The sequence below is a fragment of the Cordyceps javanica genome, chromosome 3 (genome assembly GCF_051103115.1).
Source record: "Cordyceps javanica chromosome 3, complete sequence".
NCBI classification, from domain to species: domain Eukaryota; kingdom Fungi; phylum Ascomycota; class Sordariomycetes; order Hypocreales; family Cordycipitaceae; genus Cordyceps; species Cordyceps javanica.
Genome location: NC_139297.1, coordinates 4,200,143 through 4,620,613, shown reverse-complemented (window position 1 = coordinate 4,620,613; position 420,471 = coordinate 4,200,143). Strand labels below are relative to the sequence as shown.

Sequence of the window (420,471 nt, the reverse complement as noted above, 5' to 3'; positions counted from 1 at the left end):
GTCCTACGGTGGGATCAATGCGCTACCTGATCTCTGCTAGAAGCTACGAGCAGGGCAACGAGAGCCGGGGAGAGTTTGGCTGCAGTACATGCCATTGACTGTGTCGTATATCATGTTGTCGTCAATCAATGCTCTATCAGTGTAATAGTGAGACAACATTTGGCCGATTGCAGCGGCAGTAGCAGCAGCGGCGGCAGCAGCAACAGCAGCAGGTTCCTTGCACTCAATTATCTGCAACGGAAACGGAAACAATAATTTCTGCCCAGTATCCGATTTGTCAACCAATCAATCTAATAAGTGGCAAGCCTCAACAAGACGGACCGGGGATTCATTCCTCATGATGGGTGTAATAAAGTACAAGCTGTGGCGGAGATTGCTGTGGCCTCAGTGGACGCTACCAGTAGCCCGCGGTCGGCCCGGTCCCAGGGCTTAGCGATTGCTGGCTTACCTTGGCGAGTTTCTAGCGAGAAGCAGACAGCAGGCGGGCAGCCCAACACTGGGCCCGCCCCAGTATGCCCGCCCCCCCTGAATCTTTGTTTGTCGGTTGCCATCAGTCCACTTGGCGGCCCCTTTTCTGCATTGTGCCAGTCCGTTGCGACAAGGGACTTGTCCGTGAACTTTGTTGGTGAGAAAATGGTACTTTTGGAATATCCAAAAAACAAGAGAACGAAAATTTTGCTTTCACCAAACACGTCACCTGATTTCTGTTAGTGATGGCTCAAGTCCTCTAGCTGTCCAATCACAGGTACCATGCAAATCTCTCCTCGAAATGACCAAATTCATCATCCAGTGATGAGGTCATGCCACCATTGCGTCGGACATGCCATCCATCGTCACAGACAACCAGATTTACTTACTTGCCGACTCAGTAATCTGTAAGACAGGGTGCCTCACTCTCTACCAATCTAAGTAGCTCTCCCAGGCAGGTAAGTACGGATTAATCTGTCATTAATTTACTTACCTTTGCCCCCAAAAATTGATAAGTACTTATTGTTTGCCTTGTCAATTCACCCCTGCTGGCCGCCAACGGACACCCACCCTCCCAACATGTCTCACCCTGCCGTTTGCAGGTACCACGAACACAGGAACTGGCAGACAAGGTACCCAAGTGCCCGCTGAAAGTAACTTGGTCAACCACTAATAGCGCCAATCTACTAAGTAAGACGCCTCTGGACAGCCAGCTAAGTACCAACTTAGGCAAGCAGGCAAGTATTAGCGGCCCTCCCGCTGTCAGCGCAGCGCGTCGCCCTACTGTAAGTAATGGAACTTGCCACGCTTGCGGTTTTGCGTCTGTTCTCTCTGTCTCTCTGCCTCTCTACCTATGTCTCTGTCTCTGCCAGTCACACCCTTTCTACGTTTCTTTTCTATTCATCTCCTCGGGCCGTCTTCCCTTTTTACCACTGCCCCTTCTTACCCCTCTTGTTTCTTATTTCCTCTTGTAATTTTCAAAGCTTTTTCTTTCCTTGCCGTGGGGGAAATATCATTCTCTCTCCCCGCCTCCCGTTTCCCTAGTTCGATCGAATCCCCGAGCGACGGGCGCGTGTCTTTTTTTTTTTAAGTGTACGGAGCTTGGGACTTCCATTCGCTTGGCGCGCGCGCGCCCGACTTCGAGCCACCCCATGTCGTTGCTTTGCTCAGAGCCCTCGAGAAGCCTCTGCTTGCTGCGATTTTACCGGCCCTGAGTGGCATTCCGCCCGACTAGGAAAACCATGTGGAGGCGAACCTATCTCCTCCTCGTCGCCATTCGACTGTGGTTCGCCCTCTCGCCCAGCTACCTACACCCTGATGAGAATTTTCAAGGTCCAGAAGTAATTGCAGGTGCGTTTTACGTCTTGTGGTAACTGCCCTGTGCAGACGCCTGGCCAAATCGAGTCCGCAGTCGGCCGGCCACAGTTGCAGACAGACCTTACCATGGCTTCCATCGCGTTGTGTAATTCGAGACGACTAACTTGGAAATGCAGGCGAAATCTTCAGCTACCCTGTGCGACGAACATGGGAATTCACAAACGACAACCCCATCCGAAGTGTGTTCCCATTATGGCCCGTCTACGGCCTGCCGATGCTCCTCCTTCGCTGGCTGTGGATAGGCAACGGCAATGATGGAGAGATCCCCCCCATTGCCGTCTTCTGGACGCTTAGGGTCCTCATGTTCCTCATCAGCTTCGTGCTGGAGGACTGGGCCTTGCATGAGCTGATTCCTTCGCCGCGCCATCGTCGCGTGGCAGTTTTGCTCGTCGCATCCTCATATGTGACCTGGACCTACCAGACACACACCTTTTCCAATTCCATAGAGACGCTGGTGGTTGCATGGAGCTTGGTGCTCATACAACGTATTGTCGACTCCAAGGTGAGCTGGCCTCCTTTGTTTTTTGGACGGCCTACACTAGCTTCACGCCAGACCGCCTCTGCTAACACGTCTATTCAGCAGCAGTCTACCCTCCTCTCCTCTTTGGGTCTCGGAATCGTCGCCGTATTCGGTGTTTTCAATCGCATTACATTTCCAGCATTTCTCCTAATTCCTGGCTTTCGTTTGATACCCCATTTCCTGAATAAGTAAGCTTATACAGAAACCGGCTTCCACAATGTTTGCAGGCAACAGTTACTAACTGCTATACAGGCCTCTTTCTCTCGCAGTCCTGGTCTTGGCTGCTCTTGTTACGTCACTTGTTGCGATTGCGCTGGATACCGCATTCTACAACCCCGACCCTGTTACGTGGGCCGACCTAATCTACAGACCAGTAATCACTCCCCTCAACAACTTCAATTACAACTCAGACACGGCAAACCTCGCTCAGCATGGCCTTCACCCATGGTACCAGCACTCGCTGGCGAATTTGCCATTACTTCTTGGACCTGCTGCCGTGCTATTTGTGACGAAGCCTCACCTCTCCATCAGGCTCTACTCGGCCATTTCAGGACTGGCAGTCCTGTCCATGTTTCAGCACCAGGAGGCCAGGTTCCTCCTGCCAACAGTTCCGCTCATTCTATCCTCAGTTCAGATTCCTACGAACAAGGCTCTATTACGGATCTGGGCCGGCGCTTGGATTATTTTCAACCTCTTCTTCGGGGTTCTCATGGGCATATACCATCAAGGAGGTATTGTTCCTGGCCAAGTGTTTATGGCGAGTCAGCCCGATGCCACTAATGCCATCTGGTGGAAAACATACTCGCCACCGATCTGGCTTCTGAATGGCAAAAACGAAGTTCTGCGTACCAAGGACGTCATGGGCATCCAAGGTGACGAGCTGCTCCAACAGCTGAGCTCGCTCGCTACTTGTGATACCCCCGCCGATCGTCGTAATCAAGAGTACCTAAAGGAAAAGAATGGTACATACCTTATAGCACCGGCCTCTGCTACGTGGTTAGATCCCTTCCTGTCAAACAAAGGTTTGCAAGGGCTACGATTCCGCGAGGTGTGGCGCTACCGACAACACCTTAATCTTGACGATTTGGATGTCGGTGATGATGGTCTCTGGAACACGTTGACAAGAGTTGTCGGCCGCAGAGGCCTAGTCGCTTGGCGCGTCACCAAAAGCTGCTAGTCGGCACTGGAAAAGATACTTAACAAATCATAGTTACCTAGAATTGTATAGAATTAATATGTATATGATGCAATTACAAAATATGTACTAGCGTCAAGGTTCACCGACTCTTCAAGGGAAGCCACCAAGCCGTGGCGCGGCGCCGCTCAAGTTTCGTGCTACTTACTATTAGCCAGTGGTGGTCGTCCGGCGAATGACTCAGAGTAGCTGGGTAGACAATTTCCGCTTTCTTGCGACGGTCAGCAATTGGAGAGTGTTTCTGATCATATTCACAGCTGTGTTTACCTCACACGCTCGGTTCTTCACGCACACGAATTGTGCACACACGAATCTCATACATGCACATTCATATTTGGACAGAAAAGTTTTCAGCTTGACCGGGTATATTGAAAATACATTTACGCCTATTCATTCAAGAACTCGTAATACGTGAAATCCCCCAATACCCTTGAAGCCCATGTTTTGCCCAATTCTCTTTCCTCGTTGTTCACAAGAAAGTAGCCGGAACCAAGTGTAAGAAGGAAAAAAACACTTAGTAGAGGCGCTTGGGAGGAGACATGGAGGCCTTGATGGTCAGGCTGCCGACGTTCTGCCAGCCCTTCTTGAGAAGGGAGACGAGGTAGTTGATGGCAAGCATGATGTTGCCGAGAAGCTGCTCAGTCTCCATCTCGACGTTGCCGACGGCGACACCCATGCAGAGAACCTTCTTGAGCTGGAACTTGATGGTGGACTTGACCTCGGTGATCTTGGCGGAGAGGTCGTCGGAGTGGGAGACGGGGGTGGGGAACTTGCCGGCCTTGGAGAGACCGGGACCGAGGAGACGGGGGATCTGCTTGATCAGGGCCTCGGAAGCGATGAAGGCGTCGTACTTGCGGGCGAGCTTCTTGATGAGCTTCTTGTTCTTGTTGAGCTTCTTCAGGTCGTCGGCCGACATGGCGTCGACACCGCCGTGCTTGGCACGATCGAGATCGTGCTGGTCACCGAGGATGCAGATGGCCATGTTGGGGCGGGGGACGGCGGGCAGCTTGATGGTGCCGGAGAAACGCTTGTCACGCTGGGGATCGTAGTTCTTGAGACCGATCTGGAGCTCGACGGTCTCGAGGAAGTTGCGCTTCTTGGTCTCATTGGAGTACTCAAGGAGCTCCTGGACTTGCGTCCGGACATTAGCTGTGAAGAAGAGTGGTGTTAGCATCTTCATCTCGTAGTCTTTCTCAGCCTATTTTTGTGTTTCCGGGTGTGGTCCGTTCCCTTTGAACAGCAATCGGTCATGCTGCAAAAAAGGCAAGAGACAACCAGTATAATCGATTAACTTACCGACTGTAATCTTCGACATGGTGACAGTCTCCCAAGAGGTAATCAATTGGTGGTCAGGACGGAGTTGGTGGGTTCAGAGAAACAAGGTGAAATCAAATCGCCGTGGGAATATTTTATGACCACCTAGTGCGCTTGGTGGGGCAATTTTTTTAATGTGGCAGGGCAAAATTTTCTCACGTGAAGTATCACGTGCCGTAGTGTAAGTGTCGACAACTTCATTATACCCAATTTAAGGTTACGCTTTGGAAGGCTAATGAATGAGGATAATACAGAGAAATAAGCGAATAGAGTTATGAAAATGACGGTCTGACTCATTCGTCGAATCATTAAGCTATATTGAGCTTGCCAATATAAATTTCAAGATTAAGCGCTTGACTCACCGGCTCTTGAGGCAAGTTGCTTTAGCCATGGCTGCTCAGCAGGGTTTGCTGAGCCAAGAGCTATTGAGTAATGCTGGACAGTTGGTCCGATGGCTCGAAGATCAGCCGCAAGAATCACAGCTTGAGTATGTATTTATTCTATACTCTAAATCTGTTCGCCGTAACTTCGTAGTGCTGATTTTCTTCTCTAAAAAATAATAGACTTGCAGCTTCCGCATTTGAGCGCCTCTACTCCGAGGCGGCGCAACCCAAGTCTGTCTCGGGCAATGCATGCGTGAGGCTGTGCGGATTAGTCGAGCAGTCGTCCAAGGCTGGATCGCGTGATCTACGTGAATGGGCATTCTCGCACGACGTCGTTCTCAAGCTCTTCAACTTTTACATTGAATGGAACGAGTACGACCACCACCGGTCCATGCGTCTTGTGCTCGACCTCGTTGCCGCGCTGCTCCGCAAGAACCCGGACCAGCAGGCCGCGGCGAGCAGCAAAGACGCGCTCCTGGACGATCTCGTTTCCATCATCGCACGACGCTCGACGAAGCCCGTGGCAAAGTCCGCCATCAAGACACTGGACCACTTTCTCGGCAAACACGTGTTCACTCTGAAAGACCTCCGCGTGAGCTATGAGGGAAGGACGAGCAATCCGCAGGCCCGGCGCGACCCGATCGAGGTCTGGGGCATGCTTTTCGGAGATCTATTCGACTGGATGTGTCGGCACTTTGTGTGCCCCGCGGCGGGCAAGTTGGTCGTGACCCTGTACAGGATGCTGCGTCAAGGACGCGGTGGCGCGGATCAGGTCCCGAGCATCGACCTGTGGCATTCATGGCTGATCGAGTTTGTTACGAAGGAGGAGTCTTCTCTCGTGGAGCGCATCAAGAACTACGTATTTTTGCCCCTGTTCAAGTTGGACAGGAAGGAGGCCCTTCTCTTCCTCCAAAAGATGAACAACGATAAGCCCTTATCAGCATTTGAAAAGCTACACGTGGACATTCAGACTCTGATCCAATTTGCAGCACTCGAAACAGGGAAAAGAGTAGGCTTGGTTGAGGAGCCAGACCTCGATTCGAACAGCCAGGTCGAAAGCGACGGCAGCTCTATCGTCTTGCAGGAAGAAGTCCTCGAGAGTGTTCTTGGCCACCCATCCCACGAAGTGCGCTCGCTAGCCTTCTCTATCCTCATTGCGTCACCTTCCACTACAAAGCCCTACTCAGCCAAGGCCCTGCAGCTTCTCCAAAAGCATATCGGAGCCTTCTTCGCCGATCCTGATGCGAAGTTCCGCGTCGACGTCTCGGCTCGCGCCAGAGACATGTTCAAACGCGTCCGAGGCGCCATCTTTGTGCTGAAGCGCAGCATCCCACGCGTACGCGCGAAAGCCGCCAAGGAGAAAAACCCCAGCGGTGACTTGAATGATGCGCCGGCGCCGGCCGTGTACAAGGCCAATCTCATCGCGTTACCCGAGGAAAATCTGGTCCAGTGCTTGGCGTATCATGAGGAGTTTCTCAAGTGGTATCTGGAGTTTCTATGCGAGGAGTTAGTTCCGACAGCGTCCTACCAGCGCCACATTGCATCTCTCAAGGCGCTTGGTTCTATCCTTCGCATGGAGGGCGAGACGAACAAGACGTGGGAGACCAGTGATGACCAGACACTGCTCTTTGACGTGTTTGATGGCAAGTGGATTCGCGCCCTGTTCGACCTTCTCATGGACCCCTTTGATGATGTGCGCGAAGTTACCTCTACGGTGCTCAAATCAATCTTCGTCGACCCACGATTCCGGAGATTCTCACTCCGCAGCGCCGAGAGCGAGGTGAAAGACGCCGCAACAGATCTCCGCGAGCTGTCTTGGCGCGCAAATGACCTCGCGCGAAGGACAGCCCGCGCCGACCATGCAGACGGCGTGGCCCGCGTGAACCAGCTTCTCTACCGATTCCTGTCCACGTCTGCCGAGCGGATTGGACTGCTTTCGGGCATGATTGATGAGCTCGAGAGGAAGATTGCCCAAGCGGAGTCGGACCTCGGTCACGCAGTCCTAGAAGCTCCTGTACATGGCGACTTTGCTTCGCTTTGCAGCATGTGGCAGGTCGTCTCTGAGCTGCCCCTCGCCGACGAAGACCTGCTGGCCGTTGGGAAATTGCAACTACGGCTGCTCGAGTGCTGTCGGCGCGCGTGGGCCTCCGTCAAGTATATCCTTTGCGACGACTCGCCGGAGGGACACCTGCCTGTAGAGCTGGGGGAGCTTGAGGGTCTCGATACCAAGGGTCTCATTAGCTACAGTTTTCGCTCCATTCATGAATCGAGCAATTTGATGCGCATCATGATCCTGGCCATTCGTAACAAATCACGCAAGGGCGCCGTGACACCAAGCAACGATGTATATCTTGGCATTGGAAGACTGACCTTTGAGCAGCTGTCCAGCCTCAGGCATCGCGGTGCCTTCACAAACGTCTCCGCCACATTCAGCGCCTGCTGCCAGCAGAGTAAGCACCTGGAACAGGCAGAAGGCGACGAAGATGTCCTCCTGACTTGGTACAATGGCGCTATGGATGCCATTAATTCCCAAGTGTCAACCACCCGTCGCTCTGCTGGTATACCGTCACTGATCACGGGCATCCTGTCCGCCGACGCGGCTAACCCGTCTTTCGAATCTGTCATGGACACACTCATGAACATTGCCAGCACGGAAGCCCAAGTGACGGAAATAGACGACACACAGCTGCCTCAGGTGCATGCGTACAACTGTTTGAAGGATATTTTCAAAAACTCCGTCCTCACGTCTCTCGGCAACAAGTCGGAGGCATATCTTCCACAGTGCCTAGAGCTGGCGGCCAGCGGTTTGCGATCTGAGGTCTGGGCAATCCGGAACTGTGGTCTCATCTTCCTTCGAAGTCTCATCGACTGCCTGTTTGGCTCCCACGAAAGCAAGCAAATGATCGAGGCTGGCTGGGACGGGAAAGCGAACCGGATACCCTATCACCGATACCCCAACTTGCCAGAAGTGCTGCGTGATCTGCTCAAGTCTGGACACAGAGTCATGGCAACATCCTCCGCCCTGTCGGCTGCGGCTGCGGAATCAGTATTCCCCGCACTGGATATCATTCGCAGAGCGGGACCGCCAGCGCTGCTCCGTGACGAAATTCAGAGTCATGTCGCACATTATCTGTCTAGTAGCGTCTGGCATGTGCGAGAAATGGCGGCGAGGACGCTGTGTTCCTGCTTGCTGCACGAAAAGTGGCTGGGAACGATAAAGCAGATATATGGTCAGGCGCAAGACGAATCGGAGGGTGCGCGCTTGAATTCTGTTCATGGTGTGCTTTTGGTCATCAAGTTTGTAATTGAAAGGCTGGGCGAGGTGTCTCACGATCAACTGAAAGGTAAGCCTGGGACGCATAGCAAATCCTTGAAATACTACATTGCTAATGATATGCAGCCGACTTGCCGGAACTGGTCGCGTTTCTGTCCGCTTCTAACATTGCAACCGACTATACAAACTGTCCAGACATTGTCGCTGCCTATCTGGAGATTCTGAACCAAACATGGACACTGCAGCTTGCTGAGGGTCTTCCCTACCAACCGATGACACCCCAGCTGCCGGAGAAGCCGAGCCTAGCTCTCTTCAAATCGCAAAAAGTCATCAACGATGTCTTTCTGGCATATCGGGATTCGGACTCTGTCAATGCGCTGCGCAACATTGTATTCAGTCCTCACATCGGTGTCAATGCTCTCGTCACTGTTCTGGAAACAATAGCGAGGCTCTGGAACCCTGCAAACTTGACAGAGAACACGCTGCTGGCCCTCTTCTCACTGTACACTGACGCAGCGCTCCACACGGCCTACCTCGAGGCGCAGACCGTGGCAGTTGAGAACCTGGCTGGTGTGCTGGATACACTGCTCAAGGGTGGTAGAACACAGACACTACCAATCGACGAGCTTGCTAGCCTTTGGGCTTGCCTACCTCTTGGACCTATGAATCCGGCGCTCTCCAATGCTGTCATTCGTGTCGGTGGCGGCATTGTTGCAGCCCTGCACATCGCGGGCAAGGTCAGCTCGGAAGGTCTGAGCAGCTGGGCGGTGCTGATGGCGGATGCTGGCCTAGATGACAAGGTAAATCTGCCTGGTTATGTATTTTGTGACATGCTTTCATGCTAAATTTTGCTAGATTTTCGATACACGACTCGCCGCCGCAGAGTCATTCTGCTCCTTCTTTACAGTAGTCGGTCCGCAATGCAAAGCACCGGCTTTCCTCCCCGTCCTCCTTGCTCTTTACGATACGCTCAATGACGACGACGAGGAGATTCGTGATCTGGGCTCCGAGGCCTTTACCCACATCTCCGGCGTCTCGCTCGTGCCGGTCGAGGCCGCGAACCGACTTCTCCAGTGGCTCACCGCAACATTCGGCGAGCTGCCGCAGTTCCGCGCCGTGGTTGCTAACCGCATCGTCGGCGGGGCGCCCGCTCCCGGTGCGGACGCGGCCCTCCGCACACCCGCGGCGGAGCAGCTCACGGCTGCGCTGCGGTTTGACGACTCGTTGTTTGCGGTGGAGGAGCAGAACTTGTTCGTCGACGAGGTGCGGGAGACTAAGCGCTGGGCGTCCGTGTTTGACAGCCTCTCGTGGGTACAAGGCGACGCCGAGAACGAGGCTACCCTCGCGGCCCTCGGCAGCTGGGTGCGAGGCGGCGTTGACAAGATGACGCAAGTTGTGCTGAGCCAAGAAGATGGGCCGCTGGGGTGGGCCTCGGACGCGCATGTTTTCGCCGTTGCTACGCGAATTGTGCATGGATACCTGGTGCTGAGCCGCAGCGGTGTCGCGAACGCGGAGTTGGTTGCAGAGGTTGCGAAGTTGAAGCAAGCTGCTCTGGGGAAAGACCATGTTGTTTCGCGGCTGCTGATGGACGCACTGAACTGAACACAAAATGTACATTGCATGCATTATTTATTATGGGAGGGGAGAAAATGGATAAGTACCCGGATAGAAATCGCTGCATAGAATTTTGCATTGGGAGGCATATATAAATAAATTCTTTTAATACAAACCACCTCAAGAACTAGACCTGAGATGAATCCGAACATATCAAATGATTACCCAAACATGCTAAGACGCCAAAAACCGACAATACAAAAACGTGAGCAATGGATGCAAGCATGCTTCGTATACTGCACAACGGATGAGACTCCCCGGTAGAGCACCCCCTCTACGTTTGCTTCTCCGCAGTCGTCTCCGTGGCGTTGCCGAGCGGCTGCAACGGTAGCGACGAGCTGCTGATGCCGCCCATTTTCCCCAGCCTCGCGACGAGCTGCGTGTTCTGGGCCTGCAGCTCGCGGACCTGGCCCTCGAGGATGCGGTTGTGCTGCCAGGCCAGGTCGCGCTCCGCCCGCGTGCGCTCCAGCTCGAGCGCCATGCTCGACTTCTCCTCCTTCTCGGCCGCCTTGCGGCGGCGGCGCTCCGCCTTGCGCGCCTCGTTCTCGCGCTTCTCGTCGAGCTTCTGCAGCTCCTTCTGGTACTTTTGCTCCTGCTTGGCCGCCTCGCGGTCCAGCTTCCCGCGCAGCTTGGCGAGCGACGCCTCGTCCTTGGCCCGGTCGCCCTGGCTCTTGCTCTGCAGCCGCGACTGCATGAGCACCATCTTCTCGTCAATCTTGCGACGGCGCTCCTGCAGCTTCCGCAGGTCCTTTTCGCCCGAGGAGCCGATGGTGGGGGGCGCGGCGGCGGCGGCGGCGGCGGCGGGCGCGAGGTTTGTGGTCGCGGATTTGGAGTCCTCGGACTGGCTGCCGTCGTTTTTGGTGCCTGGCTCCTCGGTGAGGCGCTTTTCAAGGGCGGAAAGAAACGAGCGGACGGATGAGGTATCGCTCTCCAGATCTTCGTCTTCCCGCTCTGGAAGGTTGATGGCTGGAACGGTGGAGATGCTCTCCTCGCTGCTGGCGTAGTTGAGACCGAGGCCGTTCACGACAACCGAGGATGCTACACCAAAGATTCCAGTGATGATGCCGTATATGCCATTGCTGCTGGGAATTGATCCGTCATCTTCATCTTGGACCTGGAATGTGCTGTTGCTGTGAGTGGGCCTGTTTTCTGGCGGAGATTGTGACTTTGCCGCGACTACAGGCGTGTCTGGATTTGCATCGTTTGTTGATGCCTGCTCCTCATCTGCTGGTTCAGGCGCATCCCATCCCCTACGTGACCCGGCTGTAGTCCATTTGAGGAATTTGCCAGCATCACCGACTATTCCAGGCGGAGTCCCCTTCTCGATGAGGAATCGAGGGACACTGCCTCCAGGATCACTGCGCGTCACCATGAGCCACTCAACCGCGACTGGTCGAGCATCATGTAGGCGCTCCGAGTTGCTCATCTTCATGTCGGAGCTTGCGCCGCGCTCCTCGTTGACGGCCAGGTCGACGGCAGACATTGAGCGCTTGGCCATGGACGGACCCACGTGAACCTCTCGAATGATCTCCACAGACTCGTACTGTCCACGGATGATGCCTTGACGGGGCGGGCATTCGTCGTGGTTGCATGGCTTTGAAACGATGATGTATTGGCGTAGACCCCCCGTTCTATCCTTTGTCTTGTGGGAGAGGTCAGAAGTTAGTAGCAAGGTGATGAAGTCTCGCGGGGAGGTGGGACCCGGAAACTGGGCGGATAATTGAAATACTGCCAATGCCAAAAGTTAGTAGATTGCTTGGAGGAGCAAGGCGGAACGGTGGCTGCGTACCACTGAGATGACCAGCATCATCAATGTCCTTGTCTTCGACGTGTCTGTCGGCCCCGATTCCTCTAATATTGCCGACACCCGGTGAGCCTTGCACTTTTAAGCTCTCGGCAAACTCGCGCTCGAGCCCGGCTCTCCAATCGTCAAATGACAAGTCCTCGTGGATACTCTGGCGGGCGAACCAGGCACCCTTGCCGTCCTTACTAGACATTTTGAAGACATTGATGCCTAGAGGATTGTCTCTGGGGTTTACTTTGACCTCTTTCCAATCCTTGCGCAGCGCTACTGCAGCCTCCAAGGAAGCCGCCGGCTGACGCAGGGCCCGAGACCGCTGAAGATCATTTATCAAAACGGCGGACTCGGTCTTGGCGCGTGCGCGCCCCGAAGCTGCTGGCGTTGCCGGGTTGGCGGCAGAAGCAGGCGACGGAATTGATTCCACGACGATCATGGCCTGCGAGAAGACGTCATCGACGTAGGTGGCCAGATCATGATCCCGCGGCAGGTCGTTCCAGTCGACCGGGGCGAGAGCCTGCAGCGGTTCGTGAGTATTGACCATGACGATGGCCTTGTCAAGAGCATGAGGCGTTGCTGAAGGCTGGCGAAGAGAACTGAAACCTGTCGATGCGCTGGCCTCGTGCCTGGTTGGCGCCTGGTGCTTGGAAAGACGGCCGAAGCACACGGACAAAGATGCGACGTAAAAGGGACGAGGGAAGGGCGCCGAAGAAAAAAAATTATACTGAGTAGCTATCCAAGGTATTTAGGGAGTATGGCGAGGGTTGTCATGCAGCCACCAATCAAGGCTACAAAGCGCAGGTCGAGCTAAAGTGTGGCGGTGACATGAGACAGGGAATTATGAAGTAGAAAAGCCACGAGAGCTCGCGAGACACTTGTTTGGCGGGGAAGCTATGACGGCCTATAGGTGGGCTGTCGACAAAACTTGGGTACGCAAGCAGGCTAGTACATTGTTTAGTGAATTTTACTATATTGAAATAATACTTTTATATAGAAAGGGGTACTTGATTTATTGAGCGTATATTGTTATATCTTTAGATTATACCTATTATTACCTACAATTCCTCTGCACAAAATTGCTCTTCTGTTATTGGTACGTACCGACGCTTAGGTGCGCTAAAGCTTCCACAGTGCGGATTACGTTGGTAGCCTTTAACCAGAGGCCCATCCAAACTTTAGCCATACATCTTCTCTTCTTCCTTACATCAGTACATCACATCATCCGCGTCTCGATCCTTCGTACCGCCAAATTTGCCCGACATGACCAGCGCAGCTGTCATTTCAACTATGCGGTCGCACGGATGGAACATTGACTTTTCCGAGAGCCTGGCGACGTGCCCTTCGCTGCTGTCTTCCAGCCAGCCACCGGCGTCATGATTCAGTCTTGCTTGCAAGCTTCAACAGTCGGCAACTCACCTGTAGGCTACCTACCATAAGGAGGCGAATTAGGGAAGCCGAAATCTCCGTCAAGGTCTGAGCCGGCGGTGGTGCAGATTATCAGGGTAATTTGATTCAAAACAAGTCACAAAAAAATAAAAGAAAGAAAACGTATAAATTAGATAAATCGTCCGTAAATAATAATTATTGACACTATCGTATTTATCAAAACAGCCCCTGTCCAAAGGCTTGCACCGCGTTGTTGTATACCACGAAATACTAGCACAAGAAAAGAAGAAAGGGGTTGAACACGAGGAGAAAAAGTGAGCAGGGAAAGATCCAAGTCAAGATTAGAATCTGGTTTATTATTGGTAAAAGAAAAATGTGGCAGCAACAGGAGAGTGAAGAACCCCGGCTGATCCCTATCCTTCTTCACTTATGTTCTACCAAGAAAGACATGACACAACTGACAAGAGTGGTATGGCTCAGTCAGAATCCTATCTCGATACTGGCCCATGACATACATGAGAATAGTAGATAACAAGGTAGGCTCCAAATGAACATAGTAATTAGGTCCGTTGTCAACGCTCATGTCCAGCGTCATGAGCTTGTCAGTTGACGTCACTTTGCCGTCAGCCAACGCTACCACTTTTGAGTCAAGTCCATCATAATTATAGCTCGACTGCAGCCGCAATCACAAGGTAAAAGAAGCAGAAATGCTATATAAGCTATATCTCGCTCTCAGCTCAAGTGCTGACAGACATGTTATCCCGCAGAGACTCTCAACTGAGCGCGGACTCACATAAAGAAGAAGCTCCATTTGGCAACACATCTTTTCAACGCAATGGCACCAACAGAGGATCTTAAGCGATCGCACCTTTTTGATCTCAAAGGTCGAGTCGCGGTGGTGACAGGTAGGTCGCGGAATACTTGGAACTCCCTGACAGCCCCGAAGACTGCTAACATGCGCAACAGGCGGAGGATCAGGCATCGGCCTCATGGCTGCTCAAGCCTTGGCGGCGAACGGTGCCAAGGTCTACATCTGCGGCCGTACTCAAGAGAAGCTGCAGAACGCACGCGAGACACACGAGTACCAGGCGCCTGGTCAAATGATTCCCATCACTGCAGACATCAGCTCCAAGGCGGGGATTGCTGCCCTCGTCGAGGAAATCGAGCGCCGAGAAGACTGCGTCTGCCTTCTCGTAAACAATGCCGGCGTCAGCAGTACCTCTGGTGACGTCTCCGAGGCCAGGTCGGCGACCGAGATGCGCAAAGCCCTCTTTGACTCGGGCGACTCCCAGTTTGACGAGTGGGAGAGCGTGTACCGCACCAACGTCACGTCCATGTTCTTCACCACGGCCGCCTTCCTGCCGCTGCTGCAGGGCTCGACAGACCGGCACCCTGGCTGGTCCGCCGGCGTCATCAACATCACGTCCATCTCCGGTCTCATCAAGTCCGCCCAGCACCACTTTGCATACAACGCCTCCAAGGCGGCCGCGGAGCACCTGACGCGCATGATGGCGGCCGAGATTGCCGAGGCCGGGCTCAGGATTCGCGTCAACAGCATCGCGCCGGGCGTCTTCCCCAGCGAGATGACCACCAAGGAGGAGAGCGACGATCGGCAAAAGAGCTTTCTGCCCAAGGACAAGATGGAGGGCCAGATTCCGGCGCAGAGACCGGGGAGAGACGAGGACATGGCACACGCGGTACTATTTGCCGCCGCAAACCAGTACTTTAACGGACAGAGAGTGGTGGTCGATGGTGGCTACACACTTAGTGCTGGCATGTAAGCAAGTGGGCAAAGATTGACTTTGGCATCGCTCGAATAGTGTGTAAATACAGTCTACAGGCGATCTAACAATACATCTATCTGTCTATCCATCTATCTATATGCTAGAATGCGGTCGACGGAGCGGACGCGGTTGTAGTTACCCCACCGCTCAACTTAGTCAATCTTGATGCACACCTTGCCAAAGTGTTTTCCAGATTGCAGATATTCGTAAGCCTCTTTGAGATGATCTAGACCAAAGACCTTGCTGTCCACCACGGGCCGTAGACGCTCCGGGTTGGCCTCGATGGCGCGGCACATGTCCTCGAGCTGCACCCTGCTGCCGACGAGCACACCGCGCGCGGTAAACAGGTTGCTGAGACACTCGAGGAAGCTCGGCTCCCTGTCGTCCTCGGTGCCGCCCACGAAGCCGACGATGGTGATGACGCCCGCGGTCTTGACGGCGTTGATGCTCTGGCGCATCGACGTCGGCCCGGCCACCTCGACGACGTGGTCGACGCCGACACCGCCGGTCATGTCCCGGGCCCGGGCGCCCCATTCCGGAGTCTCCTTGTAGTTGATGACGTGGTCCGCGCCGAGCCGCGCGAGGGCCGCCTCCTTGTCCTTGGAGCCCGTGGTGGCAATGACGCGCGCGCCGGCCGCCTTTGCAAACTGCAGCGCCGATATGCTCACGCCGCCGGTGCCCTGCGTCAGCACCCACTGCCCGGCGGCGACCCGGCCGTCGCCAGGCTGGCCGTGGAGGGCGTTCCAGGCCGTCAGCGCGGAGCAGGGCAGCGTCGCGGCCTCGACGGCGGAGAGCGCGTCCGGCCGGCGGACCAGGCCCTGCTCGTTGAAGGCGGCGACGGCGCGGAACGTGCCGTCGAGGGCGCCGCCGAGCCCGGACCTGTTGTTGGCGGCGCTGATGGGACCGCCAATGTGCTCCTGGTTGAAGAGGGTGATGACCTTGTCGCCGGGCTTGAAGCGGGTGACGTGCTTGCCGACGGCGAGGACGGTGCCCGCGCCGTCAGAGCCGGGGACGACATTCTTCTTGGCGGCAAAGGGGTACTTTCCCAGGGGGATGATCAGATCGCGGTACTAGTAGCGGAGAGCGCGCCCATAGGTTAGCTACCGTGCTGTGGTCTTGGCATAATCCTCGACCCGGAAAGAAAGCTCACGTTCAGCGCCGCGGCCTCCACTACGATTGCCTTGTCAGCATACGTTGCGTTTTTTTTTCTTCTTTTTCAAGTTTTCAAATTTCCAAACTAAACAAGGACATCACATACTCTTGACCAGGACTTGACTGTCTCCCGGCGGGGTGACGTCTACTTCGCTGAGTTGAAGCGCATTGAAGCCTTCGCTGCCGTCGGTGGAGCTGATTGTCCACTGCTTGGTTGTGGTGGGAATCTGGCTGGCCATTGTGTATATTCTTTCAGACTAATGGTGAAGGCTATGTTATGTGATCAAGAATCGCTACAGATTAGAAAGAAGAAAGAGCCATTATATGAATTGGACTTGAGGTTCCATTCCCGTATTAGTTGCCGACCCGCGGCCGAAATGAAGCCAAGTTGCCCAGGCTTTGACGTCAAGGATCCCCGCTCACTCCATCAAGGGAATGAATGCCCCTCATGGACAATTAGTCATTGAGACGTTTGTTGGTTCGAACCGCTCAATAAAGGCGAGAAATGAAAGTTTCAAAGAGCGTGGTTAACATGGTTGGATCTTGTGCCCAAACCTGCCATGCTACATATTATCATCACACAAGCCATGGCTGAGCATTGCATGCTGCCGCTACTTGCAAGCCCAAGCCGCAATAGTGGGGGAATTGAGATGCCCATGTCACTGCAAGTTTTACAATCCCTGGTCATTTGTTGCTTTGATTTCAAACCATGTATTATAAAGCGTTGCTTATCAATCTAACTCGTCTTGTTTCCTGGGCCCTTTGAGAACTTGCTTTCAACTGCATCTTCCAGCGGTCCGCGCGGATTAGACGACAAATTCTGGAAATGTCAGCGTCATCAGAGGAGATATTTCCCAATAAAACAAATACCTCTAATTCCGATTTAGAGGCGTCCTTGACTTGCTCGGAGCTCTTATTTTCCGAGTGTACACCGTCGCCGGGCGGCTCGTGCATCTGAGCGCCCGTCTGTCGCTGGGGTGAGGGAGACTGTCTTCCTTCAGACATGCTGCGTCAATTTTCCTGTGCACGGTTTTGATTGTAAAAATGAAATTCGGTAGAAGATTGATAACAGCCAAATACGTTGCACTATCATCGCTATTTATCCGCTGCCATCGGCCTCCCTATCTATCTGCGCAAACGATAACGCCCACTATTGTCAATACTAGCTGCCAATGAGGTCCTCGAACCGTCGTGTCCTGATGTCAGAGTGACAAACGAAATCGGCAAATTGTCAGGGTCTAGCACGGATATCATTGTGAGGTCACTCGCTTGCCGTGAAAGGAACTAGTATGGGCTTATTCCGCTATTGTTTGCTAATGTCAGGATCACCGTGACGCAGATTCCAACTGTCGATCGCACCACCACATGCCCTAAAAACTCGGGAATCGCGCGGAGCAGACACTCCGCGACTGTTCTTTCCCGATTTGAGATTCAACTGGAATTTAAAACGTCCATCATCAGCAAAACCACCATGAAAGAGCCGACAAGACTGTTTCGGCTTCATCGCCAGACTCATTACCACAACCAGTGACACGCCAGCAACAACAAGCGCGTGCGTTTTGCTAATGGCTAAAACAATCCCTTCCAGAGCTCTTCGCTTGACCTCGGGACTCAGTGTTTCCCAACGCCCCAAGTGAGGCTCGTTGCTCCCACGTGCAAAGGCCTCTCACGAATAATGATGGTGATGGCGATCCGCGTCATGATACCGGCTTCGAGGACAGCGCCAGCTACGCCGCAGATGGTGCGACCGCAATCATGGCATCCATATGGGGTGCGGCGCTGCAGATGGCAGGCCCGATCTCGAACAGGAGGATGTTGAAAATGTATGTCCATTATGCTTCCAACTGCCCGCAGAACTTTCCCCAGTGTACTTTTCATATAGAAGATGCATGACAAGACAAGAGGGTGATTATTCCCGTGATAATCAAAGAGATAAGGGAGTTCTCCTGCAAGTCTTGTCCCAGAATTTTACCTGGGCATACATACAATTCAGGCACTCTTCGAGTGTACGAGCCCGTTGCTAGGAGACCGGATGCACGAAATATTCTACAATTATAGTAATCTAATGTGCAAAAGAATAAAGGGCAGTGTCCAGATCGAACATGATGGAAAGACGCTATGCAAAGTCACACGCAGTAATAAACACACATACGTTTTCATCTCAATCCATGATTGATTGATGTAAATCCAGAATCCCGCTGAATTTGTTGATTCCTAGTATGAATAGCTATTTACTCTTGTAAATAGTCGTAGCATTCGCAATGAAGGCGTCAAATACTCCATCGCCAGTTCTCGGGTTGATGATGTTGGGGACCACTTTGCCATCTACCAAGCCACCGACAGTCCTGGCCTTGGTCTTCTCAACCCGCTCTTGAGCAGCCTTGTACTCCTCGTCGGCTTTGCTCTTGTCACCACCATCAATCGCGTTCAGCATGGCGATCATGTGCTGGCTGGCTTTGGCCCATTGCATGGCGACGGCGGACCAAGGCGCGACTTCGGTTGCAAAGGGCTTCATGGCCATCCCGGGCAGAACATCGGGAAGGCTGGCAATACGTTCGAGGCGACTGGTGAGAGCGCTCCTGCCCTGCTTATCGTGAGACTTTCGCGCGGCCCAGAAAGCGTCAATGTCCTTGCTGAGCTCCGGCGCGCTCTCGGTTTTGTTGCGGTGAGGCCAGTTTTGGTTGAGGTCGGCAAAAGCAAGCAGGGCATTGTAGACACTCTGATCCTTGCCAGCTAGCTCCTGGATGACAGCGACCCAAGACTTCTCTGGTTGATAGGCAGGACTGTTCCATGAATAGTCGCCGTAGTTGCCCAGGGCAATCATGGAAGCATAAGACTGCACCATGGGGTTGGAGGTAAAGCCAATCATGTACTTGTACAAATCAGCAGCACGTTTAGTTAACGGATTCAAGAACAGGCGATATGGCTCATTGTCGTTGACGGGAAAGTTATCCCAGATAAAGAGCTTGTCGGTGACGTATGTAGAATCAGCACGAATGACACTCTCAACGGTGATCTCGTCAGAGAACACACCCTCGCCGGTCCACTGGACTCGGATATTCTTATTCAGTTGCTTGCCAAATTGGCTCTTGTAGGGATCAGGGGCGCTACCAGCATAGTTTGTAGGAACAGTCTCCAAGTCAACGAGACCCTCGTGCGCCTTGATATATTCCTTTTGTACGCGATTCAGATAGTAGGTCTGGGCGTCCGCGATCCAGTGCCAATCGCCCTTGTTGGGAAACTTTTTCTTGTCAGAGTCACAGTGGAACTCTAGAGGTATGTCGTCCAGCGCAATGTAGAAGCTGGAAACACCAAGCTTGCGCAGCTGCTCAAACTTGGAGGTCGTAGAGTTGAAATCGGCATCCGAAGTATAGCAGAGGTCCAGACCGGGGGAGAGGGCATAGGTAAAGTCGACGTGGTTTGCGTTGGCAGTCTCAATGAGCTCTTTGAGTTGATCAAGATCGCTACCTCCGTACAGCTCACGCCAAGTCGCACGTAGATACGGATCACCCTTCGGAGTGTAGATGTAGGTGTTCATTTTGTGTTTGCCGTAAAAGACATACTGGTCCTTCCGAGCCTGGTGCGACCACGGGATGCCGTAGAAGCCCTCAATGGAACCGCGAATGGGCATCAGAGGCCAGTCACGGACTTTGACACCCGGGACACCGCGATTGCCACCGACAAGCTGACGAAGCGTTTGGGCGGCGTAGAAAGTGCCGCGAGCATCGACGCCGTTCAGGACAACAGTAGGACGGCCGTTGTACTTGCCAGCGCCCAGGACATAGCCTTCGGCGGTGAGACCTTTCGCCGAGTCGCCAGTGAGTGCCTTTGCGGCGGCTGCAGCATCTCTGTTCTCGGACTCGGTGCCAACAAAGATCTGGGTACCCTTGCTGGTGGCTTGGTTGGCAACTGTGGCCTTGCCGCCAGCGTCGGCGATGATAGCCTGAACAGCTTTGATAGTGGGCGCATCTGTAGCGTTGCCGGTGACGATTGTGACATCGCCGCTAAGGCGCACAGCGCAGGCATTGGAACCAGAAATTTGCTGAGGAGGGGGCCAGACAGCAGGTAGGTTGAGCTTCTGGTCCGAGGTGCCAGCCAGGTCAGTCTGTGCCGCATCGGCGTTGTTGTTGGCAACGGTATTCGCTGCGACAGACCACGAAAGAGCAACAAAAGATGCCCAGAGGGCCGTGGCACGGTTTGGGTGCAACATTGTGCGTGTTGGGAGGCCGAGATTCCCTGCACACACAATGAGGATGGTGTCGGGCAAGGCATTTATATATGCTTGTTGATAATACCAGACCCCAAACTACCGAGACTGATGCTAACTTGCCGACGGGTCTATACATGCTATTAGTCCGGACGACCCAAAAGTCCCCTTGGATCGGGCGCCATTATCCTTGCTACCGAACTGAGCAGGGAGCCCTTGTTACAACGGCTGTGGGAATATCCCATGTCGCTTTCCCACTTTCGCGGGGCATTTTGTGCCGCCATACTGCCGGATTCAACCCGGCCATCGGCATCACTCTGGTGTCGTATTCAAAATACAGAGGCGGAGAAGGTGCGGGGAGAGATAACTTTAAGTGGCCTGTGGTCTGAGGGTTGGGGTCCGTGACATGACATCGTTTCCTTGGCTAATCGCCGAGATCAAATTCTCCGATTGATTGAGGTCTGTACGGAGTAGTAAGCCATCTTAATTTGGGGGGAGCAGCCCTGAGCAAGCATCCCGATGCCATGACTCGCTGTGCCATCGATGCCTAACCTCTGCTCTGCGTTTCACGGTTTAAGTGATGCTGGCGGATGCAAGCCTCTGTCTGTCCCTGCTCTGCACGGCACTAACGGCGCACACCTCGTTCCCGGTTGATATTGCAAAGAGCAAAGGGAAGCTGTCCCGCTTGTTTTGCCCATTGCAACGTTGCAGGCCAAGAGCAGGCCATCCGGAGTGGCGGCACTGCGCTCTTATTAGTTGTGTTAGCTTATTATCAGTATTGTCGCAGAGGGCTTGTTAGTGCCGAGTTAGTTAGTGCGCGAGACTCGCCTACGGATGCAACATGATGCTTTCAAGGTTCGTATTCTACCCCTACCAATAAGAGTACTGGTAAGTAAGTCAGATTCCAGGTACACCCCGAGGAAAGTGGCCGGATTTCGGCTTCTGGAGCTCGCAGGCTCGACTTTCCTGGGGTCAAATGACGATCTACCCCAGCTGAGCAAAGGGGACGGCGCCGCTTGGCAACCGGTGCGGATTGAAATGGCCACGACTCTAGTCTCTAGCTAGAGTGATGTACATGGACCCCTGTCAGCGCCATATTCAGCGGTTCGTGGTCTGGCTACCAGTTTGCTTTCGCCCAAATACGCACATGAGAGAAGTGCGCCGCTGCAACGAGATTCACCAGCACCATACATACATTGGATAGAAGTAGAAAATTGACACACACCCCCGTTGAGGTTCAATGTCAACTGGCCTCTATGCAAAATATACAGATTCGGCAATGTGGGTGGCCTTTTTCAGCAGAATTCGGCCACCGACTAAAATTAGTGATGATCAGTTCGTGGACGCTGCTGAACCTGGACTTCCCTGTACCGATACTGCTTTTACATTCTCTGTCGTTTTTCTGTTCAGTTTCCGCATTCGAGTAGGATGTGTGTATGGTCTGGGCCATAGCCGCAAGACTTTAGTTGCAAAAACGCTGAATGAGGCCTTGAAGGCGGTCATCAGTCTCGTACTTCTTCAATGCCGTCTCCTTCCACTGCGTCCAATCTTGACTGACTCCAAAGACTTGTAGAATTGCATTTGCTAAAGGCAACGCGTAGGACCATTTAGGTTCCAGGGCCAGCCCCCAGAAGAATCTTCTCGCCTTTTCATCAATCATACTGTTTGGCAGCATAGAGATTCCCTTTTGCCGTAGTGCATCCGCCAAGGCAAGATCATCAACACTTAGCGAGACCTTGCCACTGCATAACGCACTCATATCGGCAGTAACAAGTGACGGCCCAAAGGCTTCACGTCGAGGTACGACACGCGCCATCTGCCAGTCGATTATGCCGGTAATGTTAAGGTCGTCGTCAACCAGTAAGTGGTCGCCTTTGTCGTCGACATGCTTTATAAAGAATTCTTCTAGAGCTTGTGTTTGTTCGTCTTGTTGAGCTAGCTGCGTAGCGTTGTCCTTGAGAAACCGATAGACTAGATAGGCATTTACTGGATACTCGGTATAGAGTTGGCCGTCCGCAATTAGCGCCAAGTATTGCTCGGCGAAAGCAATGTAATAGGCAGTCGAGCTCGCAAATGGTCCCTTTGGGGTGAGTACCACAAATCTGTCGCTTGCTACCGCAGACACGTCAATCTTGGAGGACTGGAAGCACAGGGATCCAGCTTTGGGGAACGGGTGGCGCTCCAACTCGACCATGATTTCGGCGAGGTGACTCCAGATCCTTGTTTTCTCGCCCGTGGTTGCTCCCTGACTTGTCCAGGGTCTTCCAGGCAGCTCTTCCATGAGAAGAAAACTAACGCCGACGCCATGGTCTGTTCCATTACTGCATACGCCATAACCGAAAGCTCGAGGTGCCGGTACTCTGGTCGTTTCGAGAAATTTCAAGGTTGCGTACTCGCTGCGTATCAGGTCGTCCGCCAACGTGGCCGGAAGGCCAACAGCGAAGCTTGCAACCCGAGGAACTCGCAGGAGCCACGACGGGGAGCCGTCCTGAAAGCGAATGCGGGCATGATAGTTGGCGCTTCCCATCATTGCGCCCACTCCTACCTTGGAAGAGTGTTCGATGCTGCAATTTTTACCGCCATTCAGCCTGGACGCAAGTTGGCAGACGGCCGTGTCGTTGATACTAGCGCAAAGACGATCGATTTCAGCGACGACACGCGATACGTAAGTCGCATCATCCAAGACCTGTCGATCCAATCCTATTAGTGCTACATATTTCCTGACGAGAGTTATGACAAAGAACAGGGAGAATGGACTAGTTAGTACCTCTTCGCATGTATGGATAGAAGGTGAGAGGTGGGCAGAGCACAGGTGGCGGTTACAGCTGTCGCAGCCGCCGATTGCCCTGACGCTTGGCTTTTCACACTCTGATACTGAACAACTGAAGAATCTGGGCTCCATTGCAAAATCTTTTAGAGATTGACGCAGGTGGTTGGGAAATAATGATTGCGTAAAAGCACAACTTATCATCTATCGTTCCGAGAACAACTATTATTCCATGAGCAGCGGATGACTAATGTTATGGCCAAGCGAGTATTTTATACACCGCAAGCTGGAATCCCCAAAGACGGCCTACATTGGGAAGTAGGGGCGTATCACCGGACGACCCTGGAATTGAACCGCCATATCTGGTATATTGTTCTAACGAGGCATCAACCCAGGGTAGGACGTCGCTTGCACAGAAGGCAAGGGGTCATTGGGGAACAGAGTCGTAGAGTTATTTACACAAATTGTAACTTGATTTATGTGAATACTATTATAACATACCGTTACGTCTTGGCAATAGCGCTGGTAACCCAACCATCAAACTTTAGGTTTACAAGTGCACCGAGATGTGTTGTTCCGTCGGCTCGGACGTCCTGCTGGCTCAAATCATCCAGAATGGTGTCGATGTGGGCGCCTGCCGCAGAAAGGTAAAGGATATGAGCAATAGCTCTGTGAATAGCAAGAAGACGTTCCGAGGGTGGCTCAAGTGTGCGTTCTTCTGTCAGAAAAAGCTCGCGCGTAACGGGCAGGAAATTATGGATCGCGGCGGGGAGAAAAGTGTTAATACGATAGGTGTTTGACCCTCCGGAAGGTTCAAAGTATATCTGGAAGTCGCCAAAATCCTGATGCAGGTTATGAGTCAATGTCATGGCATTTCGAGGTCTGTCGATATCGGAGCCTTTGATTAAATGCACTACATCCGTGTCGAGCATGTTCAGAATCTCCACAGCTACTTCACGCGAGGAATCCTATAAATAGTAAGCCGGTGAACGTTTGGACGCTGATTGAGACGGAGCAGCATACAAGCGTGCCGTCAGAACTCGTCTTCACTAATGAGTGCGGTAGAATATGAGCAACTTCCAATGAATCAAATGTTTGTCCCGTAAGAAGCTGTCCATCGTCATCCCGTGCCTCATCACCTGCCTGTTTCATCCGTTCGAGAGCTTGTTTTCGGTCAAAGCTGCGGGAGATCACACATCGGTGGCGATCGCGTATTAGGCATGTGCCCCGAAGGGCTGATAGTCGCAATGGCGTTTCGACGAATGATTGGCCCCCGGCACGTGTGCTTTGTGTTGGGGAGTGGTAGGCTGGGGATGGCTGAGGGGTTTGTTTGGTGGATGCCTTCACTATAACGATACATGTTAGTGATGCGGCCTTTGAACTCTCGAGGAGTTACCGTCGCTCACAGGGCAGGAAGAAATTATGAAGCAGGTAATCTGCAAACTCTGCTAATTTTGACCAGATTTTATGCTCTTGATCTTTATTGGTTAAATCCATATCTACTGTATTGGTTAAAGGCAATTTTATAGACTTAAAAAGCGCCTGCAAGAGATTGTCTTTTGCTTTTGTCGTCAACGCATGCTCGTACGTATGACGCACGAGCTCTGTTCGGTCGTATTTATTCTTCAAAGGGTCGTAGTCACGAAAGTGATGAAGGATTGCATAAAATCTAGTTTTTGCTTTGTCTCGAACTTCCTTTGTAAGCGGGAAAGTGGACGAAGAGTTGATGACGTGCTCCAGTGAATCACAATGGCGGCTGTGAGCGGACGCCATGACTGTTCAGATTCTTCGTTTTCTCGCGCGTCCTCGATGAAGGAGGACGTGCAGATATCAAGAGTCCCGTCACGGTAGCACGTGACGCATCACGTTAGCACTCAGCTGAGCTGACGGGGCTACAGTGCGTAGTTATTAAGGGCCTGACAACGAGTTGACAGAACTTTTCAAATTTGCACCGTTTTCGGGTACCCGACGACAGTTGTAATGCGAGCGAATTTGCAAACTAGTATTCAGCCTGCAAGGTAGCGGATAACAGCCCGAAACTCGTTGAATATACCTGCAAAGACTATCACAAAGATGCAATTGAGGACAAAGATGGCCACTCTCAATATTGCAAAGCCGCTGGTGCACCCTTGAATAACTCACGCTCGGACTTGCACAGGAAAAAAGCGGAATGGTGAATGGAAACGCGCCGGCATTCAATTCCGCTAAACAGATACTCGAACGGTAAAAAGACGAGTTGCCCTAGCCTGCCACCGCTCCTGTCGCCCTCACTGCCCAATTGGAGTCTGAAGCTGCTTGTGGCTGGCTGAAGCATGAAAGCTGCAGGCAAAAACCTCTGTTGATCCCTGCCAACTGAGCTAAGGATGCAGGCAGACGCAGTGTAAGCCGCACGCAAGAATAATTCGAATGACCACTATGGCGTGCTGCATGGAAACCCGACTGATGACAGCACAATTGCTGTGAGTTCAGCTTCGTTGAGCGAGAATATCGGTCGCTGGGCAGGCTGTTGTGACAGTAGATCCGTTAAGCCCGAATTATTAATACACTTTTGTAACCCAGCCATCTGCCTCTTCTATTTGATGCTTTCTATTTACTTTGAATACTCCCCCAAAAGAACAAGAAACGTCAATGAACAACAACAAGACTCAATAATATACGCCGCTGTTGCTGCTGCCTCGCTTACTCTTTCGTGGCCAACATGTCACGCGCTGCCGAAATCCCCGACAACTTCATGGTCAAATGGCACGCCGACAGGAATCGCGGGACAAGGGCCGTACGCCGGCCCATAACTGCTTGCCAAACCTGCCGTGCATCGAAGGTTAAATGTGACGGGAAGCAACGCTGTAGTCACTGTACATCGCGTGGCGTTGCCTGTGTTTATGCCACTTCCAAGAGAAGCACTGCCGGAACAAGTACCGGCATACAAAAAAACACTCAGCCGGCTTATAGACCAGTTGTGGTAGAGCATCTATTTCCGGTTTCGTTCCCAACACCATTGCCGACTTCGACGTTTGGGGAGCCAATAGATGGAATAGCAGGCCTGAGCAGCAACGACAACGGTGCTACTACTACATGCCAGAATACGATGGCGAGAAACGACCATGACACGTACCATCATGCTTGTAGCCGCACGATCTTGACGCCAGGAATGAATGATGTGCCAAATATTACGGAATCCGCTCCTTTCTACGATGCACAACTATCCGAGTTCGGCATGCAATTTAGTACCTCCAACACCATGGATACGAGTCCCTCGGTTGCCATTTCCGATTATAGCACTGATGCAACCTACCCTACATATTCGAGTTCCGATACCAAAGACAGCAACAAGAGACGCACCGCTTGTCCGAGCTCTTCCAACTCTACAACAAACTCTATCGGCAGAGTTTTTCTCTCGGCACATTGCATCTGCCGGGAAAACTTGTCGAAAAGTGTCCACGCTATCAACAGCGCTATGACGAATAACAGCATGAATGGCATATTCCATGTCACCTCAGAGTTTATGCACAATTGCCAGGGTATCATGGAATGCAACCTTTGCACCCTTCAGTGCACTGATCTCGTGTGTTTGATTTCTTTCCTTCAACAAACAGGAAGTTGCCTCCACTACATCGCCGCGACCGATCCAAACCAACAGTCCATCAGGCTTCAGGTCGCCGGTACCATGGTGCCAGTGACAGATGCGCGCATGAGACTCGTGGCCGTCACCAATCTCGTTCAACACGCGGTTGATGTTCTCGATGCAATCGGCAACAGGGGGCAAGCTATGCTACAGACCCCGTCCCCGCCAACTCCGCTGGCTCTGGCCAATGTTGGGTATCTAGAAAACACAATCAATGATCTCAAGAGGACGCTAGACGGCGTCATCTCCATCGCCGAACAAAACACGGGCCAATGGACTTGGAAGTGACGTCTCAATGGGAAAGCAGGTCGACAGGCCGATAAATCGCGACCTATTTTTTTAAACTCCATTACTTGCGCTTTTGCTTGTATTAGTATCGCCACCGCAATGTTGACAATGGCACATTACTCTAGACCCAATACGTGATTCAGAACCAAATGGACTTTATCAAGACTAAAAGCCAGCGACCATTTCGAGACCATCTTTCGGAATGCAAACTGTGTAGATCTTGGTAAGCCCCATCAAGATGCATCCCTGCGATAACATACCGCACCTCGTCGTTGAACATGCCTTGCGCCATTCGGGGACGGCGGTTGAGACTCGCGAGATCGACGCCCAGTGAAGGATTATTATCGCTTTGCTGCACTAAGATTTCGGGATCAAGTACGTCTATTATTCGATTGCTTAAGGTCTTATGATCGATGTCGAGCATTGTAACGAAAGCGGTTGCGCGTCGTTTGCGCTTGTCTATAGTTAGAGTGTTCGCGATGGGAGTCTAAGTAGTAGCAGAAACTCTCTGGTACCTGAGGGTGAGAGAGTACCCCGTCACTACGAGCAATCTGGTAATGCAAATAAAGAAAGATGAGATACCAAACTTCGCGATACTTCCCATCTTATATCGGTGGCAATTAAACTTACCTTATCCTATATCGAGTTGATGGCGAGGAGATAGAATGATGCTCGAGGCGGCGCGCGGGCCAGCAAGAGTCCGGCGGGCCGTTTTCCTTGATCTCTCTATGAGTCAAAGTCTTTAATATGGTAAACAAGGTTAAGTTGGGTTCGATTTTCATGGTCCGAAACCATTGCTGGCTTATTCGGAAACCCATTTGCGCCGTGAACCGTCGCGCTCCGGCCCATCTCCAGCTTCCTGCCAGAGACCGTCGTCGCCGTCTTTGTCGGGGGCACCAGCGGCATTGGCGAGTACACGCTCAAAGAGTTCACCCGTGCAGTGCGCAGGCCACGAATATACGTTGATCGTATTGTAGTCCAACGCAGGCAGGTCAATCCAGACGGCTTGTTAACCTTTGTCCAAGGTGATATTAGCCACCTGCGCAACGTGGATGCCCTATGCAAGAAGGTGCAGGATCAAGAAAAAGCAATTACTATCGGTTTCTGGAGTGCAGGGTCATTGACAAGCGGTCAGATTAAGTCGCATACGTTGCCGTCTTCTTTCTCTAGCCGTTCCCCCTTTTCTCTCTTTCCTTTTGGGAGACCGAAGGGGGTCTCCAGAAGTTATGCTAGCTAATAACGGCATTTAGAAACTGCTGAAGGGCTTGACTTTGCAGCTGCCTGACGAGTCTACTCTCGCACTCGCATTATATCAAATTTCCTGCCTCAACTAAAGGCGGCGACTGGCATTCGCCGCGTAATCAGCGTCTCTACCGGCACGACCGAGGGGGAGATTGACTTCGACGACTTTCAGCTTCTCAAGGGGGGCGGTATAAGCAAACAGCGCGAGCACAACAGCTCCATGATTTCCCTGACAAGCGTTTACTTTGCCACAAAGGTGCCCTCAGTATCCTTCATTCACGACTACCCAGGGCACGTCAAGTCGGGAATCTCCCGAGGAACGACGGGCGTCCTCAAGGCCGCGTTCGTGGTGATCAACACATTAGGGCCGCTACTCTTCTTCAAACCCGAGAAGGAGAGCGGTGATCGACATCTTTACCATCTCACAAGTGAGCGCTTCGAAGACCAAGGAGGGCGTCGAGGAATCAGTACCCCTTGGGGATCGCATTGCGATGGCCAGAGGCGTCGATGGCGTCGCCGGAAGCGGTGTCTATTCATATGACGCTGACAACAATGAGTCCCCTGAGAAGGTCGAGAATATTTTGGCACGCCACAAGAAACTGGGCGCGGTTGGGAGGGTGTGGAAGCGAATACAAGACAACACGATGTTGATTCTCGAGTCTAGCAGCGAGTGAGGCTGTACTGCACTAGAATGTAGTTGCTTCTGCCTTTATCAAGGCCAAGAGGTACAAGAACTTTGCTTTTCTATAATTTCTAATGAATATCTTACAATGCATCGATAATTGAAACCGAATGATAACTCATGTTCTCAGCACTTTCCCCCAAGAGCGTGACTGTCAGGTCGTATACTCGGGCCTTGCGCTTCATTTCCGCGAGGATCCGAGCTCATATGCAGTCCCCGATACTGGCACGACGTTTTTTCCGTATACGTATTAACCCGTTAACGGCTTCAATACGAGGTGGCTGCTTGGAGGAAATTTTTCAAGCCGCCACCAACACAGTCGTGGCTATGCAGTGCAACGAGTGCGTTGAGATGTAGGGCTGGGTAGCTGTTTCATGCGTACGCCAGTGTGGCGCCGAAAAGCAAGCATGACTGTCCGATCATTGACATAACGGGTGCAAAGTATTGGCATGGCTGTCTTCTCCATAACTCGACTGGACAAGGCCCGTCCAGCTATTAGACACCGTGCTTGCTTTGGTGGCGTCGCCTTACTGCCTAACCAGGTCACCGGCTGAACCTGGAGCCCCCCAAGCCCCCAGTCAGCCTTGGATATCCCGCGTACCGGTCTAGCATCAACCTATTGCTTATTTTCCGATCAGCCGGCTTTTGTGTCTAGCGATCAGCCGTAGCCCTGACTCGTCCCGGCAGTTGGGTACCCATGTGCCACGATGTGCGGCCCCGGCGGCGCTGACCGCCCCCAGTCCGATCGTGTTCGAGAAGGGTCCAATGCAGTGATGCGAGCATACAGAGGGTAGTTCCAGACTGACTGTTGCGCCCTGGGGCCCTCAGCTGGTCTTTGATACCGCCCTGTCACAGATAGAAAGTCTCGAGCACTATTTTTGGTAGCAATCTATAGGGCTTGACAACCATAATGTTACGCTCATCAAGTTGCACGAAACGGCCGCTTGACCAAAGTGAGTTTGCTGCAAATCCCTCTATCAAGATTAGACTCGGCTTCTTTGCATTCCAATTCGATCTTGGGATCGGTGTCCTGTGTTGTAATAGAACTCCCCATGGCCGTAGTTCTGGTAGCCAGGAACGTCAGCACCTGCCAGGAGCTCTGCTGAGGCCTCGCCCAGCTGCTGCCCGAGATCGATAGTTACTATCAAAGAGGCCGCTATAGTAGACCATTGGACGCCTTCACAGCCTCTTGTCTTACACACAATGGGCTGCGCCTAGATGGCTTTCAGCAGAAGCCATGGCCCGTATTGGGCGTGGCCAACATGTCTTCTTGCTCTTCTAACTGGACGGTTGCCATCCAGCCACGCCAACGTCGGACTCCTCAGCCGCATATGGCATCGTGAGATGTCTGTCAAGAAGAATCACGAAAAGGAGAACTCACGGCTATAAAAGGAGCCGAACATCTCGCCTCTTGGACGAATTTGTTCCTCACCAAGACAGAAAGCAGCTCTCACTCAGACACACAAAACTCCTTCTCAGCTCTCACTCGCTACATTCTTTGGAAGCAATTCTTTGACAATGAAGTTCATCGGTACTCTTCTTCCCATCCTCGGCCTTGCCGCTGCCGCCCCTGCCTCCGGCCCGGCCCCTTCCAAGGTCAAGATCAATGGCGTGAGCCTGCTCGGAAGCGGCTGCCCTGCTGGCACCGCCGACGTCCAGGTTGATGCCACCGGCACCCTGTTCGAGGCCACCTTCTCCGCCTACGAGGTGCAGACCGGTCCTGGCACCAAGGCCATCGACTGGCGCAAGAACTGCAAGCTCACCCTGAACATGCAGTTTGACCAGGGCTTCCAGTGAGTATCCCACGCCAACTTGGCTCCGTCTCTAGAGCAGATCAATGATAGGCCGCGGACGCGTCAACTAACCAACAACCAGGTTCTCCATCCTCGACACCGACATGATTGGCTTCGCCGAGATCCCCAAGGGCGCCAAGGGCCAGTGCACCAACACCTTCTCCTTCACTGGCAACGGTGCCCAGCACGTCGACTATGGCATCAGCCTGCCCGGCCACTACAGCGGCAACTTCGATCTCCAGAGCCGCGCCGGTATCGAGTCTTGGTCTCCTTGCGGCGGCAGCACTGCCATCCTCAACATGAACACCGCCTGCAACATCAGCCCGACCAACCTCCCCGCCCTCATTGCTGTAAGTTGACAGCTCCTTTTGGCTTGAAGTCATTGCCCAATTCGTCCAAGAAGTGGCGCAAGCGTCATGAAAGGTCCTGGGGGATCTGGAATATTGTGTGCTAACGCAGCTGCCTCACTTTCTAGGTCGACCACATCAGCGGCAAGCTCAAGGTCAAGTTCGCCGTCCAGTGGAGAGTCTGCCCCAAGCACTAAACAGTGCGGGCGACACTTGGATTGTAGCTTCTTTGGTCATCCTCCGCAGAGTCATCGCTTGTTTCCCTCAAGGTCTGCGCAACCTAAGGTGCCTCTGATGGTGGAGATGCCACGACTTCACTTCCGGTTTCTCTAACGAGCAACGAGTTTCTGTCCCTGTCTAGGCTAGCTTCTTCTCTTCTGTCCTGAGCTTTATTAATTTGCGAAATAAAACGTTGGATCCACGCATAGCTACCTTGAACATGTGCATTGCCTCGTCACCCTAGGAACTTTTAACTCGTAGGACTGAACCGGTCAACCGGTCAAAGATTTCACAAAGGAACTTTCAGACAATCTTCCCCGCATCTTTTAGTGTAGCACGCCACTCATCGGGCTTCGGCACGGTGAACCTGCCACATGTGGAAGGTCGGGCAAACTAGTGTTCCTTGTTATTAGTTGCCCTTATTCCCCCAGCGTATTCTTGGTAGCTATCAGTAAGCATGAATGGATGGGCCACAGTTTCACACTCGGGAGTTCAATGCTTGGACCGCTGTTGTGAAAAATTCCCTTACCATCCTCTTTTATTTGGGGGGGTTCCAATTTCAAGACTTTGGTCCGTCAAGAGGTTTGTTAAGCTTGGCGATCGTCTCGAAAGACATTGTCTCAGGTTAATGCCCAAAGCAATCTCTCCTCTCCCTGCCTGCTTATTTCCCTGCAGCACAACAAGATTGGCTCCGACCAATCATCCGTCTAGAGGGCGGCGCCGGGGACGGAGTCGATCCCGCCCTACACGTAGAAGGTCAACAAGGCCTCGTCCACAATTGATGCAACACCGGCGATGCTGCAAGGCAGAGCGGCCACACGCATGAGCAGTATATATGGTGATGCCCGCCACCCCTGGCCCTGAATGTCAAGACGTGTACGGATATCTTTTCTCATTTTCCGCGCTGGTGTGTGTAGCCTCCTTTGGTAGACCGGGGGATTTTTTTTTTTTTCTTCAAGCTTCCTTTTTTTTCGCCAGACGATTTTGTCATCATGTTGCTTAAGAGCTTCGTCACCTTCCTGGCTGCGACCCAGGCTGTCACCGCAGACTCGTCGCACTCTATGCACTTCCGCAAGTCCCGCAGGTACAAGGCCATGAGCATGCCTTCTTCCAGAGACATTGCTGGCCGTGACGACGGATCGCTTGTGAATGAGCAGGTATTATAATCGGACCCCTAAAAGCTTGTGCAGGCAGGAACTGGTTGCTGATTCCACATTAGGGCTTTTGGTTCTCACACTTCACCGTTGGCGCGAGCAAGGACCTCGAGATTCTAATCGACACTGGCTCCTCCGATGCCATAATGAACCCTGGAATTTACCAGCCCAGCCCAGCTTCGCAAGATCAAGGCCGTCGTTTCCGCATTGCGTACGCCACAACAAATCCCGACGGTTCGGGCTCCCTCGCCGTGAGTGCTCCCCCATGACATAGTATCGCAAGACCTCTCCATTTCTAATCAATGTTCACGCAGGCCTCTGGCAAGGTCTACCGCGATGTTGTTACCCAGCTCGGCGCCAATCTCACTGTCACGCAGCAAGTCATTGGCGCCATTGATAGCCCCAGCTCGCCTCCTACGTTCCCGCACGACGGCCTCATTGGATACGGCGCGCCGCAAGGTTCTCTGGCTGGAAATCCCTTCCTCTTCTCCCTCTGCGACTCTCACACCCTCTCCGCCTGCCGGTTTGGCCTCGCTTTGCGCACCGACGGCACGGGCCAGCTGCACTACGGCACTGTTGTCACCGACGAGTTCTCCGGCGAGCTCACCACAGTCAAGACCAGAGACCTCTGGTCCGTCTCTGGTGGCATCACCGTTGACGGCAAGGTCGTCTCCGACAACCTTTACCTCGCCACCGACTCGGGTACGACCGTCATCTTCGGCCCAACGAGCGTCGTCAGCAAGGTCTTCAAGGCCGCTGGTATCAAGCAGGTCACTGTCGAGAACGGTATTCAAGGCCACTACAGTTGTAGCAACGCCCCTACCATCGGTTTCAACCTCGGTGGCAAGAACTTCAACATTGACCCCAAGGCCCTCGCGTTCAAGAAGGATGGCGATGACTGCACTGCCAGTCTCCTCGGCACAACAGACTTTGGCAACACATGGCTCGTTGGCCAGGCTTTCTTCCAGGGCCGCTACATTGACCACAATGTTGATGACGGCACTATGGGCTTCGCAAACCTCAAGTAAGCAAGAAATAATGATGAACGAAGTAAACGTACATACATGGCTGCTCAAGTGTTTACGGATATATCGCGAGTAAATATATTTATAAACTGCTACACAAAATCAGAAACCAGGTCTCCTGGTGCTGATGCTACCAATCTCTAATGATCCTCAATCATCCGATTCTCCCACTATGCTTCGATATGCACAAAAGAAAAGTCGCGTCGCTTCGCATAAAACAAAATAATAAGACTGTCCAAAACAGGTTGCCCTTACCGCTTTTGTTCCTCAAACTGAGCGGTCCTGCTCTTCATTACACTCCTATACTCTGCCCTGCAGCTGCTGCAGTGGGACTCTTGCCATTGTTTCAGTTCCTCTACCTGGTGGTCTGGGAGGGGGTCCAAAACCTTCTGACCGCCGGCTGACTTGCCAAAGGCTGTTTTGTACTCACTCTGCTCATGCTTCAGCCCAAGCACGCGACCAAGCTCATCACAGAGCGAATTTTCATTTATCAGCCAGTTCTCCCACTCCGATTGCATCATTTCGCCCTCGATGCTGTTGACCACTCGCAAAGCTACCAGCAGATCATGTCGATATGTACCTAGGCGTTGTCTCGTGCGGCGAATGCGACGAGCAGTAGAGCGGCTTGACGGCGCCAAAGAACTGCCAGAGTCTTCCCACGCGGCATCCAGGTCAGTTACCTGCATTAGGTCTGTGAATGCGCCGTAGCAGGTGCTGTTTTCAAGGCCAATGATCGGGGCTGAACCACCGGCTCCAGTGGCCTCTGCGAGGTCAGAAAAGTAGATTGCTTTGCTCATAATGGGATGCGGTGTGACGCCAATACGGCGCATGAACCGCGCTGCACTACGCTCTTGCCACCACGTTGAGGTACTCGAGGACGTCAACAGTATGTTTAGAAGACCACTTATCAACAAGAGAGCAATAATGGCACGGTGCGCTGTGGCGATATCGAAAATTCGTTTTACGCCAGCAAATGTCCACATTATGACAGAAGTGATGCAACTCTCTGCAAATGACCGTATCGTATCGAAGACCATTGATGTAAGAGTCCGCGGTGTCACTGCTTGCTTTCTGGTCGAATCTGTTGAACCAGGAGAAAAGACGACTACCTGCGTCTGATTGCCGACTTGGCCATAAACATGAATGGCCCTGTTTGTCCTAGAACGCGACCCAAGCTTGCGCACCTGGTCGGTTGCAAGTTCTGCAAGCTCCTCGGCTTGAGCCTTGATGTCGTGTAAAGCTTGACGCTCTACCAAGTTCTTTGATAGTGCTGGTGTCCTTGACCAATCAATCTTGACCCATATGGCAAGTTTGCATTTGGATTTTGCCACGTGTGTAATGACAATCTTGGAGATGAGCTTGAATGATGTTGAGTGAGGCAGGTGCCACGCGGTTTTGGTGTGCGTTACCACGTACGTGACATGATCGCTGAAAAGATCAATTGTTTGTTCATCTTTTACATCGGCACTTCTATCGCGCCCGAGCATATCAGTATAGTTGACTTTAAACTGAAACTCGCGGCGCATTCGGCCTTGGTCTACCAGAACCCATGGTCCTTGGGCAATTTGCTGCGCACGATGCTCAAAGTATAACTTGGGGAACACAAAGCTCCTATCACCAAACAAAACATGGAAGCAGGCCTTTGCACTGATCTCAAAATGTCGCTCAGCAGCCATTTCGGTCATATTCTCGGGCTCATATTCAACAGGGTGGCTGGGCAGATGAATCTTGGGAAGTAGTTTGTGACGAGATAGAGAGTGTCGAAGGCGCGGGGTAGACTCGATTGGCGAACGACCAAGGCTTCTGCTAGGATTTCCAGTCTCAATTGGTGTATAGAGGGACGAGTCATCCCATCCGTCAATGCTTGGACTCGGTCTCTCTTCTGCTCTTTCAAGATTGATTAGAGCGAAAATCAAGTTTTCAGTGTTTGCAGGCTCCTCAGCCTGGATATTGTCAATGACGAGGTTGAGACGGCTGTGGAGCAGGTGCAGGTCATCCAAGTACACCTTCAAGTTGACCTCTTTCCAGACAGCTTTGCCCAGATCTTCGCCTAGGCGCAAGGTTATAGAGTCCGAGTCTCGACCAGAATGGGCGGTAACCTCCGCAATGATGTCCAAGCTGACCGAGAAGGTTGTGATGAGTCCCATGCGCTGACTATAAAAATACATATAGTCTGGCGTGACATATATTCTACCATCCCCTGCAAACGGGTCTTGGAGAGATTCATTGGCCGCCTTGAACGACCAGGACGCTCTAAAAACGAGTACAAGCTTTTCATCCCCCTGTACATCAGGAAACAACAGTTTGAACTGCGCAGTCTGAAGTCGCAGCTCTGTTGGATAATTGATCGGAAGCAGTTCACTTGGTGTTTTCTCCTTGGACGGCGTACTGAGTGTAGTCTGCATGCCTTCTGGCAGCAACACACCAATGGGATCATCTGCATCTCTCCTGGGTAGCACTGGTTGGCTGGGTTTATCCGAAGCAGCCCACATGTTCGTACCCCAGTAGTTAGCAACAATGGAAGCCGGGAGGTTCTTTCGAGATTCGCCCGGTGAAGATTTGTCAGCTGCGTGGACAGCTGCTGCTCGACTGAGTGTTGTCACTACAGGGGGCTTCTCCAACGTCGACGGCGCCAGAGATCCTAGCTGACTATCAAGTTTCGGAAGAGGATTGCCTCTCTTCGCGACACTTGGAGAGAGTAGCGGGTGAGGGTATCCCGGCAGCACATTATGGCTTGCTGATATTAAGCTAGCAATACCGCTGCCGGAGGCTGGTAGGCCGGGGCTGGGCATTGGGCCTTCATTACCAGTACCGAAAGTTGATTTCCTATGCAGATCCAATTTCTGGATAATGCGTGCAGCATGCTCTCTACCAGACTCACCATCCTCACGAGTGACTAGGTCCTTGCTGAGTTCTTTGCCAAGAGCCGTAAAGGACCTTCGCGGTACAGTACCGTTAGAGCTCATATCAATACTCTGACGAGGCATAGCGTGTGCTTCAGGTGGCTTGAGCATGGTCGCAGCTCGCTCAACGCCCACTGAAGGATCATCGGAAGCATTCATGTGTATATCGAAGTTGTTGGCAGAAAATTCGGGGGCGCTTGGAGGATTGATAGAAAATGCAGGATCATGACGCGACATGGAGCTCGCGGTTCTTCCCCGGCTGGTATCAAAGGCCTCTTTCTTTGCGACTTCAAAGACTTCAAGCCACTCCGCCAATTCCTTTTGGTTTTCCGCTTGAAGAACCAGAGACTGATCTTTGGTCTTGATTTCGAAACAGAATCGCCTTTCTTCACCAACGGCTGGTCTGGCATTGCAGAGCAAGACTCCAATCTCGTCACCCTGGAGAACACCCTGTGAACCTGGAATCAACCAACCAAATACTCCGTCTCTGCAATAATGCCACCTTCGAATCCAGGAATATCGGGTCGGCTTGTTGGAGAGGACACGCAAAAATAGCCAGCCCTGCTTAGCAGAAACAACGGCAGAGTCATCCTTGGGCTGCAGATTCACAGGGCCACGTGAGCTTAGGAAGGGTATTGTGGACACATTGTAGTCTTCAAGCTCTCGAGAGGGCTTGACATTTTCAATGGCCAAGTCGTATATATTCTTCTTTGCTGCCTGAAGTTCGCGGCGAAAGACAGCGTCAGCCGCCTCCATCTCCTTGGACCAGCCGTGAACACGTTCCATCTCACGGCTCCAGCGCATGGCATTTGCGGTTGCATCACGAGAGCCTTTGATCTCCTTCCATATATCGCTACAGACGGTCACGAGGAGCCTGTCGATGGCAGATCGAAGCTGAGGGACGGCCTGACAAAATTCAATAGATGCCTGCAAATAGATTTTGCGGCTTTCAAACACTGAAAATGCATCCTCTCTCAGAGCAGATGGCTCTTTAGTCTTATGCTGCCCGACATAACGGGCGAGGGTCGAGTCGAAGGTCCGTTGCGCCGCCTCGAGACTTCGCCGGGTCTCCTTGAAGTTGCGCAGGTCACCGCTCATGAAGGTCCGGATCGGCTCGACTACGGTCGACTCCATACGCCTCATAGCACCCTTCATCTGCGTGAGCCATTCGCGCGACCCCTCCCCGACCCTTTTGAGCGCCAGCAGTGTGTAGTCGTTGTCGAGCAGGGTGTCACCAGCCGGGGGTGCCGTCTTGGCGAGGTACGAATTAATTGTGTCGTCGAGGGCCAGGAAGTCGTGGAGAAGCTTCGATGTCGAATTCACATAGTTGTTTAGCCATTTTTCAATTGCTTCAATTTGGTCGCCAAAGTGAAGGGCAGTCGATCGAAACGTCGGCGAGTCGAGCGCAGCTTCCAGCAGGCCAACAGGAATAGCACGCTTCGGCGATCGCGACAGGCTGGCCGGGTCCATGATTGCTGCGAAGTTTGGTATGGTACGGGAGTTTCAGCTTCGGATTCCCATGGTTAATTGAATGGTTCGAATTCCGCAGATACCGACGGTCTTGGAGCCGCAAGATATGTTGTTGTTTCGTTACAGCCCCAGAGCTATGAGGTTGAGACAAGTCGTCGTCATTGGACAGCTTCCGCAGGTCGCTCGCTGACGGCCGCCCCCTGGCTGCGCCCACAATAGCGCCACCTCACCAATCGCCAACCGCCCTTAGCCTCAACGTTATTGCCATTGTGACAGGTAAAATGCCGTTCAATGCTCTAATGTTTGCATTTGAATAGCTAATTGGAATAGACGGGAAGCAAGTTAATCGGCGAATAGATAGCGCGGATACTGCGGACACATATATTCGCGTCACAGGTGGAACGGTGTAATCTCATTGAGCTGCACGCCAAAGCTAATGTAATAATGTATTGTTTTCTATCTCAATATTACAAGATCTTCTCTTGCAATGCTACCTTTTTTTCAAGTCCCCATGCCAATGATTTCATTCATTCATAATATGGCAAAGAGGCTGGGCATCTAGGCAACAGCGTGAGCATGAAACCGCGAGGGTCTGATGGTCAGTGTCCGGAGTTTGCAGCCATACCTTCAATCTGGTTGTGATCAAATTCAATTTGTCGACATCATGGCTCGCAGTGGGCTTGGTCGAGACGCCTGGTGGCTTTGGTGAGCCGGCCGGGCGCCGTTGAACGCCGTCAGCCGCCTTTGGGCGACAGACGGCGGAGCCGCGCTGGACCGGTGAGCCTCATGACGCCAGTCGTTGGTGTTGTCTTCTGTAGACTCTTGAACTTGAGAACCGCCCTCGTTGTCCACGAGGGTATCCACAGGTCAATCTAATTCTTGTCAGCCACGCGGTTGGTCACAAAGGTAAGGCTCCAGGTCCAACTTACCGTCGTAGTAGTCATCATCGTCAGAATCTTCAGCCAACTGTTCAAAGTTGACCTTGTAGCGGAGGATACCGCCAATACCACCAAAGCCCTTGACGAACTGATTACCTTCCGTGGAACGGTCGGAAACGAACTCGAGAGTGGCACCAAAGTCTTTGTAGTGCTCAGCGATCCATTCGAGGAAGGAGCCTTGATTGACGACATCCATCTCCTGGCCTGTAGCGGTGTCAAGGAACTTGTCCTTGTTGAGGGCCTCTTGCTGCTTGGTGAAGTTGAGGACGTGCTCCTTGCCCTCGCTGTCCTTGAGAACCCATCGATTGATCTCAAGGTTCTCGAAAACGATGAGGGTTTCGACGGCGCCAAGCTCGAGAGCCTTGAGGGTGTCATCGATACCATAGCAAACCTTGCCAGTGTCCTGGCTAATCTCGTCAAAGTACTTTCCAATCAGTTTCTTCTCCTGGACGAACTTGACGTTGCCGAGGGTCTCGGAAGACAGCTCGATAGCCTGGTTAAACCCGTTGTCACCACCGTAGGAGACATCAACGACCTTAATGACCTTGGTCTGCAGACGGGGATCAAACATGTCGGAGGCGTTGAGGTCGTTCTTGAAATCAGCAGAACCGGCGAGGACGAGACCGGCAACATTGACTTTGTCGTTTGTGATGAAGTTTTGGACAGCGAGTTCGGCTACCTTTCGAACGTAGTTATGACGCTTCTCGTCACGCAGACGAGAGAAACGCAGGGCGGATTGACCACCACGGCCGTGCTTTTTAGGGAGATCAACGGAAAACTTGTGAACGACTTCGCGGGTGTTGCCGCTCAGCGTGCCAAAGAGAGTGCTGTGACCGTCCATGATAATGAAACCGAACTTTTGGTCGGAATCGAGCAGCTCGGCGAGAGCCTCGGTGTGGAACTTGTTATCGCAGAGGTAGAGAGAGGTGTTGATGGGCTTGAAGGGCTCAAAGTCAATGTTGACCTTCTTCTCCTTGCCCTCCTGGGTCAGGATTTCACCACAGTAGACGACCAAGCCGTTGGGGGGGACCTTGTTGTAGAGCTTGAGTCTGCTCTGTGTAGAGGTAATGGCCGACAGGACCGATTGTCTGTTGACTCGAGACTTGATGTTGGAAGCCGTACCCTGAAGTCGCAACAGTTAGCGATCGGTCACTAGGTATGGTGGGGCGTAGGGATTGCGCAGAGTGAGGGAGGTGGCCGTACGTATTCTTCAGCCAACATCTTGGCAATTCGAGAAACTTGGTCCTTGGGAGCTGAACAGGGGGTGAGTCAGGATTCGGTTTTGTGAGGGCTGTGGCGCGGCCAGGCAGCGACGAGGAGCGGCGGAGCGTGGACGTACGGATGATGAGGGAAATCATGGATGTGCCATTGCCACGAGCAGCTTCAAGACGCTTGATGAGCTTCTTGATCTTCCAGATCTCAATCTAGAGGGCGGAAAAATCCACAGGTCAGCCAGGATGGTTCGGAATTCAGCAGAAAGTGTCGTGTGCCTCGTGGCCGAAGCGCGGGGCAGTTCAAGTCTGACAATGAGGGGCATCGCCAAAAAAAAATCTGGCGCGCAAAATTTCCCACCCACAGACAGGAGCGCACACAGAGGGGTGGTTGACGAGACGAGGGGCAACCTAGACGTACGTTTCTCTCGGCCTCGCCGTTTTGCTCGCTGTTCATGTTTGCGGTGTTGAGTAGGAACAAGTGCGCGGCCGCTTGTCCAGTCGAACTCAGACGAAGGGATTGAGCAGATGGCGGACACGGAGGGTAGTGACGCCTTACGCTGCAAGAGATGTGTTTTGTTCAAGTCGAGAGGGCTTCTCGGTTTTCGTCCAAGCAAGCCTGGGACCAGAATTTTCAGAGGAGGGAGCCGCTGTAAGTTGGGCCGGCCAGTGGATTTGCTGCCTTGCACTTAATAATTCGGTCGTTGTCAAGGTCCCTCAGTGGATTGCGAAGGCTGGGCCAGACCGAAGGTACGTCACTGGTTGCCCGCCTACAACGAGGTAAGTAAGTACCTACTTACTGAGTACTTACTTACCCTACTTAGGTAGGTAGTTCGGTAACTTAGGTACTTGGCACTGCCATGAGTATGCGCGCAATTCTTACTTGAGACAAATGCACCGCTACCCGCCACTTCTGCGTGACGTCCCCGATACCCAGTCATTTCATCCGTACATGGTCGGGCTACTGAGTAAGTAAGTAAGTAAGTAGGGATTTGGCCGTTAATTGTCACCGCATGTTGCGTCCCGTGCTGGAAGTGGCAGCTGAGTGGTGCGCTGTAACCTAGGTACCTAGGCACCCACTACTTAAGTAGCAGGCGCTTTGGTACGAATTAGGTCTAAAGGTACATATCTCACGAGTTAAGTACTTAGTATCAGTACTCCGTACGGATACTTAAGTAAGAGGTAGAGAGCAGTGGCAGAAGGACGGCGGTGGCAGAAGCGTGAGCTTTGCTAAGTAATAAGTTATAAGTAATAGCCTGTACACGGTACTTGGTCTGAGCTCTTACCGTCCCATCCACAGATGCTGGCCCCTGCTGTTGTGGCTCAGGCGGGCACAGGTACTCCCGAGCAACAATGTACGTCAAATAATACCTGGTCCACTCCTCAAAACTACTTGGTTCTTGAAGCCCACTGTACTTGGTCTGCACTTTAAGTACACCAATTACAGTGGCGCTCCTCTGACAGTACTCCGTACCAAGAGGTAAGTAGGTTGGCACCTACCCGGGGCAAGTTACTCGGTACTCGAGCTTCCATCTGCAAGTACTGAATAGCCTCGCCAGCCCGATTTCGGCACATCCGACTGTGGCATTTCATCATTGTGCGGCCAGAGCAGTTCTTTCGACAACAAGCTCACCTTCTGCACCGGCTGCTTGGGCTGGCAAACACCCGCTCGCGAATCGACCCTCTCCGGCCTCTCCCTCTCCCTACATTCACTTTCTCGTCACATACAACGCCATCATGGCTTCGCAAGATCCCTTCTCAGCGGAGCTGCCAACCGAGATCGCTAGTACCTTGCAAGCAGGTCATATAAGAAGCAACCCGGATCCCGCCCTCGACATGGCTCCTGGTACTGCCGCCGACGATAAGGAAATTCTGGGCGACAAGTACGACTACGACGCGCTCGGGAGCAATGCGGCCGACCAGCTTGACGGCATTGACGACGACGACGATGATGATGATGATGACGATATTCCATACAGTGTTCTCAAGCGTCCTCGTCGGCAGCGACAGGCGCTGCCGCCTCTGCCCGACCTGCGCTTCGAGCAGAGCTATCTAAAGAGCATTGCTGCAGCCGATACATGGTGGAAGATTGCCCTCATCACAACACGAGATCAGGTATATTTTTTCTTTCTACTCCCGTCCAAAGCCTTGTTCGTCGCTAACACACAAGAACCAAGGTCATCATGCCTCTAGCTCAAGGTATAATTTATAACCTGTTGCTTTGCGGTTGGCAAGAATGGAATCGCAATGCCAAGCTCCATGGCAGCTCAGTCGGTGCCCGTGTCCGCAGATGGTGGTACGGCGTCAACAACTGGACAGTGCCCAGCAACGGCCAGCATCGCCATTTCCGCAGATGAGCTGGCACATGCGTTCTCGCATTCCAATAACTCAGTCCTGCTTTTCACCAAGCAATGTCGTATAATACTCACACAATAATACCAGAAACGTCGAATCATCATTAAAGTTCAATGCTAATATTCGCGTCTCGTCTCCGTAGTTCTTCTTTCAGTACCCTGTCCCAAAGCCCCTATAATCTTGATATGCCATTTTCATACACCAGATAGCTAAACACAAGTAACCTGCCATAACATCAGAAGACTGACTCGGTTTGTATCATAGCCAATCGCTCAACATTAATATGCCACAATATCCCTCCCAAAATAAACCGTGTACTCTCGTCCTCCTCAGTCACTAGAGTCCCTCTACATGTATTCCAAACTCCAGGCCGTACGGCAAATCAGACACAAAACAAAGACGAACATCCATGCCCGAGCCCTATTGAGGCGCATTGAGAACGTCCGGCAAAGTAGCCGGCTGCACATGCTTCTTCTCGGGGCTGCCACGAAATGCAAGCGGTGCCGAGGCAATGGCAACAGAGCTCGCCGGCGTAGTGTCAGTGCCTGGCTCTGATTTCCCAATTTGAATATCAGACTTGTGTGAAGGTACATCTGCTGGCTGAATTTCAGGCTGCAGAATCGATTTCTCTTCGCGTTTAGTGTCTGGCGCGGGCGAGTCCTCCATATCAACATCGACGACAGCTTTGGTCGGAGCCTCAGTCAACGCGGATTTATGTTCCTCCATGTCGGTGAAAGGCAGTGCATTTGGCACTGAATCAATGGGTGAGAGAGCAGTTCTCAGGTTCGGTGCCCCGATTGCCAACTTGACCACAAGACTTTTTGGGCTGTCTTCTATGTCATCATCAACCATAGCCTCATCGTCGTCAAACTCGTCCTCTTCCTCCTCAGATTCCTCTGGTACGTGCGCCTCCACGTCCTCTTCGTCGTCTCCGAATTCAGCCTCGCTCACGGCGTCGTCCGAGTCCATGGAGCGCCTGCTGCTGCGGCCACGACCGTTAGCCTCTTCCCAGCCGTTTGCCGCGCCAGCAGCCGCTGAACGCCGCGGTCTACCGTTGGTGCTCTCCTGATCAGCTTCCGAGTAATCTCCTTGGACGCTCGCAGCTGCACTGTCATCACCTGCCATCATTCGAGGAGGTGCCCGAATCTGCCGCCCACTGGCTGTTGTCACAGGACCAGACTCTGCTGGTGTGTTCGCTCCGGTATTCCGTGTGGAGCGGCGATTAGTTGAGTCCGAATAAAATATATCTTCATCGTCCGAGTATGTGTACTTGACGCGTTTGCCACGGGTCCTCCCTTCGTACATGGAGAAGCCCGGCTCTGGCCTTTTGAACTGCTCCTTGCGCATTTGTCGGTACTCGCGACGTCTTCGCTTCTGTATTTGCAATCAGGTCAGTATTGAATTCAGCTCTTACGAGGTCTGCCTCAAGTACACACCTCTTCTCCAGCCTCAAAGCGAGGGATGGCTTGCACCATCTTGTGGCTGAGCTTCTTCGCCTTGGGACCACCGTCCTTCGTATTGAGCTTCTCCGCTAAAACCTTCAGCTCCTCAATCGAGCCAGCGACACTCCACCATGTGCGGTTCGCTCCGGCAGGGTTGCTTTCTCTATACACGCGGAAGGCTGTATCATCTTGGCCTTCCACCAAGAAGTATCTTCTCTTATCACCATCAGAGCCCCATGGTTGAACTGCACGTGGTTGGTTCAAATCGTCCTCGTGTCGGTTTTGTTTGTAGGCTTGATTTATTATGGCTTTGACGTTTTCAGACGATGACATGGTCCAGAGGATCAATGTTCGGAGAAGAGTCAGCTAGAAAGGAGCATTGTCAGCACTCGGAAAAATCTGGCCTTTGATTTCGCGCATACTCGTTCTGTAGGGTTCATCGTGTTGAATCCACCGCCACCTGACAAGGGGCTTTTATCCTCCCATGATGCTGGCCACTGGCCCTTGTGTGACGCAAGGGCGTCCTCCAGCGCCCTGTTGTAATGCCCAGGTCTGCGGCAAACAGTCAGTGTAATGCTCGAATGCGCGAGGGCCGTGTTTACTCATACTTGACATCCTGTTTGCGATTCAACAGGAGTCCCAGCAGCGCGCACAGAAAGTGCTCTGCGCGGTCTCCTGGGATAGGCTCGACTACATCACGTTCCAGTTCTTGAGGACCGAAATTTGCAAGCGATTTCGGTAGCGCATCGGTAAAGCGGCTTCTAAACATGACAATGAACTGTTTTGATCAGCAGAGTCCTTGGCGGTCACAGTCGTCAAGTGTCGCGTTCCCCGGCGCGCAGCCCACATCGCTCGCGAGGGGGAAATACAGCGCAGCAGCTCAAATCAAAGCAGTACATACGGCAATATCAGGGTTGTCTGCGAGAACGTATTCGTGCGCGGGCGACGGCGATCGTTTTCTCGGGGGAGGCGATGGCGATCTAGGCGATTGCTCCGATGCCTTGGAGAAGAACTTTAGAATGCCACCCTTCTTGGGCGCTCCGCTGTCGGGGCCGGCATCAAGCTCATCATCAGATGGAACTGGTGAAAGAGACGAGAGCGATGAGAGGTCTGATGAGTCGTTATCCGAGGCCATTTTGTAAGCTTCGACGTCCTTCTTCTGAGTGTTTGGTGTTGCAAGAAGCAAGGAGTGCAGAGTTCCGGAAGTGAGGCGTGGCATGCGACTAAAAGTAACCGCGTCGAGGGACCCGCGAAATCTAACGCGCCAGCGCTCATAGGCCAATTTGCCCAGACACATTAGCCATCAGCGCTGCCGTGATACACTAGGTGCTACATTTTTCACAGGCCAATGCGCTGGTAGGCCGGAACAATTTCATCCCAAAGCTCAAATGTAAGCCGTCAAACGTCCTGGCGACTTTGCGAAGCTCGAAGAGCCAGCGACGTGTCGTACACAGCGGTCTTCGCAAACACTGTGATGCAAACGCGTCGATATTCATTTAATTGTGCGCCAGGATACTGTGCACGCGGCAATTACGTGTCTACTATAGTTTCTGAGGTCGCGAAGAGCCGTGTTGTACGAACCACTGCCACCAACGGCGAAACTCGTTCGAGTGGCAATGTATACGTAAAGAATAATAGTGCATTTGAAGGAAAACACATCTTCGATGAACTGCTGCAGTTAAGAAGGCAACTGCATTAAAAAGAGTTTGAGTCTGCAGAAGCAAACTCAGCATCTGAACCTGATATTGAGATCAAAGGAAGTTTCCCAGAACACCAGCTGTACCGAACGAAACACTTTACGCGATCCCCAGAAGCCGCGGAGGCTTGGCTCACACGTGACCGTTTGAGCCGCACTAGCCACAATGGACGATGGACCTCCAAACAAGCCACATCGAGTTGACCCACGACTTGCCGGAGCAAAAACAAATCAACTTTTAATCTAGTCACGTGGTGAGGGCTGCCCGGTTTTACGGTGGACAGGGCCCGCACACAAAAATTATGTCGGGCCAAGCGAATGCCAGGGCTTCCCGTTAAACAACCAAGCGGCAAGAGATAGGTAATTGGCATCCCAACCTCACGCACCTCGACGATTCGCCACTAACATCAATTACTCGGACAGATACTCTTCGAGTAAAAACGAGTCGCCATGGGTAGAGTTATTCGCAACCAGCGCAAGGGCCGTGGCTCCATCTTCAGTCAGTCATCTCTCCCCGACAACCGAAATTTTGACGATGGCTTCGAACAAGTCGACGATCGGCAGAATCTGCATTTCGACATATACTAACTCTCGAGGATAGCGGCCAACACGCGCCTGAACAAGAACCCCGCCAAGTTCCGCACCCTCGACTACGCTGAGCGCCATGGCTACGTCCGCGGTGTAGTCCGCGACATCATCCACGATGCTGGTCAGTAACACCCGAGAACAATCGAAGGCGACGGCGAACCACTACATGACGCATCCGCTCGCGCGATTGGCAACGAATCGAGATGAGAACGTAGAACAAGGTAGCTGACGGAGGTTTGATTCGCAGGTCGCGGTGCTCCCCTCGCCAAGGTCGTTTTCCGTCACCCCTACAAGTACAAGCAGGTTTCCGAGACCTTCATCGCCAACGAGGGCATGTACACTGGCCAGTTCATCTACGCCGGCAAGAAGGCCGCCCTCACCGTCGGCAACGTCCTTCCTCTCGGTGAGATGCCTGAGGGTACCGTCGTCTCCAACGTCGAGGAGAAGATTGGTGACCGTGGTACTCTCGGCCGTACCTCCGGTGGCTACATCACCGTTGTCGGCCACAACCCCGATGAGGGCAAGACCCGCATCAAGCTGCCCTCCGGTGCCAAGAAGGTCGTCCACTCCAGCTCCCGTGGTATGATCGGTATCGTCGCTGGTGGTGGCCGTACCGACAAGCCCCTCCTCAAGGCTTCTCGTGCCAAGCACAAGTTCGCTGTCAAGCGCAACAGCTGGCCCAAGACTCGTGGTGTTGCTATGAACCCCGTTGACCATCCTCACGGTGGTGTACGTGTTACCGAAATCTATCAATACTTGAACTGTGAGGCTGACATGCGCAACAGGGTAACCACCAACATATCGGTAAGGCTTCTACCATCTCCCGATACGCCGCCCAGGGTCAAAAGGCTGGTCTTATTGCCGCCCGCAGAACAGGTCTGCTGCGCGGTACCCAGAAGACGAAGGAGTAAGGCAGGGCGATGTCTGGATTTCATGGTCTCATTGGGATGGTGTTATAGTGGCGTGCTTACATCTATGGATGGTACTGCTGAAGGAAGTAGTATGATAGAACTAAAAGCAAGTACAATGGATGACATTTTAGCGCACTTCCAAAAACATATTTTCTTTGTTCTACCGATTCCTGGAATATTGCGGCGACGGCCGGATGTGAATATGGAGGTTAGGAACCTCATCACCAGAGCTGTATTTCGTAGAGTTGCAGATTCGGTAGAATTAGGAGATGAGCTGAATGAAGTGTATAACTGTATTCAGGTTGGAGAGAACATGGTGAAGCAGTATTCTGTGACTTGGTGGGCAACCCACTAATTAGTGCAATGAATATTTCGATCGAGGCATGGGCGCATGCTTAGGGACGACACAATGTTCATTTATTCGAACTGGCTACATTCTAACAATGACATATCTGGCCATGTCTCTGCACTTGGCCGCCAATTAAGCCGCAATTGAGAGTTGAAATGTCAGACAAAGGGAAGCACGCCAATCGACCGTCTGGCACGCACCCCCAAAAATTGCCTTGAATGGACCAACCAGGTATTCAAAGTACCTACGTACCACCCACCATCAACCAGCCAGTGTGGCAACCCCGCCATAGCTTTTCATAAATTCTCCCTTCCCTGCCCCTCATTGAATCTCGACCCTCCAAAACTCAGAAGCCAGACCCGAAAAGTAGTTTTACAAAATTGATTTTAGAAAATGGCGCCCGCCAAGGAATATTCTCTTCTCTGCCTGGAGAACCCTCTCCTCGGTATGTGAATCTGCTGCTCTATTATTGGTCCCCAGCGTGCGCCCATACATCGAGGGAGAAAAAGCCCGCGGGGTATCAAAGACTTTCACCAAACGGGACTTTATAGCACCAGGGCCGTTCTATTGATCCAAAGCCCTACCTATCTAACATGAGATCTCACAGACATTCAGGCTGTCGGTAACCAGGAGCTGCTCGACAAGTACGGACTCAAGGCCAACGACGCCATCCTCGCTGAGGAGAAGCACATCCCCCTCTACGAAGACCTCCTCAACAACTACGAGGCCAAGCTGATTGCGGGCGGTGCCGCTCAGAACAGCGCCCGTGGTGCCCAGTATATCCTCCCCCCCAACAGCGTCGTCTATCTTGGCTGTGTCGGTGACGACAAGTACGCTGCCACCCTCCATGATGCCGTCAAGGCCGCCGGCCTCCGCGTCGAGTACCGCGTCGACCCGAAGCAGCCCACCGGCCGCTGTGGTGCCATCATCACCGGCCACAACCGCTCCCTCTGCACCGACCTCGGTGCTGCCAACCACTACAACCTCGAGCACCTGAAGCAGCCCGAGATCTGGGCTCTTGCCGAGAACGCCGACGTCTTCTACATCGGTGGCTTCCACTTCACCGGTACGATTACCGCCATTACCCCTGCCTGGCAGCGCATTCAAACAACGAAACCGCACTGACCGCTGTTATACAGTCTGCCCTCCCGCTATCATGGAACTGGCCAAGAACGCGGCCGAGAAGAACAAGATTTTTGTCCTGTCCCTCTCCGCCCCTTTCATCCCCCAGTTCTTCAAGGACCCCGTCGACGCCAGTGCGCCGTACTGGGACTACATTATTGGCAACGAGACCGAGGCTGCAGCCTACGCTGAGTCTCATGATCTCGCCTCCAAGGAGCCCAAGGATGTTGTCCAGCACCTTGCCAATCTACCCAAGGAGAACGGCAAGCGCAAACGTATCGCCATTGTTACCCAGGGCACGCTGCCTACCCTTGTTGCCATCCAGGGCGAAGAGGGCGTCAAGGAATTCCCTGTCCACGCCATTGACTCTGCTCAGATTACTGACACCAACGGTGCTGGTGACGCCTTTGCTGGCGGCCTCCTCGCTGGTATCGTCGAGGGCAAGTCTCTAGAGGAATCGATTGACATGGGCCAGTGGCTGGCTCGTCTAAGCATCCAGCAGCTCGGACCTTCGTAAGTTGACCATTTTGTTATCACTCTTCATTTGCAAAAGCACAGTTCTTGCTATGATTTTCGCTGTCATCTTCATTTCAAGTCGTAACACGTCATCTAAGCGTCTTGGACCTGTCACTTCTTCCCACCCCCAACTCAAATATCTCTATGCACAAGTGCTAACTCAACCCTCTTCTTCCAACAGGTATCCTTTCCCCAAGCAGACCTACAAGTCGTCCTAAGCGTATATAACTTGCGCGCCTCATTCTTCTTGCTTTTGGATATGGCCACGGCAAACGCGACCTTGCCATGGCGAAAGGGGCAAAATATCCGCTTGGCGTCGAGGTTGAGTGTCTTTTGATTTTGCGGGAAACAGGTTTCAACAACGGCGTTTTGCATCCATGGAGCGTAATTCCATTAAAACACGCTTTTGCATGGGAGAATCGTTCGGCATCCTCCACGATCCGATAAAAATACGTGCATCACTTTTTTCTAGAATATAGTTCCGTTTTTTGTTTTCATATAGAGCAAAAAAGCAGTTTGCTGCGCATGTGAACAATCATGACACATTTCGTTATTGCAAAAGGAGCGTTACCCAGAGGTTCGTCCTGAAGATGAGAGAATGTTTGTTGCAAAAGACAAAGTGTGGTCTCATTTCCTGCCTTCGTACGCGGCGCGGAGAACAGCTTCGTCGTAGGAAGACGTTGAACTGTCCACTGGGAAGACCCTTTGCAAAGTCTGCTGCTGTTGCTGTTGGTGGTGATAATGATACTGCCCATCGACACCATAGCTTGCCACCGCTACCCCCGGTGTTCCCTGGTACAAACTGCTGGGGTGCGAAAACTGCGCCAGGTTGCTAGCCGACGACGAAAACGGCATCGCATCAGGTGCGCGCAAGCCAGGTGGCGCGCTCAGCCCGCTGTGACGGACTCCGCTGCTGTTGCTACCGCTGCCGCCGCCTTTACTCTCGCCCCAATGGCTGAACGGCGAGGTGCGCGCTCCCGATGTAGCGCTCGTGGACGGTGGCCGGCCAGCCGCCGTAGCAAACGTCTGGAGAAGCGCAGCGCGGTGTGCATGCTCTGCTGTGGAGCCGCCGCTCAGATTGATGCCCATGTCCGCGGCGCGAATGTTGCCATGACTATAGACTCGCGGAAACTGGCTGCCGGTGGCAAGATCAGTGCGGTTTGGCGTTGATGGCACAGAAAAGGGATCATCAAACTTGCCCGAGGGGAGTGGCGTGATGGGCGACATGCCGGCGGCGGAAAGGGGTGAATTGGCGCCGCGAACGGGCTTAGGGGTATTGAACCACTCCCACGGCAAAGGCTCAAACTTACCCGAGGGAATAGACCTCGTCGGACTTGGATCTACCTGATGCTGATACGCGTTGAGCAAGTCTCTAGCGGGGTTTTGCTGGGCAGTGTGTGGCAAAGGGGCACAATTCTCGTGCGTCCCCGATTGTGGTTGCGGTGTAGGGGGCTTCAGAAATGGGGCCAGCATGTTGATGACGGTACTTTCTGCATCACCCACTTCGCCATCTTTGTTGGCAGGTGCCAGCGGGACCGCAGAAGGGTTTGGCGGTTCCGCAACAGCCTCGGGCTGTTTGCCATTTGATGTGTTGGGGCTTCCCTGGCGTTCTTGGGCAACTATCTGTGCGGAACGTCGTTTCTGTACATGGATAGTGGTAGGGGTTGCAACCGATTCTTTTCGTGCCACCGCCGGTGCTTCGGCGGTTATCTCTGACTGATTCAGAAAAGGTTGATACTCAAAGAGTAGCCAGTTGTCCACGACACGGCATGACAGGGGTACAGTCGGCTCCTCGGCAAGAAAATAGGCGCAGCGCAGAATGTCGAGGATCCGCGCCAGTTTTTCCATTTGCGGGCTCAGTCGCTGTTCAGGCGAGTAAAGGTGAGGCTTGATTTTGCCATTTTGCTCGCAGAACGAGCGGCACGGCTCTGGTACAGCACTTTCGCTGAGAGGCTGAAAGCCAAGATTGTCAAGATCCTCGGGTAGCAGGTAAGGGCAGGAGACCAAGTTCTCCTTGTTGTACGTTTCCACGCACATGAGAGTAAAGACTCGGGCAATTGTGTCCAACATGGCACCGGTGAGTGACCCTTCAGCAGTCGCAGCAGGTGCTCCAAACAGTTCTTGACATGACACTGCGATCCACATGGAATAGATTCGCAGAGCTGGAAGCAATGATTCTACAATCTCCGAGGTCTTGTTGTTTGCATCCTCAGCAAGGTCGTCTGATTTGGAAACGCTTTCCTTCAAGTTTTCCTCCAATACATTGGTGAAAGTCGAGAGAAATTTGATGTTGAAGTTGAAAATGTACTGATAGAACTGTAGTGAGGTGGCACTCTTGCTTTCTAGTGCACGTTAGCCAAGTCTCTTTCAGGGTGGTAGCACTTGACGAGGTACTCACCAGAACACTTCAATGTAGCTATGTGTTGGGCGGCAATGTTGATAAAGCTCATTTTTAGAATAATATCACGACAAGACCCATTTGCGGCGGCCATCTCGAGGCGATGTATCACTTCACGCTCAAGCTCTTTGTACTGGGCTGCGGCCTCGCCCTTGTAAAATAGGGCATGCAGGCGCACAAACCACATGGTGAAGGCGTCTTGAGGGCCCGACGAGGCGTGTTTGGACTTGTTGGAGCCGGGTTGTTGGAGAGACTTGAATTCCATTTCCAGATTAGACTTGGCATTGGGGTGAGGGTATCTGATTGCCCACGCGCGATAGAAGTGGTAGACGCCATCAAGGTGACTGCCCTGATCGAGGCTCACGATACCCATCTGATGAAAAGCAAAGCCGGATTTGGGCAAGAGATGCTGAGCAAGTGTGTAATAGGTCAAGGCCATGTCATATCCCGAGTTCTTGTGCTTTGCCTGTACTCTATAGCGGGCCAAATCGCCAAGTCGAATCAGCGTCGAATGACAGGACCTGAGCACTTTTGCGTTGAGTTCCGAGGGAACGGGGCTAATGAGATCGCTGGCAGTCATCTGCTCGACCTCGATACCCCGGGCGACGCGTTTGAGCTCGGGTATATCATATCGTGCGGAAAGTCGTTGGATATAGCCCTGGTAGAATTTTTGGGCGATGCGCAAAAAGTTGGTGTAGAGCTTTTCGGTTTTACGGCGCTCGACGGCCTGGGACGAGGATTTCAGCCTGCCAAGGATGCGGCGATATTCGGAATTGATGGAGGTGTGCAAGTTCCATAATATCTCTTCGGTATTCTCATTGGCGGCGTATTCGAAATCGAGAAAGACAGTCTGCACGCAGGCAAGGCGGAATCTGATGTAGGGTTAGCAAACGGGCAAGTGGCGCACTAGGCGGAGGAGCGACTAGGGGAATATGCACTTTTCGAGAGTACCGTCGGCGGCTTCGAGCTGGGAAATATCGACACCGGAAGATGCAGTATTTTTTATCTTTTCCAGCTGCTTCAGAAGATGTTTCCGAAGCTTCAAGGCGTTGCTGCGGTGGTGGATGGCAAAAGTTAGCACCTGGAGGGGTATGGCATCATGTCGTCGCATCGGTCAAGGGCGGCGCAAAGGCAGAGAGTCGCGACGCAGGCGCAACAGTGCCGCACCGGTAATCAGACACTTGAGGGTTACTACTCACTGCCATGTTTGGCTCGCCTGGGGCGTTGTTGAGGCCATGGTCTCCGTCGTCGTGGGCGCGCAGCAGACGGGCGACCGTGTTGGTGGCCCCCGACGTGGGCTTCCTTGCCTCGCGGATCGACCAAAAAAAAACGGTTGACCGAGAGGCGCGCGCCGTACAGAAATGGGGGGAGAGGAGGAGAAGGGGTGAGCCGGTCAGCTAATTTGTCGAATCATGCTATCTGGACGTCAAAAGCTGGAGAGCCGGGCTGCCCATAATCTTGTATTGGCGCTGGGTATTTGGTCGGGGCGGAGTGCAGCCGGGGATCGAGAGGACGGAACGGCAACGGCGGTGATGCAGGGCGGCAGCATTTGGCCAGGCGGGCGGAAACAGGGGAGCAAACATGCAAAGAAACAAGATACGCAAGATACGCGCCTTGGACTGACGGGCAGAGGCGGCAAGACAAAGGAGGACAAGAAGAGGAGAGAGGAGCGAGGACCAGGCAATAGTGACTGGGTTGGTGAGGCCAATGTGAAGAGCAAATCGGGGGGTTCGGCGGGAAAAGGACCCCTCCAGGTTGGGCCCCAGGAGTTTTTTTTTTATTAGTTTTTTTACTCCATGAAAAAAGCTACCTATTATTACTGGTGAGGATAATCCGTGCAGAGCGGTGCGCTTCTTACTGCACCAGGCCACCACAGAAAAATATGCAGCCCCAGCGTGCCGCTGAAACTATTGGCTGCCTGCCTGCCTTTGCCACTGTCTGGTATCCCAGGTTGTCACCAGGTACCTAACTTACCTGGCAACTAGGTTAGTACCTAGGTAAGGTACCTCGATGCGCGCTTCCATTGATTGGCTGGCCTTTTCTTTTGCACTCAAACGTAACTGCTTACGAGCCTGAGCTTTTTTTCTTTTCTTTTTTCCTTCTTCGTCCAATTGGATTCTTCATTTCTATTCTTCAGCTTACCGTAGTTAGGTGGCGTTTGCATGACTCTAAACGCCGTAGAGGCGCATAGAGGGTGTTGGTAACACGCCATTATATCTCCCCCCGCAGCCCACGGGCGAGCAATACACTTGCCAGATGCATCATGCCTCATCTGACTGACTGCGCTGCGCAACCCTGATTCATCCGATTCTTGTTATATTTGCCCGAGCTGAGCCAGGCATACTCTTGCGCTTGGTCTCATCTGGACAACCAACAAGCACATCATGGATCATCGGATGGCAGAGCCCACCAGATAGCTACCTAAGAATTCAACAGCTCCACCAGCAAAGAAGACACCAGCGAGCTACCAGCCAATTTTGTCTTTGATAACACCATCTAGATTTTCAATGTTCGCATCAATTTCAATCAAGGCAAAAGCAAGCCTCGACACGTAGTGCAACCTGGTCAACCTCTGCCCGCTGCAACCTGCAGAGATTCTCCACTAATAAACACAACACGCACTACCTGCGCCGGCGGAAGCCATGAAGCGTTCGCGAGAGACCCAAGAGGATATGAACCCTGCATCACCTGGCAGCCCCGGCGCCGACATGCCCCCCTCAAGTCCTCGACACACTTCCAAATATACAGAACTCGACCTTTCTGACTCGGACACCGAAAGAAGCTCTCCGTCTCCCTCGGTGCGCATACTCTGCTCCTTACCGCCTCACTCCGAGATGGCCTTTGACTCCTACACCGCATACGAGGCGCACTACAACAGCCTCCACACCAATCGCTGCCTGCAATGCCGCAAGAACTTTCCCAGCCAGCATCTCCTAGGGATACACATTGAGGAGATGCACGATCCCATCACCCGAGTCCGGAGAGACCAGGGCGCCCATACTGTATAACTCGACCTGCTGCTGCTGCTGTTGCTGTTGCTGTTGCGGCTCACCGTCTTTGTATCACGGCAAGGCTAACCACTACGTCCAAAATACAGTTTTCTTGCTTCGTCGAGGGCTGCGATAGGAAATGCATGACTCATCAGAAACGTCGGATGCACATGATTGACAAGCACATGTATCCAAAGAATTTCTTCTTCGCCGTAACCCGGGACGGCATCGACGGCCGGCGGTCTCTGCTCGTCGATGGCGTCGGTCGGCGGCGCCGACGCACCTCCTCGGCGGCGTCGCAGACCACAGGGGCAAGGCACCGAGCTGCCACTCTAGACAGTCAAACGGCGGACGCCGGAGAGCAGTCAACCAGCCCCCCGGCGACAGGGGAGCGATCGACCCCGGCAGCCGCAGTCGACGCCGATGTCGATGCAATTACTGGCAGCATGGCATCATTACAATTCGTTCCCGGGGCTGTCAAATTCGGCACCAGAAATCGGCTCGGGTTTGCTAAAAGATAATGGGTGAGGACGGAGAGAATGGGGGCGATGTTGCATATTCATGACTTTGTATGATCATGTCATTTCGAACAGCGTTTGCGGAGAATAACATTGCACTTTTGTGGCATGTCCACTGCCGGAGTATCATTTTTTTGGTCAAATTGATCTTTGTGTTATGGTCAAAAGAGATAGATGCCCTACTCGACGTCTCCTTTTCCATTGCCGAAAGAAACCCGCTGAAAACGCCATCAAGATGCAATTGGCAGAAGATGACCTTCTTCCGCTCAAATAATATAGTATCACAATGTGAAGGAGAAAAAAATTGTGCGTCAAATCACATCTTCAATCCCCAGAAGAACACCCGCGACAGCCACAGCTGTTGCATTCTATTTCTTTTTGGTCTTCCTTGAGCTGCGCGCGGGGGACGCGACAGATGCAAGTGCTGTTGAAGTTGGTCTCTTTCGTCTGGACGCAGCGCAAGCAGCACAACTAGAGAGGATGAGAAAGAGAACCAGCAAGTTAGCAACGGGGGACCGCTACAGGTGTCGCATGCGACAGTGTCGATCCAACAACATACCTTTTCGTAGCCTTGCTTCTTCCACTTGGCAATGAGCATCGCGTCCGCGTAACCGTTCTTCAGCAGCCAGTCGTACAGCTGCTTGCTGATGGCCTCCTTGTCGTAGTAGAGCTCGTAGACGTAGCGGCTGCGCTGGTGCGCAATCTGGAACACCTCCCACTGCGCCTTGTATTTGGGGCCCGGCGGCGGCGGCTTGTTCTGCGCGTCCTTCATCTTGTTGGCAAAGATGAGCAGGTCGTCTTCGATGTCGCTGAAGCCATCTGGTGGGGGCTTGCGCTTCGAGGCGTGGCGAATGGCTGGCATTTTTTTTCTCTTCTTTTCGAAATCTGGCGAGCCCGTCTCGCTGCTGTGGTATCTGCTCGTTCGCGTATGCGCCCGTGGGGGTGGTGTGTTGTGAAGGAGGAGTTGGTCGGCGAGGCGCTCGCGGCGGGTGTTGGCGACGAAACGGAAATTATTGCTTGGGCTATCTGCCTATCAACCCACGACGGTAGGTAGCTCGATCGCTCCGTTTCTTGGAGTTCGAGGTCGTAGGAGGGGCAAAAGTGTGGCGCGCGCGGTGCATTGCCTGTGGCGTCGCTGTCTGCACGTGACCCACGGCCATTCTGACGATACGGATGGCAGCCGAAGCTAAGCAACCTCATCAAAACCACGCCTCCGGAAGCCGGTTTCGCCCAGCACAATTGAACCGATTCGTCGCCCGCCATGGCCATTACACCGACTCAATTCGCCAAGAAGACGGCGCAGTGTGCGTATTCACCCACCGCCTCAGTCTCGCAGCCGCCGTACCGGGGCAGCAACGGCCAACTTGCTAACTGTACGGGACATTCGCAGCCGCCAACTGGGCAGAGGCCAAGCGCCGGGTCCTTTCATCCTACCGCGAGTGGCTAAGAGGAGTACGTTTTTGAAAATCCCCCTTCCCCCGGGGAGGACAACTACCGGCGTGCGAAAAAAAAAAACGAATTGAGCGGCCTGCACGAGCGCGAGACGGTCCGAAGAAAGAGCTAGGAATACGCGGAAAACCCCCCAGGCAATCAAAAATCGTGCGAAAATCAGAGCAGTGGTTGACCAGTGGGAATTTGAATTATAGGCGCCCGAAGTGCAGACCATGTACAACATGCCCATGCCCATCTCCGTGATCCGCAACCGCATGAGGCAAGAGTTTGAGCGCAACCGCTTCGTCAGCAAGCTGTCGGCCGTCGACGTCCTCCTGTTCAAGTCGCACGCCGAGTACCAGGTATGAGGACAACAAAGACGGCATACAGTACCGAGTGCGATTTCTTTCTAACAATAGCACCCCCGGCATAGGAGATGATGAACTTCTGGAAGCAGACCACACACGTCATGTCGTACTTCAAGGATGAGAACTTTAGAGGAGATGAGAGACTACCCAACAGCTTCATGTCCGGTTTCTTGCAGGTACGAGGCTTTGATTTGTTCTGGATGCAGTTTGATCATGACTAATGATTTCGCAGGGCCGCAATTAGAGGAACAAATAGTGTCCTTGGCGTCGAAAACTGCAGTGTATATATTTAATCCCTAGACTCGAGCGAGTGCATCACCAGCCCTCGAAGTTGACCCAGCATGCCCACAGCGCATGCAGTGTCTCTATTTAGTTCTTTTTGTAACATGCCGGTCTCTTGCGATGGAAATCCAGGTCGATGAATCTTGCCCCCAAAAAAATACAAACCAAATCATAACGCTCCGAATGTACCCAAATCCATAAATCAAAAACCACTCGTGCCTGAGTCGCTGACCCCGTCGTCCACTCGATCACTCACTCTCTACCGGTCGATACCGTTTTCGTCATTGAACTGTTCACGCTTGGCGCTGAACTCGTCGGCAACCACGTCACAGACCTGCTGCAGGTCACTCAGGCCCTTCTTGAGGGCGTCAATAGCAGTGCCCTCTGAGGTAAGGCAGTACATGTTAGCGAGTGTTCCGACGCGCAGAGAGAAAATAAGGGGGTGGGGGGCGGTTTTCTCATCGGTCACTTGAACATACCGTATGTTTGTATTCTAATGTTCATCTTGGCCTCTGAAGGATGAGGGATCGTGTAGGCGCAAAACTCAACATCAGGGCTGCCAAACGGGAAAAGAGAAAAAGAAAAGTAGAGTGTTAGCAGCGTAATCCAAGATCTTGAGGCTAGCTAGAAGAGCCGCAGTGTGCAAGGAGGGGGAAAGGTTATCGTACTTTTTCATGATGATGTACCGCAGGGCATTGCCCATGGTGTGGCCTTCCTCAATGAACTCGAAGGAAGCAGCCGTGTCGGTCGACCCAGGCAGCTTGCATGGACTGGTCAGCATTGTTGATGGACATGTACGACCATGGGCGGCACACTCACAATCTTGACGCGCTGAGGCTCAACCTCGTCTTCCCCCTCCTCGTCCTCCTCGTCTCCGGCGGCGCCGTTCGCCGGCATGTCCTGGTCAGGCGCATCCTCGACCTGGGCGGACATGGGAGCGTCCTCCATGGCAGCGTCCTCCTCGGGCGCGGCAACGTCCTTTTTGGTTCTGGCCGGCATATTTGAATGGATGAGGCTTGAAATGAAATGAACTGACCCTCGCTCTCTCGCTCTCTCTCTCTCTTTCTCTATCTCGGTTGCAGGATGGCTAGATTGAGTGCATGCAGCGTCGATTTTGGGGGATATTCAGTAATACAAAAATTCTCCCGACGATTAGAAGGGAAATGAACAGTTTCTCTGATTCTGAATCGACGTCGTAACCCTTGTGTACTGTTTTGTCTGCTTCTACGGGAGCGTATCTGCATCCATCTTGAGCAAGAAATTTGTTATCGATAACCGCCTCTGCTGTAACCATGAGGTTGGAATTTTAAGTGGGGCAGATTTTGGTGTGGATAACGAATGGATTTGGCAGTGAGTATATAGGTCAAAATAGCACTATAGATCCGATAGCTGCGCTGCTTTCGGACGAATTCAGCGTGGTTGATTTGGATAATTTATTTTTTGCCTTTTTATGTGGCGTTTTCTCACATGTTGTAGCTGTGTAATCAGAACTACAGGGTCGCAGTTCAAACACTCATGTAGTCAGGAGTTGTCAGTTGTGTAATAGCCCTTTTTATAATTTTTCTGTATGATTTGTATCCTGCTTGTTTGACTTTTGTTTTTTTCCCTCTTCTTATTCTTCCTGTCCTTTTTCCCTTCTGCACATCTGGGCTTTTTTTTTTTTTTTTTTTTTTGTCCTGCGCGTTACAGCTGAGCTGAGACTGTCGCAGCTGCTCCTGTGCTGACGACGTGAACAGGCCAATTGGGGAATACAAGGCGACGACCGCACAATATAAACACAAGGTGCTACTATGCGTCTATGCAGCCACTTCACCCAGGGTATATTAACTACATTCCGGCGCATGGACGATTCAGCTACCTTTATATACTGTCAGCCTCGCCGGTACTATTTAGTACTTTAATTGTCCCGATGCAGCGCTGGAAACAGCAATGCTCGTACAGGGTAGCCATTGTTGGAAGTTGACACCGCGCGCGTCGCACTAAGAAATTTGGGCAGGCCACGACACAGGGAGCGCCACCACATCGACTGCATGTCACGTTTCCTGAAGAACCAGGTAGCATCTAGAGTGGTTTCAGTAAGACGGGGAAGAGGGGGCTGCACATCCTTTTACCTAGCTAGATGCTGCCTTTTTTTCGTTCTCAACTCGTCCCAAGCCCGCGTTGCACTGGTTGACATGCATGCAGCTTTGCTCCTGATGCCGTCGCCGCCTTAGTAGGGAGAAGAAAAGGGGGGCGTGCCGACATGTTTGAGACGAAGCCCCTAGCGTGACGCCACCAGACAAGTGTTGAAACGATGAATGCAGTCTGACCAATTGGAAAGTCTTGAAGAGGTACAGAGTTTTGCGGATGACAGAAAAATAGATCCATGAGGAAAAGCTAAGAAAAAAAAGAAAAAAGAAAAAAAAAGGAAGAGAAACTACGCGAGGTGCCTTTCATTGTGCAATTCCTCGACAAGAGCGAATGAAAAAAAGGATAAAAAGACAAAACCTCCATTATCGTGGATAAGCATGCAATACCGAGTATAGGCCAGGGATGTGGCGATCATGTTGGCAAAACAAGGTCACGGAGCTACGTTTCTCTTACGAAAAAGAAAAAAAAAAAGACATGGTGGACAAGGAGGACCCTTGTTTTTCTTCTTCTTCTTCTTCTTCTTTTCCTAGCACACGCCCGCCTCCGCCTGCCCTGCCGCTGCTGTGCTCAAAGCCCTGTACTATGGATCTGACGTGCAAGGGTTCGTTCGTGTCCCGTCGTCTCAAGTTTTTTTTTTCTTTCCTTGGACATGAAAAAGTGCGAGAACCAACTGGGCGGGCCGCTGGCCGTAACATCAAAGTAACAGGAACGCATTTGAGAAGAAAATCTTTAGGGATGGGAGAGGGGATCTCTGTCTTTTCGTGCCTCGTATCAGGTGACATTGTCCAAGGGCTGCTGCTTCAAGGTGATTATGGCCAGCAAAAGAGAAACAGTAATCAGGATCAGTAGTCACGCGAGAGCGGCGTAGCAGTCCCTTTCACCCTTCTCTCATGCGACGAGCCTTGTACTTACTCTGAACCACTTGACAAAGGTGGCTGGCTGGCTCTCTCTCACGGACTAAACATGCTCTGCCACCCCCCTTCACCCCACCGTTAGTTATTCCTACCAGTAGGAAAAGCCGCATCGCTTGTCTGGGGCGAATGGGAGGTACTAATACTGGGTAGAAGCGGCCTGGCAAGGCGAGGCGAAAGAGTCAACCCCATGTTTTTTTGGCCCCCCCCCCCCCCCCCCCCCCCCTCTTTGGCTTGTACCCGGTCTCTCAGGTGGCCGGGGGTGAGCTTGGTGGGGGGGGGGGGGGAGAGCAGATGATGATGGCCTTTTTTGTATATCAATTTTCGAATATTACATGTGTTATTTTTTTTGTTTCGTCTGATTCATCTTCCTGCTCGGTAGATGAGAGAGAGAAGGGAAATTGAAACGGGCATGGCCAAGGGAAGGAAAAAAAATTCGAGGAAAAGACGAAAGATAAAAAGAGGTCACTCTGGCAGCGAAGCACAAGATAAGCTTTCCCGGCGCAGCAAACTGTACTTAATAGGCGACTACGTGCAGACGGGCGGCTAATGTGATGAGAAGCTGCATCCAGCCGCCGTGGCTGGCGTGCACAAGGCAAAAAAAATAAAGGGTCTCTCGTCTCTGGCAGCCCATGTGAATCTTCACGTTGCCACTAAGTGCAGGTGATTGACGACTGTACACACGTGCAAAGGGCCATGCACTCAACTACTGACCTTTCTTCCATCCTCGGAAATGGATTTCCGCCATGCAAAGACCTGACCACCTGTCCTCCCTCAAAAAAGCTCCTTCTGGTGGCGTGTGCCGCGCGGGCTTGTACCTCCGGAAGAGTCTGAAAAAGTACTGGTAAGGGGGGGCGGCAGAGGGAAGGGAGCGTTCGATCATCAACGAAAGGGACCGTCCGTGCAGTATGTAACGCCTCTGAGAGGCAGGACAGGTCTGCTTCTGGGTCCTGAGTCACATTGTTCATGTGGGCAGAATGACGGTTGGTTCGCGCGCACGGCAAATCTCTGTATGTGGATTCACGCTTCTACTGATACACTGCCAAACTGCCTTGACCGGCAGGACTGGGAGCCAAGGAGCGAAAGAGAGAGAGAGAGAGAGAGCGAGAAAAAAAAAAGGGTCCGTTGGTTCAGAAATACCAAGTACACTCGTCGCCGATCGCACTTGGGAATCCGCACCTGGTAGCCCTGCGCCGCGCCCGGCCCCAGAACTAACGTCTTGTCTTTTGCTGGAGCCTGCGAGGGGGGTCCAAGTTAGATTGCCTCTACTAGAACCAGTTGAAACGGCGCTATTATATTACCCAGGTTCGCATCTCATGCCCAACGTCTGAACAATAAAGGGAGTTGAACGTGAATCTCCGACATGCGTGCGGATTACTTGGCAGGAGGTCTCACTACCGGAAGGGTCTTTTCTGCTTATATTTGGTAGGACTTGGCGGTATGACATCACTGTGTCAAGGGCCTTTGGTCAGGTGCCATCGTATTGATATTAGCAAAAGTGATTCCCGCCTTTCTTGCATTGATAGAGGGAAGATCGAAATTCATGCTGCTACGTCGCCCTCGGGCTTCCTCCTTTGATAGCCCAACAGGCAATGTTCATAGCGGCTGCAGGCTGGTGGAGAGGTGCGCCTAGTAGCCCTCAGACTTGGATTAATAAAGGGAAACGAGGGGGAGGGGGCGGGAAGAAGCGAGGAGGACGTTGATGATGCCAATGCTCGTGCGAAGACGCCAGGCAAAAAAAAAAAAAAAAAAGCAACTGCAGCGCATAGGCTGGACCAAGTTCTGGCCGCCGCGGTTTCAAAGGGCGGCGATGCCCAACCGTGGCGGCCGTGTCGGCACGAGCGCACAGCCGCGTCGGCACTAGTTGCTGCAGAATCGCTGAAACGGTCAAGCAAAACTGCACCAAATAAAAAAAAAAGCAAGAATCAAAAGCATGTGTACGGATACACATGTATCAAAAGGAACAAAAAACTAGCAAGCATAACAGCACAATGAGGACGGACGGACAAGAAGCTATGGAATCAGGACCTCGAAAAAATGTAGGGGGGAGGGGGTGGGATTGGTTTCTTTTTTTCCTTGTCCTCGAGGAGGCGCAAGTGTCTGAATAGCAGAAGAGACGTTATAAGTAGCACCCAATTGATTAAAAAGAATGGTTATCGCGCATGAATGATGATACCGAGTGATACGGGATGGATGTGTTGAATTGTTTTGATGCATGAGAAACTCACTGACCAAAAGAAGCTGACCATGACCGTACCCCCCCCCTTCTCAAACCCACCCACGCGCTGCACAGCATCCATGACCAAACTACCAGTACACCACTCCCACCACAGGGTTGCGCCGTTCCCTCTCTTCCTTTCTCCCCCCCCTGATGCCTGCAGATATCTTGGAAAGACCGTGTGACGTTGGTATCTTTATTGATCCTTTCTTTGTGAGTTGACGTGCCGTGCAGCCCAAAAAAAAAAGCATCCAAACTGCCGGGACGGTGGCAACATTCAGAGCGACAAGGGGGGGGGGGGATATCGGTCTGTCCGTGAGCTACGTGGTCGCCTTGGCATGTATCCAGTATCAAATATCTGAGATTAATGAAAGGAAAAAAAAAAGCAATTGTACCAGTATTACATACTATTAGCATCCTTGTTCTGGTTTTCTTCTTCCGTCTTTGACCATTTCTCTTGTACGACTCGAGGCCTTGCATAACTGGCTTGCGGTCTGCAACGCGCCCATCTTGAAATGCTGTCCGAGGGCAAGTTATCCGGCAAGGCGCGCCGCCCGTGTGTAAGTATGTGTGCGTGCGGTGTGTGTGTGCGTGTGCCCTGTGTATGCATGTAGCATGGTCTTTTATTGCTGTTCATCGGCTTGCCGACGCATGGCCATGCGAACGAATGGAACACGTCGTTCCCATTCTCGACGCATCTTTTTTTTTCGTCCTCCATCGCCCACCCGCACAAGCTTTCCAGCATCCTTCTTCCCTGCTAGCGGGTTTGGCTTGGGCGGGTTCCAGCGAGACCATTGGTAAAAGAGAGAGGGAACCGACCAACCACTCGTGTGCGTTTGGCGCCCTTGGACGGCAGTGGCTGGGCGAGAGCCCGCCCCCTTGACCTGACACTGAACAGCATCAAGCAACGATACTTACTCCGTACCTTACTTACCAGTACGTACTGATGTATAGGTACGGATTGAGTAGTATTCTCTGTCGAGGTACCAGCATGGCTCAGAGCAACGATGGCTCACTGGCATTTTTGGTGGACCCTTGGGATATATCTTTGCTGCACATGAATGCTTTCTCAAGGGGCTATGCTTTACTTTTTCTTTACTTTTTCTTGTACTATTTATTGTTTTCATCTCGACCAAGCATTGGAATCTTTTCATGCTCATTTCATCAACAATAAGGAAAGAAAATTGCTCAACCACATAATGAAAACGTGCGACAGGACCCCTCTTCCTGCATGGTGAAATCTGGCGGCACACCCTTCCTTCACAGCATAACGCAACGCTGCACCATAATCTGCAAGGACGGTAAGTACTGTAGATACTGACTGAGTACCTACCTAGGTGTGAAAGACGTTCCATTGGCACCAACTACGAACTAGGTACCTAGTTGATCGTCTACCGCACACCCCCCTCCCCCCCCTTGCGCCCCTCACCCAAGCAAAAGCGGCTGACCAATGCTGTGAGCGACGCCCGGCCTCAACTGAACAACTTGTGCACTCAACTGAACTAGCTCCAAGCTAAGCCCGACTAAACGAAACCCAAAACTCGCCGCCCCCTGGTTGCTCCAGATTGGTGCATCGACACAAACCCCCTGGCCCATCATGTTTCCCCCCCTGTGCGTCGTTGGCGGTTGTGAATGATCGGTCGGAACGCTGCGAGAGTAAGTAGGTAGGTAAGTACTTACCTGTTCACCTGCCCGGTAATCCGCAAGTACCTCTCGCCTCTGTACCTTGCTAGGCAAGCTCTCTCTCCTTCCCCCCCTCCCTCTTACTGCTCCTCTCACCATAAGAGATGCCCCTCCCTCCCTCTTACTGCTCCTCTCACCATAAGAGATGCAAAAGAACGCTGTAATATGAAAATAATCCGAATCAAAATTGTCAACAACTAGGAAAATAGTCTTCTAAAAAAAAGACAAAAGCAAAAAAAAAAAGGCCCCCCCCCACACCCTCTCCGTCTTCACAAGAACCCTCGTGCTCTCCAGCAACCTTCAAACCTGCAACTGCGCAAGTACATGCCGCATCCCACCTGAACAGGCACTCTATAGTGGAACAGTGCGCCAGCCCATACCGTCCATCGTCCCCCTGATCCGGCTCCTCCCAGCTCGACAAAAAGGTACCTACCCATGCCATCTATCCGTACCCATCTACCTAATGCCCACACCCACCACCCGTCGTCCTTCACAATTGTAAGTACTGGTAGCTACTTACCTGTCCGACACGTACCAAGGTTAGTACCTACTCAGCTGCCGACCCGCTTCCTTCCATGTACCAAACACACCGTAACTACACGCTCAGGGTACCTCGTATCTCTTACCGCACACCCTCCTCCTCCGTCCTGTTATAGTGGACTACTCAGTATTCTTTCCCCTCCTCTAGAGCCCTTCGCTTCGCTGCTCGTCTTCATTTCTGCTACACTTTTTTTACCCCCCCTTCTGCCTCCTCTTCCATCGTTTCCTTTCCTTTTCCCTTCCTCCCCCCTCCCCCTCCTGTCGTCCTGCAATCAAGCGTCCGGGTTTCTTTTTTTCCTGCGACGTTTGTTCTTTCGACAACCGGCATCCTTTTAATCTCAACGCCACTCTCTTGCCTGCATCACTCAGCCTGGCTGCCTGTCGGTCTGTTTGCGATAGACCCTCTTCGAAACCCAAGACCCGTCCGCCCTCTTTTATACGCGACGCCCGCGCGCCACCAAGTCGCTTCGCCTCGTCAGCTTCCCAACAAGCATACATAATCGCATATCGAAGAATTCTCCCGACGACTCCTGCCCATAGTTTTCGATTCTCGAGATTGGCCCTCATCATATTTGCAAAGTCGCCATCCGCTGTCCTTGTCCGCGCCGCCGTTAACGCTCGGTTTCGTCCGCCCTCGTCGACTCTGGCCGTCTAGCTGGGCAGCTGCCTGTTCCGTTTTCTGTTGCAAACTCACGTCTGCCTCTCTTGGCTAAACATCAACTATGAGTGCCGCAATTGCCATGGCTCCCTCCCCTGCGCCTCATGAGAGACCCTCGGCCATTTCGCCTACCGCTTCGGCCTCTCTCGCCTCAACTGCCAACGGCGTCACATCTCCTGCTCCGCGCAGATCGATATCAGCCTCAAAACCTGCTGCCACACTACCGCCCGCTCCAAGGTCCGGGAGTATCAGCCCTAGGACCGCGTCCGCCTCGGGCAAGGCCTCTCCCTCCAGCACGTAAGTCTCGTCCAGTTGCCACAATGCCCACGCAAAACATGTCGACGCTAACAGCCTGCAACAGATCAAAGACCGACGTCAGTGTGCCCAAAGTGGTCATCAAGAAGGAGCCTGGCTCCCCATCTCTCAACAGCACTCGACCCAGGCCGCGTAAACTCGATCTCTCCAAAAACACCCTCAACAGCAACTCGCCCGCCTCGGCTCTTCCTTTGACCGCTAGAGATGGTCTCGGAATCCAAGAGGTTGGATTGGCCTGTCTATCTCCCGGCTTTGTCACTCAAAACCCTGTCATGAAGGAGCAGCTCCAGCGCAGCTTGAGCGTCCGCGAACAACAGCGCAACATTATTGAAGCTCGTCTGCAGCAGCAGTCGGCAAAGGGTGATGGTACTCACCCTGACCGTGACACTGCGCCTCAGTTCTCTGCCAAGACTCCAGGTCTGTCGTCTCATCGCAGACGAGCGCCCCCCGGCCTCTCCATTGTCGCGCCTTCTCATGAGCAATTTGCTCATGAGCGCGTGATTCAGTCGGCACCTCTCGGCCACAGCTTCACTGGCCGCCACCACCCGGCGCCTCTGTCCCGCCACGTTCCTACCCAACCCGGCCATGGCAGCCAGTCGCACATTCACCACGTCCCTGCCGCGCAAACGAACAACCGCCTGCCTCCCATCCACGACGTCTTCCCGCAAGCGCAGCCTGCCGACAGCCATCCCTCTACCTACGGCTCTGCCTCTCGTGCTCCCTTGGCCTCACCAGGCCATCCCCAGTCTGCATTCCCACCCCCTCTTTCTGCACGCCCAAGGGAATACAAGTCGGCCGAGGATGCTCAACAAGAACTCGCTGGTGGCCGCCCTGAGCTCCTGCCTAAGATTGTCCACTATGGCGGACATCAACCCCCCACACCACCCTCGCCCGTCGGCGGCCGTGTCAGCAGTACAAGTAACCGACGAAGAAACCGCGCGGAATACGAAGATGGCGCCAGCCCGCCCCTCGGCCACGGTCCTTCCACTAGCAGACGAGGCCCCTTCGGCGCGGGTCGCGACAGCCCGGAGTCGCAGCGCGCGAAGCGAGAAGAGTTTTTGCGACTTTGCGAGCGCGCTTGGGACCTTTTCCACTCGTAGGCACAGCTGCCATGTATCATGAGTATGGCTGCTGGCTTCATGAGCTCAGGAACAAACACACGAGTCGCCGCCATTTGTATCTTACAAGGACGAATCGAACGCATCTTTTACATTTTACATCTTATATTTACACCACATCATTTCGCTTCTTTCGAATCAAAGGGGACGGGGCATATATGCTGAGGGACTGGGTCTCACAGCCCTTTTTTGGAGGGGTCAGACACTGTACATGAAATGGGTGGGTAAGGGACGAGAGACGCTGGTGTTATTCTTTTCCTGCCTGCATATTTTCTTTTCATCGGTTGCCTTTTTTGACCCTCTTCTTTTGCCTTTATTTTCCTCTTTGTGTTTTTCTTTTTCTTTCTGCGTGGCTGGACATTGCAACCTCGAATTTTGACTGCTATTCTTTTCTCTCCTTCTTTGATTTTTTGCTGTTGCAAATACGAATGAGAAGTACCATGGGTTGGTGATGAATCTGGCGCAAGGAGGGGATGGATGGATGGATGGATGGATTGGATAGTTTGTCGGATGTTGTTATTCTTTAATGGCCTTGATCATCTGTTATTAGATGAATGCAAATATTCCATGTAAAGACGACTTCTTCTTTGCACCGTGCTTGTTGGAATGCTTCCCGTGTTGTGTGCGCCATACAGGTTTGAGATATCGGGCTTGCGCTTGCTTGCTCCTTTTTTATCCATCACCGTCGTGAGTGCACAACAAATCACTTGTCTTGTCTTGTCTCTTTTTTCTGTTGGTGTTCATCTTTCATGTTCATCTACATGTCGTCATTCTACTCTCTTGTCCACCCTTCACCGTCCCTCTCATGTTCTCTCGCTCGCTCGCTCACTCCTTCTCCCCGCATGCCACGCCGGACAGCATTCACAACAACTCCTATCATCACAATACTCGCTCCCCCAACCACAACTCCCTGCAAAAATACCGGATAAAGAGGGAGGAGAGGCAAAAACTCCCAAACAGGTACGGGTCGAGAAATCGGCCTCTCCTCTGGGTGGAAACCGCCTTGAAAACGGAAGCGGTCGACATTGTCCAGGACGGCAACAAACCACAGGTTGTCATTGGCGAACATAAAATCAAACGAGAAATGAGTAGAATAATGCGGGAAAAAAAAAGAGAAATAAATATGCTCCAAAACTCCTGTGCTTATCGGTGCATAACCCCGTAAACATACTGCTCAACAGAACGGACAAGTCATTAAAGATAAAAAAAAAGCTCCTAGCGAGAAAAGACAAAAAACGTGGGTGGCGTCGGAGGTGTAAAGCGTATACAAGATGGAGACAGAAGCTCTGCAACCTATGCATAGGGCCTGAGCTCGTCATCCTCCTCCGATCTCACGATGGTAAAAAAGTAGAAACAAATTTAGACAGGTCGTCTCTAAATAGCATTCCTCGGAAATATGCCGTGAATGCGTGCACTTTCATGTCTCATCATCGTTGATCTGGTATGTCTCAGATCTACCTAGAGCTGCACACTGGGGAGTTGTACAAGCAAGAAGCTGCAAGATGGCGGGGCGGTTGCAAAAAATATATGTATATAAACGTGACAAGATTGCAACGCCCACCACCATCAGAGCAGTCCGCCATGCAAAGGAGCATGACGGACAGTGTGTTAGAGACCCTCTTCGCCGGCCTTGCAAAGTTTTACCTCGCGCACCCATTCGGACTTGAGGACTTGCGCGGCCGTCAGGCGTCTTGTGGGATGAGGATCGAGAACAGAGTAGATGACGTTGCGACAGCGAGCCTGGGGCAAGAAAAGTTAGCAGCAGTCCTAGAGTACGCCGGTGCGCCCTGTGAATGCATCTCACCCTATGCAGAGACTCAATAGGTCCGTAGCCGTCTTCGTCGCGACGTCCCTCGAGATAGCGAGCGTAGAACTCGTCATCGTCCTTCTTGGCAACGCGCCAGAGATGGCGTCCAGTACGCATGGCCATGTAAATGACACCACAGCCCCAGACGTCGACGGCACGGGCATCGAACTCCTTGTCCGTGTATTCTTCGGGGGCAATATACGGCGCGGAGCCGCAGAGGCCCGAGACCATGTGCGCGTCGGTCTCCCAGGCCATGCGAAAGCACTCGCCGTTGCCAAAGTCGGTAATCTTGAGGGCACCACGAGTGGTGAGAAGGAGATTCTCCGGTTTTAGATCACGATGGGCCACACCCATCTCGTGAAGATATTCGACACCTCTCATCATTTGCTTGAAAAAACAGTCGGCTTCTTGGACCTCGAGCTTGCCACTAGACAGGATAAGGGTGTAGAGGTCACCTCCCGCGCAAAATTCCATGACTTCGCAGTAGTCACCCTTGGCATCCTTAAGCAGGTCAAGGGTATGGATGACGTTGGGATGGCGCAGCGAAGAAGAAATGCAAAACTCAGCCGTAAGCCGCTTGCTGTACTTTTTCTCAGTCTCTTCGGGGCGACGGCGGAACTCCTTGACGGCGAAGAGCTTCTCGCCAGCGCCAAGCTTTTTGTGAGAGATACGAACAATACCAAAGGCGCCACGACCGACAATCTCCTGGCATTTGCCGTACTTTTCGACGAGGGTGGTGGACGTTGTGTTGATGCCGAGCTTGGTACCGTTGGCAGCATCTTCCTTTTCCTGGCGAAGGGAGTCAACCCAATTGGAGACGAGAGAAAGGTCACCGTCTGGGGTAGGCTCGGCCTTTTTGCCAATCAGACTACGCCACATGTCAGAGAGCTTCTCCTGACGGCGACTGGACTTGAGGAAGTGCTCGTGAGCACCTTGGACGTCGGGGTTGGGCATGAAGCGAGTACTGCCTTCTTTGGGAGCGGCAGGTTTTAATTGTCCCTGAGCAGGCTTGTCCTTGTCGGCGAGCTTGTCGGCGGCGACGGCGGCGGCGTCCTTGCTAGTCTTGGCAGTCGAGGAGCTGTTGACGGAGGAGCCGCGAGGGCGGCCCAAGACCTCACCGTTGCCATTGGCAGCGCCATTGGCGGCACCATTGGTAGCCGGGGCAGCAGCTCGTGACGATTCTTTGGAAGTGAACATGCGAGTAAAGCGATCCTTGACAGAAGATTTCTCTGAAGGCTTGCCGTACTCGCTGCTAGCGGGTGAATGGCCTTCGGCGTCTTGGGGACGGAGGCCAGGAGACCTTTTTACGCCATCAGAAGACTTGATGGAGGAAGGTTTAGAGCTCGGAGCAGAGCTTGGTTTTGATTCGGGCATTGCCTCTTCTTTTTTTTTGGTTCAATCTATAGAATGTTGTTTGCTCGAGGGGGGTGTGTATGACGCGAAGGGACCCGTGGGCAGCGTCAATAGCCGGAGAATCTGAGTCGAATAGAGGCGGAGCGATTTGAGCCGTGGAACCGCGTGATTAGAAGCGCATACGGGAGCGTATAGCAAGAGGATCTTCGATTTCGAAAGGGCGCTGCCTTGTGAAAGCTAGGCAGACCGAAGCAAAGCGAGACGGGCCAGACAAGGATGCGGCGCAAACACAGAGAGGCGAGAGGACGAGAAGCGCAAAGGAGCGCAAAGGCGCAGAGAACGCCGCGTGGGCGTGTCAGGAGTCCTGAGCGAACAAAATAGAGGGCGTTTGACTGTCGCCACAGAGCTAGCTTGTGGTGGACCGAAGATGAGGGCGGATGGTCGACCGAGAGAGGGCGGGTCGGAAATGGAAAGTATAGGCGCCAGAGGTGGTTTGTCTGAGTAGATTGAGAGCTGTATGACAGGGTTGCCTGAGCGGCGACGAGAGGCACAGTGGAGTGGTCGAAGGAGAAGTAGGATGATGTGAAATGAAGACAAGTTCTCAAGAGGCGGAAGCCAAAGGAGGGCTTAAAAAAAAGTGAATAAAAGGCTCGCAGTCGAGGATTGAGGGTTTACTAAGTAGTAAGTAGTAAGTAGTAGAGGCGGGCTGGCTCGAGAACGGGGGAAGGAGTGGTGGCGCCTTTGAATTATTAAGAGGAGCCAGTGGCAGCAGGTGGGAGACGGGTGGAGGCAGGCGGGCAGGCGGGCTGGCGAAGACGGACAAGGGTACTAGAGGGGGTACAGGGGAGGAAGATGAGTACTAATACTAAGTACCAAGTTAACTACCACTACCTAGGTAGGTTAAGACGGTAGGTAAGTTGGTAAGGTAGTTTGGGTAGGTAGGAGAGCCGCAGGTGGCACAGAGGAGAGGCCGGGAGGAGGGGGGGGGGAGGGTGGACGAGGGCGCTACGGAGAGGAAGAGAGACAACAAGAGAGGGCGTGTGTGTGTGTGTGTGGGTGCAGACTTTTTTCTTTAAAAATAATAGTCATAATATGAAAAGACACTAGATTTTTTCCAGAGAACGAGAATAAAATTCGAAGGTGATAAAATAACAGAAAAAAAAAAGAGGGCGAGGGTTCACAAGACATTTTCTGGGGCATAGACGTGGCCGGCAACCGCCACCAGGGCCAGCTGGAAGTGAAGGAGAAGTAGGAGGAGGAGATAGGTACCTCCTGATGTTAAGTAGTCGGAGCGAACGAGTCGCTGGGAACTTGCCGTAAATACCTACTTACGCAGGACGGTACGGATGCAGAGAATTTGTTGGCGGAATACGTCTAGCGCGTCGGCGTAGATACTTCAATGAGGAGGTACTCGCGGTGAGGGATTACTACTTACCTACTAACCTACGGAGTACTTACACTACTTACCTTCCGGCCAGCTAAGTTTAGTAGTAGGTAGAGAATATTCAGTGGCTGCATCACTAGCCAGGTAGCCGGGTATGCGTATTAGTGCGTCGGTAGGGCATTTCTCAGCAACCCCTATCGTTGGCTACCAAACCACCTGCGCATTCTCCTGCGCCGCACGGGGTATCTCAGCTAGGTGCCTACCTGCCCCGGTACCTACCCAGGTCTTTGTCAACTGGCGGGCGGTCCTGTTTTGGGTGGAGCAGTGCGCCGGAGTATTGCGGACCACCGCTACAAGCAGCAAGCAGAGGCAAAGCTGTACTTGTGTAATGATTGATCTAGGTTTCTCCCCGCCGCCATTACCCAACTTTCTCGCTCACTGCGTCTTGTTAGTGCCCTTGCTTTTGCTTTTGCTTCCGCTTCTGCGTGCTTGTTCGTCTGCGCTCCAGTGCCCTAATCTGGCAAAGCTCGATGCTAGCACGACGAGCGAGTACGTCTACCATCTGCTGTGCTCCGAACCGCCCCGCCACAGTCTACCCACCCACCTACGCTATCCATCTCATACCACTTGACCACTAACTGTACGGCGGAGTAAATGCCCACTGTAGGGCAAATTGCAGCACCCACCAAGCCCTGCCGCAGCCACCGCTGCGGCGCTGCCCACGGCCCCGACAACGCCTGCGCCTCTGCCAAATTAACTTGCCTGCCACTGTTTACTTTATAGGAGGCGGAGGAGTAATTGAGCCACACAGCGCCTCGCCAGACTCCGACAACATTAGCCAGTTCCGTCGGTACCTGCCTAACTACCCATCTACCACACTGATAAGTAGTACTTACTGGTTAACTTACCTAGGTAGGTACTTGCCTACTAACCAAATTACTGGTGCGAGTATTGACAGGCACCTACTTCTGACTCTGCCTCACACCCGCCAAGACCCTCAGTGCGTCGTCGTCAAACACACAGCAAACGCATCCCACCGCACTGCCCTCGCCTCTCGCCTCTCGCTTCTCTCCTTCATTCGCTCACAGACCACTACATGCATGTCTCGTGCAGCAAAATCACCCTCCCTTTATCGGTTGAGAAAACTCTCCCCAATAGCCTTGCACGCCAAGACTCGCGCCTCAACACCGGACCGGACCTCGCTTTCCGCATACCAGACAGATTCCTTGCCCTACTCAGTGCTTCTCTCAACTGTGCTCTGCCCATGTTGCATTGCGCTTACCCGACATAAAAAAATGAGGAAAAAAGCCCTGAGTCATCCAAGCTTGATTCAAAGACGTGCTCATCTTGTTCCTCTAGTCGGTACATTCATCTTTCATCGGGCCTAGCAACAGATGGAAGCCGACGGTCCCAACCGCTCCAAGACAACTCTCACTCGGTCCCCGCGGCTTACACCCGGCGAGCTACGCTTGCTCCCTCCAGCATCCAACCATGTATTCTCCATCCCACCAAACTCAAGTGCGCAACTCATCACCCAGTCCCTAGGTAGTGCACCCCACGCCGTTGGTACCAGCCCGTCATCGTGCCCATATGGTTTGGTGCCGTCTCGTGCCGGCTCTGACACATCGTGGCAACATACGGATCTCATCTCTCCAACGTATACATAACCACGCCATCTCTCCAATGTCGGGCCTTCTGCGCCAGTACCATGGTTATTATTAGCTACGACTGTCTCACTGTGGCCTGTTTGGAACCATTCTCTGGCATGGCCTACCGACTTACACCCGCTGACAGTGCTAGACATGCAGAGCGGCCTGCCTGCATAACCCCGATTTCGTGCCCTTTGCTGTCTTACACGCCGCCTCGCCAACCCAATAATCAGAGTTGAAATGTTTCGGACCCGGCTGGTCGGGTCCTTTCCACTGGCGCCGTTACCTCGATGTCTCCCCCTGCCCTGTTACGGTAGCCTGGAGGCCCTGCCTCCGAGTCTAGGCTCCTGTCGGTTGTTTCGGCCAAGCTCGTTAGACGCAGCTGGGGTCCTCGATTCATTATTGACCGCGATGCGGCAATGGGCCTAGACTCTGCTAGACTCCTCAACAGAAATTTTGCAGAAAAGGAGATTGTGTACTGGTAGCCATCTTGGCGCGGAAACTCGCCAGCTCCTTCTGCTCCAGGGAGCAGACATTTTCCTGACAGATCAGCATCTACGTCTTCCGCTAAAGGGGAGAAAAACGATTCAATTGTAGCCAATGGCACCGAAGTAGCAACACGAGAGGGCTGGAGGCGCTTGCAAAATGGTGCTAGCAGCCTCAGCGACGTCACCACGCGGGGCATGCGGCATATTCTGCGAGGCGAGGCAGGACAACAGCCCATCCTCCACCACCCATCACAAATGCAAATGCAGCCTCTGGTTCGTATTGTCCTTGGCGTGCTGTAGCATTCCTACATCGATAGCTGCAATTTGCTGTCCTCCAAACGACACCATGCTGATATGTACACCAACGCTTGCTGCTCTGAGTCGAGATTCGGCCTGGTATCATTTGTGGCTCTCCATGCGCTACTATAAACGCCATACGAGGGTAAATATTGAGCTGACAGCCGAACCAAAGCATACACTGTCCGTTCCCTCCAACCCCCTAACAGGTAGCTCTGCAACTGGTAACTACTTACGCAGGTTGTCAGGCTAGGGTAAAGACGGGTGGATATGACGAGATGGATACCAGATGGAGCCAAGACCAGACCCTGCCAGACTGGTAAGTAAGCTGGATCAGTGTGAATGAAATGAAGCGATCGGCTTAATTTCTCAAAAATAGAGGCAATGGCATACTGGTAGATTCAAGGCCGCTGACCGCCTGTGGCATCCTCCATCTCCCTCGGACTAGCTCCAGAAGGGAGACTTCGTGGCAAGTCGCCTCGCTGCTGTTCGTTTCATCGCAGCACTCGGAACAGCTGACTTGACGCCTCCTCGTCGATCAAGAAACAGCTCGCTAGCATTTGCTGCTCCTCATTTGCAGACCTACAAACAATCTCCTCTCACTTGTTCAGGGTACTTGCCCTACGCCTTAGCCCCCAATCAACTCGGGTCCGTTTTTCACACTTGGCACTAAACTATGACAGAACAACCATTTGATGTACCTGAGCCCAGAGGCCACTGCGGTCCAATATCAGACCGGGGAGCCACCAGGACGCCGTTCATTCTGCCACTAGCCGTCTCCTCTGGTGTGTGCCAAGTGCCTCCCACGGCCTAGCTTCTCCAAGTGACCCTCCAGCGTTCAACCCCGCCGCCGTGGCCTGTGTCCGCATCGGCTTGTTTTGCCGTCTTGGCTTGTTCCATGGCTTTGTATTTTAGGGCACTGGGTTTCAAAACGCCACCGCCTTGCAGGTTTGTCCCTCGGCAACTGCGCCATTGCGAGCAGTAATGTGCGGCTGTACTTGAGGCTGGTTCCCCCACAACCATGCAAGGCGCGCGCCCGTTTCGCGTCGTCGAAACTGGCCCTGCGGCGCCAGTCTTAAATGAAGGCCAAGATATGCGAGGCTGATTCGCTGTTCCCTGTTGCACCGTATCCTGCTTTGTTGTGTGGCGTCTGTAGCCTCATGCCATGGTTGCCCACAATCTAACTGAATGTTGCCGTGGCCACGATGGAGAGCCAAGCGCATCCGCCACGGTCAGAAACAGCCTTTGAAAGCTTTCTATCATACATGCACAGTCTCTACTCTGTAAGCTGACTACAGTTCTGTTTAAGCTTGCTTGAGCCGTTTCGAACAGTAGCATGCCCGTGCGGGAGATTGCCACTTTGGCCAGAGGTAGTTACCTCTTTCATTGCGACTCTGTGCTACAATCTGATGCACTTGTCGGCATGATTTCTGTGCCACAAAGCAGGGCCTCTTTGCATATGAGACACATTGACCGCGCGGCGTGCGTCACAATGCGCAACACTGCATTGCGTGTAAGTGAAAAGTCTTACTGGCGGCATTGGCCATGACAGCGACGTGGTTTGCCGTGGCATCGTATCGCAGCAATAACCGTGTCGCAGAGAGCTCATTCGAGGAAAGAGAGACACAGATGCGCACTACTTCCCGATGACCTTCCGCGTTAGGATGGCTGATCTACATGGACTATATGCCAAAGGCGGATTGCCCTGCTACTTTTGGGTGGATGGGGCACAACGTGTTTTCCTACCAGCAGCTTCATGAGTACTCATAAATGGCGCAGAATGCAAATCCCTATCGCCACAGAAAGCCATCTCACCTATCGGCCAACAACCAAAAAGAGCTAGTAGGTGATGGGAAGCAGACGCCGAGCCTGTCTTGCGTCCCCGCACTGTATCAAGCACACACGACACATCATCTGGCCCGCCCCTCACCTTGTGCCAAAGGCCAGCCAAGGACGCTACGTCAGCACGCACGAGTCGGGCAATGCTGGAAAACGGAGCCTTTCGAACAAAGGGGAAAAGAAAGGCCAAAACCCCGCCCCCGATAACTTTACTGGGCGGCCGGCTTTCTCTACTTTTGGTTGGAGCGTACGGCGCGCGGTACCCGAGGGCTGCAAGCGGACTCTCAAGAGCCCGAGAACCGGGATGTGCACAACTGCGTAAAAATGCTTACACATGATTACACCAAAATAACGGCCTTTTCTAAGCATTAGAAGTGGAACACCATTCAACCATCTCCCACATCTCGTCATGGTGTATTATTGCATTTTCTGCCTTACATCGTCGTCAGCACGATCCGCTACAACCATCTCTCATGTAATTGCTCTCTGCTATATCGCAGAGGAGGTCGTTGCCTCTGCCTCGAGTAGAAATTGTGGGGTTCTCGATCCATCTGCTCCGTACTTACCGTGCGAACGAATAAGAAAACAAAACCCAAGACTTGTGTTCTCTCCAACTTTCCAAGCACATGACCGAACTTGTGGGAATACGGGTTCTAAGTACGTTACTGAGTAAAGAGAAACGCCAAGACTCAGCAGTGGAGAATTATTCCCGGTTTTGCTAGTAGTTGGTTTCTTTTCAAGTGGTGACAAGGCGGACTTCCATCGTGGACAGCCGGTAAGTACGGGATATCTGACCCTTTCCCGGTCCCCCCTCTTCGCCATCACAGATCTACCCCCTATATTCCGTACCACAGCCAACAGCACACACCCTGCCTCTCGGGCCTGTGATTGCTTCCACGAGTTGCTGCCCAGACTTTCCGAACACCGTGAACCCTGGTACATCAACATGCCATTCTTTCTGCCCAAATTCTGCCACCCCTTTGGCGAGAAGAGGAAGTATTGAACTGGGGTCCACTCTCCAGGGCGCTCAAAGCAACATTCCCCATTACACAAGCATGTGCGCAGTTATGCCTGCCGTGGGGACTGGCAGTACCGCTGGCAGTGCCGCTGGCGGGTATGCAGGGACTCGCCGCTGAGCAAGCAGGAGGAGAGAGAGGGGGGGGGGGGGGGTTCAATGGAGAGGAAGCGGCGGCAAAACACGAGTAGCTTGGAATGTCCATGCCCCGGGGCAGAAATGCCCCAATCTTGCTCCTTGAATATAAAGGCAAAAGACCATCTCCATAATTAACCCAGCGGGCTCTCCCACGTTCCTTGAAACCATTTTCTAGCCCGGCGTAACCGGCTGTCTCTTCCGGGACAGGGCGCATGCCCCAGTATCCCACGACGACCCCAGGGTAGAGATTGGCAAGTGCGGAGCTAATAAAGAAGCGAAGACAACCACCAAGGTTCGACAAAAGGTGAATCAGTATCCGGGATGAAAATTGAGAGGTAGACAGAATGAACGAACCCAGCGAAGCTGCATTCACTCCACAAATCTCGGAACAGCTCATCATCACATTACATCACGTAACGAGTAAAGACACATTCACTATGAGAGATATAAATAAAACCCTCGCACAAGCGGCAGGAAAGGAAAAACCACGCAAATGTGTGTGGTGGCTAGGATGTAGAGGCAGGGTATCTAAGCACGAAGGAGAACAAGATATATACAAGAAAAAAGAAAAAAGAAAAAGAAAAGCAATATACACAGAAATAAACACCCCTGGCTAGTTCCCGCAGGACACGCATTGCCGCGGACAAAAGCCCAGCCTTACCCGTGGTCTCGCCCGTGCTCCTCAGTGGCCAACAGCCTGGACGGCAGCCTGGCATGGAGGGCAGATGGATGGAAGCAAGGCAAGGCAACATGAAGATCAAACAAGAAGGGAGGCGGAAACAAGACAAGCAAAAAAAAAAAAAAGTCTAAAAGAGACCAATCGTACCAAGGGTCCTCACCGACAATTTCCTTTTCCCCATCTCCGGCCAGGCAAAGCCTCGTTCTGATATTGCTTCGGGAGCAGCTGCGATGCCCGCCGGACTCACGGCCTATGGATGAGAGAAGGAAGGAAAACAAAAGAGAGATAAGAAGAGAGAAAGCCCCTATTCGTTGATCGCGGTTTCGAAATATCTCGGCCCCGCCCGTCATTTGTACTGTCCCCGAGCTCCCCTTCGGAGCTGGTCAGTCCGGATTGACAGTTAAAACGATGAGAGAGCTTGTGCTATCGTATATAGTCACCCCTCATTCCTCACACCCACCCCGTCCCTTTTTGTTCCTTCTCATGCAGTGTAACATGCAGTTCCACACTCCGGATGATGGCCAGTTGGTGCAAGGGGTAAAGGGGAAGGCTCGAAGCAGGCAATCCCCGAGAGAGAGAGAGACCGGGGAGGATGACATGGCACAGACTTCTCTGCAAAGCTCTCACGAGCGAGGTTGGTGTTCTGGGTATAGACTCTAAAAAGGACGAAACACGAAAGGTGCAGAGTTCAGGACGAGGAGACAAAAAAAAGAGAGTCTGGCGACCCAAATGTCGCACACAAACGGTGTCGGTGCTCTGTCTAGCGGTCACAGGGTCCAGGTGGCGCTCGCCGTGATCCGTGTGTTGACTACCGTGCGACCTGTTTGTGTAGCCTCTGCCACCGTTTCGTTCTTTTCTTGTTCGTCGAGTGAAAATTTTTGGCCGCTTTTGCTTCCCCTCTTTCAAGTTGACGTGGCAGCTTTGCGTGCAGCTATCACAGCGGCGCCGCTGCCCGCCTCCGCCTCTGCGACTAGCTGTGGCTCACCGGCAGCGTCGTTCCTGTGCTCAGCAGTGTCGACTTTGCCATCGTCACCGCCGCCGTCGTCTTCGGCGGCGCTGGTCTGGGCCTCGACGGGTGCCACGAGAGTGCTGACGCTGTCGGTTCTCAGGGTCGTGGGCTGGGCGGCCAGCGGCGGGTCCGCAAGGCCAATCTTGGCGACGAGCTTGGCCAGCTTGGTCGTCGAGGGCGAGGTGAAGTGCTCGTGGAGGTTGGCGCGCGTCTCGCGCATCTGCTCGCGCATGGCCGTCGGAGAAAAGATGCTGCTCTCGACAATGTTGCCCAACGACTTGAAGTGGTCCGTCTCCTTGACGAATCTGGTGAGGTACATGATGGGCCGCGCCGCCGACGAGCCCGCGTCCAGTCGGTCGTTGATGGCCTGCTCGTAGGCCCGGTCGTAGATGTTGTAATCGACGGCGCTCGGCGAGTCTGCCACCACGTCGTCCGTCGACTCGTCATCCAGGTAAAAGGCATGCCGTGAGCTTGTGCCGATGCCAAGATACAGCGGCTCCTGGTCGCTGATATTCTTGGCATGACCCTTGCCGGTGGCACTGTCATCGTCGTTGTCGCCGCCGTCGCTGACGTCGCTGATGTGCGTTCGTCTGCTCAGCACTTCGCGACGCTGGGCGAGGAGCGCCTCGATTTCTTCCGCGCGTGCCTTCTCTTCCGCCGGGTCAAACGTGCCCTCCTCGATTTCGTCCGCCACGCCCGGGGTTGCGGCCCGTCGTTCGGATAGGAGCGACTTGAACTTGGAAATGGCCTTGAGCACACAGAGCACGTTGTCCATCTTCCTTGTGAACGCGCGACTGATTTCAAGGTCGTTGGGCGGTTCCACCTTGTGCGCGCAATTTTCTTCCTTGGAAAGTAGAGTGTCTACGCCATTCTTGGTGATCCATTGGTGTTCCTGCGTCAAGTCAGTAGCCTTCTGCAAGCTGCAAGGGGGAAAAATACTTACTCGAAGCTCCGCTATTGTGATGCGCTGTTCAGGGTCTTTCTCAAGGAGCCTTTTCATGATGTCGGCAAACGCAGGATCTTCGTCTTCTGAAATTTTGGGCTGTTCGGTCCGGATCGCCTCGTACATGTCCAGCACGCTGACGCGATTAAAGGGAATCTTGCCGTAGCGGAAGCAGTACAAACATACACCCATGGACCAAATGTCGGTGGCTGTGCCCGAAACCTCGCCATGCGAACTGCACAGCTCCGGCGCGAGGAATGCAGGAGACCCGGCTGACTTTTTGACCTTCATTCCGTCGGGTTTCTCGAACATTTCCGAGACGCCAAAGTCACTAACTTTGAGGGTGTCATCTGCTGCCACAAGGAGATTATCTGGCTTGATGTCGCGGTGAATGATGGATTGCGAGTGGACTATCATGTCAGCGCCGGATCTTTAGTTTTGAGATGACATGTAGAACCTACGGTATTCAATGGCGAGAATGAGATCACGAAAGTAATAGCGGCATATGTCGTCGCTATACGGATCCGCGTGGTCGTCAAGCCCCACCTTCATGACAACGCCCTTTTTGCACATTTCGAGAACCATGTAGAGCGAATCCTCAGCCGGGTCATCGAGCACCTCGATGAGCTGTACAAGATTGGGGTGGTCGAGCTTCTTCATGATGGCCACTTCTTCCCTGATGAGGTGCAGGGCATCGTCTTTCTCGCCGGGCTGCTCTCCCCCAAGCTGCGGCGTCAAGACCTCGCCGTTGCTGCGGGCTCGCAAAGGTTGCCGTCTGGGACGGCCCTGAGGCCCACGGCGTAGAATTTGGGATTGCGCGCGCTTACGCAGGCGCGATTTGGAGAATTCCTTGATAGCCTAGTTGAAGTTAGCTGGCAACCATCTTGATATTAAAAGCATCAGTCGCGTGTGCAAGAAGCGTACATATTCGGTGCCAAACTGGTCAGTGGCAAGGTGGACGGCACCATAGGAGCCGCGGCCGACTTCCTCAATGATAGTGTACTGGTTGATCTTGTGATAGGTCCTGCCGTCATCCTCGTCGCTTGCGTACTCGACACGAGCATCCAAGGTTTCCTGTCTGGTCAGCTGGGGATCAATGGCTGGCGTTGCGGGTCACAGATACATGCCTTGACCTCGCGATGAGCGCTCGGCTGCCGTTTATGCTGCCTCAGAGGGCTCTGAAAGTTTTGCAGCCCGGGAGGATCGGAGCTTTGGGAGAATGAGGTCGTCAGCGATGCCGCTAATGCAAGGTGTAGTTGACGTACGCGTTGGTCGCCAAGGGTGGCCGCTCAGGCAGCAACGAGGAGGATAAGTCGTGGGCCGAGTCACAAGTCAACGGCAGAGCTGGTTCACTCTGTGGCGTGTCGATGGTGGGCGCCGGGGGCGGAATGGCGACAGATGGGCTGTCCATGCTTCTGGTAGGGCTTGTAGCAGTTGCGACTCGTCTGCGCACGGGAGGCGAGGTGTGCGGAAGCGCGGAGAGGAAGCGAACAGAAAGGAGGTTATCGCGGCCAAGTCCTGGGTGGTGTCAAAAGGTGGTGCGCGAGCGCGCACACAGTGTGCTTTATTATTAGCTGCGACTGTTCAGCCGGTCAGCAGAGAGGGGTTGTCAGTCTCGGATAGGAGCTATCGCCAGCCGGCACAGGAGGTGGGGATGAAGTTGCGTCGAGGCGGCTCATTAAATGAAATTGAATGCAGTAAGAAGAGGGTTTACCTTTGACGATGGGAGGGGAAAAGAAGAAGAAGAGAAGAAAGGAAAAAAGGGAAAAAGACGTTGGAAGCGTTATGCCATGCTGTGGGATGGGTTTCTGTGAATGGCAAGAGGAATTAATACAGTATGTTTGGTCCTAGTATCGCGCCAGAGGCTGGGCTGGTTGGCTGTCTGGCTGTCTGGCTCCAGGCCAAGCCTTTCCATTTAGGTTAGTAGTTATAGGTATTGGTAGGTAGTAGGTACCTAGTGCGTGCCACTGGGCTGAGACTTGGTGGTGTGGGTGGAGAGTTAGTACCTAGGTGGTATAGTGATTCGCTTCCCCCGGCCAGTCCTTGCCGGAACAATCTCTGCATGAAAGATGGCCGCTAAGAAATGCTGTTGGCTGAGAAGCGTTATTGACCGGGTGGATTTTCTCGGGTCAAAGTGGTCTGCGAACCGGGGCGTTTTGGATTCGTCTAGCCCGTACGTGTTATTGGGTAAACACTAAGCAGCTGTATTATTATAAGTCATGAACGATGATGCGCAGGCATGGATCCCCCGGCATTCGCAAAATCAGCATGCCCATCCATGTATTATATCGCAGAAAATTTGGGCCATGAAGAGTTCTTTTTTCGAGGCCAAGAGATGCGATGAACAGAAGAAACGGAACCAAATGAACAAGAAGAAAAAGGAAAAGAAGAAAAGGAAAAGAAGAAAAGGAAAAAAGAAAAGAGAAAAAAAGAACCGTAAAAATACTTGTGGTCGTGTGGTGCTATACCGATCTCATGCATCTCCAGATCGCTCTACTATGTCTTTGGTCCTGCAACTTGTACTATGCACACAAGCCTCCAAGTCCAATTGCGTGATGACAGAATGGAAACAGTAGTCTTGATCACCCATTTAAGAAGAAAAAAAACCAAGCTCAACCTTTTTTTATTATTCTTTACGTCCTTTTCAGGGCAACGGTCAAGTACACGTCAAGCCTCTGCCCCTCCACTGCGCCACGCTGGCCCGCCGCCGCCACAACTCGCTCTGCCACGGCCGCCACACCTCCAGGCCAAGCTCCGTCATGCGACGACTCCCATCCTCCTGCACGAATCAACCAGCCTCCGATAGCACTCGTACATTGCCCTTTATTAGCCCCAGCACCACGCGACTGATGAGAAACGAACTGTCCTCTGCATTCCCTCGAGGCCGATACCAACCAATATACCGCCGCGCCCGCTTGGCCCCCCTATCCTCCCCCCCGCCATCATGACCGTCTACTCCTTCTACATCTTCGACCGCCACAGTACGCACACTCTGCCGGCGTGCTCCACGCCTCTTTATACCGTCGCTGCACATGACTGACGTGCAATCCTTCCTTCCCAGCCGAATGTATCTACTCCAAGTCCTGGCTGCCCGCCTCCGTCAGCCGTCCTAATTCCAGCACCGGGGCCCCGGCGACGACAGCGGCGGTCACCACGCCAGCGCACGCCTCTTCCTCGGACGACGCGAAGCTCATCTTTGGAACCATATTTTCTCTCCGCAACATGGCCCGCAAGCTCGGCGGCGACGACGACGCCTTCATCAGCTTCCGCACGGGGCAGTACAAGCTGCACTACTACGAAACCCCCGCCAACCTGCGATTCGTTCTCCTAACCGACACGGCGGCGCCGAGCATGCGCAACGTTCTGCACCAAATATACATCAATCTCTGGGTTGAATATGGTTAGTCTTTTTTGTGGCCAGTTGACACCCACTCGCTGCTAAGGGTTACTCGTGTGCTAACGAGCAATCGCCTTTTAGTGGTAAAGAACCCCTTGGCGCCGGTCGAGCACAAAGGCGGCGATGGGGTCCATAATGAGCTATTTGAGCTTGGCTTGGACCAGTTCATTCGCGGATTGATGTGATTTTTTGAGAGCCAGGTGCGAGTGCACATATACCCGCGTCTTGCCATCTCCATACACGAGAGATGTCGGTTATCCAAGGGCCTGACACAAGACAAATCTCTGCCAGTCTGGGCAACGTAATGAAAGGCGGCGGGGTTTCCACCGCGCACAGCCAAGCATTATACACTCAATTGAGGACAAAGATCGCCGGATAGTTCTCTGCTACAAAGACTACCAGGGAAAATACCTGAGTAATTCACCTGCCATCTCCAAACAGCCCTGGCCATATCACGAAGCTATCCGGAAATGCTCGTGCGCTGGCGAGAAGCTCAACGACAGAAACTTTATACTTGGCGTCAAGATTGAACTGTCGCAAGAAAGAATAGAGGAGAAACGTGTGCCCATTCATTGGCACTAATAAACATTGCGTTCACCGACTAGGACCAGTATCCAGATTGCTCAGTTCTAGTGTTGGTCCGTCACCTCTTAATTACTACAGCAATGAAGCTGAGCTGGCAACCCTTTGTGTGAGATTTCATAATAGCTGTGTTCGTGGCCGACGCCTGGTCATTAGTTGCTACAAGCGCCCATTCTGTTTTATGCCTCCTTGGAAACAGACACAGTCCATGTAGCTTGTAGCAAAAGACAAAGTCGCCTCTGCTTTGGTAAAATAGTGATGTAGCCCGCCCCGAGGTGGCTAAAGTTGAGATGTACGAGTTATTATACAGTAAAAAAAAAAGTCACGGACGATGCGCCGCCCAGTACTCATCTGCTCCTTTTCGCACGTCCCTTGGCCGTTCTCGCCGCCTTGACCGGCCGCTCCGGCCGCTCGTCGTCGTCGGCCCTCCTCCTGTTCGCCATGCGCTCGCGCTCGTCCTCGTCCACGCCCCCGCTGCAGGATGCCCGAAGAACTCGTCCTCGGTAATGGTCTCGAGCTCGAGCTCGTTGATCACCTGCAGCTTTCCTGGGCCCCCCGCGCGGTCGCCGAGCACAACGTAGTCGGGTGTCCCTCGAGCTTGGTCACGACGTCGGGCGCCGTACTTGCTGGCCGTCGCTATGGACGTGACGCGGTCCATGGCGGCAAAGGGTGCCGGTGAAGAGCAACTTGACGCCGGGCCATGCAGTCGGGCCGGCCCCGGGGGATTGTCTTGCGGCTGGCGGGGTTGAGGGCCGCCTTGATGCTGCCGGACTTGCTCGTCTTTTTTTCGGGGCTGGCTTGGCCCTCGCCCCGGGCGCGATGGGCGATGCCTCCGCGTCCTCGTCCTTGTCCTCATCCTCCCCGCCACCCTCGTCCTCCCCGCCGCCGGCGTCCGCCCATCGATGCTGGGTGTTGTCCAGGGGCCGCTCGGCAGTCTCCCGCGTGCTGGCCTTGTTCAGAGAGAGCTTATAGACGCACATCTCAACGGCAACACGGCCGTTCGAACCGCCGTCCAGCTGACCTGCGACGACGTCAGCGGCCCGTGTACAACGGGCCGAATGGGTTCACGCACCTCTGTACAAGCCCTCCTCGTCGAGATTGTCCTCAAAGCTCTACTCATCGCGGTCGCCTAGGGGGTTTCATCGGTCGGCAATGCGCCTCATCAATTCTTTGGCGGCCTTGTTTGCGACATCCCTATCGTCGTAGACTTCGGGCTCTTGTAGACCCTCCTTGTCATGATCATCATCCCAAACAAACGTAGTAATGACATAAGAGTCCACGCGCAGGTGCCATTCTCACCAGCACTCGAGTCTCATGCGCAATTTGACCGACTTTTCTTCCCGCCCTTTGCGCAACAAGAGAAAGAGGTTGGTGGTGCGGCTTGTAGGAACAAAACAGGCTCTCTCTCCCCGTTCGTTGTGCCTGCCTGTAGCGCCCCCACACATGAACAGGCACAGCACACAAACGTCTAACGCGACTTGGCGTTCATGAGTATTCATTGTTTAGTGAGTGGTCATGGATTCTCCTACGTGATCAATCAATATCCGGCAAAATGTCAAGTTGACAAAGAAATGTGTAATTAGTAAGGCTACAGCCCGAATTAATCGCTGAAACACAGCGCATGGTCAATCCACCAGAAAAAAACCACAGGGCAACAGGTCCATTCGATCCTCCGATTGAGGAAGGGGGTATTTCGACCTCATCAACACTCCACGCACGATTCTTCCAAACATTGGACACACACAATCCTAAACTCTTCGACGTCTTCCATTTACAACTGGCACTCACCATTTACCGGTCGTAAATAACTTCCTGGACACGAGGGTACAGCCGGACCATCTCCTGGTATAGCTCGGGATGGTCGCGGACCATGACCTGGGGATCCCAGCCGGCGGCGACAAAGATCGTCTCGATACCACTGGAGATGGGGGTAGTGAAAATATTGGCAATCTGGAAGCCAATGAGGAAAGCAAAGGCCAAGACGACAGGGGTGAAGCCGCCCCCCCTGTTGTAAGCTGGGTTGGTGATCTGGAGATAGATGTATGCTAGCAGAGCGCAAGCGTAGCCAACGAACAGGGCGCCAAAGGAGAGGACGGGGCCAATGAGACATTCCTGAGAAGCGAGTTAGTCAACCGAGGCTAAGGGATCGGTACAGAGAATAATCTTACGTTGACGAGTGCGTCGATACCACGATCCTTGATCATCTTCCAAGTGTCCTTGGCTGCAGCAATGTACTTCTTGCCGTACAAAGCGATGTGAGCGTAAGCATATCGGTTCACAAATTCCACAGCCCACTCGATGATGCCAAGGAGGCACTGCAGAACACAGAAGAAGGCCATGCCAACGAAGCCACCGATACCACCGTCTTGACCCGACTGCTGCCGGGCGACAGAGCAGAGCTGGCGAAGGAACTGGATGATGGCAACGATCAGACTGCCAAACGCGATGGATCCGAAGCTATAAGTCAGGGCACGCTTTGCGGAGCTGCGGGTGGCGTCTTTGGGGAAATTGTGCACAGCAAAGTACCAAGCGCCGTAGACACCGCAAATGATGGTGTGAATGGTGTTTTTTAGCCACTCGGTAATCCAATACATGGCGAAAGTTATGAAGACAATCAGTCCAATGACGGTTCCTTTGCTACAATTGCTTCCGTTGGGGCCGCAGTGGGGGTTGTTTGGCGAAGGCTGCCATCGAACGTAGACGCCGACCATAGTAGCAGAAAACCACGCGCCGAGGGCAGTTGCCAGAAGACCACCGACGATGCTGACAATGTAGACATGACCGTACTTCTTGCTGACATCGATGCTAGTACGAAGCATAAGAGCCGAAAAGGGAATTCGAGGAATCCACGTCCAAAAGGCAAAGGCGGTAAAGACGGCAAAAATGAGGAACACGATGCCGGCAGACCAGTACTTCTTGTACAAATAGTAGATGGCAGTGCCGAAGGCAAAGATCAAGTTGAGAATGCCAGTCACCCAAATGAAGGCCTTGGGGAATGTGCGAGCGAGACCGAGATAGGCGATCGAAAGGACAAAGGCAGAGCCAAGGGCACAGGCGAAGAGGATCAGCGTGTTGGAGTTGATGGAGAAGGAATTGTCGTCATAGATGCCCTTGCCGGGACGGCCAGATGCATAGCCGCGAAGCGCAATGACGGAGACGGCGACATAGCCAGCGAATACGAGGAGAAGCTAGACATTGGAGAAAATCGTGTCAGTATGCAAACACCAAGCCGTATGTTGCACAGGGGCGGTGTGCGCGAGCAAGGAAGACGTACGAGAATACCGGCCCACAAGTCATTGTACTTGGGCTTCTCAATCTTGAAAGCCTGGTCGAATCCGTACTTCTCGTCGTTGGACTGAGGAGGGTTGTAGCTGTAGGGCGGAGGAGCGCTGTAATTGTAGCCGCCCTGGTCGTAGCCTCCATTATTCTGCGGCGGCGGAGGCGGCTGCTGCTGCTGCTGCCATTGCCCCTGGTCGTATTGCTGCTGACCGTACTGAGGTTGGCCATACTGTTGTTGACCGTATTGCTGCTGGCCGTACTGCTGCTGACCGTATTGCGGCTGGCCATACTGCTGCTGGCCGTGGTATTGGTCACCCATGGTGGGCGGCTGTGTTTTCGTCGCGATGAGATGCCCGGGGGGGACGCGCGCGTGGTGGCTGTGCCTGGATATAATCAATCGAGGTAGGGCTGGTGTTCGCCGAGGCGGGTTTTAAAGTGCGCCCTAGGCAGTAAGAATATAATGAATGACGAGAAAAGGAAAGACTGATGCTTGTGCAAGAGAAGAACGAAGAAAGAAAGGCAAAATCAGCGGGGGCGGGAGGAAGCGCTCGGCGAAACAGGTAGAGGCAGTGCTGGAATGCCAAGTCCCAAGGACAGCAGTTTGTTGCTGGGCGGCTGCGGGACAAGTAGTTGCTACCAGGATTAGTGTCACAAGAAACCTCACACGTCGGACCTCAATTAGCTTGGCGTGCGGCTTTTGTCCTTTCTGACACTCTGTTCTCCCCCCCCCTCAGTGGATTATGAGTAGCACTGCGGATCCTCTGGACCTTTTCCCTCTCTCGCCAAAGCTTCTCGAGAGAGCCGGGACCGAATCAATGGATGCGGGTGCCGAAGAGGATCAACAGTGCGCAAGCTATTGACTGGTTGTTTGTTTCCATAGCTCTGGATTAGCTTCCGAGCTAAGGTTCTGTGGTGGACATCATCGGCCTACGCAGGGCCAGCCTTGACCGACGTGTTGAACTCGGGAGCGCGCTGTTGTGGGCCTCTACGATAGATTGCCGGGCACCGGAAATTGGCTGGTCGCTTGGAACCACCCACAATTCTCAGTGGTGAGGTCATCCAGATGCCATTTTCAGCTGATGTGGTGGTAATGGCTTGGTTTGCCCGATCGACTGCGTGACGGGATACATGGTCCAGCGCAGGGTGGTTTCTCCCCGATCGATCCGTATCGCTTCCTAGAACAATCATATCAGACTTTTTTGCCGGGAAAGAATTATTATGCAATGTGCTAACATGTACTATTCAGCTCTGTTCGCAGTATGCTTTTGGCCAAAGCCTTACCTAGGTAAAGACATGTCGTCCCAGCAATTCCACCATGCTCCACACTCAGCTGCGCAGGACATTGGCTTTATTATACTTTGCTAGTGGTCTCTCAGGGGTAAACTTGGCTGTCGCACGGTCAAGGTACATTTAATACGGAGCCAGCACTCTTTCGTGCCCAAAGAGGACGAAGAAGATAAAAGAAATCGAAGCGCGATGATATTATTATGGATAATAGCTGTGCCTTGTATTTGATGGCCTTGAACGGCAAACGGCAACCCATGGGGGCCGCCGGTCACGTAAGCAGATTGGAGTCCGGCGGTCCGGCTGTCTCCCACCGGAACTGACCCAGCAAGCCGATTTTGCGACTTGAATACCTTACCGTCGTCAAAATTACCGCCGATACACATGCACAAAGAATTTCTGCTATCAGAATTTGACCGCCTGGTTGGTGAGGGCTTGGTCTTGTACGATGACAAACAGACAGTCATCCGCCAGCAGGATGGTGGCTTAACTGTACGTGATGATGACGCAAAACCACACCTCTGTTTCTTCGTCCGTGCACTACAGATGATATTGACAGTTGCCAGTTCCAATTCGTACTCACGGATGCTCTCAGCAAGAAACCAACGGCTGCTACCGCAGGGGAACAACCCAAAGAGCTCCTCGAAAAGCGAGTGCGCCCTGGAAGCGACATTGACACGAATGGCTATGAAGTTGCCGAGGTTGGCAGTTCTCACCTTTTAGTTGCCAACAAATTCTGCTATGCGCGACCACATTACTTGCTTTTGACCAAGGATGGCTACCAGCGCCAGTATGAACCGCTCAACAGATCGGATCTGACTGCTGCTTGGGCTCTGCTCTCCAGCCGCGGCAATGACAAATTCGCCATCTTTTTCAATTGCGGGAAAGGGGCAGGATATAGCAGGCTGCATAAGCATATGCAACTAATACCAACCCCATCCGGCATATTTGCATCTTTCCTAGACTCAGAGGACGGTGCAGAGCCGAGTGTTCCTTTTCAGTGGGCTTACCACCGATGCTCAGATTCCAGTTTTGCATCAGTTGACAAAGTTGTCGATGCCTATCACAGCCTGTTGAAGCAAGCTACCTCGGCTATAGCAACATGCCAAGGGTACGAGGCAGACGAATTCCCGGGAGCTGCCTGCTCTCATAACGTCATCATGACTACAAGATGGATTGTTGTGATTCCGCGTCGTCGACCTTCCGTAAGAGCGGAAGCAGGGGCAAATGCAATGGGGATGCTCGGATACATAGCTGTCTCATCGCAAGCGGATATTGACAATTGGACAGAACAAGGACTCTGCAACGTACTTCGTCAGCTGGGCGTGCCTAGATAATGACCCTGCCTCGGCAAGCTTTGGCGAGACAGAGGAGCCACGGCACATACGAAAAGGAGCCACACCTTGGCGGATTTCACTTGAGAAAAAAATAGCGATATCGACGCTGTTTATATAGAGACAAGATACCAGCAGGCATAGAGCTACACAAGCGTAGATAGTTTAGAGGGTATATATGCAATCCTATTTCATTGGCTATGGCCCGCCATAGTTGTCTATTTACACAAAAAGATGAGAATGTATCTCATTGAAAAACCTCTGAAATGCTCAGAATAGTGGGTTGACTGTATCTTGAGCCACGATTGTTCCGTTGAGGAAGACTGTGCCACTCTTCAGAACTGGTACACGACCAGGGTGAGTGTCATTGGCAGGCTCGTCGACAACGGTTCCATTCTCGAATATGATACCATTCCACGTGGGTATGGTTTCCCCTGGCTTTGGCTTGCAACTAGATTGTACGCTGAGCATGGATGCTCCCTCTCTGGGCAGGAGCGGCGACCGCTGCTTGTTAATGTCGCAGTTTTCGCTAATCATGTATAGGTTCATTCCGATAGCCAAAGTGTACATCTCGGCGCTGAGCTGATCCCAAGAGTGACGGCCATCGACAACAATGCCAATGTAATCGACTAGCGCAACAGTCGGGAAAGTCTCGGGGCTCATGTTGTTCAAGCCCATCCAGTACAGGGCCGGGTTTGTGGGTTGAATGGCTATCTGCTCAATCGTGAGGGCCGTGGTCGTGAACGGGTCAGCACTGACGATCCACTGGCCGATGAGGAACTGATCGTTGTTGAAATCTCCGGATCGGCCGACCGTCTTCCATTTTGTTGTCTGATCGTTGGCAACCTTTTCGGTGTCGGCTAGATTGGACCAGTTATCCCAAACCTCTAGCATTTCCGTCCTGTAAATGCCGTCTGCGATTGAATCGTGAGGGACGTCATCCTTTAAATTTCCAGTGTCGAGCAAAAATAAGACACAGCCTTGGCCTCCGTTCTGGTCCATGAAGTAGGAAGCCTTTTGCTTGTTGAATTTGGTATTCGGGTCAAGATTACCGCAGCGGTTGTTGACACCTCTGAGCTTGCCAAAGAACTCGTTGACCATATCAGCTGTCCAGTAGATCGGGCCGAAGCTTGGGATGTTGCGGATACCAATCAAGTACCGAACTCTGAAGAAGACAATCTCTCCAGGATTCTCCGCGGTGAACTGGTTGACTTCTCGAATGACTTCGTCAAGGGCCTCTCCAGAGTTGCCAATAGCAACATCGGCCTTCTCATTGTTGACATGGAGTATCCAGTATCCATACTCGCTGGTATCCGTCGTATTGTGGACAGTTCCTACACGGAGATCAAAGAGACGTGATCCAGTACGCAGCTGATCGTAGATTGTGAGGCCCTGAGTCTGTGTGTTGGGAGAAGAGCCAAGAGAGGCTAGATTGTCGCTGATTCGGCTCATTCCCGCATCATGCGTACCAGGTAGAAACAGGTGCTGGACCTGACGATCCTTGATCACGTCGTAAATGCCTTTCATCCAGTTGCCAGGGCCGTGGCGTAGTGATGCTGTGAAGCCGTATGTATCACTACCGGTGATTACAAGCGTCACCGGAGACTCCTTTCCAGGATCGGAATATTCACGCTGTCCGAGGCCCATGGCGCTCAAGTCAAAAACTGTCCGACGCGGGTAGTCGTCGGGAATGTGAGTGGTTGCGCGAACCATGAACCTCTTGTTGGTTCCCTGGATGGAATAGTACGCTTCGCCGTTGTCGTCGACGTGATTTTTGCCAGCTTTGGAGGTGTACTTGGCGATATTTTGCCGCGAGCGGCCTTGAGGAATGTCATCCCAGTCGAAAATGTCCATCTGGTATGAATGGGTTGCCCCCTTATCCAAGACAAAGCGGTGAGGCGTGAGGTTGACAATGGTGATGTACTGCTTGGCCGGGAAGCCCACCTTGCCGAAGGGAATGAGTCCCCATGGCTGGTAGCTACCGGCTCGAGGCACTTCTGTACTGTAGGTCCTGTCCTCTTTCCTGCAGCTGTTGTCCCTGACAGAAAGGTCTTGGCCACTGACGAGCACGAAGCTGCAAAGGCTGGCGACAAGCGCGGATAGCGCGAGGTTTCTCATGGTGGTGATGTGCTTGATCGAATCTGTAATCTAGCAGAAACAGCGAAGCCACAAAACGAGAGATTGGTCCTCATGAGCTGTATATATATATATATATATATAGCTACGTAGATAGGATCCCAAAGCATCACATGGCCAAGGAGACGGGATTCCTCTTCGTGCGCACGAAGGGCCGCAGCTCTATAAAAGACCACCAAGCAACCACGGGGCTGACAGGGCCGCATGAACGGGCGGGATAGCTGCCCAGAATTTGGCAGATGAGAGCCAGAAGTGCCAATGCGTGCGCGCCATTGCAACCATGAAATTTACGGAACCCTGCAGGTTCATGGCGGGCAAATAGCCGTTCCAGGGGCGTGGTCAGCATGGAATGCCAGACGGTTCCTGGAGCGTGACTGGTGCACGCTAGAACGGGCGAGGGCGCCACCTGAACGTCTCATCATGGGCGGGACTTTGGGGGCGGGCATCAAGTGACGCCGAGTCGGGTCCGTCAGACGACAGAATCATCGCTCTCAGATTCTGCGGCGCCGACTAACTAGCAGATGGTGGAAGCTCTGTTGTGGTTGGAGCGTTGACAGTTGGCGCATGGCTCAAACTCACCGGGTTTAGTTGGCATGGAGCTGGTATGATATTAGAACATTCTGCGCATCAGTCATCACCGTGTCGCATGAGTCTCAGTAGTTTCTCGAGTTGTCTAACAAGTCGTCCAAGTCTCGCCGGCACAGGCCGCCTCCCTTGCCGTGTGTGGCTTGTCAGCCAGAGTCCGATTTCTCTGCAAGTTGATCCTGGATCAGGAAACTCTCTCTCTGTTCTCTCCACCGTGTTTTCTTCTTCTGACTTGCAGCTCTTAGTTTCCCCGCACGGTGGCGCTATACCCTTGCAGCCAATCTCTGGCCAGAAGAGGCCGCTTCCCGTCCTGGCAGGGGCCGTAGTGGGCTGAACTCACGGTTCGCCCGTGCATGCTCAACGTCTTATAGGCCAACGTGGTTACTGTATCGATGATAAAGTTGAGCACATAGCGCTGGTCCCGACAAGGAAAAAAAGAAAAAAAAAAGTTGACAAGTGAGAGGCGGCGTGCAGGGAGAGGCGTAGCAGCAACGAACAGATGTCGGTGAACTAAACTAGAGTAGAAACGAATTTGATGGACCTGAACTTCATTCCGTCATGCCCCCTGTCATGCAGCTAGAAATAATGGCGTACTGGTACTTTAAGCCACCGGCAGACGCGCACATGGTGTATTCAGCACTACTCAACATGTGATGGGTTGGGTAACAACCAATCAACGCAGGTGGTGAGCGCTCTGCAGGAGAGGTCTCAGAGCAGAAATGAGATGCTCTGTGGGAAAAGGCTCATCTGATAGAATGGGACCTCTTGGACCAACCTTTTGGGGCCAGGCATAGGCTCTCGATAGATAGCTTGGCACAATTTGGTGCGTTTCCTCCTGGCAAAGTACATATGTGGACCAAGCCTGTAATCCAATACCGCTGTCACCTGAGCGCTTTCATGTTCACTAATATAGAATAACGTGGCCTGTTTGAAAAAGTGTTATTGACAAGTTGAGGTCTCCCTCCGCCAGCGCCCGTATTAAGCCATCATTAGAGTTTGGTGCAGGTGGCAATCATGCGAGACCCCTGTCTACGAAGAAGGCCTTTGGGTTCGGCTCGCGACCAAGAAAATCGGACAGGTACTCTAGTTCATCCATCGTGCCGCCGCGTTCCAGGACGGTGTGGCGGTACCGCCGACCCTGAGCTTTACTCATCGGATCTTGCTTGAACGCCGAGTGAAACATGTCTGCCGAGAAGACCTCTGAAAAGAGGTACCCGTAATAACCGGCATCATAGCCTGTAATGAAATGGTCAATGGTTAAATACCCATGACCCCATTCCCTGTAAGTACAGTGTTAGTCACTGGAGCCTTGTGCGGTTCGGCAATCACGCGCTTTTCACCCACATTCCCATCTCCTCAGGGCCGTGGAGCCCAGTGAGCTCCGTCCTCAGCTCGTTCCATAATCTGCAGCAGTTGATCGCCTTGACGTGCTCCTGCGACTCGCCAGAGTGAACGGCCATGTCGAAGAGCGCGGTGTGGATGCTGTCCCTCGCCGACAGCGCTGCGTTCATGTTCTTCGCTGCCAGCAGCCCGGCAATCATTTCGTCTGGGATCGGCTCGCCCGTGTCCCAGCGGCCGGAGAGCCGTCTGAGCACGCTCGGCGTCCAGCACCAGTTCTCGAGCATCTGCGACGGCGCCTCCAAGAAGTCGCCCTCCACGTCTCGCGCCCGTGCAAATGTAGATTTGGCGGCCAGCGTGTGGATCGCATGGCCGAGCTCGTGGAAGATGGTCACCACGTCGTCGTGCTTGAGGAGCGCCGGCTTGGTGGAGCTAGGCTTGGGAAGGTTGCAAAGCAGTACCGTCGACGGGTAGAAATCACTGCCATCCTCGTTCGTGAAGCCCGACTGGAGGGTGAAGCACGCGTCGTGGCTGTACTTGTTATCGCGTGATTGCAAATCGAGGTACAGGTAGCCACAGAATCCGCCACCTGCCTCGTCATCATTCCAGACACTGTATATGATGGCATCGGGATGCCAGGCAATATCCTCTGACTTTCCTGTTGGGCTGATTCTCGCGCGCGCAGCTTCGTCCAGCTGCATAAAGACAAAGCCGAACAGCTCTGCGAAGATATCGAGCATAGCGTTGAAAGTCGGTTCTGCGGGAAAGTACTGTGACGCTGCTACCTCGTCAACATTGAACTCTTCCATGCGCCGTACACGGCTGTAGAAGAGCTTGTCCCAAAAGTATAGCTTTCCGTCGAATGGGGCACCCCGCCCCTCGCAGTCTTTCTTTTTATAGTCAAGAAGAGTAGCAATATCATCTTTAACGCCCTCTTCCGTTAAGGCCCTAATATTCTGGAGCATGGTGTTAACTCTTGCAGGAGTCTTTGCCATACGAACGCTGATTTTAAACTCAGCATGGCTCCTGAATCCAACTAGTCTCGCGGCTTCGTCGCGCAATTCTATAATCTTCTGGAACAGCGGAGCATTCACATTAGCCTGAGGGGAATATTAGCAACGAAACTCGTCGTCATAGGGTGTGGTCTGGACTTACTCTATTGACCACCGCCAGCATATATGTCTTTCTTGTAGCCTCGTGTATCGCGTATGTGTAAAGAGGGATCAAGTGGTCGTATTTGAATGTGACCTTGACTCTACCTTCATTTTCACCCGAGCCCTGCTCTAATGTACCGATCTCAAGGCTATCCTCAGGGATTCCCTCAAGATCTTCGGGTCGAAACCACACACCGTCAGTGTCTTCGTCGAGAACCTTCTGTGCAAGCAGACAGAGACTGCTTATCTCTTTTTGAGCCTCCTTGAAGCGTTCACGATCAGGGCCAGTGGGTAGTAAAAGGCCATTCTGAACATTTCTCTGCCATTCTTTCTCAAGAAGGTGAAGGCTTTCTGCATCCAGCCCCTGGCTGTGCCGGGTGGCGTACGCGGCATCGACGAGGGCAAAGAGGTCTTCGCGTGTATTGCATTCAATGTCAAACTCATCAATGAGTTCCTCAACCTCGCGAGAGGCTTTCCTAAGCGTAGGGTCGGGAGATGCAAGCTGATAAAATCCATTCACCCACTTTACTTTGTCGGCGTCGTTCTCACTTTGGAGAATTGGTTTCATCACCGTGTCAAATGTAGCGGTAGCGGGGGTCACTTCCTCGACTATTTTGTTGAGAACCGCTCGATGCCGATCAAGAATGCCATTAATGGTGGCGAGTACCGCCTGGGCTGTGCCATTGAAAAGAGGAGGGGGCTGAGGAGGGCTCCTGTATTTGCCGGAGTCCATGGTGCGATTCTATGAAAGATGCAAATGGGGCCTGCAGTCTCTTGACATTCCTCGACAGTGATGAGCTGCCGATATATAGTAGACTGAGAACTTGGGCAAAGCCCCCGCGCTGCGAGATCATGGCGCTACAAACAAGGCTGTGTGATGCAACTCGGCAGTGCCCGAGTCTGTACAGTCTGACGACAAGCCTTTCTGCAATACATGTGGGGCTACAGCTGCTTGAGCAAGATTGAGTTGACTCATACATGAGTTAAATAAGCAATTGCACAAGTTCTTTCTCCGAGAAAGCACTTGCTCAACTTGAAACTTGTTAGACAAGACTGGACGGTGGCGCAATGACAGGCTGCACAGTGCAAAAGTAAAGGCAGCGTGCAGTCAGAAAATAAAGCCACTCTATTCAAAGTTTACTTTCATACTGCGATGCCATTCCTATTGGTCCCTTCGGTTGATGATTTTGATGAATCTGCTGCAGTTCCCGGACCGTCTTGGCAAATGCAGCCTCCACATCATGCTCGGATAGCCAAGTGAGATCCGGCCTGCTTTTCAGTCGCATGATTAGACTCTCATCATCTGCTTCTTCATTGTCGTCTGGTGACTGAGTTTTCTGCGGAGCATTGTGAATGATACTTAGCAGCTTCGCAGCATGTGGTTGTCTCGTTCTGTCGTATAGTGTTAAAGCATGCTGAATCTCGGCAAGCTGCAGAGCCGCAACTTCTGGTCTGGACTCGAATACGTATCTGAGTGCCAGGCCGAGCGCCAGCGCGTCATCCAGGGCCAAAGATCCCCCGGCTGCAAAGGCACCACCATGTGTATGTGCCGCGTCTCCAAGCAGAGCAACACGAGGCGCAGGTAGCCAAGTAGACAGGGACGGCCCGGCGTAGTTGGGGAATAATCGCACGTCCGGAGTCAGCTCTGCAAGACGTTTGACTACTGGGTTCCAATTTTTGAACCTTTCTCTGAAAAAATTGACGTCACCAGCCTGATTCCAGGTGATTGCCTTGTCCATCTCCTCGCCATTTCGTGAATCTGCGTAGGCACCAACAGTAGTGTATTGACCTTTGCCAAGCTTAGAGGCAAAAAAATTATCGTGTGGACCCCACTGAGTTTGCGTGTTCTTTTAGTATATGTTTTGCTAGGAAATCATAGTATCTGGCTTACCCAGTGAACAGCATCGAATGGTAAGTCGGGTATTTCATCTTCCACCAAGGATGCATTGAATGTCGACCGGAAGAACACCTTCCCAGTGAACCTGAGGCGATGATCCGGGAGAAAAGCCTGTCTGACTTTCTGCACTGATATAAGTATTCATCTTGAGAATGGTCACCATGCTGTAACGAACTGATCGTATGCCGTCGGCGGCAATTAAGATGTCGCCATGAGCCTCCGTGCCATCCTCGAAGAACAGCGCCGCTTCGCTCTCGGTCGCCGCGGCACGTATGACTCGCTTATTGAGATGAATAGAGGATCTTGGCACATGAGAGAGTAGCACGGCATGCAGATGGCCACGATGGAATCTGGTCGTCTGGTGGCGAGAATCAGTCACATTAGTATGTGTGTCCACGGAAAGGACTTGGTTCGACTTCCAGTGCCTATTTCTAGTCAACACGAAAACTATCTGTAAAGCAATCGTCATTTGATCTATACCGAAAAATTTGAGGAATTCCGCTTGGACCTCGGAAGCCAAGATCATCGGCCAGGGCTTCGTGTACTCCCAACCGCTCCAGTGTCCGCATGCCCTGTTTTTGGGTAAGTTACTCTACTCTACTCTATGATCAAAAGGCAATAACGATGCCTACATTTGGGCTAAGAGCAATGCTTGCCCCGATTTCGAGCAGCTCCGGAGCTTGCTCGTAGATCTGAATGTCGAGGTTTGGTATTCTGGATATGCGAGCGAGCGAGATGGCTGTCGCCAGACCACCTATTCCCGCACCAGCAATAAGAACCCGAATTGGCTGACCATTTTCTGTCATCTTTGATCAAAGGCAGCGTGTAACGGGATAGAGTTGGAGGTGGCGTAAGAAACAGGTCCTTCTAGTATTTGTTGGGCGTGAGACAAGGCTCCCCGACCGCCGGAATGCTACCTTGTTACCTCATATACTAGTTAGTTAGCCACCCCTCATCAGTTTCGCGCAAGGCTGCCAAAGTAAGATTTGAAAAGTGGCAGAATAGAACGCATCGCAGGAAGATAGCAAAGACAAAGGTGTTGGATTTCATCGTATTTCGGAGACCGAGATATATGCCTATCGCTGTAGTACTCTACGAGGCAACCGAGCACATACTGGGGTAAGGAAATCCCCATCACGTCAACAATACAATTATGACGTGAGGCAGCCAGCAACAGACGAAGTTCCGACAGCCAACAGAGACATTTTGACAGGGCTCTGGCCATATACATGGGTAAAAATAGTCTCTCACCGGGCTGCCAAGCCAAGAACTTGACATGCCGCAGCGGGTCGTGGACAACTATTAATTCTATTAATTCTGGAAGATCAGGGACATTATACATACGCCCCATGGTTTCAGGCCACACCGCGCGACTTGGACCAACCGACAGAATTCTAGACTGGCCGTCACCAGGGACTACTTTATTCCCGTGATGATTCAAGCTAACGCATTTGATTTTGAATAGTGTGTATACCCAGGATCGAATACCTCGAAGCGAAACAAGGCGTATTGCATAGTCGACCACTTTTTATCGGATGTAGCCACAGCCTGGGCATCATTGGCATACCAGCATATAATGGGTAAAATACTCGTTCAAGACACAACTCATAAAGTCAGGACTGTGCCGCTGGCCAGCTCGCGAAGCGATTATACTGCCGCCACAGATGCGCCGAAACTTCCAGGCCGGTACGCCGACGAGAGCTACAAGCTCTTCAGCGAGGTCAAGGTTGCGGATCCAACACCGGAGGAGGCCATCCAAATCCGCAACAAGCTGCTATGGCGCATCTTGCCGTTTCTATGCATCGGATACCATTTAATGTATCTGGATAAGCAAACGGTACGTCCCCCCCGGAGCCCCCAGAGCCCCTTGCCGGGAAAAGTCTAACTGGGACGATACCTACAGCTCGGAAGCTCTGCAATTCTGGGGATTCTAAAAGACGCGCACCTCAGCGCCAACCAGTATAATTGGCTGTCGTCAATTTTTTACTTTGGATACATGATTGCAGAATTTCCGCAGAACTGGGCGTTGCAGAGGTTCCCTGTTGCTAAATGGCTCGCGGGTAATCTGGTAGTCTGGTATGTTTCTTTTGCCATGCTTGCATCGGACAGCTCGTCCAATACGCTGGTTGACCGGATCACTCACATATGAAGAATCAAAGGGGCGGCATCACCCTACTTCATATCCCTTGCAAGAACTTTTCCTCGCTCTTTGTTGTACGCTTCCTCTTGGGGCTATGCGAGGCCTGCATCGTGCCCTCGTTCCTTCTCATCATGTCCATGTTCTTTACATACCAAGAGCAGGCGGTGCTGATGCCGATCATGTGGTCAATCGGAAACTCGAGCCCGGTTACTTCTGGACTACTGTCGTATGGCGTTTTGCACATCCACACCGCTCACTTTGCGTCGTGGCAGTGGCTAATGTGTAAGTTATCCGGGCTGCTCGGGAGGCCTTTTTTTTTTACGCGAACCGTCTTGGTAACAGACTCTATAGTTGTCTGCGGGGTGGTCACCATCATCTTTGGTGCATTCGTTTTCCTACTTCTTCCGGACAGTCCCTTGTACGCAAGGTTTATGACACTCGAGGAGCGTGCCAAGGCCATCCTTCGGATCAAAGAGAACCACTCCGGTATCGAGCAGAAGCACTTCAAGAGGACACAATTTGTCGAAGCCATCAAGGATCCAAAGACTTGGCTCTTCACGGGGCATGCCCTCACGCAAGAGATGGCCAACGGAGTCACAAATCAATATTCTCTACTCATCAACTCATTCGGCTTCACAGTCTTGGAGACGACGCTGCTGGGAGCTGTCCTTGGCGTCATGAACTTTAGTTTGCTCGCGCTCGCAGCGATCGTTCTGTATCGCACCAAGAATTCTCGCGCGTGGATTTCCCTTTTTGCATACATACCCACCGCCCTTTCAAGTATTCTCTTGCTAAGTCTGCCATCTCACAATCGCTGGGGGCTCATCACCGGCATTTGGATCCGTTCAGCTACGGGTGTGCCATATGCTGTGGTCATGATCTGGGCGGCTAACGCCTCTGCCGGTCACACCAAAAAGACGACCGTCATTGCCTTGTATCATGCTGCGTACGGCTTAGGTAACATCATTTCACCCCAGCTTTTCCGTCCACAATGGAAGCCGCGTTACCGCCCGACCTGGATCATTCTCCTCATCATTGCCGCGGTTATTCCCGCAGTCATCGTCGCGGTGCTCCGCGTCTACCTCCAGCAGGAGAATACGCGTCGCGACAAGATTGAGCGGGAAACCCCCGTCGAGGATCATGAAGTTATTGAAATAGTCAATGAGAATGGCAGCTCATCAAGACAGGTTGTCTACAGAAACCAGCTCGACTTGACCGATCGGCAAAACTTGAAATTGTACGTCGCTATACTTTCAGGCTTGAATTTTCAGCTAACGTCCTTGCAGTCGCTATGTGTTATAGGAGAATAATTTGCGACAAATCTGAATTCTTTCTCAGCTCTGTTGCTAGCAAAAAGTAGAGACGGGGAACTCCAGTTTATGTGTTTTCTGGGCTCTCTCCGTATCAAAGCAGCAACTCTTTAGTCTAGTAGTCAATCTACTATCGTCTATTTGTAAAGTTTTTCTTGTGAAGGAATCGATCCGCCGCCTATCGCTAGCCAGGCAGAAAGACTGCTCCCCGATCCCCATGACAAGTCTAACAGCCATTGCATGGCTCGTAGTCCCCTGGCTGTAGTATGACACTACTATTGGCACACTGGTTGATGAATTCAATGGTGCAAAAAGGACCAGAGAAGGCGAGAAAAATAATGACAAGTCGGTGGTGCGTGTCACTGTCAATCTGAACTAGGCTGCCAACCCACTCGTGAAGCTGTTCATTCTGGCTCTCGGCCCTCTCTTACGATTCACTAGATGAGCCTTGGTCACTCTCGTCTTCGACCTCGTCCTCCAGAGCGACTGAGCCGTCTTCATCTTCGTCGTCCCATTCATCATCAGAACCTTCCTCGCTCGAATTTTCCTCTTCCGACTCGGCATCTTCCTCGTCTATGCATTCGCAGACATGCTTTTTCCAGTCGTGGCCTACCTCGAGGCATTTGCCTCTGTCGCGAGCGCATATCCCACAAATCACAACGAAAGCCTCCTCGCCAGGAAAGCATTCGTGGCATTCGAACGCTTCGATATTGGGCGGGGCCGTTGAATGGCAACCGCATATATCACAGTAGCAGCCTTTTGCGTTGATCTGGACTCTGCAGTCATCCTCCTCTTCCGAGAAAGCATCGGCCGGCAGCTCCAGGTCGGATTCGAGCGCGCAGTTGGACAAGGTCTCAGCCGCAACGGTCTCGCGGCATCTCTTTGCCCAGTAGATTGGCGAATGATCACCATCATCCCTGTCGGCGAGAACGCTGGTGCCAACGGCGCGCAGAAGAGACTGTAGAGCCGCAGTATGGCCATTTCGTGCCGCCAACATGAAAGCAGTCGCCCCCGTGAGGTCCCGAGCGCTCAGAATATCTGGGTAAGTGGTTGCAAGAGTTTCCATCACAGGCACTCTTCCGGTCCTAGCAGCGTAGTGTAGAGCTGTTCGTCCAAAGGCGTCTACGTCGTCAACTCTTAGACTCGTATTCGCAAGCAGCCACTTTACAACTTCGAGTTTTCCGCCAGCACTTGCAATCATGACAAGACTAGACTTCTGTCCAACAGCTTCTGTATCCGTGTTCGCGCCTCTCTGCACAAGGTACTCCAGAATCGGCAAGTGGCCATTTTCAACTGCCGCCTGGACGGGTGACCAATCTCCGGAGCCTCCATTGTTGATGTCCGCTCCGTGCTCCGTCAAGAGTGTAACGATTTCAAGTTTGCCGTGCCATGCAGCTGTGTAAAGGGGCGAATAGCCATCGCAGCCAGCTCGGTCCACATCGACGCCATTCTCTAATAAGAGCCTGAAAGTAGCAAGGGAATCCGCTCGGTGCGCCATCTGCAACATAGTGCAGCAATCATTGGTAAGATTGGAATCCGCCCCACGCGCAAGAAGAAGACGAGCGATCCCGACATGGCCCTCCTCAACAGCGATGCTCAGTGGTGATTGGTGATCGTCTTTGCAGGCAGCAACGGTGGCGCCTCTGTCGAGCAAGACTTTGACAATTTTCTGACGACCGGCCCTGACTGCACACTGAAGGGGAGTCTGAGAATTGCAACGTTTCGAAATGTTTGCACCATGCGATAGGAGAAACTCGAATTGTCTCTGACTGTCTCGTTCAATAGCCGCATATAATGCAGTCACGTCGTTGTCGTCGACAAGATCCACGTCGGTGCCACCCTCCAGGAGTATTTCAGCCAGGTCGAATTTCTCCCTTTCGATGCACGTGTGGAACACGGTCAGCATTTCGCTATTTTTTAGTGACAAGTCTGCTCCGCGATCAAGTAGTAACTGAAATGCGTCTCGTTTCCCGCTCGCGGCGGCCAATCCAATCAGTGGGCTTCCCGATGATTGATCATTCACATCTGCCCCGGCATCAAGTAGAATGGTGAGAGTGGCAGCGCGACCGTGAAATGCATGCATGGCAGCGCAACTCCATCCGTCGCTGTTCCGTGCCGTGGGGTCGGCGCCAAGTTCCACCATCATGCGGGTTAACTCAACTGGAACGATGACTGCCTGGATATGCAATGGTCGAACTTGCTCATAGTCCTCGGCATTTACTGCGGCACCTGCCCGGAGCAGACACTTGGCAGCGTCCCAGCTCCATGATTGTAAAGCAGCATGAAGCGCAGTTGAATCAGTCCCCTCCGAACGCGTGTCGACGGGAACGCCGCTTTCTAGCAGCAGCTGAATGATGTCTACGCTGTCAGACTCAGCCGCTTGATGAAGAAGAGTAGCCGCGTCGCGGTCATTAAGACTGATTCCCGACTTAAAAGCTCGTCGGAAGGTTCCCGGTACGCCATTTAGTGCTGCCCAGCGAAGTGCTGAACATTCTCCTTGGCTATGGTTTTTTTGGTATAAGTAGTTGGTCAGTTGTGTGTGAAGGAGCGTGCAACTTTTGCAAAGGTTGCTCAAATCGCTGTATGAAGACACGAAGCTCGCAATAAGAAGAAGCAATTCCGGTGGCTGGTTCAAGAGGGCCATTTTGAAACTATTGGTCGAATACTCTCGTCTTGGACTCTGTCAGCTGTCGTTGTGCCTGTACCTCGACCAAAGGGTTGCGCCACTCACAAGTTGCAGCCTGCAGGTTTATAGTTTTATAATTAGGCGTTGTGGGGCAGCCCTATCATATATAGGATCAGTTGCCGGTCGCCTTGTTTCCCGATAACCGCTCGAACGATAGGCAACCGAAGCTCAGATGGTGAAACTCTTACGTATACATGCTCCCTGCTAAGGCAACGGCCCGATGTCAGGCACAGACCATCCCATCCATTTTTAGTGGTCCAGGCATCGCTTCAAAGTTATACCGTTGTTGTATAAAACCTGTGCCCCTTTTCATGCTGTTCGAAATGGGACCAACTAGTGCTGGCTAGCACAGGGTTGTTGGAAACAATCGCGACTCGTCATGTCCCACGTGCAGAAAAGGCTACAATCAGAGCCCTGCAACGACCAATTACTAGCATGCATCCTCCCTGAGCTGTGAAGAATGGAAGTATCACCGTGACAAATAAACATGATGTATACTTGTGCTATTGCATCCCACTCTCCCTTCCAACTGCTTACTTGGTAGTGCTAGCCATCTTCTGGCGCACTATTTCTCTGATGCTCACAGGTAAAATTTTCTACTTTTATGGTATACATCGTATACTCAGTAACATCCCATACTGTACCGAGTACCGAGTACCCGAAAGCTGTGTTTGCGTCTTTTCGCACCATCAACTCTCAAGTAGTATAAGTCGTTATATGTTAGGAAACGACTGAGTTTTGAGCAAAAGAAGAAGCGCACTTGTTACTGCTGTGTAGATTCATCTTCTACATCAAGCATCCACTCGGCGGTTACCAGTAGTAGGCCCAGCCCTTTCCAATTTTTCTGATATAGGATCGATGTCGCGCTATTCCCCATTACCCACCACTTGCCGTAAATATGTTTTTGCGTCCGTCATGCTCATATTCCTTTCATAGTTTACCGTCTCCTCCAGCCCCCACGCCACGCCGACGCCGTGCGCGAATGTCTCTCTGTACTTGACCATGACGCTGCTGGGCTCCTCCCGCAGCTGCCTCGCCAGGGCGTCCAAGGTCCAGAGCTCCTTGGTAAACGCCTCGCCGCCGTAGTGCGCGTCGACGAGGTTGGAGACTTGCTGGTACGACAGCGTGTCGCCGGCCGCGAGCACGACCTGGTTCTTGATGCCTCGCGGGTCGAGCATCACGTCGGCCGTGACGCGCCCAATGTCCTGCGGCGTCGTCAGGGTGATTCGGTTCTCCCAGCTGCCGAGGCCGCGCACCACGCGCTTGTCCAGGTCGACGACGCCAAACGCGGCAAGGAACAGGAAGCTCATGAACAAGCCCGTCGAGACAATCACCCACTCGATCCCGGACTGTTCGCGCAGCAGGCGGCGCACGGCGAGCTGCTCGTCAAAAAGATCCTGCGAGCTGCCCTGCCCAATCTTGTCGTAATCCATCCCAAACTGCCAGGGAAAATACCGCTTCACCCGTCCCTGAATTGCCGCCTTGGCGAGCTTGGTCTGAGTGCCGGAGGGGAGCTCCATTCCTGTACAACTGACCACTGTATCATATCTCCCGAAGATGAGCGCCAGTTCATCCACAGAAGCACTAGAAACGTCTCCTGCTTCAAATCCGATCCCGAGACTCTCGAGATGAGCGATTTTGTCTGCTTTTTCACCTTGTCTTGAATCCAGGGTAGCCTGGCGGAGAAGCACGACGAGTCTGGTCGACGACCGTTTGGGGTGGCTGGCCAACGCCTGAAGCACGGCGACACCGAGCTCACCAGCACCCAGTACCAAGATTGTGTGAAGCATATTGAAGGCCAAAATCTTGAATATAGGAGAATGATGTAGCCTTTGTCAGAGTTGTGTAGGCGAAGGATTCAAGTGCCAAACTCCGCCCTTTGTAGATTACTAATTAGCCTAGCTTGCACACGCCAAAACAGTGTAGGCCGAAGACATTACGTCGGAGTTAAGGCTGCTATGAATCGAGAGTCGACATGGGCCCTGTTTGCAAAGGAGGGACAAGAAAGGCTTAGAATACAGAGATGAAATGTATTTAGGTATAAAATGTTACCGGCTTTCCCCATCTAGCAAGCCCATCCAACTCCCAACCTATGCCAACCTATGCCAACCTTTGCCAAACACGAATTTGTCAAACAGCTCATCTTCTCGGGGCAGGAATGGTCTTCTTGTTGGCGAAGCCGACCGACAGGTTGGCGCGGTCAAAAACGACAAATTGCGCTTTCAGAAGAATGTCACCAAAAACACAGAAAGGGAGGTTGGCGGCCGATTGCAGGCCACCGTAGCAGTACCTTTCATCCCTCTGCATGTAGTTGAGGTAGTGGCCAGGGATGTGGCCGCGGTAGTCGCCGACACCAAACACAAAGTCCGGCAGGGTCAAATTGCAAGGGAACATCATGGTACCTGTCTGCTTCTCAAAGTAGGAGCCAGGCAGCTTGCCGTAGTACTCGTCGACGACGTGCTGAGGGAACATCATGAGAGTTGTTCCCGTGTCGACGATGCCAACAATCCCTTCGCTCTGAAACGAGTCCTGCCCAAGTTGGTAGCCAGACAACCGAATCTTCCAGTATGGAGCATTAGTATCGATGGGGGTGTAGGCGATGTCGCCAATGTACTCGGACTTGTTGATGTAACCAAAGTTGTAATTCCCAGGTATTCCCTTTTGCAGGTTGGCCGTGAAGACCTGCTCAGCGAGAGAGGATTTGATGTTGTCCAGAAAGGTCGATTGCCTGGTAGGACTGACTGTGTTTGCGGAGCTGCTCGCCATGCCGAGGATTCCGGAGAAGAAGCTGTCGCTCGCGATTTCGACCGAGACAGTCTCGGCAACTTGGATCGCCTGCTTGTCAAAGCCCAGCGGGCCAATAGCCGCGCGATCGACGTAGACGGAGCCGCCGGCGGTTGAATTGTCTCCATACTTGATTTTCCAGTGCTCGCCGGGGAGCGATCTACTAGTCCTTGAGTTTTCGGGACGGTAGAGTTTCTGGCCCTTGAGCTCCTGCTGAGGGCTGCCTGTGAAGAATACCCAGCTATCACTGAGCGTCAGCTTGTGCCGCCACTTTCCTGAGGCGCGAACGGCAAGGGGGGGGGGGGGGGGGGGTGAAGGGATTCCTCTTACAGGTCTGCAGAACCGGTATCCAGATTTAGTGGAAGAGTTTGGGGTGGCGTGCCCAAGTCTACTGGAAGCACGTACTCGGAATCGGCTGGCGCGGGAACCGCTTGAGCAGACACGGCGTCGGGATCTGCTTAGCAACGTTGCCTGTTAGCCAGCTGCCAGGATACAAGGGTGCATTCTACAAGTGCCGCTCTCACCGGAATATAAAGTGTGGAATTTGTTCCCAAGCGCAGGCCGCTCGTCGAGGAGGTTCTGGATGTGATTTGGGACAAACTTCGCGTATCGCGAGTAGACGCGCAAAAGGGCATCGGTAGGGTCTATCCCTTTAAAGTTCTCGTTGCGTATCTGCCGAAGAGAGAATCCTTGGCTCGCGCCGGCAGAGCTAGAAGAAGGACTCCATTGCGCAGCGCAATAGCCTGTTGCCAGGGCCAACGTCGCAAACAGAGTCGTCGTCTTCATGTCGAGAGGCGTCGCTTGTCTGACGGGATGAGAGCGCGAGGTGCACGTATAGCTTCAAGTAGTCGTTGCCAACAGGAGTTGTAATGTGTTTGGTCCTGACCTCGTTTCAACAGAGCCTTGCAGTTTTCGCAGCCAGCATCTGTCCAAAGGGGGGGGGAGGGGAGAGGGCTTGTTGATATTTGCAGAAGGAGCACCGCCCGTCATAGAAGAGGAAGATCGGAGGGCGAGGAATGCGCAAATTGCAAAGAAAAACAAGCAAAAACAGGCGCAAGGCACATCAAGCCATCATGTCTTGCCGCTAGGCATCAACAAAAGCATTCCGAGTGAGACATGGCTTAGAACGGGCCAATGTGACCAGCACTCGACAAGAGTTTGCTCGCAAAAGCAGGGGAGGAGGGCAGTCAATCGCGCCCTGATTATTTTGATCCTTAGTTTGAGACATGGCGATCAGTTTTGTGGAATTGGCATTGCGCACAAAAAGTCCAGACAGTAACTTGGCGATGGATGAGGTTCGCAGGCACCAACAATATCATCATACCGAGAGGAATCTTGGCGCGACCAATATTCCTTTTCGGCGGAAATTGCTCTGCGTGAATTGCATCTACTGAAAAACATGAGCACGGCGACGATGCTCACTCGAGGCAGCTAATAAGGCCAGCTTCAAGGGATCGAGGAGAATGGAGCAGGTATCCGTGCTAGCTGGCGCCCATGTTAAAGCGGCCCATGTGGGGTTTATCAAGACAGGCATCCGGCCCGTGTGTGTCAAACATGGCGGCCTACAAAGGATGGTGAAAAGAGCCGTTAAGCTTCTTCTTGGTATCTTCAATGCTGCGGCAGCTACGGATAACAGCAAACAGCTCCAAAGAGCGAAAATTCTAGGTCCATTCGCTCGTGCACTGCCCACATGTCGTGGTAGTACATATTTGCCAACTTGCAAATGCTTTGTGTCGACTACGTATTTCCAGCTACAGGGAGCTGGATGAAGAGTAACCCGTATGCTTGCTTGCGACATTTGCTACCCTACAAGATCACCGGGACTCACTCTCCTGTAATCGGCGCTCAGGGTAGCGCGCACCAAGCATGGTTCACGCAAGCTTGATTCACAGAAGCGTGACGCCTGGCCTATTTTTCAATTACACACGACAAAACTGCCGACCAATCTCTGGCCAAGTCAGTAGGTGGCTATGTAGTTAACCAAGCCGTGGATAGACAGCGCGAAGTCGGCCACTCCATGGCAATTCACATCGAAATGGCCCATATGCCCAGGAGTCGGGCCAGGACATGCATGCTTTTGGATGGTTTTTTAGACCGGTACCATACGCGCATTTCCCAGGCTGTCACCACCAATCTACAATGTCCGTCGACTGTCGACCTTTGGAGAGCCTCTTCTGCCCTCGAGAGGAGGCTGAAGCAAAGATATACTCCCGGGTACGATGTGGTCGTTGTTACACGAGCCTCCAAAGAGCGCTCTTGGGACGCCAAAGCGTGATGCCTACCTAGGACGCATACCTAACAGACATGGAGCTTTGGCTCGAATTTATACGGATAAAGTCTCTGCTACTACAGAGCTGCTGCGCCCTTACAAACGCATACTAAGTAGAGACTGATCAGGGATCATAACAAGTTGAGATCATGCTGCTTAGACTTTTCCGGGATCATGTACGGGTATGAATAGTATCCGGTGGTCATGCTCGCATAGCTGGCTTGGCTGGCATCGTCGCCTACCAGTAAACGCTCGTATATAAATGTATCTGGGCGTCGAAGGAATGGAGCATGAAGCTTCGGTGCATCCTTTCCGGGCGTGCTTTCAAAGTAAAGTTCATTGTTGACAAGTACTGATAGGTCAGGCCCACGCGTGGACTGGGCTCCATGAGAAATGCTTGCTCACCGTTGGTAGCGCCAACCTTGTATACGAGCTGCGCAGTAGAGGACAGGATTTGGAGAATAATAATTGGCATCCTATAAGATTTTCCACCACGTGCTTTGGCGGACAGCGTGACTGCCTGCGTACTCAGTAAGCGGCTTCGTAGGTGCTGATAGCACACGAGGTCATCTCGGCTATGCACCGCGCAGAGACAACAAGCAACCCGGTTCATTAAAGACGCCTCTCTTGCACCGAAAATAGCGAGACAAGCAGCAGACGACATCTTGTCACCCGTACTCGGTACTTACATGATGCCGCGACGGCTCTCGAGTCTCTCTGAACACGGGCTCATTGCAGGACGAGGCCTCGCACACCTTGCTGGTCAATTTCCCCACCTACGCGCGCCGTGTTCCCCCTCATCACCAAGCTAATAAGTAAGTACAAAAATCCTCAGGTTCGGAATACGGGCGAGACTGCTGAAGGGATAACTGCCGATACTCGAGGAGGGAGCGCGGCGCTACTCAACAATGGGCCTGCCAAGATCGACCTGTGACTCGAGGAGGCAAACACCATTCAGGGCGTAGTCGAACCTTTCGTCTTCAAAGCACTCTCAAAAAATGGCAGAGGCGGCATTGCCAAGAGAGACAATGTCAGTGAACTGGTCTGCTCGACAGACAGGACGAACAGCGCCTGGTTGCTGCCTTTGAGAAAAGACGAAAAAAAAAGGGCAACAGTCTACTCAGTAGAAATGTCGCGGGCCCTGATTCCCGTCATGCCCTGATTCCCGTCATGCCCTGATTCCCGTCATGCCCTGATTCCCGTCATGCCATGACGCAGTTTCATAGCTTGAGCTGCCAGGATCATCACAAAAAAAGTCCAAGGGCTATATACCCCTGTAATTATCATTATTCCCGAGTATTTGCAAGAGCTTCAGCCAGTCTTGGGCTTTGGGGGTATCTCTGGCTATTTTTAGCGTTGTTGCACAGCCACAGCCGCCCTGATGGAGGCATTGACAAAATGTTAATGAGCTCTGTTCTGGTTATGCCTGAATGGTCGCGACTTATTCTTGCTGGCACCAGCCAGGGTCAGCCTTGCCGGGGACCCTGATTAACAGTTTGGAATACGCATCTTTCCCTGTCGCCCCTACGGGCCGTGTATCGATAGTGTCCAGCCATTAAATGAAATGACCACGGAAATGTCGTTGCGGTGAGTATTAGTACTTATACAGAGACACAGCTATAGCTCAACCGCACGAGCCACTCTTTCATTTGATAAAAGGGAAGAAACGAATCGCGTACTGAGTACGGTAGGTTGCTGACATCATCCCTTTCATACTGGTACCAGGAAGAAAGAATACGGACACTGAGTCAGGGCAAGCTTTTGGTACTGCACCCTCTTGCGGAAGACTGATTGCTCATAGGTGGTGACCAGAGAGCACATTTGAATATATTACAAAAGGCGACATGACGTGGCTGAATACATGCTTCATGTTCTGGATTACCCTCTTGGACATGGACGTGAGCGGTTCAGTCTCATCTACGACATGAGCCAGTCACCTCGAACCGGGCCTCCGGCAAGGATCATGTCTGCGAAAACGGTGGTCATCTCGGAAGCATGAAGATGGCATTCCATTTTCAACCACCCTCACCCCACCGCGTATCGGTCAACCCCACCCAGGGCGGCAATCCTGGCGAGCCAATTCGGGAGACTGATTCGTACATGCGACTGAAGGGCAAGGGGACTCGGAAGATGATATATCTAGATGGCATGTGCCAGTCTGGAACAATTACCATGTAGCTAACCTCGAGACGTGGCACGGAATTACTTCAGCATGCGACTACAGTTGAGCGTTTCCAGCTTGTTGCTGAGCCTGGCCTGTGTGGTCTCGGTATCGTCACTTGATCCAATCGTAGAGGGCACCACCGGAGCTGTTATTGGTGCTTTGGGTAGCGCCGATGGAAAGCCCCTCGCGAACGGCAAAGTCTGTGTGAGACAAGACATCGAAGCTCTTGCAGCCGAAGGCGGTCCTCGATGGCAAGTTCAAGCCCAGCACCCACAATCGGGGATCAAGTAGTTGGTTAGCTAATACGGTGCTGCAGGGAGCTTTTTGTTCGATCCTTGCGTTCCATGCACGACCGTGATCCAACACATCCAGAGTCCTTCTTCCAGATTGCTGGTAAGGTGTTGGCCAACGCTGAGCGAGAGTCGTACGATTTCACTAATACCCCAGCGCAGGTATACACGGCCGGCCATTCATGCCATACAACAACGACGGACCAGCAAACACTACCAGCTGGCAGGGCTACAGCCCCCATGCAGTAAGCTTCATTCTATGCAGAGACTCGATTGTGGCGCGTTAACCCAAGATACAGGAAGCTTTGTTCTTAATCTGGCACCGTCCCTTTGTTGCTCTGTTTGAGGTGATATATCCCGGACTTGACTGATTCTCCTGTGAAAGCCAAGCTTACAAATCATCTCATCATAGCAAGTCATAGTCAAAGAGGCCAAGGCGCTGGCCGCGACCTATCCTGAAGAGCTGCGGCTTACTTACCTAGAAGCGGCTGAGAATCTGTGCATGCCATACTGGGATTGGGCCCTCCATCAACGACTCCCCCAGGTTGTAGTCTCCGAAACGATCGAGATCAAGGTTCCCACCAAAGACGGCATGAGTACGGAGATGATTGACAACCCGCTCTACACGTACAAGTTCCCCGAAGAGGTGAAGCAGGGCAAATTCGGAGAATTCAATGCAACAGCCGGTCACAGCCTCGGGTGCGCAAGCTCTGCTGTTACCAATGCAAACCTCCTCGGCGTTGACTACAAGAGATCCCTGGTGAGTTATACACATGGACCCGAATGCTTGGATTTTGCGATTTTGTCCTAAACCCATTTCTAGTATAAACTCTATTCAGTGTCGCCAGATTTTCGCCACTTTTCAACGACTGCGAGCAACGGCACCAGCCTCGAGGCCGTGCATGATTGGGTTCATTGGCATGTCAGCTGCGGTGGCCAATTTTTGGAAACCGAATACTCTGCATTTAATACCATGTTGTGAGTTTGCTGATAACCCGCCGACTCAATGCCAGACCCTTTGCTAATGCATGTGCCAGCATGCTGCACCACGCCAATGTCGACAGGCTGTGGGCGTACTGGCAGGCCATGCATCCCGATGACTCGACCATCGGTAGCTCATACCCGAGCCCTGGCAGCTTTTCGGTCCCAAAGGGTACCCCTATTGATATCGACTCTCCGCTCTATCCGTTTAGACAAATTAGTGGCGATGGGCACACACCGCGTACGGTCAACAATATTGCGACGTTTGGGTACACCTACGAGCGTCTTGAGTACTGGCACATGTCGGAAGAGCAGTTGAAACATGCGGCTATCCAGGTCATCAACTCGCTGTATGGTCCTGATGGGAACGGGAAGCTTCCCGCGCCAGAGCAATCCGCCAGCAAGCCGATTAGCAGCAAGACATCGACGCAAATTGTTAGCACGCAGTCAACCCAGTCTCAGTCTGGGAAAACCAGCGCCCCGGCGCCAACCTCGCAGTCTACCGCTTCATCAGGTAACGTCACTGTCGGCTCGGCCACCAATTCGTCGTCACCGACCAGCATTGCTGCCTCTTCTGTGTTGCCGAGTGTGGCAGTTTCTTCGTCCTCGGTTTCAGCCGGAATGGTCCCACAGCCGAGCTTGGTCAACTCTGAGATACAATCAGAGTACAAGAGCATCTCTATTGGTATTTCTGTCGAGGTTACTCGGCTCCCCGTTCGCCCATGTATCCTTGAGATCTCCATCGGCGACCGGCGCGTCGGTGGAATGCCTGTTATGAAGATGCCAGAAGAGGGCATCGTTCACAGCTCGATCTCTGTAGACGAGAAGATTATGGCAGAGCTGGGCGACATTGCGCATGTCGAGCTGGCCAGCAAGATCGCGGCGCAGCTGCGAGTGACGCTTGTCAAGGTACGAGTTGACTGACATGTTGTCGAAAAAAGAAAACAAGATGTACTGACAGAGACTGAATCAGGTCGATAAATCCACAATTGACGTGAGCCAGCTCTCCGGCATCGTAATCAATGTCGAGGAAACCGAAATGGTGGCACCAACGTCGAACTTTGAGCTGCCCCAGGCGGTCAACATCAGCTCTTTCGTAGTGATGGAGAAGCCAATTCTGGGCTGTGTTCGCGTTCAGTGAGAAATTTTTGAGGCCGAAAAGATGATATCGACACTCAGTCTGTAAAATCGTTACTTTCATTTTAACAAAGTTGTAACTTTCACATTCCCTTTTATCTCATAGATAGTTCTACTTAGCAGCTCTCTTTTTGTAATTCCCTCCCAGACTGTTTTCGATAAAACAAAGTTTGCCTATCAAGACTCTCATGCAAGGAAAATTAAAATATTTACAGCGATCAACAGAGTTTACGAGTGTGTCTTGACCTCATCCGCCAGTAAAGTGAAGCGCCGCCGTGAAGGTGGGCGGCTGTAGTCACTGCGATGCTTATTACTGAAATAGATGGTAGCGTGTGATTTGCTTTCAAAGAAGGAAAGAAGATCAAAGAAGAAACCCCGTTTACACAAAATTCTTGGTGACCCTTGTCTTGCTCCTCGTCCAAAGCTTCTCGTCTGCGAGTTGGCTGCCCAGCTGCTCAGGTACTCGCCGCAAGGCGCCTGTCCATCAGTAAGTAGTCAAGTACCTTGATGAGCGCTCGAATGCCCTAACCTGATTACCTTGGTGAAAAATAGTCATTAATAATAAAGCCATCCTCCACAGTAACTTTTCATTATTTTTAGTGCCAAAATCTTCGCTTCTACCTACTTCCAGATGTTCCACTTTGGGCTGCCATCCAGCCATCCAGGCCTCGACCCCTCCAAAGAAAAATTATCGCGATAAGATAAGAACAGGCGGTCTCGTTGTCTACATACAGCTTCTTCAACCCCCCACCATCATACTTGTTCAGCTACTCTCCTTGTTCCTTCAAAAGCAACCACCATGTCGGTTCCTATTGATGCTACCGCATCACCTGCGGCGCCTCACGAGCCTCCATACACATACTCTGCCAACAATGGCTATGACCGCCACGCCGAAGAGATCCCCGCCGAGCTGCGCATGCGACAGGATGCCCCGCAGTCGACGGAACACGACGACGACGACGACCTCGACGATATCTTTCGGGACGACGACGACGGCGACGACGACAACAACAACGTGGACGATTTAGACAACGCTGACTGGGATGGCGCCTCGGGGGACCTGACCAAGTCCTTCAACCGACAGAGGCTGCAAAACAACAATGGCGGCGGCGCGCCCGTCGCGCGCGGCAACCAGCAGAAACCCTCAGCCAATACCTTTGCCAGCATCGACGACCAGGTATCGGCCCTCTCCAAGCACGCCGGCAAGATCCGTCTCGACGACGTCAAGCAAACCGAGGACAAGACCAAGGACAAGGCCGACCGCGCCACCAGCGAGCAGGTGCTCGACCAGCGCACGCGCATGATCTTGCTGCAAATGATCAACCGCGGCTTCGTCAGCGAGGTCCACGGCGCCATCAGCACAGGAAAGGAGGCCAACGTCTACGGCGCCGTACTCCTGGACGACGACACGGGCGCATCTACCCACCGCGCCATCAAGGTCTACAAGACGGCCATTCTCGTTTTCAAGGACCGCGAGCGCTACATCACCGGCGAGCACCGCTTCAAGAGCGGCTTCGACAAGGGCAACAACCGCAAAATGGTCAAGCTCTGGGCCGAAAAGGAGTACCGTAACCTGCGCCGCATCCACGCCGCGGGCATCCCCTGCCCCGAGCCCCTCGCGCTCAAGCTGCACGTCCTCGTCATGGGCTTCCTCGGCGACCGCAAGGGCTGGGCCTACCCGCGCCTGCGTGATGCTGTGCTCCAGGGCGATGACGTCGACGACCAGTGGCGCAAGCTCTACATCCAGCTTCTCGGCTTGATGCGCAAGATGTACCAAGTCTGCCGCCTTGTGCATGCCGATCTGAGCGAGTACAACATCCTCTATCACAAGGAGCAACTATACATCATTGACGTATCGCAGAGCGTCGAGCCCGACCACCCGCGCTCGCTCGAGTTCTTGCGCATGGACATAAAAAATGTTGGAGACTTCTTCCGCCGCAAGGGCGTCGACACTCTGGCCGATCGTGCCATCTTCAACTTTATTACTGCTGGCGACGGCGCGACGGAGGAGTCCGCCATGGCCGAGGCCATCGAGAAGCTGTACGAGACCAACGTCACCGCCGAGGACGAGGACCACGCTGCGCAGATCGAGGTCGACAACGAAGTCTTCCGCAACCAATATATCCCGCAGACTTTGGAGCAGGTCTACGATATCGAAAAGGACGCCGCCAAGGTCCACATGGGCCAGGGCAAGGACCTGGTCTACAGCAACCTGCTGGCCGAGCAGGTCGTCAAGGACGGCGGGGACGACGGCGCCGAGGCGGACATTAGCGGCTCGCAAAACGCGGACTCGGACGGCTCGGGCGAGGGTGCCTCCCTGCACAGCGACGAAGACGACGACGACGACGGCGACGAGAGCCGCTTCGAAAAGGGAACCCCTAGAGGCCGACGCTTCGAGGACAAGGACGAGAAGCGCCTACACAAGCAAGCCGTCAAAGAGGCCAAGCGCGAGAAGCGCAAGGAAAAGATCCCCAAGCACGTCAAGAAGCAGCTCGTGTCTAGCACTTCTAGAAGAAAGAAATAAGCCGCCAAAAGAAAGTCAAAAAAAAACAAAAAAAAAAAAAAAAAAAAAAAGCCAGAAGAGACAACAGTAAATGACACTTACTTGATGGATCAGTGAGAAGCATCTTTACGCGATGGGAATGAATAGTATTGCATACGTTTTTTATGAAATCACCTTTATAGACAAAACTACAAAACAGCATGGACTGGCGTTATTTGGGAATTCAGCTCACGGGCGGGTCTTTGACTTTCTCTTTATCCGTGGTGACGAGGTGCGGGATTCTGACAATGGAAAATGAGGCGGTTCAACAATTTAGCCAAATCGAATGATGAGCACACGCAGTCGTCGGGAACCTGGTCGTCTTGATATGCCCAGGGGGCCGGGAGGAGAATTGGTCGGTTTATGCACGCAACCGCGACGCTGTAACCGCCTCTCTCCTTGTGCCGGGGTGCATCGTTTCTACCACCCGGCGATCCGATCAGGGCACAATCAATAGCAGTCTTCCAGACTGCGAATGCTGATGACGATCAAAGAGAGCGCTGACGATTTGACTACGCAAAGGAGAGGAGCCCCCGAAACAGAGACACCCGTATGTAAATTTGATCTTCGGACTAGTAGCCGAGAGACAAATGGATATAGAATGCCGTTTTCTCTCAACACTCTAGTTCATACTTCCGAAGTGCCCGTTTGAAATCACATAATAGCACACTTATATACACTGAATATATGAGGCAGTCCCGCTCCCGCCTAGAAATACAATTGATGATGCGGTTGTCCTGGCGGAGGCTGCGCCAAAAAGTCAAAAGTCATGGGCTCGGCGCCCGGGTTCCAGGGATCGGGCGATTCTGTTCAGCGTGCCGTGTTAGTATTCAAGTTGGAGTGGCGAGTGTTCAGCGGCATCATATACCTCCCCAAATGGATTCATATAGATCCATGGGTGCCATCAGCTGTGGCCCCTCTGCGTTGAGCCCGTCAAAGCCAACCGGCATCGGTACTTGCGGCGGTGCAGCAAGAGCGCTAAAGCGTGAATTAGATTTTAAAGCCCCGAAGCAAAAGAGAGGTCGTACATACTTTTGAAAGTCCTGGAGCGATGCGCCGTTTTGCATCTCTGCCATTGCCAGGGCCGCGTCCTCGCGTGGATCTGAACCAGGCGGGATGGCGCGGTACTGTTGATACAGAGGCACGCCCTGGACCCCAGGAGGCAGCTGCATTAGTGGTGTGCGGGTGCCGCTGCCACCTGTAGACGAATCACCGTCGCGCTTAAAAGTGTTTGTTATGGTACCGTGATCGTAAATGCTCTTCAGTGCCGTGAGCGCACGCCATAGCGGGCCAGATAATTCGATATCCTTGTCAGTCCGGATGACGTGCGGCTCGGGAGAGCTGGCCTCTTTGGCGGCAGTAGCTGAGAGCGCCGCAATGAGATCGCCTTGCAGCTGCCGCACCTCCGGGTCCGCTCGTGTATCACACAAGATGCCCAGTAATAGGGCAGACGAGAGCCCATGATACGTGAAAGCCCAGCTTCGTGTCGGGATAACGGACAGCTGATGCATAGCCAGAAACATCTTGACCGTTTCGGTGAGGTTCACTACGCATCTTGCCGCTAGCGTCTTTTTTTGTTCCGGCGCGAGGTTACAGTTTCGTCGGAGTGCCGGTCTGCAGGCGACTGAAATGACAAAAGACGTGTGCAGTCGAATGGCAAAATGTTGTAGACGATCCAAGGCCGTCTTGCACTTGTCCTTGTCCTTCATATGCGCAGATGCTCGAGTTCGTAAAGCTTCTACTGCGTCGCAGTTTTCCACTATCTCTGCGTACGAAGGTGCGGCCATGGCGTCTGGATTCAGGCGCCTCGATATAATCTCGATTAGATGATACATCATTTCAAGATATGCGTACTCGCCAGTTGAAGATTGTGATCTGACTGGAATTGAGCAACTAGGGAAGTTTGTCATGGGGGATCTTGCCAACTGTCAGCTTTTAACCATTAAGATGCCGGACGATTCCCTCGTTTACCTATCAAAAGAGAGTGATGTGAGGGTATCGTGCCATACGCACTTCCACCACAGCTTCCTTCGTGTCATCTCTTTTGTGTTGGGCTCCCCATTTTCGTTCGTATCAGGAGCATTGGGCCGATGAAGTCCTAAGGACTGTGCTAGTCGACAGGTAAGACCGGTGAGTGCCCAGGAAGCTTCAGCCTTCATATCATTGAGGAGGGTAAAGCTCATGAGGAGCAGTGCTTGTATGGAATCGAAAGACGGCCTACGTCTCGCATGTCAGAGCTGCTCTTTCACGAATGGGCATACTCAACTTACCTTAGTAAAAAGTTTGCAAGGCGGAGGAAGTGGAACGATATTTGGAGGTATTTTTGAGAATCGCGAGTACGAATGTGATATGGCGACTCGTGGTACTGGGAGCCTACTGCCAGAACCGCAAATAGAATGGCTAGCCAGGAAGCAGAAACAGGCCGCGAAGATTTGTTCGGCTTCGACGCATTGCGGGAGCGTTCCTCTAGATAGACCATGAGCTTCGACTCGAAATCGTCAATGTCCACCACGAATCCCCAAAATGGTTGTGGAATCTCTTTGTAGGATCGAAATAATCTGGAGTTTACGTCAGCATAATGCGCAAGTAGCGAGCTGGCGCGAGGGTTTACTTCATAACCTCCCGATCAGACGGCAACTCGGTCGAGATATCCTGCGCAATGCGATGCAAGTGATGCTGCGACATGAGCGGAAAAGGCGCGGAGTTATCTAGGCCAAGTATGGACCTCATGTCTCTCCGAATGTCCACACTGTCGTTTTTGTCGCTAGATGTTGACTGTTCACGTAATAGCGCTGGAATGCTATTCTGGCCTACGTAGCGGTCGCTGACCGGCTCTGCTTCATCAAGAGTTCCTATTATTCTTGTTAGCAACATATACACGGGTGATTCGAATCGAGAAAGCATACCGATGGCTCGCGGCCAGCTCTCTTGCCGATCCGACTTGTGGGATGATTCTGGCTCCAGCTCCTCTGGCTCCGAGTGCCGTCTCTTCCTGCTAGTAGCAGCCGACGAAGCCGCGTTACTGGGTTTGATTGTTGTTGCTGTGCGATTCGGCTTATATGAACAGAGTTGTGGATGCTCACGCCTCACACAGTTTTCACACGGATGCTTGTTATCACATTTTACTTTGCGCTGACGGCACGGCCAGCAGGCGGTTCCTAGGCGAGACAGTCAGATGAGTTTGAGGCCAGCTTTCCAACCAATCTAGATGCTAAAAATTCGCATAGCTAGTAGACACCCGCTGGGCGCGGCTTGTGAGCTTACCGTAGCGCACCTTACGGTGGGAATGGATGATGCGGCTGACCTCGTCCGGCGTCAGGTCATTGACGCCGCCATCTTCACCCGGACGGTCGGCCATGTTGCATCAAAAGTCACGCGAACAGCCTACTTTATGCCCTCACCAACAAATTTCTGGATACGCACGATTCCGAGATCGCGAAGTTGGCTCGGACGGTGCGGAGGTGGCCCAGTGACACGATGCCGAAAGCCGAGAAAGAGCGGCGATTGATGAAAGAGTGGGGGAGGCGTTAGATGAGGCCAGAGGGACAGTGCGTGACGAGCATGTCCTTGCACTTGACACTGTGTATTGCGCACTGTAACGCGCAACTACACACTACATACATAAGCATCTCTGCATGAGAGCGTTCACGAAAGCCTCCCCGTATGGTAGAGTCTAGTCGAAAACATCATAGTAAATTTTTAGCTCGACACAATTCCATACCAGATCAATCCCATCACGCAGCCGAGCAGAATAGCAGTAGGCGGGTTCACACCAAACCAGTAGCCCCCAACGTATGACGTTGCTGTCACTACTACCCACCACGGCTCGACTGCCAGACTTGTGCCTTGCTGAAATCCCTCTGCAATGTATCCAATCTGCCAAATCCTATACACAGCCGTGTATATCAAACCCACAGCAATGGCATTGAGACCTTTCAGAAACGACTTCACACTCGGCGAGCCGCGCACGGCGCCCCAAACACCCATCGTGCCGTGTACAAGGACGAGACCTGGAGCAAATATGCCCACGAACCCGATGACAGCACCCAGGATCGGGCTGAAACCGTTGTTCCGGGCGACCAGCGCACCCAGGTAGACAGCAAAGTTGAAGTTTGGACCAGGAAAGCTTTGCTGGATCGCCAAACCAATAAGAAAGTCGCGCGGCAGCACCCAATTCTCCGCGACCACGTACTCACGCAGCAGCGGAATGACTACCGGCCCACCACCAAAGATGATGGTACCTGCAAGATACATGTTGGCAAAGAAGCGAAACGCGAGTGACTCTCGCGCGGGATTGTCTGTGCCACGGAGAACTATGACGGCAACGAAGGAGGCCAAAAACAGGACTATCACACTGAGCCCAGTTCTCCATGACATCTTGAGTTGATGACTTGCAGGAATAACCCGGGTACGTGCGTAACTGTCCTCTTGTGTCCGCACGGGCAGCTCTCCTGCCGTGGGTATATCGTCACTCACCACATCATGATCCGCAGTCAAATCATCTTGACGAGTGCCTTGAGCACTGAAATTACCCATCGCCGCATGTGTCGTCTCGGTCTCATCACGGGGTACACGGCTGCTCCGTGTGATGACTCTGACGGCAGCAGAAAACGAGCCGTGGAGCCATCTCAAATCATGAACGATGGCAACAATGCCCCCTGCCGCCATCAACAGAGGGAAGTACCACATTGCGTTGTACAAGAGCCCTGCCGCAGCACCCCCGAATACCAAGAGTCTGGTCATCTTGTCCGTTATGGCCTTCTCCGACAGCTGCACGGCGGCCAACACAATGATTCCCACCGTCGCCGCGTTGAGCCCGGACAAGAGCGCATACACCGGCCCGGGCAACGAGTCGCCGATGCTGGATACTCCAAGAGCAAGGCCAAACATCCCCAACGCACCTGGCAGGCTCCAGAGGAAGAATGACAGCACGGCAGGCAGTATGCCATCATGAAGGAGGTTGATACAGTAGTGCATCTTCGTACTTGCAGGTCCTGAGAGAGCTTGAGAGACGCTAAAGAGCTCTTGGTACTGTGCAGGCAGCTATTGTCAACACGTTGCACGCGGTTCAACGAAGATGCTACTTACGATTTGCTCATCGACCCACTGCAGCTTTTCGACGTACAAAGTGTGGAACTGTCAGAGTCAATGTTTCGATTCATTCTACATGTCCATGTAGGGAAAAAAAAGTAAATACAATGACTTACAATCTTGAAATGCACTGGTGGGCCGCCGAAAGAGGTGAATCCGAGGCTCCAATTCTGTTTCGCACTGCTCCATAGCCGCTGTTTGAGAGTCCGGTCTGTTCGGTGTATAGCCATGGGTGCATTCATTCAGCTGAAGCAGTTAATGGGAGGAGGATTCAAGGTTCAAGTTTTGTGAGCTTTCAAATTTTCTAGCATTCACACTTGGAGTCCAGGTCTCCCGTATTGCGCAATTGAGTGGCTTGCAGCGACAAGCCGGCACATGCACGTGGGCTTGGCGGAGCTCCAGGCAGATCCCTCCGCAACGGTCGTCACTGGCTCATAGCAAGAACAAGACGCGCGAAAGATGAAAAGGAGGTTTAAGTAGTAAGTTATTAGCACAACACAGTAGCTTGATGATGGAGTTTCAACGAATGTTCAAAGCCAAATGTACCGACCCAGCCAAAGATCTCCGTCCTTGTCTAGATCATGTCGTTCCCTTGATCCAACGCCAAGAAAAACAGAGAAAGAAAGTATGCATTTAGAGTCCAACGCCAGAGAAGAAGCAAAAGAAAAAAAAAGGACAAGCGCAAAACGCTGTGACGTTAAACAGCGCTGCCAATCTTTTCGTAGGTCGGGTGATCGGCCAAGGGCGCAGAGCCCTTCCGCCGCCAAAAGTAATTCGCAATGTAGAACAGCATCGAGATGCCAAAGATGGAGCCGCCCATGGCGCCGGCCGCCGCAGTCGCCTTGACGGGGGGGTTGATGGTCGTGATGCCGCTGGACTGCATCACGGCCTTTCCGGTGCGCATGTCGTACACGAACGAGGCTCCCATGACGTCGCCGCCGGCCGAGATGGCAGCGGCGCCAATGTAGCGGCGCGATACCGAACTGTCCAGCGTGATTTGGGTCTCGAATCCGGTGCGGTTCGCCTGCGCAACCACGTTCTTGTAGTGGCTGACGGTCTCGGCGCTATCCGAAGCAAGCTGGCCAAAAAAAAGTTAGCAATCCAAACGCTCCGCAACCCCCCCAACAAGCCAAGGGGCCCGCCAACTCACAATAGCCCACTGGGCGACGTCGGTGGCACCGTTCCAAGAGACGTAGACCGTTGCGCTCGAGGTGCTCCCGGAAGGCGCGTCAACCGCGACGCTCGGTGGCCAGGACGGCTCGCCCTGCCACCGGTGACGGCTGACGCGGTAGGCGTACATGCCATCCTGCAGCCCGGCGCCGAGGATGCCGCGTTGGACGTCCATGACGGGCTGACCAGCCTTGTTGTATTCAACAAAGGATGGGTTGTCACCCCATGCTACCATGGTGTGGCCCTTTTTGAGCAATTGCATGCCGCCCATGTTGCCAGAGTTGACTCCTTGCGGGTGGAAGTATTCCCTCACAAGCTCTACCGTCTTCTGCTCCTCGTCTAGCCTCAGACGCAGGCCTCTGGATGAACAGCTGCCCTTGCAGTATTCCGTCGCGCGCACGTGGTTGTCAAATAAAACAATCTCGTTGCTACCGACCAGTTGGGCATCATGCTGCCAAGCAAAATTGGTCGCGTTTCCGCCGCTCAGATCCCTGAAATCGCTGTTCTTGCCGCCCAGAGTCCACAAGACGTGACCGTCTTGACCGTGAATCATGGCGAGCATAGAAAAGTAGCTACTAGAGATCAAGTAGTTACCGTCCTCTGACTAGAGTGGACTGTAAGCATTCCGCGTGAGAGCCAAGAAGAAACCTCATCTCACATACCTTTTCGACAGAGCTGAGGTGGAAGAAGTCAAATCCTGCAGGGGAGCCGACGCCGAAATTCTTTTCGTACTTGGCAAATGAGTCGCTCAATTTAAAGTGCCTGCTTGCGCTCCATTCAAAAATAACCTTGTTTGTGGCTGGATCTATCTCTTGAAAGCCACTATCCTGCAATGGTGCTTCCGTCGGCCCTCCGACAGGGGAACAATCGAAGCCGCCCACCGTCTCATACGTTGCCAACAGAATTGTGTTGTCGCGGGTCACCCGCATATCGGGCATCTCATTTCGCATGTTTCTCGATCCCTTGGCAGTGAAATTATACTTCAGCTCATACTGGCTGTTGTATAGGAGCCAGTGGCCGTCCACGCTGCTGTTGCCACTGGGGCCTTCCCAGAAGGTGAGATATTTCGTGCCATTAAATGTCTGGACCGACGACGCATAGACTTGGTTGTATTGCTGATCTGCGTATACAAGACTCAGATCCTTGCCGCTAAGGATCATGGGTGCTGCCTTTCTGTTTCCGTACGAGGCGCCAATAATAAAGATGTATGACGAATCATCCGTCTGGGTCTTGTCCCACGAGTTGACCTGCAGCACGGGGGCAATCATATCACTCGACCGGAATCGTTGCTGCGGAAGACCGTTTGATTCGTTGGCAAAGGCCGTATAGGCAGAGCTGTCGGAAAAGTTGGGCCGGTCTGCGACGGCTGCCCCGAGGGAGAGCAGTAACACCGCCGTTACAGAAGAGGTTGCACGCTTCGATTGCATCCTGTCACCCCAGTCCCAGTCGTGTTGAATGTAGTAAAGGAGAGAAATTGGTGTGCCTGGCCAATGTTGCTCTAGTTCAGAAAACAGGATCGAACTCGGGTCCGGCTTCGTAAGGAGAGAACACACCCGCCACCTACGTTAGGCCGTAATGTCAATGAAGTCGGTTTCTTGTTATCGCGTTGTCGTCTTATTGAAGGAATGACTTGCCAAGGCAGAATAATGCAGGAATCAGAACAAGACGCAGACGACCAAAGGAGCGGCGAAAAGCGGCGACATACCCCCGCATGCAGATACACAGAATAGCCCCAAAGCCAGGGAGATTACTTGGAATTACTTCAATTATTGTTCTATCCCGTAGATGCCATACTATCAAAATGACCGTGTTCATCGTCTAGGTCTAGCGTGTGCCGCCAGGCCCGCTCGCCCCAGGTACCCAACAGGGAGGGCTCCTGGAGGCAAAAGGGGGGAATCGTAGCATGTCACTCTTGCCGGATAAACTTCAATTCGGTGCCTTGCTTGCTTTCGATTCGTTTATTAAACAACTGCAGAAAAGCCATGTTTGCCATGCGAGTACATCTATCCGTCATGACGGCAGCTCAGTATTCTCATCTGCAAGGCCACGGAGTGACACTTATTCGCCGCCCCCGAATTCTGTATTACCAAGGTGGTCTTCACTTTTGGGTCGACAAACAGGGGTGTGGTCCATGATCGGGCAACTGGCATGGCGTCGAGCAATTTATTGGGCGGGCAGCGGGCAAGCCAGCGGTGGATAGTACGGTGTACGGCAACCTTAATAAGATACCGGTACGGAGTACGGATTACTTACCAGTACCTGGCGAGCTTTCGGCGGAAATCCGGTCTGCCTGCGCCAATGTTGTTATAATAAGAAAGAGCAGTTTCATTACCGACCCTTCCGAACAGCCATATCAGGGGGACTCACCAGGAGTACCTGGCCGACGCATTGGTCGGGGAGGTCTTTTTAGCTCCTCCTAGATTGAAAATGCTGTCCGCTGCCCATCAATAACACCGTACAGATGGTTTCAATTGCACGAGTTTGACCTCGAGAGGTCTGGCTGAGACAAGACGCTAGGCATCCCTTGTCGGCGGTCTTGACCCCTCTGCCCTCCACAGAAACGTGTAATTTCAGGGTCCACCACCAAGGCACCGCAATGGTTGTAATCAGACTCGATCAGGGGGCTACAAAGTGCATTGTTATGCTATTATCCATTATTGGAGGCTTTAATGTTAGAAAGCGGTGAGATGTGACCATATCAGTTCGCCTTGTGCTCTGTACTCTGTAGTAGAGGACCAAATTTATTAACTCTAGATCAACATTACAAGTGCCTTAACATAATCATCCATCAGACGGTTTTCCCGCATACGCAGACAGCCTCTTTTATTATTAAATTGGCTCATCACGAGGTTCAATCAAAACCTCATTGACTGCCACGTGAGGAGGCTGGCAGACGGCGTACACGATCGACGACGCAACATCGGTGGGGTCGAGAACCTTGGCGCCAGTCGGTTCACCAAATTTCTTGATGGCTTCCTTATCCGTGGACATGCCAAGAAGATCTGTCTCGGTGTTACCTGGCTGGATAGATGTCACACGCAAGCCCGTTCCGGCCGTCTCAAGTCGGAGACTCTGCAAAGTCGCCTCCACAAAGAACTTGCTAGCAGAGTAGACGCCCAAGCCAGGGAAAACCTTTCGCCCAGCGTCCGAGGAAATGGCAACAATGTGACCCCCGCCGCGTTGCAGCATTCCTGGAACCGTGTTTGACAAGCAGTGCAAGAGACCCTTGCAGTTGACGTCGACAGTGCGCTCCCATTCATCGGTCTGCACGTTGGCCATCATGGTGAAGTACATGACGCCAGCGCAGCTCACAAGAATATCAATAGAGCCAAGCTTCTCTTGCACAGTCTTCGTCAAAGATTCAACGTCTTCCTTCTTTGTGACATCTGTCTTGTGCGTGAGGACTTTTCCACCGTGCACAAGAACCTTCTTCTTGATCGTCTCAAGCGCATCGAGGCGACGCGCGGCAATGGCAACATGGGCACCCTCCTTGGCGAGGCCAGCTGCTACCGCTGCGCCGATGCCGGAAGAAGCGCCTGTAACAACTGCCACCTTGCCAGCAAGGCGACCCTTCGTCTTCAGGCTGACGCCATTCACGCCATTGGCGCCGTTGGCTTTCTGACGAGGGGGTCGAGGTAGCCAGCCACGAGCGTAGAAGTGCTTGGCATACGTGTTCCAAAGTGCGGCATCAATGTTTGGGCGCTTCATGCCATACAAGTCCAGAGCCTTTTGTGTCTGATCATCTTTGAGAACCATAACGCACTGGAGTGCTTCAACGGTTGGCATACCACCACGGAGAATATCGACAGTAAAAGGCTCGTCTCCCCTGTTGGAACCACGCTTTTCTTGCCACAGAGTCACCCATTCATTCCATGGGAGCTTCTTGGTGTCGTACCCCAGCTCATGCAGGCACTCGAAAATCTTTGCCGCAGTAGGGGGCTTGGAATCGCCAACGTGATACACGCATTGATTGGGATCATCATGGTTTGCAAGAGTGGTAATCGCATCACTGACGAAGTCGACTGGTGTCATTTCTGCAAACCAACCATCAACGTCAGGAACATGTCCTAGATGCAACGACTCCACGATGAGAGCGTTGAGCAAGTCGTAGGTATTCGTGGCACCGGTAACAGAGTGTCCACTGATGGTGCCAGGACGGTACACCTTCACGGGTACGCCACGGCGCCCCGCCTCGTACACAAGCTTTTCCGCAACCCATTTGGTTTGGCCGTATCCATCCAACAGATCTGTAGGAACAGCATCAATGTTGATCATTGTGTCCTCGGACCATCCTTCGACGGAGGGCGGGAGCACACCATTGGTGGAAATGTGATGAAGAGTAGCGCCGTGACGGGAAGCAAGGCGCAGAATCTCTCTTGTACCCCCTACGTTGGCATTGCGGAGTGCAGCGTATGGGTAAACGAGGTTGACGGTCGCAGCCGCATGAACAATGACTTGTGCGCGAGATGCGAGGTCGTCAAACATCTCAGGCGATAAACCAAGGCGTTTTCGTGCCAGGTTGCCAGGGAAGATGTCAATGCGATCCAACATGGAGTCTTCCCATATACCGAGATCGATCAAATTCTTGCGGACACGGGCGATACCCGCCGGTCTACAATCGTCTTTAGGCTCGGTGAAACGTACAAGACAGATGATATTAGCCGTGGTGTTCTCAAGCAGCGACTTGAGCAAAAATGCACCAAGATAGCCGGTGGAACCAGTCAAGAGTACAGTCTCTGCATCACGCAGTCGACACATCTTGGAGCCTGCAGGGGCTTGAATGTCGTCTGGCAGGACACAATCTGCAGCAAGAACAGCTGGTAAATCGGCCTGCACAGCCGCAGTGTGACCATCGCGGGCGGCCTTGACAGCTGCGAGATGGCCCTCCAGCGTCGGGGTGCCAGCAAGCGGGGCCAGAGGCACGGGGAAGCCAAAGGCCTTGGACAAGCGGTTCGCCAGGTCAGCAAGAATAAGAGAATGCCCACCAAGATCGAAAAAATCGAGCTTGGGATCAATCGCAGTTGCTGGCATGCCGAGGGCAGCTGCCCAAATCTGCACAATTGTTTCCATTTTGACTCGAATATTAGTTTCTGGCTTCTTCTGGCGCGGCGGAGTCTTTGGCGAGGGGGGTGGTGGCAGCGCTTTCAGGTCAGTTTTGCCTGAGACCCCGTGGGTCGGTAATTCGCCCAGCTCGACCCAGAGAGGCGGGATCATGTAATGCGCCAAATGGTCCGTGAGCGCACGTCGTGCCACGGGGCTGTATCCTGAATCGTCGATGACGACAATGGTACGTCCGGAAATGTCCTTGGTCTCCGGCACGAAGTAGGCTACAAGCTGGCGCTGCAGACCCTCTCCGGTCGCAACGACAGCACAATCACGAACTGCCAAGTGCTTGACAATGCTCGTTTCAACGGCAGCCGGCTGAACAGTATAACCTCGCGTTTTGATCATACCACCGACGCGACCAGTGATTTCCAACAGGCCGGATGGCAAAATTCGGGCGATGTCGCCTGTGCGGTACATTCGCGCATTGGGATTGTGTTCGAAAGGATCTTGCTGGAAAGCCTTTTGAGTCGTCTCCGGTAGGTTGAGATATCCGCGGGCGAGCATCTCTCCGCCCACGTAAAGCTCGCCGTTGACACCTGGAGCGACTCGGTTGCCGGCCTCATCGAGAATGTAAGTGTGCTCGGGATCAGTGGGAGGGCCGACAGGGCAAACACGCGCCTCGTAGTCGATGAAAGTTTTGATATCGCCGACGGCAGCTTCATGGGTTTCGCTCGCACTGTAGACATTGAGAAGTCGAATTTCCGGAATCGCCGCGAATGCACGCCTGCAGAGGTCGGTTGTGACGACCTCACCGTTGAGCCAGAGAGACTTGAGGTGGGGCACCTTCTCACCCAGATTAGGGTGACGGGAGAGGACTGTGGCGAGTAAGGTGGGGGTCATGAGGGTATCAGTAATTTTGCGGGAAGAAAGAAGCTCGACAAGAGCAATTGGGTCGTAGCTAGCGCCGTCCGGGATTGCGACTGTAGTGGCACCTCGGAGCAGTGGGCGCAGCATCTCCCAGACGAAGAAGACGTTGCAGGCGACTCGATCACCAGGCTGCAAGTCAGAGACTCCGAATCTCGCGTTGTAGGATGTGATGGCGGCTCTGTGTGGGTTGGCAATACCTTTGGGTTTGCCCGTAGTTCCGGAAGAATACGACACAAAGGCTAGGCGATCAAGGTCGTCATCATCTGGAAGGGGGCGCTTTGTGTCGACAATTGGAATGTCAGGGTGGCCATTGGTTGCTCCGTCAGGTTGGTCGATAATTATGACAGGGATATCGGACTTGATCTGGCCAGCATGTGCCTTTTGTGTAATAATGACGGTTGGCTGGGCATCCTCAATGACATCGCGAAGCAGAGCAGAGGGGTATGCAAGCTCCAAAACCAAAAACGCACCGCCTGCTCGGAGTGCGGCAAGTGAGGCAATGACATTGTCGGCGCAGCGTCCCATTAGAACGCCGACCAGGCTGTCACGGCCAATGCCGTAGTTGCGGAGGCGGTCTGCGAGCGCCCATGTCTCGCTGTCGAGTTGGGCGTACGTAAGGGTGCGGTTCTCGTCCTCGAGAGCAATGGCCTCGGGCGTAGACTGCGCCTGGAGCTCGAATAGAGCCGCCAGATCCTTATTCGTGTCGATGTAGGGCATGGTTGCGGAAGGGTGTATGTCAGGAGAGGGCGGTGATGAGCGGGTGCGTTTTGTGGAGGATTCAGTCCTCTTTAAGTCGCCGCGTCCCCCAGCAATGGCACCACGGGCGAGTCAGGCGACGAGCCGACAAGATCGGATGGTCGTTCAGGCTAAATTCAAGGCCGGTATATAGACTCAGAATCTGCAGAAGAAACAAGGAGCGTTGAGTTAGTTTTGAGGTGTCGGTGTAGCAACACGGCTTAGTGTGCAGTTTCTGGCAAGTCGTCACGCGACCGTGCAAGGGAGAGCGGTTGACCTTTGCAGGGGCGAGAGAACGAGGAGCACCGGCAGTAGACGGATTGACATACCAGACGCGAAGGTCAGAGACTCGATACGGACACAAACGATGGTTTTGGGAGTTGCTTGCGAATTTGTGAGATTTTTGAAAAGCCACGAATGATGCAGACTTGCCAGTGAAAGAACAACCTGGACTGAGCTTTGGGTTCGTCGGTGGAGGGGTCTGTGGAGTGTTAGCTGAAAATCACATGCAATCGCAGGCCCTTGATTTGTTCAACAAAAAAATGATGGCCAATATCTTGGGCCTGGTGTTTCTTGGGTCGCAAGGTCGGTGACAAGGATTGGCACCACATATCACAACGGCTGTCTCAGCATCAAGCCCCGCGTCGAGCTGAGTGCGCCCAAAGTTGCCACATTCTCTCTGCGCATAGTTCCCGTCTCGGAACGTCGCCCATCCATTGGAACAGAGGGCACGAAGACGCTTTCTTGACACCTAACCCAGTCGATCCAGCTGCGACAGGCCGGCCGTCCTCCTTATCAGTACATGCGGCGTGAGCTCCTTGGGGTCCCTTTCCTTTACGATAGTCTGACCTCCGATATGAAGCTGTCGGTTGGTGGGCGCGCCCGACACTAGCTACTGAGTAGTTAATCAATGGCAAACTTCGTGCCACGGCATTCAACGTTCGAACCGGGCAGCGCACGCGACAGTCTACCAGAACGAGCCAGTCAGCAAAGCTTTCAAATTATTCATCTCATGTCCCCTAATGAAAAAAGCCACTCGACTGGGGAGCCTTGCATTCATCTGTATTTCTTCACACTGTCTGAGTCTCTGTACTCAGTCGGTGCGCCATGCTGCCTTGGGTCTAGTGTTTGTGCTCTCCAGGAAATAATCTCTTTCGAACCACAATTTGACCCCAACAAAATCCGTATTGCGAGCGGTCGCTGCTGGTCTGTGGTTTGCATGTGAAATATGAAACTGCGGCATGCTTAATTGAAAAGCGTTCGAGCCCCAACTCGCCGTTTGTAGCCGCCGCGTTTGTGCCAACTGCGCAAGTAGGGCTTCGGGTAAAAGAACTCCATAGGTCTGCATGGTGGGCTTTGTCATGTGGCAAGGCATGCCAGTCGGAAATAGGAATATTTATGAAGATTTTCACAAGGCCATCGTCAGTTTCTGCCAACTTCTGATACTACAAACTACCAAGGCTCGCCTTGAAACCTCCGCAGTTTCTGTGATGCCTGGGCCACCTGTAAAATGATGTATGGTTGGTGTCCACCGCCACATCAGCCTTGCCCTTGTGGCTGAGCAGATACCACTGCTCGAAATTGCTGTTAGGCAATAAACCACGCATATCAAATACATTTTCGACAACACATATGCATCACTTCGTTGGAACGCTGCCAAGTGAAATTATTACCAGGTATCATTGCTATCAACCAGCTAACGCCTGCCTTTGGCCGTGCTTCGGACATTCATTCCAACAGTTCTTTGCACGCTTTCACGACCCGTCAAAAGCCTTCAATACCGTCAGAATCCATTGTTGAACCGAATACCGAGACCGCAAATGAAATATAAAGCAAATTCTAATGGTAATAATACTTGCGAGAAACCGATAAAATATACAAATTTGTGTCAATCCAAAGGTGCGGTGAAGCGGTCCCCTTCGTCTCGCCAGGCGACCACCTTCTTACTCGGATCGACCCTTGATCAAATCAACCTCAGTCAGTGGCACCACCTTCGTGCGATATACCAGCTTGTGGACGATATAAAACACAATAAAGATGAGCACGCTAACATATGCGGCAAAGAAGTCGCTTGTGTTCCAGTTCATAAATACCGTGAAACCACTAGTTAAGATGATCAAAACATTGAAGAAAAGACCAAACCACGACAGGTATGGCTGGAACGGTGCAACATATGGCAGCGAGTTGCGGTCAATGTTCTGCGCCCGGAGCGCCTTCATGAATCGGATGTGGCAGTAGTTGATCAGCGACCAGGTAATGAAGCCTGCAACGGAGGTGATGTTGAGCAGCCAGTTGAAAACGGTGGCACCATTTTGGCTCAGGTTGAGAAAGCCCAGGAAGCCGAACAGACAGCAGAACCCAACCGAATAGTAAGGAGTACCCCATCGATTCGTGCGCTTGAAGATCTTGGGCGCATGGCCATCTTCCGCAAGGCCGATGAGGATACGGCTGCTCGAGTACAGGTCCGAATTGGCAGCAGACAGGACAGCGGTCAGCAGGACAGCATTTATGATGTCAGGCAAAATCCGCACACCAGCACGAACTGCCACCAGAACCAGTGGCGACGCACTAGCGTCCTTCTTGTCGCTTGACAGCCTCTCATCAGTGTATGGGACGTTGATGCCAACGAAGAACACAGTGGCAATGAAGAGGCCGAAGATACCCCAATATGTCCATCGAATCGCGTGAGGAATCGTCTTGCGTGGGTTCGCCGTCTCGCCCGCACCGACAGCAACCAGTTCTGTACCCTGGAAACTGAAACCTGCGGTGATGAGCGTGGCCCAAAAAGCCACAAACCGGCCGGTGCTGCCAGTGACGATATACTCAGCAAACGCGCCGGGGTCACGCCAGAACTTGAAGCCGATGTAGCCTTCTTCTCCTACTCCAGCATTGACGCAAATCGAAAAGATGACAAAGCCGACCACGGTCACAACCTTGATACTGGACAACCACATTTCAATCTCTCCGAACCAACGAATAGGCATGAAATTGGCGCCAGTGAATATAAACCAGAAGACAGCGATCCAAATGCCGATGCTGAGAGATTTGTCCCAGTACTGAATGATCAGGCCAGCGGCAGTCAACTCTAATCCAAATGTGATGACCCAGCTGAACCAGTAAATCCAGCCCATGGAGAAGCCGAGAGTGGGATCGACGAAGCGGCCGGCGTATACGGTGAAGCTACCAGCAACAGGGAGATATGCGGCGATTTCGCCAAGAGCGACCATGACAGAATAGACAATGGCACCGACAAAAAGGAAGGCAATGAGCAGGGAGCCGGGACCAGCATTGGCCAGGGTAGAGCCGATACCAAGGAAAAGACCAGTTCCCAGGGCAGCACCGATAGCGATGAACTGGAGATGGCGCGCATTAAGGTCCCTGCTCAGGCCTTCGCCCGTCGAGCCGGTCTCGATATCGGTGCTGCCGCCAGCAAACACCGACTTCTCATTCCCTTCGGGGTGCTTCTTTTCGTTGCTACCCCGTGGGGATGGCTCCGAAGAGGAGGCAGCATTGCCTGAGAGACCAAGAGCCATGACAAATGACCTATCTGATGCAATGCGCTCGCCGTATAAATATTCGAATTTTAGGACCTCGCGGACTCTCGTTCAGTCACGCGAAGCGGAGGAGTCGGATTCCACGGTGGGGAACTCGAGAAAAAAATTGGTATGAGGTCAGTTTTGTACCCTGTGTTTGAGTGGTTGAACGTTGGCGGCAGTAGCGACGAAGCGGGCTCCAAAGCCGGCAACCAATACCGAATATCAAGGAATTGCAAAAAAGGAATGGGAAGCGAAGATGGAAAAGAAATGCGTGAGAGTGGAGGGCGCCCAGGTTTCTATCTATTCAGACTTCGCACTAGGGCCAGGACATCCCCGTGGTCGCAGCAGTACACACACTACACACCACACCACCAGTGCAGGTATTGCTCCGCGATGGTCCGAGTGGAGAGGCCTAGAGGTAAAGCGGATACTGTCGTGATAGGTGCAGGGGCTTTTGCAGCGGGAGGATGTTGGGAATTCCTGCAGGCGGAAGAATGAGTCTTATAATGGCCTCCACTCTGCGATAAGAAGAGCACGAAGCCGCCGCAGTCGCAAGAGAGTTTGTGGGCGCAGTCACCGTGGCTTTCTCGGACAAAAACTATGTTGTTCTCTGGGGGCTAATTGCTGCGCACTCAATGACAGTAACGTTTGCAGCCGCCGGGGCTAGACACGCTTTTCTGAAATTTATTTTTCGCCGTCTCGGACCAGCCGCGGCGCCGTCGCAAGGCAGCCCATTGTTCGGGCGGCGGCGACTCTCTGGCCGGACGCAGCCAGCCCCAAAAGTGAGACAACCCCCGACGTGGACTCGCCCGCACAGGCGCGCCACACCCGAGGCTAGGCAGGCCACGGCCGCATTCGTACCACTATCGAGAGAGCATTTCAACGCGACCAGGGAGAGCCGTGCCAGGTCCCAGGCTGTTCTAGAAAGACTATACAATGACGCCAAGGAAACAGGCAAATGCGTGGCATGAATGGGGGAGCTCGCGACGCGGTAAATGCAGGCTAACCCGCAAAACTAGTGGATATTGGGTATCACTGCGCGGAGATGAAAACCTTGCCTTGGCTTCCATTCATTCGTCATTCCTCCACCATCTGACCGAAGTCGCCTGCCAATTCCGCCAGGTGGTGGTGGCAGAGTCATGACACTCAGCCTGCTCCCTGCAGGCGTTACTGATGCTACCTGCCCTGCAGGGAGCGGGGAAGACGGCGTTGTTCAGCAGAAGTTCCAGCACCTTTCCTTTTACAGATGCAATTGAGACACGGCCGAGGCCTCTGCTTCGCATTTGGCCTACATGACGGAATCTTCAAGTCAAGAACGCTCACCACCTCACGACCCGTACCCTCGCACGAAAGTCTGCCGCTATTCGGAACCGCTGTGGTGGAAGACTTTTCGCCTCCTGGTGACTCGGGCTCGCCGTCTTTTATCCACGTAGTAACGTGTCTATCTATCTGCGAATCCCGTGTGGCGGGCCGGCTAGTCAAGCCAAGCCATTCGCGCCACCAGGAGCCGGCTTGGGAGCACAAAACATGGCTTGCATCACGACCAATCGGCGCAGTAGCGTCTGTCCAAGAAGGGAAAAAAAAATTCTTCGTGTGCCAGATCGGCAAATGTCTGTGGCAATGAAGGGAAAAAAGAAGAATCTTTGAGGTAGGACAACAGCATGTCGTGCTACACCATGGCAACGTGGCGCATGTCAAATGGTAACCGAATGAGTAAATGGCTAATAATGGCTGTTACCACAACTACTGATAAACCATACCGCAACCCACATAATACCAGTAGCACACTGCAATACGCGTGCTATGGGGAGACCCAGCGGCCCGCACAATGTCATATCCTTTAAGCCTATTTCCATCTCGGCGATACGCTTGACTGTCGGCAACTCGGGATAACGACTCGTGCGCATCTTCAGCGTGGCTACTTAGCAGACATATGTAAGAACTTGTTGGCCGTTAATAAATGTTTATATCGATTTACAACAGTAATCTCACGCGCCAGTCGTCGGTTCCAATGAGCAAAGTGCCTCTCGGCCAGAGGCAGCAGAATCCCAACAAAGCAGGCCAGCAAGGTGCAAGGCTTGTCTCATCCCTGCAAAGGATTCATGGCTAGTCAACCTCTACGGAGCCACGTTTCAGTATTCAACAGTTGGAGTACTTATGGCCCTGTGTTTTCCATCTCCACTGGGCAAGAATTCAGAGTTGGACCGTGACACTGTTGGTGGAGCTTTTTTCTTATTACCCCATGAGCTACTTAGGTTGCGGCACGGGAAGGGGACGTTGACAAGGCTCTGGTCGCGTCGCCCGCAAGTCATGACGGAGCCGTGATGAAGAATGATGCATCACGGGAGCTGCCTTGGCCCGATGTAAAGCGCCTCTAGCGGCTTACGCATCGCTGCAAGATGTTCGAAAGGGCGCATAGCGGCCCTCTGGGGCCTCGAGGGCGATGAGGACAAGCAGATGGCGTGGACGCGGACCGCGATGTAAGCGGCTGATTCGCGGGCGGGACATGCATTACGTGGAGAAGGTCGTGTAGGCTTCCCGTGTCGCGTTGAATTAGAGTTTGGCAACCGACGGCCGAACTATTGAGTAATGCAGCGGACTGAGAAAAAAAAAGAAAAGAAAAGAAAAGAAAAGAAAAGAAATATCGCAAAACCTGGGGCCCCTCTCAAGGTCCCCCCATGGGGAAGAAGCTGCTTCTTGTGAGGGGCAAGCAGATCCTGGCCGCGCGCACCGATCCTCACACCTTGGGCCGGCTGTCAATGCAACCCGGGAGCCACTAAAGACCATCTTCATCTCCTCTTTTCCACGCCCTACATTTTCAGGAGACTTTCATCTGACGTTCCCCTAAAAGCAGGTCGTGCCCAGATTCGACCCCTAAGAGCAGCTCTTGGCGACCACCACCATGGATGATTGGAAACTGGAATGGACGGATGTTGGTTCAGCCTGTTTCGACAACACAACGAGGCCCGATGTCGGGTTTGCTCGGGCACCTCCGACGGAGTAGCTGAGGCTTCCCGGCGTAGTGGGTTAATTGTCAGGTACTCGGGCCATTGCCGTTTTTTTTTTTTTTTTTTTCCAATCAGAATCACTTTTAGGACTCGTCATTTTCGTCACTCGCACACGGAGTCCGAAAAAAAACCCTCTCCAGCGCCTAACTTCGCTCTACACCGAAAAAACAAAATAAGACATATTGGGTGTTGTGCTTCATGAACCATGGACGTACTCAGTAGTTCACTACAACAGGTTGTGTGGCTTGGAGACTACAAGGACGGATGAGAATATATGCAAATCGACCAGCGTTTTCAATTCCACGCAGTGCGAGATGAAATACTAGAACGACCTGATGCTTGACACTCCCAGTGGCCGAGACGACGTGCTTACCCTAGACCACGTATTTGGGTATGGTGTATCACATGGATGCGCAGAAGAACATGGTCGAAGCGCCAAGGGACAAGAGCTGTCCCAATCGTATCCATTTCATCATCGCCGTGTGAATGAAACCATTCGATACATGCCGTTTTTTTTTTTTCTTTTTTTTTCATTTTCATTTGGGAAGTCACTGTGCTCCTGGATCTGGTGACGCCCGCGTTGGTATACTAACTGTCAGTGCGATTACACCCGCTCAGATAGACCAACATTGTTCCACTGATGTGAAGATAATTTCGCTTTACTGGGATATATGCTCGTGATCCCAAGAGCCCATGTTGAATACATCTGGATTGTTCCACACCAACAGAACGATACCGTTAGAAGCTGATGCCGGAAAGGTCGACTGGGTTCATCAAAGGCGCTGGGTTTGCCCTCCCACACCTCGCATACCTGCTGTCTTTTTTGAAAGACTACAACAAATTGAACTGTAAATTCAATAATGAAATATAAATCCTATGCATCGCATATGGGCATCCAATTTTTTTTCTCATGCTATACATCACTTGGCCTCCCTCAATTTGCCGTAGCAATGAAGTTGATGAAAACCTAGCTTGAGACGATCTGGTGAACCGCTTGGATAGATGCGCGTCTGCAGCTTTGAACGTGGCTTAGAGAAGGCCCTATCAGTGATCAAGGCGCAGAGCAGATTTATTGCCTAATTTTTTACATGAGCAATATGCGTCCAGAACCATGCCGCACACTGCACGCGCTCGCGAACAAGACCTGGAGGAGGCCCGCGCAGATAGGTGTGGTGACAACCGAAGCTACTTGGATTGTGGTTCTCGAGAATTTCATCCGTCCGACTGCGTATATTTGGGATTTTCAAAGGTCTAGGTATCTGCAGCACTCAGTGGCAACTCACTCAAGCATTGGTATAGTGGCTTGGCCTGTGCCGAGACTATACAAGAGATTCGAGCGGGTTGCACGTTAGTTGACGAGAATAAGAAGAAAGTAGAGATATCTGTTCACCGTCGGGTGAAAGAGACAGAGCGGCTGAGAGTCCGGGGTGTCTGTGCAATCGAGGATACCAATTAGCCGATGGAACCTGAAAAGTAAATGGTGAAGCCACAGCCTGCAACGCCTAGAAATCGAAAATCTTCGAGTTTCACACTATTGCGGGAACGTTGCGCACATATCCAAAACCAAAAACAGCTCCCCTGTCGTGCTCCTCATGCTCATGGCTGATCTTGCCGCGGCCGCCGAGTTGGAACCTACAGTGGAAGAGAGAACATTGGATGCGCCCAACTGTCGAGGCCGGCGCAGAAATCACCGAGCAAGCTACTGGACGACGCAATGTCGAACATGACTGGCATGTTGGCCAGCCACGAAAAAATGGCCGGGGCAGCTCCCGTCCATTCAATACGCCCCGCAACTAGGGAATCGATGTTGGGCGGCAGAGACTTGTAGTCCCGCATGTGAGGATATCGATGATACTGTTTTTTCTCTAGGTAGCTAATCTCAAATGACGTCTTTTGACAGACTTGTATCAGATTTTCTTTGCATTTTGTCTTCTTTCTTTCTTTCTTCCTGTTTTCTTTTGGGTAAAAACATCTCTCTTGCTTCTGGTTTAGGCTGTGTTAGTAATGGCCCGCCCGGAGTGAGTGCAGGTGCTGGCGTGGTCTGGATTAGAGCCAAAGAGCAATGGCATGAATACTTTGGAATATCGTTCCTTGCTGTGTCGTCTGTAACTCGAAATCTCGGCAATAGTGCAAGGTGCATGCACCCAGGGGATCGTGGGTCGATCGTCGGGTGGTGGCAGCCGAGAGATGCGGCAGCCGCCCCGCTGCGCGCTGCGGTGGCCCGTCGTGCGGGTTTATGATGGGCGACTGATATAATATCGGGCAGAGATGGTTGGGTGTGCGATTCTTGAAACTAGTTTGTCTGATGTGTTCTAGATTCACCGTCTGCCCTCATGCTGACGACTCTAGGCTGTCAGCCGGGCGGGTGCCTACCAGGTTGCCACTCGTCAGCCGGAGAAGAGTTGGCCGCTCAGTAAACTGACCAAGTAGGTGGTCGGGCTGCTGCGCTGGCACTGTTGGCGGGTTGCTACTGATACTCTGCTGCCTACATATCAAGACTTGGAGATAAAAAACAGCCAGGTAGGATCTCGACCCCAACGCCGCAGCTTTGCGGGACAACAGGCATCCGTTGAGCCCTTTTGGCAGCCTGCGACGGCCAAGATGGAATAATAAGTATCAGTACTGGGTAGATGCCGCGATGTGCATTACATAAGCATTCAGGCTACATGATACAAAACGTGGCGCATGTGACAGGACGAGGCTGAGTTTGAGGTACATGAGTACTTTGGGGTGATGACGGCCAACCTAGGCCTGGAACCCGGGGCCCGAGGAAAACTGGTAAAAGATGAGTTCTTTTTTTTTATTGAGCTGAGACAGGCTGAGAGAATCAGGAAAAATGTCCAAGTCAGCCTTGTTTTTTTTTTCTTCACGCAGGCAGCTGGGGATGGCCGTTGGGTGCTGATTTGAGCTTGGCACCTTTATCAGGAGCCTACATATGTATGCACCCAGTACTTAATCTTATGTGACTGCGCCACCGAGTCACACGCTCGCGCCATAACTAGCCAACTAGCCAAAGGCTGTGAGTCACGGTCATGCGCCGCCTCAGACCCTCGCCCCAGGACAAAGGCCACGACGGTCCTATGACATCAACACAGTCCAATCAGCTTCGCCCTGTTTCGCCTCTCTGCCCAAACCGGACGGGCCTGAGCACCTCGCAACGCTCGGCTTCCCCTTTGCTCCCGAGTATCCAAGTAACCATCATTCTGAATAAAAAGGGCCAGTGCGGGCCTGGCCACCATCCATACCTACCTGCTGCCCACCCACTTACACTACCAAGTATACAAAGCCTGCTGCCTCACTCCTCCCGTGTCGCATCGTTGCTTCTGCTTTGCTTCTCCGACTTTCTACACCGGACACGTTGCCGACGACGACGACCCTTCTAGTCGCTCCTTTCGCGCGCCCTGTGACCTCGTCCTCCCTCGCCAAACACTCACCGTTGGCGCGTCGACCACGCTTCGACATCCCGACGCCCTTCGCTCGTCATCCTCTACATCTACCTACCCGCCCACACCTACTCTGCCTCTCCACCGCTTGCTCACCAGTTTGACGACGATTTACACGCTGTCCACTTCTATTTGTTTCGCCAACCATCTTCCTAATACCGTCGTCGCTTATACACACACATATATATACACACACCATGGACACCAACTCAACACCATCGCTGCCTTCCGTCATCTTCGAGACCGGCCACTTTGGCGCGGTTCCTCACCCGCCTACCGCCCCTCTTGTCTCGTGGGCCCACGAAATCCGTCGCCGGGCCAGAATCCTCGCCAACGATAATGACCCCCAGGCCTGCTGGAGAGAGGGCTTTGCGTGCACCAAATACTCGGGCTTGCGCTCCTGCCCTGTCTTGAGCACCCTCGAGCCTTCCGCCCGGTATCGTCATTTCGAGCAGCAGTTGCAGGACGCCTACGAACGGAACCCTAGGTCTTTCCAGACAAGGAGGCACAAGGGGCCGGCCGAGGCTCGAACCAGTGACCGCCGCCTGCACACGCGCAACAGATTCTCACCCAACGAGCTCGATAACGACGTTGCCCTTGCGCGCAGCACTGTTCCGCTGCCAGGTGAACGTAACCACCGTCGCTGTCCCTCGCTCGAGCGCCAAGAAGCCTTCTACGATCAGTCTACTACCAAGGCCAAGGTCTACGTGCGACGACACACCGCTTCCGAAGATGCCCAGGTCGCCGAGCTTTACCACAAGGGTCTTCTATACAACAGCGGCGAGGACCTCAAGACGGCCTTTGATCTCAACAGCATCCGCCACAACGAACCCACCTACATTATCCGCCCTGCCAAGCGTGCGCGGAAGAATGCAAAACACAAGCGCCACGATGGTGGTACTTATGCCTTAGAGCAACCCCTTCACCTCAGCCTCTCTTTCTCTGACATTGGAGATGACGAGGCTATCGCTCGCTATTTCTTCGCTTCTCAACAAGCTTCTCCCGAGGAGATGATTCAACATGCATCTTCGCAAAACTCGGCCGATTCTGCGCCACCTCCTCTCCGGGTCATTTACGAGCTGGCTGGCTCGCAAGGCTCGGTCGACGTTGATGCGTCGCAGCCGCCTGACTTGATCCTGGATTCTGAGGAGTTTGAACTTCTCTCTGATAGCGAAATGCAGGATACACCACATAGCACTCAGCAGGCCTCTGACGATCCGTCATCCGCCGCTTGGGTCATGGTAGGTGACGACTTGTAGCAGGTCCGCCAAGGCTCCCCCCGTGCTCTGCCGGGATCTGGCAAACATATCGAAAAGAGGTGCTTTCACCTCCGGACTGGTCTTTCACAGCCCATCATGGTTCTTTGGCGTTTTGTGGATCCGTATAGTAGCGAGCGTCATTGCTTCTGGTGGTTCCTGGCATACATGTACTTTATTCTTGATTCGGAGCATGAAATTTGGATGCAATTGTTTACTTGCGCACACTTAGACCTGTACAGATTATATTTCTCGCGCAATAGATACAGCAACTGTTAATGAACACGAAGCTGTAATATGCATTTATGCTATTCTATTTGTAAATGATCTCGAGGCTGGCTAAACACTGAAATTGCGAGCTTGTCTGCCGATACAAGTTTGTAAACACAATTGCATGATTCTGAGTTACCTTGATGGCCGGGCAGCTCAGTCCAGAAACTTTGGACTTTCGTGGCCCTCCTCGCCCGATTGGCTCACACCTTGGTGAGCAGGTTTTGGCCAATAGTAGCTGGCTTCATTTGAGAGCATAGACAAATCGACTCTCGAATCAAGCAGTGACGCGCACGCCTCGGAGACTTTTCTGCTCCGGCGTACCGGGGCCGTTGCCCCGGGGTTCGGCCCCACTCACGGAGACTTGTTCAACCCGGAGGGAGTCTCGAATTGTCGCCGAAGGCCTGGTGATATATAACCCAACTCAATGATCCTCCCTTCCGTGAAGCATGTCGAGCTCATGATTCACCACTCATTTTTCGAAGCGAACCAATCGATCCACCCAAACGAAAGACGCTCATCTCTCTCATCCGCAACCCAACCCCCTTCCGTCCACAAACGATGGCCCACGTCTACGACGTCCTCATCCTCGGCGGCGGTCCCGCCGGCCTCGCCATGGCCACCACCCTCGCGCGCCAGGCCTACTCGGCGCTGGTGATTGACTCGGGCGCGTACCGCAACGCGCGGGCCGCCCACATGCACAACGTGCCCGGCTTCGACCACGTCCCGCCCGCCGACTTTCGCGCCAAGGTGCGCGCGGACCTGGCGGCCCGGTACCGGTCGGTCGCGTTCCAGGACGACACCACGATTGTGGAGGTCCGGCGGCGCGACGGCGCTGATGTCGCCGACGCCACGGCCGGACCGCCTGGCACCGGGGACGGCGACGGCACCGAGCAAGTCGTCCCCAACGCGACAGAGGCCTCAGCAGGCACGTTGGCGGATGCTAGGTTCGAGGCAAGAGATGCGCGCGGAAACGTCTACTACGGCAGGAAGCTCGGCCTCGCGACGGGCGTTCGCGACAAGTTGGAGGAGCAAGTCGAGGGCTACGGCGACTGCTGGGGACGTGGCATGTAAGTAAACCGTTGCTTTTTTCTTTTCCACCTCTAAAGTTGTGACGGGTGGGAGAAGGAGAGAAGAAAAAAAAAAAGAAAAGAAAACAAACAAGGCACTAATACAGACTCATCAGTTTTCATTGTCTTTTCTGCGACGGGTTCGAGGAGCGCGGCGCGTCGTCCGTCGGCGTCCTGGGCGTCGGCCTGCTCTCGTCGGCCGACGCGCTGGCTCACGTCAGCCTCCTGGCCAAGCGGCTCGCGGCGCACGCGACCATCTACACGGACGGCGACGCGGGGCTCGCGGCGGCGCTGCGGCCGTCGCGGCTGTCGGGCGGCAAGGTGACGGTCGAGACGCGGCGGGTCGCGCGGCTGGCGCTCCGGGACTGGCCGGCGTCGAGCGCCGTCGTCGTCACGCTCGCGGACGGGACGACGCGCGAGGAAGGGTTCGTCGCGAGCCACCCGGCGCTGGCGCTGGCGGCGCCGGGGCTGGCGCGGCAGCTGGGGCTCGAGACCCGGGACGAGGCCGGCGGCCCGGGCCCGCTGGTGGTAGTGCGCGCGCCGACGACGGGCGAGACGAGCGTGGCCGGGTGCTTCGCCGCGGGCGACGCCGTCGTGTCCGTCAAGAGCGTCGTGCAGGCCCTGCAGACGGGCCAGATGGCCGGCGCGGGGATGGCGATGCAGCTCATGCAGGAGCTCGAGGCCAGGGACGAGCTGTGATCTGTTCACGGAGATGCGGAGGGAGGATGGGAAAGGTGCGAATGGTGGAAATCGTTTCTTCTCATGTAATGTCGAGTCGTGTATATTTGCTAATGAGCAAGGGTATCTAATAATCTCTGCTAGAATCATTTGTCTCAAAAGAAACTCGAAAAAAAAAACAAATGGTCTCAATACCAACTGTGATTGCTCATTTCAATAGTACGACCTCCCCGGACGCCAGCTCCTTGAATTCATACCCCGTCTCTCCTTGTTCGCCGCCGCCACCACTATTCTGCCTCTGCTGCTCATCATGCGCCACGGCCTGCCGCAGCGTGTACCGCGTTCGTCGGAGCAGCGGCGCAATCAGGCCCTTGCCCGTCTTCTCCTCGTCGTGCGTGGCGACCCAGTAGCGGGCGCGCGCCGCGCGCACCGCCTCGACCGCGTTGAGCGCGCCGAGGTTGAGCTGCTTCAGCGGCTCAAGGCGCACGTCGTGCAGCCCGTGCAGCATGGCGAGCGTGGCGAGGCCCGAGGCGGGCAGGGCGGAGACGTCGCGCGCCGCGATGCCGTGCGGGGAGTAGACGATGGCCTCTGCGCCACCACCGCCCTCGCCGCCGCTGCCGGCCCCGAGGTCGAACGCGACGACGAGCGCCGAGTGGTAGTAGAGCGAGTTGCCGGGCGTGACGAGACGGCTGATGCGCAGCCACGCGGGCAGGTGGACGTGCGGGGTGGATGCCCAGGCGGCGCCGGCGACCAGTCCCGGCGCGGTGATGACGGCGTCGGCGTCAAAGAACCGCCAGCTGCGGATCAGGTCCGCCGCCACGTCGGCCGCGTATACGGGCGTGTCCCTGGGCAGCTCCTGCAGCGTGGCCCTGTGGCAGTGATCCGTAAACTCGTGCGATATCGCCACGGCGTCGATGCAAGACCGTGAGCCGCCGCCGCCGCCGCCCCGCCCGACCGGTCCGGCCTCTGCGTCTGCGTCTGCCGGCTCGAGCCGTTCCAGAGCCGCCTGCAGCGCCGCCAGCGACGAGACGGCCGGCGCCACGACGTGGTACTGGGTGCTGAACCACGACGCGACGTCGCTCTGGGGGCCTTGCAGCCACGGATCGATGAGGAGGTTGAAATGGCTCCGAGCCACCCTGCCGCTGCCGCTGCCGTTGCTGCCGCCGCCGTCACCGACCGGGCGGGGCAGCTGCAGCAGCCAGGTCGTGTCACCGTTGAGATGGACGAGCAGCGGACGCCGGGGTTCCGTCTGTAACAAGGCTGTCCACTGCGCGGCGTCGCGAATATTGATCACCCCCATGCTGGCGACGGCGGCAGATGCTTTGGCTGACTCTTGGCTCTTGGACCGGGAAGGAGGCAAAGTCCCGAGACAAAGTCGTTTGACAGTTTGCGGGGTTGGCGATTGGCGTGCTACTTACAGGCTTGTGTAGTAGGGCGGGTGGCGTCGTGGAACATCCATCCTCTACGAGTTTCTAATTTAGGGTGCAACGGATGCGCTGTCATGCATGTACAACCGGAAAGTTGTGCCGTGGCATTGTGTACAAAGTTGTGCCGTCAAGTTATGAACCTTGTATTTATCAATGTTCGAATCACAGGCAACGAACTGTGCTGCTCCCCTTTCCGCAGCTTTTGTCCGAGGCATATCTGATCCTTATGACTCGCCACACCAAGCTGCTTTTCTTCAGCCCCGACTATCTGGGCAACCAAATGCAAAGGGAGCAGAAAAGGTCTCAGGTAAGGTTTAATGAACTGTTTGCCAATGCAACGCTCCCCTGACTCGCACCCAAGGCCGCAACAACAACAACCAACGAACCGGAGCGGAGGAGGACGCAAACCAGGCCGCTGACCCCGGACGGTGTGTTGCTGAAATTCTACAGCGCAAGCTTGTGCACGAAAAAGAGCCAGAAAAAGAAGAAAAAAAAAACAGGACGTTTTTCGCGTCGTAGGGGGGGGCTTTGCATGCGCAAACTGCTGGTAAAAAGGAAACAGGATGGAGCCGCATTGTCGATCCGGACAGCCCACGACCGGGGTACGAAGGCTGCAAGGGTATAATTCACCCCCCGACAGTCTCATTCACGCACTGGGCACGATCCACGAACCTGGAAATGCCGACTTGGGGGCGAGGGGGGCAATCGATTTCTGGGTGCCCTCTCCCGCAGAGCCAGTCTATGACATGATGGCCCAGACGAAACCAACAAGAAAAGACTTTGGGTGCCCGAGCGATGTCGCGATTCTCACTGAGCCGTGATGATGGAGCGAGACGTCATCGCTTCTACGATGTCCGAACTGGGGACTTGTTCTCTTTTCGTCCGGCTCGCCAGCCAAAGCAAAGGCTATACTGGTTGTAGAGAACGGGTCGGCGCTAACAACTGCTCTAATAAACAGCCCTTGGTGCTTTGCTGCATGGTTGGCCGCGCAGCTGTATTGTCATTCTTGGGATGCGAAACCCAGCGAGCTAGGTTTAATAAAGCCAAAGTTGCCAAGCTACTTTCGGAGAGGAATAGAAGCTCCGCGGCAAGTCACCATCACAGTCATCAAGGATCTTGGCGTGGTCGTGATTGTTCATTCTCGGGGAAATGCCACTCCCAGAACTGAATGCTCCAGCTACTTCCTCCTTGTGGGAATAATACAGGGCCAGCCAGCCATCGGGACGAGATGGTGGCGCTGTCAAAAAGGGGCCAGGGGGGGGGGGGGGGCGGGAGCTTGCTTGCGAGCTCGGAATCTCGCAAATCACTCCATCCTCGTCAGCGCAATATGTTTCCCAAAAGTCTGTACGGAGTAAGCAGCTACGGAAAAGAAGAAGCAGAGCAACAAATGTGTACCACGAATAATAAGAGAGGAGGAGGAGGGGGGGCCAAAATAGGGTCTCCCTGTCACCTGCAGGCTGCAAGCCACATCTAGCTGTAGGCTACGCGACTGGGCTAACCGTGCGTAGCCAGTACCGAGAACCAGGGTTGTACTGATAAAGCAAGTCACATTCATCCATGCCCAGCGCGAATCCTACGCTCCATAAGGGGGTGCGAGATGCATCTTGTTCTTTGCTTTTTTGTCCGGGTCCGGTTCGCCCTTGCTCCTCAACAAACAACAAGGGCATGATGCAGATTGGTTTTTCCAATTCACTTGAGAGTTGACACAATTGTTTTTTATTTTTCGTCTTCTTCTTCTTCTCCTTCTTCTTCTCCTACTTCGTTTCGTTTCGTTTCTTTCCCGTCGCCTTTGGCCTCGGCTGTGCGTCCCGCTCATCACATCACCATCGCCAGTAGCAATCCACCTCGCCATCTGCCGGCCTGAAACATCAATTCCCGGGGCGGGATGCTCCCGGTGACGGCGCGGCGGAGAGTGACAGCGCGCCTTGGAGGGGTGGCATGAATCAATCGTCGTGACGTTGTAAGCGTGAAATTGCCCATTACGAAAGCTTCGACAGGGGGGGGGGGGGGGGGCCGGCACAAGAGTCAAGGGCAGCTTCTACAAGAACGAGAACCATTGTAGGTTCTCCGTACGCATTGTTTTCTAGCACCTCGCTTGAGCCCTCTGGGTATTGCGTCGGCGAGGACTTGTTGATGACGGCATGGACAGGAAATGTGTAGGACCATGACAAATAAACTGTCGCCCAAAGCATAACAAACGGCCGTCAGTAATGGCCGTGGCAAAGTACGCGTGAAGCTAAACACGAGTCAACCAACTTGGTCACCCATTTTAATTCCGAAAGACGAAAAGTCGAAAAGAAACAAGCAAGGATGATGGGCCTTGCAGTAACTAGCCCGCCCGCTCGTCCGCTCGCCCCAAAAGCATGTCTCAGCATCATAAATGAACCAAAAGAAAAGCGACGTAAACGTCCAAAACTTGTCAAGACAAGTTGAACTTGCCAAAAAAACTAGACTAATCAAACGGGGTTTTTTTTGGTCACAACTAGCCCCAAACTCACTACCCAAATCAACTCTTCCGTGTCTTCCGGCGGATTGGTTGGTGGCAAAAGAGGTGTGCTGCTAACAATGTCCTTCTTTTTGTTTCCCCCGGTTCATTCTGCTCAAAGATTTGTCAAACAAACAAGAGAGAAAAAAAAAAAACAAGAATCGGATCGGAACCTTGTCATTGCGGGAAGATCAATTGGTGGCATCATAGGCCCTTTCTCCCCCCCACACTCGGGCTAGCAAATGGTTTTTGTCGGCGCGCTTTGCTTTTGGTCCCATTGACAGAAGAGACAAGTCGGTAACTAGCCTTTGGCGGGGGGGTTGGTTCCACTCCTACCTCTCATCTTATGCAATGTAACGCAGGTGCTTTGTTCCTTGTCGTGCAGAGAGAGTCACCTCAAAGCCCCCCCATGACGAGGTTCGCGAAGGCTAGACGGAATAGGGCGTCATGTCTTGGATCAGGGAGCTCGGAATATCTCGACTGATGCGCTAAAAAAGGAAAAAAAGGAAAAAAAAAAAAAAAGAGAGAAAGAAAGAAGTAAGACGAGCCGTGGAGCCGTGCTGCCAGGTTGTGCTCTGCTGTCGTTGGTTCTATAAGATGGCATAGCCATCCCTCGTCTCTCTTTTCATGAAGAATCCTCTTTGTCGTTGCTCAGTACCCTGCTCCAAACAATTCTCCTTTTTCCACCTCTTCTTCTTCTTCTTCTTCTTCTTCTTCTTCGGTCTCATTTGTTAAACATCTACGCTCCCTATCATTCTTTTATAGTTTCCTTGTCTTTCCCCTTCCATCTACAACAAACAAATGTATAAGCTCGCAATCGCCTCCGCGGCCCTGGCCGGCACCGCCGCCGCCGCCGCCGTCTCTCTCGCCGTCGACACCCACAACGGCAAGAACTGCCGCGACATCCAGGTGCCCGTCACCGTGAACACGACCATTAAGCAGTTTGACTATACGCCGACGGGCAAGGAAGCCGACACGACCAACTTCTTCCTCGACTTTACGCGCCACGGCGACGACTTTATGACTCGCATCATTACGAGTGTACGTTGCTCTCTCTCTCTCTCTCTTTCTCTCTCTCTTACACGATCCCTTTATACCCTTTTTGGCACTCCTCAATATACGTACATATACGAGAAGAAATCATCAACTTACGAAAAGATGACAAACAGAACAACACCAACATTCATAAAGACTACACCCTCGCCGCCACCATCTGCCACCCGGCGTCGGGCCCCAGCGACACGCTGCAGATCCTGACGCACGGCGTGGGCTTTGACCGCAGCTACTGGGACTCGCCGTTCGCCGGGTACAACTACTCGTACGTGGCGCGCGCGGTCGGGGACGCGGGCCACTCGACGCTGTCGTGGGACCGGCTGGGCATCGCGGGCTCGTCGCACGGCGACCCGGTGCAGGAGATCCAGCTCGGGCTCGAGGTGGAGGCGCTGCGGCAGCTGACGCTGGCCGCGCGGGAGGGCCGCCTGTGCGGGCTCGGCAGCCACCGGTTCGCCCGCACGGCGCACGTCGGCCACTCGTTCGGCTCGGCCATGACGTACAAGCTCGCGTCGGACCACCCGGACGTGACCGACGCCGTGGTGCTCACGGGCTTCTCGCAGGCGCCCGCCTACATGGCGCTCTTCGCGCTCGGCGCCAACTTTGCCCCCGTCGGCGCCGTCAGCGAGCGCCTCGCCGCCGCCTACGCCACCGGCTACATCGCGCCCAAGGACGCCATCGGCGTGCAGATTGACTTCTTCGCCCCCGGCGACTTTGACGACGCCATGCTGCGCTACGCCACCGACAACGGCCAGCCCGCCGCCGCCGGCGAGCTGCTCACCGTCGCCGACGGCGCCGCAGCGCCCAGCCGCTTCGCCGGCCCCGTCCAGATCATCACCGGCGAGTACGACGTCCCCTTTTGCGGCGGCAACTGCAACAAGGTCATGGGCGCGGACGCCCCCAACATCCTCGAACTGTCCAGGCCCATGTTCCCCGAGGCCGAGTCCTTCACCGCCACCGTCGTCCCGGGCGCCGGCCACGGCCTCAACTTTGGCTACTCCCACGTCGACACCTACAAGGGCATCCTCGACTTTCTCAAGCAGGCTCTGTAAAGGAGCGACAAGGGGCCGAGAATGTCATTACGAGAGAACATAATTATCTAAACGTTAGACTGTTGGTAGAATTGCAACTTCTTTTTTGGTTTCATTTACCGCACACAGAAATTCTTTGGTATATACACTTTAATTCTAATTTCTTTCAAAAATGAACCAATGTCCTGACCGTGTTGTGGCCGCGTTGTGACCGTGTTGTGACCGTGTTGTGGCCAGTGCTGGGATACATGAGTCTTATCACGAGAGAATACACTTGCCTAAACGTTGGACTATTATAGGACTGCAACTTATTCTTGCTTTGCTGTACCGTATACAGATATTCTTTGGTATATACACTTTAATTCTAATACTTTCAGACCCAAGGCCCTGACCAGTATCGTGACACTCGAGCCTTGCCCTGCCCGGGGCTGAAACACCAACGACTTGTGCATCTCTGATCGTACCTCACGTTGCACAGGTCACAACTGGACAGGGGCCCCCGGGTACAATGGGTTCGTACAGGGAAGGTGAGAAAAAAAAAGCAACTCAAGACAACAAGGGTGTGTCAATCAAACGCTCATGTTATTTAAAAATGCCATCCGCACTGTTGAACGTGGGTGTGGTCTCCAATGCTGCGCTAGCGCCATGCCAATAATTCCATACTGCAAAAAAGAAAAGAAAAAAAAAATAAACACAGAAATAAATACAAGTTTGTTCAAGCAACTTCATCCCCTGCGTGGCGTCCTGATGCCTTTTCAATCGTACCACCGGGTTGAGTTGCTGTCTCGACTGGTATGCCTGCTTGCATCTGTCCGGCCTCTTCGTCTAATCTTCTCTGGCGTTCTAATTCGATGCGATGAACCTCTTCCGGACTGAGAGTGGGTATTTTTCCAAACTCACGAAGCGGCATGCCGCTCGCAAATAGCTGGTCGACTTCTTCCAGGGTGCGTCCTTTGAGCTCGGGGATACAAAAATACGTAACAATGACCATGACGAGACTCGTGGAGCCGTAAATGTAGCCGACCCGGGCGCCGAGATTGGCGTACTTGTCAGAAATGAGGTATGGAATGGTATATGAAGTAGTAAAGGTGGTGAGGACGGAAATGACGCAGGCGAAAAGGTTCGTCTTTTCTCGCACACGCTGGGCCGCAATCTCTGACACGACAATAAAAGAGACTGGGGCCCAAGAGAGGTTGTAAAAAAAGTAAAAGAGCATGAGACAGGCAACCATGAGATTGGTCATGGCTCCGCTTCTGCTGTCTTCGTGTATGCTACCGATACCGCCAAAAATGAAGAAGAAGACGGCCATGAAGATGCCCCCAATGAAAAGGACGGGTCTGCGACCAGTCGAGTCGACAAAGAGCCATGTAATCATGACGGCGAATAAGCTAATGACGCTGTTGAGGACGTTGAAGAGAAACGCGGACGCTCCAAAGCCTTGGGACTGATAGAAGACGACGGCGTATTGCGAGGCGAATGCCTGGCCGGTGATTTGCTGACCAAACATGACGAGTGTGGCGACGGCGGTACGGCGACGGTTCTCGGCGTTGAAGACCTCGGCCCAGGTCCCCTGATTCTCTCGATGATGAGACAGCGCAATGGCGTTGAGCTCGACGGCGACCTGGTCGACTGTTGCCTTTTTCCGGAATCTGGCTAGGCTTTGTATGGCTTCCTCGCGGCGGCCGCGGATCAGCAGCCAGCGAGGAGACTCGGGTAGGAAGTATAGCATGGCGCAAAGCAGGCACGGGGCGATGAACTGGAGGCCAATGGGTATGCGCCAGCTAGCGGCGGTCTCCAACGTCTCGGTGCCGTAGGTGACGAGTGTGGAAACAACTTGTCCGAAGATGACCATGGCCTGTAATGTAGAGCCGAACATGCCGCGAAGCACACGGGGGGAAGCTTCGGCTTGGAAGATGGGGACCACGACAATGGTCATGCCAGTCATGGCAAAGGTAAAGACGCGCCCGACAGTGAACTGAGCGGCCGAGGCGGCCGAGGTCTGGAGGGTAACGCCACTGTCCAGTTAGCGGGGATGAAGGGGGCTGCGGGAGACGAGAAAGAGGAAGAGACGTACATGAATGAGAGGATGCAGAGGCCGAAAATGGCGAATTTGCGACCCCATTTCTCGGCAATGGGACCGCAGATGACACAGCCGATGGCTTTTCCGAGAAAGGGAGTGGCAGTCATGATGGAGAGGAGCCAGGCGGGAATGAGAAAGATGTTTTTCTTCTCGTTGTACTCGCCAAAGCGTCGAGCAAAGCTGTGCATGCCTTGGACACCACTAAAGGTGCCTACATCAAAGCCGTAGTTGAAGGCACATAGTGCCATGTATCTGTAGAGAGAAGTTGGGTTAGAGGTGGGCGTTGAGAAAGAACGACGAGGGACCAAGAGAAGAGAAGAGAGGAAGAGAGGAAGAGAGGAAGAAGAAGAGAAGAAGGTAAGAAAAAAAAAGAAAAGAAACGCACATCATAAAAAAGACGAGCATGCCATTGAAATGCTTCAGTCGGTCTCTGGTTTTCATTGGTGGCGGAAGGTGCATGTTGGCAGACCCATGGCCATCGTTTTGGTCGTCTTCGGCCAGCTTAGAGACGGGACAATGGCGAACGTCGTCGACTGGGTCGTAGGCGGAATCGGAGAGGGGAGAGTGAGGGTGGAGGGCGTGTCCGAGGTTGGGCGAGGTTGTAAAGGTCGTGGTAGAGGCTGAACGGGCGGGAGAGATCATGGCGGTACGAGGCCAAGCGCTACTCGAGTATGGGAGCAGAGTGTGCGGGCGAAGCTCAAGCTACTAATAGACTGTCGAGTACTCTAGCAGTGCGTGGAAATGGGTTGAAATGAATCGTGTCAGATGCATGACAGCCCGAGGATATAAGAGAGCCTCAGACTGGGAGCATGGGGGCATGAGTGAGATTTGAGGCGGGCGGGCTGGCTGAGCAGAAGAAGCCAAGAGTCTTGCAAGAAAGGAAGCGTCGCGGGACGACGGTGGGATACGACTCGTGGTACTCAGTAGTTTGCGGTGCTTGGAGATGCCTACTTGGGGGAGGCGCGGGAGTCGATTTTGCAGCTGACGCCGAGGGATGATGCCAAGTCTCACGATGATGCCGGAGAAAGGGAAGCAATGTCCCAAATGAGACAAGAGCAGCGAGTAAAGGTTGGACGCGCGGGGTTTGCGATGAATTGATGAAGAGAGAAGGGACAAGGGACAAGTATGAAATAATGAAAAAAAAATAAGAGAAAGCGAGATCAAGTCAATAAGTAGCGTGGATGGCGCATCGTCGAGACCCAGGGTCGTCCGTCTGGCGGGAAGTGAGTGAGTGACTGTGACTGAGTCGTGGATTGCGTGGCAACAGATGGGTGGAAGAGCCGGGGCGGCGGACCAATGAGGCCAAGAAGCCAAGGCTGGTCCTTTTTTTTTTTTTTCTCCTTCCTTGTCTCTCTGTCTCAATCTCTCTTTTTTTGGGGTATGGCTTATTATAGCTTGAATTAACGTTGGTGTGCAACGATCGAGGCCTGGGTCAGGGTCCCCAGAAATTTGGGTGTGCTCGGCGCGCGCGGGGGGAAAAAGAGAGAGAGAGTGTGTGTGTGTGCGTGTGTGGGTGAGGGAGTGGGTGTGAGTAAATTGAGAGAAAGAGTGCGAGAGTCAGTGAGTGAGTGAGTGAGTGTGTGTGAGAGAGAGAGAGAGAGAAAAAGAGAGACCGAGAGAGCCAACTAGAGAGAGAATAGCGGGCACGACGGAGGCGGCGTCGGCATCGGTGGGCGGCCGTTGCAGGAATGTAGCGGCGCGCAAGCTTGCGATGGCGTCGACGTTAAAAAAAAAAAAAACAATGGGTAAGACGACGGGTGAGTAGAAAAGTAAGCCGAAAGAAGAAGAATACGACAAGAATTGTTGAATGTACGGATAGAGTATTGTATGAATACAAGATGGTTTCGGGAGCAACCAATGAAATTCGAATGGGCAATGACAATGATGGCGGCGCGTCCAACCAAGCCAGGTCAAGTTGAACAGGGGGGGAATTACTGGCACGAGGCAAAAAAAAAAAAAAAAAAAAAAAAAAGAAGAAGCAAGGCCAAGCAATTAATGGGTTCAAGGCTGAAGGAGAGCCAAGAAGGCGAGACCAGACTGACTGGTGGTAATACTGCAACAGGAAGGTGTGACGCTGTGACACTGTGAGATGGGGAGTCTTGCCTGGCCAAGACGAGATGGATGATTCAAGCAAAGTATGTCTGGATGGGAGAGAGAGAGAGAGAGAGAGAGAGAGAGAGAAAACGAAAAAAAAAAATCAGTTGTCAAAAACTACGCCGTAGTCTCGGCGAGATTGAGTGAGATTGGGTGCCTCTCCGATGGGATCATTGGTGCCGCAGTCTGGCCCCCTCTCCTCCTCTCCTCCTCCTCCTCCTCCACCCCGGGAGAGATGTACTGTAGTCCATCATTTTCTTTTTTTTTTTTTTTTTTTTTTTTGGTATTATCAAGGTACTGGCACGGATTACTGGTAATCAACAAGGTCTTGGCTTGGGCTTGGCACTCCAGAAAAAAAAAAGACTGCCATCCAAGCTTGCGCCTATGCGCCCCTCTCCATGAAAGGGGGGGGGGGGGGGGGGGGGGCAAGGTTTATTCGAGAGTGGATTTTTTTTAAATGTTTTTTTCTCGAAAGTGGAATGGTTCACAAGGTGGGTAATACTATTAAAGAAAAGTTGTTGCTGATGGGATCATGGGAGAGCGGGATAAGTAGAGAGGGAGGGGTGGCCGCTTTTTAGTCTATTCTCTCCCCCCCCCCTCTCTTCGTCCTAGGCTCTATAGAGTTTTTTTTTTCGGACTTGTAGTATTTAACCTTTTTTTTTTCTTTTTCAAAAAAAAAAAAAAGGGCTTCAAAAAGACCCTGATGCCGGCTCACGAAAGAGTGAGTGTGCGTGTGCTGGATGGACATGAAGAGCAGGGCTACTTTTTCATCATGAGAAAAAAAAACGAGAAAAAAAAAACGAGAAAAAAAAAAGGAAAAAAGACGGAAAAAAAGAAAAGAAAAATCTTTCGACATCCATCTCTTGTACCGGCATGATGCATCAGGCATCTGGGTCATTAGTTATCCGCAACCCACAACGGCCGCCCCCTTGTCCAGGCCCTCCTCCTCCTCCCAGGGCATCCGCATCGGGTGTGCGTCCCAGAGGAGCAAGTGCCGAGCCAATGGCATGTTGCGCCAGGCTTGCTTGCTTGCTTGCTTGCTTTTTCTTGTTCTGTCTTTTCAGTCTGATGTCTGTCTTGTCTATACATGCATATTGTCCTCTCTCTCTCTGTCTCTCTCTGCTGCCTCTTTTTTTTTTTTTTTTCGGCTTTTCTTCTTCAACTCTCAAGTCTCTCCCCGCATCGGTTTCCGACAAATCATTCATTTCTTCCTTTTTATTTTATTTTTTAAACTTTGCGCCACACTCCCCATCTTTTCCAAGGTCCGGTTCATCAGCTGAGGCGTGCACGTTCACGCCACTCTGCAGGAAATCGACCGACACATTTTTTTTTCTCCTCTCCAGCCTCTTTGGACCAAGCTACCAGTAGTATTGATTAAGTCCATCCAGAAAAGAATTCAAGAAAAAAAAAAAAGGACCTGTCAGGACCCAGTCCTTCCCAGCCATTTCCCCGCCAGCCAAAAGCGGGCTCTCTTTTCGCCCCAATCCAATCAACTAACGAACTATCCGTACTCCGTAGCTCTATACGTAATCTATACGGATTATAGATTTGACGGAGCAGGTCCGTAGGGAATGAATTGCCAAAAATCCTGCCCTGTGCGGCTGTGCCATCGCTCAAACCCCTGTTCCCGATATGGTTGAAAAAAAAAATGGCATGCATTTCTCAAGGTTTTTGCTTGCGGAGAGTGGCATATATTCAAGGGGAAAAAATCGAGAAAAAAATGATAGAAAAAATGATGGAAAAAATATTTCCCCCCTCATTACTCGGTACAATTCTTTGTACGGAGCAAATAGTCTCATGCTTCCAAGACGAACCGACATCTCGTGTTAGTGGTGGAGCAGAAAACTTTTGCCCATGGTTGCAGCCAATATGGCTCGTGATGAATGCAATTATCAATTTTTCTTGGAATTTTATTCTTTTTGCTTCTTCTTCTTCTCTCTCTCAATAGCTGTTCCTTCCACTCTCACGTATACCCCCCAAAACAATCAATAATATCCGTAATACAATCAGACAATTAGACAGCAAAAACAAAAACGCAATGCGCTTCCCCGCTCGGCAGTGGACATGTTTCCAACCCGTCAAAAGTGGCCCTTTCTTTCTCTCTCTGCCAGCCCATGATCAATGCCCAGGTACAGAGTCAAAAACAGCCACCCCTCTCAAGAGCTGTTGCCCGTCTTTGTCTGTTGTGTAGCAGACTTGCCGCCCTTGACGCGCCTCTTTTGCACCCTACTGAGTTACTTCATCGGCTTTCCCGGGTCGACTAGCGCAAGAGACGCACCTGTGCACTTATACACACACACACATCATCGTCAGCCGCCTGGGTCCGTCTTCCACCCTCTCTCAACGTTGCAACTCTTTCGTCTCCTCTTCAACGCCCAATCGACAAACCAAGTATTGTCCACTTCTCCTCTTTTTCCCTCCTGCTCCTCCTTCCCCTCCTCATTCTCCTCCCTCCCCACTGGCCTGACCATGTGTGCGTTTGGTGGATACTGATACACTGGGAACCATCGAAATCGTCCAAGTCCCAGCTCCATCCATCCTGCGGCCCCCCGATGCTTATTAGCCCCCCATTTACTCTTTTCACTATTCTCACTGCAAAGCATTGGAGAGAACTGAAGGAAGAAAAAAAAAAGCAGCCCACAAAAGGACCAAAAAAAAATCAATATTGCACCGTTTTGTGAAAGACGAGGCTCCATTATCCTGCCAATGTACGGATACCCTGAAAAGAAACCAATACTTGATCCAACTTACTTCTCGGCCCGTAATAAATGAAACAACAGGTTTTTGCCGACAAACACAACCGCTCGCCAAGATTAGAAAAAAAAAAGAACCGCCCCTCTAGTTACAACTTACCCCTACCCCTACCTCTACCCCCAAAATGCCAAGAGTTTACGTTTGGACCAATCCCAACATTCAAAGTGGGCGAGCGGGCGGAGCGGGCGGGCATCCATTTCGCATAGTTGCTCGGAGTCGTACCCGTCCGCGGAGCTTGCCTGTTCTTTTATTTATTGTCTACTTACTTATTTCATCAAGCTTTATATTACCGGCATGTATTTTTAAAACCCCTCCCCCTCCCCTCGCCGGCCCGGAAAGCATGCCGTCGCCTTCATGGTCGGCTACCCGAGGATATTTGGAAGAGCGGGACCTCGAGGTATTGATCTCTTCATCACTCAGTACTCCGTACAAGATGGGCAAAAGTCATGTGCTCTTTTGTACTCGGTAATTTTGCTTCATCGTTTCCGGTGCATGGAAACCCTGGACTGCCACCGAGTACACTGTGGCCACCACGTCCCCCGTCACGTCATGCTGCTGATGCCGATGCTGCCTAAGCAGGTGAGAGAGAGCGCATGCATCAAGATAAGCCCCCCTAAAGCTTACAAACCGCACTAAGAGCCAGCCTACCCCTTCTCAGCCTCACCGTTGGCATGCTTGAAAAAGGTGGTGGTGGGTTGCGGCTCTTTTCAGCTGAGACTTGTGTCGGGCGACAGCCTCCTCCAAGCCACGCACCCTCAACAGCCTTGGAGGGGGGAGGAGGGAGAGAAAGACTTTTTCTCTTATCCATTTCCAGAGATTTGGTGTCTACTGGTATGTACAAAATGTTGGCAAGTCACCAGATACGTCAACTCTGTCGAAAGAGTTTAAGCACAAATGACGAAAAAAAAAAGGAAAAAAAAAGGAAAAGACACACACACACACACACACACATCTTCACCCTATGCATCGCTTCTCCTTTTGGCGACATTTATCATTCTTCTCAGCCTCGTTTCTCGAGGGCTTCATCATATCCTCGCCACTGATATCCGTACTCTCTTCATCACACTCCCTGGCCCGCTCTGGCTTCTTTCTGGGCCAACAAGGAAAAATCGTCGTCATCAAAAACAGACCATGGAAAAAGCTACCGCAGCCGAAAAAGTCACCTGCCGTCGTCTCCCTGTATCGTATCAGCAGCCTAAATTTATACACGCATGATGTGTATAATATCATATATATATATATGTGTGTGTATATATATTATATTTGTAAATATCTGTATTCATGTACAAGTACTGCATACAAGCTCCAACATTTCTCCCTTGTACCAGCAAGGACAAGGGAAAGAAGCCTATAAAGTCGTCCAGGGCGAATGAAAAGAAAGAAAAAAAAAGCATCCGTCGCATCGGGCCATCCATCCGCTACAAGGATCCAGTAAAATCAGCACTTAAATAAATGCGTTTCTTACATCTCCGTCCTACAACACTAAAAAAAAAACAGGTTTTTTTGTCTGTTGTTTTCTCAAGGAAAAATCAATGAAATAAAAATAACGCCCGTCAATTGTACCAGTAGAATTCTCTCTGTTTCGTAATGACTGTTTAAGCCATCATCCATGCCCGCCAAGTTACCTGCTGTAAGCAAACCCATCAACGTCCTTCTCCAGTCTTGTTACATGATTTATCCCCCTTCCTTGGAGTAAAGTCGGAAAACTCCCCATCAAGAAATGATTCGCAAGTCATGGCAAAACAAAATCATCTTATTTTTTTGGGAGATATCCTGCCAATGCTGCCCCAGAGAGACGCAACTTTGTGCCCGACGATGCTGGCACAGCCCATCTCACGCTTTCCGAGATTCCCTACCAGTCAGTGTTGCATCAACCTCTCTCCCCGGACATCTGCCCTCGCGGCCCCAGTGAATGCTTGCAGCTTTCCCATATTCCTCCACCCTACCCATCCCTTTTATTGTTAATTCTGGCAAGTATAGCCGTTGGAAATTAGCCAATCTCCGTTTCCTTCATCTTCAACGACGGCGACCCTTGCCGTAGGCCCATCAGTCTCGCCCAGACTCCTGTCCATGACAGAAAACAGACAGAAATCTTGCAACCAAGCAGACATAGACCCTGCCATGGACGGCCATGTGCGCGTAATACATACATCTGCGGAGCGATTCCAAGGAGCAAGTACTGTGTGGAACAGCGTTGCGCCCGTGGGCTAGTCTTGTATATTCAATAATGTATCCGTAACCCAGTAGCAAAAATAAAATGATAGATCCCTCAGAGCCCCAACCGGCTCAACATAACGCCGCACGATGCAAAGTCCGATACAATAACAAAAGCTGTGACCGACACGCTATTCTCGCTCGGTCTCGATCAACGCCTCCTGCGGGTCCCTGTATTCAGCTCATCAATCTGAGGCGCCCTTCACTCTCGATAAGCACGCAGCAAATGAGTCCATATAAACAGAATTAATAGAAATAAAACAATAAAAGACACCCGTCAGCCTCATTATATCTTTGGCCCGCCCAGGCCCCGTTTGGATGATAGCCTACATACGGTTGGCGTTGATCAATCCGTTATGCCATGCTAAGTCTCTTGGCACTGCTGACATGCCGCCTACTAGCCGCAAAGCCACCATCAGACAGCACCGCGTCAGTCAGATGCCACCGGCTTGGATGCTTGCCCAGAGCTGGCTTATTCGCGAACGCCACCAAATGACTGGCCGTGCTGGACCCCTAGCGCCTCGTCCGACGTCACAGCTCGCTTTGCGGCGATTCCTCCGCGCTGCGTCAACTCGGAAGCAGCATGTTATCAAATGTGAACCACGGAGACAGGTCCGGCATGTTCCAAGTAAGCAAGTTGGACATTTCGTCCGCAGTCTTGATGTAGTCGTCGATGGATGGCTGCAGCATGGCCCCGTTTTGCGCCATGACGCCAGCCGATGGCATGATCTGTAGAGGCGGTCGTTGTGAGGTCCCTGGTGTCAATGGCCCCATGCTTCCATCCATTGTCATGGGCATCATTCCGCTGAAAGGCACCGCGTGTTGGCTATTTGCGCTCCTCGGTGGCACGTTTCGGCTCGACTGCGTCATCGGTGATGGATACGTGTTCGAGGACGAGGACGGGGTTTTCGGGCTGTGCGATGCATGCGAAGCTCGTTGCAGCTCGGAACGGCCTCGTCGGAACGGCGCCAGTCGGGACAAATGATGCATATCGGCAGATCCAGTGACTTCAGTCTCGTCGGGCGTCTCTCCGCTTGGCGCAAACTTTTCTGCAATTTCTCGGAAGCCAAACAGCGTACAGATTGGGAGCAGCGCGCGAAGGACAGAGTTTCGGGTGGCGGTGTCGCGGCTAAACGTCTGAAGGCATTCGATATTGGTACCGAGATTCGATTTGGTCTGCTGCACGATAAACGGGCTGTGGTTGACTGTAGCGGCATAGACAAGCTGCACCTTGGATGACTCAAAGGCCGCATCAACACAGAATAAGTCATCAAAGGCACTTCGTCCCATGTACAGAGCTCGGCGGAAGAGCTGCGATACCTCTATGGCATGGTGTCTGCAAAGATCCTGACACTTGGTCTTAAATGCGTCCGGCGCCACTTTGAAATCGTTTGATAACGGAAAGTTAAAACCAGCCAAGGATGTTCGCGTCAGGTCAAATATGACTGCGTGCATAAGCAAATGTAGTACAAATACAGCGCCCAATATGTTAGCTTCTCTGAGAATGTACATGTTCATGTCTGTCATGTGGTACTTCTCCGGAAGCTTTGCAAGAATGGTCTCGAGACGGTGAATGATCTGAAGGAATTTTGAATCATTGTCCCAGACCTTGCTGTCTTTTTCCGGTGTTCGAATGAGGCTGCTCATGTCAGTGTTGTTTAGGTGGGCAATGGGATGCTCCTCTCCACTCACTGCATAACTTTAGATCTCAGTCGCAAAATCAAAATCAAAAGCGCCTGGAAATCCAGATGCGGTATAACCTCCGTCATGTCGTTTTGCTCAATGTCCTCAAGGAAGTACGGGTGGGATGCCGTCTGTGACGTGAAGTTCTGCTCTGGGCAGGGTAAAGGTATCGAAGGGACATCATCCCTCCAACAGAGATTCTTTTCAACGCCGTTTCCAACAAGAACATCGAGATAGTAGCATGCCCAGACGAGCCGGATCTCACTTTCTCTTTCCATGATTTCCGTCGGCGTAGCATTCGCGTCCAGAGGCCGATACGAGTCCAAGCTTAGCAGCCGAACCATTCGATATAGCACGGAAATGAGGACAAAAACCATGGCATTCTTATCCTCACGGAGACTGTAGTCACACAGTAAGACCATGGTCTATTCAACACATGTTAGCATCCCATACATGAAAGGTGAAATGAGCTCGTTGCGAAATCATACCATGAGATTGTGTACATCCGGCGCATGAAGATCTCGCATCGCATCTTGTCTAGCTTTGACGGCCCATTTCTCGCCTGGTACTTGGTTCGCATCGACCACCATCGGCTCACCACACTCGGCAACATGGTCAAAATATAAATGCCTACAATCAGAGTTAGTACTATCGGACGGGCGGTATGCGGTTTTTGAGCAATCGTACCGTGCTCCGAGAGCGCACATGACATAAAGTAAAGGCTCTCCATAGTCTTGCACGACACTATCTTGATCCAACGACTTCATGAATGATGGTCTGTGGATGAAGGAAAGATTGCGGAGAGGAGCGGATCGGTTAAAGTACGCTTTTATGAGTGTTTCGCGAAAGCTACGGTTTTCGGGCAGCCTTTCTGAGTAGACAGCCTCAGCCTCCTGAGCCAGGACATCAGGGAGAGGGCTTTTAGTTTTGCTGCTCTGTGCTTGTTGGATGTGATGTTGAGGATGCTGTGGCGGCTGTTGATACTGTGGAATATTCGAGAGCGGGGGCTGTGGCACTTGAACATAGCTGTCGTGGGCTACGGGTTGGTGAGTGTAATTACTCAGGCCATTCTGCAAGGCACTTTGACCGTATACGTGGTTCTGTGTATTGGGGGCGTCCTGATGGTGGCGGAGCTGTGGCAATTGGTACTGTGCCGGCTGAAAATTCATCTGTAGGGGCTCTTCGGAAGGGAGGCTTTGACGGTTGAGTGGCTGGAACCGTCGTTGGTCGGGCTCCGATCGCATGGGTTGCATGTCCATGGGAGTGAACGAGTCGCGGGGCTCTTGCTTCGTCGGCGTGATGCTCTGGGCCTGTTTACCAGGAGACAAACTACCGCTGATGGAGGGCTCGCGCTCCTGCTTGCCAGGGTATGTGCATTTGAGGTTGCGCAAGATGCAGCGGCGGCAGGCGGGACGAGTCTTTGTACAGCGATGTTTGGATGCGCGGCATTCCTCGCAAGAGCCTACTTTGCGCTTCTCGACGCCTGCAGCACGGAATATATCGTCGGCAGACTTTTGCAGCTCTTTTCGGGAGATGAATTCATTCTCGCGGTCGTATCTAGGGCACGGGACGCCGAGGCGCAAGCAGTTGCGGCAGTCGGGCAGTGATCTATCGCATCGGACCTGGTAAGAGCAAGGTCAGCAAAAGGGCGTGTTTACCGTGTTTGTTTTTCTTTTTCTTTCTCTTTCTCTTCCTCTTCCTCTTCCTCTTTCTCCCACCTCTCTTGGATTTCCATATCCATCTCAGGTCTTGGTGGACGGCAATGCAGGACATTGGCCGGTCTCAGCTGGATAGCGAGGCTGCGGGGGCACAGACCGGACGGTCGGTCAGGCGGGTGACAACATACCTTGCGGGACCGACATATGAGGCAGGCTATGGGAAAACATGTAGGGACCATGTTAGTAAAGGAGGAGAAGCAGAGAGGAGAATCAGATAATAAAAAGAAATGGCAGTGAATATATAGGAGCGGATCTCGTTGGGATATTTCTGGGGCACTGACCGATATCAGACTTGGGGCCATCGTGGGAGGCTGCGGCAGTCGCTGCCGGCTCTGTAGGCTCGACGGCGGTCGCAGGCATGATGGTGGGCGTAGCGAGCAAGCGTGCGACAGGCTGGGCGCGGGAATTGAAATGATTTTGCAGGCGGGCTGGCGAATGCGAGGCGATAAATTAGAGGTTCATGATCGAGGGCGCGGACGGGGAAAAGATAGGCATGATCAAGCAGAAAGGTCGCCGACGGAGAGAGAAGGAAAAAGCAAATGGCAGATTGTGTGTATGAGCGGCAGAAGAGGAGCCTCCAGTTCCAGCTCTGCTGTGGCGGGCGAGTCAGCCTCTTGAGCGGCGGCGGGCAGCAAGGGCTCGCTCAGCAGGCATGAGCAGGCGAGTGGGCAAGACGTGAGTGGGCGGAAGGCAAAAACATCCGAGTACCGGGCGATCTAGCTCGGTTGGATGGACAGTTGATTGAGGGCGAGGAGGGCGAGCAATTGGCAATTGGTGTCGGGATGGCGCAGGCGGCAGCAGGTCGAGGAAGATGAGGATGGGGAGGAGGGAGGGTAACTACCTAGTTAGTTGGTTGATGAATCGGTTTGAGAACCTGGACAACCTGGAAAGGCTAGCGAGTACTGGTAGTCGATGGGTTGTTGGTGGATTTATCGAGTGGATGTTTTTGCGGGTGAATGGCCATATGCGGGTTTAGGTGTGGCACTTGTCGTGCGTGGGCGGGCGTGGAGGAGCTGAGCTTGGTCCGAGAGAAAGAGGCAGGTGGGCTATCAATAAGTCGTCGGGGTCCGGCTCGTTTCGTTTCTTTTGCGGTAATTATTACTTGGGATACCCCTACCAGCCAGCAACTTGAAGAACGGACCGCCGAGGGTATCTCGTCGGTCGCAAACGGTGATGAGGCCCAAGCCGAGTGGGAAAGCTGAGGTGGCAAACGCGGTGGATAGGCAACTTGGGATTTAGTGTAGATAGACTAGGTATTCATTGTCAGTACAATGGCACATGCTACTAAAAAGAAAAAGGTATAGTCAGTTACTTTGGGCGGTATCTGTTTGACTAGTGAGCCATGATGGATTGAATTGGGCATAAGCGTAGGACGAGGGATGACGAGTGCTGGTGCTGGTGATGATGATGGTGATTGCCCATGGGTGGCAGCAGCCTCAACGTTGAAGAGCTGGTAGACGAGGCGGGACGGGCGAGTGACAGGCCTTTGTCTGACAAGCCTTTCTTTAGCTGACAGCTAAGGTGGCTTGCGACGAAGGATTTTAGTGTAGGACGTCGGCACTGCAAGGACTGGCAGGGACTGGCAGGGACTGGCAACTAGCGCTACCTAGGTAGGTACTGAGCTGCTCAACTGCTCTACTTATGGAGGGTGTACTGTAGATATTGGGCGCTGGAGGCTTGCCGGGGGCTTCCTGTAGGCGTGCGAGTTGCGCCGAGGAATGGCGCGAGGTGCTAACCAACTTTGCCAACGATTATTAGCGCGCATACCTGGAGGCATACCTATCTAACCAATCTACAGATTACCTACCCGTACAAAGCATGTCCCTGCAAATCAATCAATCAACAAAAGAATAAACAAGCCCGTCAAATCTCGCATCAAGTTTCCTAGTGCACATGCCGAGGGCCAACAAGGACCCTTGTTGCAGCTGCCAATTACTCTTAATTGCAAGCTACTAAATAAGCTACAGTCGCTGCGCAAGCTCCGGCCCCGAGAAGCCAACAAACCCTCTCTCTTCCCTGCACATCACGTCACACGGGCAGCCAGCTAACAATGCAAGCATAGCATGCAGTGCTGACAGGCTTGCCCTCGTAGAGCGCCAACAGACCAATCAGGTGCTGCAGCTACAGGGATTGGTGCCGAGATACTGAGTAATACTCAGTATGTGCACTCGACGACGCTCGACAATCTCTCTGACTCTAAGTACTTATCCGCTCGCCCGCTCAATCAACCTGTACTTACAGCCACTACTTAAGTAGAGGTTGGTATATCTACTGCGTGGTACTAGGTACCTTGCCACTGCCCACTCACTGTCCACTCTGCCACTCAAACCACTGACCATAAGAGAGGTAGGTAGCCCACTGGCCCACTGGCCCACTGCCCTCTGCCTCTGCCCTCTGCCCTCTGCGTCCAGGCGGCCCAGCCACCCGAGGCCCGTCTCCGAGGTGGACGCAGCCTCCGAATCAGGTTAGCATACAGCATACAACTGGAGCGTCGGGGGCATCTCAGCACAGACTGGTTCTGCCAAGCAGAACGCGACAGGATGGGAAAAGAGACAAAATGACAAGAGACTAGAAGAGAAAAGAAATGGCCAGCGTCAATCGTATCATACCATGCTAGATTATTTATTCCGCTTTGATGTTACTTTATGACCTGGCTCTCGTGCTAAAAAGTTGTCATGATCAGAATGCAGCCACCATGTAAGCCCAATCAATCCATAGGTAGAGACATATTATCCTTGTCATCTGGTGCCCCAAGGCAACTAACTGGCTACCTACTGGTAGGTGCCTCCAGACATGTACCAAGGCACGCAAGGGTACCAGCAGACACATGCCTTGCCGCAGGTAAGTACCCCATCTCCCGAGTAGGTACGCAACTACTTTGTACTTACAGATTACAGTCTCTACTAACTAGTACCTATCCAAACAAACGCCTTTGGCCACAATAGACTCGCCCATCAGCCAAACTCTCCTCCATCTCCCTCTCTCCCTCTCTCTTCCCTCTTCCCCATTCTCCACCTTTTCACACCTGGAAATCAAGCTCTTGGCTCCTTTCTGCCACCTGTTGCCGAGTCCGCTTTCCTCCCCCGCCTCCGCCATCGTCGCCTCTCCATCGCCAACCACAGGGCCATTTCCGCGGGTACGCAACAGGTAAGGATTCGCCCCATCTCAGCACAGAGCTCTCTTTACTTTTATCTAATCTTATTATTTCGGCCTCTGTCCGTCCGCCTCTCCTCTCTCCACCGACATGACGTCGTGACGTCGGCCCGTAACTGAGACACACAAACAAGCCGTCATCGCCCATCCTGTCCAATCCCGCCGCGCAGCTTCCAACCACGCCCAACGCTAATCCCGACTCTCCTGTCCTTCCAAGCCCATCTCGTGCAAGCGGCATGCCACTGTGGTGTCATGCATCGTGAGACGTGAGACGCTCTGCACGGGTCCTGCGCCGCAGTGGCCCAGAAAATAAGCTAGCACCCTGTACTCCGTACCGAGTACTCGTGCGACGCATCCATAACTAACTACCAGTAAGGACCTGACAACTTTCCCGGTCCACGACGTCCGGCGACATCAGGCTCCTCACCAACCAGTTGGCAGATTCATCGCGGTTCGCTCGTCGCCCAATGTACCCCCGTCTCTTACCAGCTCCTCATCAGTCACTCTCATCATCGTATTCCGCCAACCACCACCTGGCCGGCAGCCCCAATCGTGGCGTGGCATGGACTGCCGCTCAATCGACTACCAGTACTTAGGTGCTTGTGGCGTTCTTGTCGTACCCACCGGGCCCCCAGCGGTCGCTTATTCCATATCGCTCCGCGCCAGTACCCAAACAATCAAGGCCAACCGAGCTGGCACCGGAATGCCTCCAGGGCCTCTGGGTTATTAGGGTGTCTCGTGTTGTCGAATTGCTGTGTCTATCCTGCAGCCTGTATTACTACTCGCTGCCTTTGCCAAGATGTAGCCGTGCAGTCGACAGGCCCTGAGTACCGCCCGCTTACCAGTAGCCGTTTGAAGATACATCTCCCACCCTGATGTGTGCAGATGAGAGGCTGCTGATTTTACCTGAGACTTCATTGCCGAGCCCTAGATGTGCCCAGTTTTCCATGCCTTCCGGCATACTCGTATTGTCTTACCCAGTTGTTCATCATCGGATCCCGGTTTCGTCTTGGAAACCTGCCCCTCCTCCCCAGGTACTTTATTCACCACCTTATCTGCCGGCATGAACATGTTTTCTTGCATGGACCTGCACGTATGGCACAAACCCCAATGCGTGAACGACTTGAGGCCTGCTCTCTGCCGGAAGTTCCGTGTGCAAAGCAAACTGCCCTTCTTCTCAGCTTACAGATTACTTCGTACATACCGAATCTGAACTGGTACTGGCACGACACTTGCTGCAGATCTCTGCCTCTTGGCAATCAACCCCAGGTGCAACATGAGACCATTCCATCTCCGTGCGGTCACAGGCATTCAGTTCAGCACAGCATGGTCTCTTCTAGGACTTAGCGTCTCTACAGATGTACTTTCGAGTTCAATTTGTGGTGCCTTTTGTTGCACGTACCTGATTATTTGCAATACTGCTGCGGAGATCAGCCCAATAACAAGCCGACAGCCGAGTAATGACACTATACCTGACTCGCCACCATCGTCGACCACAAACCTTCTTTTCGAGCTGGCCATTCACGGTTTACCCGAAGCAGCACTGAGGCTACTGGTAAGTATTCTGTGATGCCATAGGCGCGTTCTGTTCCCTTTAGACTGTTGGGTCTCTACTTACGACTGCCCGCCGCTTTCACTTTGAATTCAATACCTGCCACAATACCGGCGTCGCATCATCATCGTCGTCGTCGTCGTCGTCATCATCAGCTTCAATAGGAGATTGCCTGCGTGCATTCATCTTGTCAATCCACCGAGCTACGACAGCAGACTCAGTACTCTCCCAATAGAGCTTCCGTTTCGAGGAAAGGGTGGCGAAAATATATGAGCCGCTGGGCGGTGCAGCCCCAAGTAGCCGGCCACAGGGCCACCACCACCAATGCTCATCGAACAATGCAGTCCCGATGAATGTCATGTGATAATACCATGTGCCGGTTCCTAAAAACTTGGAGTTCGCCGAGTCCCGTGCAGCCGTGTAATACAAGATATGCCGCGGTGCCAAGGCCGCGACTTCAGAGCCATCGTCCGTAGCTGGCTACACTGGTGCATGCATCTGCTCAAAAACACATTGGATTTTTTTGGTCGAAAAGATTGACCAATGAAGTCATTTTGGTGGCTCAATATAATCTGGAGCCCGATTCACTGACTATCAACAGCACTTCTCTGATAGGGTAAATGCCATGTTCACGTTCATGCCTTGATATCATTGCCATCGACGTCCCGCCATCAACCTCAAACCCTACGTCAGCCATCCTTGCGAAGCGCGTATCCGTGCAGGCCATTCTCTAGCCTCGGGGGTTGTCCTTGAGAATCTTGAACATGACCTGCCCGCTGTCGCTATCCCTGACAGCTTCGAAATCGGCCCTCGTGAGGTCGCGCCCCTTGTCCGGCATGCAGTGGGACAGGCAGTAGTTGTCCACGCGCTCGGGGACCTCGCGGCTCACCTTGTCGCACTTGATCGGCGTGGCCCGTCGTTTCTCGCACTGCCGAAACGCGCTGTCCTTGACGCAGCCGCAGCTGTACTGTACCCTACTCAGGCAGCACATGAGCGAGCGACACACGACGGTTGGGGGCGATTTGGGAGGATCGGCTGTAAAGAGTTGGGGGCGGGCGGGGCTTGTGGCCGAAAGGCGGTTTGCGGGGTGTTAATGGAAGTCAATATGGTTGATTGCCGTTTGGCTCGATTGATGCTTTGTCCTGGCTTCTTCGCAAGGTGCTGTTGTCCTGGGATCTCCAATCTCAGGATGCTGCCCTAGAATTGAGTGTTTGAGGTGAGCATCGATGGCGGGCCGTCACGCCGCTGGGGCGTTTGCACTGGTGGGATCACGCCTACACCGACTCACCACCTGGGCAAGTTGATTTCCCGCACTCTACACAATTCACACAATTCACACAAGTCTATGATGTGCATTTTGTCTTTTTAGCTCCATGGAAAGTTTTTCATCTCGCCTCTGATCAATTCACTTGGCATCGACAGTTTGGCGCGAGGTGGCCATTGACTACCCTGAACCAGACGATTATTCAAAACCTTTGTCGTTTTATTATTCTATATCATTCTATATAGTCTATGGCCCGACTACTGGAGAAGCTTCTTGTACTGCTCCAGCACGAATTCCTCGGAGCTGCGGCCGAGACCCAGGAGCTCATTGTCCGACTTTTCAAAGTTGCCGCCGTAGCCCTCGGCGAGGAAGGCCTGCTTGAGGAAGGGGGCGATGTTGTGAAAGGCGAAGTCACCCTTGGCCAGGCCCTCGCCGGCGACGCGGACGGCGTCGTCGAGCTTGACGTAGGACACCTCCCACGGCCTGTCCGGGGCGGCCTGGCGGGCCAGCTCGAGCAGGCGGGCCTGGGAGATTTTGATGTCCTCGAGGAAGACGGCGCGGTTCTCAGTCTCGTCGAGGCGGTCGACGATGGCGACAAAGGCGCGGGCGAGGGTGTCAATGTTGGCGGAGCTGAAGACGGCCTTGCCGTCGTCGAGCAGCTGCGGCTTGTAGCCGGCGACGTCGAGCAGGAACTGCTGCTGGATGCCCCAGTCGAGGAAGGGCCCGTTGTAGACAAAGGTGTAGGTGAGGGAGGACCCGGCGGCCACCTTGGCGCGGAGGTGGTCCTCGATCTTGACCTTGTCCGCGAAGACGGGGATGCGGCGCGCGCGCGGGTTCTCAATGTTGCAGCCGTACTCGGTCGGCAGGAAGCGGCGGACGCCGGCGGCGGCGGCGGCGTCGGCGAGGGTCGTCTGCAGCGCCGCCGCGTCGCCGGGCAGCGCCACAATCACCACGTCCTGGCCCCGCAGCGCGCGCGTGAGCGCCTCCTCCGAGGCGAAGTCGACGTCGACGACCCGGACCGACGGCGGCAGCGTCGACTTGGACCCGGTCCGGCGCAGGACCTGGACGTTGTGGCGGGAGGCGGAGAGCTTCTCGAGGGCGAGGGCACCGACGTTGCCGCTGGCGCCTACGAGTGTGACGTTTCGTACAGGAGAAGACATGATTTCTGTTTTTTTTTCTTTCTGTTTTTGGAAATATCGCAAGGTTTATTTTTTTTCTTGTTGATGTGGTTGTTGGTGGTCGTTGAACTATTTGGTTGGTTGGGTGTAAGGCGAGCAGACGAGTGTGAGTTATTACTTGGAGCGTCGGGAAGGAGGATGATAATGGATGATTTATATAACAAAAAAAAACAACATCTTGTTGGGGGATCGTTTGGCAGTACTTTATATTAATAAGGGCAAAAGTTCCTCAGAGATTGATAGACAAATAGCACGACATATTGTTGCAACATTGTCGGGAGATGACGCCGAAAATAGATGCCTCGACCTTTTGCCTCCTCCGCTCCCACCGCCCGTAGCCGCTGACGGACCCTCCGCAGGGCTCTCGGCCGCATGGCTTGCTGGACGGTGGTGCAACGTCTCTGGGGCCCTGGGGGTGGGATGAGTTTGTGCGGGATACCGAGAAACTGATTATCGATCCCATCAGCTTGCGTGGCCGCCGCATCGGCGCTAGAAGGGAGGAGAAAGGGGGGGTTTGGCAACGTTGAAATCTCGTCTGCCAACGAGATTCGAAAAATAAGCTTTTTTTTCCCTTCTCTCCCTATCTCTTCTTCTTTATTTGTCTTGGTCGATTTTGTGGTCATGGCGTGATTTTCTGCTTTGCTGTCGATTTTTTTGTTGCCGGCAAGCGCCGATGACGAAGCAAGCAAGCAAGTAGGCCATACATGCCATCCATCCATCCATCCCTTCTTGGTCGGTCAGCCTTTTTTGACGCCATACAGTCCGTCGATGCAAGCATAGAGTTTTTTTTTTCTAACACTATTTGATTCAGAGTTTTGGTTTGGTAATCTAGAGATGAGGAGAGCCGTGGTGAGATGGGCTTGAGCGGGGTTGCTCTACAACTAGTTTCTCTGTGACGTTTTAGTTGATTGCAGAGTAAGTAGGCAGTAACCCCAGTAGTGTAGCAGAAACTGAGAAGCTGGTTAGAGTTATGACTCGCTTCATTGTTTCTGTCTACATTTAGAAACAGGTCATATTGGCCACAGCTTGGGAAGCAAGCAAGTAGTGTCGCTGTTCTCCTCTCCCTGGCTGGGATGTAACCACCTGGCTTCTGGCAGTAGTGAGTAGGAGAGCAGCCACGTCGTTGGTCGAGTTGTGCTTGGCGAGAGCCGTGTTACGAAATAGGAGGACTTGCACCCCCGCCTTGAGTCCTGCTCTGGTACGCGATTACACGACTGCATTGGTTTGGGGGACTGGTGAAACGGTTCAGGACACGCGAGCAACGGTGCGGACCAACGCAGAGCGTGTGCCTCTTCTCCCCCATCCAGCAGCAGCGGCGGGCGGGCGGCATAATAAAATCTCGACTATAGATGAAGAGGGAAAAGCTTCCATCTGTATGAGCACGGCCAAGCAGGCTAACCCGAATCGGACTCGGTGCCAGTCTGTACAAATTAAAACGGGCAACTTGAGCGGGATGGCCGACTCTTCCCTCGGCCATCCCGCTCCCTCTCACCAACTCACTTCACCTTGTTCAACGCACCAGCCAGGACGGCTTAGAAACACAACGAGGCCATGCCAATGCTTAAAACCATTTCCTCAGAATGCGTCGTGTCACAATGAAGAATCTCCGTAAACTCTGTCTCATTCTCGTCACTCACAGCTGCAAGAAACCTCCTCGTTCTCCCCCGCTCCCCCTCGATTTTCAGCTTTTGTCTTGCAGGAGGAACGCTCCAGATCCAAGACAAACAAGATCGGTTCTCTGTCTCTCTCTATCCCACACTGCCTATCCCGCAAAGCTGGGTCCCCGCCCGTCAGCCATCTCGGTAGAGTCGGCACGACGGCGCGCGCACTGGTTCCGTTGCGACATTGGTTTCCGTGTACCTGCGCGCGCGCTGCGGGAGAGCCGCCGCCGCGGCGGACAAGAAGCCAGAGTTCTCAGCCATGACTGAGAGCCCCGTCAGGAAGCAGTTTGTCTGCGAGTGTGGTCGCGAGTACATTCGAAAGGAGCACCTGCAGCGCCACAAAGCCACGCACGGTCGCCCGTCCTTTACCTGTCATGCCTGTGACAGGTCCTTTACGCGCCTGTAAGTAGTACCTGCTCAGCTCAGCCCAGCTCACCTGGGGGTTTCCCCCGGGCGGCCCTCCCCGACAAGCCGCAGTAGGAGTCACTGTAGGACCCCTACATCTCTGCCTGCGCTGCTCCGACAAGCACAAGCCAACAATTTTTTCTACAAGAGGAGAGAAGGGAGAAAAAAAAAACGATGTTTCTTTAGCGGCGAGGCTCGCGGCGGAGAAAAGACTAGAATATCGATTGCTAATTTTTTTTTTCCTTGTTGGCTTGCCACAGTGACTTGCTGCGGCGTCACTCCAAAATCCATGGGGCCGTTGTGCCCGACTCCCGCAAGGAGCCGGCCTGCGATGCCTGCCACGCCAGCAAGATCAAGTGTGACGGCGGCAGCCGATGCTCCTTGTGTCGCAAACGCGACATTGAGTGCACCTACCAGCGCGCCAATCTCGCCCGCAGGGTGATTGATGCCAACCCAGACGTCGTTTTCGATCTCAGCGGCGGCAACTTTTCCGCCACCCGGGCGCCGCTCACCACCAGCCACCACCGCACTGGCGTATCCAAGGCCGCCGCCGCCGCCGCCGCCGCAACCACCACCACCGCCATCACCACCACCAACACCACCAGAGGCCGCACCGCCCGCAGCGTCCGCGCCGCCAGCCAAGCCAGCAGCAATTCCGCCAGCGAAGCTTCGTCGCCGCCCGTCGTCGCCGCACCGGCCAACGCGTCGCCTGTAGAGACGTCATGGAACGAGCGCACCAAGGCCGGCACGCACGTCATTGCACACGCCATGGGCGTCCTGCGCGATGGTGGCGAGAGCGACGCCCTGTCGAACCCGTCCCCCAAGATGAAGAACTGGCTCGACGACTGCTTCCACTCCTACTTTGGCGAGTTCCACGAGACCTGGCCGATCCTGCACGCGCCAGAGTTTGACGACCCCGTCGAGTCCGTGCCGCTGGCGGCCACCATTGCCATCATCGGGGCTTGGCGCAAAATCACCGACCCGGCGGCGATCCAGATGCTCTTCACTATTCACCAAATCCTGATGCAGTATTTGTTTGCGCAACTGGCAAGTCACACGTGCACCTGCCGGACCGCGCATTACCAGCTAACCACTTTCCCCGGACAGACGCGCTTTACATTCGACTCGGGCAAGCCTTGGCCAATTCAGCTCTACCAGGCCGCTTTGCTGAATGCAATTTTCGCCTTTGAAATAGGGGTACGTAAGCCGCGTGGAGCAGCAACTGACATGTCTCATGTACTGACACTGCGAAGAAATGGTCCTTTATCCCCAGAGGCAGGATGCTGCACGTCGCAGTCTCCACGATTCTGCGGCAGACAAACATGCTCAACAGTGAAAGCGCCATACACCATCAGCGAAGGCATTACCCGAGCAACTTTATGCCGTGGATATACGGGAAACACGAGTCATGGAAGAGGTTCGTATCTGTCGCCACGAGGAGTCGGCGCTCGTCCCAACAAGTGTCATCGTGCTGACCGCAAGACAGGCTGGCCATGAGTGCCGTCAAGCTGGACCGTGACATTGCCCTCCTCTACAACCAGTCCGCGCTCATCCAAAACGAGGAGCTGAACCTCCAGCTGACATCGTCGTACGGGATGTGGAACGCGCACGGGCTGCACGTGCTGTACCGCCGCGTGCCGCGGGAGCTGATGCAGCGGCAAGAGTACCGCATGTCGCACCTCATGAGCATGACGGACGCCAACCTCCCCTTCCCGCTGCTCGCCGAGGACGTGGAGCTGGTGCTGCTGGGCACGGCGAACCACGTGTGGACGTACCGGCGGCAGTTTAGCGCGGCGGCGGCGGCGGACCTGGCCGGGCAGCGCATCCACATCATGCTGCAGCTCGAGACGTGCCGGCACCAGCTGAACCGCATGTACGGCGTGCAGCACTTCCCCAAGGACCACACGGCCGAGCTGGAGCTCACGCTGGCCTCGTACTACGGGCGCGAGGAGGAGGAGACGAGCCCCGTGCTGCTGACCGAGGCCATGCGGCGCTTCTCCCGCGCCACGTTTGGCGCCGCCATGCTGCACAGCCTGCTCGAGCTGCACATGTGCGCCGACGTCCAGCAGCTCGTCGACATCACCTCGGGCCTCTACGAGGGCGACGAGCTCTACACCGAGATGGTGCTGCGCAAGCAGGCCCGCATCGCCGAGTGGGTCGTCAGCATCGACGGCCGCGCCGCCGCCATCCGCGCCCTGACCGTCCTCCGCCTCTACGAGGAGCACGTCGCCGACACAGGCGACGCCGACGGCCGCCGCCTCGACCCCGTCGTCCACATCAGCCTGCTCGCCGCCGCCGTCGTCGCCCGCGCCTGGGCCGAGGGCGTCGCCCAGGGCTGCGTCTGCGCCGCCGCCCTCCCCACCCTCGAGCTCGGCGGCATGCCCGGCCTCCCGGACGACGGCCCGGCCTTTGCCGCGTGGAAGGCCACCGGAGGGCGCCTGCAGTACAACGGCGTCGCCCTCTGCGGCTGCAACCTGCTGCGCTGGCGCGAGCGATTCGCCCGCGGCCTGCCTGAGGGCGGCTGGCGTCAGCGGATGGACAGGAACTGGCCCTTGCTGTAAATATTTCTTGTACAAAGTGATGCCGACTGCCATGTTTGAATAGAAGAAACGAATCATGAAATGTATGGGGTTTATTATCCCCCCCCCTCCCTCCTTCTCCCGATGTTGCTTTTCCGAAACCTTGTGACCTTGATGCTTGGAGCTGCCCGAGAGCTTCGTAGACGTGAGAAACATGCCGACTGGAAAGTCTTTCATTGGTAGGCAAGCCGTCGAATTTCCAACACTCGAACCACCGAGAATTTTTGAAACTGGAAAAAAAAAAAAAAAAAAAAAAAACCGCCCTCCGGTGATGATCTTGAGCAACTGAATGATGCTACCTTTAGTTAGTGGACTGCATCCCGGCCTAGCGTCGCCCGCCACCCATCCCATCTCCGACGACGGACAGATTTTCCGGTTTTTTTCTCCTCTGTTTGCTGACATGCACGCTCACCAGCCTTCCTGTCTCATTAACATCCACATGCCAACAGGTGAGGACAGCGCTGCTGTTGAATTTGGACTCTATTGACTCATCATCAAAGTTGGGCTACTTTTGCCCTTTCTAGGCACTACTCTCCTTGCAATTGGCAAATTGCCCTGGAGCCGCAGCCACTTGATGACTGAGACAAGGGCGCGGTGTATCGGGACTCGAAACCTATAAGCTTACTCGGCTTACCCCCCTTCCCCCCCCTTCCTCTCCCAGAGGCACCAAAAAAAAGAGAGAAAAATAAAGGGGGAGAGAGAGAGAGAAAGAGAAAAGCATGAGTCTGTCACGTCGGACCGGCGGTGGAGGCGCGACCGATGCCGCGCCCGAGGCTCAGGAGACGACGCCGCTCCTCAACGGCGGCACGGAGGGTGAGCAGGAAACGCGCCGGGACGGTGACGGCGCGCCGCCGCCGCCGCCGCCGCCGCCGCCGCCGCCTGGCAAGCCGCTGCCGGGGATGCAAATGTTCCTGCTCTGCTACGCGCGCGCCATGGAGCCCGTCGCCTTCTTCGCCATCGTGCCGTACATTGCGGCCATGGTGCAGCGCAACGGGCGGCTGGCCGGGTCCGACGTCGGCTTCTACAGCGGGCTGATCGAGTCGCTCTTCTCCGTCGCGCAGATGGCGGTGCTCATCGCGTGGGGCCGCCTGGCCGACGCGCTCGGCCGCAAGCCCGTGCTCGTCTGGAGCCTGGCGGGCATGTCGGTCGGCCCCGCGCTCTTTGGCCTCGCCGCCAGCCTCCCGCAGATGATGCTCTTCCGCTGCCTCGCCGGCCTCTTCTCCGGCTCCACCCTCGTCATCCGCACCATGATCTCGGACCACTGCACGCCCGCGACCCAGGCCCGCGCCTTTAGCTGGTTCGCCTTTGCCGGCAACGTCGGCATCTTTGTCGGGCCCCTCGTCGGCGGCCTGCTCGCAGACCCGGCCGCCCAGTACCCGGACCTCTTTGGCGGCTGGCGCTTCCTCCGGGACTACCCGTACGCCGCGCCCGGCTTCGCCGTCTCGGCCATTGCGGCCTCGGGCGTCGTCCTGTCCGTCCTGTTCCTGCAGGAGACGCTCGACAGGGACGCCCACAAGACGCGACAGCAGCAGCAGCAGCAGCAGCAGGCAGGCAGCAAGGCCGAGCGGCTGACGATTGTCCAGCTCCTGCGCACGCCGGGCATTCCCACGGTGCTGTTTGTCAACGGGTCCGTCATGATCATGGCGTTTGCCTTCACCGCGCTCCTCCCCGTGGTGCTCTTCACGCGCGTCGAGATTGGCGGCCTCGGGCTGTCGGCGTTTCAGATCGCCGTGTACACGGCCGTCCAGGGCCTGAGCCAGGCCGTCTGGCTGCTCTGCGTCTTCCCGCCGCTCCACAGGCGGCTCGGCAACAAGAAGCTGCTCATGGTGTGCGCCGTCGCGTACCCGTTCTTCTACCTGGCATACATCATTCTCAACGAGCTGCTGCGCCTCGGCACACCGGCCGCCATGGCCTGGGCGTGGGTCGTGGGGCCGCTGGCGGCCATGGTCGGCCCCGGCGTGTCCATGGCTTTTACGGGCGTGCAGCTTGCCTTGAACGATGCTTCGCCGGACCCTCATGTCATGGGCACCCTCAACGGCATCGCCTTGACTTTGTCGAGCGGTCTGCGTTCTTTCGTTCCCGGCCTGACGACGGTGCTTTACGCCGTCGGGGTTAGAGAGCAGATTCTCCGAGGCCATTTGGCTTGGGCTGTTCTCATCCCCGTGTCCATGCTCATGCTGATTGCAATCCAGAAGCTGCCTGATGACAAGCAGCCAATCGTTCCTGCAGCCTCTGATGATGAATTAGACCCATGATGTCAATTTGCTATATACTGCATATAGACTGTAACATATGTGTAAAACAAAAAGAACAAAATCTAGTATTACTGAAATGAGTGCCTAATACCCCTTTTTATGATATAAATGATCTTCCATGTATAACCGACTCCTGTCTTCTAAACATTCTTTTCGCCAACAACCCTCCGCTCCGTACGCGCGTTCTTCCAATCAAAGGTCATCCGGGGCTTCGTCCGGATGGTATGGCGCAGCTTCTGCTCGCTGCGTTGCATCCAGATATTTGCCGGCGCGGTGCTGACCGGATACAGGGGAAAGTTGTTGTCCTTGTTGAAGATGGTCGCGGTAGGCTTCTTCTCGAATGATGCGATAATGTCCAGCTCGCTTGCTACCTGCTCACAGAAGCTCTCGAGAGGCAAGTCGTTGACGTCCTGACCAAACGGGTTCTCAATCTCGCGACCGATGAGCAGCAGGCCGAGAATGATATACGCCGCAGCTATCGTCGCGGGAATGGCAACCCAGTGCAGTAAGCTGACGAGCTGAAAAGGCAGCAGCATGACGTAGACCCAGGTGATTTGACTGATGGCGATGCTGTAGGCAATTGGGAGCGGCGTGTTGAGGATACGCTCGCAGCCGGCTAGCACGTCGCCGAGTATATTGAGATTGGAGTAGGCCATTGTCTGCTGCATCGGCACTGGCAGCTGCTGATTGGCAACGAGCTCGTCAATGGCCAGGGCGAGGTGGCTCATGATCTCGAGTGGAAGGTTGCCAAGTGGTTTCGTCGCGCGCTTGAGCGTCTTGCGTGGATTGCTCGCAGCAAAGGAGACGCCAAGATATTCGCCCACCGACTTGAACACGCCCTTTTCTTTCGTGCCTGCGTTGCTGCCGCCCACATCTTCCGTGGCGGCCCTGGCAAAGGTGTCGAGGTGCCCGATGAGGAGTTTCAGGTCATCATAGTCGGTGTAGGGCTCGAAGCGCAGCGTGTGCTTCAGTGAGACGGCAAAGGCGACGAGAAGGTTCATGGCGCTGATTTTGGCGAGTATAGTGGCGCGGGGATCCTGGTCGGGGCGGTCTTTGGCGTGGATCCAGAATATGCGCCCCAGAGCCTGCGAGGAAGTGATGAGGGCGGTCCAGTACTTGCGGCCCTCCTGATACCGTTCATATGCCGTCGAGCTTCTGAACGAAAGACCCATACCGACGACGAAACCGGTAATGGTGAGGAGGACGGAGTTTACGCCCAACTTGTGAACCTTTTCCGAAATCACCGTGACGGCCGTAGCCCAAGCCCCTACGAAGAGCAGAGGCATGATCATCTTGGGCAAGATGCTGCCGTGCATCTGCATGAAGACGGGCCATTTCGAGTGCCGTGAGAGGTCACGCGGGCCGGTGAAGTAGTCGTCAAGATTCTGCGGACCGTGGCGCTGGAACGAGGAAGGCGGCGGAAAGGTCGAAAACGGCAACGTTGGTGATAGTATGTCGTCACGGCCCAGAGTCTCGCCGGTCATGGCCCGATCGCGCGGCTCTGCCCCTTCCTTGGAGAGTTGTAGCGGTGGAGGTGCGTGGTGGCCGCAGTCGGACATGTTTACTCACACAATCTTTGGTATACGGGCAGAACAGAAGCTTAACGAGTGAAGAGATCGATATGGAAGGAGATGGAGAGAGTGGATAAAAAGTCAGGGACCAAGTATAATTAAGGAAAGTATGGTGATTACAAGTGAAGAAAGAAAGTATCACTGCCCAAGGGCGCGGGTTTGGAAACTCGAGCCCAGGCACGCCATGGCCATGTATTTCCACTTTGTGCCTGTTTGGAAAAGGTCATCTTCCAGAAACCAAGTACAGCCTCGCCGAGGCAGGAGTACTGGTAAGAGACTTGCCGCACAAGCAAGAAAAGAAAATTGCTCCGTATTGTGCCCCCTCTGTCAAGCCGATGACAGGGCTCGGAGACCAATCAGTCCCCTGACGGGAGAGAGGCATGGCGGATCGCTTGTTCCAGGCTCGGGGGCTTGGACCCGCCGAGTACGTGTTCGTCAACATCAGACAGGATGAGCAGAGAGCCCCTGAGCATGCGACAAGGCTCCGGCGGAGTCAGGAGTCTGTGACAATCCAGCCAACCGTCGCGAGGCACGTCAGATCAGCGGGCTTGTTGTCGCACAGCCGACAAGCACACCGCCCTTGCGCCCGTTGCTCAGACGAACAAAGGCCCAACCAAGCCCGCCTGGTAAAGCCTTCTCTCAAGCCTTGTTCCCACTGTATTTTTTTTTTCAATTTATTTTAGCTTGAGGCTTGGCTTTTTGATGAGACCCGGGAGCTACCTTTAGCGCCTCCACGAGACAGGGGTGGCTTTTGGGGGGGCGGCGATGCCCGGCGTGCCGAGGAGTCCGTTTTTTTTATAATTCACGCAGTTGCATTGATTCCTGAATCGTGGCTCTTCGGCTCATGATTGGCTTCGGCTTTGGCTTTTACCAAGCCTGCTTTGAGGATCTGCGACGGCAGCAGCAAGGCGCTAATGATGTCTCGGGAGTCATAAAAGAGAACGTGAGCCTCAAAACCCAGCACGGCTGTATTACACAGGGCACGACAACCAGTTCGGTACACACAGAGCTCATTGGTGCGAATGACCGGTAGCGAAAGGGCCGGGGGCCAGCAAACTGCGTTGCCTGTTTCATCTTTTTCCGGGCGTGAGTAAACAGCCACCATCGTGGCAGGACTGCAGGGGCTGGCTGATAATATGGGACGCCTTCATACAGCTACTGAGTAAGCAATGCAGCCATAATTGCTGCTGTTTTGACTTGATGCCCCTTTATTTCTATGTGCAGTCTATGTGTACTCTATGCGTCTTCTATGCGTCTTCTATGCTTCTACTTCATGCACTACTGTCTGTTAGCGTATTCGCATTGCGCATCTATACCTTGCCGGTTGTGGCCTGAATTTTATTCATGACCCATATGGTCGAGAAACAGCCTACTCCGGCGACATATGCCGCACCGGCGAAAATGATGAGCCCGAGATATGAGCCCCCGCTGCTCTGCAAAATTTGGCCGGCAATGGGGACACCAGTAAGCGCACTGCGAGTGACATGTTAGTCATGAACTCTCTATTACGTTCTTCTTGTTTGACGACTTTGAAGCAGGGGGGACAGGAAAAGGCGCAGATGAGGGAGCACTCACCCAAAGCTCACAATCGTATACACGGTCGTGTAGTAGCGGCCGTAGTTATCGGTTGTGCAGTACTCACCGACACAGACTGGCACTAGGCTGATGTTGCTGCCGCTGGCGAAGCCAAACACGACGGAGAAGATGATGATCGCAGCTACATTGTCTTTAGCCGGCAGCCAGATGGCAAACATGGCCGTGATACACAATACATTTGTCAAAATCATGGTGTTGAGACGGCCGAAACGGTCGGCGAGGATGCCGGGCAGCCAGCGGCCGGGAAAGGAACCGGCGTTGAGGAACACAATCATGAGATAGGACAGGTTGCGACTGATGCCGTGCTCGACGGCATACGACGCGACGTACTCGAGCCCTATGAAGAAGCCCCATTCGATGAAAAACACACCGGCGGTCATGAGGAAGACGGGCAGGCTCAGGAGCACGCGCAGGTCTGGGAGGAGACTTTTGGCCGCCGTGCCGGACAGGCGGGCAAACTCTGGACGCTGGCGTACGGTGCAGCAGCCGACGAGGAGGAGCACCAGCGTGATGAGGCCGACGACGCGCGTGGCCCAGGCGAAGCCCAGGCGCTCGCCGAGGTGGCTCAGCAGGAGGGGGAAGACGACGCCGCCGAGGCTGCCGCCGGACATGGCGAGGCCGGTGGCTGCGCCGCGGCGGCGGCGAAAGTACTGGCCGATGGTGGCGACGGGGACGACGAAGACGATCGAGGTGGCGGCGCCGGCGACGAGGCCGACGACGACGACAAAGTGCCAGTAGAGGCGGCAGTAGCCGAGGGCGGCGTAGGCGGCGACGTAGAGGGCGAGGGCGGCGGCCATGAGGCCGGCCGGGCCGTGGGCGTCGAAGACGGGGCCGATCTGCAGGCCGCAGAAGAAGACCATGAAGTTGTAGAGGCCAAAGATCCAGGCGACGCGGCCCTCGCCGACGGCGGCGAGCTGGTGGCGCGAGATCCACGACTGGAAGGCGCCGATGCTGTTCATGAGCCCGAGGCCGCCCATGATGGCGCAGAAGCTGCCGAGCAGCACCAGGTTGGCGGCGAGGCCGCCTTCGGGGTAGTGGGACACGTCCGGCTGCTCCTCGGCCGGGGCGGCAAAGACGGAGCTGGTCTGGCACAGGCCGTTGTCGAGCTGGGGATCCTCTGGGTCGCCGACGGCGGCGGGAGACTGCTTCTGCTCCTTGGACGACGAAGACGGCGGCGACGACGGCGACGACGACTGCTCTGGTTAGTGCGTATGCGGTTGTTTGTTGGAGAGGAACAGGTAGCTTACATGACCGTCGGGCTTCCTGAGTAGGTCTCTGATGTATTGTATCATGACGGTGTTCTTTTTTTTTTCTTCACGATATCGGAATAGTGTGTAAGTTGTCAAGTGGTGACGGGCTGCCGAGAACGTATCGTGTGATGTGTCCGATGGCCACGCCTTTATATGCCAAGTCGCTCATTGCGAACTCGGGGATTGCAACCCATTCGCCGAGATGATGGAAAAGATTTGCAAGATTTGCAAGATTTGCTTCCATCGCACACGGGCGATGGGTTTGGTGCTTGCTCATCTTGCGTGTAAGTCATGGAGAGTTATTTGGGCGACAATTAGGCGAGGGGGCAGCTCGGTGTCATCGGCGAAAGTGGCAGTGGGCTGGGCTGTATCGGAGAGCAGGTTTTTGCATCTCGGCCATTGTCAAAGTAATTAGTAAATGCTCATCAGCTGTAGAGAAAGAATCCATGAGTCACTTTGCGGTACATAAATGGCCGATGGACTGACTGATGGATATGCTGGTCGGTTTGTTATCTAGGAATTTGCTTAGTGGTGGGCGACAAGAGAATGCTTACTAACAGTAATTGGGTGGCTTTTGTGTGGTAAGTTGTTAGTGGGGGCTGTCTTGATGTCTCAAGAACGAGAGTGCTGTCAGTATCCGTACAGGGGGGCACTCTTTTCTTTTCCCTTTCTTTTTTTCGTTTCCCCCCCTTGATACGTTATATTACTGGTCAGTAGATGAAAGACCTGCCAATATTGCAGGCAAAAATACGATGGAAACTCTTGCGAAATACAGGTCATGTCGCCTTGGAAGGATGCGATGTTAAGATATCTATATCCTGCACGCGCTATTGATGGACCTCTATAAGACGATACCTATAGCGTGATTCTCATATGGCTTCTAAAGAGGTTACGGGCTGCCTTTTTTTCTTTCGTAGTATATGTGGTCGAGTGGGCAGGCCAACTCTCAAAATTCCTTGCCGTAGCGTTTAAACAGACCCCCACTGTATCAGGGTGTGATCCTGTTAGCCTACTAACCCCACCAATAAGGCAGTGTTTGTAGGAAGAGAGTTCAGACGAGTCACGGTATAAAAGAGAGGGTTTTGTTACGAGTCGAGGCCTGGGGCAGCAAGATAGAAATAAGCGCGCAGAAGCGCGACTACTTACGGATCCGATCGTACACTGCGTCGCTGTTGCGAGTGACTCATGAGAAAAGCCTAGCGACCACTAGCAAAGAGACTAGCCGGACAGAGCCGCACACTAGCCAAGCTCCTCATGCTAACTAATGTCAGCAAAGGTTCTACAATATACCAAGCATGATGGGTAATTTGGAATACCTTGAACGAAAGATGCCTTACATGAGCATGATAGGGTGTTGAAACTTTAATACATGTCTCAAGCCAAGTACTAAAGATACTTGGGGTACCAGTATAGGTAGCCAAACACTGGTTACGTAGGAAGCTAAAGAAAAAGCCTTGGTAGTGGCGACTTTGGTGGCGACGGCGAGCTGATGCAATGCGCGCGGCCTCGATTTTCTTGCAACCAAGGCAGAGGAATACAGGGGTTTCTTTGGTCTTGTTCAAATAAATAGAGATAGATAAACAAATAAACAAATAAACAAATAGAAGAGAAGAAGAAATGTCAAAACATGTCAAGACGGGAAGCAAACAAAGTTTTTCTGCAAATTCTAAAATAGTGTCTCTGCTAGCGGGCCGCGTAACCCCCCCGGCGGTTGGCCATCCGTTCTTGTGAACCAATAAATGTTCTGCATGCTGCATTAGCACCTAATAATAATCGAACCTGTACTCAGTACCTACAGAGCACGGGGTACTTACGGAAGTACATGGATTTGGATTGGATTGCTAGCCAACGTCACCTCTTTGAGCCATTTGCATTGCTGATCCAAGCCATAGCTGCATCCTGCGCTCTCCAAAAGCCGTGCTTTCTGTCCCAGCTCCCCTTTCCATTCTCTCTCTCTCTCTCTCTCTCTCTTTATTCATTCAAATCACCTTTTTATCCAAGTCCCCTCATTTGCTTGTCGCCTCCCCTCCTGCCACCTCTTTAGCCGCCCATCAGTTGAGTTTTACGCCCGCATCGCGCCCATAGTTCCCGTCTCTCGCCTTTGTCCTTCTTGAGACCTCTCTGACTACCTGTCGTTACCGTCATCATCTTCATCATCGTCATCTTTCTTCTTCAAAAATTTTTTGGGTCCCGCACGTTCATGCCATCATGATTTTGAGGCGCGGTCAGAACCGCTGGCTCGTCGTTTGCGCCAGCTTTGTCGCGGCCTTTCTGCTCTTCGCCTACTATGATCGTGATGGGGCGTCGAACCCGCTGCTGACGTCAACGGCACGAGGTTCGACGGCCACGGCGCTGTCCAACGCGCAGCCGCAGCACAGCGGCGAGGCCGACCTGGAATTCATCGTCGCTACTACCAAGCAAGAAAACGTCACCTGGCTTGGCGACTACCTGCTTGACTGGCCCAAGAACATCTACGTCGTCGATGACCGCAAAGCGGCGCTGACGGTTCCGCAAAACAAGGGCCACGAAGCCATGGTTTTTCTCACGTATGTTGCAATGGAAAGAACAAGCCTGATCAAGGGAAAAGACAAAAGAATCTTGTCGGAATCTTCTTGTCCCACCATTCTGACCTTCGCCCACTAACCCATGTTGTTCCGTTTCACGCAGATACATCATCGACCGCTACGACACCCTCCCCGCCAACATGCTCTTCCACCATGCCCAGCGCTTCCAGTGGCACAACGACGACCCCGACTATGATGCCCTCCAGCTTCTCAAGCGTTTCCGCGTCTCTCACCTCCGGGAACACGGATACGTCAACCTGCGCTGCACTTGGATGCTCGGCTGTCCCGTAGAGATCCGGCCCCTCGAAGACGCCCGCAGCGCGCCAGAAAACGAGAACGGCATACCCCACGCCAAGCACGTCTACAGCCAGGCCTTCTCGGAGCTGTTCCCCGGCGTCGAGGTGCCGGCCGAGGTCGGCGTGCCTTGCTGCTCCCAATTCGGCGTCACGAGGGAGACGGTGCGCGCGCGACCCCGGGAAGACTACATTCGCTTCCGCGAGTGGCTGATGGCTACCGACCTGGACGATGCCATCAGTGGCCGCGTCTTTGAATATGGCTGGCATAGTAAGCAATCTTCCTTTCCTTCTTTTCGACGGTACGCTAACTGTTTTGTTTCCTTCCTCCCCTCGCTCAGTCATCTTCAATAAAAAGGCCGTGCACTGCCCAAACGCCGCTGACTGCTACTGCTTGCAGTATGGCATGTGCGACAAGGCCGACTGCGACGAACATGGCTGCCCAGGGCAGTACATCGTTCCAAAGTACGCCAACCTACCAGATGGCTGGCCCATGCTCGGGTGGGATGGCGAGGACAGGCATTGGAGTGGTGAGCTGTGAGCTCCCGTTTGACGAATGAAAAAGCTCTCTGCGATTTTTGATTATGGTGAATTGAGATTGGCCTGGGATGGGGTTTCATTGGATTGCATACTTTGGGGCGTTTTTTGTAGCATGAAATCGTTATTGTTTCGCTCCGCTGTACCGGAACCTATATTAAACGAAACACTATTTTTTTATAATTGGTTTTTTGTTATTCTCCATTGTGAGTTTCAGTGGTCCCGTTTTCAAGCTGCGAAATCTCCAAACCCCAGCTTTCAGGCCATATGAACGGGTTGGGACAAGCTCCTTCACGGGTCTGGCGACGACACATGGCCTCTCGGGAGTAAGACAATTCAAGCCAGCCGTGCTGAGCTCGTCTTCTTCTTTTCATTCCCGTCGTCGTAGTCCGTTTTTGATACACCGAACCGCACTGCGTCTTCTTGCCGTCTCCCGCGTTTGCGTAGCCCCACCCTCCCGGAAACCCCATCAGCAACGAATTAGAAGTTGCTGCCAGCTTCTCGGGTATACAGAGGTCGGTTTTCCCATTCCGCAACGCGCACTGCATTGTCGCGCGGTCGCACAACTTCATCCAGATAACAACCGACAAAAAAAAAAAAAAGGAAAAAAGAAGAAGAGAGAAGAAAAGAAGAAGAAAGAAAAAAGGGATGGATCGCTCGCAGCCCGCGTCCTCCAATCTGATGGGTACGTCTGTCCTCTGTTCTCGCACGTCGTGGTTTCAAAGACCAATCACCCCGTATACCCTCTCTCTCCTCGCCGGCCTCGACTCTCTTTTTTTTTTCTGGTTTCATATGTTCGCGCCCTCGCTGACCCGCGTGCGCGCCCGCCGCGCTCATCTCGGACAGAGACGCACAACCGCCTCATCGCCGCCATCTTGACGCACTACCGCACGCTCATGATGCTCGCGACCGTCCAGGCCGAGGACGATCAGGAGAACGCCACCCCGGAAGCCATGGCCGTCGCAGGCATTGCCATGAAGATGGAGTTTGACGGGTTGGTAAGCTTTTCCCCCTCTCTTCCCTCCTCCTCCTCCTCCCCATACCTACTTAAAGATGGATGGGTTGCCCGCTTCAAGCCCCTTTACAAACAACGACAACGACAGCAGCAGCAGCAGCAGCAGTTGCAGCAGCAACCCCGCAACAAAATTTGCCAAAATTCTGACTCTACTTTCCCCCCTTTTTTTTTGCAGTACTCGTCTGTCAAGGAACTCCTCACGCTCTCGCGCAAGATCAAGGAGCTGTGGGTCTTTGGCGCCCTCGGCCAGCAGGACCCCTCGCGCGCGGCCAGGGACGCCCGCATCGAGCACGACGTCGCGGCCGTGGCCGAGCTGCTCAACGGCCTCGAGGCGACGAGGATGGGCGGCCTGGCCGCGAGCCACGGCGGGTCCTGGCAGCCCCTGCGCAAGGACGACATCCAGGCCCTGCAGGCGCTGGCGGGGAAGCAATGATGGACTGATGAGGCGGGGGACGAGGAGTGGACGAGCGCTGTGCTGACCATTGTCCTGAAAAACGCCCCTAGGGAGAATTTGCGCGTGGGACTCGGCGTTGTGGTGTTGTTTTTTTTTAAAAAAAAAATGTGTTTTCGAAAAACGAGCCTTAAAGATGGATGGCCTCTTTTGTTCGCTGGAATTGTATGCGTAGTGTTTAGATGGACGAGATAACTGGATACCCTGATAGAGACACAATCACAATAAACGAGAAGCAAGCCTTGTTCAGGGCTGCAGCTGGTTAGTCAAACACGCTGTATTTCTTTTTTGCTTTCTCTTTGAAAACGCCAAGCTGGTCTACAAAAGTCAAGACATATATATACTCTAGCCCTGGCCGCCGTCGGGATCCTCCTCGTCCTCGTCGCCCAGCTGCTTGTCCACATTCTCGTCCTTGCCGCTCTCCTCCCTGGCAATTTCGGCCACCTTGAGACCGCCGGCGGTCAGCCACAGGAAGTGGTTCGCCTTGAACTGGTCAATCTGGTTGAAGAAGGCGTGGAAGCTAGTAAAACGCACAACAGTTAGCAGGCGGGTTGGGGGAGGGTCGACAAAGCTTCTTTTTTTGTCAAGACACGGCTGAACCGTTCTGGCTACTTACGTATTCTCCTTTTCCTCCACGTCAAAGATGCGTTGGTAAATTTCCTTGTCCTTGAACGCGCCCATCTTGTCCTCGTACCGGTCAAAGTCGATCTCGGGGCGGCCCAGGTTGTCCGTCGCGCGGCGGTTGTAGTTGGTGAAGACGGGGTGCTCCAGCAGCAAGCCCAGGCCGGGCGCCTTGGGGATGGCCATCTTGTTGTCCCGGTAGCTCTCGTCCATGCGCTCCATCGGCGTGCCGCAGCGCACCATCAGGCTGACCAGCCCGACCATCTTGCGGATCTGGTGCATCATGAAGCTCTGACCATGCACCTTGAGCGACAGCCACTCGGTATTGTTGATGATGACGGGCGTCGGGTTCACCTGGAACGACTTGATGGTACGCTTCGCCGACGGGTCGCTGTATGCCTTTTGCACTGTGTAATTGTGAAAGTTGCGCGTGCCGGTGTACTTGTTGAGGGCTTCCTGCAGACGCTCACGACGCTCTGGCGTGATGCGATAGTTGCGCTTGGCATTGATGTAGGCCGCCTTGATGTCGCGGAGGGCAAAATCGACGGGACCGAGTTCGCGACCTTTGGGCTTGGCGCTGGTCAGTACGACGGGGTTCTCTGTGGCTGGCTTTGGTTCGACATCGGTGATGGCGCCTTCTTGGGTTGTGGGTTTGTCGGTCGTCTCGGTCTCCTCCTTTGATTCTTCCTTGGCTGCGTCTTCTTTTGCGGCTTCAGGGTCGTCCATTGAGTGGATGCGCTCCAAGACGGCGGCACGGACCTCGGGATCCAGTTTCGCGAGGATCGGCTTGATATCATTTTCCTCGACCTCGGCCCAAAAGTCTTTGACATCGGCCATGTTGGCGTTATATTGGTCCTCGTAATTGTACTCCTTGTTCAGCTCAACAAGCTTCTGGCCCAAGTACGTCTGCGGGTGCGGGGGCAGCAAGCAGTAACTAGGCAGCAGGTACTCGTAGAAGCGGGAGTCGCAGTACTGGTAGCAGTTGAAGCTATTGTTGGTGCGCTGGATGCCCCAGATGCGAATCTGTTCCGGCAGCGCCTCGTTGATCTTGTCCACAATGTCCTCGTCCTCAATGATGAGCTTCAGGCTGATGACATTGCCAGCGGCGTGGACGCCCTTGTCGGTGCGTGCGCACCGGGCCAGGCTCGACTTGCGAGGGTCGTCGGCGTTGGCCTTTGAAATGGCCCCGGCCTTGATGAAAGCCTGGAAAAGGTCCCGCTCGATCGTGGGCTCGTCGCCGTTGACCTGCATGCCCTTGTACCCCGTACCGCTGTAGCCGATCATGACAGCCACCTTGCGCTTCGGTCGTCGCTCCTCGGCCGCAATCTCGTCCTTGGAGAAGGGGTTCTTGGCCTCGATGACCTCGCCCGCGGAGTCTACCTTGCGTCGCTTGTACTCGCGCCAGTCGCTGGTACCTTCGCGCTTCTCGCCACGCTTGCCACTACGACCTGTTAGTCTCCTCGGTTGGCGCGATGCACTTGAAAAGAAGCAGACGTGGGCATGAGACACGACAGGGCAAAGAGACTTACTCCGACGACTTGCCGCCACGGCCCTTCTTGCGCTGGTTGTTGCTGCTGAATCGAGAGCCTCCGAAACGCTGCTTACGGTCCTGACTAGAGTTGTTGCTGCCGCCCGCGGCCGGGTTCGCAGCAGAAGACTCGCCGTTTGTCGCCATGGTAGCATTGACTCAAATTTAGCAATGCAATGTTCAACTTGGAGCACGATAGATCCAGCGATATCTGAGGGAAGAGAAATTTCAGGGCTCGCTGTGACTTTGTGGGGCAGTGGGGCATTATCTCGTTCTGAAGGCGCCCCTACGCCAACATGTTCACTTGTCGTTACTACCAGTACATGCAGATTCATGTACTTGGTCACTTTTCCTGAATTTCCCTACTATTCAAATTGAAATCCTGCTATGCGCTAATTATAGAGATCAAATCCATGCATATTCATACCTAGCCAGAGGTATTTTCTACTCTACTTCAACAATCGGTCCGCTGTATTGTTTCTTGGCCCGTACAACGTAGTAGATTGAACTGAGACCCATCACAGCTCCGGTGCCCAGGAAGGAATAATTCATAGTCTCCGGTCGAACTGGTGTTGCGGGAGGCCAGAAGCTGAAGAAGAGAACGAATGCCAGGTACAGGCAAGCGAAAATGTTGTTTGCCGTGCCCAGTATACCACTGATGCGCCACGGGCCCCATACCAGATCGCCCGGCGATGCCGCCCCGTCCTCATCGCCGTTTGGCTCGGCGATTGCGCCAGTAAGGCGGCGGTACAAAAAGAAGGATAGCGTAATGAGGTATGAAACGTATAGGCATGAGATTGACAGAGACAGCACATCGTTCAGGGCCACCTCGGAGCCGATATTGATGAGCGTGAGAAGACAGGTTACGACACAAGTAATGGTTACTGCCCAAATCGGAACTTGGGTTTTTGGGTTGACCTGTATGCTAGTTAGCCGCTGTTCTAATTCCAAATCTACCTTCTGGAAAGAAAGTCTACTTGTGTCTCCGCACAACAAGTAGTCATAGCGTACCTTTGCAACAGTCCGCCAGCCGGGTACGCCATGGTCGCGGGCAAAGGACCACAGAACGCGTGATGCCGAGACAAAGAGACCGATCAATGCGCAAATACCCATGGTGGCAATCACGGATCCCATTGCAGCAGCAGCTGCCACGGATTTTGTCACGGCATAGAAAACGTCCAACATGGGAAAGATGAACTGAGGGGGGCCGTCGGGGAGGTTGACCAGACTGAAACAGATGGCAATCAGCATTGACAGTCCGAGAACACCGTTAATCAACATGCCCGAGACCATGGCCCGCGGGATGTAGATTGACGGCTTGTGGATTTCTTCAGCCAGCTGCAGAGAAGTCAGTATGCACGCATAGTCTTGGTGGCATAGTTACAGAAAGCTTACGTGAAAGGAAGCGTCCGCTCCTAGAAGCAAGCGGTTAGCTCAAAGGTTCTCGTCTTGTCTCGCGGGGGAGCTGAACTTACCGATGAAAGCAAACGCGTTACCGATCATGCCAACCAAGACAGAAATGCCCTGGTTCGGCCAGTTTCCGCCGTTTGCAAAGGTCGCAAAGACGCTTGCCGCATCACCGTGCTCGCCCATGGCCACCATCGTGAACAGGATGCCGAAGAATGCCGTAACGTGCATCACCAGGATGGCAATCTCAATCTTGGGCAGTAAAAAGTTGAGGAACAGCGCGACAAACAGGCAGAAGAGCGCCGTCGCGATGCTCAGCAGCGTGTTGCGCCACCCTTCGGGATGGTACGACGGCACGGTGAGGAGGGCCAGCCCTTGCGCCAAGTTGCCGCAGAGATAGGCGGCCGACGCGACGCTGGCCTGCCACCCCGCCGCGGTGACCCAGCCCGTGATGAAGCTGAGCAGGTTGCGGCTCGACTCGGGGGCGAGCATGTAGACCCAGTGGTACTGTCCGGCCGAAGTAGGCGCCATGGAGACCAGCTCGCACAGCGCGGAAAATGTGCTCAGGTTGCCAACCCATATTATAATGTACGTGTATATGAGACCGCCGGGGCCGCCATTCTCCAGGCCTTGCGAGAAGAGGACGAGGGACGCTTCCCACGTGATGAGCACGGTGATGCTGAGACTGAGGATGGATACAAAGTTGAAATTGCGCTATGCCCATGGTTGCTTGCCGTTAGCCCTCTCTGCTCTTATTACTCGACGGCACCAGAGCTCGCGCCGGGCGGATGCCCTTACCTTGAGCACAGCTTTCTTTCCGAGCTTGGCGAGCTGATCACCGTCGCCGCTGTTGCCCGTGACGACTTTGCACGGCTCACTGTCGCCCTCGCCATTGCTCTCGGCGTAAAAGATGTCTCGTTTAGGGCTGCTCATCGTGTCGATGGTTGGGAGACGGCCAGACTTCGTCAGGTGCGAGAGTCAATGGCCGGTAATAAGATACAGATCTAATCTGGTAGTGGGGAGTCACGAATGGGGGGAATCGTGGGGTCAGGACAACGTGGGCATGCCTTGTTAAATACCGGCGCGCCGATGGATCTGTATGATGAAACGGAGGGGAAGAGAGGCGGGCTGCGCGGCGGAATGAGACCTCATGCCACTCACGGACCCTCAGACGGATGGCTATCCCACACAGATATCCCACAGATATCCCACAGATATACCAGACAATCGTAGCATCTCGCCCCCTTCCCCCCCCCTAAAATGATAGAAAGAGAGCCAAGCGAGCCCTGCTCGTTGTTTATCAACCTCTAGCAGCAGTCCACTCTGCTGCATTTGCGGAGACCCCAGCGTGGCGCAAAGCCACCAAAGATACAACGGGAAGGCGGTATTCTGATTCCGCATGCGCCCTATAGGCTATTTGCTTTACAATATCGAAGCCACCCTGGTCTAGACTGGTGTATCAAAACTTCAAAAGGAACTGGCTTCTGTTACAATGGATAGCATCCTGCTCGTTATCTTCAAGTCACAGAAATAACCCCTTATCATTCTGACACAAAAGTCCCTGGAGGGCGGGGCCCGATGCTCTGCAGCGGGTTGATCTCGCTCCCTTTTGCGGCTGACTCAAACCGCCTGGTTCAGTCCAAGAGGCTAAAAAAAAAATTTGAGAACTTAATGTTCTAGTCCGCTGCGAGCCTCGTCGATCGTTTTTCCAGCGAGCCTGATCTGATGGTTAATCTCAGACTCAAGCGGCACGTGGTACGCGACATTTAATTGAAGACTCACTTGTGGAATACTTCTCTGTACTTGCTCGTCGTCTCGGCGACGACATTGTCAGGAAGTACAACCTAAAAAAAAAATTATGCAATTGTCAATGAAACCACGCTCCATAACGGTTTGCGACAGCGGCATGCACATACGCCGGCTTTCCCTTTGAGGCCGTTGGCCGTCAGATAATCGCGGATATACTGCTTGTCGTAGCTGGGCTGGTCCTTGCCCACCTGGACCGGGGCAGGCCAGAAACGAGAGCAGTCGGGTGTCAAAACCTCGTCGACAAGGATAATTTCGTCTGTTTTCTCATCAAGACCTAAATCGTGACCGGGCCTATTAGCATACGTGGCGGGCGGGGGTGGGTCGAGGTATCCTCGGACTATAACATGCATGGGCTTGCGGCAGTTCGCAGGCAAGAGAGAGGAGCCCAGGCGGCCGTGAAATTCCGTCGACCTACCAAATTCCATTTTAGTGTCAGCAATGACAATCCCACGCTCTAGCGCATAGGCGTGGGCGGTCTTGTAGACCTTGAGGGCGAGGGCCTCGATCTGGTCTGCGTATTTGTCGCCGACAATCTTCCGAGCCTGCTCGGGCGAGATGTTCTCGTCCTTTTCGCCAGCGGGGGCCTTTGTAGAGGGCTATTTGAAATTGGTCAAACTGCTCTGCTAGATCACGTATGCGCGCGTGCTCGGTCGACCTACAGTGTACATGGGGCCGTCGGGGAATTCTTGGCAGAGCTCGAGTCCCTTCGGAACCGAGATTCCGTGGACAGTTCCGCTCTTGGAGTATCTGTAGCACGGTCGGTGTTAGGTTGCGCGATGACCACGCCAAGATTGTCGCAGTGCAGGAAAAATGACATTTCCTTCACTTACTCGCTCCAAGCCGAGCCCGTAATGTAACCCCGGACGATCGCCTCAATCGGAAAGACCTTGAGGGAGCGGATTTGCATGCAGCGCCCACGAAGAAGCGCGCGCTCTTCGGCAGTGACGACTCCGGGGGCTGCGGGAGGACTCATGCTGATTACGTGGTGCTTGAGCTCCGGGACTCGCTCGCGGAGGACATCAAACCAATGCGCTGCCCGGGTTTTTGGTTAGCCAAGATCGAACGATGCTGCGCCTCAATGCTTACAGGACATTTGACAAAGGATGTGACCCTTATCGGGGACGCCATTGGAGAGGATCTCGTCGTAGGCCGAGATGCGGTCAGTCACGACCATGAGCAGTGACGAGTCATCAATCTTGTACAGCTCTCGCACTTTGCCACTGTCCGTCTCCCAGTCGGTTAATGAATGAGCATTGTCTCGTGCGGTTTCCGGCCATCAGCTACTGACCTAGCAACGAAGGGCAACGACTGTAGCTTGACGGTGGTGATGCCAGCAGCAGCCATGGTGAGAGGATTGTTTGGCGCGGGTCGGTAGGCGTTACCCAGGAAAGGAGGGGGGGGAGCAGACTGTTTGTTGGTAGCGAGGCTGGTTGCTGCGAGGGTTATCTAGGCTGTGCAACCGTTGCTATTCCGGCAATGACTATGGCGTCGATGGTTATCACGGTCAAAATTTCTTTTTTCGTAGAGCCCGCGAGCACCCGCGCCGCCTTCGGATCATGGCGGGGCAAGAGACTCTGCCAGACTCCACAGGGCTGGTCAAGGAGCGAGTTAATCGCTACTGTAACTCAATTGTTGCGTGACGAGTTTAACAATATATTTATGACTTGCCATCTACAACAGTCGCTCGCGTATTTCCTTTTTCTTTTCTTTTTTTCTTTCTTTCTTTTTTTTTTTTTACCATCCTGGTGAACCAAAACCTTGTCCCAGAACACCTCAGCTGCAGCGCCATTTCCACCCATCTTGTAGCCCTTCAATGCCTGGCCCACCGTCCTCGCTGCACGACAGGGCACATCGATAACCCAATGTGCTGTTTGGCAGTTTGAAAGAAGTTCTTGCAATGACGCAATCTTTCAGGGGGTGTAGCGATACATCCAAAATGGTCTCATTCTTTGTATGATTGGAAAACCTCCTGAATGGCATCGTCAGACCACACATGGGACCTCTTGAAGCTGTGCCGTTTGATCCATGTGAGACGCTAGTGGTAGGCGCTGCAATGTATGGACAGCTGTATGTTGAAATGACCGTTCCTGTTGGTCTCTCTATGCTGGTGTGAGCCGATGTTGTGAAGTTTGCGGTCGCGGTGGTCGTCGGGACCACCATAGTGCTTCGGGAACTTGCCGCCTCAGCCATCATAGTATATCGAGTTCCATTGATGCTGGCAAAATGGAGAGTTAGCTCAAAGATGCAAACACTACGAGAAAAATCAGTATGCGATAGGCAGAGCATTACCTGTGGGCTGCGGATCTCTGAGCGTCCTGGCTTTTTCTCAACTGCGTATCGTGTATTCGGCCGACTACGGCGGCCACAATAAGGCAGACGATGAAGGCGATGAAGATTGATGTACAGAGGCGTATTATGAGTGTATTCCTCGGGAGCGGCTCCCCATGCCTTTTCTCTCGCTCGATCAGGTCGTCGTGGTATTGCGGTGGCCAGGCCACGGCGTCGTCTCCATATGGCGGCGGCTGGTTTCGTGGGCTCGGGGGGAGGCTCTCGGCCAGCGTGGTATCACTCGACGCGTAATGATCCGATACCACTCTGACGCCAGGGTAGGCCCCCAATCTGGTACCACACACCGTGGGCGATGAGGCTGTTGAGGACGATCGGCCCATTGCTCATATGGTGCTAGCAGAACATGCGATGGGCTGCTCTCCCAGCAGTGCAGTTGACGCGTGAGGCTGCAATAACACTTGCATACAGAAGGAGAATCTTCTTTTTTTTTTTTCAACATCAGACTTGGGGGAGACATCTTTTTGGACCTCGTCAATTTTGGTCTCCTTATCACATTTTCTGAGGCGTCAGGCGTCGGTGGCTGGTGGCTAGTTCACGACTGGAATGAGTGTCCGTCATGAGATGTGTCACTTGCACCAGTTGGCCAACCACGGTAGAGACACTCACAGAAGTCGACCAGTGAGGTGACTTTTTCACGCGGTGCATGTCTAAAGTGTCTTACCTTATCCCTTGCTGCGATCCTTCAAGAAGTGTGTACACAGCCTGCTGTACGTAGTTGCCTCTTGTCCTTCGCTGTAGCGCGCCGCACCAAATACGCTTGATAGTCTCTCCTCAAGCCCCTCTCGTAGCAAATGCTTCAGTACGGCAAGTCCTAGACTTAATTGATAATGAAAATGGGGCAAGCCTTCGTTGAGACTGTCAAGGTGCGAAAAACATGTGACTCTCTGCCCACCTCGAGCTTCAGGTTTTGTGCTAGACTGGACTCTTCGAACTAGGTATCAATTCTCAAATCAATTTCTGTAAAGAGTCATGCGAGGCTCACGCAGCGAAAGGGGTTTGAGTATGAAACAAGCACAGACCATTTCCATGTGTAGCCATGAAATAGTAATTCCTACAATAAATGCCTCGGGCCAGACTTGTGCATCATTGACTTCCCAAAGTAGAAGCCGCGATTCACAAGCATTGCTTTATCTGTAGTCTACAATCGTGCAATGAAGGATTGATTTATGAGCGAAAAAATGCAAATGATTGACTAAATCAATAATTTGAGCTATTGTAGAGCGCTCGTTATGTTGTGTGGAGGTGTGACGAAAACCTTGAACGAGAATCGGAAACAGAGCTACGCAGTCTCGTTGCGCCATAAAATATGGCTGTCCATAAAATCATCATCCCCAATGTTTTGAACACCGGTGAGCCTCTAATACTTGGCAATGTATATTGTCTTCAGTCTGTGGCGGCACAACATACGTCTGCCCATTGAAGCAAGTGGCCGCTGATACTCAGCGGCGGAGGTCATCCTCATTATGAAGCGGCTTTCTCGCAGGCTTTTCTATGGGCTCATCCTTGGGAGCTAAAAAGTTTATTAGCCAGTTTCGCAAGTATCTATCCACCACGTTACTTACTCTCGTTTCCAGATTCTTGTTTGTCGCGGGAGCTGGCCGCGACCATTCTGCTGAGTCTCGAACATTTATCCTCTATACATGGTTTTAGCTTCGCTTTTGACAAGAGTCAACTTGGTTGTATTCCATTATACACATACCATTCTTACGGACTGCCAGCAGCGACTCGCTAGTTTCGTGCAGTGACCGGGGCTCATTGATTCGCGCCCTGGAGATCGAGCCCATATACAGTAGGGCGCCGCATTGGGAACTTGACAGCGCTAGATTTCGCATGCGTTGAATAAGATCTTCTGGTAGTGCACTTAGATCAACGCCTCCAACGTCATCCGTATATTGAATGTATGGCACAACATCTTCAACCATAGGCACATCTTCATCAACCTCCATAGGCACTGCACCCTCCACGATCTGGTTGGCTTGAATTTGCGGAAATTGGTGGTTGATAAAGTCTCCCGACGCTTCCTCAATGTTCAGAGCAAAGTATGCAAAGACGCGCGAGTTACGAGCGTCGGCAGTAGCATCGGCACCGCGCGGGTCAGCCTGGTAATCGATATAGCGCTCGTACGCCGTTCCGGCATTTCTGTAGGTAAATCCGTTAGGCTCCGGAGATGGACGACTCTATTCGGGCCTCTGTACTTGCCTTACTACCACAACATGACCGCTGCCATTTGGGCGTCGGTATGCCGCTCCCATGACACGTGGCGAGCCTGCCGGCCGGTAAGCCACCGCCTCCGGGACGCCTCTCGGAACCCCCTCCACGCCGCCGCCCTCACTGCTATCTCTGAAGGTCCACACGCGGAACGGGACACCAAGTCTCTCGAGCCCGGCCATCATATGGTCGTAGTCGATACCGCCACTGCCAGGTTGCGGGATGGGAAACTGGATGCGATTCGAAATGTCCTCGGTCGTAGTGCGAAGAAGGTGGGCAACAGTGACGAAGAAGCAGTCTCCGCGAACAGGAACCCGACCCAACCAATTTGCAAGCGCGTTCAACCCCCCCAGTGTCATATCAATACTGCGGCGCGTCTTGGTCGGAGCATACTCCTCATTTTTCATGTTATCTGGGTGTCTTCTTTAGTATTACATTGCTTTGGAAGATGGCTCCGAGAAGCTTACCGTCGCCGACAGCAGGATGTGCTTGATTCAGCTCGAAACTAGAAGTTGATACTACAGGTTTTCCCGTAGGGACAGAGACCCCAGAGACACCCTGCAGGCTGGCCAGAGTACTGATAAGTACCGAAAGATGACTTGGCTTCATTGTAGACAAAGTAGATTGAAACTTTTCTCGAATGAGATTTTCAAAGGCGGCAACTGAGTTTTATGTGTTCATCCGTAGAACTCATCTCAGGATGAAGGCAGCAGTGCCCCTTTATACTGCGTTTTCTCCAGGTCATTTGTTCACGCCGCGGTGAATAATGCCTTGAGAAATGAGGTAAGTGACCCAATTCAGGCTATGGGGTTGAGCTATATCCGTCAACATAACTTCAAAAACCGGTGTTCTGCTGATTGCCTCACAGCGTGACTGTCTGGTGGGCCGGCTGGCCGACTTTAACCTGGCTCATAGCGCGCAACGACGGGTGGAAGATCCCATTACATCATATCGCCCCATAGTCTTAGATATTATGGGTTTGTGGCACTATATTCTACTGGAAATCACAAGCTCCAATTTCTGGGCAACAGGGTGTACGTTTACAGGAGGACTTACTCCTCTAGCAGTACTTCTAAGGATACGGGGCAAGACACGTAGCGTTTAGTAGAGTCCTATACAGGAGAAATACATATAACTATCAATATACCAGTGGTAGAGATCTCTCTTGGTGTACCTCGTTTCTGTTGATATGCTTGTCGCTATCTCGTGGCTCTTCAATACTCGACGACTTATTCGGCCCTATGCGCTATTGCACTCCCTCACCAGATACCGAGCGTTGTGAATGAGTCGCTGGCTGACTCAAAACGCATCGATAAACCTTCTGCTATAGACTGAATCAAAAGGTCTACCTCAAAATACTTCATCAAGAATAACCTATATCTTATCTTCTGACCGGCCAGTTATATCTCGGAGAGGCCGCTATCAATACCGGCCAAAAAAGAGGTACCTTGGGTAACTAGTAGGAAGGCGCTGAGCAAAGTAGAGTTTATGTATAGTTCTATAGGGCTGTGGATAGTGATGGAGAGTTATGCCGATCTATTGAGAAACGAGTGAGTGACTTGCAAGAAGTGAAACTAATTATTCGGGCATGAGGCCACACTTGCATACCCGCTCATTTTTTTTTCAACTGATTTTTTCAACTGATCTGGGGCTATTGCGACTGGCGTGTTCTAAGACACGGCTCAGGACTCTTAATACCACCAATAATTGGGGGTCCCGGCAGTGCCACGGCAGCCGCCGATCCCGAGGGACCCTATCTCGGCATAATTCCACTTCAAGATCAACTTGATCAACGAGGAGATGTTTTTTCTGGCTACTATCTTTTTTAATCATGAATAAGTTGCTCTGGTGGGCTACGGCAAGCAGAGTCAGCGGCATCGCTAAGAATGTTTAGCATAGGTTCCAGAAGCCCCAGCTCTCATATAGTTGTATATTCATGGGTTTCTTCCTTTGCAGTTTGGTACAAAATTGTCAAGTAGCCGGTTATGTCGCCTTTCAGCAATGCCAGGCTGCTCTTCGGTCGTGGTCCGCACCCTTAATGCAGGCGGTAGTAGCTATCAAGAGGGCACCGTTTTTTTTTTTCGAACAGCGGGTATCGGCCAGGTGCTGCAGAATTTTCAATCCTTATACTGCATCAAAAATTAAATGGGAACTGGGCTAAATGTCAATAGATCAAACGCCCACAGTGTCCATGGCTCGCCAATGCGCGAGTGAAGTCAAGTTCGGTAGTTGTGCGTTATAAGTCCATAGTCCGGGCCAACTGGATTGGGTTATAACATAATGTAGTGATGAAGAACTCAGTTGGCTATATGCTGAATGTATAGTGGTATGCAGGAGTCATGAGCCTATTCTCTGATACGCTTGCTATGCCACACAGGTTTTCAGTTTTGAAGGCGAGATGCACGTACCAAACAATGACTCAAAGAAGCATACTTCCATCTGCATCAAATCGATCCATAATTTGTAAATGTGCATACCAGTAGTGAGGCACCCATAACTATGCAACTCAGTAGGCGCATGTCATACACAGCCTGTGTCACCATACAGTACATACTAGACAGAAATAGAGGAGAACTAAGATAGTACAATAATCATTCAGGCCTTCTTTTGTGCATAAACAAGATTTCAAGGCTGATCTATAGGCATAGCTATTATCCACGTGGGCTGTGATGCGGCACAGGCAAAACACAAATGAAGCCTAGCAAGAGTAGCAGCAAGTTCACGGGCACAAAAGTCAGTTTCAAAAATAAAGTAGATTTGCAGCTAAAGTGTTCTTCCTGATTGGGCAATGACATAGTAGCGCTGTCAAGTATCTGCTCCGTCAACTACTCATGCTCGGACCAGGGTAAGACTGTAGGTCTGGAGGATTTCATTGACAGGCTGGAAGTAGGTTGTGCCTCCGCGCGAGCAGTCACCGCTGCCTCCCGAGGTGACGCCCTGAGCCTGGGAGCCGGAGTAGAAAGAACCGCCAGAGTCGCCGGGCTCGGCGCAGACGTTGGTCTGGGTGAGGCCGGTGACGCCTCCCTGGGGGTAGTTGACGGTGGCGCCCTTGGAGCGGACGGTGCCGCAGTGGACCTGGGTGGTCGAGCCGGAGCGGCAGATGCTGGCCCCGACGGCAGCCTCGGTGCTGCCTGAGACGGGTAAGCTACCCTGGCCGTAGCCGTTGATGTAGCCTCGGAGGGTCGTTCCACTTACAGTGCGGACGTAGCTCATGTCGGCGTTGCCGGGGAAGACGGAGCCGGCAAAGGTGCCCAGAGACTGGCCGCCGCTCGTCGTGGCGGACGCGCCGGTCCTTCCGCAGTGGCCGGCGGAGACGAAGCCCGTGGTCACCGAGAAGCCGACGGAGCATCTGCTGCTGCCGTTGATGTAGTAGGCGTCGCCGCCCTGGACCGTGGCCATGGTGGAGGGCATCTCGTCGACGGTCCGCACCTCGAACTCGGACTCGCTGAGCCCGGCCTGCGTGGCCAGCTCCGCGGCGTGGCCGTGGCTGTCGGCGAGAGCCTCGATGACGAGCCTGTTGGAGGCGACGTCGACAAAGTACGCAGCGATGCCGGTGGTGTCGGAAGTGGACTTGGCGCTGGCCTGGCCGACAAACTGCTTGTCGAGCTCCGCCTTGGCCTGCTCCAGCTTGGACAGGCTGTTGTCCATGACGATGGGGGTGGCGCCGGCGGCGGTGACCTCGTCGGCCAGGGCCCGGTCGGTGACGCCAATGTGCAGGACGTCCTCGTGGATCCAGGCGCCGGCGAAAGAGTCGCCCGCCGAGCGGCGCACCTGCTCAATGACATTGGTGGCTTCAATCTCCCTCGCCACGCGAGCGGTGGCCTGCTCGGCGTTCAAGCCCAGGTCGCGCTTCATGGCCTCGAGGATCTGGGGGTGCAGATCCGTGGCCGTCTGCGTCGGTGCGCCGTAGGCAACGGGCAGGACAACGGCCAGAAAGGCGAGAAACTTGGTGAGTTCCATATTGAAAGTAGCAAGATGATTTTGGGCTGAGACTTTGTGAGAGTGAAGAAGCTGTGACTGGAGTGAATCGAGTCTGGAATGTCAAATACCAGATCGGATAGGGGAGTTTATATACTTTTTTTCTTCCGAGTTATCCTGGTGGTGAACCTGCGGTTGACATGAAGACTCGATATGCCGTGGTAGAGCACCTCGTGTGAATGCCACATTTGTACCGTACGCCTGTGTTATTCAGTCAATTGCCAGCGATGGTTTTGCGACTGCCTAAAAAGGGCAATACATCCAGAGGTTGCAACCTCAATTTATGACTTGGCGCGACGGTGCAATATAGCAAAACCCGTTCGTAATCTTCTCCTTCCTAATCAATCTGCTTTGATCCGGTCCGTGAGCAACCGAAGGATTCTTATCATGCCAACAGCGCGAAGCACTCTATATTAGCAACCACAACCGTCTCCTCCTTCATCATTTTGGACCCCGCAATATATAGTAGCCCATATGCTTAAAACTGCCATTGATCGCTATTGGCGCGATGGTCTATGCCTTATGGGGAAGGAGAAGAGGAGGAGTGGCTGATGATTCTCGGAGAAACTCTATATATAGTCTCCTGAAGCGAGTCCTTGGCGTGCATGACAGGTGTGACAGCTGCCCCCTTTCGGTATCAAGTGTAGTGTTGCTAGCAGGAAGAAAGGGAAGGGATAGATATTAGTTATTAATAATGGTGTTATTAATTACGAATGGAAAGAGAATCCACCCTAGGCACCTTCGCCGCCGATCCGCAGCTGTATAGTCAGCATGTGACTATTTTAGGTCGTGACAGTATGACACCCATGTATGTTTTCGTTGTATGCCAAGTCAAGCCAGAAATATTAGTTTGGGTCAAATTGTGTGTTCCAACTTTGTATAAGCTTGTAAACACACCTGCCACCCATTTGCCGTCTCAACTTTTGTGAATCTTCTGACTGGCCAAACAAATTCGGAAGGTAGACCTAGGTTTGTGCAACTACCGAGATGCGAGCCGTTCAACTAAAAGACACGTGTCTGAGAAGCGAGAAGCACCTATACTGATTAGGTATGAGGATACTTTTGCATGCTACCTTGGACTTTAGTTCTTTATCTCCAAAGTATATGAATGCAACTCTAATTACCTCTTGTCAAGGGTGTAATGGTCTATAAAGACTCTTCGGCATTGGCGCAAGTTGCTATGCCTCGGTTGCCATTCGAATTCCGAACTATCATCATTGCTTTTTCTGCCCAAAACTGGCGAAATCAGCTGTGTTTACTAAAATGCTTGTTCTCCTGTACGATTTGGGAATCTCTTTCGATAATCATTCAGAGCCACATCGTCAACGTCTTGTTTGAAGTAGCTCCCTACATAAGTGTCTAGTCCCATCTACTCAACTATCGAGTATGTTCATCTCTCTTTGCTCGAGAAAAAAAAGAGCCCATCGTGTGATTTACTTTTGCTTTCAGGAGAGAAGCTTCTATTCATGTCGTAGTCGGGAACTAACGTCGTTCACCATCGAAGAAGCCTCTATGAGGTTAATGACTTCGCCAGGGCATACCTTAATCCCAATCGTATGGTTTTTCCTGAGAGTCTGTGGCTTCCATACCCAAGCGTCACTCATCGCAGGAACTTTCATATCATCAGCCCGGGAAGTACATGTTCATCTTTTTACTGCCTTACGCCTGCATACTGGCCTGGTGGTAGTTTTTCCACGTCCACCCTCAATCTGGATGACGATGTATAACTTAAAAAATCAAAGTGTTCTTATTTTTATGATTTGACGGAGTCTTTTACTGCCGCGTCTCGTTTCCGCCATTTCTCTGGACTGAAAGGTTTCGTCGTAAGCACTCGGCCGAAAGAGCATATCGTAGTGATTGATTGCCCAGATTTTGCTACAAGACAGCCGTAGTTGGGGCTCATATATAAAATAGCCAGCCAGGTCGAATACTTGGTAGCCCAAGCTGACGACCGGCACTCAAACAGCGATGCCGGAGGGTCAGTCGAGAAAATTCCCTCTCCTTCTGCGGCCTAACCGCCGTTGTAAGCGGTCTCATGTACAGCCTTCTTGGAGAGCCAAGGCTATTCTGATGAGCCAATTTTCTATGAGTTTAGTTATTTTCTATAGATCAAAAGAGGCCATTTTAGTTGTCAAATCGTCTTGTCAACCGTCCGTAAGTAGGTGGCTTATGCGCTCATAGTGCGGGGGAGAAAAGCACAAGCGAGCATCACGGCGGCCTCCTCAGCGAATTAGTGATGACGGGAGATTGATTTTTTGCTAGCTAGTTAGCGTGCTACCGTAGTAGGATCAGACGATCGATTCAAGTGCGAGCCGGATGATGTTACGTTGCGACGGTCTTGGGCGGGGGAGGGGGCATTCAATGAGTCAAATACTGTGACCAGCAAAAAGTGAGTTGTGAAATTGCAAGGGGGATCCTTGGTCAGATCAGTGGCCAATCCCACCACAGAATATGGTCGTAACATTTGTTGCGATCGAGGCGCAGGATATTGTTGCCTATAAAAGAGCAATTCGCCGCATAAAAACACAGCTCAATCAACAGCGAAGATTAAAGTGATAACTAGCTTGCGGGTAGAGTGGAGTGAGATGATGCATGCTTTGCAGCCACATTGAGTGGGTTGCAGCATATTCCCGGGAACTACTTAAGTAACACATATTTCCGTACCTGTTGAAGGCATTAAGCAATTGGGGTAGAAATCTTTCTGGTTTGTTTCCTGCCAAGTCGTGCCGAGTTTGGTGCAAACGATGCACGACAACCAAGCTCGATGAAATTTACTTGCTGCCACTAAGACAACATAATAGCCAGGAATGTGTTTTAACAGGCCATCTGGCAGGTACATCAGAATTCTGTTTTTCATTGATGGTTGATCACTATGGGGGCAACGTCTCAGGAGATGGTTCATACCAGTATGCTCTTTGACGTTCAATCACGGCGCGCAAGCACAGAGGTTATGGAAAGCCCATTCATTGCTGGACTGCATCGGGGCTTCCTCTTCTTGGGCTGTTGTCGAATACACCCTGGCATTGAGTCTAGCAGATCTATTAATAATTGAGCCCATAGTCTCATTAATCACAACGAATACGAATGGCTGTCGTCTCCAGTAGTTCTCATTGGACTGCCCTATGTGCTACCAATGCGACTAAATAAATTAATTGACTTTATCGCCGTGTGAGCATTTAGGAATGCAGATCTAGGCGTAGCCTGATATGTTATCACTAGTATCTGTATTATTGGAAGCCTGTTATTAAGTCGCATTTTCCCAGCGGCTGTTATCTTGACTCAACATCTTTCCATCTTTCGGCATCTAGCAGTGCAAGCAGCGATAAGGAGATGACGATTTAGTCATGACAGTGAGATGAAATTAGATGCATGGAAACATGACAGCTGTGGCTTCGACAAGGTCTCGCAACGGCAAACGTGCACCAACGCTGGGCCAAGGTTTCGTCCCATTACCCTGACGGATACGCCACCGCGGCATGATACACATTCACATTGCGTTACTTATTGGAGGGCCCGGATAGCTGGTTGGAGATGCAGGGACTTGAACCCCGATAGCCGGAAAATTCTAGCGGCTTGGGGAACTGGGCCTGTCTGAGTAATATCACAGAGCGGCTGTCGGACGTGGCACTAACAGATTTGAGTGCGCCTCCCGCGGCCAGCTGTTAGTATCGTGTCGGCCGGTCGGGGCGGAGCGCGGGGCCCTCTGGGTCACGCCAGAGCGATAACGCCATTTTCGCCCCAGAGCACTCAACTCTAATCTCGACGAGCTAGACCAGCCAACTTGGATGCGACCGTCAGCCATCAATCACGCAAGATTCCCCGTCTCGTTTCGCCTCCCTGCCCGTCGCTCGACTCGTCGTATATTGCGAAGCGCGTCGCCCGATCCTTCAGCACTATCTCTCGGAATCTCCCCCTGTCCTGTCTCGCAACTCGCAGCAACGGCGCCCCCTCGTCTCGCGTGCTTTGATACAAAATCTGCCCTTCATTGCGACACTGAGCGAGCGCTAGGATCGGATTCCTGAAGACTTGTTTCAACCTTGATCAGAGGCCCCTGGTCATTTATATTCGACAGGCAGGCATACATACAATACGTCCAACCGCTTGATTGGGGTTCGATCAGGGTTGACGCCATCCCGCGCTGACAATCCGCAACCCTGCCGTCCGCCTTTTGCCTGTCCAACGAGGACGCAGAGCACGCCATTCCACCCTCAACCTGCCTCAGCACCCCCGAAGCAGCCGATGACTGGCCCTGCCCTGCAGCCACGCCATCCTTAAATGATATGGCAGCCCGTCCTCACCGCATCCCCTTCGAAATGACACATGCAACCGATCCTGACGCTGCCCTACTGGCGTCCGCAAGCCCAGACAACAATGTAGCGACCCAACACTACCAACAACAAACCGCTGCTGCGACCTCGACTCACACTCATCACAAATCCCACCCATCTCGAGACAACTGCGATCGAAGACGACCGGCGGAGGAGGATCACTCCCGGCTCAAGAAGATGCCTTCGGCACTGGTCGGTAAGACCGTCAGTCCGTTTCTGAAAGAGCACATCCCCGGAATCTACGCGCCCGTCGGCAAAGACTTTCCCGACGAATCTTTACATAATCCTCCAGTCTCTGTCCCAAGAGATGCCAACACTCGCTTCTGTTACCGCCACCGCCCAGACTCCAAGTGTCGGCGAACAGCAGACGAGACCAAGATGGGCATGATTCAAAGGGTATGTGTTATCGCCATCATCGATCTGGCCTGCTCCCCAAACTAACGTATCTGCAGGATCTCAACAGTCTCTCCGCCGCTGATCAAGAGGCCATTACGCACGTTTGGTCCCTCTTCTCCGCCGCGCCCGCTAAACACCGAGAGCTGATGCTCCAGGGCATCATTACCCAATGCTGTTTCCCACAACTCTCGACCGTCTCCCGCGAAGTACAAGAGCAGCTCAAGATTGACTTTCTGACGGCCCTCCCGACGGAGCTTTCGTACAAAATTCTATGCCACTTGGACACTGTATCACTGTGCAAGGCTGCTCAGGTCAGCCGTCGCTGGCAGAACCTCGCGGACGACGATGTAGTCTGGCACCGGATGTGCGAGCAACATATTGATAGAAAGTGCACCAAGTGCGGTTGGGGCCTGCCGCTGCTGGAAAAGAAGAAACTCAAGGCATGGAGCCGCCACCAGCACACGGCGCATGGCAAGGAAAGCGACTCCGCTCAGACTGCCGGTGAGGTCAACGAGTGCAACAAGCGTCCGCTAGAAGATGAAGACGCCCCTTCGAAGCGGCAGCGTCTCGATGGAACCGGCCCAGCCTCGGCTTCTCTCGAAACAGAGCGCAAGTTCCGCCCATGGAAGGACGTCTACCGTGATCGCTTCAAAGTTGGGTTTAACTGGAAGACGGGCCGCTGCACCATCAAGACCTTCAAGGGCCACGAGAATGGTGTTACGTGCCTTCAGTTTGATCAGAACATCCTAGCCACTGGCTCCTACGACACTACCATCAAGATCTGGAACATTGAGACTGGCGAGGAGCTGCGTACCCTGCGCGGGCACACGGGCGCAGTACGAACTTTACAATTCGACGACAGCAAACTGATTAGCGGCAGTTTTGACAAGACGATCAAGATCTGGAACTGGCAAACTGGAGAGTGTCTGAATACCCTTCAATGTCATACCGACGGCGTGCTATCGGTGCATTTTGACAAGGGCACTCTAGCATCTGGTTCGATTGACAAGACGATCAAAATTCTGTGCTTCGATACGAAGCAAACATTCTATCTACGTGGCCACACTGACTGGGTCAACCATGTCAGACTCGACACTGCGTCTCGTACAGTCTTTTCCGCTTCTGACGACCTATCTGTCAAGTTGTGGGATCTGGACACGAAGCAGTGTATAAAAACCTATCTCGGTCACGTCGGGCAAGTTCAGCAAGTTTTGCTCATGCCTCCCGACTTTGAGCCCGATGAGGTTCCGAGCCAGGACGACAACGACACATCCTCGGTACACAGTGGCCGGAGCGCGACACCGACACCCTCGGCGCAGGTCGATCGATCCGTGTTTGGTCCTGGATTCGAGTCGGACTCACGGCCCCTGCCACCGCGCTACATGCTGACGGGCGGTCTCGACAACACTGTACGTTTGTGGGACATTGCGACGGGCAAATGTATCCGCAGCATGTTTGGCCACGTCGAAGGTATCTGGGGCCTAGTGGGCGACACTTTGCGCGTTGTCACTGGTGCCAATGATTCCATGACCAAGATTTGGGAGCCTCGTTCTGGCAAGTGCGAACGAAGCTTTACTGGTCACGCGGGACCGGTGCAATGCGTTGGCCTCAGTGACAGCCGAATGGCGAGTGGAAGTGAAGACGGCGAGGTGCGTCTCTACAGTTTTGAGGGCGAGGCAACAGAGGAGCGGGGAACGCCCTCGTGACATTTGCACTCGTATGAATACTCTTGTGATGTTTTGTTTTGATGTCCTTTTCGGCGCGCACTTGTCTTTTTTTTTTCTTTTTTTCCTCTTTCTTTTTCCCTATATGGCGTTGGAATGGCATGGCATCTAAGCATTGTTGGTTTATGTAAAAGATACCCCCTGCCTATGAAAAAAAAAACGGAATTGGGTGATTTGGTTTCTGCTTGGCAATCTCGACATGGCGGGCAAGGTACAAAACATGAAAAATAACTGGACAACGTGTTTGGAGGATTGGTGTTTTTGAGATGTACCTTTTTTTTTTTTTGGTCCTGCTATCGGAAACAAACGGAGTACAGAAAAGATCAGAGGCATGGGTGCCTCGAAAAAAACGCGTGTGCGAAGAAACGGATGATGATAGATTATTGCTCAAGTACTGGCGCAAGCCGAAAGACGTTTGGCTCTTTGATCCATAGATATGATTATATATGTAATGCGATGCCTCGTCACTTTCACATGCGACCGAATTCAGAGTGTACTAATTCATGTCTTTTAGTGGCCGATGGCCGACCGTGGCGTCTGAGTCGCGTGTCCAGCCCAGTAGCAAAGCAACGGGAACGTTTTGGGGTCCCCCCCCCCCCCCCTTCTCTTTCGCTACTGGAAATTTCGTCAGCCTCATATGGATTGGTCTGGCACGAATAGAAGAGAAAGAGGGACGGAGGGAGACAGAGAGAAAAGAAAGAAAGAAAGAAAGAAAGAAAGGATAGAAGCCATGGCATTCATGAGGCGGGCGCACTCTGGCTGGCTCACAAGAAGCAGGGCGGCGATAGCGCCCCGGAATCCGGTCGGAGCTCCGCTGAAACCGGAGTTTTCAGAGCGGCGGCGCCTCGGGATGGGGTGTGGGCGCGCTAATCAGTACTTACCAGTAAGGTATTCTTTGTGGGGGGTGGGACTTGTTGATGCACCAAAGAGGTTTCTCTTCCTTTTGGGCCTGCAAGTACTGTATGTCAGTTGTTATTTTTTGTTACAAGCTCCTTGCTCACTCTGTCTCTCACCCGAGGTTAAGAGATGGGACAAAGCGGGCAAAGACTGATTTCAGTTTCGGACAGGAAAGAAAAATGCAAAGAACTTGGGTCACCGGTTCACTCTTGGAAAATCTACTTGTTTTACTCGTCTTTCCATAGCGGGGCCCCCCCCCCCCCCCCCCCCTCTCCAATGCCTCGGCAAAAGCTAGCTCAGCCCTCCAAAGCACGACTTCTTTGTTCACCTTTTGTTACCTTTTTTTGTTTTCCCCCACGGGGCAAGAGAGTCACAAAAACGGACTTTATAGTTTAAGACCAAGATGGCGCGCCTCAGTTGCGTAGATTAGCGTGCGTGCATCGGAACGGCTCGGACGTCTTGTCCTCTTGCTCTATACTAGGTCGTTGAGCCAGGTACCAGTAGTGGTGTAAAGTTACTCGATGAAAAGGGTCCTGTCGGAATGCCATGGGATTTGGGGCAGTCTCGTGGACAACATCGCCAAGGAAAAAAAAAAAAGGTCATGGAGATGGGTTTCAGTGGTAGTAATAAAGAAAGCACCCCCCCTCCGGCTCCCCTGTATTGCTCAGCCTAATATGTAGAGCGAAGATGTCGGGTTCATATTGCTGTGTCAAGCGCGCCGACATGGAGTCGACAAAGTCTCTACGCAGCGCCGACCCCGGCAATCAATGCTACGAAGCTACAAATCAATTGACTGATGAACCACTTTGCATTGGCAACAGGGGATGAACACTTTTCTCTGCCTTGCAAGTGTGACGTTGAAACAAAAAGACAAAAAAGATGCGCCCATCACACCGATAAAACTAAAGTACACGATTAGGCGCCGCCTCTCTAAATCTGATGGTAAAAACCCCTTGGCGCCGCGCCGGGGGGAGCCTGGGATGAGGTGCCGTTGTAGTAAGCCCTCAGCAAACTGTGGAGAGGGTGAGGTGATGAAGATGATGCTCGGTGCATTGGTGAATCTGACTGACTGGGCAACTAATGTGCGGTGGTGAGATGTGGGCAGGTCTGTATCATCATCATGTAACAAGTCTCCAAAATTGAAAGACGCCTTTCCGTTTTTTTTTTTTTTGCTGGGGTTTTCTCGAAAATAAATCATCCAATCATTCCGAGCGGAAGAAGACGAACCAAAATCGGGAACCCAACTGCTCAGAAGAGAAAAGAGAGAGCGCAAGTTTCCTTTGCCAGAGAGCCGAGCGAGTAAGTAAGTACTGGTAGCCCTTTGGTCCGACCCGGTCGCGCCCGTTCTTTTTTTCTCCCCCGGAACGAGGACAAAGGGAAATACGGGTGAGTGAGAGCCAATGCGGCTCAAGAGAATTCCAACAGCCAGAAAAAAAAATCCACCCGTAACTACTGAGAATCACACGCCCCCCGGTAACTCTTTCCGACCGCAACCATACACATCCTCCCACACGCCCCCATGACAAGACAGAGAGCAGCCAACTGGTGGGGAGGGCAAAAAGCCGGGGTTTTCTTTCCCCCTCCCTTACGCCATAGTTTGCCTTTTGGCCGCTGGCGGGGAGGAACCAAGAATCATATGCTAAAAGTAGCTCGGGGGAGGGGCGTGTGTAGTCCGGCGCTGGAGCTGCATGTGCTCCCAGGTCAAAGCTATCGGACAGCCGTGACTGTACCTTTTTTTTTGGTCGGAGCCGGCTATCGTTGCAACTCTCTTCTTCTTCTTATTTTGCTTCCTTTCAATTCTCTTTCCTTGAACAACTTCCTAGCTGTCGTGTCCTCCATCTCCACTCTACTGGTGTTGCGAAGAGAGAAGAAACAAACGTTGTCTTGTCTTGTTCACACTTATTAACCTCTCTGTTGTCTCTCTCTCGGCTTCCTCTCGTGCAAAGGCCCCGGCTTCTTCCTCCCCCTTTGGGCGCCGCTCCAGTGTCATCTTTCTCTCGTCGCACTCTGAAGGGGAATTGAGTCGCCTGTGCCTTTTGCAGCGTCTTTCGAACATTTCGCGCAGAGAGTGCGGTTTCTTGCTCCCCCTTTGCGACATCTTCCGTACCACCCTCGTCCAATTCTACAACAATGCCGAGTCAAGCCGCCGACGGCAAGAAGAAGCCGCCCACGGCGGCCGTCAACCTGATTGGTACGTTTCCACTGCGCGCTGCAGAGTGACAACTGAAGCGAAACAAGAAAAAAAATTCCAATTGAGACTAACATGGCATATTTTTCACAGCTGGTGGCTCTGCCGGCATGATGGAGGCCCTCGTGTGTCATCCCCTCGGTAAGTCTTGGGAAAACAAGTTCACCCGCGCGGAGAGCAAGGCTCCCCACAAGTTGGCAACCCCCGATCGCGGGGGGCCGCGGCACAAAAACGGGCAGTGACGTACCCTGGCCATCAAGTACACGGAAGCAAGCTTCAATTTGGGGGCCTCTACCTCTCTGCCTCTCTCTCTCTCTCTTTCTCCTCCTGTCGCTGCTTGCAACACGGAAAAAGAAGACGCGCGCCAAAACCCAAAAAGAAAAAAAAAAAAAAAAGGCCTTTGCTAACATGTGCCAGATACCATCAAGGTCCGCATGCAGCTCTCGCGCCGCGCCCGCGCCCCCGGCGCCCCCCGGCGCGGCTTCGTCCGCACCGGCATCGAGATTGTGCAAAAGGAGACGCCGCTGGCGCTGTACAAGGGTCTCGGCGCGGTGCTGACGGGCATCGTGCCCAAGATGGCCATCCGCTTCACCTCGTTCGAGTGGTACAAGCAGCTGCTCGCCGACAAGCGGACGGGCGTCGTCTCGGGCCAGGGCATCTTCCTCGCCGGCCTCGCCGCCGGCGTCACCGAGGCCGTCGCCGTCGTCACCCCCATGGAGGTCATCAAGATCCGCCTGCAGGCGCAGAGCCACTCCATGGCCGACCCGCTCGACGTGCCCAAGTACCGCAACGCCGCCCACGCCCTCTACACCGTCGTCAAGGAGGAAGGGTTCGGCGCCCTCTACCGCGGCGTCTCCCTCACCGCCCTCCGCCAGGGCACCAACCAGGCCGTCAACTTCACCGCCTACTCCTACTTCAAGCGCTGGCTGCTCGACTTCCAGCCCGAGTTCGAGGGCAAGAACCTGCCCTCCTGGCAGACCACCTTCATCGGCCTCGTCTCCGGCGCCATGGGCCCCCTCAGCAACGCCCCCATCGACACCATCAAGACGCGCCTCCAAAAGGCGCCCGCCCGCCCCGGCGTCAGCGCCTGGGTCCGCATCACCCAGATCGCCGCCGACATGTTCAAGCAGGAGGGCGTCCACGCCTTCTACAAGGGCATCACCCCCCGCATCATGCGCGTCGCCCCCGGCCAGGCCGTCACCTTCACCGTCTACGAGTTCCTCAGGGAGCGTCTCGAGAAGAGCAACCTCGCCTTTGTCGGCGGCACCTTTGAGGAGTAGGCTAGAGACAAGAAACAACACGGGCATACCGCGCTCTTGCGAAAAATTGCCAACGCACAGGAATCTGACATTTCTTCCTATGACTTGCACAAAGAAATTCAACACACAACTCGCGGTACATCGGAACAACATGAACTCTTCTTGTTTATATACCCTGTCACGAGGACTTGTGGGTTTCTTTTGATTTTGATTCGTGTTTTTTTTTCTCATTTACTATACAATTGTTGATATAATTGTTACAAAGTATAGATCATCCTGTTTCGGTTTATTTCCTTATTGTTCGGTTAGACGCATCATTTGGTCGGTTTTTTCTACAACACAAAGGGGTGAACGTAGCTATGAGCTCGACTAGCTTCAAAGCACAAGAATTGGCAGAGCGGCAGGCAACTGGACAGATAGTGCCAGCCATGGCAATACTCATCTTGTCATGTATTGCCGCTATGCTTGTCGAATCTTTTTAAATTTTGAAAATGGAATAAAGCTGAGAAAAAAAACTTCAAATCGTTAAACATCTTGGTGTACGTCTATAAATGCAGATGCCTTTTATGCCTGTCTTGCATTCATCCCTGCTTGTCTCACCGACCTGGTCGCTTCGGTCGGCTGAATCCTTGCCTCGCCGTTGGCTTCGGGTGCAAGTCGTCCATGACGAGCTGCTCCGTCACCTCGTTCGTCTCCTCCACCTCAAACTTCTTCTCGATCGTGAGGCCGGCCTCCTGGTCCGCAATGGTCAGCACCGCCCGCTTCATGAGGGGATACATCATCCGGTTCTTTATCGACTTGGCACCGGCAGACGCTGGGCATGTGTAGAAGAAGAGCAGCGGGCTCTGCTCCTCTCCGTTGTGCGTGTGTTTGTAGCGGTAAAAAGTGAACCGCGGTTCGGTGCTAGAGATTGCTTGCGATAGGTCGGCAACGGTACCAGGAGTTGGCGACTCGGGGACAAGTTCGACAGCTTCGGTGGAGGGATTGATTTTCTAACCTGTCAGTATCATGCTCCTCTCGCTGCCTGGGCACCCTTGCCATGATCAACAACCTCGCTGCTCTCCCAAACTTACCAGCATAGTAACAACTCGGCTGCCCTGCATGTCCTTCAAGGCACTAATAGCCTCCTCGGAAACGGGCATTGCGAGACTCTTGCTCAAGTGGATTTCCCGTGTCCCAGTTCCCGCACCAGCCTCCTGTTCTGCGCGCTTCACCTCGCCCAGTGTCCGCTCCTCTTCCGTCAGGGGCGCCTCGAGTTGCGCATGGGCATCTGCCTTCTTGAAGCCAGCCTCGGTAAATTCATCGGGCGTCGTGAAGAAGAGACTCTCGCGAAAATGTTCGAGCCCCAACTCGCGAGTCAGTGTCAGTCTTGTAGATGCAAACAGCATCTTCTGCCGCACCGGCGCGGCGTCAGGTACGTAGGAGATTGCCGCCAGTTTCGGCGCCACGTCGTATCGTCGAATGATGACGTACAGTGCTGCGTTGGGCTTGATGTGCGACTGTAGCGAGTTCAGGTCGCCCGAAAACGACGACGTCGACGCTATGCTAGCAATCGGGACCAGTGACTCTTTTTCGATGCTGACCAGCAGAGCAAAGGTGGACGAAGCCGACAGCAACGAGCCAAACTGCTCGTGCAGCTCTTGCGAAGCTGCATAATGTCAGGGATCCGACCTCTCCGCAAGGTCGTCAATACATACCAGCAATTCCTGACTGCATTTTGCACAGTCTCAATGGCTTGCAATACTATGCTTACAAGATGGCCTCCGACTTGTACTTGTCAGCTTGATAGTTACCTAGCAACCTAGGTACGAGGCGGGGTTCGTTCCAACGTCACTACGCCCCGCTTTGCAGAGAGCTTCACAATGGCCGTACCCTGGACTTGCAATCTACGGCTTGGCATATCAGAAAGGCGCGGAAAGTATTGAATGAAATAGAAATACACGGAAGCAAAATGTAAACTTCGGTATTAGTCACATGAATTGACATGTGGGGAGGATTGTATAATCCAGCTATAGTTACAATCAAGTAATTAAGAATCTTTGTAAGATATTCCCGCCACCATTACAACCATCACGAATACCTGCGAATAAGTTGCGTCTTAAGCTAATTCCTGTCAAAAAATGGGACCTAAAACAAACGAATGGAAATATGACGTAGCTAAACTCGGCCCCAATAAATGTATGAAGTATCCCCCAGGCTTTCACATTATCATAACCGCAATAAGCGCAAGACCGCCAATGGAGGAGAGTGAAGGCAGACAGACAGGGGCAGAGTCAGACCCTGGCACCTGAGAGGGGATCGGCGACTCTCCGTAGGGCTTATTGGTGGGTGCTGCTTTGGTTGCAAGAGTAGTCTCGTACTGCGGTATAGCGGGTGCCGATGTTGCGGATTGCGATGCACTGGCTTCGACGGCATCTACCGATGAAGTCTCATAGGCCTGAGGCTCTGGAGCCTGCCCCTTGGGAGTTTGATACGGTAATGGTTGGTCTGGTGGGCAAGGCTCGGAAGACTGGGTAGAGGCAGACTGTGAAACGGGTAGAGCAGTGGACTGGCTCTGTGGCTCAGGTGCTGGCCCAACAGGGGTCACCAACTGTGAGCTGACCGGGGCAGCTGTTGAGACTGGCGAAGACACCTCCGTAGTCTCTGAATTAGGGGCGGCCGTATACTGCTCAAGAACTGGCTCCTTTCCGTAGACGTTTGCAATACCGGGGTTGTCTTGTGGGCACGAATTGCCGCAGCAGCCCAGAAGCGGGTTGTTATCGCAAGCGTGGTCACACATGCCTTCGTCCTGAGGTGTGATGGCAGATAGATCATGTCCGCAACGGCATTCCCTGATGGAGTTAGATTTGACGAGGAATGAACGTGTGGAAAGCATACTCATTCAAAAGGGCAGCAACCTCGAAACCTTCGCACGCCTTCTGGCAAGCCTCGGGAGTAACACATCCATCAGGAAAAACGATAGGAGCCCCAAAGCAGGAAAGGTCAATGGAGGAGCAGCCAATGTAGTGAAATCCCGGAATACTGTGAGGGTTCTGGGCAAACGCCCCAAGGACCCAAGAAATGACAAGAATGGTGATAGCGGCCATAGTGAACGTATGAACGGAGTGGCAGTAGGAGAGATTAATGAACCAAAATGTTGGGAGCACGACGAACTTGTCCCAAATGAGATGCGGAATCAGGATTAATTATCACTGAGTGTGTAGGAGAAGAAGAGAAAAAAATCCGAAGAGATGGTTAAAAAATCTCTATGTGAGTGCATAATTGGCACCTGCCTTGCCAGCTGGCAGCCAAACGAACGGCCGACCCAAACAGCTGGCAACCTGTTCCTGCCATGTACTCGTGTGGTAAGAATACATGTGATGCTATCCTATGGCTGGATTTATCGAGAGATAGGGTACAGAAAGCTGCCCTTGAAAAGCGAATCGATGTTTAAGTACTATTCGCTGATACCTCCTCTGACTGTCCTCGACTTAGACGTGTGCTCGAGGCTAGTATCTACGAGGCGTGCTTGCAAACGGGGCCACTTCCGTCATATTTGACCCCTTGCCAGTGGAAAAGAAAAAAACAAAACCACAACCCATGTTGAAAGTGATGAATATCGTGTAATATATGAGAAAATATACTATGACTACGCATTAATCGCAGAGTTCTTCTTAATTTCACTACGCGATGGGCCAAGGTGGCTAATTATTTGCTAGAAATCAACAGTACTGAGTGCAATTGCGTACATGGTTTGCCCCACATAAGCCAAAAGAGGTAATCGTTAAATGAGACTAGCGGGCCATGCTGTCGGCTATGGATGCACGTGACAACGCACATTACGCTGCAAGAAAAATATTATGGCCCACATACAGTCAGGGCAAGCGAGCCCCAATTTACAGACCACTCCCAATTGCGCAAAACTTATACTCACGATTTGTCCCGACTCCCATCATCGCAATTCGTTGAGCATCAAACCGTCAAGATGAGCGCCCAGGCCCAGAACAAGATCGCCCCCAACAGCCCTTCGAGGCAGAACCCCTCTGAGCTCGAGCAGTCCATTGCTCAGGCTCTCTACGATCTCGAGAGCAACACTGCCGACCTCAAGGCTGCCCTCCGCCCTCTGCAGATCGTCTCTGCCCGTGAGGTGAGATATACTTGAAAAAAAAAGTGCTAGACCGGCCACAGACTTTTTCGAAATCCTGTTCCCCCAAAGGCGATACGATGGTAGCAACGAGCGTACTTCCGCGAGCGAAACTCCAACACTGATCTTGCAAGAATGGAAATTTCTTGGTTCATGGCTTTCGTAAATGGGATTTCGCGCGGCGTCACCGACAGTCGATTGGCTTTTTCGCGGAACAGGACGGGAAGCGGTCCAAGGCATTGCGTCCTGGAGCTCGCATGCTGACTTGTGGTCTTTTTATTAGATCGAGGTTGGCCACGGCAAGAAGGCTATTGTCATCTTTGTCCCCGTCCCTTCTCTGCAGGGCTTCCACCGCGTCCAGCAGCGGTAAGCATTTGAACCGAACCACGGTCTTGAGAAGCTGCCAGAGTACTAACTATTACCCGCAGTCTGACCCGTGAGCTCGAGAAGAAGTTCTCCGACCGCCACGTCCTGATCCTCGCCTCGCGCCGCATTCTCCCCCGCCCCAAGCGCTCCGCTCGCTCTCGCAACACTCAGAAGCAGAAGCGTCCCCGCTCCCGCACTCTGACCGCCGTCCACGACGCCATCCTTGCCGATCTTTGCTACCCCGTCGAGATTGTTGGCAAGCGTGTCCGCACCAAGGAGGACGGCAGCAAGCTCCTCAAGGTCATCCTCGATGAGAAGGAGCGCGCTGGCGTTGACTACCGCGTCGACACCTACGCCGAGGTCTACCGCCGCCTCACTGGCCGCAACGTCAGCTTCGAGTTCCCCCAGACCGCTGCCGAATACTAAGCAGTTGATCGCCTCGAACAAAAAAAATTAAATTGAGATGATTACGGTTTTGGTTGGAATGTGCCATTTAGCATTGATGGTTGGTCAAAAGGGCTTGGCGTCTTGCGAAAAGTAGCTATCCTAATGATATACGCTACATGATTTTTGATCATTCAATCGATCCTATCCTCTTATTACCAATGTGACTATCGGGTATCTAGAAATGTAACATGTTTCTCCCACTACTCCTGTGCAATCTTGCCCACCCCAAGTACACACCAGTACGCCAGCTCTCGCTTCTCCCGCCCGTCCCGTTCCTTGCCCAGTGGCGTGCCCATGTCGTTTTGCCCGTCGGATTCCCACTCCATCCTCACGAACATGGGGATTTCGAGGATATCCTCGCCGTCCTTGAGCGGCAATTTGCTGGGGTCACTGACCAGAGAGGCTGGGACAACTTCGAGTATTATGCTTACCCAGTTACGGCCTCTTTCCCAAATCTTGCCCACCTCGACTTGATTAGAACCGTCGTTGCGTTCCCTGCCATCATCCTTGAGCGCATCGTCCCACATGTCGGTGTTGGCGTCGATTTCAAACTGTGGGCAGAGCACAGTGACTATGCTAGCAAATCTGCCTGGAGTGACATTCGGGGTTGCCAAGGAGACCTTGATGCTCTCGAATAGCGGATTTTTGAATGTGAGAATGTATTGGCACGGCCGCAAGGGTTTCAGAGGACCTTCTTGAGACAAGCCAGGACGATAAGTGACGGGGATCGGGTTTGCTGTTGGCTGTAGTGGCCGTATCGTGATGGTCGGAATGTATGATCTTGCGACCAGCCGGATTTTGTACCTCGTAGAAGTTACTTTATTTTCTGGCTTTGAGAGAATATGCCTGCAGGCCGGACATCGCTTTGAACGCTTGGTGCGCAGCAAATAAGGAATTGGACGTAACTCGTCCTGGAAGCGAACACCTTCCGACTGATTCTCCCTTTGCTCGCTTCCAACAGTACAGTCCCAGCCGCCGGTGGTCAGCTTTTTGATGGATGTAGAGTCATTGAGCTGAGCTAGCTTGAGACCTTCATCAGTATTTAAAGCTTCGCGCATAACATACGGCACACCCTGCTGCGACTTTTGCCCTCCACGACCTGTATACAGCGACATGATTCGCGACAAGGCCGCAGGAGAAGAAAAGCCGCCATCATGTGTTGATAAACCACTAAGAGCCGATCCTACATCTGCCAACTGTGATTGATAGAATGACCTCAAATTTGCGAATTGCAAATCGGCATCAACTAGGTCGTCCGGAAGCGGAGTGTCGTCATGCGTCTCTTTGCGACGCTCTTTGACTTCCTTGGCGGTTATCTTTGGTTCGCCGCCATTGTTAACTCGCGATAGTTGAGAGTGTATGCCACTGTGGCGGTCGAACTCGATACCGATCTCGCATGAGGACCAGTTGCAATATTGGCAGATGAGTGCAAACGGGCCGGTGCTAGTGCTCGATGCACCGTCAGGCCCGAGCAGCTTTGTTTCAGCAGCATTTGGAACAGCGACAACCTGTACAGGGCCAACGCAGTTTGGACATTGATAACAGCTCCGTGTGCATCTATCGGCTAGTGGTCAGTCTCACCAGAGCAGATGCGGCAGTGGCGAACATGTATGTACCTATTACCCTCGCTCCGGAGGTTGCTACTGGGGACCTCGAAGAGGCAGTTTGGGCAGAAATATGTGACTGTTTCCTCTGTCACACAGCGCGGACACCGGATTTGCTGACAGTCCTCGCAGTAAAGCAGATATTCAAGGGGATATAGACTATAGCTTGATCGAGGAGCTCGTGGGTCAAATGTGCGCTCGTCGTCCTCGGGAATATCGGCGGTCGGCGAGCCTTTGCTGGCATCAGCTGGAGGCTGATCGGAGCATGAGCATTGAATATACGTATACGGGGTCGTTGTCGCCATTCTAGAGCCCCATGCCGACTGAGGGCATCATAATCCAGGTGTGATCTACGAAGACGAATGCAGCTCGCGACCTAGGAGACGTGACTGGAACTTGGCCCCACTCTGTCGAGCTCGGTGAACTTCTCGGTCAGTTCAAAGCTCCCGACATGTGTATTCCATCGACTGCAAGCCGATGATTCTCAATATAATTGAACCAGAGTTCCTGAATAATACCTTTGTACGATGTATATGTCTCTGATAACGGCGGATGCCATTCATTGAGTGAATGCTATACCATTGGAACCAATCCGTCAGCCACGTCGCGAGCAAGTCTGGCTGGAGGAATGCACTATTCATTGATTAAGCCTTGCATGACGAGTCCGATCTCTTACCTTTTCGACTAGCGTCAAGTCCCAAGACAGTCTCGAAACGAGGCGTACATTCTACCGGTATTGCTCCATTGCAATGCTGTCGTCCCCCGCAGCCGACAAGACGCGGTGAGTTGCGGAGAAGATGCGTGTCACCGCATCTGAAATCTGTAGGCGGTGCGTGCGTGGACAAGAGAAAAAAAAGTAAATTCTAACGTCTGTGAATCACGGCTGAGGTAGATACCGATCTAGTGATGATGATTTGACACTCCCATATTGCCAGCACACGGACACGTCAGCCATTGGGCATCGATGAAGCAACTGGATCGTCCGCTACTGCCCCTGTGCAACGAAAGTTTAACACTGACATCGGAAACATTGGGACACTTCAACAACAGCAGGACCCCCTTACTCCTTTTTGGACTCCACGACCTTGAACGATGCACCCAGGATCGCAGCATTAGGCACGTGAATTGCCTCAGCCTGTTCCGCTAACAGAAACAGGATACGAGCAAAATAAGGTATCGCTTTCGCCGTTTTCGCTAAAGCGGCATGGTATCAGACAATCTCTACGCCGTCTCAAATAGCGAAGCATAAGCATCGTGCATGCTGCTTTTCTTCGCCATAGAGAATGGTACTGCTGTTTCTAAAGATAGCGCCACTGAAGGCTGCATCCGCCAGCAAGGGATGGCAGACAGAAGAGGGTGTGGCACTGGCACACAGTAGTACTCACTGCTCAGTACTGAGTAGTGCTGCAGATGTGCAGCCATGCAGCCATGCAGACGTGCAGTGAACTGCATGCGGATTCAGCTATATCATAGGTGATGCATTCGGTTGTTGTGGCAAAAGTTGCCTTGACGCATGAATATTGTTGCCCGCTCTCCAAGGGCTTGTTACAGCCACAAAAAGAAAGACTGTCGAGATGGAGAACCCCGGCGTATGGCACAAGCCGTCATTTCCTTCTCTCTCTAGCTTCTACTCAGTAGTTCACTCTCAAGAGCCTCACTCACAATGAGGCAACCACCCACCACGGACTGTACGGCACCACCCGGTGGTATGGATGACAACATACTTCAGGAAGGACTAACTAGTGTTTCCGAGCTATGTGCCATCGGGACCCGCCTATCGTTATTACTACCACACACCAAATCTTAGATGTGCTCGTCATTCGTCATAGGTACATTCTGAGAATGCCATGCCGCCCTTGTCAGGGCAACCGAGAAAGACATTGGGCGACCCGAGCGCTAGGGATTTTCCCTTTCCTCCTGCGACCAAAGGAGGCTACAAAGTAAACCTTGTGGTTTAACATGACGACAAATTGGTCAGCCAATTGGACTGGCCGAAATTAGGCGAAAGCTTCTCCTGCAGTAAAGAGCTGTACCCAGCTTGCCAGCTGAAGGGTGAGGGAGGACCAGGGGCAAAGGCCAAAGCACCTAGCTTTCATTTTAGTCAAACTGCGCAGCAAAACTCAAAATTTCCAATCCGCCAAATCTGCATAGAGTACCGTTGCAGAAGATTAGGCATTCGCGACCAAGACAGGCCTGATGAATCGTGCAGCGGTGAGCGCGAGCATGCGTGTCCAAAGACGCCGATTTCCAAGATACGCTGGGCGCTGTGCCAACGCAACATTGCGCTTCTTTGACGCACCTCTTTCGTCATGGCAGGGATAGTCCACCGCCTGCGGCGTGGTAGCTGAGACATGCCCGATTGACCATTGCAAACTGGACCTGGCTAGTCCTTTTCCAAGTCCTTGCCAGCAGGTTAGGCTCCATACTTACGGCCATGGGTACCCGTACAGAGGGCTAATATCCCCAAGCGGTGGGCTGGGGCGCATGCAGCCAGGTGCTGGAACGATCGAGCTGATACTTGGGACCAATATTAATAAGTGCCAGGCCCCAGGCAGTATATGTAGCATCTCCCTGCCCCTGCGAATGCCTGAGCAGCTTTGTCTTCTTCTGGTGGCCGAGCCTCTTGTCTGACTTGGCTGCGTAAGTAGTCGTTGGCGATGCGGCATCCCGATTAAAATTGTATGGGCGAATCTGTCGCGGCTACTTTTCAGAAGCCCAAGAGCTGCTTGCCGCCTTTGTCTGTGTGGGACGCACCACATGGGAACTATTGTACAGCAGCACGACCGTACCAGAAACAAAACGAATTTCTCGGGTGGCTGCCATATGACGGCAGCGTAACAGGAAGCTCGTGTCTGGTAAATTCATCTCAGCTCAACACCCAGGTTGTACTACAAGGCGTGCGGCTGCTATTGCCACCGGGGTCTCCGAGCTTCAATTACAACTTCTTTGTCTTGTCGTTTCAACTCATTGCGGCAGGGGTCTGGGATCTCTTTTTCTCTTTTCCTACCCACTTGCACCAAGAGTGAACCAACGCCAGCTGTCTGCTCATCATGCGGTCAAATGATCCCCAACGAAAATATAATGGCGAGATGGCGGCCGATGCTGGGTTGACAGTGAAACTGTGGGACGGACACAAACGAACAGCAAGACACTGGAACGGACTACACAGGGTAAGTGATCCGAGGCAGCGTAGGCGAATCTTATTGACCGAAGAATACAGGAACCTGAACTGTGGTCTGCTAATGGGAACTGCCTCATCCATCTGTACGGCAAGGGGCAGTGCAATGCTGGACCTTCGTTTCGCGTCGACTTTGCTACCTTGGTCAAAAAACAATGCCATACTTTTATCAACATGTACATTGACCAGCAAGGTCCTGCCTTCGAACTGCCGAAAACCGACTCGGAATGGAATCGACTGTGCCTCAAACGACGTGTGTCGCTATACGTACCAGCCGTACCAGGGTGCACGCGTTCAGAGTTACTGCGACAGCATCTGTCAGTACGTAACTTTCTGGCATGGACGGCAGGGCTTCCGTTGGTCGGCACTCATCTCGGCGAGGAGATTGTGACTCTGTTTCAAAGCATGGACACATATCGATCACTTGGTGCGGACTCTATCGCAGACCTGCTGGCGTATCTTGACGCTGCGGGGTATATGAACATCGTGGCACAGCCGGATCACGCTCTCGCCTCCCTGTACGCTGCCGAACTTCTCCGCCATCAAGACCTGTATACCCGAGCATTCGTGCATTGCGTGGGTATGGGGGAGCGCATTTATCGAAGTACCGAATATACAGTAGGTATGCAGTTTCAAGAAGGTGACCGCCACGCTAACCAAGAACCTAGAAAATCAGTCTCGTCTCAAGAAGGCTTATCAGGGATGCCTGCCAGGAACTGAAGTGCAAGATAAGCAGCGCCATCGAGGATCTCGGCTCATTCCTCGAGGAAGAGCTGTCGGAAAGCCGTATTGGATTCCCTGCTGGCCTGCGTGTCCACCTGGACAGCTTTCGCAGCGCACTGTGGACCTTTTACACGGCCAAATTTGGCTACTTCCCACCCCGAGACTTTGACGCAAAAGTCATCCAGGCAATGTCGGAAGACTTTGAAGCGTTGCACGATCTCTTGGTAGATGACGGGGCGGGGACAGCCGGGATGTTTGGTGGGACTACCGGTGGTGGGTTGTGCATCTTGCAAATCATCAGAGCCTTTGATAGCAGGAACTCGTTCGACACCCGGCCGCATCCCCTGCCTCTTCTCCCCGCCACGTCTGAGGCTCGCAAGTCGCGCCGCGTGTCATGGCTTGGCCGCGGAGAAATGGGCAAGCCCGCGAATCGGCTTGCGGCTCACGCAGCGCTGATGAAGGCGTCGAACTGGCGCGAGCCATTCATTAAGAATGGCCTTGTCCGGTTGTATTGCGATTTCGAAGGCAAGTCATTACAGCCGTCACTCCACAAGGGGGCCAAACCAGAAGACGTGTCCATCACAGACGCGCGAAAAGTGCGCTGGATCTTGATATACGCCATGTGCCAGGTTTTGCGCAGCATTTCGCGACGCGCGCCGCAGGTGGCGGGCGAGCAGGCACCCTACTTCCTCAGTGCTTCCGTGGCCGAGCTCCCGCCATGGAATACGGGCGTGGACGCGACGACGATGGATCTCCCAATCTCTTCCCGGGGGCTGCCTACCATGCCTCCATCTGCCGACGAGCCTTGGCAGCCAAAGTTTGTGGGCGGAGTGGAGATCAAGCCCGATATTGACTACTTTGCGTTGACGCGCAGTACTGAACGCCAACAGCCGGACAAGCTGCGGCGCTGGGAGTCCGTGTCAGTGAGTCAGGCTGCGGCCTCGCCGGCGAATGCGTCGTCGGGCATCGTCTTTACGCGTCGGTCCTCGATCCGGGATTCCATCAGGCGACGACTGCGCCCGGGCACCGCAGGCTCTGGCACCACTGCCGCGTCGCCCCCGAGAAAGACGACGCACCATGAGATTGTTGTTCAAGGGTACGGCAACGGCACCAACGAAGTTAAGCTAGGGCGGCGCAACACTGTCGGATGTGACCACTTCGAGTCTGGCAGACGGCCCTCTACGGTTTTACCCAGTGACTCGCGAGACATGTCTCTACCCGCCGTCGTATTTGAGTCAATTCCGATACAGAGTCGCAGGAGCTCTAATCGCAGCAGCAACGCTAGTTTCGCTGCAACGATGGACTCGCCGGCAGAGTCGGATCCGGGCTCGCCTGCCACCATTGCCACCCCCGAGCTGGAGCAGAACGGCATGGAGCCCGTCATTGTCCGCAACTCTTCACACAAGAGCCTCACGCAGCGCTACCCCATGAAGTCGGTGCTGGAGAGCATCAGCCGCACCTCGAGCAAGCGTCGCGCATCCCTCGCCGGTGCCGGAGGCCGGGAGCAGCCACCCTCGATGCCGCCGCCGCAGCTGCAACAGCCGCCGTCACTGTCACTGTCCGGCAGTCTGTCGCGCGCCCCGAGCCTGCGCAAGAGCCTGCTGCCGGAGAGCTGGACGCTGGCCGGGCGCCCGACGTTTGTTGAGCACGACATTGACGAGGAGGACGAGTTTGTGTCGCTGCAGTCGGAGGCGGACGAGTGGATCGCCATGCAGGCCTTTTTGGACGGCGACGACGTGTCCGGCACGCCGACGGCGCACGAGAGAGCCGCCCCGGGCTGGGAGCAGTACAATGACCTAGGTGGCTTGATTGAAGTTTGAACGAGCGAGCAGCAGCCATCATCCCCTCCACTCTTCGAGGGAGGAGAGATATGGGACTGCGGGTGAAACTAGGAAGGGGGCGTTTGAATGAGGACGATTTTACTAATACGCAGTTTGAGACTGCTTTTCGCCCCGCCCGAGGCTATCGAGTATCGGCGCCAGATATACGCATTTTTTGTTTCATTTGCTTTGTTGTTTTTTCCTAGGGTCTGCTCGACTCTAGCCCCCCCTCTTTGGGCTGGGTTACATGGACTGCCCGTTTCAAGGTCTTGAATTTGGTTATTATTATTTTTTTGTTTTTGAACGGGGCAGGATGACATGACCCTGCATGGGATGATACCCCCTCAACATTGTTTTTTTTTAATATATCAATTGAATACGAAGTTGTTTTAGCTTCAAACGGATTGGCATGGCCATTTTTCTTTTATTTTCATGGGAAAACAGACGTTTGAAGAGGCTTCCCATCTCCCGTATTCCGTCGTAGTTGGCTCACTTGCTCAAGAACCTCATTGAAATGAGGCGCGGGGGGGACATTACTACTTTATTTCCGTTTTGGAGCAGCATGCCAAGTTGTGTTTTTGTTGTCCTTGAATTATAGAAAAAAAAATAGAACATTGGTATATTGCGTTAAAATAGACGTACTCGGATATGAGAAAGATTTCTTTTTGGTCAATTACATTTTTTTTTCTCTTTTTATTTCGTCGGAAAGGTTTGTCCGCCTTTATGTTTTTATGTTTTTATTTATTTGTTTTAATCGTCCTTGGCATGTGAGGCGGCCTCGATGCCTCGAATGATGTCGCCGCCGAGGGAGTAGATCATCCAGGTCGACCCGACGAGCCAGGCGCCGCTGCGCAAAGAAGTGAGGTTTTGGTTAGCAAAATTGCGCGCTTGTTTTTGAAAATTGCATATCCACATCCTGATATGCAGTTGGAGATTTTTTTTTTGTTTCCGGGTAGCTGGCTTACTTGGGAATGATCCAGAGGAAGATGAGGCTGAATAGGTCATTGTGACCAATGTTGTCGAAGCCGCTGTAGTATTCATTGAGCCCTGCCAGTAAGGGAATGTGTTAGTCATGCTTCATCGTTTCTTTGGTTTTTCTTTTCTTTTCTTTTTAATTTCCTGCTGCTACTGCTGCTACAGCCTGCGGAGGCGGAAGCGGCAGCCGTTGGTAGTACGACCTTGCCCTACCCGTCCCCCCAAAAAACACACGTACAGTAAAGGAGCGTCTTGGAGAGCGTCATGACGGCGGCGCTAAAGCCAATCAGGACGGCCTGGGCGCCGCAGCGGCCGGTCAGGGCGCGGCGGCCGGGGGCGGCGTCGACGGCGCTGGCGAAGAAGGCCCAGGCGTAGGCGAGGTACATGACCGTCTCGACGGCGTTGAGGGCGCCCTGGGCCGAGGTGAAGCCGCTCTTGGCGTGAAAGGCCTTCCAGCCGTAGACGTGGTCGACCTCGCCGTAGAGCTTGTAGGGCGCCCACAGCGGCCAGTGCAGCCAGCCGTGCTCCATGGTGTGCGGGCGGCCCAGCACGTAGACGGTGTCCCAGATGACGAGGGGCAGCGACACGCCGAGCCAGAAGAGCGTGGGCGCGTCGGGCGCGTGCGACCAGCCAGCGCCCGGAGTTGACGACGAGGACGAGGAGGCGGAGACGACGGCGGGGGCGGAGAGCGACGACGAGGACGAGGACGACTTGGGGAGCGACTTGCGACCGGCAGAGGTGCGCTTGGCGGCGGCGGCGGCGGCGCGCGAAGGCGACGAGGGCGTCGCGGGGGCGGGGGTCTCAGGGGCGGCGCTGCCGGCGCGCGACGACGACGAGCGCGTGCTGACCATGATGAACGACGATGTAGTAGAGGACAAAGTTTCGCGCGCACCAGACAAGGAAGAAGAGACGGGGAGGGAAGGGAAAACAACACACGTGTGTTTGAGAGAAGGAGAAGACAAGCGTTGGCGGTTTGATTGTTGATGGAGGATGATGATGATGATGATGATGATGATGATGATGAAAGAGGGGGGCCCGTGGGGGAGAGGATGTGGTGGTTGTTGTTGTTTGTGGCTTAGTTGGCGCTTGTCTCTTATTGTTGTCGATGATGGGGTGAGCGATGGGGTGAGCGATGGGAGAAGCACGAGACGGCGAGCTTCGCATGTGCGCCCGCCCACCCAAGAAGCTTCCGGGAAGGGGTTGTTTACTTTTGCTCATTTAAACTAGTCTACTTGTTAGTCCATCCATGGTTGCAACTTGCAACACACTCGCGCTACTTGTGCTGCTGGTTCCATGGACATGTTGTTTTGTCCGTACGTCCTGCCCGTCATCAGTTTATGGTTGGGTTGGGGACTCGCTGTCAACGACTCGCCGTCAACCACGGGGTTCGTAGATTCTGCGCCAACACCGCGCCGCCGTCTTGTTTCGAAACGTCTACGGACAGAGAGAGGGAAGAAGAAGAAAAATGGTCGGTACAATGTGAATAAAAGCGTACTAGAATCTGTGCGCGTTGTGTCTACTGGGTAGTATTCTGTGTGAAATCAATAAATTAATAAATAAAGAGGCCCTGAAATCCTCCCAAACGCAGCAAAACAGCGGCAAAAATTGTCCTGCCTCCTCCCATGTCTACCATCATGTCTACGGATCGAGTCAAATCAGCAATCCCGCGGGGGGGGGGGGGGGAATGCGCGGGGGATATTGATCCTTCTGTTCTCCCCCCAGCTTCCTTTTCCTCTCCGCCTCCGAAAGCAACGGCAACGAGCCAAGTACTTGTCAGAGCTTCTTTCTGCCCATGTTATCATTAGCGGCTCCATCGACTACTGAATACTGAGTAACTGCTCGCTACTCCGTACTGATACTAGGACCGTCCGTGGTGGAGAGCTTCTCCGTTCAAAGTGGATGACGAAAGGGGAGGGGGGGGAGGAGAGGCAGGGGACCAGCCGGGAAAATGGTGGCCGATCAATTCGAGCCACGCATCGTCCCGCCAGCGCATTTTGTTTACTTTCTTCTTAACTTGCCCCCTCGGGTGACAAAACAGACCGCCGCTCTCCACTATTTATTTTAAAAATAATTATTATTATATTTTATTTTAAAGGTAATAAATTATTTAAAAAAAAAACTTTAATATTATTTAAAGAATCTTAAGTAGTTAAAGAATCTCTTAGATATTTTCTATATATATATAAATTATTATATTAGCTATTAGATTAGGAGTATATGATAAGATACTGTTGGTGTGGGTAGGCCACCGGCGGTCTGTTTTGTCACCCATCTGCTTGCTCTCGTTTGATAGGTGTGTATGTGTGTGTGTTGTCTGATACCAGCTGCGTCGCGCTTTGTCACCGGCAGTAAGCCAAGTGCGGTCGCAGGTGCTTGGACCCTTGAAAATTTGTGTCTTCTTTTTCTTTTTCTTTTTTTTTTCTCTTTCCCACCCCTTGTCTTCTTGTTAAAGACTTTGCCATCCTGCGTCCAAGCAATCCTCTAATGGCTTTTTTTTTGCAAGGGCAGGGGCATGGTCGGATGACGTCTCCTCCGAGTCAGACCAACTCACTAGGCCGCCGTCAGCGTCAGCGCCACTCGGCCGGGCATCTTATTCTCTCCGTGTACATGGATGGGGAGGCGAGGCGGATGGATTCATATTATTACGCCGGTTTCTTGTATCCTCCCCCCCCCCCCCCCCCCCCCCGCGCTCGTTCCTCGCCGAGTTGGACGGGGCTTGTTACATCCGGAGTACGACATTCACGACCATCCTAGTGCTCAGTAAAATAAAATAAAAAATCTACTAATAGTGGCGCAGCATGCGAGATGCATCCAAGCAACTGTCATGGTATTTAATATTCAGGCGAGCAAGCAATCGGTATATAGATGGCAACCTAAAAGAACGACTTGCGAAGCGGCTCAATTGCATCCGTCAGCCTCCTCAGCGCCGCCATGAGTTTCTGGTCTTCGCTCAGGCTGAGCAGGCCAATCCTGTCCTCCTCCTTCGTCTTCTTCTTCTTCTTGTCGTCGTCGTCTTCCGGGTTGATGAAATAAGGGCCCTCGGCCGGGCACTTGGTGTGCTCCTCCCGCGGCAGCTCGCCCGTCGCGAGAAACCGGCGCACGATGCGCGCCGAGCACGGCGACGGGATCGCGAGCGAGCAGTGGCCGTAGCCCTGCACCTCCACCAGCCGGGCGCCGACAAAGGCGCCGCGCGCCACCTCTGCGTTGACGAGCGGGCAGATGGGGTCGTACGTGGTCGAGAGCACCAGCAGCGGGCGGCGCGTCTCGACGCCGCGCCGCGCCGCGCGGAAGTCGTGCGCCTTGGGGATCGCCCACTGCGCGCGCCCCATGTAGTGTCCCAGGTTGCTCGCGCTGTACGGCAGGAACTTGGTGACGAACGGCAGGATGATGGCGAGCGCGTCCTTCTTCCGGGCCGGCCAGCGCGGCGTGCCGGCCGGCGCGTCGTTGTACTCGACAAAGAGGCCCGACTCGCCCGTCCCGGAGTCCGGGTCGCTCACGTTGAGCCCGAGGCCGCCCCAGGCCAGGAGCGCCTTGGTGCCGTTGCCCCGCATCAGCTGCGCGAGGTTGTCGGCCAGCGCGTACCAGTCCTTGGGCCTGTACATGGAGGAGAAGACGGCGTCCATGACGGTCTTGTACTTGATGGAGCCGTACACGGTGCTGTTAACGTAGACGGACACTGGCTCCTCGCGGAGGCTCTCGATAAAGTGCGTAACGTTGCCCTCCAGGCCGCTCTTGGTGTCGGCGACAAAGTGCAGCGGGCACTTGTCGCCCGCCTTGGCGCATTCGTCAAAGAAGCCCGAGAAGTCCTTGGCAGTGTCGACAAAGTCCGTCTCCATGAGAAGCTCGTCGTACCAGAGAAAGTCGTCCACCACGCCGTCGACAATCACACGCTCCGACCGGTTCGGGAACAGCGTCGCGTACGTCTGTCCCAGCGCCGTGCCGTAGCTGAAGCCCCAGTAGTAGAGGTTGTCCTGCCCGACGGCGTCCAGGATCGAGTTCATGTCGGCCGCCGTCTGCGGCGTGTTGACGTGCGGTCCGTACTCACCCATGTGGTCCGCGCAGGCGTGCATCAGGTTGCCCATCTCGGTCCAGAAATCGACGTCCTGCTCCGGGTCGTCGGTCAGCTTGGGCGTGAGCTCCAGCCTGCTGTCAATGTTGGGGAAGCACTCGGCCCGGGGCCGCGAGCCCGCGATGCCGCGCGGATCAAACGACAGCAGGTGGAACCTGTCCTCGCCGACAATGGTGTGGATGGGGCCGCCCTTGCGGTGCATGAAGCCGATGCCGCTGCCGCCCGGACCGCCCGGGTTGAGGAGGATGTTGGTGGTGGCGTTGGCGCCGCCGCGGCGTCGGATCAGGGGGATGTAGAAGGTCTTGTCGCCGGAGCGCTCGGCGTCGAACTGGTCCATGGGCACGTCGATGGAGCTGCACTCGACAGGCTTGCCGTCGACCTCGCCGCAGGGCTTCCACGCGATGGACTCGCCCGGGTAGCGGCGCTCGGCGTCCGTGCCGCCGCTGCCCGGGCGGACGAGGAGGAAGATGGCCACGGCGGCGGCGACTCCGACAATCATGGCAATGAGTGACCAGAGAAGAGTTCGCTTTCGCTTCCAGATGGGCGGCTGACTGGCCGTCGCCGCCGCTTCCTCGGCGTTGCCTGGCAGCAGAGGGGCCCGTTCGCCGTCCATAACTGCGGGCGAGACACGGGGGTAGCTTCAGCAACCGACAATCAGCAGGGAATGAGCCCTAGCAGTGAGAAAAGGAAGAAGAAGAAGAAACAATAGAGAAGAAATACGTAGAAGCTGCAGTGAGGTACAAGGAATAAGTATATGGGGTAGCAATATTCCCTTGATTGATGATTGTTGGTGAGATAGAGTTACGCAATCCTGCCTTGTGACCTGAGAGCTCAAAGAGGAAAGGTACCAGGCCGCAGAGGTTGTTATTACGACGTTATCGCCCGGGTACGCTTAACGGGCAGCGAGCCTGATTACCTGAGACGACGAGCAAGGCTAGGTACCCCAGGCATATGAATGAAGCCTGAAAGCATGCAAATAGTTGCCGAATTTCCTTGCCATCCCGTAGTTGTGGACGGGTTTTGTGAGAGCCAATTTTTCTTGCCGTCTTCAGTGGCCCAGTGACGCAAGACGGAGCGCGCCCAGGCCCAACAGTAACAGGTACGTAACTACTTGTTACCTAGCACAGTGCATGAGCTGCCTGTCGCATGAACCAAGAAGGGGACGATAGAAACGTGAGCTAATAAAAGAAATCCATGTATACAACCGTGCAGACTACAATCAGCACAGGTTACTCATATAGACTAGAGATTTACTTGCTTTGAAATGTGTCGCCGCCACCGTCCAAAAACGCCCGTTCCTCCGCGGTCGACTCCCGTCCCAGCGGCCCGTTGCGATGGGGATAGCGGCCGAACCGCTTGATGATGTCCTCGTGGCGCTTTGCGAATTCGAGCTGCGTGCGCGCCAGCGCCCGGGCGGCCTCTGGGTTGCTGCGTACTACCTGCCACGCGCGGCGCCTGTACCCGTCCGCGTCATCGCCCTGCTCCTCCTCCTCCTGCAGCAGCGTCTCGACGTCGCGGGCGAGGCCCTCGTACTGCCGGCGGCACTCGTCCTGCATGGCCGCGTCCTCGGCGTGCTCAAACGGCAGGTAGAACCAGGCCCGGAAGGCGAGCTGCCAGCGAATCTCGGGCGCCTCGTGCGGCACGCCCGCGGCCACGGCCGCCCGCGCGACGGCGAGCGCCAGCGGGTCAAAGACGTCAAAGACGACGCGCGAGGCCGGCCCGCGGTAGCAGTTGCGCGGCATCTGGTCGAGCAGCAGGACGAGGCTCAGCCAGTCGCACGGCTCCGCGGGTCGCGCGACCCCGAGCAGGCCGGCGCCGTCGAGGCCCGACGCCTTGATGGCTTCGAGGGCTGGTTCGAATTGCACCCTAGCGGCCGGGAGAAGGAAGAAAAAAAAAAGAAAGGCGATTAGAATATATATAACTAGTAGGTAGAGATGGCGGCCAACAGCACCTCCCTCCTTTTTTTCCCCCCGGCGCCACGTCTTCTTTCTGGGTGGAATATGCAAAACTTACACGCACGCCTTGTCAAACTCGGCACCGCCAGCGTACCAGCGCTTGTGGGCGGTTTGCCCAGGCACGACGAGGTCGTCGTCTCCCGGCAGGTGCTCGTACCAGAAATCGCGAACCGATTTCAAAAAGTCGGGGGTCAGCACCTTGTCAAGAGCCGCCATGCTGCTGCTGCTGCTGCTGCTGATGCTGCTGCTGCTGCTGCTGCGGGGGGGTGATGCGACCTTGCGTTTCACAGTCGACGCAAACCTTGGTGTAGCTGCTCCTAGATAACGATTCCACCTGTCGTCGCGCGGCGTCGGCAGGCCACCACCAGCTTGAGCCGAGTGTCTGTAACAGAATCCGAGAGGGACGACGACACCGCGAGTGCGTGATGATGCTACGGCGTTCTCTGGTCAGTATGTCACAAAATAATGTAGGGCAAACCGCGCGGCCGACGAACCGACGAACCGTCGCAAGCTTCGAGACAAGGTGCGGGGAGATGCCATGTACAAGCTGCTCGTGAATGGGATGAGCGTTGCAAAGCTTGCTAACAACACCAGAGGCGGAACAGATCAAAGACTTCTTCAGTCTTGTTGCTTACGAGAAGTGATCAAATAAAAGCTTAATCCTTTCCCGCTGTATCCGGGGGGGAAAGGTGAGCGCAGATTCCAGAGAGCTGGAAGCTCCTGTGGAACCGAGCTCCACTGAAGCAACCCGCTGTTGGCTAGCAACCCAGTTGCAACTTGCCAGCCAGCTTGCCGAATCAGTGACACGTTCAAAATTGAGGGCCGTAACCGATCATAGACTGATGAAGCTGCAGAGCTGCTAGCTTGATTGTTCAGATTCGGGGGCAATTTTCTTTGCTGAGACCATGCTGTTTGCTGGTCGGCGATACGCTCATTCATGTCGCTGACAAAGGCCACAGAGAAGCCGTACTGAGTAAGTTTGAAAATGCGTGTCTAGGCTCCTATTACAGTCATCACCGTGGTGACGTGTTTCTCAATCCATGTTCGCATACATGATTTCTGAACGCAGATGCCTCGCTCCTCACCAAGATGAGGCCCCCCCCCCCCGAAGCAGCGCGATGCTGGCCCAGTAATTACGGGGCCCCTTTGCGAAAATACGGCGGCATGCTAGGTAGAAGCTGAATAACGCGATTGATGACGCGATGATGATATTATTACAAAAGTTCGTTTGCTCTACTTTTTATAGCCTTGAGCATACTCGGAAAACTGCGCCGTCCTTTTCTCTGCTGACCACTGGCATCAACACCCCAAGCGTGCGTCTAAGCAGGGGCTGGCACTGCCCGCTTCAGTGGATGGGCCTCGGTATTCAAGACGTATTCATCCAGGTTGACCAGGTCGGGTGGTGAAAAGATGAGGTAAAAATACTTGAGCGTCTCTCCAAACCAAAAACTCTGCCATCAGTCTGTTAGCGTAATGCGCGCATATGCATGAACCCCCCCCCCCCCCGGGTAGGGGGTGCTCTGTGTGCTCACCTCCATGTAGTCTTCCAAATTCTTCTGCCTCGTAGACTCGTCGTAGACCGAGACCACGTCGAGGATGGCCGCGTGCCCGTGCGTCGTGCGCGAGTGCTTCTCGATGGACTCAAACATCCGCCACGCCGACTCCTGGTACTGCGCGTCGCCCGTCATGCGGTAGAGCAGGAAGAGGCTCTCAATGGCCTCGGGCCGCAGCAGGTAGCGCGGGTCCTTTGCGGTGGTGAAGCCCTTGGGCAGGGTGTCCTTGTACTCCCTGCGGGCCTTTGTGCCCTCCTCCCAGCGCTTCTCGTCCCAGGGGCACTCGTCCGTGATGCGCGGCTCGCACGGCACCATGTTGTACCGCTCGGGCATGACGCCGCTCGCAAAGGCGTGGTAGACGTGGGCGCAGCCCCGGGCGAGCTTGGCCCCGACCGCGACGTCCTCGGCCGACTCGAGCAGCTTCCCGGCCAGCGCCACGGAGCCGCCGATGAAGCAGGCCAGGTGCTCGCTCTCCGCGTCAAACGCCACCTCGCCGCCGGCGCGGACCTTTGCGTTGCCGGAGATCAGGACGTCCTCGCCGCGGGGCAGCATGGGCCGGAAGAAGAGCTCCTTCTTCGCGGCGGCCAGGAAGCTCCTCGTCATGTCAGCGTACATGGGGTTCCCCCCGCCGAGCAGGGCGTGCATCTTGGGCAGGTACTCGTAGAGCGAGTCGGCGCCGCCGCCGAGGGTGAAGTCTTCGCGGCTGTTGGTGTCCTTGCCGGAGAGCGAGATCCACATTGGCCACAGTCCGGGGATCTTGGTCGAGTTCTGCTGGTCCCTGAAGAGCTCCATGAGCCCGTTGACGGCATCATAATACTTGGCGTCTCCCGTCACCTGCGAGAGCCTGGTCATTTCGAGCGACAGCGTGCCCGGCGAGGCGGAGACTACCCAGTCCTCCAGCCTCAGCCCGTCGCCCAGCTTGGCGGCTTCAAAGTTCATAAAGTCCACGGGGAAGCGGTGCTCGGTGTCAAAGGCGGAGTAGAGCATATCGCCGAGCTCGACGGCCTTTTTGAGCAGGACCTCTCGTCGGCTGAGGTCGTAGGCCGCGAGGAACCCGCCGAGATAGCGGATCGTGGTCTCAAAGACATTGACGCGATAATCGGTCGACTTTCCAAAGTCGAGCTCGGCAACAACAGCAAGCGCCTCCTCAAACTCGTCCTTGAGCCCGAGCATCCAGAGAGCGTCCAGGCCGTCGACGAGGGTGGCCATCCAGCCCGAGAACTGGTTCTTGCCGGTGCCAGACTTGGGATTCAGTGCATCCATCTTCCACGCAAACTGTTTGTAGTTTTTCCAGTCGTCCTGAAACACCCGGCGGACAGCGGCCCGTCGCTTCTCCCGCACCCGCGCGGCCTGCGGCGACTCCGGGCCGAAGACGTGCTGCACTCTGGGTAGCGCGCGGGCCTTGTCCGTCGGCACCGGGGTGACATTGTCCGGCGGTAGGTACTTGTGCTTGACCTGCCCCCAGTCGAAGCTGCTCTTCTTGAAGATGACGGGCGGGGCGGGGTTCTTGTTCATGAACTGGTCCAGGCTGGCCTGGTGCGTCGCATCGCCGGCCCGGGGCGCCGCGTTGAGGACGTAGTACATGACACCAAAGAGGACCAAGCCGCCCATGATGGAGCGGACATAGCGACGAGGTGTGAGGAACATTGTGGGCAGAAGCAAAGGGGTCAATGCATACGAAGAAGAAGAAGAAGAAGAAAATCAAACAGCAGAAAAAAAGAGCGAAAAAAAAGAAAAAAAAAGAAAAGAAAAACGCAAAAGGTTAATGCACAGAAAAATGAGTGAATCAAGACAACGGTCAGCGTCGAGTTTCACATTGGCAACGGCTCCGAAGAGTTGGGTTTGGAAAGACGCATGAGAAGTATCAGTAGATCATGTAGACCTGTCCACAAGTTCCCATCCAGACGAGAGGCAAGTCACGCGACGTAGCAACAACCATCAACTCCTGAAGCCAGCCTTTGTCCCCTGCCCTGTGGCGCAAGGCGCGGCGCTGGACAGGCAGGCATACAGGCAGTACAGCCCTGTAGAGCCCTGTAAGGGCCTTATAAGGAGAGGAGACCAGCAACCGGTACCAGCCACATCTTTCCCCACAAGCCACACAACCGTCCCATCAGCAGCCACCCACGCTAGGCGGTCCACAGCCCTTGATTGGCTATTGGCTCATTTACTGGTAGCGTCAACGCACTCGGTGCTACTGGAAACTCTAGGGTAGCAGTGCGTGAACCCGTTACTCGGTACTGAATGTCTTCTGGAAATGATATGGCTGGATCTCAGCCCGATGTAATTCACTGCAGAGGATTGCTATACCGCAAGGTCTATATGAATTGCCCGATTAGGCATAGTATATCAAGCACTTGACGAGTTGTTAATCGAGCTCGCTCCGTGATCAAGTCAAACTTCAATCGAGCCGTGACACGTTCAATCAGTCAAGTTTGAATGCCGAGATTGAACTTGATTGATTGTTAGCCACACTGGCAGAGGAGCCTAAAAATTCTACAAGCAACAAATATAGCTCAGGTTTGACTTGTTCAATTTGAGGGTAGCACTGGTAGATTGCAAACAAACGAGCGAGCAATTTGACAGAATCTAGACTTCAATATGTTGAAGGCACCAATGCAGCGATTGACAATAGACCGATCGGTCATGATGTGCTAAAAGCCGTCTAAACCAAACTCCTTACTAACCGCTCACCACCGTACCGGGTCATGATAGTCGACACCAACACATTGCCAGACATGGCGTAAAGCAAAGATTTGATAAACTGCTTCTCGTCTGCTGTCAAATGATCGTCAACTATAAGAGCTTGTATCTCCCGATCAATTTCACACTCAATGTGAAACTGTAAGCCCAAGGTAACTCGGATAGCAGACTCGTAGCTATCGAGAGAGAAGAGCTTTTTTACTTCAGCTACCGTGTTGATGAGATAAAGTACTTTGCCTGTGTCGTAAGCTTTCTTCTCCTTCTCCCAAGATGCGATGTCGTTAACGACGGAGATGTGATCACTGAAAAGCTGTACGTATTTCGCGATCCGAGGGTTTTGTAGCTCAACGTCCAGGTTGTATGAAAATGCGACACAAGCCATGACATGTCTGTGATCCTTTTCAGATTGAAGGTTCTCTTTAGTCCGCATTTGAAATAATAAGACTTACGGCGCCGCTGCATCTTCGTGACGATAGTCTAGGAAAGCTCTGAGCGTACTAAATGAGTCGGGGGGTGGCGGCCTGGTGAAGAATTGAACCATACGATCAATCATTTGGCGGCCATTGTCTTTACCACTGACTTTATCCAGAGCCAGAATATCGGAGATGGAATTTCTGATGATCGATTGGATCGTTCCTTTACCACGGCTCATCTCGGGCGGAAGGTTAGGCTGCATGCTACGAATAAACGTTCCCTCGATTTGCGAAAACTATTCACGGGCTTGTCAGCATAGTTTTCATAGTAGGCTGCATTCACTTACACCAGCGATATCAGTAGCCTCCCAAAAGTCTATTGAATGTCAGCACAGGGAGAATGCACCAGATGTACGCGTCAAGTATTCACGCACCATCAAAGATAAATATGAAGACGTTGATGAGAGATAGGAGCCTTGTACGTTCCTCGTCCCCTTCTGAGAACAAATAGATTGGAAATTTGGCCCACCCATCTTCAACATTGGATTGCAATTCTTGTTTTGCAATATCTGCCAGAGATACCCCAGTCTTTGATAGCAAGTCTGCCTCTTTGGACGTTGCAAACTCTTCCAAAGCCTCGCGTGCTACATCGACTGATAACTTCCACAGCTTGCTCTGCCGGCAATGAAGTATTCCAGTGGCCCATGGAAGCCCAAGGGAGGGAGGATGAATGGGAATGGCGTCGTCTTTGTCCTGATCTTCAGTTCTGATATAGGTTTCTGTTGCATCGGTGCTTGTCGAGACTACATTCGAGTCGATATACTGGTTCAGTTTCAGATCTGGGACACGAAGGTAAGTCAAATTGCCTTGGAGGTAATCATAACAATAAGCAATAGGAAAGACGTGATCCCCCTGGCCTGGTAAAGTGGATAAATTGTTAAAAAATATTATTAGTCGTTTTGGACGTTTCAAAACTTGCCTTTTTGTTCCTTTGCTAAAGAGTCATTCATTTTGAGAGATTGTCGAGTTTCGGTGACAAGTAGAATGATATCCGAGTTGCTCGTAGCAGTGGTAGTAATAGTGAGCTCGACTGTCTTTCAGCCATATGCTCGGAACACTGGCGCGGCATTGTAGATATATGAGTCCTGATTAGTAGCCAAGCAGAATATTGAAGGAGACAGCGGAATTCATGTTGCAACAGGAAACTATGCAGGAGTGGCGTAGTGGCAAAACTCGTATCTGGGGGCGGCAAAGCGGCAACAAGGATGAACAGTCTACACTAGCAAATCATCGTCCAGTAGACTATTCACAGCAACAGACGCCTCAAAAGGTATCACACTTGGAGATATTGGAAATTTTTTCTTTATTATTGGAACATTACCTTGATTATTGGAACATTACCTTGATTATTGGAACATGACCTTTATTATTGGAATATGACCTTTATTATTAGAACATGACCGTTATTATTGGAACATGACCTTTATTATTGGAACATGACCTTTATTATTAGAACATGAGCTATAATAAGTTTGTAGCAAGGATTATTGGTATTCGCGCGGAACGTGGTAAACTGTTCTATAAGGAGGTCTCCGCCGTTCAATCAGGTAGATGCCTTGATGGGCAGGGAAGGTAAAGAGCCGACTGGCTCGGAATGTGCCCATTTTCAAGTCACACAGCCGATTTCTAGACTATCATTCTTAATAGAATTAAGGTATTTCTTATATTTTTTTTTAATCTTAGATATCTAGATATGAGAGTTATAAAAAGTACGTTTTCTAGTGTGGCCACTTTGCCATGGTGACCACTTTGCCCTCCAACACCGACTTCGAGGAAGTGGTTGTGTGGCACATGTACTCTCTGTGCCTTGTTTCTATCGCTTCCGCTCGTTACACCACATCGTATCCTCCGACCAACAACCGTTGCCAGATATATGGCAACGTCGGATGGCAAAACTCCACTTCTCAATAAGCTTCCATTTGAGTGGCGGGGAGGTGAGAAGGAGGGTGTAATTCAGGGCCCATTCCATATCCTTTGTCCACGCCCGACAGAATTGGGTGTCAAGAACTTGGAGCGCGTCACTCTTGCATGTATTCTTGCCTGGCTGGCCAGGGGATCCATTGCAAGATGAGTGCGCAGTGTCCGACTGGGATCGTGCTATAATGCTTGGCGAGGGTCGGTTTCTTCGGAATAGCCCTCGGGATCATTCAAGGCTCCCAACCCTGAGCGAGGCTCGGTGTGATCTAGGGTTCCCCAAATCCGCAACCTTGAATTACTTTCTCAACCGGCCCGAGATCAAGTACGCGTTCCGCGAACTGTGTGAATCGAGACTTAAAATACATCAGCTGCAAGCGCGACCTTGCTGAGACCACTCACGGTCGACGCCCCATCGCGTTGCGCATCTTTTACCCTCGCACGCTCGAAGGGAAAAAGCGAGTTCGACGCCGACGACCCGGACACGACCCAGTGGAACATGGACGGCCACCTTGCCCGGTTCTGCCTCCGGGTCGGAGAGGTCTGTCTGCGATCAGAACTTGTTGCCGCCGCTGCGCGGACAGATCCCGATGGTGCGAGGAAAGGTCCCCGGCGCGACTGTGGCCTGGGGTGGCAATGAACTCGCCAGGACGATGAGACGTTTGTGACATGGGTTCGATTGCAGAGTGTGCTGGCTGCCGGAACATGAACGGCCACCGGCTGAAGTGCCCAGTAAGCAAAGTGTGGCTGACAGCATTGTGTTTTATTAATCTCGATCAATTTCAATTGTTACTCGAAGTTCCTCGATCGGGCTAGCCGCTCGACACTCAAGCCCAGCTGTTGAGCATCCTGTCGGTTCGACATCACATCACTATGAGAATTACTCTGTTTCTTCAGAAGCCTCTCCATGTGTTAGTCTCGCCTACTGAGTAATTGTAGTTTTGTGACATGTGGAGATGGCCAACTCCTGACCGTATATCTCGCGTTCAGCCTCACGACTAGGCCATGGATGGCTTTTTTCAGCTGCACCCACTCCAGCCAGGTTGGTCCATATTTCTGTTTGACTAAAGAAACTAAGGAAAAACAAGGGTTGTTGGGCATCCTAGTTGTTCAAATAATCTGTACGGACACTGCTAAATAGAAACAAAAGGATGCCTTGTGCTGCATACTGCAAGGGCAAAGCAGCTTCTGCAGTTACTCCTCGAAAGTGCAGTATGAAAGAGTGGCAGCAACATTCGAGGCCGAGAATGTGAGATTCAGCTTTGAGTCGCTGGAAATAAGCCATCTACTAAGTATGTCCAGTGAGATCAAGTGCCCACGAGATTAACAAGTGTGCCCAATGCGTTGGACTAGAACCGCTACCCTGCCCAAACCGGATGGCGTCTGCCCACAGAATAGCATCAGCCCTACTCGCCCGAGAGAGAGGAGGGCGCCCCTCCAGGCAACTTTAAATGACTTCTGTCAGCCTAGGGGGCTTGAGTAGACCAGCGCCACGAGCTATTTCGGTGGAGCGCCCTGCTTGTTCCCGCAAGGGACTATTCTGCTTTCTTCTCTCGACGCCGCGCTTCCCACCAGTGTCATGGTCGATCATCATGTATGTGGAGCTACAAGGCTTCTTCTTGAGTGACTTGGTCTTGCAATCAGGCTTTTTCTTTGTCTTTCAGCTTCCGGGTCATGAGTGCGAAGGGCTGAAAGAGCGACGGCTGTCGCCGCCGGCCTCGGCTGCCGTGTATAAGAAGAACCCTGCCCGCCGCTATGTAGGCTCTCTGGGCATTTACTACAAAGTTGAAACCTCGTCACTATATACTGTTACTTTGTTTCAATACAATTAGTCCTTCTCCACAACCATCTCTTTACAATGCACGCTCTCGCTGTTCTTTCTCTTGTTGCCTCCACGGCCCTCGTGGCCGCCCAGCAGGAGACGTACGCCGAGTTCCGGCCTCTCAGCACGTTCGGCTCTCCTCTGGAGGCGCGCCAGCAGCAGAGCTGCGCCTCCGTCGGCGGCAAGGCCTGCGGCAGCAAGTGCATCCAGCTCACCTACTCGTGCTGCGGCAATGGCCAGGGCGCCTGCGAGCCCGGCTACACCTGCGGCATCGCCGCCAACGGCATCTACGGCTGCTGCCCCATCGGCAAGCGCTGCCGAGGCGATGCCCCGGAGCCCAGCACCACCATCATCGGGGGTTCTCGCCCGACGTCGTCCGCCGACACTGGTGACGATGACGAGCCCACCACTACGCGAGCCGCTCCGACCTCCACCACAACCACCACCAGACGCCTGACTCCCGCCAGCACCACATCCTCCCGCACTACCGCTGTCGCCAGCAACGACGAACCGAGCTCGACCGCCGTGGCTACGAGCGGCTCTGGAAGCTCCGGCAGCGGCTCCGGCAGCAGCGGCTCCGGTAGCGGAAGCAGTGGAAGCGGCAACAGCAACAGCAACGGCTCGGGCTCTGGCAGCGGAAGCAGCAACAGCAACGGCAACAGCAACAGCGGTGGCAACGCTCCCGCGTCCTCCGCAGGCATTGTCCGCATCAGCCTTGCCAGCATTGCTGGCGGCCTCATCGCTGCCGTCGCTTCCCTTCTCTAATTGAAGTCGGCCAAGACGGGGGTATTGCCAAACGAAAGCGAACAGACGCGAGGCAGCTGAAGAAGAAACATGAATGAGTACCAAGCGAAGAACTTGATGGAGTCAAGGTTGAGGTTCACTTTGGTCATGGTGACTGGAACGGGCAGCAGCAGAATCTTGCAGCAGCAGCGGGTTCTGGAGTTGCAGTATTTAAACGTTCCTATGCAAGCGTATTTGCGTGTTAATAGATTACCTTAATTCTAACGCTGTATATAGATTGATAATATGAAATCCAGTACTAAAATTTTGTTCATTTCGTGATGCGTGAAGGCCTATCGAAACTTTACTGTTCATGCAAGTATGCCACTGTACAAGTACACCCTCCTTGGAACAACCATGCGAATAGTGCCATCACACAATCATACAGCGCTCTAAATGGAACATCTTCAGGGCGTGCATTGGCTTGTATGACCGAAGCTCAATTTCATGAAATGTAACTCAAGCACCCGGGAGAAAGGCGAGTTCTCCTGGTCATATAGTGGCATCGTGGTGATGTACTTCTTTTTCATGGCTGGAAACTACATGCCTTCTTGGAGATAACTAATTGCGTAAGATATATTCACAGTCCTTTTCGACTTGTGCAATCTACAACAACATTTCGAACTATTCTATAACGCCCTAGAAATTTACCTGCGCCATCGTCGCACGTAAATGGCTGCGACAGCAGAGAGTATGGTGAAAGAGCAGGTCGTAAGCCTTCTACTGGTATGGGCAACTGTCCTGCTCGTGACATGGATAGTGGTATAAATGCTGTTGTTATTATTCGCATGCAAAATGTGCTTGAGGAGGGGGGAAGAGTACAAGTATCGGGAGATTGAGACCGATCGCTCCCTATACTCCTACGGGTTTGGTGTAGAATTCTTCCTCGGCTGCATGATGCACACGGCATATGTTAGACACTTTCGACGACCCTCCTTTCAATAGAGCAGTCTATTCCCATCTATTCTAGAGTGGCCGTGAAGGTATAACATGATAGTCTGTAGAGAGCGGGGGCCGCAGCTCAGTCCTCGTAGCATTCCCCTCCTAGGCGGCGGATTTCTAGTTGGTGCTTGCTTTCGTCCACGATCTCACCGCAATGTTGGCAATTTCCTTGCCACGGGAGATCCCAATCTCATGGCCGCCTTTGACAATGTGAGCGTCGACGCCATCCTCACCGAGCACGGCGCGTGCGTCCTCAATGCACTCTGTCGCCACGACGATGGGATCCTTTTCAGCCACAATCAGGCAGATCCGGCCCGTCTGCAGGCCGGCGGGGCGGTCTGCCTCCTCACCCGTCGTCCTCCGCGCAGCCAGTTGGCCGGCCAGAAGCGGCCACAACGCCTCGTGCTGAGCGTAGACGGGCGCGTTCCGAATGGTGCTCACGTACGCAGGCACAAAGCCGTCGTTGCGGTCGAACTGCCACCGCACGACCTCGCCGACCTTGGGCCCGCGCGGCGCGTCCCTCGCGACGGGCACCGCGTCAAAGTCGACGTCGGCATCCTCCGCGCCGTCGGGGATGTCGACGCTCGTGTGCTTGGACGACGACGGCCGCAGTCGGCCCCGCGCAAGGCGCTGGACAGCCCACTCGGGCAGGAGGCCGCCTTGCATGTACGAAAGGCGGCTCCGCCAGGATATGCGTGAGGGGCGCACAAGTCCTCCGGGGCAGACGAGCGTGGCGGACCGCAGCATGTTGGCGTGATATGTAGCGAAGGAGGCGGCGATGGCGCCGCCGAGCGAGAATCCCAGGATGTGAAAGGCAGAAGACCCGGTCCATGGAAGCGGTGAGGAGGAGAGGGCAAGTAGTATCTGTGTGGTGTAGAGGCGATCATCATACGGCAGATCAGCCGGGGCATCCGAGTATCCTCTTCCGAATAGATCTGTAATTGCCGTTAGGTGGGATATTTCCCAGATCTTTGTGCCCTTATTAAACACGTACCAAAAAGCATGACTCTGTATCCCTGGGCCACGAACTCCCGAGCCATATCTCCCAACGCAATGCACGGCGTGCCGATACCGTGTAGTAGCAAAACTTTTTCCCCGCCCTCGGGCCCCCATTCGAAAATCTGCATCGTGCCGTACGAAGTACGAAGCTGCCTTCCACCAGGGAACTCATCTAGACGGTACGGAGGAGGCGTCGGCGGCGCCCCATCCAGCGTCTTTTCCGTGGGCGAAGCTGCATCCCGGCTTCGCGCATGGATTATATGACGATCTACGGGCAGTGGCCGCAGTTCAACGAGTGCTGGTCGCACACGGAGATAGATGCCTAGGAACAGAGTAGCCGTCGCTACTCCGGCAATGGCGGCGGCGCCAGTGCCGGTCGGCTTGGAGAAGAGGCTGCACAGCTGGACCATGATTTATTGACCACGTTGAGGGTCCAGCCCCGCAACCTGGAAAATGGTTGATGAGTTGAATCTAGTTGCTCACGGTCACAGCAATTCGACGGCTTGCGGTTGGCATCAGGGCCTCGGCCACTTTATTAGATTGTTAAATGACGTTTGGTTCACACCCAGTGTTAAGCGGGTACCAGCTTATCGCGGTATTGACCCCACCTCTCTGCCTCGGGCAAGGTTGGCATCGTCACGACCTTGGACATGGCCAGCTTCCCAAGGCGTTGCTGCGATTGCTAACCGGCTCCGAGAAAAGATTGCTTTTTCCAGTCAGCCTTTCACTTCGAATACATTCATGAAAGCTTTGTCAGGTTACATTGCCCACGGACGCAAGAAAATATCGAGGCTGCAAAGTCTCAGCTAGCTGCTGTTCTCGGTTTGTACCCAGAATTAGGGTGCATGGAGGGGCCGCGCACTGTCAGGAACCTGCTGGAGGATTCGTTCTGATTGATGTGGCGTGCAACTTGAAGTTGTTATATGGGTGTTGTACAGTTTTTTTTTCAGTAGACACATGTCCTTGGAAGGTTATCAAGGTTATGTGATGGAGCTACTCAGTAGCTGTCTGGATGCGAACCTCGGAACCTCCCCACAATTTAAGGAGATGCCAAAGTTGGGCACTCCGCTGGCAAGATGCCAGTTTGCCAAATCAGTCAGCTTCAAGAAGGCCCTGGAACAGAGTCTAATAAATACAGTCTAATACAGTCTATGATTGTTATTTAAAAGCCTGCATTAAGCATCATAGAAGCGCGTGTTGAAATCTGCAAGAACCCATGGCTCCCAACGCGCTGCAGCTACCGGATTCTCAAGGGGAGCCACCTTCTGGCTCGCCACAAGCCGCGATCCCACGTCGCGCCCTCAGCCCAGGTCCGACACGGACTGGGATTGTCGTCTTCTCCGGAGGCAGCGCCGCAAATAACCTGGTCGATGTATTTGAAAGCGTCCGTGCGGCTAACGGCACCTCACTGAGCTACGTCATCCCCATCTCTGACAATGGCGGTAGCACGAGTGAGATTATCCGTGTTTTCGGCGGTCCAGGTACGATGAAGAAGACGTCAACCGCGTCTGTACTTGGGGGCCCAGATCATTGACTCGGAAACTTCACAGGCATCGGTGATGTCAGGTCGCGCCTGGTCAGGCTGATACCCGACGATGGAAGCCCCGAGACCACGGCCATCAAGCACCTCTTCAACCATCGTCTGCCCAAGGTCCCTGCTACCGCCCGCAGCGAGTGGTTCGACATCATCGAAGCTTCGCACCCGCTCTGGCGTGACATTCCGTCCCCCAAAAGGGAACTCATCCGCTCCTACCTCAACAGCTTCAACCTGGAGGTGATCAAGCGCATGCGCCCCAGCAGTCGCTTCGACTTTTCGCGCGCCAGCATCGGAAACCTGTTCTTGACCGGCGCGCGTCTCTTCACCGGCAGCTTCGAGGCCGCCATCTACCTTTTGAGCTCGCTCTGCGGCGTGCCGGAACGCGTCGCCGTGCTGCCGGCTCTCAACACCAACTTTGCTCACCACATCGCTGCCGGTCTCGTCAACGGCGACGTGATTACGGGACAGAACGACATCTCGCACCCGAGCTTGCCGACAGCCGCGGTGCCCGGGGTGGGAACCGGGTCCCATACTCCGGCGCCGTCGGAGTACGACACCGAGGATCATGACAAGATTGAAGACGCCAATCTGCCGGGCAGCTTGCCAGCGCTTAGACGGCCGGCGATTAACTTTTCAAAGGAACAGGACGAGGACCTGCCTTCGAGAATAGAGCGGATATGGTACATCAATCCATACGGCCAGGAGATCCGCATACCAGCAAACCCGCGTGTATTGGAGGCCATCAACACTTCGCATACGGTCATCTACAGCATCGGCTCGCTCTTTACGTCTCTGATTCCCAATCTCGTACTAAAAGGGGCTGGTGAAGCCATCGCGAGCCCGCTTGTCCGAAACAAAATCTTGATACTCAACGGCACGCTGGACAGGGAGACTGGCCCCTCGGCGAAGCCGTTCAGCGGGCTCGACTTTGTCCGCGCGATTGCCAACGCGTGCGCGGATTCTCGTGGCCTGCCGCCGCCAGAGGAAGAACAGTACTCTCACTATGTCAGCCACGTCATCTATCTCGAGAGCTCCGTATCGCCAGTCGTGGACAAGCAGCGACTTGCGCGGGTGGGCATCGAGTCTACAAGATTGTACGGGCCGAAAGATGCTTCAGGGTTGGGCGGGAGGTATGATGCAAAGGCGCTGGCCCAGGCTCTGGAGACGATTGTCGGTCGGAAAAATATACGGCTGGACAGAAGCAGGAGAAATACACTCGTCGGGTAAAAGACACCACTCTGCCGAAGACACTGATTGCAGCCCAGACAATATCCGCGTGTATAATTAAATTCTGGTTATTCGAACGCCATTCAATTTCAGCAAGACGAGTACACAAATTAAAGACAAGTGTAATGCACCCAGATGCTCCAGTCCCAGTCGCCCCCCCCTTTAGTCCGATCCTCCAGCGACAACATGTTTCGGCGATTAGCTGTTCATCAGAATGTACAACATGACGACAGGCCACGCTGTAGAGAGTATTATTGCGGCAAAGACCGAGCCCGGTCCAGTTGGTATCTTGTCGCTAGGGCCTCTCCACCGATCGATGAGTGCACAGGTCGTCCATATCATGACAACGGCGTAAAGCGAACAGGCCCAGAGGATTCCCACCAGAATGTCGGCGAATCGATCCTGGGGGCTGAGCACGACCTTGGACAGGTCAGGCTCAAAGGTGGAAGACAGGTTAGCACCCATGGTGGCTGTCGTATGTGGATGGTTGTTGAGAGACGGAACGTGGTCGACACGGTTGTGCTATTGGCAGCAATTGGGACTTGAAACGAGCGTATCTCGAAGAGATTTAGAAGAGAAAGAGAAAAAGAGAGAGAAGGACCGAAAAAAAAAATATATATTGACCAGCAATGTGCGTCCTCGCCTGCGAGATGGTGAACGATGAAAAGAAGCACGAGCCCAGAAAGAGCCAGTTACAAAAAAGGCCAACAAAGGAAAGAAGAAGAGCGGGAAGAAAGAAAAAAAAATGAAATGGACAAAGAGCGAGTAAGTGGTTAAAAAAAAGCAAGACAGGGAAGAGCAATAATATGAGCGAAATCTCGTGCATCAATGCTGGCCTTGTCTCCTCTCTCTCCCCTCCTCCTCCTCCTCCCCCCCGGACTGAAGCCGGTTTTGCTCTGGAACGGACTAAGATGCAGACCAGACGGATACCAAACCGGACGCCACCACCTTTGCCCGGAGTCGAGTCGAGCCGCGGACGAGGGCCCTTAGCACGCCTCTCAGTTTCTACCACCGATTTCCGCGCGCCGTCAAATTTCTTTGGGACCCCCCGACGCCCAAATCTATAACGGCCAGAAACGGTTGGCATGAAGTCGAGGGCTCCAGACTTGTCGCAGGTTGGTCGGCGGTGGGGGGCGCTTGCGGCCCATCGTCTTACACGCGGCGTCTCACAATATATGGTGCCGACTAATACTGGTAAGGGGAGGGGGATTTTTTTTTTTTTTGCCGGAGGCGTCGCATAGCTGGGACGAAGGGCTGTGACACGATTCTGATGGAATCCTCCTAACCCGTGACAATCTTTTTTTTTTTGGCCCTTTTCGGCGGGATGAATCTTGCATTCTTCATTCTGTTCGTCGTGCTAGTCCAGGTGGACACAAGCACGCATAAGTCTGGGGTGGTTCTCACCACGGTATCATGCCGGGTACAAGCTGAGAAAGCATGCTCCAAAACCATTGAACCTGTCAGAAAGGATGAAAAAGTGGTGAATTTCATTCTACACTAAAGGAATCACGAGTAAACAATCTAGCTTGGCAACGAAAACACACTCGATCAATCCGAAACACCATCCAAACTCACGCACCACAATGTCAACTAAAAGCCCCCCCCCCTCCCCTCCAGGAAACCGTTACTCTGGCCTACCAATACCTCAATTGGAGTAGCATATTTAGGCCAGCGTCTTGTCCAATGGTTGGTCCGTTCCGACCACCGGCTTCAGCAACATCTGTGTAGTTGGTCGAGGCAGCCCCACGCCGTGCATCCCGGCCGACCGGCGGCGCGCCCTCGTCTGGCCTCTGGCGCCGGACCCCTCTATACACACGATATCTGGGGTCATCATCCGGCGGCGCTGCGCTGCCCTGCTGCCTGCTCCCTCCTACCACCAGCCGCCGGCGCACCACCACCACCTCCTCCTCCTCCTCCTTCCTGTCCTCGAGGTGCCGGAGGCAGAGGCCCGCGGCCTCCTCGGTGGCCTTGCTCAGGCAACGGAGGCGCCGGCACTCGTGCTCGCGGCAGAACCATCTCTGCGCCTCCTTGTACCCCAAGCAGTTGTCCGCCGCGCAGAGGTGGCGGGTGCAAAAGTTGGCCTTGCCGGGCGCGGCGCCGTCGCACCCCACGACGGCGCATGAGTGCCGCTCGCACGTCCGCATCGACGGGTGCCTGTCGGAGCACTTACGGACGCACATTTCAGACTCGCAGGTATCTGTGGTGTGAAGCAAAGAGGAGAAAAGAAGAAGAAGACGTAGTCAGACATGTGTCAAAGGCTGATAAACTACAGGAGAGGGGGGGGGGGGGGGGGGGGGGAGAAGAAGAAAAAGTGTCACTCACGGTTGTCACACCACTCGCTTTGGCCTCCTTCCTTGATTCTTCGCAGCCGCTGACATCCCGAGATCTGACAGAAGCTATCAGGATGAGACAACTTGTTGCTGTGTCGATGCTCGGAGCAATAGACGTCGCACTGATGTCCAGTACGAGGAGGGTGAGGGTGAGGAGGAAGAGGAGCCCTGCGCAAGGCAGGAATCATGTTGTGCGCGGCTCTACCGGCAGCGTGGAATGTGCACACTGGCAAGTCTTGACAGCGCTGTCCCAAGCAGCCATCCATGCGGCATACTCTGTCGTGGATAGAGCAAAGCCCTTCAAACTCGCCGCGGCCCTCACAGCCCATGCGTATGCACCTGTCTGATAGAGGACAGCGATCAGCTTTCATCAGCTCTCCAGTCGGGGGGGAGGGAGAAAAAATGGACGAGAAAGGATGATGCTTACGGCCGTCGCAATACAACGATACCATCCGAGTCGACAGTCGGGTTGGCTCGACGCAGCCCATGGCCGCGCAAGTGGCGTCTATCAAGAGCATTTTAGCGTTAATTTCGACGCAGGTCTGGGAAGAAGTCCTTCCGCCGAAGGGGGGGGACAGGAAGTTGGGAGATGATTACGCTGAGGGCAATAGATGCTACCCCTCTCCCTGATGCCTCGACATCTGGGTGGGCCGAGCGCGCAGGCATCTGTGAACGGGTTAACAGGCTGCTCTTATGTTATGCATTGCGGCCCGAGAGCTGGCACTTGCGCTGAACGCAGTAGAGGGCGTAGTGTCTCATCCCATTCTCTACTGCAGAGTGGCGTTTTTCACGGCAGCCAGTCTTGCCGCAGCGACTCTTCCCTTTGGATTTTGAGCCCTGGCTGCCGCTGTTTCGCCGCCCTCGGCTGTGCTTGTTTCTCTTCGATTCGTTCCCGAAACACATGGTGACTGCTACTCTGCCAAGTGTGTTCGACTTGTACGGATGGCTCCTCTCTGTGATCTAGTTCGCGGCGAGTGACTGTCGATTCTGATACTAGCTTCTGGAGGATGAGGGGCAAGATTCTTGTAATCAAAAGGCCAATTCGAGGCTTTATAAAGTTGGCCAACGTCTAAGAGAAGGTTGCACGCAAAGCACTTTGATCGCTTTCGTGGTCCTTTTATCCAGACTTCATTGTGATCGTCCTCTTTATCTCTACTTCTTGTAAGAGCCGCCTCGCCCGAGCTCTAGCTTTTGTACGCCTTGCCCGCCTTTTCTCCCCGGCCCTTTGCAGGCTGTAACGGGAAGGAGCCCGAGGTCTGGACAAAGAAGACCATGCCTGCAGGCAGACCGTCCGTCTTTCTACACCACGCACCGGGCGGCGACAGTAATACGATTCGTTCTCCAAATAGCAGGCTGTAAGCATGACAGTAGAGGTAAGGATGCGCGGGTAGGAAAAAGAAAAGCCCATATATATCTTTACAGCAGCAGGCTGCTTTTGCGTTCCCGAAATAGCTCGTCGTCTCTATGCAGCAGCCTGATAAGTGATGCAACAACTTGAGTGGAGCTTGCCAGATCCGTTGGCAAGGAAGCTGGCATGCTGGCTATCGAATACACCCAAGTCTATAATGTCTTGCAGCCTTTCTCTCGATGACACATTTATTGAACATGATAGGACAAATGCCGCACTGCAAAAGGACTTGAGAAAAGATTGCTGTTGATTCCTACCAACAAAATAAATACAATATCGAATAAATCTGCTATGTAATCGTGACGCTCATTATGCTACTCTTGCGCACGCCCTTCCACACGACCCCCTGATTTGCCCTATTTACCATCGCTTTACTGAAGCTTGGCAGATAACGGCAGATTGCGAGAACTGCTGCCCACCCAAATAGTCTTGGGAGCATCAGTCACAACCCAGTTCTGGACCTGACTATCCCAGTTGCTAATGTCACGGCGAGTGAGCTCCGTGCGGAAAGTGACACTGGCACCAGGGGCAATACGCTCAATTCGGTCGAAGCCGCGGAGAACTCGGACTGGTTCCCCCTCACCACCGTGACTGAGATACAGCTGAGGAATCTCATCGGTCATGGCCTTGCCCGTGTTCGTTATAGTGGCTGTTACCTCGTATATCACATCAAAGAGCTCTCGGTTGCCACCTGGCGCACCACCAGCAGGGTGCTTGGGCTGGGGACTGCCGTCAATGGCGTGAGGAGGAAGAAATTCGTCTGCAGTCTTGCCGTAGTTAGCGTCACCGGAGGCCTCGCGCCCGGAGGAGGTGTTGTTCAGCCAGGGGTAGATGAACTGCTCGACTTGCTGGAAGCCGGCAGGAAAGCCATAGTCCTTGATGTTCTTGCTGAAGTTGCCGCCAAAGGTAGGCGCAGCGATGGTCATGCCAGTGGTAGGGTTATATGGACGGTCGTTCTTCTTGACAACCTGGAGGTTGGAGTACTCAAAGGTAGACCAGGAGAGCCCGAATCCAAACTCGTAGACAGGGGCCTTGGGATCACTACCAGGCTTCCCATCGGATTCCTTATCAAAGTGGCGATAATCGAAGAATGCACCCTCGACGAAATCATCTTGAGGGGCGCCGTTACCGTTGTTGGGTTTGTATAGAACATCGTTGCCGTAAGACTCCTCCGAAGCACCCCAAGTGAATGGAGAGCGACCAGGGCTGGACTTCCCGTAGAGGATGTCAGTAAGAGAGTTGCCAGATTCTTGGCCAGGTTGGCCCGCCCAGACAATGGCAGTCACATTCTCGTTCTTGGAGATTTCAGACAGCAGAACAGGTCCACCGCTGTGGATGACAACAATAGTGTTCGCGCAGATAGCAGAAACGTTGCGGATCAGGTCATCACCATTCTTCCACAGAGTCAGGTTGTTGCGATCGCCTTCGTTTCCGTCAACATTAATGAAACCCTCACCAGCTTGAGAGTTGGCAAAGACAATGGCCGTGACATTGGGCTGGCTGACCAGATCGTGCGTAGCAGTCCAGTCGTAGTTGGTCAAAACGCTTTCATAGCGACTGCCGTCCTTGATGGCTTGCTGCTGCAGAGCACTGTCGGGAGTAATGAGGTACGGGAAGTTAGAGGTGCCGGAGCCCCAGAGCATGGCGTTTGTGCCGTCATCGCAGCCGCGATCGGGGCAGCCATTAGGTCCTTTAGGATTGGGACCTGCATCTTCACCAACAATGGCAAGGAATTTGGGCTTATTAAGGGGAAGAACACCGTTGTTCTTCAGAATTACGGTACCCTTGGCAGCGGACTCGCGGATATGATTGGCGTGGTTGGCCCGGACATCGACCTGGAAGTTGACCTGCTCCAATCTATCTTTGGCGGCGGCGTGGCGGTAGTCGTAGCTCTTTCGGCTCCATGAGTAGAAATTGGTATCCTTTACACCCTCGACAGTCCAACCGACCTTGAAGAGAGAAGCCATGATTCGCATAGCCATATCGTCGATTCTGTACTCGGGGACAGTGCCGTTGAGGACAGCAAGAGTCAGGTTACCACCCCAGTAACTGCGACCAGCGTTGAAAATGGTGTCACCAGGCATAGACATGTCCATGCCAGCAACAGCGTTAGAAACACCAGAGTGTTGCGCCTGCCAATCGCTCATGACGAAGCCTTGAAAGCCGTACTCATGCTTGAGAACACCATTCAGCATCTTGGAGTTCTGGCAACCGTATGAGTTGTTGATCTGTTGGTACGAACACATTATGGAGCCAACTCCGGCCTTGACGGCATCTTGAAACGGCCATGAGTAGTACTCGTGCATTATTTTGTCGTTGATGTTCGAGGACAGGGTCTCGCTGATGTTGTATCCGTAGCCTTGAGCTTCACCGACTTGACGGAAATGCTCTAATAAACTATTAGCCGGCGTATCTCACGGGTGGAAACCACGGATGGGCTTACCTTGCTCATTGGCGATGTAATGCTTGGCACAGGCAACAACACCGGCACCCTGAATACCGGTGACAGTGTTGGCCATGGCTTGACCCTGAAGGTAGGGGTCTGAGCCGAAGGCCTCACCGATACGCCCACCTTTGGCGAGACGGCCGAGAGGACCACTTGCAGGTCCAAGAAGAACGTCGACTCCCTTGTCACGAGCCTCGGAGCCCATGGCGTTACCACGATCGCGCCAAAGATGACGAGCCCAGGAAGCACCAGCAGTCAATCCGACGGGGAAAACGCTGTTGTAATCGCTGAATCGCAGACCCAAGGGGCCATCCTGCATGCAGAGACTCTTCATGCCCATACGAGGAACCGAGCCGACGTTGCCAACGCACTTCTCGCCCATCCAACTGCGTGTTGCGTCAGTATTAAGCATTCTTATTCAAGCAGGAGGGTATGTCGGGGGCGTACCCAACACCGGTGGTGATGTTGACTTTTTCGGGTAAAGTCAGCTGAGAGACAAAGGCCTTGGCTTTGGCATAGGCGTCCTCCCAGCCAGAGGCCTGGGGGTCCATCCATGGCGAAGGGTAGAACGGTGGCGAGGAGGCGAGATTGCCACTTTGCTCGTTTGTGCCGTTTGACTTTGATATTCGTTAGCTGTTTCGTTCTAGCCTGAAGATCGACGGACAGAGGGGAGGGAGATTGGAGAGTGTGTTGTGCAAGAGTCGCCTCGCCACCAGTTTACTCCACGAATCGAGTAGAATGCGACCATTAGAGCTACCATTCTCTGCACGATTCGTGTATACATGGGCAGCTGGCACGAGTCGTACAGATGTTTTCTTTCGCTGGTGTCGCGGTGGAGAGGGGTACTTACAACTTGGGCTGCGTCACTGCTAGCAGCCAGGAGGGCTGCTGCCACGAAGGAAGCTGTCTTCATCTTTGAGAGCTCTGGCTACACTGAATGTAGTAGAAAGACAGGGGAAGACTGAAATCAGGTCGCTGTAAGAAGCACAAGAAGGTCTCAGTGGGACGAGAATGGGGGAACAGCTGTCTGATATATGTACACGGCTTGCTGGGCGGAAGGGCCCTTGGGGGCAGCTTTGGGACCTCCCCCCTAAGGAAGATCGGCAGCTCGACATTTCGGGGTACATAGGACCGGATTCGTCATGGCGTACAGGGGTAGCTTCTAGCACTACCATTAATTAATTAAAAAAAAAGAAAGTCAGCTCAGAAATTGGAGAGAGCAAGCTAGCTTTGCAGCCAGCTTACCTAGCGCCGCGTACCTTGGCTTTCGGGCGCACATTGTACTCTGCCTTTGATGGTGGCGCGCCCCGCAGTAATGAATAGACAATCCATTCTTGCCATGTACATACGGAGTACGGATACAAAGGAGCGCAAAACAAAGGAAGATTGCTATCCAGAGTTGTTGATAGAAAGGGTGGAGGAGCCGTGTTTGCCGGGCCTGCGAACGCGATGGGAATAAACAAGGAACTTGTTTTGCCAGCTGCCACAGCTCGTGTTTGCCAGATACATGCCCGCACGATGAGAATACTCGTTGAGATTGTCTCTGCCAAAATCCCTCCCTACATACGGCAACACCGGTGTAAGTAATGAGAGGGTTTGGTTTTGTTTTCTTGCAAGTCTCACTTGACCCAGTGTACGGAGTCCCAACACAAGGGATGGACTAAGTTAGTTTGCGCAAATGTCTTCTGCCGCTGTTTGGTATTGGCCAGCCGGTGGGGTGGCGCCCGTCGCCTCGCCAAGCATAGGTAGGTAGAGAGCAATCACGTTCTACATGTTCTAATACAACTCGATAGTGAACAACCCCGAGTCCTAGCTAGGCATTTCACACGACCGGATCGTTCTTTCAAGCGAGCGGGCGTACCTCGTCCGCGGCGGGAGATCAAAGGACTCGGTAATGCGAAACGCGACTCGACAGCTCGAGGCAAAGATGTGTTACTCACTTCGCTTCTCGGTACAACATGTCGAAAATTCCCACCCGTCACACGCACTCAAGCCCGCTCAGGACGGGGTATAGGCGGGGGCTTCTCTGTTGGTAGGAGTAGCCGGCCAGGCAGCACATTCCGAATTGCCCACTATGATATTCATTAATCTGTACGGAGTAAGGAATACGGGTTCAGGTCGGTCCTGGCCTGGCCTGTCGACCTGTTGACCTCAGGGTGCTCCACCTGCTGTGGAGGGTTTGCTAGACCGGCAGCACTGGCTGGTTCGCGGGCGTGCCCACCAGAGATCATTCAGATTTGGGCTGGACAACAGTGGAGTGCGGACAAGAACAAATGAGGGCCAGCCAGGCAAGCCATGGGAACGACGCCACCGACGGCGCCATTATGCTACTACCTCTTCGGTGCGGGGACCGGCTCCCAGTCTCAGCTAGTCGGCGGACGACCTAAGCATGGCTCCCAGGTCTACTCAGTATGAGGTGCTCGACAAAAACGGGCAGGACGTCGTAGAATGGCTGCGCGAGAAGGGCCGAACGCAAAACGCCATCTTCCACCTGCCTCTCTGCCTTTTTGTTTGGAGACCACACATCGTGAGTTGGCATCGGCAATCCATCGGAGCCTTGGTCGCCGGTCTCGTGATGAAGGGATGAGGGTTATAGTGGTACGGAAAATACTAGCCCGGCTATTCAGTCAAATGCGCACTGGCGCTTGGCCATCGAACCGGGCCAAACTATATCTCGTTGAGCTTCTTGGTGGCTCTGCTGTTACATTTTGATTCACAAGTAGCCGCTATAGTCAAATCGATCATTGAGCCCTCAAGTGCGTGAAACAGCGTGTGATCGGGTTTCTCGTTTTGCCTCGGGACTACTCTACGAAACAACTACGAGGTAAGAATCATCACTATCACCAGATATGTACTATTCCGGGGATGCTCGGCACGCACTTGCATGTCTCGGGTCAGTGCAGGGTCGTACATGGCGGTAATAGCATACCTTGTCTTGCACCGGGAAGAAAAAAACGTTAATAGAAGAGATACCACCACGAATAGCACCCTCGCATATCCCCCGCATCGGGCCAGCTTTTCCCCATCGCCAAGCCTCTGCTCCCCCGAGCGCAAAAATCGAAACTGCCTGGGGAAAAAGAGTCCAAGCTCAGTCGACATCATAGTTGGGGAAAGCCACTGTCCACTGTGGATAAGGATCTCCGGTCCGCAGAAGCCACTAGAGCCTAATTGCTGGATTCCTGCTTCCCGCGTCGCTATGCTTTTTGCCTCCAGAGAAAGCTGATCACTGGCCAAAACTCGATGCAGTATTTCGTCTGGAACAAGCGCTTGAGCTGCGCCGGCCCTTGCCGATGTGGTCATCCAACTGTGCATGTACTGAGTAAACCAAGACATGACTAGAAGCTGCGATGTTCTAGGCCGCGGAGGACAAGAGTGTCATAAATTGAGCGAGCCCCCTCCTTTTCGGGCCTTCTCCCCACGGTGGACACCTTCGCGCGGAGTATCGGGTCACCTCCCGCACCTCTCCAGGTTCAGCGCTGTCGGCAAATCCACGGCCAAGTGCTGCGACAGCCGGTTCCGCGCACCATCAGGAACCCGACAGTTCTTTGGCCATTTGTCGACAACAGCCGGACCAGCAGGACGGCTGCGCAGGCTCGAGACTGCCGACCCCGGCTGTCTTTGCATCATGAATGGTGCAAATTTGTGCTTGTGCTTTGCTGCTGCGCCTTTTTGGACCAAGGCCTGCGCATTTCAGCCGCTACCGTCGCCTTCCGTCCTCTACAGGGTATCCACTGCGATGCCAACACCGCGGAGTGTCGTCCCGACTTGCCGCAGTATTCGGAAAAAAGTGTTGAGGTTCTGCGTGATGATCATAATCATGTCGGCCACTCATCGGTGAAATGGCGCTCTTCTCATTCTACTGATTCTTTGTGAACTCCTCATCTCTCCGCCGGGCAGTAAATCACCCCTGACGCACCTGAGGCACGACAATGAAAGCACGACAGTGCGGCCAGACATTCGACTTCCCAACGCAGCATGATATCACGAATAGTATATTGAAAGGCCTTGAATAAAAAGTACTGTATGCATGGTATAAAGCGACATCAGTTTTCATACATCCATCAATTGCGGCACCTTGACATGATGAACACTTGTCAACTCCACAACCATCACGAGGCCTAGCTAGCAAGTCACAGACTACCCCAACTTTATTATAATAATCCACTCCGATATAGGCCACCGGCAGAAACAACAAAAGCTGGTAATACAATAACGCGATCATTTGAGGGATTTAGTAAATGCCGGGGATGATTCTCCAGCGGACAACCTTCTTGTATTTTTCCCAGTCGTCACCATACTTGCGGTGACACTTTTCGTCATCTCGGCGTTCGCGGTGTATCAGAAGTACGGCGAAGTAGACCACATAAAAGTAGGTGATGGGAACTGCCCAGCCCTTGGCATTACCCTGAATAACCTGGCGACCGTCAGACAGGACAAATGCCCCCACAGAGTTTTCGACTAGGCTGCCAGCGGCCATGATCTGGTAACCGGCAAGTCCAGTGGGAAGACAATAAGGCCACGATTGAATCCAGTCTCCCAAGTAATTGATGTGACGAGCGACACCCCACCAGCCAGTGGTAAGCAGCTTGCTGCCCGTCTTGGTCTGTATATACTGGAGATGAGCAACACTGGGGTCGCTGGGGTTGGTGCGGAAAGCGTTCTTCTGGCTGTTGGCAGAGCGGAAGATGAAGAAGCCGAGGCCAATCAAGGAAAGCATCGCCGCCAGCCCAACAGGGCCGAGAGAGAGCGGATGGAGGGACAGATAGCGAGTCTGCTGTGAGTACACAAAGGGAACCCAAACCAGGTCGCCAAAGGCAAGCATCATTCCAAAGCCATCGGTTGTGATGTCCATGGTGGTGAGAATAGCAGGCTCAAACCACCACGAATCGATAATATACAGTGCCTGGACGATGGTGATGCAGATGATGCTGTCGGTGACATAGCCGTAGTTGCGATACTGCTGGGCGCACCAAGCGCAGTTGAGAACGATCCAGCCCATCATACCAGGACGAAGCTCGCACCACTCTTTGATATCCACCTCGCCAATGACGGGAATGGTGACACGCGGGTTGAGCTCGCGTCCAATGAACCAGTCATACAAGAGGTTGCCGGTGTGGCCGCCGGCCGCAAGCTCGCGGTTCTCCGCGTTGCCAGCCTTGACGCTGAAGCTGCGGACATAGACAAAGGTCGCAATGGCGTACGAAATCATGATGCTGGCCGTGAGAAGCTGCAGGTAATTTTCGCTGATGAAGACCCATACAGGGAACTCAGCACCCTGCGCAACAGTTCCGGCGGCGAGCAACGACAATGTAAGTGTATTGGAGTACAGAGCTGTAGAGATATGTCAGATTCGGCGACACAAGGTTCCGCGGGCTCGTTTCGGCTGCACGTACTGTTGAAGCGATAGTTGAGGCGGCCACCAGTGGCGAGCACACTGCCCTTGGTCTCAGTCGCAGGCAGGACTCGGTAGAGCACCAGGTTCAAGAGGTAGTATGCCGCCATAGCGGCACTGGCCTGCCAGCTGGCAAGGCCGTAGATGCCATCCTTGGGCCAGCCGACTTCGCGCTTGAGCTGATCGATCGAGAGGGTCTTGGGGCTCAGGAGCGAGGGCGCGGGGCAGCCCGAGATGTCGTTGCACGCAAAAGTGAAGATGTAGCAGAGGATTGGAAGGCCAAAAGAGATGCCCGCAGCTCCGAGACTACCATTGACGTCAGCAATGCCCTCGAAAAGTAATGCATAATGGTGGACGGGAAGCGACGGCGCGTTCACGCGCCCTCGCCGTGTGCTTTGGTGCTATTCAACTTACAGACCGCCGAACTCGTAGCCGTGCGCTGGAGGGGCAGCAACAGCCTTTGCCTTGGGAGCCATGGTCAACGTCAACGTGCGGAAAAAGGGGAAAGACTTGCACGAAAAAAAAACGACGAGACCGAGACGGAAAACCGTCTCTATTAATCAAGGGGGGCGCAGAGTCGCAGAGCTGATGCACCAAGCTAGAGCTCTTCAGTGCTAGGAGCTGTTAAATCTGCACGGAGCTTCAATCCATCCGGGTCAAGCTGTCATAGAAGCAGCCACCAGTGGCTGAGAAGTAGTGGCTCAGCACCAGCGGGGGAATCTTGCACCGGCCTGTAGCGCGCTAATAAACCCACTAGGAGGCATTGCAGGGCCCCTAAAAATCGACACCAGGGGTGCGCGCCACAGCGCTGGGGCAAGCCTAGGTACCTTAGGTACCTAGGTACCTTACCTATCCAGTTACATGAGCCGGTTGTTGAAGGTGTCAGTGGCGCGGCTTTTCCTGACGCATGGAACGATGCGAGGAGAAAAGACTGTTGTAATTGGCGACTGACGTCTCGTTTTATATTGGGCCTACAAATTACGTAGACTCTCGCCAAATGAATTTTTCAAGTCTTACTACGAGGCACAATATCACCGCCGGCCGCTGGCGGGCTGCTATGGCTGACGATCCACTGTGCGTGCCGTACCATGTTCTAGGTGACGTGGCGCAGAAGAAACTGACGGGCCTCTCTACTACCTAGTATGCTCCATCATTTTCAACGACCGTTTTGCGCCAATTCCCCTTGCGACAAGCAACAACTACACATATAGGATGCGGTTCTCGTCGTTATCTGCGGCAGCTTTACTGGCTGCCGCCACGGTCCACGCCGACGAAGCGACCACTACGGCGCCCGTCCCTGCCTGCACAGCCGTGTCCTCCACCACCAACGGTGCTTTCTTCGACCTGCGACCCGACGTTGCGAAACAGCCGACCGACAAGGCCGCGCGGTCCATCACCAAGGACTACCACGCGCGCGGGTACGACTACGGCAAGAACTTCACCATCAATATCTGTGACCCCGTCGTCGCGCCGGTCAAGGACGTTGTCGGCGTGTCCAAGTCCCTGTGGAGCAACGTCAGCGCATATTACACATACAAGGACAAGGTATACTCGATAGGGTACGGAGCAAATTCCTGCGCGCGTCTCGTAATGCCTTAGCTACGTGTTCAATATGCTGAATTTTTTTCTTCTCTTTTCCCCTACAGCTCCTCATCGCTCGACCTGCGCAGTCGCGGTCGCAAGCTGGTACTTCGGTACGGCGATGGTTCACCGTGTGAGCCAAAGTCCAGCAAGAGCGCCCGAGACCAGAAACCCGCGGCTGGCGACAAGGACAAGGACAAGGACAATGACTCCTCGCGACGCAAGTCGACCGTCATCTCGTTTCTCTGTGACCGCGACTCCGGCAGCTCCCAGGCCGCCTTCTCCTTCGTCGGCACCGATCCGGACGAGTGCGCATACTTCTTTGAAGCCCGATCAATGCATGCCTGCGCACAGGCCGAGCCGCACAAGCGTGGCAACGTCGGCCCGGGCAGCGTCTTTGGCCTCATCTTCGTCATCGCCGTCCTCGTCTACGCCATCGGCGGCGTCTGCTACAACCGCACCGTCGCCCACGCCCGCGGCTGGCGCCAGCTTCCCAACTACAGCCTCTGGGCTGGCATCTGGAGCTTTATCACGGTGTGTTCCGCATCCCCTAAATCAGGTCTGCCAATCAGTCGTTATAGGAACTGACTTGCTGCTTTTTTCTTGTGCGTGCGTTTCGCCAGGACATGTTCGTAATTCTCACCTCATCGTGTACCCGCTTCCTACCCAGCAGGCGTGGGTACAGCAACATCGGCCAGAGCGCCAGCAGCCACAGAAATTCGGACGCGGAGAACCGATTGATAGACCAACTCGACGAGGAATGGGACGACTGAGTGATACTCATGAGTACGCGCAATGCTTCCTCCGCGAGTGTGCTCTTGTGATATCCGCAATATATGGCTCGGGCTCAGCCTCGGCCAATATTTTTTATGTGTGTATAGAGTTTGGGCATCCAACCGGGCGTTTTTGGTAGAATGTTATGTCAGATTAACGAACGAAGTGAATTTACCAGCTTATGGGCTTGGGCTTGGGCATCGGCTCTGGTACCTCATATGTGAATGAAGTATTTTGTACCGAAACTGTGCACTGTTGAAGCACTTATTTGAGGCGCCAGTCGGTGATCTGTGCTGTATCTGCAAGAATTTTCGCAGATGTTTAGGTCCGCAGGTCAGTGCTACAGGACTGCAAGATGGTGTTTGAGGCTCATACCTCATTGCATCTATCCACCAACAACGTGTCTATGCCCGGCATTTCTATGGTGACAATGTTTGCAAGGCATGACGGGACTCTTCATTTGTTGGTAAACGCAACCTTCTCAAAGAAACTGAAGCAGCCGACAGTACCTGGCTAAGCAACTCAGCGCAAAGTGCCACCGGGGCAGCACTGGCCAACCGTTAATTTGCGGGGGATGCATGTAATTTTGCCATGCGCCGAGCCGTCGCATAGTTTGCTTGTCCAAAGACTTCAAGTTTGCTTCTAGGCTATCGGCTGTCAGGGCGGCGAAGCTGACTACAGAGGGGCGCGAATGAAACAAGCCTCAACTGGTCATTGCTTCAAAGGTAGTATGCAATGCGATTTGACCAGTCTCCCCCTGGTATCAATCGTTTGGTTTTACGGGGACCGGAATCCTGGAAAGAATCCCGAAAGTAAGGGAGAATGCCGTGACTGCTCGTCAGCATCATCACAGGTCGTAGACTGGTTCAAGCTGGGCAGTTGCGTAAAGTTGCCACGCTACTCGGGCAGAATGAAAGGTAGTGCTCAATCTAGTGACTTCCCGCTGAAATGAATGCAGGATGTCTATTCCGAGGGCAGGTAACTATGACGGATATCCCTGGTGGTAGATGATCTTGTACCAGGGCCATCCGCGATCTATTTTCATCTACAGACAGGGCTGGGGCTCGAGCTGCAGACTAGCCACCATGTCGATACGGCCTACAGCCGGAGATTGCCGACCTCGATGCCCGGCGCAGTCTCAGAATCTAATATAGAGTAAAATGCAGGGCTTCTTCAGTATTGTGGCTCATCGCAAGGCTGCGCACTGGCGACCGATACGCGAGGATGGTTCAGTATGAGCGGCCAAGATTGCAGAGCAGATTCATATACCGCTCCCAATCTTGAAAGTGACGGGTAGAAGCACTCCCACAGGGTTCTAAATACGCATTGTACTCTATATATGTAGTCTGAACCAAGAGCCCATTTAGTTGGCCTTGAAAATCACTCCTCCACTTGGTTGCCGGTTGCCAACTTCCGCCAGCTGGCAGCCCCTCACATCCAAATCAGCTTCACCTGGGCCACTTGCACCTCAATTTCTCCTCGCCACTCTTTGTCCACAAACTAGCGGGAGCCGAATTCCCCAGATTTGAACCTCAAGTGAGATAAAGAGCGCAATCTGTTTCGTCAGGCGAAGCACCCGTCACCACCCACCATCTACCTCCTCAAACACGTCGCCAACCGGCTGCATATCACTCTGCATAAGCTGCATTTCTTTGCCTTTCAACATCTGCATTCACAGTGTCATTCTTATAGATGCCATATCTGAAAGACGGTAGATCATAGGCGGTGACAGCAAAGCCACTATCGGCATCGAAGCCTTGACGGCATTCTCCTGCAAGAACACTTTGCATTCTGCAGTTTTCCAAATGTCTGCCGACGCGATGCCACAAGTACCTCAGCCTCCACCGCGAAGCTCCTCTTCGGATGATATAACAATTGCAACTTCTGGTTGTGATTCGTCTCAGATGCATGATTCGCAGAACCATCAGCCCTTCCGTTCATTGAGAGCGCGTCGTGCACACAACAACCTGACGCTCCCTCTGCACCTTCGACGACGCACCCTAATGGAAAATCACTCTTGGCTGCAGTCCATATCGGACATTGAGGTATACTTGCAACAGCTCTCTATAATGCCTGTGAACCATTTCTAACCAGGCTTTCTAGATTGAATCGTATTACGGACAAAGCTTCCTGCCTGGCCTGCCCAGAGCCGAAAGAGCACCAATCGAACACGACCAGTCGTACACGGCCAATTCGAACGCTTCTCAGCCTAAACAAGTTTCATCCATGCACGGGGCCATGTACGATACGGCGAGACTCCCTGCCATTGGGCCTTCCCCAAGCTACAATAGCCCAGTCTGGTCGATCGAATCGCATCAGCCGGACCTTGGCGGCGTGTCTAGTGCACCGATGAGTGCGGTTTGGCCTCAAAGCTACTATCCGCCATATATTCCCGATACAAGTGTGTCTCTTCCCAGCACGCCGGCCCCAGTCGGTCTTTATCACCCTTTCTGTCAAGATCAGACCAGTCGCCAGTTGCCCCATCTAAACACGCCTCCGACCAGTGCAACCTCGCACGCGAAGATGGGCAGCAACGATGGCGCAGAAAGGTGTCACCTCAAGGTAGACACCGGTTCGCATGGTTACTTCAAGGAGAATGGCTCTGTCATAATGAACAAATGGTTCAGCAACACAACGACCCAAATTGCTCCGCCACAACTATACAATGTGCCACCGCCGGTGTCTCTATCGTCTCAAGATTCCTTCAATGATGGATCGTCTGTTGCCTCTGCAAATAACCTGCGTGCAGCGAATGCCTCTCTTCACCCTGTCAGGTCAGATTTTTCAAACCAGCTCTCCTTCACGAGCGTCGCAGACTTTTCGTCGCAATCCCCGCAAGTCGTTAACCCAGCTAGGCGGCGACTGCCAACCAACACATCCCCTTCACCTATGGTTAGGGGCCCAAGTGCCCAAGGTGGCAGCAGTCGTAACTCCCCTAGCGCCGGGACCTCGGTCGCTCCCAGCGTCGATGACAGTGATAGCAACTATCCTGCTAGCAGCGCCCAGTCGTCGCAGCCCAGTAGGCTGCCATCACCAACACTCTCGGACAACCACAAGGACGCCCAGAATGCTTTTTTGATTGATGCACGTGCCAAAGGAATGTCATACAAAGAAATCAGAGTCAAAGGCGGCTTCACAGAAGCCGAGTCTACTCTACGTGGCCGCCATCGAATGCTGACCAAAGACAAGGAGAGCCGTGTGCGCAAACCAGAATGGACCGAAACAGATGTGAGCTCAACTAAACCGAAACACCCCCATACCACCCCCAAAAGCCATCCGACCTAACCGACCTGTTTTATTTTATTGAGGCACAGATTGAACTGTTGAAGAAAGCTGTCCGAGTCCATACTCGTGGGAACATTCGCACTGGCAAGACATCCTGGAAAAGGGTGGCAGAGTACATCACGAATAATGGAGGATCATATTCCTTCGGGTATGCGACGTGTCATAACAAGTGGAAAGAGCTGCCACCAAACAGACGTCGATGAATATGCTGCTCTATGTATCAACTTTGACAACGGTTGATTTCGGCCGGCCGTCCTCTTTTTTTTGTCTGCCGTGCGCCTTTGTAAGCTGTATCAACAGAAACAATTATTCTCATTTGGACTTGCGGATTTCTACATTGATTTGAAAGCATAGTATCAGCAGGTTGTTGGGGGAGGTGCCATATCTCCGATTTGGATCTAGGGGCCGATGGAACTGCAGCCAGAGATGCTGACAGCACAAATTCTCTCGAGGAGCGAAAAGTTTGGGTTCTTGGACCGCCGTCATGGGCTGTGCTTTCGGCATCAGCACGCAAGAAGGTTATTGCCAAAGGTATTGGATTGGGAAGGACGGATGTACGAACACACGAAGCAAATACGAGCACAGGAAGAAATGTACTTTAGTTTACACTTGATTCGTCATGATGGTTATGGTTCACTAAGTTCAATCTCTCTCATCCCTGTTTCATCTAGCTAGTTTTCATTCGCATCTACAGTTTATTAATATCATCAATAAATTGCGGCTGTGAGAGGCCGACACTCTTGAGCACCGCCGTCAGTGTCCGAGGATTTTTGCGCAGCGCCTCCCACTCGGCCTCTGTCCTGACAAGGGCTGTACCAGCAAGCATCGTGCCATTGAGGGATAGCTTCCCAACCACATCCCCCGTGTCCGGGTCCGTGATTGCACCACCCTCCGACAACCTCGGGCAGAGTACGAGCCTGCTTCTTGTCATGGCCATGTTGTAGCTGATGGCGGCTCGGCCGCCCGTCGCCACAGCGGCCGACTCGTCCTCCAAGGTCGCCCGCACGGCCCGCTCGTACAGTCGCAGGTACGTCGCGTACAAGTCATCGCGCGAAGTATCGAGCCGTATATCCTCCGCAAAGGTCCTGAACGGTGCTACGGACGAGGAAGACGACGAGGACGACGCCTTGTCCCCATCCAGCCGTGCCACCAGCACCCTCCACGCGCTGTCCGCCGGCAAGCCCTCCCGCATCGCCGCCACGGGCAGCAGCTGGATGTGGCGGTGCGGCTGGCTAGCGCCTGAGTGCTCGCCGCCGTTGAAGAAGGCAAACAGGGCACCGTCGCCGCCCCCGGCAGAGGCCGCTGACGCTGACGCCGGCTCCGCATCGTCCTCCTCCTCGTACGCGCGGAGGCAGGCGAGCGTGGCGTGCAAGTCGTCGGCCTCGAGCACGTGCGTCTGCGCTCGGTACGCCCGCGTCGCGAGGATAAAGTGCCCCGGCACGATGGCAAACTTGTTGAGCACAAGAAAGTGCGCGGCGCCCACGTCCCCGACAAAGAGGCGCGGCGGCGGCGACGTCGTGTATTCAAAAGGGTCAGGCGGCTTTGACGACGGCGCCCCTGCCGCGTCTTTTTTGGGCGGGGCCGCCTTGGGTTTGTTGGCGAGAGACGGCGAGAAGCGTAATTGGAACTTGGGTTTCAGAGCTGATTAGAAAAGTCCTCTGGCTGACTGGTGCGAGCGAGTTTTTTGGGGAGGACGACGGGGCCGGCCTACGGAGAGAGTGCCTACGCGCATGTCCTGCACGTGCGTAGGAAAGTAGAAGAGGTCCCCGTCGGCGAGGGCTTTGGCAAAGGTAGCTCTCACGAGCTCGGGAAGCCGAGCTGGCGCCTTGATAGTAGCCATGGGAGGCGAGAATGTTCCAACTCAAGAGGTGTGGCTGCGAAGAGGCGCCGGTCAGCGATCGGGAGGTGAGGGTGAGAACCAAGATGTACGCGGTGGGGCACAGCATGGAGTAATGATATCAGGCAAGCATACGCGGCTTTTACAGATATCCATGAGCTAAGAAACCCATTCTGATCATATTTTATATATTTCTGTTAATTTCTATTCAGTGGAGAGTAGTATTTGGTACTGCCAAAAGAAGCACACAGCTGTGCTCATCTGCGGCGGCCAGTTCACTCATTAGGTATGTCTATGCTAACATTGAATCCATACGCCATCCGCATGCAACAAAAAAAACGACCGTCTTTGCGCCCTGTTACTTTTCATTTCTAAATCCCAGGAATCCCGATAAGCTGCCGCAGTGCTGGAACGAACCGTGGCACAAAATAGACGGCGTATATTGCAACATACGCTGTCAAAAGTCCAGTAAACTAGAAAAAAAAATGGTCAGTCGTTAATAGCAAACAAAAAAACTACATTGACGGGAGAGGCAGCGGCACAAACCTTTTCGAACCACGTATGAAAGTAAATGGCCGTCATCAGCAGCATCCACAGGTTCAGACCCAAGACACCCAGAGCAAACTTGCCTCCGTACCCCAGCACCTCTTGCGCGTCCCGGCCGGCGGCCGGCGGCGTCCCCGCCTCGACGCTCGCGCCCTTGAGCGCGCCGTCAGTCATGACGATGCAGCGCTCCTCGGCGAGCCAGCCGGACCAGCGCGCCAGCGGCCACAGCACCTCGTGCATCAGAAGGGCCGACCCGAGCGTGAGCAGGAAGACGTGGCCCGAGATGTCGTGCCCGCCGCGCCACTGGCCGCCGACGGCCTTGCATGCGACCGCCGTGAGGGCCTCGGCCGCGTCCGCCGTGCCCGCCGCGACGCCGCGCTCCGCGAGCGCGCACTGCCCGCCCGTCCAGAGGAAGCCGCGGTCGATCAGGGGCGCGCCGAAGCACCACTGCGCGACGAGCACCCACCACGTCGTGAGGGCGGCCCAGCGCGCGACGGCGCGGGCTCTCGCGGCGGGACCCCCCCCGCCGCCGGCGGCCGGGTGCGTGAGGACAAAGCCGAGCAGCGCGGCCGTGGTCCATCCCCAGCCGCGCTTGACGAAGTAGACGTTGAAGATGTTGGATTTGCGCGCGAAGTAGTTGGGCGCCGCGCCGCCGTCGGCCGCTCGGTGCGACTGCGACGCCGCATCGTAGGTCAGCGCGCGCGTGTCCGGCGACAGCAGCGCAAAGAGCGAGCCAAAGACGAGGAGCAGCGGGAAGATCCCTAGCGCGAGACGCTCGACCGGGGTCGGCACGAAGGGCGAGGTGCGCCGCGTCGCGGACGTCATGGCGGCGGCGGCGGCGGGGGATGGTGTCGCGGAAGCGTTTGCGGCCGTCCGTGCAGGTCGTTTGGCGGCAGGCATTGCGCCCCAGGTGTGTCTATATGTGTAGGCGTGAGGCTTCCTGGTGGATATAGATTGGTGTTACAGCAGCAGCATTGAAGTTTTACGCTGCAAGGTGAGGTAAGAAATGGTGAAGTTGGCAGAAACTTGGTCTTCGAAAGCAGGTTGTGATTCCGAGCTAGCTGTCGCTTCTACCTTTGCACCTATGACGTGGACAGTGCAGATGTGGCTAGAGAAGTTGATCAAGCGTGGCGTATGCTCGAAGCTTCGCTCTACGCCACACCCAAGCCGAGGTAGCTCGGACATTCATTCATTCATTCAAAGGGCGAAGAAAAAAAACTAGAATAGAATCGACATTTTTTTTTTGCCTTCTCTGTTACTGTTGGGTTTCTGACCTTTATTCTGACACCCTATTCGAGTATATAGGCCCTCTCTACGCGACAAAGTACGGTGTCGGCCAGCGCACACCACAATGGGGCTGGCTACCAGCTATATTTACGTGTACAGATTACTTTACTAAGTATTGCATAACCAAGGTCCTGCCTTTCGATACTTTCATTTTCTTCTCCAGTGTCTCTCTGGCAAGGCCATATGCCGTATTTATCATGGGTCAGGTCTAGGATGCGCCTCACTGTAGCCAAAGCCGCATGTAGACTATAATAACTATGAGTAGCTGCTGTAGACGGCAAACCATATGCAATATGAAGCTTTAAAACATGACTTATATGCCTGAAGAAGAAATGATATAATTTCCAGGCTCCGAATGATTGAGAATGATATTAGAAGTCTTCATTTTACCCGAGCTGGACAACTCAGCGGCATACGCTGCTTGCGCGATGAAGCTCGTCGGCGATTTATGGGGTCATCGACTCTTACTACGCAAGGCCACAGGAGCGAGTAATCTTGAACGACGGAATATATTGTACCAGTCTCAAGTGTCTAGCTACCGAACAGTAGGGCGTAGCCTCCCTTCCGAAAACTCAAGCCTAGGTACCTCCCAGGCGGGTAAAAACGTATTGAAAATATGGACCAAAAGGAAGATATAAAAAATGAACTAATGGGGAAAATAACACAAAGACAGAAATGATCACCCGCAACAACAGAGACTATCGCACTGATAACCGTGAGGGCTCAAATATGGTCCCGCAAAATACTTTCGCGCCACAATCTTGAAAGGGGAAGCGAGTTTAGACTGTGGCGGTCGCAGTCACGTACAACGTGGTGGTATAGATAACTGTGGTCTCGAGTGCGCGACTGGACGTCGAAGGCGGTTCCGTGTAAGTTCTTGCGGTCGAGGTCGAGGCTGTCGGGGTCTCGGAGGATGTAGGTTGTGGCCCGACCGTACTGGTCCCGGTACCCTCATCGCCATACTATGGTGAGAAGGAGGCCAGGGCAGCGCAGAAATTATTTCTGTTGTCCTTGTCGAGAGCGACAGACTGATTGTTCAAAGTAACCATGTTGACGCTCGCCTTGGTGGCAAGGCCGAAAATTTGAATCTTAGAGTTTTTGATATCAAGAATATTGTCCTGGCAGTTATTGGCCGCGACGCACTTCTGGTCGTAGTTATCAAAGAAGCTGTAGAGACCAGCTCCGTAGATAAGGATGTCACTGGAATCCTCAGCGCGGAGTCCCCAAGTTCTGGCGCACTTAGGACCAGTGCAGCTCGAAAAGTCAGGATCGCTGTATTTAGCGTTGAATTTAAAGGGCACCTTGGCGTCAGGATTGCCCTGCATGTAGGCCGTCTCGGTTTGGATAAGACTCATGTAGACATTCTTGGCTTTGGTGATCTGGTAGTTGGACAGGACACTGTGCTCGGAAGCAGTGCCCCAGAGCCAAGCACCCTTGGTGCTCTCAATTAGAACGCCGCGTCCGTTGTAAATGTTGATCTGATTATGGTCGCCACGGTCGAGCTCATGGTCCGCAACCCAGAACCAGGTGTTTTCAAAGTAAGCGCTGGCCTGAGAAGTGAGGTGCATGAGCATAAAAGCACCAATGCACTCAGGATTGGGCGGAGCGATCTGTTGAGGGTTCTTGGAGCACTTGTCAGACTGGAGCTTGGTTCCTTCAAAGCCACCAACGCGGAAGTGCACATCCCAAAGAGCTGCAGAGCCCTTGTCTTGACCGGCAACGTTGAACTCCATCAGGATAGCACCAGGTTGGGGACCCATGGTTGAGAAGATGAGGTCCTGCATTTCAACAGTGCCAACATCTCCAGCGTTACCAACCTGGAAAACTGGCTTGGGGTTGCTCTGATCCTGGAAGTTGCTGTTACCGCCGGCAAAGATGACAGGCCAAATCTCACCGACAACCTTGACATTCTTGGGAACTTTGACAGTGTTGGTAACAACATAGTTTCCGTGGTCAAAGTAGACGATCTGATCGCTACCAATGCTGTTAAAGACAGCTTGGATGGCAGCAGTATCGTCAGTGGTACCATCACCCTTGGCGCCCTTGGATTTGACGGAAACGAATTTGGAAGCATCGACGTTGTTATACTGAGGCTTGGACTTGGTGAAGATTTTGCCAGAGGAATCAAGGAGCGCACCAGGCTTGGAAACAGGGGTTTGGGCAGCCTGGACGGCACTACCACTACTGCCCTTGTAGGCGCGGCCCTGGATCCACGACTGAACCTTGGTGTTACCGTTGAGAATTGTGGTCTTGGTTTGTGGGTTTTGGACAGCAGCGGGGCAATTTTTGCTGAAATCGACGTTGTCGATAACTAACGTGCCGCGGGTATCGTTCTGACCAGTGCTGTAGCGAGTGGCAATGGCGACGGGGGTGTTGGAGAATGTACTGTCCTGGACAAGAACAGCACCGACCTGCTGCTCGTCTTGGCCGTTGCTAGACATGTCCAGCCCAATATCACAGCTGTCGATGTTGAGGCCATGGAAAGCCCAGGCCCAATTCCAGTTCATGTAAATGGCGGTCCGGCATCCATTGAACTTCAAGTTGCGGGTGGTGAACTGCTGAGCTCCCCAGAAAACACCGAGGTTGCCGCCGTTGAAGGTCAGATCGGACATGAAGCCGCCAGAGCCGTTCTCGGTAAAAATACCCTGTTGCTTGTTGTCGCTGCTCTTATCTTTGATCATGTCGAATTGAATGTTCTGGAGAGAAGTAGCCTGAGCGACTTGCCAGTGTATACCGGTTCCAGTAGACTTTCCCTGAGCAGTGATGTCTATCTTGAAGTTACGGATTTGGCGGAAAAAGTTGTTCTGATTAGTGTACCAGTTGACACCACCGTCTGCGTAGGGGTTAGAGTCAATGACAGCGATTCCCTGAAAGTTGGCGGCAGCCTTGAGAGTAGGCACGTTGACAGCATCGCCAACGAGCTGGGTGTAGTAGTATTGAATAATAGGCTTCGAGACGACGTAGGTTCCCTTGGGGAAGTAAACGAGAGCAGGAGTCGTGGTGCTGGAGTCGCAACCTTGGCCACAGCGGTTACCATCGGTAATGGCAGCGTTGATGGCAGCGGTGTCATCGGTAGAGCCGTCACCGCGGGCACCGTAGTCCTTGACGTTGCGGAAGACCTTGAAGTTGCCGTTGCTGGGGACAGCGCCCTGTCGCTTGATGCCAGAGAGCCACCAGTTGGAACTGGAGTTGGCGATGGTGTCGGCTCGGGTCTTGAGATAATCGGGGGCGGAAGAAGGTGGTACTGCGGAGACTGGAGAAAAGGCACCCAAGGCCAGCAGGGATGCCGTGAGGAACGATCCGAGTCCCATAGTGATGGATCCGAAGGAAAATATACGTCTAGATCGATAGCATGCGTCAGTTGCTTGCGTAGAGGACAGTGATGTAAGTGAAAGCAAGGACCGCAGAACAAAGGCAGCAAAGGGTATGCAGAAGACGTGGGGTGTAGTGACATGTAGGACGATAGGAGCTATGGTGGAAGCAAGCTGTATTTGAAGAGCAGTGAATGTAACTGAGGGCCACGACACCCGCCAGCTGCCAACCGACTGCCTGCCAGCTGTATCTTGTTCGTTGACGGCTGGTAGTCCGACGATTGGTGGGGCTGGAAGTCACCAGTCCGTTTTCTTCCTTCACGAGACTGCCACTTGAATTCGCCAACTGCACCATGATCGCCAAGGCGAAGACGACGAGTCAAAAATTGTGGTGGACTATCATGCTCGCCTTGGCGGCACTCGCCGGCATGGTGCGTCAGGTGGGTGCACAGCGTCTTACACAGGTGATGTTGATCCTCCATGACTGGCGTTGGAGAGCAAACTTACAGTTGTTTTTCAGGCGCAGAATATGTACACAAGGGCTGCCTTGGCTGCACAAGCGGCTAGGAGCACAAAGCCAAAGGAGTGTGGGAAACGATGGCGCTGTACGGGTTGGCCAAAGAAGGCGAAACGTCTCCAATCGTCAAAGACAGTCTGGAGAGTGTACAAGACGCACGACTACTTGAATCTCAACTAGGCGCACAACATGCGCGGGAACCCGCCCATTATAAGCTGGCATAGAAATCTGCAAGGGCCGTCGGCATGCAAAATCTGGGCGGCCGGTAAGGTCGGCGGCATGACAGTCACAACCAGCCCATTGTTCTCGCTTCCTCGACATTCGTCAGGGCGCGTAGGTATTGGGAAAGCGGAGCCCCCACACACCAGCGGCCACACCCATGCGGGCCTACCGATGTGGTGCCTCCAGGTACCGAACCCATCAATTGGCCCAATGCAGCCCGTATCCTGTTTCAGATAACTAGTTGTGTACTGGGTCACGCATATTGGCTCACGCTTGAGTTTCTACTTACCAGTACACAGCCGTCAGGGTAGCTGGAATAGGTTTTGGAAACGAACTCCGGTCTCCTTCTCGCCCGTCCCTGACCGAACCTACGGCGGCATGTCGAAACGGACTCTTTGACTGGCGGATCTCCCCTTCCCCTGACGCGGCGACTATTCGGTGGAAATTAGTTTGTACGGCAGCCACTATTAGCATGTCTCGGACCATCACGATACTTTCCAACAACACAATGTGTCAAGTACTCCGTATACTATGTGAGTTTAATACACCTTGACACCGCCAACCGAGGGTTTAAAATTTTTGCCTCGTATCTAGTCACGCAGGGTACTAATGACATGGAAAAACTGTTATTACGCATTGGACTTGGCAGATTGCTGGGTACACGCCAGCATAGCCTTATGCGCCATCTGACTCCCGCCGGAGCAGCGCCGAAGACTGGGTTGATGGAGCACTTGGCTTTTGACCAGGAGAAGCAGGTCCTGTTGTTGAGTGGTCCTCGGATGGAGCACAGAGAACCAATCCATACAAGCAACTACTGCGAGCTGACACTCAGGGACGCGCTCCTTTTTGCATGGTGCAGTGAAATAGGCTAGTGGTGTTTCACTCAGGCACAGCCCCTAGAGGGCCTCGCAAAGGTAGCTTGGTTGGTCCTGAGTCATGGCCATTTCTCGAAACTGTGAAGGGCCTACTTATTGTTGCGTTTGGAAACAAGCAGTTCGATGACCAGTCAATACACGGTTCTGAGCTACGTGCACAATCTGGTAGAAGTGCCTGATGTCATGCAAATGGGAGCAAGAGACAACTCGCCTTGATCTGTCAAGTGCTAGCCTCCATAAGGTACGTGACATGAGGGTTGGTGGGACTACAAAGCTTATTATTGTGGCTCAGGCCTGTGGCAGGCAGCCCTGCTCTGCATGTCACATTCCTCTCACTCTAGCTGACAACGCCGATCAAAATCTCAACAATAGCTATGTATGAACTTCGGGTAGAGATTTTCAAAATATTGACCAGTATGTACTTATGGCACATATGTTTTTCAGGATCATCTAGTTTAGCAGTCAGCGATTTTCAGACACCAACCCCGGCCGATTCCCGCAGGAAAGCAATCGGGCAAGGTCATGAACGAGTTTAGCCGTCGCGTGCATCTTGTGCCTTACGGCATCCCAAAGTGGGCACCTACTTACCCAGTATTAGCCTCTATTAGTGCCCGCCAAGTAACAATTTAGCTCATGCACCCTGACTGATGAAGTCTTTTGGCGACGGGCAGTGGATCGCACTTGCGCCGACATCACTTGACAACAAAGATCCACAGCTCACAGAAACTACATTGCTACTTTTCTTTGCAGGGGCCGATACATACTGTTCAGAAAGCCGCAAAGATGCTGTTTTGCTCAGTAAATGCGCATCTGCCACAAAAGGAGACTGCGAATACGCATCGGGATGATAGCCCGCAGCAGGCACATCGCCATCCAATGTACTACCGAGAGCGAACAAGAAACGAAGAGTCTGTGCAGAACAGTTTAGAATGCGACACTATTTGCTACGCCAGACCGCATGCGACCGCATGCATGTAAATCGAGCCACAATGCAGCAAATAACAGCCACCCCTGTATGCGCTAAGCTAGATGGACCTGCTGTCCTAACTCCGCAGCGCTTCTGTACTTTTGATCTGAAGAATGCTTCATCAAGGGTAAATTACCAAGGATGCATGCTGCCCCACAAAGCAGGCAGATGCCACCGAAGGATGCCCGTTCTTTTCGCTCCATTCGTCACATTACCAATACTGGTAAAACAACAGTGTTGATCCATCACCCCACATCGACGCCGACCCCAGATCTGGATGCTTTTCGCCCGTCTGTCAACCTCTTTAATCGCCACCATATTTGCAGCCGGCGGGATTGATGTCATTGGCCGTCATATTCAAAGCCATGACCCTGCAGCGCCTCACTCTTTGCAGTTGATGTCCTGTGCGATACACGCCGCGACTCCCCTAGGACAGCTGCACCTGATGGCGGCATCTCATCCCAGCTTTCGCGGGGTTCGCAGGCCATGTGGTCACCCCGCAGAAGTACTGGGTCATTGCAGTGGGCCACGCGGACGATTTGATTTTGGAAATGTCCACAGTACCACCGAGAACACTATCACTGGGGTCATTTCGATGCCGTCTAGATGGCTACATCGGCGGTGTAGATATTCGGGGAAACCTCTACCAGCCTGCATAAGCGTTCATCACGAACGATGGAGCCGCACAAGGCTCGCCTGCCATGCTTTCTCAACTCCACCGTGAGACGAAAGGAGCGAAATCCCGAAGGGAGGCATTAGGAAGCACATGGATGAGCCCAGCCCCTGGCCGCACTCAATCACTTAGCCAGTGGATGAACCGGCGTCTTCTCGGCCCTGCTTGACGAGGGGCCGTCTACGTCCCGATTCCGTGGCTTGGCTGCTCCGACAAGAGACTAATGGGCGGGAAAGAAACACATTCAGCTGGCAGCACGGTGAGTTGACTGACATTCGACTAGAAGTGGCAAGGGGGACAACAGCTACTGAGTAGATCAATGTAATCCATGCAACGTTGCCAAAACAGGAAGGCAGCACACAGCGAAACTATCCCGTGATACATACTATTTACGGGAATATCTCCGTCCATGGCCCGGCCGTCGATCATGGAGCCCTTCTGCGTTGCACTGTCGAAGAGCTTGTATTCACTCTGCAGCTTCAATTCTGCAGATGCGAGTCTTGCAGTCTCGCTTGCCAGCCAGCCCGCCGCACACGCAGTCCGGGATTGGTCGCCGTCTCAATCGGCGGTGCTAGGGCCGTACGTGTCAAGAGGTCTCATCACAGCTGAGCTGGTGAGCGTCATCACATGCGACACTGTGCCGCGGATTATCGCCTATCAGGCCTCGGCGAATTTGCCGCACATTAAGGGCCCTGTGGCGCCGAGCCCAACCAAAAACCCGATGCAGTCATGCCCGTGATTGCTCTTCTCTCGCGGCTTATTTGCTCCGTCATCATGACTGCTTTCTGTCTAAGCGTGTCGAGTTGGTTTGCAGTCTTGTTGCACACTCGCAAGCACATCCCTCCCGGAGAGGCCCCATCTCCCCGTTTGCAGAGCACGGTCCGATATCACGTCGCATGTGTATACAAAAATTGGTCTGGATCGCTGAGCATGTACATGCAAGATGTGCAGGCCAGTGGAACTTGGTCTGTGTATTCTAAGTACTCGGCGTGCCCGGAGGGGCTTGTGAGGCCAGCGCTGCTCCACGTAGAGTCCATTTCGAACAAACATCCAAATGTTTCAAGACAGTCAGAAAAAGAAAAGAAAAGGCGGGAAAACGCTGCAGATTGACTCCCCCAAAACACGGTCTATATGATACATTCAGCAGAAAAAAAAGGAGAAACAAAGGAATGCGCCGCTTATATGCGTATGTAATATGAATAGGCCCCGAGATTCTCTACAGTAGTAAAGGAAGGGAAAAAAGAACAACGCCGGTTCCTGAAAATGAATATTGGATATGTAAACGGGTTGGTGGAAGTAGTCTGCGAGACGTGCGCTTGGATCAAGTAGACGCCGTCTTGGATCAGAAGAAGCCGGTACGGCGGCCTCGCAACGGAAGCGAGAGGGGCTCGGCGGCGCTCTCGAGCATGTCGATGCCATCGATGCCGGCGCCGAAATCCATAACGAGGATCTTGGGGGCCTGACCGGTGCTGACGATGCGGCGGTAGTCGCTCTTGGCAGAGAGGACCCAGCTGGCGTGCCAGCGAGGAAAGTCGAGGAGCTGCCGGCCATCACGGAGGTCCCAGACCTTGATGTCGGTGTCGTAGCTGGCGGAGACGAGGCGGCCGCTGACCGAGTCGATGTGGAGGCTGCGGACGAGATTCTCGTGGGCGGCGCGGACCTCGTGGAGGCAGGCACCAGTGTGGGCGTCCCAGACGCGGATCATCTTGTCGTTGCCGGCCGAGGCGACGAGACGGCCGTCGTCGGAGAATTGGGAGCAGGCGAGTCCCTTGGTGTGGCCGGCGAACTCGCGGACGGTGCGGCCCGTGTCGAGGTCCCAGAGCTTGACGAGGAGGTCACCCGAGCACGAGACGACGGTGCGGCCGCGCATCTGGACCGCGTTTACGGGTCCGCCGTGGCCGCGCAGCTGGCGCAGCAGACGGCCGGTGGCGCGCTCCCACACGCAAATGGTCGTGTCCTTGCTACAAGTGACAATGTGCTTGTCGTCAAAGACGAGGTCCAGCACGGCGGCCGTGTGGTGCTCGAGACGGCGCACGGGGCGATATCCGGCGCGAATGTCGTAGACGATGGCGGTGGCGTCGGACGAGCCCGTGACGAGGATGGAGTCGTCGTACTGCAGGCAAAGGATTGAGGCTCGGTGGTGGATATCGAAGGCGGCCACATCGGGAGTCGAGGCTACCATGCGCTCGTCGTCGGGACCCGAGGCGTAGTGCGTCTCGCAGAGGTCGTCATCAAAGAGCATTTCTCTAGCGTGCACCACGTCGGGTGGTCCGATGACGAGGCGGCACTCGAGGGTGCGCATGTCCCAAACGCGGATCGTCTTGTCGCGGGAGCCCGAGATGATTTTGCGCTCGTCAAATTGGAGGCAGTAGACGCTGTCAGTGTGGCCGCTGAGGTAGACGGGGCAGGCCCTGCCTTCCTCCCAGTGCTGGCTCAGCTGCTGCTTGGTCCGGTAGGCGCGTTTCCAATCATTCCCGGGGACCGATTTGGGGATGCCGAGACCGGTGCCGGGCGGGACGAGGCCGCCGGTGGCATACGTCTTGCCCATTTCGCGGAAAAAAGATTCTCGCCAAACGTGCTGGTTTCGGATGACCTGGGCCCAGAGCTTGCTGACGGTGCTCAGGGTGGCAAGCGTGGCGGCGTCAAGCTTGGCGAGGATCTGGATGGCCAGCTCTACGGGCAGCGCGCTGATGAAATCCACACGACTAATGCTGGCCGCGCCGGGTGCCGTGTGGGCGTCCGTGTCAAGGTCGGCGCTGGTGCCCGTCAGGACGATGCCTATGCCGCTCTCGCGGTCGTTGCCGTCGTCACTTGCCGAGTGGCAGAGCCAGCGATTACGAGCAAAGAACTCGTTCTGCATGGCAGCAGAGGCCTTGGCGGCGGCTCCGCTGTGTTGGGGAATGTATGGGGGAGCGTCGCCGACGGCGGGAAGAGGCAGGCAGGCCGGCTGTGGCGGGTCCGGTAGGGCGGACTTGTATGCGGCGTCGAGGCCGTGGACGGAACGGGCGTGACGGAATCCGGTGGCCTGGCGCAGCCTATTCCAGGTCAGGTTGGCCGTATAGGGTCTCGATTGTTGATAGTTTTGCTGCTCGTAGATGGGTTCTTCGTTGAGGAGAGATGGGCGGCGATGCACCATGCCTTTGATGGAGTGCGACGCACGTCGAATAATGCCTTTGAAGGCGCCGGCAGCACCGTTGCGCCTGTGATCTAGGTTGGTGGGTTGGTCGTTGGCGTCATCAATGGCATTTTCGCTCATGCCGTCGTCGTGGTCATCGTCGTGGGCGAAGAGGGAGCTTTTTGGGCGGCGCCATGGCAGAGAAAGACTGAGACTTCGGATGCGCTGATCATGGTCCCCAGCGTGAGCACCCGAATTTCGGCGTGGGGACGACGATGAGGCTTCGGGAGCAGGCTGGGGTTGAGCAGCTGCAAATATTTCACACTGAACGGCGGCCCAGTCCAGAGTGCCAGTCGACTTGGCGGGCGTCATCTTGTCCGGAAGACGGGGCGGTGCCGACTGGAACGCGGGAGGAGGAGGAGTGGCCGACTGCAAGACGGGCGTGGAACGTAGCTGTGTAGGGTGATGAGACCGGCGCAGAGGCGTAGCAGAAAAAAAGGGCGCCGTGTATTCGATGCTAGTAGTCGGACGGTGATTCGATTTGGCAATGAGTGACCTAGGGAGGCGGCGAGAGATTATTCAAGAAAGAATTCACCAGGGGTGATGGGCGGCAGGGTGTCCAGGAGACGAGGCGAAGTAGGTAGAGGGAGCCGTGCGCTCGGGAAAGTGTAGTGTGTAATATCGAGAGTCCCAAGAATGGGCCAACTAGGGCCAACTGACTGAGCGCGGGCACGGCCTCAGAAGGTCAATGCCGTGGCGGGAAGAAAACAATTGAGTTTGTCGGGATGGAAGGGAAGTGGGTGCGGCGCTTTGTGCTGACGGATCAAAGAATCAACCAAATTCAGGACAGGACAAGGTAGAAGTTTCGGTCGCGGCGTCGTTGTCGTAGGCGAGATGTTGTCGGCGGAGAGGAAGGAGGACAAACGGGGCCCGTCGGTGGTGGAGAGGAAGGACTGATTGTCCAGGAAGAACGAGACAAGCAAAAGATGGGAAGGGAGGGACAAGGTTGGTTGTGAGTAGTTCTTTTCAAGCGCGAGGCCAAGAGGAGAAGGGTAAGAAGAAGAAGAAGAAGAAGAAAGAAGGGAGAGTGTCTGTAAGTATTGAGGAGGAGGTGACAATCTTGGTAAGGAAGAGAAAAAAAGAAAATGAAAAAGTAAAAAAATTAAACATTAAAAAAAAGTGACAATAAACAATGCAAGGGTTGGTCGTAGTAGCAAAAAGCCACCACCAAGGCACTAAAAGAATACTATCCAGTAAGTACGGATACCTACTTTACCTAGGCGGGTATCAAGGAACGTACTTGGGTCGGTACCTAGCAGCTACTTGCAATACTATGTAGCACGGTTGCACGGATAGCTACTTAAGTAACCTAGGTACGAAGATGGGATGGGAATGTTTTCTGACATGCTGTACGTGGCATTTTTTTTAAAAAAAAAATTAGTCGTGTTGTAAAGAGGAAAATTTCGTAGGACATGTGTCTACTATCAGTCGTCTTGGGCGACATGCCTACATACTCAGAACACATGTCAGAATGCATCAACATGTCAGAGGCCGGGTCAGAGAAACCGTCCTCCCATGTACTCCGTAGGTACTGAGCAGGTAGGAGTAATAAAGTTGGAGTGGCCATCGAGGTACGTATTAGTACAGTGGGCTTTTAGTGGACTGCTGGCGGGCTTGGCGTAGATTTGGGGCTATCGTGTCTTTGGGGGACAAGGGGATTTCCGGGCGGTGGCGGGGGTAAAAGGAAAGGGGGGGGGAGTGGGAAGGGTTTGTTTGGGATTGGCTGTTTGAATTTTTAATTAGACGTCTGAGAGTACGGAGTACCAAGTGCGAATTCATCAACAAGTTCTCTTTATTAGGCATGGGATTAATCAAACCACTGCTCTGGCCTGCTACTAACTAAGTAGAAGGGGGAAAACGAGAGACGCGTGCGTGGTGGGTGCACTATACTGGAAATATTGCATGGTTTGTTTACAAGGGGCAGCGTCAGATGGTCAATATGGGGATAATACTGAGTAGGTAGGTCTGTCTGTATCTACGCGCACATGTACAGACTATGTATACAAGATTCATATATTCGAATAGTTTTCATCTCATATTTTGGGGTTTTTTTTTTTCCTTTTGATTATTTGGTCCTAACTTTATCTTGTACATGTCGTGGCAACCTGACCTGATAATGGACTTGTCACCAGGGGATATGCATGGGAGGACCCTGCCTGCCCGCGTCGCCTGGCCTGCCCGCCCACCAAAGTCGGAACGCCCCCTGGTGGGACGGTGGAGTCGCCCTTTTTCTAGCGCCTGCAACCACTCAAAGTCAGAGGACTCTACTGCAGTCTTGCACTCAATTGCACTGTACTGATAGCGAGGCAAGCTTTTTTACTAACAGTTAATAAAAAAAGAAAACAAAAGAAAACAGGCTGCGAATCTTGATCATCATCTAAAAGGAAACCGCAAAAAATAAAGCAAAAAAAATCTGATGCTCTGTTTCCCTTTCACCCTGACCCATTATTCGTTTCCTTATTTCTTTCACATCTAGTTCCTTTTCCTTTGCTTTCCCTCGCAATACTCTCAGCTCACCAGTCGAGAATCTCCTCGCCCCCAAGACTTCTACTACTTACCCCGCGCTCCCTGTCCAGGGGGGGCAGCCACTGCAGATGTGCACATGCACGACTGTCATACAGGTTACATGCTTGGCTACGGAGTACTTATACCCTGGTGATAAGTATGGAACATGGCTGTCACCGCCACTGCAGGCAGAGTGACAGGCCGCCATCTGCAGGGACATGCTGGTACTACCTCTTAGTACCTAGGTACGGAGTACTCAGTAAGTAATAGTACTGACCGCCTTGTTCTGTGCCCCCGTCATCTGCCGCCACACACAGAATCCTTCACCAGCGGGGACCATCAATCATCTCTACTAATATAAATCCAACGAGTCGGTCTGACATATCGGCTACATGTACGGAGTACCTGCCCTATGTGCCTCGGTATCTACTTGCATCTTGTTAGGCTCCAAAAATTTTCAACTACCAAACGGCGAGGCCGATATGCCGTCCCAATTTATTAGCGTCGTTGGTCCGAGACTGGCCCGGCCGGCCCGTCCGCCTGCTGGCTAATTGTCCCGTATCCAACATGGCCGTGGCATCTCCATATATTCCACGTTCTCACACCCCAAGGGACTCAGATGAACAAAGTCAATAAAACTACACTGGACATGCTGAAAGTCTGCCATCTTCACGGAAATCTCCAGTTGGTGGCCAAGTACCACACCATGACTAGCGCAATCGCGATGTCGATGTGGTCGATAAACTCCACGATTACATCATCGGCATGAAGGAAGCATCTACACATCCTCGAACCCGACATCGCGCTGCCCGCTGGTCCCCATGCGAAGGATCTGATGTATTGCACGGGCGATACGATACCAGTAGAATTGATCAAGTCAACGTGAAATCAATGTTGGGCCACGCTTCACACCATCGCCAACACCGCCCACACCCCCTTACACCTCGCCTAGGTGTAGTACCCTGTAGCCCAGCTTCCCCCACCTAAAATTTGCAACCGCCCGTGTCCTTCACGCATCGCGCCGTGATTGATAACTACGTATCTACTCAATTGGCTGGCTGCTCATCGCATCATCACAAGACTGTTGCGCCAAAACCAGCATTCCACCCCGATACCAAACCAACTACAGAGAAACGACTTTGCAAGCACGTCCAAGCCCGCCCGCCGCCGCACTCTTCGGTGAAACAAGAAAAAAAAAAGATGGCACCCTCCAACGGCCCGCCTCCGCAGACCGGCCTCGCCCTGCCTCTGATCTACCGCCTCTTCTTCCTCGTTCTCGAGCCCGTCTCGGCCCTCGTCGGGGCCTACTTCTGCCACGCGCGCCAGGCGCGCTACCTGACGCTGCTCGACGCGTCCTCGGCCGCCGCGGCCACGTACGCCACCGGCGCCGTCCCCCTCGGCACCTCGGTCGCCCTGTCCCAGCTCGCCGCCATGTACCTCTTCTTCGCCCTCAACGAGGCCGTCGTGCTGCGCAGCACCGGCGACCTGCGCGTCTGGCGCGCCGTCCTCGCCGTCCTGCTGCTCGCCGACCTCGCCCACCTGTACGCCCTGCGCGCCCTCGCGGCGCCGCCCAGGGGCAGCGGCGTCTACCACGACGTCCTCGCCTGGAACGCCGCCGACTGGGGCAACGTCCCGTGGGTCTACGCCGGCGCGGCGCTGCGCGTCTGCTTCCTCGCCGGCGTCGGCATGGGCACGACGGCGCCCGCGAAGAAGCTGCAATAAAAGACGTTCGGCGACAATTGCAAGGGCGGGGAGGGAGAGGGGGAGGGGGAGAGGACGGGATGCAAGCCAAGAAATGAGTATCCCAAGGGATACGTGGAAACATCCGTGAGGGTCCATCAGAGAGCAAAAGCAAAACGCCGTCTTTGACAAAACTCACTTCATACCGTTACCATGACTCAAACTGCAACCTGCACATTTCCGGTAGCGGAAGAGCGAGGCTTGTTTGACGCTGCAGTCTCGATTATGTTGCCAACCTGGCTCGTGGTATTAACCCCCCCCCCCCCTGCTACCGGCTTGTTGAACCAATTCTTGGAAACCTCACCCCTGGGAGGGCGCGTGTCTTACAATACAGCCTTATTTTACGGTTGTGGTCGTGATATTCGGCTTGAATGCTCCTTGGACCGTGTGACAGCACACTCTCAAACATGTAGCCGTAGATGCGATGTACGATAATGTCTTGACCGGAACGACACCGCAGAGCTAGCTAGAAAGAAGAATGAGTGACGGTTGAGAGAAGAGAAGAGAAGAGAATGCAAAAGTAACGGGGAAAATATACAACAACTAATATCCGTTGACGTGTCTCGGCCGGGCATTATCTCAACCCGCAGGTGCGTCACTCTCGCCGTTGCGGTGCTGAATGAAACTTGTCTACACACATGTCGAATGGCCAATCAAGACACCCGTACTACATGTTTGTTGCCTCTCTTTTCTTCTCTATTTCCGTTCCGTCAAGGCTCTGCAGCACATCACACGAAATTGATTCCGATGCTGCTTTTGGCATAATGGCGCCCCTCATCCGACCATGCAACAAGAAAAAGAAGGTACCAGGGCCAGCCTAGGACTTACTCAAAAAGAACAAAAAGGCTTTCCACTTGCCTTTAGAGGTCGAACCTTGAAGAATTTCGGGATACGTGCGTGTGACTTTTTCTCATGGCCAGGGCGAAGCTGAATGTGTCTGCCATGTTGGAGTGTACAGTGAGAGGGCAAAATCGGCAACAAAGTTGGCAGCCCCCATTAACGATCGTTCCACTTCGACAAAAAACCCCCGAAAAGAAGAAGAAGAAGAAGAAGAAGACCGAAAAAAGCCTTCCGAGACAGCCCAGGTCGAGTCTCGGAGCAGAAAATCGTGATGCGAGTGCGTACTGCATAATAAGACGACCCTTTGCTTCTTCTTCTTCCCCCTTCCCCCGTCTGTTTTCTAATAACATGAGAAAAAAAACTTGTAAAATCCAAAGAAAAAAATTTCTCTACAAATTATGTATCCGTGCTAACATGAGAGGGGTAAACCCGACAATTGCAGCCTTCTCCGCCAACAGCATGGTCGATGCCGCGACCTACTGCTGCATCGTCTCCGGCGATGGCTAGGCCGGGATATGCGGCTACGTCTGAATCGTCTCGCCCACAAAGCGTATAGGAGAAGACATAAAGCGACAGGAGGTTAGGTCTCGTCGCATGAGCTGTGACAAGGCTCTGGCTCTCTCATTAGTCCTTCTTTCACTGTGGCGACGGAGGTCGGTTTCCTTCTTTTTTTGGGGGGGGGAAAGGATTACGCTGCTGGATCTAAACTCTTGAACGATTGTTTTATCAAACAAAAACCAATTAATGAATAAATTGGGTCGTTTAAGAAATCCATGATGCCGTTGTTACGTCTCTGAAAAGTCTTGATAGAACCACTACGGAGCATTTCTTGTATACACGCTTTTTAGGGGCGGGGATTCGGTCAGTGCTGATCGCCCTTGCTCTTGTTGCTTCGGGGATGTGAAGAAAAGGCCAAAAGGAGAAACCATCTCTCATGTAGAGAATAGAGCTATTTCGTGACATGCTGGATTACGGGCCCTTGAAAAAAAAATGGTGAGGATGATGTTGCAACGGCTTACAGGCTCCGGCCCGGTCCCGGGCCCCGAAAGAGCTGTACCGGCCTGTCGCTGCCCCGTCCTTTCTACGCTGGTTGGTGGAATAATCCCGCCAGAGCCGTCTACTGCTGCTTGAACCCCCACGGATCCGGCCAACCACGCCAGAGACTGACAGGACTACGGAGCCGTTGGCTTGTCTCAATTGGGTAATTTGCTCTGATGTTTGGCGGCGCATTCGCCAACAATTTGGCGGGGTGAGCTCTACGAGGAGAAGGATAGGGATGCGCCACAAGTCTTTTCGCTCTAAGTTTTTCCCCTTGTTATATTGTCCAGCTTTCGTCCTCTCTTGCCCTTTTACTCTCCAATCATATTCTCCAATCATACTCTCGAAGCCGTCTGTGCCAGGGAAACCTTTGGAGAGAGAGAGAGAAAGTCGAAGAAATCAGCATAAACAGCCATGTCCTACCCCGAGCAGTTCACAGGGTTCCAGGCCCCCAGCGCCGAGGAGTGGAAGGACTTCCGGAAGCAGTCCTGGGCGCCGCGCCCGTTTGAGGACGTCGACGTGGACATCAAGGTCGAGTGCTGCGGCGTCTGCGCCAGCGACCTGCACAAGATCTCGGGCGAATGGGGCGCCTGCCCGTACCCGCTGGCCGTCGGCCACGAGGTCGTCGGCCGCGTCGTGCGCGTCGGGCCCAAGGTGACGCTCGCCGCGGTCGGGCAGCGCGTCGGCGTCGGCGCCCAGGTCTACTCGTGCCTCGAGTGCCGCCAGTGCAAGAACGGCAACGAGACGTACTGCACCAAGCAGGTCGACACCTACGGCGGGCTGTATCCCAACACGCAGCACATTACCCAGGGCGGCTACTCGTCACACGTTCGCGTCCACGAGTACTGGTAAGCGGTCGCAGTTGCCCCCCCCCCCCTTTCCCTTAACCCCCTTTCAACCCTCATCAACGACTGAGAAATGTTGGAGAGACGTGCTGACAGGTTTTGCCGCTCTTTTCGTTTTGGGGGCGCAACAGGGTGTACCCGATCCCCGACGGCCTCGAAAGCGCGCAGGCGGCGCCGCTGCTGTGCGCGGGCATCACCGTCTTCTCGCCGCTGAAGCGGTTCGGCGCGGGCCCCGGCAAGAAGGTCGGCATCGTGGGCGTGGGCGGCCTCGGGCACTACGGCATCATCCTGGCCAAGGCGCTGGGCGCCGAGGTGTGGGCGCTGTCGCGCACGCGGGCCAAGGAGGCGGACGCGCGGGCCATGGGCGCCGACGGCTTCATCGCGACGGGCGAGGCGGGCTGGGACAACGGCGCGCCGCACGCCATGAGCTTCGACCTCATCGTCAACACGGCGACGTCGTTTGACGGCTTCGAGCTCGGCCGCTACCTGCGGCTGCTCGACGTGCACGGCCGCTGGAACTCGGTCGGCCTGCCCGGCGGCGAGGGGCTCGCGGTGCGCAACCAGGACTTCATCGCCAACGGCTGCTTCATCGGCACCTCGCACCTCGGCAGCCGCGCCGAGATGCTCGAGATGCTGCGGCTCGTCGCCGACAGGGGCTTGCCCTCGTGGGTCGAGCCCATCCCGCTGTCCAAGGAGGGCCTGCAGCGGGCCTTTGACAAGCTGGAGACGAACAAGGCGCGCTACCGCTCGTGCATGACGAATTACGAGGCGGAGTTTGGCGCGTAGCACACACACACACACAAAGGCGTTTGGGGATGTAGGAGGGGAAACCCGCAGCGGGATGTCGTGGTTGCAGTTGATTCCTTGATATGGGAATCCGGGGGGGAGGGGTTTATAAGCCGGCGCGAAATTAACCCCTGCCGAGCACCTTGATGGTACTGTTCGGACGTTTTTACCCGCAGCAAGTATCTTTTTTTTTTTCAAACAAAATCATTTTCAAAATTTTTGAGTTGATAGAAGGGTTTTTTCTTTCTTTCTGTATTTATCAAAGCAATTATTGCACATTTGTGTTGCCACTTAGCTGGACGACACGCACTCATTGCCGCATCTCGTTGGTCAAACCCGTGCCCAGACTTCTAAATGATGCTTGGCTACTACTTACAAGAGTTTATCGATGCTCAGTTGTGCTTATAGTAGTCTTTGACCTTTTCGGAATGTCTCGCTCTGGGAATCCCTTCCAAGCACTGCGAATGTCTATTGTCGACTGAGATCGTTCTCTATTCGATTCAGTTGCCAAAGAGCCTTTTTCTGGAACTCTAATAATCTTCACAACAAAGGATACGTATGACATAATATTAAGGTTGAATATTCTACTACGGGGGTCGAAACGGAAGCAATGGTCATTGATAGTATCGATTTTGGCTAGGCTAAGGGATTGTCTAATGCTCAGCGTTCTTAGGCCTTGGGAAGCCGGACCGGACCGTCGGACACCGGCCCGTCGGGCTGAAGAGGTCTTTGGAGGCTCTTTGCCTTGACAAGTTCCGAATGTGGAAACGGTGTATAATTGCGTGAGCATGAATTTGAGGACTTGGTCAGATTCAATATTCTGCAAGTCCCAAGATGCACCGGTCTCGATGTCGCCCATTCGCCAGCCTCTCTGGTGACATGGCGGATCAGGCACAGACGCCCTTCCAGTTGCAGTTCAAGCCAGCGACGCATTGCACCCCATCGTTGCACTGCTGGCCGGCGGTGTGATATGGGGTGCAGCGGTTCGTCTTGTAGCTGCATCCGAGACCGGCCGCGCAGGGCACGGCGTTGCCACAATTCGCGCCCTCGTTGCCGTAGGCGGTGCAGCGCGAGCTCGTATAACTGCATGCGGAGCCGGGGCAGCACTGGCCGCCGTTGCCGCAGTACTGCTCTACTGCTATGCAGCGTTTCTCGAGGTTGAGGAGGCCAGGGGCTGGGCTCGCTGCTGCCAATGCCAGCAGAGCAGTGATGACGGTAATGAGCTGGGGAGACATGTTGGTGCCCGGGTTGATGTTGCGTATCAAGTAATGCAAAAGATGAGGTACTCTGAGTTGCGTTGGGAAAGATGTGATGCTGCTACCCGGTTTTCATCGGCAGGGCATCAACGATTTATATCTGCTCGTCGGGTGGATTGGGCCGGGGTCGCCACGTTCTGGACTAGCGGACTACGCATCCAAATAGAGCGCATTCGCGTGAGGCTGAAGCGCGATTTCACAACGCAGCATGAACTGTTAACTTGGGCTGCTTTGCCTACGCCAGGAATCCGTTTCCGACTTTCTGCTATCACCACTTTTCCAGACAAGTCAAGCATAAACACGACGTTGCTAACGGTACAGGTATATGAAGCCCGTGTACGCATATTCACCCATCAACCGAAATCAAGAGGAGAGCGTTTTTAGCTAAAGGCTGATCCGTAGTTATCTCACAAATGCGTAGATGAAAAATATACAGTGGATACTGAGTAGGAGAAAGAACATGGCGCCCCGTCACAGATACCGCCTTTTGCGAACCACATGTGCCACGTTCTCATCCTCGAGGAAGTTGTGGAGGGTGTCGCTGTCATCATTATATCGTGAGAAAAAGGCAACCTTGTGTCACTCGTCGCTCCGTATCACTCTTGCTTATCAAGCCCGCTGTTCGTACCCTGACCCGACCTACCATGCACGTACCTAGTCATTACTGAGTTTCCGCGGCAATACAATACATTTCAAATCAAATGCTAGGGTCAAAAATGATATTAAGAGTAACAACGCGCAGCGTGCCCTAGGCGTCGGGCGGATCTAACGCGCCCAGGTACTTTATGCATTTGAAAAAAAAAAAGTACTTAAATCTGGGAAGAATGAGCAAAAAGCGATTCAAGTATATCTCTATCTACCAGTGAGCTAACCAAGTAGTATTAGCCTTCTAGTAGTTTTACCAAAGTAGTTGCACTTAGGCAACAGGGTATGCATTCAAGGAGAACCAAATCGGATGTTGTGGTTATGCTCGAGTAATATAGTATGCCTGACAATATATGGAGTTTTGCAGACCAACACATGATGGCACTCTAGCTCCGCTAACTCGATACAGCTATATTGTATGAGCTTTCTACCCACAGCTATCTAGAAGAGCACTCTTTTCAAGAAGTGATACGCATTTTTCTGGTTCTGTTGGAAATTCGACGATACTTTCTTCTCGCTACGTAGGGGAAGGACAAGTCAAAACCTGACAACGACCACATTGCCCTCTTTTTAAGTTGTGATACGATGCGAGAGAAATACACGACCAGTCGATGTCTTTATTCTGTTCTGATAATGGTCCTTCAAGCAACTCTTGAGTCCATCACAAACATACGTTTAGCTGAGCACTGCGGTTTCCTCGGGAGGTCGAGACTCTTCGGAAATCGCCGAATGTTAAGAGAGGAACAAGTCGAAAAAGGAAATCCAAGGGAAAACGAAGAAGATTATAAATTATCGTTAACTAAGAGAATTTTTTTTTTGTTGGCGATGAGGATATATTCAGCTGACTTCTATGCCTGACGATTGTCCCGTAGTTAGCCTAACTAAGCGTGCGTGACTCAAACGGCGGCTTACCGTGAACCAACGCAGAATCGCGAAGCCTATTTCAATCAGTCGCATGCACATTCGATAGCAACCAAGCTGTGATGAAATCAAAGTGCTACATACCAAGAGACAGTGCTGAGCCATTTCCCTCACACTCCAGTACCAAGCACGCCCACACCATGCCAGCTACCGATTTCAAGGTCAACACTGCACGCTTGTCGCTGCGCCAACTGCCGCCAAACAGCCACCTTGTTCACGCGACCAATTGCCTCGCCACATGGGGCTCTGGAATCGCTGCCGAGCTGGCCCAGGTGTTCCCAGACGCGTGCAAGATCTACAAAGCATTCTGCCAAGCCGCAAAGGACAGCGACAGAGACCAGCTGCCGCCGCGCAGCCTGGCGGGCCAGTGCCTCGTGATCCCGCCCCAGGAGAGAGACGTGGCCCGCGGCGCGCCCAGAGTGTACATTGTGTGCCTGTTTACGTCCTACGGTTACGGAGCGCCCAATAGATCAACAGGGAAGCCGGGCAAAGACGATGCAGATACAATCGTCCGGCAGACGCGAACAAGCCTCCAGGCGTTCCGGAGAAAGCTAGAGGAGGGAGGAGAAGAAGAAGAAGAGGCCACGAGTTCAGAACAGGGGGCTGCCATTTACTCGCCCATGTTTAACTCGGGCGCATTTCGCGTATCGTGGCAGAGGACGCTGGAGGCCATCGAGGAGGAATTCGCTGGCGCCAAGGCAACGTGGACGGTGATCCTTCAGCCGAGACAACAGAGCAAGTGATGACGCCGGGGCGTAGGCTGTTGGAACGGCGTGATGACCCCAATCCGCTGTATTTCTGATTCGATCATGATGGATTACACATCAGCATCAAGAATTCCTCCCTGCCTGGCTATTATTCAGCTTCGTATCTCGCTTTTCATTTCAGCCCTGTGGACCACTTGTGTCCACCCACAGAGCACGTCTGGTGAGAGGCAGGCACAAATTCATGTCTTAGCATTCAGCCCTACAACAAGTTAAACAAAATTAGCGAAGAGAACCAATGCAGAAGGCATAATGCTGGCTTGGAGAGACGGGCTGTTAATAGGACCTATCGAATAATGCATACAGAAGCTGGCTTTATCCCAGAAATAACCTTGACAAGGACTAATACAAAAATGGACGCGGCGAAGAAATAACACCATGAGTCAACGTTCGGCGAGCCCAAAACGTACTGGCCGCGCCAGGCGAAAGAGGGGTTGGCGTCTCAATTCAACCAGAGATTGGACAATGGCTCCTGCGTCCATGCTCGCTCGCCTTGTCTGATCTAATAACATCCAGATTGATCGAATTCATCTCGCATTTTCACCCACCGTTCTTCGGAGCGGCAAACGCAGTCACGTCAAGTCCAGTTCTCAGACTTTGAGGAAGCCTCCCCGGCCAGACCCTGAACGGCCTGGATGGGGCTGGTTAGTCTCCGTTCTCAAGCCACATGGCCCCAGCCTTGGTGTCTTTTCTCCTCTCTGTCGCGACATCTTGAATTGCTAAGCGATAACGGCCTGGCTTCCGTCAAAGAGCCACCCGGGTTGTGACAAAGCAGCCTTGCCGGCACCCCTTGTCATGCTCCGGCACACTTCGAGTCACCCATCTTGAATTATCGCCAGCATTATTCTCAATTTTTTTTTGCAGGCTCTTTTTTCTCTCTCAATTATACAATTCTGCTTCCTAAGCCGCCCCGCCGGGGGCTCGTTGGTGCGCGCCAGAGTGCGATGGACTAGGCGCTACCAAGCCCATCGTGAATGACTACCATCATTCACGCATTTGATATAAATAGCTGGCTCGCCCGCTCAGGCGCTGCTGAAGAAATGGACATGATTGAAAAGACTATACAAGACATCAAACAGTACTCTACTCTCGACGCAACTCTGACCTTTATCACTTCAATTCACACGACTTACACGAATCAATTCATTCGGTGCGCTATATAGCCGTCGTCCCGAGATTCGGTCTCAGAAGCAGCCATGTAAGTGCCATCAAAGCCCAAGGCCAATGAGAAAGACGTTCTAACTCAAAATCACTGTAGGCCAAATACAGACGCTCCTGCTTACTCTGCCGTGGCGTCGGAGCAACTCGGCCTGAGCCTGCGCTACCGTAAGCTTGCTGCTCGAAGTGAGATTCACAGCGTTGGCCTGTCCGCCGACGCGCGCGACCCCATCGCCTACGCCACCTTCAACGGCGGCCAAATGGACCAGGTCTGGCTCGACATCTTTGAGCTCAACTCGCAGCGGGGCCTGTCCAAGGTGCCCGGCGGCCACGCCGCCTTTGCGCCCGCGGTCGGCGGCGGCACCTCCACCGCCCGCGTGGCCACCCTGCGCGACTGGACCGTGCAGCTCGGCCCCGGCGTCGACTACAACCACTCGACGTCGCTTCTCCTCCGCGACGTGCACACTGGCAAGTCGCTGCTCGAGATCAAGGGCGCGTGCGGCGACCCCGTAGCCTGGAGCCGGGACGGGCGCGCCATCGCCGCCGCGGAGCCGCGCCGCCACCGCATCGGCGTGTGGGACACTCGCACGGGGGCGCTACTCGGCCGGGTCGTCTCCCACATTGACAAGGTCGCCTTCGCCGCCTTTACACCCGACATGCACCTCGTCACGGCCTCGCGCGATGGCACCCTGCGCCTCACGAACCCGGCGACCAGCAGGACCATCGCCCGCCTCGAGATTGAGGGCCTCGGCGCCGGTAACCCGCGCGCGCTCGTTGTCGCGGCCGATGGCGGCACCGTCGTCTCCGTCTGGGGCGCATCGGTGCATGTTTGGATGCCGCGCGCCAGCCACGTCACCTCGTACACGCTGGCGTCGGTGAGGCGCGCCGAGGGCGTCCCGCTGGCGCTCTCCCCGGACGGCAAGTACATGCTCTGCTGGACCGAGGACGGGTTCGACATCATGGATGTGTTGTCCGGCGCGACCGTTGCGGAGCGCCCCGGCGGCGCGCTCGTCACGGCGGCGGCCTTTTCGGCGGACGCGGGTGCCGTGCTGCTGGGCCGTATGGACGGCTTCCTCGAGGTCTGGGACATGGCCAAAAAGGCATAGGTGGTCTGCTCTAGCCTGACATTGAAGAAGCGTGACGGAGGGCTACAAAGGGGATATATGCATTGAGTAGTTGGATTTTATTTTGGACGGCTTGAGTCCATTGGAGTTTGGAGAGATTGTTTGCTCAGATTGGATACAAAAAGCACTTTATGGAAGCGAAGCATTTTTTTTCGGTCGGCTCTCAGCTGTTTTGGTATCCAAAACTGTTGGAGATTGGTCCTTTTTTTTTCCCTTGGCTTTGGTTTACTTTGGCACAGCCTTCTAGGCCATGTTGTTTTTCTCTTGCTTCTTGTTTCACCTTTATATGGCTACTTCAACAGCCACAACATCATACAGCTCAACCTAGAATAAAATCGATAGTTGTTCTAAACTGCTTGCTTGAATCACGGTGCACTAGCACGGCTCTATATACTGTATATATTGACAAGATACCCGGCAATGTCTGCTACTACTCTGTATGTTCATGTTTCTGTCTCTCCTCTAGGTACATTTCGTTCTTATTGCAGGAGCACCGGCCCGAACAACAGATCAGAACGACCCCATCTGGCGACGGAACAGCACCTCGCCGCCGTCCAGCGTGCCGCCCGCCTTGGGGACCTTGACCGCGCCCGCCCGGGCCAGCTCGATGGCCAGCCTGGTGACCAGGCCGTCGCAGCCGTGCGCGGCCATGACGTCGGCCGACACGGGCAGGGGCTCGTCCTTGCCGGTGACGCTGCTGCGCGTGCGGACCTCGCCGAGCGGCAACGCAAAGTCGGGCGTCCCCGAAAAGGAGCTGTAGAAGACGTCCTCCAGGCCCCGGACCGGCGGCACCGGGCGCAGCGTCGTGCGCAGGTCCGGCGCGCCGTAGTAGTCGCTGTACACCAGCAGCGCCGACGAGCAGCGCGCGTCGCCCGTGGCTGCCAGCACGCGCGTCCGGAACCAGTCCCGGAAGGTCTCCTGCTGGCGCTTGGCGGCCGGGTAGGCCGACGCGGGCTGCTGGCGGGCCCATTCCCAGCGGTTGTTGGGGGATGGGTTGACGTAGGGCTTCCGGCCGTCGTGTTTTTCTGTTTCGATTGTTGATCACAAAAGGTTAGCAGATTTGCGCCAAAAAAAAAAAAAAACTCGAAGCGAGCTGGTTGTGCAGCGGCGTCCTCCGCCCTCCCCCCCCGCCGCCCCGGTGGTCACGTACTAGCATAATCGGCAAAGAAGGGTTTGCCGACCAGGTCCCATTGCTCGCTCGACACGAGAGTCGCATATGTCAGGTTGAGGTAGGTGGCGAGGGTCACGTCGCCCACCTCGGTCGGCCGCGTGCTCGCCCACAGGGCCTCCAGGTCAATCTCCTCCACCTTGGCGGCGCCGGTAATGGCCAAGGTTGCGTTGAGAAACGCGCCGAGCATGCGGTCCACCTCGGGCCCCTTCTGCGAGGGCCAGCGAAAGGTGTAGACCGTCTTGGGATAGTCGGGCGCCGCCACGTCCGCCAGGGAGGTGTAGTTGGCGCCGTAGAGCACCCGCTGCGCCGCGTCCCAGAGCGCCGGGTCGCGCGCGAGGAAGCCCGGCGTGTCGAGGGTCGGGGACAGCGGGGTGACGTGATCGAGGGTGACGAGCCCCGTGGTGGGGCGGTTGCCGAAGAGCCCGTTGACCTTGGCCGGCCCGCGGACGCTGCCGCCCGTGTCGCTGCCGAGGGCGAGGTCGAGCCATGGGTACGCGGCGACGGAGGCGCCGGCGCCGGCGGAGCTGCCCTGCGGGACCGAGTAGCCGTCGCCGCGCGGGTTGAAGGGCATGTGCATGTCCACGGCGTCGGACCCGTACGTGTCGCCGTTGGCGAACTGCGACAGCATCTGGTAGCCGACGACGACGGCGCCGGCGTCGACGAGCCGCTGCACCGCCGGCGACGTCGCCGCGCACGCCGGGTACAGGTGGTACCACGCGCGGTTGGCGTTGGAGCGGCGCGCGCCGCGCACGCAAAAGAGGTCCTTGATGCCGACGCGCACGCCGGCGAGCGGCCGCGCCGGCGTGGCGGCGTAGTAGAGCCGCGAGGGCACGCCAACGGTCAGCGTCATGGCCGTGGGGATCTGCGCCGACAGCGTCTGCACGCTGCCGTCCGGCTTCTGCAGCAGCGACCCCGTAAACGAGTTGGTGAAGTCGTCGTAGAGCCGCAGCGCGCGGTGCGCCCGCCCCGTGTGCACGTTGACAAAATACGGTCCGGAGGGCAGGCTGGCATTGGGAGGGAGACTTTGGACAGGGGCGCTGATGTTGAGGAGCTGCTGCTGCTGCTGCTGCTGCTGCTGCTGCTGCACAGAGCACGGTTCCGAGGTATTCAGAAAGCGACTGTCGGCGACGTAGACGCCACCGGCAAGGAACGGTGCCCCAAAGACGTCGTCGAGCTCATCCCAGCTCTGCAGCAGGCAATCGAGACTCGTCGCCTTGCCTGCGCTCTGGACCACCGTGACGGCCGCGAAGCCGCCGCCGGCGAGCGCCGTGTGGTTCAGGCGGGGTATGGGGAGCTCGCCGGCGACGTGCGGGTCGATGAAGTAGTATAAGTCGTCAATCTGGACGCTGGCACCGTTGAATACGACACTGGCAGAGGCAATGCAGCCCAGGAGACCAAGGACAGCCCAAGGGCCGCCAACGTTGATGAAACTCGTCATCTTTGCTTCACGGGAAGGCAGGCTGTGAAGGATCCTGAGATGAGGAAGGCTGGCGGCTGGCGCATGCATGGCCATGCCTCGTCCCTGCACTACTTATTATACGAATATTGCAGCCCCATCGCGGAAGAGACGAGGCAGACAAAATAAATTCACTCATCGGAAAGCGAACCCTGCCAGGTGGTATGCCAAGTGGACATTGCAGAGGCCGTGTAGAAAGGACGACCAACATCAAGGTCGATTTTTATGCTTAAAAGGGCCGTGCGGACCGGAGCTCGACAAGAGTCCCCGTCAAAACTAATCCTGTTTGACGATAGATTGGCCTTGGCGAGAGAGAGAATTCGGAGACACTGCCATGATCTGGCCTGGCGTTGACTCCGCAGGGTTGGAAATTAGTAACTAAATACGGAGTACAAATTAATTGAATATTAGAATTAAAATTTTAATTTTCTGATAATCTCCTTATTTTTTTCGAAATGAAGGAAAGTTGCTTCAAGTGCTTAGAAACCTTTCTAGAAACTACAACTACTAAAAGGCTTTATATATTGCGAAATGAGCAGTCGTTTATACTGTTCTTACTAATCTAATTACTTGAATATATAGGAGATAATAAAGGCATCAGTAAAATAGCTAGCTTAGCGATAGTATCTTAAGCTAGCTATTCCAAGTCACCCTTTAGAAGTAGAAATATTGTGATACTGCTAGCGTCAGCTTCATAAATGCCTGCCTCATGACGCCCAAGCTTGACCAAAAATGAAAATTGTTGAATTAGCAATCAGCAATCAACATTCACACAGTAGAGCGCCTGTACGACTTCAGAATGGCTACGAAGCAAGAACTAAATAACCGCCGAGAATATGGCTGCGAGGTTGTCCTGACTAACAAAGAATACTTCTACGTCGGTCATTAGTTTATGAAACGGACGCTTAGAAAGGTATGAATGGCAATCCGTCTCCGAAGGCACCATCATAATTCCCTAAATAACCTATCCCTAGCGATAGAAAACTAATGCTACTATTCTCTGGCTTCTTCGTAAGGAGACAAACATTCCGCTTCCACCTATAGAATACACGTTTGAAGATGACGGAGCCCTCTATCTCCAAACGCAACATGTGCAGGGACTTAGCATAAATGATTCAACACCATGCCTGGCGTGCCTAGCGAATCCCTCCTATCTCCTCCTCAACGGGTCACCGGCGGGCGACGGATGTATAACAGCTACTAGAAACCAAGGGACGCCAAAGGAGATTATGTCTTTTTGCCACGACCATCTCGGCCAACATGACGTAATCGTTGACCCTGTTACCCTTGCGATAAAAGCCATCATTGACTGGGGGTTTGGTGGATTTCGGCCTGCATGGTTCGCGAGATCTTTTTGCAAGGAAGCGGCCCGGACCCAGTGTGATTCTTCAAGGGGAGGAAGACAGCGTTCAACGATGGCGTGACTGGTTGATGGACTACTGTGACGAAGTAGTGATGCCTCAATTAGGCAGTAATACTGAATGGCAAGTAATTTGAGGTCTAGGCTACACTCTATGAGAACTACCATTTAGTTTGCGGAACGCAGGGGGCCCGAGGGACCTTCTATTCTGAAAGTCACATACAACAAATAATAACCATCGAATGATTATTATCGTGGGGACGCATAAGAGGCGAATTTGGCCATGGTACGGCGAGTTCTTGCAACTATTCTTCTCAACTTTGTTAATTAAAGGGTTTATATAGATTTATATAGATATATATGCAAGTCTCCGCATCAGGTCTCACTACGGAGCCCCATATCTTGTAGGCAGGTCCAGTCCTGAGAAAACTCCGCCTGCGAGCTGTGGTGGGTATGTAATTCATCGCTGGAATGTTGCAAAGCGCAATAAATCAAGAAAAAAAAAGCACGCTCTAAACAATGCCATCCCCATGTCGCTCCAAATGCTTGATCCAGTCTAATATGCCATTCGGTACATTCCAATGTGCTCGACAACTTCTCCACACTCATGTTTGTTTGTCTCGCCAACGCCGTTGAAATAGCCCGTAATCCGCTTTGCTGCTCCAAACACCTTTCAATGCTTTTTTCTCTCTCTCTCCCCTTTCATCTGTTCGTCGCCCTCCAGCAGAGACCGTTGCCAGATTCTGCAATGCCAACACCGATTGCTGCCGTTTCCAGCTACCTCAGCTAGGCAGTCCACCCCAGCGTCTCCAAGCTATTCTTTGCTTCAGATGCCGTCATGCTACAGACGCCCAGTTGTCGTGCTTGAGCGCCGCGGCGCAGGCGCTGGAGTGATGCGCCAACCTTCCAGTTCTCGGTTTCGTCGATGACAAAGAGATATCGCTTGCCGTCCTGGTCACGAACTGTCGCTCGAAGCAAGTGAAGCCCTCTGGCTTTCCACTCACCCGACTGGCCGGAGGTGTTAGTTTTGCCAAATTTTTGTTCGCAAAGACCGAGTCGGCAACAGTCCTTGCACGCCTTGAGCATGTCAGTCAGGTAGACATCCGCCTCTTCGCCAACGAATGGCTTGTTGGGGTCTCTGTCTCCCGCGCGTGCACGGCCTGTTGCCATCTTGTAAAGCAAATTCGCACTCTTGTTGTTGGGGTGGGGAATCGAAGCAGACGCAGAATTCAAACAGTGCGGGGGGCACCATACCTCGACCAGCTTGAGAGTCCATGCTTTGACATCCCATTCGCGTTGTGGCACACCGCGAACGTCGTCGTCAATAAACAGGCCTTCAGTGGTGATGCGCAGGATGAGACCATCCGTGACGGACCCTACGCCGGAGATGAGCTGGCTCGCCGGTGTCTTGGCATATTGGTTCATGAACAGGTAAACGGCCTGAATGACAATCTTGTCTGGATCCTTGGTGGTATACGGACCACGCATAGAAGGCGGAGGCGAAGTGCGGGCTGTTGTGTGAGATGGTGCCCAAGAGCCATCCGAGGCCATAGAGCCCCCAGAGTTTCTCCGTTGGTGTCTCTTGGGCTTATCGTATGGCCGGTAGGAGAATGCATCTTCTTCGGTGCTGACATACGTCTTGGCGGTCGGGGCCGGAGGTGGCTTGTCAGGCGACTTTGGTGGTGCCTTTGCGGTGGACGTGGTCGATGGCGCTGGAGGCTTCCCATTAGGCCACATGCTCATTTTCTCGCCAACACCAGAAAAGGCATAACTACTTCCTGCACGGTTTGCCGTTGACGAGGCTGTTTGAGTTGGCGCTTGCGATGGTGGAGGCGGTGGTGCTTGTGCCTTTGCTTTCTCTGCGGCCGCTTTTGCTTCTGCAGCCTTGGCCGCAGCTGCCTTTACCTCTGCAGCCTTGGCCGCTGCAATCTTTGCTTCTGCAATCTTTGCTTCCTTTGCCTTCTTATCGGCTATTTCCTTTTCTTTCCGTTGCTTCTCTTTTTCACGTTCTACTCTTTCCTTGGCCTCTTTGGCACGGAGTTCAGCTAGGCGCTTAGCAAGCTCCTCGCGACGCTTCTGTTCGGCTTCCTTGGCTTTCCTTTCCTCTTCTTTCCTCCTCATTTCGTCTCGTGCTTTTTCCCATGAGCCTTTAGCTGACGGTTTGGGGTTCTCCGGTCTCTTATTTCCCGTCTGCGGCGGTGGCTTTTGCCAGGAAGATTGGGGCTTCTCAGCACCAGCGTGTGGAGGAGGGGGGGGAGGAGGCGGCGGTGGTGATTCAGGTTGTGGTTGTGGTGGCGGCTGAGGTGGTGATTGCGGCGGCGGCCCATTGGGTGGTGGTGAAGAGGCGTATCCGCCAGGAGCTGGACCGGGACTTGGGCCAGAGTTTGGCGGAGGAGGAGGCGGAGGGCTGGACGGCTTGTGTTTGGACCTTGAAGAAGACCCTGGGTCGTTTTGAGTGCGTCCGAGGGCCCAAGCACCGAAGCCTACGCCCACGATGAGTAATGTAATGCCCATGTTGCCGAGGCCTTCGAAGCTATCCCACCAGGCGCGAAAAGCAGGCGCCATGCTCTGGCATAAAACTACGAGGATTAGTGCTGAGGCAAACCCAGCAACAAAGCTGTTGACATTGGGCTGCAGAGAGGGCAAGTAGAGAAACCCAGAGCCGGCTGAGTGTTCGGGAATGACAAAGATGTCATATTTGCCCGGGGGAAGGCCACCAGACCGCGGCATCTGGCCATGAGGCGGGGGTGGAGGGGGCGCACTCATGACGAGTACGCCTCAGGCCGAGCAAAGGAAACGAGGAGGCCAGAGACAAGATCAAAAAGAAAACGCTATAGTCGGGGGTATCTTGGGGACGCCATTGGGCTGAGAAAATCGTGCAGTCGTGACAATAATCGAAGCTGCAACGGGATATTAGCTGGTGCCGAGGACAAGTGATGAATAAGACGGAACAACACACCAACGAGGAAAGAAGGCGACAGAGAAATGAAGACAATCGAGACAGAAAACTGGTGATGCTATGCTTCCCGAGCCAGTCAAGGAGCCAGTCAAGGAGCGAATCGATCCAAGCAGAGAATAGGAGGTGAGCGGGGTGTGGATGGTCGACGGTTGACGGTTTGCCGCTGAGGAGCTTTTCGTGTAGCTTGCCCCAAACGGGCGGATCAAACAAAGACCAATACAAAGATGGCTGTGCTTTGTTCGGGAATGTTGGTTACGAGCAAGACAATGTGAAGCTGTCGTGGGATGAGCGAAACAAGGGTAATTCGAAGAAGAATGAAACGGCCAGCAATGAAGAAGACGAATCGGTAGGAATGGGGGGACACGGGCTGCACAGAAGCCGATGGAGCATGGTGGTCCTTGTGTTTACTTTGGCTGGGGGAGGGATCCAGGCATCCAGGGTCAGCGACTTTTTTTTTTCTCTGGCCCCACATTTGGATTTGGGTGGTGGTGGTGAGTGGAGAGATGGGATTACGTTTTGTGCGGGAAGCTTTGGGGGCTGCTGTTCAGTATCAGAGCAGCAAAGGCACCTACACCAGTTTACTGGGGTTAGTAGTGCCGGGCCGGCAGTGTTGTTAGCGCAGCAAACACCAACAAACATACTAGGACTTACCTAGCTAGGTACTTGACGCTGCTCAGTAGAGGCAAGGAAGAGAGGTAAGTCGAGGCAAGTGCCGCAGGTACCTCAGTAGGTAGGACCGGAGACAGCTATCAGCAAGTATGTCAATTAGTTACCCCGTACTAGCTTGGCTAACGATGTCGCTCTTTGTCTCTCTTCAGCTTTCCATCCAATGATGCCCTCATCCATCACATTGCTACTGAGTACGCCCGCTGCTGAAATTACCACACACACTCCGGATGGACCTCATTTCTTCCCGTCCTCTTATGCTCAATGAGCCAATCATGCCAGCCTCCGCCACAAGAGAGGGCTTGATGCCACCAACCAGCGACAGGGGGGCATCCCTCTTGGAGTCTTAATGCCTGTCCCCCAATCATTCATTGGCGCAGAGCGCACAAGTGACGAAAACCACGAAAAGGCACGACAGCGGATGGCAGTGTGGAGGAAGGCTTCGTCTCATCACCGCTAACCAAGGACCGCGGGACAACTCCTCATTGCGACGCCCAGGCCGACGCTGACATTCTTTTGCCTCATCGTTACCGAAGCCGCCGGATGTGACAGGACCCTGCGCCAGTTCCTGGGACCAGCGGGGACAGTTCGAAATGAAGAGGCAACAGGGTCCCTTCAACAAGCCTTCGTTCCATGACCACCTCTTCATCCAGGTCTATATGTGCAATCAACTATCGTCACGAGCTACCGAACAGCAGTTACTGTTCTTTCTTGCCAATCTGGCCAGACCTAAACAAGAGGGACTCAAAAACCTACTTACCACCGTAGCCTGTAATTCGTACTCCGTACCAGTACGAACTACAGCTCGTGAGTATGCATCAATGCCCAACGGACGCTGTGACACCTTCCAATCGGGTTATCCCAATCTGGGCCGGCCGAGTCCGCAGGAGGGGCTAGAACTTTTTTTTCAGGAAAAGAGAAACACGACACCCCATACTTCTGCATACTGAGTAGGCGGTCAAGCCTGTTTATCCTTCCAAGCCATGCGTCTGTTTTCTGCAGCGGTAATCCACATGTCGAGCCTGCAGCATGCTCAACAGCTGTCCATTTTCAAGACAAGACTGTAAGAACTGATACGACGCTGGTGGGCAGGCACGCGCCCGAGTGATTCATTACCAGGTGCCACGCGGTAACCTGCTATTAAACCCCCAGACACACTCTTCGCAGCAAAGAGGCATGAAGAAGAAGTATGTGTCAGGACGGTGCTCAGTATGACAAGGACTGCGAGAAGCATTCGTCAAAAGACGAAAGAGGGCCCAATAGAAAACAGAGTGTGACCCAGTCAGTCCCGTGTTGTTGTTGGCGCGCGCGCTCGACCTCTTCCTGAGACGACGCTAGTCTCCCCGGCGTTGCTGGGCAACCACCATGCACGCCTTGTCATCTGTGACGTAGTCTGATGAGTAGCCCGGTAGCCACCACGGCTAGACCCGTTCTTGCCGCTTTGCGCCTGCATATCCGGAGCCAGCAACTCGGCTACCCGCTCACAGAAGCGTTCGCGTGCAATCTCCAAATTAATAACTCGTGCGCCATCGTAACGTAGTAGTAGCGGACTATGCTTACTTGATCAGTCATCGAGACTCTGCTTTTGCACTGAGGTATCCGATCTGACCGACAAGTATGACGGCGTCGAACGAGCAATGCAATCCCACCGTGCAGGAGTGGCTCTGTGTCAGACCGGGGTTCTGTTGTCGTGCGCCCTCGCAACTTTCTGAATTTAGCAACGACGATTAAATAGTGTTGGCCATGTCCAAACAAGTAGCTGCCTTTAAGTATAAGTAATGGTCAGGCCACATACTTGTACAGTCACAACCATCAGACACCTTCTCTATTGTAATCTGTACCAGGAAGTAGAGTCTGGACTTTTATCCTGGACAGCTAGAATTAATAGTAGTATCGCGAGTCGGACCCCAGCACCGGATGGATTTTCCAGTGGATTATTAGGTGGGCTTTTCGCCGCGGACCATTGCCAGCCACGTCTCGGGACTCACCCATCCATTCACCCAAGCATACTGAGTATGCTACAGTTTTGCGCGGCGCCCAAGACCAACCAGGCAATGAAAGCTTGTCATGAGAGAAAGTCTGGTATATTAACCGGATGTTTGCAGGCGAACATCCTTGGCGTATATGCCGCCACTGTTACGATCGTACAGCGAAGTTGATATAGGAGTGCCTACAGCGGAACGTGTTCTAATCCACAGATTAAGACACCTGTAGCAGATCCTCAGACTTTAGTTACTAACCAGTCTAGTTGACCGTTAATCTGATCTCATATTGGATTGGTAGCAGTCCCAACAGTAAAGGTCTTGGTCATAGTGAATTCACCGTCAATATCGTGTTGGTAGCCCTTCTGGTTGGCGACAATTCTCTTTCCAAGCTCATCCGTGAAATCGCAGCTATAGTGCGTATGCCCAAAAGCCCAGAGCGCTACCGAGCCGCTCTTCCAGCAATCTTCGTCCTTCAGGTCCGTCGCGAAGCCAGAAATGACCGGGCTATTCACATGCTTCTCATCCACAGCTCTACCATCGAGGGTTGGGCTATAGTGTGTGAAGACGATGATCCGTCTCTGGGGTTGGAGAGCTCCAATCTCCAACACCTGTTTGTTTAACCAGTTCAAGTCAGAGGTATGCGCTTCAACATGACGATCGATTGTCCAATCCCGGATTTGATTAAAATCAACAAATCGGCTTGAAACGGCAGCGGCCTGTTGCCTAGAGACGTTCGAGAACAATGTACAGCCTAAAATAGTGATGCCGTCATTCATATCGTATCGTGTCTGATCAAGAAAGATAAATCGACCAATCGTTGATCGAGATCGAAGTTGCTCCATCCTGTCAGCGAAGTCGCGCACTCTTTGCTTTGCAGCCGGCCAGCTACCATTGGCAGGCTCATGATTTCCAAGCACGAAAAAGACATTCCAATAGCGATGTAGTTGCTTTTCAAGGAAAGAGAAGATGCCGTCGTCAGCTATGTGACCGGTATCGCCAAGAAGGGCAAGATTCGGCGCCGTTTGTTTGAGAGCATAGTTGTAAGATGGTCGTGTTTCGAGGTGCAGGTCGGAGACGATCTGGAAAGTCACAGATGTCATTGCTGAGCGTCATATGTAGAGACGCTGAGCAGGTTTGTTATGTGGCTGTGGGGTAACCCAGGCCGGCAAGCAAAATATTGAAGATCGGAAGTTGACATTCGAGTCGGAGCACGATTTCGTGTCACTATAGATATCCGAGATATACAGCCAAAGTATCACACGGTCCTCGCTGCTTATACCATGTGTTAAGGCATTTTGGAAATCTTTGTGCAGGAGGCCAGCGGTTGGTTGTGGCCAGAGCTGGCCAAACCATGACGTTGGCCCGTGACAAGCCCACTTGCTACTGAACAGGCAGCAATGAAGGGGGAATGCTTACCATTAGCGGATATAAGACATTAACACTCGTTCGAGCTGGCTGGTGTTGGCCTCTTATTTGCCCTCGCTGTGTTCCTAGAAATTAGGTGGTGGGTAGGATGGTGATGCTCGCGCGGGCGAAGAGGACATGGAGATCGTCAAAGTGCCTGCAGCTTTCACCGCATAATAAGGCTGATCAACTAGCACGAAACCAAACTATATTGGGTCGCCGTGGGGTTGATCCTGCAGGTCGCTGTAGGTCGTAATCATTCGGCCCTCATCAGCACGAAACTGGCGATACATCGAGCTCGCCGCCTATCAGGCTGTTTTGTAAACTTTCTCCTCTCTCTCTTCTTTTCTTCAAGTGCCCGCCATACTTGATACATAGAGACTCCCCCGCCGTGCGTGGCCAGTTCTGCTGCGTCGCCATAATGATGGGCGTGGGCGGACTAGCCATTCCAACTGGCGCGTCCCAAATAGGCTCGCCGCAGGGATCGCCTATGCCCGTTTGCCCACGCCGGGCCGAGCATCAGCCTAACGGCGTGAAGAGGCTTCCAGAATCCTTTTTTTTTAAGGTTCGACGGCGTCGCTATAAGACAAAGTCCAGTCAAACATTTCCCCGACATGGTCTCCTTCTATTTACTCGGTTAGATTTCATTCAAGTTTCTATTCTTTTTTGCCCATCTTTCTCTGTTCAGTCTCACAACCGAACCTTTCCTTGCGCATCTTGATCCCCAAGTAAAACGAGACAGAAGAAGGAAGAACAAAAGAAAATGTCCTTGTACTTGGTACCAGCAGGCGACGCCGACGCCGACCGCTTCGCCGCGATTGAGCACGCAGCCCTCCCCGACGACGCCACCAGCGCGGTGCTTTTCCCCGGTCCTTTTGCTGCCGAGGGCGGCGTGTCGCGCGGCGACCAGCTGCGTGAGCACCTGCGGAGCGACCCCGACTGCCACTGGGTCAAGGTCGTCGACCGCGACCTCGAGGCGCAGCAGGGCGGCGGCGGCGGCGATGACGCCACCATTGCCTTCGCCGTGTGGTACTTTTGGGGTGTCCGCGGCAAGCCGCTGCCCGCCTCCGTCTGGGGGCCCGGGACCAACGCCGAGGCGTGCGAGCAGTACTTTGGTGGTCTGGACAGGCGGTGGGAGGATGACGTTGGTAGCAAACCGCATGCGTGTAAGTCTTTTCTCATATAATATATATATATATATATATATATATATATATATATCCGGGAAAACATGCCCGAGTTCTCGGTTCAGTGCAAGCAGCCAACGCTGACATCCTTCTTCTTCCTCCTTCTGTCCTCATGGGTCGGTCAGACCTCAAGTTTGTGCACACCGACCCGGCGCACCAGCGCCGAGGAGCCGGAGCGCTGATGATGGCCTGGGGTGTCAAGGAAGCCGACAAGCGAGGCCTGACTTCGTACGTGCAGGCCTCGCCGCAGGGCCAGGGACTGTACGCCAAATTTGGCTTCGAGCTCGTCGACATCTATGCGATTGACCTCTCTAAATGGGGCGGCCCAGAGCGCGAGGAAACAGCCATCATGATTCGGCCTGCTCGGGCGGCAGCCGGTTCTTAAAGTTCAATACAGCTTTGTGTGTGTGTGTGTGTGTGTGTGTGTGTGTGTGCGCGCGTGTGCGGGTGTGTCACCTTAAACGCGGCCTGGAGAAATGATTCGAACCGAAAACGGAATAAAAAAAATATGTCCTAGACAGGGTCATGTCCAATTTATTATTAAGCTTCTTGCGGCCGTGTGTGACTACCGTGTGTATTATATCAATTGGTCATGTACAAAATAGAAACAAACCAGACGCATGGCTCGTGTAAATGCCATAGTCGTGCCATGTCAGACGCCCGCTTGTTGCGTAAAAGAAAAAGCTAAAGGAGGAGAGCTTACAACTTGACCCCGAAGAGTAGCAGTAGCAGTACACGTACAACCCAGTTGCATCCACGGTACAAGTGGTGCGCCAACCAGCCGAGCCGCGCCGCTGCCTCTGCGGCGGACAAGCACAGCCGGACGGCAAGAGTCAGCAACTGGAGCACAGGTTGGAGTCACATCTTGCGGATGCGGTTGTTGGCGACGCCCAGCTTGGCGCGGACGCGCCCCTCGTCCTCGTCCAGGACGTCCAACATTTGCGTCTGCCGTTCCACCTCCTCGTTGATCTGCAGACCCATCTCCTTTTGCCGTCGGAGAATGGCCGTCAGCTGGTCGAGCTGTAGATCCTGTGTCTCCATCTCTTGCTTCTGCAGCATCAACACACCCTGGTTGTCGAGTTCGCGCGTCTTGTCCGTCTCCGGGGCCGGTGCACCTCCGCCGAGGCGACGGCCACCGGGGCGAGCGCCGCTACCGTTGAGGAGCTTGGATTTCTCCGGGGATGCGGACAAGCCGCGAGCGGAACTACTAGCAGCACCGCTGAGAGCGCCGCTGGGCATGCTGTTGGCCAGCTTGTCGAGGCCCTCCCGTTCCATCTTGGCCGTCGACACGAGGTCCCGCCGTCGCCGCAGCTCGCCGTCGCCGATGCGCCCAGACTCCTGCAGCTTCTTGAGGCCGTCCGTGAGAAGCAGGATCAGCGTTCCGCCGCGGACAATCGACTTGCGAGAGGCGGCGGCGGCCTCCGCCACGGCCGTCATGTTGCCGCTGTCGGCGGCGCCGTCTCGTTTCGAGAGCGATGTCCTGGCATCTTGGAGGTGCTGTTTAAGTTCTTTGTGCAGTTCGAGCCATGTCGTGGGGTCAGCAGCGCCGGATGCGACATTGGATGCTCTCCCGCCTGCGGAGGCCGCCGAGTTTGTGGTGCTGGAGCTAGGTAGATTGAGAAAGGCACGCCAGGCCGATGTGTCGCGCCAGCGTCTGTCGGGTGACTCTGCAATCGTCTTTAGGTAGCGCTCGAGGCCGACTTGTCGCTCGCGCGCTAGATTAGGCGAACTGACTGTCGATTTGAGCCAGTGCTTCTGTGGTAGTAATTGGGGCGGTGCCGCGCCAACTTGCTGCAGCAGCGCCTCATGCAGCTTGCTGAAGTCCGAGTAGCGCTTCTGCACGACATAGGACCGCAGCGGTAGCCGCAGAGTGATGTTGTATAATGTGTATGGCTTCCCTGAGCCCTCGTCAGAGACGCTCGTGGATGGAATGGCGATCTCGGGAGGTGGCGCCATCGTTCACCGATGCGGGACGACTCCAGCAGTAGACGTATGTGTTGGTATGCTCGATCGCGGCCTCGTTGGTCTCTATTTGTCCCAGCTTCGTGATGGAAAATCAAAATCGGCCGGGATTGCTGAAGGAAGACGCTTATATGGATTTGTCTGTCTGGCTGCGACTGTCGGTGGTCGCGTGGTCAGTCTTAGTGAGGTTGTCAGGCGGGTAGAGGGTGATGATGCAAGAGGTTTCGGACGAGTGCTGTCGTTGTGGGCCTGAACTTGGAAATACAGTGGAGTGCCAGAGCAGAGTGCTGTGCCTAATAACGCCTGCTATACTGTGAGTGGTCCTTGCAGAGGCCCCAACATTTCCTAGGTGCTACCTGTACTGGCGGCAGCGCGGCAGCCCTGAACCAACAGGTAACTTAGTTAGGTGGGTATATTACTGGTAAGTAGTAGGTAGGTAGGCACCTACCTTGGTAAAGTAGCTCTCTTTGTTCATAATCTTGTAATAATTGAATGCAGAAAATGCACGAGACAGTCTCACAGACGACTTCGTCTTTATCAACCATATCTCTTATGGCGAAATAATTCGATCCCTTACCATGCCTACACGCTATTGATCAAACCTATCGAGTCTCACTCTCGTCATCAGTCACAAAGATTCGCGCGCGGCAAAGACTTTGTCCAATACTTTTGAATTGTAATTACACTGCTTCAGTCTAGTTTGCCAGCCAGTCGATCTCGCCACTCCAGCTGCAGCCTACTCGTGACGCAGCCCTGGCTCTATAATAGCTTTTCGTAGGGGTTTGCACCTTGCCTTCCTCGGCCGCTCCAGATCAAATGTAGTTCCATTTCGTTAAGTCATCACATGGCCCGCTCCTCGAGCAAATCAGAATGTCTCCTGATCATCAGCCGCTTCTCCCTCCTCGGGAATTTCAAAGCCTTCCTCGGTCGAGTACAGAATGGTTTGGATGTGCTTGACGAGGCCGTCTTCCTGCTTTTCGAGTTCAGGATCCTCGTCGATAGCCTGTTGAATAAGAAGCTCAATATCGCGCAGCTTGCTAAAGTAAAAGTCGCGTTCGCGCTCAAGTCCCACAACAGTCTCTTTCAGAGTGGCATTTTCTTGCTGGAGGGCGGCAGAAGGCGCGCCGGCTGTTCTAGGGGCGGCGCGACCAGCGGCACTCGGCGTGATACCACCTCTCCTAGCGGCACCACCACTAGAAGCTACTGGCGGCTTGGGTCCGCCAGATGCAAGCGTACCTCCCTTTCGGCGGGCGACGGCATCATATTCATGGTCGGGAAAGTTGAGATCCCAAAACTTTTTCGTCCACTGCAAGAACTCGAGGTTGTCCTGCATCTTGCATTTGACGAGCTGTTCGATCGGAATGGGCTTGTCGATCTGGTGCTTTGCAAAAGCGTCTGCCTGGGTTAGAGGCCGGCCGGCGTTTGTCGGAGACGCAACTTACTTTGCAGCACCTTGAAATTTTGGACATATGCGTATTCGCCATTGACGTTAAATTTGACCTTGTGCATGGGCACATCCATGTATATACTGTCGTAGACCTGGCAGAGTGCAGCACTATCGTGGCGTCAGTCGTTTGCCGCTGGCGTTGTGGCCATGCCTTGTCGCTCGCGATCCCAAGCGGGGGAGGGGTAAAAGTCTGGTGCTACGTACCCAGTGCCGCATTGCTCGACCTTGGTGATGTTGAGCTGGAGGAGGTTGTTCAACCATTGAACAAGTTCTTGCCTATCATCATCGAGTTCGTCAGTCGCGTTTGCGGAGCTTCACCGCGTGTGATCCGAATCTGCGGTGAGGCGGCATGGACCTACCGAGATTCACCCATTGTGCCTTGTTTGTGGTGCGCAGGGTGCCAAGTCGGGGGTTGGGTGAGTTGGTCGCTGGAATGAAAATTGATATGCAAAAAAAAAAAAGAATTGAGTTTTGCAGTGACGCCTTGGATACCAATCTGATGCGCGCGGAAATCGCTCCTCCTGGAGTTTAAGTGACAACAGGCAACAGGGACCAATGGTTGCTCGTGAGATTATCGAACGGAGTACAGAGTTCGTACGGAGTACGCGCCCAGCAAACAGTGAAGGCGGCAGCTTTCTGGTCGGCCAATCAACCAATGGTGGAGTCTACCTAGGTACCAAGGTGAAGCTACCAGTAACATGGACATGGCTGCCGGCTTCAAGGCAGAACAGCCGTGGATCACGTGCTTGAATCATAGAGCCCCTCCTGACCGAAAGAGCCACTGAGCCAGGCACCAGATGGCGCCGCGCCGGAGCACCAGAATGAGGGAAGCTCGACGCTCACCGCCAAAATTTTATAACGGCAGAAAATTATTGGGAACCAGACCCGAAGCCGTAAATTTTATGTTCCATCTCTAGGCGCGCCGGAGTTGTAACAGCGCTGCACAACCTCATTCTGCCGGGAAAAATGGCACCCGCACTGAAAAGAAAGATTTTCGAGGATGACTTCATCCACACCATCTCGGATAATGACGAAGATGTCGTCGAGGAGGAATTGATACAGCCGGAGCCACCCAAGAAGAAGTCCAAAAAGACGAAGAAAGCAAAGAAAGCGCCCAAAGTCAAGGATACATCGGCAGATGAAGACGAGGAAGAGGAAGGTATATGGGGCCAAAATGATGACGATGATGGTGCCATGGACTCTGATTTTGAGTTTCTTGCCGACAACGCTGGCGACTTTGGCGAAGAAGCGTTCGAGGGCTGGGGTTTCGACGGTGCCAGAAAGGGCATGAACATGAACAAGAAGATGGTGGACATTGACGAAATCATCCGAAGAAGAAGAGAAAAGAAAGGCGAGGCCCCCGCTGGCCAGGGTGGTGGGCTTGAGGAGGGCGAAGACGACACTATTGAGAATGGTGACATGGAAATGGACGACGATGATGACGAGGTTCTTGCCGATGACGCATTTGGCATGAATGTTGACTTAGGCTCAGAAGAAGAAGACGAAGATGCGAAAGAGGGTGTTGATGGAGAGGACGGTGACGAACAGGAGGAGGGCGATGCGTCCGATGACGATTCTGTTGCCACTCCTGAAGCCCACCCCGATGACGACGTATCCGATGCCAGCGATGAAGAAGATGCTGAGGAGGAAGCCAAGCGCGCCGCTTTTTTTGCTCCAGAGGAGAAGCCGAAGGGCGGCAAAGAGGAAAAGCTTTCTTCTTTCCAAGCCATGTCTCTTTCTCGCCCTATACTTCGCGGTCTTACTAATGTCGGCTTTACCAAACCGACGCCGATTCAATCCAAGACGATTCCTATTGCTCTCATGGGCAAGGATCTCGTTGGTGGAGCCGTCACTGGCTCTGGTAAAACTGGTGCCTTTATAATCCCAATTCTTGAGCGATTACTGTACCGACCCAAGAAGATTCCCACCACTCGAGTTGTTGTCCTTACGCCCACACGTGAACTGGCAATACAGTGTCACGCGGTCGCGACTAAGCTTGCAGCACATACCGATATCAAATTCACATTGGCTGTCGGAGGCCTTAGCCTGAAAGTCCAAGAAGCTGAGCTCCGCCTCCGCCCCGATGTTATTATTGCTACGCCTGGTCGTTTCATTGATCACATGCGTAACTCAGCCAGCTTTCCTATCGACACTGTTGAGATTCTTGTTCTTGATGAAGCTGATCGAATGTTGGAAGATGGTTTCGCCGACGAACTGAATGAAATCCTCACCACTCTGCCCAAGTCCCGCCAGACCATGCTGTTCTCCGCCACCATGACGTCAACAGTTGATAGACTGATCCGAGTCGGCATGAACAAGCCTGCTAGAGTCATGGTCGACTCGCAAAAAAAGACTGTCGGTACGCTGGTTCAGGAATTTGTCCGCCTGCGCCCCGGACGAGAAGATAAGCGTATGGGCTACCTGGCACACATCTGCAAGACGCTATATACAGAGCGTGTCATTATCTTCTTCCGTCAAAAGAAAGACGCACACGAAGCGCGAATCATTTTTGGCATACTTGGAATGACTTGCGCGGAACTTCACGGGAGCATGAGCCAGACAGGAGTAAGTCGTTTTCCAAGTACAGTGATCATGCCCCAGCAAATACTAACGTCCAAAAGCGCATCGAGAGCGTAGAGGCTTTCCGAGATGGCAAGGTCAACTACCTACTCGCTACGGACCTAGCGTCTCGTGGTTTGGATATCAAGGGCGTTGACACAGTCATCAATTATGAAGCACCCCAGTCGCTTGAGATTTATGTGCACAGAGTCGGTCGTACGGCACGTGCCGGTCGCAAGGGTGTTGCGCTTACCTTGGCTGCTGAGTCGGACAGAAAGGTCGTCAAAGCTGCTGTCAAGGCAGGCAAAGCGCAAGGGGCCAAGATCTCGAGCCGCATGATTGAAGCTGAACAGGCAGACAAGTTCCAGGCTCAGATTGACGCTATGGCGCAAGAGATTAAGGAAATCATGCGGGAAGAAAAGGAAGAGAAGCAGTTTGCGCAAGCAGAAATGCAGGTTCGAAAGGGAGAGAACATGATTGAGCACGAGGCTGAAATCAAGTCGCGCCCCAAGAGAACATGGTTCGAGACGGAGCACGACAAGAAGAAGGCCAAGGAGGCTGGCAAGACGGAGCTAAACGGCGCACGTGAGCCGTCAAAGAAAAAGGCCCTGGGCAAGCTCAGCAACAAGGTCAAGAAGCAACTAGATATCAAGGCGGAGCGAGCAGATGGCATGGGATGGAGGAAAGGCAAGACGGATGCGCTCAGCGCAAAGACAAAGCAGAGTCAAAAAGGAGGCCCCAAGGGCAAGAAGGGCAAGTCTGGCGGGCGTAGGTGAAGAAGAGAAGAGCGACATGGGATATTGACGGAGCATGGCGTTGGTGTACATGATGCATGCATGTATTTAGAAGCTGCAAAAAGTCATTTATTGTCCATTTCAACCGTGGAGTCGGTGACATTTGCGCGTCGTCCTTTTTTCGAGGCAGCCAAAGTCAATCACTGCTTGACGTAGCAATTCAACGCATTGTCACGGGTACGATGGGTGAGGATAGAGCTTCCATCACATGAGTACATCTGCCTGGCGGCAAGGGCTGCATCAAGTGGGCAGGTGTAGTACATTTTAGCCAACCATGATGGCAACTCCATCTCGAGGGTACTGGTAAGATCGCATCAGGGCCTTCTACCATTGGGGCCCCAAGCACAACACATCGGCCACGGGCGCTAGCAGCAGCATGGTTATCCTAGCCAATGTTGTTGGACGAATCATTTACGGCGCTGGAGGAAGGTGGTCGCGATGTTTGCCTGCAGACAACACACACTGGCACAGGCTGATGAGCAATACGCTAGCGAGACACTAACAGGCTCGTTCGTGGGCCATTGATGGCCCATCATCCATGTCAATCCACCTCTACAAACTCATGGTGATGAAAATTCACCGAGCTAAAAGCATAGGTAGCAAGGCCATTCTATTCATGCAAGTTGTGACCAAAGAGTCGTGCCTCGAAGCGGTTCATATCGTATGCCGGCCCGCTGCTGGTAAAGCAAGGTCACTAACGCTAATAATAACTACGAGTAATTACCAGTAGGCATGTATCTACTTACCAGGTTGTCCCTAATAAATTGCCAATAGCTGGCTACTACCCAACCCTAACCTAGTCGGCGTGTGATGACTCTGGTGAGTGAGTGATGAAATCGGAAGCCGGTGCCTGGAACTTTCATGATTACCTACGGCAAATGCCCACCGCCACAAAGAGAGACCCCGATAGCAGCCCCTCGTCTCATATCCTCTTCACGCTCAACGAACGCTCTGTTGAAGTCGACACCTCTTCGGCGACGCTCCTGTTACTCCCGTCAGCTGTTTTTTTTTTTTTCGCTGCCGCGAAGCACCCGACTCCTTGCATGTGCTGTTTGCAGTGCTTGGACCTGCCGTCAGAAGACTGCCGCGCCTGAGAGGCTGAAAGACAGCCTCGCTCATGCGCTGCGCGCCACGGGACCTGGGTGCCGCCACCACTGGCAGAGCCGCACGCATCTATAAAAATAAGCACAGCCTTTGCCTCCAGGATAGGTAGGAATATTACGGATCTGGATTGTTCTTGTTCCAGTTCCAAAGTCACCTCCAGGCAAGCTGGCTCCGTTTCGCATATTCAACTTGGGCCGCCTCCGCCCACAGCTAGTACGACAACGACTAAGCCTGCTGCGACGAGCGATCCCCGCCACTCTGCGTCAGAGATACAACGACCACCTCGCGCGATTCCACCTCGATACCCTACCGGCCGTCAAGCACGGGCTGCAATCCCGCGTCTACCGATACCTCCTCAGGCGCCAATCTCGCCGTATCGAAAGAGGGCGCATTGCAGGTCTGCTCGTCAAACGCAGGCAGCAGCTGGGGTCCTGTCGTCCACGACTGGCCGTTGCCCCTCACCAACAGCGTGCGGTCTCGGCCGGCGATGGGCGTACTCGGGGGCGGACTGTGACAAGGCATTACAAGATGCCTGCTTTCGGATTTCAAGCTGCCGCCATGCCGGGCATGGGCAGCGACGATGCGCAACCCGGCCAGGGCGAACGAGGCTATAGACGAAGGAAGCTGGCAGAAATGGCTGGGAGTATCTACCGTTCGGGCCAGCAGGCCGTTACCGATATGCGCGAAACCTATGTCCAGACACGAGCCAGAATGGCCGACACAGAGACGGATGGCCGCAGCCACATTCACATTCCCGGTGCCTTTCCGGACGCCGCCATCACGGTACAGGGCGATGAGCACCTGGTACTATTTCCTTCCTATGCGAAACACCATGTTAAGCGCGACTGGTCCAACATTCAGTCCCAAAACCAGATGCAGGAGCAAGACGGCCCAGTACGCGACGAGGACTATTGGCGGCAAGAATTTGAGAAGCACGAGGATGAGCGCGCAATTGCTGATGTCGACGTTCGAGGTTGGATATACAATCCGCAGAGTGGTCCCATCAGCAGAAGGAATCGCATTCTCATTGGTCTCGCACGTCAACTCAGCGGAATATCGGCTCCTCGAGCTGAAGCTAACGGCACAGACTCTACGACCGACGCACCGCCAACCCACCACCAAATCCATGAAGAAGAGAAAGAGCAAGAAAAGATTGACCAAGAAGCCGCCAATATCGAACGCAAAGGCCGCCAGGAGAAGCAAATTGCCGGAGCTGGAGGCTACAGTGAGGAACCCTTTGGCAACAGTACTTACGCCTCTGAATCATTCTATTCACGACGATCCCGTCGCCGAGGTAGCCAAACACCCGAATCCGCGCCAACAAGCCCGCTCTTCGGCCCCAGGCAGTCCAACGCCAATGAGCTCTCAGAGGCCGAGCTTACGCTGGCGAATGCCAACCTCATGGCTCGTCTTGCCCCTTTCATGACGACTCCACTCATCGGCCTGCCCATCACCGTCTTCTTCTACAACGACACTCAGTCGCAATCTCGGACTGTTCTTACTGATGATGCTGGCCACTTTAATCTTCGGGCGGCACTAGACTTTGTCCCCACTCACGTTCGAGTACTTGGCAACGAAGACTTATCCGCAACTCAGGAGGTCAAACTCACTGAGGCAAGGGGTGTGAGTTTGATCAGCGATATTGACGACACAGTCAAAAAGTCAAACATCGCCAGCGGTGCGCGCGAGATCTTTCGCAACACCTTTATCCGCGAGCTTCGCGATCTGACCATTGAGGGTGTGCAAGAATGGTACACAGACATGCATGCGCAAGGCGTCATGTTTCACTACTGCTCGAACAGCCCTTGGCAGCTGTTCCCAGTCCTGGCGAGCTTCTTCAAGCTCGGTGGTCTGCCGCCAGGCTCTCTTCATCTCAAACAGTACTCTGGCATGCTGCAAGGCATCTTTGAACCGGTTGCCGAGCGCAAGAAGGGTACTCTGACCAGGCTACTCCGCGATTTTCCCCATCGAAAGTTTCTGCTGGTGGGAGACAGCGGAGAGGCAGATCTGGAAGTCTACACGGACCTGGCCATAGCACATCCAGGTCGCATCCTTGCGATCTTCATTCGCGACGTCACCACTACAGAGCGCCCGGGCTATTTCGACTCGGCGTATGATCTCACCAAGAAGAGGTTTGGTAGCCTCGCCATGGATGACGGTAGGCTGTCAGCTGAAAACAACAACAAGCCCCGTCAACATTCGGCACCAGTCGTCTCCCCGATTGAGGAGAAATCCCCCGCTGGCCCTGCCATGGGCACCCTGATTGACTTTTCAGAGGAGCCAGAGGAAGCAAAGCTGGATCAAGCTGCCGCCCTCAGTCAAGTGCGTAATATGAAACCAGTATCAGCAACAGACTTGCTCAGCCGCAAGGCTCCGCCGCCGCGTCCTGCCAAGCCGGCAGCGCTGCGAGGTACCTCGTCGATGACTAGCAATACAGATGCCGGCTTAGGCATCAGGGGCGGCGGTGGCAATGCCGCTGACGTCCCTCCTCCTAAGCCGCCACGTATCAAAACCACAGAGCCTTCGTTCGTGGCGCCGAATCTCTCTAGACGGTCGTCATCAAAGGCCGCCAGCGAGCTCGGTGATGGAACGACGCCGTCTTCACCAGACGTTGCGCCGCCGCTCCCGCGACGCCGCGGCCCGGCAAGCCTGCGAAACCTCAGCCCGCGTCTGTTTGGCCACAATCGCGGCCTCTCGTACAACTCGGACGTTGACTTTGATCCCCTCCCGCCGGCCGCGAATCCAGTGCCGGCCGCGGCGGGACTCGCGTACTACCGATCAGGATCGCGCTCCGGCGTCGCAACCCCGTCCGGCTCACCTACGATTGGTGCGCAGGGCGTCAACAGGAAGCAGGACATGTGGCGACGGCGCGTGGCCAGAGCGCACGAGCAACTTGAGCAACTCGGCGTCGTGCTTTATACCTGGCGAAAGGGCCAAGACGTGTCGGCAGAGGCGGCCGCCATCATAAAGCATGCACTTGATGACATGCATGAATAGACTAATAGCCTAGATTCCCTTCCGTTATATAACTCCCTTTCTTTGTTATTTCTCCTTTGTACATAACGCGCCAGTTTTGGTAAATACATGCGCCACGTCTGTCCAAACCGAACATCCCTATTATCCTACATATATGCCTTCAAGGTCCGCGACAGTCTAGTAGATGATAATTAATCTATGCCACGCAGTTTCTCTACAGAGGAATTTTTTGAAACTCGTTCTTCCATCACAGTCTGATTCTTTAGCATAATCCTTGCGTGTCAACAATGCACCAGGTCTCAAGTTGCGACGTCTACTGGCCTCGTTAGCCGTTGGTAGAGCCACCAGAGACCGATGACAACACACGTCAGTGGAAGCGTAAGAGCGAGCCAAAGCCACCACAGATTCGAAGTGGAAATACCTTGAGAACCTGCTTTGGCTGAGAAAATTCCAGCACTCAATACGCTCTGCGGCGAAATAAAAAAAAAGAAAATTAGTCTCTTGTCGTCCTTCTCTCTTTTGCAGAATCAAAGCGGCGACGCGTCAGGGAGAGAACAAGGAACAGCGTGCGCTCGCGAGGTGGTCGTGTTGCTCCTACGTACCGATGTAAAAGTGCCGGGCAAGAACACCATGGTCAGCGCGGCGATGGCGCTCATGCTGGCACTGTCACGCTTCATGCTCCGGGAGAGCTGGATGTTGTTGGCCGCGTCGCTTTGCGTCACGAGGTTGTACACCAGGCTCATGGTCCCGTCTTTCCTGCTCTTGTAGTTGAGGAAGAGAAGCTTCTGCTTCTCCATGGAGTTGATGACGTATTCGATGGCGTCCTCGGCCGCCTGCCGACATGAGACGGGAGTAGACAGGTGCTTGTGCAGCTTCGTCTGCACGTCATGCGTGCCCCTTGCGGTGATGATGGCGACGTCTGCGTTTAACAGGTGCGAGTCGGCCTGTTGCGAGATGATTTGGAGCGACTTGGTCAGCTCGGTCAAGTGACCGCGGTTTCCGAATTCCAGTCCGCTCAGGTGATCATCGACCTTGTTAATCTAGAATGGCATGTGTGAGCATACATGTACAGGTTGGAGCAAGGCCATTGGCGAGAAAACATGTACGAACTTGCTGCCACATGTACCGCCGGAATCGCCCGACATGGAACTTGGAGGCCTCGAGGGACAAGGTGGAGAGCAGAACGGCAATCTCGAACGGGTTGCTCAGATAGCTCGCCGGAAGGTTGGGCCTCCCAGACGCCCTGCACACGAGCTTCAGGATCTGCTGCAAGGCCGTGATGCTGGTGTCTGCCGGCTTGTGGGAGAGTATGTACGCAGTCAGTCTCGTTTTGAGGCACCGTGTCACGTATAGCGAGAGGGGCGCGCCTTGTGCCAGCACGTTCCAGCGAGGAAATTGACAAAAGTAGTCTGTCGAAGGGGGAGTCAGAATCTGTACGAGCAAGGCTCCATGGACGACAAAAAGCATGTCATACCGACTGCTGTGAGACTGTCTTCTGCATCGCGTCGCCAGCGTGTACGAGGTGACCAGTAGTCAGGCCGTCCGACCAAATTGAGAAGATATTCTGGGTTGACATCGAGTGTTTTGAATAACTTCTGGGCGGAATCCTTTTGTATTGAGGCTTGCGATCCGAATGAACCTTCCTTCTTGGGCCGTAGTGTTACAAAGAAGACGAGAAGCCGTTCACTGGTATTCGGCTCGGCCGTAGGGTCCGTAAGTATCGGTGTCGTGTTGAAATTGAAGTCTCCTGTCAACATAGAGTTTGGATTGGTGGCATCTCCTCCATCTTCCGGCCCGAGAGAAGCTAGAATTTCGTCTAAACCTGCGGCGTCCAGGGTTGAGAACGTATTCTGCCCATCTTTGTGGTCAAAACACCGAATCTCGGTCTCGCTCGCGAAATTGTCCGAGTTTTTCACGTGGAGATTGTACTGCAATGACGGCAGAACGCCTTGTATAGCCGGACAGACAGCATCGTCGTGGATGTCGTAATCAAAGTCCAGGTCCTTGATCAAGTGAGCGGAGTCATCTGCAAATCGGTTTGTTGCTTCGACATGGACTGAGATTGGCCGACGCTCAATCTTCATCTCCGAGAAACCAGCTTCGAGCTTTGAGAAGGGCTCGGTATTGTCGCCCATATTGACAGATACGGATCGTAACGTTGCCTCTATCTCGTTGCGGCCCTGCTGTTGCGAGACAATACTTTTGAGCAGTGGGAAACAAAAAAAAAAGATGATATGGCCTCAGTATGAGACTGGATTCCGCTACAGTGAGGTATTACTTTGCTGTCTGCCACAGATCGTTTATTCAGAGGGCAGGAAGCTGAAGATCTGAAGCGGCCTTGGGAAAGGAGATCATCCGAAATCAGTGTCAGCCAAGCGCTTCACACGCCTCAAATTACACCTCGGATAAAATTTGTAGCCGCTGCCTCGAGCACATATACGCTGGGCGTACTCCGCACAGTTCAGACCAGGCGCAATATATGAGACAGATTCGGAAGTGATCTGACCTCTCAGCCAGTTTCTCATGCATAGGGGGACCAAAAAAAAGCCACCAATGTTTGTACCGTTGCTCGATGAGACTATGCTTATTTTTTTCAACAGCCATGTCCTATAAGTAGCGACTCTGAAACCAGTCTGAATTGGAACTCTCAAGGAGTTTCTCGTTATTTTTCGATTTCATTTTTCTGTTTCTCATGAAATTCAGCCTCACATTTATCGAGTTATTGTCATGGCAAGAGTTTAGGTTACGGCCCGAATCGGTAGCCTTCTTTGTCCCTCCTCGCGCATGAGTGGCGCGAATGATTGGCAAGCCAGCTTTCTCTTGTGTTTTAGGCTGAACTCGCACGTGCTGTAGTAAGTAGTATTCGCCCGTGGCTGGCTGAAATAAAAGTGTCGGTTAAAGTCGATTTATCGACCCCGCGCAAGCAGATGCCCTGTCATCCAGTACTTCTTCCACCATGACGTCGGGCTCTATTGACACGAATCCGTTTAGAGAGATCATTGCTTTTGCCGATAATGATCCGTCACGTATCCAGTCATTTTGCCAAGATCGATGGAATGCATCGGACCGTAGCTGGAAGGCCAAGTTCCTCTCTGATGCCTTTGAAGGACCAAACCCGGATCAAATCCTTGTCAGGCTGCTCAGAGACCCCAGCTATGAGGACCCAAGGCACAATTTGACAGTCTGGTCCAGACCAACCCCTGCTGTAACGACTTTGGCAGCGTATTGTCAAACCCAGCTTCGGGAGCTTGGCCTCGGTAAGGCCTGCCCCCGACGATGAGATGATTTTGTGATGACTTTTTGAGCAGCACCCAACTCGAAATTCCCAAGCTAATACTTGGCCAGATATTTGGTTAACACCTCAGGACAGTCTTCATATGACTGTCCTCGTACTCGCGCTGCAGCGTTCAGCTGATGAGCTAGATTCCATGATGCCAAGTCTGAGGCCGCCCCTCGTAAAGATGTCGGAAATTTATTCTAGCCACCGGACTCGTCTTGTGAAGCCAGCGATATATTTCAGCGACAGTGGAGTGGTACTATCCTACGTGCCGTGTGCGGGCGAAATCACTGACGGCGAGGCTGTGGATCATCAGTATACCTTTCTGCACCTCCAGCGTGATCTCTTCGAGCTCGGCCACGAGCATGGCATAGCAATCAGCGCGCAAAAGCCGCCGGGAAGCTGTTACATGACGCTAGGGAGATTCGTCAAAGGGGAGGATCCCGGCTCCAATACGAAGCTTGATCCAGCCGCCATTGCACTCTGGGTAGCTGGAGTCAAGAAAATAAATGAAGTACTTAGAAGAGAATACTGGCCTGCTGATGGATCTGCACCAGCAGCTGGAAACTGGGTCGTTGGGGATGCAGAAGGCCTTGATATCCGAAAGGGTGCAAGCTGGTATGGCGGAGGGGAGTCTTTATCTTTTCCAACATAGCAGCAGGATGGTATAAAATGACGAAATGCGCAATGCGCACTACATACAAAGGACGGAAATACAAGTCTTTTCTAGTGCGGTAAAATCTGTCATTTTCATATTTCGAACGCGAAATCACAAGCGGCGAGTAGAAAAGAGACCGGGAACATGACCTACTATGTGGGTATATTCATCTGAATGACGCAGTTTCAGAAAGTTATGACTGTCTTTTTCATTAAGATCAGGAAGAAGAATTGCAACCAAAATTGGATATGCCTTTCCTCTTGCTAAATTGCCAATTTTCGAAAGCATATCAGCTCAATACAGCAAGAAGTGGTGGGCATTTTGAGTCCCGCCGGTCACCGTCACCATGCCAGGCTCATCTTACACGCTGTTCGGCACCTCACCAGCGAGAGCTGGGCCAGTCTGAGCGATGGCTTGGCTTCGAATTGGATACAAAACTGCTTGGCGGAAATTGATCATTACCTGCCGAGGCAGAAATTCAAGGACTCTATAAACGCAATCGACTTTTCCCACCATGACCTCTATCCGGCGGCGACACGAACTGGTCTGCCAGGGTGTGGCGATGATGGTAGCTGCGATCTACAATGGCTGCAAGGATATTACTGTTGTCCCGACCAGGCTGTGAGCTAATAAGCTTGTGTTTGCTAGATGGATCCCGCGTTCGTGCAAATTATTAGCCAAGGCTATGTAAGGCTGCGCGGCATGCCGCAGTATCAAGGATGATGTCATAGGGTATTCAGAGCCATTCGACCACCCAGCCCGGTCTGTAAGATGTCAATGTAGCTAGACATAAATGCCAAGAAATGTCCAGTCAGAGACAAGATGCCTTGACTTTCGGAGCAAGCTCCTATACTACCGAAGGCATCTTCATATAACAAAAACAAAAGAAAAATGCCCACTCGAACAGATAAGGCGACCGAGGCAGCCAGCGACAGCCTCCCCGCTTACACCGAAGCGCCGCCCTACACCGAGGCCGGGCCGGCCGCCGCGCCGAGTCGCAGCAGCCGTCCCAGCGCCACCACGACGCCCGAGCCGGAGGCACCGCCGCCAGACTACCGACAGGCATCACTCACGCCGTATGTGGCGATCCCGACGACACTGCACGGCGTGAGCAGGGCGGCGCGCCGGGGACTGCACCTGTGCGCCGACGCCGACGGCCGGGAGCGGCTCTTTTACGCGGCGCACCACACGGGCCTGAGCGGCGGCGGCCCGCTGGGCTCCCGTCCCGGCGTTCACCTGCACAACGGCCTGGACGCCAAGGCGCCGGTGCTGGCGGCCGCGGGCCATCGCTCGCAGGCGCTGACCATGCACGAGTCCCTGCGGGATCTCACCAGCGTCGTGCTCCTCCCGCCCGCCGCGCCCGCCGCGGGCGGCCGCCACGCCACCGGCTACGCAAACGTCGTCATGGAGCCCCTGACGATGAGCGACGGCGGCGGCATGGCGGCCGCCGCCGCTGCCGCCGCCGCTGCCGCCGCCTCCGCGGGGCCCGTCTTTCGACTCAAGTTCGACGTTGGCAGCGGGCCCGCGGACAAGCACCGCCCGGCCAAGTTTGCGTGGTGGAGGCCGGACGGCAAAGATGCGGGGGGCAGCGGCGGCGGCGGCGGCGGGAGCAGCACATTTCAACTCATCCGTAAAGTGTTTCGGCACGGGGAGCACCAGTTTACGGCGGCTACGACTGCGACTGCGACTGCGGCTGCGGCTGCGGAAGACGGAGACCCGGCTGCGCGCCGCTGCGAGTTTCCCAAGACGGAGGAGGAGCTGGCCGCGGCCGAGCACGCGGGCGAGAGCCTCGCGGGGGACGATGGCGAGGTGGTGGCCGTGCTGACGTGCGGCGCGGCGCTCAAGCCGTGGGGCCGCCTGTTCACGCTCGAGCTCCGCGGGAGCGCGGCAGCCGGCCTGCTCGGCGAGCGGTGCGCCGTCATGATCGCGGCGACGGCGCTGCGACTGCACCAGATGCACACGCAGGGCAAGACGAGCCGCACGTTCCTGGGCCTGGTCGGCGGCGGCGGCGGCGGAGGCGGAGGCGGCGACGGGCAGCGGCGTGCGAAGACGGCGAGCGGTGGTAGAAAGTCGGACACGGTCAGGGAGGTTATCGACTCGGCGACGTTGTTGACGGTGCTGCGGTAGCCGAGAGGGGATTCTTTCTCGACACAGGCCTTGGCTTCACGTTGATGGTCGAGGCTGCTCAGAGGCATGGATGGGTGGGTGATGGACTGCGGTGAGCGAATGCCGAGCAAAGATTCGACGATGCCGGTGATTCGTGTGACAGCAAGTATTGTTTTGGTAGAGCGCGTATCGCGAGATATTAAAGACAGCTTTGCGGGTGCTAGTTACCTACGCTCACCATGTCTTGTCAAGTCTCAACTAACTGCATCATGAGTAAAGCACAAGTCCTCACCCACAAACGCGACAAGCCCCGGCTGTTCACGGCACAGGACCACTTTGGCGGACCGCGCACAGTGTTTTACCTGGCCTAGCAACTGCATCAAAGAAGCCATGGATTTCGGCAGCTCGGCAGAGCCGCTATCCATCACAGCCCTGTATGGGAGTAGGTCCCGTCTCTGACTTGCCCGCCAATCCCACGGCGCGCTGCCCAAAGTATCCCACAAGGGCCAGAAGCAGCAGCACGAGCTAGCCTGGGCACTTGTTTCGCGGTAGCGGTAGGGCTCTGTACGCTTATATCAAGGGCGAAGAGTGGTAAAGGCGGCAGCTGTGCTCAACTCGGCGGGGCGACAGAGTCCACTCAAACAAATTTGAAGGTCGCAGATCCCTAGATGATATTCGCTTGCACAAACGTCGTTATTCTGTCAGATGGTATTCATTGAACAAGTGTCGACTTTCATGTCGAAAGCGACCGCTGGTTTATCGATATATGCAAAACCCGTAGTACACAAAGGCGCGATACAAGTTGTAAAACATAAAAGCAGCAGAGAAACCAAAGGGTAAGCCCCAAAACCACGGCAGCATCCCTACATGTTCATGGTTGTATCCAATAAGGCTAGACTATGCCAACAACCACTTTTCTTTCCGTTTTCAAAAACTCCTTGCTCCCTCGCGGTGAAATGCACATTAACACACATTGTTGCATAGGGAAGCATACGCTCAGTGTGCCTCGCCTCGTCGAGCGTCCATATCATTGGCAAGGTTCATATGCATGATTGCGTCAGTTGTCCACTCTGCTTCGTCTTCGGACCGTTCTGTCCCGTCCCCAAAAAAGTCCATGCTCTCTCTGCCATCAACTCCAGGTAGTCTTATCTGCGGTGCGCTTAGGTTCTCATCACGGCGCAGAGTCGGTGTGGAATCAAGTTCCGAGACGATTGGTGTTCGATTTGCATCCTCGGTGCTGGTAGACCCGTAATGATCAAGGCCCGTACCTAACCTCTCAGCCTGCTGAAAGTCATCGTGAGGTGTCATTGACTCTTTGATCGGATAGCCAGTCGGGGTTGGCTGGTCCTCGGGGATCATGCTGTGCCTTGCAGGCGGCATGGTGGATATGGTGTTGTATCTGTTATCATATTCTTCATGTTCAGGGATATGAGGAGCTGTCTCGACATTGCGGAGGCTGGACGCTCCAGCTGCCAGTATTGCTGAGCTCCGCACGCTCCCCGTCGAGTTTCTGCCTTCATCGGGGACTGGGCCATCACCCATTGCGGCCGGGTCAACATCACGGATAGCAAATTGGGCCATAGTCCGCAGTTTGCGAGTAACCCACCCGGCAAGGATCTTGCCGCGCTGTTTCTCGCCAAGCCGCGACCGGGGAAAATCGCCCTTGCTGACAAAAGCAACAATATCAACAATGATTTGATGCTCGTTCAGGATCGCATTGACAATAACAGGCACAATAGAAGCCAGGTAGGCCTTGCGATTGACCTCGACTAGGACAACATTGAGACCGCCGGCTTGAAAAACCGCACTAAGGAATTAGTATAGTTCACGACGTGGGCTGCAATCCAACTTACCAGCCGTTTGGTACAATATTGCGGTGACACTTCTCTACCGAGGACTCTATATCCATTGGGAAGTGACTCAAACCGTTGATCTCAAATGTTTCACCAATTCCGCCAAGCACAAAAAGCACTTGCATATCAACCAGTGCGCCTCCTGGTCCGATGGGTCGGCTAACGTTGTGCAGGAATCCCAAATCACCAGTTCGCACATATCTCGCACCAGGAGCACCATCGATAGTTCGGCCGTCGAAACGTTCCGCATCGAATTCGTCCTTGGACCCATAGAATGACTTGACGCATGCTTCCGAATCAACCCAAATCTCACCATACTCGCCATCTAGGCAATGCGCTCTGCTCTCTGGATTGACAATGGCAATTTGAGTCGAAACTGGCACCATACCAGAGTCCTGTAGTAAAAGAGCCTTCGGATCCGACTCAGGATCAACAGGCATAATCAGACCCCTTCGGAGAGCCTTTGTATCCAGGCAGAGCTCGATCGGCTCGATACACATGTACGATCGAGACGCAACCATTGGATTGAGTACATGAGAGTATACCGTATTGATAGCTGTTGGGTCCAGACCAACCTGAGCAAAGTGCATGCGGACCTTTTGAAAGATGTCAACACGAGGCCGACTGTCAGATGTAATCATCATGTTCTTCAGCTCATGCAAGGTAAACGCCTTCGATTGCATAATGGACATGGCGTGGTCAAGCATTTGAGCTGTCGCATAGGTATCCTTGATCTTGTACCTAGCAAGCGTGACAAACAACGACATGGGGTTCTGCGCAAACTCGACCGGCGATAACAAGTATGTGGGTGTGCCGATATAGATACCTAGTAAACATGAGTGAAGGAAGCCCAGTCCAGTCGTGCTGCGGACGCAGCCCAGGACAGGTCTAGAACTAGTCATTTGGCACGTTTCCTTTTGAACCTTGCACATGCCCATTATTGTGTCGTGGCCAAGCTGAACAGCAATCCGACGCTGATCCGGGGTCCAGTATGTCCAAATGATAACTGGATGGCCGGGTCGAATCCACGCGGGGTCAATAGTAAGTCCCAAGTCCCGCAGACCGTTGTTTTGTTTTGGAGGTTTCGACGTGTTGTAGTGATTGGGGGTCGAGATCTTGAGGATCTGTGCTGACTGTTTTATGTGACTAGAAACTGGTTTGAGTTTGATGAGATGATCAACATCATTGTTGACTAGAACAGCCTTGACGCGGTAATCGGCAATAATGTGGAGGAAAGCAGGAACATCCTCGTTGAGGCGATTCTGGTCAAGAGGTGCGATGGGAATGATGATTGCGCCAAGGCTGATGCACGCATGTACTGCATACACAAACTCCTCCGAGTGGGTATACATGAGGATCAAATGGTCGCCTGGCTGTACCTTCACCTTGTTTTTCAGATACATAGCCACAGCAGCGACTTTAGAATCGAATTTGCGCCAGGTAATGCCCTTGCCTTCACGGCCTCTTCCATCGATGGTGCAGTAAGCTAGCTCTTCAGGTTGACGAGCGACACGCCACTGAATGAGATCTGTGATGCACGAGAAATTATTCAGGGGCGTGGATGTTCTGTCGTCAATCACAACCTCGCGCCGATCAATGCCAGAGTACTGCTTCTCGGAAGTCATGAGCACATTTTCACGAGACTCAGAGGAAACTTGAGACCAAATGCCACCGATTGGGTCGACGCCGATTGGGAGGTTAAGAACAGCATGTTCCACGCCGAATTTGATGTGCACGCAAGGTAGATTTCCAAGATCAAACTCGCGACGACATAACATGTTGCCAATCTCACGTCTGCCATTTTTCATTACGCGGGGCAATGAATTCGGCGCTGTGATCATCACGCAGTATAGCCGGAGATGATGCTCCTGCATTAATACCTCCATGCAGCGTTCCGCAAGCGAATCCAAAAGAGCCATGTCCGGCTGTCTAGGAGGGCCTCCGGATGTCAGAGGTGCAGTCGACGCCGCAGCGGTCTCCAGAACCACCACTGGTAAGTGTTCTTCGTTGACAAAGACATCGAATGCAGAGCAGTCATATATTTTTGGAACATTCTTCACAATGCTGACAACCATATGCTGCACGAAAAAGTAGCGATATTCAGCCAATTCAGTGCCATGTTCTACCCATTCGACTTTTTGTCGAATGCGGTCTTCATACAAGCCGAGTATGAATATTTTGCCTTGGATGACGGTTCCGAGAAGACCTGTGCGAAGAAATTCAGGTTCGACTGCCGTAGGAGTGGGCTCACCCGGATCGAATTTGTAAGGACGTGCATGGAAGATGAGCTCCGTATTCTTGGGCTGAGCCCAAAAGCCGCCGGATAGCGAAGGCGAGTCGACCCAGATTTCGCCGACTGAGTGCGGGGAGGCGAGTAAGCCAGTCTCGGGGTCAACAATGGCTAGGGTGGCATCTGGGATAGGAAACCCAAAGGCTCCGACACGAACCATACCCGGGTCGTTAGAGCCTTTCTTCCGAGCCTCAGCTCCATACGCAATCACAACCACTTCGTTGGTCTTGAGTGCCTCGCGATCAAGAAGCACCTCGTTCATTTCCGTCTGTGAATCTTGTGGATCTTTGGTCGTTGTGGTTCCTCCCCCGAGCAAACTTCCAAATCCGTTAGAAGTAGCTGGTTTCACTTCTTCCTTTCCGCTGCTAGTGTCAGAGTCCCCATCATCTTCGGACTCTGCTTCTTGCATATTGAGTGGAACACCCATCCGCTCCTCGCCACCAAGCCAATCCCGCAGACTTATGACCATTCCTCCATGTTCTGGGAGACAGAGCATGGGCGACACGACGTCACGGGCTCTGGGATTACGTAGCGGTCGCAACCATCGATCCGCCAAGACTTCGTGAAACTCGCTATCGACGGTCAAAGTGTCAATTAAGCACAGTTTGACGGTTTGAAAATTGGGTTCCATGCCCTTTTTGTAGTTCCTAGTCGTCATAGGATCCTGCTGGTAGTTGTAGGCGGCACGCTTTAGCCCAGGATAGTCGGCAACCATAATCGTGGCTCTGTACTTGGTGATTAAATGTGCGTATAGGCCGGGCACATCGACAGCCTTGTTGTCAAACCATATTGTAGTATGGCCACCATATACTGTAAGCAAAACACCAAGAATCATGCCGATTCCCTGCCGGGGGTCTAGATATGAAAGGATTGATTCGCTGCGAGAACGACCACCGATGAGCCGACCGTTTTTGTCTCTAAGCGACTGATTGAAGGTATCACCTGGAGTGTTGCCAGGCATGTTGGAAATGACGGCACTGAGAGTTGCCATTTGATGCATTATGGTGCGATGGCTAAGCACAACGCCTCTCAGGTCACCCGTGGGTGCTCGCGAGAATTCTATGTATGCGAGGTCGGGAACGTTGAGACCGGGCATATCCTCTTTCTTCTTGGGATGGTAGCTGCCGAATTCATTTGTTTTCCACCATTCAACACCGCGTGGCCAAGTAAGCTTCTGCGCCGTGATATCTCGTTGAAAAGCCTTCAAATTATTGTCCGTCGTCAGTGCGAGATGGGCCTGCGTCGAGGTCAGGATATAGTTGAGACGTTGGTAGTCTTGTAAGTCGTTGATGGGGACTGCAACAACACCTGCGATGAAGCAGCCCATGAGTGCAATGGCGAAGTCGATGACTTCAGTGTCGCGGTAGACGAGCGCAACGCGGTCGCCGCGGTACAACGAGCTCTTGTCTCGTATGACTTGAGCGACCTTTTCAGCTCGAGAGGCGAACTTATCCCATGTGATTGAGGCGGTTTCCTTGCCTTTGCTATCTAGCACCCAGAATGCTGGTGTCTTTGCAATTGTTCGCCCACGATGTCTCAGTACTGAAGCAAGGTTATCAAATCTCGACATGGCTAGGCTTGGATCGTGGGAATCCATAATGCTGAATGGAACCTCGCGAGGTTCCAAAGGTAACTGATATGCAAGCGCCTCAGGTGGCGGAAGATCGCTGGGGGTCAGCATAGGCGGAGCCATGCCAGCTGTAGGAGAGAAAGCCTCGCCGGATGAGTATCGATTTTGGGGGCCACTGTAGTCTGCGTGCTGGGGCTGGTCATAGTGTTGTTCGCCAGCAAAATCAGAGAAGTAGGCTTGAGAATCGAGCAGAGTGTGTGTCCTGTCTGAAAAGGGCGGTTGCGAGTGGGGGTAGGAGCCATGTTGGTCGGGGTTGAAGGCATAGTCGCCGGATACCATGGTTTCGCTCCGTGATGGGCCCATCGTACCTCCGGGGCCCAGGACAAACAAGGAGTCACGAGTTGTCGGTCCCGGTGCGCGGTGTTCTGGTATGGGCGCGCCGGGGCGCAGCGCGGCCGGGTTGTGGTCGGGAGTTGGGGCCCAGGAGCTGGAAGAATAGGGAGCGTCATCAGGTTCCTGGTAGGAGTACTGGCTGCTGGCGGGACGGGCCGGAGCACCGCCGCCTCCCATTGCAGCCATCGCGGCTACCCTGTGACCATCATTTGCAGGGTGCGAAGAGTTCTCGACGGAATGGATTCGGAGGCCAGATTGCGGCGGGGGGACGGGCGGAGGGGCAAACTGAGAAAAAAGTAGAGTTCGTCGCTTTTGATAGCTGATAGGGAGTTCAGTGTTTCGCCCATGGCCTCTCGGAGACTCTGAAATTATCTTACCCTTTTTCTGTGATGTCGCCTTCCTGTTGGGCTACAGGTCAGCGTCTGCATCTGTCGGATCAGGATAGGTTGGGACGGGCCATCACTTGCCTCGAGCTCACGTTGGAGATCCCGGAGCTGAGAATCCAGCTCGGGTTTGTAATCCGCCATGGTGAGTGTAAGAAGCTGTGCGACGGAGAGCGGCAATCGCACAGCGCTTTGTGATGAGAGCTGGTTTTTAGATGGCGGCCATGGGAAGGGCCAGGAGCGGCGGTTACCAAAGCGGCAAGGTCTCGTGACGTAAAGATCAAGAAACAGGGACGACAGGTTGCCTAGCCTAGCCTCACTAGCATGACTAGACTAGGTACGGAGTAGGTTGGAGAGACAAGTCTTGGGTTGGTGGATCGTCAGGACCCCTACCCTAGAGCCAAGAAGCACCTGGATGTGGAAGTCGCTCAGGAAAGCCGGCCGAAATTGAAGAATAGAGTAAGATGCTTTTGAATGTTATTGATCTCGTCATTATGGCAAGAAGGATATTGTGCTTCTCTGCGTCTGTCGATGGACGGCAATGTAGTAGCAAAATCGGGACTCCAAGCACACTCCAACCTCGCCCGCCGACTTTGCAGCACCGCTCACGCCTCGTCAGGTCTTTCAAAGCCTAGATTACCTTGTGTGAATGACGTCTTATACTATTTGACTGTTGTACTTTCTAAGAGAAAAACTCGTTTTTTATCTCTATTTATTACTCTAATTACTACTACTATTAGTATGAACCTGAGGTTAAATTACCCGTGGTCTCAACTGTCACTTTTTCCCCACAGCCGGAACCATCTGCGCCGAGCTGCCGACGCCCCAAATCTGCGCAGGTACAAAAAAAAATCCAGAGCCCACCACGGAAGTGCAAACAAAGCTACCTTCTACATAATCACCAACGTTCAACATTGCATCGCAGGCCCTCCACCGCGCCTGCAAATGAAATTCGGGTATACTAACCTGCAGCTTTGGCACTCGTAGCTTTGTCATGCCACAGCCAAACCATCGGTAAGCCTACCTCTCCATTTGCAGCCATTGCCTTGCCTCCCAACGTGATGAACTACACATACACAGACCTGTTCCGAAATAAAATGTGGACAAACATGTTGCTCTCTCCTGACTTTTTCTTTTCAAAAACACTTTGTTGCGCCGCATTGCTCGGATTTATTCGCTAACATGGTAACAGTAGCTCTACCTGACCTTTGCCATTACGATTCCTAAATATGACGAGAATCAAAGTATATAAAGAATATAGCAAAAAATGATCAAATATTGCAACTCCTTCTTTCGCGCACCCCCCCTGCTACCGCTGCTGTCGCTCAAGGACGACATCCAGTGGCCTTGAACTGTGCGAGGACGATGTCTATGAGGCGGTGCGCAGTCCGGTACTTGGCAACCCGCGCATCTAGCGATTCGCTCACGATGCTCTTGACCGTTGGCGGGCCGAGCCGCAGATATGCAGGCACCGTATCGTTGGCCAAAAGATCCCAACGTGCTTCCTGATCGGCATAATTAAATGCAGGCAGCGGTCCACACAGCAGCTTCCTGTACTCCGCCGGCGTCTTGGCCCCGGGCACGGGCATTGGGCCGGCAATTGTCATGCCGTAGGTGATGAATTCGCCCCAGGGCGGCAAATGGTCGCGCACGCGGTCCCATTGCCTCGGGATCACGATATTCTGCTCGCGGTTGGAGAATTGTAAAACTGCGCTGTGCGGGTCGGCCCACGCCGCCGTCGTCGCCGGGTCAATCAGCCCAGCGTCGCGCATCTCTTCCACCGCCGCCAGGCCGCCGTTTATGTACGCCACATGCATGGTGGCAATGTCCATGAAGATGTGCTTCTGCATCGCCATGAGCATGGATGCATACCACCCGCCCCCGGGCAAGTCGCCCAAGTCGAGCATCCCGGCGGCAAATGCGGAACCGGCCATGTTGGCAAATGCCATCCAGCGCAGCTCCTCTGGGTGCGCGAGATACAGCTTTGCATAGAAATTATAGACACCAAACACGAAATCCTTATTCTGCTTGGCTGTCCGCCAAGGATCCCAGTCTTGTAGAGAAAGGCTTGCCTCTGACGTCGCATTCACAATCCAATACTGCCACAGTAAGGCCTTGTACCTTGTGGGCGGAAGTTGAACAGTTCTGGCAGAAGCCAGTGCTTCGTACAGGACTGACTGGTCGTATGGTAGCTCCAGGTTTACACCACCCTTGGCCTCGCCATTGGCATTTGTCAACGGCAAGTCAATGTACTGCAGAGGAGGCGTCAACGGAGCAGCACTGATGCCGAGTGTAGTAGCCAGCAACGCAGCGATTATGCGCATGATGCGTCAAAGATTCGATTGTGTGTTTCGAAGTTTATTGGTATCTGTCTTGTCTGAGGTATTTCTACCTTCTGTAATTGCAGCATTTTTCGCGACATTTATACGGCTCCCACCAAGTATGCACCTGCGGGGAAGGGCTATAGTCGGCTAAAAACATAGGCTATGGCTTCCAGCTGACCGGGAATTATGCTGCATGATATCAGTGGCTAATCATCTGACTTGGTAAGCAAATAGTCTCTTTCACTATGCTTGGAATTTGAAGTACATGTCTTAGACTACCTGGCCCGGAGCTGTTCGCGAGTATGGCGCAACAATAAGGGCCAGGAGTGGATGGGCTGTTCTTGTGCAACAGAGTAGGTTCAAATATTCGTATAATTTATGATTGTAAAGAATATCTCATGTAACCTTCTTTTCTCTCTCTTGCTTTTCTTTCACGGAGGCGGAAGCTTAAGCTTGCCTCCGTTTCCTGGTCGTGGTGTCAAGTGGCTGACAGCCATACGAGACTAGCCTTTGCCAAGAGTACGGCAAATAGCCGTTTTGAATCGGAACAATGGTATCGAATTCTTCAGACGTTGAAGTAGTTGAATTAGTATAAAGAAAAGCGAAAAAAGAAAGAAAAGAAAAAAAAAAAACTAGAAGCTGACGTCTTGCTATGTACGTACGGTGGAACCTTTGCACCTCGGCCCCTTCCTTTCCGTCCTTTTGTGCTAAACTTGATTGTTCTAGCTATGACCGGACACTGGCGATGGAGAGAGACTGTGAGAGAGCGGAGCTACGTTGCGAGGCAGACTTTATCAGATATCAAGGTTCCATGCAGTTTACAATCGGGGACGGGGGCCACGGTTTGGCCACAGCTACCTGGTCTGCTTTCTGAGCACAGCCCCAAGCTAAGCTCGCAGCTTCATTCGCACTATCGCGAATCGAGACAGAACTTGGTATTGAAAGAGTCAACCTTGGCTGCCGGTCCGTGTTGTTTTCCGAAATCTTGTACACTTGTCGAACTAGACTCGGCCGCGATCGCATATACAGGATTCCGTGGTCAGGGGGTTTTGACCTGCGGTCCGCCCAAACGCAGCCTCATGCGCCTACTGCCCCGTATTGTGCACATTTGTAGGCATGTTAATTGCCCGAATTAATATAGTGCTATATTGAGTATCGAGGTATTGGCTTTGATGAAAGTTGTAGAGTCATCCGGCCTACGAGGCTTTCCGCTGTCGGTTGCCAGTACTCTTGACTCACACCGTTGGCCATGTGCGTGTTAGCCCTGTCCAGGCTTGCACATATAGGCAGCTTGGTCCTCTTGTCAAAAGGTCTGAAGATTTAAAACAGGCGTTTTATGATTTGAATCAATCTTCAAAGATGGAGCGTGTGCGCAAGCTGTGCTTCGACCCGTTGCTGACCACAAAGGAGCAAATCCGACAACGACTGAGTACCCTTCCTGCGGGCACTGCTCATCCCTTCAGTCTGGAGCGAATCCTGTTGTGCAAGGTCGACGATGAGATCCAGGAGATTGACATTTCTTCGTACCCTGAAGAATTTTTCTATAATGCCGTGGATCTTGGTGAGATGGGGGAGGTTCTCCTCCGCCGCATGGCCAAGTTTCATCAATTAGGTCAGTTCCGGCATCTCAGCAGCGTGCCAGCCAACGCAGTCGAGAACAGCCATTTGGGGGGGGGGGGATCGACTTGCTGATTTCCAAGTGTGCAGCTGTTTTTAATGATTTTCAAATCATGCAAGCCCCGGCGTCAACATTCAGGGTCCCCATTTCGTCCGACAAGATTGCGATTCTCGCAGTATCGACGCTGGAGCCCACCTACTGGGACTTTTGCTTCGCCGACGCGCAGTGCAACACTTGCTGCTGGCTCGCACAAACGACATTTCCAGGGATCAGTCATAGTGGTGACATAGTCCAAAACCGTGACTTGTTGGACTATGTTGTAGTCAACGAGGCGACACTCACTGACAAGGAGATTTGCGTCTTCATCTCGGGTTTCAGAGTGACGCAGATCACCAGGTTCTTGGGAACTCATCCGGCTCTGATGGTGGCTGACCATGTCGAAAAGGTATTCTTTCGATATTATTTTTTTCCCTGGTCCAGGTATTTTTGGACATTCTAACCACTGACAGACGCTATACATCATTCCTGTTCCGCTGGATGCCGCCACCATTGGAGACGCCACCATCTGCTGTCCCTTGGTCTTCAAGCGGGATGGAGACTCTATTGTATTTTCGATTCTACCAAAAGCGACTACTGACAAGGGAATGTACTGCAATAGCTCCAGCCTGTCGAGTCTGGCGTTTGAAGAGGCCGTCTCAAGGGCGGACTTTTCGATGACGGCCGCCCTCCCAGCCTCAGCTCATGGTGCGTCTACTTACCTGCGAAGTGCACTGCCAAGATTGCTGACTTTGAATGCGTGCAGTGCCTAAAGAATGCGAAGTAGAGCTTCAAAGAAATTCCGATACTGTGGCTGCAATTGTGTCCCAGGACAGCGCCGTCTTCATGACCAACGCGACAGCTATCCCGCCTCATCTAGACGTGGACGGTTCCCAAGTAATCAAATTCGACACTGGCTTGGAGTTCGCTCCTGCTGAGTCGGCCTCGATGCCCCCCAAAAACAAACGCTCTACAGTCTTGCCTTGCATTTGGGGCACCGAATTTCAGGGACCTATGCTGCTGGCAACGGGTGCTTGCCCGTCGAACGTGCCGTTTCAGAATGCTGGCGCGCTGCTGGAATACTACGAGCGGCTCAAGACCGTTGTATTCGTCCTGAACGATCGAATGACAGACAACGCTCGCAATTTGGCCTCGTCATACAGAATGAATGCGGTATTCGTTGTGCAGCCAGAGGAGGTAACGCGGACCGAAACGCACGACGACATCGTCCATTGTCTGGATTCGGTCAATATCAATGCAGTGACAGCATTGGCTGGACCGCAGTCTTTAGTTCTTGTCCAGCTGGCTAGCAAATTCTACTTTTACCGGGGCATTGCCAACCTACAGCATCTCAACACATCGCTACTCGAATTTGGATCCGATGTTACTCCCGCTGTCCAGTCTGCAGGCTTAGCAGCGTTGCTCGAGCCTACAGTAAAACGCATTTGCAACCTCGGAGACAGCTCCAACAGCATACTTTTGCCCGTCTCGAAGCAGTCGGTTCAGCCCAAGGATCTTCCTTGCTTATTCTCCGCTGCGTCAGCTGTGCAGATCCAGGGCATGGAAGAGGATATCGCAGCAGCTATTCCGCAGCTACAGGTACTTCTCAACGAGAAAGATCTCTTGACGCTCTCTCACTCACTGGTAGAAGTCCTGGTGAGGAAAACAGCAGAGGCTACGCAGCCTGCTAGAAGTGCCTACATGGACTTCTTAGCCGCGAACTGGGATAACAATGACTCTGCTGTTCTCAAAAAGAAGGCTCTTTTGCAGGGAGAGTTGAAAAGAGTGGCCAGGCAAGCCCAGGTTACCCTGGAACCGGCTATTTCCAGGCTCTCCGGGATGATCTCCTTCAGGAATACATCGAAGAGAACTCATGATTTGAAGAGACTCGAACGACAGAGCAAGATCCAAGGCAATGTTCAAGCTGCAAAAGAGATGACATTCGCGAGGCTGGCCGAGTACCTGGAGGACTACGCCTCCGATATGGGAGTCATGGTGCTAAACATTGAAACAAACCCGTTTCAGCAACTTTTGAGCAGATTGACTGGTGCGGCCATTGATGCTAGTTCTTGCTGTAGTCTCGATTCGCGCATTCTTTATCTGGAAGGATTAGATGCTGGAATCATCATGGAGCAATCACAGAGCTCCCATGCAGGCCCTCTGCGCAGCCAATCTGGCCCCATGGTCCCCATCATGTCGATGCCTTACCTCAATCAAGGAGCAGGGAACGGTTCTATGCTAGCTTGGGTATGCTGGGACGAGTTTGTGAACCTAAAGACTCCTTTTGGCACTCGGTGGATGGAAAAGTGCAATGAAGCTCACATTTCTGCCTTGCGTATTCTTATGCGAGGGACATTGAGCAGTGCTGTTGTATCGCGCGATTATAACATCAATCCAGGTGCCCCAGAGACTGGGCAGCTGATGGGCGCGCTGCTGATGGCTTCCATGTCTAAACTCGCAGCCATGAAGCATTCTGCTCCATCAGAAACGGAAAACGCCGAAGACACTGTGACAAAGTTGATGCGAGGCCTTTTCGGTAACCTTTTGACGGTTGCAGGGTCGGGTGTAAGACCGCTCAGCATGTCATGGCAGCTGGTTGGTCAGGCGCCTCAGCTTAATATTCCCAGCAGTGACCAAGAGTGGCTCTGGTACCAAAACATGGTTGCTCTGTATCCGTACACTGGCTGGCCGTTGGCACAGTTTCACCAGAACCTGCAAAATCTTCTCGACAAGGTCATCGTGCGCGTGGTGACGAAGGGGGAGGATGTCGCAAACGCGAAGAGAGACCGCATCGCCGACATGGCCCGGTTCTGTCGCATCAGGAACATACAGCTGGATCACTGTCGCACAATTATTACCGTGCTGATGCGGATGCTTACTGAGGATGTGGACAAGGTCGCATGCGCGTCACGGCTACTTGCATACTTGCCAGCAACATTGGAGAGGCAAACACAATCTTACACGCAGCTGATTCGGTATCTTGGGCACCTTTCGAGAGGCGGAGAGCGACGCCGTGCTGACGATGCGGTTGCTGCCAACGTTTGGACGCGTCGATCCGCCGCGTTCCGCATGCTCAAAGACCAGGTGGCCAAGGCATGTGAGGGCGACGACTGGACGTGGATCAAGGACAGCTGCAAAGCAATCAAAAAACTTCAACAGTCCACTGCAGAGACATGGCAGATCCCGGTCTCGGCATTGAAAGTGCAGGGCATGAACATCTACGACCAGCTGATTGCTGCGGAAGTCCCAGCCGAGGGCGTGGATGATCAGCAGCAGACGAAACTGCACATGTTGACGAGGCAGGCACTCGGTGATGCAGAAATCCAGCGCGTTCCCTGGCAGGTTGGCAGGAGTGGTGAATTCGGCAGCGACATTGAACCCCTCGACGAAGCATTTGTGGAGGAGATGCTGACAGGACGGGCTCCCGCGCTTCCTTCCGCCGTCGCGACAAGCAGTGCCCCCCCAGCTCTGGAGGCAAACCCTCTGCGGGCATTCGAAGAGAGTGTCCTGGACAGGTACAAATCTGCACTCCAGCCGGCCTTTGTGCAGTCTCTTGAGCGACAAATGACTTCGGCGGCGGCCTGCACCTTGATGCATGTTCCTGTGGGGACCATGCAGGTGTTTGCCAGGGCGCTGAATTCGGATTTTGCTTGGGAAGACTTGGGCGCCCGGTTTCGAGCAGTTATAATGGGGTTGCTGGAGAACCGGTCTGCTCGTATTGAGAGCCGGCCTGTGAGAAAGTTGTTAAACTTGGCGTGACGGGGACGACGCAAGGTTCACGAGTTAGCTACCGAGTAAAGAAGAGGAAAAAAGAAAAAAAAGAAAAAAGAAAGCAGGCAACTACATTGTATTATTATAGATAGGTTGGCCTTTTTGACGCATAATATACAAACTATCATGTCTCATCTTTTAAGATCTGACTCTTCTCACCCTTGTCTTTCTCACCTCGGGATTTTTTGGGTTCAAGACACGGGCGCAAGAGACGCAAACAAAAACAAAAAAAAAAGGTTGAAATTCAACAGACCCATACATCAGTCGACCAAGTTGTCTCAGGGCGCAAGCAGGGCAACAGCGGGCGCCCGTGTGAGTATTCAGTAAGTGAACCGATGAGTCGCGAGCCACCACCACGGTTCAAGGAGTGCGCTCCGCTGGGACAAAGCAGCGAGCGCACTGACGCCAAAGGCCAGGCTCGCCGATGGGGAATGAAATCAAGCAACCGATCTCGCATGCAGGGGGGGGGGGGGGGGGGGGGGTTGAGTGGTGGTGGCGCGAATCAACACCTGGCCATCGTCCCTTGCTGTAGCTAACAGAGCTGCCGCTCACACGGCCAAATCTCAGCGACTCCAGCGCCCGTAAGACCCTTACGCGGGCGCCCGAGGACAAAACGAGAGAGAAAGAGAGTGTCAGACAAAGCGCCATCAGATATAAATCACGTGCGGCCATCTCTACGTCAAAGTCAGCTATCTTCGGGGACAAGGACGCGCGTGACGGTGTGAGAAGTGCTTCAACAAACTTTCTGCCCTGTCGTTGTTCCATTGATCCATTCTCCCTGGGACTTGCAAGTCATCGTGCAGGAGCTCCATTCTTATACGCCTATTCCTTGTGGCCGTGTAAGCCACCCCCATCGGCGACCCCGGGGGGGGGGCACGCCGCCTTGTTAGGGTGGGCTGGGGTGGTGTCTAACTTGCTACTTCGGTCTCAGAGCAAGCTCGCGCCTTTTGAGCCCGCCACACGTGCCGTGTCTTTCTTTACAACATCCCAAAAGTTATCACGTCTATCAAACCTCAATCGGCGGGTAAGACGCCATGGCAGACCAAGCCAGTCCGTCGTTGCAGGTGATTATCCTGGTGAGTTCGCTGCCTCCCCTTCTGACGGGAACAAGGGACTTGCGTGTTGGTTGGGGCGCAAAAAAAGCGACAAGTAACCGGGCGCCGGGTTGTCTGCCCCTAGCGCCCGTTGTCGAAAGTCTGGAGAATTGCGCGCCGTGGCGAAGATGAACAGCCCATGGATATGCTTCTCCGAGGAAAACCAAAATTGTCAACGAGTCGTGGGAAGGCTAATAACCCTCTCGCAAATAGGGTGCTGGAGGCGGGCCGCAAGAGTCCAACGTTACCGCTTTCCTGGTCCGGTCATTGGAGCAGGATTGGCGAAAGGGTTCCCTCGTTGCCGTCGACGCCGGCGTGCACCTTTCCGCCATTACACGCCTGATTGACGAGGCGACGCCGTCGCCGACGCCGTCGCCGCCCTTTACGCTGACCTCGGGCCCCTTTGCTGGCCTGCGGCTGCCTCATGGCACGGCGTCGGCCAATGCCGCACACGTTACGCGCGCACTCGTGGACACGTATCTCATCACACACCCTCACCTGGACCACATATCCGGCTTCGTCATCAACACCGCTGGGCTTCCCGGCACGCGGCCTAAGAAGCTCGCGGCTCTGCCCAGCACCATCCAGGCCTTCAAAACGCACATCTTCAACAACATCATCTGGCCCAATCTCAGCGACGAGAACAACGGCGCGGGTCTGCTCACGTATCTGCGGCTCGTGGAAGGCGGTAGCCCTGCGCTCGGTGATGGCGAAGGCAAGGGATATCTAGAAGTCTGCGACGGCCTGCAGGTAAAGACCTGGAGCGTCAGTCATGGCCACTGTATGGAGAAGCACAGCCATCGCGGCTCGACGTCCTCCAACCCCCCCACAAGGTATGGAAGCCATGACGCTTCCAGTTATAACTACACACCTCGGAGGGATGCCTATGCCATACCGCATACGCAGCCCATGTCTAGAACACACTCACTGGTCAACCAGAGCTTCACTAGTGCTTCGTCACCGCGCCAGTCCAGCGAGACTGAGCGCATATGTGTTTACGACTCGTGCGCATACTTTATCCAGGAGCAAGAGACTCGTCGCGAGATCCTCATCTTTGGTGATGTCGAGCCGGACAGCGTGTCGCTGAGTCCACGAAACCTGCACATCTGGCAGGAAGCTGCGCCAAAGATTGTAGCCGGGACCCTGCGTGGCATCTTCATCGAGTGCAGCTACGACGACTCGCAGAGTAATGACCGGCTGTACGGGCATCTCAAGCCCGTGTTTGTGATGGAGGAGCTCAAGGTGCTGGCGGCCGAGGTCGAAGTCGCGCGAAAGCTGCGCGCCCTGGAATCCAAGAAGCGCAAGCGCGTGAGCGTCTCCGGCGAGGCGCGCACTCGCAGGCAGCACTCGGCGTCGCGCAAATTCTGCGCGCCCGAGGACCCCGTGTCGCCCAAGTCGCTGAAACCAAGCCCGCGCACGGCTGATGCTGCCGTGAAAGCGAACGATAGGGCGGACACGCCGCATATCGCGACGCCAACAGAAGAGCTCTCGTTGCATGATACGGACATCGGCACAATGACGCTACCGCCGGCGGCGGCACTGCCGTCTCATCCCCTCAGAGGGCTCAGGGTTGTCATTATACACGTCAAGGAGACGTTGTCGGACGGACCGGAGAGGGGCGATGTAATTCTGGAGCAGCTGCAAGAATATGAAGAGGAGGCGCAACTCGGGTGCGAATTCATCATTTCCAAGTCGGGACAATCGTTTTATTTCTAGCGGATGAGATACCACGGCAGTTTATTATTTTTGCTGAATCCATTGATTGTGTACCTTGCATGCCATGCCCCCTATGGCTTGCGCTCCGCCAGCTTCTGATAGCCCTCTAGTCCACCAAGATCCTCCTTGAATTTGGGACGAGTGAGCTCCAGCCCCTGCGTGGTGCGAGAGTATGTAATGCCACCAAGGCGGCCTACGGGACGCAGAATCTAATCATCTCGTCAGCGTACTGGAATCTCTCCGAGATGCATCCTTTCACTTACAGCGGGATCAACAATGTTCTTGTCGTCATTGAGCGCGTCCTCGCGCACCCAGAATCTGGTTCCCTCCAGAAAGACAGTGGTGCCGGACTTGCTGCCGGGCTTGGAGCGGCTGTCCCACTCGCGAAAGGAGTCGAGCTTGGCCTCGACGCTGAACACGGCTTCCCTGACACGGGCGCACCGGACCGTCTCGCACGAGTAGTCGGGCGTCAGGCCGCTGACGCGCCACTCGTCGGCGCCAAAGGGAGCGTCCACGCTCGTCGAGTTGGCGGCCTCGAGGTACGTCTCGGAGATGATGTTGATGACGCACTCCCGGGAGTCGAGCAGGTTCTTGAGCGTGTCCTTGGCCGCGGCCACGGACGAGGAGAAGCCAACCATGAAGACGGGCGGGTCGTGGGTGACGACGTTGAAGTAGCTAAAGGGCGCGAGGTTGGTCACGCCGCCGTCGGCGCTGCGCGTGCTCACAAAGGCAATCGGACGCGGCGTGATGGCCGAGATGAGCATCTTGTAGTTGAACGCCGCCGGGCGGCCCTCGGCATGAGGGTCAATGGCGACGTGTGGCCGGCCCGCGCCGGCGTCGGGCAGGCTGTTGCGGCCCTGGCCAAACGTCCAGTCGGGGTCGGCCGTCTTGGTGTAGTGGAAGCCCTGGCCGGCTTCCCAGTCGGGACGTGACGCCTCGACCTTTTTGAAGTCGGGATGCGGGTTTCTGTTGATTTGATCACCCATGGTGACGGAGAAGGGACGGCAATGAGTACAAGGGCGAGACGCAAAGAGGCGATGACGAAACGGAGCCGGCCAGAGTAGATGAACACGATGCATCAAGGTCGTACAGGTTCGAACGATGGGATAAACCAGCGCTGCGGTTTTCACACGAAAAAGAGAAGGAAAATTTCGTGCCTTATAAAGAACTTATAAAGCGCCTAGTAAGCGTCCCTATGTGGTTCCGTCATGGGTTTTTGTCGCCCGGCGTCCGCTCGGGTTGCAGCCCGAAGCTCGGGAACCCCGCCATGTCTCTAGCACTGGTGGGTACGGCAGGGCATAGAAGAGGGCCGTAATTTAGCTTACGCTTTTTGAATAATTACGCACGACTATACCTAATTAAGCTAAGGCTTAAAATTTAGCCTACCTATTTTTATAGGGAATATTACTACTTTTATACTATAACTAGTAGGCTTCTATAATATTTAAGAAGATAATTACTATAGCTAGAATATATACCTAGAAGTAAGATAGATATTAATAAATACCCTAATATAAATACTATAGATAATCAAAATGATTTTATATTTAATATAATAAATAAGCCTTTAGAGCCTACTTTTTATAATAATACTTTAAAAAGTATTAATTATAAAGAATAATTAAATTCTAAAAGAAAAGGAAGTTAATAAATTATGTATTTAAAATACTTAGACTTTAGAAAATATTTTCTTTTAAATAGCGTATATAGGGGTATAAACTGAATATTATATTATATAATAATTATAATAAAAATAAGCTAATTTTTCTCGTTATAACGCATATACTCTTACCTATTTTAACCTAGGTTTAGAATTAAAGTTATACAGAATTACACTAGCTATACCAGGTACTCTACCAGCCACCCCAGCCACCTTAACCTTATATAAGGTCATGACGAACCACTTGAATTTATTCGAGTCATAGACTAGAATAGACCCACATTTTTCGTCTATATAGATCCAGTAATTCCCTATGCCTTTTGCCATAGAAATAAGTAAGCTTCTTTACGACGTACGTATGAATAGAAGAACGATTTTATCGATTTTACTTCGACCATCCTTCTTACCAAACGATAACCCGTGTTTCCGATCCTTCCACTTCCATTTACCAAGCCTATCGCTCGTTAACCTCTAACAGCGTAAGCTAAAACCATAGCCCTTATTAACGGCCTAGATGTATGTAACGATGGCTTAAATCTAAGTCATAGTAAGTCTGTTTCTTAGGAAGTGAGTTAGGCTAAAGCTATAGGGTAGCACGTTGAGTAGTATCGTTTAAACGGTCGTTAAGAGATTAACTCTTAATAGTAGAACTATTGCTTAGATTGATTAATAGAGATCTAAACTATCTAGACTAGCTGTGGTCTTCTTTCTTTATATAATAGTTTATCTCTCTATTGTATTCCTTGGATTATAGGCTTACTCGCTCCCATGATCCCTTCGTGGCTTACTGGCTCACTCGCTCTAGTGATCTATTGTGGTCACGTGACCACAAGGCCCGATCGGGGAGCCTGTAGGCGCTATGAGGTCGTCCTTCTGGGCTGCTTCCCCGGTCGTCTTGCGTTACTTCCTATCGTTCGTAACATAATACTCCTCCTTTATTGGGTTTTGTCCTTAAAGCCACTAATCTTGTTCTGGCTGTCCGTTTGGTAGGTGTGTAGAACTTCCTTCCTTTATTATTATGTGCTGACAATATGTTAGGTCGCATAGAGAAACCTCGTTCCCGAAAGTCCAACGAGCGAGACGCGCTAAGGTCCTTTATTGCTCTCTACGGTCGAGACGCCGAGATGCCGTGTATTTATTGTTTTGACCATTAGTTGAAGTGCCGCCTTGCCGATGGTAAGACTCGTTGTGAGGAGTGTGTCTACTATGGTCGTTCCTGTGATGGTGTGCTGGTAGTATCCTCTCGTGGGTTTTATCCTTCCTTCTGTTGTGTGTTTCTTGCTGATTTGTTTTTCTAGTTTCGTGTTTGCTCGTGTAGTAGAAGAAACTGGATGATGCTGAGGAGAAGGCTGAGGAGCGCTTGGTCGAGCTGTAAGTCCAGCTTTCTTAAGCGGTGAATCGTTTGACGTGGATCCGCAAAACTTGTCGTTTGGTAAAGAATAAGAGCTAGAAGTTGTTCGAGCGGGGTATGTAAGAACTGGATAAGGAGGATGATATCCTTCCTGCCTTGAATTCCTATGAATAATGGGTTGTTCACGACCTGTAGGCGCTAGGCGTTCCTAACGAGCCTGACTGGTCGTAGTTTGGCTTGGGTGAGATTCCTGAGTTGGGCCCCTTGCTGACTGCTGGCGAAAGTCCTTCAGCAGGTCTAAGCAATTCGTGAGGTTCTTCGCGGGTTCCTAGGTGTTTTCGGAGTTAGGGTATCCTTTCTATTTGATAAGATATTGACGATTCTCTTTGTTCTCTCGTGTCTTGAGTATCTTTTTGACTTCATATTCCTCCGTGTTTTCTACCGTGATTCTCGTAGCGAGTGTAGAATCATCTGGTGCTTTTTCTAATAGTGATATATGAAATATGGGATGGATTCTTATCCCTTCTGGTAAGGATAGTTCGTAGTTGGTGTCTGATATTTTTCGTTTAATAAGGAATGGTCCGATTTTCTTCTAGTCGAGTTTGTTGCTGGGTTGTTTTGTTTTGATGTTTTTGTGGGTGAGGTAAACTTTATCTCCCTCCTCTAGGATTGGCGCTGGTAATCTCTTTTTATCCGCGTAATGTTTTATTCGATTTTGTAGAAATATCTACTCTTGCTGTAAGTGTTTTTGTGTCTTAGTGATCGTTGCTGTATGTGCCATAGCTGCTGGCGCGTGCACACTGCGTGCCGTATGTGTTTCGATAATAGGGTTAAATCTATAGTTTGCCCTAAATGGTGATATCTTTATATTTTCGTTTTCTGAGCTATTGTAAGCCCATTGTGTAAGTGGTAGCTATTCTACCTAATTGTCTTGTCGATAGTTGATATAGCTTTGTAGGTACTGTTTAAGAACTTGGTTTAAGATTTCTGTCTGTCCGTCTGACTGTGGGTGGAATGCTGTAGATAAGCCTTGCTTGATCTTTATCGTTTCTATCAGATATTTCTAGAAATTTGACGTGAATAGTTTGTCTTGGTCTGATATAAGTCGTATCGGTAAACCGTGTTGTGCGATAACTGTCTTGAAGAACATATATGCTAGATCTTCCGTATTGCTAGATTCTATGTAAGGAATGTAGTAAGCGTATTTCGTGAGTTTATCTACTATGACCAGGATACTGTCGTAAGTGACTTTTGTTATTGGTTCTTTGGATTTTGGTAGTTTGATGATAAAATCTATTGTGACTGTTTGTTATGCTCTTTTAGGTGGTGGTATTGGCTGTAGTTTACCGTAAGGAGCGTGTTGTGCTGCTTTTGCTTTTTGGCAAATGTCGTATTTGTCTATAACTTGTTGTACTATTTTTCTGCTCTTGGGAAAGTCGTATGATCTCCTTAGTCGACTGATTGTCTTCCCTATACCCTGATGTCTATGTAATGGGTGTTCATGTATTTCTCTGATAAGTTGCTCTTGAAGTGTACTGGGGACGTACTGCCGTTTGTTGTATAAGAAGCTTCCTGCTTCCTTGCGTAAGTGCGTTTTTGTCTCCTAATTGTCTAAGTAGTTGTTATTTTTGCTGTGTGATGTAATTCGTTGCATCTATGTCTTATCTGGTTTTACCTGCCAGGTAATGTCAATTTCTTGGGTGCCTAGTATAAGGTTCCTATTCTTGGTAGTACGTAATAAGGGTGTATTGTCTACTTGTTCTTCCGATTTTAAGTCCTCTCTTTGGCTGAGCGCGTCTGCTCTTCCGTTTTCGGATCCTTTGTGGTATATGATTTTAAAGTCATAATCCGTGAGGGTTTTATACTATCTGATTTGCCTTTTATTTAGGTCTTTCGTGGTTAAAAACGATGTGAGGTTTTTGTGATTGGTGTAGACTTTAATCTTATGTCTTGTTCCCACGAGATAGTGTCTCTATTCCTTGAAGTACTGAATGATGGCCATGAGTTCTTTGTCGTGAATGCCATAGTTTAGCTTAGGTCCGTGGAGTTTCTGTGAGAAGAAGGTAACTGGGTGTAATCTTCCTTCGTTATCTCGTTGTCCGAGCTGTCCGCTAAGGGCATAGTCCGAGGCGTTGGTTTCGACTTCATAAGGTCTCTCTGGATTAGGTGTTTTTATTATAGGTTCTTGTGTAACGAGTTCTTTGATCGTGGTGAAGGATTTTTCTTCCTTTTCTGTCTACTTGAATTCGACGTCTTTCTTGGTTAGGTTAGTGAGAGGTCGTGATATGTCTCCGTATCCTTTTAGGAATTTTCGGTAAAAGTTTATGAATGTGGTGAATGCTCTTACGTCTCTGACGTTTGTTGGTGTTGGCTATTCCTTGATTGCTTTGATCTTGTCTTGACATATCTGTATTTCTCCGTGGGTGATAATAAATCCTAGGAACTGTACGCTGTTCTGGTGGAACTTGTATTTGGCTGCTTCTACTAGGAGTTTGTTGTCTTGAAGGGTTTGAAGTACCTCGTGTACGTGTTGCTTGTGCTCCTTAAGGGTATTTGAGTAGATGAGGATGTCGTTAAGGTAAACTATAACAAATACTCCAATTTGTTTGCGTAGGATTGTGTCGATCATGGTCTGGAATGTTGCTGGTGCGTTGGTGAGTCCGAAAGGCATTACTAGGTATTTATAGTGTCCTTTGGTGGTCCTAAATGCTGTTATCTACTCGTGGCCTTCCTTTATTCGTATGAGGTTATAGGCTCCTCTTAGGTCGAGTGTGGTGAAGTATTTTGCTTTCCTAACTTTGTCTTGTATTTCTACTGTGAGTGGTAATGGATATCGATTCTTGATTGTGATCTTGTTAAGTGGTCGATAGTCGATGCATGGTCGTAACTTTCTGTTCTTCTTTGGTACCTATAGGACTGGGTGTCCTGCTGGGGACTCTGATGGTCTTATGTATCCCTTTCGTAACATTTCCTCTAGATACTCCTCGAGTGCTGTGTCCTGCTTGGGGTTCTGGGGATATATTTTGTTGAACGTTGGTTTAGTACTGGGCTGGAGTTTGATCTTATGGTCCTAGCGCGAATGCTCTGGTAGTCCTGTTTCTAGCTCGTCGCTGAATAGCTTGCTGTACTTTGAGTATTCCTTGGGAATCTCCGTTGTCTTAGCTTTTGACTCTCTGGTGATTATATATATTCCTAGAGGTCTGTCATGATTTGGTGAAGGTGTCTTTCTGCGACTGCTCTTCCTGCCGTAATCGTATCCTGGCGTATCCTATTGAAGTTGGCTGGTTCTTTAATTGACTTGGGGATTGCTTGCTCGTAACTAGGGTATCCCTAATATAATATCGTGTTTTGAGATCACTGTGATGTCTAAGGTAACGTGGTGTTTCGTGCCTTGTATGTCGACTGGTAGCTGCGTAACTTCTATGTCGACTACTCCTTGGCCGTAATCTACCGCTCGTCCTTCTATAGTCGTAAGTCGGTAGGGCTCGTTTTTTATAGTCTAGGGTAATCTTAATCTGTTGACGAGATTTGGCGAGATAAAATTTCCTTGTGCTCTACTATCTATTATTGCCTGGATCTTTCTTCCTATGATGCTCATGGTAATCATAAGGTGTGCTGTGTTGCCGATGTCCGTAATACATAGAGACCTGTTAGATCTCCGTCGAAGAATTGGTCTTAGTTGCGACGATGGTTGTCGTTTCCCGAAATCTCCTTCTGTTTGTGTTCCTTCTTTCGTAGTTGTCGGTGGTAATCTTCTGTACTGTTGGAGCTTTGGTAGCTTTCTGCTTGCTTGCCTGCTATGTTGGTCGAACTCGGGCTAGGCGAGTTGGTTGTAATTACACTGTTTCTGATATCCTCGTACCGTGAGGTCATAGCGCGGATAGTGTATGCGTTTTTATCCTTAACATAGTGAACTTCTGTGTTCCTTGATAGAATAAGTCCTCTGGAGTTTCTTCTCTATACTTTCTAGTGTCGTAGGTTAGTTTCTAAATAGGGTCTATATGGGTTTTGTCTTCTATTGGGTCGTGGAAACTATCTGTATTTAAGCTTCTTCTATAGGTGCCTCCTGTAGTTGTTATGTGAGCACGATGCCTAAGAGATTATCGTATGTTCTTGGTGCATAGGGTTGAGTGCTGGGTGTAGAGCCGTGGTTTTGCTGGTTCGTGTAGTGTTGTCGTCTTCTGCCGAAAGTAGTCTTTGGATTAAGACTGTAGGATTAGATATATCGTAACTGTGGATGGTGACTCCTACTGGCTTAGGGTCTCCTTCTCCTGACGATAGAGCACTAGTAAGGGTACTCGGTGGTTGGGAAACCTGAGAGTATGGAACACATGTATAGGCATTAGGTAGATCGAGTTGCGTCGTATACGCTGGTGGTTGAATATCGTGTTCCTCTTCTGGCACTGGTTGGGTTCCGAAATCCTAATCTTTATCTTCCTTGGTAGTATTATCTATAGAGTGGTAATCGTCCGTATCGAGGTATCGTTTGGTGTTGGAGATGTATTCCTCGCTGTTTGCCATACTAATGTTTCGTGTAGGTAAATTTTCGTGGTTGGCCGCGTGAATCTTCTGTTCCTTCACGGGCTTCTATTGCTTCTTTAGGGCTTGGCACTTGTTTGCGAAGTGTCCTACCTTGCTATAATTGTAGTAGGTTTTCCCCTTTTCTTTATTGGCGGCGTTAAGTTCTATAGGTCTGGCGTGGTGTCCGTATGCTGTTGAGGTTTGTTGGGGTTTTCCCGTATTAGATTTGTTGAACCTTGTATAGTTATTGAATTTTCGTCTACCCGTTTTTTCCTGACGTCGTTCGTAGAGTCGGTTGTCTGCTTTGATGACTATCTCGATGAAGTTATTAAGTAGTTCTGGTCTATTAATTTGGTAAATGTCGTCTTTGACCTCTTCTTTGAGTCCTTGGTAGAAGATTTCGATTAGGGCTTCCTGTCCCTAATTGAGTTTGGCCGTAATCCGTTTGAACTCCCTTGCGAAATGGGTAGCGGATCTGGTTTGTCGTAGACGAGTGAGTTGTCGAGTGGCTTCCTTATGCTTATTGGGGTTACCGAAGGTATTGAGGAGCTGATCCTCGAAGGTTTTATAGTCTGAAAAGATATGGATAACTTTAGTACTAGCTTCGTTGCCGTGCTTGAGGTATGCTCGTAGCGATGGTTCCCACTATTCTATAGCTTTGTTAGTTAAGAGGTTTCTAATGTAAAGGATTTGATCCTTAGCAGTGGTAAGGGTATCCTCGTTAACTCGAAGGTAGGCTTGTGCTTGGGTGAGGAAGTTCCTTATGTCTCCCTTGTAACTATCGTACGGTTCTGGTTTGGGAAACTTGGGTCGACGATTCACGATAGGTGATCCTGTGGATTGTTTTGGGACCTTGGAGATCTGCGTTCCGTGCTGGTCTAGGGTCTTATAGATATCCTTCTGTTGGTTGAGAAGAGCTCTGTTCTGCTTCTTAAGTTTGGCCACCTGTGCCATAAGGCGCTGAATCGCGTCACCAGGATTGGTAGTTTTCCCGCTTGTGGTGGATATGTTAGCTGCTTAAGGTTTTAGGGTAACTTACTGAACAGGATTGATTAAAATGTAACGATGGCTTAAATCTAAGTCATAGTAAGTCTGTTTCTTAGGAAGTGAGTTAGGCTGAAGCTATAGGGTAGCACGTTGAGTAGTATCGTTTAAATGGTCGTTAAGAGATTAACTCTTAATAGTAGAACTATTGCTTAGATTGATTAATAGAGATCTAAACTATCTAGACTAGCTGCGGTCTTCTTTCTTTATATAATAGTTTACTTCTCTATTGTATTCCTTGGATTATAGGCTTACTTGCTCCCATGATCCCTTCGTGGCTTACTGGCTTACTCGCTCTAGTGATCCATTGTGGTCACGTGACTATAAGGCCCGATCGGGGAGCTTGTAGGCGCTATGAGGTCGTCCTTCTGGGCCGCTTCCCCGGTCGTCTTGCGTCACTTCCTATCGTTCGTAATAATGTAATTGAGTGGAATAACTAACATACGCCATCGACGTTATACTTAGGAGGTATGACTCACATATAATAGCCTTAGGCACTAAATTCCTTCCTAGTAAACTAGAACTATCCTTGCTTAGTTACCATCTCGTCTTTTCTGCTACACTTAGCTACTACTAGTGAAGGATAAATAGTATAGTATTTGATTATAACGATTTCGACGAGGTGAACTTGCATCCAACGATCCCAGACTGAATAACGTCACACTAACACAGCACACCCCAGACTGTGGGCTGGATGCTTCCAGGCTTCCAGTAGACGGACACTAGGCGCGTTCCCGCTCGCCCTATCATTTCCTGCCACTACGCGCGCCGGCTGGCCTGCAGATGGCGGGTGCTGCGGTTCACAAAACTAACCAGTCCCAAATGCCACCTCCTCAGTACATCATCTTCATCTTCTTATATTTGCAACGCATCTATTTACAGTAACTACTTCGCAACGTAGGATAGCTTATATAATTTCTCTGTTGACACAGATACAGGCTTGCTAGTTCTTGTGAGCTCCCAGCCATGCCACACCTTCCTAGCAGTTCAGGAAAAGAGTGACCAACAGCGTGGAAAGCATTTTGAAGGAGGATGGCTGGCAGTAGATAGTCCAAGCTTGTTTGGAAATGTTATTCGTGGGTTGTTCTTTTGACGTGATCTGCTGACTCTTTATATAATGACTCAGTCGGTAGTCTCTTCTTTCCAATATGCAGTTGGTCACATGTTGCCTAGTCCAGTGACTGATTGCGTTAGGAATGAATCCTCCACTATCGTTTCCAATGGACACGTTCCAGAACGGCGGCAACCAGGTGTCCAAGGCGCCGAACAAGTTATCTAGGCTATTTGGTGCCGGTTTATCCGGCATAGCCACCTTGTGTAGACTTGAGGGCAATTTGTCAACGGTTGGAACGGCCGGCTGCGCAATAGCGCGCAAAAGACCACACGTACGATACTCCACCGCCGTAAGCTAAAGTGTCTGGTTGGCAAAGAGTTGGCATGATAGAGCAGCAAGTGGCAAAGCTTTACTTCAATAGCTTCAATAATTGCTATAGAGAAATACACATGTGTGAGCAGCCTTGCATTAGGGTGAGCGGCTTTGCATGATTGGGGTGAGCAGCCTTATATTAGGGTGAGCAGCCTTGCATTGGGGTGAGCGGCCTTGTCCCTTTAGCTGCGAAGGAGGAGCGGCAGGTTATGAAAAAGGCGTACTAGATGGGCGTCATTGAAAGTAGGTACGAGTTCCTGCTTGTAAGGGTTTAGAGAGATTTATTCAATCTAGCAAACGATCTTCGTACAAACAGGAAGAATCTTCCCATTAAGGAGAGAGATCCAGGGGATCTCTCCCTAATATCCTTCGAGAGCACTGGCCATGTCGCTGGGTGCACGGCAGCCGATCGCTTGATTGTCGCGACCCCTGGTCGTGAACCGTTCCGTAGTGGTGGTCCTCGCCTGCGCCACAGTACTTCTGCACGCGGCTATCACCCCTACCTACTATGTAAATTTTCGCCTGATATGATTGGATAACATCCCTGCAAATCCCCGGCTTGCTCCATCTCAACAGTTAAATGGATAACCTTCCTCTCATGGGGGTGCCCCGCGTGTGCGCTGACACTAGTAGTTAATTAAAGGGAGATAAAACTGCAGAAACAACTAAGTTTCCCTAACGACCTCTTGCAAAAACAAGGACTTAGAATTTACAGTCGTTTTCTATGATGTCTCTCTGTAGTGTCTGCAATGCTATTTCATTCGCGGATCTCCCGCCCTTTCCCAAGGAACAGCATGGTAATATTCTCACTGGACTGAACTATGTTCATCCACTTCGGCGGGAGAGAGAATCCCCCCGGGACCCTACCGCGTCGAGTGTCCGGCATCACAAAAACATGGAGCATCTGCAAGGAGCAGCAGAAGCAGGGTGTGGACTCTGTGATTTGATTCGGAACCAACTGCATCTGTTGTTATCCGAGATTGAGGGACTTGACAAAGAGACCAGAAGGACATACGAGCCTTCCTACCGGCCTACCGTTGACTTGTGGCTAGCACGACGTCCGTATGGCGGCCAAGGCTTCTGGGTCTTGTCCGAATCCATTGGGAGCAGGGATGAAAGAGAAATTATACCCATCGCTGCGTTCAGCTTCGCAGTGGCAGAGGGTGAGACGCATCCCGACGCGTGATCTGATATAAACTTGGTGCTAATTGACAAAGATAACCCTCTGGCTGTTTCAATTTATGCTCGTCCGGTGCAGCAGAGTCCTGAGGCCTACGCCCTTCAACAGTTGCGGGAATGGGATACACAATGCAAGCAGCATCGCGAATGCTATCCGGTCTCTAGAGCTGTTCCACGTTACTTAGTAGACGTGGGTTGCTCAAAATCCGAGGAGAGCGTAAAGCTTGTTCAACTCGGCGCAGGAGACGCAGAATACATCGCCCTCAGCTACGCATCAGACGGCAGCACCGAGGTTCAATGGAGTTCCCACAATTCCGACGCTGAGGAAAAAACCATTCTTACCACAGATCTGCCCAAGATTTTTCGGGATGCTATACTAGTGACTCGCACATTGGGCGTCCAGTATATCTGGATCGACTCGCTATGTATTCCCGGAAATGCGCCGGAGTGGGAAAGAGATTCCGAAGAAATCGGGTCCGTGTACGAAAACGCATATTTGACAGTGTCCGCCACAGGGGCTGATAAAGTGGCAGATGGTCTCTTGTTCTCTCGACCATCGCGAACCTCTGTTCAGATTTTGTATCGCTCAAGCGACGGAAGCGTCAACGGAATGGTTTCTGTCTCTACCCTGCCGCTTTCGAAAGAAGTGCTTCGAAGCTATATTGAGATGCAAAAGGAGCCCATATCTAAAGATGTATGGGCTTTCCAGGAGCGTGTGCTTTCACGAAGAATCGTACACTTTGCCAGCGACCAGATGTATTTCGAATGCCTTGGCCACTTTAGGTCAGAGGACGGCCTGCTCGAAGGTGCGCGGTTCCATTCAACAGTCGAGAAACTACATTCCGGGCCGGATTATTATCGTGAGCAAACTGCCTTAGATAGGTGGCATTCATTACTGCGGGCCTACGGAAAGCTTGATCCAACAACGCCGTCTGAGAAGCTCCGGGCTCTATCCAACATTGCAAGGGCGTTTCAGCGCTTGCTTGGCGACGAGTATGTGGCCGGACTTTGGAAAAATTCTCTTATAGAGTCATTGTGCTGGCGGTCTATGAAATGTAAGCCGCTGTGTGGCTCTACTGCCCCGTCGTGGTCGTGGGCGGGAGTCAACGGTATCGCATTCGCGGGATTCGGGTTCAGATCAGTCTGCCCCGAGGCCACCATTTCTAGTATTCAGGTGACACTCGAGAATGATGCTAAACCATTTGGAAACGTGGCTTCTGCCTCGATTGTGATTGCCGCGCCCGTGGTTCCTTTAAAGTTGGTCGAGAACGGTGGTGAAGGTCGCTACATATTTCTGCGGACCGAGGATGGACATGAAGACGGTTTCTACGCCGGTTTTGATGTCATTGGCCGGCAGGATGAAGTATCAGCGGAAGGCATTCGGAACAGTAAGCTCTTTGCGCTGGTGTTGGCGAACACTCGGAGGGACGAATGCATGACTGGAAGTTGTCACATAGGAGTCAGTATCTGGGGGATTATTGTCAGCCCTGTCGATGAATCGGCGGATAGGATGAGGCGTCTTGGGCTTATTACGACCTCTGCAAATCGGTTTGGGTCTGGCAGTTTATCAAGCTATCGCAGGACAGTTACCTTAGTTTGATCGACTTAAAGACCGCGCAGACAAGGTATCTAGATATTCCTAGGTATTAGACGTTAATAAGTAATAGGCTTAGTAAATAAAAGTAGAAGGATTAGAAATATAATTAAGTTATTATTTAGTAAGAAGGATAGTTAAAGTAAAATTAATAGAAATATTTTTCTATTTATATGTATATTCTAAAGAATTTACTATATTCCATAATAAAAGACTAAGGAAATTACTAGATCTATATAGATATAAAATAAAGCTTTATTTTAGTCTATAACTTAAATAAACTTAAGTAATTTATTATAATCTATATAAGGTTTAAAGTAGCTAGGATAACTAGTAAAATACCTAGTATAGCTAGTATATTTCTAGTATTACTCTATTTCTAAACCTAGGTTAAAATTGGTCAGGGTATATATATTATAAGAAAAAAAATTAGCTTATTAATTATATAATATAATAGAAGTATTTATATATATATATAGTAGGGTAAATATATAAAAAGCCTACCTTAATCAAGACACTTTACTCTATGTCCTGCTGTAGTAGGGGGGCTAATTAACTTCACGGTTCAAGTAACACGATTAAAGCGATGACAAATTCATTTGGTGCAATGGCGTACGTGATAGCATACTGTCGCTTCCCAATCTCTTGCTATCAAGGCGTGCCTAACAAGAGCCTCATCCGGCACTTGCCGTTCCGATCGGGTCGTGACGGGATTGGTCGAAACACGGCCATAGGAGAACAGTGAGGTTGGGAACGATCAACGATCAAAATTACATACGTAGTTAGTACTTAGTGTCTGGAAATATGGGGTCCAGGGGATTCACTCTCCCGCTGTATCGTCGACTATTCCCACATTGCTGGTGCGAGGCCCGTTGCACCCATGAAATAGCAGAGGGAACGCTCCCTACTTCTTTTCACGTCTGCCTTTTGGGGCGTCAAGAATGCATGCAGATGGAAGGTTGCCAGCTAGTCCGACTCGCAATTAGATGTCATCCATCATAAGATCATCGCCGTCGGGATTCAAATGCATCACGCGCGCGACCACAACGACACTGGCTTATTCTCTTCACATGTCACACATCTCACCTTGGTGTGTCGTCCGGCGCCCGGATTGGTCGGTATCTGCTATATCAATGAGATCTCCCGTTATGAATGCGGGGAGCATCACTAAGATGGTCCGGATGGATGGGTGGCGCTCCTTTGGCGTGTCCCAACACTCAGGGTCTGGCCGTAGTAAGCTTACAACTATAAAAGTGACAGCGTCGGCCAGGAAATATGAGAAGATATCTCGTCTTATTTGTGTGCTTTTCTGCACCTGAATTTACTCGACTATAGGCTTGTTTTGCTGTGCTGGGCGCGCGTGACAAGTCATACGACCGCTACGTATTCCTACATTCATATACCGGAGATTGCAGACTACAAATATATACACATCACAATGCCTCCCACAAAGCTCTCTACTGTCTCTCCCGCTTTTATGCTTCTCGGGGGCGTGTCATCCCTCCCGAGCGGAACTCTTGTCCGCGGTCTCCTCAACAAACCCAAGGCGACGCCTCAGCGCTTCCGTGACGTCGAGGCCGAATGGGACTTTTTTCAGCTTCGAACCTACGGCGTCGGTATCCCACAGCGTGCATCAAAGATGAAACGCCGTGAAGCCAGCGATCGTGCATAGCATCCGCCGTTCAAAGCCCTGGATTTCGAGCGAGTCTACGATACAGCCAAAGTACTGCCAGGGGTACTGGACCGCCAATGGGAGTGCCAAGTATTGCTTAGAAATTCCTTTCTGCATAGAATTGAGATCTTTTGTACGATAAACTCTCGCGTTTTTCTTGCGGGCTGTCGGGAAAATTTACATGGCATTTCATTGTGGTTTGGTCCTGATCTACACTGACGTGAGCTGCGTAATACCCCGGAGTAATACGGCTTGGCATCGTACACTGCATTTGAGGCATCCGTCCAAAATATGTTAATTACAGATTCGACCTAGTTGAATTTAGTTGCATCACCCCGATCGCCGAATTTCTTTTTTTTCTTATGACATTTGTATGCAATCCTCACTGACAGCCTGCCAGGCAAACCGCCGTTGAGAGTACTCTGGACACAGAGCCAGCATGTATAAAGTTTCCATACCATAATCAAGAATCCAGTCTGTATGGTAAAGATCTGAATAATTCAATTGCGCAACCTTGCCAAGTCGATTGCGTCTACTTCGTACGTAGCTCATATCACTGACAACCCAAGTCGACATGCAGACCCACCAAAGCTTAACAGTACCAAGAACATTTTTTTTTTTCAATCTTGCCGATGACTACAACTTCACCTTTGCACTCGCTGTGACACATCAGTGCAAGCTCCAATGCCTTCATGACGCTCCTCCGACCCTCCTTTTGAAAGTGTTCTTTTCTTTCGTCCCGCTTGCTCATGGAATCATGCGGTGCCCTTCCAAGCCGATTTCCTCTCTTAGCTCTTCACTTCAAACCTCGTCCTCGCGATCTTTGCATTAGATATCTTACCTGCCACGCTGCAGCCGCCGCATCCCGACGACCGAACTTATACATTTCACGCGCTACATCGCGCCTGTTTGAGAGACCGTCCCGTCTAGGCTCGACTCTGTTGGCTAGCCAATCGTACAAGAAAGTCCAACAAGATCCCACAGTCATGACTACCACGGTTGAGCTTGCCACCGTACCGACGGCAGATACGCCGGGGACGTGTATCTATGTGCATCATGAGAAGCGCTCTTACGTCTTTGGCCATGTGGCTGAGGGCACGCAGCGCGCTTTCTCGTCTCGCAAGCTGCATATGGGCGGCACAGAGCACGTTTTCCTCTCCGGCGCTATCGGCTGGTCGCAAATGGGTGGCCTGATCGGCTACCTTTTGAGCATCGGCGGTGCTCTCGATGCGGCCAAGGAATTTCGCGCCGCAGAGAACTCGAAACGCGCCGAAAAGGGACAGAAACTGCTTCGCCAGCTTAGTAACGAGGGCGTGACAGTCCACGGTGCGGACAACCTATGCCACATCCTCGCCTCAGCGCGACCAGTCATCTTTCGCCAACCCGTCTCCGTACGCGCTATGGAGTACAGAGAAGACATCCGGAGCGCAGATTCTTCCCTGACAGCGCCAGACTGGGAGGATGAGTCCATCCGCGTGTGGAAGATTCCGGTGCGGAGAGACCGCTCCAGCAGCCCGGCAAAGCGGCGACGCAGCGACAGCGCGACCAGCAACACCAGCAGCGACATGTACAAACCAGCTTCGGAGCAGTCCGACCCCTCCGTGGCAGGCTTTATCATGGAAAGAATCATGTTCACAGGCAGCCATGACAAAATCGCAATGGTTCCCAAGAACATTGACGAACTGAAACCAGAGGACGACGCAATCATTCTAGACGGCAACAGCTTACGTCGGTACGATGGGCCATTTGGTCCCGACGCGCCCAAGACTTTCGGCCGCACAGCCAAGGCGTGGGTTTTCCCCGCGGCCGGCGCTTCACCTTCCAAGGGAGGCATGGAGGGTATCAGCACCATCTCAAACGGCGCTCTGCCGCAAACGTCATATTCCGAGACGTCAATGAGCTACATTATGAAGTGTCACGACCGACGTGGAAAGTTCAATGCCCAGGCGGCAAAGGACCTGGGCGTGAAACCACCGAGTTTCAAGCTCTTGACCGCTGGCGAAACAGTCACGACAGACAGCGGCACTGTCGTCACTCCGGACATGGTGCTCGGAGAACGACAACCTGGTAAAGGTATCGCCGTTGCTGATATTGGCAGCCGCGATTTCCTCGACCCGTTTTTCGAGCGTCCCGAGTGGACAAACTCCGAAATCATGTCTGACATCACGTCCATGTATTGGATCCTCGGCGACGGCCTAGTGTCGAATCCCAAGATCCAGCAATACATCAAGGCCCATCCGGACATCAAGCATATTATATGCTCCCCCAGCACGTGCCCCAACATGGTCAGCAATCCCAGCTCTGCCGAGATGCTCGCCAAGTTGCGCCGCATCGACCCCGAACGGTTCCCTTTTGTCACATTTGACAATACCGTAGACTATCAGGCTCCTGATGATGTCACGTCCATCGAGCTTGGCAGAGCGGGTCACAAGGTCCAAATCATGCCGCGTCTGCTCTACAAGGACGATGCCATTGCACCCTTTCCTGACCTGCAGATGGCATACAACTCTGTTGATGAGGAGACGTTGGCGCTCGCAGAGAAAGCCAGGGCGAAAGAGACCGACCCCGCCTTTCTGGCGCGCATTGAGCGCCAAGAAGCGGACATTCCTAACCGTGATGCCGAAATCATCCCCCTCGGCACCGGATCGAGCGTGCCCAATAAGCACCGCAACGTATCCGGCACGCTGATACGTGTCCCAGGCATCGGAAACTACCTTCTTGACTGTGGCGAGGGTACGCTTGGCCAAATCAGGCGCTTATTCGGCGCCGAAGGCACCGCTTCGGTTCTCCGTGACCTGCGCTGCATCGTCGTCAGCCATCTCCACGCTGACCATCACATGGGCATGGCGACCACTATCAAAGCCTGGTATGAGCAGGCTCTTGCCGACAAGAGCGATGCGCTCCTCGCCATCAGTTGCATCGGGCGGTACCGTACTGTGCTCCAAGAAATCTCCCAAGTCGAAGATATTGGCTTCCACCGGTTGCGCTTCCCGAGCTGCTCCGACGCGCGCGACCGTGATCACAACACGACGGCACTTGACCTGGCTACGCTCGGGGCAAAAGACTCTTTTGGCCTGCGCGGCATCACGCGCGTGCCCGTCGACCACTGCTGGCGCGCGTATGCCACGGAGCTCGAACTCGTCTCGGGCCTGCGCGTCGCCTGGTCCGGTGACTGCCGTCCGTCGAGCAAGTTTGCGCGGACGTGCCGCGGCGCACATCTCCTGGTGCACGAGTGTACCTTTGACGACGATATGCAGGACCACGCCAAGTTCAAGATGCACAGCACCATGGGCGAGGCGCTCGGCGTGGCGCGCGAGATGCAGGCCCGCCGTACGCTGCTGACGCACTTTTCACAGCGCTACGGCAAGGCGGGTGCGCTGCAGCCCAGCGAGGACGGCGAGACGGGCGCGGACAAGGAGGAGTCGGTCCTGTTCGCGCACGACCTGATGCGCGTGAAGCTGGGCGACTTTCAAAAAGCCGCGTGCTACATTCCCGCCATCGCCCAAGTCATGGCAAAGACGGCCGATGTCTAGATCAAGATTCGTTTTATATAGACTTTATCCACTCTCATATATACCCAATAGACGGCGGAACTTGGTACATAATCTTGCATCCAGACTATGACTTTTGTCTATTCTACACTCTCGACCAAATATCATCGACTCTTTTCCCCACACGGGCCTTTTCACGGGCAGCCAGTGCCATCCATGCTTACAATTTGATAAAGACAGCAAAGGCTTGCTTGCCCTTGTTGAAGTCACGAAGCTCCGACTTCCCCGGCGGGAGGGCAGCAAGAAAAAAGACAACCCCCCAATTAGCAGCCTTGTCGCCTTCGCGTCGGCCGGCCGTATCCCAGCAGAGCTGTTGAGGTCATCGAAACTACACTATCCCGGGCCACCGCAATCTCCGCCTCCGCCTCCGCCTCTGCTTGTGCTTGTGCTTGTGCTGGTGCTGGCGCCGTTGCCGTCGGACACCGTCTGGCTGCGCGCGTGGGCACCGGGATGCCGCTTCTCGGGCGTCTTCGCGGCTGCAACGGCGGTGGCTGCATCGACGCATACACCTCGTCAGCCTCGTCTGCTTGCCGACTCGCCCTTGCGGCAGCGGTGAGCTCGTCTTCAAAGGTGCTGTACTTGGACGGCGACGACGACGACGACGCCACGGCAGCCGCCGCGCCCACCGCCCTCGGCACGTTCCGCGTGAAGAGGGACGAGGGCGCACGGCAGGAGCTGGCGAGCGCGGAGCCGCCGGCGTCGGTGTCGGCGCGACAGTAGGCGTCGTAGATGGCGGACAGCTCGGCCTCGGTGGTGGCGGCAGACCGGCTGCGGAGTATGCAGCGCTCGTGGTCGGCGCACCACGGCTCCGCCCCTGCCCCCCCGTCCTCCTCGGCGGAATCTGGGATGGGCAACCAGGATCTGATCATTGCGGGAGGGTCGTAGTCGCCGGTCGCCCACGGCGGTTCGGCGACCGCGGCGGCGACGGGACTCTCTTCGCGGATATGGGCAGCGCAGGGAGCCGCCGACGGAGCCGCTGCGGGCGGCGTGCGGCTGGCGGTGGTGCTCGCTTGGTCTGCGGCGGTTCCATGAGCAGGAAGAGGATAAGACGGCGGCCGCTTCCCAGCCGGCTGCCGCGTCGTCGTTGGCTCGGGCACGGCAAAGATGCCGGCCGGGAGGTGCTGCGAGTATCCCTCTGGCCACCTTGTCGTCGTCTTCTCATACCGCGGCCAGCGATCGGGGGCGTATACTTCCACATACTCCTCACTGAACCCTTCATCATCGTCCTCGTCACAGCCCTGGCCTTCGAGCAGCTCCTCGACATCCACCTCCATCACGGCCCGCCCGAACCGGCGGGCATCCTTGCGGCGGCGCTCTTCACGCACCCTGCGCAGTAGCAGTGGCGACAGCAGCAGCAGCAGCGGAGGCGGCGTAGCACGGCGCGATGGCGCGTCGCCGCCGCCGCCGCCACCGCCGCCATCGCCGAGTCTCAGCCGGAGCAGCGCGCCGGCCATCAAGTCGCTCTCGCGTCGAATATGGCGGCGGCGGCTGCGCGTGTAGCACTCGTCGATCCAGGCCTCGACCATGCGCAGCAGTTGCGGCGGCTCAGGCGGCATCGCCCTTCGGCCCCGCCCGGGGTGCACAGCGTTAACGGCGGCGTCGGCGTCGGCGTCGGCGTCGGCGGCGCACCACGCATACTCGTACCGCGCCAGCAGGCCCGTACGGAGGTCCATCAGGAACTGCGGGGAGCCGCCCACGACGGCAAGTCGACAGGCCGCGCAGCGGCGGCGGCGGGATCGGTGTTGGTTTTGGTTGTGGCTGTGGTGGTGGCGGTCCTCTCTCCTCTTCGGCTGCACGCACGGCGGCAGAGTCACGTCGAGCGGACGCTGCATGCGCTCCTCCCAGCGGCGGCTGCCCAACCACAAGGCGGCGATGCGCTCGACGCTGCGCAGCCACACCTCGGCGGCCACTGCGTCGCCCGCCTGTTGCTGCTGCTGCTGCTGCTGCTGCTGCTGTTGCTGTTGCAAAAGGCACGCCCTCACGCGGTCGAGACGTCGCGTGCCTGCCTCCTGCTCGACGAGCGCCATCAGCGCCGCCAGCACGCGCGGGTTGAGCGCCCGGTGGTCGGGGCACAGCGCGGCGTCGGCGTCGGCGTCGGCGTCCTCTTCATGTAGGTTGCGGCGGGCGAGGGCACTACCACTACCACTACCACTCCTGCTACCACTGCCGCCGCTGCCGCCGCCGCCGCAGCGCAACAGAACGACGTCTCCGAGGAGGATGGACAGCGCGGCCGCGCTGCGGGACGACGATCGCCGCCGCAGCGAACACGACACGTGCGGCGGCAGGCTGGCGGCAATGGTGCGCCGCTGGACGCGCAGCCAGGCGGCGCAGGCGGCGTCCGTCTTGGGCGGCGCGACCGTGGCACGCTTCAGGTAGAGGATGCGGGCGAGGGCGTCGACTGCGGGCTGCTTGAGAGCCGCAAAGGCCGCGGTACGGTCGTCGTCGCCGTCGTCGTGCTGTAGGTCAGGCATTTTGTCCTCGCTCGGGATCGCGGGAGGGTTGGGGGCGGCGGGGGGGAGACGATTGATCTTCTGGACACTTTTGGACAAGAACTTTTTTGCAACGGGTAGTAGGTAGGGTGAGATGAAAGGAGAAATCGGCGATCCTGTAACGTTGTGCACGGGACTGGCCATTCATTCTCTCTCGATGAGCTGGAAGGGATGGGACGGAGCTACTTATACAGGAATGTTGGTTGACGACAGCCATCTCCTGTTTGACGCGGCGAAAAGAATGGCGCTGCATGTCGGTCTGCCTCACAAACAAATGAAAAAAAAGACATGGGCCCTCTGGGGTTTGGTCATCGCTTTCACGGTCTGCAGCGCGAACCGGAAAGAGTCTACAAAGACGTGTGTCAAACACTCAGATACAACTCCTGTCAGCGGCACACACACACAATAGTCTTCATGTTCTTCTGGCAGATGGATGCTATATACAAGACAAAAACGCAATACATCAAAAAAGATGCAACTCCATCTGATGCCGTTTGCAATGCGCCCAGGAGACCTCCCCTTTCTATCAAGCAGACAGATCTTTATATAGGTAGGAGGATGATGTGTATTATCAAGACGTGCGGTGTGCCGCCAGAACCATATGGGAAAATGTCGGTGCATTGCCTTACAGAGGCGCAGAGCATAACAAAATAAAAACAAGACGTCGTGTCATCATGAGTGAGTACCTATTGAAATTCCTGTAGGGCAAAGGAAAAATTCATAACCACCAGGGGTACGTGGTCAAGCCAACAAATGAAAGAAAACATGTAGCAGAAATGCAAAATGACGGTTCAAAGAACGCCCAAGTAACTGTAACGCTGCTGGCTACCCATAGGCAGCATCAAATCAGCCTGCAGTTCCCAATGCAGCCAGCCTTGGAATTGCTGGTAACAAACGCCAGAATCATTACTAGATTGGTCATTGCAAGTATGTATATATCCAATATTTGTCCAACAAACTAGACGGGTTGGGCATCCTGGCCCATTCGCCTCTTTTCCATTCGAATTTTGGCTGCCTCGGTTCCGTCGTCAGGCGGCGCCATTTCTTTGAACCACGGATGGTTCAGTGCCTCGCGAGCCGTAATGCGCTGTGAAGGATCATAGATGAACATTTTCCGGAGAAGGTCGTGGAAGTTCTTGAAGAACGTTGTATTCTTGGGAATGATGTTCTGGCAATAATTAGCAATGGTATCTTGTGCAAGAGTAAAACAGACATACATCAAGATTCTTCATGGCCTTAACAAAACGCCTGGAACTTCGCGAGGTATCTTGAGTCGGATAGTCAAGCCTAAGTCGTTTAAAAAATCTATTTTCTCGTTAGTAAATTGGCAGAAGGATGCAGTAGGAGCTAGAGGGACGGGCAGGGGTACATACTTGGAAGCCGGGTTACCACCTGTCCTGGTGGACATTCTGTTTACGGTTTGGACTAGATGGGCATCTATCCGTTGTCCAATAACCATTTCCATCATTGCAAGATGTTCCAAGTTGTCATGCGTTTGGAAAAGGGCATCGCCTGTGAAGAATTCAACGAGGATACATCCGATGCTCCAAATATCACAAGGAAAGGACCAGCCGAGGCCGAGAATAATTTCTGGGGCACGGTAGTGGCGAGTCGAAACGACAGATGAGTGGTATTCGTCCTCGAAAGTGGCAGAACCAAAGTCGATGAGTCGAATTTCCGTGTCGAGCAACACTCGCCGTTGTGTGGCTTGCCGATTAATGGTCGTAGAGGCGGACGGGATTTTTCTGTGATATGTAAAGGTCTGGTATGCATTGTCGTATAGTAAAATGTTCTCAGGTTTGAGATCGGTATGTATTAAATTGAGGTCGTGAAGGACTGGCGTACGCGTGTTAGTAGTGGAAGCAGACGGGATGAACAAGGCAACGTACATGCAACGCTAGTAAGCAGCTGGCGGGCGAATTTTTGAATCTGGCTGTTGGGGAATGGGACAAAATGGTTCCCTTTAAGAAAGTCGAAGACGCTCTGGCCGAGAAGATCCATGACGATGCAAATGTGACCACGATAGTCAAAACAGTCTCGTAGATGAATGCATCGGTTTCTGTTGGTGGGGTCGTTTGCTTTGAGGGTCGCGAAGACACGAAGTTCGATGCGTGAAGCATCACGGTACTTCTGGACCGAGCGGATAATCTTGACAGCGACGGCCTCGTTCCGCCGGCGGTCGCGGGCCTGAACGACCTTGCCAAACGTTCCCTGACCCAGAAGACACTTAATCTTATCTGTTGACGCATTAGTACTGGCTTGAGACGACTCAAGGGCCTTGGGGAGACAAGCTTACACTTGTCGGTCAGGTCTGCGTCTGGTACAACAATGTAGTGACCGTCATCGTCGTCTACCTTGACATTTTTGAGCGGCTGGGGCTGTCAGACGGTTAGCATGTCATTCATGATAAGAGATCGGGCCAAGCGATGAATACATATACATACATCGTGGACGACCCTGACGAATACATCGCCAGCCTTTTTGGGTGGGTATGGCGGCGGGACATATGCCTCGAAGGGATGGCCGAGACCTTCGATATCACGACGCTTGGCCTCGATGGCGACTTGTTGACGGGTGCGCTTTCTCTTGAGCGGGGTAGATACGGCACCGGCTTGGCCAGTTGAGGATAAAGAAGTGGCAGCAGTAGTCTGGGCTGTAGAATGATGGCCATCGCTGGATAGGGTCGAGGCACTGGGCGTGATGTTGTGGTTCGGGGTGGTATTTGTGTGGGAGCCAGCGACAGGCTGGATGTGGTAGTGAGCGGGTGGGTTCGGGTTGATGTCGTCTCGCCGGCGACGCTTAGCAGGCTGGGCTTGCTGCAATTGTTGTTGACGAAGAGCGGCAGCGTCTGGGGGAGCGACGATGTGGCCGTGTGTGATTTTGCGTCCCTGGTTGGCCTCTGGCTCCGGGGTGTCGTCGATGACTATGATTTCCTTGGGGAGGCCATTGCGGTAGAAGTTGTTCCAATCAGGCTCTCTGGAGCGGCGACGCTTGCGTGAGGCGTTGTGGTGGTCGTCGACGGCAGGGACAGCGGCAGCCGTGGCCGTCATGGTACCAGTGCTCGACATGGTTGACGTGAAACTGTCGTCGGGACGAGTGGCAGACGTGTATCCGGACAGGTCGAGATAGGCATGGGGAGGGGGTGGCGGCGGTTGGTCCGTCAGGCCATCGGTCGGGGTGGGAGCGTCGCCGTCGCCGTCGTTGTCGCCGCCGCGGTGGTTCTGGCTATGGCGGTGCTGATGCTGGGGCTGGTGGCGACGCAAATGATGGGGACCGGGATGAGGGTAGGCAGGAAGAAGCTGGGGCGTACTCGAGACGGCGGCAGACGAAGGGACGAGAGAGCTGCTCGAGGCGGCGAGGACGACGGGGGCTCCAGGACGGTAGCCAGGAGAGGGAGGGTATTGTTGTTGATGGGCGGCAGCGTAAGGTGAGTGGTAATGGCGCGGGTGGTGGTAGTGAGGGAGCGAGGCCGCCACGGCAGTCGCAGGCGTCGACATGCCGCTAGGGGTGCCCGTGCAAATCAAGGTGTCGTTGTTGTTTTTGCTGTTGTCGTTGTTTGGGGCTGGTGCTGCCGAGTTTCCGTTTCGGAGAGGGAGGTCAGAGAGGTGGTGAGGATGGAAGAAATGTCGTTTGAAAAGGACAAGGCCATGGAAAGGTGACGAGAGTCCGAGTCAAAATGCTGGGCCAGGCTGGAGGGATTATTCTTCGGGAAAGCTGGAACAGATGGGCCGGGGAGGGGGTGGTGGTGGTGGTTGTAGTAGTGGTTAAAGTGGTGGTGGTAGCAGCCGTGGTTGTGGTGGCGTCCAAAAGGTTAAGCGATCCTTTTTTTCTTTCTTTCTTTTTCTTGGTAGAAGAAAATATCTAGATACATCCCTTGGTACCTATCTCTCTGGTGAAATCGACGGTGGACTAGACTGTGGTAAACCGAAAAACTAATCTATTATTTGTTGGTGGTGACATTGGAACGTTGTAGATGCACTGATGCGATGATGTTTGGTGCACTGGCGCACCGGCACACTGACACACTGTACCTGTGCTATTTTCCCACTGGTGGCTTTAGTGGCGGCCCCAGTGGCTGCTACATATCAGTACTAACGTAGTGCGTAGGTACCTACCTACTTACTTGCCCCATCTAACCTTGGAGCCAGGCGGTCTTGCCCAGGTACACACCCGTACCTAGGTAACTTGCCTTCTACCAGAAGTAAGCACAGTGGTACTACTAAAGTATCAGGTAGTAGGTGCCTACAGGTACCTACTGGTAGCAAGGTGTTGGCAGGATACGGTGAGATACAGTGGACTATAGTGGACTATAGTGGACCACAGTGGACTGCAATGTACGTCAACGGTCACCTGTCGAGTCACTGCCTACTACTACTAAGGTAGGTCAGTACCTATTTACTGACCTACCAAGCTACCTAGGCGTCGAGGTATCTGCCTGTGAACCAGTCTGTTCACAAAGTCATGCATGTTCTGGAAAGATAGATACAGGAGCAAAGTTTGAAAAGAAAAGGAAAGAAAAAGGTTCTACAATGCAACCCAGCGTCCTTCCTCGGGCGCTGTTCCAAGCTACGCCGCCAAAGTCTATTGACGGAACTATGTCTGTCTGTGTGGAATAAAGTGCGGAGAGCAGGCAGGCTAGTGGCTGAACAGTAAGTAGATGGATGGGCGGCGGCCCTTCCACAACGCGGCTGTCATGAAATTAATAGTATGAAATGAAATAACAACGTGAGTGAAGTGAGCAAAAGCACATCAAGACTCCATCATTCAACTCTTTTTCTTTTCTTCTTGCCGTTCGCAACTACACCCCGTGTTCTCCGCGGCCTCTAGGAGGGGAACCCCGGTTTTCAAATGTATGCCCGCCTGTGCGCGTACCGCACAGTTACTGTGCACATCACACTGTACCGTGCAGTAATGCACGCTCTCAATAATAAGCGATGGTTTATTTATTTATTTAGGACAGCAACGCATCATGATGAATATGAGTGCGGCAAGAGTTCGAAAGAGAAACAAGAACGGAAGAGACAAATTTTAATTTTGCCTATATAGAAGCCACATGTTACTTATTTCCTGCAACATCAATAGTTTTTCCGAGTTTGACTTTGGTTTTTGCTTGGTGGCTTCTTGTCCAGGAAGAGTGCGTGCATCTATTAGTACTAATGTACATAGGCTGCTGGCCGAACGTTCACCGACGCACAGGGCAGCTAAAGTGGCGGTTGGCCGGGCAGACGCCATCAGAGGAAAAATAAATAAAAGAAGAGAGAGAAAAAAACAGGTAAATTTGCTTTATAGCAACAGCTCAATCTTATATTTTGACAAGTCCAAAATCATAAATAGAGAAAGCCGCTCTAATGGGCTAATGCTCGGGGAATACCCCCGGTCTCGAGCCTCGAGCGTTGTTTTCACCAAGCACATCTCCCAGTGTCTCAGCACTCCAACAAACAAGTCGAGTCTGCCCAATCGCCGGCAACGTGCACATGTCTCTTTTGAAACCTGCTAATACAGAATTCTGATGGTGCAAGAATGCCCCCTCCCCCTCTTTCCCCGGTTCATGGGCAAACAAGGACAGGCGGACTCTCACAACTCATGGCATGTTATGGCATATGCCACAGACTGGCTGCTCTTCTAACCCATGACTTGGCCTCGTCTCGTCACCTTCTTTTGTCTACAACAGGAACGGTTTTGGGATCAGAAAAGAGGTGGGGTCGTCTGAGAGGGTCTTGGCAACTACGATCACATTACATGTTTCCGAGCATGGCTCTCTCCTGCAATTACCAGTATAACCTATGTGTATATATAGCTCACTGTTTCCACCACAACAGGCCTTTTGCAGGGGAGAAGCAGCCGACATTCCTTTCATTTCGGGACCGCCCCAGGGAGAAGGGAATTGATAAGTAGTGGTTGACCTTGGACCGAAACGTCCCTCCCCCTCCGACCAGCCAAGCTCGCTGGGCTTGAGTTTAGCTTGTCGACTCGGTGCATGAGGAGTGGCGAGACCGGCTACCTACTGAGCAACTGATTGTTTGTAGGCGGGATCGTTGCCGCCCCCCTCTCCGCTACAAGATGATGAAAATGGCGTGTGCCTGCCAATCTGTCGGGCTACCAACCTGGGACAGGGGGTGAGGCTTGATGCCTTGGTAGCTGGAACTCATAGCTTGGCCTGTTTACTACAAAACGGAAGAAGAAATAAAACAAAGACGAAAAAAAGGAATACAAACATACATACATGCCAAGTTCTTTCTTCATGAATTTTTACTACTGAAGTATCCAGATCAGACTTTGTTTCCAACTAATATACGCAAACAAAGCAAGTAATAGTGTTCGTTACTTGGCCCATCTCTTCTGCCTTGCATAGTCGGAACCTGTGAACCCGCGCATGGCTTCCCATCAACCAGACCAGCTGGTCGCACCACCAGCGACACCACTTTTTTGTGTCTCAAACTCGCCAACCCAACACTACGTTTATTAATAAAACACTTTTTTTTCGCCTTCTCTTTCTGGTAGCATGAATCATGGTTGTTTCTATTCAAGTCTCCGTCGGTTCCTGCGTGCCGCCCGCCCTTCTTTCCGCCTTTCCTTCCGTCCTGATGTGGGCTCAACTGTGCAACATGTTTCCGTCCCCAGCCTCAAGAGCAGTATTCCTTGCAAAGTACCTAGCTTGCTAGCATCTAGTCTTACTAGGTAAGTAGTTGCATGTTTGTATCCTTGCATGCCTACTTATCATGCCTATCAGAAACCTCCTCATGTGCATCTCACAAAGCACTTACATGTTCGACTCCGTTGACGCAAAGCCTCGCCCCCCTCCCCCCTCCGTCTTCGTCCTCATCATTCGCCCACACGATTCGCGGGTGAGCAGCCACCCCGAGCATCCTTGGACAAATCCCCCCGTAAACTATGCCCGACATGGTTGCTCTGTCCCTTCTCACTCCCACCAACTACTGGTACTGACCGGCAGATCCTCCTCTGGCGTCACCTCGCCTTCTCCTCCGCCTTGCTCGGTTGCTATCCATACATCTGTGCACCCCCTCCTTTTTTTTTCGGCTGCATCACCCAGTGTACTTGGTGCCTCGCCAAGATCGGGAACCACCCTTACCCAACCAAGAGAAAAAACAACAGAGGTATACCACGGCACACTGGCTCACTCATCGCCGCAGCCCAATCATGGCCCAAGTTGAATACATGCATATACGCACGCAAACGGTGGCTCAAGAGAAAATAAATCACACGAAATAAGAGGAAAGCATGGACGAGGTCTGTTACGGACAGTCTGCTGAGTCGTTGCGTTGCACATCCGTGAGCTCGACAGACCCCGCGTCGCAACCCCCCTCTCAATTATCGAGCCTGATGCCCAAGTTCCTTGGCAACAGCCAACCGCGGGACAGATGCTTCAGCACTACAATCTTGGTCACTTGAGTCTGGGCACCATTCCCGCTGGGCTCAAGGGTTGTAGCACCACCAGCCTACTGGATGGCTGAGCAGGTCCGCCCACAGCCATGTTTCGTGACAAACCCTGGTCATGCGTGTTCCTCGAAATGTAGTGTAAATCTGGGAATGCTTTTGCAATGTCTCGCCGTCGCTCTCTATGAGAAATCGAAATGTAAATAAAGTACACCAAAGACTGGCATTGCTGCCTCTGCTGCTCCTCCATGACCGAGCTGCTCTTTCATTCCATCGCCTACATCTACACCCCTCAATCGTTGGCCTGGCGGCTGTTCCGTTCGCGCATTGCTCGACTACAGACCGCGATTGAACCAGACCTTGCCTCCGTCGCCGCCCTTGCCGTGGAACTCGGGCTCCAGGTCGTCGGCGCGAATCTCCTGCTGCTGGGGGAACACGGCCAGCGCCAGCGGTAGCGCCGCAAACGACACCACCGTAATCAGGCCCAAGTTGAGGCCGATCGGCACCAGCATGGCCACCTTGGGCCGCGACTGCACCCACTGCTTGGCCATCAGCCGCTTGTACCACGCCTGCTTCTCCTGGATGTGGTACAGCACCATGGCGGGGATGATCATGATGGGGCTGTTGTTGAAGACGCGACTCGCCGCCGTCTCGTACACGGCGAGCTTGGCCGCCTTCTGGCTGCGGCCAAGCGACGGCACGTCGCGCTCCGACTTGCCCTCGGCCTGCATCTGCCGCTTCTGCGCCTCCGAGATAACGGGTCGCACGTCGATGCCCGTCGTAATCTCCCCGCGCCGCATAATGTAGGCGTTGAGCGCGCCCGCCGACGCAACAGCCGCGAACGGGATCAGACGCTTGAGAATGTTCCTCGTCGACGGCGCAACGCGCAGCCGCGGCACCAGCGCGTTGAGGCCCAGCGCCACCGAGCACGACGCCGTCACCGCGATGCCGTACGACTTGGCCAGCGTCGCCGTCGTCATCGGCGACGACTTGTTGGCGTTGGAACTGTTGACAGCCACGTTGAGTGACTGGTTGGCAATCTGCCAGCCGACCGTGCCGACCGTGCCCAGCCCCGGCTGCAGCATGCCGACCGTCACGACGAGGTTGGACAGGACAAACGATGACATTCGGAAGGGCAGGAACACCGGTTCGCCGGTATCTAGATATCAGGTTAGCCATGTGTTGGGTCGTTGAAAAGCCGTTTGCTCGTGTTGGACGTGCCTGGGTGCAGAGTCGAGTCGACAATCTTCTTGGCATTCCACAGATCAGGAGTCATGTCCTTGATCTCGCCCGTCTTGTATTTTGTGACGAGCTGCTTGGCATTTTCGAGACCCGACTGTCCGGCAAAGAGGGTGCTGCAGAAAGCGAGGTTAGCGAGCCCGTAGCTGCGACTTGGCAGAGAGCTGTCTGCAGCTCGCGGCGTCGCGCGGTGCATGGCACCACAGCAATTGCTCGCACGACATACCTCGGATCGGTCAACGTGATGGCGTGCTGCACTCGTCCAAAATATGTCGACAGATCGTACTGCGAGCGCGGCAGCTCACGGTCACCGGGGAGTGACGCTGACATGGTCACGCAGTCAGGTCAGCTCTTGCTATTCTGCAACGATGAATTGACCAAGCTGCAGACCCGTCTCCAGCTGATTGTCCGACCTGTGAATTCGTCGCGGCGGTCAGGCAGCGGTTCGATCCTCGGGTGCTGAAATAATTGGAATGACAATTCTAAAGAGTCGCTGGCGGTGAAGGTCAATTTTTCTATTAACTAGGCCGAGCGCCAGAACGACGATGCTAACCGCACAGTACCGATGTCGGATGACCAGTGATTCAGTTTGGCGGGTTTTTTTGACTGGTCTGGGGAAAATTAGTTGGGAATGGCTTGGCGTTGGTTGGCTGCTGATATTTGGCTACGGTAGGAGTACCATTCGACCTGACAAACAAATCTCCTAATGCATATCTGTGTGACATTGTATAACCGAGGCGCCGCGCAGGGTGATAATTATGGCGGAACCAGAAAGTATCACAGATTGCTTTCTCTGTGAAATTCTGTAGAATATCCTCGTCGACGGCACACCTCGGAAATTGACCGGCGTGGCCCGACGCGGGATAACCCCTGGGCCAGAAACCTCTGTAGCGCCATCACGGAAAGTCGTCTCTTGGAATTTGGCAAAAAACAGACCACTTGGTGCGAGTCGATTTCGATTCGAACAAAAAGAAAATCACTTTCGCGAAACATGCGACCACGCCAGGAGTCGAACCTGGAATCTCTAGAGAATATCGTCAAGTGAGAACCGAAATCTAGCGCCTTAGCCATTAGGCCACGCGGCCGATGACCATACTTACGACCTAATGATGCTCATGATCTTGGCAAAGTATTGAGAAGCACTTGAGGAGCAGATGATTATTCGAAACCGCAGATCAGGGTTTTTATTTTATTAGAGGGATCATATCAAGAGCGTGGAACCAAATCAGCACACTTATAGCGTTTATATGCGGTAGTGCTTTCAATGGCAGCTGGCGGCTGACCACCAACAGGCGGTTGCAAGCTGCCAGCTGCCAGCTACGAACCTACAAACGACGCCTGTTTGCTGAAAGAAAAAAAAAATCAGCTTTACTCTCATTCTTCTTATCCTTCACGCTTCGGCGGCAGTTTCCGCCATTCGATATTGCCAAACTTGTTCGATTCTGGTTAGATACACTTTCATCTGAGTTCCAAAGACATGTCAGCCTCTGTACAAGAGTGGTCAGCTGTTGAGGTGCGATCCAGCGAAGTGCTACCTGGGAGTTTCCTCGGCTTGCTCGAATGGGTGCTAGATGAATCTGCCCTGGCTCATGAAGACGATTCAGAAGAAGAATCTGGGGAATATCCTAGCCACGCCGTTGAGAATGCTTCGTTGGTTATCGAAGAGCGTGTTTGCCGAGGTAGACGCAGCACCATTCCCCTTAGAATCCGCCAAACTAACCTTTAGTAGATAGCAATAAGGCTCAAGACAATGTCAATGTGACTTCGCCTGTCAAGGCTCCACTGCCCGGTTCCATCCCCAGCAACGACAGCCCCCCAATCGAGGGCGAGGCCAACGATCCGGTTGATCGAGATCATGAGTCTATCAAGTCTGTTAATACTGCAAGGAAAGGGCTATTAGAACTAGCCTCAAAGTGGAAAATACCGTCTGAAGCCATCCAGGACAAGGAGCATACCAGTTCTGAGACCAAGGACTCTACTCCGTCCTGGAGCATCAGCGCCATCGGAGAGGATCCTACTCCCCCCCCAAACAAGAATCTCCCCGCCCAGGAGAACGGAACCCAGAATCCGTTCAATCATGGCTCGTCGCCCATGGTTGAGGAATTGCATTCTTCAAGCAACCCGCGATCGCTCTCCATCGCTGCTTGGGTCATGGACACAACGGAAGGACCAGTGCCGAATCTCATTGCTCCCAAAGCTGGAAACGCACCAGTCCACTGTTCTGCCATTGACCCAGAGACTGGGGATTTTCTTCCAGCGATTGAGCATCCAGAGACCAAGTTTCATCATAATTTCAACTTGCAATCGGAGCCAGCATATCGTCGTGGAGACATCACCTCAGACATGCAAATCAGTAGGGAACTAAAGGCTAGAGCAAAGCTTGCCCAACGATTTCAGGAAAGACATTTTGTCCAAGAAGGGGTGCAAAATGCTGTGCAAGAGGAAGCAGAAAGCCCATTTCCAAGGGCAGACTGTACCATTCGACCTGCAACAGACGATGATATCGAGGGAATATTGGAAACCATTAATTCGGAGCGGCAAACCAGTGAGGAGAATTGTCACAAGACATCGGTTGCCCTCAAACCTTGGAATATCGTAGGTGTTCTCAACAAATGCAAAAAGGACAATCGTCCATTCATTGTGGCAACTGGGGGAGAAGACGACCTCCTGGACCGGTCAAAGTGGCCCGCCGGCGCTGACAGGGCGTACAAAGAATATGTCAAGTACCTGGGCAAGTCCGCAAAGCGGCAAGCCACCATTGTCGGTTTTGCTTTCGCGATGCCGCGAGAATCATCGAGTTTCGACGCGCGGGACATTCACATTGATCATTCCTGTAACATCACTTTGTTTGTTCATCCAAGCCACAAGGGTAAAAAGTATGGATCGGCACTCTTGGACAGAATTCTGATGTCGGTGTCTCCCATTCACCGCAGCTTGATTGACTTTGAATGGAAGTGTGACGACGCAGTCGGGATTTACGAGCAACTAGCTTCAAACAATGTGCGACAGTATGCCCGCGTCTTTGTGGAATACCTTGATGCACATGACGAAGACCAGAGGCTACCGTCTAGAAAGAAATTGCTGGAAAATTTTGGATTTTCCCAGGTTGGCCGTTTGAGCTGCCTGAAAAGTGAGTTGCGGGAGGGAAAGACGCGTTGGTTGGATTTGTTCGTGTGGGAGTTGGAGGCCCAAGCCCTCGAAAATGTTCGATAGATGGATCATGGCTTATTATCCGTGTAGAAGCTACTACGGAGTAGTTGTCAAGCATGCGAGGATTCGGCGACGAGATGACAAGATCGCTTCATGAATGATTAGCTTAGACGGGTTTCCAACAACAATTAACATAGTCCTCATTGCCAATACAGACTGTTCACAAACGAAAAGCATCAAGTACCTACCTTTTGCAAGGGAGACGACGTGCGCTGCAGTGTCGAGCAACTGCTGCAAGCTTCGCAGGAGGCCCTGATCAGAAGACCCCACCCATGCGTGTTCAAGGCACCATCATTTTGGCCCTTTCACTTTGCTCGAGCGAGCTTTCACACGTCCAAGAAGCGCGTTTCCAGAAGTACCTGTACTTTAACAAGCCTCGGAAAATAGCGTACGCAGAACAAGCCCTTCTCAGCATGCTGTCGATTCTACGAAAAGCGCGACTCAAGGACAAGGAGATGCGGATTCTGATGCTGTGGGTTGGCGTGCCGCAGGCCGGAAGATTTGAGCTAACCTGGTGTTGGGCAGTGGCCTTGACAACGCAGGAAAGACGACTATCGTAAAGAAAATCCTGAACGAGGACGTTCACACAGTCAGCCCGACGCTGGGGTTCATTATCAAGACGATAGACTACGACGGGTCAGTCAGGACGCAGTCGTGGCATGGTCCTCAGCTAACAGTTTTGACTGCTTAGGTACAAGCTCAATATTTGTCAGTATTTATGGCCCTATTAAACCAGGCGACTGCTAACTGATTCAGGGGACGTCGGTGGTCAGAAAACATTGCGGTCATACTGGCGGAACTACTTCGAAAAGACGGATGCTCTGATCTGGGTGGTCGACTCTACGGACCGGCTGCGGATTGGCGACTGCAGGGAGGAGCTTCACGGGTTGCTGGAGGAAGAGGTAGGTCGTATCGACAGTAAGGCGAGTGGTGAATAAAGGCCAGCAGCTAACAAAGTCTGTAGCGGTTGGCAGGGGCTTGTCTACTCATATTTGCTAACAAGACGGATGTGGACGGGTGTATGACGGAGGCAGAGATTCTTCAGGTAAGCAGCAGCATGAACAAGACGAAAAAGGAAGACGTTAACGAAGCCAAGGCCCTCCGGTTGAACGAGATTCGAACGCACCAGTGGCACATCCTGCAGTGCAGCGCCATGACGGGCAAAAACTTGAAGGAAGGCCTGGCATGGGTTGTGGAGGATGCAAAGAAGAGGCTGTTTCTATACTAGGCAGTGTACCGGCCGGTGCAGAAACAACAAAGTGAGCCACAATCACACGAATACAAGTATAAGTATAGGATGAAACCAATTAAGATATATTGAAGACGCGACGAGGGCGGTGCAGGTTATGCAGCCTATTAAGGAGTCCGGTGCCAGGGGGGAGGCAGTGGCAGCTTGCAGCAGGACGCATGACGTACATACGAGTAAGGCGAGGCGATGATGCAACGGCCTGAGGCGATTGGGCGCAACCATATATCTAGGGGCGCAAAAAAATGGCCCGGGCCAATAGCCGAGGGGGCGGGTGGCTGCGACGACGCGGGATACCGCATTTATACCGATGCTATGCTTTCCATTAAGACCAAGCGCCGGGAAGAGTGTCATGATTCGCTGACACGCGGAGACGACGCGGTGCGGGTGGGCTTTTGTTTTGCTGGGCTGGTTTGTTGTTGACACGCCATATTGGGACATGATGGGTGAGCTAACAGAAGCTACTTGGAGCCGATGTATTTTCCATCGGTGGAAAAGCCCGAAGAATATGGGCGTAGAAGAAGATATCCTTCACTAATATTAGCATTGCGTTGGGGAAAAAGGGAGGGTTGTAAATGCAGGCCCTTGTTAGAGATGTCTTTGGATGCTGGTTATTAAAATAAAGTGAAAGGACCCCCTGCTAGACTGCTGCTAGAGCGGCCAGATGCTGCGGCCAGGCTCCCTCCCTTGTTGCGCTGGTATGAGCGTTACAAGGCTTTAACAGGCGACAAGTACCTGGTCTTAGCGGCAACGGCCTCTATGTGGATTTCGCAGGCCGCGAAAAGGCGCGCTAAAAATGAGAACTGTCCGCTATAAGCTGGCTGTTGTAGGTACAAGTGTAGTCTCGCTGACTTGTACCTTGAGACACTACGAGTAACGCGACAGCCATCGTTTGGGTACAGAGTAAGTACTTACTTCTTTGGCTGAGCTGTGTATGTCGCCGCCTGAAGCTGCGACCTCTTTCCGCCCTTGTTCCACCCCCCCTCTCGACTCCGAATTCTTTGCGCAGACAAACCAAACGGTGCTTCTCCCGGAGGGCAGAGTGCATAGTGGAAGTCTTCGGTCCATCATCTTCCCCTTTGACAATCGCTACGGAATCCTACGGAGTATTTGTCATGTCCCAGGTGGTTTCGAAACTTCTCGACCAAACGACCTAAATCCCGACCCTCGACAACGCCGACCCAAGCGAAAGGAGCGGACGACATGTCGGACGAAGTCTCCCAGTTCCTCGAGCAGGTCGAGCAGCTACGCGGCAAGCAGATTGAGGATGATCAGCTCAGAGCCCGCGAGCGCGAGGAGTTTATGGCGGCCAAGCGGGAGCGCCAGGCCAGACGAGAAGGTGAGTCGTCGTCATTAAGCTCCGATCCCAAGGCCAGGAATCTGGCATGTACGCTGTCAGTCGGGTCGTGCAGAGAGAAAAAGAAAGGGTCCCATTAAGAGAAAGTAAACGGCATCAAGAGTTCAAGTCGTACAGCTGGACCAGCAGGCCACCGACGGCTCCTCCGGCTGGCAGCTGGCAGAAAACACCCCCCCTCTTCTCCCTTCAAATCGCCGTCACCAAACAGAGCACTGTACCTTGCCTTGGATCACACCGTGGAGACTTCAAAGAACTCGAATTAGCTAACTCCAATTTCCCCAATTGCTACAGAACGCGCAAGATCCATCTCGCCGCAAAAGTCTTCGCCCGCCAACACCCCCTCCCCGCGTGCCAATGCCCGCGCCGTCAATCTTTCCGACTCGCTGAAGCTCGATTCCTCACTCCTCCTCGACGACTCTCGCGAGCCCTCGGTCGAACCGCCGCGCGGCATGGGATATCCTGACTCGCCCACCAAGGAGAACGAGGCCCCCATCGGCACCGAGTCTAAGCACGATATTGGGGCCTCTGGCAGCCTTCCTGCCAGGACCTCGACCCTGTCCTGGCAGCAGCGCCGGCCCAACTCGCGTGGCGGCACCGCCTCGCGCCCACTGAGCATGGTTGCCGCGCAGAATGCCACGCAGCGCGGCGTAGTCCGGATGCACGAGCCGCAGTCCCCTGCTGCGACGCCCGAACACCAGACCCTCACGAGGGAAGACATTGCTAAGACGCTAGGCTTGAAGGACCCCTCATGGTTCCGCCAGACGGCCGATCGTGGACAGAGCTCGGCTGCTTTTAGGAAAAATCAAGTCGAGGACAGCGATACCACGGACATGTTGTCCGTCAAGGCTCAATTGCCTGGCATGTCTGATGCGCAAAAGGAATCTGTAGCCGGCTCAAAGCCTGCTGGTCTCGCATCTCCGCTGCCCCTCGATCCACCAGTTGTTCAAAGCGTGGCAGATAGGCATGCTGACGCCGACCTGCCCAGCGGCCGAAGCTCACCAACACGCGCTGCCTCCCCAACAAAAGGTCTGGGTGGGTTTGTTCAGAGTGCTATGATGAAGAGGAGCGACAGTATTAAGCGCTGGAGCGTTGCTAGCCCTCCTACCTTGAGTCGTGTCGATTCAGTCTCTGGCAATGTTGGTGGCAAAAATGGAGAGGTGTCGAGAGGCAGCCCACGAGCACGAAGTCGAATTAGAGAATCAGCTACGCCGGGAACCAGCCGCCCTACATCACAAAGCGGGAGCAGGGAAGAGGGCGCGGCGCCCGATAATTCAAGTCAAGGAACCCTGAGCCGCGAGCCGAGCGATCTGAAGATCCCTGTCAGCCCTTCCAAAACCATGGACTCGAGACGATGGAGTCCTACCAAATCGAGCTGGTTGGAAAGTGCCTTGAACCGACCCGAATCCCCTCGACCGCAGCACAAATCCAACCAGTCACAGCCTGAGTGGATGTCGGAGCTTGCCCGAAGCAAAGCCACGAGCCCAAGCGGCGAGGGTAGTCGCCCAAGCTCGCCGCACAAGCATCAAGTCAGCATCGGCGGACTCATGAGGACGACACCATTCGATGGAGGCGCTAAGACCAACACGACTGGCCTGGGAGGGATCTATTCGCCGCCGCCAGGTGGGAACAGGCCGCAATTTGGCCATGCCGCTAAGCAGGGCTTCTCATTTCCGCCAACAGAGCGGCCGTCTTCAAGTCTTGAAGCTGAACATCCGCAGACTCCCGCTCCGCGGGAAGGCCGGCCAGAACTAACTCCGGATAACAAGCCGGACGTGAACACGGAGACTCAGCCGGAGCCGGAGCTGGAGTCTAAACCTGAACATAAACCGGACCTCGTGAAGCAGGCATCCGTAACTTCGCCCCCGGCCATAAAACCCAAACCCGCCACGCCGCCGAAAGTGGACTTTCGATCAAGTTTGAAACCCCGCCCTATGGATGCCGATGCCAAAAGATCTGAAGAGCCCGAGTTCAGGCACGCTCTCGGCAGTCTACGCCGCACTAAGACACAAAATTACGTGGCACCAGATGAGTTCAAGGGAAATATACTTCGCGGAAAGGCGGCCCTTGCCGTGACTGGCGGCCCGCAAAAGACGGAAAGACGGGATGAATTCAAGGATTCGATCCTCAAGAAACGAGAAGACTTCAAGAAGGCACAAGCGGAAGGTAAAGGTGTCACACGAAGCTCTACAGCTGCTTCAGCACCAGCGGCTCTGCCAGAGGGCCTAGCCAGACGAGCAGAGCTCGGTAGAGGCGGCTCCATCCGTGGTAACAACCCTACCGCTGGGCTTTCTACCACGGCTACGAGGAAGTCAGAACCAGTGAAACCAGTGCCTGCGCCCAAGCGAGTTCCCAGCGGCACCGCTTCCGCCGCTACAAACTCGGTACTCGAGAAGCCTCGCCGCGTTTCCACGGAGCCTCATAGGAACGCTGCCGGCGCCGACGCCCGTCGCGTCCCCAGCATGAAGAAGGAGACCACGGCGCCTGCAAGCCTGCAGCAAGGACGCGGCGGTACTGGTAAGCTCGCAGACCGTTTCAATCCGGGTCTCGCGAATATGCTCGCGCGAGGTCCGCCTCCAATGGCATCGAATGGAGGCCAAGGTTCATCAGACGACAAGGGACTAGGCACCAACGCAGTTGCTGAACCCTCTGCGCCAGGTCCGCAGCTGACACATATAACCAAGGGCAGAGCTCGTGGGCCAAAGAGAAAGGCCCCAACTTCTGCGGCCGGCACAGCAGCCGCACCCGCACCCGCACCCGCACCTGTAAAGCGGACTGCGGAGCCAGACGCGAAACACGGCGAAGATGATGTAGCGGCCCCGGAACCCGAGAAGAAGCCCTCTGCGTCTATTCAGGAGCAGGTCGCGGCCAACGCAGCTGCGCGCAGCAAGCCTTCGCCACAGCGCCCTTGGGAAGCAGTCACTACCCAAGCACATGCTGACGCCAGCCCGTCGCCCAAAACACCGTTGCAGAAGTCAACCCTCCACTCCGACGCCGGTGCGGCTACTTCTCCCTCACAAAATACCGCTGCTGGAAAGAGCAGCCTTGCAGAGAGGAGACAATCTAGGCCCTTGAGCGCTAACCGTGTCTCCAAGTTCCTGGGCAGTGCTGAACAGAGTTCTGAGAAGCCAACGCTTTCCCCGAAGCCTCTCGCGTCACCCAAGTATACGCCTCCACCCAATGCCGTTTCTTTGCCCAAGCCCGAAATTCCCTCTAAGCCGATACCGTCGTCACCTCGGTCCGTCGTCTCGCCCACCTCTTCTCCCTCAAAACAAGTCTCCTCAACCACCCCTACTTCGCCCGAAAAGCCTACAACTCCTCGGGAAAGACAGGCAGAGAGACAATTTGTATCCCCGGCTTACGCCATGCCCTCTAGAACGTTTGGTACTATCGGTCCAGGCTCGCCCAGACCGACACTGCATGGCCCGCGTCCGCAAGCCGAGTCGTCACGGCCGAAGTCACGGCACGGACGACCCCTTTCCAGCGCAGGCCCATCTTCTGCGGCAGCCTCTGCACTGGGATCACCAATGCCGTCGCCGACCAAGCAGCCAGGCGAAATCACCACATTATTCAAGGACTTCTTCGGACCGCCACGGCCTAGGAAGGACTTCAAGGTTGACACGGGTGAAGTGCTGATGAGCCACCCTGAGTCAGGGGTTAAGATTCAAACCCAGGAGGTTCAAATGTACCGGCTCTCTGGGGATGGCAAGAAGACGCCTGTATCGGCACAGAGCGAGCGTGTGCTTTTTGATGGGGAGATGTACATTTGCGCTCACAGTTTCAAGAATGCAGCAGGTGCGGGCAATGTTGAACTGTACTTTTGGGTTGGCGACGAGGTTCCCGACGCCACGGCACAAGATGCTCAGATTTTTGCCCAAAGAGAAGCAAAGGCCATCGGTGGCAGGCTCCTCAAGCTGTACCAAGGCAAGGAGACGACCGAGTTTATGCAAGCTCTGGGCGGAGTCATCATCGTTCGACGCGGCTCCAGCGACCGCTTCGACAGCCTGGCTCCTCACATGCTTTGTGGGCGCAGATATCTCGGCCAGGTGGCGTTTGACGAAGTAGACATGAGCACCTCCAGCCTTTGCGCTGGGTTCCCGTTCATCCTTTCTCATAGCGGCAAGTGCTGTCTGTGGAAAGGTAAAGGTAGTGATGTTGACGAGCTGAGTGCTGCCCGACTGGTTGGTATGGAAAACACCATTTCTGGCGAACTCATGGAGTTAGAGGAGGGCAGCGAGCCAGCTTCGTTCTGGCAGCTGTTCGAGGAAGGGCAGGCCAAGTCTCATTCGGCCGATCACTGGCGTCTCAAGCCCAACTACAGCAAGTACGGCAGCAGACTATTCTGCTCTGACGCGGATGCTCGCCGCCAGGTAAGATTGACCAAGTCCCTAGAACGAAGGCAATGCTAACGCTAGCAGATTACGGAGATTGCCCCTTTCAACCAGAATGACTTGTCACCGCTTAAAATTTACGTGCTGGACGCCTTTTTTGAAATGTACGTTGTTGTGGGCTCCGGTGCGCAGTCGCAATATTCCTCCTTCCGCAACGCGCTCGACTTTGCGCAGGAGTATGCCATTTTAGCTGCGAGCATGGAAGACCGTCCATTCGTGCCCGTCTCGACGATTGTCTTGGAAGGTATCCCACGCGACATGAAGCGCATATTTCGCAAGTGGGAGGACGCACGCAGCCCCACGGTGACGAATACGTACTCGGGGCTGAAGCGCGGGCGTAGCTTGAGAGTCGTGCCGCTATCACAGGCACTGCAGGCTCTTAGCGATTAGGTTTTGTATGAGCATGTATGAGCATTGTGACAGGCGTTTTTGTCTAGACGATGAAGGGAGGAGAGGCATAAAATAGGTGGATGTCATTGTTACTTGTTTTTATTTTATTTTATTTTTTGTAATCATGGTAAAACGTGTACATGAGATACTCTTTAGAGGAGCAACAGAATAATGTATGAAACGTTGCGAGCTGCATCAGGGCGTGGGCGTGGGCGTGGCAAAGCGGTACATGATGACTCCAATGTACAGATGTTCATACCATGACCGAGGTCGGACATGCAAAGTCATGCATGGTGAGGTCGATCTTACTTTCGAAAAGGATTCGGCGCCTCTTTTGCGAATCGCGTCGCCAGCTTCGGGGACTTATGCTCCCAGTACACCGCAACTTCCCCGCCATCGTCCAGAAACCGGAGATGGCGGGGAAGTTTTGCTGTAAGCTTGCCGTGATATTGGGGGGGGATCTCTTCTGCTCTGTACTCTCCGCCGTTGTGTCGGTGCGATGCTAAGCGACCAAAGCCGAGCAAAACTGAAGCTTATACAGCCTTGTTGTGCAACTAGGCAACAAAAGCCCATGAACAAAAAGAATAAGACCGGGCGAGGAATCGACAAAAAAAAGGAAGAATGAATGAAAGAATTGAATCGTCTCTTTTTTTTTTTTTTTTTTTTGCTCTAATTCTGGTCACAAGCACGATTCATTGTTATTTTGATTCATCATGTTTACGGAAAAGAGTGCCAATGACGTCGTAGCGCATGCGAGGCCAACGGATCCTGCACCACCACCACCATCATCATCACCACTTACACGGAACGACGCACCGGGATATTCGCTGCCGCCGTTGCCGGTCCGACACGACCCGGAGCAGGGCGGCGCATCGTCTGGCGGCGACGATGCATGCGACGTGTACAAGTCGCCGCCGCCGGATGGCGGGCTGGCGGCGTGGTTGGCGCTGCTGAGCTCGTGGTGCATGCTGTTTTGCACGTTTGGGATGATTAACTGTACGCCCCCAACCATCCGTCTTCTTATTCCTCTTCCTCTTTTCCTTCTCCTTGTTCTACTTCTTCCGTGACTTGGGAGTCGGGGGCGGGGAGGCGGAGACGAAGACGAAGACAGAATTTGATGGCTAATGAGAGCCTGTAACAAAAATGTTGTCTTTTTTTTTACTTTAGGCATTGGCACCTTTCAGGGCTACTATCAGGAAGTCTACCTCCGCGAGTACTCTCCCGGCACGATATCCTGGATCCCGTCGCTGCAAATCTTCATTGCCTATGTGACTGTATGTCGTCTCTTGCCCAATTCCCCGTCCCGGTCCCTTTTATCTTGTCTTTTTTTTGTCTTTTTTTCATTCTATCCTCTACGGTTCAGTCTCTCTTCCATTCGGCCTCTTTTTTTCCTTTTCTTTTTTGTTTTGGGCTTACCACGTACCAACCAAACCACCTTGGCGGTTTCTACCACAGAATCCCTTGACCGGCCGCCTCTACGACGTGTACGGGCCGCGCGCCCTCGTCGCCGGCGGCACGCTGCTCGAGGTCGGGGGCCTCGCGAGCGCCTCCCTCGCGACGCGGTACTGGCAGATCCTGCTCTCGCAGGGCCTGTGCGCGTCGCTGGGCATGTCGGCGCTGTACGTGCCGGCGACGGCCCTGGTCGCGGGGTGGTTCGGCCGCCGGCGGGGGCTTGCCTACGGGCTCGCCACGTCCGGGTCCTCCCTGGGCGGCGTGGCGCTGCCCGTGCTCCTCGCGCGGCTGGTGCCGCGCGTCGGGTTCCCCTGGGCGCTGCGCGCCGCGTGCCTCGTCGTCCTGGCGCTGCTGCTCGTCGCCAACGCCACGGTGCGGGCGCGCCTGCCGCCGAGCCCGGCGCCGCTGTCCCGGCGCGTCCTGCTCGGCCCGTTCCGCGAGGCCAAGCTCGCGCTCGTCAACGTCGGGTTCCTGCTCATGACGCTGGGCGTCTTCATCCCCATCAACTACATGGCCGTCGAGTCGCGCGGCCACGGCATGCCCGAGGCGCAGGGCCACTACCTCGTCGCCGCCATGAACGCCGGCAGCCTGGTCGGCCGCGTCGGCGCGGGCCTCGTGGCGGACCGCGTCGGCGCCTACAACACCTTTGTCGCCGTCTCGGCGCTCGCGGGCGTGCTGGTGCTGGCCCTGTACGTGCCCGCCGCGAGCCCCGCCGCCGTGTGGGCGTTCTCGGCGCTGTTCGGCTGCACGTCGGGCGCCTACATTGCGCTGCTGGCGCCGCTCGTCGTCAAGATCTCGCCGCTCGAGGAGTCGGGGTACCGCATCGGGCTCCTATTCGCCCTGTCGTCCGTCAGCGGCCTCGTCACCAGCCCCGTCGGCGGCGCCATCTTGGAGCGCTGGGGCGGCGACGACTACACGGGCATGAAAATTTACTCGGGCGTCATGATGCTGAGCGGCGCGGCGCTCGTCTTTGTCTCGCGCATGATGGCGACCGGGTGGAAGATGAATGCGATTTTCTAAGTAAGCTCTATAGAAAGGGGGTATCAGCCGTATCAGGAGAAAATTACTCCTCTGTTTTCCTTCCTTCGCGCCTCTCTGTCCTGTACGCCTCAGTTATATACTAACGTATGTATGTGTGCATTTGATGCTTTCTTTCTAATAGGCCAAAAAAAATACAAGTCTTGCCATGCAATCGGAATGGTGAATAATATGTCGGGGCAGTGCGTTGTGTATCTTCTTCTTCTTTCATTGACGAATCGTCTCGGCGTCGTGCTCCTTGTCGTATTGGGGTGACGGCAGCGTGTACATGGCAGTTGGTGAGGGTGGTCATCCAACAGTACTTGTTGTCATTTAGCTATTGATATCTACGCCGGAAGACTTGGCCGACGAAATGTTGGCGGGTACGGCTATGGGTTGGCCGCGGGCCTTTGCGGTGATGCTCATGAGCTCCTCGAGCATGAGTTCGCGGGTGGTACGGGTGAGCTCGTCGACGTCGGCGGTAGTGAGGCCCTCGGTTGGGATGGGGTCGAGGACTGGGTAACGCATGTCAGTATAAGATTCCGGAAAGCGTTCAATGGCAGGGTTACGAATGGCAAATGAAAAATTCGAGCATACTTTTGATGGGCACTACACCGGCATTGAAGACAAAGTCCTTGGGGTAGAGAATGTGGCTGTAGTTGGCCACGACGCAAGGGACGATGGGCACTCCGGCCTGGACGGCGAGATGGAAGGCGCCCTTTTTGAATGGCAGCAGGGTGGGCTCCTTGGTGTAGCTGCGAGTGCCCTCGGGAAACATGTAGACGCTCTGCTTGCGAGCCTTGATCTCGTCAGCGGCGCCCTGCATGGCCTGGCGGGCGTCCTTGCTGTTGGCGCGGTCGATAAAGATGGAGCCGCTGAGGGTCATGAACCAGCCGAGGAGGGGAATGTGCTTGAGGGAGCGCTTGGCGGTGACGCTGCAGTGCTTGGGGAAGACGGCGCCGAGCATGAGGACGTCGAGCTCGGTCTGGTGGTTGCCGATGAAGATGGCGGGCCGGGTAGAGCCGAGAATGTCGTTGGGATCGTCGACCTGGAAGGTGGTGCCGGTGGTGAGGCGCGCCGAGTAGAGAAATGCGCGGGCCGTCGCCCACTGCGCAATGCTTTGGCGGCCGACGAGGGTGAGGACGATGGAGGAGATGACACCGAAGATGGCGGCCCAGAGAAAAGTCATGTACATGGCGAGGCTGCGGGCAAAGAAGCCCGCTCTGGGGATGATGAAGGACAGCATGAAGAGCGCGGCTGTAAGGGCGCAGTATGCGACAAAAGCGACGGTGGTGTAGTAAAGAAAGGCGGTCATGGTTGAGGGATGCGGCCGGGGAGGGATCGAGGTCAGAGAAGAGCCGGGCGACGTGTCGCAAAAGGTAGTTGAGCAGTTGGCGGTAGGTATTTTTCTCTTTAGGATTGTCGGGGTGTCTCGGAGTGGCGTTGAGGGTGAGACTGCGTGCCGTCTCGTCGTCGAGCAGTGTGCTAGGCTCGTAGGCGTTGGTAATTATACTGGACAAGGCAAATCTGGCGTTGGAGGGGTGGTGGAGCAGGAGAGGCGCGCGCAGACAGACAAGACGGATGCGGAGAGACGGGGGCGGGAGAATAGTGCGAGACTGAGTTCCTAACAGTAGCTTCCCATGCGGCAGATGGTGTATGGAGGCTTGCCGTGGGATCGAATAGAGAGTAGTAGTCACGAGAAAGAGGAGTGGCCGCAGCGGCGCGGACGGCAGCAAAGAGAGGGTGTCACGAGAAGGAGAAAGATGAGGAAAGAAGAAAAAAAGGGAAGAATGCAAGCTGGCGACGGGGATGGTAGGTGTAGTACGGAGTAGATTGCAGATATTTGGCGAAATGCGGTCGGAAGCCCCGCGTGGCGCCGGCGTGGGGTGTGTGGCGCACAGTGGCGCACAGGCTGGTGAAGGCAGGGCTGGTGGTCAAAAGGCACGGGCTGCTCAACGCACGGGTTACCAAAGGCACGAGCTTGTAAAGGCTTGCGTTGATAAAAGCCACGGGCTGGTGAAAGCGCCCCGGCCTTGTGCCGCTACATTACTTCTGGTGAAAGCCAAACGAAGCTTACCAAGTACTCTGTGCTGATAATGGAAAGCTTCAGCGTTGGTGGAGACCCGCATTTGTTGAGATGCAACGTGCGACCTCGGCAGCATGCAGTCTCCATACAACAGTACTGATCGAAAACTACTTCTGTCGAGTTGACTTTCGGAAGAATAGTGAAAAATGGAGCTGAAGAAAAAATCATGGAGCAATAAATTATTGTTGACCATGTAAAAGAGTCCGTCAAGCAGAGAGTTGTAGACAAAAAGTCCAGATGCAAGCGCACCAGGTTAATTACCAGGTACAGGTACTTGCCAGGTAGGTACGTAAGTACCAGGCACTTTGGTACTGATATCGGTACCGAGAGTGTACTGGAAGCAAGCAAGCATGTGCTAGGCGTGTTGGGGGCCAGCGGGGGCCGGGGGCAGAAGGCCGAGGGCAGAGGGCCACCGAGACACCTGGATCACATTCCCTCCAGGCAGCTTCCAAGTACCTTGAGCACTGCGCATCAGACTTGACGGCCAAACAGCCTTAGCAAGAATGAAAATACCTAGCCATCTAAATACTTAGCTTCTTGCCCTTCAGAGCCCTATCTATGTTTACTTAGGTACGCAAGTACTTAGTCTGACTACTGCTAAACGGCATCTCGCATCTCCCTTCCCCCACCACTTGCATTTACACATGTCACTTTACATGGCCAGTGAGGCATATGTCGAATGCCATATCCGACAACGCGACAAGCTTACATCTTTTAGCATCCATCTTCCTTTGCATGCTTGACCGGGATTGGGATTATATTCTTGTCAAAAAAGCAGGCTCGTTCTGTCAGCTCCTGGCCCTACAGTTTCCTTGCTCAGCCATGTCGGGTTCTGCACGTAGACTGCCAAGTACATTTCGACACGAAAGGAGTCTGCCATAAGCACATTGAAACCTACATGTACTCGTACAGATTAAATAAATCGTCTGCTTTTCCAAGTAGCTGTGGCACGCTGTCCCACAACTGCTATCATATATGGCTGCTCCGTGGGGTACTCTGTACGCAAAGTTGCCATCCACCATTGTACGGAACGGCTGCCGTTGACAAGGCATCTACAAAATATGATGCTCTATCGGCCATTTAGCCCATCTCGATACACCCTTGACAATCCTTATTTGGCCAATGACATTATAAAATGCACCTGGCCTCCCAAAACCTACAACGGCTTGGCAGTGAAACAGCTATAGCATCCCCCCCCCCAGTGCCACACTCGCAACGGCACTAACATCGCTCTCGCCGCGCCGCTAACCACTAGCAGAATCGAGCCACAGCACCTTTCAGTAGCTGCGCCACGGCGAAACAAACCCTGGCAGCTTCCTCGACTTACTCAGTATGAGGTAGCTTGAACGAGCAATCAATCAATCAATCCACCCTGCCGTTGCCAGCTTTCATCACCATCATCAACACCACATCAGCCAGTTTCTTTTCTCACACGCTCGCTTTCACCACTTTCTCGCATCACTGCTCCCCTTGAGCGGGAGTTGCGGCAGTAGTCACACTCACTCACAGTACCATGCCATTCCCTTCACGCACTTGAACCAAACCGCTTCCGACCCCCCGAGTTCCTTTGTCCTCCCCCGCCATGGCTTCCTCGCGACGCTCCGCGCAGCCCTCGGCATCGGCCTCGGCCGCCGCCCTCTCCTCGGCCGCTCTCCCGCCTCTCTCGGCCCTTTTCCTCATCAACTTTGACGTCAAGGCCGGCTACACAATCATCTGGAAGCGTTCCGCCCCCGCCGTCGAGCTCGAAGGCCTCGTCGAGTACAAGTCGCTTCCCTCGGGCCTCCATACCGTCTCCGACGACCTCATCTACTTTGTCCACGACACCCGCCATGCTGGTCTCAGCGCTTTTGTCAATGAGCCCACCCAGGAGGAAGAGCTGCGCAACGCCCGCATGATCGCCGTCGGTATCCTCGTACCGCTAAGCTACGGCCGTCTGGGCCGAGCTTGGAGACACGCCGAGAACCTCAAGGACATGGCAGCGTACGTTTGGCAAATATCCTACTGCGCTCCTTGTGAGCTGGCTTCGCTATACTAATTCGCTTACTCTCTAGTAAACTTGCCAAGGATGCATCGCAGACGAAGCTTCTCGAACAGTACTGGGAGCAGCACCAAGCCTCTGCCGATGGGGGCCGCAGGTCACCCGTCCCCAGCCTGCCTGCCTCACCAGTTCAGGACCGCCGAGCACACAAGCGCAATAGATCTGCCTCTGACGGCGCCGCTCTCTCTACCGGGCCTGCCGAGCACAAACTTTCTACATACCACCCTGCTTGGAGTCTAGCCACCATGCTCGATACTTTTGGCCCTCTGGTCTTTCCGATATATCGCGCTGCCCTGCTACGGAAGCGCATCTTGATTTCGTGTCACGCTCCGGTTCATCAAATGTGTGATTTTGGTACGTCAGCGTCATCGCCTGGTTCGTGAGCTCCCACTGACAGTGCCTAGTATATAATCTCTCTGTCCTGTCCAACATACCTCTTTCCATCGCCAACGATCTACCCCTCTCTTCTTCTTCAATTCGCCTGCGACCTCTCTTCACAATCGGCGTTCATGACATCCCCTTCTTAGTTGAAGACCACGAGGCCGCCAAGCGTCAGCACCTCAACATAGACGCCGACGACGAGTCTGGCAGTGGTTGGATTGCCTGCACCACGGACAGTATTCTTGCTGTCAAAGACACCCTCTGGGACATGCTCATCACCATGCCGCCGGAGCATACCCCAAACGGAAACGAGAGAGCTTGGCCTGTGGTGGAATGCCCACGCGGCACGCCTATCAAAGCTACCCAGCGTGATCTGAGACGATTCAATGCCCTGCGCGCCGGCCTCGCACAGCTGATCGCCACCGATGCTCACGATGCACAGCGACCAGAGTCCCGTGCCTCCGAACGATCCCCAGTCAGACTCTCAACAAGCCACTCTGCCCGTCTGGTACGGGAGGACGGCGACGAGTCCATGGACGCGATTGTGGAGCCCCAGAGTTGGTCCGCCCTCGCCTACAACGGCTTCATGTGGTGGGCGAGCGCCGGCGAGCAAATACGCTCCGAGGAACAGGAAGAGTCCGCCCTCGACGCCGCGCTGCTCGCCGACCTGGGCAGCGGCCCCTCCATGCACATGCCTCAGTCCCCCTCCCGCACCGACCTCACCCTCACCGAGTCTATCGCCTCGCTCACGCGCCACGACGCATCTGAGGACGGCGACGCCACCATTGAACTCGCCATCATTGCCTACTTCCATCGCCTTACCACCCAAATAGTTTCCGTACTCGTCGATATTGTCGAGAGCACCGACGAGGCGTACCCGCCCGACGACCCTGAGCGGTACACTGACGACGACGGCGCTGACGACGACGAGACGGATCTCTTGATGCCGGGCGGCGAACCAACCGCAAACACGCCGCAGGGACAAGGCGAACTTGAGGCTGTCAAAATCGACAGCCATGCCATGGAGAGCATGGGTCTCGATCTCTGGAGCGCAAGCGACGCCAGTTTTGTCGAGGAGCTCGCTCAACGCTATTTCGCCCGCGACGCGACGATAGAAACCAAGGGTGTGGAGGTGTGCGGTGTACGAGTGTGCTAATACCTTTTTTCCCTGCCCCGACATTGTACTCTTTCTGTTGTTACATAATACCTTTGTCTATTTACACCCTGACGGTTCTATCTCTTTCTCACTCACTCTTTGCTTTCTTTGCATCCTTTTAGCTGTTATGCCCTCTGGAAGGGTCAAAAAAACGTTGCGTCGTGAAAAGCTATTGACCAATGGTTCTTACTATTGATTATAGACGAAGCCAGTTTCTTTACAAAAGAACAAATTCTCTATATCTAGCTACAAGGACGGGGGGGGCTGGCTAGCTATACAAGTATGACTGTCGTTATCCCCACATTATTGGCCATATTTAGAGAATGCTGTTGAGTAGAATATATGCCTTTTTTTTTCTTGTTGTTGTTCTTCTTCTGTGTCTACTTTGTCTTCTCCTCTCTTCCTTCTTCCAATGTCCGCTCCACCTACTCTTCCTTCTTCTGCCTTGGTTGCGTCAAAGGATGTATAGAAATAATTCTCCCAACATTAACAAACACACACACACACATATACGACAACAAAAAAGGTAAATTCCTGACGAGAAAACGGAAAAGGGCAAAGAACCAAGAGCGGGAATAACAACACGGGATGAACTCATCACGGAGTAAATCAAATCCTTTTCAACTTTCATCTACATCACACCACCCACTTCGCGTCGCGCCATCATCACCATCTATGACTCGTCTTCCGTGTCCGTGTTGGTGTCGCTCGTGTCGTTGCCGTCGTCATCCGTGCCGCTCTCGTCGTCCGAGTCCTCCTCATCCTGGGGCTGCTTCCGCCTCGTCGGTTTGGGAGCCTGTCCGGTCTTCATGGCGTGCATCTGGCCAGCAATGGAGTCTGACACGGGGGAGAAAAGGTTAGCTTGTTTTACGTTGGGACAACACATGCAAAATTGGACAAGAAGTAAGAAACTTACCCTCTTCAGGCTCGCTGATTTCATCCTCAGCCTCCATCTGAGCGGCCTTGCTCGCCTCCTCGACAACGAGTGTCACCTCCATCTTGGTGTCAAAGCCGACGTACGAGTCGCAGACGACATGCATGACGAACGTGTAGTGGCCGGCCTGGGGCGGGGCGGCGAACTGGGCCTTGAGGGTCTGCATGGCAAAGGTGGGCTTGCCATTGTCGTCCAGAATGGGCTGGTCGAACTGGTCAAAGATGAAGGGCGGGACGGCCAGCTTGCCCTGCTTGGAGTCGCTGAGGAAGGCGTACCACTTGGGCGTGTGCTCGCGGGCGTAGTGGGGAGCGAAAACCTGCGGGGGGGTGACAGTCTGCTCCTCGACGGAGACGGGCTTGCCGTCGGGGCCCTTGATGGTCTTCTTCTTGCGGCCCATGAGCGCCTCGAGGTCGTCCTCGGCGGGGTCCACATCCTCCAGGTCCAGCTCGTTGACGGCGGGGACCTTTTCGGTGCCCGGAGGGATGAACCGACCCTTGATGACGAGACTGACGAGGGACGAGGGGATGATGCAGCGCTCGCCGGTGACCTTGAAGAAGGCCTTGGCGACGCGGAGATAGGGGATCTGCTTGCCGACGGCGACGCTGGCCTTGTATTGCTCCTCTGTGAGACGGCCCTTGCCGACAGCAAGCTGACGGCGCTGAGCGTCGGGCAGGTCCATAAACTGCTGAACGGTCATGTGCGTCTTGGAGTCGCCCTCGACTTCCAGGGCAATCTTGGATGTGAAATGCGGGAGCTGAAGGAGAGGCGATGCCTTGGGCGGGATAGCCTGAATCAAGTGCTGGTTGGCGAGGAAGGACCCGGCAATGGGGCCAATGTTTCCGTAGGCGAGCGCGATGGCGGCAAAGGACTGGTTGAGGGTGCGGGCGATGGGGACGATTTCGTACATGGCCTTGGTGAGCGCGGGGTCGTCGAGCTCGACGCGGCCGAGGTAGGCCCAGAGCAGCGCCAGGGCCTTGCGGCGCACGCCGTTATCCAGGTCCTCGAGCTTCTGCTTGTCCTTGACGGCGAAGCCGGCGGCAAAGGGCGAGGCCTCGCCGGGGGCGGTGATGCGCGACTCGATCTTGGCGAGGCCCGACTCGGCGAGGTCGCCGCGGAGGACCTGGTCGTACTCCTTGCCGGCGGAGAGGGCGCCAATGATGCCGCCCTCATCCATGGTCTCGTCGTACTGGCGGAAGAGATTGTTGGCGCTCTCCATCAGGACGCCCTCTTTGGAGCGGCGGATGGTACCGTACCACCAGGAACCGACGAGGTACGGCAGCAGGATGCCGAGGAGGCCTGTGTAGAGGAGGACGAGGTACTTGCCGTTGCCGTCGGAGATGATCCACTGGGGCAGGGCGATGCCGATGCTGAAACTCTGCTTGCCATCGGGATGGCCAAACTGGATGTAGTTGTTGCGGACGTCCTCGTCGGTGAGGGCTTGGTAGGCCTTGGTGAGCTCAACGTAGTGGTCGTTGAGAGACTCGACCGTCTCGTTCTTGGCGGGGTCGGGGCGCACCTTGTCCGGGTGGAACTTGACGGACAGCTTCTTGTAGTGGGATTTGATTTGTTTTTCGGTCAAGGACTGCGGTCGAGGAGGAAAGTAGTTAGCCATCGAGGTGGGAGATCAATCGACACTCAGCCTGTCACGTACCTCTGAGATGCCGAGGATGTCGTAGGGGTTCCAGATCTTGTTGATGACGGGCGTCGTCGTCATGATGAGGTAGGCCATGGCGCCCATGAGGGCCCAGCCGGCGATGGCGACGACGGCGCGCTTGATCCTGCGCTGCTTGCGCTTCTGCTTGGCGCGCAGCGCGTCGACGACGTCGGCATGTTTGTGCTTGTAGTCGGTCTGGATGGCCCGCGCCTGGTTGCCGGCGTCGCCGCCGCCGCGGACGAGCGAATAGGTCAGGGGGAGCGTGACGAGGCCGGAGAGGGTGAGGATGAAGAAGGGGAAGAATTGAGCCTGGAGGTGACGGAGAGATTAGCACGTTGCTTCTTGAGCTTGCTGGTCATGGGGTCACCCCGCCCGAGATGACCAGCGAGGCCGTCTTTTGGACACGGGGGTGGAGGCTTCTCACCTCGTTATCGTATGAGTAGTCGGAACTCATATTGGCGATTGCCAGCCAAGGCTAGGCCTTGGCGATTGACTGTTTCTTTGGGTCTTTCTTTTTTCTTTTTTTTTTTTCTTCTCTCAGAGAAACCCAAGTAGGAAACGAGACTGCCGGGTGAGGTTATCCAGAACTTCGAAGGGGGGGTCTCGGTGGTGTGCGCGTGGACAAAAAGGTGGAATAAGTTGTCCCCGAGGGGGGGAGGGAGGGGATGGTAAACACTGCGCAAGATTGCTCAGGGTGACGAATTGGCGACGAAATGCAAATCGAGAACACCAGGTCGGAAGAAAGAGAGTGAGGGTTAAAAAAAAGTATATATATTTTCCGTTGTATAGTTGACAAGGGAAAGAGAAGAACAAGAAGGGTAGAACTGGGGAATGGGCGGCGCCGTATGGACAGTGTGTCACGAAAGCGAGGACCTGGCCTTATTATTTTGCCGGTTACCCTAGTTGAGTTTAACGTGGTGGTTTCCAGAAGGCCAGCTAATAAGTAAGTAGGTAGGCAGGTAGGTAGGTACCTAGCAAGGTCGTCGTCGGGCGATCGGATTATCCGTGGATAAAAAAGGTACCTCCCCCACAATGCCGCCACCGTGTTCTCAAGGGCTTACCTACTGATATGTGCACATGTTACCTAGCTCGTCGCCTTCGGTGCTTGGCAGCTTTCGGGTTGGTGTTGGACATGAATAGCAATGACATCGCATAGAAACATGTAACCAAGCAGACGATCGGTCTCATCCTCGTTGTGCCTTGTCGCATTGCTTTGCTGCATTTTTCCTCCCACTTCTCTGATGAATAAATAGCAGGCGGCATTTATGCATCGCATGCACCTTGTCATCTTGCATCTGATTCATGCCGAAAGAATAATCGGCTCTAATTTTGATCAACCTTTTTTTAAGAAAAAGAAAGAAAAAGAAGAGAAAACTACTGATATACGATATACAAGTACATTACGATTACAATAATACTCTTTGTATTTGTATGTCTATTCAATACAAAAAAAAAGCCCAGTCCAGCTCGCTACCCATGATCCAGCGCCAAACCAGACACTGTTATGCTCAATCTATTTGCGTACAACAAGTCAACCATAAAGGAATGTTCTCACAAATCAAAAATAAAAAACGACCGTCCTATGCCATGTTCTTTTCCTGCCTGCTTGCCGTCTTCCTTATCCTTTGTCTCTCTAGCTCTTCTTGATAAACAGTCCGGCGTCCCCCTCCCCCTCTCCTTCATCCTCAACGATAGCGTCCTCATCCACGTCGGTCATCTCCTCCTCCGTGGTACCACCGCCCGTGGTGTTGCCGCCCCCTGGCGTCGTAGACGTCATCATCTCGCCGACCAGAATGCTGCGCAGGTCATCTTCGCTGAGAATCCTCTCGAGGCTGCCCCTGCGCACCCACGGCCGCGACTCCGTTCGGCCCTGGTCCACCAGGCGCTCGACCTTGAGGCGGTTGCCGATAAATTTGAGCGCCGGGAACGCGCCCTGGCGGCCCTCGTGCAGCATGCGCGCGAGGCGGCCCGCGTCCGGGTCCGACAATATATGCCAAAAGTCCGACGCCACCGCCTTGGGCCAGATGGTGACGGTGCCGCTAAACTGCTGCAGCCACAGCTGGCTCCAGTCCTGCCCGAGCGGCCTTGGCAACAGTTCCGCGTGCCGCACGAACCGCAGCCACTTGTTCATGTCCAGCTTGAGGTAGTGCTCCGTCGCCGACATGAGGAACCCGCCGCGCCAGCCCCGGCCCTTGCGGTGCGTCACCGGGTGGCCCACGCTCCCGCGCGACGAGAAGAAGAAAAGGTTGACGTGCGGGTTCACCTGGCTGACGATGGTAAAGTTGACGTTGAAGTGCGTGTTGAGCGCCTTGATGGGTATGTCGGTCCGTAGGCTGCCGTCCTTCCACTTGTGCCCAAACGAGTACGGCGCGAGCGTGCCGTTGGGGTTCTTCATCATCAGCACCACGGGATTCAGGATCCCCGGCACCGCCGCCGACGCCAGCACCGCCGACCAGATGACGCAGTCGGGACTTGTCAGGTAGTTGCACAGAATCGTCGGCGAGTGCGGGTCCGCCGGCACACAGCTGACGTTGAGGATGCGCCCTGTGCGCTCGTAAGCCTCGCGAAACGTCATGGAGCCTCGCGTCCACCAGCTGCACTGCGCCGCCCACTGCACCGAGTCGAAGCGCGCACCCGTCTTCCACCACCGTGGGAACCACGTTGTGAAGCCCTCGGAACACGCGTTGATCTGCGAGGCGAGCGCCGGCACGAGCAGCTTCTTCAACTCCTCGTTGGTCCGCGTGGCCACGAGCCCGGCGATGAGCGCACCGCCGCTTGTGCCCGTAATGACATCAGGGAGCAAGTCTGCGTCCAGCAGTGCTCGAACGAGGCCAAAGTGGTAGTATGCAAAGCTGGCACCACCCGACAGGCAGAGGGCGGTCCTTCCAAAATTGGCCTGAACGTGCTTGAAAAGGACTCTCTTTTCCTCCATTGTTAGTTGCTTCGTTTTCAGCAGAAACTTGAGACTTCTCTCCACTGTGCCCATCGTAAGCGTGTGCCATGGTATATCAGGCCATCAAGTACAACGAAAAAACTTACCCTCGTCGACAAAGTTCTGAACGAGATTCTTTGTTCCGTAGTATGTCTGGCTGTACAGCTTCGGATTGTCAATGCCCACAAAGTTGTTCTTGACGCACGCCTCCGTCAGCGCCTTGAGCTCTTCTACGGCCCGGACTCCCTCGCCGCCGCCACCGCTGCCTTTATCCCCCGGCACCTTCTCCTCCATCTCTGCCTTGGCCCTCGTCCTCTTCATCTGGTCCCAGACGCGCTTGACCGTCTTGCTGTCGTAGTACGCAAAGTCGTTCTCCTCGCGCCACGTCTTGCGGCCCAGGAAACCATCCAGCGCCCGGGCCGCGCGCACCCAGTCCTGGTACGTCGTGGCGCCGCGCAGCTCGCGCCGCAGGCCCTCGCGCCGGCCGCGCCACGTGAATAGCTGCTCGTACACGGCGATCTGGAAGCGCGTGAGCAGGTACAGCACCCCCAAGACCAGCAGCCAGCCCACGACGAACAGCAGCAACGGCCACTTCGCCAGCAGGTATAGGTAGCCATCACGCGTCTCATCCTTGCTGCGTGTGCCCAGTAGGCCCTCGACGGCGCGGCCCGCCCGCCTGCGCTTCTTCTTCTGGGCCGCCCCGGACGCCGGCTTCCGACGGCTGCTTCTCCCGCGGTAGAAACGCGAGCTAATGGGCGCCCAGTCGTTTTGTGCCGTCACGAACGTGCCGTGGCCGCCCGCCGCCGGTGAGGCTGCTCGCGCGCTGACAGGCAGGTCGTCGTTGAAGTCGCCGTTTGCAGCCGCGGCCGCTGCTGCCGTCGCCAGCGCGCTGCTGGTAGCACCGCTCTCGTTTTTGTTGCTGCTGCTGTCACCGTCGTCGAGGCCCGCGTAGAGGCTTTGCGAGTCACGCCGCGTGATGCTGAAGGAGCTGGGGCTCTTGGGCGACCGCAGCGCGTCGTGCGATCCGTGCTGCGGGTGTTGTGCCAGGTTCTGGGAGGCGTTTTGGTCGGGCGCCTGCAGCGCCGTCTCGAAGGCGGCAATATCATCCGCGGAAATGAACTCGTGGTCCGCATCGGGGAGCAGGCGCACGTCAAACGCTTCGGGGGGGAAGCCGAAGTTGGGAAGCAGCGGAGAGGAATGGGACGATGTGGACTTTGTGGCCGTCGTCTGGGACGAGAGCACCGCCGTGGCCGATGGTTCGGTTCTTTCCCTGTCTTTACTCGGCATGGCTATGTGTCGCTTGATCCTGCCTACGGCCGAGGCCAGGCTTCTAAATCATTGCCCTTTGTTGAGGTTCGAGGAGGAGTGCAGCTAGACTAGACTTGCGCCAGAAGTGAGATGGCGCAAATCAAATGCCGCAATCGCAGGCGCTTTGATGCAGTAGGTAAAATACAAAATTCAGATAACGGCTATATTGCAGGCCGAACGATGTGGCGCAGAGGTAGGTAGGAAGGTAGTAGTTAGATTGCCCTCCATGACGTCGGGTGACATAACGTTCTGTTGGGTAACCTTCTACTACCACTGGGGCGGGTCCTGGCCGGCAGCAGCGCAGCGACCGGAAACACGGCCACCCGGCGCAACTCTCCGTGGCAATCTCGTCATCATAGCTTCCTCGACAGCGGGCGCACGATCTTGGACGTGCGAGAGATGCAGGTGACACTTAAATTTGCAGGAGTTTTCGCAAACGCTTTTCACAAAGAAGGAAATGGCGCTTTATTTGCAGGTAACCGAAGCAAAGTGTAACGGTTCCAGTATTAATATAGATTTTTTTTTACTACCAAACTTCGCCAAAGGGGAATGCTGAGTCTCATAAAACATTTCTTAATCACACAAGTGGCTCCTTTTCCCTCAATTTGCGTCTCGCATTTAGACGTACTGGGAGAGCCAGCGGATGCCGTCGCCGTAACCCTGGCGCATGACTACCGAGCACATGAACACCTCGATCGGGCGGATACCCTCCAGGGGCACCTTGCCCTTGCCAGTCGTCTGGTACAATCCGAGCTCGTGGCGGAGTCTGTCCTCGGGGACGGCGCTAGGGTGATCGATCTTGTTGCCCAGGATGACAAAGGGGACCTTGGCGAGCTCTTCCATGGCAAGCAAGGCGTCGAGTTCGGCCTTCGCCTCAGCGAAGCGCTCCTCATCCTTGGCATCGACAAGGAACACGACACCGTTTACTTCAGGGAAGTAGTCTCTCCAGATACGGCGGGCTGTGATTGTTGTGACAGGCTGCGGTCAGTGATGCTGTGATGTCGGGCTTGCCTCTGGGAGACGAAAGGCGCGAGAAGAAATCGGCGGAGGGGTTCAACGGCTTACCTTGGGGATGGCCACCGAGATCGAACGTGGTGAATCGTACATTGCCAATGGCAAGTTCCTCAGAGGCTGCACATGCCAGTGTTAGCTTTCTACTTGCAGCTCTTGCAGTCAACAGCCGTGGGAAACTCACTAGGATGGAGAGTGGGCTGCAGTACAGCGACTCGGTCGTTCTAAAAGATGCAAGCGTCAGTAAGCGCTTATCCCAGCGGCATATCCGTGCATCGCTTCATCGGCTGCGGTTCGGCGCCTCCTTTTTGCTGTCGCGTGGGCGGGCCATCGTTTCGTGAAGCGGGCGGACATGATGCATCTTACCTTGAGCATGTGCAGGAGCGTCGTCTTTCCGGCGTTGTCGAGGCCGAGAAACAGCAGCTTGGCGTGCTTGTTGAGCAGACCAAGCGACGACAGGACGTCGTAGACTAATTCAAAGCAGTCGCACGTGTTAGCAACAAAGACAGACCTAAAGGGGCCTGGCGGACGAGGTGGGCAGCAAGCAAAGTCGTCTTGGGGGGGTCGCTGCTGCTCCTGCAAAGGGGAACGAGAAGGGGGGGTAGTGAAGCTGCGACATACACCAGTTGACAATCCACATGTTGAGTTTGATTCGGTCGGGTTTCCGAGTGTCGCGTTCTGTATTGGTTGTTGTGGCAAAGGGAGGTTGCTGGGCGCAGGATGGATACGTGGTGGTTCTGTGTCGTTTATTAGACCCGTAGACGCTTTGCTGCCTCGGAACAATAGCGCGGATTATTTGGCCACTACGTGGTGCTGACTACTGCCTGCTGGCAAGGCTTGGTGCTGCGACCAAGGCGGCCACTGTTGCTGCCTATAATCTCAGGCCGCAAGTCACAAATAAGGCCATATCAAGCTGGTCCTTTTGAGACACTCCAGAAGTCGACCAACAAGGATAATAAAAGGTTGATATTTCAGACAATTTACTTTGTCTGCCTATTGCTTCATGAGCCAGTCTTGGCTCGAAATTGCCATTTCCATCGTTCCATATGTGCTATTATTGACATTTCTTATTCTCACGCTGGCTATGCTGTGAATCCAAACACATGCCAAGTCAAAGCAAAATATTCAAAATGTGAATAAAGTTCAATCAATATGGACATTGTGTCCCAAAGGCTAAAGGAAGAAGAAGCTATATACAAATAAGTCACGCCGAGGGCGCTGATATGTGAAAAGGTATGTGCGTCAAGTTTGTGATAGATATTGACAAGCTGTGGGGGGGAAATAATAAAGATAGTATGTAACTCGATAGTATAGTGACATCCAGTTATCCAGCGCCGTGCCATGCAAATTCGATTGAGACAAAAAGAAAAGTGGAAATCTGCCAGAGGCCATGATATGAGGTTTGATATAAGCAAAATGTGTGATTATACAGACAACACATAGTTGCCGGGGTCCTTTTTACCCGCCATGAGTAGGCCGAGCTCCTTCATGCGCTCAGCGCCTCGTCCGGGTTGCGTCTTCCGCTCGGGAATCTGACCGCGTCGGGCCTTGTTGCAGTATTTCTGATTGAACTTCTCCTTGCGCCTCTGGCGCTTCTTCTCGAGCCCCTTGACGATGTCCACTGCGCCACGAACGTGGATCTCATCGTCTTGTCGCTTGGGTGCCCGGTGCGACTTGATGCGGAACATGGCGGCCGGTCGTGGTAGCGACTTGGTATGCGTTACATCAGGGCGTCCGGCTAGTCTGAACTGCACGGGCTCACCCTGGCGCAGAGATTGAAGGGGCGTGGTAAAGGCAGGGGGGGCAGGAGAACGCATGCGGCGAGGAGAGCGACGATCGAAAAGAGGCTTCGGAGAACGAGCACGACCTTTGGGGGCCGGGGACAGGCGTCTCTTAGGTGGGGGTGAATGATATTTGCGAGGCGAGCCCTGCTCACTCTTTCTGCGACGGCGGGATCTGTCCTCGTTATGGACGTCATCCATCTTGGCAGCCATCCAAGACGCTTCTTCGCTGCCGTTGCGAGGATCCTCATCATCGTCGTCATTCTCGGGATCAGAGGTCGGAAAACTAGGGTCAATGTCCTGCGGAATGATGCGCAGCTTCTCATTTCGGCGAGCAGTCAAGCAAGACAAGTAAGCCTCTTCCAGAGGGCGATCCTCGTCCAGAGTGCCGCACACAAAGTCGGTGCTGTCAGGCAATTCATGTGCCTCGTGGTCCGAGTGAATATCGCGAGGTTTGGAGCGGCGGCCAACCTTGCGGCTGCGGTTGGATATGGTAGAGCAATCTGAAAACTGGGAGGCGGCGGAAGGGCGGCGAGCAAGGTGGGTGCCGGGGCTGTGAGCGGCGGCATTGCCGTGGCTGGGCGTCCAGAGAATCATATTGTCATCCTCTTCATCATCATCCGAGTCGGCAAAGCCGGTTTCCTCGTCAGTGGAGTAGCCGTCGCAGTCATCCAGATCTTCTTCGTCCTCATCCTCGTCCTCATCATCCTCATCCTCATCTCCATAATCCTGTTCATCCTCGAAATCGTCATTCTGGTCGTCCACATCGTCCTCATCCTCGTCGTCATTCTTGTCCTCGTCTTCCTCTAGGAGAGCTTCCTCCTCGGCCTCATCAGCAAGACGACGAAAGTTGATTTCCTTGGTCAGCGTGTCGTTAATGGTGAGCTTGGTACGAATGGTCGAGTTGTTGTCCTGCCGGATCCAGTCATCTTCACGAGAGATGCCACTGGCAAACTCGTGAAACTGAGAAGAATCCTTGGCGAGATCCTTGGAGTTGGCACGCAGGAATCTGGGCCTGGCGACCTGAGGTCCGATAGAAAGACGACGAACGGTGACGGGGCTAGCAGCTAGGGCAGCTGCGAGAGCGGAGGTCTTCCTCGGGGTGGATGGAGACTCGGTAGCAGGAAGGGAGGTGGAGGCAAGGGCGGAGTCCGAAGCTCTTGGAGGCGTATTTTGAGCCTCTTTAGGGCGAGGCGGGCAAGCAAAGCGGATGCACGAGCGTCGTGGCTCCTGTGTCACGGTGGCCTTGTCAGGGAGAATCGGGCTGACGGGAGTTTCCGTAGGAGGTTTAGCAACACAGGCAAACTGGATGCAGCGTTTGCGAGGAGCTTCCTTGAGAGGTTCCTGAGCCTGTCCATCGTGGCTCTGGATGACAGCGTTGGGGCTTATGTGGAATCCGTCTCGATTCAGGCGAAGCATGGCCATTTCTGGAATGGGTGGGCTAGGCGTATTGGTGCGAGAAGGGCTGGTAAGGCCGGTATCACTAGTTAGGTCGGCAGTCGAGGCCATGCTGACAGTACTGGCCATGGAACGACGACGGCTTGAGGTTGCGAGGATCGAGCGGGGAGGCTCACGAAAGTCATCGTGGTCCTGCTCCTTGAATGCCTTGGTGAGGAGGGAAGGCTGCTCAGAGGGTCTCCGGATGGCGGTTCTCTGGAACTGCTGAGGTTGAGAATGGTGAAGGTCGATCTCAGGAGGCTCATCAAGGTCGTCCTCTTCGGTTGTTTGGGTGGCCCAGGTGGGAGCCTGTGAGACTGTATCTGAGCAATTCATGGTGTGTGATTTGCTTGGGTGGAGGGTGATTATGTAGTTGGAAAAAGAGAATTGGTCGACCAACGACACAAGATTTCGCAGAAGGCGTCTTTACTTGGTGTCAATGAGCGTGTAGTGATGGTTGGCAAAAGCGTATCGCTTGTAGCCGAGTCGGTGCAAGGTTGATATTGCGTAGAGCAGACGGGACTTGTATGCCAGTACAGTGCCTCTGCGAGCTTGAAACAAAACAGGCTGTTTATCCGAATGCTGAAAGTGTCCCTGAGGACGGTCGTGCTATAAGACACGGGCGGTCATCGTCAACTCGATGGGTAGCAGAGAGGTAGTTGTGAGGTTGGAGGGGAGAGGCTCGTCCAAGAGTCCCAAGGACAGGCAAGGCGAGGTGAGCGCGCAGAGGTGACTCTAAGAGGATTAGGGATATTGCCGAGGGGAGGGCGCGATGCGGAGCAACCTAATAAATGGCCTGTTGTCGTGGATAAATAAAAGGCTGTCAGAGTGAGAGGCAAGAGGCCTTGGCGAAGAGTGGAATGACGTTGAATCGGGTGGAGGATCAGTGAGCAGTGGCGAAGAAGAGCGCGTTCAGGGTATTTCGATGACTGAGTGCGAGTGGCTATGGTCGGTGGGCAGAAGGGGGAGGATATGCTTTTGCGACCTGCACTGAGTAGTCGGGGGCGTAGAAGCAGCAGGCTAATAAGAGGAGCAGCAGGCTAATAAGACGGCGACGGCGACGGCAAACTGCTTGACTGGTGGCTGTGGGAGTGGATGGTGGAGGTGGTGGGTGGGTGGGTGGATGGATGAAGGGTGTGGTTCTGCTAATTTTTTTTTTCTCTTGCGGCACAAAAACGGCAAGAGTTTAAATCGATCTTGTCTCGGAGGCCTTGGCAGAGCGATGCAGGGGAGCCAACGGTTCGAGGGTCTGCAGCTGTGGCGGAAGGGTAGCGAGATGTGTGAATCGAGCGATGTCTGGTGCGAAGCTGTATAGAGGTGGTAGATGGTGAAGGATGAGGGAAGGAAAACGAAGAGAAGAAGGGGAAGAAATAGAAATAGAAGAATACGACGACGACGAGACAGAGTTTAGAGGCAAACGGGTGCGTAAGAAAGAGGGCAACAAGTCAAGAGAGCAGAATAGGCATAGCCAAAGGATGTATTGGAGAGGGCCGTACAGTGGCGAGCTGGCGGGCAGGCAGTTGGCGACTGACTAGCACAGTCTAGCAGTAGGTGTGCTATAGGCCAGTAGCAGGTACCTGGCCACCAGGCTGGTGGGACACTGAGCGGGCATGTTTCCAGTGTCTGGATGCGCGTACTTGCACTGTGGGCAACGAGCCTACCGGGGGGGGGAAAAAAAAGCGCCATCATTCTCCGAGGTAGCAGTGTACCTGGCTAACCCGCGGCCAGCTCGACTGGTACGCCTACTACCTACTTACTTACTAACCTTGCCTGCCTGGTAAGTCCCTAGACTGTACTCCGTACGGAGTAAGTAATTTTTAGGTACGCCGGGGGCCGAGGACCAACTCGTCACGGTGGCCCGGTGGGCGGGCGGGTGGCACCACACTACAAGGGCACCACCGCCGCCAAATACACACAAAAAAAAAAAAACATTGGACTGTCGTAGTGGACAGACTCTTCATGGGCTTGGCTGGAACAAGCTCATGACGAGACGCGCCTTGACCACAGTGCGCACAGTTTTTGTTTGGCCCTGGGACTCGCCGCTAGGAGGAACCCGGACAGCCATCTACTATGTACTTACCTACCTACTTTGCTTTGTACTTGGGGCGGCAAGGCTCATCATGGTTTACTTGCTGTACTTTTCCGTATTAGTGAGACGGTGCTGCTGACCACTTTGTACTGACACTAATAAGGGCGCCTGCCGCATTACCAATACACAGAGCTCACAGGAAGGTCCCCTTGTATAAGTATCTTTTAATTTTTTTTTCGGTTGGCTTGGCTCGATATGAGCAATGCAATATGGCACTTTCACGAACAAGTTGACTCATAATTGTGTTTCATTTTTTTTTCCGCCATTATTCACTGCCTCACTGCTCACTGCCTCCCTCGAGTCACCAAAACAAATGCTCCAACATGGCTGCGAGTCACAAACAGGCCCACCAACGCTGTGCACTGCAGGTCAGCGGGTGGTCGAGCAGTGCCAAGTGCAACAATTTATTACCCTGCGGCCAGTCTGTCTGTCGGTCCGTCGTCCTCGTGGAAGATTGCGCTGTGGAGCTCTTGCTATCTGCATGCAGCGACTGGATCGCCCTACCACTCGCGACTGACTTTTTTTTTCTCCCTCTCGGTGTCTCTCTGTCTCTCTCCCTGTCCTTCTCCCATGCTTGCATTTACCAGGTGCCAGTGAACTACTATTATTATCAGTAGCTCTTGTTTGGCTGAGCTGGATTTGGCCTAGACCAAACACACTGTGCGCGACACGGTGCTAACCTCAGCACGACCAGTCCACTAAAAAAAAAATTAAAACTGGGCACTAGGCATACCGCCCGCAAAAAGGGAAATGCCTCACTGCGCCGCTTCGCTCTGCACGTGCTGAAGCCCGCTTTCGGCGGCCGAGGCCACCCGCCAACTGCTGGCCGCATCCCTCCCTGGCCACATGTCGCACTGTGCGGCTGAGCGAACAGACCTTTTTGATCCTCCACTGTAAATATTAGCTTAACAGGCACTCAAAGCAACAATCAGGTTAGCACCGTAACACGTCTGGCGGAGCAATTACAGCAGATGCTCACCGCCCGTTGGTTTTTCTTTCCTACTCCTTCGCCCCCTCCCCCCCTTTATTCATCGCAAACCGCGCTCTCTCCGCTTATTACACAGAAATCGACTAGACCGGGAGGAATCCTTTCTGATTCCCAAGAATCCCAACTGATCCCCTCCAGCACAGTGCAGTGTCCCTTCCCGAGCCCGAGATGCCGACGACTTCCGTGGCCCACTGCCTAACAGCCTCCCCTTTTCAATTTCCAATACCTGCTTCGTCATTAGCCGGCTGCCCACCCTCTAGGTCTCATGCCCTGTCCTACTACGGACCACTCTTCTCTTACCTACTTGGTGCTGAGCATACTGGTATTGCCGTTCTGACGACCTTGCCTGCAATCTCGGCCGGATTCCATGTACGGGTTACACTACTCTGTATTCCGTATCAGTCCCTCGGATCCTCTACCTGGTGGCTCCTTTCCCGTCGCCATCATAACCAATACGGCATGGGCAAATTGTTGCGACACACACTTCTCTCTACTTAGTACTTGTATTACGCATCTCTTATTACTACAAGGCATTAGGGCGCGAACCTTGTTCCCTCCTTATGTGTAAGACGCAGTTGACAGCTTGGTCAGAGCCGAATCTGACGCTAGCCCATACAGTGAGACACCGCAAAGCTGCAGAAGACCGTTCTAGCGAGTAAGACAGACATGGGTCATCGCCCTGCGGTTCTGCATGTTGCATGGGACTTATACAATCCTCTTTTGTTCCAGGTGGTCGCCACAATGCCATCTCGTTGTCCCAGCTGGCGAGATCGACGCCTACTGGGGCACGCCATTTGCAAGAACCCCCCTGCTCGGCCAAGCCAGCTGTCTCAAAAAGCGGAAATTCTGCCCAGTCCATGAAGGCAAATTATCTCCAAGGCCCTCCTATTCCTGATCCTCGGGCCCTCACTAAGTACTGATACTCCGTTCATCCTGGATGCCCGCATTCAACACGGAATTGCCCAATGGCAGGTGCCGTGCCACGCCGGCATCACACGCCACAACGCGCTAACAACCCTCTTGCAGCACCACCTACGTAGCCACGCCCACGTACCAGTAGCCTCATCCCGCGTTTTCGGCATGCCCATCACGGCCGCGGAGCTCGTGATGGGCTGTAAAGACGGCCAAAACGGGACACACCGGTCAGAGACTCAGAGCCATCCATTGGTGGCGACCCCTCAATTCGAGTCCACACATTGTGATGACGGTGGATGAGCGATGGGATGGGCTACGTGCCACCTACCAAGTAATGCACCCCAGCCTCGAACTCCCTCAAGAGGTTTAGGCCTGGGAGCGAGATGACGACAGGTGAGCATCTGATGCTCGCCCTCTAGCGCATGGGGCGCAAAGGGAAGATGGGGCTCGCGTTTCATTCCATCTTCTGCTACTACTCATCACCATGGCACACGATTGATCGTGCACATTCCTGGATGCCATCAGCCAAGAGATATAGTGCCCATGCCCTATCAAATGCTCATTTTCTCACTTAAGACTGCTACCCTAGCATGCCTTTGCAGAACTAGTGGTGAGCAGGCCCTCCCTGATCATCGGCGCGATGATTAGCTTGTCGGTCCAATATCAAATTGCGCCGCTGCGGTGAACCGTAAACGCCACAAGGCAGTGACTTGAAAGTACTTGGACTCAACGAATGAAGGCGACGGGGTGCGGGCACCATGTGAAGTCGGGGTGCGGGTATCATGTCAAGGCGATAATATGGAAACCGCAGCCGAAGACCTTTTTTCCGCCATGTTGACCCTTGGTGCGCGCACAGAAGCTGCTGTAGGTGCATGCAATGCGCGCTGACTCCAGCCATGCAGAATTGTATCTTGTCTCGCCAGCGTCACACAGGTTTTCGCTTCGGTGACGGCGCAACGCCATGTTGCTTGTTCCCTATTTGCAGGCTTACACCAGGATCGAGTTAACTGTGATTCAAAAGTTAAAAGGGGAATCTTGGCCGATACCAGGATCAAGTGGCACAGGGCAGCTTGCGGCACCTCATCCTAGCTCATCCTAGCTCAATTTCAAGGCTTGGCCAAGCGAACCCTTGCCTCAGTGAACGCTCAGAACGTGAGCCCTCCGTGCAATTCGTTACGACAGAGCCATCAAAGTTGTATGAGTCTTGGCAAAGGCTGGAAGGATGAGCCGTGAAGGGACTGTGGGCTAAGATATCAAGTACCAAGAAAGAAGACTACAATGACAAGTGCGGCTGGTCAAGGCTCCAGGGAAAATATGGCGCTAACTCGTTCCCGATGGAAATAGTTCAACGATGGATGAGATGGCCAGGTGCGATGGGGAGCAGACTGGGACGCGACATGGAAAATGGTTGCGCTCAGTTGGTCCTTGACCTTTGCAACGACAAGTCGAGCAAGTGGCTGGGTGCAGCAGCAGCATTGGAAAGCCCAAACAAATGGGATTTTGCGCGACTCGGCCTCCCGCTGTCACATATCAGGACGTTTTTTTTTTTTCCCTTTTGCTAACCGAGGGGAGAAGAGGGGGGGGGGGGGGGGGGGGGGGGGCAGACAAGACATGCCTCGGGCCGTATCCCGTATGTGCATAGAGGCTGTTCCAAGGGTCCCCGACGTCACTCCAGCGGTGAACTACGTCGCGCGATAAAAAAAAGAAGTGGGAGAGGGCGTTACTGGTATTCCATCACGACAACGGGCGCAAAAATGACCAAACAAAAAATGGAAAAGGAGGAGAGAGGGTTTGCCAAGCCCGATCTGGCAGCTGGTTGGTTCCGAGCTTTCGCGTAGCGCTAGCTTGGCCGGCACGAGGATGAACCAATATGGACAAGTTTTTTTTTTTTTTTTTTTTTTTTTTCTTCTTCTTTTGCATTGCCCTGTTCAATGTCGATCTAGCCCGGAAAGTGCCACGGGAAAGTTGCAAAGGGAGGCGATGGAGTAGCTTCACCACTGACTGAGCAGCTCCTACAGTCAGTGGTGCAGCAAGCTAAAGTCGGTGGCTGATATATCCGGTTGCATTGGGCTTGGCTGAAAGGAAGCCCTGGCACATGAAGCGCTGCTCACCTGACTCTACCACGTAACGCTTGTTTGGTTTATTTTTTTTTTTACTTTCCATCCGAGTCCCTCCCTTTTCGAGGGAAAGGTGCCCCGAGGGGGCTTGATGGGAATCATCATCTTGGACCGTGACACGGACCGGCAAGTCGTGTCTTGCGACACTCTCACTCCATCGTGGGCGGCATATGCCATTACTCACGGGTACTCGGGGGTCGGTTCTCTTGGCAGTCTTGCTTGGCGGCGCGACTTTTGCAGGAAAACAAGAAGAGCAATTGCCGTGTGACCCCAGCGCGGTTGAAGAATGGAACGGGGAAGCCAAAAATACGATGTCGGTGAAGCATGCAATGGATGGATGCGTGGCTCTCATCTGCAGGCTGACGCGTTGGCTACCCTGCCTCACCATGCCTCGACGACGCGTAGAGAAACAAGTACAAAACTACTCCCGATGCGAGCCATATGCAAAAAAAAGGTAGGCTATCCCGGTTCGAGTAATTGTGTGCACGATGAATCAAACGCCCGAGTGGGTTCATGATCTGATTTCCTCTTGTTGCGTCTTTTTTGGTCCAGACGAGCCCTAGGTAGTTATGGGGTCTCGGTATGGTGCAACGAAAAGAAGAAGAAGAAGAAGAAGAAGAAGAAAGTCGGTTCGCAATGTGATATCGCGTCTGTCAAGTATACACGCGACAGGTCTATATGTATGTATGTACAATGCGGCCTTGCTATTTGTTTTTTCGGGGCATTTGGAAGGGGCAAAGAAACCCAAAGAAAACTCCAAATCCTTCTCTGCCCTGGGTGAGTAGTCTTTTACTTACGGGGCAAACATTCTGGAACTTTTATATGCCAATAATGACGCATACTGGTACTCGAGAACCAGGAGCAAAGCTCTCAAGAGACAGAGTTTAGCCTACACCAACGCCGGGGTCGGGGGGAAGATTGCACTTGATCGAGCTTTATCGTGATGCTCTTGGATTCTATTCTCCTGGGAAAAAAAAAGACCCCCTTCTCTTTCAACCCAAACCCCATTGCAACAACCTTGACCATGTCCTCAATGACACCGGGGCAGCCCGAGGTTTCGTTGACCACTACTCCGCCGCCATATTGCTTTCTCTCTCCCCCAAATCTTGGCGACTAATTAATGATTTGACTCGACAGCATAAAACACACTTGTCCGCATCATGCACAAATAGTTTCCAATCGACTCGTTCAATGTTGAAAACTTGATATTTTGTCGTCTCGCCCCTGGTAAGAAACACACACACACACGAGTCTAGACTTTTGCGCCCTCCCACATCGTCTGCGTGGTGACGAGTCGTACATGGCCCATTCAGTTTCCTCTCCCATCCCAGCCTTTGGACATGCACGGATCGTGGCTTACATATCATTCCAGAGCCCATCTGCACACTTTTCTCCCCTAAACGCAGCACCTGCATGACGCCGCTGCGGCGTGTTTGTCACTTTTTCGTCAATCCCGTCCCTCCCCATCTCACCCATGCAAGCATTGGCATCCCACTTCGCTCCTTGCCTCCCCCCCTATGACATGGGCCGTGGCGCCTGCCAACAACCGTCTTCAGCTCCATGTGTGCATGAGACTTGCAGGGCTGGGGCTGTTCGTGTCAAAAAACCGCCTGCCGAGCAAAGAACCACCCACCCCTCCGTCCCTCCCTCCATTCCCTTCTTCCCCGGGTAGCCCGCCGGGGGGGGGGGGGGGGGGGGGGGGGTTTCTTGAACGGGTTTGATGACAAGTCTGTTGCTTTTCAAATCAACCCCTCGCGTAGGCCGCCACAATAAAAAGCCACCAACTACTTATTTACTTAGCATGCGTATACAGGACCGGGGGCGGGTTAGGAAACAGAGATGTGACCAAGCTGCACGATTACGCACAGGATAAACGACAGGCAAGTGGCCAGTTCATCACTAACTACTTGGGTAGGGAGCCTTTGTACGCTTTGGGTGTGTCCGGGGCGGCGACTCGGTGATGAGCCCTTGTTACTCGGCCAGTAGGGGGCAAGTGGCCTTTGGCTTGGCCTGTCGGGTCATCTGCCCATTATTATCTCTTCATTTGAGGTCCTTTGTCATGGCGTTTCTTCTCCTCCTCCTCCTCCTCCTCCTCCTCCTCCTCCGCCGCCGCGGCCTTGGCCCCTCTTCTTCGCGGCGAGAGCACCGCTGTCTCCTCGGACTGATTCAGTCGTCCACGTCCAATATTAGCAAGGCAAGCAGCAGCCACAGCCATGTGCTGTTACGCTGTTGTGTAACCCCTCTTGAAGCTGCAGACCAGCGGGCTCCCCCGGCCAAGCCCTTACTGACTTGTTCTTTTTTTCATCATCATTTTCTTCTTCTTCTCCAAGTGCGTAGGCGGCGTTTCATTTCGGCCAATGGGGCCGATGGCGATGCTGCACAAAAGTCTCACAGCTTCTTTGTTCGCTCTTGTCGCCTTTGAATAATAAATGCAAGTTGCGTCCCCGTATACCCGGGGCCAAACCCGCCTTTCCACGCACGCTCGCTCGCGCCCACACTCCTTGCCTCCCCATCAAAGTGTATCTTTGGACCCTCAGAACCTGCCAGAGAGAAAGCAAGGCCTACCTACATCGCCAAGCTCAATTGCGGGTTTTGCCAGCGTGTCGCGCCGCTTTTCAAAGGGGAGTTGGGTGGACCGATCTACTCGGCCCCGCCCGCTCTCGGAGCAAGAATCGACAGAGACGAGGCTACTTAGTACGGCGTCAGCAACCTACCTTGCTACCCTGCACCCCCCCAAAATGGACACTTTGCGATCTCAGCCAGCCACGGCGTCCTTTAATATTATGAACTCCATTGTCTTTGTTCCGTGCAATACATGGGTGACAAAGGGCCAGATACCGTGCTACGGTAGCTAGATTGAAATTCCCTGTTCGGACGTTTCTAGTCTGCCAAGGGGGTTTTGACACCTGCAGGTCTTAATCGAGATTAGGATACACTACTTAACAGTTGGCATCTGTGAAGGGTTCTCGTCAACGAATAAGTCCCGTGTGCAGGAGTCTCGTGTACTGGTGGACCGCGGACCGCACCCAACCCTAATAAGCGCAGCCATCAACTACTGCGTGCCCTTGCGGAACTTCGCGTTTGGTCCTCCTCATTCCAGACGCTTGCCAGGCTGTCGTCCACCTGCGATGGATTGGCAGATTTCGAATAGTCTACTCATCACACTCGGTTGACTGTGATTTCAAGTTATAGAGGACAGTGTAGCACTCTAGAAGGTTTGTCAGCCTTGTGCTGCTGTTTTGCGGCGTACAACTGATTCACTCGACCAAAAACATCACAACAAGGTAATCGACATCATGGCGGCAATCATGGGCCATGGTATATACACTACGGATAGACCCAATTATACATTATGATACGTTCTCAGCGGACTTTCTTAAGCTTGAGAAAGATTAAGAAGGGTATTGCTGAATATCCAGAGGACGTGGAATATTGTACGAGAACACGTCTACGTGCCTGGCCGCCATCCTACGCTGTTTTCCTTGTCCATTTGTAACCAATCTGTAGGATTCCACATATTATTTCCAGCAAAAAGCGCAAATCATTTTTTAGCCCTGGCGTTTGTATTCGTGGCCAGGGTTTCGTTCGACGTCGGTCACAATCGTGATCGGCAAAGCACATCCTGGATTCCTTTTTTTTTTCCATATTGACTCAATCTACCAGATACTATAAAAGCTCAAATAAATCCTACTCGAGGTGAATTCGCAGTGGTTTAAGCCTCGTGAGGCACCAGCTCCGGGCTTAACCGAGCTGTATGTCGACAGTCGAGCAGCGAGCCAACATCAAATCATTAGCAGTCTTGCAACCTTCATCCGGGATCTCTTATGAAATGCCTTTTCTAAATAACTACTGGGCTTCAGTACGTCAAAGTTCTTGTTTTTAATGGTAGCATGTTCTTGCGACGTACCAAGTGCTTTGAATGTGAACCTCATTTGGCCGCGATGGCGAAGTGCACGAACGACGCTGTCAGGAATCGCTCCTCACTTTCAAATCTTGCGCATCTTGAGCATAAATACTATACATGTGTCAATCCAATGATTAGAGAGCTTTTCGCAGCCCGTGAATTTCGATATTGGCAGCTCAAGTAATTAGTTTGTGCATAGTCGGTTGGGCTGTTAATAATTGTTCAATAGTAGCTGCCCAGCGCGTCTATTACAAATCTGCGCAGTCCATGTATACTTTTTGAGCTAGATTCGACTAATAGCAGGGCTTTACAATGTGAGAAGCTTTCTTCGGCGTACGTTTTGAGGGGAACTCAGGAGCTTCGTCAGTCGAGACGCGGCTGGAACCTATTCCTTCTCATAAGCAAGCAGCCACGGCGATGGAAATATGGCAGCACCTAAATCTTCATCGGCCAGGCCCAGGGGCGAGACGTACTGCGAGAGCTGCCGAAAAGGCGAGACTATGCTCGCAGTCAAATCGCCGCCGGCACCCATCTCCCGTTCGAATCAAGGCCGTAACCAACAGCCCCGGCTATAGCCGACGGAGCTTGTCTGTGATCTACATAACATGAGCTCGACATCCAACACCTGACGTAAGACAGTACTTTGTCAAAACATCTCGAAAGTGGAACATGACTTAGGCAAGCGTTTTTTTACCAATCTCATACACCCAGACGCCCGTATACTCTGCCCCCGACTATTGATGCCGTCGTCGTAGAAGCCGCAAGTATGAAGAAAGATTCAATGGGAAAGTCATGACTATCAATAAAGACACCGTGATTCATCGTTTCAAAAGGCATCGAGGCAATATCGGCAAGTCCGAGGGTGCCAAGCCGGTCGATTTGACTGTAGACAAGCGTCGATTCTAGCAACATCCTTGTGTTCGCCAACTGTATCTTCCTCGGCATTTTTACCATGCCCAGCATAATATGGCTCTTTCCCAGACCAGGCAAGGAACATAACAACAGCATTAAACAATTGTATCATCCCAATAAACAGCCTGTTACCAAGATCGAAATGGAGACGGAACCTCGGCGTCTGACTCCCCCACAGCTTTCCCCCTTTCGCGACCCTGTCATTACGGGGCGATCAGTACCAATTTAGTCTCTGTTACGAATGAAAAATACAAATCGACTAAGCATCATCTCTACATCGCTCTCTACTTGTACGCGTGGGTTGAATATACAGGCTGCCCCGTTTTGTGAGCCGAGTTCTTGCCGGTCGTCCGCGTCTTCCAATGTGACTATACCCGGATGATGCTGTCTAGAAGCCGACTACCACAGTAAATGATGTACCTATCTATCAAGTCACTGTAGAAGAAAGAGACGATGATGAATCTCCTTTCGTATACAAATGATCATATTGGTAGCGACTCAATTCGCGAAGGACTATTGCCCATTCCTACAGTATTCCTGTAATAATCACGCTCGGCTCCCTTTCGCGGCACTCATGCCCCTTTCCATGCGCAAACTAGAACATTTTGGTGATAGCTTATCACCTCGGTTTGGAGATCCTTTTAGTGGCTGGTAAATCGCTGATCAATTTCTGACAGCCCGCTTTACGTACTAATTAGTATGCGATAATGCCTGCCGCTACCTCGCATGATCTTGTTTTCTGTATCCTATTCGCTAAACATGCCTCACCATTTGCGTTGCCGATGTCGGTCATTACCGAGGAGAGGCTCCCACAAATGGCCTTCAACTCAACGTTTTAGGCAAGTAAAAACATCCCAAACATACTATCTTACTAACTTCCCTTTCTGTCAAGCGGCAGCCATGCTTCCAACAGGCTAGCTGGTTTCTGGAAGGCGGTACCCAATACACAGGAGTTCGGATGATGGTGTAAAAGAAGGACTCACAGAAAGTAGAATATATCGCTGTTCCTTTACCTAACGTTTTGACATTGGAGTCGTACTACAGGCGTCCTTCCTAGTCATAATCGTAACGAGAATGCTGTCATTGGCATCAAGCCTACCTACTATGGAAGGTGAACAGAGCCGACAGAGCCGTTATCCTAGTCATGCCACCTTGAGAAGTGTTCTGCATGTATTCAGCAGAAGTCCGAGCTTCTACGGAGTATTAGAGAAGGATAGAGGCCGTTTGAGATATAAATAATTCCTGTTACCTGCTTCGGAAACGAGAGTGCATCCCTAAGTACCTCTTCAAATCAGACCAACACTCTCGACAATATAATTTGCAAACATGGTCGCCTGGTCGAGTATCTGTCTCGCTCTTACGGTCGCCGGTGGCGCTTATGCTGCTCCCACATCTGCCAACCATGGCCCTCTCACTCTCTTCAGCGAGATTAAGCAGATACCCTCCAAGTGGCAGTCCACTGGTGCCGCCGAGAAAGGCGCCATGGTCAAGGGCCAAATTGGACTCAAGCAGAGCAACATTAAGGGTCTTGAGGCGAAGCTCCTAGACATCTCCAACCCGACTAGCCCCAACTATGGAAAGTGGCTCTCTCATGCCGAGATTGCCAGCTTCACTGCCCCTGCTGAAGGTAGTGTTGAGGCTATCAAGTCCTGGTTGGCCGCCAACGGCATCTCTGAAGTCTCTCAACCAACCAATGAGTAGGCTCTTGTTACCTCAATGAACAAATGAGTCACTAATAGCACATTACAGCTGGATCGAGTTTACCGTTCCTATCCACCAAATGGAGTCTCTTCTTGATACAAAGTACGAATGGTTTATCCACGAAACCGGCGCCAAGATCCCCCGCACGACCAAGTATTCGGTCCCTGAAGGTCTTCACTCCATGATTGACATGATCACGCCGACGACGGCCTTTTATAACAATGTCGATGCCCATGCCCAAGAAACAGACATTACAGCCAACAAAGGTATTCAGCGCCGTGCGGGCTGCAATAGCGATGGCAGCATGGATCCTAGCTGCATCAACCAGCACTACAATGTCGACTATACCAGTACCGGTAGCCAACTGGTCGCGACTACTGGTATGCTTGGCCTTGGTGCCAACCATCAGGACTATGCCAGTTTTGGCAATGCTTTTGTCCCTAATCTGAAGGACTTCCAGGATGTCACTCTTGGCAACGCACCCAACTCAGGCAATGGCAGTGCTCTCGAAGGCAATCTTGACACCCAGTTCATGGGGGGCCTCTCTCACCCCAACCCCAGTGTCTACCTCTCCACTGGTCCTACTGGTGCCGATGGTGCATCCTTTAATGATGCTCTCAGCAACATTGCAAGTTACTTGACCTCTACGTCTAACCCTCCCTCGGTCGTCTCTACTAGCTGTAAGTGCCCATGTACTATGTGTACTGCTTTCTCCGCTTAAATACCTCTAGACGGTGGTCCCGAAAACATCTACGACGGTGACTACATGGACCGGTTATGCAACGAGTTTATGAAGATTGGGTCTCTCGGCATTACTCTCACGTTCTCGACCGGTGATCACGGCGTCGGCGGCAACGGCGCAGATAATTGCAACCAAGGCTTCTACGCGCTTTGGCCCGCAAGCTGCCCGTACGTCACTGCCGTTGGCGGTACTCAGTTCAATGGCAATTCGGAAGAAGTTGCCAACTTCCAGGTTCTCAATAAAAATGTCGAGTCCCCCGGAGGTGGCTACTCGTGGCACTTCAGCGCACCTGACTACAACAAGAATGTCACTGCTGCCTTTGCTCAATCACTCCAGGGTTACGACGGCTATTTCAACCCCAGCGGTCGTGGTTATCCCGATATCTCTCTCGTCAGTGTCGGCTACTCAACATATGTTGACGGTAAGGTGCTTGGTGCTCTTGGAACTTCTGCTTCCTCTCCCGCCATTGCTGCTCTGGTTGGTGTCTTGAACGACTACCGCAAATCCAAGGGCAAGTCCAACCTCGGCTTTATCAACCCTCTTCTTTACTCTGGTAGCGCCGCCGATGCCATCCGCGATGTCACATCCGGGAACAACTTTGGCTGCGGCACTGACGGTTACTATGGTACGTAAACTGATTTCAATGGCGATCTTGCTCGCTAACTTTTTCACAGCTAGCCAGGGATGGGATGCTGCCTCTGGTCTCGGGACGCTTGACTTTGGTAAACTCCGTGCTATAATCTAGATTTTGAAAGAAAATTATTTATTGTTGGATACTGTACAGACATTCCACTACATAGAACTAACCACAGGCTTATACCGTTGACACATCCGTGGTTTCCTTTTTGTTCATACCCACCACTGCTGCAAAAGGGCGCGATGCTAAGTTTGCCTTCTAGGTGATCGTGTTGCAGCGATGTATTCCGTAATGCAAGAATTAAGTTCGATTAGACTGGTGGCTGGCTAATTACTCTTGAATCTGAGGGAATATAACTCTAGGCTTTTGCTATTTGACATGGCACTTATAAGCACCGAGTACACACTGAAGATTGGTACTGGTGTCGCGTTACTGCGCTCTGCAAAGGGTGGGTGCCACAGGGCTCTATTGAGCCAGGAAAGAGAGCTGATTGAGAGAAATCTTGAGGACCCGAAATGGAGAAGCCTTGAGGAGTCATTCCGACCACATCACATACCCGAAGCTCAAAGTGATCCGCTTCAGCTCACGAATAAGATGGTTGCGATAGCTGTGTCAAGGAGCCACGTTCCTCTGGTCAGCCAAGCCACAATGCACGGCACCTAGAGCGTATTATTCTCGCCTACAGGTCAACAACGTCAACTCTCTGCGTCCAGCTTATACGATATAGGCGCTAGAGTGTAGTTGGTTGACTTTGCTACAATGTTCAAGAAGGGGCCCTATACGACAGAGCAGGGCTTAATAATAATAGCCAGAACTACTAATTCCTAAATTAGTGGATATAGAACCTATAAGCTTAAACAAGCTTTCAAAGTGTACTAATAGCATAGTACCTTATCCTAGACAGAGCCGCTGTTGATCACAGAAAAGCTCGAAAGGAAGAGGCAATCGTACGCGCATTTGAGCGAATGACCTGCGGAGCGCCATAGCCTCTCGAGCTGTCCTTGATACAAAAAAAGAGCTCGGCTTCTGTCGTTGACAGTATTACAGAGCTCTACTTAAACGTGATGACTTCCACACAATTGGACCTCTTATACCAGCCCTGCAATGATCTCCGGGTTTTCAGGTCTATGCTCCGGATCTCTGCGTACTTGCTCCTTCTGAAGCCTTGGGCAAGACATCTTTAACTTTGCTATTGCGTTTTCCTTTCCCTAAGCGTAAGGACTGATTAAACCCCAGTAACCAGATATCTGCTGGGCGGAAAAGTGCTGCCGATATAACATTAGGTGAACCCGGTGCAAAAGATGGGACCGCAGAATGAGGTACTTGGCAGTATCTAATTCAATAACAGGGTACTGAAATTATCACAGGCCGGAGCAACTCATACTGCCATATCCGCGTCGATAATTAATACAACAGCGACAGCAGCAGCAGAAAAGAGACTATGATGAAATATTTTTTCTTTTTAATCTTTAATCAAAACATGGAATGACAATCCAAGCCTACCCAGTCGCTCACAGGAAAGGTACTGAAGGACACGTGATTACTCATGTGACCTGGAACCGGAATTTCCCGCTAGCCGAATCTGTTCACTCTGCTCTGGCAAAGATTCGTGCCACGACCTCATCGAGCTCATCTCACTACCTCGATCCCAATTATACCGCCGGCTCATCATGAACTCTCTCCGCATTGCCCGCGCGGCCATTCGTGCCCGCCCCGTCGCTATGCGCATGGTTGTGCAGCGCAGAGGCTACGCCGAGGCCATTCCCGACAAGGTGCGAATGCCTCATCCCCCATTACCCCGTGCTTATCCACCGAAGCTAACTCGCGAACAGATCAAGCTGAGCCTGTCCCTGCCTCACCAGGTATGTTTTAACTTCATTTGCACACTCCGAGGCGTAGTCCGAACCGATCGAAACGTGTTTTACGACCCAATTGCGCGCGCCGAAAGCGTTCCTTCCGACAACCTCGGAGCGCCGCCGCCGCCATGCGAGAATTTACAGCAACCAATGCTAATTACCTCAACCAGACCATTTTCAAGTCGCAAAATGTCGTCCAGGTCAACATCCCCGCTGAGTCTGGTGAGATGGGTGTTCTCGCCAATCACGTTCCCTCCATCGAGCAGCTCAAGCCTGGTGTCGTCGAGGTCGTCGAGGAGAGCGGCAGCACCAAATCCTTCTTCCGTACGTCCACCTTTCCACGAAACCGACAATTCCGTCGGACAACAGGATCAATTGCCACGGTCGAATAATACAAATTTGGTAGCGCGGAATTGCTAACTCGCATTAGTTGCCGGTGGATTCGCCACAGTCCAGCCCGACTCTGCTCTCAGCATCAACGCCCCCGAGGCCTACCCTCTCGAGGACTTCAGCGCCGAGGCCATCCGCAGCCAGATTGCTGAGGCCCAGAAGATTGCCAGCGGTAGCGGTAGTGAGCAGGATATTGCCGAGGCTAAGATTGAACTCGAGGTACGTGTTGTCAGAACGCATGCACAAAATGGCTGCTCTCAAATGGACATTACCCAATGACGATTTCTATGCTAACTCAATGAATGTAGGTTCTCGAGACCCTCCAGGCACATGTGAAATAGACAGCTGGTTGCAGTGGCGGACGGCGATTTGTACATCATATTCCAACGCATTAGCGCATTGTCAGACAAGTCATACCTGTCGCGGTGCCATTCAATGTTAACTCTAATTCCCTTTGTTCCCTACCCTGTATTATTTGGATTGTGATTGCTCTTTCCTATTTGCTGTCAGTCCTATGCTGTGTCGCTCCTGCTTTTCGGCCACCCCTACCCCTTCCAATTTGGACATCACGAGGGCTCCGTCATGGTCGCATCTACGCAGTGTACTTTGCTAATGCCATAGGGGCCGTCAATTCTGGTATCAGCGAGCTGTTATCATTATTTGCACGGCCATGAAGAGATCAGAATCAGCAATCGCACGCCAAACAACACTAGCTGGATGTCAAAAGGTCGATATCGGAAGACGACAGCCAACCATCCCCAGCGGCATTGTCACAACGAGATTGGGGCAGCTGAAGACACTTACACATGATAACGGAAGCGTCATTCAGCAAAATCATGGTAACAGCCCATGTCTTGGCGGTGTTGGCAGAACCCAAAGTAGCTTTGTGATACCGGCATCGCGCAGCACAGTCTATCTGCACGCGACTTCTCCTCGATCTCAGGACAAACTAGAAGTCGCTTCAGATGTTGACTGGCTATCAACGAGGAGGCGGACCAAATGCTTGAGTTCCAAACCCGGCCCCAGAGCATGCAGAAGTTACGATAATTTTGACGCTAACTCTCCGGCCGCGACGACTGAAGGCCCAAGCCTCCCGCCCCAAGAAACAATGCCTGAGCCGAAAATGTACGACGAGCAAACCAATCAGCCTTCTTTAGCCAGCAAGCACGTAACCTACTGGGCCAACGGCGACGGTGTACTGGACATGGCCTCGGGAGCACATATATGCCATTCCTGTGGCAAGTGGATATCGTTCGAAGAACCATGCGTCTCCTGTGGTCATGCATTCTGTTCCAGATGTATTGCTGACACCGAGGAGGAGTCAACTTCTTCGCAAATACCGACAATGCATTTCGAAGTGCCAAGCTCTTCAACTGCCCCGCGGCAGCCTAGTGATCAATTTAATGTCCGACAAAATGAATTCGACAGTGGAAACTACCCGAGGAGCAACGAAAGCCAGAACCATAACGGTTCAATGTCTTCGAGCTCTAGATCTGTCCCTCGAGCGAAAACTCTCTCAAGTCTGTTTCTAAGCCAACCTGCACGCCACTGCCTCTGCTGTATTGCTAGGCGGCCCAGTCCAAGGAGACAAACAGTGGCGGCATTACCGGGTGCTTGTGCAAGAACAAATTCCTCATCGTACAGCGGAAGCTCAACAGCCACTCATGCTACAGCTGTGTCGAACCTAAGGCTACCGGTAAACCCGATTGCAGAAGAGGACTTGCGGCCTGCAGCTCTTCGACCACACCGAAGCACGGACGCAAAATTGGTCACTCAACTACAGACGAGGTCCTCTGACTCTTACATAGGACGTCGTCTTATGCGGCCACATCCTCAACAGCCATCTCCAGAAGTCGAAAATTGGCCGAATCTTCGTCCAGTCCCCGAATTTTCGAGTTCAAGGCCAAATGCTGCATGTGAAGAGACACCATGGGGGAGGGACAGTCTGAGAAAAGTGTCTAAACCGGCTACAGGGGAACCAAAGGTTTATCAAAAGCCTTCAACGAAACCGGAGTGGGTTGCGAATCTCAGGAAAGTGAGGAGACAGAGTACCAAGCCAGTTTCCCCAATTCAGGGTCGACAGCAGCCACAGGAATCACCACTGGATAGACCAAAACAGGAGCGCGTCTACTGTGATAGAAATAGATCTGTGTCAGTGAGACCGAGTGAAAGAGTTGCGTCGTCTAATTATGAGGAGCCACTTCCACTGTGCGATCACGGCGGAATTTTGACAAAGAGCCCTAGTCTAGCCTCACGAACATCTCGAGGCAGCCTGAGACAGGTTGAGAGCTCATCAACTAGGAACAGACTTATTTCGGAGAACAATAGCCGAGACAGACTGGAACAACGCCCGCAGTCGCAGGCAATACCTGCGAGCAAGCCTAGACCGGCGACTTTCACCCCCAAAGACGCTAGACCTCCAAGTATAATGAAAGTGCCGGGCGGAGAGAAGATTCGAGATCAACACTCCTGTCATTAGAGAGACAGATTCATGGATTTGAGCGCCGAGGTTGACCAACTGCGCTCCGAGCTGGATACCTGCGACCCCGAGGAGACAAACTCTACACAATTGGACAGAGAACATGAGTGTGCAGATTGTGGGATAGACGGTTTGACGGTAGTCATTCATTTGAAAGGACGAGATGATTTGGTCATCAATACAGACTTGCGGACTGCGTAGACGGCCTCTGTCACAATGTCGTTAGCTCTTTAGGTCTGCATTGACACTCAGCGAAGGTCTCTACAGCTAGTACAACAGACACACGACGATAGCAACTAGAAAGCAATCTACTCAGCAAGCATTCTTTTCCCTGCTAAAAATGGAAAGAAAAAAGAAAGAAAAACAGGATGAGTAAAAGATGCCCAGCGTAGAGCGAAAAAAAAATGTGATCCCGCCCGGGCTCGAACCGGGGACCTTCTCGGTGTTAACGAGATGCCATAACCAACTAGACCACGGGATCCGAATGCCGAATTCCTATTCGATGAAAACCGGGTCGCGATATTGACATTAAGAAGGTTATGACAGTCAGTAGGGACGCTTGTCGTGTTCGGTTTCCCGGAGCCAATTGATTTGCCCGTTTACTTGCTTTTTATTCTGGGGGGGGGGGGGGGGGGGGGGGGATTGTCTCTCAAACTGCCCATCCCCTTGATGTCTGCATGCGCAGCAGGACATGCATCCGGCGGGGAATCATCATGTTGCGTACCTCTGCGGTTTTCGTCAAGACATTCATTGCTCTCGCGCCACACAACCCTCCTCCCCCTTTTTTTTGGCAGATGAGACACAAGAAAAAAACAAACACAGCGATGAAAGAAGAAACAACAGCAACGGCCCAGATGGTCCGCAGAGAAGGAGCAAACAAAGATCTCCCTCTGTGAAAGAGGTAAAAAGGAAAGTGAGAGTGAAAACAAGTACGTGCTAAGACATGGTACTGGGATGAGACACGCAGTCAGATGCGCACACCGGAGTACTTTATCAGTACTTGAGATATACAAAGGGCGTTTTTCGATGGGATCACTGCGTGAAAGGCGCACGAACTGAGAAAAGGGAGGGCAAACATGAAATATTTTGACTTAGAGAGCGAAGCGGCGAGGCCGCGAACAAGTGACACCATTCGCACCATATATCGTTTTAAATACTGGATAGTATAGTTAGCATCCTCTCGCTTCCTCCTCCCCTGTTCTGCTTTCATTTTTATATTTTGAACTTGAAGAGTTCCAGTCCCCGGACCCCGACATGCACCCTAAAGATGGCGCCGCCCAACCTCCTGCTCTCCGGATCCGGTCCGTCCTCGTCTGCGGCCGTGGTGATGAAGAGGTCCTCGTCGACAAACTGGACGCAGGTCGCGTTGCGGGTCGGGATGCGCACGCGGCCCAGCACCGCGCCGGAGCGGCCGTCGATGCGCAGGACCGCGCCCTCCCCGTACAGCGCCTGCCAGACGTGGCCGTCGACGTCGACGCGCAGGCCGTCGGGCTCCGCGGGGCCGGACTCGTGCCGGCGGTGCACGCGGCGGTTGCTCATGGCGCCTCCCGCAGCCGGGTCGTAGTCGAAGGCGAGGAGCTCGCGCGCCGTCGAGTGCGTCACGTACATGGTGCGCCGGTCGGGCGACCAGCCCACGCCGTTGGGGATGGTGAGCTCGGAGATGATCTCCCGGGCCGAGTCGCGCGTGAAGAGAAAGAGACCGCCTGTCGCAGGTTATCAGCACGAGTGTGTGATGGTAAGGGGGAGACTAGTGGACCGAGCGAAGAAAGAAATTTGAGAGGGAAAAAGAAAAAAAAAAGAGAGAGAGGCACAATACCCTCGGGCTGACAAGGACCGTAGCCGAAATCAGTCATGCTCGCAAGGAGGAACCTCCCCAACGGGTCCGCGCAGCCGTCGTTTGCGCGCAGGCGCTCGTTGGGCGGCTCGCGGAACGGGACCAGCATCTCGTAGCGGCCCTCGGCGCCGCTGCGGACGTCCAGCGTCGCCAGCCCGTGCTTGACGCCGACAACGATGCGCTCGCGGGGGTCGACGCCGTCCAGGTCGGCCGTGACGGTCGGGCAGACGTCGAGCTGCACGACCTCGGGCGCGGCGGCCGCGGCGTGCGCGCTGGCCGGGGCGCTGACGCACCGGTAGTAGAGGATCTGCTTCTTCTTGATGTCGACGAGACGCAGCGAGTCCGTCTCGGCCTCGTAGAACGGACCCTCGCCAAGGTCGCAGTGCGGCTCCGCCCACGGCGAAGTGACCGTCCATTCCTGGATGCTGTCCATTGCGTGCGAGAGTGTACCTCGCGAGGGCGTGTGAGCGCTGTGTCTAGGGAGATTAGGAGAAAAAAATAAAGAGTCCAAGAAGAGAAGGGGATGGGAGAGATGGCGATTGGTGGGATGGGAATGAAGAAATGAATGAATGGAAAAAGAATCTCCGCGAGCGGGGCCTCCGGGGCCGCAGATGCCGTGTAGTACGGCCCCGGCCCGATCACCGGGCACGCCATATCAAAACGCAGTTCCGCCTTCGAAAACTGGCATTTGGTGTCCAACGTGGGAAATGAATAATATGCGAGTTGAGTGAACCGCATGTTGCTAGAAACGGGCATACTTTCGCAAGGGGCTTACTACGTAGTGAGAAATTAAATGCGCGCGACGCCTGGGTGCACCACTACGGCATGGTATAGGAGAACTTGCGAAGGTACTTGGAAGCCAAGTCATCATTCATATAGGAAAGAAAAAGTCGACTGTTGAGAGCGGCCAGGATTTCAACCCAGAATTCGAATTCTGCATCGTGGAAGGCTAAAGCACGACAACAAAGGCGGCTCTTGCCCACGGTCATCGCACAAATTGCCATGGAAGCAGCGAAGACATCATACAACTACACCATCATCCATGGACCAGATAATGCGCCAGGGATGATGCCAGTTCAGTCACGAGACGAGCAGTCTTCGCAGGCCTCTGTGTCTACATGGCTGCCCCCCCTGGAACAGGCCACCGACGCAGGGCAAAAGCTCTTCAGGCAACGTCAACTTGCCCTGGCAACCTGGCCATGCCCCGGAGCAATAATTCATGTCTACAATATTTTTGAACTTGCCGAATGTAGCTTACTTGTATTGAAATCCAACGATGAGACCTCCCTGACTTGTATCGCTCCACGCTCCTGTTCGAGAATCGACCCATCACTTCCAAGTTTGGCAGAGAGGAATGAGATACAAAAGGTCGGAAATCATCAAAAGCAAAGAGAAAGTAAATACCAAGGACGAAAAAGAAAACTCGACGGCAGAGGACCCGGATCAGAGAGGGGCAAAGCTTCGATCGCAGCCACCGATAAACAAAAAGTGTTGACTTGCACGGCCGTTTCTTTGGGGCTTGGCATATGGAAATAAGCCCGACGCCAATAGCAAGTGTTTCTCCCCTTTTTTTCTTTTTGCTTTTAACAAAAAAAAGAAAAAAAGAAACAAGCAAGCACTAGAGAGGTTGGGCGTTATAGCGTGCTGTACGGAGTAGAGGAGAAACATTACCGGGGGCTTGGTTGACTGTGCGACATGTTTGTCACTGTTGTCCAGCCTCGCCGCAAGTCCGTTTTCCTGATAGTTTTACACTCATGGTTCGGCCGTTGGGCGCTTGCCCCCCCCCCTGTTGGCCACTTTACGAAGTACTGAGTACCGATACTGTCGTACGACTGAGACAGTGACAACCTGACTTTGTGCGGATACTTCGTTGGGACGAAGCGAAACATTGTCAAAGCACACCAAACTCGGCATCTGCTCTGGAGTGGCTGGGCAAGGGAAGCTTCGCCACACCGATTTTCGCACAAGCGTACTTGCTGGTAACTCTTGGTAGGTACATCATACGTATACCCGTGGATGAATATCCGTGGCATAGTGTTGAGGCGCATTACTCCGTACAGAAGACGCTCACGATGGCGGCGTCTCACGGCCTTTGTCTTCGTGATTGCTCGTACAAGCAAATACATACTTGCTTCACGTGGCCGTCCCGTTATGCGGCAGCTAGTCCTGGTTTTCTGCAGAGAGGGCGGACTCCTGTCTCTGGGTTGTTAGGATCGGAAAGTCCAGAGGCGGTCACCCACCTGCATTTCGGTGGCGCGCTTGAGCGGGTGTCGGGCTCACCAACACATCTCTTCTCCTCTCTTGACCAGCATACTGGTATCTGTGCTAATACAGGACAATCTCGCTTGCGCACGAGAGCATTATACGGTGTGGTAGTCTTCTACCTTCTCTTTATTAGGCTAGTGCGAGACGTCAACATGACCCTGCCCACACTGAAATGGAGCGCGCCTGGGCTGATTGCAGCCGGCACCAGCGGCCCGTTGCTGCAGAATGCGTAGTGCATACGAGGAGCTAAAAAAGATGACGAGATGAATGCTGCACCACCACGTCTGCATGCTGCTGGTGCTCCCCGCCCGCAGTTGTGTTGGGCATCAAAGCTCGGCATGTACGAGTAGCCACTGGCTGCCACACCACCAATAATAGACAGACGAGGCTTGGTGTTGACCCATTGTGTGACCGCCACGTCGATTGACCGAGTTTTTGCAGAGACTGCTGTTGCAGCCGGTCAGCCCGCTCCCCCCCCTCCACCACCAAATGTACTCGCTGACGGGGCACCCGCAGGTAGCCTGCCAACGTGGCTGTCGTTTCTGTCTCTTCTTGCCTTATTAGGTGTTTCTAACTCCGGCCTATGCCGTGCTGGAAATCCCGTGTTGCTTGCGCAGAAGGGCATTGCGTCGGTTTCTGTATGGTCGGAGCCCTGCCTCGTCAACGGGCAATACGGGTAACCTATTCACGTCATGGCTGTGCTTGACCGACTCCGGCGTGCCCGTACGCAGCTGGGTCAGTAAGTACCAGTACGAAGCAGCTCACAACAGTCCGGGGTGCCAGAACGGCTGATGGGTCGTCCCCTCCCGCTGCCAGGGTTCGTGGCGTCTGCATGAACCAGGGCGATGGTTGACCCGTGCTGCCAGTGTCCACACTGCGCAGAATATCGGAGAAGGCTCCTGGCAGCCACTAGTAATGCACGCCATATGTACGTTGTTCTGTGCTAGGCTCTTTGGGATGACCTGGAGCCGGCACATCTGACCTGTGGTGATCTGTTTCTGTCCACACCCTTGCCAGCGGCTATGCAGGCAAGCTGGATAACACCCAACAGTGAGCGGCGTTCTGAGAACACATACGTAGCTCTTTCGTGTCCTACTTGCCGCTAAAAAGCTCCGCCTGACGTGACTGGCAGCAGCGCGCCAAACCATTCTCGCCATAATTGAAATCCTCACTTATCCTGCCGGGCCTCGGAGCGGATAACGGGAGTTGACCCGGGATGATCACGGCGCAATTAACAACCCATCCATCTTGGTATTTGTGTCCCGGGTTCGTTTCAGGGCCTTTTATGATTGGCTTGCTAGGGTCCGGCGCAAACTCCCGCCCATTACTAGAATAATTTGGGGACGGGGATGTGAAAGTTAATTACTTTTCTGTTATAATTGCGGAATCCATGACCGCTGAAATCCCCGAGAGCCTTCCGTGGCGTACTCCGGAGACCGAGATGATGCACAGAGTGTTAAGTGTTACTGTTTCGTCAACTATTCTGAACCGAATGTGATGTTGTCAAATGCACCGGAGGCAGGTCAGTGATCCACAACGTCATTGTTCACTAGAGCCATCTGCTTGGAAAGTTAGTCTTGTGCTAATAACACCACGGCCCGTAGACGCTTAGACTATGGAAGGTTTTCAATCTCCGCTCTCTGTAGTGGGGTGGCCGTAGCCCTTTAGAAGATCTCCACCGTGATATCGCGGCTTTGGGTGTAATTAAACATGTGTCCATGTTGCCATGGAGGCTCCAAGTGTTCTGCAACTGTGTGCTTTCTTGCAGCTATCCCGGCATAAAAAAACGGCCATACATGCGTTCGGCGGGGCCCGTTTGGGTAAATCACTAAGTACTAATAGTAAGTACTACGGTACATTGATCCGTGGTTCGCATTGTTGCGAATTGACAAAGCATGGCGCTTCGATTGAGCGTCGAAATGAGCTAGCTCGGTATGGGCTATGTCCTAAAGTCGGTTCTCGATTTTTCGACATGGACCAAATGGTCGCTGCGGGCATCCCAAATATTGCTATATTTGGTCTTGGCGCACATTTTACTGACAACTCGGCTGGCTTAAGAGAGTCAGCTGATTCGCAGTTGGCATCTCCAACGTGATTCAGACTATCCGACATACCACTCAGTATTTCAATTGTACGGATACTTACAGACGTTGCAAAATTTGCTGCAGGGACAGATCTTGCAGGCACCCCTGCCAATGGAGATTGGTGGCCATGGTGGGCGAGAAAGGAAAGAGACTGTTATAGATGAGTAAGCTAAGAGCTTTGCTTTTCTCTGGGTGTGATTCGACGCCCTTGTCGATCCGCACACCTCTTCATTTAAGCATCTCATTTCCTGGGGTCTCCAATTGCAGGGCCGTCTCCCTGCCCTGGAATGCAGTTGGCTATGATGCCAAAGAAAAATAGCTGTTCGTCATCTCTTACCCCGGCAATTCATTTAGATCCTGGTTCGTACTGGAAGACGTTGCGCTGAATGGCCAGGGTTCATCTCAATAGTATCTATCGAAGCGTCCAAGACGACAATGACCAGGATACAGACGGGCGCATCATGGCAGGACGTCCAAAGGTTGATCTACTGCGAATGTTTTTCTTTCTCGAGTAACTTTCCGTTGGTCTGTGCACTGGCGGCAACGCCTTTGTTGATGGCCCGTGTTGCATCTAGGGAGGTGCAGATATATCAGTATCGCCGTCCAGTTATCGAACCAGGCATGGGTTCAGCTTTTGCACGTAATTAAACGGTATGTGAGACTGTGGCAGCAAGATAGATGGCATCCAATGACGCGCATCAAATGGGATACTGGCACAGCCCTCAGCGAACGCGCCATCTTGGCCAGGGTACGGACCAGCAACATCGGATTGAATTGAGAGGCTTGGATGGCTGGTTGGCTGGGGACGGCCTGTAAGCACCCGGCCACCCTGTCGGATTGATGTCATGTGGTCAGAGCATACTGGTAAGTAGAGCCTTGCTATTAGTAAAATACGAGTTTCCCAGTATTTCCTATTTAATGAGGTGACGCACCAACATTCCATAATGCAGTGATGGCACCATTGGCATCGCGAAAGTGACTCTGTCGCAAGGCGGATTTCGCGAGCACCGCGATCTTGGTAAACGTTTTGACCATTGAGCTGCCGAATCGTGACCATCATGTCCACCTTGGCCCAGAGCCGCTTGTGCGAAGCGTGAATATAAACCACCAGGCATAGCGCAATGAAAGAAAGGGATGGGACTGTGCTTGGACCGACTTGTCCTTGCCAACCACCAGCTGAGCTGTGAATTTTTTAGGCGGGGGGCCAGGGGGACAACGGATAGTTCGAGTAAAGTTTGGTTACATTTTCCGCATCCTGCCATACCACCCACGGCACGGGCAGCCTTGCATAGTACCATCGTGTCCTGTGCTCGATTTTCATCTACCACGAGAAATAATAGAGTCGCAGCCAGAGCGCTGCAGAACCTTGAGCTAGAAAATAAGCGACCATATTAGGTGGAGGGGTGCGTGCCACGGCCCGTCTGTATGGCGAAAGCTTGAATACATCATGGCTGGCTCACGACCGGCGCTGGTCTGGACAAGGTATCGCTAACCGCAGGCGACGAAGTGGATGCTCGGTTGAGCACGGAGTACAGCGAAGAAGAAACAATAATAAGAGCGAAGTCGACTGGAGGGATTGACGGGTCATAAAGTCGGGGCAGGTGATTAGCACAAGCGACCCACGGCTCCTCTTCTCTCTTGGGGTTGCAGCTTTCTTTTTTGGGGTTCTGTGTTGCGCTTTTCGGAAGCATAAGAGGGACAGGGAGCGGACGCTTGCAGGGGTCGTCCACCATCTTGGAGGGTGTGCGTTCCCGACCGTGTGGGCGGGTTTTGGGCTCCAACGCCACCGCCAGGCCGCAAGGTGCGCTAGCGAGCTTGTTACTGGAGTTGACTCGAGGCGGGGTGGTCGCAATCGAGTCGGGCGTCGCGGTGTACTTACTTGGAGACAGAACGAGAGCGGTGGAGGGTGTGGTCGAGGTTACCGACGAGACAGGGCTGGCGAGCCGTGGACATGCCATTTGCTGCATGTAGCAAGTTCAAGTAAGACGATTGGGAGGACGTGTGCGTGTATTGATCTCGGACTGCAGCATGCATGCACGTGCGTGCATGCTCGTTTTGCTTTTTTTTGTGACGGGCCAATGCCAGAGCTGATGGTGTTTGTAGGCGACTGTAGCTTGTGCCTTGCTTTGCTGTGGAGGGATGCCTAGTGCTGGCAGTGTCGCATTTGTCCACGCGGATGGGTGAGGGATCGGAATGGTGAATGTACACGTACATCTACCTGCCTGCATGATGGATGAGCTGAGTGGCATGGAGTGAGAGAGTCGGCGTAATACTTGCCTTGGCCGTCTACCAAAAGGCGATGGCTTCATCGCAACAGCACGAAGCCCAAAGGACCCCGGGCACCCAAGCCAGGTGGCATCACGGCATGGCAGCTGCAGCCACAATAACGAGCTGCGAGCGCCAACGTAGGTGATTGCTGCCAGCAGACATGCAACAAACAACATGTGCAGCAACAGCAAGATCGCCGCGCAGCCAGGCTTTGTTGTTAGTTGGGCATCGTGCATCAATGCCACACTGGGCTGGGGAGTCAGGCTGGGGGGCGAGAATGCGGTGGTTTGGTGACGAGGAAGATTCCTCTTGGTCCTCAAAAGGATTGTATCAATGGCAGTTCGCTCAACGTGTATGGTGGCAGATTTGATATGTGACGATGCATCTGTTTGGTGGACTAGTAGAGTCTGACTTTGCGGCACAAGCTGGGTAGCTACGTGTCCCGCCTCCGCCCAACGAGAAGGTCTCTCTGCCTACTTAGGCTGGTAGCTCGCCCAGGCCGCGGGAACTGACTGCATGCCGCCAATAATTTGATGGAAGCTGCGTTGAATTTGAACGAATGATGGAACAATGGAATGATGGAACTGCGATGACGGCAAGGTATCCTGGTTCTAGGTACGGCTGCTGCAGACGAGGTGCAGAATGCAGACCAGAAAAGGTACCGAAAAAGTAGGTAAGTAAGTAGTACGTAGTAGGTAGTCTCGGGTACTTGGGTACCTACCTTATCTACCTATCGTACGTGCCATGCCTAAGTACTTACTTACCTCCTACTTACTTACCTTGATAGGTAGGCGGCAATCTTCCTAGGGACCTAGGTACCTTAAGTAACTGACCTACCTTATCCAAGTACTTGCCCATCCTAAGTACTTACTTAAGTATCGGGTAGGTAAGTAGGTAGGTACCTAGGCGAGGTAGGTATTTACCGGGCGGCAGGTTTGCATGTTTTTAGAGTGCTTTGTTAGCGTTGCGACCAAGTGTGCATTAGGGTCGTTGGCAGGCTGCTGACTTACCTTTCGCAGCCCTTTGTTAGCCTCTATTTTCGGTACCTTGCTTGCTTGCCTACTGACTTACTTCTCTACTTACATGGCTAGATAGATAGATGGAGGGATGGATACCTAAGTAATAATCATGAGCCAAACTGTTGAGTGAAGCGTGCGTGGTGCGATTGCAGCCACCAGCAAGCAGGCAGGCAAGCAAGCAAGCAAGCAAGCAGCGCGGCGCACCATACCCGAGCTAGCAACGCCTAGACCCAGCAACATGGGGCCACCCAGGGCTTCCTTGCCAGAGACACCAAAAATTTATCCCGGCCAGCCTCATTGCCACAGCTCTGGCGTGGTCGGCCCAGACAGGCAATCCATTTCTCCCTGGGCTACACCTACCCTTCGCGTCCCCTCTGCGGATGCTCCATTCTCTACCAGTACGCCTCAACGCTAGCGCTAGCTCCCTAGCCCGCCCCCTCCCCGATTTGCCTCTTGCAGACTCACGGCTCATCCTTCTGTCCACCGCCTTGTCTCCTTTCGTGCCTAATCTTGGGTCGACGCTCACTACAGCCCAGCCGCAGCACGCTCTGATACAAACTGCCCCATCCAACGAAGCCACCACCTCTTCGCGAGCCTCCCATCCAGCGTCTCGGGACGCTTCCGCCAATCCTCCATCCCTACTAGTCGCTCCTCGTCACCACAGAGAGGCTGAGATGGCACCAAGCTTCCGCCAAGTTGCCAATTACCAGTTTGCTCCCAAATGCCCTTCTCTGGCGGGGCCATGGCCTGGCCTTCCATTTCTGTTAACCTTTCCCTCGCTCCTCCGAACTGCCCTGCTTTGCCAGCGTGGCCATCGTCCCGATGCCGATGCCGCTGTCATCGGTGACAATGGCAAGACAGATGCTAAAAAGAAATACAAAAAGGATATGCCAAAAAAAGAAATTTGAAAAAAAAAAAGGAATATGTCTGCCCAAGCTTAAACTCGCAGCTCCAACTCAACCATCCGAACGGCACAGCTTGATCGGCGCGTTATCCCTCCACTGTTGCCAAACACATGGGCTCCTCCCCTGCACGATGCTTATTACTCTTGCTTTCCTCGTTTTGTTGTTATTCCCAGCAACTTGGCTCGACAAATTCAACCGCCGCACATGGTACATCCCCGAGACTGACACCATCTCCTCACTTGAAATGGGTGGCCGGTCACTGGGTTCGTAGTAGCCTTGCCGGGGGTTCACTGTGGAGGGGGAAGGGGGGTGTCGCCATGTGTGGGTGTCCAAGAGTGTGAATGCGTGCAAGCGCATGCAATGTACTTAGTACTCTAATGTACTCCATGTACCGTATGGGCCGTGGCACTTTATGTGCGCTAACCACTCTGTGCTCGTGGTGATGAGATCAGTCTCTGCTTGACAAGCCATTATCCCTACCCCTGCCCTGCGGGCTCGTTGGAGAAAGTTGTGGCCCATGTCCCAAATTGATCCTGGCCGCCCGGTTCCCTCTTCCAAAAGAAGCTTGCTGCCAGACATCCGCTCTTCTTTTGTCCTTCTCTTCCTTTGACTCTTGCTTGCTACGCAGGATCCGTCAACTTGAGGCTTTGGGGTTAACCACGACTGGCTTGGACATCTTGTTACTTGTACCTCTCTTTCGTATTGCTCGTTAGAAGTTCTGTGGCTAGGCTTCAATAGGTGGGATAGCTGGCATAGAAGACGTCGTCACTCAATTTATCATCGGAGTGCCGCGTTAGCCTGCATCACTTCCCGCTGTCCCGTCCTGTTATATGGTTCGCCCTCCCCTCCTCTGCCCAGCTGCCCTACCTCTTCAAGCTCTTGGATCACACGCATGATTCACAATTCACTGATGGTAAGTTGAATCATAAAATCACCACGACGCCCCCATGAAGCTAGCAAGCATCGTCAACGCGGCCCTTCCTCCGCCGGAATCGCATTCGTCCAGACGCAATCACCAGACATCACCAGACATCACAGACATGACAATGCAAGCACGCAGTATACGACAACGAAACTGACCCCAATGTAGCCTTTCACGGTGCTTCGTCGTCCAAATAGGTCCCTCTCTCTATAGGCTTATTCTTGCAGCCATATACCTCCTTTGAATATTCGATATTCGAGCAGCAACCTGCCTCCCAGCACTGCCCGTCGCTCTTCAGCTTGATACGTATCTTTTCTACGGTAATTAGCTATCGTCATTCGCTACGTCTCGTCAAGGTTGGCATTTTTATCATTGAGCTTTCAACCAGCGTTCACTGCTTGTTGACTCGAAGACGAAGACGCGAGCAGGAACGCTACTCCTTAGGTGCCGACAAGCAATCTGCTCTTCCCAGCGTTATATTAGCATCATTGGGACTCGTTGGGTGTGCAGCCCGAACCAGTCCCAAGCCGCCGCAGACATACTGGCGAACTCAGGGTCCAGCCTGTGGCAGCAGGCACCGCTCGTGAACCCCAGACCTGGCACTGCCGCTCCCGATTCTTCGAC

General features: G+C 53.4%; 126 protein-coding genes and 2 non-coding genes across 128 annotated transcripts; 51 read left to right on the top strand and 77 right to left on the bottom strand.

The window, feature by feature from the left end:
- Positions 1-1,709: 1,709 nt before the first annotated feature.
- Positions 1,710-3,542, top strand: V2A60_005584 (glycosylphosphatidylinositol-alpha 1,2 mannosyltransferase; the record flags this gene model as incomplete). Its single annotated transcript, XM_083256894.1, has 4 exons — positions 1,710-1,818; positions 1,962-2,347; positions 2,426-2,553; positions 2,618-3,542. 4 exons carry the CDS (start codon positions 1,710-1,712, stop codon positions 3,540-3,542), a joined length of 1,548 nt encoding a protein of 515 aa, XP_083113020.1.
- Positions 3,543-4,074: 532 nt separating this feature from the next.
- On the bottom strand, positions 4,075-4,875 carry V2A60_005583 (60S ribosomal protein uL1; the record flags this gene model as incomplete). The annotated part of the gene is made up of 2 exons (XM_083256893.1): positions 4,075-4,709; positions 4,857-4,875. The coding sequence occupies 2 exons, from the start codon at positions 4,873-4,875 to the stop codon at positions 4,075-4,077; spliced, it is 654 nt and encodes a 217-aa protein (XP_083113019.1).
- A 388-nt stretch (positions 4,876-5,263) lies between these two features.
- Positions 5,264-10,133, top strand: V2A60_005582 (tRNA methylation protein TRM732 domain-containing protein; the record flags this gene model as incomplete). Its single annotated transcript, XM_083256892.1, has 4 exons — positions 5,264-5,361; positions 5,438-8,601; positions 8,658-9,331; positions 9,387-10,133. The coding sequence occupies 4 exons, from the start codon at positions 5,264-5,266 to the stop codon at positions 10,131-10,133; spliced, it is 4,683 nt and encodes a 1,560-aa protein (XP_083113018.1).
- Positions 10,134-10,419: 286 nt separating this feature from the next.
- On the bottom strand, positions 10,420-12,487 carry V2A60_005581 (SRPBCC family protein; the record flags this gene model as incomplete). Its single annotated transcript, XM_083256891.1, has 2 exons — positions 10,420-11,873; positions 11,935-12,487. The coding sequence occupies 2 exons, from the start codon at positions 12,485-12,487 to the stop codon at positions 10,420-10,422; spliced, it is 2,007 nt and encodes a 668-aa protein (XP_083113017.1).
- Positions 12,488-14,164: 1,677 nt separating this feature from the next.
- On the top strand, positions 14,165-15,110 carry V2A60_005580 (SDR family NAD(P)-dependent oxidoreductase; the record flags this gene model as incomplete). Its single annotated transcript, XM_083256890.1, has 2 exons — positions 14,165-14,234; positions 14,296-15,110. The coding sequence occupies 2 exons, from the start codon at positions 14,165-14,167 to the stop codon at positions 15,108-15,110; spliced, it is 885 nt and encodes a 294-aa protein (XP_083113016.1).
- A 155-nt stretch (positions 15,111-15,265) lies between these two features.
- On the bottom strand, positions 15,266-16,504 carry V2A60_005579 (zinc-dependent alcohol dehydrogenase family protein; the record flags this gene model as incomplete). The annotated part of the gene is made up of 3 exons (XM_083256889.1): positions 15,266-16,183; positions 16,264-16,283; positions 16,372-16,504. The coding sequence occupies 3 exons, from the start codon at positions 16,502-16,504 to the stop codon at positions 15,266-15,268; spliced, it is 1,071 nt and encodes a 356-aa protein (XP_083113015.1).
- A 497-nt stretch (positions 16,505-17,001) lies between these two features.
- Positions 17,002-17,270, bottom strand: V2A60_005578 (uncharacterized protein; the record flags this gene model as incomplete). The annotated part of the gene is made up of 2 exons (XM_083256888.1): positions 17,002-17,085; positions 17,136-17,270. 2 exons carry the CDS (start codon positions 17,268-17,270, stop codon positions 17,002-17,004), a joined length of 219 nt encoding a protein of 72 aa, XP_083113014.1.
- Positions 17,271-18,492: 1,222 nt separating this feature from the next.
- On the bottom strand, positions 18,493-20,475 carry V2A60_005577 (glycoside hydrolase family 84 protein; the record flags this gene model as incomplete). The annotated part of the gene is made up of 1 exon (XM_083256887.1): positions 18,493-20,475. The coding sequence occupies one exon, from the start codon at positions 20,473-20,475 to the stop codon at positions 18,493-18,495; it is 1,983 nt and encodes a 660-aa protein (XP_083113013.1).
- A 1,459-nt stretch (positions 20,476-21,934) lies between these two features.
- Positions 21,935-23,002, bottom strand: V2A60_005576 (phosphotransferase family protein; the record flags this gene model as incomplete). The annotated part of the gene is made up of 1 exon (XM_083256886.1): positions 21,935-23,002. The coding sequence occupies one exon, from the start codon at positions 23,000-23,002 to the stop codon at positions 21,935-21,937; it is 1,068 nt and encodes a 355-aa protein (XP_083113012.1).
- A 740-nt stretch (positions 23,003-23,742) lies between these two features.
- V2A60_005575 (HNH endonuclease signature motif containing protein) lies at positions 23,743-24,391 on the bottom strand (the record flags this gene model as incomplete). Its single annotated transcript, XM_083256885.1, has 2 exons — positions 23,743-24,207; positions 24,263-24,391. The coding sequence occupies 2 exons, from the start codon at positions 24,389-24,391 to the stop codon at positions 23,743-23,745; spliced, it is 594 nt and encodes a 197-aa protein (XP_083113011.1).
- Positions 24,392-26,903: 2,512 nt separating this feature from the next.
- V2A60_005574 (uncharacterized protein) lies at positions 26,904-29,065 on the top strand (the record flags this gene model as incomplete). The annotated part of the gene is made up of 4 exons (XM_083256884.1): positions 26,904-27,145; positions 28,005-28,218; positions 28,486-28,733; positions 28,786-29,065. The coding sequence occupies 4 exons, from the start codon at positions 26,904-26,906 to the stop codon at positions 29,063-29,065; spliced, it is 984 nt and encodes a 327-aa protein (XP_083113010.1).
- A 1,526-nt stretch (positions 29,066-30,591) lies between these two features.
- V2A60_005573 (DUF4360 domain-containing protein) lies at positions 30,592-31,410 on the top strand (the record flags this gene model as incomplete). The annotated part of the gene is made up of 3 exons (XM_083256883.1): positions 30,592-30,866; positions 30,949-31,216; positions 31,342-31,410. The coding sequence occupies 3 exons, from the start codon at positions 30,592-30,594 to the stop codon at positions 31,408-31,410; spliced, it is 612 nt and encodes a 203-aa protein (XP_083113009.1).
- Positions 31,411-32,424: 1,014 nt separating this feature from the next.
- On the top strand, positions 32,425-33,614 carry V2A60_005572 (uncharacterized protein; the record flags this gene model as incomplete). The annotated part of the gene is made up of 3 exons (XM_083256882.1): positions 32,425-32,589; positions 32,652-32,837; positions 32,901-33,614. The coding sequence occupies 3 exons, from the start codon at positions 32,425-32,427 to the stop codon at positions 33,612-33,614; spliced, it is 1,065 nt and encodes a 354-aa protein (XP_083113008.1).
- Positions 33,615-33,862: 248 nt separating this feature from the next.
- On the bottom strand, positions 33,863-37,984 carry V2A60_005571 (uncharacterized protein; the record flags this gene model as incomplete). The annotated part of the gene is made up of 1 exon (XM_083256881.1): positions 33,863-37,984. The coding sequence occupies one exon, from the start codon at positions 37,982-37,984 to the stop codon at positions 33,863-33,865; it is 4,122 nt and encodes a 1,373-aa protein (XP_083113007.1).
- Positions 37,985-38,851: 867 nt separating this feature from the next.
- On the bottom strand, positions 38,852-40,590 carry V2A60_005570 (translation termination factor eRF1; the record flags this gene model as incomplete). Its single annotated transcript, XM_083256880.1, has 5 exons — positions 38,852-38,856; positions 38,914-40,045; positions 40,126-40,175; positions 40,262-40,346; positions 40,555-40,590. 5 exons carry the CDS (start codon positions 40,588-40,590, stop codon positions 38,852-38,854), a joined length of 1,308 nt encoding a protein of 435 aa, XP_083113006.1.
- A 1,280-nt stretch (positions 40,591-41,870) lies between these two features.
- On the top strand, positions 41,871-42,490 carry V2A60_005569 (DUF1770 domain-containing protein; the record flags this gene model as incomplete). The annotated part of the gene is made up of 2 exons (XM_083256879.1): positions 41,871-42,248; positions 42,311-42,490. 2 exons carry the CDS (start codon positions 41,871-41,873, stop codon positions 42,488-42,490), a joined length of 558 nt encoding a protein of 185 aa, XP_083113005.1.
- A 418-nt stretch (positions 42,491-42,908) lies between these two features.
- V2A60_005568 (uncharacterized protein) lies at positions 42,909-45,065 on the bottom strand (the record flags this gene model as incomplete). The annotated part of the gene is made up of 5 exons (XM_083256878.1): positions 42,909-43,862; positions 43,925-44,296; positions 44,353-44,482; positions 44,539-44,708; positions 44,832-45,065. 5 exons carry the CDS (start codon positions 45,063-45,065, stop codon positions 42,909-42,911), a joined length of 1,860 nt encoding a protein of 619 aa, XP_083113004.1.
- A 1,011-nt stretch (positions 45,066-46,076) lies between these two features.
- V2A60_005567 (60S ribosomal protein uL2) lies at positions 46,077-47,125 on the top strand (the record flags this gene model as incomplete). The annotated part of the gene is made up of 4 exons (XM_083256877.1): positions 46,077-46,125; positions 46,228-46,335; positions 46,462-46,943; positions 47,000-47,125. 4 exons carry the CDS (start codon positions 46,077-46,079, stop codon positions 47,123-47,125), a joined length of 765 nt encoding a protein of 254 aa, XP_083113003.1.
- A 742-nt stretch (positions 47,126-47,867) lies between these two features.
- Positions 47,868-49,113, top strand: V2A60_005566 (adenosine kinase; the record flags this gene model as incomplete). Its single annotated transcript, XM_083256876.1, has 3 exons — positions 47,868-47,919; positions 48,082-48,540; positions 48,614-49,113. 3 exons carry the CDS (start codon positions 47,868-47,870, stop codon positions 49,111-49,113), a joined length of 1,011 nt encoding a protein of 336 aa, XP_083113002.1.
- Positions 49,114-49,739: 626 nt separating this feature from the next.
- On the bottom strand, positions 49,740-52,747 carry V2A60_005565 (EST1 family protein; the record flags this gene model as incomplete). Its single annotated transcript, XM_083256875.1, has 4 exons — positions 49,740-51,454; positions 51,511-52,382; positions 52,449-52,562; positions 52,710-52,747. 4 exons carry the CDS (start codon positions 52,745-52,747, stop codon positions 49,740-49,742), a joined length of 2,739 nt encoding a protein of 912 aa, XP_083113001.1.
- Positions 52,748-54,152: 1,405 nt separating this feature from the next.
- On the top strand, positions 54,153-55,021 carry V2A60_005564 (uncharacterized protein; the record flags this gene model as incomplete). The annotated part of the gene is made up of 2 exons (XM_083256874.1): positions 54,153-54,512; positions 54,608-55,021. 2 exons carry the CDS (start codon positions 54,153-54,155, stop codon positions 55,019-55,021), a joined length of 774 nt encoding a protein of 257 aa, XP_083113000.1.
- Positions 55,022-55,342: 321 nt separating this feature from the next.
- V2A60_005563 (U2 snRNP complex subunit BUD31) lies at positions 55,343-55,880 on the bottom strand (the record flags this gene model as incomplete). The annotated part of the gene is made up of 2 exons (XM_083256873.1): positions 55,343-55,489; positions 55,578-55,880. The coding sequence occupies 2 exons, from the start codon at positions 55,878-55,880 to the stop codon at positions 55,343-55,345; spliced, it is 450 nt and encodes a 149-aa protein (XP_083112999.1).
- Positions 55,881-56,279: 399 nt separating this feature from the next.
- On the top strand, positions 56,280-57,061 carry V2A60_005562 (NADH dehydrogenase [ubiquinone] 1 alpha subcomplex subunit 6; the record flags this gene model as incomplete). Its single annotated transcript, XM_083256872.1, has 5 exons — positions 56,280-56,322; positions 56,409-56,470; positions 56,665-56,811; positions 56,883-56,993; positions 57,050-57,061. 5 exons carry the CDS (start codon positions 56,280-56,282, stop codon positions 57,059-57,061), a joined length of 375 nt encoding a protein of 124 aa, XP_083112998.1.
- A 297-nt stretch (positions 57,062-57,358) lies between these two features.
- On the bottom strand, positions 57,359-58,098 carry V2A60_005561 (DNA-directed RNA polymerase core subunit RPC19; the record flags this gene model as incomplete). Its single annotated transcript, XM_083256871.1, has 4 exons — positions 57,359-57,483; positions 57,579-57,655; positions 57,768-57,859; positions 57,919-58,098. 4 exons carry the CDS (start codon positions 58,096-58,098, stop codon positions 57,359-57,361), a joined length of 474 nt encoding a protein of 157 aa, XP_083112997.1.
- A 7,205-nt stretch (positions 58,099-65,303) lies between these two features.
- Positions 65,304-66,654, top strand: V2A60_005560 (uncharacterized protein; the record flags this gene model as incomplete). The annotated part of the gene is made up of 2 exons (XM_083256870.1): positions 65,304-65,536; positions 65,601-66,654. 2 exons carry the CDS (start codon positions 65,304-65,306, stop codon positions 66,652-66,654), a joined length of 1,287 nt encoding a protein of 428 aa, XP_083112996.1.
- A 1,626-nt stretch (positions 66,655-68,280) lies between these two features.
- V2A60_005559 (kinase domain-containing protein) lies at positions 68,281-69,853 on the bottom strand (the record flags this gene model as incomplete). Its single annotated transcript, XM_083256869.1, has 2 exons — positions 68,281-68,412; positions 68,477-69,853. The coding sequence occupies 2 exons, from the start codon at positions 69,851-69,853 to the stop codon at positions 68,281-68,283; spliced, it is 1,509 nt and encodes a 502-aa protein (XP_083112995.1).
- An 8,370-nt stretch (positions 69,854-78,223) lies between these two features.
- On the bottom strand, positions 78,224-80,684 carry V2A60_005558 (kinase-like domain-containing protein; the record flags this gene model as incomplete). The annotated part of the gene is made up of 6 exons (XM_083256868.1): positions 78,224-79,222; positions 79,274-79,683; positions 79,735-80,131; positions 80,198-80,347; positions 80,401-80,482; positions 80,539-80,684. 6 exons carry the CDS (start codon positions 80,682-80,684, stop codon positions 78,224-78,226), a joined length of 2,184 nt encoding a protein of 727 aa, XP_083112994.1.
- A 1,533-nt stretch (positions 80,685-82,217) lies between these two features.
- Positions 82,218-82,855, top strand: V2A60_005557 (TRAPP subunit BET5; the record flags this gene model as incomplete). Its single annotated transcript, XM_083256867.1, has 3 exons — positions 82,218-82,254; positions 82,335-82,673; positions 82,752-82,855. The coding sequence occupies 3 exons, from the start codon at positions 82,218-82,220 to the stop codon at positions 82,853-82,855; spliced, it is 480 nt and encodes a 159-aa protein (XP_083112993.1).
- Positions 82,856-83,574: 719 nt separating this feature from the next.
- V2A60_005556 (uncharacterized protein) lies at positions 83,575-83,910 on the bottom strand (the record flags this gene model as incomplete). Its single annotated transcript, XM_083256866.1, has 1 exon — positions 83,575-83,910. The coding sequence occupies one exon, from the start codon at positions 83,908-83,910 to the stop codon at positions 83,575-83,577; it is 336 nt and encodes a 111-aa protein (XP_083112992.1).
- A 244-nt stretch (positions 83,911-84,154) lies between these two features.
- Positions 84,155-84,385, top strand: V2A60_005555 (uncharacterized protein; the record flags this gene model as incomplete). The annotated part of the gene is made up of 1 exon (XM_083256865.1): positions 84,155-84,385. The coding sequence occupies one exon, from the start codon at positions 84,155-84,157 to the stop codon at positions 84,383-84,385; it is 231 nt and encodes a 76-aa protein (XP_083112991.1).
- Positions 84,386-85,043: 658 nt separating this feature from the next.
- On the bottom strand, positions 85,044-86,850 carry V2A60_005554 (plasma-membrane choline transporter-domain-containing protein; the record flags this gene model as incomplete). Its single annotated transcript, XM_083256864.1, has 3 exons — positions 85,044-85,364; positions 85,421-86,440; positions 86,527-86,850. The coding sequence occupies 3 exons, from the start codon at positions 86,848-86,850 to the stop codon at positions 85,044-85,046; spliced, it is 1,665 nt and encodes a 554-aa protein (XP_083112990.1).
- Positions 86,851-89,419: 2,569 nt separating this feature from the next.
- V2A60_005553 (phosphatidylinositol-specific phospholipase C domain-containing protein) lies at positions 89,420-91,267 on the bottom strand (the record flags this gene model as incomplete). The annotated part of the gene is made up of 1 exon (XM_083256863.1): positions 89,420-91,267. One exon carries the CDS (start codon positions 91,265-91,267, stop codon positions 89,420-89,422), a length of 1,848 nt encoding a protein of 615 aa, XP_083112989.1.
- Positions 91,268-92,882: 1,615 nt separating this feature from the next.
- On the bottom strand, positions 92,883-95,095 carry V2A60_005552 (M3 family metallopeptidase; the record flags this gene model as incomplete). Its single annotated transcript, XM_083256862.1, has 3 exons — positions 92,883-93,150; positions 93,215-94,308; positions 94,364-95,095. The coding sequence occupies 3 exons, from the start codon at positions 95,093-95,095 to the stop codon at positions 92,883-92,885; spliced, it is 2,094 nt and encodes a 697-aa protein (XP_083112988.1).
- A 397-nt stretch (positions 95,096-95,492) lies between these two features.
- Positions 95,493-97,065, bottom strand: V2A60_005551 (uncharacterized protein; the record flags this gene model as incomplete). Its single annotated transcript, XM_083256861.1, has 5 exons — positions 95,493-96,194; positions 96,254-96,382; positions 96,435-96,684; positions 96,740-96,831; positions 96,892-97,065. The coding sequence occupies 5 exons, from the start codon at positions 97,063-97,065 to the stop codon at positions 95,493-95,495; spliced, it is 1,347 nt and encodes a 448-aa protein (XP_083112987.1).
- Positions 97,066-97,835: 770 nt separating this feature from the next.
- On the top strand, positions 97,836-99,701 carry V2A60_005550 (uncharacterized protein; the record flags this gene model as incomplete). Its single annotated transcript, XM_083256860.1, has 5 exons — positions 97,836-98,096; positions 98,163-98,335; positions 98,419-98,681; positions 98,751-99,636; positions 99,686-99,701. 5 exons carry the CDS (start codon positions 97,836-97,838, stop codon positions 99,699-99,701), a joined length of 1,599 nt encoding a protein of 532 aa, XP_083112986.1.
- Positions 99,702-100,136: 435 nt separating this feature from the next.
- Positions 100,137-104,185, bottom strand: V2A60_005549 (uncharacterized protein; the record flags this gene model as incomplete). Its single annotated transcript, XM_083256859.1, has 2 exons — positions 100,137-102,137; positions 103,337-104,185. The coding sequence occupies 2 exons, from the start codon at positions 104,183-104,185 to the stop codon at positions 100,137-100,139; spliced, it is 2,850 nt and encodes a 949-aa protein (XP_083112985.1).
- A 349-nt stretch (positions 104,186-104,534) lies between these two features.
- V2A60_005548 (aspartic peptidase domain-containing protein) lies at positions 104,535-105,965 on the bottom strand (the record flags this gene model as incomplete). The annotated part of the gene is made up of 3 exons (XM_083256858.1): positions 104,535-105,420; positions 105,510-105,633; positions 105,704-105,965. 3 exons carry the CDS (start codon positions 105,963-105,965, stop codon positions 104,535-104,537), a joined length of 1,272 nt encoding a protein of 423 aa, XP_083112984.1.
- A 3,695-nt stretch (positions 105,966-109,660) lies between these two features.
- On the top strand, positions 109,661-112,024 carry V2A60_005547 (tyrosinase family protein; the record flags this gene model as incomplete). The annotated part of the gene is made up of 8 exons (XM_083256857.1): positions 109,661-109,863; positions 109,929-110,005; positions 110,065-110,147; positions 110,202-110,249; positions 110,315-110,662; positions 110,726-110,880; positions 110,940-111,792; positions 111,857-112,024. The coding sequence occupies 8 exons, from the start codon at positions 109,661-109,663 to the stop codon at positions 112,022-112,024; spliced, it is 1,935 nt and encodes a 644-aa protein (XP_083112983.1).
- A 795-nt stretch (positions 112,025-112,819) lies between these two features.
- V2A60_005546 (protein kinase RIO1) lies at positions 112,820-114,544 on the top strand (the record flags this gene model as incomplete). Its single annotated transcript, XM_083256856.1, has 1 exon — positions 112,820-114,544. One exon carries the CDS (start codon positions 112,820-112,822, stop codon positions 114,542-114,544), a length of 1,725 nt encoding a protein of 574 aa, XP_083112982.1.
- Positions 114,545-115,270: 726 nt separating this feature from the next.
- V2A60_005545 (transcription factor domain-containing protein) lies at positions 115,271-117,920 on the bottom strand (the record flags this gene model as incomplete). The annotated part of the gene is made up of 7 exons (XM_083256855.1): positions 115,271-115,368; positions 115,431-115,540; positions 115,595-116,479; positions 116,576-116,779; positions 116,833-117,120; positions 117,174-117,414; positions 117,827-117,920. 7 exons carry the CDS (start codon positions 117,918-117,920, stop codon positions 115,271-115,273), a joined length of 1,920 nt encoding a protein of 639 aa, XP_083112981.1.
- A 341-nt stretch (positions 117,921-118,261) lies between these two features.
- V2A60_005544 (chromate transporter) lies at positions 118,262-119,883 on the bottom strand (the record flags this gene model as incomplete). Its single annotated transcript, XM_083256854.1, has 3 exons — positions 118,262-119,593; positions 119,651-119,698; positions 119,770-119,883. 3 exons carry the CDS (start codon positions 119,881-119,883, stop codon positions 118,262-118,264), a joined length of 1,494 nt encoding a protein of 497 aa, XP_083112980.1.
- Positions 119,884-120,350: 467 nt separating this feature from the next.
- On the bottom strand, positions 120,351-122,250 carry V2A60_005543 (uncharacterized protein; the record flags this gene model as incomplete). Its single annotated transcript, XM_083256853.1, has 3 exons — positions 120,351-120,731; positions 120,804-121,427; positions 121,486-122,250. The coding sequence occupies 3 exons, from the start codon at positions 122,248-122,250 to the stop codon at positions 120,351-120,353; spliced, it is 1,770 nt and encodes a 589-aa protein (XP_083112979.1).
- A 1,402-nt stretch (positions 122,251-123,652) lies between these two features.
- On the bottom strand, positions 123,653-127,513 carry V2A60_005542 (uncharacterized protein; the record flags this gene model as incomplete). Its single annotated transcript, XM_083256852.1, has 1 exon — positions 123,653-127,513. One exon carries the CDS (start codon positions 127,511-127,513, stop codon positions 123,653-123,655), a length of 3,861 nt encoding a protein of 1,286 aa, XP_083112978.1.
- A 1,961-nt stretch (positions 127,514-129,474) lies between these two features.
- Positions 129,475-131,064, bottom strand: V2A60_005541 (amino acid permease/ SLC12A domain-containing protein; the record flags this gene model as incomplete). Its single annotated transcript, XM_083256851.1, has 1 exon — positions 129,475-131,064. The coding sequence occupies one exon, from the start codon at positions 131,062-131,064 to the stop codon at positions 129,475-129,477; it is 1,590 nt and encodes a 529-aa protein (XP_083112977.1).
- A 6,651-nt stretch (positions 131,065-137,715) lies between these two features.
- Positions 137,716-138,777, top strand: V2A60_005540 (uncharacterized protein; the record flags this gene model as incomplete). The annotated part of the gene is made up of 1 exon (XM_083256850.1): positions 137,716-138,777. The coding sequence occupies one exon, from the start codon at positions 137,716-137,718 to the stop codon at positions 138,775-138,777; it is 1,062 nt and encodes a 353-aa protein (XP_083112976.1).
- An 828-nt stretch (positions 138,778-139,605) lies between these two features.
- Positions 139,606-140,813, top strand: V2A60_005539 (NAD(P)/FAD-dependent oxidoreductase; the record flags this gene model as incomplete). Its single annotated transcript, XM_083256849.1, has 2 exons — positions 139,606-140,114; positions 140,231-140,813. The coding sequence occupies 2 exons, from the start codon at positions 139,606-139,608 to the stop codon at positions 140,811-140,813; spliced, it is 1,092 nt and encodes a 363-aa protein (XP_083112975.1).
- Positions 140,814-141,000: 187 nt separating this feature from the next.
- Positions 141,001-142,092, bottom strand: V2A60_005538 (uncharacterized protein; the record flags this gene model as incomplete). The annotated part of the gene is made up of 1 exon (XM_083256848.1): positions 141,001-142,092. The coding sequence occupies one exon, from the start codon at positions 142,090-142,092 to the stop codon at positions 141,001-141,003; it is 1,092 nt and encodes a 363-aa protein (XP_083112974.1).
- Positions 142,093-145,505: 3,413 nt separating this feature from the next.
- V2A60_005537 (uncharacterized protein) lies at positions 145,506-146,806 on the top strand (the record flags this gene model as incomplete). The annotated part of the gene is made up of 2 exons (XM_083256847.1): positions 145,506-145,745; positions 145,874-146,806. The coding sequence occupies 2 exons, from the start codon at positions 145,506-145,508 to the stop codon at positions 146,804-146,806; spliced, it is 1,173 nt and encodes a 390-aa protein (XP_083112973.1).
- A 694-nt stretch (positions 146,807-147,500) lies between these two features.
- Positions 147,501-149,507, bottom strand: V2A60_005536 (general substrate transporter; the record flags this gene model as incomplete). The annotated part of the gene is made up of 3 exons (XM_083256846.1): positions 147,501-148,800; positions 148,860-149,117; positions 149,251-149,507. The coding sequence occupies 3 exons, from the start codon at positions 149,505-149,507 to the stop codon at positions 147,501-147,503; spliced, it is 1,815 nt and encodes a 604-aa protein (XP_083112972.1).
- A 6,987-nt stretch (positions 149,508-156,494) lies between these two features.
- Positions 156,495-159,688, bottom strand: V2A60_005535 (uncharacterized protein; the record flags this gene model as incomplete). Its single annotated transcript, XM_083256845.1, has 6 exons — positions 156,495-157,566; positions 157,620-158,035; positions 158,099-158,240; positions 158,298-159,232; positions 159,457-159,482; positions 159,610-159,688. The coding sequence occupies 6 exons, from the start codon at positions 159,686-159,688 to the stop codon at positions 156,495-156,497; spliced, it is 2,670 nt and encodes an 889-aa protein (XP_083112971.1).
- Positions 159,689-164,763: 5,075 nt separating this feature from the next.
- V2A60_005534 (uncharacterized protein) lies at positions 164,764-165,024 on the bottom strand (the record flags this gene model as incomplete). Its single annotated transcript, XM_083256844.1, has 1 exon — positions 164,764-165,024. The coding sequence occupies one exon, from the start codon at positions 165,022-165,024 to the stop codon at positions 164,764-164,766; it is 261 nt and encodes an 86-aa protein (XP_083112970.1).
- A 530-nt stretch (positions 165,025-165,554) lies between these two features.
- Positions 165,555-166,457, bottom strand: V2A60_005533 (uncharacterized protein; the record flags this gene model as incomplete). Its single annotated transcript, XM_083256843.1, has 1 exon — positions 165,555-166,457. One exon carries the CDS (start codon positions 166,455-166,457, stop codon positions 165,555-165,557), a length of 903 nt encoding a protein of 300 aa, XP_083112969.1.
- Positions 166,458-168,395: 1,938 nt separating this feature from the next.
- On the top strand, positions 168,396-171,102 carry V2A60_005532 (uncharacterized protein; the record flags this gene model as incomplete). The annotated part of the gene is made up of 5 exons (XM_083256842.1): positions 168,396-168,538; positions 168,802-169,588; positions 169,649-169,738; positions 169,795-169,958; positions 170,028-171,102. The coding sequence occupies 5 exons, from the start codon at positions 168,396-168,398 to the stop codon at positions 171,100-171,102; spliced, it is 2,259 nt and encodes a 752-aa protein (XP_083112968.1).
- A 737-nt stretch (positions 171,103-171,839) lies between these two features.
- On the top strand, positions 171,840-173,375 carry V2A60_005531 (major facilitator superfamily domain-containing protein; the record flags this gene model as incomplete). The annotated part of the gene is made up of 1 exon (XM_083256841.1): positions 171,840-173,375. One exon carries the CDS (start codon positions 171,840-171,842, stop codon positions 173,373-173,375), a length of 1,536 nt encoding a protein of 511 aa, XP_083112967.1.
- Positions 173,376-173,515: 140 nt separating this feature from the next.
- On the bottom strand, positions 173,516-174,934 carry V2A60_005530 (Bestrophin, RFP-TM, chloride channel-domain-containing protein; the record flags this gene model as incomplete). Its single annotated transcript, XM_083256840.1, has 1 exon — positions 173,516-174,934. The coding sequence occupies one exon, from the start codon at positions 174,932-174,934 to the stop codon at positions 173,516-173,518; it is 1,419 nt and encodes a 472-aa protein (XP_083112966.1).
- A 1,322-nt stretch (positions 174,935-176,256) lies between these two features.
- Positions 176,257-177,834, bottom strand: V2A60_005529 (uncharacterized protein; the record flags this gene model as incomplete). Its single annotated transcript, XM_083256839.1, has 3 exons — positions 176,257-176,419; positions 176,522-177,735; positions 177,790-177,834. The coding sequence occupies 3 exons, from the start codon at positions 177,832-177,834 to the stop codon at positions 176,257-176,259; spliced, it is 1,422 nt and encodes a 473-aa protein (XP_083112965.1).
- A 2,166-nt stretch (positions 177,835-180,000) lies between these two features.
- V2A60_005528 (uncharacterized protein) lies at positions 180,001-182,634 on the top strand (the record flags this gene model as incomplete). Its single annotated transcript, XM_083256838.1, has 5 exons — positions 180,001-180,338; positions 180,460-180,920; positions 180,991-181,179; positions 182,033-182,184; positions 182,377-182,634. The coding sequence occupies 5 exons, from the start codon at positions 180,001-180,003 to the stop codon at positions 182,632-182,634; spliced, it is 1,398 nt and encodes a 465-aa protein (XP_083112964.1).
- Positions 182,635-182,997: 363 nt separating this feature from the next.
- V2A60_005527 (pseudouridine synthase PUS2) lies at positions 182,998-184,948 on the bottom strand (the record flags this gene model as incomplete). The annotated part of the gene is made up of 3 exons (XM_083256837.1): positions 182,998-183,172; positions 183,269-184,714; positions 184,803-184,948. 3 exons carry the CDS (start codon positions 184,946-184,948, stop codon positions 182,998-183,000), a joined length of 1,767 nt encoding a protein of 588 aa, XP_083112963.1.
- Positions 184,949-185,245: 297 nt separating this feature from the next.
- Positions 185,246-187,141, bottom strand: V2A60_005526 (uncharacterized protein; the record flags this gene model as incomplete). The annotated part of the gene is made up of 5 exons (XM_083256836.1): positions 185,246-185,719; positions 185,813-186,139; positions 186,197-186,216; positions 186,277-186,922; positions 187,007-187,141. The coding sequence occupies 5 exons, from the start codon at positions 187,139-187,141 to the stop codon at positions 185,246-185,248; spliced, it is 1,602 nt and encodes a 533-aa protein (XP_083112962.1).
- Positions 187,142-187,876: 735 nt separating this feature from the next.
- On the bottom strand, positions 187,877-189,361 carry V2A60_005525 (phosphoribosylaminoimidazolesuccinocarboxamide synthase; the record flags this gene model as incomplete). Its single annotated transcript, XM_083256835.1, has 8 exons — positions 187,877-187,925; positions 187,991-188,052; positions 188,125-188,291; positions 188,433-188,613; positions 188,677-188,764; positions 188,848-189,049; positions 189,104-189,237; positions 189,306-189,361. The coding sequence occupies 8 exons, from the start codon at positions 189,359-189,361 to the stop codon at positions 187,877-187,879; spliced, it is 939 nt and encodes a 312-aa protein (XP_083112961.1).
- Positions 189,362-191,805: 2,444 nt separating this feature from the next.
- Positions 191,806-192,981, bottom strand: V2A60_005524 (uncharacterized protein; the record flags this gene model as incomplete). The annotated part of the gene is made up of 4 exons (XM_083256834.1): positions 191,806-191,876; positions 191,929-192,000; positions 192,066-192,505; positions 192,566-192,981. The coding sequence occupies 4 exons, from the start codon at positions 192,979-192,981 to the stop codon at positions 191,806-191,808; spliced, it is 999 nt and encodes a 332-aa protein (XP_083112960.1).
- Positions 192,982-195,403: 2,422 nt separating this feature from the next.
- On the bottom strand, positions 195,404-196,534 carry V2A60_005523 (S1 family peptidase; the record flags this gene model as incomplete). The annotated part of the gene is made up of 1 exon (XM_083256833.1): positions 195,404-196,534. The coding sequence occupies one exon, from the start codon at positions 196,532-196,534 to the stop codon at positions 195,404-195,406; it is 1,131 nt and encodes a 376-aa protein (XP_083112959.1).
- Positions 196,535-200,865: 4,331 nt separating this feature from the next.
- V2A60_005522 (WD40-repeat-containing domain protein) lies at positions 200,866-202,982 on the top strand (the record flags this gene model as incomplete). Its single annotated transcript, XM_083256832.1, has 2 exons — positions 200,866-201,276; positions 201,333-202,982. The coding sequence occupies 2 exons, from the start codon at positions 200,866-200,868 to the stop codon at positions 202,980-202,982; spliced, it is 2,061 nt and encodes a 686-aa protein (XP_083112958.1).
- A 3,045-nt stretch (positions 202,983-206,027) lies between these two features.
- V2A60_005521 (mitochondrial carrier domain-containing protein) lies at positions 206,028-207,365 on the top strand (the record flags this gene model as incomplete). The annotated part of the gene is made up of 3 exons (XM_083256831.1): positions 206,028-206,088; positions 206,179-206,226; positions 206,503-207,365. The coding sequence occupies 3 exons, from the start codon at positions 206,028-206,030 to the stop codon at positions 207,363-207,365; spliced, it is 972 nt and encodes a 323-aa protein (XP_083112957.1).
- Positions 207,366-207,940: 575 nt separating this feature from the next.
- V2A60_005520 (twinfilin TWF1) lies at positions 207,941-209,060 on the bottom strand (the record flags this gene model as incomplete). The annotated part of the gene is made up of 3 exons (XM_083256830.1): positions 207,941-208,336; positions 208,418-208,992; positions 209,042-209,060. 3 exons carry the CDS (start codon positions 209,058-209,060, stop codon positions 207,941-207,943), a joined length of 990 nt encoding a protein of 329 aa, XP_083112956.1.
- A 484-nt stretch (positions 209,061-209,544) lies between these two features.
- V2A60_005519 (uncharacterized protein) lies at positions 209,545-210,430 on the bottom strand (the record flags this gene model as incomplete). Its single annotated transcript, XM_083256829.1, has 2 exons — positions 209,545-210,175; positions 210,222-210,430. The coding sequence occupies 2 exons, from the start codon at positions 210,428-210,430 to the stop codon at positions 209,545-209,547; spliced, it is 840 nt and encodes a 279-aa protein (XP_083112955.1).
- Positions 210,431-211,308: 878 nt separating this feature from the next.
- Positions 211,309-212,259, top strand: V2A60_005518 (40S ribosomal protein eS7; the record flags this gene model as incomplete). The annotated part of the gene is made up of 3 exons (XM_083256828.1): positions 211,309-211,470; positions 211,751-211,833; positions 211,896-212,259. 3 exons carry the CDS (start codon positions 211,309-211,311, stop codon positions 212,257-212,259), a joined length of 609 nt encoding a protein of 202 aa, XP_083112954.1.
- Positions 212,260-212,480: 221 nt separating this feature from the next.
- On the bottom strand, positions 212,481-214,189 carry V2A60_005517 (dynactin subunit 4; the record flags this gene model as incomplete). Its single annotated transcript, XM_083256827.1, has 2 exons — positions 212,481-213,837; positions 213,897-214,189. The coding sequence occupies 2 exons, from the start codon at positions 214,187-214,189 to the stop codon at positions 212,481-212,483; spliced, it is 1,650 nt and encodes a 549-aa protein (XP_083112953.1).
- A 2,745-nt stretch (positions 214,190-216,934) lies between these two features.
- Positions 216,935-219,605, top strand: V2A60_005516 (uncharacterized protein; the record flags this gene model as incomplete). The annotated part of the gene is made up of 3 exons (XM_083256826.1): positions 216,935-217,054; positions 217,105-217,680; positions 217,731-219,605. 3 exons carry the CDS (start codon positions 216,935-216,937, stop codon positions 219,603-219,605), a joined length of 2,571 nt encoding a protein of 856 aa, XP_083112952.1.
- Positions 219,606-220,355: 750 nt separating this feature from the next.
- Positions 220,356-221,431, bottom strand: V2A60_005515 (uncharacterized protein; the record flags this gene model as incomplete). The annotated part of the gene is made up of 3 exons (XM_083256825.1): positions 220,356-220,452; positions 220,571-220,652; positions 220,819-221,431. 3 exons carry the CDS (start codon positions 221,429-221,431, stop codon positions 220,356-220,358), a joined length of 792 nt encoding a protein of 263 aa, XP_083112951.1.
- Positions 221,432-223,453: 2,022 nt separating this feature from the next.
- Positions 223,454-225,262, bottom strand: V2A60_005514 (alpha/beta hydrolase; the record flags this gene model as incomplete). Its single annotated transcript, XM_083256824.1, has 1 exon — positions 223,454-225,262. The coding sequence occupies one exon, from the start codon at positions 225,260-225,262 to the stop codon at positions 223,454-223,456; it is 1,809 nt and encodes a 602-aa protein (XP_083112950.1).
- A 637-nt stretch (positions 225,263-225,899) lies between these two features.
- On the bottom strand, positions 225,900-227,144 carry V2A60_005513 (uncharacterized protein; the record flags this gene model as incomplete). The annotated part of the gene is made up of 3 exons (XM_083256823.1): positions 225,900-226,515; positions 226,663-227,035; positions 227,099-227,144. 3 exons carry the CDS (start codon positions 227,142-227,144, stop codon positions 225,900-225,902), a joined length of 1,035 nt encoding a protein of 344 aa, XP_083112949.1.
- Positions 227,145-227,923: 779 nt separating this feature from the next.
- V2A60_005512 (glycoside hydrolase family 47 protein) lies at positions 227,924-229,804 on the bottom strand (the record flags this gene model as incomplete). The annotated part of the gene is made up of 2 exons (XM_083256822.1): positions 227,924-228,055; positions 228,137-229,804. The coding sequence occupies 2 exons, from the start codon at positions 229,802-229,804 to the stop codon at positions 227,924-227,926; spliced, it is 1,800 nt and encodes a 599-aa protein (XP_083112948.1).
- A 1,015-nt stretch (positions 229,805-230,819) lies between these two features.
- Positions 230,820-233,915, bottom strand: V2A60_005511 (isoprenoid synthase domain-containing protein; the record flags this gene model as incomplete). The annotated part of the gene is made up of 6 exons (XM_083256821.1): positions 230,820-231,246; positions 231,307-231,566; positions 231,618-231,646; positions 231,705-232,109; positions 233,647-233,787; positions 233,864-233,915. 6 exons carry the CDS (start codon positions 233,913-233,915, stop codon positions 230,820-230,822), a joined length of 1,314 nt encoding a protein of 437 aa, XP_083112947.1.
- Positions 233,916-235,102: 1,187 nt separating this feature from the next.
- On the top strand, positions 235,103-235,831 carry V2A60_005510 (uncharacterized protein; the record flags this gene model as incomplete). Its single annotated transcript, XM_083256820.1, has 1 exon — positions 235,103-235,831. One exon carries the CDS (start codon positions 235,103-235,105, stop codon positions 235,829-235,831), a length of 729 nt encoding a protein of 242 aa, XP_083112946.1.
- A 1,077-nt stretch (positions 235,832-236,908) lies between these two features.
- On the bottom strand, positions 236,909-238,200 carry V2A60_005509 (alpha/beta hydrolase; the record flags this gene model as incomplete). Its single annotated transcript, XM_083256819.1, has 2 exons — positions 236,909-237,726; positions 237,786-238,200. 2 exons carry the CDS (start codon positions 238,198-238,200, stop codon positions 236,909-236,911), a joined length of 1,233 nt encoding a protein of 410 aa, XP_083112945.1.
- An 806-nt stretch (positions 238,201-239,006) lies between these two features.
- Positions 239,007-240,554, top strand: V2A60_005508 (gluconeogenesis factor YvcK family protein; the record flags this gene model as incomplete). Its single annotated transcript, XM_083256818.1, has 2 exons — positions 239,007-239,271; positions 239,341-240,554. The coding sequence occupies 2 exons, from the start codon at positions 239,007-239,009 to the stop codon at positions 240,552-240,554; spliced, it is 1,479 nt and encodes a 492-aa protein (XP_083112944.1).
- A 198-nt stretch (positions 240,555-240,752) lies between these two features.
- On the bottom strand, positions 240,753-241,019 carry V2A60_005507 (uncharacterized protein; the record flags this gene model as incomplete). The annotated part of the gene is made up of 1 exon (XM_083256817.1): positions 240,753-241,019. The coding sequence occupies one exon, from the start codon at positions 241,017-241,019 to the stop codon at positions 240,753-240,755; it is 267 nt and encodes an 88-aa protein (XP_083112943.1).
- Positions 241,020-242,188: 1,169 nt separating this feature from the next.
- Positions 242,189-242,698, bottom strand: V2A60_005506 (uncharacterized protein; the record flags this gene model as incomplete). Its single annotated transcript, XM_083256816.1, has 1 exon — positions 242,189-242,698. The coding sequence occupies one exon, from the start codon at positions 242,696-242,698 to the stop codon at positions 242,189-242,191; it is 510 nt and encodes a 169-aa protein (XP_083112942.1).
- Positions 242,699-244,663: 1,965 nt separating this feature from the next.
- Positions 244,664-247,651, bottom strand: V2A60_005505 (beta-glucosidase; the record flags this gene model as incomplete). Its single annotated transcript, XM_083256815.1, has 4 exons — positions 244,664-246,681; positions 246,736-247,124; positions 247,186-247,355; positions 247,589-247,651. The coding sequence occupies 4 exons, from the start codon at positions 247,649-247,651 to the stop codon at positions 244,664-244,666; spliced, it is 2,640 nt and encodes an 879-aa protein (XP_083112941.1).
- Positions 247,652-250,969: 3,318 nt separating this feature from the next.
- Positions 250,970-252,606, bottom strand: V2A60_005504 (delta(14)-sterol reductase; the record flags this gene model as incomplete). Its single annotated transcript, XM_083256814.1, has 3 exons — positions 250,970-252,069; positions 252,132-252,436; positions 252,545-252,606. 3 exons carry the CDS (start codon positions 252,604-252,606, stop codon positions 250,970-250,972), a joined length of 1,467 nt encoding a protein of 488 aa, XP_083112940.1.
- A 736-nt stretch (positions 252,607-253,342) lies between these two features.
- On the top strand, positions 253,343-254,484 carry V2A60_005503 (mannose-6-phosphate receptor binding domain-containing protein; the record flags this gene model as incomplete). Its single annotated transcript, XM_083256813.1, has 3 exons — positions 253,343-253,689; positions 253,777-254,245; positions 254,335-254,484. The coding sequence occupies 3 exons, from the start codon at positions 253,343-253,345 to the stop codon at positions 254,482-254,484; spliced, it is 966 nt and encodes a 321-aa protein (XP_083112939.1).
- A 1,806-nt stretch (positions 254,485-256,290) lies between these two features.
- On the top strand, positions 256,291-257,770 carry V2A60_005502 (uncharacterized protein; the record flags this gene model as incomplete). Its single annotated transcript, XM_083256812.1, has 2 exons — positions 256,291-256,530; positions 256,589-257,770. The coding sequence occupies 2 exons, from the start codon at positions 256,291-256,293 to the stop codon at positions 257,768-257,770; spliced, it is 1,422 nt and encodes a 473-aa protein (XP_083112938.1).
- Positions 257,771-258,458: 688 nt separating this feature from the next.
- On the bottom strand, positions 258,459-259,610 carry V2A60_005501 (ATP adenylyltransferase-domain-containing protein; the record flags this gene model as incomplete). The annotated part of the gene is made up of 2 exons (XM_083256811.1): positions 258,459-259,397; positions 259,497-259,610. The coding sequence occupies 2 exons, from the start codon at positions 259,608-259,610 to the stop codon at positions 258,459-258,461; spliced, it is 1,053 nt and encodes a 350-aa protein (XP_083112937.1).
- Positions 259,611-260,096: 486 nt separating this feature from the next.
- V2A60_005500 (fatty acyl-CoA diphosphatase) lies at positions 260,097-261,053 on the bottom strand (the record flags this gene model as incomplete). Its single annotated transcript, XM_083256810.1, has 1 exon — positions 260,097-261,053. One exon carries the CDS (start codon positions 261,051-261,053, stop codon positions 260,097-260,099), a length of 957 nt encoding a protein of 318 aa, XP_083112936.1.
- Positions 261,054-262,402: 1,349 nt separating this feature from the next.
- On the bottom strand, positions 262,403-264,751 carry V2A60_005499 (pectate lyase superfamily protein-domain-containing protein; the record flags this gene model as incomplete). Its single annotated transcript, XM_083256809.1, has 1 exon — positions 262,403-264,751. One exon carries the CDS (start codon positions 264,749-264,751, stop codon positions 262,403-262,405), a length of 2,349 nt encoding a protein of 782 aa, XP_083112935.1.
- A 4,596-nt stretch (positions 264,752-269,347) lies between these two features.
- Positions 269,348-271,492, bottom strand: V2A60_005498 (WD40-repeat-containing domain protein; the record flags this gene model as incomplete). Its single annotated transcript, XM_083256808.1, has 1 exon — positions 269,348-271,492. The coding sequence occupies one exon, from the start codon at positions 271,490-271,492 to the stop codon at positions 269,348-269,350; it is 2,145 nt and encodes a 714-aa protein (XP_083112934.1).
- Positions 271,493-274,885: 3,393 nt separating this feature from the next.
- Positions 274,886-275,407, top strand: V2A60_005497 (uncharacterized protein; the record flags this gene model as incomplete). Its single annotated transcript, XM_083256807.1, has 1 exon — positions 274,886-275,407. The coding sequence occupies one exon, from the start codon at positions 274,886-274,888 to the stop codon at positions 275,405-275,407; it is 522 nt and encodes a 173-aa protein (XP_083112933.1).
- Positions 275,408-277,717: 2,310 nt separating this feature from the next.
- On the top strand, positions 277,718-278,934 carry V2A60_005496 (chaperonin 10-like protein; the record flags this gene model as incomplete). The annotated part of the gene is made up of 2 exons (XM_083256806.1): positions 277,718-278,151; positions 278,280-278,934. The coding sequence occupies 2 exons, from the start codon at positions 277,718-277,720 to the stop codon at positions 278,932-278,934; spliced, it is 1,089 nt and encodes a 362-aa protein (XP_083112932.1).
- An 887-nt stretch (positions 278,935-279,821) lies between these two features.
- Positions 279,822-280,169, bottom strand: V2A60_005495 (uncharacterized protein; the record flags this gene model as incomplete). Its single annotated transcript, XM_083256805.1, has 1 exon — positions 279,822-280,169. One exon carries the CDS (start codon positions 280,167-280,169, stop codon positions 279,822-279,824), a length of 348 nt encoding a protein of 115 aa, XP_083112931.1.
- Positions 280,170-281,896: 1,727 nt separating this feature from the next.
- Positions 281,897-282,499, top strand: V2A60_005494 (ADP-ribose 1''-phosphate phosphatase; the record flags this gene model as incomplete). Its single annotated transcript, XM_083256804.1, has 1 exon — positions 281,897-282,499. The coding sequence occupies one exon, from the start codon at positions 281,897-281,899 to the stop codon at positions 282,497-282,499; it is 603 nt and encodes a 200-aa protein (XP_083112930.1).
- A 1,061-nt stretch (positions 282,500-283,560) lies between these two features.
- V2A60_005493 (WD40 repeat domain-containing protein) lies at positions 283,561-284,784 on the top strand (the record flags this gene model as incomplete). Its single annotated transcript, XM_083256803.1, has 2 exons — positions 283,561-283,670; positions 283,779-284,784. 2 exons carry the CDS (start codon positions 283,561-283,563, stop codon positions 284,782-284,784), a joined length of 1,116 nt encoding a protein of 371 aa, XP_083112929.1.
- Positions 284,785-285,312: 528 nt separating this feature from the next.
- On the bottom strand, positions 285,313-287,411 carry V2A60_005492 (uncharacterized protein; the record flags this gene model as incomplete). The annotated part of the gene is made up of 2 exons (XM_083256802.1): positions 285,313-285,827; positions 285,953-287,411. The coding sequence occupies 2 exons, from the start codon at positions 287,409-287,411 to the stop codon at positions 285,313-285,315; spliced, it is 1,974 nt and encodes a 657-aa protein (XP_083112928.1).
- A 2,164-nt stretch (positions 287,412-289,575) lies between these two features.
- Positions 289,576-291,555, bottom strand: V2A60_005491 (uncharacterized protein; the record flags this gene model as incomplete). Its single annotated transcript, XM_083256801.1, has 1 exon — positions 289,576-291,555. The coding sequence occupies one exon, from the start codon at positions 291,553-291,555 to the stop codon at positions 289,576-289,578; it is 1,980 nt and encodes a 659-aa protein (XP_083112927.1).
- A 3,125-nt stretch (positions 291,556-294,680) lies between these two features.
- V2A60_005490 (uncharacterized protein) lies at positions 294,681-295,499 on the bottom strand (the record flags this gene model as incomplete). Its single annotated transcript, XM_083256800.1, has 1 exon — positions 294,681-295,499. The coding sequence occupies one exon, from the start codon at positions 295,497-295,499 to the stop codon at positions 294,681-294,683; it is 819 nt and encodes a 272-aa protein (XP_083112926.1).
- A 1,067-nt stretch (positions 295,500-296,566) lies between these two features.
- On the top strand, positions 296,567-297,375 carry V2A60_005489 (GNAT family N-acetyltransferase; the record flags this gene model as incomplete). The annotated part of the gene is made up of 2 exons (XM_083256799.1): positions 296,567-296,969; positions 297,116-297,375. 2 exons carry the CDS (start codon positions 296,567-296,569, stop codon positions 297,373-297,375), a joined length of 663 nt encoding a protein of 220 aa, XP_083112925.1.
- A 473-nt stretch (positions 297,376-297,848) lies between these two features.
- On the bottom strand, positions 297,849-298,946 carry V2A60_005488 (Phox homologous domain-containing protein; the record flags this gene model as incomplete). Its single annotated transcript, XM_083256798.1, has 1 exon — positions 297,849-298,946. One exon carries the CDS (start codon positions 298,944-298,946, stop codon positions 297,849-297,851), a length of 1,098 nt encoding a protein of 365 aa, XP_083112924.1.
- An 871-nt stretch (positions 298,947-299,817) lies between these two features.
- Positions 299,818-300,772, bottom strand: V2A60_005487 (microtubule-binding protein BIM1; the record flags this gene model as incomplete). The annotated part of the gene is made up of 4 exons (XM_083256797.1): positions 299,818-300,347; positions 300,395-300,507; positions 300,604-300,675; positions 300,759-300,772. 4 exons carry the CDS (start codon positions 300,770-300,772, stop codon positions 299,818-299,820), a joined length of 729 nt encoding a protein of 242 aa, XP_083112923.1.
- Positions 300,773-301,365: 593 nt separating this feature from the next.
- On the top strand, positions 301,366-303,734 carry V2A60_005486 (protein DRS1; the record flags this gene model as incomplete). The annotated part of the gene is made up of 2 exons (XM_083256796.1): positions 301,366-302,964; positions 303,021-303,734. 2 exons carry the CDS (start codon positions 301,366-301,368, stop codon positions 303,732-303,734), a joined length of 2,313 nt encoding a protein of 770 aa, XP_083112922.1.
- Positions 303,735-305,384: 1,650 nt separating this feature from the next.
- V2A60_005485 (phosphatidate phosphatase App1 family protein) lies at positions 305,385-307,853 on the top strand (the record flags this gene model as incomplete). Its single annotated transcript, XM_083256795.1, has 1 exon — positions 305,385-307,853. One exon carries the CDS (start codon positions 305,385-305,387, stop codon positions 307,851-307,853), a length of 2,469 nt encoding a protein of 822 aa, XP_083112921.1.
- A 506-nt stretch (positions 307,854-308,359) lies between these two features.
- Positions 308,360-309,967, bottom strand: V2A60_005484 (uncharacterized protein; the record flags this gene model as incomplete). Its single annotated transcript, XM_083256794.1, has 3 exons — positions 308,360-308,872; positions 308,943-309,241; positions 309,307-309,967. The coding sequence occupies 3 exons, from the start codon at positions 309,965-309,967 to the stop codon at positions 308,360-308,362; spliced, it is 1,473 nt and encodes a 490-aa protein (XP_083112920.1).
- An 821-nt stretch (positions 309,968-310,788) lies between these two features.
- On the top strand, positions 310,789-311,780 carry V2A60_005483 (uncharacterized protein; the record flags this gene model as incomplete). The annotated part of the gene is made up of 3 exons (XM_083256793.1): positions 310,789-311,089; positions 311,178-311,596; positions 311,667-311,780. 3 exons carry the CDS (start codon positions 310,789-310,791, stop codon positions 311,778-311,780), a joined length of 834 nt encoding a protein of 277 aa, XP_083112919.1.
- Positions 311,781-312,658: 878 nt separating this feature from the next.
- Positions 312,659-313,894, top strand: V2A60_005482 (uncharacterized protein; the record flags this gene model as incomplete). The annotated part of the gene is made up of 1 exon (XM_083256792.1): positions 312,659-313,894. One exon carries the CDS (start codon positions 312,659-312,661, stop codon positions 313,892-313,894), a length of 1,236 nt encoding a protein of 411 aa, XP_083112918.1.
- Positions 313,895-314,869: 975 nt separating this feature from the next.
- V2A60_005481 (uncharacterized protein) lies at positions 314,870-320,165 on the bottom strand (the record flags this gene model as incomplete). Its single annotated transcript, XM_083256791.1, has 2 exons — positions 314,870-315,680; positions 315,727-320,165. The coding sequence occupies 2 exons, from the start codon at positions 320,163-320,165 to the stop codon at positions 314,870-314,872; spliced, it is 5,250 nt and encodes a 1,749-aa protein (XP_083112917.1).
- Positions 320,166-321,687: 1,522 nt separating this feature from the next.
- V2A60_005480 (uncharacterized protein) lies at positions 321,688-322,686 on the bottom strand (the record flags this gene model as incomplete). Its single annotated transcript, XM_083256790.1, has 1 exon — positions 321,688-322,686. One exon carries the CDS (start codon positions 322,684-322,686, stop codon positions 321,688-321,690), a length of 999 nt encoding a protein of 332 aa, XP_083112916.1.
- A 1,359-nt stretch (positions 322,687-324,045) lies between these two features.
- On the top strand, positions 324,046-330,921 carry V2A60_005479 (3',5'-cyclic-nucleotide phosphodiesterase PDE1; the record flags this gene model as incomplete). The annotated part of the gene is made up of 5 exons (XM_083256789.1): positions 324,046-324,298; positions 324,394-324,749; positions 324,814-325,048; positions 325,107-328,072; positions 329,419-330,921. The coding sequence occupies 5 exons, from the start codon at positions 324,046-324,048 to the stop codon at positions 330,919-330,921; spliced, it is 5,313 nt and encodes a 1,770-aa protein (XP_083112915.1).
- A 71-nt stretch (positions 330,922-330,992) lies between these two features.
- Positions 330,993-331,907, bottom strand: V2A60_005478 (flavin reductase family protein; the record flags this gene model as incomplete). Its single annotated transcript, XM_083256788.1, has 2 exons — positions 330,993-331,130; positions 331,185-331,907. 2 exons carry the CDS (start codon positions 331,905-331,907, stop codon positions 330,993-330,995), a joined length of 861 nt encoding a protein of 286 aa, XP_083112914.1.
- Positions 331,908-341,818: 9,911 nt separating this feature from the next.
- V2A60_005477 (uncharacterized protein) lies at positions 341,819-343,559 on the top strand (the record flags this gene model as incomplete). The annotated part of the gene is made up of 3 exons (XM_083256787.1): positions 341,819-342,086; positions 342,141-343,490; positions 343,549-343,559. 3 exons carry the CDS (start codon positions 341,819-341,821, stop codon positions 343,557-343,559), a joined length of 1,629 nt encoding a protein of 542 aa, XP_083112913.1.
- A 1,575-nt stretch (positions 343,560-345,134) lies between these two features.
- On the top strand, positions 345,135-345,368 carry V2A60_005476 (uncharacterized protein; the record flags this gene model as incomplete). The annotated part of the gene is made up of 1 exon (XM_083256786.1): positions 345,135-345,368. One exon carries the CDS (start codon positions 345,135-345,137, stop codon positions 345,366-345,368), a length of 234 nt encoding a protein of 77 aa, XP_083112912.1.
- Positions 345,369-346,354: 986 nt separating this feature from the next.
- V2A60_005475 (tRNase Z) lies at positions 346,355-348,901 on the top strand (the record flags this gene model as incomplete). Its single annotated transcript, XM_083256785.1, has 1 exon — positions 346,355-348,901. One exon carries the CDS (start codon positions 346,355-346,357, stop codon positions 348,899-348,901), a length of 2,547 nt encoding a protein of 848 aa, XP_083112911.1.
- A 281-nt stretch (positions 348,902-349,182) lies between these two features.
- On the bottom strand, positions 349,183-351,390 carry V2A60_005474 (uncharacterized protein; the record flags this gene model as incomplete). Its single annotated transcript, XM_083256784.1, has 1 exon — positions 349,183-351,390. One exon carries the CDS (start codon positions 351,388-351,390, stop codon positions 349,183-349,185), a length of 2,208 nt encoding a protein of 735 aa, XP_083112910.1.
- Positions 351,391-352,366: 976 nt separating this feature from the next.
- V2A60_005473 (kinase-like domain-containing protein) lies at positions 352,367-354,905 on the bottom strand (the record flags this gene model as incomplete). The annotated part of the gene is made up of 6 exons (XM_083256783.1): positions 352,367-352,576; positions 352,626-352,695; positions 352,782-353,244; positions 353,298-353,645; positions 353,705-353,786; positions 353,853-354,905. 6 exons carry the CDS (start codon positions 354,903-354,905, stop codon positions 352,367-352,369), a joined length of 2,226 nt encoding a protein of 741 aa, XP_083112909.1.
- Positions 354,906-359,138: 4,233 nt separating this feature from the next.
- Positions 359,139-360,372, bottom strand: V2A60_005472 (Tricarboxylate/iron carrier; the record flags this gene model as incomplete). The annotated part of the gene is made up of 3 exons (XM_083256782.1): positions 359,139-359,962; positions 360,025-360,158; positions 360,269-360,372. 3 exons carry the CDS (start codon positions 360,370-360,372, stop codon positions 359,139-359,141), a joined length of 1,062 nt encoding a protein of 353 aa, XP_083112908.1.
- A 664-nt stretch (positions 360,373-361,036) lies between these two features.
- On the bottom strand, positions 361,037-361,127 carry V2A60_005471. Its single transcript has one exon. It is a non-coding gene; the product is annotated as a tRNA-Arg (tRNA).
- Positions 361,128-361,519: 392 nt separating this feature from the next.
- Positions 361,520-363,255, top strand: V2A60_005470 (uncharacterized protein; the record flags this gene model as incomplete). Its single annotated transcript, XM_083256781.1, has 2 exons — positions 361,520-361,721; positions 361,772-363,255. 2 exons carry the CDS (start codon positions 361,520-361,522, stop codon positions 363,253-363,255), a joined length of 1,686 nt encoding a protein of 561 aa, XP_083112907.1.
- Positions 363,256-363,524: 269 nt separating this feature from the next.
- V2A60_005469 (ADP-ribosylation factor family-domain-containing protein) lies at positions 363,525-364,480 on the top strand (the record flags this gene model as incomplete). Its single annotated transcript, XM_083256780.1, has 5 exons — positions 363,525-363,724; positions 363,778-363,888; positions 363,944-363,960; positions 364,009-364,154; positions 364,217-364,480. 5 exons carry the CDS (start codon positions 363,525-363,527, stop codon positions 364,478-364,480), a joined length of 738 nt encoding a protein of 245 aa, XP_083112906.1.
- Positions 364,481-365,701: 1,221 nt separating this feature from the next.
- V2A60_005468 (uncharacterized protein) lies at positions 365,702-370,633 on the top strand (the record flags this gene model as incomplete). Its single annotated transcript, XM_083256779.1, has 3 exons — positions 365,702-365,837; positions 366,147-370,222; positions 370,271-370,633. The coding sequence occupies 3 exons, from the start codon at positions 365,702-365,704 to the stop codon at positions 370,631-370,633; spliced, it is 4,575 nt and encodes a 1,524-aa protein (XP_083112905.1).
- Positions 370,634-371,346: 713 nt separating this feature from the next.
- V2A60_005467 (uncharacterized protein) lies at positions 371,347-373,105 on the top strand (the record flags this gene model as incomplete). The annotated part of the gene is made up of 3 exons (XM_083256778.1): positions 371,347-371,629; positions 371,801-371,907; positions 372,089-373,105. The coding sequence occupies 3 exons, from the start codon at positions 371,347-371,349 to the stop codon at positions 373,103-373,105; spliced, it is 1,407 nt and encodes a 468-aa protein (XP_083112904.1).
- A 330-nt stretch (positions 373,106-373,435) lies between these two features.
- V2A60_005466 (1-acylglycerol-3-phosphate O-acyltransferase SLC1) lies at positions 373,436-374,417 on the bottom strand (the record flags this gene model as incomplete). Its single annotated transcript, XM_083256777.1, has 2 exons — positions 373,436-373,617; positions 373,700-374,417. The coding sequence occupies 2 exons, from the start codon at positions 374,415-374,417 to the stop codon at positions 373,436-373,438; spliced, it is 900 nt and encodes a 299-aa protein (XP_083112903.1).
- Positions 374,418-376,770: 2,353 nt separating this feature from the next.
- Positions 376,771-378,763, top strand: V2A60_005465 (uncharacterized protein; the record flags this gene model as incomplete). The annotated part of the gene is made up of 3 exons (XM_083256776.1): positions 376,771-377,168; positions 377,240-377,580; positions 377,631-378,763. The coding sequence occupies 3 exons, from the start codon at positions 376,771-376,773 to the stop codon at positions 378,761-378,763; spliced, it is 1,872 nt and encodes a 623-aa protein (XP_083112902.1).
- A 673-nt stretch (positions 378,764-379,436) lies between these two features.
- On the bottom strand, positions 379,437-381,805 carry V2A60_005464 (protein-transporting protein SEC63; the record flags this gene model as incomplete). The annotated part of the gene is made up of 4 exons (XM_083256775.1): positions 379,437-379,600; positions 379,680-381,279; positions 381,349-381,660; positions 381,719-381,805. 4 exons carry the CDS (start codon positions 381,803-381,805, stop codon positions 379,437-379,439), a joined length of 2,163 nt encoding a protein of 720 aa, XP_083112901.1.
- Positions 381,806-382,984: 1,179 nt separating this feature from the next.
- On the bottom strand, positions 382,985-385,570 carry V2A60_005463 (patatin-like phospholipase domain-containing protein; the record flags this gene model as incomplete). Its single annotated transcript, XM_083256774.1, has 2 exons — positions 382,985-384,327; positions 384,391-385,570. 2 exons carry the CDS (start codon positions 385,568-385,570, stop codon positions 382,985-382,987), a joined length of 2,523 nt encoding a protein of 840 aa, XP_083112900.1.
- A 639-nt stretch (positions 385,571-386,209) lies between these two features.
- On the bottom strand, positions 386,210-387,242 carry V2A60_005462 (Arf family GTPase SAR1; the record flags this gene model as incomplete). Its single annotated transcript, XM_083256773.1, has 5 exons — positions 386,210-386,550; positions 386,657-386,722; positions 386,787-386,826; positions 386,969-387,072; positions 387,224-387,242. The coding sequence occupies 5 exons, from the start codon at positions 387,240-387,242 to the stop codon at positions 386,210-386,212; spliced, it is 570 nt and encodes a 189-aa protein (XP_083112899.1).
- A 784-nt stretch (positions 387,243-388,026) lies between these two features.
- On the bottom strand, positions 388,027-390,156 carry V2A60_005461 (DUF2457 domain-containing protein; the record flags this gene model as incomplete). The annotated part of the gene is made up of 1 exon (XM_083256772.1): positions 388,027-390,156. The coding sequence occupies one exon, from the start codon at positions 390,154-390,156 to the stop codon at positions 388,027-388,029; it is 2,130 nt and encodes a 709-aa protein (XP_083112898.1).
- An 11,915-nt stretch (positions 390,157-402,071) lies between these two features.
- On the top strand, positions 402,072-403,933 carry V2A60_005460 (S53 family peptidase; the record flags this gene model as incomplete). The annotated part of the gene is made up of 4 exons (XM_083256771.1): positions 402,072-402,442; positions 402,495-403,126; positions 403,178-403,813; positions 403,863-403,933. The coding sequence occupies 4 exons, from the start codon at positions 402,072-402,074 to the stop codon at positions 403,931-403,933; spliced, it is 1,710 nt and encodes a 569-aa protein (XP_083112897.1).
- A 1,562-nt stretch (positions 403,934-405,495) lies between these two features.
- On the top strand, positions 405,496-406,412 carry V2A60_005459 (uncharacterized protein; the record flags this gene model as incomplete). The annotated part of the gene is made up of 5 exons (XM_083256770.1): positions 405,496-405,597; positions 405,658-405,687; positions 405,852-406,005; positions 406,112-406,290; positions 406,380-406,412. The coding sequence occupies 5 exons, from the start codon at positions 405,496-405,498 to the stop codon at positions 406,410-406,412; spliced, it is 498 nt and encodes a 165-aa protein (XP_083112896.1).
- Positions 406,413-408,957: 2,545 nt separating this feature from the next.
- Positions 408,958-409,031, bottom strand: V2A60_005458. Its single transcript has one exon. It is a non-coding gene; the product is annotated as a tRNA-Val (tRNA).
- A 731-nt stretch (positions 409,032-409,762) lies between these two features.
- On the bottom strand, positions 409,763-410,817 carry V2A60_005457 (regucalcin; the record flags this gene model as incomplete). The annotated part of the gene is made up of 2 exons (XM_083256769.1): positions 409,763-410,253; positions 410,367-410,817. The coding sequence occupies 2 exons, from the start codon at positions 410,815-410,817 to the stop codon at positions 409,763-409,765; spliced, it is 942 nt and encodes a 313-aa protein (XP_083112895.1).
- Between the last annotated feature and the right edge of the window lie 9,654 nt (positions 410,818-420,471).